The sequence below is a fragment of the Mobula hypostoma genome, chromosome 6 (assembly GCF_963921235.1).
Source record: "Mobula hypostoma chromosome 6, sMobHyp1.1, whole genome shotgun sequence".
Lineage (NCBI taxonomy): Eukaryota > Metazoa > Chordata > Chondrichthyes > Myliobatiformes > Myliobatidae > Mobula > Mobula hypostoma.
In genome coordinates, this window is record NC_086102.1 from 47,705,101 (window position 1) to 48,161,014 (window position 455,914).

Consider the following 455,914-nt stretch of genomic DNA (forward strand, 5'->3'; position numbering starts at 1 on the left):
AATAAACCTTTTATTTCACACCTTGGAACTTATAACATGTGTGACTTTGCCTCAAACTGTGTGAGACTGTATGTATGTCTAGCCTCTGTATCGAGCTGGAAGATTGACTTGTCTCCCAGACCGTGTGTGATACAACTGTGACTGTGCTTGTTCTTCACCAGTATCAGTCTCTTGAGTGACCTCTGTGTCTGTGCGGTCTGCATCACTCTTGGTGTCCTTTGTTTCCATGTCTGTATGTGTGGAAATGTCCTGTGCACCTGTACGTGGAAACTCCCTCTCGCCTGTCTTCAGCAAATGCTTCCTGTTTCTCCTGGTTGCTGATGTCTGTTCACAACCACAGCTGGTTGCCAAGTGTCTCCTCTCTGTATTCTGACATTGTCACCTGTATGCAGATCTGGCAACTGTCCTGTATGTCTGTCATAGTAGGTCTTTTGCTTTATTTGCTTGTACTTTTGCTTGTCATGTACTTGAGCATTACCTTCAGGAGTCAGTAGAGTCATGGATGTTGGCAGTTTGGACTTCAGACAACGTCCCATCAACAGCTGCGCAGGAGAGAACCTCACACCCTCAATCGGTGTGTTGCGGTATTCAAGCAGAGCAATGTAAGGGTCACCGTTGCTGCTTTGTGCCTTCTTGAGCATGTTCTTGACAGTTTGTACCGTTCTCTCTGCTTGTCCATTAGACTGAGCGTGCCCTGGACTGAAAGTAACATGTTGAAATTGCCAGCTTTCTGAGAAACCTCTGAACTCACCACTGGCATATTGTGGACCATTGTCACTGACGACAATATCTGGAATACCATGTCTTGCGAATGTCGACTTCATTGTGGTAATGACACCTCGACTGGATGTGTCACTTAACTTGGTGATCTCCGGATATTTTGAATAGTAGTCCACACAAAGCAGATATTGTGCACCATTGTAGTGAAAGGGATCTGTGCCAATCTTCTCCCATGGTCTTCCTGGTAGTGGGTGGGGAAGCAGAGGCTCTCTTGGATTGCTGTTTTTGTTTTCATTACAGACAGCACACTGAGACACAATGTCCTCCATCTGAGTTGACATACCTGGCCAATAGAGAATGTCCCTTGCTCTTTCTTTACATTTCACTCTCCCCAGGTGTGACTCATGAATCCTGTTGAGCATTTCCTGTCTCATTTGGTTTGGTACGATGAGCTTTGCCATTTTGAACATTAGTCCTGATGCATAGCTGATTTCCTCCTTAAATGTCCAGTGTTTCTGCATTTCCTTTGGAACATCTTTCTGTTGGCCATCCATTCATTGTAATGTCTCTTAGCATTTGCATTTCAGGATCATCTGCAGTCGCTTTCCTGAACATGTTCAACTTCTCCTCAGAGATGGGTAGCTGAGGTGTAACCCAGTTGACCTCCAGCTCTCTTCCTAGCAACTCTTCCTTTTGCTCTTTGAGGAAAGCACGGCTCAAAGCATCAGCGATGTGCAGTTCTTTTCCTGGCTTATAGGTGACTGTGAGAGTGTACCTCTGTAGCCTGAGAAGCATCCTTTGCAGCCTCATAGGAGGTTAGTGGAGTGGCTTTTTGAAGATGCTCTCAAGTGGTTTGTGATCACTCTCAACCTGGATTTCTTTTCCATATACATATTGGTGGAACTTCTCACACCCATAAACTATGATGAATAATTCCTTCTCGATTTCAGCATATCGGCGTTGACAGTCCGTAAGTGCTCGTGATCCATATGCCACAGGCTTCCCATCCTGCAGTATAACAGCTCCTATTCCCTCCGAACTGGCATCCACAGACATCGTCACTGGTTTATTGACATCATAGAACTTGAGTGCTGGTGCATTGGTAACCAACTGCTTCAATGTGTCAAAACTTTTCTTTTGTTCATCTTTCCAATGCCATTCATTGTTGTTCTCTAGTAGCTTTTGGAGTGGAGCGCTGACCTCTGATAAGTTGGGAATGAATTTGGCAAGATACTGCATCATGCCCATGAACCTCAATAGTTCTTGTTTGTCTTTGGGTGGTGATAGCTGTACCACAGCTCTGACCTTCTCATCATCTGGTTTTAGCCCATCAGCACTGAGTACATGACCTATGTATTTGATTTCTGTAGTTCTGATCTTACATTTACTTTTGTTCAGTTTTAGGTTATACTCGCGTGCCCTCTCCAGGAGCTTCCTCAGTCTCTGATCATGTTCCTCAATTGTGTCACCCCATATCAGCAAATCATCAGTGATGTTGATCACCCCGTCCAGGCCTTCAATCATTTGTGCCACGGATCTCTGGAATACCTCTGATGCAGAAGAAATCCCAAAGGGTAGACGCAGGAAATGATATCTCCCTATGGGCGTGTTGAAAGTGTATAATTTGGAACGTTCTTCATCCAGCTTGATCTGCCAGAAGCCTTGATTTGTGTCTAATACTGAAAAGTATTTTGCATTAGGCATGCGGGAGACAACCTCTTCAACCGTGAGCAGTGGATAGTGCTCTCTTTTGATGGCTTGGTTGAGATCTTGTGGATCCATGCAAGTCCTCGTCTTTTGTTCTGTGACCACTGTCACCATCCTATTCACCCAGTCAGTCGGTTCTATTTGTCTTGTTATGACTTCCATCTGTTCCATTCTGTGCAGCTCCTCCACTACTTGATCCCTGAGAGCTACTGGAATCTTTCTCGGGGCATGCACGACTGGTGCAATAGTTGAATCAATCTGGATATGGTGTTTCCCTGGTAAACATCCTAATCCAGAAAACAAGTCATCAAAGTCTTTGAGAATGTCATTTTCTTTTTCAACACCATAGATTAGCTTCACCAGGCCTAGCTTTGTGCATGTTGCTTTGCCCAATATTGCTGGAACATGTTGCTGTACTATTTCAAACTCGATCTTGTATTGTTGACCTTTGTACACATGGGTGGGTGCTTTTTTTGCCCAGTGGTGCTATCTTGTGGCCAAAATATGAACAAGCTTGCAGGTGGGTTTTCTCACTTTGCCCCAGTGTCAAGCTTAAATGTCACATTCCTCCTGTTTATTATCAGATCTTGAGTCCAATCATCTTCATCCATCTCTGCATTGTCAACATTCTTGATGCATACCTCCTGTTCCACTTCAACTGTGCCAATGAACATGTCACTGTTGCCTTCACTCTGTTCCACAGCATGCATTTTCCTTGCCTGCTCATTCGATTTGCACATCTTTGCAAAGCGATTTATTTTCTGGCATAACTTGCATGTCTGACCAAAGGCTGGACATTTTCTGTATCCATGTTTATAACCACATCTGTTGCAGTTAACTTCCTTTTGATCATCCTGGAGCTGGCTTTGTCCTACTCTTGTCAGTTTTCAGTTTTTATTTTGTGCACTTCAGTCTCTTCATTGAGCACTTTAACCTGACTTGACGTGATCTCATTGGCAAGGCAAACATCAATTGCCTTTTCTAATGTAAGATCTGCCTCTCTCAATAGCCTGCCTCTCACTTGATCATCCCGTACGCCGCATACAATCCCTTCACATATTAAAGAGTTATGCAGTTGTCCAAACTCAGTCTTTTGCCTTGTTCTTCAAATCTGTTACATAGGCGTCTATGGTTTCTATTGTGTTACGTAACCAGTAACAATGAATATCAATCGAGACAGGTTATATAAAAGAAACAAAACATTTATTAAACACCGATAAACAATAAAATCAAACAAAAACCTTAACCGGAAGTTAACCGCTATGCAGCCGTTCAACAAATCGTCACTCGCTACTGGTTCTTAAAGCGATAAATGCGAAAACAGTTCTTAAAGCGGTAAAGTCAACTACAGTTCTTAAAGTGGTGATTAGAAAGTCCAACAGATTTATACCTTCAATTGGGAGATACTTCTCTGGAGAAGGATTTCTTCATAGACGCGACTTTCCTGCTGGTTCTGTCCAAAGGATTCACGATGAAGGAAATAAACTGCTTAAAACAACTGACCTTTCTTCTGGCGAGCAAATCCTGCATGTACTACCTTGTGTTTTTGGCAGGAGTTATCCTCGATGCAGGTCGCTACTTCTTCAATGAAGACTCAATAAGGTCGATCCTTTATTAAACTGCTGAACGATACCAATTTCTCTCAATCCTTCATATCCTGTACTTTGATAAAGTCTTCACTCTCCAATACTACTGAAAAGGTACATCGACAAATCTAGCAGAAATTGCCAGTCCAGCACTATTGTACCTTGCAACAGAATGTAACACTCCATTTTAAAAATGAAACTGCATCATAAAACAAATACGCAATGGAATGGAGACACTGACGAACGTTCTAGCTGGGAAAAACTAACTGCGTCACCAGAGATCTTCCCTTTTATACCCTTGGTGAACATGTCATCACGTGACCTCACATCGGCGGGAAAATTACATCAGGTGACCTCAAAAAGACCATTACATCATTCTCACAAGAAAGTCACAAGATCTCCTTGAGGTATGTAACAACTGGTCCTTGAGCCCTCGTGAAAAACCGGTGTCAGATGTATGGTAGGTTTTTTCTCGGTTCGCAGTAATCTTGAAAGTTTTTCTTCAACACTTCAATTTTATCTTGCTCATCATCTTGGAAGACAAGTGTGTCGCAAACCTTTATTGCCTCTTCTCCTGCCACATGCAGAGATGTAGCACATTGCACTTTCCGCGTCTTTTCAGCTACGCCGCTAGCGGTGCAAAACAGCTTAAACTTCTGGATTCATATTTTCCAGTTCTCAGCAAGATTACCTTGTAGGCTTAAACTTGACAGTGGCTGTAACTGTGACATCTTTTACCTGTCTTCTCTTCCTTTTTATTCATGATTTCTTCTGACACCATGTAATATTGATGTGACTCGGACACCGCTGTAGGTTGAACAAAAATGTTTATTCACCAGACTTCCATTTTTTACTTCTCCAAGTCCTGACGTCATACACACTCTGACGCTATGAATACTCACACAATACATTACACTACCTATGCCGTTGGTACCCACATGGACCACGACAACTGGATCTTTCCCCTCCCACTGCAAATTCCTCTGCAGGTCAGATCAGATGTCCCGAACCTGGGCGCCAGGCAAGCAACACAGTCTTCGGATCGCTCTATTTTTGCAACAGAGAACTCTGTCTATTCCCCTAACTATACTATCCTCAATCACCACTACATTTCTCTTCTTTCACCCCTCTTGAATGGCTCCCTAAACTACGAAGATTTGTTTTCCAGAAAGACAATGCCCATGGGCATAAAGCCAAAGCTACAAGGGAATGGCTTTAAAACAACAAAGTTAATGTTCTGGAATGGCCAAGTCAGAATCCAGACCTCAATTCAATTGAGAATTTGTGGCTGGATTTGAAAAGAGCTGTTCATGCACAATCATCCCATGCAATCTGGCAGAGCTTGAGCAGTTTTGTAAAGAAGAATGGGGAAAAACTGCAGTGTCCAGATGTGCAAAGCTGATAGAGACCTATCCACACAGACTCAAGGTTGTAATTGCTGACAAAGGTGCATCTACTAAACACTGACTTAAAGTGGGTGAGTAACTATACAATCAATTTTTGTTTAATAATTATAATAAATTTAAGACCACTTTGTAGAAATTGATTTCAGTTTGACACGAAGACATATTTTCTGTTGTCAGTGTCAAAAAAGCCAAACTAAATCCACTGTGATTCCATGTTGTAAAACAATAAAACATGAAAATTTCTAAAGGGGGATGAATACTTTTTATGGGCATATAATCAGTAACACTAATATACCTAGCAACACACACAAACTGCTGGAGGAACTCAGCAGGACAGGCATATCAATGGAAATGAATGGAGTAGTTGACGTTTCAGGCTGAGACTCTTCTTCAGAACTGAATAAATAAGCAGCAATAAATTTTCATTCAAATTAATTCTCATTCAAATCCACAGCAACAGAAAGCACAAATTATATCTCCTATAACAATTTTACCTATAAAACACTAAAGCTCTAACCAGATTAAATGAGAAAACAAATTGGTCCTTGATATAGTTATGCCATTGCCTCTTTGACTCAGGTCTAGCACTATTGATCGAGTCTGATGGATTCATAATAAAGGATTGTGATTAAAGATGTGCTACTTGGTACTGAAACACTCAGCGAGACTGCCACAGTAAACTCAAGCAGCTCATCACATCATACAGCATAAGGCAAAAGGAACAAGCATCACTGACTCCCTTCAGAGTGTGTGGAAAGATCACACTAATTTCCTTTCCAAACTGATTAATCCCTCACTGAAAATATCAAGCACATAAGCCCTTATTCAAAGCATTCATTGATCGTACCTCAAAAAAATTGTTAGTCAGATAAAGAGCCAAGATATTTTCAGAAACTTGTTTAAAGATGCAACCATCAGAAAAAAGCCAGACCTCATATTCAATGCAGGTACTTGTAATCAAGAACACCATTCTTACTACTAAAGCTACCAAATCTCCAGAGTTGTAAGGCTTGTAATGTTTAGGCTGAGACTGTTTTCCCTGGAGTGAAGGAAGCTGAGGTGTGATCTAATACAAGTTTATAAAATTATGATAGGCATAGATACGGTATAGTTGAATATTTGCTCCCTAGGGTAGGGGGCACAGATATCAGTTGAGGGGGAAGAGATTTAAAGAGGATCACAGGAACAAATATTTCCACACAAAGTGTGGTTGGTGCATTAAGTGAGCTGCCAGAGGTACATATAAAATACTCAAAGACATTCGGGCAAATACACTGATAGGAAAAGTTCCGTGGAATTAGAGTAGCTCAGACAGCGTGGGTGTTAAGCTGAAGGGCCCACGTCCATGAGGTATAATCCGTTGAGGCTCATTCTTTACCACACCTCACAACTTTACCTGTAGACTTGGTGTAAGCAGACTTTGGTTAGAACCCAAACGATAAGGTGCATGGAACATCCACTGCTGGTTGTTGTTACTGGTGCCGGATGTTGGAGGCCCTGGAGTCTCCAAGCCTCCCGGACGTCCACATCTGCGCCAGGTGCGCCAAGATGCAGCTCCTAAGGGACCGCGTTAGGGAACTGGAGCTGCAGCTCGATGACCTCCGTCTGGTCAGGGAGAGTGAGGTGTTGATAGAGAGGAGCTACAGGCAGGTGGTCACACGGGGGCCACAGGAGGCAGACAAGTGGGTCACGGTTTGGAGGGGGAAGGAGAAGAGTCAGGTAATAGAGAGTACCCCAGTGGCTGTGCCCCTTGACAATAGGTACTCCTGTTTGAGTACTGTTAGTGGGGACAGCTTACCTGGGGGAAGCAGCAGTGGTCGTGCCTCTGGCACAGAGTCCAGCCCTGTAGCTCAGAAGGGTAGGGAAAGGAAGAGGAGGGCAGTAGTAATAGGGGACTCGATAGTAAGGGGGTCAGATAGGCGATTCTGTGGACACAGTCCAGAGACCCGGATGGTAGTTTGCCTCCCTGGTGCCAGGGTCCGGGATATTTCTGATCCCGTCCAAGATATCCTGAAGTGGGAGGGTGAGGAGCCAGAGGTCGTGGTACATATAGGTACCAATGACATAGGTAGGAAAAGGGAAGAGGTCCTGAAAGTAGAATATAGGGAGTTAAGAAGGGAGTTGAGAAAAAGGACCACAAAGGTAGTAATCTCAGGATTACTGCCTGTGCCACGTGACAGTGAGAGTAGGAATGCGATGAGGTGGAGGATAAATGCGTGGCTGAGGGATTGGAGCAGGGGGCAGGATTCAAGTTTTTGGATCATTGGGATCTCTTTTGGCGCAGGTGTGACCTGTACAAACAGGACGGGTTGCACTTGAATGTTAGGGGGACCAATATCCTGGCGGGGAGATTTGCGAGGACTACTGAGGTGACTTTAAACTAGAATGGTTGGGGGGTGGGAATCAAATTAAAGAGACTAGGAGAGAGGAGGTTAGTTCACAACAGGGGGATGGGAACCAGTGCAGAGAGACAGAGGGGTGTAAAATGAGGGTAGAAGCAAAAAGTAGTAAGGTGAAAAGTAAAAGTGGCAGGCCGGCAAATCCAGGGCAAAAATCAAAAAGGGCCACTTTTCAACATAATTGTATAAGGGCTATGAGTGTTGTAAAAGCGAGCCTGAAGGCTTTGTGTGTCAATGCAGGGAGCATTCGTAACAAGGTGGATGAATTAAAAGTGCAGATTGTTATTAATGAATATGATATAGTTGGGATCACAGAGACATGGCTCCAGGGTGACCAGCGATGGGAGCTCAACATTCAGGGATATTCAATATTCAGGAGGGATAGACATGAAAGAAAAGGAGGTGGGGTAGCATTGTTAGTTAGAGAGGAGATTAATAGAAAGGAAGGACATTAGCTGGGAGGATGTGGAGTCGATATGGGTAGAGCTGCATAACACTAAGGGGCAGAAAACGCTGGTGGGAGTTGTGTACAGGCCACCTAACAGTAGTAGTGAGGTTGGGGATGATATTAAACAGGAAATTAGAAATGTGTGCAACAAAGGAACAGCAGTTATAATGGGTGACTTCAATCTACATATAGATTGGGTGAACCAAATTGGTAAGGGTGCTGAGGAAGAGGATTTCTTGGAATGTATGCAGGACGGTTTTTTGAACCAACATGTCGAGGAACAAACTAGTGAGCAGGCTATTCTAGACTGGGTATTGAGCAATGAGGAAGACTTAATTAGCAATCTTGTCGTGAGAGGCCCCTTGGGTAAGAGTGACCATAATATGGTGGAATTCTTTATTAAGATGGAGAGTGACATAGTTAATTCAGAAACAAAGGTTCTGAACTTAAAGAAGGGTAACTTTGAAGGTATGAGACGTGAATTAGCTGAGATAGACTGGCAAATGACACTTAAAGGGTTAACAGTGGATATGCAATGGCAAGCATTTAAAGATTGCATGGATGAACTACAACAATTGTTCATCCCAGTTTGGCAAAAGAATAAATCAAGGAAGGTAGTGCACCCGTGGCTGACAAGGGAAATTACGGATAGTATCAATTCCAAAGAAGAAGCATACAAATTAGCCAGAAAAAGTGGCTCACCTGAGGACTGGGAGAAATTCAGAGTCCAGCAGAGGAGGACAAAGGGCTTAATTAGGAAGGGGAAAAATGATTATGAGAGAAAACTGGCAGGGAACATAAAAACTGACTATAAAAGCGTTCATAGATATGTGAAAAGAAAAAGATTGGTTAAGACAAAGGTAGGTCCCCTACAGACAGAAACAGGTGAATTGATTATGGGGAGCAAGGATATGGCAGACCAATTGAATAACTACTTTGGTTCTGTCTTCACTAAGGAGGACATAAATAATCTTCCAGAAATAGTAAGGGACAGAGGGTCCAGTGAGATGGAGGAACTGAGCGAAATACATGTTAGAAGGGAAGTGGTGTTAGGTAAATTGAAGGGATTAAAGGCAGATAAATCCCCAGGGCCAGATGGTCTGCATCCCAGAGTGCTTAAGGAAGTAGCCCAAGAAACAGTGGATGCATTAGTGATAATTTTTCAAAACTCTTTAGATTCTGGATTAGTTCCTGAGGATTGGAGGGTGGCTACTGTAACCTCACTTTTTAAAAAAGGAGGGAGAGAGAAACTGGGGAATTATAGACTGGTTAGCCTGACATCAGTGGTGGAGAAAATGCTGGAGTCAGTTATCAGAGATGTGATAACAGCACATTTAGAAAGCGGTGAAATCATCGGACAAAGTCAGCATGGATTTGTGAAAGGAAAATCATGTCTGACGAATCTCATAGAATTTTTTGAGGATGTAACTAGTAGAGTGGATAGGGGAGAGCCAGTGGATGTGGTATATTTGGATTTTCAAAAGGCTTTTGACAAGGTCCCACACAGGAGATTAGTGTGCAAACTTAAAGCACACGGTATTGGGGGTAAGGTATTGATGTGGATAGAGAATTGGTTAGCAGACAGGAAGCAAAGAGTGGGAATAAACGCGACCTTTTCAGAATGGCAGGTGGTGACTAGTGGGGTACCGCAAGGCTCAGTGCTGGGACCCCAGTTGTTTACAATACATATTAATGACTTGGATGAGGGAATTAAATGCAGCATCTCCAAGTTTGCAGATGACACGAAGCTGGGTGGCAGTGTTAGCTGTGAGGAGGATGCTAAGAGGATGCAGGGTGACTTGGATAGGGTGAGTGGGCAAATTCATGGCAGATGCAATTTAATGTGGATAAATGTGAGGTTATCCATTTTGGTTGCAAGAACAGGAAAACAGATTATTATCTGAATGGTGGCCGATTAGGAAAAGGGGAGGTGCAACGAGACCTGGGTGTCATTATACACCAGTCATTGAAAGTGGGCATGCAGGTACAGCAGGCGGTGAAAAAGGCGAATGGTATGCTGGCATTCAAAGCAAGAGGATTCGAGTACAGGAGCAGGGAGGTTCTACTGCAGTTGTACAAGGCCTTGATGAGACCACACCTGGAGTATTGTGTGCAGTTTTGGTCCCCTAATCTGAGGAAAGACATCCTTGCCATAGAGGGAGTACAAAGAAGGTTCACCAGATTGATTCCTGGGATGGCAGGACTTTCATATGATGAAAGACTGGATTGACTAGGCTTACGCTCGTTGGAATTTAGAAGATTGAGGGGGGATCTTATTAAAACATATAAAATCCTGAAGGGATTGGACAGGCTAGATGCAGGAAGATTGTTCCAGATGTTGGGGAAGTCCAGAACGAGGGGTCACAGTTTGAGGATAAAGGGGAAGCCTTTTAGGACCGAGATTAGGAAAAACTTCTTCACACAGAGAGTGGTGAATCTGTGGAATTCTCTGCCACAGGAAACAGTTGAGGCCAGTTCATTGGCTATATTTAAGAGGGAGTTAGATATGGCCCTTGTGGCTAAAGGGATCGGGGGTATGAGGGGAAGGCTGGTACAGGGATCTGAGTTGGATGGTCAGCCATGTTCATACTGAATGGTGGCGCAGGCTCGAAGGGCCGAATGGCCTGCTCCTGCACCTATTTTCTATGTTTCTATGTTAAAATTTCAATGATCAGGCCCAAGGACGAATTTATTACAATGTCCAAGCATCTCCATTCTGTTGCATCACTGTGAGGCATAAACAGAACTGTGACAGACTTGAGGCATTCTCCAATCTTTTTCAAATGTCATAAGAGAACAGGGAGTAATAAGAGCCCCCAATGACCTATGAAATCCCTTCACATGGACTCGCTGAGCATTCACATATGAGCCTGCGCTGCAATTATTTCTTTTGTGGTTCTTGAATACCCAAACACCCAAAACAAGGAAGGGTTGTACTCGTAGAAAACTGTCCAATTTTCCACAACATATTGTCTGTGAATGCATCAAGACAAGCTAGTTGAAAAATATTTTTAAAAATCCTTTCCCCCCTCCCCCACCCCATGTAAATTCTATGACAGCGTATTTTATTTGGGATCTCATATTTTCAAGCAGAGAAGCAAATCCTGTAAGTGTAAATTTCCATTACCTGAATGGCGGTACCATAGAAACCATAGAACATTACAGCACAGAAACAGGCCTTTTGGCCCTTCTTGGCTGTGCCGAACCATTTTTCTGCCTAGTCCCACTGACCTGCACACGGACCATATCCCTCCATACACCTCTCATCCATGTACCTGTCCAAGTTTTTTTTTTAAATGTTAAAAGTGAGCCTGCATTTACCACTTCATCTGGCAGCTCATTCCACACTCCCACCACTCTCTGTGTGAAGAAGCACCCCCCCAATGTTCCCTTTAAACTTTTCCCCCTTCACCATTAACCCATGTCCTCTGGTTTATTTCTCCCCTAGCCTCAGTGGAAAAAGCCTGCTTGCATTCACTCTATCGATACCCGTCCTAATTTTATATACCTCTATCAAATCTCCCCTCATTCTTCTACGCTCCAGGGAATAAAGTCCTAAACTATTCAACCTTTCTCTGTAACTCAGTTTCTCAAGTCCCGGCAACATCCTTGTAAACCTTCTCTGCACTCTTTCAATCTTATTAATATCCTTCCTGTAATTTGGTGACCTAAACTGAACACAATACTCCAGATTCGGCCTCACCAATGCCTTATACAACCTCACCATAACATTCCAACTCTTATACTCAATACTTTGATTTATAAAGGCCAATGTACCAAAAGCTCTCTTTACGACCCTATCTACCTGTGACGCCAATTTTAGGGAATTTTGTCTCTGTTTTCCCAAATGCCTCTGTTCCACTGCACTCCTCAGTGCCTTACCATTAACCCTGTATGTTCTACCTTGGTTTGTCCTTCCAACATGCAATACCTCACACCAGTCTGTATTAAACTCCATCTGCCATCTTTCAGCCCATTTTTCCAGTTGGTCCAAATCCCTCGGCAAGCTTTGAAAACCTTCCTCACTGTCTACTACACCTCCAATCTTTGTATCATCAGCAAATTTGCTGATCCAATTTACCACATTATCACCCAGATCATTGATATAGATGACAAATAATAATGGACCCAGCACTGATCCCTGTGGCACACCAATAGTCACAGGTCTCCACTCAGACAAACAATTCTCTACTACCACTCTTTGGCTTCTTCCATTGAGCCAATATCTAATCCAATTTACCACCTCTCCATGTATACCTAGCGACTGAATCTTCCTAACTAACCTCCCATGTGGGACCTTGTCAAAGGCCTTACTAAAGTCCATGTAGACAACATCCACTGCCTTCCCTTCATCCACTTTCCTGGTAACCTCCTCGAAAAACTCCAATAGATTGGTTAAACATGACCTACCACACACAAAGCTGTGTTGACTCTCCCTAATAAGTCCCTGTCTATCCAAATACTTGTAGATCCTATCTCTTAGTACTCCTTCCAATAATTTACCTACTACCGAAGTCAAACTTACTGGCCTATAATTTCCCGGATTACTTTTAGAGACTTTTTTAAAATAACGGAACAACATGAGCTATCCTCCAATCCTCCAGCACTTCACCCGTAGATATCGACATTTTAAATGTAGCTGCCAGGGCCCCTGCAATTTCAATACTAGTCTCCTTCAAGGTCTGAGGGAATACCCTGTCAGGTCCTGGGGATTTATCTATTCTGATTTGCCTCAAGATAGCAAGCACCTCAATCTGTATTGGTTCCATGACCTCACGACTTGTTTGCCTTATTTCCATGCCAGTTTCCTTAGTAAATACAGACGCAAAAAACCCATTTAAGATCTCCCCCATTTCTTTTGGTTCCATACATTGTCGACCACTCTGATCTTCAAAAGGGCCAATTTTATCCCTTACTATCCTTTTGCTCTTAATATACCTGTAGAAGCTCTTTGGATTATTCTTCACCTTGACTGCCAAAGCAACCTCATGTCTTCTTTTAGCCCCCTGCTTTCTTTCTTAAGTATTTTTTTGCACTTTTTATACTCCTCAAGCACCTTATTTGCTCCCTGTTTCCTATACATGTCATACATCTCTCTCTTCTTCTTTATCAGAGTTCCAATATCCCTTGAGAACCAAGGTTCCTTATTCTTATTCACGTTGCCTTTAATCCTGACAGAAACGTACAAACTCTGCACTCTCAACATTTCTCCTTTGAAGGCCTCCCACTTACCAATCACATCCTTGCCAGAGAACAACCTGTCCCAATCCACACTTTTTAGATCCTTACTCATTGGAGGTCAATGCAGGTACTGTATTTTTTCTAAATTGTAAAAGAGAATATGGACAAAACGAGTATCTAACGAGGACGTCATGAACAGAGCAAACACAAAAAGAGAAATAATGTATGAGATCATGAAAAGGCAACGTAACTTCATTGGACATGTGATTAGGAAAGAGGAGTTAGAATGCACAGTAATTATGGGAAAGACTGAAGGGAAGAAAGCAAGAGGAAGACAAAGACAAATGATGATGGATACAGCAGCCAGAGAACTGGAAATGAATACCAATGAATTGATCCACTTGACCCGAACAGGAGTGTGTGGGCCATGGCAGTCAAAGCTCAAACTGGGCATGGCACCTGATGATGATGATGATGATGAAAAGAGAAAAAACGTACTTCCAGGGTGCCATTAAGGAGGCAACTCGTGTGAGCAGCTCTGATGGAAATCATCAAATAGTCCCGTTTTAGACTACTATTGCTGAAAACCACAGCTACAGCCACAGACAAAGTAACACAGAAAGGAGATTAAAAAATCTATCACTACCCAAAGTCGACAAATCTTGAACAGACTCTGGCCACTGGTGCGGTTCTCCTTTAAGACAGTAGAAGAGAAGATGCCGCGTTGATTTAAAAGTTCACTTATGGAGACAAGGCTTCTGACTCCCAACATTGACTATCCTGCTGGTAGTCTTTGGTAAATAAAATTGAAGATCTCAGAGCAAGATTTTTGTACAGAAGGACATGAAGAGCTATTGCATTTTTTGTTTTACAGAATCTCGGCTGTCCCCTGCCATTCCAGATTCAGGATGCAGCTCAATGGCTTCGCATTTCACTGCAAGATAGGACTGCCGAGTCTTTCAAAGGCAGATGAGGTGGAGTATGCTTTATGATCAACTCTTGTGGTGTACAAACGTGGCGGTGCTGTCCCAGTTCTGCTCATCCGACCCGGAACATCTCGCGATCAAGTGCCGTTCACTTTATCTGCTGCAGGAGATTTCAGCGATCATCTTGGTAGCCATGTATATCCACCTCAGGCCAGTGTAAAACAGACTCTTGGTGAGCAGAGTGATGTCATCAACAAGCATGAAACAGCACATCCTGATGCCTTCCCCATCATTCTGGGGGATTTTAACCAGGCCAGATGGAAAAAGTGTCTAAATAATTGTTACCAACAAATCACCTGTGGAAACAGAGGAACCAACACACTGGCCAACTGTTATACCACCATCAAGAACACTTACTGTACCATCCCACGCCCACACTCTGGAAAGTCCGATCTCCTGGCTGTACTTCCACTCCCTGAGTATAGGCAGGGACTGAAGACCACAGCACCAGTAGTGAGGATGAAGAAGGTGTGGACAAAGGAGATCAGGAGCACTTACAGGACAGCTTTGAGTCAGTGGACTGGACTGTATTCAGGGATTCATCCTCAAGTCTGAATGAATATGCCACAGTTGTCACTGACTTTGTTAAAACCTGTGTGGGTGAGTGTGTGCCACGAGATCATGTAGTACATACCCAAATCAAAAGCCACAGATAAACCAGGAAGTTTGAAGTCTGCTGAAAGTTAGATCTGTGGCATTCAGGTGTGGTAAACCAGGACTATTTAAGGAGGCTAGATACAACTTACAGAGGGCTATCTCAAGAGCAAAGGAACAAGTCCGAACAAGGTTGGAGATGGAATTGGATACACGTCAACTCTGTCAAGGCTTGCAGGCCATTATTTCCTCCAAAGCGAAACCTGACATCATGAATGGCAGTGATGCTTCACGCACAACACCTTTTGTGCTCACTTTGAAAGGGAGAATAAAACTACAGCTATGAGGATCCCTGCAGCACCGGTGACCCTGTGACCTCTGTCTCAGAGGCCAACTCTTGTCTTTCAAGAGGGTGAACCTTCACAAGGTGACAGGCTGTGAAGGAGAACCTAGTAGGGCTCTGAAAACCTGTACCAGCCAGCTGGTGGGTGTGTTTAAAGACACTTCTGTTCTCTCATTGCTACAGTGTGAACTTCCCACCTGTTTCAAAAGGGCAACAATCAAATCAGTGCCCAAAAAGAGCAGGTTGAGCTGCCTTAACGACCATCATCCAGTAGAACTGACATCTAAGGCAATGAAATGCTTTGAGAAGTTGGTTATGACTAAAATAAAGTCCTGTCTCAGCAAGGACATGGACCCACTGCAATTTGCCTATCACCACAGAGGGTCTACAGTGGATGCCAATCTCATTGGCTTTTCATGTGGCCTTGGCTCACCTCTGCAATACTAATACTTATGCCGAACTGCTGTTTATTGACTGCAGCTCAGCATTTAACACAATTATTCCCGCAGGTCTGATCAAATAGCTCTAAATCCTGGGCCTCTATACCCCCTCTGCAACTGGATCCATAACTTCCTCACCGGAAGACCACAGTCTGTGCAGATCAAAAATAATATCTCCACCTCACTGACAATCAACATTGAAGCACCAAGGATGTGTGCTTAGTCCACTGCTCTACTTTCTCCACACCCATGACTTTGTGGCTAAGCACAGCTCGAATGCCATCTATAAATTTGCTGACAACATAGCTGTTGTTGGCAGAATTTTAGATGGTGACGAGAAGGCACACAGGAGCGAAATATATGAGCTAGTTGAGTGGTTTGCAGAAACAACCTTACACTCCCATCAGTAAGACCAAAGAATGGATTGTGGCTCAGAAAGGGTAAGATGAGGGAACACACACCAGTACTCAGAGGGATGAGAAAAGGAAAGAGCGAGCAATTTCAAGTTACTGGGTGTCAACATTTGAGGATCTATCCTGGGCCCAATATATAGATACAGTTACCAAGAGGCACAACAGTGGCTATACTTCATTTGTACGTTTGAGGAGATTTTGTATGTCACCGAAAACACTCACAAATTTCTACAGATGTACTGTGGAGAGCATTCTAACTGGCTGTATCACTGTCTGGCACGGAGGGGCTACCACGCAGGATCGAAAGAGGCTACAGTAAGTTGTGAACTCCATCAGCTCCAATATGGACACTAGCCTCCGTAGCCTCTAGGATATCTTCAAGAGCAATGCCTCAAAAAGGCGACATCAATCATTAAGGACGCTCATCACCCAGGGCATGCCCTTTTCTCACTGCTACCATCAGAGGGGAGCTACCGGGGCCTGAGGCAGACACTCAACAATTCAGGAGAAGCTTCTTCCCCTCTGCCATCCCATTTCCGAGGACATTGAACCAAGAAGAATACCTCACTATTTTTTTGCACTTAATTAATTTAATGTATATATTTACTGTAATTTAAAGCTTTTATGTATTGCAACACACTGCTGCTGTACAACAACAAATTTCACAACATATGTCAGTGATATCAAACCTGATTCTGATAAAGCTTCAAATAGCTTGTGGATTTAAAAAGTCCAGGATATCCGACTATTATCTATTACACAGCATGTGAGCACAATGATGTTGTTATGCGACACAGATAGGAAGCAAACAGATATTGTATCCTATCAGATTCCTGGACTGGAGAGCACGGAGGAAGTATGACCATAGCAACCAGATTATCAGCATGCTCCATATTTCCTCTCAGAACAATCTACACAGAAATGGAGGTAGTTGGATTCACACCATAGTCCAATTCAGTTTTCATAACTACATGCAAAAAATATTCTATTAACAATTTACATTTGACTTTCTGGAGATATGTTGCTTCACAGTTAATATGTATAAATCAATTACAGTTAAAAGTTAGAAGATCTGTGTGGAGGACTTGGTAAATATGTGGACTTGTACCATTTGGTCCTTAATATTTCTGGCACCCTGGGAAATAAGTTTAAACACAAGAGCTGAAGACATCACTAACGTAACAAAGCTGAAACCAGTCTACAACTTCGGCAGGAACTTTCTGGGTTTGGATAAGTGTGATGCTTGTGTCGGAACATCGTTGTGCAAAAAATTCTTCAGAGAAAAAATCAGGTGAGATTTGTGTTCCAGAAGGTCCGTTTATGGATAGTCTGTAAACTCTATCAGGTGTAAGGAGCCGAATATATTCAAGAGCAATTTTTAAATCAAGTAATCCAAATTTTGATTTTTCTGATTTGTTTCCATACTGAAAATGAAAAGTTTTGCAATGTCGTTTTAGTTTGGAGTGTGGGTTAAGTAGTAGCTACTCTGGGCATAGCAATACACTGAAACGGTTACCTACAAGTTGTCCTCTTTTTCCACAGCAATGCAGCCTGTTTGGCATTTTTAAATTCATTGTCTTAATCTGAATATTCCATTTGAATTGTACAATTCAAAAAAAAACTTTGGAAGCAATGTGGAATCCCCTTGAAATACAGGAGTGACAGATTGAAGTGCCTCATTATCAGACCCTATTTGCTTAATAGTTACTACTAGATTCTACCCATACTTTGATACCAATTTTAAAGGGTAATATTAGCTGATGTACAAGGAAAATACTAGAAAAAGTTATCAGATGATATCTATTCCCCTTTTCTCTCTTTATGATGCCTTATTCCAGAATAGGTCACTACTGCATTGGAGTTCCTGGTCTGATCTGAAAAAATCTTAACCTGACATTGTGTACGTCTGTATCAGATCTTTCCTCAATAGATCAATATTTGAAGGTGATAAACAGAGAAATTTAATGTTAAAAATTTAATAGCAATTTGTCAAAACTGAAATCTCGGGAGTAAAATTGATCATTGTTTGGGTTACAGTGAATCAATTATTTTCTACTGGAAAAGAATGCTTGTGGTGTAAAATGACTGCTGATTAATACTGAACCTATTTCTCGCAATTCACTTAGACCAACTGCATCTCATTTTAGAAAGTTGTGTTCCTTACCTACTTGCTCTCAAACTGATATATGGTGCAGAACATACAAAGAGCAGACATTTTAAAAGAAACAACAAGAAGGTAGACAAGAAAGAAACTTTGTCGTAATGGAAGTGCAGTTATCACAAAAGCAAGAAATAAAGAGTGGTGTATGTGGCACCTTTACTTGGTTTTGTACAACTATCACCTGAATCTTTCTCCAAGCTAAGGATATCAAGAAGTTTTATTCTTATGAGGATATAATATAGGATATATAAAGAAAATGAAATCTAATCCTATTCCTTCCAAAATGGTAACAAATCTTCCACACCCAACATTTCCTGTTGAAGGAAACAAACCCATGCTCATTTTAGGACAAAAGAAGAAAATGCTGAAAGCATTCAGCAGGGTTCTAGAGAGATAAATATAAACATGAGGAATTCTGCAGATGCTGTAAATTCAAGCTACACACATCAAAGTTGCCGGTGAACGCAGCAGGCCAGGCAGCATCTCTAGGAAGAGGTACAGTCGACGTTTCAGGCCAAGACCCTTCGTCAGGACTAACTGAAGGAAGAGCTAGTAAGAGATTTGAAAGTGGGAGGGGGAGGGGGAGATCCAAAATGATAGGAGAAGACAGGAGGGGGAGGGATGGAGCCAAGAGCTGGACAGGTGATTGGCAAAAGGGATATGAGAGGATCATGGGACAGGAGGCCTAGGGAGAAAGAAAAGTGGGGGGAACCCAGAGGATGGGCAAGGGGTATAGTCAGAGGGACAGAGGGAGTAAGAATGTGTGTATATAAATAAATAACGGATGGGGTACGAGGGGGAGGTGGGGCAGTAGCAGAAGTTTGAGAAGTCAATGTTCATGCCATCAGGTTGGAGGCTACCCAGACAGAACATAAGGTGTTGTTCCTCCAACCTAAGTGTGGCTTCATCTTTACAGTAGAGGAGGCCATGGATAGACATATCAGAATGGGAATGGGATGTGGAATTAAAATGTGTGGCCACTGGGAGATCCTGCTTTCTCTGGCGGACAGAGCGTAGGTGTTCAGCAAAACGATCTCCCAGTCTGTATCGGGTCTTGCCAATATATAGAAGGCCACATCAGGAACACTGGACGCAGTATATCACCCCAGCCGACTCACAAGTGAAGTGTCGCCTCACCTGGAAGGACTGTCTGGGGCCCTGAATGGTGGTAAGGGAGGAAGTGTAAGGGCATGTGTAGCACTTGTTTGGCTTACAAGGATAAGTGCCAGGAGGGAGATCAGTGGGGAGGGATGGGGGGTACAAAAAGACAAGGGAGTCGCATAGGGAGCGATCCCTGTGGAAAGCGGGGGGAGGGAGATGTGCTTAGTGGTGGGATCCCGTTGGAGGTGGCGGAAGTTACGGAGAATAATATGTTGGACCCAGAGGCCGGTGGGGTGGTAGGTGAGGACCAGGGGAACCCTATTCCTAGTGGGGTGGCGGGAGGATGGAGTGAGAGCAGATGTGCGTGAAATGGGGGAGATGCATTTGAGAGCAGAGTTGATGGTGGAGGAAGGGAAGTCCCTTTCTTTAAATCTGCTCAGGGGCACCAGGCCATTGTCTCCCACACCATCACCGACTTTATCTGCTCAGGGGATCTCCCATCCACTGCTACCAACCTTATAGTTCCCACACCTCACACTTCCTGTTTCTACCTCCTACCCAAGATCCACAAACCTGCCTGTCCTGGCAGACCTATTGTCTCAGCTTGCTCCTGCCCCACCGAACTCCTTTCTGCATATCTCGACACGGTTTTATCCCCCCTTGTTCAATCCCTTCCTACCTACATTCGTGACACTTCTCACGCTCTTAAACTTTTCGATGATTTTAAGTTCCCTGGCCCCCACCACTTTATTTTCACCATGGATGTCCAGTCCCTATATACTTCCATCCCCCATCAGGAAGGTCTCAAAGCTCTCCGCTTCTTTTTGGATTCCAGACCTATTTAGTTCCCCTCTACCACCACTCTGCTCCGTCTAGCAGAATTAGTCCTTACTCTTAATAATTTCTCCTTTGGCTCCTCCCACTTCCTCCAAGCTAAAGGTGTAGCTATGGGCACCCATATGGGTCCTACCTATGCCTGCCTTTTTGTTGGCTTTGTGGAACAATCTATGTTCCAAACCTATTCTGGTATCTGTCCCCCACTTTTCTTTCGCTACATCGACAACTGCATTGGCGCTGCTTCCTGCACGCATGCTGAGCTCGTTGACTTCATTAACTTTGCCTCCAACTTTCACCCTGCCTTCAAGTTTTCCTGGTCCATGTCCGACACCTTCCTCCCCTTTCTAGATCTTTCTGTCTCTATCTCTGGAGACAGCTTATCTACTGATGTCTACTATAAGCCTACTGACTCTCACAGCTATCTGGACTATTCCTCTTCTCACCCTGTCTCTTGCAAAAATGCCATCCCCTTCTCGCAATTCCTCCGTCTCCACCGTATCTGCTCTCAGGATGAGGCTTTTCACCCCAGGATGAGGGAAATGTCCTCCTTTTTTTAAAGAAAGGGGCTTCCCTTCCTCCACCATCAACTCTGCTCTCAAACACATCTCCCCCATTTCATGCACATCTGCTCTCACTCCATCCTCCCGCCACCTCACTAGGAATAGGGTTCCTCTGGTCCTCACCTACCACCCCACCAGCCTCCGGGTCCAACATATTATTCTCCGTAACTTCCGCCACCTCCAACGGGATCCCACCACTAAGCACATCTCTCCCCCCCCCCCCGCTTTCCACAGGGATCGCTCCCTATGCGACTTCCTTGTCTTTTCGTACCCCCCATCCCTCCCCACTGATCTCCCTCCTGGCACTTATCCTTGTAAGCCAAACAAGTGTGACACATGCCCTTACACTTCCTCCCTTACCACCATTCAGGGCCCCAGACAGTCCTTCCAGGTGAGGCAACACTTCACCTGTGAGTCGACTGGGGTGATATACTGTGTCCGGTGCTCCCGATGTGGCCTTCTATATATTGGCAAGACCCGACACAGACTGGGAGATCGTTTTGCTGAACACCTACGCTCTGTCCGCCAGAGAAAGCAGGATCTCCCAGTGGCCACACATTTTAATTCCACATCCCATTCTGATATGTCTATCCATGGCCTCCACTACTGTAAAGATGAAGCCACACTCAGGCTGGAGGAACAACACCTTATATTCCATCTGGGTAGCCTCCAATCTGATGGCATGAACATTGACTTCTCTAACTTCCACTAATGCCCCACCTCTCCTTCGTACCCCATCCATTATTTATTTATATACACACATTCTATCTCTCACTCCTTCTGTCCCTCTGACTATACCCCTTGCCCATACTCTGGGATTTTCCCCCCTCCCCCTTTTCCTTCTCCCTGGGCCTCCTGTCCCATGATCCTCTCATATCCCCTTTGCCAATCACCTGTCCAACTTTTGGCTCCATCCCTCCCCCTCCTGTCTTCTCCTATCATTTTGGACTCCCCCTCCCCCTCCCACTTTCAAATCTCTTACTAGCTCTTCCTTCAGTTAGTCCTGACGAAGGGTCTCGGCCCGAAACGTCGACTGTACCTCTTCCTAGAGATGCTGCCTGGCCTGCTGCGTTCACCAGCAACTTTGATGTGTGTAGATAAATGTAATCAGTGTTTCAGGTCAAGGACTCTCTATAAAACTGGAAAAGTCAGAAAATAAACATGTTTTGTTTGTTGAGGCATGGTTTGTGGTGGAGAAGAAATGTTTAGTTGGGAGTGCTTCAAGACCAAATCTGCCAAGGTAACAATTGCTTTAACTAATGAAGTTAGGGATACAAAAAACATCTGGAAATAAAAATATACAGACTCAATCTGTGAAGAAAAAAAGTTGGTACAGTATCTTAAATTGCTAAATTAAATATCTAGCCTAGCGGCTGCCACATGTCCATACAGAACATGTTACTTTGGAACAAAATAGGAGCTAAACACAGTGGGCTCAAAGTGGCAGTGGGATGGAGAATTAAAAACACAGGTAACCAAAGCTCAGCATTGTAATTGTCGAGAAGTGTTCAACAAAACAGTTACCCATCTGTATATGGTTTATCCAATATAGTAACAAGCACATTATGAACACTGAATGCAGTACAATTGATTAGAAAAACAAATGAAATGTTGCTTCAGCTGGAAGGTGTGTTTGAGTGTTTGGATGATAAAAATTGAAGAGGGTGTTGTAACGTCTATGGTTTCAGGGAAGGGAGACTGCTGGAAATGGAAAGCCAATCTAGAGAGTCCCTGGAGTACTGACTGGGAGTGGAGGGAAAAGCGTGTCTGCTGTGGAATTCCTGTTGAAAGTGATGAAAATTACAGGTCAATTGAAGGTGAAGGCTGGTGAGGTGGACAGTGACCACTCCCTTAATCCTTCTTCTGGCAGAGGGGAGCGGACATGCAATCAAAGTTCAGAAAGTAGAAGAGATGTGACTGAGAGCCCTGTAAACTAAGGTAGAGGTGAAGCCATAGCTCAAGGAAAAGGAAGATATTCAAGCACCGGGGTGGCAATCCTAATATCAAATTAGATACATCTGAGACAGACAAAAATCTGAGAATTGTAGAGAGTCCTTACAGAAAGGAACTGAGAGGTGTGGGTGACGGCTATAGTCAAGAGGTGTGAGAGCCGATATATCTAACATGGATGCTGATCACTGATCTAAGTGCCAACAACTTCCTCAACCATTTCCGGAACTAATCAAGATTATTAAATTAAATTATTTACTTTGAGATAGAAGCTTTGCTGTCAAATATTACTGTCTTTGGTGTAAACATGGAGGGAAAGGAAAAAAAAACGCGTTTCTGTAGGATGCACAGGAACTATTTACCAATGTCCATGTCTCCACATTTGTCTTATAAATTACATTGTTTGCAGATTTGAGAACTGGCTATCTGCAGACTTAAGACTCCCTCCGAGCCACAGGAATATTTACTTTGCCAATTATAGCGTCGATGCCGAGACCTGGAAGCCCGTCGTAATTTCCCGATTACAAAGCACGTATCAGAATGAACTTTCTGATCAGAAAATCTGCATCTCAGCCGCAAAAAAAGTTGCATGCAGCATTGAAAGTGTCCTCAGAGCCACAGAACGTTTCCAGAAATGGCTTACAGCTGACCGGCTGACTGCCGAGCTGGTTCAGGTATGTATTTTTTTTTGAATTGCTTAGTATATAAAGTATTACTGATCAAGATCAGGATTCTGAGGTAAACATCGATCCTGGTTCATACCTGTAGGAAAACAAGCACCCAGTCACTGGGAAAGCTGTAGGAACATCAAGAAATAATTAACAAAAATATACAGTTGAAAATATATATATATATATATATAACATACATGATCCTAATAGCAAGAACAATTTAAGGTGTATTATAAGCAGGTTCTTGAAAATTGAGGGAAATTAACAAACTGAGGGGAAAAGCAGCAAACAAACTGTAAATATTGGAAAAGCCAAAGCAGCAAAAAATGCAAGAAACACAAAGCACGTAAAGCAGCAACGGGGGAAAGAGAGAACTAAAACCAACATTTCAGCTGTAGTAAAATCCTTCATTAGAACTGGCAAAGCAATGAACGTGTGTTTTAAGTTTTAAAGAGAGGGAGTGGTAAGAATATCTGCAGTAGGTAAAAGGCTGAAATTGTCCATGTAATTACTTTGTAAAACTGCAATTAAATGCAGAAGAGATTTTAAAAAAGCCAATTGTTAAAGGTACTACACCTAACCAGATCAGCCAAATATCTGGCCCATTAGGTACATGGAGCTATGTGGTAGTGAAATTCTAGACAGCTTCTAGAGTAGGTTACATGGTTGGCACAACACTGTGGGCTGAAGGGCCTGTAATGTGCTGTATATTTTCTGTGTTCTATATTCTAAACCTAAGAGCATTCTCAGATAAGAAGCTGTTTATTATGCAGAAGGAACTGCCTGTGATCTGGTCATCTGGGCCCAATTGTTTAGCTGAGCTGGTTAGATTGGTTTGAACCAATCTGAGTTGTAAATAACAAAGTGAATCTGTGGGGGAAAAGAGCCATAAAGCAATTCTGCTCATAGCTTTGGGCCTGTTTCAATGAGAAGCTGACCCAGGTCAGTCAGATGATCTTGAACCAATGAAGTTGAAAGATACTACGTAGATTGATCCGATAAGGAAGAGAATAAGAATGGAGAATTGAGAGCACAGACAACAGCAACTCTGTGGAGACCAACCACTACAGAAGTAAATTGCCTCACGTAGGAAACATGAGGATTACATTCAGGATCAAGAGAAAACCTGGCTGGTGTAGGCTCCCTTTCCCGGGTATAGCTTTTTTCTCTTCGACCTTCATAGAAGGTCAGGGAAACTGAGTGAGTGTGCACACAGATAGTTGTGTAAATTCACATGAATGTGAACTGAGCCAATAAAGGTACTTGTCTGTAAATACAGATCTTCTCTGTGCCTAACTGATCATGATTGTTGAAGGTTAATACCTTGTAACATGAAATTGAAAGGCTTATGGGGATTTTTCATCAAAATAAACCATCTCAGAAAGGTATTACTTTCTTGTTATACATTTCGCTTGCCTTAACTTTGCAATGGAATGTAGCACACTTCATATGAGTTTTCTGTGCATTGTATATGCATATTAAACATTTCCTTATGAGTTAAGATAAGACCACTTGGCCCATTGAGCTCATGCCGACTCTCAAATTAAACGCATTAATGTTGCCACCCCCACCACCATTATATTTCTGAACTAGCCTATTCTCTCACATATCCCTTTAATGCCTTCCAATTCTCCAACTAGCCACGTTGATTATGGATAATTTATGGAGGCCAGATAACTTAATGAGCAACATATCTTTGGAATGTGGGAGGAAAGCACAGTAAAGGGAAACCCACGTGTTCACGGGGAGGATGTATAAATCAAAAGGAAGTCGGATCAAACCTGGGCTGCTGGAACTCTGTGGCAGCAGCACCACCTCTAGCACCACTCTGGCCTAATAGATTATGTAACATGTAAACTCTGGCCACTAAGGTTTGAAAACCATATACCAGAGTGATATAGATAAATCTTGATTTATCTCCTATTGGGTAATTCCTATTTGAAGTTAGCAGTGAGCTTAGATTTAATTTATTCATGAAATAATTTTAGAAGTTTTCTGCCTTCTTTTCACCTAAGCATTTTAACTTGGGTGCAGTCACCCTAAACAGCTCCACATGCCAGTTATTTAAATATTTAGATTAATTTTGTGATAGAAATAGCAAAGCCTCATCACTTTATTTAAGTCCAAATCAGAGTTAGTTAAGGGCAACATGGGAGCAGTTGGATCCCAAGTTGCAGTGAAACAAAGCTGGTAATAGATCTGTATGTCTAGGAAATTTTAAAAAACCTTTCTATTGGAACATAAAGCATTCTGTTGTTGTTCTAAACTATTACCATTTCATCATACTTCACCGCTGCCCTTTATGTTAGTCCTTCAGACCCATCAGAATTATGAACACCATCAGATGTCCTTCCTTCCCATTCAGCAAGTCCTACAGAAGGAGCACGATCAGCACTACAGGATTGCCAGTTTACTGTTTAATGAAACCTTATTATGAACATTGTGTATTACTTTCCTAATCTTTATTGAGCAAATATAGCCAAAGGCCTTGCTCATCATCTTCCTATCCTTCAGCCAAATTGAACATGCGCTTCTATAAATATGTAAAGTTCAAAGGGAAGACATAATTGTGCAATGCCAGAATTGGGCAGGGTTTAACCAGAACAATTATAAAATATTAAGAGGTGACACCTAAATGTAAGTCATTTAGCAGCTGAGAGTTAATATATTTGATCTACAGTATATGTATATTGTCACCATCCTGTATGCTGCTCTTGTAAGTTCTTCACTACTTCCACATAGATTTTAAAATAAAACTTTTTTTTTAAACTGCAGAGACTCCCTAGCCTCTTGCTGAGGTGTCCATCCCAGCGTCTGTTGGACCGGATCATCCGACGTTATGCTGAAGTGAGGGACTCAGGTAGCGTCTTGATGCGACATTTCACTGATCGAGACAAACTGCGCCTGCTCTATACATTGTCTGTCAACACCCACCCTATTGTCTTACAGGTATAGTTCTGTACAGCCACAATTCATTTTCACAGTTTCTATTCTCTCAGAGTGAGGTGCATGGTTAACACATAAGAAAATCTTCATTTTTAAAATATTGTAATTTATTTTGAACTATTTCCATTTTATCAAATTAGATCAATGATTTCAGATGTAGAAATTGCAAGAATTTATAATGCTTTTTATTTGCCAGTTCAATGCATGAATTGCATTATTCTCTTGCTCTCTGTGGTACAATTATTTTTCTATAGGCATTCCAAGAATTCAGTTATGGTATAAGGAATGGTGGGGAATAAGTATCCAATGAGGGTAAACCATCTCGGCAGACGGGTCAAACCGGGTGAGGGTAGCCAAGGGGTCTTTGACCTTCAGTGGGGTAGGGGATCTGTCTATCCCAGCGTGTGACATCTGGCCCTGGCAGATTGAGCGGAGGAGACCGATTAATGGTCCAATGGTCAAGAAGGCAGGCCCAGCAGGCGTTGTGGAGCACTAAGAGCACGACAAGACACTTATACATCATGGTCATCCACTGCAGCAGGAGAGGTCTCCAGCCGTAACGGTTGTCCGTGCCACTGGATCAAGGTCTCTTTTGCCGAGAGAGTGGGATTGCCTCTGTGCAATGGCTGTTCCACTTAAAACTCCATCAAGCACAGGTTTCAAAGTGCGTTCTTCGAATCCAAAGGACTACCACTATTGAGGGTGAAGATTTACTTTTTAAAAAGGTACTTGATGAGAGGGGAAACGTTTACCAGGAGGAGAAATCGATATTCATGCCATCAGGTTGGAGGCTACTTAGACAGAATACAAGGTGTTGCTCCTCCACCCTGAGGGCTGCCTCATCATAGCATAAGAACCAATGGTGGAGGAAGGAAAATACCTTTTTTTTGAAGGAGGACAACGTCTCTGATGTCCTGGAAAGGAAAGTCACATCCTGGGAACAGACACAGCAGAGAATGGAACTGAGAAAAGGGAATGGCATTTTTATAGGAGCCAGGGTGGGAAGAGATATAGTCAAGGTAATTGTGGGAATCGGTAGGTTTATAAAAGATGTTGGTTGACAGTTTGTCTCTAAAGATGGAGACAGAGAAATCGAGAAAGAGGAGGGAGGTAGAAATGGACCAAGTGATTTTAAGGGCAGGGTGGAAGTTAGAGGCAAAGTTGTTGAAATTGATGATCTCAGCACGAATGCACGAAGAAGCACCAATGCTGTGGAGGAAGATTTGGGCAACATTACCGGGGAAGACTTGGAACATGGACTGGTCTATGTAGTCAACAAAGAGGCAGGCATAGCTGGTGCCCATGGCTGCTCATTGAGTTTGGAGAAAGTGGGAGAAGCGAAAGGAAAAACTGTTGAGGGTGCGGACCAGTTCTGCCAGATAGAGGAGGGTGGTGGTGGAGGGGAACTGGTTGGTTCTTTCATTGAGAAAGAAGTGGAAAGCTTTAAGACCCTTCTTGATGAGGGATAGGACTGGACATCTATGGTGAAAATGAGGCAGTCAGGTTCAGAGAATTGAAAGTTACTGAGGAATTTAAGAGCATGAGAAGTATTGCGGATATAGGTGGGAAGGGATTGAATCGAGTGATACAGTGGGGTCAAGGTATGAGGTATTGAGTTCAGCGGGGCAGGAGCAGGCAGAGACAATAGGCCTATGCAGATCATCAGACTCTTAACGTAGGAGGTAGAAGCAAGCAGTGCAGCATAAGGGAACTATGGAGTTAGTGGTGGATGGGAGTTCACCAGAGTTGATAGGTCAGTGATGGTGTCAGAGGCAGTTTTCTGATGGTCTGGAGTGAGGTCCTCTTCAAGAGGTAGGTATGAGGAAGTGCCTGAGAGTTGCAGCCTTACATAACTTTGCAAAATAAATGTGAAAAAGATATCAGGAACATAAATGTTAGGAAATGAAACTGGCCAGGTGGTGGATGCATCAGTGGGAAGAGCGACCATAATTCTGTAAATGTTTCAAAATAGCAATGGAGAAGGATAGAGCTGGTTCTCAAGGTCTTGAACTGGTAGGAGGCCAATTTCAAGAGTGTAAGAATTCTTTTAAACGTGAGTCTGTCATGGCATGGGAAAATGTGAGGTATTTCTCATTGTAACAAATAGAGGGGCTGGTGTATTTTTAAACCATTTATCACATTGATTCTTAGCTGCCAGATTTACCTTATTAGAGAGACACAGCAATGAAATACAGTACAGTTCTGAGGAATGACAGCTGAAAATAAAAATTGTTCTGGGAGTAGAAAGGATAGATGGATGACCAAAACCAGTAGTCCCCTGGTTCAGAATCAGGGGTTAGCCATTCACAATATAGGGGAAAATGAAAATTCATCACCAGAGGGCAGTGAATCTCAGAATTTTTTACCTGAGCAGTTTGTGGCTGTTCAGATTCTAAGTATACACCAACATGGATAGGTAGGTGAATTCTAGATATTAAGGGAATTAAAAGTCAGTTTAGAAAGGTCACAGCTAGCTGAAAGATTTCTTCCTTTATCTTCTGCACATTCTCTCCAATCCTCATCTCCTTCACTGCAATAGTATGCAAGAGGGGTGACAAAGCATAACCTGTCAGTGATCAGCAGAAAATATTTTACAAATTGAGAATTTCTTCTAAAGTTTTCATTTCACCCTCCTCCCCCACCCATCTTTCCCTACATCTGGTTTCACCTATCACTTGCCAGCTTGTATTCCTTCTTGTCTGCCACCTCCCTTTTATAGCTTCCTCCCATTTCCTCTCCAGCCTTGCTGAAGTGTCTGGACCCAAAACTTCAACTGCTTATTTCTCTCCTTAGCTCCTTAGATGTTGCCTGATCTGTTGAGTTGCTTCAGTATTTTGTATATGTTGATCTGAATTCTGAGCATTTGCAGAGATCTTATGTTACCAATTCTTCGAGGTTTCTTAGAAAAATATAAGGGAAGTGAAAGTCATGAAAATTGGAGGGTGTAATAGTTTGATCTAAAACCAATGTATTATGCCACAACATTGAAGACTACAATGGGATGAGGGATCATTTGGCTAGAGTAGACTGGGACCCTAGGCTGGACGGGTGAGGAACAGTGGAAGACTTTCAAAGAGATTTTTCACAGTGCTGAACAGCAGTATATTCCAGTTAAAAGAAAAGACAGTAAGGGTAGGGAGAGCCAGCCTTGGATAACTAAGGAAATAAAACAAGGCATCAAACTAAAAGCTCATGCATACAAAGTTGCCAAGAGTAGTGGGAAACTGGAAGATTGGGAAAAACTTTAAAAAGTAACAAAGAACCATTCAGCGAGCAAAAAAGAAAGGGAAGCTAGATTATGAAAATAAACTAGCACAAAATATAAAAATGGATAGTAAAAGTTTTTATAATTATATAAAGAGGAAAGTGTGGCTAAAGTGAACATTGGTCCCTTGGAGGACGAGAAGGAGGAATTGATATTGGAAAATTAGGAAAAGGCAGAGGATTTGAATAACTATCTTGTATCAGTCTTCATGATTGATTTGTTAAAGTGAGAGGTTATGGATGCGATGGGAGGTGAGGACCTCAATACAGTAGCTGGTAGCTATCACTAAAAAGATAGTGCTGAGCAAACTTGTGGACCTGAAAATAGACAAGTCCCCTGGTCCTGATGGAATGCATCCCAGGGTACTGAAAGAAATGGAGTAAAGTTATAGTAGAGGCTTTGGTGATAATTTAGCAAAATTCTCTGGACTCTGGGCAGGTCCCGGCGGATTGGAAGATGGCAAATGTCATGCTACTGTTCAAAAAAGCATGTAGGCAAAAGGCAGGTAACTATAGGCCAGTTAGTTTAACATCTGTAGTTGGGAAAATGCTTGAAGCTATCATTAAAGAAGAAATAGCGAGGCATCTGAAAAGAAATAGATTCATCAGGCAGATGTAGCATGGATTCAGCAAAAGAAGGTCCTGTTTGACAAACTTACTGGAGTTCTTTGAGTATATAATAAGCGCAGTGGATAGAGGGGAACAATAAGCAAATTGTGCAGAAGATACTGAGTCTGCAGAGAGATATAGATAGGTTAAGTGAGTGGGCAAGAGTCTGGCAGATGGAGTACAATGTTGGTAAATGTGAGGTCATTCACTTTGGAAGAAAAATTAAAGAACAGATTATTATTTAAATGGTAAAAAAAATTGTAGCATGCTGCTGTGCAGAGGGACTTGGGAGTGCTTGTGCATGAATCACAAAAGGTTGGTTTGCAGGTGCAGCAGGCTATCAAGGCAGCAAATGGAATGTTTGCCTTCATTGCTAGGGGTCTGAATTTAAGAGCAGGGAGGTTATGTTGCAACTATACAGGGTACTGGTGAGACTGCATCTAGAGTACTGCATGTAGTTCTGGTCTCCTTAACTTGAGGAAGGATATACTGGCTTTGGAGGTGGTGCAGAGGAGGTTCACCAGGTTGATTCCAGAGATGAGGGGGTTAGACTATAAGGAGAGATTGAGTTGCCCTAGACTGTAGTCACTGGAATTCAGAAGAATGTGAGGAGATCTCATAGAAGCATATAATATTATGAAAGGGATAGATGGGATAGAGGCAAGAAAGTTCTTTCCACTGGTAGGTGAGACTAGAACTAGGGAACATAGCCTCGAGATTTGGGGAGTAGATTTAGAACAGAGATGAGGAGGAACTGCTTTTCCCAGAGAGTGGTGAATCTATGGAATTCTCTGCCCAATGAAACAGTGGGGGATATCTCAGTAAATATATTTAAGACAAGGTTGGATAGATGTTTGCATAGTAGGGGAATTAAGGGTTACGGGAAAAGGCAGGTAGGTGGAGATGAATCCATGTCCAGATCAGCCGTGATATTGAATGGTGGAGCAGGCTCGACAGGCTAGGTGTCCTACTCCTGCTCCTACTTCTTACGTTCTTATGAAAAGACTACATAGTCTTCTTCTTTGCCCCTCACTGAAGACGAGAGGTTCTTAACTGACTGGACATTTCCTACCGTAGCCACGTGGTCAAGCTCATCTTTCCCAATAACCTCAACTACCATCCATGGGAAGCACAGGGAGGAGCAAAAGAAAAGCTGGAAGTATCATTGAACCAACACAAGGGAAAATCCCTCGAATGTAATCAAGCTAAAATAAATGTGTCTGGGATACCTTACGGTCCTGAAAATGAAATTGCTTGACTTTTGACACTTTCAGGAATAAGTTCAGCACCATCTGGAAAAAAAGTTCGCACCCACAGCTCTAGCTGTCAGAATCAGAATTATTATCATCGACATGTGTTGTGAAATTTGTTAACTTAGCAGCAGCAGTTAAATGTAATACATGATAATATAGAAAGAAAGAAATCAAATACAGTAAGTTATATATGTACTGTATATTGAATAGATTAAAATAATGCAAAACAGAAATAATATATATTAAAAATAGTGAGGTAGTGTTCATGGGCTTAATGTCCATTTAGGAATCATATGGCAGAGGGGAAGAAGCTGTTTCTGAATTGCTGAGTGTGTGCCTTCAGGCTTCTGTATCTCCTTCCTGATGGTAACAATAAGAAAAGGGTATGTCCTGGGTGATTGAGATCCTTAATAACTAACGTCGCCTTTCTGAGGCACCATTCCTTGAAGATGTCTTGGGTATTATGGATGCTAGTACCCAAGATGGAGCTGACTAATCTTATGACTTTCTGTAGCTTCTTTCAGTATTGTGCAGCAGCAACTACACTCCCCCCCCCCCCAGTGATGCAGCCTGTTAGAACGCTCTCCATGGTACATCTACAGAAGTTTGAGTGTTTTAGGTGACAAGCCAAATCTCTTCAAACTCCTAATGAAATACAGTCACTGTCTTGCCTTCTTTATAGTTGCATTGATATGTTGAGACCAGGTTAGATCAACAGGAATCTTGACACCCAGGAACTTGAAATTCTTCCCACTCTCCACTTCTGATCCCTCTATAAGGGATCAAGTTCCCTTATCTTACCCTTCCTGAAGTTCACAGTCAGCTCTTTCATCTTACTGACATTGAATGCATGGTTGTATTATCAGTAAATTTATGGCTGGCATTTGAGTTACACCTAGCCACACAGTCATGGGTATAGAGAAAGTAGAGGAGCGGACTAAACACACATCCCTGTGGTGCGCCAATGTTGATCGTCAACGAGGAGGAGATATCATCACCAATCTGCACAGATTGTGGTCTTCTGGTTAGGAAGTCAAGGTCCCAATTGCAAAGGGAGGTACAGATGCCCAAATTCTATAACTTGTTGATCAGGATTGTGGAAATGATAGTGTTAAACGCTGAGCTATAGTCAATGAACAGCAACCTGACATAGGTGTCTGTATTGTCCAGGTGAGCCAAGGCCGTGTAAAGAACCATTCAGGTTGCATCTGCCATTGACCTATTGTGGCATGGGCAAATTGCAGTGGGTCCAGGTCCTTGCAGAGGCAGGAGTTCATTCCAGCCATGACCACCCTCTCAAAGCATTTCATCACCATATTAAAAGCCCTGTATTAAAAACATTAGTGAATGAGTCGGTCCTGTTCATAAAGCACAAATTAAGTTCTTCAGTTTTAAAAAAAGCCGGTACTGTCCTGTAATAATGACCAATATATCTATTCAGCTTTTTCCAGGGATAGAAGGGTGGCCATTTTTACGATACTTTGGCTCTTGTGGTCGAGTAATTGTGACTCCATGGACAAAATCAATCAAAGCATTTTATAATGAATCCTCCAAAGTCACCGCAGATATCGCTTACCAGCTTCTTCATATTACTCATTTGCTGGGAAACAATGACTTGAATTATTTCATGTACTATGCCAGTGTCCATAGTAACATGTTTGGCACCTTTGAGGATGGACGACTTTACATCATAGACACCAGCACAATAGGAATCATTGACAAGCTGGAAGGTAAGGATTCTTAGTGGACTTGTTTTAATTATCAGAATGTGTTATGCCTGCAAATACTGTGTAAAAATGTAGTGATCTTTTTATACAATGCATATGCTATTCATCTCTAGAGTACCACCTCTAATCTGGATAACCTCACTCTTCATGTATTTTCTATTTGTCAACTAATTTATCTATATCACCTTTACCGTGTCCTCACAATTTACTTCAGGCTCATCCGGCAAGCACTCTGTTTGCATATCAGCTAATTTAGTTACATAACTAGTCCCTGTATCTAAGTCACTTAACACAACTGCAAAAAGCTGAAGCCCCAAGGCCGGTCCAGGATAACCTAGCAATTAGCTTATTGTCCTGAAATTAACTATTTTCACTTCCTTTTCTTTACCATCAGCTAACTAATCTCCTTCCCATACTAACATATTATCTTTTATATCATATTTGCTATAATCTTTAATGTTGCTCTTTAATAATAGTATATTATTGTCATCACATGAACCAAGACAGTTTAGCTCATTTTGCCTATTTTCATTCAAATCAAATCAATACAGTGTATTAAGGTAGAACACAGTAAAGCAGTAACAATGCAGAATAAAGTGAAAAGGCTCCAGACAAAGTGCAGTGCAGGTAAATAATAAAGTGCAAGATCATATCAAGGTAGATTGTGAGGTCAAGAGATCTGTTCAACAGTCTGATAACAGAGGGATAAAAGCTGTCCTTATGTTTAGTAGTAGACACTTTAAAGGGTTTTGTGTCTTTTGCCCAATGGAGGAGTGGAGAAGTCAGAATATCCAGGGTGGATAGGGTCTTTGATTATGCTGGACGCTTTGTGGAATTCCAAAAACAGTGCATCATCATTATCTAATGCTCTCATGGTCAAACTTCCAACTTCTATGTTCAGTACATTTAACTTAATGTTTTTGAAAATGAATTTGCTCCAAATTTATACCACACCACATTCAACCAACACCAAGCCATACTCTTGTCAACACCATCTAATGACCAGATTCCAAAGAAACTCAACCGAAAAAAAGCAAGCAAAAATCCTTGTCAATCATGTTCTGACCATTCTTATTACTTTCAGCTCTTCCAATGCCATGTGCCACCTGCACTTTCAAATTCTTATGTTCCCCTGGGTTTTAGGTATCCACCACTACCAAACATAAACTACTAAAAATCTTGTACTCCGGAAACACGCAATCCTCTGAAACATAAATACCTGAATAAAAAGCCCTCAAAAACATAACTTTTAAACAATATAAAATATTAAAAATACAAATTTAGATTTAATATATCTTGTAAATATTGAGGTTCTTTTTAAAACTACAAGCCATTCCCTTCTCTTCCCTACCCTTGCTCTCACACCCCGAAGGCAAAGAATTTGCCTGCGAATACAAGTCATAACCATGTGCCATTTATTTCAAGTTCTCTCTTCAGCAAGTCACTCTTCAGGGATTCTAGCAATCGAACATAGCCTGATGCCAAGAGATGTATTATATACTTATCAAGTCTTCTGCACTTAATACTGTTGTAATATATTTGAAGCAAAGAACAAAGCTCTATTTGCCCGGTTGATATGCCCTGTCTTTATTTGATGGCCATTGCAATGAGCCCTCTGAATTCTTGATCAGTATTTCCAAGTGTGTTGCTGCTGCCACTTGTGTTTTTGTTATATCCCCTCCCAGAGTGATCCTATATCCAGTACTTATCCTGATCCCACTTAACCATGACTACCATTCTTTAAACACCAAGTTCACTCCACCAACATTACTTTTCCAGAAAACAGACAATCTGGATTTTTCAAACATATTTGTCCACAAAATATGGGCATTGCTGGAAATTCAGATCTATAATTCATTCCCAAAATGTTTGATTGTTAACTGTCTCCATTCAATTACATCAATGGGTCTTGAATCACACAAAGGATAGCATAAGCAGTTTTTTTTCTTCCCTGATGTACATAGACAAATCAGACTTTTTCCCCTCACAATAAAGCATTTCATGGTTACCATCCCTATTTGTTCTAATTTTTAAAAAATACTTCATTACCCAAATTTAAGTGTCCTGAGAAACATTGGTGGATCTAAATTGATAACCCAGGATCAACAGTGCCATTTTATGGATACCAGTCTAGTAACTCGAACACACTATTATTACACCATCTTCGAGGTATGCCTACCCTGAAGAAGTTTTGCTTTGACCCCAGCATCTGCAGATTATTTTGTGTTTATTATTACACCCATATCATTGATGCCACGCTCTTAGTTCATCATTGTTAGCACTTGTTTTCCTTTGATAAGACATTATATACTACAACAACAAATTCCTCTGTCCCTTTCAGAGATACCCTGCTTATCACCTGCAATTCTGCTCTCCTCTGTATTCTATCTTACGCATCAAATTGCCTAATTCCCCTCAACAGAACCTTTAATCTAGCCATCCTTTTAACTTGCATTCTTAAGTATGAAGGGAGTACTGCACAGTCGGTGAAAACACACCCTTTCAGGTCAGGTATTAAATAGTAGTCTGCATTCCTTTGGTAAAGCGCTGAACCATTCACTTAGCGACTAGAGGCTAAGAATCTAGATTGGAGTTCAAATCTCACTCTGGCAGTGTCAACATTTATATTCAGTTAATCATCAGGAATTATATTTAAATGCATAAAACATGGTCTTGGTAATGAATTATTCCTCAGTGAAAGCACATTGGTTATGATCACACTACTATTTGTGGGAAGGTGCTGTCTAAAATTGTGCAATGCATTAGGTTCTCTGACTATACAATGAATGAAGTTATTTTGGGAATCCTGCAGTTGTGAAACCTTTTATCTCAGCTGATGACAAAATACAATTACTTTTATATATTTTCTATCGCAGTTTTTAAAACTATTATAAAGTTGCCTTATACATAATGTAAGAATTAAACAGGAAAGATGTGAGATCACTGTCTTCAATGAAGAATTTGAAACTTTTAAAACAGTATGAGATTATTTTAAACACAAGAGATTCTGCAATGCTGGAAATCCAGAGCAACAAGCAGAAAACATTGGAGGAACTCAGCAGGGCAGGCAGCATTTCCACAGGTACTGCCTGACCTGCAGAGTTCCTCCATCATTTTGTGAGAGATTATTTTGGGTGTCTGGAATGCCCTGACAGGGGAAATACTGTATGGGGATATGATAGTATTGTTTAAGAACTTGGGCAGACACAAGAATAGGCAGGTAATGGAGCAATGTAGACCATGTGCAAGCAGATGGGATTAGTTTCATTTGGTCAACAGGCATCATGGGCTGAATATCCTGTTCCTGTGCCCTGGTGTTGTGTTCTGGACTCCGTAATAGTTTTCCTTGGAATTCCCACCATCAAAATTGTAATTCACAAATGGGGAAATTTTTGTGTCAATTCACCTTTGATCATTGGTTACGTATTAATAGATTGATTAGTGGTATGTTCAAAACACCCCTTGCTCATGTTGTAAATGTATATTTGCCTAGTTTGAACAAAGCTATTCATATTTCACTGTCCATTCACCTTTGTACCATGAATGAACATCTTTAAAAAACATGATTTGTTTACATGTCTTCTCTTTGCAGATGAGGAATTTGTCCATGGAAAAAATGATGTCTTCTCTTGTTTGACTTCAGACTGCAAAATCAATTTTTCACCTTGTGGGAACATCAGTGAAGCACAAAGCTTCATTCTAGTGTGCAGAGACCTCCTGCCTCACTTAGTGGTAGGCAAATTTAGTTCTTCTCCAACTGTGCAAAACCAAATAGACAGATATCTAAGTCTTTGCAGTGATGAGACACTCTCCACTAAGGCTATCCTTGAGGCAGTCAGAGAGCTTATGGAATTGTTAAAATCTTTACGCCCTTGTGATCCTTATTTTGAATACAGATATCCAGAATGCAAGTACAATAAAAACTATTGATACCACGAACCTTCTGCAGGTTTAAAGGAATTTGTATTTCAGTATCCACCTCCCTTGCATTTGCGCACATTCATAAACAATGAATTTCATAGCACGATCACACTTTTGTTAAAGGAATGCATAGTTACCACAGTATCAGGTCACTGAATGGGGCTATGGAGCAATATTTTGATATCTTTTAAGACACACATTTAGGGAAGTTAAACCAGGGCAGGGCATAAAAAGTAAGTGGCAGGGCCTGACAATGATATGAGAGATATCTTGAGATACAAGTAGGTAGCTTAAAGCGTCGACAGTGAGGATATGAAGTATGGCATTCTTGTTTTAAATGGCCAAGACATTAAGTATAAGAGTGGGGGGCATTGTGTTACAGATGAAGATTAAGTTACTTAGACTGCACCTGCAGTATTTTTATAGTTCTGATCACCACACTACAGGAAAAATATGACGAAAAGATTGACAAGAACATTGTCTGAATCTGTGGGACTGAGTTATGCAAGGAGAGATTGGATGGGCTAGGGCTGCTTTCCCCTGATAAATGTTGTGATAGAGGTACAGAACTGTGCAAAAGTCTTAGACACCCCACTTTTTTAAAAAAAGGTTTCAGATGGTGTGGCTTCCACAGAGCCCTAACTTTAACATCATTGAGGCCACCTGAGGTTACCTGGAGATATAGAAGCAAGTGACACAGCCCAAGTCTGCAGAAGAACTATGGCAAGTTCTCCAAGATGCTTGGAACAACCTACCAGCTGATTTTCTTATAAAACTGCACCGCAGTGTACCTAAGGGAATTGATGCAGTTTTAAATGCAACAGGTGGTCACACCAAATATTGATCTACTGTTTACTACTCTTTATAGTTCTTTTTTGATAATTAGAACCTTTTCATTCCATTATTTTGAAAGCATCTTTGCTATACAGAATATTTTTTTTACATGTGCCTAAGATTTTTACACAGTACTGTATATAAAATTATGAGGCATAAATAGGGTAGATAACCAATTTGCCATGGCTAAAGCTAGAGGGTATAGGTTTAAGGTAAGGGGATTTGAAGGCAATCCCAAGGGCAGAAGAGTATCTTTCACTCAGTGGTTGGTATCTGGAATGGGGTGCCGAGAACGTGGTGGAAGAATGCTACATTTCTGAGGCTTTTGGATAGGCACTTGAATGAGCAAGGCATAAAATCATATGGAATTAATCCAGGCATATAGGATTTGTAGAGCTAGGCATGATGGTCAGCTTGACACAAGGTACCAAAGTTTGTTTCTATGTTGTACAACTCAATGACACTTAAAAACCTAGTGGTGAAATTACATAAATAGTTGTAAAACAAGCAATTAACAATTTTAGTTTCAATGGGATGGGTTGAAATTCCAGTGCATCTAATGTGTGTGAAGGACTGTGAACATTCAGAGAAACAGATAAGGGAATCAGGCTCACTATCAAAATGCACACCATCCAAGAAGGAACCTGCTTGGAGTCCCTGCCAAAGGGAATAATTAGGTTTCTACCCGTAACTCTTAATTGAAATCTGTTACTCAACAGGGTAAACTTTGTATTTTGAATTTACTTAGGACTTGAATGCACACTGATTAAATGTTTCAGTTCAGATCAGGTCAGGTGGTACCCATTGCTTTATCGAGGTATCCACTTTCACCACACGAACAACATATTCTTGCGCCACTCTTACTGTTGGTTCAGTCTAATACTGTACTGCTCTAATACTCAATATTGCATAGCTCATTTGCTGGAACATGAATCTTAAAAAACCAAGACCTCAGAGCCCATAAGCAGATGTCAAAACTGCTAATTATTCTCTTTGCTATCCAATAATGCTAGGATCTTGGATATTGAGAAGATACTTAGATATATCTTCAATGTTAAAGTTTTTGTGTTTTTAATATAGACCTGCATCTATAACACAAGGCAAATATAACCACAAAGATGCTTTTGAAGCAGAAGGTAAAAGTAGGCAGCTCATTCATGCACAAAGTGAATTACACAGATACAGTACTATTAAACCAGCTGCTGCAATGTACAAGGTGACACGAGATATGAAAAACAAATAGGAGGAGGCATACCTACCTTTATTTAATTAATGAGTTGTATTACAGCATATTTGTCAAGGATAAATATGTCTTTTGAAGAAAATGTCACAAATGACGGATGAAAAAAATTAAACATCAATTTGTTTAAAGCTTTATTCCAGAATTAGATGTAGAAGCACACAAGGATTCCTTTAAATTTTAATTTTCTTTGTAAATTAACAACAGTTTTACCCTTTTCAGGTTTAAAGTATTTGTTTACCTTACTGCTCCAGGCTTCCTATTTGAAACCCCACACAAGATCTGCAATTGCGACACTCTGCTAGGAGGCAGAAAAGAAAGTAAATTACAACCAAATTTTTTGCTGAAACTTTTTTTATAATAGAATTTTTTTAATGCTAGGAAGTGATTAATCTAATTGTAAAAATACTATTTTAAGATAAAGAACCTATTTGAAGCAAATTGCATTCAATCAGATGGAGGTGAGGCATACTTCATGGACCTGCATACTTGATGTTGCAATTCACTCATGGTCTTAGTATAAAAATCATACAGCATAATTTAGGAACTAGGTCATTCAGCCCACCACAAGGGCACCTATCCATCGTGATCCCATCCTCCAGCACTTGGTCCAAAGCCTTCTATATAGAGGCATTTCAAGTGTTCACCTGGTTTCCTGCAATCAACCCATCTATATCTCTCAACCTCCACCATTAAACTAATGGTTGGTAATATATTTACAAAATGAATCAAGTCAACGCAGATTTATTTTTCGTAATAGTCCAGACCATTGAGAACATGAATTTATGAGAGGTTTAGTGAGGACCTTTAGTCAAAATAATTTGAAACAATAAAATACAAATATTATTACAAATTGGGTCACTAACATTTCAATGGAACTGCACTGTTACGATGAGGATACAAAATTGAATGCACTTAACTGATACCAAGTGTTGCCAAAATTGTTGTAGTACCTGTTGGTGAACAAAATCAGGCACTGCCAACCACAACTGAACAGCCTGCCAACTCCAGCTATTCAGTCAAATGTAGTCACTATATGTATTAAGCTAAGACTTCTGTAGGAACCTACAAAATATAAAAAATGACAGATGGACATTTCTAAGGGGGAAAAACTGCTGAAAGATTTCAACAGTCAAACAGCATCTGTGGAAGCAAATGATTAATTTATATTTCAAATTGAGATCCTGCATCAGGGATGAATGTGCAAAGGGAAGATGGTCAGTGTACAGAAGTGAGGAAGAGGTAAGACAGAGGGTGGAAGGTTATCTGGGCGCATCCAGATAAGGGAGAGATGATGAGAATATACTTCTATTTTCTTTTTTTGGGGGAGCTTTGCTTATTTTTCAAGAACAAATTATATTTTGCTTTTTTATTCATGATGAAAGATGTTTTCAACAAGCACACACACCTTGTAATTAACGCAAAATTCCAACAGATGGACATAAAGTACAGGCTTTATAGTGCAGCATGTTATGTGGGACGTTTGTAATTGGCAAGTTTATTTAACCAGAATCTACAGCTATATTGCACTTTTCTTGAATATTAAAGCATCAGACTGGGTTATTCAAACCAAATGGTCTAAATTAAAACTTATTCTCATGAGCACTCATCTCACCCTATTAAAATAACCACATTTTTTTTTAGTATACTTTTGATGTTTCAATAATTTCAGGTGCACAAAGCTGTATTCTCACAGTTGGATTAGATATCTTCTTGGAAATGGATACTGAATTTATCTTGCGTCTCCTAATTTTGAACTCCCTTCTCCTCTAGCAAAATGAATCCCTTTGCACCACTTCAGTAACAAAGATTGTGTATTTTGGGGTGTGGCATTATGCCAATTTATCAGGAAATGTCAAAGAGTGTTCTGCAATTTACGATATGCCTCCCCCCCCCCACCCCCAGAAAAAAAACTGATCCTGGACCAAACACTCAGACTCTCAGAAGAGAGCATACAAAATACAATGGGAATAGCTAAGCCAATGGCTTTGCAAAATAACTCAAAACACCAACCTACATTATATCCTGCATTCATTTCAATAGTGTAACATCAAAATATTTCAGCGAGAATTAACAGCAACTGAAGGATTATTTCCAACTTGTTTTAAGCAAAGTCACACAGGCCTATTAATCCAAAGATGCAAATTTTAAAAATAAATGTGTAATCATTATTTTCTGGATTTTGTAAGTAGCCCTTGGGACTTGAGGAAGACTTTCTCAAATTCTAGTTTTGAGAATTCTTTGGTGCAATGAGACAAATGGTGATTCCTTCACAGATGGGGCAGAGGGCAGGGTTTCTGTGTTTGCCAGATGCATGGCCTAATGATTCTTGGTACCAAACACATCCTGCTTCTCCACTTTGAAGGTTTAGGGACCCGAGGTGCCCACTAGCCATGGGACCAATGTACTTTAAAGAAGCTTTCAGCATATTCCTCTATCTAGCTGGTTATCTCCACCACATCAGAGTTTAAAATAAGATATCAGTTTCATACATCTCAAGTGACCTGCCCAGCACAGCAAACCGAATGCAAGTAATGCTGGGAATATTGGGGTGAGATGTAATTTACATTGGCTTGCTTATACTTCTAGTAAATTTGGTGGATTTTATTGGTGATATTTTTCCAATACTTGCTTCAGTTAGGTTAGGTCTCAGGCCTAATTTTCTTCTAACTTTGAATCAAGTATGAAGTCTTAATTTGCAAATACTCTTTTTTTCAATTGACCAAGTTGTGCTAAGTTACTGCATGCATTTCATCATTGATGTCTGCATTGGGCAAAAGCTGAACCCAAAGGTTTGGGATATGGTTCATAGCTTCCAAAATATCATCATAAAATCCCTATTAGTAAACAGAATTCACATAGAGGGAGTGGACCTCAGTCTTGCTGATGTTAAATCTAAAGCCCAACCTCACATAGGTTTTGTTGAAAGAATCAACAAAATCTTGGATCTTGATCCCAAGAGTACACAAATGTTGGAAGTGAAATATAACAATGTAGTAAGAAAGATTAGGAAAGTGGTGGGGCAATGATATAGACTTGTTTGACCTCTTCACCAAGTTTAGTTCCATTGTAAACACATTAGTACATGCTACGTCATTGGAGCAAATGTAATCATATTGAGCTTTTGTGGGCAGATGAATGCGAGGAGTGTCTCACAGTTGATCACCACTGGTGAAATCAAAAATCCTAGTAAAGTTGCAGCTCCAGCAACCAAGTTCAATCCTGAACTTGAGTACTCTCTCTGTGACTGCATGTTTCCTCTCACCATACAAATGTCTACCGTTGTTTGCTTCAATGTTTTCTGCAAGGAGGCAGAGATGGGAACTTGGGGACAGTAAAATCAAATTTGTGCAGGCAAATGTAAAAGGTGTGCAAGTATTCAGTGCCGTCTGCCAGCCTCTCGCTTGCTGCTGTAAGAGGAGGGTGTCTATCTGTGACGTTCCTGCTGCTCCTAGGGGAAGGCCCCTGTGTTCAGGTGGTGTCCCCGCCCCCCCCCCCCGCCTCTCTCGTGCTCACGATGCTGTTGGAGGATAATACCCAAGTTCTGGGGGACTACAATTTATGAATTGGACTGTAGCTCATTAGGATTCTTTCAATATGTGCTTCATATTCTGTGTCTCCGCCCCATTCTTTCCTCTTGCCATTTGCGCAGTTTGTTTTTATTTTACACAGTGGGGGGCTGTTGGGGTTCAGGGTTTGATGTTCCAGTTTCTGGTTTCTCCAACTTCTTTTGTATGGGGGGGGTTGGGTTGGGTTTGATTTGTGTTTTGTGCATGGGGGGGTGATATTTTTCTTTTAACAGCTCCATGGTTTTCTTTGTTTTGTCACTGTCCAGTGACCATTAATCTCGAGTTGAAAACTGCACATATACTTTGATAATAAATGTCCCTTGAAATGAGAACTTGATTATCAGCAAAGATTCAGTAAGCCAATAGGCACATCCCAGTGCTAGAGTCTGCTTGCTGCAACTTCTTCAGGGTTGTTGCAGTGCCTATTGTTCTTCAGGGTTGTTGCACAGTGTGTATTGTTCTTCAGGGTTGTTGCACAGTGTCCATTGTACTTCAGGGTTGTTGCACAGTGTGTATTGTTCTTCAGGGTTGTTGCACATGTCTATTGTTCTTCAGGGTTGTTGCACAGTGTGTATTGTACTTCAGGGTTGTTGCACAGTGCCTATTGTACTTCAGGGTTGTTGCACAGTGTGTATTGTTCAGGGTTGTTGCACATGTCTATTGTTCTTCAGGGTTGTTGCACAGTGTGTATTGTTCTTCAGGGTTGTTGCACAGTGTGTATTGTACTTCAGGGTTGTTGCACATGTCTATTGTTCTTCAGGGTTGTTGCACAGTGTGTATTGTTCTTCAGGGTTGTTGCACAGTGTCCATTGTACTTCAGGGTTGTTGCACAGTGTGTATTGTACTTCAGGGTTGTTGCACATGTCTATTGTTCTTCAGGGTTGTTGCACAGTGTGTATTGTTCTTCAGGGTTGTTGCACATGTCTATTGTTCTTCAGGGTTGTTGCACAATGTGTATTGTTCTTCAGGGTTGTTGCACATGTCTATTGTTCTTCAGGGTTGTTGCACAGTGTGTATTGTTCTTCAGGGTTGTTGCAGTGCCTATTGTCCTTCAGGGTTGTTGCACAGTGTGTATTGTTCTTCAGAGTTGTTGCACAGTGTGTATTGTACTTCAGGGTTGTTGCACATGTCTATTGTACTTCAGGGTGGGTATCATCCACACTGACCTGGAGAGTTATCTTCTCTGGAAGGTGATCTAGGAGGACCCTAGCAAAGACTTTCCCTATGGCATACAGCAGGGACCCTTCTGCCATTACCAGTTGGGCACGTCTCCTTTCTTGGCGGTAGTCAAAATTATGGCATTCCTGTTATACCCTTGTATATCCATTTCTTCTACATTACATGATGAGGTTGTGGGTTTGTGACTGAAGCTTTTCATTACTGAGTTTCAGGTTTTCATTGGAGTTATCTGCTCCATGGCCTTACATTTTATCAGTTGGAATGTATCATTCACAATTTGCTTGTGATGTAGAGAGCCTACTTTGCTTGCTGTAAGGTGAAATCATAAGTACCCACACCAATAACAATTATGGTGGTTGTGGTCTTTGAACTACACCTTAAGGCAGGCATGAACTGCTTCTTTCACTCTGGTGGGTTCACTTCTGTTTTTAGCCCCCAGTGAGGTAGACCCTTGGGTATTTGGAACAGGTATGGTTTTCACAACATTGCGGACAAATGTTATTTGCTGTCATTGAATTGGTGGTTCTCTTGACCTCTCTGTCCCCTTATTGATCTTCCACACACAAAAAAAGGAACCAAAATCAACTATAAAAATTGGCCCAGAAGCTACAAAAGTTTGTAGATCTATATTTACTCACCAGAAACACATTAGTGATACTGAAAAATCAAATAGACTTCGGAGTCATTTATAATTCCTGTTCAGCATTTTCACCACTGCATTCAAGAGCATGGGTTCTTGGAGAAAACACAAAAGTCACCAGTCCGCAGAAACAATGTGAAGATGTTTGAGGTTGTTGGAGGATAATCATCTCATCTTCAAGTCATCAATGCAACAGTTCCTCAGGGCCATGTATTCAGCTGCTTCATCACTGACCTGCCTCCACAGGAGTCAGAAGTGGATATGCTCGCATGGGACTTCAATTCTATTCACAGATATGAAGCAGTTCATACATATGACAAGCACGGCCTAGACAATGGCATCAATTTGAAAATTGCCAAGTAAAAATTCGTGGCTAAGCAATTACCATTTTCAACAAGTATATGCCACTTCATCATGCTAAACAGAAATGCCTATGGTAAACTCCTCACAGAGGCAGAGATCAACACTGATAATATATTGAATAGTGGCAATTACAGTATGCCAGAGATCAAGTCTTCTGCAGAAATTTCTTCACTTCATCAATCCCATAAACTTTGTACCGTCTGGAAGATAACAATAAGTTGTAATATAATACACTTCACTTACTTGGCTGAGTATAATTTGAGAAACGTGTCACCATCTATACAAAGAAATTTAATGAAATAGCACCATGTACCATGACAGCACTGTCACAAATTCCCAGGGCTCATTCAACACCATCTCCATCACATATGTCACATGGAAGAAATAGTGACAACTTGAAAATACCAGCATCCACTAGCTCTACTTCAAGATGCACACAAATACATTTGCAATTCTCAATAATCATTGGGTCCATAGCCTTAATCTACTTAATAGAACCAAATGAGTATATTCACAAGGTACAACATAAAATAAGCAGCAGACTACTAAAATCAGATACAGAAAAATCCTATGACAAATCTTCACTATAATTAGTAATTGTGCAAGTCAAAAACTGTACCAGCTCCCAGGGTAAACTACTTAAGCAAGAATTTGAAGCCTTTTGAACAAGACTTATATTCCTCATTGCAAAGACCAACGTATAAGAATATTAGATTATGAGGACACTCAGTCCTCGTCTATTGTCATTTAGTAATGCATGCATTGAGAAATGATACAATGTTCCTCCAGTATGATATCACAGAAGCACAAGACAGACCAAGACTAAAACTGACAAAAACCACATAATTACAACATATAGTTACAACAGTGCAAGCAATACCATAATTTGATATAGAACAGACCATGGGCATGGTTAAAAAAAAGTCTCAAAGTCTTTCCAAAATCCCATTATCTCACACAGACGGTAGAAAGAAGAAAAACTCTCCCTGCCATGAACCTCCAGCGCCGCAAACTTGCCGATGCAGCACCCTGGAAGCACCCGACCACAGCCGACTCTTGAGTCCATCCGAAAACTTCTAGCCTCTGACACCAAGCACCATCTCCGCCAAGTGCTTCGACCCTGGCCCCAGCCACCAAGCAACAGGCAAAGCCAAGGATTCGGGGCCTTCCCCTCCAGAGATTTTTGATCGCACAGTAGCAACGAAACAGGCATTTCAGAAGTTTCACCAGATGTTCCTCCGTGCTTCTCACGTCCGTTCTCCATCAAATCAGGATTGTGCATGGCATCCTACTTGATAAATAACAGATATTCATTCTGGAGTGGCCGCTGCGCACTGCATCGCGCCGCCATCTTCTCTCTCTTATATTAAGATTAAGTATATATTAAGCTATATACTTAGCACTTTAACCTATAGATGGGTCAAATACTCAAACAGCACAGAATGAAAATTTATTTTTTCCAGTCTTAAGAAATTTCATTGGTGCATCTTAGGACTGCTGTGTACAAAGAGTCAAATCTTTGAGAATTTTGGCCAATGAAGTATTTTATAAAGTCAAGCAAATGCAAAGCAAAATTCTGGCCTCACCTAACTACAACCTACAGAGTTCAATAGCTTTTTAATAACTGGAATAAACATAGCTATGTGTCTGAATTGGAGAAGTTTATAAACTCATTGCTGAGAAAAAATAATGCAGGGTGAACTAGGCAGACAAGTCAGGAAGGATTTCTTCTGGGGAATGAGTGTTTATTCACTATGAGAAGCCTCAGTGTATTTAGATTAACCTTTTGCATAAAGGAGCTTGTAATTCTTAATAGCTTTTATCACCTAACCCTGATTTTCAAGATGTTAGACAGCCTTCAGAATGTTGCTCCAGAGAAACAGTTGCCAACTTTAATCAGACAAGAATTCAGTGACGTAGAGGAATGATGTCAATTTGTTGGTTCAATTTTGTTAGCTTTCACTATTTCCAGGCAATGAAAATGGTTGATCTAGAACAAACTCTGCCAAGCTGGAGTTAAATAAATTCTTCAAAATTTACATAATAGATGGAAAACCAAATGATGTGAAATTCCATACTCACAAGATATGAGGGAAATATGTATTGCAAGTGCATTCTGGTTAATGCAGCCAGGCAACAAAGAAATGGAAAGGGTTGGGATATTTGACATTTAACAGGTCACCACTGTGGACCAACAACAAAAAAGTATCAAATTTGCTGACTGAAGATACGATGTTAACGTGAACAAGTTTAGTATTTGTGCAGGAAAACACAAAGGAAATACTGGAACCATAAAAACAGTGCAGATAAGATCCAAAAGGCAACCCTAACAATGGTAACATCCACATTGATGCACTATAAGGATAAAGTAATTGAAGTAATGCATCCTCAACAACATGAAATAGAGACCTGGAATAAAAATTCAAATATTAGACAACTAAAACTATGCTTGGATATTGGAACAAGGAGAATTACCTGAAACCATGAAAAGATAATAAACTTGGGAAATCATCTCATTAGAACTTTATACAAACAAATATAATCAATATTTGAGAACAACAAGCAAAAATGGAGGTTTCAAATTCATCCATGAAAGAGATTAAGAAGATGAGAACACATTTCATAAATTCGCTGGATAAACCAAGTAAACCATCTCTCATCTCCAATTTATCAATATACGATAAAACTGAATAATGAAAAACTTTTTTATGCAGCATTGTCTTCAGGCAGTTCGCAAAAGTGTAATCAAAAAAATTTCACACGAAGAGAAATGAAAATTTCTCAGAAGAATTTACGATGGCACAGTACATTCATTAATACCTCCAAAGTTGCCTATTTGTACCCTCAGTAAGATTAATTTTCAAATGATTCAACATAAGCAAGACCAAAAAATAATTGAGTCACAAGGCATTCAGACTGCAGAAATTGAGATAACCAGATTCAACAAACTGGTACTTGACATTGCACGCCCACAAAGGAAAAAAACTATGATGTCAAAATTAGGTTCAAAGCTTGGTTCTTCACCTAAAATTTGACCACGTATTTTTCCAGGATAAAGCCTTCAATGGTGATCCAGATAGCAGCAGGCATTCATTTAAATTGCATCATTCCAGATAACAAAAATGCCTGTGTCACAGAAGATAATTCAGTCTGCATGGTTTAAAACGATTCTAAGAAATATATATACAGTGGCATGCAAAGTTTAGGCACCCCAGTCAAAATTTCTGTAGCTGTGAATAGTTAAGTGAGTAGAAGATGAACAGATCTCCAAAAGTCAAAGTTAAAGATTAAACATTCTTTTCAACATTTTAAGCAAGATTCGTATATTATTTTTGTTTTGTACAATTTTAGAGTGAAAAAAGGAAAGGAGCACCGTGCAAAAGCATGGGCACCCCAAGATATTTGAGCTCTCAAATAACTTTTACCTGGGTCTCAGACCTTAATTAGCTTGTTAGGGCTATGGCTCGTTCAGAATCATCGTTAGGAAAGGCCAGGTGATGCAAATTTCAAAGCTTTATAAATACCCCGACTCCTCAAACCTTGTCCCAACAATCAGCAGCCATGGGCTCCGCAGCTGCCTAGCACTCTGAAAATTTTTTTTAAAATGATGCCCACAAAGCTGGAGAAGGCTATAAGAAGATAGCAAAGTGTTTCAGGTAGCCGTTCCCTCAGTTCGTAATGTAATTAAGAAATGGCAGTCAACAGGAACGGTGGAGGACAAGTTGAGGTCCGGAAGACAAAGAAAACTTTCCAAGAGAACTGCTCATAGGATTGCTAGAAAGGCAAATCAAAACCTCCATTTGACTGCAAAAGATCTTCAGGAAGATTTAGCAGACTCTAGAGTGGTGGTGCACTGTTCCACTGTGCAGTGACACCTGCACAAATATGACCTCATGGAAGAGTCATCAGAAGACAACCTTTCCTGCGTCCTCACCACAAAATTCAGCGTCAGAAGTTTGCAAAGGAACATCTAAACAAGTCTGATACATTTTGGAAACAAGTCTTGTGGACTGATGAAGTTAAAATAGAACATTTTTGGCTGCAATGAGCAAAGGTATGTTTGGAGAAAAAAGGGTGCAGAATTTTATGAAAAGAACACCTCTCCAACTGTTGAGCACGGGGATGGATCGATCATGCTTTGGGCTTGTGTTGCAGCCAGTGGCACAGGGAACATTTCACTGGTAGAGGGAAGAATGAATTCAATTAAATACCAACAAATTCTGGGAGCAAACATCACACTGTCCGTAAAAAAAAGCTGAAGATGAAAAGAGGATGGCTTCTACAACAGGATGATGATCCTAAACACACCTCAAAATCCACAATGGACTACCTCAAGAGGCGCAAGCTGTAGGTTTTGCCATGGCCCTCACAGTCCCCCGACCTCAACATCATCGAAGATCTGTGGATAGACCTTAGAAGAGCAGTGCATGCAAGACGGCCCAAAAAGACTCTTAGCTGGCTACATAAAGTGTTTACAAGCTGTGATACTTGCCAAAGTGGCTGCTACTAGGTACTGACCATGGTGCCCAAACTTTTGCATGCCACTGTGTGTATATATATATATATACATACACACACACACACACACACGTTTTACCTATAATTTAACTGAGTAACAAACTCAGTAACATGTATTTAAATTAAATACAGAACAAATTAAAACACTAACAATATTACTACAGTATTATAAAACTGCAGTTCTTAATAGTTAGAGAAATTCATCCAGTGTGCCAGCGGTATTCTTTTGATTAACTGTAAATTAACAAAATCAGCGCAGACACCTAGAACAGATAATGGACTGCCTTCATACAACTGCATCTCCCAATTCTTAACTTTCATTGCTGCATTCAAAATGATTGGTACCTTCAAATTCTTTGTAGTTCCCAACTTGAAGAAGTGGTGAAATTGTTTTATTTTCATGCCCAGCCATTTCTGGCAACTCCAAGCTTGAACGCTTGAAACTGAAGCGAGTTCCCAGTTGTCTTACTACTTATTTCTCGCCAAAAATCACAAACACATGCAACTGACTTAGAGCACTCTAAGTATGCTTCCAAGCATGGTGTGTTGTTTATGCGACTGACCCTCAGTTAGAAACTTCGGCAACAGTCTTCTGTCCCAATTAAGCAGCATATTGTCCCAAATAAATGAAGGGAATCCCAGCAGTTTCTTGTTTTTCGTTCTTTAAGAGTGATCCCAAATAACTGACTGCCCCGATTAAGCAATGGACCAATTAGCTGGAATCCACTGTACTCCTAGTTTCAATTCTGCAAGTTTATGGTGGTAGTCTATCACAGTATTTTCCAGACATCAGGCTAAAAACAGTAAATATGCTACAGGTATCCAACATATGAATAACTATTTCAAATAAAACATTCATCTTAAATGATAAATACTGAAAATATTGTTATCAATACCTAGTTAAATCTCAAATTCAACTTAATAATCTAAGATCTAGTAATTCTGTATTGTATACCATGACCCAAAGTATTTGTAAATTTAATCATCTCCTATAAAAAGGAATTTATCATCTCAAGATTCATTAGCATCAGAGACGACAGGCTTTTGGTTGTGAAGAGACCAGCGGAATAAATGGGCTTTTTCTTCAGTAATGGAGGTTGAAGGATCTAACAGAAGTGTTTACAAACTTTGAATTCTTTTAATAGGGAAGCATTAATAACTAAAATAAAAATGGCTTAGGAAATTTAAAAATAGGAGAAAGGAACATAGACTTACTATTGATTTACATAAATTACTATCGCTCTTTCCTCACTACAAATAAATGGGCCAAATATCTATTTTTCATATTATAATATTCTTGACTTCCAGTTTCAGTATAAAGAAAGAATTTTGAATACTGCATTGTAAGTGCTTATTGGATTTGGAATTTATTTGATTGGTAATACTATTCTTTTAATGTAATCACTCCATGCTATACGATGATGTTTAATAAATTGAATGCGAGTACAACTGTTATATAACAAATGCAGAAATGCCAAAATAGGCTTGCAGCCACAAAACTTGATTACACAATAATTTAACACAGGTGCTATAACAGTTGAACCACTCGGTGAAAATGGGAAAATGAATCTCTGATGTTAATGAAAGAATACAAGTTTTTACTTTTCCAAGCAATTAGACAACCAAACTAGGAACTGCTAAATAAGACAGGTAGTTTTGTTACAGTGCTGTATAAACGTATTACCCTATAACATATGGGGCCTGGATTTGAATATAGAAGCACAACCACATTTTTGTATTATTGCACTTGTTTAGGAAGTCTCAAACTGGTACTTAATGTGGTAATGGTACTTAATAAGAGTGCAGTAAAAATCAGCACAGAACGACACATACCATCAACCCAACTTGGTGATAAAAATGAAGCTGATATGGAATGTGTAAGCAAAAATCCCACTGGCAAAACAGAGAGGAAGCTCAAGAAGCTAGCATCATACAGAAGTCAGAATAAATCCAAACCCGCTGCTAGCACTACATTACACCAGACTGCCAAAAGTTTAAATCTTTCCTACTGATGCAGCAACAGCAATTTGAATTTCATCCTGGATTCAAAGCCAAAAGATACAAGTCCCACCAAAGTCAGTAATTACTTGTATTTTTTCTTTCTTCTATCTTTCGCTTCTCCAGATAAACACTGGTATCTTTAACTTAAACCCAAATTATTTGTCTTGTGTCCCCCTTTTTCTATGTGTAGCACTAAAGCATAATCTCTGATGGAATTTTGTTGTTTAACTTGGACATGGCTACAAAAATCAGAGCCTGGACCATCAGAAGACAATGGCCTAACAAAGTATAATATAGAGACTTTATTCTATGCAAATAACAATCTGGACCCTATGCTCCACATTCAATTATCCTACAATCTGTTTCTCACCAAGTATAATTTATTAGGCTTAAATCATAAATTAAAGTGTTAAGCAAATTTGTGCTATGTTAAAGTCAAAGCCAAATCTTTTCTGTGAAATCTTAATCTGGGAAATAAATATTTTCACAAAGTGATCACAACTTTAAAAAATGACTTTTCAAAATTGTAACATCTACTTTTTTAAAACTCCTCCCACTATAACGGGGAAACAAATCATAAATCAACCTCAAATACAGCTCAAATATAGAAATATAACAAAGGTAATTAACTTTTATAGCATTACTGTGTGACACCACAGGCTCTGTTGTAACAGCATTCCATGATGTTCATAGAGCTAAAATAATTCTGAAGATAAATAAACTAATTACTATGTCTCTAATTAAATAAAAACTTGCCTTTTAGTTGCAAAATACCTTGAATTCAATTGCAAGCATAGGATTCTTTTTAAACTGGAACGTAGCAGCTCCCTTCATGAAGCACAGTTTCAACTGGCAGTGGGCAATATCTGAGAAGCACATATTACTTTTTTTTAACGCTAACGCATAACAGGTATGTTAACAATGGAAACCTTGCCCTGAGTATTGTCATGCAACATTGATTTTTGACATATGTAATTTACTTATGAAAAAAATTTCCCTGAATATAAATTGTTAAATGTTTCAAAGATTACAATGCTCAACGGTTTTTATTTCATACATAGAAAACGTATTAGGAGTAGTGTTTGAAATGACAGAACTCCATAAAATTTTAATGGCAGGTATTCTGGGGGAAAAAATAACAGCATTCCATCCACAAATATTTTCAAGGAATAAATATGCATTTATAAATAGTGTAAATTTACATCAAGATTAGAAACAAAACAAAAAAAATCATAAGTTTGAAGTTTATTCCTTAGTCTATGTGCAACCCATTTATCTGTGACTTGGCTGATAAGTTTATCTAAGAAACTGGAACAAATTTAAACATCATGGCTTAAAAATAACAAGACAGATAAACATAAAAGCTGTAAAAAAAATTCTCTCTCATTTAACTTTTCACATTACAAAATTTTCATAATAGGTGTTGCCCTCAAGAGAGACTTATATTCCTAACTACCATACAAAAATGACCAGCTAAGCTAGTACTTTTAAAGGGAAAAATCTGAATGAAAAAAGATGATGAAACCAATTCATCAGCCCAAGACAGAATAATACAAAAAGAATGTCTTCAAGTCAGTAGTCTTTGTGTAATGTTGCCAGTTTTTCTCTGATATATACAAAATATGAAAAGTTATTTATAGGTATAGCTAAACCAGCTTTACTTGAAATTATTTATCCTGGAAGAGGAGCAGCTCCACTCCTATCCAGTATTGTTGACACTCCGCACTTGGAAGGTTGCATAGACACAGTTTTCAGTCAGCAGCCACATGGGATAGCCAAAAATCAGTGGTGTAACATAGTGGAAGATGATGTCACATCCTGAATACCAATGATGTTTTTGCTAGTTGTCCATAAAACAATACTTGTCAAGATGAGGCTGAAGGCAGTGGAGGGGCCTGAAACAGAAACAACAGATTTTAAGTTAGAATAAACACTTTGACACAATAATTTTTAAAACTATTTTCTCTAATAGCAAATTTCAAAACCATCAAAAGTATTAATGGCTTGCCAGTGAGAGGAATGCAGAGTTCTTATGGGTTAACTGAAGAAAACACGAGTGAGCTAACTTTGGCTGAAGAATCACAAGGGATAACAGAGTGAGGTCTAGGCAGCTGCAGGAGGGGTAGGATGGCAGTGTACAGTGTTAAAAGTAGGGAAAGGAAATCCATATGGTTTTCCAGAGCTGACCACTATTCACCATGTTATGCAGTACTGTGCAGAGAAGAGCTATACTTCTACATAAAGAACCATAATTTGGGTCGAGTATCTTTTCTGGTTGGTAATTATGATCTATTTATTTTTGTTCATTCAAAACAAAAAAATTAAGCTATTAAGTACCAACATTATTTCACCATTTCAAAGTTGCGTAATTTCCTCCTTCATGTTTTGCATTTTACATCCAACACGTTCATATAATTTTGTATTCAAATTCTAAGACACCAACCAAAATCTAACACCTGTCCTTAATCTAAAATGCCTCAACGGTAAGTATTAACATGCCATTCAACCTGGAAGATTTATAATAAAGCCCAATGTTACTGCAGATAATGACTACTGATATTCAAATTGGGGCCAGAGGGAAGAGGTCACTGTACAATAATTAAATACGAGAATCCTGAATAGGCCTCTTGCCTATTCTTAGGGTAGGTACTGAGATTAATAAACTCATCCCAGAAATGACCCAGGTTCTCTTCAGCTCTGCATAGCTAAAACAATAATCAACGCATTGGACATAATTATATTTACTGAGCTTCAATGTTGGAATAAGAACACTTTCTTAATATATTTACCATTATATTGGATTAACTTACTAATGTGAACTGGTCATAGATTTGCATGAGGTCCTCCATTCTGTATTGTTCCAGCACAACAAAATTATCAAGGTTTCCACTGGCCTTGCGAGCACAGTCCTGGCAATGCACTACATAGGTCTTCCGTGAGTTACTCTCATTGGTAACAAAAAGTAGGTCAAAAACTTCCACCTATTGCACAGACATAAATGTTAACATACTCATAGCATTGTCCACCTAAATGATGTCAATTCAAAACTAACCCATGGAAAACATTTCAATAAAAAAGTGATCAGTCGAAGCAGTATAGCCTGGATATGCTGGTTCAAGAAAATTTTCAGTTTAAAAAACACATTTTGTGGTAAGTTATAACAATTTGTGACAACATAATAATAAGCATGCAAGAATAATGTCATGGCCTCCTCTCCAAATCCACTGTAATCAAACCAACTGTTATTACTAAGCAATAACTGATTATTCCTGAAGCACAAAATCATATTGGCTCCACAAGGATGGAAAGAGCAGATTTTTTTCTTTCAAGTATCTCATCTTATCAATCTACTGATGTCCAAATTAATATTTGTCTCTCAACCAACAAGTACCTAACAGATTAAGTGATAATTTGCTGTTTGTGGCCATGAACTACTTTAGGATATACTTATGAAAAGTACATCATACAGTTCTGTGCAAAAGTCTAAGACAGATAGCCTAGATTTTTTATATAAATTTTATTTTAGATATTTTTTTGTATTCTACATTAGTGTTCTGCAATGGAAAAGAGCAAATTTTAGATTTCCAAAGATACATTTTCCAAAAAATTAAACGTTAGTTTTTTTGCATTTTGTTAAAGCAAGTAACACTAAGTAATAGACTATTTTTCAAATAAAAACTTGAATACCTTGTAGGTATGTAGACCAGTGCATGATTAAACAAAGATAACAAACAGGTGCTAATGATCAATGACAAAATCAGTTGAATGAACTAAACTGATTAACTGAAACAAACAAGTGTAGAAGGAATCAAACTGGGCGAAGATGAGGGTGTGTCAGATGTGACAATTTAGCTTTCAAATCATCAACTCTTACACCCTGGCAAGAGTGAGCAAGCAGCAAGACACAGGGTGGCCATCCTGTGTCAGCAAGGTCTCTCTCAAGCACAAATTTCACAGCAGGTAAGAATCTCACAATAGGCTGTCAAAGCTCTGCCGAAGAAGCACAAAGAACTGAGTTTCTTGGCGAACAGAAACACAGCGATTACCCATGGAAACTAAGCACAGCAGACAAGAGATACATCAAACTGGCCTCCCTCCTAAACTGGAAGAAGTCCAGCACTGCTATCAACGTTGATCTCACAAAAACCATTGGAGCCCAAGCCCATCCTTCTACAGGCCAGAGAAGTCTTATCAGAAGTGGACTTTATGGAAGAGTTGCTGCCAAAATCCATTTCTCCAAAGTGAAAACAAGCCAAGTGTCTCACTTACGCACAAAAAACACAAGGACTGAGGTGTTGAACAATGGCAGCAAGTGCTCTGTACTGCCAAATCAAATTTGGTTCAAACAGGAGGCAGTTTGTCTACAGAAGAGCTCGAGAGTGCTACATGTATGAGTGTTTGCATCCAACAGTGAAGCACAGAGAAGATTCCCTGCAGGTTTAAGCTGCATTTCTGCAAATGGAGTTGGTGATCTGGTCAGAATTAATGGAATCCTCAGTGCCGAGAAGTACAAGCAGATTCTCATCCATCACGCTATACCGTTAGAGATATCTGATTGTTCCCAACAACATTCTACAGCAAAACAATGACCCCAAGCAAACGGCCAAGGTCATAAACAACCATCTTCAGCAAAAAGAACAAGGAGATCTGCAACAGGCATTATGGCTTCCAAAAAATCCTGACCTCAACATGAGAAGCTGTTTGGGATAACCTGGAGAGACAGAAGCAAGCGAGAAGCCCGAAGAACTGTGGTAAGTTCTTCCAAGATGCTTGGAATATCCTATCAGCCAATTTTATTACCAAACTACAGGATAATGTACCCAAGAGAACTGATGCAGTTTTAAGAGCATCCATTCTCTTAGGTATACTGTCGGTGGTCACACCCGATATTGATTTGGTTTAGTTTATTTTACTGACTGCTCGATATAGTAATTTTTTTGATATTTAGAAACTATTCATTATTTTTGAAAGCATCTTTGCTTTACAGAATTTTTTTTTTACAATGTGCCAAAGATTTTTTCACAGTATTGTAAACGCATGTTCTGTACTTCAGAAGTTAATTTCTCCAGATTAGGAAGTTATAAAATTTGTATCAATTCAAGTGGAAGGTGCCTGAACCAAATTGTTGTCAAGAAAGCAGGTGGAGTGGTAAGCTACATCTATTCAATGTGATTACTATTATATAACGAAAGTAGAAAAAATACTCCACTATCTGGATCCAGAAATTATTTTAGTCATTCTGTTCTTAAGCACATCACATAAAAAATGGTGAAAAATATTTGTATGACTAAGAAAAGAATTAAATTTGATGCCTCAAGACTAGGCTACAAGAAGAAGCAGTTTTTTTTGCACAAGGGAGAATCTTTGCTGCACTTAGGCAAGACTGAGTTCAGGGTATATGGCAGGATAGACAACACGCAGTTTTGGAAAACCGGCGAGTATATTGTCTGTGTGTTGCTCTCATGCACGTTTGAGAAGCAAGTTGGAGGAGCAGTTGTGACATCCTGGATATAGCAGCTGCTCTGTTAAACTGCAAGATACCTAACAGTCTCCCTGATAACTACATCTGCAGCAAATGCACTCAACTTCAGCTCCTGACCAAGAGGTCAAGAAACTAGAACTGGAGTTGGATGTACCAGGGACCACCTGGGAAGCTGAAAACCACACAGATGAGACTTTCACACTGAGAGTGCAGGCTTCAGATAACAGATGGGTGACCACCAGAAGGGGAATAAGCAGTCAGTGCAGGGTTCCCCTATGGCTATTCCCCTCAGCAACAAGTACACCCCTTTGGATACTGTTGGGAGGGCACAGCAGCAGCAGCCAGGCCAGTGGCACTATGGCCAACTTTGAAGCTCAGTGGAGAAGAGTAAAGTCAGGCAGATCATTAGTGATGGAAGACTCAATAGCTGGGAGAAATAGACAGCAGATTCTGTGGCCGAAAAAGAGACACCAGGATGGTGTGTTGCCTACAAGGAGCTGGGGTGGTGGATGTCTCAGAGCAGCTGCAGAAGATTCTCAAGAGAGGGTGAGCAGCCAAAGGTCATGGTGCACACTGGCACCATTGATATAAGTAGAAAATGGGAAGAAGTCTCTGGATTATTCCCAGTACCACGTTCTAGTTATTAGGATGAAAGTAAAGATGAATAAGTGGCTGAGGATCTGGTGTAGGGGGCAAGGTTTTGGATTTCTGGATCACTGGAACCTCTGCTGAGAAAGGTATAATCTGCACAACAAGGATGGGTTATGGAGGGCAAATATCCTTGCAGGCAGATTTGCTAGAGCTGTCGGGGAGGGTTTAAATTAATTTGGCAAGGTGATGGGAACTGAAGTGATAGGGGTGAGGATGGGGCAGTTGGTATACAAGTTGATGCATTGTGTAGTGAGACTGTCAGGAAGGACAGGCAGAATATAGGGCAAAATTGTAGTCAGTGGCATGAGTTGAAGTGTAACATGGGGGCAAAATTGAAAAGGGAGATGAATACAAGACTAGGTGTTATACTTCAATAAACACTGTATACAAAATAAGGTAGGTGATCTTATGGCGCAGTTAGAGATTGACAGGTATGACATTGTGTGCATCACTGAGTTGTGGCTGAAAGAAGATCATAGTTGTGAGCTTAACATCAAGGATACATGTTCCAACGAACACACAAAAGGGGTAGGCAGATGGGGTGGGGTGGCAACTGTTAAGAAAAAAATGGAATTAAATCCTTAGAAAGAGATGACTCAGCATCGGAAGATGCAGGATCCTTGTGCATAAAGTTAGGAAACTGCAAGGGTAAAAAGACCCTGATAGGAGTTATATACAGGCCCCAAAACAGTAGCCAGGAAGCAGAATATAAATTACATGATATAGAAAAGACATGTAAAATGGGCAATATTATGATAGTCATGGGAGACTTCAGCATGCAGGCAGATTGGGAAAATCAGGTTTGTGCTAGATCTCAAGGGATGGACTTTGCAGAATGCCTACAAGATGACTTTTTAGAGCAGCTTGTGGTTGAGCCCACTAGGGAAAAAGCAATTTTGGGTTGTGTAATGAACCAGATTTGATTAGGAAGCTTAAAGAAACCCGTAGTAGGAAGTGATCGTGATAGAATTCACCCTGTAGCTTGAAAGGGAGAAGATGAAGTCAGATGTATCAGAATTACAGTGGACTAAATGGAATTACAAAAGGCATAAGAGAGAAGGTGGCCAAAGTTTATTGGAAGGGGACACTTAACAGAGACGACAGCAGAACTACAATAGTTGGAAGTTTCTGGGGCAATTCGGAATGTGCAGGATAGATACATAGATCCCAGAGATCAAGTAGTATTTTAAACGGACAATGAGGCATCCATGGCTGACAAGAGAAATCAATTCAGCATATAAACAAGAAATGGCATATAATATAGCAAAAATTAGTGGGAAATTAGAAGATTGAGAAGCTTTCAAAAATTAACAGAAGAATCAAAAAAACCATTAGGAGAGAAAAGATTACACATGGAAGTAAGCTAGCCAATGATATAAAAGAGTATACCAAAAGTTTTTTTAAGAATAAAAGAGAGGCAAGAATGAATATCGGACAACTGGAAAATGATGCTGGAGAAGAGGTAATGGGGATAAAGGAGTAGCAGGTGAACCTAATAAGTACGTGAGTCAGTCTTCACTGTGGAACGCACTAGTAGTATGTATGAAATTCCAGTGTCGAGAGTAGAAGTGAGTGTAGTTGCTATTACTAAGGAAAAGGTGCTTGGGAAGCTGAAAGATCTGAAGGTAGATAAGTCACCTGGACTGGATGGACTATAGCCCAGTGTTCTGAAAGAGGTAGCTGAAGAGATTGTGGAGGCACTAGTAATGATCTTTCAATTTTTCAATGATTTGAATGACGTAATTGGCCAAGTCTGCAGGAGATCTTAGTGAAATTAGGAGAATGGGCAAAGAAGTGGCAGGTGGAATATAATGTAGGGAAGTGCATACTCATGCACTTTTGTAGAAGGAATAAAGGTGTAGATTACTTTCTAAACAAGGAGAAAATTCAAAAATCAGACGTGCAAAGGGAGTTGGGAGACTATGCAGGATTCCCTAAATGTTAACGTGCAGGTTGAATCGTTGGTAAGGAAGGCAAATGCAATGCTAGCACTCATTTCAAATGTACTAGGATACAAGAGCTGAGGTTTTATAAGGCATTGATCAGACCACACTTGGAGTATCATTTTGGGCCCCTCATTTTAAAAAAAAAGACGTGCTGACATTGGAGAAGGTCCAAAGGTTCACGAGAATGATTCCAGGAATGAAAGGGTTAATGTACGAGGAGCATTTGATGGCTCTAGGCCAGTACTCACTGGAGTTTAGAAGAATGACAAGGGATCTTATTGAACCCTATTGAATATTGAAAAGCCAGCTAAAGTGGATGTGGAGAGGATGGTTCTTATAGTGGGTGAGTCTGAGACCAGAGAGCACAGCCTCAGAATAGAGGGACATCTTATTTGGAACACAGATTAGGAGTTCATTGAGCTGGAGGGTGGTGATTCTGTGGAGTTCATCACCACAGATGGCTGTGGAGGCAAGGTCATTGAGTATATATACAGAAGTTGCTAAGTTCTTGATTAGTTAGGGTGTCAAATGTTATGGAGGGAAGGCAGGAGATTGGGGTTGAGAGGGATAATAAATCAGCAAGATGGAATGGCAGAACAGACTTGATGGGCTGAAAGGCCTAATTCTGCTCCTATGTCTTAGGACCTCTTATCATAATGCCTCCCTCTCCTTGTACATGGGCCTGGTTACAATTGGATAATGTGTTTCATTTCACAGACAAGTCTTGAGAGACTGGGCTGCCAAAACTGGCAGTCACTGGGTGTATGGAGCACATGCCCTATTACATGCCCAGGCACCAAAGCTAAATAGAAGGCTGACTGAACTCCTGAAACACAGATTAATCTGCTACCACCGACTAACACCTTACAAAGGTTTTGTGTGCTCAAAGGATTACTGATGACCATGATAATCAAATGTATTTTGGAAGCAGAAGAAGCAGGCACTGTACAAGGGCTCCCACAGGGGAAGATGGGTATGGGTGCACATTCCAAATTTTCCGAGTTGCAAAGAGAAGATTGTGGCAAACAGAGATATCAGGATATCAGTAAAAGGGAAAGACCATTTGTGTTTAAACAGGGAGAAACTGATAAAATTAAAATTACTTTTAAACTTTGGAAATTTGATCATAACAGGTGCTTTGTTGTGTTTCAGATGGAATGAGAGTGCTGAAACTATTAACCACTCTGATTCATTCAAGCAGAGTGCTGTTGGTTCATGTGGGAAGGACATACAAGGACAATTATGCTCCTGCGATCCTTTAATTCTGCCACTTTCTTTTAATGTTATTCACTTAAAGCCAGTTCTACCTTGGATTTGAAATACAGTTTTTGTTTAAGGGCAATGGAGTGAAAATCAAAGAAAAACAAAGTAAACTTAAAAGGCAACCAATTCATCACTGTCAGCAATTAATAATCAATGAAAACTTGTGGCTGGTACTCTTATCTTTCCATATACTGACCTCACAAATGCTGCAGTAGTGCGCAGGCTCCTCTTTTCTATGCCCATGCCATGCAATCTCTTTGCCTGCACTAATAAGACCCTCCCTTGACAACTGGCATTGCTTGAGGGTCCTCAGCAGGCAGTATCTGAAGAAATAGAAAAAAACAGATTGGATACTTTTAACATAAGCAAAATGCCATTCCCAGCAGTCCTTTTCTTATTGATATTTTTATACCTCAGCCAGAGGCTCCAGAGAGAACTAAGGCAGTGAAATAACTTTATGGTCTCTACAATTTCATTGCAGGTCGACAGGGAAGGCTTGCAAATGTCCCACATATAAACAAAATTAACATGTGCAATTTAAGAAATTAGTTAAATTTTTGTGGTCGATGTGTTGGATATAAGTTCAATTCTGTCAGCATTCAGCACCAAGCTCAGAGCTATGTCCTCTCTACTTATGCATGTCTCCACACTAATTTCAAACATACATACTTCCTCTCCACCAGTGAGGCATACTTCCTTTGCTCTTTAACTTAGGACTGCAAAGTGCTTGCTACATTACGGATCATACCTGGAAAATGCCACGTAGAATTAATTTTCTAATTCAAGAAAGGATGTTACTGTACTGGTAGCCCTTCAGAGAAAGTTCATTGGATGGTTTATTACAATACCATTACAGCACCCGCTGTAAGATTATGGAAACCGCTACACTACTATGCTGCCCGAGATATATACTTAACAAGCAAAAGGGTGAAGACTTATTGCAATAGATAAAAATGCCAATTTGAAGTTACAATCAGATTAACTGTATTATATGGCAAAGCATGAGCTTGAGGTGCTTATTTATTCAATGGAAACTGGTGAGATTTTTAAACTATATGATAACATCATTTAACATAGACATTATGTAATTCTTAACAGGAATGCAAAGTTTTCAATTAGTTAATAATCTTAATCACTTTATTTAAACAAAAAAAAAGCACACTGAATGTTGCATGATACAAACACAAGAGATCCTGCAGATGCTGGAAATCCACAGCAACACACACAAAATGCTGGAGGAACTCAGCAGGTCAGACAACATCTAAGGAAATGAATAAGCAGTCGATATTTTGGGCCAAGACCCTTCATCAGGACTGGAAAGGGAGTAGATGCAAGAATGGGGGGGGGGGGGATGAAAACAAGCTAGAAGGTGGGAGATGATAAGTGGAAAAGGCAAAGGGCTAGAGAAGGAATCTGACAGGAAAGAAGCGTGAATCATGGAGAAAAAGAGGAGGGGGGCACCAGGGGAGGTGATAAGCAGGTGAGGAGGCAAGAGGCCAGAATGGGGACAAAAATACCAGAAGCAGGAGATATCAACATTCACGCCAACAGGTTGGAGGCCATCTAAATGGAATATGAGGTATTGCTCCTCCAATCTGAGAGTGGCCACATTGTGGCAAAAGAGGAGGCCATGGACCAACATGTCAGAATGGGAACGGGAATAGGAATTAAAATGATTGGCCACTGGGAAATTCTGTTTTCTGTGGATGGAGCTGAGGTGCTTGACAAAGTGCTCTTCCAATCTACGTCAGGTCTCACCAATGTACAGGAGGCTGCAGTGGGGGCATCGCATACAGTAGACAATCTAACAGATTCGCAGATGGAAAAGCCACTTGGGGCCCTGAATGAAGGTGAGGGAAGAGATGCATGGGCAGGTATAGTACTTCTGCTTGCAGGGATATGTGCTAGGAGAGAGATTAATGGATTAATGGGGAGGAATGAAAGGACAAGGGAATCATGGGGGGAGTCCCTGCGGAAAGCCAAGAGTACGGGGGAGGTAAAGATGAGTTTGATGGTGGGGTCCCATTGAAGATGGTAGAAGTTGTGGAGAATGATGCGTTGGATGCAGAGGCTCAAGAGGTGGTAGATGAGGACAAAAGGAACTCAATCGCTGTTAAAGTGGTGGGAAAATGGCTAAGTGCAGGTGTCCAGGAAATGGATGAGATGCGGTTGAAGGCAGTATCAATGGTGGAGGAAGGAAAGCCCCGTTCTTTTTTAGAAGGACACCTCTGATGTTCTGGAAAGGAAAGCTCATCTTGGGAACAGATGCAGTGGAAATGAAGGAACTGAGAAAAGGGAATGGCATTTTTACAGGAGATGGGGGTGGGAAGAGGTATGGTCGAGATAGCCATAGGAACCAGTGGGTTTATAAAACATCAGTAGATAGCTTGTCTCCAGTAATGGAGACAGAGAGATCAAGAAAGGGAGGGAGGTGTAAGAAGTAGAATAAGCAAAAGGGCAAAGTGGAAACTGGAGGCAAAGTTGATGAATTTGATGAGCTCTGCATGGGTGCATGAAGCAGCACCAATGCAGTCAGCAATGTAGCATAGAAAGAATTGGGGAACATTACAAGGGAAGGCTTAGAATATGGTCTGCTCCACACAACCAACGAAAAGGCAGGCACAGCTGGGGCCCATGGAGAATGCAGGAGGAGCTGCAAGAGAAATTTTTGAGGGTGAGGACCAGTTCTACCAGATGGAGAATGGTGGTGGTGGAGGGGAACTGGTCGGTTCTGGTGTCATGAAAGAAGTGGAGAGCTTTAAGGGTTTCTTGATGGGGGATAGAAGTGTATAGAGACTGGACGTCCATGCGGAAAATAAGACAATCAGGGCCAGGGAATTGAAAGCTATTGAGGAGCTTGAGACCACATGAAGTGTCACGGATGTGGGTGGGAAAGTACTGAACTGATATAAGTGAACAGACATAAGAAAGAACAAACCAAAATTAAGGTGGCTTTTTCCATCATTTCAGCACCTCACAAAAGGCTTTAATTTTTAGGTCCATCTCCTGAATTACATGATAAATTCAAGAATATTTAAATAAAAAATCCATTGTAGGTTCCAGACTAATCAAACCATATGAAGACCACTTTTAAAATCTCAAATGCTATTAAGGCAAGGATAGATGGCCAATTCACACTGTTACTAAAACATTTTTAACAGACTAGATAAGGGAAAATGTCTTAAACTTCTGAAGTCAAACTAAAATCATCCATTACCCTTACTGCAGAAACACTCACTTGATCATTTCAAAAAGCTTTGGATCAGAAACCTTGATGTTACGTGCCACATTCCAGGACAGATGAATCATAGGAACAATAGATTTCACACTCTGTAACTTGTTCCATTCATATCTTTCTACTGCCAGTTTATATTGATTTGCTGTAGAGTATACAATTAATCTTTAGTTCAAAAGTCAAAACACAGAAAGAACCAATTTCTGAAACAGCTGGACATTAAGTCTGTTTACTATATAAATGCTTTTAGTTCCCACGGCAATAACTCAGTATATACAATATTAGACAAGAAGTATATGGATGTTTCATATTTTGTTCTAGAAGCACTATCCTTGAATCAGTTAAAAAAACAAGTACTTATAAAATGATTCCCCCCTCCCTTAGGAATGATTATTATTTTTCTCCCTGCAAATAACCTGCTGTTATAAAAGGCATGGATAGCATGCATTGGTTTGGCAGATACAATTTTAGTACCTGTCAGAGGTCCGACATTCCAAGCAATGTTGTTGCACCATCCAATGGCCTGAACCCAGTGTACTGTACCAGCATTTATCCACACTAGGTCTCCTGGGCGCTGAATAAAGCGATATACTGGTACATTAGCCTCATAAAGATCCTCTAAATTTGGCCACCATGAGCCCATCAAAAAATTAATGTTATTCCTGGCAAGGAAAATAAACAATTATGAATGTTTGTTCAATATTCTTTCTATTCCCCACTACTTATATTAATTCCTCCTTCTATACACATCTTCTCCAGTCAGAATAGACAAATTATTTACTATTCTTACTAAAATGAGATTTGCATGACTTAAGAATTAATCTTTCTTGATCTCCATGCTATCACATGAATTGTTTTTGTCTCTCCCAGCCATTCCATTGACTGCAATTTAAAAGTTTGATTTCCATGTTTTCTTGGTTCACATAGATCATCAACTTGAAATGCTAGCTTTGTTTCTTTCTTCATATATGCTGATTACCCAGGGAGTACTTCCAAGAAAGATTCCAATTTTATATTGTTATACAGCAACTGTAAAAATGAGTGTGTAACTGCATTAACAATGGGAGGCAGTTACATTCTCCCTTTATACAGTCGCTGGCAAGCACCCGAACATGTTACTTGTCACCTACCAGCACAGGCCCGCAAGTTACAAGCAAGCCCCAGCATCTGAGGATTTAGGAAAGCGACAATCACCAATGAATATACTCAAACACAGACTTATGACATTGGGAGAGTGACTCATTGAAGCTTGAGGATGGCTGGGCTCAACACTGTCATGACAAACTCAGTTATAATACTCTTATAGAGGTAATTTCTTCCAGCAATTACAACCAGCTGTGTTATACCAGATAGGACTCCAGCTCATGAAGAATTATGCATTTGATTTTTAGTCTCAATTTTACTGGAATCAAGCAGTGTTATGATATGAAATGCAATCACTCTTTCTGGAAATCAGTTTTGTTACCTGAATTGGAAAAATGAGTAGCTGACCCCAAAATCGCCATCAATGTTATTTTTAAATTGAATGTGATAGCATTACCAATGACTCCTTGTCAGTTTTCTAATGATTAGGAATAAACAAATGGAACAACAGCTATATTTAATGATACTGAATTTTGTCATTTTTCTACTCTTTGGCATGGGTGCATTTTGCACTGGACAACATATCTTCAACATTAGAGATGCAATCATGTTGAGACGCACAGCCAGTTCTGGAATGCTCAGACTTAAGGTGGAGTTATTAGAAAGGAAATCAGTCAGGAGTCAAGTATGGACAAAAGCAAAATCCTGAATGACAATTTCAACAGCAGATGAAGAATACAGGGACTATGTAATATTTTTGCAACAGAGACCATATAATATTGCACTATAGCAGGATGGAATTGTTGGGATCGAATATTTCCATTTCCAAGGATGACCCAGTCTTGCAATTCAGAAACTCAGGAAGTGAGGCAACATAAATGGAGGGAAATTAACAGTCAACAGTTCAGTCCTTTATCAGGACAGGAACAGACACTTGGAGCAATAACACCTCTGCCAACCATGATGCCAAATTAAATTAACCCCAACTGTGATCCAAACCCCTCCAATCCTTCATGTGTCTAAATAACTCAAATCTAGTCACGAAATACACTTGAGGGGATAAAATATTATGGTACTTTTGCCAGGGGCCTCCTATGTAATCACTCAATTATGTTTTAACTATGTTTCAGAATTAAAAATACCCTTTATATTGTATGTCTTCATACAACAAAGAAATATTCTTACTTTTCACAGAAGTCATTCATAACTGCCCAGTATGATTCAGGTACAGCAAACCATTCACAATCTCCAGGACCTATATTAATGTTAACAGAGCAGAAATTGTTGTTTTCTTGATGACCTATAAGCAAAAATAAAACACTTCCATTACAAAACAAATTCATTTCAAATTTATACTATATTTTGTATTTTACAAGCTATTGTATGCGGTATACGTTCTCTGATACTAAATGGAACCATTGAATAGTATTTTCCTAATATGATCTATAGAATTATTCAACTAATTTAGATACAAAACCTTTAACATATCAAGGCTGAACATGAAACAATTATTTTCTACTTATTTCTATTTTGCTTGTTAGAAGAACTATTCATTTTATAGTATGACTTACTTGGAATAGGGTTTCTTTAAAAAATGTTATTCTACCAAAAGGTATGCATAAAGCAATGTTCAAAGGAACTACAGAATATGCAGCTGTATTTATATCTCATTAGATTGAGCTCCTGATAAAGGGCTGCAGCCCAAAAAGTTGATTGCTTATTCCTCTCAATAAATGTTCCCTGACCTGCTGAGTTTCTCCAATATTTTATACTTGTTAATCTGATGTAACATCCTGGTGACTCTCCTCTGCACATTCTCCAAAAGAAACACATCTTTTCTGTAATGTGGTGACCAGAACTCAGGCAGTATTCCAACTAAGGTCGGACCAATGCTTTATGAAGGAGGAGGATAACCTCCCTGCTCTTGCATTCAATCTCCAGACTAAAAAAGACCAGTATCCCATATGCCCTGCTAACCAATTTATCAACATGTATTGCCCATCTTCAAGGATTTCTGGACGCCAAGATCCCTCTGTTCCTCAATATCCCCTAGGACCAACTAGTCATCACTATTCCCATACAAACTATTTACGTGCAGAGAACCAAAGTGAATCCAGCAGCCCACCCTTAAAAAGTTTTCTAAAAGCCAACAAAATTTCTAACCCGACATCTACTATCTAGACTGTTGGTCTTTCTTGTTTACATTATGCCTAAATATGCCATGAAGTGTATGAAATTCTTCTGAGGATCTAGGTACACTGCAACTACTCAGTTATCTATTCAAACAGCATTTTTAAGGACCTCATTAAATTTGGTAAGTGGGCTTTTATTTTCAAAAGAAAGTCTATAATGCTATCCTCAATAAACCTCAGCTATTTTTAAACACAAATGTTTCTGCAGATATTGGAAATGCAGAGCAACGCACACAAAATGCTGGAGGAACTTAGCAGGTCAAGGCAGCATCTAAGGAAGGGAAAGAGGGTAATGAAGTTTTGAGTCCTGATGAAGGGTCGTGGGCCAAAATGTGAACTGTTTATTCCCTTCCATAGATGCTGCTTGACCTGCTGAGTTCCTCCAGCATTTTGCATGTGTTGCTCAGCTATTTTTAGATGATTATGGATACATTCTAGGAGCTTTCCATATAGTTGGTATTATATTAGGCAATCTTTCTCAAACAAATGAACTACTTTAAAAAGCATTGAAAACCTCCAAGTTTGAAATTACAACTAAAAATGATGGACAGACTCAAGTGGCATGTGAAGGGAGAAATGTAACTCTTCAGGTAAATGACCCTTCATCTAAAACTTGTGGCTGATCACTCAGGTCAAATGTTAACTCTCATTTCTTTTCAAATTAATAGAAGCCATACTGATTTAACAACCGTGGATGAAAGCCACAGGAACAGAATGAGGTCATTCAGTCCATTCAATCATTCCCATTCAATGGAGTTTTTCCAGCTCCATTCCCTGTGACCCTTAAGCAACTTAACAATCAGGAACCTATCAAATGCCAACATTGCACTTGCCTTCATGACTACCTACTCAACTTGAAAGTTACCCTTAAGGGACTCCCAAACCTCCCAAGTCCCTTTGTCCCTTCCTACCAGTGCATAACAATGCACTTCCCTAGGCTGCCTCTCCCAGCCTGTCCATGTCCTCTTCCAGGACCCCTGCCTCTGAAACACTACCTATTCCTGCACCTACCTTGGTATCATCTGCAAACCTGGCTACAATACCGTCAAGTTTTTTTCATCCAGACCATTAATGTATAAAGTGAAAATTACAGATCACGAGGAACTCAACTAGTCACCAGCTGCCATTCTGATAAAGACCCATTTATCCTCATTCTCTGACTTCTGGCAGTCAACAATCTCCTATCAATGTTAGTGCCCCGCCTTGCCTGAAACACCATGGGCTCTTATCTTGTTCAGCAGCCTCATATGTGTCACGTTGTCAAAGGCTTTCTGAAAATCCAAGTAAATAAGATCCATCAACTCCCCCATGTCTAACTGGTCTGTTACCTCCTCAAGGAATTCTAACTGTTCATCTTTTGCCTCTTTCCGTTCTTAAACTTGGATGTTACATTTGCAATTTGCCAATCCTCTGAGACTCTCCCGACTGGGGTTTCATGTAAGATCATTAATAGTGCCTGCACAATCTCTTTAGCTCCCTCTTTCAGAACTCTGCACAGCAATCCATCTGGTCCAGGTGATTTATTCGCTTTCTCCCTGCTAACGGTCACTGCACTCACCTCTTCCCTCACTGTCTTGAACGTCCGGCATGTTACTGTGCAGACTATTGCATAGTACCTATTCAGTTCCTCTACCACTTCTCTGCTCCCCATTGCTACTTTATTAGCATCATTTTCCAGTGGTCCAAAGTTTAAAATAAATTTGCTATAAAAGTACATGTATGTCACTATATACAACCTTGAGATTCACTTTCTGCGGGCATTCACAGCAAACACAACAAAATCAATAAAAGACCACTCCAACAGGACAGACAAACAAACAAATGTGCAAAAGACAACAAACTCTCCAGATACAAAAAGAAAAGTAATAATAAAAAACAAATAAATAGGCAAATCTATTGAGAACATGAGATGAAGGGTCCTTGAAAGTGAGTCCATAGGTTGTGGGATCAGTTCAGTGATGAGATGAGTTGAATTAAATAATCCCTGCTGTTTTAAGAACCTGATGGTTAAGGGGTAATAACTTCTACTGAACCTGGTGCTGAGGGTTCTGAGGATCCTGCACCATCTTCCTGATGGCAGCGACGAGAAGAGAGCATGGCCTGGATTGTGGGAGCCCCGAAGATGGACGCTGCTTTCCTGCAACAGCGCTCTCTGTTTGTGTACCCAACGGTGCGGAGGCCTTTTCCTGTGATGGACTTTTGCCAGTCTTGCCTCCCTTACCATTAAAGTCCCTGGGATTTATTACTGTCTTCTAACCACCTGCAGTACATCTTTACTCTTAATTCTGCTATGTTGTTACTCCTTTATAATCATTCTTCCATAGTCAATAATCTATCAGAAATTGCTCTTGTAACACTTGAGCATTATTATAAAAGACAATGATTATAAACTTCAATGCTGTTTGGTTGTTCAAATAAAAAGTTATCTGCTACAGATTTCATTCTCCACTCGGTAGTGAGGATGAAAAAATAATGAAATACGGATAGTCATGAAGAAATACAAGTTATTTTTATTTGGTGACAATCTCAAACAATAATGATTTACTTAATACATTCTGATTTATGTTATTGCATATGAATCAATATATTCAAAAATACAATACACATGAAAATTACTACTTCCAGAACAAAACAAGGAGGCTTATTTCACTTATTATTTAGCTACTTCAAACAATCATTAATCTTGCCAAACACAAAATTCCACTAACCTGGAGTCCTGCTTCCTGGAACTTTCATATAGAGCTGGACCGTATTCATTCCAAGAATAGTATGGCCCACATGACTCAGCAGGTTTCCTGCTGAGACCACACGTACAAAGGCAGGCAATTTTGTTAATTCATGTAGTTGCGATTTCCACCTGAAGCAATGAGCAACAAATGTCTAATAGTGCAACAAAATACATACGTCAAAAGCATTAAAGTCATCTGTGCAGTTAGAAACATACAGGTTGACTCAGCCATATGTCAAATTATTTATACGTAAGTTCACTGCCATTGTAATTCTCAACTGTGTCTGTTAAATTGATTTTCTTGGACAATGGAATCAGCCATTTTCCAAGGACCTCTCTGGTCATTTTTCAAGTTAAAGCAAAGAAAGTAAATATGAGGAGGCTTCCTGATGAAACAAGGTCATAGAGACCCAAGTGAACCTTTGTCTTCACTGTTGCTACCTGGTTAAAACTATTTGCATGTGTCAGTGGATCCGATTCCATTGGTACAGAAAATGGAAACATTATCACGTCCTCTTAGAGCACAGGGATTGGCAAGGCCACGCGTTAGGGTTAGAGTTATTAGTGTCCTGAATGAGATTCAACAACTCAGAAAAACCACATATCAACATGGTACCTTCCAGATTTGTATCATTTATTAATGATTTCACTACAATATATTTCCCTGATGAGCAATAAGAAGTCACAGACTCAAGCCATTCCAAGCCAACTTGCAGCCTACTAAGCATTGAAAATGCCACATGGAGAAATATAATGACTTGCAATCTTTATTAAATAATATAATGTTAGCTGGATGATAAATATTGGGTATTGAGCATTGTCCAATGTCCTAGCTTAAAGACAGCACAGGAAAAAAAAATTGGTGTTTTTGCAATAAACAAAAACTAGTTTTGATCTGGTCTCCTCAGTGTGAACCTTTCCAAAATTATTCCCCTAAATTTTTGTTGCCTTCAACTCCCAGTATTTATCAAATTCAGAGTCATGGGAATTGTTTTTTTTTTATCCCTGATCAGTCCTACCCTCAGTCTAGACATCCTCCTGCTCTTCGCATACAGCGCCTATAAAACGTATTCACCCCCACCCTCCGGAAGTTTTTGTGTTTTATTGTTTTACAACATTAAATCACAGTGGATTTAATTTGGCTTTTTTGACTGATCAGCAGAAAAAGACTCCTTTCTGTCAAAGTGAAAACAGATCTCTACAAGGTGATCTAAATTAATTACAAATATAAAACACAAGATAATTGACTGAATAAGTATCTACCTCCTCTAATATCACACACCAAATCATCACCGATGCAGCCAAATGATTTTAGAAGTCAAATAATTAGTTAATTTAAGATCATCTGTGTGCATTGAAGGTGTTTCAATTGATTGTAGTAAAAATACACTTGTATCTGGAAGGTCCAACTGCTGGTGAGTCAGTATCCTGGCAAAAACTACATCATGAAGATAAAAGAATGCTCCAGGCAACTCTGTGAAAAGGTTATTGTAAAGCACAAGTCAGGAGATGGATACAAGAAAATTTCCAAGTCACTGAATATCCCTTGGAGTACAGTTAAGTCAATCATCAAGAAATGGAAAGAATATGGCACAGCTGTAAATCTGCCTAGAGCAGGTTGTCCTCAAAAACTGAGTGACCGTGCAAGAAGAGGACTAGGGAGGCAGGGCACCAAGAGACCTATGACAACTCTGGTGGAGTTACAAGCTTCAGTGGCTGAGATGGGAAGAGACTGCACATACAACAACTGTTGCCCAGCAGCTTTATGGGAGAGCAGCAAAGAAAAAGCCACTGTTGAAAAAAACTCACATGAAATTTCAGCCAGTTTGTCGAGGGCATGTGGAGGACTGAAGTCAGCTGAAAGAAAGTACTATGTTCTCATGAAACCAAAATTGAGTGTTTTGGCCATCAGACTAAATGCTATGTTTGGTGTAAGCAAAAATACACCATCCCTACCTCCTGGTGGTGGCTGCATCATACAGTGAGGATGCTTCACTGCAGCAGGCCCTGGAAGGCTTGTGAAGGTAGATGGCAAAACAAATACTGAGTCTGACCTGGTGGTGCAGAAGGGTGGGATGGAGAAGAGGAGAGCTGTCGTCATTGGAGACTCTATAGTCAGGGGAGCAGACAGGAGATTTTGTGGACGTGAGAAGGACACCTGCATGGTTTGTTGCCTCCCGGGTGCCAGGGTCCGGGATGTCTCTGACCGAGTACACAACACCCTGGTACGAAAGGGAAAGCAACTGGAAGTTGTGATACATGTTGGGACCAATGACATAGGCAGGAAGAGGGATGAGGTCCTGAAGTGTGAGTTTCGGGAACTAGGCAGAAGGCTGAAGAACAGGACCTCAAGGGTGGCGTTCTCAGGATTGCTGCCAATGCTACGTGACAGTGATGGTAAGAATTGGAGGAGATGGCAGTTGAATGCGTGGCTGAGGAGTTGGTGCAGGGAGCAGGGTTTTAACTTTTTGGATCATTGGGATCTCTTCTGGGGAAGATGGGACCTGTACAGATTGGATGGGTTGCACCTGAACTCGAGGGGGAGCAATATCCTTGCAGGTAGGTTTGCTAGCATGGTTCGGGAGGGTTTAAACTAATTTGCAAGGGGGATGGGACCCAGAGCGAGAGAGCAGTGAAAGAAGTGCATGGAGTAAAGCCAGATCAAACATACAGAGAGGCTTTGAGGAAAGAGCAGCAGAATAAATGGTGTAAAGACAGTAAGGCAGAAGGACTGAAATGTGTGTACCTCAATGCAAGAAGCATCAGGAACAAAGGTGATGAACTGAGAGCTTGGATACACACATGGAAGTATGATGTAGTGGCCATTACAAAGACTTGGCTGGTACCAGGGCAGGAATGGATTCTCAATATTCCTGGATTTCAGTGCTTTATAAGGGATAGACGGGGGGAAAAGGGGAGGAGGGGTGGCATTACTGGTCAGGGATACTATTACAGCTACAGAAAGGATGAGTAATGTCGCAGGATCCTCTTTTGAGTCAGCATGGATGGAAGTCAGGAACAGAAAGGGAGCAGTTACTCTGCTGGGGGTATTCTATAGGCTCCCTGGTAGCAGCAGAGATACAGAGGTGCACATTGGGAGGCCGATCTTGGAAGGTGCAAAAATAACGGGGTTGTTATCATGGGTGATTTTAACTTCCCTAATATTGATTGGCACCTGATTAGTTCCAAGGGTTTAGATGGGGCAGAGTTTGTTAAATGTATCCAGGATGGATTCCTGTCACAGTATGTGGACAGGCCGACCAGGGGGAATGCCATACTAGATCTAGTACTAGGTAATGAACCGGGTCAGGTCACAGATCTCTCAGTGGGTGAGCATCTGGGGGACAGTGACCACCACTCCCTGGCCTTCAGCATTATCATGGAAAAGGACAGAATCAGAGAGGGCGGGAAAATTTTTAATTGGGGAAGGGCAAATTATGAGGCTATAAGGCTAGAACTTGTGGGTGTGAATTGGGATGATATTTTGGCAGGGAATGTACTATGGACATGTGGTCGATGTTTAGAGATCTCTTGCAGGATGGTAGGAATAAATTTGTCCCGGTGAGGAAGATAAAGAATGGTAGGGTGAAGCAGCCATGGGTGACAAGTGAGGTGGAAAATCTAGTCAGGTGAAAGAAGGCAGCATACATGAGGTTTAGGAAGCAAGGATCAGATCGGCCTATTGAGGAATATAGGGAAGCAAGAAAGGAGCTTAAGAAGGGGCTGAGAAGAGCAAGAAGGGGGCATGAGAAGGCCTTGGCGAGTAGGGTAAAGGAAAACCCCAAGGCATTCTTCAATTATGTGAAGAAAAAAAGGATGACAGGAGTGAAGGTAGGACCGATTAGAGATAAAGGTGAGAAGATGTGCCTGGAGGCTGTGGAAGTGAGTGAGGTCCTCAATGAATACTTCTCTTCGGTATTCGCCAATGAGAGGGAACTTGATGATGGTGAGGACAATATGAACGAGGTTGACGCTCTGGAGCATGTTGATATTAAGGGAGAGGAGGTGTTGGAGTTGTTAAAATACATTAGGACGGATAAATCCCTGGGGCCTGACGGAATATTCCCCATGCTGCTCCACGAGGCGAGAGAAGAGATTGCTGAGCCTCTGGCTAGGATCTTTATGTCCTCGTTGTCCACGGGAATGGTACCGGAGGATTGGAGGGAGGCGAATGTTGTCCCCTTATTCAAAAAAGGTAGTAGGGATAGTCCGGGAAATTATAGACCAGTGAGCCTTACGTCTGTGGTGGGAAAGCTGTTGGAAAAGATTCTTAGGGATAGGATTTATTGGCATTTAGAGAATCATGGTCTGATCAGGGACAGTCAGCGTGGCTTTGTGAAGGGCAGATCGTGTCTAGCAAGCCTGATAGAGTTCTTTGAGGAGGTGACCAGGCATATAGATGAGGGTAGTGCAGTGGATGTGATCTATATGGATTTTAGTAAGGCATTTGACAAGGTTCCACATGGCAGGCTTATTCAGAAAGTCAGAAGCCATGGGATCCAGGGAAGTTTGGCCAGGTGGATTCAGAATTGGCTTGCCTGCAGAAGGCAGAGGGTCGTGGTGGAGGGAGTACATGCAGATTGGAGGATTGTGACTAGTGCTGTCCCACAAGGATCCGTTCTGGGACCTCTACTTTTCGTGATTTTTATTAACGACCTGGATGTGGGGGTAGTAGGGTGGGTTGTAAAGTTTGCAGACAACACAAAGGTTGGTGGTGTTGTAGATAGTGTAGAGGATTGTCGAAGATTGCAGAGAGACGTTGATAGGATGCAGAAGTGGGCTGAGAAGTGGCAGATGGAGTTCAACCCGGAGAAGTGTGAGGTGGTACACTTTGGAAGGACAAACTCCAAGGCAAAGTACAAAGTAAATGGCAAGATACTTGGCAGTGTGGAGGAGCAGAGGGATCTTGGGGTACATGTCCACAGATCCCTGAAAGTTGCCTCACAGGTGGATAGGGTAGTTAAGAAAGCTTATGGGGTGTTAGCTTTCATAAGTCGAGGGATAGAGTTTAAGAGTGGCGATGTAATGATGCAGCTCTATAAAACTCTGGTTAGGCCACACTTGGAGTACTGTGTCCAGTTCTGGTCGCCTCACTATAGGAAGGATTTGGAAGCATTGGAAAGGGTACAGACAAGATTTACCAGGATGCTGCCTGGTTTAGAGAGTATGCCTTATGATCAGAGATTAAGGGAGCTAGGGCTTTACTCTTTGGAGAGAAGGAGAATGAGAGGAGACATGATGGAGGTGTACAAGATAATAAGAGGAATAGGTAGAGTGGATAGCCAGCACCTCTTCCCCAGGGCACCACTGCTCAATACAAGAGGACATAGCTTTAAGGTAAGGGGTGGGAAGTTCAAGGGGGATATTAGAGAAAGGTTTTTTACTCAGAGTGGTTGGTGTGTGGAATGCACTGCCTGAGTCAGTGGTGGAGGCAGATACACGAGTGAAGTTTAAGAGACTACTAGACAGGTATATGGTGGAATTTAAGGTGGGGGCTTATACAGGATGCAGGGTTTGAGGGTCGGCACAACATTGTGGGCTGAAGGGCCTGTACTGTGCTATACTATTCTATGAAAATACAGCAAAATACAGTGAAAGCAACACACATAAAAGTTGCTGGTGAACGCAGCAGGCCAGGCAGCATCTCTAGGAAGAGGTGCAGTCGACGTTTCAGACTGAGACCCTTCATCAGGACTAACTGAAGGAAGAGTGAGTAAGGGATTTGAAAGTTGGAGGGGGAGGGGGAGATCCAAAATGATAGGAGAAGACAGGAGGGGGAGGGATGAAGCCAAGAGCTGGACAGGTGATAGGCAAAAGGGATACAAGAGGATCATGGGACAGGAGGTCCGGGAAGAAAGACGGCGGGGGGGGGGGGGTACCCAGAGGATGGGCAAGGGGTATATTCAGAGGGACAGAGGGAGAAAAAGGAGAGTGAGAGAAAGAATGTGTGTATAAAAATAAATAACGGATGGGGTACGAAGGGGAGGTGGGGCATTAGCAGAAGTTAGAGAAGTCGATGCTCATGCCATCAGGTTGGAGGCTACCCAGACGGAATATAAGGTGTTGTTCCTCCAACCTGAGTGTGGCTTCATCTTTACAGTAGAGGAGGCCGTGGATAGACATGTCAGAATGGGAATGGGATGTGGAATTAAAATGTGTGGTCACTGGGAGATCCTGCTTTCTCTGGCGGACAGAGCGTAGATGTTCCGGTGCGTCCGGTGCTCCCGATGTGGCCTTTTATATGTTGGCGAGACCCGACGCAGACTGGGAGACCACTTTGCTGAACATCTACGCTCTGTCCGCCAGAGAAAGCAGGATCTCCCAGTGACCACACATTTTAATTCCACATCCCATTCCCATTCTGACATGTCTATCCACGGCCTCCTCTACTGTAAAGATGAAGCCACACTCAGGTTAGAGGAACAACACCTTATATTCCATCTGGGTAGCCTCCAACCTGATGGCATGAACATCGACTTCTCTAACTTCCGCTAATGCCCCACCTCCCCCTCGTACCCCATCTGTTACTTATTTTTATACACACATTCTTTCTCTCTCTCTCCTTTTTCTCCCTCTGTCCCTCTGACTATACCCCTTGCCCATCCTCTGGGATTTTCCCCCCTCCCCCTTTTCCTTCTCCCTGGGCCTCCTGTCCCATGATCCTCTCATATCCCCTTTGCCAATCACCTGTCCAACTTTTGGCTCCATCCCTCCCCCTCCCCCTTCCAAATCTCTTACTAACTCTTCCTTCAGTTAGTCCTGACGAAGGGTCTCGGCCTGAAACGTTGACTGTACCTCTTCCTAGAGATGCTGCCTGGCCTGCTGCGTTCACCAGCAACTTTTATGTGTGTTGCTTGAATTTCCAGCATCTGCAGAATTCCTGTTGTTTGCGTTTAAAAATACAGTGAAATCCTGGAGGAAAACCTAATGCAGTCTGCAAGAGAACTGTGACTTGTAAGAAGATTCATTTTCCAGCAAGACAATTACCCCAAGCATAAAGCAAAGAACACAGGAATCCTCATGTTCACTCATGATCCCCATGCATTCTGACACAGCTTGAGCATTTTTGTAAAGAAGAGTGGGGAAAAACTGCAGTGTCCAGGCGTGCAAAGCTGATGAGAGACCTAACCACACATAGTCAAGGCAGTAATTGCTGCCAAAAGCATATCTACTAAATACTGACTTGAAAGGGGTGAGTAATTATGCATTCAATTATTTAGTGTTTAATAACTGTAATTAATTTAGATCAATTTGTAGAAAATTGCTTTCACGATGACACAAAAGACTTTTCTGATCAGTGTCAAAAAAAGCCAAATTAAATCCACTGTGACTCAGCGTTGTAAAACAATAAAACATGAAAACTTTCAAGCGGAGGTGTATGTGTACAATGTCTTGGAATGTTCTTTAATCCTACTCACCAAGGCTCTCTCTTGTCCACATCTAGCTTTCCTAAGATCCTTAAGCTCATTCCCAGCTACCTTATAACTTGCAAGAGCCCTGTCTGATCTTCACTTCTTAAGCTTTAAGCTGTTTCTTTCTTCCTCTTGACTACATGTACCATCTCATGTCACCCCACCATCCTTTCCCAATCTCACTGGGACAAACCTAACTAGAACATCAATGCAAGTGCTCCCTAAACAACCTCCACATTGCCGGTGTGCCTTTCCTTTTAATTTGGTTTCCAATATCTGCAGTAAAATTTTCATTTACAGTAACATTCTGACATTTACTGTAACATCTGTTTCCAGCTTACACTCCCTAAGTTCCTGCCTAATAGCATCATAATTAGCCACCCCCAATTACCCATCCCATACTATCTGTTCCTATCCTTGTCTAAGGCTATGTTAAAAGGTCAGGGAGATGTAGTCTAGATTTTTCAATGCAGAGATCTTAATGGGTTTAAAGATAAGGCATTCCTCATTTAAGATATTTCTCGCAGAAAATATTGTATCGTTGGACCTGTTCCTGAAGTTGCAGTGGAAGAAGAGGGAGGTTCTTGAGAAGGGGGAGTGGAAGATTGCTGGGTATAGGTAAGATTGCTAAACTGAGTTTACAATCAGATCAGCAAGTGGCCTACTCCTGTTCCAAATTTATACATTTCTACATGTTTCTAGTATCCAGAATCAATAATAGAAAAATTAAAAATCATGAACCTATAATATTTCAAAATATGTACAAGTATTCAAGCAAAAGCAAACAATTAAATTAAAATAACGTGTTCTTTTCTACCATGCATTCTATAATTCCTAGTCAAATGAACAGAGCTGCAATTCCTGTACCACATTCAATTGCAATTTTTTCCAGAACAAGAGCTAGGGAATTTCAGTTTCTGCGGGAAACTGGTTGCTTTACTCCAAATCAAATTTTGGACATTAGTATTGACAAAGATGTTCGGAAACTCACTGCAGCTACAGTGAAAAATGGCCACAGTTCCATATGGAACAGAGAGCTAAATCAACAGAAAGCTAAATCAAGACTACAGTTATTTCCAACTGCTTACAGTTTTTGTTATCTGGTCCAAGATAATTCTAACAACATCACTGGAAATTAGTTGCTGCCTATGCCATTTGTTTATTCAGGGATGTTATTTGCACTCCCCTAAGTATCCAGAATATCACTTTCATAAGTAGTGTATTCCAGGTACTTGCCACTCTGAGTGAAAAAAGCATTCCCTGCTTAATCGCTCCCCTCTTAGCCTAAATCTACATCCTGTAACTTTATCTACCTCTGATATAATTAGCAAGGATTCACCAACTGACCTCAGATGGTAGCAAAGGCATTTATGATATCTGGATTTTCTTGATTTACACACTATCATATACATTTCCCTTGTTCTCCCCTACAACTGTCATTTCTTTACAACCTAAAATAATCCTTTTTTAAAACTTGTCATTTCTGATAAAAGTCCACCAACCTAACATTTTAGCTCATTTCTTTTTTAATACATCCTGTCTGCTGAGTATTGCCAATCTCTCTGTAGCTACCGTAAACATTACACAAACACTTCAAAGTGCTATCTCTTGAAACTTTTGCTCCTGATGTACGATTTGAGTATTCACAACCACAGCTGAATAAATACAGGTGGTCCTTTTCCAGTAATACTCTTCTGGTATCATGTATTACAATTATAAACATCATTAACATAGTTAGACATCAAATGTCATTTTTTTTTATTATTCAACATTTTTTAGAGTCACACAAAAAAGGCAAAGACTTACTTTTTCTCATCTGACAAATCAATGTTGGTCCCAAATTTAATGGTTTTAAATGGACCTCTCCTCTTTTTGCTACCACTGTTTTTAAAAAAAAAATGAAAAGTAACCAATGTCAGTGTTATTAAAATGCTTATTTCTTAAACTTTTGATATTTCAATTGAAAAACTTACTTATCAGAAGATGTGGATTCACTATCCGATTGGTCTTTGTGATGGCTATTTCTTTTTTCATTTTCTTCCTGCAAGTAAAGGACTGTGAATTACAAACTGATATACCAGTACCTTCTGAAAACATCTCAGCTTCCAATTTTATCAATTAGGAAATTCACATTGAACAACTACAGAGGGTTTGTGAAAATACTCTTCAGCAAAAAAACCTCATTTAAAGATTTTGGATTTTTACTGCATTTCAGCAATCTTTAATTGGATATTGTTATTTCACTACACCTAGAATGAGATAGAAGCTTCTGAAATCACATATAGATGTTATACTTCCAGAAAAGAATCAGAATAGGATTTTTGGTCATTAAAACACAAATGAAGGATAGAATCTAATAGAAACTGAGAAAAGAGCAAAATGATTTTGTAGTTCTGATCATTAGTTTTTTAAACCAATTTTAAAGGAATAAAATCTGACCAACATAAAATACATTTCATTTTGCTATGAGTTAAACTCAAGTCTCTGCCAGTGGAAGACTAACCCGCAATGATTCCTGGAATGATGAGGCCTGGTATTGTGCATATTTGGCAATGGTGGTGTGTGATCTACTACTCTCACAGCGCCAAATCTTCTTCGTTCCAGTGGAGTCCCAGTTTTCATCTGCTGGCTGTAACAGTTGTGTTCGCACTTCCACTAAATGGTCATTATTTGCTTCTACCAAAGTTTTGGTGGAAAATAGACCTAGGTCTAAAAAGGAAGGTTAAAAATTGAGTTTTACATAGTAATTATTGCTAGAATGATGAAAGATGAATTTTCACAAAACTGAAAATTCACTATAAAAAAAAGAACGACGATTATTGCAGGACAGCAGGTGACAGAGTAGCAATAGAGAAGTGAGAATTGGGCCAAGTTCTTTTTAGAAGGTGAGAGCGCAGGAAGGGTCTAAGAGCTTACTTTCCTTTAATCAATTTATATAAATTGGGAGGTCAACTCCAACTTTCCTTATTTAAGTTTATCAGACTCTTAAGCAAAACTGTTGACATCATTCACAAGTGCTTTACATCAGAACTCCGAATATTAATAACATTACCCTGATATATCATCATAGCAACTTCAAAAAACAAATATCCTGTAATACCACATTGAAAATTTCTCCAAAGACTGATCCCTACAAGCATCAAGAGAGAAAAGTTACTTTGGACTCTTCAGATTTTTGATCCAAATAAAAAAAGGAACGGAGATATAATATCGCTTATTTTGATAGATATATAAAAACAATACTCAAGGCAACATTTTCACTACTTCTGTATACGTGACAAAAATAAACCAATTCCAATTACAAGGCTTATTGTTTGGTGAATTATCAAATAGTTGATACAGATTGAGAACTTACTGCCATATTTAAACTTTTCAATCTCTACAATTTATACATTGCTTGAACATGCCCTTTGAGTTATTTGAATTGATCTACTATACATAAGGCCATTCGTTAACCTTGCTGCTGATGAAGTGCTTTAAGAAATGTGTGTGCTGGAATAGTTCATGTTTTTTCTTTAGTTGAAAGGCACTTGGTTTTACATATTCCAGGTTTCTTTTGCCTCTCACCTGGTAATGACTTCATAAGGTAAAAACTTTTAAAAGTCAAAAGCAAGACAAATTTCTTCCCTAGCCGATTTGTCATGGATAAATCTTGACTGTTGCTGTGTATGCATGCACCAGGAGATGTGAGTCAAGCTCAAATTTATGTCAAAATCAAGATTATGCAATGGCAGTTTCACATAGCTAAAATAATTCTTGCTCCAAACTACCAATAAATCTACTAACACTTTGGAGCGGTATTTTTCTTCCCTCTTCCCTCTTCCCTCCAAAGAAGGCTCAGGAGCTTGAAGACTCGTATGGCCAGATTTGGGAACAGCTTCTTTCCAACTGTGATAAGACTGCTGAACGGATCCTGACCCGGATCTGGGCCATACTCTCCAAATATCTGGACCTGCCTCTCGTTCTTTTTGCAGTACCTTACTTTACCTTTTCTATTTTCTACTAATGATTTATAATGTAAATTTTTAATATTTACTACCGATTTGTACTACAGGCAGTGCGAAGCGCAGAATCAAATATCGCTGTGATGATTGTATGCTCTAGTATCAATTGTTTGGTGACAATAAAGTATAAAAGTATAAAGTATTTATTTTAAAGCTCATTGCTGCTACTTTTGGTGGCCATGTAAGATTAAAATTACATTTCCCTGGTGCATAGGACATGTTGTAAGACAGATGGGATATCATCAACAAAAGTGAACTTATACTGAAAAACAAGAGTTAATTTTTACTAATGGTATTCTACTTACATGAACATGAATGAGGTGAAACTCAAATTACATTGCAAGAGAGCACTTACAGCACCAATTGCACTAAAGGAATCTCTGAGACAGTCATATAGTCAAATTATTTAGTTTCAATAATACATCCTCAGGATCAATTTTACAAGAAAAAGTTTGTAAACCCTTTACAATTACCTGGTTTTCTGCATTAATTACTCAAAATGTGGTCTGATGTTACAATAATAGACAAATACAATCTGCATAAACCAATAACAAATTATTCCATTTTTCATGCCTTTATTAAACACATTGTTTAATCCCTCATAGTCTAGACTGGAAAAATTATGTGACCCCTTGTATTTAATAACTGGTAGAACCTCCTTTAAGTAGCAATAACCCCCACCAAATGTTTCCTGTAGCTGTCGATCAGATTTGTACAACAGCAAGAATGCATTTTAGACCATTTCTCCATACAAAACTATTTTAATTAATTAATATTTCTGGGATATCTTGCATGAGCAGCCCTCTTCAGGTCAAGCCACAACATCTCAATTGGGTTAAAGTCTGGACTCTGATTTGGCCAGTCCAAAACACAAATGTTCTCTTTTTTAAAAAAAACATTGTCATTGATTTATTCGTGTTTTGGTTCACTGTCTTGTTGCATCATGCAACATCTATTAAGTTTTACGTGACAGAGTGCTACCCTGACATTCTCCTGTAAAATGTCTTGATACAATTTGGAATTCATTGTTCCCTCAATGGTTGCAAGCTGTCAAGACCCTCAGGCATCAAAGTAGCCCTAAACCATTATGCTCCTTCCACCATGCTTCACAGTTGGGACAAAGTTTTGGTGTTGATGTGCAGTGTCCATTTTCCTCCACAGCGGTGTGGCATTTCTGCCAAAAGGTTAAACTTTTGTCTCACCTCGCCACAGAACATTGTCCCAGAAGTGTGATGGAACATTTTGGTGTTCTTGCAAATCTGAGATGTGCAGCAATGTTGTTTGTTTCTTTGGAGAGCAGTGGTTTCTTCCATGGGGTCCTTCCATGAACACCATTCTAGTTCAATGTTTTTCTTGAACATGAACAGAAATCTCAGCAAGTTCTAGAGATTTCTGCAGCTCTTTTACTGTTACCCTTGGGTTCTATTTCACCACCCTCAGCATTGCACATTGTGCTCTTGAAGGATGCCCACTCCTAGGGACAGTAGCAACAGTACTGAATTTCATCCATTTGTAGACAATTTCTCTTACTGTGGACTGATGAACACTCAGATCTTTAGAAACACTTTTGTAGCCTTTTCCAGCTTCATGCATCTCTACAATTCTTCTTCTAAGGTCCTCTGAAAGTTGTTTTGATCGAGGCATGGTGCACATAAACAGATCTTTCTTGAGAAGTGCAGGCTCTGTCAGTAACCTGACTTTGTGTGTCTTTTTTTTTAAATAGAACAGGGCACCTCTACAACCCACACCTCCAATCCCATCTCATTGATTGGAACACCTGACTCCAAATAGCTTTTGTAGAAGGCATGTTACCCCAGAGATTCACATTTTTTTTTTGAACCTGGACTGTGATTGTTTAATTGGTGTACACAGTAGTGGCAAGAAATACAATTGTTCATATACTATTAGTTTAGGAAGATTATGTTTGTCTATTATTGAGACTTAGACTGAAGATCAGACCACACTTTACAAGTAATTAATGCAGAAAACCAGGTACTGCAAAGAGTTCACAAACTTTTTCTGTAACTGCATAGAGTTTATGTTAATGTGAAACAATTGCAAAAAAAGATAATGACCTGACAGCCTAGTAGGAAATACAACGATGAGAATTTAAATAGCAACTTTAACCACGATCATCACACTAACTGCAAAAAGGTTTAGCTCAGAAAAAATAATATAAGGAGTTAATATTTTGAGGTTAAAAACAACCTGAAGGAATTCAGCAGGTCAAGCAGCATCTGTGGAGGAAAAGGGAAAGCTGATACTTCAAGCTGAATCCTTGCACCAGGAGCTGACATCCTGATACACTGTCACGGCCGTAAAAATCAAGTACTGCTCTTCCTCTACAGATGCTGCCTGATCCAGAGTTCATCCAGCAGCTTGTTTTTTAGCTCTAGAATCCAATACCTGCACACTTGTCTCTCGCATTCTGATACCCGAGATCCATAATTAAAGGAGAAATTCTAAAATACTTTTCAATAGAAGTTCACTTTTGCTCAGACTTGAGGTAGTTGATAAAATTGTAAGCTACAAATATGCAGAGAGCAACTAATGCTGAAAAGAGGAAAGGGGTTAAAATGAGGATTATTACTCTATTATACTTAGATTGTAATACCTACCTAGCTTGAGAGCCCCAGCAAGGCCACGGATTACAGTAACAGGGTTGTTTGGATTCGTACAGAACTGATGAAGTGGAGGAAAGAAAGCATCGCGCTTGTTCTCTAACTGCATAAAGAAAAACTTTATATTAGGTGTTAATAATAAAAATTGGGCTTCACACTAAGTGTTATATGTAATAATATATAAATAAATATTTTACTGGTCTGTTTATGTTCTACTTACATAAATACTAGGTGTAGGAGGGTTTAGCTTGTCCTTTGGCAGTGGTGGATAGGGTGGTGGTAGTGGTCGAGGTGGTGGACACTTGTCGAGTAAAATGCTACTATTAGATAAACCATTTCTCCCCAGATTTCTGAAAAATAGGCATTATTTGTCACATTCTATTTGTTAACCCCTTTACACTTCGTACACGTAGCTGGAAGCTGAATTGAGTACATACAGACATCGAGAAGACTTTTGATTGTGTGATATGGCGTTGACCAAACAGAACAAAATTACAAGATATAAATGGAAACATTGATCAAACTCACTTATCCAAAATTTGCAGAGACAACATATTTAACACATTTGTTCATATACTTCGTTGATACCTAATTAACATACAAAACTTGTGCACAATAGCATAACAGTCTCAGTAAATTAAAGAACTCATTAATCAGAAATAAAAATAACATTCCAAAGCTGTTAACACATGCAACTTAAAAGATCATTTAATCAATAATTACTTGTTAAAGTGCTTAAGATTGTTCCAATATTGAGAAATATGAAAGTAACTAAACACTGCACAAAATCATCTCATCCCAAGTTGATTAAAAGACATCCAGTCTGAAGTTATACAAACTTCAAGTAGCATCACTTCCAAACAGACAAGAATGTGAAGATATGGGTTTTTCTTGTACTACCGATATTTACATTTGGAAGAAACACAGGTCTGTTGCTAAGATGAAGGGTGAATGTCATATTGACCTATCCTTTTGAGGTGAGAAATGTAAAATTTTTGGAACAATTCTGAGCACAAATGTATAGCAAGTATCCATGTCACACCAACACTATGAATATTGATAACAATCACATAGGCATGACATGTCACAGTTCACATTCCTCCAACAAAAACATATTCTAACTTAATGATAGCAAACATTCAGATTTATGAACTAAGCCTGAGATAAATTCAAATAATCAAATCAATAACCAATCTTAACCACATTGATCTAGGAAGGAATGTCTCAACATGAAAACTGAACTTCCCTATATAAACTTTACATGATTAAAAATCGTACTGAAATTCCTAAGTGCATCCATGTGCTATTACCAGCCAAGCCAATGTCATTTGAATTTTCTCCCCCCAACAAAGTAAAGATATTTGTCAAACACAAGTAACTTACTGCAGGCTTCCACAACTTTCATATATGCACAAAGTGAAGGGTGGAATGCATTCTAACAAATGGCCCACTATCCTGCCAGAGGTGTATATTCCACCCCCAGCCAACATCAGGCAGTCACTGGAGGAGCTGAGCACTGCGATCATCAGTCACAAAACAGCACACCCTGAAGACTTCCAGGTCATTGCAGGAGATCTCAACCAGGCTAGCTTGAAGAAGTCTCTGACGAACTACCACCAACATAATACTTGTGGAACCAGAGAAACCAGCACATTTGACCACTGTTATATCACCACCAAGAACACTTACAATGCCCTTTCATGCCCACACTTTGGAAAGCCCAGTCCCTGGTTGTACTTCTACTTCCATTGTAAAGGCAGAGACTGAGGACCATAGCGCCATTGCTGAGGACCAAAAGCATATGGTCAAGGGAGGTGGAGGAGCGCTTGCAGGACTGCTTTGAATCAGTGGACTGGATAATATTCAGGGATCTATCTTTGAATCTAAATGAATATGCCACAGTTGTCACCGACTTCATCAAGACTTATACAGATGAGCGGGTGCCTCCAAGAACATAGACAAATCAAAAGCTACGGATGAACCAGGAGGTTCACATTCTGCTGAGGACTAGGTCTATGGCATTCAAGACCAGTGATCCAGAACTATAATGGTCCAGATATGACCTAGAGAAGGCGACTTTAAGAGCAAAAAAACAATTCCGATTGAAGTTAGAGACAGAAGTGGATGCACATCAGCTCAGACTACTGTTCATTGATTAAAGTACAGTGTGCAAAACTTTCATACCCGCAATACTAATGAACAAGCCAAAAGACATGGGCCTCTGTAACTGGATCCTTGACTTCATCATCGGGAGGCCACAGTCAGTGCGGATCAGAAAAGACATCACCTTTTTGCCGGCAGACAACACTGGCACACCTCAAGGATACATGCTTAGCCCTCTGCTCTACACTCTCTGCACCCATGACTGTGTGGCGCAGCTCAAATGCCATTTATGTGACCACTGATGCCAGGCAGACAATCTCTGAAGAGTACTGATAATGGCTGTGGTCACTCGTCTTGTAAAGACACTGCCGAGAAGGCAAACAACTTCTGTAGAAAAGTCTGACGATGGCACAACTATTACTGGCAGAATTTCAGATGGTGAGGCCTACAGAAGTAAGATAGATCAGCTGGATGAGTGGTGTCGCAACAACAACCTCGCACTCAACATCAGTAAGACCAAGGAAATGATTGCGGACTTCAGGAAGGAGAAGTCAAGGGAACACACACCAGTCCTTATCGAGGGATCAACAATGGAATGAAAGTGTGAGCAATTTCAATTCTCTGGGTGTCAACATCTCTGAAAATCCATCCTGGACCCAACAGACTGATTCAATTACAAATGCAACCCTCTCACCGGGCCTCGTAAGCTAACTCTGCTAAAAGCCACGTGACTCAGAGGTGAGAAGGACGTCTTTCATAAGCAATATACATCTAGAGTTGGTATGATTTGGGGTTCGGTCAAACAGGAATGTCAGGATGCTCTGATTAAAGGAACCTCAATTTGAGTGAATGCTGTGTAAATACTGCCCATACATAATTAGCCCAGAAATGACAGATTGTACACCAGCATAAAGTTATAAGGAAAGTGTATTTACCAAATTTACAGTTACAGAAAAAAGAAAAATTAAAATGGGCCCATTACAGTTAAATCAGTCCAATGCGCACATAAACGTTAGAACTTATTCCTGTTGGGGGTATATCACTTCGTTGTTCGTCCATCGTCGACGTTGATGAGAACCTCGACACCATTATGATGGTGTCGAGTCCAGCACATGATTTGGATTTAAGTGAGGGAGAGTTGCGCAGCATCTGCGTCACTCTCTCTTCCCAATTCCCATCTTCCCACTGGATCCAGTGGCAAGGCAGAGTCGAGACAGCTGGAGATAGGACTAGGTGAAGTGGATGACCAGGACGTCTTCTGTGTCTTGTCCTGCTCTACACGTTCCACGACACTTGCAGAGACCGCCTTCTTGACCGCTGGACCATTGGGGTGTCAGGGATGGGTAGCACCTCTGGTGGGGGAACATATCGTGTCCTTTTCAAGGCGGTTAGCCCACCTTTGGTCCCCGCCTGGCACTTAGCTCTCACCTGTGGCTCCCCGTAGCTGTTTACATGTAACAGTGGCCACACCCCAGGCAATGGCTTCGACAAGCTGGCTAAACCAGGTGAGGGTAGCCGACGGGTCTCAAACTCTCGGTGAGATAGGGAGGTGTCTATCCCAGCATGTGAAGACAGACTCCAGCGCATTGAGCGGACGAGACCAATGGATATCGCTTTACTCACGCACTGGACCCATGGTCTGTGTGAAAGCAACCTCCACAGCCCGAACTTCCCACGAAGACAATTCTGAACAAGCTGGCTCTCTCAGGAGTATTGACCCTTCCTCCTTGCAGTCATTCATCTGCACAAAGCACTTCTTGCAACGGGGACTATCCTTCGATCGGCATCATGCTCGTCTTACCTCGTGCCGTTTTGCAGCTCCCGCCAAAAGGAGGCCAAACCAAACTCCTGTCCTTCAGAAATCTCTTCCCGCCCAGCTTTCTAAAACCTTCTCTACATCCTACAATCCTTATTGGCTGCCACAACATTCCTAAGTTGGATAGCATGACTCCTTATCTTTAGCAAAAGCCAAAACACACTTACCAGCAGAACACACAGTTTTCACTAAAAACTGCTAAAATAAAATACCTTACAGCATAACAGTAGAAATTTTAACCAGAGCATTACACAAAGGCGGCATGATAGGAACTACATTTCATTGCAAGTTTGAGATCTGATGTCACCAATCGACACAAATTTCTACAGATGTATTATCCAGAGCGTACTATCTAGTTTCACAATCGCCTGTTATGGAGGAGCCACTTCACATGACAGGAAAAAGCTGCAGACAGTTGTAAACGCAGCCAGCTCCATCATGAGCACCAGCATCAAGACATCTTCAAAAGGCAACGTCTTGCAAAGATGGCATCTATCATTAAGGTCCCCCATCACCCAGGACATGCCCCCTTTGTATTGCTAACTAACTGAAGACACGGACTCGCTGTTTTAAGAACAGCTTCTTCCCCTCTTCATCAGATTTCTGAACGGACAATGAATCCATGTTACACTACTTCACTTTTTTTGCTTTGCATATACACACACAAACACATATACAGGTATTTATATACATTAATTTTTTGCTATAATTTATAGATACTTTTATTATGTATTGTATTGTACTGCTGCTGCAAAACAACAAGCTTCATGACATATGCTAATGATATTAAAGCTGACTCTGTTTATAAAGCATATCATTTATGGTTTGATAGAAACACGAGTCATAGTTGTACAGTTTAGAAACAGGCCTTCAGCCACAGTATATATGAAAACCACTATGCTTATCTATGCTAATTCCACATCTGTCTACATCTTGCTCATTCAATTATCTGTCCAGATGCTTATTAAATGTTTTTTTTAAATTGGTCCTGCCTCCATTATCTCTTTTAGCTCAATCTAGATACCAACTATCCCTCAGATCTCTTCCAAACTGCTTCCCTTTGACCTTAAATTTATGCTCTCTTGTTTAGAAACTGAATAAGGATCTGCATGATTTTAAAGGTAAACCTACCATTAACTGTGAAGCTGGAGATTAGATTTTAGATCAAAAAACTTTTTACATATTTATTTCAAAATACTTATCCTTCAACACTGATCAAGGTAATTTTTTCCCATCTATAGGTTTTAGTTTAATAAGTACTCTACATATATTTTGATTGTGTTAGATGGCATTTATATTTAGACTAACTAGGAGGCCATTTTTTTCTAATGTACAAAACTCTTGACACTTAAAATTCCAAGTAAAACAAACCTGAAAATATAAAAACTTTTCCCAAAAGTGCTTTAGGACAGATATACAGTCTTTTCACCAAATATAACAACCTGAGCTCTACATCAAATTTTAACTTTGGAGACTTGGTAGCTTGCATCAGATTTTCAGTGCATACAGAAATCATTACATTGCGCACTTAGGTTCCCCAAGTTGTACCCAATTCCATATTTTTAATCTGAATTCTAGTCCTTATAAACTTCCTCTGCACTACTGAAGATAATTTTTGGTAAGAATGATGTAAATCAATTGTAACTTGCAAACTGCTGAAAAAGTATTAATTTTTTAAAAAGGGGTGACCTATTTTCCTAATTAACCTGGACTACTGTCACAATGTATTCAGCTCTTCTTTACAGCTGTTATCCTTCTCATTATCCTCTCACAAAAATTTCTTTAAAAGTCTGAATATGCAGTTATAGTGACGTTATTTTTGTAATTAAATTCAGGGAAAAGCAGTTGATTTCATTTAAGCGTCTCCAGTACGTGTTTCTATTATAAAATAAAGCACCTTTCTGACCAACTGGATTATTTTACCTATCTATAGATTAATGAGTAGAACACTAGTATCCTGTATTTCCTTTCAGAATTTTAGAATAAATCAAAACTTCTTAATAAAGCAAAATTACCTGCATGCCTTTAACACTTCTGACGAACTGGGGTATATAGACACAGAGGTTGAAGACGCAAGTTGAGGACTAGGTTTAAAAGAAGTTTTTGGTGGGTCCATTTTACAGGGGCTTTGAGAGTCCTCCCCCACACCTTTTCCATTAACAGTATGACCCAGTCCACGTTGAGGGCTGTTAAGGCTGGTAACACTATGAGCAGTAGTTTGTTCAGTGGATTTAGGAGATGGTGTTGCAGTAGAAACAGCTGAAGATGGTGAAGAGGCTATTGAATTTTCAGTCTTTGTGTGAACAGCTGGATGGATGTTATTAATTTTATCACAAGACACGGATCCCCCATTATTATTGGGTTTCCCCATCAACAAGGCCGAGAGCTGAGGATTGTCTGAACTAAGTACACCTGGTGACTTGGACTCTCCATGACTTGAAACAGCATTTGCTATCGCTTGATGGACATGATTAGGAAGTCCTTCTACGCTGGCAGTGCTGTTAAGTGTCCCTCCAGAGTGCCTGTTTGTTTCAGGCACTATTGATGCATTTCCTGAAGGCTTGCTCTCTTTGGTGAAGGTAATGCCTTGTTGTTCACCTGAGGTAGCAGTATAAGAGGAGAGGTGATTGAGAGCAGCCCCCTGTGACGTTAGTGAATTGCTAGGCATGGCAGGGTGTCCAACCTGATTCTGAATACCAGTGCCAGCTGCCTGGAAATGCTGGGAATGCCCAGTGGAAGAGAGAGGTCGTTCACCATTAGGACCTGCCGAATGTGAACTCTGACCTTTGTTCAGCCCCTGAAAAAGAAAGAGCAGACATTGGAAAGTTAATACAAATGTTCTTTTTTGGTGCTCTTATTGGATGTACTGTAATTCAATCAGGTATCTTTCATGTGCTTCATTGGGACTCATTTGGTACTATGGGAAAGGAACAATATAAACAGAGGGATTAAAAATAAATAAATAAACAAACAAACAAATAAATAGCTGAGAGATGGCAACAAATTCATTACATTTAAAAGAGGTGGGAAGTGTGGCTGGGGTTCTCAGAAGTGCATCTATTCTTTCAATGAGGGTGATATTTGTAGAGCTGATTCACAGTTGGTACAAAACCAATAAGAATGTTAAGAAGCATTTAGGCCAATTAAAGAGGTTTTAACAAAAAATCAGAAGTGACAAAACAAGGAAAAATGCATTTTTACAGACACTATATGTTTCATGCATACATGCCTGGAGAGAAAAAGCATTCCTTTCATTCACTGTTCATTGAATGAATTGAACTATTTCATGGGAAATTTAAGAGCCACATTATTAACTCTGGTGTTACATAGAGGCAAATTTTCTCCCCAGTGCAGCAGATGGGATTTAGAATAATTTGATAGTTTTATGGCTGTTGTTATTACTGAATAGTATTTCTTTTTAAAGTTCTAGATTCATAACTGGATTCTAATTCCATAATAGCTCGAGGGTGAATTGGAAGGGGCAGGTTCCTTTTCCAGACTGATCAGTAACTATGGCATACAGACTTAAGTGATTAAAAGATTAGAAGGGAGAAGGGAATTTTTTTTTTTAAACATTAGAGTGAATATGTTGTTATGCCTTCAGCCTGAACTGATGCACACAGAAATAAAAATTCCAAGACCCTGAAGAAGGGTTTTGGCCTGAAACATCAACCTTTTATTCATTTCCATGGGTGCCGCCTGACCTGACCTGCTGGGTTCCTCCAGCCTTGTGTGTATGTTGCTTTGGATTTCCAACGTCAACAGAATTTCTTGTGTTTATGGTTAGCTATTTACATTTCGATAACACACTTAAATCAGTAAAGCACTACAAAGTGCTCATATCTCCAGAAAATCTGCCAGAGTGACGCAAGATATTATTAGAAGAAATAACTAAATGTCTGATTAAAGTATTTTCTTTTGAGGAATGACCAAATAGGCAGAGAGCTTCAGGAGAGGCTCCACATAGGCACTGAACAAGAGTAGAGTACTGAACCCAGCTCTACAATGTTATCTATGTAGGATTAGCAATTTTAAAAGGGCAAATCTCGCATAGCACAGCCTCTAACATACTCATCAGGCTTTTCAAAGGAACCCCCCTACTATTAATTACAGTGGAAAAGGGCAGAGTCTTTCCCCACTTCCTACCTGATTTTACAATAAGTTAACAGGCAAGTCATACGAGGAGAAACTTGTAGATGTCATTACTATATATTTTTTTCTGGTGTGTTATCCAATTCTAGTCACCTGATGCAGGTGCAGAAACTTTAAAGCAAATTACTACAATGGTTTAAGGGATTTCACTTATATGGTAAAACTAGGTCAAGAAGAAATTTAATAAAGGTATAGAAAATCATGATTGCTTCAGATAGGTGAATAGAAAGAAACTGTTCTCATTGACATCTGGTTCCAGGACCAAGGGACATGCCTGTAAAATTTTTCAGAAAATATACCAGGTAAAGAATATTGTTTTACTCCACATGCTGAATGTAGTCTTAATCTCAAATTTACTACCGGTAGGGATAATGCATATGCAGCCAAACTGTGCCTTCGAAATAAAACCAGAAAGGCACTTCTAGGAGAATAATTTGGGAGGTTATAGCAAAAGAGCAGGAGGATGTGAAATTCAGAAAGTTAAACCAGTGTAGGATTTATACAATGAATGGTAAGTCACTAGGAAATGAAATGGAACAGAGACACCTAGGAATACAAGTGCATAGTTTGTTGAAAGTGGAATCCAAGGTAGACAGGGTGGTGAAAAAAGCATTTGGCACACTGGCCTTAACCATTCAGGGCTTTGAGTATAACAGCTGAGACACTGTTGCAGTTGTATGTTGAGTGGCACTCTGTACTGTATACAGTTTGGTTACCCCATTATAGGAAAGATTTGGTTGAACTAGAAAGAGTACAAAGAATATTGACAACAATGATGTCAGGATGAGAGGCTTTGAATTATAGAGTGGTTGACTAGGCCTTTATTCCTTTGAATGTAGGATAATGAGGAATGACCTTATAGAGATTTATAAAATTATGAGTGTTATGTACCCCTAGGGTTCAGATTTTCTGTGGACTGTCACTTTAAAACGCCAGGAGAATGAGACTGACTTTTGACTGTTGGGGGGGGGAGGAGAGAGGGGGTTATTTAATGGACAATCGATGTTATGGTTTCTCTGCAGCTTGTTTTGAATATACAAGGACACACACACACACACACACACACACACACACACACACACACAGTTAGAGCCAAGATGGATTCGGTCAATGGAAGACACCAGTGAGTCGGTCGCTGGTTTAATCTTTCAGTAGCCCAAAAGGGGTGAGTTGAGATCGATCCTGAGTACTGATAAATGACTCTCACAAGTTTCCTGCAACTGGAACAAGTTTGCAGGAGAGAAAAGAGGAGAGATAGGTTTGAAACAGAAGAAACCTAGTGACAAAGAGATCACTGTTTAAACTCTCTAAGTAGCCTGTGAGGGTGAGTTTGTTTCCATTCGACTACGAAAGTGTGGCTGTCACTTAGTTAATCCACAGGAGTGATTCTCTGGTGAGGGGATAACCTTTGTGAATACCACATGTGTGTTTACCCTTTGCCTGGGTGTGGTAGTTCACTGAAGAAAGACACCCCTGTGGCAAATCATTGTTGGAGTTATTTCGTATTTTGTGGAACTGGATAAGTGGCTATCACGTTGTGTGTTTGGGGTAACCTTGTGGAACCTACCGGTGTGTTGACCCTTGCCTGGGTGGTGGTTCCCTTGAAGAGGGTCCCCTTTGTGATAAGCTACCGTTGGTGATAATCCATACATGGATTCTGTTGCAGTATCCTGTGGCCACCACTTTGAGATGTCCCGTAGCTGAATTCGGATGTGGTACCACTTGTGTTGAAAGGATATTCGTTGAAGATCACTGTCGGTGATATTTCGTGTGTGGAGTGAAACGACTTCGGAGATAAAACCTACTACTATCGTTATCTTGTATTGCTGTCGTGGAATCTGTGGAATAGCGACGTAATTGCCTTCTCATAACATTCGCCTTTGGATTACAAACATCTCGCATTAATTAACCCGTGCATCTGAACTGAACTTTTCTTACCTACCATCGTAAGACTGTATCACTTACCACCTAAGCTTGAAGAAGTTACCAAGTTTTATATTTCCACACCTATATATGCATAAACTCTGCTAACCTGTTTGATTTATCTAGTTTTATGTTACTTTATTACGGTAGTTACTAATAAAATAGAATTAGTTAACAGCAAAACCAGACTCCAGGTGTGTTCCATTTCTGCTGGTTCTTTTAACGCGTTACGGGGTACGTAACAATGAGGCACAGGTAAGATGGGATGTAGCAGTGTTTTCTGGTAAGGGAGGAAGTGTTAAAGGGGACTTGGTGGGCAAATGTTTCCAAGCAGAGGACGGTGAGTACACGAAATGAGTTGCCAGAGGAAGAAATTGAAGCAGGTACAATGCCATTGGTTAAGAAGTACTTGGATAGATTCAGTACATACAGGGGCAGGGCAAGGAGGGATATGCAAAGAATGCCGGAAATTAGGAGCAGATTGTGGGTATCACAGTCAGCATGAACTTGTTGGGCCAAAGGGCCTGTAACCATGTTGTAATACTCCTTGATCACTGTTCCCTCTAAGCTATACGGGTGCACACCGCGCAGTAACTGAAATATTTCTGCACAGTCTCTGTTGCTGCGCAGCTGGAGTTTTGTCTTATATAACGTGCCCTGCAGTTTGAGTAAAATGTCCTGCTCGGAGTAACGATTGGACCATGCAGCAGTAAAGAACAAAAATACAGGGAACTTTGTCTTTGACTCTTGACTCTAACTACTTCTCTTTTCACAGATGCTGTCAGACTTTCAAGTTTCAGATCCGCCACTCTTCATCAAAGCTGATCAAGGGTCTTGGTTCTGAAATGTTAACTTTATGTTTATAAATGAGATTACAGAATTTGTCTACATCCAGCCAAAGAGCACAGAAAAAGGCTGCATGTCCTCTTTCTGTGCTGTAACAATTCCAAAAAATAATAACCTTAGGAAGGGTAGATAGCACTTCAATATTGTCACTGCAGACAACATAACAAACCAATTATATCAGTTTAAACCACAACCAATGGGCTCAATGGAATACGCCAAAACATAAAGAAAGTCAAAAGTCATTTAAGAACAAGATACCTTAAGCAATTATTTACCTGAGTGGAGTTAACAAGTTGGTTTTTCCACGGCTCCTCTGTGCTGCTGGTCAGGTTTGTGCGGTTTTGAGGTAGAGTTAGTGCGTTTTGCTGTAGGTAAGGCACATTTCCATTGCTTCCACTTCCTGTTATATGATTATTGCCTATAGAAATAGTGTCTGTATTACCCAGCATTCTCGTAGTGCTGCATGTTACTGGGCCCCTGGATGGTTCAGCAGGAAATGGTCCATTCGCCATTGGTTGTCCAGGAAGGGCAGGACGGATTCCAGACTGAACAATGCGATCAGGCACTCTGGTTAGAGTGACATGAGGCTGCTGACCAGAAACAGAGTTTGTAGGCAGTGATGATCCAAGCGTTGGCCCATTAGGGATTCCCGCAGGCCGTACCTGTGCAACTGTCGCCTGTCTCATCTGAACAAAACAATTTTTCAAAGTAAATCATTTCAAAATTAGACCAGAAATTCACAACAAAAAGTGAATTGCATTGTTCATTAAATTATTTTACCAAGCTATCAAATTAATATATTTAGGATTTTGAAAGCCACTCCTACTGTTAAATCTCAAGATGTAATCAAGTTGCTTAAGTCTATAAATTCATTTGAATGGCTGAGTTCTGCAGCTATCAAAGAAAATCGAAAGGAAGCAACAATTGTTTTTAATGTCACAATAATAATTAAGATCTAACTTCTTGCTGCTGAATAACTTAAAACAGTGAACAGTTAGCAAAAGGTAGGTGGCCTGGAACTATTCCTGTCTAAGGAAAATGCAGTTTTTGTTTGGCTAACTCATTGTAAAATCAAGAACCAAACAAATTTGGTCACACTATAAACATAAGAGCAAAAGTTATGCCATTTTGTGCAAGATCTTACTTTATTTTATGACCCACTTTCATTAATACTCCTTGCCAGTTGTGAAAAGACTTTTGTTCCACGATTCAAAATCACGCAAATTTGGTGCCAGAGATCTAATCTTGTTTAATGGCACAATCAAGTGAAGAAAGTAAGTAAACAACAGGAATTCTGCAGATGCTGGAAATTCAAGCAACACACATCAAAGTTACTGGTGAACGCAGCAGGCCAGGCAACATCTCCAGGAAGAGTCCTGACGAAGGGTCTGGGCCTGAAACGTCGACTGTACCTCTTCCTAGAGATGCTGCCTGGCCTGCTGCGTTCACCAGCAACTTTGAAGAAAGTAAGTGTTAAGTTTTGAAAGGCAAATCTCTGTTTAAAAATAGTTACTAAATATAACTACAAGTAGAAGAAAGAAAGAAAAATTCAGTGATTTAAAATTCATTTTCATTTAAATCAGCAATTCAGTTTGTAACAGAAGGTTAATATTCATGTCATAATCCTAATTTTGAAAATAGCTTTTTGACTACCTTCAGCTTTACTTCATAGCTTGAGCATTAAAGTGTCAGTCCCATGCTTATTACATAAAAGCAACATGTACTCTTACCTGATGCTGGTGCTGTCGCATTGAGGCAAACTGTCCCTCAAGCTGCTCCAGCATTTGAAGTTGAAGTTGATTCAGGTTCTTCCTGTTTGCACGCAACTGCTCCAAAAACTGGAAAAGTTCAATTAAATTTATTAAATATGCCAAAAAGCAGCAATATTTAAAACTTTACTCAGTTATTACTGAAGGCCTGGTAAATCATTGGCGGTATACCAGTTCACTGAATATAACAATATAAATAACAGTACATTTCTAACAAATCACAGCAAATTCAAAGCAAAGGAAATCAAATTCAAGATAAAAGAGTACTTAATTTTTGTCTGATTCACCACAAGTATTCCAATTATTTGAAATAAATGTAATTGAACTATTATTCTTGTATTTCTATACTTTGATCTGATGAATCAGCAGTACAATTTCTCCCACTTAAGTGCTTCTATAAATGTTTCAGAGCTCCACAAAACTTATATATCAAAGGAAATTTTTTCTTCTAATGTTTGGACACTGAACATGTACAGAAAGCACAAACAAATCTAAACAACAACTGAAGGACAGCAGCATTTTTCAGTATTTTCCATCCGAAAAATATAGTTATAACGTTAACAATTTTCAAATTCATTGGCCAGTACATTCCACCCCCAACCCACCCTGAGGAACAGTCTGTTAAATATTTATTCCTAATGCATCTGGATATTGTGGCGTGTGGCCAAGTGGTTAGGGCATTGGACTAACGCTCTGACAGTCGTGGGTTCGAGCCTCGGCCAAGGCAGCGTGTTGTGTCTTTGAGCAAGGCACTTAACCACACATTGCTCCAGTCTACCCAGCTGAGAATGGGTACCAGCAAAATGCTGGGGGTTAGCCTCACGATAGAGTGGCGTTCTGTCCGGAAGGGGGTTCGTTCTCTCAGTCGCTTCACGCCACACAAACCGGCATAAACACCAGCCTGATGGGCCACAAGGCTCGTGACAGACTTTAATCATCTAGTTTATAGAAGCCAGAAGAGTGCATCAATCAGGATCCCAATCCTCTATAAGTGGCCTCCAATCAGACACCATTCATCATTAACATCCCTTCCCACCGTGTTCATAAAATTGCAATCCACTCTACTTCCAAATCACTATGCTGCATTCTTCATATTTGAAAGGACATAAAGGATCAAAGAGAGAGCAGAGACTATTTTGGCAGAAGGAAAAAGGAAGAGCCATACTGTGCAGGAAAAACATGGAAATAGTCACCTTTATGTAGAAAGGAGAGGATTGAAGTGAGGATAAAGCTGAGGGGAATGCAAGAGGTAAGAAAAAGTAATAGCTGTGCTTTCAGTTTTCAATCATGCTCATGTTTTGTGATTACTTGACAAGAATAATTACTATTTATGTTAATGACCTGGAGGAAGAGGAAGAATGCTACGCATCCAAGTTTACCAATGACATCAAAATAGACTGAAAAGCATGTTACGATGAGAATGTTAATTCTGCCAAGAGATATTAATAGGTGAAAAGTAATAGTAATAAGGTGAAAACTTGGCAAGTACAGCTTAATATGGAAGAATGTGACGTTATACACTTCAGTAAGAGAAAGCAGTAAACAGATTATCTAAATGGACAGAGACTAAATGAGTGCAGCACAGACAGTTCTAGGTATTTGTGTGTGAACCACAGAAGGTTAGCAAGCAGATAAAGCAAGTAGTTAAGAAGGTAAATGGCAATAAGCCCTTTATTGTCAATGGTCTGAGGTGAGAAAAAGGGAAATTCAGTTTTACAGGGCATTTTTAAGATACACTTGGAATACTGCATAGTTTTGGTCACTTTACAAAAGGCGACAGAATGGGGCTTATTAACTGAGCCTATATGAATAGAACTCAAAAATAAGAAAGATGCAATCAGTCCGATGAGATTATATTTTGGCACCCAATAGCCACCATGAAATTGAGGAACAGAAACGCATACAGGTTAGGGAGAAGTACAAAACAACAGCATTGTCAAAGTGGGCAACTTCTATTTCTCCAATATATATTATGTCCTCCTTAGTGCCGGCGGGTTAGACGACGTAGAAAATATTTATGTACATCCAGGAAAGTTTCTTCAGTTTACTCAGATAGTTCAACCACAGCAAGGGACTAAGGGAGAGAGTAGGACCACTCAAGGATAAAAGAGGGAACATGTGCTTAGATGACTTAGCAAGGACCTACACAAGTACTTTGTGTTAGTATTCACTAAGGAGTAGCGCGTAGAAGACAGTGAGATCAGTATGGAGCATGAAAATATGCTGGAGCCCTTTGATAGAAATGGTGTTGGGTTACTTAAAGAATATTAAGTCTTCGGGGCCTGAAGTAATATACGCCAGGTTATTGAGATAAGCCTCAACCAAGATCTTCATGTCCTCTCTAGCCACTGACAAGGTCCTGAATGACTAGCCTGTAGCTAATCTCATTTGCTTGACAAAAGAGGGAAATAGGGGTAATATTGAAAATAAATTATTGACCTGTAAAATCTAATATCAGTGGCAGTGAACCTTCTGATAGAATTCTTAGGGATATGATTTGAACATTTGGAAAACGTCCCTCATTAGGGACAATCAGCAAGTGGGGCAGGTCATGCTGGTTTACCATCCCAAAATGCATCACCTCACACTTCTCTGCATCGAAATCTATTTTGCCATTCCAGGCCCATTTCCCTAACTGATCAAGATCCCCTTGTAGATATGCCACAGCAACAACCTAGCACTCAACGCAAGACGAAAGAGTTGACTGTGGACGTCCGGAAGGGTAAAAGGAAGGAACACATACCATCCTCATAGAGGGATCAGAAATGGAGAGAATGAGCAGTTTCAAGTTCCTGAGTGTCAAGATCTCTGAGGATATAACCTGATCACAACATATTGATGCAGTTATAAAGAAGGCAAGACAGTGGCTATACTTTATTGATAGTTTGAAGAGATTTGGTATGTCAACAAATACACTCCAAAACTTCTATAGATGTACTGTGGAGAGCCTTCTGATAGGCTGCATCACTGTCCGGTATGGCGGCGGGGGAGGGGGGCTACTGCACAGGACTGAAAGAAGCTACAGAGTGTTGTAAATGTAGTCAGTTCCATCTTAGGTACTAGCCTACAAAGTACCCAGGACATCTTCTAAGGAGTGGTGTCTCAGAAAGGCAGCATCCGTTATTAAGGACCTCCAGCGCTCAAAAGCATGCCCTTTTCTCACTGTTAACATCAGGTTGGAGGTACAGAAGCTTGAAGGCACACACTCAGTGATTCAGGAACAGCTTCTTCCCCTCTGCCATCTGATTCCTTCATATTTCTGAAGGAACAACACCTTCATATTTCTTGCCATCTGCAAACTTACTGATCCAGTCTTGCGCATTTACATACAAATCATTTATATAAATAACGAATAACAAGTGTCCCAACATCGATCCCAGTGGCACACCGCTAGTTAGAAGCCTCCATTCAGAGAAATTAATCCTGGTAAGTGCAAGTTGTTGTATGTTGGGAGATCAAATATAAATGGAAAAAAGTTAAGGACAGGACACTTAACAACCTTGACGCGTGGAGTGATTTTGTAGTCGAAGTACTTAACTCTCTGAAAGTGGCCATACAAATCAATAGGGTGGCAAAGGAGGCATGTAGCGCTTGTCTTTAATAATTGAGCATTACGTTCAAAAGTGAGGAAGGTATGTCGCAGTTTTATAAAACTCTGGTTAGGATGCATCTGGAGTATTGATTGCCTTCATTCCTGGTCACTCCATTATCGAAAGTATGTGGAGGCCATGAAAAGTGCAGAAGAGGTACCCTTTTCCCAGAAATGTCTAATATGCGTTAAAGGAGAGAAGGGACAAGCTCAAAGAACATGAATGGGGCAAGAGTTTGTTTGCCCAGAGAAATGGCGGGTGCTTAGAATGCCCTGCCAGTGGTGATTGTAGAGGCAAGTATGATAGAGGTTTTTAAGAGGCTTTTAAATAGGCACACAAAAATGCAGAGATTGACAGATGAAGACCTTGTGTGGGCTTAAGAGATACATCCTAACCATCCTAATGGTAAGGCATTTGATAAGGTGCCCCATGCAAGGCTTGTTGAGAAAGTAAGGAGGTATGGGATCCAAGGGGACATTGCTTTGTGGATCCAGAACTGGCGTGCCCGCAGAAGGCAAAGAGTGGTTGTAGATGGATCAGATTCTGCATAGAGGACGGTGACCAGTGGTGTGCCTCAGGGATCTTTGTGATTCTTATAAATGACCTGGATGAGGAATTGGAGGGATGGGTTAGTAAATTTGCTGCTGACAAGAAGGTTGGGGGTGTTGTGGATAGTATGGAGGGCTGTCAGAGGTTACAGCAGGACATTGATAGGTTGCAAAACTGGGCTGAGGAGTGGCAGATGGAGTTCAACCCAGATAAGTATGAGGTGGTTCATTTTGGTAGGTCAAATATGATGACAGAATATAGTATTAATGGTAAGACTCTTGGCAGTGTGGAGGATCAGAGAGATCTTGGGGCCCGAGTCCATAAGACACTCAAAGCTACTGCGCAGATGGACTCTGTGGTTAAGAAGGCATACGGTGCATTGACCTTCATCAACCTTGGGATTGAGTTTAAGAGCTGAGAGGTAATTTTACAGCTATATAGAATCCTGGTCAGACCTCACTTAGAGTACTGTGCTCAGTTCTGGTCACCTCACTATATGAAGGATGTAGAAACCATAGAAAGGGTGCAGAGGAGACTTACAAGGATGTTGCCTGGATTGAAGAGTGTGCCTTATGAGAATAGGTTGAGTAAACTTGGCCTTTTCTCCTTGCAGCGACAAAGGATGAGAGGTGACCTGATAGAGGTGCATAAGATAACGAGAGGTATTGATCATGCGGATAGTCAGAGGCTTTTTCCCAGGGCTGAAATGGCTAGCACGAGAGGGCACAGTTTTAAGGTGCTTGGAAGTAGGTACAGAGGAGATGTCAGGTACTTTTTTATTTTACGCAGAGAGTGGTGAGTGCGTGGAATGGGCTGCCAGCGACAGTGGTGGAGGCGGATACAATAGAGCCTTTTAAGAGACTCCTGGATAGGTACATGGAGCTTAGACATGTTCGGCACAGCACTGTGGGCCGAAGGGCCTGTATTGTGCGATAGGTTTTCTATGTTTCTAATTGAAGATTTATTGGTTAAACTGACAAAAGGATTAAGAAAACTACTTTCCTGATATATTACCTAACTACTCACCATGCCCAAAAAAAGGTTAACTGACAAACAGAACTAAAATGGCAGACACGAGGAAATCTGCAGATGCTGGAAATTCAAGCAACACACATAAAAAATGCTGGTGGAACACAGCAGGGCAGGCAGCATTATAGGAAGAGGTACAGTCAACGTTTCGGGCCGGGACCCTTCATCAGGACGAAGGGTCCCGGTCCAAAACATCGACTATACCTCTTCCTATAGATGCTGCCAGAACTAAAATGGCATTAACTTGTTTGAATTTTTCATGTCATATTGCTGGGCTTGGAGTTTACAACTTAACATTCTGAATGATACTGTTATTATTTTAATTCTGAATGATTTAATATCAGATACACTTTTACGTACAGAGTACAAGTCAGGCTACATGCCAGAGGCTCAAAGACAGCTCATTTGGTCATATTTTCCTTTTGAAAAAGAATTCTTAAAAGCATTAATAGAAATTAGAGAATAATAGTTGAATCACATCACCAAATGCAACACAATTAGCAACACTCATGCTTTGTAAAGATCACTCAGTCCTTTCAAAATGTGCAGAACTTGCTGTTCTAAGGAAGCATTAAGTATAACAAATACAAGACAATCTACAGATGCTGGAAATCTGAGAAACACACGCAAAATGTTGGAGGACTCAGCAGTCCAGGCAGCATCTGTGGAACAGAGTAAACAGTCGACATTTCAAGCCGAGACCCTCCCTTCATCCAGACTGTTTACTCTTTTCCATAGATGCTGCCTGGGCTGCTCAGTTCCTCTGGCATTTTGTGCATGTTTTTCTCAAGTATAACAAAAGAAGTTTTATAAAAATAGAATAAAAGCATTTACCTGCAGTTTTTGAGGGGTCAGATACCATGATGGAACTTGTTGTTGTACTGGATGATGTGGTGCTGTGTGACCACCTGACCAGGCATCTGGAGCATTTAACTGCAAATAGAAAAAATAATGAACAGAAATATTAGTGAACTGAACCATTTTCAATTTAACTGCTGTTGCATTTGTTTTAAAATATCAAAAAAAATTCTATAAAGAGCAGTAATCAGTAAAAAAACTAAATCAAATCAATATTTGATATGTCCTTTAAAACTGCATCAATTCTCTTGGGTACACTCTCAGCAGATTTATAAGGGGGAAAAAAACCGGCTAGTTGGTTAATCCAAGCATCGTGGAGAACTTGCCACAATTCTTCTGCAGACTTTAGCTGTCTCGCTTGCTTCCGTCTCTCCAGGTAATCCCAGACAGCCTCGATGATGTTGAGGTTAAAGTTTTGCGGAGGCCATAACACCTGTTGCCAGATCTCCTTGTTCTTTTTGCTGAAGGTAGCTGTTTATGACCTTGGCCATGTGTTTGGGGTCATTGTCCTGCTGCAGGATGTTGTTGGGATCGATCAGTCGCCTCTCTGATGTTATAGCGTGATGGATGAGAATCTGCTTGTACTTCTCAGCATTGAGGTTTCCATTAATTCTGACCAGATCACCAACTCCATTTGCAGAAATGCAGCCCCAAACTTGCAAGGAATCTTCTCTGTGCGTCACTGTTGGCTGCAAACACTCATCCATGGAATGCTCTCCAGCTCTTCTGGACAGCTTCGTGAGCCAAAATTTCAAAATTTGACTTGACAGTCCACAGTACTTGCTGCCATTGTTCAGCACCCCTTTGTGTTTTGTGCGTAGACTAGTCTCTTAGCTTTGTTTCCATTTTGGAAGAATGGGTTTTTGACAGCAACTCTTCCACGAAGACCACTTTTGACAAGACTTCTCCACACTGTAGAAGGATATACTTGGGTTCCTCAGTGGTTTCTGTGAGGTCAACACCGACAGCAGTGCTAGACTTCTTCCGGTTTAGAAGGGAAATCAGTTTGACATACCTCTCATCTGCTGCACTCAGTTTCCATGGCTGATCACTATGTTTCTAGTCAATCTTGCTAGTTTCTTTGTCCTTCTTCAGAAGGCTTGGACAGCACATCTTGAAACTCCTGTCTGCCGCAAAATTTCTGCTTGAGAGAGACCTTGCTGACGAAGGATGACCACCTTGTGTCTTGCTACTACGCTCACTCTTGCCATGGTGTAAGAATTGATGATTTGAAGGCTAAACTGTCACATCTGCCACACCGTCACCTTCGTTCAGTTTGATTCCTTCTACACTTGTTTCTGTTTAGTTAATCAGTTTAGTTCCTTCAACTTATTTTGTCATTGATCATTAGCATCAGTTTGTTATCTTTGTTTAATCATGCATTATTCAAGTTTTTGTTTGAAAAATGGTCTATCACTTAATATTATTTTCCTTAATGGAATACAAAAAATTATCTGTAACTTTTTTTTTTGAAAATGAATGCATGGAAATCTGAAATTTGCTCTTTTCTACTGCACACTAATGCAGAAGACAAAACATCATGTGGTTACCCTAGCAGACAAGGTGAAGGAGAATCCGAGGAGCAAAAGGATTGTAAGGGACAAAATTGGTCCTCTGGTATATCAGAAAGGTAATGTATGCGTGGAGCCAGAAGAGATCGGGGAGATCTTAAATTAATATTTTTCAACTGCATTTACTCAGGTGACACAGAGTCTATAGAAGTGAGGCAAAGTGTCATCAACTTCATGGACCCTACACAGATTACAGAGGAGGAGGTATTTGCTGTCCTGCAGCAAATTAGGGTAGATAAATCCCCAGAGCCTGACGAGCTGTTCCCTTGGACTCTACGGGAGGCAAATACTGCCTAGCAGAGATATTTAAATCATCCTTAGGGACAGGTGAGGTATCAAAGGATTGAAGATGTTGCTCTGCTGTTTAAAAAGGCATTGAGAATAAACCTGGAAATGACAGGCCGGTGAGCATGTCATCAGTAGTGGGAAAGTTATTGGAAGGTATTCTAAGGGACTGGATATATGTAGTTGAATAGACATGGACTGATTAAGGACAGTCATCGCAGCTTTGTGGACAGTTGGTCGTATACTAAAAATGGATGAAGGCAAGGCAGTGAATGTTGTCTACCAGCATTTTAGCAAGGCATCTGACAAGGTCCCGCATGGAGGCATTCAAGATGAGGTAGTAAATTAGATTAGACATTGGCTTTATGGGAGAAGCCAGAGAACGGTTGTAAATCATTGCCTCCCTGACTGGAGGCCTGTAACTAGTGGAGTGCTTCAGGGATCAAAGCTGGGTTTGTCTGTACAAATGATCTGGATGACAACCTGGTTAGCTGGTTCAGAAAATTTGTGGATGACATTAAGATTGGGGTGTAGTGAACAGCGAGGAAGACTATCATGGTTTGCAGCTAGATCTGGGCCAGCTGGAAAAATGGGCCAAAAAAAATGCCAGGTGGAATTTAATGCAGACAAATGCAAGGTTCTGCACTTCGGTAGGACCAATTAAGGTAGGTGTCAATCAGTGAATGGCAGGGCACTGAGGAGTGCTAAAGAACAAAGCGATCTGGGAATACAGGTCCATAATTCATTAAAAGTGGCTTCACAGGTAGATAGGGTCATGCAGAAAGCTTTTGGCACACTGGCCTTCATAAATTAAAGTACTGAGTACAGGAGATGGGATATTATGTTCAGGTTGCAAGAGACATTGATGAGGCCCAATTTGGAGTATTGTATGCACTTTTGGTCACCTATCTACAGGAAAGATGCAAATTGGTTGCAAGAGTACAGAGAAAATTTACGAGGATGCTGCCGAGTCTGGAGGACCTGAGTTACAAGGAAAGACTGAATAGGTTAGGATTTTATTCCTTGGAATGTAGAAGATTGAGAGGAGATTTGATAGAGGTATACAAAACTATGAGGGGTTAAATGCAAGCAGGCTTTTTCCACTAAGGTTGGGTAGGACTACAATCAGGTCTTGGGTTAAAGTTGAAAGGTGAAAAGTTTCCATGAGAGGAAACTTTTTCACTCAGATGGTCAAGAGAATATGGAGTGAGCTACCAGCACAAATGATGCGTGCAAGCTCAATTTCAATGTTTAAGAGAAGTCAGGATAGGTACATGAATGGTAGTGGTATGGAGGGCTATGGTACAGGTCAATGGGAGTAGGCTGTTTAAATGGTTTGACACAGAGTAGATGGGCCTGCTTCTGTGCTGTATGACTCTCGGACTAAAACAAAATTCATATAAAAAGTCTAGGGTGGAAAAGTGCAGCAAGTGAAAAGGGAAATAAAAGGATGCACTAAAAGTAGACATTTATAATTATACACTGCAACTGGAATGTTTCTCTGCATCCTTGAGTCCATGTTGCATTCATTATTATATACAATTCTGTAGAGACCTGCAAAGAAACATGCAGTTTATAACATGCATGGAAAAACTACTTCCAATCATTTACAAGTCAAATTCAAATTCTTCAATATTCCTCCATCCTACTTTATACAATATTCCTGCAACTCCTGACACTCAAATCACATTTCACTTTTGATGCCATTGTACACAGCTAAACTCTTATATTACTAAAAATGTCTTAACCTCTAGATTCCCTAGCGTCTAGTTTCATTCACCTAATTACGTACTTTCATAAATTCAGTATGCTAGTTAGTCATTCATTACTGGATCTGGCTTGAGCACAGCAAGTTTAAGGACTACGTCCTCTGCTGCTCTTAATCCTAAATGCAAAGATAAGCCTAATTTCTTCATTTAATATAAATATTTGTAAAATCTCTTCCACTACATCAGTGAATCTGTCCCATCCATTCTCATTCTGGCCTTCAACGCCCAATTTTCAAGGATTCACTAGCCAGCCTTCAACCCACATATTTTGTGAATCTTACTTCTATTTTCCCTTATGCTTCCCCTGAACTCATATCAGATCCACCTTCTATCCTATTTCCATTAAACTGCTGACCATCCAGGTCTCATTAGCAGATGTTTCTCTGGCAGTATCCTGATGCCTTTCCAATTGTATGTTCCTTGCAAACATCCATACCTCAGGTAACCTACTTCATTTTCCTCCAACAAGCAAGTTCCCAAATGCATTCTTATCTTCAATTCCATTCTTGCCACGTTCAGTATGACTGTTGTACACTGTTGCTCTTTCAAACTCATCTTCCCACATCATCCTCTTCCAATTCATCTTCTCTCAGTGGGTTCAAGATCTTGTTACATCTCGTTTCTAACCTTCGGGCAGCAATAAAGTCTCTTGGAATAGCATCTCGTACCATCCTTTCACCATCATCTTGAGTTACTATTTATGTGCTGCCTCTCAGCAGCATCATCCATGGGGACAAGTACAGGTTCTATACATCCACCTGTTAACTGACAAAACTGATGGCCAAAACCTTTAGGCTCGATGTTGGTACATTTTCCTACAATCCAATCCTTGACGATAGTGGCTTGAACTAACCAACTCCCAACTTCAGAGTCCTGTTGCACTCTGAGCAAAGCTGTTGACCTAATATACTCTGCATGACAAGCTGACTTACTTCAATATTACTATTGTTGAGTCCATTTTCAACTTTTGGAATACTCACCTGTGTAGGCTTCTACATTTTTACCTACAGAAATTAAAGCACATCCAAAATCTGCAGTCTAATAAACTAACTTGAACTCTTGAAAATGCAGCACTTAAGTTCATTTACCTTCTTTAGGAAACACCTTGATTAGAAAAATTCCCATTTTTGCATTCCATGACTTCATCCACATCTATCTTTAAATTTTCCTGACATCCAGAGCCTTGTGCTCTTCCGGCTCAATCCACTCACGCTACTCATTTGATCAAGCATTGTTAACTGCCAACTCCTCCACTGGCTCATGATAAATTTATAGCAGTTTATGCTCCTCTGAAATGCCTTGGGGGGCTTTACTATGTCAAGAAATGCAATACCAAAGCAGATTTATTTACTCAAACATCCATATACAATATACCCAAAGACCATAAAGCCCATGAATTCCCATTTACTTGACTTAATTGGAACGTGCAAATGTTTTACAAGATTAAACAAAAACAACAGAAGAGTTTCATTTAAACTACAGAAATTTATGTGCTACAGTGTTTACCACATCATACTGAACAGTTATAGGCATTGATTACAAAAGAAAATTCTCATTAAACAGAAAGCATCACAAAAGGAATGTATATCATGGGAGTATTTAAAATCCTAAGCAGTGTTCAATTAGCAGCTTCATCTTCTCTTCAGCTCCTTTTCCATTTCAATGTTGAAACTATTAAATAGTTCTTCAAGGATTAAGGAAGAACCAAACCACCTGAATGGTTACCTTGGTAGGACTGGACATCCTTTTTCTTTTAGCAGGACTGTTAAGGTCATCCACTTGGTTAGAAGGAACCATGTGTAGTGGTAAGGTCTGCTGTGGCTGCTGACTGAGGCCTACTAATGGTTCATTGCTGTGGTGATGAGGTTTACAAGCCTATACACAAAAGAAAAGCATTGAAAATAAAATAAGTAGAAATAACTGTCTCCTTTCAATCCCCATTTTTATTTTGCCTTTAATACCCCATTGATTTCTGCAAATGCAGTTGCAATTTCAGAGTAAATGTTGTTTAGATAATTTCTGATTTTCGAATTTTATTTTGACAGAGTTGAGTACCAAGGAAAAACGATTCAGCATTTCAGGGTAACAGATGTTACAACTTTCTCTAAAGACAGCTTTATGTTCAAATAGTGCAAAGTATTACATGCGATAGGATGGTTCAACAGTTACTTCCCAATTGCTTGAGAAATCACCAATGTTGTACTTTTAAAAGTAATTTGGTTGATAATATTATAGCCCCATATAGTTGTAAACCCATGAACATATTTCTTCAAATCCTACCAATGATGAGGTCTTGTGAAGTTACTGTTTTGTTTGTGTGTGTGTATATGTGTTAGCCACTTAAAAGTACCTTTAAAACTATAGAGCTAAAATGCTTAAGTACAATTGAGGTACAAATAATTTTCACCTGCTGAGCTGAATTCATGGCACCCTGTCTGGAGGTAAGTTCTGCTGGGATTGGTAGGCTCCATGCCTCCTCAATACTGGGAAGCATTTTGGTTTTACTTTGAAGGCTACCTTGTGGAAGGTTGCACAACTGGGCCTGTAAAAAGTATGTGATGCGATTATGTAAATGAAAGCTAACTGATCAATCACACAATCCACCTAATTGCTCTACAATCATGTAACACTTGTGGCTTTATGATCATACTAAAATTTCAGTTAAACTTGTGACAGAACACAATGGTGTGAAAATTTAGCATCCTGCCCCTGTTTTATTTTGTTAATTTTACACTGTGTGCAGTGGGAAAAAAAATCAGTTAAACTCAAACTGAGAGCCAGTTCACATTCAAACATATGGCACTGAATGGTATAAAAAGCATTATTTTTCTACCTGTGATATGATACATCAGAGTGATTATAAAGTTCTGGGGTTCAGCAGTGTAAGTATTGATCCTCTTTCCTGTTACACTAAATTCAACATTAACCTAAATTTTAATTTCAAATCCTTAAAAGCTGCAGTTTCCTTAAAGTTGACTCATAAATGGTTTAATATTTTTAAAGATGCAACTTACTTAAATATATCTAAGAGAATTTGAAACACCTTAAGATAGTAGCCGGAATAAAAAAGCTGAAAATAACTAAAACATAAAAGTAAATGCCACAATATTATTTTCCTGCTATCTTATTCATATTTGCACAGGGAAAACATTGCAATAGCAAGTGGCAGGTGACAGCACTGGCTCAGCTGTAATGGTGGTCTGTGTGAACAACTAGGTCATAAGGTTACGAAGCAGATGTATGTACAGATCTGCTCAAAACTTATTCCACCTAGAGTGATAATGGTGCCTTATCAAACAGTGGAAGGTATCACTGTGACAACAGACTGTTTCCACAGTGATAATGCACGCATCATTCCTACCAAGATGCACTAGCAACAGGTAGATTTGCAAGAATGAAGTCAACCAAATATTTCCTTCATTTAGCTTTCTCACTACCTCCTGCAGACCATGTCTAAGTAGCTGTGCCCTTCACAATTAGGCCGGCTTGATGTTTTCGAAACCCCATTCTATGTACTTTTTCTTTTCAGTGCTTTTCCATGAGTTGTTCAAAATGGAGGGCCACTGATCCTTTGTTTGAATACCATAGTATCTCCACAGGATAACAGAACAGGACAAATTAATGCCTTGTGATGGAGGAGTTGGCACTTTACTTTCACAAGGTATCGTTCTGTGAATATAGCTATGTCAAATTGACAAATGCTAATAAACGACAAAAAAATAGGCTTGAGATTAGAGGAACTAGCTAAATGAGGAAGAGCAATGAATACTATGCAACTGCTGGGTATTGATGAATAGTAAAAGGAAATAAAAGATTTCAATTAGGTTTACAGAAAAGATTTACTTGTGCCTAAAGGGTAGAATTCCATTGTGTTTTCTCCTCCATTTAAGTTTCTTCCAATCAAATTCATCAATGTAATAATCTGTAACAACTATTTTAAAATCAGTCAGATTTTAGCTTAGTGGTCACAAATTATAGCAGGGAATCAACGTTATAGAAAATGCAGGATTAAAGAACACTTATTAGATGGAGACTTGACATACTACCACAAGCTAAGAGAAAGGCGAGGAGAAATGTGATAAGTTTAAAAAATTTTTTCAGTATACTTAAACCAAAGTTCAAAGTAAATTTCTTATCAAAGTACATATGTGTCACCATATACAACCCTGGGATTCATTTTCTTTCAGGCATACTCAATAACTCCTATAACAACAACAGAACCAATGAAAGACCACACCAGCAGGGCAGGCCACCTGTGTGCAATAGACAATAAACTGTGTAAATACAAAAAGACAGGAAAAAAACAAATAAATTGAGAACTTGAAGTGAAGAGTCTTTGAAAGTGAGTCCTTTGGTTGCGCAAACATTTCAGTGATGGGGCAAGTGGAGTTGAGTGACGTTATCCTCTCTGGTTCAAGAACTTGCTAGTCGAGAGATAAATGTTCTGGTGGTGTGAGTCCTGATCAGTTATGAGTGTTTTTAAATTTAACAAATAAATTGATATAGGCAAGGTGGTTAGATGTGGTATATACCTCAGGGATTGGTGCCATGACACTTGTTTTGTTATTTAAATATATATGACTTAGATGAGAATGACTGTTGTCTGATAAGTTTGATTACACAAAGATCGGTGATGTTGTAGATACAAAGATGAATGCTTAAGGATCCATTGTAAAGTTGGGTGGAGTGGTTGCAGTTGGAATTTAATTTAATCCTCTGCTGCAGCTGTGCAAAGCCCTGGTTGGGTGAGACTCAGAGCACTTCAGCACACCTTGGGAAGAGCGAGGCGGCCTGAAGTTAAGAACCAAGCCGGGCAGATGTGTTTATTTATTGAGATGAATGGGCCCTTCCAGCCCTTTGAGTCACGCCACCCAACAAGTGTCCAATTTCATCCTAGCCTAATCACAAGTCAATTTAGAATGACCAATTAATCTATCAACCAGTACATCTCTGGACTGTGGGAAGAAACTGGAGCAACTGGAGGAAACTCACAGAGTCATGGGGAGAATGCACAAACTCCTTACAGGTAGAGATAGGAATGACAGATGATAGTGTGTTAAAAATTTTGAATCCTCTACCACAATGACAAGTGATGCTTAGTCAATCATTAACTTTATTAAAAAACTATGAATCTTATTTTTAAATCAAAAATGAGGAATCTGGGGGAAAGGCAAGCACAATAATAGCTTAGTTATCCAGTATATCACAAGCTTGCACTTCCCTGTAATAGGAACTCCAGAAGGTAACATTCGGGCAGCACCTCTGTACATGGCTTTATCTTTTTTCTTCCTAGCTGGCTGATACTTTTTACCATTTCATTGGTAAGTACTATAGAATACTGTTACTTTATTCCTCTTTAAAATTTATATGCATTAACATAGAACGTAGAATTAAAGGCCCTTTGGCCCACAATGTTGTGCCGACCATGTAACCTACTTTAGAGACTGCCTAGAATTTCCCTACTGCATAGCCCTCTAGTTTTCCAAGCTCCATGTACCTATCTAAGAGGCTCTTAAAGACCTCTGCTGGCAGTGCATTTCACAAACCCACCACTCTCTGTGTGGAAAAACTTACTCCTGACACAAAGCCCCCCCCCGCATACCTACTTCCAAATACCTTAAAACTATGGCCCCTCGTGTTAGCCATTTCAACCCCAAGAAAAAGTCTCAGGCTATCCACACAATCATCAATACGTCTTGTCATCTTATGTACCTTTATCAGGTCACCTCCCAAGTTCACTCAACCTATTCCCACAAGATACACTCTCCAATCCAGGCAACATCCTTGTAAATCTCCTCTGCACTCTTTCTATAGTATCCACATACTTCCTGTAGTGAGGTAACCAGAACTGAACACAGTACTCCAAGTGGGGTCTAACTAAGGTCTTATATCGCTATAACATTAACTCACAGCTCTTGAACTCAATCCCATGGTTGATGAAGGCCAACACTCCATACGCCAAGATGCCCCTGATACTCCATACTACCAACAGTCTTACCGTTATTATATTCTGTCTGCAAATCTGACCCACCAAAATGAACCACTTCACACTTAACTGGGTTGAACTCAATCTGCCACTTCTCAGCCCAGTTCTGCATCTTATCGATGTCCTGCTGTAACCTCTGACAATCCTCCAGAGTATCCACAACACCCCCAACCTTTGTGTCATCAGCAAATTTACTAACCCACCCTTCTACTTCCTCATCCAGGTCATTTATACAAATCACAAAGAGGAAGGGCCCCAGAACAGATCCCTGAGGCACACCACTGGTCACTGTCCTCCATGCAAAATATGAACCATCTACAAATACCCTTTGCCTTCCGTGGGCAAACCAATTCTGGATCCACAAAGCAAGGTCTCCTTAGATTCCATACCTCCTTACTTTCTGAATGAGCCTTGCATAGGGCACCTTTTCAAATGCCTTACTGAAATCCATATACACTACATCCGCTGCTCTATCTTCTATGTGTTTTGTTACACCCTCAAAGAATTCAATCAGGCTCGTAAGGCACGACCTGCCCTTGACAAAGCCAATGCTGACTATCCCTAATCTGATTATATCTCTCCAAATACTCATAAATCCTGCCTCTCAGGATTAGTGAAAATATACTTAACTGTTTATCAGCCAGCATATTTGACTAGCTAGCATCATCACTTCACCCCGAAATTCCCATGTATACCAGATAATAAAGTTTGTATTATACAGTCAAGATCAACAACTATCTCAATCAATGCCAATAAAGGATAGAAAGGCTAGGAAGTCTATTCCTGTTCCCATTTCATAAAATAGCATCAAAATAGAGAGTGAAATGGTATAAACCATTTCTACTCTGGGCTTTGTTCCATATGAGCCAGCAGCAATCTCTAGTATTTAGACTAGCTTCATTCAATGTCCAAGTAGCTTCATTAGGTGCTTAGCTGAAATAATTAGCAAGCAACAGGAGTGGTTCAAACTGAAAAGTTAAATATTATAGATGCTGAAAATCTGAAACAAAAACAAAAAATACTACAAATGCTTAGCAAGTTAGACAACTTCTATGAAGGGGGAATACAGGAGGGGGGTTAACAATGAAGGTCAATTACCTTCATGAAGGTTCCAAGTAATGTTATTGCCCTGTTCCCCATACAACTCCTCTCTACACCAGTTGACGTAAAACAAAAGTGGTTCAACTGAAATTCAGAATGAAACCAGATAATTCTGCAGTGTAAAAAAATATGGCTTTGAACCTTTTTGTAGCTTAATGCTACATCTGTTGCATCTTAAACCTACTATGCCAAAATATATTTTACCAAATGGATCTGTAAAATGTCCTCAGACTATGAAGTCAAGCAAAGAAAGATACTGCAGCTTTAACAGAGAGGAAAAAAACAACATTGCATTAATTAATGGCTGATGGAGAAGTATTGTTGTAGTCAGGTAGGACTTAAAGAAAAAGCAGAATAGCTTTGCACTTAAGATACCATATAGCAGGCAAAAATTTGGCATATTAAATGGTCATTCAGTGGTTTTCCCCTCCAGTGAGACCTCATGCAGTGGAAAGCAACTGACTGCTTTTCTTCAGTTCAACCCCAAGTTGAACAGGATTTTTAGGTGCCATTTATACAACCTGCTATACAGTACTGCATAAAGCTAAATTGATTTTATATCTGATATTGTTCATTTCATTTTCAAAAATGCAATTAAAGCAAAAGAATCCACCATAATAAACCTTATAAAATGCTTTATTTTCTCATTCAAATTATATTCCTTGGAATTCTATCTAAACGGTGACTAATAATATAACCAATTTAAATTAATCTGATGCTTTGGAAACTTTCTGATATCATACAATAAACTTAGCCATTAACACTCCAACATAAATGTTTAAATTTTATAAAAACACATTAGAAATATTCACTTTCTCTGAGGCAAATACAATGCATTTCGACACCACACCCCAAACCAGTTTACCTGTAAATACTTTATCCTTGCTGTGAGTACTGAAGTATTACTACAATTTTTGCTCCTAGTTGCATTAATATAACATTTAATTGCATCCTGAGGTTGATTGCAGGATTCATAGAGTGTTCCCAGGTCCATCCAGGCTGCAGCATGTCCATGGTCTAATTGAACAGCACAAATATAAGCTTGTAATGCATCCATTGGTTGGTTCTGTTGTTGATACAATACCCTAAGACAATACACAAAAAAAGCAAATAGAATTGAACAGATGAAGACAAAGCATCAAACTGAAATTATAGAGCTCCAGTGTTCTCTTTCCTTCCAGTACAAGCAGCTGTTATTGCTTACCCTATGGAACACCACGTATCAGCACTTGCTTCTGACTTATCAATGGAATGCCTATATGATAAAAAGGCATCCTGAACTTTGCCAATGCTTGAATAGCACCTGTAAGAAAGGTATTAATTAGAAAAAGGAATATTCATACAACTGAGTTATCTGAACAATTTAAGACCTTAAATACTTTGTATTTTAAATGGACATGGAAACAAATTAAGCAAAATTACATTCCATATTGAAACACTGCAGCAAACAACAAAACTTGTTAATCAGATTACAATAAAACTAATAAATGCTACGTAATTTTGTGGGTAGTGAAACATAAATTCAGGTACAACACACAAGATGAGCACAAACTTTGATTTTAGATATGACAATCTTCATTCATTGAATGCCATTCTATTATCATTCGGGAAAAAACAGCTTGGAATTCAAGATGATCCACAACGGTCAACAAGTCTGAGGGTTCATAACTATACACTTCAATCCCCCATCCTTGATTATTCACTTCACATCTTTGTCCTTTCTTCCTCAATTTACTTGTCTTTTATCAGTTAACTTGCCCAAGTCTTATTGTGGATGCATTTTACTCTAAAGGTAAGTTAACTGGTGCTTAAAGTGGTCATTTAAAACACTGCTTTCCTTAGTGACCATAGGATATTTTCTCAAACTATGTTTCCAATTTAATAAATTTGCCTGGACATCCTGAGAACTCACATTACACATTTACTATGTCATACAACAGTTTGTTTTTCTTTTGCTCCAGATTATAGCATCTGAAGTCTCTTCTGTCTCTATCTATTGTGACTTGTTCAACCATCCAGTTCCAGCAATTTTCAGATTCACTATCATCCACTTTGAGTTTGACTCTCCTAAGCCAAGGTTAACTTCTCTGATATTTCTTGATCTCGTAGTGATCTCTTAACTTTTAATCGTCATTGGATCTTTTAATTATTTTTATTATGATCTCCACTCAATTCCTTCTTAAAAACCAGCAGAGATGATCTGATCATTGCTAGGGAGAGCATTGTCCCTTTTCTCTCTTTTTTTAAATGTTTGTTTCATTTCTGGAGCAGTGCTGCAGGGGAGGAATTGTTTTTTTTTGTCTTTACCAATCAACAAGATTTGTTACTCTTGGTTATTTAACATTCTCAGTCAAAAGAGGCATCAACTTTTGGTGCCGATTAAGTTAGCTAAACTGTCCAATAATAAGAACAGAATACAGGTGTCCCCCGCTTTTCGAACGTTCGGTTTACAAAACCTCACTGTTACAAAAGACCTACATTAGTACCCTGTTTTCGCTTTCAGGTGTTTTCACTGTTACGAAAAAAAAGCAGCGCGCGATAAAAGACAGCGTGTGCCCCAAGCAGCCGCTCTGCCCCGGATTCAGAACGGCATTGCTTAAACACGTTGCACTGAGCAGCCGTTAGCAAGATGAGTTCTAAGGTGTCGGAAAAGCCTAAAAGAGTAAGGGTGTTACACAGCGTAAAACTAGACATAATTAAGCATTTCAATCGAGGTGAACGAAGCAAGGACAAAGTGAGTTTGGCTTGTGGAAGTTGATGAAGATGATGTTGAAGAGGTTTTGGCATCCCATGACCAAGAACTGATAGATGAACAGCTGATGCAATTGGAAGAGGAAAGGATAACAATCGAAACCGAATGCAGAAAGTGAAGCAACTGCGTGAGATTTTCACTGCAATGATAAAGTACCACTTTAATTTTGAAAGGGTATGTAGGTTTAGGGGATATTTGCAGGATGGTTTGAGTACTTATAAACAACTGTATGATAGAAAAATGTGTGAGGCTCAGCAGTCAAGCAAGCCTTCCATATCAGCCACGGCAGACGATGAACCTCAATCTCCGACATCGAGGTGGGCAGTCATAGGAGAAGATAAGCTGCCTGCCCTGATCAACGATGAGATGACACCCCCGTGTCCCACCACCCCAACCCCCGGGCCCCGGACACATAATGTACCGATTCGCAAAGAACGCAGTGGTAGCCGGGAGGCACACAGCACATCTTTAAGAAAAAAGCCAAAATAAATGTTAATTAATTACGTGCCGGGTAGCACCTAATTAATTAGCATGTTAATTTCGGCTTTTTTCTTAAAGATCTGCTGGGTGCCTCCCGGCTACCGCTGCATTCTTCACGGCAATGTATTGGGTCGGCGGCCCGGAGGGTGGGGGCCACTGCACCACCCAGCCTGCGACGACTCAGTCTAACACACCATCATCAGTGTGCTCGGCGCTGTCTTCCTAATTCTGGTAAGTGATACTACACTGTACATACATTATTTCTACTTTATATAGGCTGTGTATTTTTACGTGTTATTTGGTAGATTTGGCAGCTTCATAGTTTAAAGGTTACTGGAGAGCGCGTTTATGCCAACAGCACTTGCGTAAGATTTTCTGCCAAGAGCGCTTGCGTGAGATTTTCGCTACGGAGATCTGTGCAGGCAATCGTTGTAGAGAAGTATTTCTACTTCATATAGGCTGTGTATTTTTCATACCATTCCTGCTTTTACTATATGTTACTGTTATTTTAGGTTTTATGTGTTATTTGGCAGGATTTGGTAGGTTATTTTTGGGTCTGCGAACGCTCACAAAATTTTCCCATACAAATAAATGGTAATTGCTTCTTCGCTTTATGACATTTCGGCTTATGAACCGTTTCATAGGAACGCTCTACCTTCGGATGGCGGGGGAAACCTGTATGTAGATTTAAAGTAAGTCATATTATCAGCATCTACTGAATCATCATCATCCTACAAAGAAATGTAGTCTCTTTGCACATTTAGGACATTAGCCAGGGCATTCTCCACCCAAAATTAACCGAAGTATATTTCCAGCAAGCTGACTGTTTTTGCTGCTACCCAATTTCATTGGTGAAATAATAAAAAATGTTAAGGGCACTTAGACCTCAAGATGATTTCTTGTGCACGGGGTCTTTTTTTCGTATGTTAAATTTAAAATGGCTTCTTTGTTATGTTAATCTTTTAAATTGTTGCGTATGTGGATTAAAATGGCTTCTATGTTATGTTAAATGCTGAGAAAGTCTCTAGCTAGACATCTGCCTGGGTTAGTACAGATAGCAGGGTGCTATTAGCCAATGGGTATTCATGTTATTGTTTCTTCGGGTGATAATGCTGTCTCATATGACTGTGGACGGGGTTTTGTCGGGGAGTCGGAGGAGAGACGGCGGGGAGGACGGTGGACGGGGTTTTGGCAGGGAGTCGGAGGAGAGACGGGGAGGACGGTGGACGTGTGAAAAGGCTCCGGTCAATCACTCCGGCTGGTCCTGAGCCGTGAGCCGACAGGATCCAGGTGGTCGTCAGGAATTTCTGAGCTCCAACTGGTGCACGAAGAACTTGGACTTCGTTAAATCTGGCCCCTTTTTTTTCCCATTACTTCCTTTTCTGTATCAAACTGATATTAATTTAGACTTAGTAATTTCTATAAAATGTACTTGGTAAAACGTACTGTGTGTGCTGGCTGATGATTGACGTTTGGGGTTGATTCAGGTGGCATTGTTACAGCAACCAACCCAGCGGGAAGCGTTCCGGCCGGGGCTGGGCCAGATTTCCCCTAGACATATACGAGCCAATACAGCTGAGCGCTACACTTGTTTGAAACTGAAAGATACAGATCCTATGTATAACTACATCGCACAATTGGAAAATACTCCATTTCATTTGCATCAGGACTTTTTAGCAAGTCCGGACCATGATCATTCTATTTCTTCCCCATTCACATCACATGCAACTTTTTAAAATACGTACATACGTTTGTGCCTCTTAATCTTATACATCTCCATCAATTTGCCTCTCATCCTCTTTCACTCTAGAGAAAAACCCTAACTCGCTCATCTTTTTCAAGTAAGATATATTCTCTAATCCAGGCAACATCCTAGTAAATCTTCTCTGCACCCTCTCTAAAGTTTCCACATCCTTCCTATAATGAGGCTACCAGAAATGGACACAATACTCCAACTGTGGTCTAACTGGAGTTTTATAGAGCTGCACTTGAACTCAATCCCCCTGACTAATAAAGGCCACACACCATCTGCCCTCTTAGGTACCCAATCAAATTCCACTGCAACTTTGAGCAATTGTAACAAGATGAAACAGAATTAATCATTTCCCTATTACAGCAGCTATAAAATGGCTGAATATGTTGACATGATGGCTGACTCAAGTTTAGTTTTAGGCTTTGGTTTACTGGAAATTGTGATAGCTTCCAGTAACAGTGGTCTTGCCTTTGTTATCATTTGTTCTGGAGATAAGGGAGACCCTGAACAGTATAATAGTAAGGATGTTTTAAGGGATTTTTGGAGCTTCTCCATGGGATGAATCACAATCAGTGCCTGGTGACCTTGACATCCCTTCATTTCTTGTAGAAGTGTTGTGGTCCCCTTCAACTAAAGGCTGAGTAGTTAAGAATATATGAGCAACACTGCTAATAGTTATTTGCTGGTAAGTATTACTATGAATTGCATGCAACCTTGAACTTGATTTATTAGTGAAGAATCAAACAAAAAAGTCTGAGCTTTGTTTTTTTTAGTTGAATTAAACCGGATTTATAGCTGTAGTGAGAAGTCAAATCAGTGCTGCAGTTGAGAGTTAAATAAAATTGTTCGTTTCTTCTTTTTTTTAACCTAAGTTACTTAACCAAACTATTTTGAATGTGCCTTTCACTCAAGAGGAATTAAAATAAACATGAGCTCTTTTTTTGAGACAGGGTTTTATGGACTTTACCCTAAGATACCATCGTTCCTCCTTAATGCTAAAAATTGTGTTATTACCTTGTATTCCACCTTCAAGTTCAATCTTTCAAAGTGCATCACTGCACTAGATTGAACTCCATCTGACAATTCTCTGCCCAACTATTGGATCCTACATCCCACTGTAACCTCTGACAACCTTCCACATAGTAATAATATGATCACTCAAGTATATTCTCCAAAGGGAAGGGCTATCGAGGCCAGTCCGGGATTTACATAATGGGAATGTTACGGTGGATACCCTTAATAGTGAACACTTGCATGTGGCTATGTTTAACGTGGGGAGACTAAAGCATGGGTAGCCACCATATGATCTTTGACAAATTAGGGTCAGGGTCCAGTGATATGGAGCACAAAACGATTGGGGACCTTTCCTCCCGCTTCACAGCTGTTGTGATGTCACCTTTCACCAGCTCCACCACTGAGATCCCATCAGATCACTCTTTGTCTAGAACCTCCCCCTGATCTCATCGCTATAGGTGACCCTACCGGGAGCCAAGTGCCAGATGGCCAAACTCCAGAAGGCATCGCTCTTGAGATCTAAGGAATCCACAAGCCATTCCACCAAGACAAGGTGACAATCCTTGGTAGTATCCACAACACCACCAACCTTAGTGTCATACGAAAATTTACTAACCCAGCCTACCAGTTCCTTATCCAAGTCATTTATAAAACTCTCAACGAGAAGGGGCCCAGAACAAAGCACTGCGGAACATCATTAATCATTGTCCTCCAGGTAGGATATGCTCCATTTACTACCACCCTCTGCCTCTGAATTCCAAATCCATGCAACCAAGTTTCCATGGATACCATGTCTCATGACCTTCTGGGACCAGCAAATTAAGAAGAATCTGGTGAAGTATCTCATTAAAATCCATAAACACCATATCCACCGCACTACCTTCTTCAGTTTGTTTCATCACCTCCTCGAAAAACTCAGTCAGGCTCTTGAGGCGTGACCTGCCCATAACAAAGCCATACTAGCTTTCCCTAATAAGCTCATGCTTCTCCAAATGCTCATACATCTGGTCTTTAAGAAAATTTTCCATTCGTTTGCCACCACTGACAAATAACTAATTTGCCTATGATTCCCAGGTTCATCCCTGTTACCTTTCTTGTATAGCACAACAACATTTGCCTTCCTTCAGTCCTCTAGTACTACTTCTTTGGTCAGGAAGACAAAGATCATTGTCAACATCAAACCAACCACTTCCCTCGCTTCCTGTAGTAACCTGAAGTATATCCCAGCCTAGCCCTGGGACTGACTTACTCTGATGTTTCTTTCCCAAAAGCGCTTATACGGCCTCTTTAACCTTGACATGCACCAGCACATTAACCTGCTCTACACTGATCTCACATTCACCAAAGTCCCTCTCCCTGGTGAGCAATGAAGCAAAGTATTCTTCATCTCCTTTCCTCCTCTCCTCAGCCTCCAGGCAAGCACAAGTTTTAAATGTTATGAAATTTCAGAGCAACAGTGGGATTGCTTTTGTACCTGCTGAATGGAATATGGAATTGCAACAATAAGGAATCTGAAAATTCAGTGAAAGTACTAACATTTATAGGTTAACAAGCATTTTACTGAGAAAGAAAGGCTAAAGTTTCAGATACTTACCAGAACTAGGTTTCTGATTTTCAGCAACTATCCGTTTTTATGTTGCATAGGGTAAAATAATTTGAGGGTGCCAGTTTTTGTTTAAATTATATAATTAAAAGTTAACATGAATCAACTAACTTCATTTTTACCTGCCAAGAAAGTACCAGGATTGGCCAGAGTTAGGATCTGCCTCTAAAGATTTTTGGAGACACTGAATAGCAAGGTTTTCCTTTGTTGTTTTGTCTCCTAATGGCTCTACTGTGTGATGCATCCAGCCTGTAAAACAGGAACACTGGTTAGTAATATAACCATGGTTGCTGCAGAGCAAAAAAAAATGCATCCCATAATGTCATGCTATTTTAAATACAGGTCTCCTTTTTATGAAAAAAATCAGTACGTAGAAAATTAACCATGTGAATAACTTACAATTCTTGGCATCTTGTCAACCCAAAGCATAGTTTCAGTATGACTGACCATCATGTTCCTACTGTTTCATTTAAGTAAAAAAAATATTGTACTCGCATATGCTCTGCAGCAGAATGACAATCAGGAATTATATAACTCAATTAAAATTATGTTTCAGAATACTGTTGCCCCACAAATGATATAGAAACTAATGTACAATGCAGCTTCAGAACTGAGGCAACAGGCCTCAAAATATAATTTCACTCAAGTACTTTATCAATTTCCCTTGCACACTTTTCAAAGAACTCAACTGAAATAATTTGAGCTGTTAAGACATTTTTGTGTGACAAAGAGGAGTTTAAATATTTCCTCCCAGAATGGAAACTATCTACTTCCAAATAGTTTCTGTCACTAGAGGAGCAGTAAAGGAATAACTGATGAATAGCATCATTTAGATTTTTTAAAAATTTAAATAACTGAAATTTCAAAACTTGCTTAGCCTTGATTTAGAGACTGACAATTACTCACTTCAATTATTAGGGTACAAGCAGACTGAAGATTTAAAGTATACAGAAGTATACAAAGTTACAGTAAGTCTCTGAAGGTAGTGTACCTTGTTTGAAAGACATTAGGTTGATTCTACATGATATTAAGCCTACAAACTGTTTTATGCAAATATAAGATGCTACTCTTGGTTTTGAAGAGTATTCACCCTCAAAGTATCCAGCATTGTCAAAGATTTGGGAAAAATAGAATCATCCATCTTCACTTGTGTTTTCGACTCAATAAGTAGGAAAAGGGATGTGATAGTACATTTCTGTGAATAAATTAATTAGTGCCAAAGTAGTATTTTTTCATTGTTTAATAAAAAATCTTAACTTTCACATGTCCATTTTAAATTCAATATACACTTTTACAGCAGATGCCAAGTGAGTGTTGTCAATGCAGAAAATATTATAGGTCAGATCTGAAGTGCCATTTCAAGAAAATCACAACATTAAAACCAACATCATTAATCATTGACATAACTTGTCTTCAAGGAACTGTTTTGGTCTGCATCTTAAATGGGCCTCCAATTCATCCAAAACCAAATTTTAAGATTCTCATCCTGGTGTTTAAATCCCTTCATCTCAGTCCATCCCATCTCTGTAACTTTTCGTGACTTCACAGATATTTAAGACATTGCTTATTTAACTCTGGCAGTTGAAAACACCCCAACAATGAAAACTTACTCTTCATCTTTCTTTGAAAGCTACCCCTAAGCTTCTATTTTCTCCCCTTCTCCAGATGTTAAGATCCTACTTCTTTGAACATTATAGCTTCTTGTAAAATGCATTGTGTTAAGTTTAGAGGTTGAAGAGAACAACTACATCTTTTACTGCAGCCCTTCACTGAGGTATTCAAGTTAGTCAGGTCCCTACTGCTCACAACACACCAATCCAATTCATCTTCTCATTTCCCTGCCATGATGCAACTCATTTTCTCTCATCTACCATTTGAATTCCCTTTCATTCTTTTTTGCCACTTATCTACCTGAAGGGATAATGTACAACAACTAGTTAGCCTACCCACACATCTGGGGTGTGAGAGGAAACCAATGTGGCCATATGCCAAGTTCGCACAGACATGATCTGAGGTCAGAATCACTGGAGCTGTGAAGAAGAGGCATCAAATGCTGCACCATATCCAAATACAATATATTAACTTTTCCAACTGATAAGAGTGGGTATGGAGTGAGAAACGGTTCAATTAAGTATGAAAGGCAGTCATTACCACCAACAAACATTCCACTGGCTGAAATTCAACTTCTTTAACTGTTAAGTTACTGGGAACAAAGGCTTTCTAATACCTGTTTCCTCATTTGCTGATTTTTTCACATCATAAAAGACTATAAGAAAGCCTTACGAGTCTTTTATAAATATATAAAATAACATGCCTTTTCCTGATTAACAAACAAAATTCAATAATAAGCCATTAGAGGTACTAAAATTAGATATCCAAAAGCTTAGTCAAAGAGAATTTTTCAGGAAAAGATTAAATATGGCTACCAAAGATACAGCAATTAAAGAAGAGGGTGGACAAGTGGAACATTAAGACCTGAGGATTAAATTGAAGGAAACTGCAAAGAGAGAAAAAGTAGAGGGAGAAGGAAGGGCAAGCAAAGAGTCATGCGGGGAGTGGGGAGGGCAGCACAGCTGTGAGGGGGAATTAGAAGGGAATGTGATGTGAGTTAACATGGAAGAGAATAGAGGTGAAGAGAAGGGAGCAAAAAAAATAAGCCAGTGTCATTTCATGAACTGAAAGCAAGGAAGAGAATTGAGTCATGAGAGATTCGGCCGATGGCCTAATGCTGGAAGTCTTCAGCTACACACAGCATCTGAGGAGGGAAATGAACAGTTACATTTCAGACCAAGACCCTTTGGTGCAATAGTAACAAATTCAGCTTCCCTAAGCATTGCAAGCTGCTCATCTTTGAGGACTGCAGAAGGTAAAAGCTGGAGGTGTTCAAATTCCAGTCTTTTTACATCCCACAGCATTTTGATATTACACTCTGGAACACTACAAAACGATTGGATTATTTTCCCACTGTTTCCATTATGATTACTGTCAAACAATGTAAACACTCAAGTTCTGTTGCCATGATAGGACATGGAAAGACAACCATACAAATTTGTGTATAATTTCACAGACTGATTCAGTGAGGCTTCAATACACTACGGAAATGAGGAACCAAACGTGCTCCTGATCCTATCCAATAATGCATAATAATGGAGAATAGGAGATGACATTTGGTAGGAAACTTTGTCACATGGTGTGAGCACAATTATCTGCAGCTTAATGTGAAAAAGACTAAGGAGCTAGTGGTAGACCTGAGGAGAGCTAAGGTACCAGTAACCCCTGTTTCCATCCAGGGGGTCAGTGTGGACACGGTGGAGGATTACAAATACCTGGGGATATGAATTTACAATAAACTGGACTGGTCAAAGAACAATGAGGCTGTCTACAAGAAGGGTCAGAGCCGTCTCTATTTCCTGAGGAGACTGAGGTCCTTTAACATCTGCCGGACGATGCTGAGGATGTTTTACGAGTCTGTGGTGGCCAGTGCGATCATGTTTGCTGTTGTGTGCTGGGGCAGCAGGCTGAGGGTAGCAGACACCAACAGAATCAACAAACTCATTCGTAAGGCCAGTGATGTTGTGGGGACGGAACTGGACTCTCTGACGGTGGTGTCTGAAAAGAGGATGCTGTCCAAGTTGCATGCCATCTTGGACAATGTCTCCCATCCACTACATAATGTACTGGGTGGGCACAGGAGTACATTCAGCCAGAGACTCATTCCACCAAGATGCAACACAGAGCATCATAGGAAGTCATTCCTGCCTGTGGCCATCAAACTTTACAACTCCTCCCTTGGAGGGTCAGACACCCTGAGCCAATAGGCTGGCCCTGGACTTATTTCCTGGCATAATTTACATATTACTATTTAATTATTTATGGTCTTATTACTATTTATTATTTATGGTGCAACTGTAACAAAAACCAATTTCCCCTGGGATCAATAAAGTATGACTACTACTATTTACCTGATGTTTCTCCAGGAAGGACAGATGATGAAATCTTGATGTTTCTTTCTGTAGCTGCTGACAGGATTTCATCAAGACTTTTGTCAATTTATCTTTTTCAAATAATTAGGAAACTAATTTTTAAACAGTGGGTTTCTGAAAGGCAGCTTGCATTCACATGAATTTTAAAAACATATGAAGAGTTGATTAGTATGAAAAAACTTAAAAGATTGTTATAACAATATATTTCTAAGACTTTCTGCTGCAAGTGCCCTCAATCTCATTTCTTGGTACAAGAGGACAGGAAATCTGTAATGGCTAACTGAGTAGTTCATGAGAAAGCACAGGCTTTAACAGTGAATACATTTTGAAGAATGGACAGGTAGAATATATTATCCCTTTTAGTTTTTAAACATTATGTTCAACTAAGCTGGTCTATCTGATCACATCTACTGCTCGGGAGATCAGAAGCTTATGAGGAGGGAATTTCACTCAGGTCCACTGCCCAAGTATAAAAAGCAGCAACTCGCAGTAATTTGTTTGGAGTTCTGACCAGCAACCAATCGGCATTTGCGATTGATTAGCAAGAACAAATTAAAGGAATGAAGGTGCAAGCAGAGTGGACAAGAGTTAGAGTGATGATTTTGAAACTTCAACTCTTCAAAGATTCACCAAAAAGAGGCTTCAGTCAGAAAAAGCAAAGCAGAAAAGCTCTAACTAAAGCTGAATACTCCTCTTGCAGGATGTGAGACAAGGAGATCTCAGTGGCCCTGATGACAACCGTGAGAAGTTTATCCAGCTGCAGCTTCTAACAATCCACATTAAGGAGTCAGAACAGGAACTGGATGAACTCTGAATCATTTGGGGGGCTGAGGGAGTAATAGATAGGACATAAAGAGAGATAGTTACACCCAAGGCGCAGGACCCAGGAAGCTGGGTGACAGGAAGGGGAAAAGGAGTTAAGGAGCCAGTGCAGAGTGCCTCAGTGGCCATCCCCCTCAACAACAGTATATCACTTTGGATAACGTTGGCGAGGCACCTAGCAGAGGAAAATTACAGCGGTTAAGTCTCTGGCACAGAGTCTGTCTCTATGGCTCAGAAGAGAAGTGGGGAGAAGAGTTGTGTTGTGGTGATAGGGGATCCTTTAGAGGAACAGAAAGGAGGTTCTGGGGGCAAGGACAAGATTCCCAGATGGTACGTTGTCTCCTGGGTGTCAGGGTCCGGGAAATCTCAGATCGAGTCTTCAGCATTCTCAAGTGGGAGGGAGAACAGCCAGAGGTCATGGTCCATTAAGGTACCAATGAAATAGGTAGGACAAGTGACAAGGTTCTGCATAGGGAGTTCAGGGAGGTAGATACCAAGTTAAAGGGGAGAACCTCCATGGTTGTGATCTCAAGATTGCTACCTGTGCCACTGGGAAGATTTTGCAGGTTAACATGTGGCTAATGAGTTAATGTAGGAGGGAGGGGATAAGATTTTTGGACCATTGGGCTCTCTTCCAGGGAAGGTGGGACCTGTATAGAAGGAACAGTTTGCACTGAACTAGAGGGGGCTAATATCCTAGGGGGAAGGTTTGCTACTGCTGTACAGTAGAGTTTAAGACAGAGTTGCAGAGGGATGGGAACCACAGAGCCAGAACAGTTAGTGGAGAGGTTGTGGAGACAGATGTTTGTAAGACTTCAGACAAAGTCAGGAATCAAAAGGTTGAGCATGGTGCAACTAGTGTCTTGAGCTACATATATTTCAATGCAAGAAGTATCATGGGAAAGGCGGATGAGCTCAGGGCATGGATCAGCACCTAGAATTATGATATTGTAGCCATCAGTGAGACTTGGCTGCAGGAGGGAAAACCTGGAAGCTCAATATTCCAGGTTCCATTGTTTTAGACGTGACAGAGTGAGAAGGATTAAAGGAGGAGGGGTGGTGTTATTAGTTAGGGAAAATGTCACGGCAGTGCTCCTATCAGGATAGACCAAGGAACTCATCTGTGAGGCATTATGGGTGAAACTGAGAAATAAGGAAGGTATGACCACGTTAATAGGGATATATTACAGACCACCCAACAGTCTGAGGAACAAATTTGCAGGATCTATAGATCACAGACAGTTGCAAGAACCACAAAGTTATTATAGTAGGTAACTTCAGCTTTCCACATACTGACTGGGAATCCCGTACTATAAAAGGACTAGAGTTTGTCAATTGTGTTCAGAAAAGTTTCCTTTATCAGTACACAGAAGTCCCAATGAGAGAGCATGCAATACTTGATCTACAATGAGGGAATGAGACAGGGCAGGTGACAGAAGCTTGTGTAGGGGAACACTTTGCATATCATCACTACAATGCCATTGGTTTCAAAGTAAATAAGCAAAAAGATAGGTGTGATCCATGGCCTGAGATTTGAAATTGGAGAAATGCCAATTTTGATTGTATCAGAAATGATCTGGCAAGTGCGGATTGGGACAGGCTGTTTCCTGGCAAAAGTCTACTTGGTAAGTTGGAGGAGTGCAAAAGTAAAATTTTGAGAATGCAAAGCTCACAGAGACCTGTCAGAATAAAAGGAAAATATAATAGGCGTAGGGAACGCAGACATGAGGAAATCTGCAGATGCTGGAAATTCAAGCAACACACACAAAAAATGCTGGTGGAATGCAGCAGGCCAGGCAGCATCTATAGGAAGAGGTACCATCGGCATTTTGGGCCCAGACCCTTCGTCAGAACTAAATGAAAGAAGAGATAGTAAGAGATTTGAAAGTAGGAGGAGGAGGGGGAGATCCGAAATGTTAGGAGAAAACAAGAGAGGGGTGGATCTAAGAGCTGGAAAGTTGATTGGCAAAAGGGATACCAGACTGGAGAAGGGAGAGGATTATGGGACAGGAAGCCTGGGGAGACAGAGAAGGGGGGAGGGGAGCCTGGAGAGTGGCGAGCAGGCAAGGAGTTATAGTGAGAAGGACAGAGGGAGAAAAAGAGAGGGGAAAAAAGGGGGGGAAAATAAAAAGTATTAAATAAATAAGGGATGGGGTGTGAAGGGGAGGAGGGGCATTAACGGAAGTTAGAGAAGTCAATATTCATGCCGTCAGGTTGGAGGCTACCCAGTCAGAATATAAGGTGTTGTTCCTCCAACCTGAGTGTGGCTTCATCGTAACAGTAGAGGAGGCCGTGGACAGACATATCAGAATGGGAATGGGATGTGGAATTAAAATGTGTGGCCACTGGGAGATCTTGCTTTCTCTGGCGGACAGAGCGTAGTAGTTCAGCGAAACGGTCTCCCAGCCTGTGTCGGGTCTCGCCAATATATAGAAGGCCACACCGGGAGCACTGGACGCAGTACATCACCTCAGCCGACTCACGGGTGAAGTGTCGCCTCATCTGGAAGGACTGTCTGGGGCCCTGAATGGTGGTGAGGGAGGAAGTGTAAGGGTATGTGTAGCACTTGTTCCACTTACAAGGATAAGTGCCGGGAGGGAGATTGGTGGGAAGGGATGGGGGGTCGAATGGACAAGGGAGTCACGTAGGGAGCAATCCCTACGGAAAGCAGAAGGGGGGGGAGGGAAAGATGTGCTTGGTGGTGGGATCCCGTTGGAGGTGGCGGAAGCTACAGAGAATTAAATGTTGGATCCGGAGGCTGGTGGGGTGGTAGGTGAGGACAAGGGCAACCCTAGTCCTAGTGGAGTGAGAGCAGATGTGCGTGAAATGGGGGAGATGCGTTTGAGAGCAGAGTTGATGGTGGAGGAAGGGAAGCCTCTTTCTTTAAAAAAGAAAGACATCTCCTTCATCCTGGAATGAAAAGCCTCATCCTGAGAGCAGATGCGGCGGAGACGGAGGAATTGCGAGAAGGGGATGGCATTTTTGCAAAAGACAGGATGGGAAGAGGAATAGTCCAGGTAGCTGTGAGAGTCAGTAGGCTTATAGTAGACATCAGCAGATAAGCTGACTCCAGAGATAGAGACAGAAAGATCAAGAAAGGGGAGGAAGGTGTCGGAAACGGACCAGGTAGACTTGAGGGCAGAGTGAAAGTTGGAGGCAAAGTTAATGAAGTCAACGAGCTCAGCATGTGTGCAGGAAGCAGCGCCAATGCAGTCGTCGACGTAGCGAAGGAAAAGAGGGGGACAGATACCAGTATAGGCTTGGAACATGGATTGTTCCACAAAGCCATCGAAAAAGCAGGCATAGCTGGGACCCATACAGGTGTCCATGGCTACACCTTTAGTTTGGAGGAAGTGGGAGGAGCCAAAGGAGAAATTATTAAGAGTAAGGACTAATTCCGCTAGACGGAGCAGAGTGGCGGTAGAGGGGAACTGGTTAGGTCTGGAATCCCAAAAGAAGTGGAGAGCTTTGAGACCTTCCTGGTGGGGGATGGAGGTATATAGGGACTGAACATCCATGGTGAAAATAAAGCGGTGGGGGCCAGAGAACTTAAAATCATTGAAAAGATTCAGAGCATGAGAAGTGTCACGAACATAGTGGCAAGGGATTGAACAAGGGGGGGGATAAAACAGTGTTGAGGTATGCAGAAATAAGTTTGGTGGGGCATGAGCAAGCTGAGACAATGGGTCTACCTGGGCAGGCAGGAGCTTGGTTTTCAAGAGATATCGAGGACCTGGTTCAGGAAAAAAGGTGCATAAGCAGTTAGGAACAAATGAGGTGTTTATGGAGTATAAGAAATGCAAGAGAACACAAGGCATCAAGGCATCAAAAAAAGGCAAGAAATTGCTCTAGCAGAAAGGGATTCTACAGATATGTTAAAAGCAAAAGGAATTCAAGGAACAAAATTGGTCCTCTGGAAGACCAGAATGGTAGTTCATGTGAGGAGCCAAAGCAGATCTTAAATAATTTTTTGCATCTGTATCTACTCAGGAGGCAGACACAAGAGTCTATAGAAGCGAGGCAAAGTGGCATCAACTTCATGGATCCTGTAGAAATTACAGAGGAAGCGATGCTTGCCATCCTGGGGCAATCAGGGTACATAAATTCCCAGAGCCTGACAGGGTGTTCCCTCGGACCACATGGGAGGCAAGTGCAGAAACTGCCAATAACCTAGCAGAGATATTTCAAACATCCTTAGCGACAAGAGGGATGGTGTCGGTGTTGAAAGATGACAGGCAGATCAAATACAGAACTGGTAGCATGTTCCATACTTGATTGCAGTGCACTATCTCAGTGCCATCTTCTTTTGCACTGTCCCTTGATTATTCCTTCATTCAGAAATCTCTATTTTGAACAAAATCAATGATTTTCACCCTGAATCAAGCAACTTCTCAGAATGGCCTAGCCCACATTCAGAGATTGTGGTACTAGCCTCCTCAGACTGAGTCCACACCCTCCCCACCATTAGCCTGCCAGTTCTAAGATTTTTATCAGCTTCATTATTTGCAGCATCTAACATAATCAAAGACCCAACCAACCTCAGCCATTCTCTCCTTTCCCACTTTCATCGAGCAGAGGATACAAAAAATTACCACATGGCTCAAGGACAGTTTCCATCCCATTGTTATAAGACTACTGTATAATGACCTTCCAACTCTCGATCTCACAATGTACCTTGTTACGGCTTTACACCTTATTGTCTACCTGCATTGCACTTTCTCTTCAACTGTAAAACTGCTTTGCATTCTGCTATTGTTTTACCTTGTACTATTTCACTACACTGTTATACAGAAATGATCTGTGCAGATGGCAAGTAAAACTCTTTTTACTGTACCTCAATAGATACAACAGTTTTTCCTCTTACTCTTCTAAACTCCAGAGAGCATAATGTAGAACTACTCAATCTTTCCTCAATCCCTTGAACAAGCTGCATATATTTTACTGCAAGAAAACTGCTTTTGGTTAAGGAGACCAAAGATGAACATAATACTCCAGGTGCAATCTCACAGACACCTCTTTTAAAATTCAGAGATGTTCATCATCAAGGTGCTTATGATTTTAGAATAGGGTTTTAGAATCGCTAACTTCTGTAGTTTTTGCTTTGGTACTTATTTCCTCCAGACCCTTTTTATGATTCTATGGTATTTCTAGCACGGGTTTTATATTTTTGCCAGTGAAGACAAAAGTCGTATTCTTCCTCCTTCTTTTCCAGTCCTGAAGAAGGGTCTCAGCCTGAAACATTGGCCGTTTACTCTTTTCCATAGATGCTACCTGCCCTGCTGAGTTCTTCTAGCATTTTGTGTGTGTTGCTTTGGATTTCCAGCATCTACAAACTTTCTCATGTTGGTAATTTGATTCCTTTCCTATTTCCTTATTCTGCAGTGTAAGTTCCATATTTTCCCTTGATTTTCCATTCATACAGAAGCATTTGCAGTCCACATTTATGCTTTTCATCAGTTTATTTCTATATTCTTTAGTCACACACTCAGCATCAGCAAGACCAAGAAATAGATTGTGGACTTTACATTGATACAATCACAAAGAAGGCAGGTTAGCAGCTCTGCTTCATTAGGACATAGAAGAAGTTTGGTATGTCACTAAAGACTCCTGCAACAGTGGTTGTATCACAGTCTGATATCGGGCTGTAATGCACAGGATCATAACAGACTGCAAAGGGTTGTAGACTCGGCCAGCTCTATCATGGGCATAACCCTCATCCACCTTTGAGGACATCTTCAACAGGTGGTGCCTCAAGAAGGCAGCATCCATCCTTAAGGAGCCTCATCCTCCAGGACTTGCCTTCTTGTTCCTACCAATGGGCAGGAGGTACAGGAGCCTGAAGAGCCACACTCAGTGACTTAGGAACAGCCCCTTCCTCTCCACCATGATTCCTGAACAGTCCATGAATATCACCTCATTATTCCTTTATTGTTGCACTATTTTATATCTTCGCACTGTACTCCTGCTGTAGAACAACTAATTTCACAACTTAAATCGGTGATAATAAACCTGATTCTCTCTTTCTATATGAAGATCTTGGTCTTCCTTTTCATAGTTCTAAAATGCTTCCAATTTTTGGGCCAACTGCTTTGTACGACAGCTTTACAGGTCTTTATACGTAAATCTAATACTACCTCAAATATCTCCCGCCAATGATGGATGGACCACTTTTTTTCTGATGGTTTCTGTGCCTTGAAGGATTATGTAGTCATTGTGAGTCCATCATTAGTCCTTGTGATTCATTTTCCTAATTAATCAAAGCTGACTCTCCCCTCCTTCCCTCAGTTTCCTTTGTTTAAATTTAAGACACTAATTTCAGTTTGAACAACATCACTCAAATTCAACAGAATATTCTAGAAAATTATGGTGACACTTTGCAAAGGACTCCTCCCTACAATTATCTGGCATTCTCAGAACTTAACAGTACTAGACTGGCAGATTTTCCGGATTATTGTGTATTTCTCCTATCAATATCCCAACACATGTTTAATTCATGTTTTTGATCCTAAATATGCTTGACATTAAAATAATAAATTCTCCAGTAAACCAAGTCAGTTTAATAGGAATGCTGCAAAGGGGAGCTTGAGTGCATTAAAAGGGAACATGGGAAACAAAACACCCCAGTGCATTGAAAAGGAGTGGGAGAAACGCAGCACTCCTGCCAACATGTTGGAACTCAAAGCATTCATATTTTGAAAAGGGATACTAGGAAATCACAGTATTGGTAAATGCAACACCAATGGCTACTGCTGCTCAGTTTCTGTGCCGAAAACAACTTGGCTATCACTTACACCCTATTTAGACCAACTGACAAATACAAAACATGGATTCAAGCAATGGCACTTGACTGACTACATCATTTGTCGCAGACAGGGCACGATGATTTCAAGATCACTAGAGCCATGTATAAAGCGAAGTGCTGGAGTGATCATCACCTCGTTAGATCAATCCTTCTCACTGCACACTGTCCAACTGCACCAAAAGAAACTAAAAGTAATCCATCAACCTCTTGATACTGACAATTTGCAGCACCATAAACATCAGGGACAACGTGCAAACAGTCTGATGCACTGTTTAGGCATCCCACAGGCCCCTAAATGGAAGTGTGGCACGGAAGCAGGGTGAACACAAGACGTTAGTGATGAAATCAGCAAAGTCAGCCCTTGGACCAATAAGGAACTTATTGGGATTGGTTTGAAGAAAATATCACCAAGATACTGGAGGAGAAGCAGAAAGCATTTGTCGCTTGGCAGAACGACATTTCTTCCAACCCGAAAAGTAATCGGTTCAAACATCTTCCGATGCGAGCACATACTGCAAAGTGCATACTGAATGGTGGGAGAGAAAGGCAGAGGAAATCCAGTGCTACACTGACACCAAAAACTTAAAAGATACTCTTCACTGTCATCAAAGCACACAAGCCACACACCACACCCCTTCTATCAGCAGATGGGACAGTCCTGCTCAGAGAGAAAAAGAGCATTAATGACAGGTGGAGAGAGCACTTCAGCAACTTGTTCAACAGGCCCCCTACTACAGACCAGGCTGCACTCGATCAGATCCCTCAGAAACCTGCTGCCAATAGCCTCTACCCTCCCTCCTACAATAGTTGAGGCAAACAAAGCCTTTACTCACTTTCTGGAAAAGCCTCTGGGAAGGATGGAATACCTGCAGAGATCCTGAAGTCAGTAGGTTTAGTTGACCTAAAGAGACTTGCATGACATTTTGGGAAGACTAAGTCATGCCCAATGAATTCAGAGAAGCTTTGATTGTACCCCATTTTCACAAAGGGAGCAAAGCTTACAATGGTAACTACGGTAATATCTTGTTGCTGTTGATTGACATAAAGACTCTAGCCCACATCATTTCAACAGCATTATCACTACCACATCAGAGAAAATCCTGCCTGAGACACAGTGCAGGTTCCACCCAAGTACCATCAATATGACGTTCGCTATCAGTCAGGTGCAAGAAAAATGTATCAAGCAGAACCTGGATCTGTAAGTTGTCTTCAAAGACATTTGGCATGGTTAACAGAGAAGTGCTCTGGACAAACTTGTCAGAGTTGGGATGCCTACACAAGTTCATCAATCCTACTCATCTCTTCCATTATGACAAGACTGGCCTTGTCTTTTCAATGGGGAAGCCTCAGAGCCATTCAATATCCCAAATCACGTAAATCAAGGCTATGTGCTGGCCTCGTGCTGTTCAACCTCCTTTTCACATGTGTATTCAACCTTGTCCACAGGCTGTACCTACAGTACAGAGTTGATAGATCATTGCTTGATCTGCATCACCTAAAATCCAAAATCCCGGACAGTTAAAGGAGTCATCTTCAAAGCACTGTACGTGGATGACTGCACTCAAAATAGATAGATACTTTACTAATCCCAAAGGAAATTACAGTGTCACAGTAGCATTACAAGTGCACAGATATACAAATATTAGAAGGAAGAATAAAATATAAATAAAATAAAATAAAACCTCAAACAGTCTAACAGGAGGGGGGGGTCATCATAAAACCTCAAACAGTCTAACAGGAGGGGGGGGGGTCATCACTTCCCAGCTATAGGTTGACTCATTATAGAACCTAATGGCCGAGGGTATGAACGACATCACATAGCACTCTTTGGAGCAGGAAAGTTGTCTAATCTGCAAACTGGTTATTGACAGGTTTGCAGAAGCTACATGTCTGTTTGACCTCACCATTAGTCTGGACAAAACAGAGGCCATATTTCAGCCTGATCCTGGATCCACTGTTGTGTCACCTTCCATCACCATTGAAGGCACAACACTGAGGGTAGCAAAGGAATTTAAATATCTCGGCAGTGTCATCTCCAGTGATGGTTCCTTGGATAAAGAAATCAACGCCAGGATTTGCAAGGCTAGTCAGAGCCTGGACTGCCTGTGATCACGTGCTAAGCCAGCACAATATCTAGATGTCCTTTATGATCAAATTGTCCTCACTAACCTCTGGTATGGCGGTGAAACGTGGACTGTATACAAAAGGCAACCAACCTACTACAGCGCTTCCACTTGCACAACCTAAGATCCATTATGGGTATCTGCAGGCATAATGTATTACAAACGTGGAAATCCTCAGTAGAGGAAAGACGAGTATTGACGCCATGATCTTTAAAGATCCAGCTTCACTGGACCGGACGTGTTATACGCATAGCAGACTCCTGTTGTAATAAAAAGCAGAACTACTGGGAATTGGGAACTCTGTATATTAAGGGATATTGTAACTGGTCAAGAAAAAGGTGGCTTGGGTAAGATACAGGCAGCCTGGATCAAATTAATCACTGAAGAAAAATGGAGGATGCTGAAGTATAGGAGAAAATTACGGGGACAAAAGGGGCATGAGATACCTTTGGCAGAGAAAATTAAGCACATTCCTATGATTTTTATTTAAGTATATTAAGGAAAAAGAATGACCAGGAAGAAAATAGAGCCCCTCAAAAAGCAACACAGAAATCTTGCATGGAGCTGCTGAATACGGGAAAAGCTCTCAATAATAATTTCTCCTGTCTTAACCATGAAGAAAAATGTGAAGACTTGGGAAAATGGCAAAGTTAATACAGATTTGCTGAAGTCCATATTACAGTTGAAGAGGTGTGGCATGTATTAGGAAATATGAAGGAAGATAAACCTCCAGTTCTGAATGAGGTATATCCAAAAGCAGCGAGAAGCTAGAGAAGACATTGTGGAAACCTTCTCTAAGATATCTGCCACAGTACTTTTCTGGCAAGATGCTAGAAGACTGGAACATAGCAAATATTGTTTTTTTATTCAAGAAGGACTGCAAGGATTGACTTGGAAATCCTGTTAGTCTAACATCCATGGTAGCCAAAATGCTGGAAAGCATTGAGGGTTAAAATATACTTACAATTGGAACAGCAGGTTTGATTCGGATTTGCCAGCATGGTTTTGGATGTGGGAGATCGTCTCACAAGTTTGACTAAGTCATTTCATAAGAAAGGCTCACAAGGAGAGAGCAGTAGATATAGCATATATGGATTTCAACAAGGTTTTTGATAAGATTCCACATGGCAGGCTGTTCTGAAAGGTTAGATCACATGACATCGAAAGAGAGCTATCAAACTACTTACACAATTGGCTGCATGACAGAAAACAGAGTATAATGATGGAAGGTTATTTCTTACACTGAAGGTCTGTGACAAGTGGTGTGCCCCAGATTTTAGTGGTGGCCTTTGTTATTTGTCATCTATATTAATAACTTGGATGAGAGTACACAAGGAACAGTCAGTAACTTTAAAGATGACACCAAAATAGGTTTTGTCATCGACAGAAGGATATCAAGAATTTCAGTGGGTAATGTATTGTTGTAGAACAGAGGGACCTTGGAGTATAGGTGCATAGTTCCCTTAAAACAGAGTTACAGGTAGAAAGGCCAGTAAGGACTTCTAACATGCAGGTCTTAATCGGTGAGGACACTATATTAGAAGTTAGGAGGTTATGTTGTGATTGTACAAGACATTGGTGAGGCCATACTTTCATACATGCGTTCAGTTTGCTCATCTTTTGCATGCTTTCCTGGAAAGCAAGCAAAAAAGATTAACAAGATTGTCACCTGAACTTGACAGGCTGGTTCTTGGAACATTGAAGATTGATGAATAATCTCATATAAATATATAAAATCATGAGGGGCATAGATATGATGAGCAATCTATTTTCCCAGTGTTGGATTATAATAAAATAGGGAACATAATTTTAAGGTTAGAGGTGAAAGATTTAATAAGAACCTGAGGGGCAGCATTTTTATGTGTGGGTATGTATATATAAAAATGTATTTTTTAAGTAGTTTGTAGTTACATATATAAGTGACAAAACTTTCGAGCAGGGGTCCCCAACCATTTTACACTATGGCCCCCTACCATTAACCAATGGGTCCATGGACCCTAGGTTGGGAACCCTTGCTTTATAGGGACGTGGGAAATGGGATTAGATTGAATATACATCTTCATCAGCGTGAACCTTTTTTCTAATGTTGTACTATTCTGTGACTCGATGGTACCCAATTCCAGGAACAGGATTCATGTAAATAGCTGTAACCCAAGAACTGTGTGAAAAGAAACCATCTGAACGGGAGGTGGCACAGTAGTGTAGTGGTTAGAACAAAGCTTTACAGCAACCATTCTCAACGGGGGCCATGGCACATTTGAAAGGGGGCCACTGACTGAAAACGGTGAGAAGGGGAGCCCCAAGGGTTTATGGGGGCCCTGGTAACTGAACCGATGAAATACCCAAGCAGCAGCCTTCACTGGAGTCAATAGCTTCCCTCCTAATTATAATATCTTTCCAACACCCTATTTGAATTCAGCACACCTGGTAAATTCACTGCTAAAGCTCCTCCCACACAGCCTCACTTCAGAGTCAGTCGCGAATCAGACTGCACTGGGCTGGGTCAACGTATTCAATCAAGGGTTTTCGCATCCATTATCACCATACTTCATTCTCCAAAGATCAGCGTGTCTTGCTAGGTCTTTTTTAGCCTAGTAACTTTAAAGTATATGTGTTTGGATATATTACACATTAAGGTAGGTTGTGAAAAGTGCCTATTACTACATATGAAGTCACCGAAGAAAAATCCCTAGCACCGGGTGACAGCAGTTTTTGGTCAGTAATGTATCTGTATTTCCTGCACTTATTATTTTCAGAAATAATTCTATCCATGAGTTCCTTAGCGAAAAAAACATGTTGGCAGTATTCAGTGGAATACTTATCCTATGGTTTCATTGCATCTCTGCAAAACCCATCTTTGCCCATGTGTTTGAACTGCATGACTACATTGTCAAATAAAAGCATGAGGCCAAGCAAACTAGAAAAAAAAATTAGGATACCTCGCATCCAGAGAAGAAGGATAAACACTTAGATTTCTTCAAAAACCTTCAAGATAATTTCCAGAGAAGGCCAATGCTGAAAGGGGGGCCCTGGAACCTGAGAAGAGCTCCTAAGGGGGCCGTGGCCAAAAAACGGTTGAGAATCACTGCTTTACAGTACCAGTGTAAGAAGTTTCTACATTCTTCCCATGACTATGTAGCTTTTCTCTGGGTGCTCCAGTTTCCTCCCACATTCCAAAGACATACTGGTTGGTCATTGTAAATTGTCCCATGATTAGGTTAAGACTAAATTGGGGGAATGCTGGGTGGTGTGGCTCGAAGGGCCAGGTGGCCTATTCTACACTGTATGTCAATAAATAAATAAGCAAAATAACAAAAGAGAATGGATGAACGAAAGAAGCAAATCAGCTCAAATATATTTTAACCTCCAGTATACTACTTTCTTTGGAATCAAATCAGAAGATTACTTGGAGGGAATGGGGGTCTACAGAATTATACACCCTACTTAATATTTTTAGAATCAAAGTTTAGAAGTGTCATATCAGTATAAATTGTGATGCAAATTTCACAAAAAAAAAGCAATAGCGGAATTCTTTTTCATGAATTGCATAATTCTTTAAATATTATTGTTAATCATTATGAGCATATGGTGCACCTAAATTCTGTGTAAACAACGATGAAATCCATCCACCTAAACTTTCAAATCTCTGTAACTCTTGGTGTACATAGTAGGCAATACGAGAAAGGGTGAACTTTACTGCAAAATTCAGAACAATATTTTAAAGAAATAAAATATTACGAGAGCACCTAGAAGGGAAAAAGACTATAAAAGACAAAACTATTTAGCACATAATCTTTGCTGAATTACATTCATGAAAGCATATCAGTATGGAAGTTTTTTTGCTATACTGTGTAATTAGATTGGTTTAACAATCCATCTTGTGATGCAGACATTAAAACACAGGGGGTAGAGAACAGAGGCAGCAACTGGACATAAAATGCTTCCCAAGTTCCTTTGGAAGATACAACTTCAATGAGAAGCTAGGATTTTTAGCACCTGTAGTAAGAGGTCAACAAAGGAATTGCCATAGCAACATGGCAGGGATGGTCAGCAAACTAGCTGCAAAAGCGATGTGAATAGATTTATGACAGGACACCACACTGGTGTGATTAGTTCCCAGTTAATGGAAACTGTAATCAATCCACAACTTGTGGTCAAAGATACAAGTATGTGATACATTCAAAATACTGATGCATTATAATCAAGTTCCAGTGTGAAGAAATTTAAAGCATGCAGCAAGACAGTAAGCACATTATATATGGGAAATAATTTGTCTGACATTGAAAGTAAACAAAGCTTAACAAAACTTAACAAAATTTATGACAAACATCAGTGAAGCTAAATCCATTATTTTCCACAAAACACTTCTTGTGTTTCCTACATTATAACAAGGGCACAAAAAAACAATTATCAGCCACAGCTGAACATCATATTTCAATATTAAAATCAAATATTTCAAGAAAACGGCTTGAAACAAACATTGGTGTTAGCCAATCATGAAAAACACCATCCTCCTAATACTCATAACATGCAAAAACTTGTGTAGAATATTCACTTTACTTCATGTATGCTGTGTACCTTCCTTTTCATAACTGAAGCACCCATTTTAAAATTAAGACCTATGCTACCATTAGAAAGTTAGCTACATAAAATTTTCAGCACGATGGCAATATTAAATGCACAAGTGAAGCAAAAAACGTGGGTACTCTTGATATGAATTATGAATTTCAAATTTTTGTTATAATTTTACAAAATGAAATTCTCCAACATATAAATCAACAATATGTATTTGAAGAGAACATTTTTACAAAAATCAAAAATATTTGCAGATTTATTTCAAAGGAAGGGTCTCCCAGTGCATGTACACACATTTTTTCCAAAGATAGAGTCTAACATTTATTCAAATTTATACTTTTACCTAAAATAATATTCAAATTATTCAGTAAACTCGTGCACTGGAGAATGACAATAAACAATCTCGAATCTTGAGTCTTGAAAATGAAAGAAAGTTTAACTGTTGAAAAAGAAAACGTTTTTATTCCTCTTAACCAAACTTAACTGGTAGTTGTAACTAAGCTGGATATAGCTGTAAATCACTTAAATTGTAATTTAAGGTAGCAGAACAGGATAAATATGGTCATATAGAGGCCCAAGGAAAGGGTTACAAAATAACTTTGCTGTCCTGGATCTTCCAAAAATACTCATAGGGATCACTCAACATTATAGTATATTCAGTTTAACAATTTCACAGTTCACAAAAAGTCTTTAAATAGATTTTTTTTTAATCCACGAAAAACAAGGCTATGAATATAATGGATTCTACAACTGGCATAACATACAAAACCTTCAAAATTTAGTAACATACTGTAGCTATAGCTCAAGTTCTACTGAAAATTCTATGCATAACTAGAATTAATCTAAAAAGATCTTGTGCGCAACTGGATTAAAACAAATGAGTTCCTCCTGTGCTATTGCACTTCTGAATATTTTTGTCAACATGCATCAGTTTGTGTTACTTTAAATGTATACTTCATATTTTGAATATATCAGAAATTTATCAATTCCTAATTAGGAGGGATTTGAAATCAAAAGAACACTTACCCAGCTGCTGTAAAATATTTGCCTTCACTTGTGCAGAAAGATTCTCTGTTTGCAAAAGTTGTTCATAGGCTTCCTTTGCAGCACGATACTTTCTCTGCAGTTGTGAGGAATGGGAAGAAAGGAAAACGGTCTAAAGCAAGTTGAAACAACCCTATAACACTTGGCAACAAACTTTTACAACTTTTGTTCTTACGGCTAGAACTATACACATACAAGAATTAAAGATGCTTTTTGAACACTTACTTGGGTTCTTTGTGACAGCAATGACAACATCAATTGTACAGACCGGAAAACTGGGTTCCACAGAAAACATGGAAGAGGAGGGGGGAGGGGACACTTGCCAACAAAAAGGGATTTCGCAACTACTTAGAGCTCATCACTGTGTTACTCATAGCTTTAAATAGAAAATAAGGCAACAGCTAACAGGTTGGCTCAAGGAAAAGAAAATTAACTCCAGCAAAATGAGATTTTGAAAATAACTGAATATTTACAAATGTTTTCAAATGGAGCCAAACAAGAAAAAAAAATTCAGAAACTGGTGAAAATTAGCAAAACCCCTGTGATAACATCGATGACAGCCAGTGAACTTTATGAGAGAACTGGAATATAAGCTACAAGTTTTCCTACAATGGGATACAATTTAGGGTCCTGCCTGTCCTTCGTGAGACAGTGCCACAGACAGTAATCACTTTTCTATAAAGGAAGAATGAATGAGGATAGAATTTTAATTTTAAAAAATTTTTATAAACATAATTACTTAGAAAAAAGACGACTGCATGGTCACACACAAAATTACATGGAAATTAGACTGGTTTAAACAGTGACTCATGAATAATTTATATCTATTACATTGATGTATTATCTCAATGTACTCAAATACAGTTAGGTAAAAAAAATTAGGATAGAGAGAGTTATACGCTGACAAAAATCTAATTATAGTGTCACATTCTCATTCTATCTTAGTGTTTTCAAAATTAATTGTGATTTTTCCTCCAATGTGCAGGAGTAACTATTTCACAAAACCAGTCAAAACTTCATCTGCAAGTTATGAACAAAGTAGACAAAGCAGTTTAGCCTTATACACTGTTCACAAAGCCTCAATATGCATCTGGTTTGCAAGAATAGAACAAGTGTTTTTAAAACTCTAATTGCCTTGTCTAACTTTTCATACCTCTCCTGTTACTTCTTTCTTCTAGAGCATTCCTTTGCCTAACTGTATGCAGTACTCTACAACTGAGAGGGCTGGAAGATAACATTCTTTCTATGTTCCATGGAAAGAATGAATGAGTGGCAGTGGTGACCCAACCCACAGTACAAATTCAGTAACCTCCAGACAGGTGTGGGCAGTGGAAGATGGGGATCATCACAATATCTGGCACAGGAAACTACCCATGCTGGTTATATATCACTAATTTTACATCCTATTCCTGAAGAAGATTTTTTTTTATTTGTCTAACTCCAAGCAACTTCAATTGAAGTTGGTTATCTAACGTGATCATGTAATTATGTTAAGGGCTTTTACCGTGCATTGTGTTCAGTTTGTTGGAGTTTCATAAATGAGCTGTACATTTTTTTTCTTAGACATAAAACGTCTCATTTGTTTTATTTGCAAAAACCTACGCTTCAATTCCCAGGTATGATTCAACAAAGCAGTAAATATTTGATATCCCCACCAAATGTTGCTCTGTTGTTCAATTAGACTAGAATTATATATATTACGTATACTTTTTTTCTACATGATCTCAGCAGATTTTGTCCTCTTTGGTCAAGACACACATAATCTCATACTTGCTTCTGTGCAATGAACGGTGAGGAACAATCATTTGATGCAATAACTGCTACACAACAGAGTACTCAGGTTGATGGAAAAAATATCAAGTAAATGAACTTTGTCCTAGACAGGAGAATGATATTTGAACACAATAAATAAAATACTTGAATAATGCACGATCTGGTCAGGATTTTACCCAAAATCAGTGATACTGGTCTATCAATGCTATGGATCTGAGTTTTTGCAAATACAATTGCTTACATTGTCTCACTTCTCTCATGAATGAAACAGTAATAGTTTGAATGGCTTAATTCTGCTTCTACTTCTTATGTTCAGAGCTATACATTTAGCCTTCTAAAATTATATAGATATCCACTCTTATTGCTACTCTCAATTTAAGATCCCCAAAAATTGCAAAATATAAACTGTTAAAATACATTTCTGAAACAATATTTGCACTGCAACCTACTGTATGTTATATTATTTAACAAGTAAAAGATAATGGGTATTCCAAAAAGTTGCACTATATTTTGTATTTAAATAGACAAAAGACAATACGTGCAGGAGTAGGCCATTTGGCCCTTCGAGCCAGCACCGCCATTCACTGTGATCATGGCTGATCATCCACAATCAGTACCCAGTTCCTGCCTTCTCCCCATACCCCTTGACTCTGCTATCAAGAGCTCTAACTCTTTTCTGAAAGCATCCAGAGAATTGGCCTCCACTACCTTCTGAGGCAGAGCATTCCATGGATCCACAACTCTCTGGGTGAAAAAGCTTTTCCTCAACTCCGTTCTAAATGGCCTACTCCTTATTCTCAAATTGTAGCCTCTGGTTCTGGACTCCCCCAACATCGGGAACATGTTTCCTGCCTCTAGCGTGTCTAATCCCTTAAAAATCTTATATGTTTCAATAAGATCCCCTCTTATCCTTCTATATTCCAGTGTATACAAGCCCAGTCGCTCCAATCTTTCAACATACAACAGTCCCGCCATCCTGGGAATTAACCTCGTGAACCTCCACTGCACTTCCTCCATAGCAAGAATGTCCTTCCTCAAATTTGGAGACCAAAACTGCACACAATACTCCAGGTGTTGGCTCAGCAGGGCCCTGTACAACTGCAGAAGGACCTCTGCTCCTATACTCAACTCCCCTTGTTATGAAGGCCAACATGCCATTAGCTTTCTTCACTGCCTGCTGTACTTGCATGCTTACTTTCAGTGACTGATGAACAAGGACACCTAGATCTCACGGTACTTCCCCTTCTCCTAACTTAACACCATTCAAATAGTAATCTGCCTTCCTGTTCTTGCCACCAAAGTGGATAACCTCATATTTATCTACATTAAACTGCATCTGCCCACTCACCCAACCTGTCCAAGTCATCCTGCATTATCTCAACATCCTCTGCACATTTCACACTGCCAACCAGCTTTGTGTCATCTGCAAATTTGCTAATGTTACTTTTAATCCCTTCATCTAAATCATTAATGTATATTGTAAACAGCTGCGGTCCCAGCACCGAGCCTTGCGGTACCCCACTAGTCACTGCCTGCCAGTCTGAAAAGGACGCGTTAATCCCTACTCTTTGTTTCCTGTCTGCCAACCAATTTTCTATCAATGTCAGTACCCTAACCCCAATACCATGTGCTCCAATTTTGCCCACTAATCTCCTATGTGGGACCTTATCAAAGGCTTACTAAAAGTCCAGGTACACCACATCCACTGGCTGTCCCTTGTCCATTTCAATCGTTACATCCTCAAAAAATTCCAGAAGATTAGTCAAGCATGATTTCCCCTTCATAAATCCATCCTGACTCGGATTGATCCTGTTACTGCTATCCAAATGTGCTGCTATTTCATCCTTTATAATTGACCTCCAGCATCTTTCCCAGCACTGACGTCAGGCTAACTGGTCTATAATTCCCCGTTTTCTCTCTCCCTCCTTTCTTAAAAAGTGCGATAACATTCGCTACCCTCCAGTCCTCAGCAACTGATCCTGAATCTATAGAACATTGGAAAATAATTACTAATGCGTCCACGATTTCTAGAGCCACCTCCTTAAGTACCCTGGGGTGCAGACCATCAGGCCCTGGGGATTTATTAGCCCTCAGTCCTATCAGTCTCTCCAACACCATTTTCTGCCTAATGTGAATCTCCTTCAGTTCCTCCATTACCCAAGGTCCTCCGGCCACTATTACATCTGGGAGATTGTTTGTATCTTCCCTAGTGAAGACAAATCCAAAGTACCTGTTCAACTCGTCTGCCATTTCCTTGTTCCCCATAATAAATTCACCCGTTTCTGTCTTCAAGGGCCCAACTTTGGTCTTAACTAATTTTTTCCTCTTCACATACCTAAAGAAGCTTTTACTATTCTCCTTTATATTCATGGCTAGCTTGCCTTCGTATCTCATTTTTTCTCCCCGTATTGCCTTTTTAGTTATCTTCTGTTGCTCTTTAAAAGTTTCCCAATCCTCTGGCTTCCCGCTCATCTTTTCTATGTTATACTTCTTCTCTTTTATTTTTAATACTATCCTTGACTTCCCTTGTCAGCCACAGTCACCCCTTACTCCCCTTAGAATCTTTCTTCCTCTTTGGAATGAACTGATCCTGCACCTTCTGTATTATTCCCAGAAATACCTGCAGTTGTTGTTCCACTGTCATCCCTGCTAGGGTATCTTTCCAGTCAACTTTGGCCAGCTCCTCCCTCATGGCTCCACAGTCCCCTTTGTTCAACTGCAACACTGCCACTTCCGATTTTCCCATCTCCCCCTCAAACTGTAGATTAAAACTTATCATATTATGGTCACTACCTCCTAATAGCTCCTTTACCTCAGTTCCCTTATCAAATCCGGTTCATTACACAACACTAGATCCAGAATTGCCTTCTCCCTCGTAGGTTCCAATACAAGCTGCTAAAAAGCACTTACATGGTTACGATTTTCTAATGTGCGTTGGTTTCAAGTAAATAGGCATGTATTTATTATATAAGAAAGTAATTCTCCTGCAACATTGTTCACTGCATATTATGAAAGTATGGTTTCATTGCACTTTGAGATGCTTGCCAATTTAGAGATAATCTGAGTTGCTTTTTGATATGACTTTCCACAACTGCCCATTATTCTATGAAATATATACAGTTGCAAGAAAAAGTTTGTGAACCCTTTGCAATTACCTGGTTTTCTGCATTAATTACTCAAAACGTTGTCTGATCTTCTTCTAAGTAACAATAATAAAAAAACATAATCTGCCCAAATTAATAACACACAAACAATTGTACTTTTTATGTCTTTATTAAACAGATTGATTAATCATTCACAGTCCAGGCTAGAAAAAGTATGTGAACCCTTGTATTTAATAACTGGTAGAACCCCCTTTATAACCATATAACCTCCACCAAATATTTCCTGTAGCTGCTGATCAGACTTGCACAACAACAAGGAGGAATTTTAAACCATTCCTCCATACAAAATTGTTTCAGTTCATAAATATTTCTGGGATACAGCCCTCTTGAGATGCTGTGGCATGATCTGAATTGGGTTAAGGTCTGGACTCAGACTTGGCCATTTCAAAACAAATTTTCTTTTTTTATAAAAAACCATTCTGTTGTTGATTTACTCTTGTATTGGATCATTGTCTTGTTGCATCATCCAACTAATATCAATTTCTGGTGACAGAACGCTACCCTGACATTCTCCTGTAAAATGCCTTGATACAATTTGGAATTCATTGTTCCCTCAATGATTGCAAGCTGTCCAGCCTCAGGCAGCAAAGCAGTCCCAAACCATGAAGCTCCTTCCACCATGCTTCACAATTGGGATGAGGTTTTGGTGTTGGTGTGCAGTGCCCATTTTCCTCCAAACACAGCGGTGTGCATTTCTGCCAAAAGGTTAAACTTTTGTCTCACCTCTCCATAGAACATTGACCAAGAGGTGTGATGGAACACTCTGGTGAATCTTTTGCAAAATTGAGATATGCAGCAATGTTCTTTATTTTTTTGGAGAGCAGTGGTCTCCTCCGCGGTGTCCTTCCATGACCACCATTCTTGTTCAATGTTTTTCTTATAGTAGACATGTGAACAGACACTTTAGCAAGTTCTAGATTTTTACAGGTCTTTTGCTGTTACTCTTGGGTTCTTTTTCATCTCCTTCAGCATTTCACATTGTGCTCTTGATGCGATCTTTGCAGGACACCCCCTCCTAGGGAGAGTAGCAACAGTACTGAATTTCCACCATTTGTAGACAATTTCTCTTACTGTGCACTGATGAATACTCGGGTCTTTCAAAATGCTTTTGTAGCTTTTTCCAGCTTCACACATCTCAACAATTCTTCTTCTCGGGTCCTCTGAAAGTTGTTTTGATTGAGGCATGGAACACATAGACAGATCTTTCTTGAGAAGAGCAAGTTCTGCCAGTAGCTTTACATTGTGTGTCTATTTTATAGGACAGGGCAGCTCTACAACCCACACCTCCAATCTCGTCTCATTGATGGAATACCTGACTCCAAACAGCTTTTGTAGAAGGCATTGCCCCAGAGGTTCACATTCTGTTTTGAACCTAGATTGGGATTGTTTAAATAATGTACAGGTTTCCCCCACTATCTGAAGGTAGAGCGTTCCTATGAAACCATTCATAAGCTGAAATGATGTAAAGTGAAGAAGCAATTACCATTAATTTATATGGGGAAAATTTGAGCGTTCCCAGACCCAAAAAATAACCTACCAAATAGCACATAAAGCCTAAAGTAACACCAGCATTTCGTAAAAGCAGGAATGATACGATAAAAACACAGCCTATATAAAGTAGAAAAAAACGTACAGTGTAGTTTCACCTAACAGGATCGGGAAGATTCAGCCAAAGCCGATTTGTAGAAAAAAATCGGCACATAAACGCCTGCGCATGCACCTGCCCGCGTAAGGCTCCACGGTCATGGTAGTCTTCCTCGGGGTAAACATAAGTTTAAAGAGGGCGTCTTTTTTCATAAAAGTGAAAATCCTCTTTCGGCTAGCGAAAACAGGTACTAATGTAGGTCTTTCATAAAAGCGAAGTGGCGTAAAGCGAACTTTCATAAAGTGGGGGACACCTGTACTCAGTATTGATTAGTAGTACAACTGTTTGCATGTTATTAGTTTAGGCAGATTATGTTTGTCTATTATTGTGACAAATGAAGATCAGACCACATTTTATGAGTAACTAATGCAGAAAATCAGGTAAGTGCAAAGTTTTCACAAACTTATCTTTGCAACTGTATGTCATTTGTTAACTACTTTTTCACTGTTAAACTATGATTTGCAAAACAGGACCAGACACTGCATCTCAATTTCCTTATTTTTAATTCTTCACTTTTCAAAATGCTGGCATCACAGGCATGGGCAACATTTATTGCCCTTCTCATCTACACTAGTAACAGACTTATACCCCCAGACTGAAGTGATATGTGATACAAAAGGCAATTTCCAGATGATGGGGTACTTTTCTGATTGATACCTTTGTCCTACTTGGTGGTAGAAGTTACAGAATCAGTTCTTTTGGAGTAGTCTAAATGAGTAACTCCTGTGCATTCTGTAGATGACATCCAGTGTAGCCAGGTAGCGAAAGGAATGAATGTTTAACATGGTGGATGGAGTGCTAAAAGCTGGCTCTTCTGTCCCAAATGATGTCAAATTTTGCGATGCACTCAACCAGTCAAGTGAAATGTATTTCATCAGACTCCTGAATATGCGTTATGGAAGATTTATGACTTAATGCGCTCAATTTATTGCATAAGACTAGGGTTCAATTGTTAATACTCTTACCTAACCCTAGACTCTCCAACAGTAGGAAGTTTACATTGATGTTACTGGGTGGTGTGGGCTCATTGGGCTGGACAGGCCTATTACTGTGCAGTATCTTTAAGTCATAATAAAATAATTCCATTATCCCCTTTTTAACTTTAATGTTGTTCCACTACCAATCCTGCTCCATTTGACTTCATTACTCCTCAGCCAGCTTTTGACCTAATAATATGATTGGTCTCTTTGATGGCTTGCCATTCTCCTTTCACAATATTCCAGTCACGTAAAATACTGTATCAAGTCATGATTACTAATCATCACTATTCTTAGTATTATATAATTGTCAGTCCTATCCAAATTTTAAATTCTCGTCCTTATCTTTCAATTAATTTTTAGCCTCAATCCTCCCTATTTCTGTTGCCACCTCCAGCCATACAACTCCCATAAACTCTTTGTTGTTTGGGATGGAAATAAGCTTTTTAATCACATACTTTATATTTTCAGGCAAAATGATTTAACAAATAGTTTAAATTCAAACATTTTCCTGTAAAAATCTGATCCTCAATAAACCAATTACATAATGGGCCACAAAATGGTACAAAGTACAGCCAGCAAAAAAACTACTTTATGAACAGCCCCTGGCTGACTGACGGATTAATAAAGTGAAACAGGCTCCAAATATTGAAAATGAATACAACTGTCCAAATCACTGAGCGATTCTAAAACAATACATCAATCAAGATTTTAATTTCAAAATATCAAAACTGCAGATTGACAGCGAGCAAGAACATTGTCCTATTCAATAATTGCACGAAGACTTGTTCATACATTGAACTACATTACAGCAACTCTGAATGCAACAAAATATTTTGCTTCCACAATCCTCAGGGCACTTTAATTGGCCCAGAATCTGCACTGGCATTTAGTGTCAATATTACTCAGCAGTACTCTGAAATTGACAGCAAATTACTGCAGCAATACAATTCAAAATCACCAATGGTACCTAGTTTTAAACACAGACCATCCCGCTGGTGTTTTTCCGAAGCTGACCAACATAAATCAATGAAATGAAAAAATTGCATCTTGTTGCATAACTAACAGGGTATGAAATTACAAATAATTAAATAAAGTGGGGGTGCAGAATCAGGTGAAGTGTGGGAGCTGGTGGACCCAATAGTGGTTCCTGGTGACTATATCTGCAGCAAATGTAGGTTGCTCGAGGAATTCTCACTCAAAGTTGAGAAGCTGGAATCTGACTTTCAAACACTGCAATGCATCAGCAAGGGTGCAAGTTCGTTGGACACTGTTTCAGGAGGAAGTCACACCCATTAGATTAACAACTTCAAATTCAGTCTGGAGCCAAAGCCAAGAAGGTGAGACTGCAAGTGAGACAGGTAGTGGGATCCAAGAGCTAGTGCTCGAACAGTTCACCCCTTCAGCTTGCCCAACAATGTAAGCTTGTTGTTCTCTTTGAGGATAAGAGTAGGTGCTGTAGAAAAGATGAGCAAACGAACCATGGCACCATGGTTAGGGAGTCATTTGGGGGGTGGGAAAGGGGAATGTAATTGTGATTGCGGATAGTACAGTCAGGGAAATAAACACAATTCTCTCTTGCAAGGATCAAGAGTCTATGAGGTTGCATTTTCTGCCTGCTGCCTGGGTTCGGGGTATCTCATCTACCAGAGGAATTTAGATTGGTAGGGCAAAGATCCAATCATTGTGGTCCATATGGGTACCAATGACGTAGGAAGAAGAAGGAAAGAAGTTCTGCTGAAGGAATTTAAGCAGCTAGGGACTAAATTAAAACAGTGCCAAAAAGGTAATGAACAAACCTGAACCTGAACAAACTGGCTCAGGGTTAATAATATCAGAGAATTAAATGCATAGCTCAAAGATTGATATGGGAAAAGTGGGTTTGAATTTGTGGGACATTGGCTCGAATATTGGGAAAGCAGGGCGCTGTTCCAAAGGAGGGGCTCCGCCTGAAAAACGCATGGACCAAGGTCCTGACGAATCAAATAACTGGAGCTGTGGGTAGGGATTAAAACAGAACAGTAGATTGGGAGCGGGGAGGGACTCAATAGCTTGAAACACTATGGATAAAATAAAAGGGAGGCAAGGTTATTGATAATTCCAATAAGGAAAAAAAGTTTACAAAAAGATATCTGCTTGCAACATGGCTACAAAATTTGAAAGAATAAGATGGTGATTACTGGACTAAAGGTGTTATACACACCTTTGAGCAGTGGCCAGGACATGGGATACAAATTACAATAAGAGATATAAAAAGCATGTAAAAGGGGCACAGTTATGATGGTCACTGGGGATTTCAATATACAGGTAGTTAGGGAAAATCAAATTGGTGCTGGATCCCAATAAATGGAATATGCTGAATGATTTAGGCATTCAACATATTCCATCTATTGGGATCCAGCACTAGGGGGAAAGGCAGTGCTGGACTGGACAATTTAAATATATCACTGATCTACTTAAAGAAGCAGCACATAACAGGCCCTTCTGGCCTTACAAACCCATGCTATCCAATTACACCTATATGACCAATTAACTTTCTAATCAGTACATATGGGAGGAAACTCGAATGCTCGGAGGAAACCCACGTGAACCAGATTTGATCAGGGAGCTTAAGGTAAAGGAAATCTTAGGAGCAATGGTGAACGTAATATGACAGAATTCACCCTGTAAGTTTGAGAGGGAGAAGCTAAAACCAGATGTATCGGCATTACAGTTACGACAGGAGCATGATAGAAGAGCAACAGCAACGACAGCAGCACAATAGAAGAGCTGGTTGATTGGTAGGGGATACTTGCAGGGATGATGGTAAAGTAGCAATGGTTGGAGTTTCTCAGAATAATTCAAAAGACACAGGATCATTTCATCCCAAAGAAGCATTTTAAACTGAGGATAAGGCAACCGAAGCTGACAAAGCAAGTCAAAGACAGCATAAAAACAAAGGAGAGGTCACACAATATAGCCAAAAATTATTGGAAAGCTAGAAGATTGGGAAACTTTAACACAAGGCAACTAAAAAAATGATGAAATATGAAGGAGAGCTAGCCAATAATATAAAAAAGAGCACCAAAAGTTGTTTTTTTTCCCAGGTTTACAGTATAAGGAGAAAAGAGGCAAGAGCAGACATTGGACTACTGGAAAATTATGCTGAAGAGGTAGTCATAGGAAACCAAGAAATACTGGACGAACAAGCATTTTGCATCGCTGTGGAAGACAAAAATTTGCAGCATGCCAAAAATTTGAGTGTCATGGGGCAGAAGGAAGTGTGGTTGCAATTACCAAGAAGAAGCCGAAAGGTCTGAAGGTAGACAAGTCTGCTGGACCAGATGATCATACCTCAGTGTTATGAAAGTGGTAGCAGAAGAAACAGTGGAAGCATTAGTAGTGATCTTTCCAGAGTCGCTAGATTCTGAGTTGGTTCACAAGGACTGAAAAATCATAAATATCATTCTATTCTTTAAGGAAAGGAGGCAAAACTTAGGTAATTACAGGCCAGTTAGACTGACTTAATGATTGGGAAGACATCGTAGTCCATTATTAAGGATGAGGTTTCATGGCACTTGGAAGCATGCAATAAAATAAGCCAAAGTCAGCATGATTTCCTTAAGGCGGCTAGACAGCAAATTGGTTAGCACAATGCTTCACAGTACCAGCGACCTGGATTCAATTTCCACCGCTGTCTGTAATGGGTTTGTACATTTTCCCCATGGCCAAGTGGGTTTCCTCTGGGTGCTCTGGTTTCTTCCCCTAACCAAAGGAATAACAGTTAATACTGCAAGTTAATTGGTCAATGTAAATTGTCCTGTGATTAGGCTAGGGTTAAAATAGAAGTTGCTGGTTAGTGCAGCTCGAAGGGTCGGAAGGGCCTGTGGTGGGTGGGTGGATGGATGGATGGATGGATGGAGAGGTGGTTGATAAACAAATCTGCTCCAATTCTTTGAGGAAATTACAGGCAGGATAGACAAAGGAGCATCAATGGATTTTCGGAAGGCCTTGGTATTACAGGAGAAAGGTACTAGCATGGACAAAAGATTAGCTAACTGGCAGGAAGTAAAGAGTGAGAATAAAGGAGGCCTTTTACTTGTCATGTTACACAGGGGTCAGTGTTGTGGCCTGCTACTTTTCACATTATACATTAATGATCTAGATCACAGGACTGCTGGCTTTGTGGCCAAGTTTGCACACAATACAAAGGTAGGTTGTGGGGCAAATAGTACTGAGGAAACAAAGAGATTGCTGTAGGATTTTCACTGATTAGGAGAACTGGCAAAGAAGTGGCAGCTAGAATATAGAAATCAGAAGTGCAAGGGTTTTCAAAGTTCTCGTGCAGGATTCTGTGCAGGTTAACTTGCAGGTTAAATCGGTAGCAAGGAAGGAAAAATGCAATGTCAGCATTAATTTCGAGGGGACCAGAATATAAATGCCAGGATATAACGCTGCGGTTTTATAAGGCACTGGTCAGAGTACATTTGGAGTATTGTGAGAAGTTTTGGTCTCTATATCTAAGAAAATCATTGGAGAGGGCCCAGAGGACCCTCAAGATTGATCTTGAGGATGAAAGGGTTCACACAAGAGGAGCATTTGACGGCTCTGGGCCTATACTTGTTGGAGTTTAGAGTAATGAGGGGGATCTCATTCAAACCTGTTGAATATTGAAAGATCTTGATAGAGTAAACATGGAGATGTTTCCAAAGTGGGAGAGACTATGACCAGAGAAAACAGCCTCAGAAAAGAAGAGTGTCCTCTTTAAAACAGATGAAGAAGAATTTCTTTATCCAAAGGGTGCTGAATCTGTGGAATTCATTGCTCTGGACAGCTGTGAAGGCCAAGTCATGGAGTATATTTAAAGATAAAGTTGATAAGTTCTTGATTACTAAGGCCAGCAAAGGTTACAGAGAGAAAACAGAAGAATGGGGTTGAGAGAAAACAAATGAATCAGACATAATGGAGTGGTGAAGCTGACTTAATAGACTGAGTGGCCCAATTCTGCTAAGGTTTGATAAGATATCTATCACTTTCATTGTTATACAATCCTAAATGAAATTGGGTAATTGTTCCAACCACTGGAATGTCATGGAATATTCCTCTCAAAATACAATTTTGTTATTCTACAAACAATGCAAAGCCAAGCATCTGCAGTTAGACAAGACAGATTCTACACTTATCATCTTGTCTGCCTTCATTTCCTATTAGGCAGTGGGTAATTACTGCATTGTGGAAAAGGATAGTATATGTTTATACAAGTCTCTGAAAATATCTATGACTTTGAAATCTTAAGTCACTACCACTCTATACAGAATACAAATTGTTTCCCAACACAAGTAGAGCAGAATGGTTCAATAGGTTATACATAGCTATTCTATTTATTACACTAATTTATTTTCTGAACCATATACAGTATAGTCAAGAAGAGTCTATTGAATTTAGAAACACATTGAATGAAATCAGTGAGATAAACTTTGCCTCATGACTTAGACAGCTGATCAGCAAAACTGGTTTCAAGGAAGCTAGCATTAAGATGCTCTATTTTATCCTGGGATATATAAAACAAAATTACTTGTTTCTGACTGCCAATCAGCAGTCTTTCCTTCATGAAGGACCACATATTAAATCAGACCAAACAAAATTGTATCACCTTTTAACTTTCATATTCCACTTTCACACATAAAAAGATTACTTTAGTTTTAGTTAACTTTTCCAAGAGCAAATAATACTTGTGGAACTGCACACCATCAGTAAGTCAAAATCTGATGTCAAGCACGCATCAAGTTTAAGAGCATAATTACAAAGGTTGAGTCTTCAAATTTTGATTTTAATCACCAAGTATTTTATACTTTGATTTCAATGATAGTTCAATGCTGATAACTAACAACATAAAACTCATATGTATCCCATACATACATTAAAGATTATTTTTATCCTGCTCTTCTCAAAAAAATTATTTTTGCATTGGGAATATGAGAAACATTTTTACAGTACCTGTAATAGTTTTTCTGAAACTATTTTTATGACACTTGCTAAACACATTAAGCAATGATAATCCCAAAATTTTAGGTTTATTTGAATTTTAATTAAGAATGCATCATTAAAACTGGCCATTCTGAGAGGAAAAGAGTGAACAAAATGCAAAAAATAATCAGGCATTTTCATCAATCATTGCTTTGTTTTGTTTCTAAATATGGACTTTCATACTGATATTATCAAGGGAAGAGTGCACGTCTGCAACATTTTCCAGATTTTGTTGCCTAGTACAGCACTTATAGCCACATAGACAGTGCAATGATTAAGATTTTCAACTGCCATAAAGTTATTCCATTGTTCTGTAACAATGATGGCTCATCTATCTTTTCTCAAGTGCTGGTAAACAAACCTCCTTGATTAAATAGACCTTCGACAAACATAGCTCCAACGTGCAAATACTAACAGAATAAAATAAGGCATCCATTTGAAAGGAGAATGAAAAAAATATGCATTAATCAACCATTTTTTTAAATAATATTTTTGTAATGAATATAAATTCTTTGAATGTTTTAAACACCATGAGGTGTGTTTTAAATTATCTTAAAAAAGCAAATCAGTATCAAAGAGATGTTTTGGAGACGTATTTTTTTATCCTAAATTAATACAAACTCCAAATGTCAGCCTTGATAATGTTACTCCAAAACAGTCAAGCGGTAAACAAATAAACTACCATTTTTTTTAAATACCATGTCAAGTACTTAAAACTAAACACATTTCAAGCCAATGCAAACATTTGCAGACAGAATTCACCCTTTGCTTCATGGCAGTTGCTTGGAAATTGATTTCAGAAAAATGACCAAAATGTGTACCAAATGTACAAATGTATCATTCAATTAGCAAACAAATGACACTGATTATATTTAAGTATAACAATCTGGGGGAAAAGGAAGCGTTTGCATATGTGTTAAGTAAAATATCACCAAATGTAAAAATGAGGCAATTAATGTTAAATCTGGTCTACTACAGATTTTTCAAAACCTAATCCACATACAATACTCTTAAATAAAAAACCACAGAGGTAAACTTATGATCTTACATATGCAACGGTGCTAAATTTCTGTGATAAAAGAGTTCAAAGAATTAACTGGAGCAGCTATTTTCCATGGAAATACAGCAAGAACAACTAAACAATTTCCGAATATAAACTGGGATCTTCTAAGTTCAAGAGGTTCAGATGGGGCAGTATTTGTTAGGCACATCCAGTAGGATTTCTTAAATCAATAGGTAGATTGTCCAACAAGAGGAGCAGCTGTACTGAACCTCATGTTGGGTACGAGCGTGGTCAGGTGACTGGTCCTTCAGTGGGTGAACAGTAAGGGAACATGACTACTACAGCTCCTTAAGTTTTAAGATAGATATAGATAAGGATAAGTCTGCATCCTGCGGGAGAGTATAAAATTGAAGCAAGGCATTAAGCAGGAACTAGGGAGAGTTAAATGGGACTAATTTTGGGCAAGTTCACATCTGACATGTGGAAGATATTTACAAGCCAACTGCACAGAGTACAGAGGTATGTTCCAGTAAGAAGTAAGTACAAGGATGGCAAGGGAAGAGAACCTTGGATGTCAAGAGAGGTGATGAATTTAGTCAAAAGAAAAAAGGAAAAAGTATTCAAATCAAAGAGCTCTTAGTGTTATAAAGAAGCCAGAAAAGTACTCAAAGGGTATTAGGAAAGCCAGGAGGGTCCATGCAAAATTCTCGGCAAGTAGCATTAAAGAGAATCCCAAGGCATTCTATACATACATCGAGCAGGATAGGACCGCTCAAGGATAATGGGGGAACATCTGCTTGAATGCAGAGTACTTTTCATCAGTATTTACCAAGAAGGATGTAGAGGATAGGGAGAACAGTGTTGAGCATTCTGATTTGCAAGGACTTTTCAAGGTAAAGGAGATGGTAGTGTTGAGACTCTTAAAGAGCATTAAGGTCGTTAAGATCCCAGGACTTGATGGGTATCCCAGGTTATTAAGACAAGAGAAGAGATTGCTGGGGCTTTGACCAAAATGTTTGTGTCCTCTCCAGCCGCATGCGAGGACTCGGTGGACTAGCAAGCAGCTACTGTTGTTCCATTGTTCAAATAGGGAACGGGATAATTCTGGGAAATACAGACCGGTGAGGGTCAAGTTAGTGGCAGTGAAGCTACTGGAGAGAATTCTTAAGGATAGGATTTATGAACATTTGGAAAACAATGGCCTAATTAAGGAGAGCCAGTATGGCTTTGTGCAGGGCAAGCTGTGTCTCACTAACTTGAGATCTTTTGATGAGGTGGTGAGGGTGACTGATGAAGGTAGAGCTGTGGATGTTGTCTTCGTGGATTTAAAAAGGCGTTTGATAAGGTGCCTCATGGGAGGCTCATCCAGAAGATTAAGATGCATGGCATCCATAATGAATTAGCTGTTTGCGTTCAGAAATAGCTTGCCCATGGAAGACTGAGGGTAGTGTCGAAGGAACTAGTGCTAGTGGTGTTCCACAAGGATCTATACGGGTATCTCTGCTGTTTGTGATGTATATAAATGACCTGGATGAAAATATAGATGTGTGGGTAGTGAAGTTTGCAGATGATACAAAGATTGGTGGAGTATATTGTGTGGAAGACTGGCAAAGAATATAATGGGATATAGATCAGCTGCAGATATGGGCAGAGAAATAGCACATGGAGTTTTACCTAGCCAAATGTGAAGTATTGCACCTTAGTATGTAAAATGCAAAAAGACAGTACACTGTTAAGAGCAAGATCCAAGGGATCTCAGGGTCTGAATTCATGGGTCCGAATTCATAGCTCCCTGAAAGTGGCTACACAGATTGTTAGGATGGTTCAGCAGCAAATGATATGCTTGCCTTTATTAGTCAAGGCCCTGAATTCAGAAGTCAGGAAGTTATGTTGCCCCTCTTGTATTTAAGGTGAGAAGGGATAACTTCAAAGGAGATGATCTTATGGAGAAGTAAGTGGCAAGTTCTCTTCTACAAAGAGTGGTGGGTGCCTGGAATGTGCATCTTGGGGTGGTGGTACAGGCAGAAAACATCAGATTTCTAAGAGACGTTTAGAAAAAAAACACATGAATGTGAGGAAAACAGAACAATACGGACATTGTATAGGCAGAAGAGATTAGTCTGGTTAGCTATTTGTTTACTGATTAAATTGGTTTGGCACTACATCGTGGGCTGAAGGTCTTGTTCCTGTGTTGTACTGTTTTCTATGTTCTATTTTTAAAATAGAGAGCTAACTGAATTTACCAGTGGTCCTGTACAGTGGCAATTATAACCCAGTTTACCCTCCTTCCAAACCTGCTCTCCTCAATCAAATTGGCTTTCTCTAACCGAGCCTGTTCTTTATTCATGCTATGCAATCATAGCCATGCTTTTCCAACCATACATGTTTCACTCACTCACCATGCCAATGATGCCTGCTTTCATTTAACATCACTGTTTTTGATACCTACTTGCCCATTGCATGGTCAGACTCACTCCAATCACCTTCATACATCTTCTCTCCCACTAATCATCCTCAAAGCATCGTCAAGTCCTTGCTTTTCCCTGTATGTCTCATTCCCCAAGGACTATCATTCATACCCCATTTCTCAGACACTTTCTTTTCTCCCTCCCCACACATCCTTACTCATTTGTTCGAATCAGACATCCTCACAGATGATGCTCCAATGCACCCCTTTGCAGCCTTTCATACTCTCTCGTTAAGTTCACTAAGATAAACATAAATACCCTCATTGCAGTGATTATTCACACAAATTCTTCCAGAAAACTGAAATAACCATGAAAGAGGTAGGTTATAAGAGGATGACTTACCTGAATTTCATACAAGTGAGCGACATGAAACTGAACTGCAAACAAAAATTAATAATTTTAGTAGTTGACACTTGAAAAAATTGGTTTTGAACTTAAAACAATGTACATATATTTATTTGAAAAGACGTGACAAATATCAAACTGGAAATCTAGAAAAGTGCTCAAAGTCACAGAAATTCACCTATGTAAAGAATTTGCAAATACATTTCCTGAAAAATACAAATGTTCGTACACTCAAATGCTAAATGCCAGCATAGATATATTCATGCAAATGACACATCAAAACTTTCACATGGATTTTTTTCAGGATAATAATCATTGAGTCAGGGACAATATCACTCTTCAAACTGCATTATGTAAAATTACCATAAGTCAGTGCCGTTCAAGAAAGGTTTTCATTTCAAATTATTATGCAATGGCAAGCAGTATTTTACACCCAATTATTTCTACAATTTTTCACTTGTTTAGCTACATGTCAAATATTTGTTTTACATACTTACCAGTTTTTATTTCTATGCATACATTAAAAAGTTCACAAATTACACAGAGGCTTAGCCTTTTTAAAATCACATGTCACATCATACCAAAGTACCTCAGAATTTGGAACATATTACTAATAAATGTGGCAGGCGTGTGCAGATGCTTGGTGGCGATTACACTTTTCTTCTTTGTTTCAAGATTTTAATAGGAGTACGAGGAGATGGTAAATGTAATGAGATGGAAACTAGGTGGTAGGTTTTAAGTGTGAAAGTAACATGCAATTAGTGGCAGGACTTTGTTGCATATTCACAAATGGCTTTCTCAAAGCAGTGGGAAAGGTGTTGAACTTTAGAAAAAAAGCAAAGCAGTACAGTCAGCTGGCAGCCATGTCTTTACTCTGTAAGAAAAGCAAACTACCAAGAACAAAAATCTTGAATATAATCAGTGGCTTATTTGGGCAAGGTTCATGTGGCAGAGATAGAATATGATGGGCAGTGTTCTTGTAGGGCAGGGGTCACCAACCTTTTTTGCACCGGGGGGTGGGGGGGGGAGGGGGTGTTAATCACAACCGGAATATAGGTGATAAGTCTACTATAAGTCATTTACAAGTGGCTAATACTCTCAATTTCGTTTCTAAAAGGGATTATCTAACGAATTTAATATTAAACACACAGCGCATATTTTCCTTGCATGAATATAGTGATAAGTCAATTATAAGTCACTTATATAAGTCAACAGTATCATAACATTTTAAGTAACGTTTGGCTATTAAACACACAGTGCATATTTTCCCCGTATGAACATACAAAATCATTGCAACACACCAATATGGCTGAATCAGTGGGAGCCCTGGGCTTGTTTCCCTGCAACAAGACAGTCGCATCAAGGGGTGATGGGAGACAGCGATACTCGAAGGGAGTTCCTTATGCAATGACCTCAATTGTGTTCAAGTTCCAACAGTGGGCGTGACAGGGAATGAGGAAAGGTGCAGCTGACTCATATCATTTCATATCGCCAAATTATATTGTTTCCTCGCGGCCCAGTAGCACATGCTTTGCGGCCCGGTAGTTGGGGACCAATGTTATAGGGGTACGTGTGAAGCAAAATTACTAAGTAACTAAAGACTGCCAACAACACTCAGAAAACATTAACCAAAAACGTCAGAGATAATTAAGAATGGAAAAGGCATGTGCTGTTTTCAGAATGTGAAGCACATGAATGATACATAGTATGGATGGAGAACAAAGCTGGTACAAAATTCTATTGCAGTAGAACCCTGGTAATCCAGCACCCTGAGAGATGCCAAACTCCAGAATTTTAGGACTAGTGGATACCTGAACACGTTTCACATTTTGCTATGTAAACAATAAAGTATAATTTTTCTAGTGCACTAGTGAATTTAAAAGAAAATAGGAAACATTAAAAACTCTAAACAAGTGATCCAGGTGAAAGCAAACACATCCATATCGCTGAAGTTCTGAACTCCAACCAGAGTTCTGGCCAAACATATGGCTCACTGTCTGGACCCTGGCAACACTCTGAACTCTCTGCTTTGGCCATACATCCCAATTGTAGACTGGACCATAATCTCTCACTGTAAACTAACAAGTGAGCCAGATGCCAAATTATCAGCATTACTGAAAAAAATGGAGGGCAGATTAATCACTTTATTGTATAATAGAAATTATTTTATTTGGAAAGGTTTTTTTTCACCGAAATACTCAGCAGGAGTACAGAGTCTGCTGTGCGTGTTTTCACGGAAACGTGGCTCACCGATGGAATCCCGGACGCCGCCATTCAGCTGGAAGGGCTCGTCTTGTTTCGAGCAGACAGGGATGCAGCTCTTTCCAGTAAGACTCATGGTGGTGGCTTGTGTGTTTACATCAATACGACATGGTGCTGGTTTCCAGACACTGCTAATCGCTAGTGGAGTTTGTGACTGTTTGATGCAGGCCATTTTATTTACCACGGGAATTCACCACTGTCCTAATAGTCGGTGTCCACATTCTCCCCACCGCTAATGCTAAGGAGGCGCTCTGTGAACTGTATGGGGCTATTAGCGAACTGCAAAACGCACACCCTGATGGACTGTTTATTGTCGCCGGAGATTTTAACCACGTGAACCTTAATTCAGTGCTCCCCAGATTCCATCAGAACGTGGACTTTGCAACGAGAGAGGAGAACGTGTTGGACCTTATTTACACAAACATTCCCGATGCGTACCGGGCGGAGCCCCACCCCCACCTTGGTTACTCAGATCACATCTCTGTTATGCTAATCCCAGCATACAGACTGCTCGTCAGGTGCTCCAGACCAGTTCAGAAGCAGGTGAAAACCTGGCCAGCAGGAGCCATCTCTGCTCTTCAAGACTGCTTTGAGCACACTGACTGCCTGCTCGAAACACAGCTGGTCAACGCACAGAAGGCTGCTGGACCAGACAATATTCCTGACAGAGTGCTTAGAGGATGTGCAGACCAGCTAGCAGATATTCTCACTGACATCTTCAACATCTCCCCGAGCAGTGCCGTCGTTCCTATGTGCTTCAAGTCTGCTACCATCGTCACCGTGCCAAAGAAATCTTCAGTGTCCTGCCTCAACGACTCACATCCATCAACATGAAGTGTTTCAAGAGGCGCGTCATGAGGCACATCAAGATCCTGCTGCCCCCCTCACTGGACCCCCTGCAGTTCGCATACTGTCCCAACCGTTCAACAGACGACGCCATTACCATCACCCTCCACCTGGACAAAAAAGACACGTACGTTCACGTTCAAATGCTGTTCATAGACTTCAGTTCAGCATTCAACACAATCAGTTCTCAGAAACTGATTGGAAAGCTGAGCCTACTGGGCCTGAACACCTCCCTCTGCAACTGGATCCGAGACTTCCTGACTGGGAGACCTCAGTCAGTCCAGATTGGAAGCAGCATCTTCAACACCATCACACTGAGCACGGGGGCCCCCAGGGCTGTGTGCTCCGTCCACTGCTGTTCACTCTGCTGACCCAAGACTGTGCTGCAACACACAGCTTGAACCACATCATCAAGTTCGCCAATGACACAATCGTGGTGGGTCTCATCAGCAAGAACCATGAGTCAGCATACAGAGAGGAGGTGCAGTGGCTAACAGACTGGTGCAAAACCAACAACTTGTCTCTGAATATGAACAAAACAAAGGAGATGGTTGTTGACTTCAAGAGGACACGGAACAACCACTCTCTGCTGAACATCAACGACTGCTCAGTAGAGATCGTTAAGAGCACCAAATTTCTTGGTGTTCACCTGGCAGAGAATCTCACCTGGTCCCTCAACACCAGCTCCATAGCAAAGAAAGCCCAGCAGCATTTCTACTTTCTGTGAAGGCTAAGAAAAGTCCATCTCCCACTCCCCATCCTCACCACATTCTACAGAGGTTGTATTGAGAGCATCCTGAGCAGCTGCATCACTGCCTGGTTCGGAAATTGCACCATCTCGGATCGCAAGACCCTGCAGCGGATAGTGAGGTCAGCTGAGTTCTCTCTTCCCGCCATTACATTTACACCACACGCTGCATCCGCAAAGCAAACAGCATTATGAAGGACCCCACGCACCCCTCATACAAACTCCTCTCACTCCTGCCATCTGGCAAAAGGCACCGAAGCATTCGGGCTCTCACGACCAGACTATGCAACAGTTTCTTCCCCCAAGCCATCAGACACCTCAATACCCAGAGCCTGGACTGACACCAACCTACTGCCCTCTACTGTGCCTATTGTCTTGTTTATTATTTATTGTAATGCCTGCACTGTTTTGTGCACTTTATGCAGTCCTGGGTAGGTCTATAGTCTAGTGTAGTTTTTGTGTTGTTTTACGTAGTTCAGAGTAGTTTTTGTATTGTTTCATGTAGCACCATCGTCCTGAAAAACAGTCTATTTTTACTGTGTACTGCACCAGCAGTTATGATCAAAATGACAATAAAAAGTGACTTGACTTGACTTGATTTGACTTCAGCAAATCTGTATGACAGAAAACATATTCACAGCCAGATTCAGGAATTGATTTGGGTCTTTTTGCTTCAGTATTAATTCTACTGAGGGTACAGAAGTATACTCTTGCAGAGAGAAAGATCATCACAAAATTAGAAAGAGAAGCAAAGGGCAGAAGTGCAAATGAGTGGAATTGTTATTAGGCTCAATTGCAACTGGCTGAACTATCATACAGAGAGAAACAAACTCCAAGTTCACCAAGTCTTATTAGCATAAATGGAGGGATGCATGAGAAGCAGAAGTGGCAAGGTAGGTACACAAGTCTGCGCCTCTTACCAAAGTGACCATAGTCAAACCTAACAAAAACACTGGCTGAAACTTACTGTACACAAAATGGATTATTTACAAACAAAGTCTATTTTATGTGATGTGATACTATTGTTTTTACCTAGCAGCTCTGGAATTCATATTTATTCTCACATCCACCCAAAAATAGGCAATGTAGTATAAGCATTTAAACTGGAAATTAAAACAGTGAGACGATCGGCAATACTCAAATGGTACTTCACTGCTATCTATATCATTGTATTCAAAAAGCACTTAATAAAAGACTTATATTAGATATCACAAAATTTTAAGGTGTCATTTAATTGTGTAAAAATAATATGCTTAACAGTGGTTACTTTTTATTGTAATTTACTCTACTGTTAAGACAAAATTCAAAACTCATGTAAATGTTAAATGTCGTCGTTATTCAGAGTATGCAAACAATAAGTAAATGATTACAGTTATTAAGTATGGACTAAGGGAAACTGCTTTTACTATTCTACCAAAGTTACATCCACACAAACTTCAAATTGTCATTTAAGTCCATCTTACAAAATCATCTAATGAAACTCAATTATTCATAAACAGCAGTTGTTTTAATCATCTTCAACCTATGTAGTAAGAATTCAGTTAAACAGTGTTATAGTGTGTTTTTATCCACTAACATTATACACAGGGTATCAAAACTACTTCTCGTCAATGGCATACGTCCGAAGTTGCTGCTGCACCATAGCAACTACAACAGCTTACACGGAAGCTCCCACAAAGAGTATTCAGCTTAACAATGCTGGCAGTGGTTAAGACATAGCCTAAGAAGTCCAGAACAAATCACCTGCTCATCTTCAGAGTCAGAGAATATTTGCCAAGCATATGGACAGAGCCTCAGTTCACCTTCTCATCTGAGAGATTACATATTCACTCTGCATGGCAGAAAAAAACTTAGCTTATAATCCTTGAGACACTGAAACTAGGGTTGAGTATCTGAGTATTCCACCCAGTTTCTGTTTTTGCTTCAAACTTCTAGCATCTATGTTAGTTTGCATATGAAGCAAGAGCAAATGTTGAAGTCAGGTCATAACACAGAGTGCGATTTCTAGCAAAAAATTAAGCTCTTTTCCCTTATGCTACAAAAATGAAAGGCAAGAGAAACATTTTAAGTGCATTATCTACAATGATTGAGTCAAATAGTCCTGCTCCAATGATTGGATGATAGATCTATTTTAAGCCTTAAGTCAGGGATGGCCAAAAGTGGCGTATTGGACGATTAGAAGTGGCACATTGCTCCCCAGTGATAACAATAAAAAAGTAAGCCTACTCATGCAAAAACCGATTTGTAGAAAAAAAATCTATGACAGGAATTCAAGTAGCTTAGAGTTAGAAATGGGTTTTACTGAGAATAAATCTAAAACTTAGCAACTATTTTTGGCGACTTTATTATTTTGTGCACATCTTTTGGCGAATGTTATCTTCTATCACATTAATCTTTTACGATTTTTTTATATGTACAATGAGTCAAACTAGGAAAGAAGGACTTGTGTTCTGCAACGTTCCATAACTGTTCAATACACGTTTGATACTTGTTTGATCCTGAGGTGCCAGGTGTCTGCACTACTGGTGTGTCACAGGTTTTTGCCAGTCAGTTTACAATTGACACGCGTGCGCTACGGAGTTGTGCTTTGTTCGTCCTTTGTGAACATTTGCAGTTTTGAATTTTTTCAAAAATCAAGCTTTGTTTTTACATTCAGTTCCCATCACAGTGCAAAAGAAAATGAGCAAAAGAAAAACATTAAGTGATAATAAGCGCGAACATTTTCCAGAACTAAGAAAATTTGCCGATATAGATAGATAGATATATAATTTCAGAACGACATACAGACATGAACAAGCATTTTTAGCCATGAAATTGATTAAAAACAAAACAAGGTCGCGATTGACTGATTTAAATTTGAAGAATTCCCCGCTGCTCTCAGTAACTAATTTAACTCCAAACATTAAAAGCTTGGTGAAATCAAAACAGACTCAAAAGTTTCATTAAGGTAAGTAAAGTTTATCTTGTTTTTATATTAAATCAATATATCATGTAAAAATGCTAAATATGCTATATTAACATGTTTTTACAAGAATTGAATGGGGATACAAGAGTTGCATGGTGCATCTGAACTCGTGCGTGAAAAAATTGACACATGGAATGTAAAAGGTTGGCCACCCCTGCTTTAAGTGATTCACATGACAACACATTAGATGTTATTGGACTAATTTGTACCTTTGCAATTGCAATTCCATGTACTTAATATGGGACAAGACACTGTTCAGGTGACCAACCAAAATGTATCAATCATAGATACAGTTTAGGAAGCCATTTAACCAGCTTAGTGGAACAATCTTGTTAATCCCACCCTTGCTGTCAGCACTCACTACCTGCCACCAACTTCTCTAAAAACAAAATGCATGCAGCTTTCTTGAACCTCTGCATGAAGTTAAGTGGACAAAGGGTGTGGCCAGAAGTTTAAGACTGTATACATTTTGGAACACACCTCAGAAAGGTATCGAATAATTGTGGAGTTATTTGACACCCATTATCAAAAATCTACTATTTACCAAAGTAGTAGCAAAATTTCATTAGATCTGTTTTATAAATTTACACCATCTTAACTCACAATATTTAGCAATGGAAATGTGAACCCTTTCACTGCTGATGTCACCAAAAACTAATTCAGCACATTTAGTCTCATTCATGCTAAATAAACAATGCTTTTCAGTCATAAAGCAAGTTTCCATCTTTATACTAGACAAAGGACGCTTATTTTATGACCTTAAAATGCAAATAATGTAGATTCTAGATTTTTTTTTAAATACACAAGAACCAAGTGTCATCAACACTAGTAGTGGTACAACTGTGAATCCCAGTAAGATTATTTTGATAACCAATAGTTTAAGAACGTGAATAAAAATACCCACATTAAATATTGCAGTGGAATTTTACTATCAGATTTTGATCTGCCTTTTTCTCAAAAAATTGCATCCTATCCAATTAGCTCTTCATCTCTAGCATTGCCAGCTGATTTCCAAGTGCATGTAGGATCTCCAGAAATTCACCTAAATGTGGCAATTACAACTGCTGTAGTTGAAACACCAGTAGAATACTGCATACAAAAATAACTTCTGATCTTCTGGAGCAATAAAGAAATAAACGTAATCATCTAAACAACAGAAAATCTGTGGATGCTAGAAATCCAAGCAACACACACAAAATGCTGGAGGACCTCAGCAGGCCAGGCAGCATCTGTAGAAAAAAGTACAGTCGACATTTCGGGCCAAAACCCGTAACCCGTTGTATGTTTCAGCAGATATCCTTTATCGAATTTAAAGCCAATGATTTTAAAGGAAGCATGGGAACAGGGCCCTACAGACTTTATTAGGAAGTATGGGAAAACCAATCAGGAAAGCCAGTCGCTGAACCTTTGGGATTTCTAATAAATTGGGTACAGGATTATTAGAATCCTACTCTAAGCTGCTGTTTGCACCAACATCAGACTAGTCATTAAACTTGAAATTAATTTATTGTACATGAAGTCACTTAAATCCAAGATTTTCCAAGATACAGCAAATATTAACTGATTAGGAATCAAGCAATCCTGGTAAAATTGGTTAATTAAAGGGAAACTTGTCCACTGGCTTGAATATTATTTAGAACACAAACTTTCAGATTTTTGGAGGTCATTCGTTAGTCCCATAAGCGGACAAACTCCTTAAGGAAAGTCTTCAACCCAACCATCTTCCGCTGATCATCAATGACTTTTCTTCAAATCACCAAAAGGTCTTAAGTAGAAACATTTGTTAATGATTACACCGATGTTCCATTCAATTTGCATGTCGCAGAGAACAGGATAGATTTTGTTGGCTGTGGCTCTTGCCTCCAAAGGAAAGCTGTGGTATTTAACCACTTAAATAGAACATAGTGCAACACTTTCATGCACCAAGTGGCCGATGGCTCCATATCAGAACTCGTAAAGGATCTGTAACTCTATTTCAAGGGGATTGTAGGTCTCTGGATAAAGTGAAGGAGGTAATTTTTTTTTTCAAATCCATTATTATTTTATTAAGTCCTTAATTCCTTGAAATATCTTAAGTGTTTCAATTAATTTTTCTATTTTCAAATATACTGTAGTTCTACTTTTATAGTTTTTAAACGACTAAGAGATATTTTAAAACCGTTAAAGTCACCTCCTCCTTTGACACAAGGCCAAATTCCAATCCCAGCTCTCCCTTCAATTAAAGACTGAAGGAGCCGAGACTACAACAAATGACACAGAAGGCAAGTTGTTATTTGCATCTGACCACATGATTCAAGAGTGCAGGCAACCAATGGGATCAATATGAAAGATGGTCCTATCGGCACAAGTTTTGGGGCACATGGCAGTCAAATTATGACTAGTGAGATGTGTCAGTGCACTTGGAACATTACTGGACAATACACAGGCATGCAAATTACAATTAACATTCATATTATATCATTGATAATCGTTGAGAAAGTCAAACCATTGACAGAATAATATATAACAGAATGGCAAATACCAAGACCCTTGCCTTCAATGTGTTGAGTGTTCAAAACCAGTGTTCAAAAACGAACCAAACTAGATATGCAGTGACAGTATCAGCAAGCCAGAAGCTGTATACTGAGAACTGGCTCATCTTCTGCCAACCTCAAGTCTCCTGAATATCTACAGTGGTCAGGAGAACTATAGAATATACTCCATATACCTGGATGAGTGCAGTACCAAAAGCAATGAATGAATTACACAACATCCAAGACAAAACTGTCCATTTGACTGCCATCCCATAAGCTTTCATTCCTTCCATCATCAGGACAAACTGGCTGTAAAGCCATGCATGGAAAACATGACATTATCTTTTCTAGGAACAGAGTCACCTGTGCTCTCCATAATGAGGGAGTCACCCGCACTGTGCATGTTGGCTGTATTATTCGCCAAATACAAAATGCATTGCAGTAACTTGTCATAAGTTCTTGGGCAGCACTTAGACCTGCAAGGACAAGGGAGAACGAGGGCACATATGCACATGACCAGCAATACCCACAGTTTATACACTTTCCCCAAAGTTGCCATTTCTTCACCACTGATGGATCCCAGCTTTGTACCCCTTATCCAACAACATTATTCGACTATTTTCACAAGCCTGAGTGCAGCAGCTCAATTTGACAGTTCATACTAGTTGGTAACACATTGTCATTCCCTCTCCTCTGCAGATTCCAGCTTTCAAATTCCCTATTCAATACCACTACCGAACTCTCTTCACTAGACTAAATGCAGCAGCTCAATTAGACAGCTCACACTAAAGTATCATGGAAAAATTAGCTATGGGGCTTTGCCAAATACATTCAAGCTGGCAATGGAAAACAAGTTGGAAAAAAAGAATAAGCACAGTTGAGTTATAAGGGCACTTCTCCAACAAGCTAGCTGTACAATGGCTTTGCGCTGATACGCGGTAAGGATGCAATTTGTAACTTAAAAGTATCAGTCAAAACTCAAAATATTCCTGCTCCTGAATATTGCACAATTAAATGCTACAATTTAGTTTGGAGTCCTTGTTTGAGAGAAAAATAAAATCTGTAAATGAATATGAATGCGTAAGTGTCGAAAGGTCTCCTGGTTATGTTGAGAGACAATCATGTGCAACTAAATATCAGCCTTTGGCAACTTCACCCAGACAGCAAGGGCTTCCAGTGTTTATACTGTATTATTTGTTACCATCTACCCCACCCTGGTGGGGCATGATAGCCTAACAATCAAACTAAGCCTACACTACAAGGAACAACATTTTTTTTCTTATTGAGAAAAACTATACAATTGCAATCATTATAGCTAATAAAATAGAAATGAAGGATAGCTAACATTTCTGGCCTGGTAATACTTAAGGATTTCCAATTTTAGTTTGGCATCATCCTTGACAAGGTAAATGCTGAGCTGTGGAAGTTCATTGCCTCACCTTGTTCACATTTTGCCCTTTCGCATTACCTGGCAAGTATTTCTTCTGAAAAATAGTCTTGCTAAACCTTTTATAAACAATAAGATTAGACTGCTACATCTAACTCTTAAGTCATCAAACTGGTTGCCAAAAAGCTTGACCAAAATGATTCCAAGGATGAGGAATTTCAACTACCACGTGAGATTCGTGCAGCTGGATCTGTTTTGCTTCGAACACAGCAAGTTAAGAAATGCTACAGAAATGTACAAGATTATGTATAGATCAGGTAAACAGAACATTGCAAATAATAAACCATGCAACATCCATTCAGAAATTAACAGAGTAAACACCTCCAATTAATGAACTCTCAGCAGAAATAGAGAAAAATAGAAATCAAACATGCATTTAAGTTGCAGAGGAGATAGCAGTGGAAGGAATACAACAGCTTCTGTAATTTAATCCGGCCACTTCTTCTGAATGAGAAGCTGCAAAGGATGGACATAGACAAATCCGCTATCTCCTGAATTACTGACTACCTGACAGATAGACCCCAGTTTGTATGGCTGGACAGTTCTCTGTCTGAGATGGTGCTGAGCAGCACCAGACTCTGCGGTGGTTGGGTACATCAGAGATGGGCAGAACTGGTGGACAAGTTTGTGGAGTGAAGCGGGAGGAATCACCTGCTCCTGAATGTAGCCAAACCCAGTGAGATGATGATTGATCTTAGGAGGAAGAGGACTGTGACATGTCCTGCATATATTCTGGGAGAAGTAGTTGCAGTGGTGGAGTACAAATACTTGGGTGATCACCTCAACAACAGACTTTACTTGAAAACCCACATCAAGGCTGTTTACAAGAAAGGGATAAGCAGATTATTTCTAAGGAAGCTGAGATCCATCATTGTGAGCAGCAGGATATTGGAGATCTTTTACCAGCCTGCTGCAGCGAGTGCAGTCTTCTTTGCAGCTTTATGCGGGGAGCAGCATCAATGCTGGTGATGCAAAAAGACTAAATAAACTCATCAAAAAGGCTGGATCTGTCCTTGGCTACAACCCGGACTCAAAATTTTGAGTAAGTGGTGAAGAGGAGGTCGCTGAACAAAAACTGTTATCCATTATGGACAATCTGGCACATCCTCTCCATAACCTACTGAATAAGCAGTTGAGCTGTCACAAGGATCATTACAGAAAATCTTTCCCACCAAATGCAATAAGCATATACAACAGTTCATCTCTGTGTGACACGAGAACACACATCATAGTACAATGGTTTCTGTTTTATTATTTTGTACATTACTGTCGCACAGTATTGCAGATTGATAAATTGTGTATATTATGATATACTTTATTAGTTAATATTATTATATTTATTATTATTGCTCAGTGTTGCTGCTGTAACAAAATAATTTCCCACTCAGGATCAATAAAGTAATTATTATTAATAATACAGGGCAGACTAATTTAAAAGCGAGTGAATTGAGGCCTGTCACTTTCATCACCAGATTGCTCAAGGGCCAGGGGTACAGGGGTTATGGGTCACAAGGGGATGGAATCAATTATGCCATTCAAAACTGAACTGGATAGGGGTTTGAGGGGAAATAATTAGCAGACCTATGTAAAAGGAGTGAAAAAATAGTGGGATAGCTTAAAGAGCTGGTAAGACCCACTGGGCCAAATGGCCTCCTTTGCTCTAACAATTCTATAATTAGACTAACAAATACTATTAAACATGTTAAGAAAGAAACCAGCAAGTTAAATAGATATTAATGTGCACAAAAATCTGACACTGTCATATAAAAAATAAACAATTAAACAATTGCACAATGTGATATTTTTAAGAAGTTTAACAAAAAAATTACTTACTTTCTGCTTTAGACAGAGTGCATGGGTTGGAATCAATCAATGCCAACTGAAAATGCTGCCAGAAAAAGGGAAAAAAATATTAAATTAATACCACCACAACACTTGGACACATTAATTAAAACAAGATAAAAAGTGAAGTTCTATCTTCTTCACAACTGACAGGAATTAAGATGAACACGCTACAAATATAAGTGCAACTTTTAGTAATCACATTCAAAATGCTTCACAAGGTATACCATTTAAAAGTATTCCTTGAACTGGTTTGAGCAAATAATTCCAGTAAAATATCTACAGCGTATACTGGAAACATTCCAAATGAAACTGCCTTACTAAGTTACCTGAAATTATGCAAACACATTACAAATATTTTTAAAAATCAGCGAAAAGTATTCGCATACAAAAATGCTTTAAACACCGATTAAAATTCCAGAATTTTTTTAAAAACATACATATACCCAGGCATTTTCATTTCATTTAAATTGGGATTCCCAAAAGCCTTCTTTGACATAAGAAAAAAAGAAATAGGATCAGGAATAGACCATCAGGCCCACTGAGCCTGCTCCATCATCAATACAATCATAGCTGATCCGGCCGTGGATTAAGCTCCGCCAACTTGCCTTTTCCACATAACCCTCAATTCCCCATTATGCAAAAATCTATGTGCAATTATATTTTGAGGTAGCCTCTTCTACTTCCCTTAGCAGAGAATTCCAGAATCACTGCTCTCTGGGAACGTGGAAACAGTACCATTTAAAAGTATTCCATGAAATATTTTATAGTTTGAGCAAAAAAATCCAGCTCGTTGGCCCACATTGTTGTGCCCACCTTTTAATCTACTATAAGATCAATAAACCTTCCCTCTTACATAGCCCTTCACTTTCTATTATCCATGTGCCTATAAGGTTCTTAAATGCCCCTAATGTATCTGCTTCTGTCACCACCCCGGCAGGGTATTCCACACTGCCACCACTCTGTGTGAGAAAAACCTGACACCACCTCCCCGCCCCCAACTATCCTCCAATTACTTTAAAAATCCTCCCTCCCCCCTGCCCTCATATTAGCTATTTCCACCCTGGACAGGTGTCTCTGGCTACTCTGGCTATCCACTTATCTACATCTCTTATCACATATACCTCTATCCTCCTTCACTCCGAAGTGAAAAGCCCCAACTCACTTAACCTATCTTCCTAAGACATACTGTTTAATCCAGGCAGCATCCTAGTAAATCTCCTCTGCACCCCAAGGATACTACATCCTTCCTATAATGAGGCAACCAGAAACAAACAATATTCCAAGTGTGGTCTAACTGGGGATTTATAGGGCAGCAAAATTACCTCTCAGCTCTTGAACTCAATTTCTCCTCCATCCCAAATCTATTTCCCTAAACCTTGAGGCTATGTTCCTAGTTCTAGTCTCTCTTTCCAGTGGGAACAACTTTCCTGCCTCCATCTTATTTAACACCTTCATAAGTGTATACATTTCTATAAGGTCCCCTCTCATTCTACTGAATTGCAGAGAGTATAGTCTCAGGCAACTCAATCGCTCCCAAGGGGCTAAACAGGTCATCTCCAAAATCAACCTGGTGAACCTTCTCTGCACCACCTCCAAGGCCAATTCATATTTCCTCAAGTAAGGAAATCAGAAATGCACTGGTGCGGCCCCAGTAATACCCTGTAAGGTTGCATCATAACGTACCTGCTCTTAAATTCAACCCTCTAGCAATCAAATCCAACATTCTATTTTCATTTGTGATAACATGTTGCACTTGCAAATCAGCTTTTTGCTAATCATTCACAAGCACTGAAGTTTCATGGCACAATAGCATGCTGCAATCTAAAACCATTTAAACAATGACCTGATCTTCCACTCTTCCTTCCCAATGTTGAAAACCTCGGATTTACAAATGTTGCACTCAATATGCCAGACACTTGCCCTTTCATTTAACCTATCTAAACTTCTCTTCAGACTCTGCACATCCTCTCCACAATTTGCTTTTTCACTCAATTTAGCATATCAGCAAATTTAGATCCACTACCATTCAGTCGGGGTGTATGGGGTGTCTAGGGAGGGGTAGCACCTCTGGTGGGGGGCCTACCATGCCCTTTTTCAGGGCAGCTCTTCCACCTTTGGTCCCCACCTGGCGCTCAGCTCTCACCTCTCGCCTGTGGCTCCAAGTAGCTGTAACACGCACAGCAGCCACGCCCCAGTAAACCGTCTCGGCAGACGGGCCAAACCAGGTGAGGGTCTTCGACCCTCGGTGAGGTAGGGGATTTGCCTATCCCAGCGTGTGAAGTCTGGCCCTGGCAGATTGAGCAGAGGAGACTGATTAATGGTCCAACGGTCAAGAGGGCAGGCCAGCAGGCGTTAGTGGAGCGCTAAGAGCACGACAAGGCACTTAGACGTCCTGGTCATCCACTGCAAGAGGTGGTGATCTCTTTAAACTCACACGGCAGTAGGTAAAGGCAAACCGCTGTAAACCTGCCGAGTACATGATTTCCCAATATGTTAGAGCGGCGTGGAGGGAAATTGTCCGCCAACTGGAATTTCCAGATGCGTCCTAAAGCAAACAACCATTCAGTCCCTTCTATCAAGTCGTCTATATACTACTAAAACTCTCATGCTCTGTCTGTGACCTCCAATTAGTGCAAACAGTGCATTAGAGCGGCACTTTTTTTTGGCTAAATCAAATTAAAATGCACTAACTTATAGAATGCAGGCAAAGTTCAGGGTTATATATTCGTATAAAATTGCTCATTCGCCAAAAACCAACAGGCTGCCTTTCACCTGAGACCCGATCAGCCATTATGGAAATTAGGACACCACAGCCCAACGCATGCGCACGGCCAGCCTTAGCAGTGTCTCACGATGCTCACAGAGCCGCTTCCACCTTCCATGGAGACCGTGACACCACAGCCCAACGCATGCGCATGACCAGCCTCAGCAGCTTGGAGGCTTTGGTGTTACTGCTTCCTAGCTTCTATCACGCATTAGGGTAAAAATATATGGATAGCTTAATTATGTTGCGTAGAAAGAGAAGGAGGACATTACGGTCAAGAGATGATGCCAAACGTCGTCGGGAAGTGGCAAGGAGAGGGAGGGAACAACAATCGGATGAGGCCAGGGCCGCACGATCAAAGAATCAGGACAAAAAAAGATGAGAGAAGACGAGACAAGAGGAGGACAAGCATGCACATCTCCAAAATGACAACAACAGGCACAGACGGAAGAGGGAACAAGAACCCGATCAGGCCAGGGCCGCACGACTCCGGGATCAGAGAGAAAGAACAAATGGTAGAAGAGATGAAGAGACGAAGGATGAAAGGGCTGCGCGTCTCTAGAATGACCAAAACAGGCAGAGGAGGAGGAGACAGGAAGAGACAGAGGAGTAAAGGAAAGATCAACTCGAGAATATGCGGCATAGAGTAATTATTGCGGGAGTTGCTGAAGATGACAATGGCCGCTTTCAACAACAATACCTCGACAGAGAAACAGCAAAGCCAAATGCACTGCTCGCATGCCGTCACATTTCTGCTGATGTTGGTTGGATGACCAGAGTATGCCCTCACTGTCGTGCCTTCCTATTCACTGGAGAAACCGCACATTTCTGCTGTATGAAGGGACAGGTCAGGATAGGCAATTTGCAGCCTCTACCTAATGAACTCCTCAATTTGTACAGCAATGATGAACCTATTGCAAACGAGTTCAGGAAGAACACCAGACAATACAATTGCCTCTTCCAAATGACATCCTTTGGCGCCAAAAGAAGTCAATCCAACTAGGAATCGATGGAATCCTTCTGTGATTATTCAAGGCCAAATCCATCATTACATCGCACATTTAATTCCAGACCCGACCCAGCAAGCCCGATTACTTCATGGATACTTAATGTTCATTCTGGTCACGTATTTGTCTTGCTATGCGTCTTTCTTCTTTATTAGCTGAGTTTTTCTTCTTTAATTTCCAAATCAAAGAGATAGCAATAGCATTCAGGAAAATTTAATGCTCATTCTGGTCACATCAAACTGCACTACCCTTCTCTCAAAGGGTGCCCCAACAGGTCACCCCGTTGTCTAGTTAATGTATAAAGTGAACAGCCTGACGCCGAATCAGCAGAACTCTGCACAATGCTGAATGCTAGCCACAGAAACACCAATTTATCCTAACTCTCTGCCTTCTATTGCTTAGCCAATTCTCTATCCATGCTAATATATTACCTCCAACTCCATGCATCGGTAATTTATTGACAAGTCTTTTTATGCCACACCTTACCTAATACTTCTGGAAATCCTCTTGTTCCCCTCTATCCACTACACTCATTATGTCCTTAAAGAACTCAATAAGTTTGTCAGACAAGACCTGCCCTTTATGAATCCATGCTACGTCTGCCTGATGGCCAGAATGCTGGCTATTTCTTCCTTAATGACAGCTTCAGGCATTCTACTGTCTACAGATATCAAGTTAACTGGCCTATACAGTGGAATGTAAAAGTCTGGGCACCCCGGTCAAAATTTCTGTTACTGTGAATAGTTAAGTGAGTAGAAGATGAACTGATCTCCAAAAGTCATAAAGTTAAAGATGAAACATTCTTTTCAACATTTTAAGCAAGATTAGTGTATTATTTTTGTTTTGTACAATTTTAGAATGAAAAAAAAAGGAAAGGAGCACCATGCAAAAGTTTGGGCACCCCAAGAGATTTGACCTCTCAGATAACTTTTACCAAAGTCTCAGACCTGAATTAACTTGTTCGGGCTATGGTTTGTTCACAATCATCGTTAGGAAAGGCCAGGAGATGCAAATTTCAAAGCTTTATAAATACTGTACCCTGACTCCTCAAACCTTGTCCCAACAATCAGCAGCCATGGCTCCTCTAAGCAGCTGCCAAGCACTCTGAAAATTAAAGTAAATGATGCCCACAAAGCAGGAGAAGGCTATATGAAGATAGCAAAGCGTTTTCAGGTAGCCGTTTCCTCAGTTCGTAATGTAATTAAGAAATGGCAGTTAACAGGAACGGTGAAGCTCAAGTTGAGGTCTGGAAGACCAAGAAAACTTTGCAAGAGAACTGTTCGTAGGATTGCTAGAAAGGCAAATCAAAACCTCAGCTTGACTGCAAAAGACCTTCAGGAGGATTTAGCAGACTCTGGAGTGGTGGTGCACTGTTCCACTGTGCAGCGACACCTGCACAAATATGACCTTCATAGAAGAGTCATCAGAAGAAAACCTTTCCTGCATCCTCACCACAAAATTCAGCGTCAGAAGTCTGCAAAGGAACATCTACACAAGCCTGGTGCATTTTGGAAACAAGTCCTGGGGACTGATGAAGTTAAAATAGAACTTTTTTGGCCGCAATGAGCAAAGGTATGTTTGGAAAGAAAAAGGTGCAGAATTTCATGAAAAGAACACCTCTCCAACTGTTAAGTACAGGGGTGGATCGATCATGCTTTGGGCTTGTATTGCAGCCAGCGACACGGGGAACATTTCATTGGTAGCGGGAAGAATGAATTCAATTAAATACCCGCAAATTCTGGAAGCAAACATTACATCGTCTGTAAAAAAGCTGAAGATGAAAAGAGGATGGCTGCTACAACAGGATAATGAACCTAAACATACCTCAAAATCCACAATGGACTACCTCAAGAGGCACAAGCTGAAGGTTTTGCCATGACCCTCACAGTCCCCTGACCTAAACATCATCGAGAATCTGCGGATAGACCTCAAAAGAGCAGTGCATGCAATACAGCCCAAGAATCTCACAGAACTAGAAGCCTGTTGCAAGGAAGAATGGGCGAAAATCCCCCAAACAAGAATTGAGAGACTCTTCGCTGTCTACAGAAAGCGTTTACAAACTGTGATACTTGCCAAAGGGGGGTGTTACTAAGTACTGACCATGCAGGGTGCCCAAACTTTTGCTTCGGGCCCTTTTACTTTTTTATTCTGAAACTGCAAAAGATGGAAATAAAAAAGTAATCTTGCTTAAAATATTAAAGAAATATGTCATCTTTAACTTCATGTTTTTCGGAAATCAGGTCATCTTTTACTCTCTTAGCTATTCACAGTAACAGAAATTTTGACCAGTGGTGCCCAAACTTTTGCATGTCACTGTAGATACTCATCTTTTTTTTAATAAATATTGTTATAACTTTCACTGTCTTCCAATCCACCCATTCTGCCCACAGTCCAGCGAATTTTGGTATTTTTGTTCTTAATATGTCATTAATGCAGGTTACTGCTTCAGCCTTTATTTAATATACCCAATGAACAGCTTTCACTGGTAGGTGACCTGGATTTAGTTAATTTGGGTTTGATGACCACTTAGGCTAAGCACTTCCTTTAACCTCTGCAGTTTTATTTCTCAGGCAATTTCCTTCCAAACTATACAAATAAACGGAGTGAACAGGCAAGCAAGAAGCTATTTGTCAAGACAAGTGCTGATAGGAACAGCAGCAATATTGAAACAGAGCTTTAAGTATTTCCTAATAAGAAAAAAAGCCTCTACTAAGGATCACCAAAAAATACTCAGTAGCAGAGCAATCATATCTGGCCAATTTCTTAACCCTCCAACTGAAACATCACAATTGTTACCTAAACCTGTTTCTCATGGAAAGGAGGTGGGAAGATGCCAGAATAAAAAGGTGGGAAGGAGGTTCTTGAAGTGCACCCTGAGCTCGACATTATACAATATATTTGCAAAGTTAAAATGTGCAAGATCCACTTAAATAATAAGATTCCTTGATAATCAATCTATGGACATTATTTCAATGAAGAGTTGGCAAAGTCACAAATTCACTTGGAGTTCAATGTGCCGAACTTATAAGCTTGGTGTAGTCAGACAGTGAGAAAATAGAATTTGTCTGTATAACACTTATATTTAAATCAATGTAGCAAATCCATATTCAAGAATACAATAGCATCCACAGCTCAAAAGTTCAACAAATTTATAATTCATGGTGAACAATTGCTGATCTAATTATTTTTATGTAATTAGTTTCATTTCATGGAAAGGCAGATGAAGACAATTGAACACTTTCTCCTCTGACAGCAACAGAAGAAAAACCTGTAATAAAAACTGTAAACAGTTACCAAACAGCAGAATATAGCAAAAAGTGAACTTAAAATAAATGCTATCATGTTGGTATGAAAACATTAAACTAGTAATTTTAGTCTTAACACTGAAAACCAGCTGCAAATAGGACAGACATCATATTCTTCATATTCCTGAATATGTAGAAACACATTAATCGCTCTTTTAAAGGAACACTGCAATTGAGCCTCCACAGATTGCCAGGACAGAGAATTCTACAGGTTCACCAAGCCCAAGTAAAGTAATTCCCCATCTTGGTTCTGAACAGTCTAATCCTTATTGCAAACAGTAACTTGTGTCTTGGGCACGCAAACACAAGGAAATCTGCAGATGCTGGAAATTCATTCAAGTAACTTGTGTCTTGGGCTCTTCTTTCAGAAGAAAGATGGTCCATTCATCTAGCTTGCAAGCTTTTTAAGATTTTTTGGATTATCAACATCTCCAAATAGATCTCATCTACTCAACTTCCCTCATATGGCAAATACATTGTCCCTGGAACAAGATGAGTTAGCCTTCCTCGCAATCTCTCTATGATGTTTTCTGTACACTATACTGCAAATTTAGTCCTACCAAAACCCTATACAAATGCAAAATGATTTACTTTTTCCTGTATCCAAATCTCACAACACACCATTTGTTGTAATTATTTTCTGCACTTGAATGGTTGGCCTTCAGTGACATAAACAAGTACACCCAAGTCACTTTAAACATCAGAACACCAATCATCATTAGAGAAATGCTCTTTTCTGTTCACCAAAGCAAGTAAATTTACATTTTTGCCTCATTGTCATTTTTTTTATGTATAACAATATTGCACCCATATCCCTTTGAAACCCCTTTGCATTCTCCTGCATATTCACAAATCTGGGAAATACATCATTTAGTCCAGGGGTCCCCAACCTTTTTTGCACTGCAGTGTTCAAGTAGGTTTAAACTCATCTCAACATGTCTTTTACAGTTAGGGTTGCCAACTTTCTCACTCCCAAATAAGGAACAAAAGTAGCAGTCAAATACGGGACGCTTGTGAAAGACTACCATGACCATGAAGCCTTGCGCGAGCACCTGTGTGCGCATGTGTGACGTGCGCATGCTCATACATGCCAATTTTTTTCCACAAATCGGTTTTGGCTTAATCTTCCCGACTACACTGTACATACATTATTTCTACTTTATATAGGCTGTGTACTTATCATATCATTCCTGCTTTTACTATATGTTAGTGTTATTTTAGGTTTTATGTGTTATTTGGTAGGTTATTTTTTTTGAGTCTGAGAACGTTCAAAAATTTTTCCCATATAATTTAATGGTAATTGCTTCTTTGCTTTACGCCATTTCAGTTTACGAACGGTTTCATAGGAACGCTCTACCTTAGCGGGGGGAAATCGGGACAAGGGCATTTCCGTATGGAACAAACCAATTTAGCCCAATATACGGGATGTCCCGGCAAATACGGGACAGTTGGCAACCCTATGTTCAAGTTCAACAGTGCGTGACAGGGAATGAGGAAAGGTGCGGCTGACTCATATTATTTCCTCACGGCCCAGTAGCACATGCTTTGCAGCCCAGTGGTTGGGGACCGCTGATTTAGTCCCTTCATCCAAATTGTAGATACATATTCTGAATAACAAGACCACTATGACAGACACTAAGTAAAGCATGGCAGTCCATTTCCTTCCTTTTTTGCTATGTATCCAATTGTTATATACGTGCAGAACAAGAACAATATAGTATGATTAAATATTTTTAATTAATCGTGTCAGTAATGGTACCTGCAGGCGACTTGCAGCGCGGAAGCCACAAACTGATCCTGCCACGGTGAAAAGATCTGCGCATTCGAAAACTCATGCCAAAAGAAAGCCTACACACATAGGAAGCCTTATCAATTAACCACATAGTCAACTGGCACACTTGCGCTTTCTCTCAATCGATCTGATGAAGTTATTCAATAATCAACTTTCTCCAATAATTCAACATGCTCCATGCAAATGCACTGTTTTCTGGAGGAACACTGTTTCATTTAGTTGTATATACGTACAGTCAGAAGACAATAAACTTGAACTTGCTTTAATCATATCGACAAACTTTCCAAAATTTGGTGATTGGTGTTAATATCACCTTCTCGCTGACAATTAACACAGGTGCTCTACTCTCTCTATACCAAGGACTGTGTGGCTTGGCATAGCTCAAATACAATCTATAGATTTTCTGATGATACAGCCATTGTTGGTAGAATCACAGATGATGAGAGGGCATAACAGGAGTGAGATATACTAAGTAGTTGAGTGGCGATGCAGCAACAACCTTGCACTCAATATCAGTTGAAGAGTTGATTGTAGACTTCAAGAAGGGTAAAACGAGCGAACACAAACCAATCCTCAGAGGGATCAGAAAGGGAGACAGTAAGCAATTTCAAATTCCTAGATGTCAAAATCTCTGAGGATCTAGCCTGGTCCCAACATATCAATGCAGCTAAAGAGAAGGCAAGACACCTAAAACACTCGAAAACTTCTATAGATGTACCAGAATAAGAAAATGGTAGATCTATACATCAGTCAGGCCATTCTCCTCTGACCCCTCTCATTAATATGGACTTTCTGCCCACAGAACTACCATGCACTGAATGTTTTTTTTTGTTTTTCACACCATTCACTATAAACTCTAGAGACGGTTGTGCATGAAAATCCCAGGAGATCAGCAGTTTCTGTGATACTGAAAACACCCCATCTGGCACCAATAAACATTCCACGATCAAAGTCACTAAGATCACGTCCAAGACCACAAGAGACAGGAGCAGAATTAGGCCATTTGGCCCATTGACTCAAACTGGTTCAAGCTGACAGGAAGTTGAGACTCATGCGCCTCCAACTCAGATAAAGGCATCTCTGAATACACGTCATATCTTGAAGTGGATAGGCTACAGTCGCCGAAAACCACACTTGGTGCCACTCCTCTACCCAAAAAAGTGGTCACTGAGAGTATATCTAATACATGTGAAGACAGATGTAAAATAACTGCTTAATTCCTACCATTTTCTTATTTTCCATTATGAGTTATCCTTTCCTTCTTCGTTAGGAGCTCACATTTGCTAATCCTTATCTTGTCATGTCCTCATAAAAGCTCTTACAGTGTGCTTATGCAATTTTCCCACTCTACTCTCATATTCTATCCTACCTTTGGTTATCATGTCCTTGATCCTCATTTTCTGAGTTCTAAATTACTCCCAATCTTCAGGGCCACTGCTATTTTAAGCAACATTATAAGCCACTTTGTTAAATTTAACATTACCTGTTTTCTCATCATTCACCAATGAATTGCTGTTCCTTGTTTTTGAATATTAAAAGGAACACTTCATTTGCAAATGATGTATTACTTCTTCAAATTCAAACTACTGAAGAATAAGAAACTCAGATGTACCATCACGTTCTCTCAATCAGATCCAGCTCTCCATTGTTCCCATTTGAGAGACAAATTTCAGATTGAACTACCTTACTTTCAAACTCAAGTAAATTCTATCATATAATGGTCACTCTTCCACAAAGGCTGCTTCATAAAATTATCAACCTTTTCTCAATGCACAAAATAAAATCCAAAGCAGCTGTTTTCCTCATCAGCTAAACACCCAGACACAAGACAACCTGAAGAGTATATTAATCCAATGCATCCCTTGTGTTTTGATTGCTTCATTCCATTTACAGTAGGCTATGCAATTGTTAATGCCCAAGTGTCAATGGGTTTTCTAATTAAACATGCCTATTACCATGGTAGCCTCTGCGACAGGTGCATAATGGAAACTTCTCCAGAGAATTACATAGCACACAAACATGAACAAAGAAGAATCACTGGAAGAAGTAACTCCAATCAGCAAAAGAGAAAGCATTCAATTTGTAAAACCTCCATTTTTAGTGGATTTTGCTAACCATGATGGCTTACTTGGCATCACCCGAAGAATGGTTCCATAATTCAAGCAGCTGCGACTTGTGCTCTAGTAGTGGAACTCTAGCATTCTACCTGTGCATGCTGCTTCATGACCAAGATACTATCAACTTCTACTAAGCCAAGTCACAATGATTGATCTCAAGGTTCAAAAGATTTGCAAGCCCACTCCCATTTCTATTAGCTTAGACACTGCTGATCAGCAAACCTACTATATGTAATTAAAGGCTGGATGATATATGGTAAAGAGAGGGCTGCGCAGGGCATTGAATCAAACCTAAAACTAATTTTCATTTCACTTGGGGGAAAAAAGAACAATTTAATCTTAAATCAGCACAAATCTGGCTCAAATGTTCTCCTCCTCGGCAAGCACCCACTTCAGCATCCAGTATTTCCCAGCTGGAATTGGAACTGTGTGAAGTAATAAACTATAGTTCGGACAAGTATTAGGGCTAAAATATTTCATGTATCTTTAGGATTGTTGCTGCTGTTAAATACATGAAACAACAGATGCAATTTTAGGAATAATTAGTGAATTTGCACATAACATGAAGATTGTATCCAAGCTATCTTCAAGAAGCAGTGCCACAGAAAGTCAGTGCCCATCATTAAGGACCCCATCACCCAGGACATGCCATCAGGAAAGAGTTGCAGAAGTCTGCAGGTACACACTCAGTGAGTCAGGAACAGCTTCTTCCCTTTGCCACATGATTCATAAATGGACACTGAACCCATTTTTAAAAAATTATTTCTATTTTATAGGTGGGATATTTCTGCTTTATAGGTGGGATATTTTCCAGTTGAAACTTGGAACCCAGCATCTAAAGTTCTGGTGAAGGCAGATACTTCCACGTTGAAAAATGGGATGAGCAAAGAGCTCAATTCTATTCTGTATGGTTCAATGACTCTCACACTGAAAACAAATAACACTAATTAACAGAATACAAATCTGTTTAACATGGACTAACATCTTTCTTCTGATAAATCAGAACAGTTTCCCAATATACCAATGATGATATCATAAGGAATTTAATGGAAATCCATCAGTCCAGAGAAATAATAGCATGAATTTGCATTGTCACTTTTCACATTTTCTTCTTACATTGGCTTATGCAAATATATTCTGTTGCCATTCATGGTTGATATGCAGATATTTTTGCACCATATTTCCATTATTAATTCCACAAAAGTCTCCGTTAATTATTTCCAGCATTTATTGCTTTAACTTAAAACTAAACTGCATTTTTTTAATTAACATCTGTTTTCCTTGTTTTTAGTGTTAAAAAAATTTACTCATTTATGTTAGCAATTGTTAGCCAGATGTGCTTTTCTCCCCTCAAAAGAGCCAACACTATTTTTAAAGTTTGAGGGTAGGGCTTCTACCATGTCAAACTTTCTACTCTTTTGCAATTTCCCTCTGGAGTCCTTACTCTTCTCTATTAATCTTTCATTATGGGCTTGATTTCTTTAAAATGCTTCATTTTTACCAGTGAAACATAAATGGACACGTAAACTTGTTGAATGCAAGCCATATGACATACCCGAGACATAGAACAAATAATTAGATAACTTCCTATTTTGTTTGTTTTATCCATAAATTTTACAATAATTACAACAATGTTCATTTAATGTTGATAACTACTTGTAGTGTTACAAGATAAGAAACCATTAACAGAAAGTGACACATTGCACAACAGGAAATACCAGAAATGTGTAACTAAAATGTCAGTTCAACTTTGATTTTGATAAAATTTGATAAAAAATGATTAAATAATGATCAGAAACAAGGTATTATGCAGTGTTGGAAATCCAGAGTAACACGCAAAATGGTAGCGGAAATCAGCAGGTCAGGCCGCATCTACAGAAAATAAACAGTCAATGTTTCAGGCCGAGACCCTTCATCAAGATCGGCTGATCATAACTTTGCAGTAGTACAGTGAAACTCCAGTAATCAATCACTTTTGGGACTTCAGTGCTGGCTTTGCAGACAGGCTCTCTGGACCTTGCCTTCTGCTGCAAACCTTCCCTCTTTCCTGAATCCCTAGTTTTGAAACCCTAACCCTGGCTCTGGACACAGAGCTGGCTCACTTTCCAGACAAACCAGGGAACCAGAGGACAAAACCATCCAGATCTCCAAACATTCAAATAGTAAATTGTTAAGATTTTAGAATGCTATCTCAGAGCAAAGGACTTTGTTCACTAAAGCACTTTCACATCTTACAGCAAAAATATATAAAATAGCAAGATTTCAAATTGGAACTAATTCAGACATCCCATCTCTCCCGGAAGTCTCCCGCATATTGATAGTGGCTCCCTGACACCCGGAAATTATATACAATATCCCGGAAATAGATTTTTTTTTGAGAGGGAGAGGGAGAGCGAGCATCCTGACTGGTCTCTCTTCGTGCTAAGAGTGGTCCCCAACCACTGGGCCGCGAGGAAACAATATGATTTAGCGATATGAGTCAGCTGCAGCTTTCCTCATTCCCTGTCACACACTGAGGTCATTGCACGCGAGGTCATTACACACGCAAGGTCATTACCCACGCGTCATCCATGTCAGCGTGGGAAGATCAACTCCTCGAGCTTGCAAATGACAGTGGGTTGAAAAGTATGTTTGACATAACATCTTTGCCAGCATTCTGGATCAAAGACAAGGCTGAATATCCTGAGATAGCCACGGAAGCACTGAAAACGTTGCTTCCATTTCCAACATTATATCTCTGCGAAGTGAGGTTTTCCGCAATGAATACAACGAAAACTAAATTGCGGAACAGACTGGACATAAGGAACCCCCTTCGAGTATCACTGTCTCCCATCACCCCTCGATGGGACCGTCTTGTTGCAGGGAAACAAGCCCAGGGCTCCCACTGATTCAGCCATATTGGTGTGTTGCAATGATTTTATATGTTCATACGAGGAAAATATGCACTGTGTGTTTAATGTCCAAACGTTACTTAAAATGTTATGATGCTATTGACTTATAAGTGACTTATAATTGAGTTATCACTATATTCATGCGAGGAAAATATGCGCTGCATGTTTAATATTAAATTCGTTAGATAAACCCTTCTAGAAATGAAATTGAGTGCATTAGCCACTTATAAGTGACTTATAGTTGACTTATCGCCTATATTCCGGTCGTGATTAACCACCCCTCCCCCCCCACCCGGTCAGCCGGTCCACAAGAATATTGTCAATATTAAACTGGTCCGCGGTGCAAAAAATGTTGGGGACCCCTGCTAAGTAGACCTATCAGTTTTCTCTGTGGGCGGTCTTTACAGTCGACCTCAAAAATAACGACAGTGTTGCTCGCTGCACTGTCTACAACAGTGACTTTTCTGTTGTCCATGGTGCGTTAAAATGTAGAAGACATGTTGAGTTGAGTTTAACAGGTGTCATTTGTTCATTAGCATAGCTAACTTTATTTAACCTGGCTGGCTGGCTGGCTGCTAAGGAGCTGCGCTATTGATGTCCTACATGATGAGGCTAAACTCCCTGTAGACTTGCTTAAAGTTGTAATAGAATAAACATGATAATATAAGTACGCATTTTAATGTCACATTTTCTGCATATACCCAACTTGGTTTACAGATTAGACAAAAATCACTAAACAAAGTATTACATACACCCTTGGAGGTCCACCAGGGGGAGGATGCTACCTCCCTGAAATGAGTTTTTGCAGGGTGGGATGGCTGCTAATTGGAAATCTGAGATGTGCATGACTGGTAGGGCAAAGGTCGATTTAAAATGGAAATTGTGGCTGTGTGTCAAGACTTATTCAGTCAACACATTATCCATTCAATAATGCTAAACCTATTGTTGTCAGGGTCTAACACGACACAACAACAAGACTTATCACACTATGCAAGCTACATCTGTAATCATATTACCTAGCCAATGGGACTTTCATTTTGATAATACCATTTACCTAAGAAATCAAGAGAAAAGGTGATTCAGACATTTTTAATCAATTAAAATTTAATTTCTAATTGCTCTTAAAAAGGAATTCTCTTTTCCCTAAAATCACAATCCCATTGGAAGTGCAAAGGTAGTTAATGCTGTTTTAGCTGGGATATGCTATTTTCTTTATATGCAAGAATCAAATTATATTAATCTGAATTCCCCATTCCCAGAGGTGAAAATAGACACAAAGAATTCCGTAATAATCCCATGGTTTACCTGCAATTATCGATTGCAAGGCAACAATTATTACCCAATGAAATAATAACATGCAGTTCTTGCTTATAATAGCGTTAAACAAAGTTCTTAACTTGATTTTCAAATCATTCAAAATACAATGAAAATCAGGGTTCTTACTTTTTTTTAAAGTTGTGCATCTCATTTTTAGAACTTCTTCACTGTACAAAAGAACAGCATTTATGCATAACCAGCAGAATGCTTTTTAGATGTTGTGTTTGCTACTCTATTTTTAAAAATAGGCATCAATCAACAGGAAATGCAAAAGCATAGCACATGGCCCACCTACAAGTGACAAGTGGGCAATCGATCTTAGTGTCTCAAACCACACCTCTAATTTTCAGCCAATCTGATACATTCAAATATATAGCAAAGACCATGGAGACAATACTGCATCATGGCTGTAGTACTTAACACTTGTGCTCCAAAACAAACCCCATCTGAAGCCAAGCTATTCCAGTACTGCTCTCAACACCAGCATTTATCTGATTTAATAGAAAAGCGCAGGATATTTTTATTATATTGAGATACAGCATGGAGCAAGCCCTTCCAGCCATGCCATCCAGCAACCCCTGATTTAACCCTGGCCTAATCACAGGACAATTTACAATGACCAGCTGACCTACAGAACCAATCAGCACGTCATTGGACTGTGGGAGGAAACCAGAGCACCTGGAGGAAACCCACATGTCACCATATAGAACCCTGGCATTCATTTTCATGAGGGCATATTCAATAAAATATTACTTGCAGTACCCACTACTTTTTGTGGGATTTTCAAGGGCATTGGTACTTCCATTCCAGACCATAATGCAACCAGACAATATACTCTCCACCACACATCAATAGAAGTTTGACAAAGATTTAGATGTCATGCCGAATCCACATAAGATTCTATGGAAGAGGCACTGCTGTGCTTTATTCATAACTGCACTTACATGCTGGACCCAGGAGAGACCCTCTGAAAGTTGCTGACCCTCTCCACCTCTGATTCCCCCCATGAAACCACTGGCTTCCTCTTCCTGAAGTCAATTATCAATTTGCTGACATTGAGTGAGGTTTGTGTTATAGCACCAGCCACAATTTTTTTTTTAATCTCCCACTTATATGCTGATTCATCAACACCTTTCATTCAGCCAACGGTAGTGTCTTCAGCAAACTTAAGTATGGCACTGGAGCTGCGTTTAACCTCACGGTCCTAAGTATAAAGTGGATAGAGCTGGGGGTTGGGGGCTAAGCACACAGCCCTGTGGTGCACAAGTGCTGATGGAGATCGTGGAGCAATGTTGTTGCTAGTTCGAACTGACCAGAGTCTGCAAGTGAGGAAATCGAAGATCCAACTGCACAAGGAGGTATTGATGCCAATATCTTGAAATTTATTGTTTAGGTTTGAAGGAGCGATAGTATTGAATGCCAAGTCGTGGTTGATAAAGAGGATCCTGATGTATGCATCTTTGCTGTCCAAATGTTCCAGGGTCAAGTGAAGAGCCAGTGAAATAGCACCTGCTGTGGACCTGTTGCTCCAGAAGGCAAACTGGAGCAGATCCAAGTCACTTTTCAGGCATAAGTTGGTATGTTTCACTAACCTCTCGAAGCTCTTCATCGCTGTGGGAAGTGTTACTGAACAATAGTCATTGAGGCTGGTTACCACATTCTTGAGCACCAGTATAACTGAAGCCTGCTTAAAGCAGGTGGGTTTCTCAAACTGAAGGAGCAAGAGGATAAAGATATCGGTGAACTCTTCAGCCAGTTCATCAGCACAGGTCTTTAGTACTTGGCCAGGTACCCATCTGGGCCAGACGTTTTCTGTGGGTTAGCTCTCCTGAAGGATGCTCTCACCCCAGCCCCAGCATCACAGGCTGAAATCACAGGTTATGTGGGAGTTTGTGAAAGTTCCTCCATGTTTTGATGGTCAATGCAAGCATAGAAGGCACTGAGCTTGATCTATATTCATCATAGTCCCTTCAAAGAGATAGGTATTTCTTTCTTACATTCAGGCAGAAGGCGCTAACAGAATGACCCAACGCCATAATTCAAGCAAGACTATATTTGAAATAGACTGAAATTTTGCCAGATATGGTTACAATTTTCTTTCCAATGTTGCCTGATGTTGCTAGTAGTCACATACAGCAAGCCTGTTCATTCTCAGATACATACAGCACCAATATAGGTGTTTCAGCTCAACAAGTCCATGCCAACTTCAGTGCCTACCCTTAGTCCAATTTCTTGAATTTCCTGCATTCCACACACATCCTTCTAAGCTCCAACTCTCTGCAGACTCATCTAATTGCTTTAAAAATGATGCTATAACTACTTCCAGTCGCTCATACCATGTACTCACCACGCTCTGAAGTAACTGCCCTCGAGTCCTATTAAATTTCCCCCCCAACCCCTACCCTAAATCTCCATCCCTGGTTTTGGACTCCTCTATCCTAAGAAAAAAGCGTATTGTCTACCTTATCTATGCTTCAATATTTTAAACATTCTTCTGTGTTCCAAGGAATCAAGACCTAGCAGGGCCAACCTCTCCTTTCAATTCTAATCCTGGGTACGTTCTTTCCAGACTGACCACATAGTCACTATACAAGATGAACAATGACTTGCACAACTGCAACATAATGTCCCGACTCCTATTCCTAATGCCCTCTCAGCTGAAGACCAGCGTGCTGAAGACCAGCGTGCTAAACACCGTTTTCACACCTTGTTTACCAGTGATGCCTCTTTGAATGAATTCTACAAGTCCTCTGCTGGCTTTACTTTCCATCCTGCAGCATGGTAGCAAAGTGGTTAATGTAACGCTTTACAACTCCAGCTGTAAAATTGGGGTTCAATTTCCATCACTGTCTGTAAGGAGTTTGTACATTCTCCCTGTGACCATGTGGATTTCCTCTGGATGCTCCAGTTTCCTCACAACGTCCAAGTTAGCATTAGTAAGTGTGGGTGTACTATGGTGGCACTGGAAGCGTGGAAACACACGCGGGTTGCCCCCAGTACATCCCCGACTGTGTTGATTGTTGACGCAAACAATGCATTTTAACGCATGTTTTGATGTACTTGTGACAAATCTCTTTAATCTCACATTCCAAAATGCATCATTTCACACTTACTGGTACTGAAATCTATTTGCCACATCTGGGCCCATTGCCCTAACTAATCAAGAACCCCTTGTACTCTATGATGACATAAACAGTTCCTAACTTCACGCCAGCTGCAAACTTGCCGAACAAATGTTTTGCATTTCAATCTTTACAAAAATAGTGAATAAAAAAGGTCCGAGCACTGACGCTAGTTCCAAGAAACAACCTTCAACCTCCACCTCGGCTTCCTACCCCTGAACCACTTCTGAATCCACATAATTAGTTCTCCCTGGGTTCCATTAAAACTGAATTTTGATCTTTAGTCTAATGCTAGAAGATCATTTTCTGGTCAAATAAGACTTCACCAAGGTAAAAGGTGGGGGGGGGGAGGGGGAAGAGAGATCAAACTCACTGAACAAATGTAACAAATGAAATTTACTGATTTTTAACTACCATAAATATCCACAAAAACATTATCAAAAAGAGGTTAAAATTATCTCGTATAATTAAAAGAAGATGATTAATATACAACTGTTCAGCGGATGCAATTATCCCCAGGATAAATTAGCACAATTTTTCACAAAGAACTTTAAGAAGTTACAAATTACCAGATCAACAGTTCACTTTTCCACATAAACAGGGAACTCTTTTCACACGATGGAAACCATCTGCAATATTTCGTGAGGAAGGTAAAAAATGTTACATAGAGTTGCAAGCATTCTTTAAAATTTAATTCTGGTGCGAAGCTGTTGAATGAAGCCTAATCATTATAATTTTATCTCTTAGTTTCATGTGCACTTTCTATCTTCTTTAACACCTTGCCCTGTGAGCAAACTGTTCAGCAAATATAATCCTCATGCATCTTTTACATGCTTATCTTCAGAATATGCAAATCCTACCTTTCAAACAAGGTTTTTTGTTGGAACTAAATACTGAGAAAAATGCATAAACAGATCACTGAACTGTAATTATACCTACTAACGTACCTCATTTCCAGGAAATCAACTCCATATATTAATCGAGAAAATATTTTCTACAGATAATTTTACCACAGTTATATCAGGTTTGATACTGCAACTCCAATGTGGCTATTTAGCAAACAAAAGAATACAAATAAAAGTCAAGATGCAAACGAACTTTATTCAAACTTACCACTGGGTTGGATGAGGCTGAATATGATACAAGAGAAGGCTACCGCTGCATATTTAGTACAGAGTGATAGTCCTTTTCTTTTGTAGATTGTTCTTTGTTCAAATAACTAGTCCACTGAAAGCTATTCATTAATCAAACCACTGGAAGCCAGCCAAATTCTATTAGTAAGCTCGTTAGTGGGAGGAGGAGGATGTGGAGCACGTGCAGCAGTATCATCTCATTGAGCTCTCCTATTTCCTCACAGATCAAGATTTGTTTGTCTTGCAAGGAACAGGTGGAGGTAGTATAGCCATGTGAACATTGAAAAACAGATCAAGGTCTCACAGCATTGAGGCAAAGCCATTTTCAAAGCAGCTTTTTCATTCAATTCCAGCAGTTAAACTTGCAGGTTGATACTGCAAGTAGGTTATCCACAACGGATTTAGCAAAAAGTTACAATCCCGCACACCAAAAAAAAATCAGTTATCCCCTTTCCCTATTCAATTACAATACACCAAGAAAACAGTTTGGGAAGTTCACTCAAGATTCCAACACCATACTTGACAAATGGTATTTAACATTGACTTCTCTAACTTCCGTTAATGCCCCACCTCCCCTTCGTACCCCAGCCCTTATTTATTTATTTATTTTCTCCCTTTTTTTCTCTCCCTCTGTCCCTCTCACTATACTCCTTGCCCATCCGCTGGGCTCCCCTCCCCCTTTCTTTCTCCCTAGGCCTCCTGTCCCATGATTCTCTCCCTTCTCCAGCCTCAAATCCCTTTTGCCAATCACCTGTCCAGCTCTTGGCTCCATCCCTCCATCTCCTGTCTTCTCCTATCATTTTGGATCTCCCTCTCCCCCTTTCAAATCTCTTACTAGCTCTTCTTTCAGTTAGTCCTGACGAAGGGTCTCGGCCGAAACGTCGACTGTACCTCTTCCTATAGATGCTGCCTGGCCTGCTGCGTTCACCAGCATTTTTTATGTGTGTTGCTTGAATTTCCAGCATCTGCAGATTTCTTCGTGTCTGAGATTTTAGGTTTTGTAACTTTAACACTAGGCTGTGCCTCTTTGCATGATTGTGTTATTGACAATATCACTACTTGTTATATTGAGAGTGCCAAGTGTAGGAATTAGCTGTTTTATCTGTTTTTAATGTGAGATTAAGAAGGTGGTGAAAGCCATTAGAAATAATATACAAAATAAGAAAGAAGGGATACAATATCTTGTGGCAGCACTGCTGCATAGCAGGGAGGTCCTACTTGTCAATTTACAACTAGATTAAGTACCTCCTTGTCTGCAGAATGCAGTTTGTAGTTTCTCCAAAGTTTGCTTGTAATTCTTAACAGCTATTAAGAGGAATTAATATTTTGTAAATAATGTTAAAACGATTCAAAAAAATATGAGAGGTAGGAAGGAGGCAAGTTGAAACGTTTCAGAGTGGTGCATGTGAGATCAATCAACAAAACTACTCAAAACACTGAAGCACAGGTTTTTAAAAACACCATGACTGCCTGAATATCCAAACTGACAAAAAGCATCACACCATAATCCCAACAGCTAAAAGTTACTCAGGTTATTAAAGAAATTTAAATTATAAACTTTCATTCTGATCTGTTTGTGAAGGAGCAACTATAATTTCTTGAAGTTTGTATTACAAATCTGGGCACCCATTAAAAATTAAAGATCATAAAGAGCATTCCCTTGTGCATTACTTTATTCAAATCTTCAAAAGATTTATTAGATTTGTCAGGTTTATATTCTTATGAAATGAGGAAAATGACTGCATTCCATTCTAGTCAAAATACAGTAAGGATGCAATTTATAGTAACACACACACAAACTGCTGGAGGAACTCTGCAGGTCAGGCAGCATTTATGGAAAGGAATAAAGAGCCAACATTTTGGGCTGAAATCCTTCATCAGGTCCTAAAACATTGACTGATTATTCAAATAGATGATCATTTGAAGAGCTACAGGTTTGTGGCTAAAGAGCTAATGAAACTAACTTCAAGGAAATGTTTGGCTGGCTTGATATAGTGGTCTACTATGCTGGTAAGAGCAGCATCAATTATGAAGAAAAACCACCTTCGCTGAAGGGTGAGGACATCTTTGATGTACTGGAAAGGTTTCCATTTCACCACCATTGATGCTACCCTCACCTGCATCTCCTCCATTTCTGGGACATACGCCCTCAGCCCATCTTCCTGTCATCTTAACAGGGATACAGTTCCTCTTATTCTCACATACCACCCCATTAGCACATCACTCTCCACAACTTCCTACCACCAAATACATCTTTACCTCCCCACTGCTCGCAGCTTTCTACAGGAAAACACGGCAATGCCTCCATTTCCTTAGGAAGTAGACACGCTGCCTCTAATTACAGGAGTATGCGAAGATTCTACATGACATCCAAAACTCTGAGATACTTCTAGATGTATGGAGAAGAGTACATTAACTGGGTGCATCACGGCCTAGTATGGAAACACAAATGCCCTTATATGGAAAAGCCTACAAATAGTAGTAGATATGGCCCAGTCCAGTACATCACAGGTAAAGCCATCCCCATCATTGAGCACATTTACATAGAGCACTGTCGCAGGAAAGCAACATTAATCATCAAGGACCGCCACCACCCAGGCCATGCTCTCTTCTTACCACTGCTATCTGTGGAGGTGGTACAGGAACATTACGCCCCACACCATCAGGTTCAGTTACCCTTCAACCATCACAGGCTCCAGAACCAGAGTGGATCACCCCCAACATTGAACTGATTCTGCAACCAACTGTCTGACTTTTAAGGACTCAAAATCTCATGTTCTCAATATTCATTACTTATTTATGATTGCTACTTTTTTTTTGTATTTGCACAATTTGTTGTCTTTTGCACATGGTTGTTTGTCTGTCTTTGTGCGCCATTTTTCATTGATTCTATTGTGTTTCTTTGTATTTACTGTGAATACCTGCAAAAAAAAACTCATGGTTTAATATGGTGACATATATGCATTTTTGATTACTAATTTTCTTTTGAACGTTGAAGTAATAATATAATTAATTGCAATTTCATCATGTCATCCCCATAGAAAAATGTAGTCAATTCATTAGCTTCACCTCAGTCTGCAAATCCACACAGAAATAAAATAAATGTTGGGGTGGCTTCTGCATTTTGTACCTGAGAGTACAATATCAAAAAGAAACATGTGAATGTGTAATATAATTATGTAATTTTGTAAGATTTAATTTTTTATTTTAAAAAAAACAAAGTCATTGTAAGTGCCTTCCAAAGAAGTGTTCGCTGTCAGGAGGAGAGAAAATGCACAGCCAGTATAGGATACACCTGTGGCCATTTCCCTCAATAATAATTATACAACTTTAGATACTACTGAGGGGACTGACCTACCAGGGGGAACCTTAGTGACCTGGTCCTCAGCACCAAGTCTGGTGACATGGTTGAGAAGAGTGAAAAGGACTGCAGTGTTGACAGGAGGTTCCTTAGTCAGAGGAACAGAGACTAGGTTCTGTGGGTACGAAACAGACACCCTGATGGTATGTTGCTTCACTGGTGCCAAGATCGGGAATGTCTTGGATCTGGTCCGTGACATTCGCAAGGGCAAGGGTGAGCAGCCAGAAGTCTTCATACATATTGGCACCACTGACAGACGGAGACAAAGTGAGGAGGTCCTGAGAAGAGATTTTAGGGAGCTAGGTTGAAAGTTGATGAGCAGGACCTTCAGGGTGGTAATCTCTAAATTGGTAGCTGTGCCACATGCCACTGAGAGTAAAAGGAGGATGATTTGGCAGGTGAACATGTGGCAGAGGAACTGGCACAGAGGTTCAGATTTATGGATGATTGGGATCTCTTCTGGGGAAGGTACAACCTGTACAAAAGGGGTGAGTTACACCTGAACCCGAGGGGGTCCAACATCCTTGCAGGCAGGTTGTTCAGGTGGGTTTAAACTAATTTGGCAGGGGAACAGGAACCAGATGTGATTGTGCTGAAGATGAGCTAGTTGGTTTACAAACAGAGGCAATGTGCAGTGAGATTCCTAGCAAGGAGAGGATGATGACTGGGAAAAATTGAGTCAACAGGATGAGTTCCAACATAAAAGGTGGACAAATTCGAAAAAGATGAATACAGGACTGAAAATGTTGTATTTGAATGCACACAGTATACAGAATAAGGTAGATGAACTTGAAGCACAGTTACAGATCAGCATGTATGATGTTGTAGGTATCACTGAATCATGGCTGAAAGAAGATTATAACTGGGAGCTTAATGTCCAAGGATACACATTGTATTGAAAGGACAGGCAAGAAGGCAGAGGGGTGGGGTTGTTCTGGTGGTAAAAAGTGAAATCAAAACATTAGAAAGAAGTGAGAAAGGGTCAGAAGGTGTTAAATAATTATAGATAGAGCTATAGAACTGCAAGGGTACCCTGATGGGAGTTGTATACGGAACCCCAAACGGTAAAGATGTGCTCTACAAATTACAAAGGGAGATAGAAAATGCATGCCCAAAGGGCAATGTTACAATAATCAGAGATTTCAAAATGCAAGTAGATTGGTGTTGGAGTTGGATTCCAAGAGGGGGAATTTCTAGAATGCCTAAAAAATGGCTTTTTACAGCAGCTTGTGGATAGGCTGACTAAGGGATCAGTTATTCTGGATTGGGTGCTGTGCCATGAACTGGAATTGATTGGCGAGCTCAAGGTGAAAGAACCCTTTGGGGCAAGTGATCATAATATGATCGAATTCACCCTGAAACTTGAAAAGGAGAAGCTAAAGTCAGATGTATCAGTATTACAATTGAGCAAAGGGAATTACAGAGGCATGAGGGAGGAGGTGGCCAGAATTGATTGGAAAAAAACACTGCCACCGATGATGGCAGAGCAGCAATGACTGGAATTTCTAGAAGCAATTCCTAAGGCACAGGATATATACATCCAAATGAGGAAGAAATATTCTAAAGGAAATATAGCACAAATGTGGCTAAAAAGAGAAATCAAAGTCAACATAAAAGCAGGGCATATTATAGAGCAAAAAATAGTGGGAAATTAGAGGATTGGGAAGCTTTTAAAAACCAATAGAAATCAAATAATAAAGTCATTGAGAATGTAAAGATGGGATACAAAAGCTAGCCAGCCAATAATATTAAAGAGGATACCAAAAGTTTCTGCAGATACACAAAGTGTAAAAGTGAGGCAAGAGTGGATTATCGGACTGCTGGAAAAACAAATGCTGGAAAGGTAGTAATGGGGGACAATGAGATGATGGACGAACTGAATAAGTATTTCGCATCAGTCTTCACTGTGAAAGACACTAGTAGTATGGTAGATTTCCAGGTGTCGGGGGTCATGAGGTGTGAGAAGCTACTATTACTAGTGAGAAAGTATTTGGGAAAACTAAAAGGTCTGAAGGTAGATAAGTCACCTGGACCAGATGGTGTACATCACAGGGTACCAAAAGAAATGGCTAAAGAGACCATGGAGGCATTAATAACGATTTTTCAAGAATCACAAGATTCCGGAATGGTTCCATGGGAATGGAAAATTGCATATGTCACTCTACTCTTCAAGAGGAGAGAGAGGCAGAAGAAAGGGAACTATAAGCCAGTTAGTCTGATCTCACAGTGGCTGGGAAGATGGAGGAGTTTATTGTTAAGGATGTGGTTTTGGGCACTTAGAGGCACATGATAACATAGGCCTATAGTCAGCATAGTTTTCTCATGGAAAAATTTTGCCTGACAAAACGGTTGCAATTCATTGACGAAATAACAAGCAGGACAGACAAAGGAGAATCAGTTGATGTTGTGTACTTGGATTTTCAGAAGGTCTTTGACAAGGTACCACACGAGGCTGCTTAACAAGCCACAAGCTCATGGTATTACATGGATAAAGCAGTGGCTGATTGCTGGGGGCAAAGAATGGGAATCAAGAGAGACTTTGCTGGTTGGCTGCCGGTGACTAGTAGTGTTCTACCGGGGTCTGTATTGGGACACATTCTTTTTATACAGGTGTCCCCTGCTTTACGAACGTTCGCTTTACACCACTTTGTTTTTACAAAAGACCTACATTAGTACCTGTTTTAGCTTTTACGAAAAAAGACAGCCGCTTTAAACTTGGGTTTACCCCGAGAAAGACTACCATGACCGTGAAGCCTTGCACAGGCAGGTGTGTGCGCATGTGTGTACGTACCTATTTTTTTCCACAAATCGGTTTTGGCTAAATCTTCCCAATTCTGTTAAGTGAAACTACACTGTACATACATTATTTCTACCTTATATAGGCTGTGTATTTATCATATCATTCCTGCTTTTACTATATGTTAGTGTTATTTTAGGTTTTATGTGCTAATTGGTATGATTTGATAGGTTACTTTTTGGGTCTGGGAACGCTCAAAAATTTTTCCCACATAAATTAATAGTAATTGCTTCTTCACTTTACGTGATTTTGGCTTATGGACAGTTTCACAGGAATGCTCTACCTTCGGATAGCAGGGGAAACCTGTATGTCAATGATTTGGATGATGGAATTGATGGTTTTGTTGTAAAGTTTACAGACAATATGAAGGTCAGTGCAGGTAACTTTGAGGAAGTAGAGAGGCTACAGAAGGACTTAGATTAGAAGAATGGACAAAGAAATGCCAGATGGAATACAGTGTCTGAAAGTGTATGTTCATGCACTTTGGTAGAAGAAATGAAAGGGTTGATTATTTTCCAAATGGAGAGAAAGTACGAAAAACTGAGGCAAAAAGGACTTGGGAGTCTTTGCCAGGATTCCCTATAGGTTAATTACAGGTTGAGTCTGTGATGAGGAAGGCAAATGCAATGTTAGCATTTATTTCCAGAGGATTAGAATATGAAAGCAAGGATGTAATGTTGAGACTTTTATAAAGCATTGGTGAGGTCTCACTTGAAAGTATCGTGAGCAGTTTAAAAAGGATGTGCTTGAGGGGGTTCAATGGGGGTTCACAAAAATGATTCCAGGATTGATTGGCTTGTCATATGAAGAGGGTTTGATGGCTCTGGGTCTGTATTTACTGGAATTCAGAAGAAAGAGGGGGTGACCTCATTGAAACCTATCGAATGGCGAAATGCCTTGATAAAACGGATGTGGAGGATGTTTCCTGTGTGGGAGAGTCTAAGACCAAAGGACACAGTCTTACAACAAATGAGGAGAAATTTGCTTAGCCAGAAAGCAGTGAATCTGTGGAATTCATTCCCACAGGCAGCTGCAGAGGCTTTGTGTATTTTTAAGGCATTCTTGATTGCTCAGGGCATGAAGGAATATGGGTGGTGGGGGGGCAGGAGATTGGGGTCAAGAGAAAAAATGGATCAGCCATAATGAAATGCCAGAGCAGACTCGATGGGCCAAATGGCCTAATTCTGCTCCTATACCTTATGGTCTTATATACAGGCAATCATCATTATGTGCCATGTCACATGACATGGGCGATCATAGTCTCCACCATGATTGTTGGTGAATTTTTCTATTGAAATAGTGTTCCATTGCCCTCTTCTGGGCAGTGTCTTTACAAGATGGGTGACCCCAGCCATTACCAATGCTCTTCAGAGACAGTCTGCCTGGCACCAGTGGTCGCATAACCACGACTTGTGATATGCACCAGCTGCTTATACGACCATCCACCACCTGCTCCGTGGCGTACCTTGACCCTGATCAGGAGGCTAAGCAGGTACTACACCCTGCCCAAGACTAGCAGAAGGAAAGAGCACCTTACACGTTCTTTGGTAGAGACACATCTCCACCTCACCACACTACTGCAGGCACAGTAGGATTCTGATATCAGCAAACAGAAAATTATATCGCTCATATTTACAAAACAGATAATCAATTTAGATAAAGGTGAACAAATTTCAGAAATACATACTATAAATAAGAAAAAAAAATTAGTTACAAAGAGTATGACAATCAAATTTTAAGTTATACAGCATAGCAGCAGGCCCTTGGTCACACAAAGTCCACATCCACTTCCCTGCATTCTCATTAACGGCCTTCAGACTCTCCCACTCACCTGCACACTGGGGACAATTAACCTATCAAACTACATCTTTGGCAATGGGTGTGTAGAGAAACTGAAGGACCTGGGGAGAAATCCACACAATCACAAAGGCAAGTGAAGCTGGACCTGAGACAGGCCCACTAGCTGCATTACTTTAAAATGTGACACAAATAAAACATTTGGGTATCCTTTAAGTAGTACAGGTATCCCCCGCTTTTCAAAAGTTCGCTTTACACCACTTCACTTTTACGAAAGACCTACATTAGTACCTGTTTTCACTAACCGAAAGAAATCCGAAGAGGATTTTCGCTTTTACGAAAAAAGGCGAAAAGCAAAAATAGCATTCAGCATTTGTTTTGCAGTGAGCCGTTATAGAGGTAGCGCGCACCCCGAGCAGCGAGAGTGGCGCCAAGCTCCTTCCCTGGGAACTACACTCAGCATCTCAGCATCAAGCCGCCATAGCCTTGAACTGTGTCTGTGAGCATCTGTGCTTTAACTCGATTTATTTCGTGCATCCGTTAGCAAGATGTGTCTTAAGGTATCAGAAAAGCCCAAGAGAGCTCATAAGGGAGAGAAAGAATCTTGAAAGCTGCCGATGTTACTATTGGTTACTATTCATCTGACCAAGAACTGACAGATGAAGAGCTGATGCAATTGCAAGAGGAAAGAATACCAATCGAAACCGAATGCAATAGCGAACGGCCCGAAAGTGAAGTCGTCCAGGATCTGAACGTGAAGCACTTGCGTGAGATTTTCACTACGATTGATAGTGCTGCAATGATTGCAGAAAAGTATGACTTTAATTTTGAAAGGGCACATAGGTTTAGGGCAGGTTTGCAGGATGCTTTGAGTGCCTAACACACCATCATCACCACCAGTACCACCTCTCAACCTTCCAGTGAGCTTGCTGTCTTCCCAATTCTGGTAAGTGAAACTACACTGTACATACATTATTTTTACTTTATTTTGGCTATGTATTTATCTTTCTTTTTAAATCTTTTTATTGAGTAAGTATACAAAAAAGGTAAGCCATATAAACATTAATACAATGTTAAAGTATAATAAAATTCCAAAAGATAACAATACCAAAAAGAAAATACTACAATGTAATTTAAGCATAAGAAACCAAGATAACATAATAGTTTACTAAATTTTATATATATCAATGGAAAAAAAAGAAAAAAAAACCCCCAAAAAAAAAACCCACCGTGCAACTAACTAAAAGCAAGGCAAAACAATGGGCTAACTTAAAACCAAACAGAGTTAAACTTAAAATCACGTCCTCAATCCCGACCTCCATTAAAACAGTGAAAAAAAAACAAGAAGGGTAAATATTACATTAAATGAAAATATCGAATAAAAGGTCCCCAAATCTGTTCAAATTTAAATGAAGAATCATAAAGGTTACTTCTAATTTTCTCCAAATTCAAACATAAAATCGTCTGAGAAAACCAAAAAAAGGTAGTTGGGGCATTAAGCTCTTTCCAATGTTGTAAAATACATCTTTTTGCCATTAAAGTAAGAAATGCAATCATTCTACGGGCTGAAGGGGAAAGATTACTAGAAATTTTAGGTAGTCCAAAGATAGCAGTAATAGGGTGAGGAGAGATATCTATATTTAATACCTTAGAAATAATATTGAAAATATCTCTCCAAAAAGTTTCCAAAGTAGGGCAAGACCAAAACATATGAGTTAAAGAGGCTATCTGCCCCGAACATCTATCACAGAAAGGATTAATATGCGAGTAAAAACGCGCTAACTTATCTTTGGACATATGTGCTCTATGAACCACTTTAAATTGAATTAGGGAATGTTTAGCACAAATAGAGGAAGTATTAACTAATTGTAAAATCTGCCCCCAATCATCCACAGAAATGGTAAGCCCCAATTCCTGTTCCCAATCTACCCTAATCTTATCAAATGGAGCTTTCCTAAGTTTCATAATAATATTATAAATCATAGCCGATGCACCTTTCTGACATGGATTAAGGTTAATTATCGAATCTAAAATATATATAGGAGGGAGCATTGGAAAGGAAGAAAGTATAGTACTTAGGAAATTTCTAACTTGTAAATATCTAAAAAAATGTATTCTTGATAAGTTATATTTATTAGATAATTGTTCAAAAGACATAAGGGAACCATCTAAAAATAAATCCAAAAACCGTAAAATACCCTTAGTCTTCCAAGTTTGAAAAGCGCGATCCGTAAAAGAGGGAGGAAAAAATATGTTACCTAAAATAGGAATCGCTAACCCGAATTGATTAAGATCAAAAAATTTTCTGAATTGAAACCAAATGCGCAAAGCATATTTAACTATCGGGTTAGAGACCTGCTTAAGGCGTTTCGAATCAAAAGGAAGAGAGGAACCTAAAATAGAACCAAGTGTATAACCCTGAACAGATTGTAATTCCAATGCTACCCATTTAGGAATAGATAGTATGTCCCGGTCAAGTAACCAAAATTTCATATGTCGAATATTAATAGCCCAATAATAAAATCTAAAATTAGGTAATGCTAAACCTCCATCTCTCTTAGCTTTCTGTAAATGTATTTTACCCAGTCTCGGATTCTTATTCTGCCAAATAAATGAAGAAATTTTAGAGTCAACTTTATCAAGGCTATGTATTTATCATATCATTCCTGCTTTTACTATATCTTAGTGTTATTTGGTATGATTTGGTAGGTTATTTTTTGGGTCTGGGAACACTCAAAAAATTTTCCCATATAATTTAATAGTAATTGCTTCTTCGCTTTATGCCATTTCGGCTTACAAAAGGTTTCACAAGTACGCTCTACTTTCGGATAGCGGGGAAACCTGTACTCGTTAATATGAAACTATTACATGCACTGAGAAATATAGTGAAGAGACCACCACAGCCAAAGAAGCATGAGACACAGGGGCAATTCATTTCTACCTCGATACAATGCAAATTCACTATCCCCATCATATGCATGTCCCCATCAGGTCACTAAAAGCCAACATAATCATGAAAAACTAATACCAGCCCTCTGACAACATAGAAAGTGCCTTAGCTTTCAGATTTTGGAATATTTTGATCAATGTAATAAGATACTTTGAGGATGAAACCCTGTTTACATTACATTTTCAACTTATACATATACCCCAAATGGTAACTTTATGCAATATTTTAATAATGTTCTGCATTGAACAATAATGTGTACATTGAACCATCAGAAAGGGAAAGCTACCACCACCTCGGCCGCCCAGGTGAACAGTCAGTCTGTTTGGCATTGCCATCATTCCAGACTCTGAAGTTATGTGATAACAGTAAGCAGTCTTTGTCTTACATTTGTTCATCACACATGTGTACTCATGCAGTCGCTCAGCATGTTAGATTTTCGTCAGCAACGATCTTGGCAAACTTAATGAATATCTCTACTGCTTTGTGATCAACAGAAATTTTATCACCACAAATCTTTAAAATTTTAATGCCATGACTTTCTTAAATTTCTGCAACCTGCTGAATATTTACAATTACCTTAATTTTCAGTTTTTCGTGATAGATCTTTGTTTGATAGATCAACATAACGTTAAGCGGCACATGTGTCACTCCAAATGCTGACAAGTTTGCTCTTTCAATATAGGATCAAGATATTTATTTTTATATTTTTCATTTACTTCTGTTCATTACATATGTGACGTCACTTCTCAGAACTGTCTGGGGTACGCAGACACCTGCGCATCTCCTGGGAACGTTCCCAGCGCCTTGCGGAATTTTCCATTTGTGGTGTCATATCAGTGCTCAAAATAAATGGGTGTGTGTGTGCACGTGCATGTGTGTATATATCCACGAATAGCGAACGAAGAAAGTATGTTGGACCCTTTACTAAGAAACCAGCAAAGACAATCTTGTAATGATAAAAAAACAATGGAAACTAAAACTAGTGATAAAACAAAATAAGTAGTCTACGCATATTCAAACATACTTAAGCATTAGCGATCTTAACACACTTAAACTTTAATGTTAAACATTCAAAATATCCCATTCCCCAATCTACTCCCTGCTCTAACCAGACGAAAAACTGATCTAAGACGAAGCGTGAATATGTAAGTATGCCCTTTCCTTCTACCACACCCCAACCCATGTGACAAATTACTCATAATAAACACACAACACAAGACACAATACAAAGTAGATACATGTCTCCTACAGTGAGCTCAACCTGTATTAAACACTCCTAGTGCTTGATGAATGGAGAAACAAAAATGGCTGTTTCTGTTAAACTAAGTATTTGATATAACAAATTTAATGGAGTCTATTGCATAAAGGAACATAGATTGTGAAAAAAAATGTTAATGCTCTGCAGCTGCATCATTCTTAAAGCCTACCTTAAGACTTGAATCATAGTCCGTGTTCACTTTGAACATCAACCCTAGACGCAAGTGAATCTCGTTGGCTCGAGAGAAGCTAGGATCAATATAAAGCACCTCCTGAAATGCTTTAATTGCCCTGAAAACAGAGAGAAAATTAATTCAGTTTTCTTGTCCCATATTAATTCAAAGATGACACTTAACTGTTTTCCATAAGCTAGGTAACAGATCAGTTCTTTTTTTGCTGGCATATTTAGCAAATCTATAGAACAGAAACTCAAAACAGGATCAATGGACAGAAAAATTCTGCAAATGCACATACAAATAAATAGCAATAAATAACAAACATGAACTAACAAGATAAAAGTGTTTAAATGAGTGTAGTTATCCCCTTTTGTTCAAAAGCTCGCTGATTGAGGGGTAGTAACCGGTGGTGGTGAGTCTTGAGGCACTTGTATCTTCTTTCTGATGGCAGTAGCAAGAAAAGCAAGTGGGGAAAGCAACATCTCTAAAGGCTAATGTTTCAGGATGAGACCACACATTAAGATCAGATCAACAGGATTTCAAACATAATTACAACAGTTAAAAGCTGATGGAAACATTTATATTTCCCCAAACCCACAAGAATTAATACAGAAATAAACATTTAAAAATTGAAAGTGAGACTTGCACATTGGATGTCGCACATGAAATTTTACAGGTATTATCTGGAAGTATAGTTGCACCATTAGCTTTTCTGAAGTCCACAATCAATTCAGTGATCTTACTTACACTGAGTGCAAGGCTGTTGCTGTGACACCACTCAACTAACTGATATATCTCACTCCTGTACACCTTCTCATCACTATCTGAGCATACGTTATACTCAGTCTTCTTTATATACTAGCACACCAAGTATATTTTATATCCTGGCTACTACCTGAATTAACAAGATGTTATAATTTATTGCAAGGCCAATTGAATGAAAAAGTATGACAATTACATTCATTTATATTGCAAAGAAAGTTTACTGGACCAATACCTGGAGATGGGCACATTGCCTTGAAGATAGATTAAGCAGACTAATCGTGTATGTGCTGGAGTTCAGAAGAAAGAGGTGCTGACTAAAACATACAACTTCTTAGGCATCTTTACAGAATGGATGTAAAGAGCGTGCTACCTCATGGTAAAATCTAGCATCAGTTTAAGACAGTGAGGCAGTGATTCCCAACAGTGGCGGTTATGTGTCCTAAGGGGGTGTTAGGGGAAAACACAAGTCATTGGGGGGGGGGTGTATTCAAGATTCTTTGGGGGGGGCGCGAAGAGGGAAGGTAAGCAGGACCCTAACTTGAGGCACAAGACATGATCAACCTTGGTAGAGCAGGCATTTCCAAAAAAACATGGATGAGGCACTGGAACACAAGAAAAACCGTAGGTCTGCAGGTGGTGAGCACTCACAACATGTCTGAAATTCAGAAATCTCATCCAACCTTACCAACCAGCCAGACATTATTGGGAGGATGCATAAATTAGCAACCAGGGTGCCCAGCAGTTCCCCTTGACTCGCAGTACAGCACAAGTCCATGCAATTTAACAGCTGGTAAGTCAAGTATACCCTCTCAACTTTTTCTACAAATCTACGAAAAACAGGTTGTGCAGCGATACAGCAGTGGCTGGAACTAAGCGGTGAAATAGAACTAATCAGTGAACTTGCTGACCCTGAGGGTTCCATTTGAGGTGTTCAAAGCAACCTCCGTTATATATATATGCGGTCAAGAACCATCTTTGGGGATTATGAGACCATACGTGATTGGACAATTGCGTTAACGGGAATAGTATAAAGCTAGCTTGCCAAACACCAGCTCTATTCAGACTAACATTCAGATTCCAATCTGAATCCCTGTCAACTTAATTTTCGCTGTTGTGATCTCCTTCCCATTGCTTTACGTGCCACTACCATCATTGCATCTGTGTCAACTCACTGCTATTGTCAACATCTGTTAGGCATTCCCAGTTTGTGTTAATTTTTAACTTTAATTAATGATGGATAAATATATACAACACAATCTGAGTCCGAAGGCAGTGAAGCCTTGAATTCTAATCCTGCTAAGAAACAGAAACTACAGAACTTGTGTCAATACAATGTTACATATGGTTTTTATTCCATTCCCGTCAGATCAGCAACACCCCATGTGTCCTATTTATAATAATGCACTGTCTAATGAAGCCATGAAACCATCAAAATTGCAGGAACATTTTCATAAAGGACATCCTGAAAAGGCTACTTATGGTTTTACTCAATCTCATAATTTCTCATGTGGAAAATCGCATAATTGGTGAAAGAGTATTAATGCCTGATCTATCAGAAGTGCTCACAACCGTTCTCAAAATGAATGTCAATATTTTAAAATCAATTCATCTTGAGTAATAATTCTGTAGCTCATTGTATTGACGAAATGAGTGAAGACATTGAGTATCAACTCCATGCAGAGCTACAGACAACAGAATTTGGGGACAACTGCGGGACAACAAGGCATTGCTAATGACATGTGTATGGTTTATCAAAAATGGAAAAGTTTATGAAGAGATTTTCATTCATAAAAAGTTGAAAACAAATCAATCTACAACAAACTCAAAATGTACATTGAGAATAAAAAGTATTCTGATTAGGAACATGATCTCTTATGCAATAGATCGCCATGCTGGTTTAGTGGCATTTCTGAAAAAAAGATTCCAAGTCTGTTTGCAATCCATTGTCTAATTCATTGTCAACATCTCACGGCCAAAAACCTCAGCCAGTGACTTTTTTCAAGCATGACTCCTGTAATATCTGCTATCAATACATTTAAAGCTCATCCATTAAGCAGCAGAATATTTCGCCAATTATGCCAAGATAACAATGAAGAGTTTGAACGCTCGCTTTTTCACACTGAAGTGTGATGGCTGTCAAACTGCTTAAAACGTCTTTGAAATTCTACACAGAGACCTAGCTGATCTGTATGACAAAACAAATATTCTAAACGTGAAACTGCAGAGTTCAATTAAATCTAGGCAAAAAGTGAGTGTCCAATTTTATCAGAAAATTGTAAATATTTAAGCAAATCATTGGGAGAAGAATGTTCTCAGTTTCCCTGCATGGAAAGTATGGCACTCTCTTTCACAGACTGATTTGCAAGAGCACTGCTTACACCTGCAGTCACTGAAGAAGGATTTTCATAATCAATTCAAGGATTTGAACAATCTAGTAGTTCCAAACTGGGTAGTTAGCCCATTCCTTTGCAAGATAGAAGAACTGGAAGAGAGCTTGCAAGAAGAAATTAATGAAATTAAGAATGAAGAAACAAAAATGTTTTTCAAAATTGTCGGCTTTTGGTGTAATAGACAATAGACAATAGGTGCAGGAGTAACACACATCAAAGTTGCTGGTGAACGCAGCAAGCCAGGCAGCATCTCTAGGGAGAGGTACAGTCGACGTTTCGGGCCGAGACCTTTTGTCAAGACGAACTGAAGGAAGAGCTAGTAAGAGATTTCCATGTGCAGGAGCAGGCCATTCAGCCCTTCGAGCCAGCACCACCATTCACTGTGATCATGGCTGATCATCCACAATCAGTATCCACTTCCTGCCTTATCCCCATAACCTTTGATTCCGCTATCTTTAAGAGCTCTATCCATCTCTTTCTTGAAAGCATCCAGAGACTTGGCCTCCACAGCCTTCTGGGGCAGAGCATTCCATATATCCACCACTCTCTGGGTGAAAAAGTTTTTCCTTAACTCCGTTCTAAATGGCCTACCCCTTATTCTTAAACTGCGGCCTCTGGTTCTGGACTCACCCATCAGCGGAAATATGCTTCCTGCCTCCAGCGTGTCCAATCCCTTAATAATCATATGTTTCAATAAGATCTCCTCTCAGCCTTCTAAATTCCAGAGTATACAAGCCCAGTCGTTCCAATCCTTCGACATATGACAGTCCCAGCATCCCGGGAATTAACCTTGTGAACCTACGCTGTACTCTCTCAATAGCAAGAATGTCCTTCCTCAAATTTGGAGACCAAAACTGCACACAGTATTCCAGGTGTGGTCTCACCAGGGCCCTGTACAACTGCAGAAGGACCTCTTTGCTCTTATACTCAACTCCCCTTGTTATGAAGGCCAGCATGCCATTAGCTTTCTTCACTGCCTGCTGTACTTGCATGCTTGCTTTCAGTGACTGATGTACAAGAACACCTAGACAGCTACACTGTCATACAAAGTTTTCTGGTCTTCAGAAAAGAGCCAAACTGCTCTTCATTGCATTTCCATCTCCTACCTTGTTGAAAGAGGCTTCAGTGCAGTGAACCACATGCTCACAAAAAAAGCAGAAACCGCTTGGACACTGTTACATGTGGGGACTTAAGGCTTTTGCTGTCTCAATTTGAACCAGATATTTCAACTCTTGCTGAAAACCAAACTCAAGGATCACACTGAGGTCAAAGCTGTTGCACAGCACTCAGGTACTGCGTAAGCTAGGTTTAAAGACAAATAGAAATTTAAAGAATCATTTTTCTCAAGTTAGCAAATGGTAGACATGTTTTTACACTACAGGAGTGCCATAAAGTCTTCTGTGCCTAAGAGAGGGGCTTTGACAAGTATGAAGCTGCTGGGGAGGGGGCGGAGTGTTGGGCTAAAAAAGGTTGGAAAACTGGTTTAAGGGAAAGGATCACCCTTTTTGAGATAGAAATGGGCATCTTTTCCTCACAATTACAGAAGTAGCTGGATATCTCTCCCTTAAAGCACAATGGAAACAAAATGGTTGAATATTTTTAACGCAGAAGTTGACAAATTTTTGATAGGGCTGAAAAGCCACAGATAAGTGGTAATGCAGTTACAATCAGATCAATCATAATTTTGCTGAAAGCAAAGCAATACTCAAAGGGATTACTCAAGTATTATGATTATATGAAGTTAAGTGAATATCATATATAAAGTTATCTAGATACGAGTAAACTTGATACCTGATATAAAGAGAAAAAAAGTTTAAAATATGGGATATCTTTTAGAGATACAAAAGAAACAAGCCTCGATAAACTGAGTAGAGATAGGGTATAACTTCTGTTCTGGTCTCTAGAGGTGCAGTTTGTTTTGTATGAACATCACTTCCTGCACAGTTTAACTTGAATTTCATTTTGAAACACACATGATGGAAAGACATCCATCTCCATCCCCTTTATTTGCCCTTGAAACAGCAATATCTGTGAGCTTTAGGTTTTGTTAATATCAGAAAACATTTAGTAATCTATTTTGAAGGAAGTATTATATCTATCAGTTTTAAGATATTGTTGTGCCATGAGTTTACTCTTATTTATACAGCATGGTTATGGAATGTTATGTCTGTGTATTACCTTGGTAAACATCGATTGCAAGAATAATTAACGGTATTAGTATATTCAGGCACACAGCAATTCTGTATTGAGTTTAGTACATGTTTTACTTGACTTTCCACAGCTTCACAAGTAAGATATCATTAAAAACCCTAAAGGAACCTTCCATCTCAGGTGATTTTTAAGATGTTTAACTCACTGCATAGCTTAATATATCCCCAGTGCAAGGGCAGTAGAACTTGCATAACAATGTGCCCGTTACACGTTCTTTGGAATTCTGGTTGTATTTGTTTTATAACAAACAGTAAGCTGGCTTTGGTTGAGACAACTGTATTTTGTTCTACTTCATCCTCGGTTCTATCAGCTGCCAAGTGCTGCTTTGCTCCCATTGTAACTTAAAATTATCATTCATCATCAGTGATTGTCTCACATCTCTAATCAGTCACTACTTTAAGGTTAAACTGCTTAGAGTAATGCCAAAGTATTTACTCCACTATGACAGATAACTTCACAATCTTAGTTCCCATTCACGTTGTGCCTTTTGGATATTCCTAAAGTGGACCCATGCAAATTAGATTGCAGAAAGATGAGAATACACAATAAGAAAACAAAATTGATACAAGTAACTTAAATGATGACTTTCAATTTTCTGAGAGTAACAACTTAAGAATTCAGATTTTTTTTTACCCCTCTCCTCTCAGCTGGAATCTATCACTTACAATAAAACCATTTTTATGGTCCCTTCAACAATTGGAGTGATGGCATTTGTGGAATTATCAATAGTTCCTTGATCACCATGCACAATTAAATCAGCAATATACATTAGTTGTGACCCTCAAGTTTAATTCAAATTTTCTTTCCAATATAATCTCTTATCAATCTCATATGTACTTCAAATCAGAATTTTGCATACATTTCTATTATCAAATTATATAACTTTATCTGCACATACAGAAGCATTGCAATTTTGCAAATTAACTGGACTTGAATAAATCACTTCCACTTCTCTCATCATTGCCTTGTCTTCTTCCTATGCTCCAATATTCTGTTCCTTTATACTGTGTAATTCTAGCTTTCATCACCTTTCCTGCTTCTTGTCAAAGGCTTGGATTACCCTTCAATTTGCCTTTTTTGTCACTTTGGCCTCTGAAAAAACAAACAGACTTTAGATACTGTGCCTTATTAAAGTATTCAGCCCCAACCCTTTGTTCAAATAAATAAACCCAGGTATTTTGATCAATTTAACTGAGAATTTTTATTTGTGAATCACATGCTCCTTTTTTCACAGTAATGCCCAAAACACAGAACATTGTAGAGCGTGAAAAATTAATAATTCAAAAACTGAAATGTCAGCAGTTCAGAAGTATTCATCTCCTTTGATCAGTACTTAGTTGTGCCATCTCTCACAGCTATTACAGCCAATTATCTTTTTGGACAAGTCTCTATTAGCTTTGCACAACATGATGGAGCAAGATTTGCCCATGCCTTCTCGCTAAATTGCTCAATCTGTGCCAGATTAGTTGGGGAGTGCCGATGGACAACAATCTTGAGGTTTTGGGATATTCAATAGGGTCGAGGTCAGGTCTCTGACCAGGCCACTTAAGGACATCAATTTTCTTCATATAACACCATTCCATGGTTGCTTTGGCAGTGTGCCATGGGTCATTGTCCAGCTGAAAAGTGAACTTCCTCTCCAGTTTAAGCTTCCTGGCAGAGGCTAGCTGGCTTTTATCCAGGATCTCTTTGCATTTGGCAGTATAGTATTTAAGATTTCTAGTCCCTGCTTCTGAGAAGTATCCTCACAGCATGATGTCACCTCCACCATACTTTACAGTAGGGATGTTGCTACCTGGCTGATACAGATTTAAGCCACACATACCGCTTAGTGTTGAGGCCAAAAAGTTCCACTTCAGATTATTCTGACCACAAGATCTTTCTCATCCTTACAGTATCTTCTAAACGATCCATTTCAAGGCCTTTATGGGCAAGGACATGCTTTTTATTAGCCTATGCTTTTTCCTTGCCACTCTTCCATAAATACCCTTTCTGTGCCAGACTTTAGAGATTGTGGCGCCATGAATTTCATCTCCAAATACAGCCACTGACTTCTGCAGCTCACTCAGTGACTGTTGGCAACACAGTAGCTGCTCTTAAAAGTCTCTTCTTCTCCAGTGACTAGGTTTAGAGGGGCAGCCTGACCTAGGCAGTGGGGCTATGGCTTCATATTTTTCCACGATGGACTGCACTGAACTCTTGAGGCATGTTTAGTGCCTTTGAGGTGGTCTTGTACCCTTGGCAGATCTGTGCTTCTCTACATTAATTTCCCTGGTTTGTCTTGAATGCTCTTTTGTCTTTATCTATCATACCATTGGACCTTACAGGGGGTGGTAGGGGCAGTATTATTTATGAATTCATTGAAAACTGGTGATCCTCCAATTTTTTTAATCAAAAAATTGGTAACGTAATGTACAGTACTGCACCTGATGAATGTTAGCATAGTAATTACAAAGAGGATGAATAATGCCTCACAATTTTGGTTTTTAATTTTAGTAAACAGTTGACAGGTTTTGGAAATTTTTGTTTGACTTGACATGATACACAATATTTTGTAGATTAGCTCAAAAAGCCTATTTGAATATATTTTACATTTAGAAAATGAGAGAGTAAAATGTGAAAATAGTTATGAAGACCTAATACTATTCTAAGGTAATGTATTATCCTGATTTCAAGGCTCCAGGCTGAATGGACTACTTCTGTTTTGACTGTCATTTTAATCCTTCAAGTGTCATACCTTGTTCTTAATTCAATTCCTTTTACCCTTTTTCAGTGGCATTATCCCATTCAATATACTATTCTTACAGTATAAATGATGTAGGATTAACACTTTAGTACAAAGAACGAAAGATACCATTTCCGCACAAAACATTAATTTCAAAAATGCCTTTGAGGAAAAAGTCGTAACAGAAGAATATAAATCAAATTTCATATTTTATGGTTGGTACAACTTTGCTGAGGATACCCTCAGCTGGGTGCATGGTTTTAGAATTTCCCACTGACCTACATTATCTTTACCTTAAATACAACAGTACTTACAGATTAAAATCCTAAAATACAATAAATATACATGTAAATCCATCCTTGCCAGTCAGGAATTAGTGCAACTTAGTGACACCATGTGGTAAAAGCATGCAGGACGGAAAAATGCAAGTGAATTTCCATTGAGAATAAAAAAAACTTTCACACTGAAATGAAAGCAATGCTCCTGCCCTCTAAGTTACCAAAGTAAATGTATGTCGCCATATACAACCCTAACATTCATTCTATTGTGGGCTTACTCAATAAATCCATTAAATAAAAACAATGACAGAGTCAATGAAAGGCCACACCAAGTTGAGAGTTCAACCAGTCTGCAAAAGACAACTTGTGCAAAATACAAAAAATAATAATAAATAAATAAGCAATAAATATCGGGAGCATGAGATGAAGAGTCCTTGAAAGTGAGCCAATTGGTTATGGAAACATTTCAATGATGGGGCAAGTAAAGTTATCCCTCTGGTTCACGAACCCGACGGTTCACAGGTAATAACTGTTCCTGAACCTGGTGGCGTGAGTCCTGAGGCTCCTGTACTTTCTTCCTAATGGCGGCAGCACAGACACGTTATGTCCTGGATGGTGGGGATCCCTGATGATAGATGCTGTTTTCCTACAAAAGCATTTCGTGTAGATGTGCTCAACTGTGGAGAGGGCTTAAGCAGTCATGGACTGGAACATATCAACTACAATTTGTAGGATTGTCTATTCAAGGATATTGGTGTTCCCATACCAGACTGTGATGTAGCTAGTCAATATATTCCACTACACATCCATAGAAATTGATCAAGGTTTTGGATGTCACGCTGAATCTTGGCAAACCGCTAAGGAAGTAGAGGCGCTGCCATGCATTCTTTGTAACTGCAGTTACGTGCAGGGCCCAGGCCAGGTCCTCTGCAATAATAACAAGAAATTTAAAGTTGCTGACTGTCTCCACTTCTGATCCTCTGATGAGGATTGACTCATGGACCTCTGGTTTCCTTCTCCCGAAGTCAATAATCAGCCTCTCTGTTTTAATGATATTGACTAAGAAGTTGCTGTTACAGCACCACTCAGCCAGATTTTCAATCTCCCTCCTATATGCTGATACATCACCACCTTTGATTCAGCCTACTGGTGTCATCAGCAAATTTGAATATGGCATTGAAGCTGTGCTTAACCACCAAGTCATAAGTGTAAAGTGAGTAGAGCGGGGGGGGGGGTGGGCTGAGCATACAGTCTTGTGATGCATCCGTGTTGACGGAGATCATGGAGGAGATGTTGCTGCCAATCTGAACTGATTGGGGTCTGCAAGTGAGGAAATCAAGAATCCAATTACAGAAGGAAGTATTGAGGCCAAGATCCAGGAATCTTGAGGGGATGATGGTATTGAATGCTGAACTGTAGTTGATAAACAGCATCCTGGTGTATGCACCTTTGTGTTGTCCAGCTGCTCCAGGGCTGAATGCCCCATCAGCATCTGCAGTGGACCCGCAAATTGGCGAGTCCAAGTCACTTTTCAGGCCGGAGTTGATGTTTCATCACCAACCTCTCAAAACACTTCTTCACTGTGGATGCAAGTGCCACTGCCCAATAAGGCAGATTACCACATTCTTCTGGTATACTGATATACCTGAAGCCTGCTTGAAGCAGGTGGGTACCTCACATATTTAACTATTTGCTTCAACAGTCTCAGTGAAAACTCCAGCCAGTTGATCAGCACAGGTCTTCAGTATTTGCTCAGGTACCACGTCTGGGCCGGTAGTTTTTTGCAGGTTCACCCTCCCGTGGGAGTTTGTGATGGTTCCTCAATGTGTTGACCATCAAAGCAAGCATAGGAGACAATGAACTCTTCTGGAAGTGAAGGGTGGAGAGGAGGAAAATGAGCTGGTAGTGATAGGTGAATCCAGCTAAGAGGAGGAAGGTAGGTGGTGGTGGTGGTGGTGGTGGGGGCACGGCTGTATAGTTGATTGGTGATAAATGGAAAAGGCAAAGGGCTGAACAAGGTGGAATCTCTTGAGTTCAGTAGACCATGGAATGAAAGGAAGGAGGTGGGGAATCAGAAGGAAAAAAGTGAGGGTGGAGAGGGGAAAGAGAAGGGTAATGGGGCCAAAGAAAACAAAGTGGGGAAAGAGGAGTGTTTATAGAAAGTTAGAAAGATTCATGCTGACACCATTAGAATTGGAATTGTTGATGCCATCAAGTTGGCAACAATCAATATAGAATATGAATTGTTCCTCCAATCTGCATGTAGCCTCAACTTGGCAGTAGAGGAGGCAGTGGATAGATATGTCAATGTGAGAATGGGAAATGGAATTAAAATGGCTGGCCACCAGGAGATCCTAACTGGCTACAATGTACAGAGTGAAGGTTCTCTACGAAGTATCCCCCAATTTGCTTCAAGTCTTACTGATATAGACAGGTCATATCAAGAGCAACAGATAAAATAAATAACACCAACGGATTCATAATAGAAATGCTGCTTCGCCTGCTAGAACTGTTTAGGGCCCTGAATATTGGAGAGCAAGCAAGTGCAGGGATAAATGAAACACTTAGTATGAGTGCAGGGAAAAGTGCCTGGAGCCCAAAACTGTAAGGAGAAACCGGCAAACAAGAGAGTCATGGTGACAGCAAACTTCTGTGGGGTGGGGGGTAGAAGAGTGTCGGATACAGGCCAATAGGGTAATCAGTGAACACAAGGGAAACCCTATTCCTGATTATCGGGGGGGGGGGGTGTGAAGGTAGAATGGAGTGAGTACAGCTGTGCAGGAAAAAGATGCAGGTGAGGGGTGCATTGACAGCAGTGGAGGAGAACACCTGTTTTTTGAAAAATTATTACATCTTGGTTATCCTAGAATGGAAATGCTCCTCATGAGAAAGGCGTCGTGGAGAAAGTGGAACTGGGAGAACGGAATAGAACCCTTGCAAGTGAAAGTACGGGAAGAGGTATAATCATTGAACTTGATGAGATCTCACCCCTCCACCCCCACCGCCCCCCCCCCCGGATCAGTGTAGGAGCCATGTATCTATTTTCTGTCTGTATTGTATTTTACACCACATTTATTATAACCATCTGTCACATGGGTTGGAGCGTGGTAGGAACAAATGAGTGTAGTAACATCTTCATGCTTTGCTTTAGTTAGTTCTTTAGCCTAGTAGAGAGGGGGTAAGCCACAGGGAATATTTATTTTAATGACCGCTAACTTTGTTACTTTGCTAATTAGAATGCTATAGCCTAATTAGTTATGCTAATTAAACTATTATACTGCTTGATATCACTAAATCTCGGGTAATGATGAGTACAGAGAGGAAATTAAGAACCTGGTGGCATGGTGCGAAGACAATAACCTATCCCTCAATGTCAGGAAGACGAAGGAATTGGTTGTTGACTTCAGAAGGAGTAGTGGACCACACGACCCAGTTTACATCAGTGGTGCGCAAGTGGAACAGGTCAAAAGCTTCAAGTTTCTCGGGGTCAATATCACAAATGACCTGACTTGGTCCAAACAAGCAGAGTCCACTGCCAAGAAGGCCCACCAGCGCCTTTACTTCCTGAGGAAGCTAAGGAAATTTGGCCTGTCCCCTAAAACCCTCACTAATTTTTATAGTTGCACCGTAGAAAGCAATCTTCTAGGGTGCATCACAACCTGGTATGGAAGCTGTCCTGTCCAAGACCAGAAGAAGTTGTAGAAGATCGTGAACACAGCCCAGCACATGACACAAACCAATCTTCCATCCTTGGACTCACTTTACACCGCACGCTGTCGGAGCAGTGCTGCCAGGATAATCAAGGATACGACCCACCCAGCCAACACATTTTTCGTCCCTCTTCCCTCTGGGAGAAGGCTCAGGAGCTTGAAGACTCGTATGGCCAGATGTGGGAACGGCTTCTTTCCAACTGTGATAAGACTGCTGAACGGATCCTGACCCGGATCTGGGCCGTACCTTCCAAGTATCCAGACCTGCCTCTCAGTTTTTTTGCACTACCTTACTTTCCCTTTTCTATTTATGATTTATTATTTAAATTTTTAATATTTAGTATCAATTTGTACTCCAGAGGGCTCTAAGAGCAGAATCAAATATCGCTGTGATGATTGTATGCTCTAGTACCAATTGTTTGGCGACAATAAAGTATAAAGTGTAATATTGCAATTGGACCGCTAATTAGACAGATATATTGCTAATTTAGTTTTGTTAGTTTTTTTTAAATTACTACAAGACCATTAGGCTTTGTTCATTTCATAGTAAAGGATTGACTATACCTTTTTTGACTCAGAAATTCATTACTTGGAGTGCATCATAAAGTGTTGATTACTCTGGCTTAGTCTCCCAACAGTTTTGGTTGGTTTTCAAGTAACCGCTACAGTCGGCTAGGCTAGAAAGTAATATCACATGGGATCCAGGCTCAGCTGGCCAACTGGATATAAAATTGGCTTGATGGAAGGAAGGATGGAAGAGGAGGGTTGCAATTCAGTTTAAGGCCTGTAACCAGTGTCATTGGTGCTGGGTCCACTGTCGCTTATCATCTGAATTAATAATTAGGATCACAACATCGTAAGCAATTTGGGTGGTACCGTGGACAATGAAGGCCATCTGACATTAGAAGAGATCCAGACAAACTGGATAAGTGTCACAAGGAATAGAAGATACACTTTGACAAGAGCGAGACATTAAATCACAGCAGGACTTACACAATAAATGGTACATCCCAAGAATTTTGTAGAACGAAGAGGGTACCCTAGAGGTAAAGGTACATAGTTCCCTGAAAGTGACAACTCGGATGGTATGTTTGGCAATGCTTGCCTTCATTGGGAAGGGCAGTGAGTATAAAAATTGGGACAACATGTTGCAATTGTATGAATCAGGCAATTGTGTGCAGTTCTGATCACCCAGTTAGAGGAAGAATGGCACTAAGCTGGAAAGGATGCAGCAAAGATTCAAGAGAATGTCACTGGGACAGGAGAGCCCGAGTTATAAGAAGAAGCTGGACGGACTGGGACCTTCTTCCCTGGGACGCAGGTGGTTGAGGGGTGAGGGATGAGAGATACAATGAAGTTATTAGGGATGTCGATAAGGTGGATGGTCAAGTTTTCTTCTGCCAAGAGAAGGGAGCCTAAAACTAGAGGACATAGATTTAAAGTTTTATGGAGAAAGATTAAAAGGAACTCGAGGACAGACTTTTCTCCCCACACACATGGTCCAAATATGGAATGATCAATTGAGATAGGTATAATTACAACCTTGAAAGCAGTAGACGTATACAAGAGGTTTACTCAACATGGACAAGTTGGGCCAAAAGCCTCCTTCTGTGCTGTATAATTCCATGAATCTATTACCAAAGCAACTTGCGTCAATACCATTAATGTAGTCAGCGAGCCGCATGCATCAGCTTAGATGAAAGAAAGGTAGCTGTTGAGGGAAGATATTCCAGAACCTAGAGAATGGGCAAACATGCAATGATTACATTCGAAGATGGTCAAGAGGCCAGAATTAGAGCAGCACAGCTTTTCCCATAGGGTTAAAAATATCGTGGAGATTAACAAAATAGGGAGCAACAGTCATTGAGATTGCACTACTTTACTTAAAAAGGCATTGCCTAACTAGAAGCTAACCTATCACAGCAATAGTGGGTACAGTAAACATAACAATAATTATTAAATAGCTAGCAGATTCTGGACAAGCTTGAGAAATAAAACAAAGCACTTTTTCAGGGGTGCGGGGAGTGCATAGTGGAGAAAGTATGAAATGTACAGGCACAGGATGAGTGCAGGTATGAATATACAGTACTGGTGGTCAAAGATCTGGTTTGTGCTAGTATACATCACTAGATCTTTAAATGGCTATGTTAACGTTCACCAAGAAATGGAAATTATTTTTACATTGTTTACTTGAAGTTTAAAGTCACTTAGACAACAAAAGCAATAGCATGTCTTCTGGTGTCTTCAGTTCTATCTACTAATCAATCAGATCAACATTTCTTAATCAACTCTCATTTTCCTTAATTTCTCCTTGTAAGCCAAAATAAATCATTAATGACTGAGCACACAGCGGCCCAAAAATTGTTCCTACATTCACAATTGTTTGATGAAAAACCTTCTCATCTCAATCATAAGATTTCATTCCAAAACTATGACTCTCCACAATTTTGTAAACTTGTAGGCCACAATCCTATATTCAATTTCACAAAGTGGGGCTTAACTGCAACATTGTATCCATTCTTAGCCAAAGTAAACAATAAACCCTGAACTCCATGTATTTTCTTGCTAAAACTCCATATAATTGCAGATTAACATCCATTCCCTGCAACATTTGCTAGAGGCCAACTTGCAACCTGCCTTCTTCACTTGCTGTATCTTTTCCTCTTGCATAATTAATTTCCTGTCTACAATTTGTGACAGAACCACAAACTGACACTTGCTAGATCCTTATCCTAAATTTCTGGGTACACTGGGATTGAGCTCGACAGCAGTCTACAATCATAAGTGGAGCAACGTAAAAAAAAAAAGGCTGGGGGAACTCAGGAGGTCAGGCAGCATCTACTGAAATGAATAAACAGTTCACGTTTTGGGCTAAATCTCTTCATCTGGACTGGAAAGGGGAAGATGCCAGAACAAAAAAGTGGAGGGGAAGGAGGATAAGCTAGGTGATATGATAGAATTTACCCTGAAATTTGAGAAGAAGCTAAATTCCAATATACCAGTATTAGAGTGGAGTAAAGGGAGTTATAGAGGCACAAGAAAGGAGTTGGCCAGAAATGAATGGAAAAAAACACTGTCAGGGATGGTGACAGAGCACCAATGGCCAGAATTTCAGGGGGTACATACATCCCAATGAGGAAGAAGTATTCCTAAGGAAAGATGACAAAACCGTGTCAACAAGAGAACCCAAAGCCAACATAAAAGCTTAAGAGAGGGCATATAATAGAGCAAAAATTTGTGGGAAGAGGGTTGGGAAGCTTTTAAAAACCAACGGAAGGCAACTAAAAAAGTCATTAATATTATTGGCATATTCCATCTGTACCTTCTTAAAGAAGATACCGAAAGTGTAAAACAGGCAAGAGTGGATATTGGACTGCTGGAAAACAATGCTGGAGAGATAGTAATGGGAAACAAGGAAATGGTGTACGAACTGAATAAGCATTTTGCATCCGTCTTTACTAGCAGTATGGTGGATCATGAAGTATGTGAAGTTACTTTAACTGGAGAGAAGATTCTTGGGAAACTGAAAGGTCTGAAGGCAGATAAGTCACCTGGGCCAGATGGTGTACATCTCAGGGTTCTGAAAGTGGTGGCTGAAGAGATCGTGGAGGCATTAGCAATGATCTTTCAAGAATCACTAGATTCTGGAATGCTTCTGGAAGTCTGATCTCAATGGTTAGGAAGATGCTGGAATCTATTGTTAAGGATGTGGTTTTGGGGTACTTAGAGGAATATTAAAGAATATGCCACAGTCAGCATGGTTTCCTCAAGAGAAAATCTTGCCAGACAAAACTATTGGAATTCTCTGAAGAAATAACAACCCAGGATAAACAAAATGAGGATCAGTTGATGTTGTACACTTGGATTTTCAGAAGGCCTTTGAAAAGGTGCCACGCATGAGGCTGCTAACAAGCTACAAGCCCAGTGGCTCATTGGCAGAAGGCAAAGAGTGGGAACAAATGGAGGCTTTTCTGGTTGGCTGCCAGTGACTTCTGGTATTCTACAGGGGTCTGTGTTGGGGCAGATTCCTTTTACATTATATGTCAATGACTTCGATGATGGAATTGATGGCTTTGTTACAAAGTTTGCCAACAAATGAAGATCGGTGGAGGGGCAGGTAGTTTTGAGGAAGTAGAGAGGCTACAGACGGACATTGACAGATTAGGCAAATGGGCAAAGAAATGGCAGATGAAGTACTCCGAAATGGAACATGTAATAGCTTTCTTGAACAGCATGTCACTGACTACAAGGGAACGTGCTGTCTTAGATCTGGTCCTGTGCAATGAAACAGGTAAAATTAGTGATCTTGTACTTAGGGATCCTCTTGGAAAGAGTGATCACAGTATGACTGAATTTCTCATACAAATGGAGGGTACAATAGTTCAATTTGAAACCAGTGGGATGAAGAAGGATTTGACTAGTGTAGACTGGGAACACAAACTATATGGTGGGACAGTGGAACACTTTCAAAGAAATTTTTCCACTGTGCTCAACAAAAGTATATTCCAATTAAAAGCAAGGATAGTAAAGATAGGGAGAGTCAGCCTTTGATAACTCTTTTCAATATTTTTATTGATTTTGATTTCTATATATAGAATACAGAGTTCGAGAGAATACATATTATAAAACAAAAAACAAAATATAATGCCAGATACAGTATATTGAACCACATTAACGAACTCCTTACTCTATATTCATATAGATTAGATTAGTTTGCATATTAGAATATAAGCAGTTTTATTAAGGAGAATAAAAGATCTACACTCACTACCAAAGCCGAAGCTGTTTTGGGAAAAAAAGAAAAAAGAAACTTAGCAGATAATAAAATATACTATTAACCAACTTCCGTACTTTAACAAGAGGTCAAAGGTTATGAAAATAATCTAAAAACGGCCCCCACAAATTTTGAAAATCTTGGTTAGATTCAGAAATTGAACAACAAATCTTTTCTAAATTTAAGCATGCCATAACATCCCGTAACCACTGAGCATGATTAGGTGGAACAGCATCCTTCCATTTAAATAAAAGCGCCCTTCTCGCCATGAGAGAGAGAAAAGCCAGAATGTGCAGATCAGATGTCTTCAAAATGATATCTTTACTTCCAACAATACCAAATAGGGCAATCAAAGGATTAGACTTAAAATTTACTTTAAAAGAGTATAGAAAAAGTTTGAAATATTTTCCAAGACTTGGACAAGTCCAAAACATATGAATAAGTGAAGCTTCTCCATTGTTACACCTATCACAATAGGGAGATATATCTCTATAAAAAGGAGATAATTTATCCTTGGTCATATAAGCCCTATAAACCACTTTAAATTGTAGGAGGGAATGATGAGCACATAGCGATGAAGTACTAACCAATTTAAAAATCTCATTCCAAGTTTCTTCTGAAAGTCAGGTCTGTAAATCTTGTTCCCAAAGACTTTTAATCTTATCTAAAGAATCATTTCTCATTCCCAACAAAATATCATAACTATTGGATATTGAACCATTATAGAATGGTTTCATATTAAGGATTTCATCTAATATGTTCTTATCAGGTCTATTAGGAAATGCATATAATTGAGATCGCAGAAAATCTCTAATTTGTAAGTACTGAAAAAAATGGGTTTTTGGTAAACTATATCTGGTTGACAATTGTTCAAATGAAGAAAGACTTCCTCCCACGAACAGATCCCAGAAACATGTAATGCCCAATCCTTCCCAATGCTTAAAGACTGTATCAGTCATAGAAAGCTTAAATTATTTTTTTTTAAAATATAAAATGGGACTAGAAAGGGAGAATCTAAATAAACCAAAGTGTTTTCTAAATTGTATCCAAACCCTTAAAGTATGTTTGACTACCACATTTTCAGTTATCTTACTTAAGGATGAAGGAAGTGAAGATCCCAATAGGGAGATAATAGAAAATTTATTAACCAAGTTAGCTTCTAAAGAAACCCACCCGGGACAGTCCTCGTGGTTAATATAGTACAACTAAAATGTGAGATTCCATATATTAGCTGCCCAGTAATAAAACCTAAAAATTGGTAAAGCTAAACCTCCATTCTTTTTAACTTTCTGGAGATGGACTTTATTTTATCCTCCTACATATGGAAAAACAAACGTCCTCGACTGAATAGAGACCAGACAGTCAAAAAAGGATTTAGGAATAAAAGCGGGTAATTCCTGAAAGAGGTATATAAATTTAGGTAAAACATTCATTTTAGTAGAGCTAATTCGGCCAATCAATGATAACGAAAGGGGCGACCAATTTGATAATGGTATTTTTATATAATTTAATAAAGTAAGAAAATTTTCTTTAAATAACCATTTATAATTCTTAGTAATTGTTACACCCAAATAAGTGAATTGGTTTCTTACAATTTTAAAAGGGTGGTTAATATCAGTTAATGGCAAATTATTCAAAGGAAAAAGTTCACTCTTCTGTAGGTTCAGCTCATATACAGAAAATTGACTAAAGCAAGATAGTAAACAAAGCACAGAAGGTAATGAAGTTTCAACATTAGAAATATAAAGCAATAAATCATCTGCATAAAGTAAAACTTTATGGATAGTACCCTTCCGTAAAATACCAGTGATGTCATTAGATTCTCAAAAAGCAATAACTAAAGGTTCTAAAGCCAGGTCAAAGAGCAAAGGACTCAAAGGGCAACCTTGTCTGGTTCCACGTTGGAGTTTAAATGGTTTAGAATTCTGAGAATTAGTAAGAACCCGAGCAAAAGGGGATAAATACAGTAGTTTAATCCATTGAATAAAGTTGGACCCAAAATTAAATTTTTCTAAAATTTTAAATAAATAATGCCATTCAACCCGATCAAAAGCCTTCTCAGCTTCTAAGGATATCACACACTCTGGTATCTCTTTAGAAAAAGAATAAGTAACATTTAATAATCAACGAATATTAAAATGAGAATATCGATTTTTAATAAAGCCAGTCTGATAGTTAGAAATGACAGATGGCAAGATATTTTCCATCCTACGAGCCAGAACTTTAGATAAAATTTTTGTATCAACATTAAGTAAAGAAATTGGTCAATATGAAGAACATTCAGTTGGATTCTTATTCATTTTAAGGATAAGCAAAATAGAAGCTTCGTAAAAGGATTGCGGTAACCTACCTAACTTAAAAGAATCTGAAAAAACGGAACATAAATGGGGTATGAGCAAAGAAGAAAAAGCCTTAAGTTCTCCAGAAAATCTGTCAGGACCTGCAGCTTTCCCTGAATACAACGAACGTATAGCTTTGCCTATTTCTTCATGAGAAATACATTGATCCAACTGTTTTTGGCCATCAACAGAAAGCGTAGGGATATTTATTTGATCTAAAAAGTTATCCATTACAGTATTATCTTTAAGAAGATCAGAACTATAAAGTTTAGAATAATATTCTCTAAAAGTATCATTTATTTCTGAATGATCAGTTGTCCTAGTACCGTTAGCTTTATAAATTTCTCTCATCTGTCATTTAGCTTTAATTTGGTTAGCCAATAATTTACCTGTCTTATCCCCATGGATATAAAATTGACTTTTATCCTTTAAAAGTTGAGTTTCAACAGGGTATGTTAATAAAAAAGCATATTTAGCTTTAATTTCAACCCGTCTTTTATATACAGTAGGATCTGAGGTCAAAGCATATTCATCTAAATGTTTCAGCTGATTGGCTAAATTAATTCTCTTTTAGATTTTTTCTTAACACTTGCAGTATAAGAAATGACTTGTCCTCTAATATACGCTTTAAAGGCATCCCATATGACAAGGCTAGGAGTCTACTCCACCATATTCTCTTCAAAATGCGGTGGCTGTCTACAAGAAGGGTCAGAGCCGTCTCTACTTCCTGAGGAGACTGAGGTCCTTTAACATCTGCTGGACAATGCTGAGGATGTTCTACGAGTCTGTGGTGGCCAGTGCTATCATGTTTGCTGTTGTGTGCTGGGGCAGCAGGCTGAGCGTAGCAGACACCAACAGGATCAACAAACTCATTCGTAAGGTCAGTGATGTTGTGGGGATGGAACTGGACTCTCTGACGGTGGTGTCTGAAAAGAGGATGCTGTCCAAGTTGCATGCCATCTTGGACAATGTCTCCCATCCACTACATAATGGACTGGTTGGGCACAGGAGTACATTCAGCCAGAGACTCACTCCACTGAGATGCAACACAGAGCGTCATAGGAAGTCATTCCTGCCTGTGGCCATCAAACTTTACAACTCCTCCCTTGGAGGGTCAGACACCCTGAGCCAATAGGCTGGTCCTGGTCTTATCTCCTGGCATAATTTACATATTACTATTTAACTATATATGGTTTTATTACTATTTATTACTTATGGTGCAACTGCAACGAAAACCAATTTCCCCCGGGATCAAAAAACTATGACTAAAAAGAGTGATTTGCCTCTCCAAAAACTTTTAAAAAATCCTTGTCAGATAACAAAGTTAAATTAAAATGCCAGAATCTGTTTGTCTGAGGAAAACCAGGAAGATTTATAGATAAAAGCACAGGAGCATGGTCAGAGATAGCAATCTCTTTATATTCACAAGATCGAACTAATGGAATCATTTGGTTATCAAAAAAAAGTCAATTCTGGAATACGCATGATGAACATGGGAGAAAAACGAGTACTCTCTATCTGTTGGATGTAAGAAACACCATATATCAATAATACCACATTTCGTTAAAAATGAATGAATAAATGAAGCTGATTTATTAAGTGTCGCTGGTTTAGAAGAGGACCGATCTAAAACTGGGTCTAACCAGCAATTAAAGTCTCCTGCCAACACCAATGAATACACACCTCAGATCAGGCAAAAATGAAAAAAAAAAATCGCTCCAAGAATCCTGGATCATCAAAATTTGGGGCATAAACATTGGCAAGTACCAACAATTTATCCTCTAGTTTCCCTGATATTATATTAGTATCAGAAACAACCTTGTGTTGAACAAAAGGAACTGTATTTTCTATAAAAATCGAGACACCTCTAGCTTTGGCCTGAAAACTTGAGTGAAAGTGCAAGCCTCACCATCAGCTAAAAAGGCATGAATTATCAGATTTACATACGTGTGTTTCTTGTAAGAAAATAATTGGGACCTTAAGTTTTTTAATATAGGCAAAAATTTTATTTCATTTCAAAGGATGATTTGATCCTTTCACGTTAAGACTAAGTAATTTAGTATTATAATCCATTTTATTGTTTTAAAAAGAAATTAAAAGGATAATCCTTAAGAAGATTAATAAAATTAAGCAATGACCTATGAGATTAGAAAACCAAACAACAGGTTTGGCTAAAAATCCCAAGCAGCTTCCAAGAAAAAAAAACCAACACCCTCCCCCCTCCCAAAGAGAGAAAGTCAACCATAGAAGGTTGACGCATACAACTAATGACGACAACCCCCCAAAAATCCTGTTGGCTTAGCTTCAGATACATTACAAGGTTAGAATATTCCAACCTAGTCAAAACAAAAGATAGTAAAGAGACAATTAATTCTGGTATCAAAAAAAAACTCTCTAAAAGTATAATATATAATAATATAGAGAAACAGAATATTGACTCATTAAAATCTTAATTTCAAAGTAAGACCTTAAGACGTTCTAAAAGAAAACTGACTACAAGATTCACCAGAGGCAAAATACACAATTATTCATTTAAGTTTTGTTAAACAGCTCTAACATGACACTTTTAAACTTAACAAAGTAATAGCACATTAAAGTTTCATTCTCAGAATAAATCCTTGAAAAGTCCAAAAGGAAAGAGTTAAGTACAAAGTTTAGCAAAGGTGTAATAAACAGTTATTCATGTAGCAAATAAGCAGTCATTTTACTGACTCTTAAATATTCCTGAGTCTGGAAACTGGAACGGAACCATTTTTGCGATCCATCTTGCAGTGTAATTCTGAACTTCGCCGGGGACCATAAAGAAGGTTTAAAATCTTTTTTGCAGAATTCTGACATGACGTTTTTGAACTTAGCATGTTCCCTCATAATAGCTGCTGAGAAATCTTCAACGATTCTAATCTTTTTTCCATTAAAGTCAATCATACCTTTCTGACTAGATTCACGAATTATATGGTCCTTTGTTTGAAACTCATGAAAAGAGATTAGCACTGAACGAGGTTTGCTTGTGAACATTCTGTTCGCAGGTATTCTATGCACTTGGTCAATCATTGGTGTCGATTTTAAAATATCAGGAAATAGCTGAACCAAGTTTGCGAAAAATTCCGTAGAACTGTCACCTTCAGTTAACTCTTCAAGACCAAGAATTCGTACGTTATTCCTTCTACTTCTGTTTTCTAAATCAATAATATTCTGTCTTAGTTCGTCATTAACCTTGGATTGTTTTCCAAAACACTTTTGCGGGTCGTCCATTTTCTCATCCAGAATCGACAGGATTTCTTCATTCTCTTTTATTCGTTTATCGTGCTCAGTTATGGTTTCTTGAACAGAATCCAGTTTTGTGCTTAATTGCTTAATTTCAAAGCCAAGTTGTTGAAACTCTTCAGAGGATTCCTTTCTGAATCGCTGAAGTTCCTCAGAGGATTCTTTTCCGAATCGCTGAAATTCCTCGGACATTTCTTTTCTGTGGTTTTACATCAATTCAATCATAGAATCCAAAGATGTAGAAAAATCAACTTCTTTTTTACCTTTAGCAGTTCTCGTAGTCATAGTGTCAGATCAGGTTGGAAAGTAGGAAAAGTAAAGTAAACTAGGAGCAGCTGTAAAATGCTGTTATTCCATCCACCGCCAACAGGAAGTCTCGCCTTTGATAACTAAGAAAATAAAAGAAGGCATCAAACTAAAAGCTAGTGCACAGAAAGTCACCAAGAGCAGTAGGGAAACTGGAAGATTGGGAAAACTTTAATAAGTAACAAAGTACCACTAAGCGAGCAATAGAGGGAAGCTAGATTATGAAAATAAATTAGCACAAAATATAAAAGACAGTAAAAGTTCCTCTAATTTTATAAAGCAGAAAAGGGTGGCTATAATGAATGTAGGTCCCTTGGAGGACGAGAAGGGAGAATTATTATTGGGTAAAGAAGAAATGGCTGAGGCTTTGAATGACTATTTTCTGTCAGTCCTTTATGGTGGAGGACGCCAAAGAACAATGTTATGGATGCAATGGGAAATGAGGACCCCGATACAATAGCTATCACAAAAGAGGGAGTGCTAAGCAAATTTTGCGGGCCTGAAGATAGACAAGTCCCCTGATTCTGATGGAATGCATCCCAGGGCACTGAAAGAAATGGCGGAAGTTATACTAGAGGCTTTGGTGATAATTTACCAAAATTATCTGGACTCTGGGCAAGTCCCTGTGGATTGGAAGTCCAAAAATGCATGTAGGTAGAAGGTACTATAGGCCAGTTAGTTTACCATCTGTAGTCGGGAAAATGCTTGAAGCTATCATTAAAGAAGAAATAGCGAGGCATCTAGAAAGAAATGGATCCATCAGGCAAACGCAGCATGGACTCAGCAAAGACAGGCCCTGTTTGACAACTGGAGTTCTTTGAGGATATAACGAGCATAGTGGATAGAGGGGAACAGATGGATGTTATTTACTTGGATTTCCAGAAGGCATTCGATAGGTGCCACATGAAAGATTATCCATAAGATAAGGATGTATAGAGTTGGGGGTGATTATTAGCATGGATAGAGGATTAGTTAACTAATAGAAAGCAGAGAATTGGGATACATGGGTGTTACTCTGATTGGCAATAAGTGGTGAGTAGTGTACCGCAGGGGTCGGTGCTGGGCCTGCAACAGTTTACGATATACATTAACGATCTGGAAGAGGAGACCGAGTGTAATGTATCTAAGTTTGCTGATACTAAATTGAGTAGAAAAATAAATTGTGTAGAAGATAGAGAGTCTGCAGAGAGATATATGGGCAAGGGTCTGGTAGATGGAGAACAATGTTGGTAAATCAGAGGTCATCCACTTTGGAAGGAAAATGGAAGAGTGGATTATTATATAAATGAGGAAAAAATTGCAGCATGCTGCTGTGCAGAGGGACTTGGGTATGAATCACAAAAGGTTGGTTTGCGGGTGCAGCAGGCTATCAAGAAGGCAAATGGAAGGTTTGCCTTCATTACTAGAGGGAGGTTATGCTGCAACTGTACCACGTACTGATGAGGCCGCACCTGGCCACATGCAGTTCTGGATTCCTTACTTGAGGAAGGATATACCTGCTTTGGAAGTGCTGCAGAGGAAGTTCACCAGGTTGATTCCAGAGATGAGGGGGTTAGATATGAGAAGAGATTGAGTCGCTTGGGACTGTACTTGCTGGAATTCTGAAGAACTAGAGGAGATTTTATAGAAGGACATAAAATTATTAAAGGAATAGGTAAGATGGAGGCAGTAAAGTTGTTTCAACTGGTAGATGAGACTAGAACTAGGGAACATAACCTCAAGATTCAGGGGAGTAAGGACAGAGATGAGGAGAAACTGCTTTTCCCAGAGAGTGGTGAATCTGTGGAATTCTCTGCCCAGTGAAGCATTGGAGGCTATCTTGGTAAATACATTTAAGACAAGGTTGGATAGATTTTTGCATAGTGGGGGAATTAAGGGTTAAGGGGAAAAGGCAGGTAGATGGAGACAAGTCTATGGCCAGATGGCCTACTCCTGCTCCTACTTCTTATGCTCTTATGTTCTTTGGTAATATGGTGTTGGGGAGTGTATGATCATGCCCTTTGGTAGAAGGAATAAAAGGGTTGGCTATTTTCTAAATGGAAAGAAAATATAAACAAATGAGATGCAAAGGGACTTGGGAGTCCTAGTGCAGAATTTCCTAAAGGTTAATTTGCAGGTTGAGTCTGTGGAGTGAAGGCAAAAGCAATGTTAACATTCATTTTAAGAGGACTAGGATATAAAAGCAAGGATGTTATGTTGAGACTTTATACAGCAGAGGCCTCAGTTGGAGTATTGTGAGCAGTTTTGGGCCCCTTACCTTGGGAAGGATGTGCTGAAGGGTTCAAAGGGGTTCATGAAAATTATTCCAGGATTGAATGGCTTCTCATATGAAGAACATTTGATAGCTCTGGGCCTAAATTCATTGAAATTCAAAAGAATCAGGGGTGACCTAATTGAAACCTATTGAATGGTGAAAAGCCATCCAGTGGATGTGGAGTGGACGATGCTGCGGTGCGAGAGTCCTAGACCAGAGGACAACCTCAGAATAGAGAGGCATCCTTTTAGAACAGAGATGAGGAGGAATTTCTTCAGTCACAGAGTGATGAATCTGAAATTCTTTGCTAAAGGCAGCTGTGGAGGCTGAGTTTTTATGTACATTTAAGAGAGAGGTTGATAGATTTTTGATTGCTCAGGGCATGAAGGGATACAGGGAGAAGGCAGGAGATTGGAGCTGAGAGGAAAACTGGACGAGCCATAATGAAATGGTGGAGCAGACACAATGGGCCAAATTTTTTTCTTTTTCCAATATTTTTATTATTAATTTTACATATAATAGAGTACAAGAAAAAATATCAATACATTATATTAAATCGCATATAGACTCCTTACCCTGTATTCATACAGATTAATTCGTAACATTGAAATATAGTAATTTTATTATATAAAAAAATTCTAACCCACTACCAAGACCGAAGCTGATTAGTAAAGGAAAAAAGGAAAAAAAAATATTAGCCATCATCTGTGCTTTAACAGCAAATCAAAGATTTTGAAAATAATTCGAAAAAGGTCCCCACAATGTTTGAAAGTCTTGGCTAGATTCAGAGATTGAACATCAAATCTTCTCCAAATTTAAACATCACATCACATCATATGACCATTGAGCGTGAATAGGAGGGGCCGCATCCTTCCATTTAAGTAAGAGCGTCCTTCTGGCCATAAGAGAAATAAAAGCCAAAATGTGCAAGTCAGATGACTCCAAAATAATATCCTTTCCTCCAACAATACCAAATAAAGCGGTCAAAGGATCAGGTTTAAAGTTTACCTTGAAAAATATCGAGAAAGTTTGAAATACTTCTTTCCAATATTTTCCAAGACTCGGACATGTCCAAAACATATGAATGAGTGAAGCTTCTCCATTATTACATTTATCACAATACGGAGATATATCTAAATAAAAACGAAACAACTTATCCTTGGTCATATGAGCCCTATGGACCACTTTAAGTTATAGGAGAGAGTGGCAGGCACATAATGATGAAGTGTTAACCAATTAAAAAATTTGATTCCAAGTTTCCTCAGAAATTGAAGTCTGCAAATCTTGTTTCCAAAGATTTTTAATTTTATCTAAAGGAACACTTCTCATTCCCAACATCATATTATAAATATTAGATATAGATCCATTATAAAAAGATGTCAGATTAAAAGTTATATCTAATAGATTCTATCAGGACTTTCAGAAAATGTACTTATTTGAGACTGTAAAAAAAATCTCCTATTTGTAGGTATTTTAAAAAAAATTAGTTTTGGGTAAACTATATTTAATTGACAGTTGCTCAAACGAAAAGAGACTTCCCTCTACAAACAAGTCCTGAAAGCATTTAATACCTAATCTATCCCATTCTTTAAAAGCCACATCAATCATAGAGGGTTTTTTAAAAAAATTAGAAAAAATGAGACTCAAAGGAGAAAATCTCAATAAGCCAAAATATTTTCGGAATCGTATCCAAATTCTCATAGTGTGTTAAACTACCAGATTTACTCAAAGGAAGTGAGGATCCAAGAAGAGAAATAATAGACAATTTATTGACAGAGTTAGCTTCTAAAAAAAAACCCACGAGGCAATCGTCACGATTAATGTAATGTAACCAAAATGCAAGATTTCTTATATTAACTGCCCAATAATAAAATCTAAAGTTTGGTAAGGCTAATCCTCCATTCTTTTTATCTTTCTGAAGATGAATTTTATTTAATCTAGAACACTTATTCTTCGATATATAAGATATAATACTCAAGAGAATCAAAGAAAGTGAGGAATAAAAACAGGCAATGCCTAAAAAGATGCATAAATTTAGGTAATATATTCATTTTACTAGTTAATTCGGCCAATCAGCAATAACGAAAGAGGTGACCAATTAGTATCCTTTTTACGTGATTCAATAGGGTAAGAAAATTTTCTTCAAATAGACGCTTATAGTTTTTAGTAATTGTTACACCTAATTAGGTAAATTGGTTTCCTACAATTTTAAAAGGCAGGTTAGTATTTGTTGGTATCAAATTATTCAAAGGGAAAAGTTCACTTTTATGTAAATTTAATTTATAACCTGAGAACTGGCTATAACAGGAAAGTAAAGAAAGTGCATTGGGGTAATGAAGTCTCAACATTAGAAATAAATAGCAGCAGATCATCAGCGTACAGCGAGACTTTGTGAATAGTCTCTCTCCTTAAAATACCAGTGATATCATTGGATTCCCGAAAGCCAATGGCTAAAGGTTCTAAGGCCAGATCAAAAAGCGAAGGGCTCAACAGACAGCCTTGTCTAGTACCACGTTGAAGCTTAAATAGTTTGTAATTATGAGAATTAGTGATAACCCTAGCAGAAGGAGCTAAAGGAAGTAATTTAATCCATTGAATGAAAATGGGTCCAAAATTGAATTTTTCTAAACTTTTCAATAAATAATTCCATTCCACTCGATCAAAAGATTTCTCAGCATCTAGGGATACCACACATTCTGATATCATGTTAGAATCAGAATAAAAAATTTAATAACCCACAAATATTAAAGTAAGAATATCGATTTTTGATAAATCCAGTTTGGTTATCGGAAATGACTAGATGGTAAAATATTTTCAATCCTATGGGCCAAAACTTTAGATAGGATCTTAGTATCAACATTTAAGTAAAGAAATTGGTCAATAAGAAGAGCATTCAGTTGGATCCTTATTTTTTTTAAGGATAAGTAAAAAGAAGTCTCATAAAAAGATTGAGGGAGTCTGCCCGACTTGAATGAATCCGAAAAAAACTGAACGCAAATGAGGTATAAGCAGTGAGGAAAAGATCTTGTAAAACTCTCCAGAAAATCCATCTAGACTGGGAGCTTTCCTCAAATGTAATGAGCGCACAGCCTCAACAATTTCCTCAGAAGAAATAAGTTGTTCCAACAACTTTCTGTTGTCAGCAGAAATTGTAGAAATGTTTAGTTGATCTAAAAAATTGTTCATTACAGTGTTACCCTTAGAAGATTCAGAACTATAGAGTTTGGAATAAAATTCTCTAAAAGTATCATGTATTTCTAAATAATCAGTTGCCCTATCACCATTAGCTTTGCATATTTCTTTAAGCTGCTGTTTAGCTATAAAGGTTTTAATTTGATCAACCAATAATTTACCTGTTTTATCTGCATGAATATAAAATTGACTCATCTTTTAGGAGTTGGATTTCAATTGGATAAGTTAAAAGGCGATCATATTTAGTTTTAGTTTCAAGACGTCTTTTATATAAGGCAGGTTTTGGAGCCAAGGAATACTCTTGGTCTAATTGTTTCAGCTGATTAGCTAAATCACTTCTCTCTTTATTAGCTTTTTTCTTAATACTTGCAGTATAAGAAATAATTTGTCCTCTAATATACGCCTTAAAGGCATCCCATCTGATAAGACTAGAAGTCTCCTCTAATGTGTTCCCTTCAAAAAAAAGTTATTTGTCTCTCCATAAACTTCAAAAAATCTTTATCAGATAACAAAGTTAAATTAAATCACCAAAACCCCTTTGTTTGAAGAAGACCAAGGAGATTTAAAGATAAGAGCACAGGAGCGTGATCTGAGACAGCAATCTCTTTATATTCACAGGATCGAACTGATGGAATCATTTGGCTATCAATAAAAAAAATCAATCCTGGAATGTGTATGATGGACATAAGAGAAAAACGAATATTCCTTGTCTATAGGATGAAAAAAAAACACCAAGCATCAATACCACATTTCATTAAAAAAAGATTTAATAAACATAGCTACACATATCAAAGTTGCTGGTGAACGCAGCAGGCCAGGCAGCATCTCTTGGAAGAGGTAAACACAGCTGATTTTTTTGGTATCATTAGTTCAGAAGATGAACGATCTAAAGCTGGATCTAAGCAACAATTAAAGTGTCCACCCATCACCAATAAGTACAGACTTAGATCTGGCAAAAATGAAAAAGAAACGCTCAAAGAAACCTGGGTCATCTATATTCGGAGCATACACATTGGCAAATACCATAAGTTTGTTATTTAGTTTCCCTGATACTATAACAAAGCATCCATTAGGATCAGAAATTACTCTGTTGAAAAAAGGGAACTTTATTATCTATAGGGATTGAACCCCTCTGGCTTTGGCCTGAAACGAGGAATGGAAATGAGACCTTCTCCATCAATTAAAAAAGCGTGAATTGTCACACTTACATACATGGGTTTCTTGAAGAAAAACAATTGGTACCTTAAGTTTTTTAATATAGGCAAAATCTTATATCTTTTCACAGGGTGATTTAGCCCTTTCACATTAAAACTAAGTAAATTAATACTTTGATCCATTTTTAAAACTATTTATAAGCAAGGTTAAAGTAGCAATTAGAGAAATGTATATTAAACCCAAATAATATACCTCGAGATATATTAACTAAGCAACAGAGTTGACTAGATTCCCAAATCAGCTTCGAGAAAAAACTCCCCATCCCCCTCCCTCCTCCCAAAGAGAGAAAATCGGTCAAAGAACAACCACTATCTACACCCACTGAAAACATCCCCTTAGAAAGCCTGTTGGAACTACTCCAAAGAATTCAAGGTTATTTACTGTTCCAACCAAGACTAAATAATATACAGTAAAAATAAAACAAGCTTAGACAGGTTTATCAAACAGAAAGAGCAATTATTCACACTGAAAAATATTAAACAGTCTTTAATATATAGTATTTGTTTTTGCAAGATTTTTAATCTAATACACACACACACACACAGTCATTTCTTTGAGACTAAAACTTCTTGCGCCTGCTCCTTCGTACAAAACCATTTAAATGATCCATCTTCCATTGTGATTCTCAGACGAGTCGGAAAACAAAAAGAAGGCTTAAAATTTTGGCTGTATAGCTCCGCCATAACTTTTTTTTAAAAACTTAACACATTCTGCCATAACCTCTGATGAAAACTCTTCAACAATACGAATCTTCTGACCTTTGTAGTCAATCATACCTTTTCCATGGGCATCACGAATCAGACGGTCCTTTATTTGAAATTCACATAATGACTGATCTTGGTTTTGATTTTGAAGTTGATCTGTAGATAGGCTATCTGTGAGCACGATCAATCAAAGGCAGAGACTTTATAATATCAGGGAATAATTCCATCAAAAGGTTTGCAAAGAATTCTTCAGGATTATCTCCTTCCGTTTGCTCTTTCTCCCAAGATTCCTAAGTTGTTTCTTCTACTCCTGTTTTTCAAATCAATAATTTTCTCAGTATTTCGTTGGACTTGGATTGTTTTTCATACAGCTTTTGCAAATCATCCATTCTCTTATCCATATAGTAATAACCTCTTCATGCTCCTTTATCTTCTTATCACGCTCGGTTAGAATTACTTGAATATAGTCTAATTTCGTACCTATTTGTTTAATTTCAGCGCTGATTTGTTGCGAATCAGCCGACGCTTCCTTTCTAAACTGCTGAAACTCCTCAGTGAGCTTTTGAATAGGTTCCAAAGCTGCTTTGGTAGTCATAGTAATATAATAACTCGTCTAACAGTACTGTTTCAAAAGGTTAGAGACAAAAGTAAGTAAGTTAGGAGCACCAGCAGAGAGCTGCTACTCCATCAGTGGCCACCAGGCAAATGCCTCTTTCTGCTCATACATCTTATATGAGGTAAAGCCAGGTGGGCGAGAAAGGAGGAGGAGGAATCCAGTAGGAGATGAGGGTATATCATGGGAGAAAGGGAAGAAGGAGGGGCACCAGGGAGAGCGATAGGCAGGTGAAAGGAAGAGGTAAGAGGCTAGAGTGTGGAATAGATGAGAAGAGATAAGAAAAATATCACAGGAAGGAGAAATCGAAGTTCATATCATCAGGTTGGAGGTTATCTAGATGGAATACGAGGGTGGCTTCATTGCAGCAAAAGAGGAGGCAATGGACCAACATGTCAGAATGAGATTGGTGATAGGAATTAAAATAGTTGGCCACCAGGAAATTCTGCTTTTGGTGGATGAGGCGGAGGTACTCAAAAAAGCAGTCCCCCAATAGACATCCCCAACAAATTAACAGGTGAAGTGTTGCCTCACCTTGGAGGACGATTTAGGTCCCTGAATGGAGGTGAGAGAGGGGGTGAATGGGCAGGTGTAGCATATCTGTCACTTGCAGGGATATGTGCCAAGAGGGGGATATCTACTGGGAGAGATGAGTGGACAGGTAACCATAGAGGGAGTGATCAGGCGTCGAAGGTAGGTAAGGATGTGTTTGGTGGTAGGATCCTATTGAAGATGACGGAAGATGCAGAGAATAATGTTGGGTGCAGAGGGTCATATGGTGATACACGAGGACAAGAGGAACACTATCCCTGTTAAAGCGGCAGGAAAATGGGTAAGCACGGACGTCCAGGAAATAGAGGAGATGTGGGTGTGGCAGCATTAATGGTGGAGGAAGATAAACACCATTCTTTGAAGGAGGACAACAATATCTCTGACGTCCTGAAAAGGAAAGTCTCATCCTGGGAACGAATGCAGTGGAGACAAAGGAACTGAGAAAAGGGAATGACATTTTACAGGAGACAAAGTTGGAAGAGGTATAGCCAAAATAGCCGTGGGAATCCATAGGTTTATAAAAGATGTGGAAAGGCAATTTGACTCCAAAGATGGAGTTAGAGAGATTGAAAAAAAAAGGGGGGGGGAGGAGAGAAGAGAGAGACAGAGACAGAGAGAGAGACAGAGACAGAGACAGAGACAGAGAGAGAGACAGAGAGAGAGACAGAGAGAGAGAGAGAGACAGAGACAGATGTCAGAAATTGACCAAGTGAACTTCAGGGTAGGATGGAAGTTAGAAGCAAAATTGATAAAGATTTATGAGCTCAGTATGCATGAATGAAGCAGCACCAATACAGTACAGGAAGAATTGTGAAGTATTTCCAGGGAAGGCTTGGAACGTGGATTGTTCCACGGCGCCAACAAAAAGGTAAGCATAGCCGGAGCCACATGTGGGTGGCCTTGGCTATACCTTGAGTTTAGCAAAAGTGGGATGAACCAAAGGAGAAAATTGTTGAGGGCAAGGACCAGTCCTGCCAAGCATCCACTAACAAGAATAGTGGGTATGACTGTGAGGCCAGTTTTCTGTTCGGGGTGTCAGATGTGGGATGTTTGGGAGATGTCCAGCCTCCTTGATGGCCACATTTGCGCCAGGTGCATCGAGTTGAAGCTCCTTAGAGACCAAGTTAGGGAACTGAAGCTGCAGCTCAATGACCTTTGGCTTGTTAGGAAGAGTGAGGAGGTGACAGACAGGAGCTACAGGCTGGAATTCACCCCAGGGGCACAGGAGACAGATAAATGGGTGACCATCAGGAGAGAGAAGGCAGGGCATCAGGTCGTGGAGAGTACCCCTGTGGCTGTCCCTCTTAACAATAAGTACTCCATTTTGAGTGCTGTTGGGGCGGGGGGAGAGAGAACCCCCCTGGGGGAAGCGACAGTGGCCGTGCCTCTGGCACTGAGTCTGGCTCTGTGGTTCAGAAGGGTAGGGAATGGACGAGGAGGGCAGCAGTAATAGGGGACTCTATAGTTAGGGGGACAGATAGGCGATTCTGTCGGCGGAAAAAGAAACAAGATGGTAGTTTGCTTCCCAGATGCCAGGGTTAGTGACGTTTCTGAACATGCCTACAATATCCTGAAATAAGAGGGTGAACAGCCAGAGGTCGTGATACATATTGGTACCAATGACATAGGTAGAAAAAGGGTGGAGGTCCTGAAAAGCAGAATACAGGGAGCTAGGAAGGAAGCTGAGAAGCAGGACCTCAAAGGTAGTCATCTCGGGATTGCTGTCTGTGCCCCGCGACAGTGAGTACAGGAATAGAATGAAGCAGAGGATAAATGTGTGGCTGAAGGATTGGAGCAGGGGGCAGGGCTTCAGATTTCTGGATCATTGGGACCTCTTCTGGGGCAGGTGTGACCTGTACAAAAAGGACAGGTTACACTTGAATCCCAGGGGGACCAATATCCTGGCGAGGAGGTTTGCTAATGCTATTGGGGAGGGTTTAAACTAGAGTTGGAGGGGGGTGGGAACACAAGTAGAGACAGCTTGTAGGGAGTCTGTGAGGAAGGATAGGCAAATCAGCTTGATGGTTTAAGATGTGTCTATTTTAATGCAAGGAGCATCAAAAACAAGGCAGCTGAACTTAGAGCATGGATCAATACGTTGAAATATGACGATATGGCCATGACAGAGGCTTGGATGACTCAGAAGCAAGAATGGCTGCTGAGTGTACCAGGCTCTACATGTTTCTTTTTTTTTAATTTTATTTTTATTTGGATAAGGAATTCACAATTATCATGTACTTTTTTCACACATATAACCTTTTCCATTTTTTTATATGTATAAAACTACAATTATTTATACATTCTTAAGTACACATTGAGATGATATAAAAGGAAAATAAACATTTAAATAGATAATGATGTACTTTGGTAAATCTAACCTATTAGGCTAAGTAATGAAATTAGTTCAGGCTTTACATGTTTCATAAAGAAGAGAGAGAGAGAGGCAAAAGAGGTGGGGGTGTGGCACTGCTAATCAGGGATAGTGTCACGGCTGTAGAAAAGGAGGAAGTCATGCAGGTCTACAGAGTTAGTGTGGGTGGAAGTCAGAAACAGGAAAGGGGCAATAACTCTACTGGGTATGTTCTTTTTAAGACCCCCCAATAGTAAAAGGGATATCAAGGAGCAGATAGGGAGGCAGATTCTGGAACAGTGCAATAATAATAGGGTTGTTGTGATGGGAGATTTTAACTTTCCTAATATTGATTGGCATCTCCTTAGCGCAAGGGTTTTAGATTGGGTGGAGTATGTTAGGTGTGTTCAAGAAGGTTTCCTGATGCAATATGTAGATAAGCCAATGAGAGTAGAAGCTGTACTTGATCTGGTATTGGGAAATTAAACTGGTCAGGTGTCAGGTCTCTCACTGGGAGAGTATTTTGGAGATAGTAACCACGACTCTATCTCCTTCACCATAGCGCTGGAGAGGGATACGAGCATACAATCTGGGAAAACATTTAATTGGGGTAGGAGGAAATATGATGCTATTTGGCAGGAATTTGATAGCATAAATTGGAAGCAGATGTTCTCAGGGAAATACACAGCAGAAATGTGACAAATGTTCAGGGAACATTTGCATGGGGTGCTACATAGGTGCGTTCCATTGAGGCAGGGAAAGGATGGTAGGGTTAAAGAACCATGATGTACAAAGAAAATCTAGTTAAGAAAAGAAAAGCTTCCAAAAGGTTCAAGAAACTAGGTACTGTTAGAGCTCTAGAAAATTACAAAGTTGCTAGGAAGGAGCTTAACAATGGAATTAGGAGAACGTGAGAAAGCCTTGGTGAGCAGGATTAAGGAAAACCTCCCAAGGCATTCTACAAGTATGTGAAGAGCAAGAGGATGAGCCGTGGGAGAATAGGCCCAACCAGGTGCGATAGTGGAAACGTGTGCATGAAGTCATAGGACATAGCAGGGTACTTAATGAATACTTTGCTTCTGTATTCACCAGGAAAAAAGACCTTAGCAATTGTAGGGATGATGTACGGCAGACTGAAATGCTTGAGCATACAGACATTAAGAAAGAGGATGTGCTGGAGCTTCTGAAAAGCATTATTAGATAAGTCACCGGGACTGGATGAGATATACCCCAGGCTACTGTGGGAAGCAAGGGAGGAAATTGCTGAGCCTCTTGCGATGATCTTTGCATCATCAATAGGGACGGGACAAGTATAGGATTGGAAGGTTGCAAATGTCACTCCCTTGTTCAAGAGAATAGAGATAACCCAGGAAATTACAGACCATTGAGTCTGACTTCAGTGGTGGGCACGCTGTCCGAGAAGATGCTGAAAAGCAGGATTTATGAGCATTTGGAGACATATAATCTGATTAGGGAGAGTCAACATGACTTTGTCAAGGGTAGGCTGTGCCTTATGAGCCTGATTGAATTATTTGAGGATGTAACAAAACACACTGATGAAGGTAGAGCAGTGAATGCGGTGTATATGGATTTCAGTACAGCATTTGATACGGTTCCCCATGCAAGGCTCCTTCAGAAAGTAAGGAGGCATGAGATCCAAGGAGACCTTACTTTGTGGATGCAGAATTGGTTTGACCGCAGAAGGCAAAGGGTGGTAGTAGATGGTTCGTATTCTACATGGAGGTTGGTGACCAGTGGTGTTCTGCAGTGATCTGTTCTGGGACCCCTCCCCTTTGTGATTTTTATGAATGACCTGAATGATGAAGTACAAGGATGGGTTAGAAAGTTTGCTTAAGACACAAAAGTTAGGGGTGTTGTGGATAGTCTAGAGGGTTGTCAGAGGGTACAGCGAGACATCGATATAATGCAGAACTGGGCTAAGAAGTGGCAGGTGGACTTCAACCCAGATAAGTGTGAAGTGGTTCACTTTGGCTGGTCCAATTTGTAGACAGAATATTATATACACAGTAAGAGTCCTGGCAGTGTGGACGATCTGAGAGATTTTGGGGTCCTTTTCGATAGGACACTCAAAGCTGCTGCGCAGGTTGACAGTGTTATTAAGGCAGTTTAGCATTCATCAGCCGTGGGACTGAGAACCATGGGGTAATGTTACAGCTATATAGGGCCTTAGTCAGGGCCCACTTGGAGTACTGTGTTCAGTTCTGGTCACCTCAGTACAGGAAGGATGTGGATACTATAGAAAGAATGCAGAGGAGATATACAAGGATGTTGCCTGGACTGGATGGCGTACCTTATGAGAATAGGTCGAGTGTACTTGGCCTTTTCTCCTTGGAGCGACGGAGGATGAGAGGTGACCTGATAGAAGGGCATAAGGTGATTAGGGACATCGATCATGTGGATAGCCAGAGGCTTTTTCCCAGGGCTGAAATGGCTAACAAGACGGGGCATAGTTTTAAGGTGCTTGGAAATAGGTACCGAGGGGATGTCAGGGCTAAGTTTTTCCAGACAGAGAGTAGTGGGTGCGTGGAATGCACTGCCGCCGGCAGTGGTGGAAGCAGGTACAATAGGGTCTTTTAAGAGCCTCTTAGATAGATACATGGAGCTTAGAAAAATAGAGGGCTACGCAGTAGGGAAATTCTGGGCAGTTTCTGAAGTAGGTTACATGGTCAACACAACTTTGTGGGCCAAAAAGCTTGTAATGAGCTGTAAATTTCTATGTTCTATGGAGGAAGGTGCTGCTGGAGGAGAAATGTTTGGGTCTTTTGAAGACCCAAAAATTGGCAGCTTTAAGGCTTTCTTGATAGGGGATAGAAGTATATAGCGACTGGACACCTATGGTGAAAATGAGGCAGTCCAGGCCAAGAACTGAAAGTTGTTGAGATTAAGACCATGTGAAGTGCCGCAGATATGGGTGGGAAAGGACTGAATGTCAGTAAGACCAAAGAACTGATTGTGGACTTCAGAAAGGGTAAGACAAGGGAATACAAACCAGTCCTCTTAGAGAGATCAGAAGTGGAAAGAGTGATCAATTTCAAGTTTTTGGGTGTCAACATCTGAGGATCTATCCTGGACCCAACATATTGGTGCAGTTACAATGAAGGCACGATATTTCATTAAGAATTTGAGGAGATTTCAGGATCTCAATACCTGAAGGTGATGTGCGGGGTGCCTTCAGGAAGGTGAATCCTAGGAAAGCATCTGGTCTGGACAGATGAAAGACTGGATCGACTAGGCTTATACTCTCTGGAATTTAGAAGATTGAGGGGGGATCTTATTGAAACGTATAAAATTCTAAAGGGATTGGACAGGCTGGATGAAGGAAATTGTTCCTGATGTTGGGGAAGTCCAGAACAAGGGGTCACAGTTTGAGGATAAAGGGGAAGCCTTTTAGGACCAAGATGAGGAAAAACTTCTTCACACAGAGAGTGGTGAATCTGTGGAATTCTCTGCCACAGGAAACAGTTGAGGCCAGTTCATTGGCTATATTTAAGAGGGAGTTAGATATGGCCCTTGTGGCTAAAGGGATCAGGGGGTATGGAGAGAAGGCAGGTACAGGGTTCTGGGTTGGATGATCAGCCATGATCATGCTGAATGGCGGTGCAGGCTCAAAGGGCCGAATAGCCTACTCCTGCACCTATTTTCTATGTTTCTATGAAACAAGGGGAACAGAATGGGGTCATGGTATGCAGACAGTGGGCAGGAGCAGGCAGAGACAACAGGTTTACCTCAACATTCAGGTTTGTGGTTGTTGGATAGGAGGTAGAAACAGGCAGTGCAGGGTAAGGGTGGATGGCAGTGGATCGGAGTTCTACATTGTTGAAGAGGTTAATGATGGTGCAGGAGACAGTGACCTGAGTCCGTAGTGGGGTCCTTTTCAAGGGGCAAGTAAGAGGAAGTGTCAGTGTTGTCACTTAGCCTCAGCAAGGTAGAGGTCAGTACGCCACACAACAGCAGCACCCTTTTTTCTGCAGGTTTGATGGTAAGGTTGGGATTAGTGTGGAGAGTGGAGGCAGTGCATTCAGAGGGGTTACAATTTGAGGAGGAGAGAGAGGAGTGCTAAAGTTGAGCCTGTTAACTGACGTCAGCAATTGGAGATGAAAAGATCCAGAGCAGGAAGAACATAAGAACACAAGAAATAGAAGCAGGAGTGGGCCATCTGGCCTGTCGAGCCTGCTCCGCCATTCAATAAGATCAAGGCTGATTTGCCGTGGACTCATCTCCACCTACCTGCATTTTCCCCACAACCTTTAATTCCCATACTATGCAAATATCTATCCAACCTTGTCTTAAATATATATACTGAGGTAGCCTCCACTGCTTCATCGGGCAGAGAATTCCACAGATTCACCACCCTCTGGGAAAAGCAGTTCCTCCTCATCTCCATCCTAAATCTACTCTCCCAAATCTTGAGGCTATGTCCCCTAGCTCTAGTCTCACCTATCAGTGGAAGCAACTTTCCTGCCTCAACTTTTTCTACCCCTTTCATAATTTTAAGTTTATATAAGATCTCCTCTCAGAGAACCTGAGCAGGGTGTCCAAGAATAGGAGGAGGGTTGGAGACAGGAGAAGGGGTCATCAGTGTGGGGTGGGGAATTTTTGTCAAAGAAGTGGGCTTGGAGACAGAGGCAATGGAAGAGTTTGGTGCCGTGGTGGGCAGAGAACTCATGAGGCGCAGGCGAAGGGGAACAAAGGCAAGACCCCTGCTGAGGACAGAATGTTCCACCTCAGAGAGGGGAAGGTCAGAGGGAATGGTGAAGACATGGCAGGTGTTACAGCAGGGATCAGGCGGGAGGGGGGAAGAAGAGACGAACTTGTAGCATCAGCAGAGGGAGGGAGGGAGGAGGGAGGAGGCAATGGTTAAGGTGTTCAGAGAAGGCAAGGTGGGAGGAAGATGGATGCTCTGAGCACCCAAGAGGCGACAGGAGAACCTGAGAGACCCAGGGTTGGAAAGTGGTGGAGGACAGGGAGTCTGAGGGCAGGAAGATCTCGTTCTGGAGGTGGTGCTGGCTAAGGTCCAAGCTGGAGCCACAGTAGTGGCCGCTTAACTTGAGGTCTAAAGCCATGCAGGATTGTTGAAACTGGAGCTGATGATGATGGGTTCCACAGTCTGGAGTCATCTGGGGTTTTTGGAGCCGCAGTTGGCAGTGATAATATCTATGGTCGAGAGGTGTCCAGGGCTGTCAGAACTGCAGCTGGAGCCACCTTTCAACAAATTTAACCTACCTTAATTTTTTGCAATGCCTGCCCAGGCATACCCAAATTTCTCTTAATAGCAGCATTTATCAATGTTAGTTTTTTAAAAATTTGGGAAATCACTTCCCCACTTTCCTCCTTGACAAATAATGTAATCACTATCTATACCTCTGCAGCCCCTTTACATCTCGCTCCCACCCAATTATATATATCATCCATTGAATTGTACCTACAACTTCCTTATCTAAGATGTTACCTTAAAAATTCAATTTTTGTCCACATTTTTGGTCACTTGTCCTAATGTTTCATTCGTCAGCCTATGCCAAGGCCAAGTCATTGGGTGTATTTAAGGCAGAGGTTGATAGGTTTTGATTGTAAAAGGGGTCAGTAGTTTCTGGCAGAAAGTAAGAGAATAACAGGGTTTAAAAAAATCTGCCATGATTGAATGGGCTGACTGGCCCAATTCTGTTCCTTTTTCTTATGATCTATGCCTTTCCATTTTCTGTCTCAATCACTTACTATACCTCTACTTTGGCTTTCAATTCGATGGAACATGGTATATACTGAACCTCTAAGCAAAGGATCTTTGTTCAATCCTCCAGCGTGATCTTGAGCTTCTGACAATTTAATTCTCTACACTACAGATTTAAACTATAATCCATCATTAACTTGTTTCCATCAAAAGGCAAGACATAGGGATGATTACACAACGTTTAATTCCACTTGCAAGTTCTCAGCAAATGAAGTTGATTGTGCTTGCAAGCATAGGTAAGTCAGGTAAGAGTTGACCTCCAACAAAACAGTCTAACCACCTAACCATATCATCCAACATTGCCACCACTAAGTCACAAGAATATAAAAAAATAAGAGGAAAAGGCATTCAAGCCTGTCCACAGTTTTTTTTTTAAGATTATGACTAATCCCCTACTTCAAAGCCTTTTCCCAGCACCATCTTTCAAGTTCCTTAATGTCCATAATTCTATCAATCACCATTTTGAATGAATGCAACACATTCAGTGATAGTTCCAAAGTGTCGTCACCATCAGAAAAGTTCTCATCCTAGTCCAAAACAGCCTCTCTCTTATTAACAACGTCCCTTGGCCATAGACTTCCTTAGGCAAGAAAAACACCTTTCCTACATCCAGCCTGTCAACCCAGAAAAAAATAACATATTTCAATTAGATGCTTCATTCTTCTGTACTATGGCTTTGTGCCAAAGTCCCAATTAGCACAACCGCTCCTTATATGGTAAACCTGCCTTCCCGTTCAAGTAAATCTTTGCCATGCTCTTTCAATGACAAGTACACTTTTTAAATTACAGGACTAAAACCATACGCAATACATACCTGAAGTCTCAGAAAGGTCCTATACAATTGCAATAAGACTTTTTCAATCCTGCTTCTAAAACCTCTTATATTTATTATATCTTTCTGACTAGCTTTCCATTTTCTGTCTCAATCACTCACTACACCTCTACTTTGGCTTTCAATTTGATGGAACATGGTATATATTGAACCTTTTAGCAAAGGATCTTTGTTCAATCCTCAAGTGCGAACTTGAGCTTCTGACAATTTAATTCTCTACTCTACCCCTCCACTAAACTCCCGATCCTTGGCTTACTGTAATTCAAACAAGCCCAGCTTGAATTCCTGGGCCTGTAACCACATCTATCAGATGGAGCCAGGTAGGAGTGGAGTTGGGAGACAGAATGTACTAAGTGTAAGGATGCAGACAGGGATGCAAAACAAAACATATGCTACTGCAGGAACAAGGAACTCAGCCGGTCAGGCAGTATTGGTGTGGGGGGGGGGGAGGCGGGGGAGGCTGAAGAGAGGGAGAGAGGGAGGGAGGGAGGGTGTAGACCATCTCCATCACTCAGATGAAATTTTCAATTCAAATCATTGACTGATCACTTGTCACGGAGTTCATCCAGTAGCGGATACCATTAGGGAAGAGGTAATGGGCAGATGGAAACAAATCCACAGGCCCATGAATCATTATGTGCACATTTGGAATTATAACCAAAGTTTCATCACCTGACCCGGCTCATTTCTCAAACGTTCAATTAAAACGCTCCACATACTGCTTCAAGGATGCCTCTTGGATATTATGAAATACCATCCCATCTCACTCGCTTATATGAAGGAAGACCCATCAATAATGAGGAAGTTAAGGTTCACCAATATGACAATCCTGTTGTTTCTACACTTTTCCATAATCGACATATCTGCTCCTCTACCTTTTTTTGGCTATGGGGGGCGGTGGGGGGAGAGCATTAATCCCAGTGTAATTACACTTCTATTACTCAGTCTCAGCTCCATCCAAATTGCTTCTCAATCATATTATGTCACTATTCTTATAAGTGCCTTTTTTTCAGCTCAGAAGTAGTTTCACCCAGGGACTGAGACATTTTAAAATAAATATACCAGCACACAGTTAATGCTTCCTTTGTTTGATGAACTGTACTTAGAAAAAAGAAATACAATTATGACTAAAACATAAATTAATCGCACAGAAATACATTCCTGATCTGTATCCCTTGGAAATCACACCAGCATTTTTCTTTCAAAAGGCGTGACCTAATGCCACTTGCACTAAATTATTACTTTTAATGAGCACATTATCAAAAAGGCAAATGGTCTTGAAAACTTTAGATACACAATGTCAGCAATCGTATTTTCTAGATATTACACTTGCATCAACAATCAAAGCTTACTTCACACAAACCATTACAGCCAAGTCTTTACACCTTCAAATTCATATGTATTTGCAATGTATGTAATACAGAAACCGCTCTCATTCCCACTGTTCTAATACTCAAGTTCCACATTCTCTTCTCAACAGTTTCACCCAGGGACTGAGACATTTTAAAATAAATAGCAACTTATAGCATAGAAGAATGCAAATTACCATACTGTGTTCATAACACCCAAATTGTTCAGATTAACCCCATTTCCAAATCTCAATCTGCAGCCTTGTGGATTACAAAGCATTTAAGTTTTATTTAAATAAATGAAAGATGGGTTTCTGTCTCATTTCTTTTCATATCAGTCCCTCATAGGCCAGCACAGTGCAAGGAGACAAACCGTTGCCTACTAAGGCATGAGCATTCCAGCAACGTCTTCCTTATCCACCACAGCATTGTTTCAATGTGTTCACAATGTTTTTCAATATAGTAGAACAGATTAATTTAAACAATGTATTACAGATCAAGTCATCTTCCAGTGAACTCAGCGAAGCTCATAGGTAAAGTCAATGGAGAACCACAAAGTTTCGCACACTTTTGAAGCTACTGCTTTTACAATACAATATTGGAACTCACTTTGCCCAAATATCACAATTATCTATCACCATAAATGCAAAATACTTTTACAAAGGACTCTCCTGTTCAAGGCAACAGCTTGAAAATAGGAAATGCATAAAATACACCCTATAAAATGATTCACCCTGAAGCAGATGACATACTTTGGTGCAAAAAGTAGTACATTTATTTGGTTTCTTTGGAATTAATTTTAAGTATCAGTAGTTAATGCTATGGTAACAAATCAAACTGATTCAAATTAATAAATATCTTAACAAAGCATTCAACAACACAAATTAAATAGGGCTGTAATACCAACCTGTAAAGTCATTTATTGTTCTGCATACAACACATAGAAAAACAATTTTTGAAAAAACATGCTGGTGATTAATGCATGAATCTACACTGCTTTTCTGTTAAAATGAAAGCCAATGTTTTATACACTCTGTTGTTAGGTCTGTGCCCCTGTCACCCCTCTTGTGGTCAAAACGACTCTACAAAGTTTTCAACCACTAAAAAGAAATACGGCACTCCACTGGGTGGGTGTCAGAATTTTCTATTCTGAAGAACATTATCTGTCAAAAACAGCAAGCCACAACCCTGGCAGTTCTCGAAAACGCAACACTATGCAAAGTTATCGCTGTTACCACAAACTTCAATAGAATGGCTGTCAGAAAGAACAAACAGTTCTTAGATTATAAATTGTATCCCGAACTGTAAATGCCTAACTGCAGAATACCCAAAACTAAAGCACCTACCCAATTTACGAGAGCTACATTTTACTCACATGAAATCAACACAAAATTGAGATAGCAGTAAAATAGTTTACCAACCACCTATCTCAGAAACAATACTAGTGAAATAACTACAGTTTAGCATATCTTTATTACTTCTCTCTCCAATATATTAAAATGGAGATTCTGTACAGATTCATAGTTATTTGAGCATTCTTACACACTGAACAAGTACAGCACAATTATATCAAACTTAACCTTTCAAATGAACTAGGCTCATTCTTGTTTGGCTCACAAGAAATTAAATAAAGATTTTGTAGTTTTATAATATAAACATTGAAACACCATGGTCCCAAAAATAACTAAGCAAAGAGTACCCAATGATGCACAGTTCACCAACAGATATTTTGGTTTTAAATCAGATTAGTAGTAGCCCAAATCATCAGGCAATATTCAAAGCCCTTGACACACACTGCATTCTCCACAATGGCACAGCATCCAAATTGCAAAGAAAATCTTGAAGGCATATCTGGTTGCAGTCAACGGCTGAATGTCCAACAGACTTGGTGGTGAGGAGAATGGAAGTCAAGAGATTGCTGGGCGAAGGGAAATCCACCGAGGCTTATCACCTTGACAGGTGCCTGCGCCACTCCCATACTGCTGTAGTAAACCATCAAGTAATACTGAAGAGCTCTCCCAGAGTTAAACTGACAGAACTGTGCTGGGAGCTGGTTGAAGAGACCACTTAAATTGAGTAAGTGTTGTTAAAATCTGGTTGTTGCAGGAATGTAATCTTATTTATCAAGCAATGCAATGAAGGAGCATTACACGGGAAATGACTCTATCCATCACTGACAAGGAAATAACATTATTAGCACGAGTTCAATTTGCAACTGGAGACATTGCAACGGCATTCCATTCTGGAAGAAACAAACTTTCATTTACACTGCACTGAAGCAATGTGTCATACAACAGAATTTCTTGGCCTAGATCTAACCATTTACAAATTTCTTTAATCACCAATATTGCTTAGATAGATAGATAAAATTTGGGTGCAAATGTTCTCTGCAGCCAAGAAAGGTAAAATTTTTTAGAAGTAAAGAACAAACTATTTTACTAATTCTATTTTAAAAATTTAGCCATTGGAAAAATGTTAATAACTATATCAAATCTTTCATGACATTAGAGAACAAGTTCTGCTATTTTGAGATTCTGTCAGTTAAGAGGAAAAGTTACTATTAACAGTTATAGGTTAACTCAAACCCTATTTTTAAGTATTTTTCCTTCTGCATTGAAAATGAATTCCCCGACGTGCATTATTCTTTTGCATCTACATATATGATTTTTAGTTTTAGCTATTCCCTGCTATTTTAAACTAGACACCATGCAAAGTGCAGCATTTACTTCAGAATTAAAAGGAAATGGAGTATCGGAGTGACTGGATGACAAGGGACAAGAGTAGGGCTCTTAGCATGTTCGAAATTCAGAGATTGAAAGGGAAACTTGTAAGAAAAAGAGGAGGGAAAGATTGCAGTAAGCACCTCTTCCTATTTTAACAGGCTGATGGATATAATCCCTTATCCAGTAAGCCAACATTGGCCAAGAAAACCTGGTACTATGTTAAAAAAAAACCAACATTTATCAACTCAGTAAATAGACTGAAAAATCTATCAACCCTTTTCTATATTTTGCAATAAGTCCACCAGGCAAATTATTCTGCCATCCTTAAGTAAACAGGAGCCTAATTTAGTTCAAAACATTGCCACAAATACAGTAAATTCATTTCATACATACCACAATACACATTAATTTCCAACTAAGGAACAGCATAATCATTTTACTCACCACTGAAATGCATTATAACGGAAGTAGACAATACCAAGGCCGTATAAAAAGGCAGCATTCTAGGGGGAAGCAAATTTTTAAACATTAATACTGTATTGAACTCAAATAACTATCTTTATATTTATTACAACAGACCAATGAGTGAGAACATGTTAACTTGGTTATTGCATTCATCCATATGGCAGTACTTTCTGTGCAAAAGTCCAAAACAGATTTCCCCCGCCATCCAAAGATAGAGCGTTCCTATGAAACGGTTCGTAAGCCGGAATGTCGTAAAGTGAAGGAAAAATTACCATTTATTTACATGGGAAACATCTGTTAGCGTTTGCAGACCCAAAAAATAACCTACCAAATAACACATAAAACCTAAAATAACAGTAACATATAGTAAAAGCAGGAATGATAAGATAAATACACAGCCTATATAAAGTAGAAATACTTTTCTACAATCATTGCCGCACTGTTCTCCATAGCGAAAATCTCACACAACAGCTCTCGGCAGAAACACGGCGCAAGCTCTCTCGGCAGAAACACTCTCTCCAGTAACCTTTAAGCTATGAAGCTGCCAAATCATACCAAATAACGCATAAAAATATACAGTCTACATAAAGTAGAAATAATGTATGTACAGTGTAGTATCACTTACCGGAATTGGAAAGACAGCGCCGAGCACACTGATGATGGTGTGTTAGGCTGAGTCGTCAGAGGTTAGGGTGGTGCAGTGGACCCCAACCTCCAAGCCGCCAACCGATACTGATCCGCGAAGAATGCAGTGGTCCAGTGGTGGCCGGGAAGCACCCAGCACATCTTTAAGAAAAAAGCCAAAATAAACAAGCTAATTAATTAGGTGCCGCCCAGCACGTAAATGTTGGCCCAGATCAGAGGCGACGCAATCGGCAATCGCCTCTGATCTGGGCTGGCATTTACATGCCAGGTGGCACCTAATTAATTAGCTTGTTTATTTCGGTATTTTTCTTAAAGATGTGTTGGGTGCGTCCTGGCTACCGCTGCATTCTCTGCGGCAGTGTATCAGTCCATAGCCCAGGGGTTGGGGTGGTGGGACACTGGGGTGTCATCTCATCGTCGTCTGTTTCCATCGGGGCAGGCAGGTCATCATCTTCTACATCTGCCTGCCTCGATGTCAAAGGTCAAGGTTCGCCGTCTGCTGTGGAAGGCTTGAAAAACAACAGTATGCTTGACTGCTTAGCCTCGCGCATTTTTCTATCTCATGCAGTTGCTTCATGTTCGGTTCCTGAACGACTTCGCTTTCGGTCCGTTGGCTACTGCATTCAGTTTCGATTGTTATCCTTTCCTCTTCCAATTGCATCAGCTCTTCATTTATCAGTTCTTGGTCATGGGATGCCAAAATCTCTTCAACATCATCTTCGTCAACTTCCCCAAGCCAAACTCACTCTGTCCTTACTCCTTTCACCACGATCGAAAAGCTTAATTATGTCTAGTTTTACGCTAAGTGTAACACCCTTACGAGCTCTTTTAGGCTTTTCCGATACCTTAGAACTCATCTTGCTAACGGCTGCTCACAGGCACGTGTTTAAGCAATGCTGGCTAGAATGCAATTCCGGGGGAGGAGCTTGGCTGCTTAGGGCACACACTGCCTTTTTTCGTAACAGCAAAAACACCTTCTGTTAGCGAAAACAGGTAACTAATGTAGGTCTTTCGTAACAGCTAGGTTTCGTAAAGCGAACGTTCGAAAAGCGGGGGACACCTGTATTTTATTTGAACAATAGCTTGAACTACATTGCCAATGGCTAATTATATGCAATTTTTTGAAAGGTTATAAAGATTACAGACATCACAATTTGCAATTATAAATAAACATTGCTTTGAAAAATTACTCCACCGTTGCACACAACTACAAATTATCAACAAAAAATAAGCTGAGAGGTATAAAATATTTGTCAGAAACACAAGTTTTAAAGAAACCTTACAAAAAAAAAATGGGAAACAAGCTAATAGGGTTTGGGAGAGAATTCCAAACTGAAGCTGAAACACACAAGATGCAACTGGCTTAATGGGATGACAAGTAGGAAAGCAGAAGTTAAAAAAAAATTAAGAATAGAAACTAGAAGAGTAGAGACAATGCAGGCAAAGAGGGTTCACAGAGATAAGTGTCACAGTCAGCAGACAGGATGCTTTAAAGGGTTGCTTCTGTGCTGTACAAATTTACAACTCTAAAATATTGCAAGGATATTGCATCTGTTGGACAGAACTTGTGCAGTATCACAGAATAACAAATTGTTGAAACATAGAGTAAAATTCTCCGCTGAATTAATGTTGATGATCAGATATAATAACCACTGCCATAATCCATCCCCCTGACAGTTAAGTATTCTAAAGGGAGGATGATGCAACTGCAGCAGACGAGAGTTCAAAGCCAGCAGAAAAGCAAAAGAGAGTGCATATAATACAGCAAAAATTAGTGGGAAGCTTTTCAAAACCAACAGAAGGCAACAAAAAAAAGAGATAAATATGAAGTAAGAAGGCAAGCTAGCCAATAATATAAAAGATGATACCAAAGGTCTTTGTAGATTATATATAAAGAGTAAAATAGAGGCACTAGTGGATATTAAACCATTGGAAAACAACACTGGACAGGTAGCAATAGGGGACAAGAAATGGAGGATGAACTTAAGCATTTTGCATCAGTCTTCACTGTGCAAGACAACAGTATGCCAAAAATTTGAGAGTGCCAGGGGAAGAAGTGAGATATTAATAAAGAGATAAGGTGGTGCTTGGGAAACAGATAGGTTATCTGGACCTAATGAACTACACTACATGGTTCTGAAAGAGGAAGCTAAAGAGACTGTAGGAGTATTGATAGTGATCTTTCAAGAACCACTAGATTCTGGAATGATTCCAGAGGACTGGAAAATTGCAAATGTCACTCTACCCTTCAAGTTGGGAGGGAGGCAAAAAATAAGAAATTATAGGCCAAACAACAGGAATTCTGCAGATGCTGGAAATTCAAGCAACATACATCAAAGTTGCTGGTGAACGCAGCAGGCCAAGCAGCATCTATAGGAAGAGGCGCAGTCGACGTTTCAGGCCGAGACCCTTCGTCAGGACTAACTGAAGGAAGAGTGAGTAAGGGATTTGAAAGCTGGAGGGGGAGGGGGAGATGCAAAATGATAGGAGAAGACAGGAGGGGGAGGGATAGAGCCGAGAGCTGGACAGGTGATAGGCAAAAGGGGATACGAGAGGATCATGGGACAGGAGGCCTAGGGAGAAAGACGGGGGGGGGTGACCCAGAGGATGGGCAAGAGGTATATTCAGAGGGACAGAGGGAGAAAAAGGAGAGTGAGAGAAAGAATGTGTGCATAAAAATGAGTAACAGCTGGGGTACGAGGGGGAGGTGGGGCCTAGCGGAAGTTAGAGAAGTCGATGTTCATGCCATCAGGTTGGAGGCTACCCAGACGGAATATAAGGTGTTGTTCCTCCAACCTGAGTGTGGCTTCATCTTTACAGTAGAGGAGGCCGTGGATAGACATGTCAGAATGGGAATGGGATGTGGAATTAAAATGTGTGGCCACTGGGAGATCCTGCTTTCTCTGGCGGACAGAGCGCAGATGTTCAGCAAAGCAGTCTCCCAGTCTGCGTCGGGTCAAATTATAGGCCAGTTAGCCTAACCTCAGTGGCTAGGAAGATATTGGAATCTATTTTTAAGGATGAGGTTTCAGGGTACTTGGAGGCACATGATAAAACAGGCCAAAGTCATCATGGTTTCCTTCAGGGGAAATCTTGCCTGACAAACCTATTGGAATTTTTTAAAGAAATAACAGGCAGGATAGACAAAGGAGAGTCAAAGGATGTTGTTTAATATTCGAAAGGACTTTGACAAGGTACATCAAATAAAGCTACTAAATAAGAATAGATCTCATGGTATTACAGGAAAAATACTAGCATAGGTAAAAGCTTTGCTGATTGGCAGGAATAAAGGGAGCCTTTTCTAGTTTGCTGCTGGTGACTAGTGGTGTTCCAGAGTGGTCTTCTTTTTGTGTCACACAGATATGTCAATGATTTTGATGACAGAATTGATTTTTGTAGTCAAGTTTGCGAACGATACGAAAACCAGTGGCAGGGAAGGCGGTGTTTAGGAAGCAGAGAAGTTGCAGAAAGACTTAAGACAGCTTAGGAGAATGGGCAATGAAGTGACAGATAAAATATGGTGCAGGGAAGTATACGTCATGCACCCTGGTAGAAGACATAGACCATTTTCTAAATGGGTGAAAATTCAAAGGTCGAAGGTACAAAGAGACTTGGGAATCCTTGTGCAGTATTCCCTGAAGGTTAACTTGCAGCTTCAGTCGGTGGTAATGAAGGCAAGTGCAATGTTAGCATTCATTTCGAGAGGACGAGAATATAAAAGCCTGTATGTAATGCTGAGGATTTATAAAGCATTGGTCAAGCTGCACTTGGGAGTATTGTGAGCAGTTTTGGGCACCTTATCTAAGATATGTTGGCACTGGAGAGGGTGCAGAAGAGGTTCACGAGAATGATTGCAGAAATGGCTGGGTTTATTTATTTATTGAGATACACCACAGAGTAGGCCCTTCTGGCTCTTCAAGCCATGCCATCTAGCAATCCCCGATTTAATCTGAGTGTAATCGTGGGAAAATTTACAATGACCAATTAACCTACCAACCGGTACGTCTTTGGACTGTGGGAGGAAACCAGAGCACCCGGAGGAAACTCACGCAGTCACGGGGAGAACATACAAACTCCTTACAGGCAGTGGCAGGAATTGAACTCGGGTCGACTGTATTCGCTGGAGTTTAGAAGAACGACACGGGAAATATCATTGAAACCTAACGAATACTGAATGGGCTAGATAGAGCAGAATATTTCCTATAGTGGGGAAGTCCAGGACCAGAGGGCACCACCTCAGAATAGAGGGAAGTCCATTTCGAACAGAGATGAGGAAGAACTTCTTTAGACAGGGTGGTGAATTTGTGGAATTATTTGACACAGGTGGCCGTGGAGGCCAACTCATTGGGTATATTCAAGCAGAGATTGATAGGTTCTAGATTAGTCAGGGCAACAAAGGTTCTAGGGAGAAGACAGGAGAATAAGGTTGAAAGGGATAACAAATCAGCCTTGATGAAATGGCAGAGCATACTCAATGGGCCAAAGAGGCTACTTCTGCTCCTATGTCTTTTGGTAATTTGGAAATTACAGTTAATAGTAGTGACAAGTAATCATTAAAGCTTGTGAGTAAATAAGTTCATCATACTCAAAAATATTGAATGACAGGTGGCTGTCAAACATAAAACAGACAACTGTTGAACTGTTTTGGGTGTAACACAGAAAAAGGGAAGCAGCAGAGTTTGGGTGAACTGATAAGAGTACAACAGCAAGCAGCTAGCTAGCAATTCAGAATACAAGATTCATACTAGACAATTATTTTCAATTGTTTACAATACAAATGCAGTCACTGTACACACGAGACAAATCCATGCAAACAAAATAAAACTGCTAGCATTTTAGCATGATGACAATGTCTCTTCCCATTTTATAGTGTCCATATTTTTAGCAGAGGGATTGATATGTTAAAATAAAAACAGTAAATATAATCAATTAAGTTCAATCTAATTAATATTCCATTAAATATCCATCAAATGATACAAACCTTCCAGTAGTCAGGCTGTAAACTGTAGTACCTCTGGTATGCAGATAATGCTGAAAGGGGGGAAAAATGAAAATTCATTAAATAAAATACCAATAAAAATACAATGCAGAAACCAGTTTCAGCAGGTTGGGCAAAAACTGTAGGAAACAGACAAGATATTCCAGATAAGGACCCATCCAAAGAGCTAATGATAAAAGAAGAACAGCATGATCAACAATAAATAAAATCTGCCTGCAGTGACAAATAACAAAGGGAAGACAATTTCCAAGGCAGAGGAAATGTGAGAAAGCTCACATTCCTGTATAACCTAAAAGCAGCGAACACATGGTAGTGCAGCGATTATATTAGCAAATGGACGTCTACCATTCTAAAGACCAGCCAGCTGAATTAATTTAGAATAATCTGTGATTTTAAAAAAAGTCACAAGTAATGATGGCCTCTGTTTTATTATATTAACCCATCTGATTGATCAAAATCCTGAAGGAATGTCATATTTAGTACAACTCCAGATTATAAGTGGTTGACTTTTAAATGCCTCTGGAAATGGTTTAGCAAGTTACTCAGTTCATGGGAAATTGAGAAGAAGCATTAAGTGTCAGCTATGTCAGAGATACCCATATCCCAAAACAAAGTATTTGCTGGAAAGAAGTGGCTGCAAGGGAATCAGATACAGGGCTGCAGAATTGAGAGCATCAAGACCAAGACAGTTAAAACATTATATAATATTGATTTACTCAATATTTCAAATTAAGTTCATGGTAGTCTAACACATTAGTGGGAAGTTATAGATCAACTAGCCAAGTAGGGTAATCTGGCACCATGCAGTCTGAAGATAAGGGACCAAAACAAAAATGGAAAGATCCATGGGAGGCTTGAGATGACGTAAAAGGTCAGGAACAGAACAAACTGTAATACCTTACAAATGGTAAGGATCTCCCACAGAACTGAATTTTGAACTGAAGAATTATGAACTGAAGTTGGATTGTAGTAACACATTAACTGACTGACGACTGGGAAAATCAAAAGATCGTAGTCTCAGGGTCACATTCACAACTTTTCCTTGAGCAATTGCTGATGCAATACAAAAGGCTTGGAGATTTCAAATGGAATCCTTTAAGGGCAAAGAATAGGGAAGTTATAACACAAATTAGAATGCACAAGTAGGAGAGTACAGACAGAATCACACAAAGGTGGGTAAGTCATGGTGCAGATATAAATTGAAGCAGAATGGTGGCTTTAGAAAGAGAACCTGATTGCATCAACTAAACACATGTTCAAAAATGACAAATGGATAGATAACTCGTCAGTTGCACATCACCTCAAAATATTAATAACAGTGCAGAGCAATTAAATTAAAAATATCCATAAAATTGTCCATTAATTTACATTTTGTTTCAATCTATCTGCTAAGCGTTTAACTCACTACACTGAATATTTAGTAAACTGAATTTAGACTGCTTCATGCTACTTCTTACAATTGGACAGTTGCTCAAAATGAAATACTCGCAAGTTATTAAAATGTATTTCAATTTTTCTTATGGTTTAGATAAAACAAATATCGGTTATGAATTTAAAATGCCATAAGAAACATTATGTGAATTGATATTATCCATCTCATCACCAGGATCCTTTCCACGAATAACTACCACCTCTTATAGTTTAAAACCAAGAATCACACAACTTAAAAAGGTGAGTGGCAGTGTAAAACCCCTAAAGGCATCATAAAACTGCACCTTACAATTTCTATTATTTGATTTGACAAGCCTTCTTAATGCAACTGTTTTTGATTGTATACTACTCATATCTTGTCAGTCCAATGTCTTCTCAAATATATTTTTTACTAATTTAATCCCCAACTTTCATTAACTGTCTTTATCCATTTTCATCCCTTTCCCTCAGTCACATAAGAAAACAGGGGTAAGGGCTTGAGCAGAATCAGAAAGGATCCTTAAAAAATAAAAATCCACTGAAATGCAAAAGTACTTTATTGCTGAGCCAAATTGAATATTGACATATCTAGAAGTTTTGTCAAGATGCAGAGATGAACAATCAAACTGAAGGTCTAAAGTGTGGCTGAGGCCAATAAGGGAAGTAACAAGGGCCAAAGTTTGGAACTCTCAGGAAGAAATGAAATAGCTGGATGAAGTCTGAACTCTACAACTGAGTCAATAAGGCTTCAGGAAATAGTCCGGACAAGGCGGCAAAAAGTCTCCAGTGAAATAAAGCATGGTAACCTAAAGAACAGATCTTGATGTAGGAGACAATTTTAATAAGGTATAAAGTCATTGAGATATACAGTCAGCTGGCAATTGATAAACTTTATAGGACAGCTTGTCTGTGAACAAAAAACGAAACTGAAATTTAAAGGTATGTTAGTAAATCAGCCCTTTTAGGATATAAGTGCAGGAATGTTATTTTCCACTTTCTCCAAGAATAACTGAAACAAAAACTTTTTACATAAACTAATAATTTTGGCAAACACTCCAAATAACTCTATTTTCTGTCAACTATATGTCATTAAATCAGGAAAATTCAGTCGGCACAGAAAGATGATCCAAAACAAATATCTGAAAAACCATGCTGAACTCACATCATGTTCTGTCCCAGTACTGGATTAAAATAGTTAATCATTTTTGTATGCCTGAAGAAATGTATGCCTGAAGGCATAAAAAAATCTTTAATAATTGCTAAAGCAAAATCCTAGATAGATGATTTTTATGTTTTCCAAGCAGAACCACTGCATAAATGTAAGAGAGTTACTCCATACTACTTGCAGGGTGTAAGGGCATTAGAAAGGATCCAATAAAGATATTTGAGAATGAATTCTGGAATAGGGGACTAAATTACAAACAGAAGGACTGGTACTGTTTTCATTAGATGGTTGAGAGGAGATTTAAGTCTGGACAGAGTGGATACTAGGAGGCTGTTCTCACTGCAAGAGGAATTGATGACTAAACTATCAAAAGGAACGGCCAAATTTGAAATGGTAAAGTCTTTAGTAAAAACACCCTAAATCAAAATCAAATCAAAACAGGTATATCAATTATTGAAAAATTAATGTAAAATTTACTGCAGTTGTTTTGGGACATTTCTCATAAAAATGGAATGTCTAACTTCTTGGTATAAGAACCTGAACCATACCATTCCAGCCATTCCCCATCGCACAAATTCTACATTTCTTTATAGGATCTGATGAAGGGTCTCAGCCCAAAACATCAACCATTCATTTTCCTCTACAGATGCTCTCTGCTCTGCTGAGTTTCTCCAGAATTTTGTGTTTCAACCAATTTAAATCATTTTACTTTGACCAAAGCTCCAAAATAAAAAGAAACATAAAATTATCCAATTATACCCTCTAACATTTGACATTTTAGACAATAGCATCTTACAGCATCTATCACTTGTTGTCCATTATTCTTTGTAAGCTTGCAGTTTATGATATTTTAAAAAAGCACACCAGAAATGTAAATACACAAAAAAACCTTACCTTTTGGATAGTCCTCTAATAAAAGGTTGAAATGACCAAGCTGGCAAAACAATTCAGGGTCAACTTTTCCTTCACACTTCTTTATCACTGACTCAAAGCAGTGAACAGCCTAAAAAAAACAAACGAATTGTAAGATAGAAAGCCCATAGTTGAACAGATGCACTTTTGGGCTACATCACTGCAGCACATCCCATCTCTGGAAATACAAGCAATATGATATAAACAGATCTGCAGTTATGTTTTCATGAGGCACAATCTTGCTCTGCAATAGTTATGAACCCATAACACAACAATATATTTAATGTACACATACAAGCTTATTACTCTCCACCATCACAGCATAAGCCCACGTATAAAATCGTCAAAATGTTGTCACGGAAAACAGAAATGATTTCTGGTTTCAGTCAGTTAAAATATTTTTTGGGTTTTGTTCTTGAACAGAAACAAAACAGGGTCTGGAACTTAATACTTTATCAATGTCTTGGCTTTTCAAACACAGGACAGTACAGCACACACTTCGGTCTTCTTTTGAATTTGCACAATTTGTTACCCTTTGCATACTGGCTGTCTTCCCTAATGGGTGGTATTCTTCATTAATTAGATTATGATTATTGGATTAACTGAAAACAGATCTCAGGGTGCTATATGGTGACAGACGTTTACTTTGACAATAAACTTATTTTGAACTTTAATGTTCTGCACAACTAATTAAGCTAATGACACAAGGATTCCTGCAAATGATCCTTATACCTCCAATCTCTTGCATATTTATGTACTTAAGTGTCTGTGGTTGCTCCTATTACTGCCCTTAAATCACCTAAAACTTTTGTTCTTTTTAAGAGTTCTAGTCAACTACAATTAACTTATGTTGACTCCAAATAAGCAATGACTAATTTTAACTTTCCCATTCTTGATTTCAGATATTTCCTTAATGACTACAGAATGTCCAAAACACATGGTCTCCCCCAGGACTGTTCTACTAGCAGGAGATGGGGGAACTAGTAAACTGTGAATGAAAGGCATCACAGCAAACAAAGATAAAAGAATTATGGATATCCGCAAGTCGAGGTCCAACAAAAAAAATTAAAGCAGATGATTGATGGGAAATGTGGAAGGGATCCCAGCAACCATAAATACTCAAATTCTTTACAGCAGCTCAAACATCCAAGTACCCACATGACTAGAAGTCAAATACAAGGGTATCAAGGCAGCAAGACAGTCAGTGCCACTAGAAGCAGCCTTCTAAAGAGTTCCTTATCCTCTGAAGACTACTTGATGCAAGTGTTCACAACTCCTTTCCACAATCTACTTTCTGTCCCTTAGTTAGAGATAGGGAAAAAAAAATTCTTTAATATAAAGTCAAGGTGTATGGTGCAACAGAATGCCAGCTTAGGTATTAAACAGCATGACTTCATCTCTCTTAACTGAAGAGAGGAAAGCATGCACATGATCTCAGTCATTAGCGGCATCTTCCCAATCCACACCACTAAAGGTTCCTTTATTACCTTCTAGAGATCCGAGAACTCATCCTAACCAATTTTCGATTGTAGATTGTGGAATTTGCTCAAAAGGTTCATGAAGTAAAATGACAATAAATGCAGTCGATCATCCTACACATTGGACTACCACTATACATGGTCTTCCCTGACCTCACAAAAGCCTTCAACTCCATCAATAGAGAATTATGTAGGATACTATTCAAACTTATCCACAAGAATCTGTCACCATGCTCCATCTACTCCACAATGTGAAGATGTGATCCTGGCCAAATTATTCACAATAATCAAAACAATCTTCATTATTAAATTGGAGTTCTATGTTCAAAACTGCCCTAAATAGAGGAGAAGCAACTCGGCAAGATCTGAGCAGTTTGAGTGATCACATGCAGGTCAAGTGCACATTGTGGAAGAATACATTTGAGATCTCAAGATGGCAGACATCCCACGCTGCAAAAACTCATTTCAGGGAGGTAGCACCATCAATTTGCGGGAGACTCCTGGAACTTCTGGGAGAGGTGGGATGTCTGCAATAGAGTAGCTCCTTAGCAGCTGGCTAGCTAGTTTAAATAACGTTACCTATGCTAATGAACGAATGACACCTGTTAAACTCACCTGAACATGTCTTTTACATTTTAACCCACCATGGGCAATAGAAAAGTCACTGTTGCAAACAGTGCAGTGAGCAACAATGTCATTATTTTTGATCCCTATTAGGCAGGGGTACACTTTAGTGTAGTCTGGAGTGACGTACGTTTTATTTTTTTTTGGAACACTCTGCAATAGCGCACTGTCACTGGCGCACTCTCTCTCTCTCTCTCTCTCGTGGTCGCTCGCGCGCTCTCATTCGCTCTCTCTTGCTTTTCTCTCACTCGCTCTCAAAAAAAATTGATTTCCGTGATATTGTATATAATTTGCGGACATCAGGGAGTCACTATCAATATGCGGGAGACTCCCGGAACTTCCGGGAGAGGTGGGATGTCTGAGATGGCGCCAAACTATGAACTCTGTTGAGGTCATGGCTCAGTTTTAGTTGTCTTTTTTCTTTAAAAGTATTTCTCTTTGGCTCGTGGGGATGGTTTTGGGGACAAAGAGGTGAGTGAGCAGTCCAGTTAGGGTGTTAAAGAACCGGGATATGGGAGAATTAGAGGGCAAGCCAGAGTCATAAGTCTCCACTCCTCATTCAAAGGACAGCGAGGTGGACATGGACATCCACGGACTGGGTTAGGATGTCCAGCCAACAGATCAGCATGGACAAAGGCTGGTAGCTCCCTAGGGTCAGTGAGTTGTTGGCAGGCGGGAGAAATAAGGTCTGATGACCACTTACTTGGGTTTGCAAATCAGTGAGACCAGAGTTCACAGCCTAATGTTCGGGACCCTGTCTAGAGTTTGAGGCCTGGTGTTCAGTGATCAGCAGGTCTTTTGAACAATACCAAAGGTCAAGGCACAAGGATTGAATCAAAAGTCAGGAAGTTGAGTCCCGTGGGCCAGAGTCCCACATCTGCAAATCCGCTGGAGTAGCCGACAGCCCGATGTCTGCATGTCATCATCCAAATACAAGTCTGAATCTGGGACCGTTGGAGGCCTAAGAATATGGACTGTCTTTGGGTTCAAGGAATACACGCGGGTGGGAGGGAGAAGCGGGAGGTTGTTTTGCTTTTGTTTTGTTACTTGTTGTGTTGTGCTGTTTTTGCTGAGCATTGTAGGCATGCTATTTTGGTGTTGGAATGTGTGGTGACGTTAGCAGGCTGTCCCTTGGAGCTGTTGATTTAATACAAACGATGCAAAACCATACAAATCAAAAGTAATCCAGGAAATTATAGGCCGGTAAGTTTGACGTCGGTGGTAGGTAAATTATTGGAAGGAATACTAAGAGATAGGATCTACAAGTATTTGGATAGACAGGGTCTTATTAGGGTGAGTCAACATGGCTTTGTGTGTGGTAGGTCATGTGAAAGTGGATGAAGGGAAGGCAGTGGATGTTGTCTACATGGACTTTGGTAAGGCCTTTGACAAGGTCCCGTGTGGGAGATTAGTTAGAAAGATTCAGTCGCTAGGTATACATGGAGAGGTAGTAAACTGCATTAGACATTGGCTCAATGGAAGAAGCCAGAGAGTGGTAGTGGAGGATTGCTTCTCTGAGTGGAGACCTGTGACTAGTGGTGTGCCACAGGGATCAGCGCTGGGTTCATTGTTATTTGTCATCTATATCAATGATCTGGATGATAATGTAGTAAATTGGATCAGCAAATTTGCTGATGAGACAAAGATTGTAGGTGTAGTGGACAGTGAGGAAAGTTTTCAAAGCTTGCAGAGGGATTTGGACCAGCTGGGAAAATGGGCTGAAAAATGGCAGATGGAGTTTAATACAGACAAGTGTGAGGTACTGCACTTTGGAAGGGCAAACCAAGGTAGAACAAACAAGGTAAATGGTAAGGCACTGAGGAGTGCAGTATTCCCAGATCCCTCTGTTCTACAGATACAAACTTCCTAAAAGTGGCATCACAGATAGATAGGGTCCTAAAGAGAGCTTTTGGTACATTGGAATGTTATGGTGAGGTTGCATAAGGCATTGGTGAGGCCCAATTTGGAGTACTGTGTACAGTTTTGGTCACCAAATTACAGGAAGGATATTAATATGGCTGAAAGAGTGCAGAGAAGAGTCTCTATTTTCTGAGGAGACTGAGGTCCTTTAACATCTGTCGGACGAAGCTGAGGATGTTCTACGAGTCTGTGGTGGCCAGTGCTATCACATTTGCTGTTGTGAGCTGGGGCAGCAGGCTGAGGGTAGCAGACACCAACAGAATCAACAAACTCATTTGTAAGGACAGTGATGTTGTGGGGATGGAACTGGACTCTCTGACGGTGGTGTCTGAAAAGAGGACGCTGTCCACGTTGCATGCCATCTTGGACAACGTCTCACATCCACTACATAATATACTGGTTGGGCACAGGAGTACATTCAGCCAGAGACTCATTCCACAGAGATGCAACACTGAGCATCATAGGAAGTCATTCCTGCCTGTGGCCATCAAACTTTACAACTCCTCCCTCAGAGGGTCAGACACCTTGAGGCAATAGGATGGTCCTGGACTTATTTCCTGGCATAATTTACATATTACTATTTAATTACTTATGGTTTTATTACTATTTAATTATTTATGGTGCAACCATAACGAAAACCAATTTCCCTCGGGATCAATAAAGCATGACTATGACTATGAGAAGGTTTACAAGGATGTTGCCAGGACTTAAGAAACTGAGTTACAGAGAAAGGTTGAATAGGTTAGGAATTTATTCCCTGGAGCGTAGAAGAATGAGGGGAGATTTGATAGAGGTATATAAAATTATGATGGGTATAGATAAAGTGAATGCAAGCAGGCTTTTTCCACTGAGACAAGGGGAGAAAAAAACCAGAGGACATGGGTTAAGGATTAAGGGGGAAAAGTTTAAAGGGAACATGGGGGGGGGGGCTTCTTCACACAGAGTGGTGGGAGTGAGGAATGAACTTCCAGATGAAATGGTAAATGTGGGCTCACTTTTAACATTTAAGAAAAACTTGGACAGGAACATGGATGAGAGGTGTATGGGGGGATATGGTCCAGGTGCAGGTCAGTGGGGCTCGGCAGAAAAATGGTTCGGCACAGCCAAGAAGAGCCAAAAGGCCTGTTTCTGTGCTGTAATGTTCTATGGTTCGATGCATTTCACTGCCTATCCCAAACTCTAATGTTCATCCTGTGGTAGAATCTACAGATTCCATATAGACCTCTTTAACCAAAGACACACAGAACCATGGTAGAAGGAAGTCAGCCTTAACCACAAGAAACTGTCTTCCAATTATGTCCTACAGCTGTACTCCTTCATTCTCATTTTTTTTTAAACTTCTTTAATTTCTTTTTTTATTTTTTGTTCCTTTAGATGCTAGAGTTCTAAATTACAAAATTTCTTCCCCCAACCTCTGCCATACCTTCTTTGGGTCACTAATATACAGCTTATTAAGGGCAATGACAATTTTGTTTGTTAATACTCAAATTAGCAGTGAAAAGAGCAGCACAGTGGTTAGGCCACTCCCTTGCAACACCATCACTGTGGATCAATCCTGATATTTGGTGTGCCTTCATGGAGTTTGCTTGCTTCCCATGGATTTCCTCCAGGTGTTCCTATTTCTTCCTACATTCCAAAGAGTAAAAAGCTAGTAGGTTAACTGGCACTGTAAATTGCACCTCATATGTGGTGCTGATCTGGTAGTAATGAAGGTGTGCAGGGAGAGGTAGTAAAGAGGGGGCAGTTACTGACAATATGGAATGCGTGTGGGATTAATGTAAAATGGGAGAGTCTTCACTTGCATGCACTCAGTGAGATTAGGAGCTTGTTTCCATGTTTCATCTCTCCATGACTCTGAATCATCCATTCCCAGTGTTCATTTGCAAACTTGCATGTCATCTGTTGGACTTGTTCTCAGTTACCACATACATGCTGACAGTTTACCTTCCTTTCCTGATGCCAGACTGGCTGGCAAAATTAACAGTCCCTCTTTCTCACTTACTTTCAAAATTCCTCTTGGAGCAAAAATTGTTGACTGCTTTGTCCTTGTAAATTGTCAATCCCACTGCCAATACCCTGCCTTCACAAAGGTCAACAATCAATGCAGCAGCATTGAAATACTATTAATCACTTTCACAACTAAATTAGATGCTGGGAAATTCATCAGCCAATGTTTATTTATTAAGGGATACAGCACAGTAACAGGCTATTCCAGCATAACGAACCTGAGCTGCACAATTACATCATGCATCCAATTAACCTACTAACCCATACATCTTTGGAATGTGGGAGAAAACCAAAGCACCTAGAGGCAACCCACACGGCCATGGGGAGAACATACAATTTATGAATAGCTTTTCAAATCTGAATGAAAGAAGAATTGGATCAACTATTTTTAATTCTACTGTCAGATCTTCATTTAGCATTTTGATATGCTTTAAACAGAGAAATGAACCATTACACAGAAGGCAAGCAAAGATAACCGACCAGATATCCTGAGCCACCTTTTAACCAGCAGCTTACCAGTTTAATCTCTTTGCCTGAAAGAAAAAGGTAACATAAAAAATAGTGAACACAGCCCAGTACATCACTGGGTGGAGGGGCAGGTAGTGTTGAGGAAACAGGTGGGATATAGAAGGACTTAGATTAGGAGAATGGGCAAGAAAGTGGCAAATGAAATACCATGTTGGAAAATGCATGGTTATGCACTTTGGTAGCAGAAATAAATGTGCGGACTATTTTCTAAACAGGGAGAAAATTCAGGAACCTGAGATGCAGAGGCACTTGGGAGTCCTTGTGCAGAACATCCTAAACCAGGGGTCCCCAACCTTTTGCACACCACAGACCGGTTTAATATTGACAATATTCTTGCGGACCTCGTGTGCATTCAAGTTCAACAGTAGGCGTGACAGGGAATGAGGAAAGGTGCAGCTGACTCATATCGGTTCATATCGCGAAATCATATTGTTTCCTCGCAGCCTGGTAGTACATGCTCACGGCCCGGTGGTTGGGGACCACTGCCCTAAAGGTCAACTTGCAGGTTGAGTCAGTGATGAGAAGGGCAAATGCCATGTTAGCATTCATTTCAAGAGGTCCAGAATACAAAAGCAAGGATGTGGTGCTGAGGCTTTATAAGGCACTGGTGAGGCCTCACCTTGAGTATTGTCCAGGATTACTCAGTGGTGCAAGGTCTCAGAATGCCTGCAAGAAAGCGAATCGCAGGGTAGCATATGGTGGTATACACGTACTTTTGAAAGGTAGCCTTTCCTTTTACTGATCCAGACTCCACCAAGATTTTTCAATTCTCCAGGATTACTAAGTGGTACAAGGTCTCAGAATGAGTAAGATCTTGTAAGGAAAAGGGTTCAAGTGGGGGAGAGGAGAGCACGTGGATTCCATGATCAGGGGGTGCTCAAGAGGAATGGTAGCACTTGGAAGGAATATAATGCTCTGTTTTAGTCTTGGTGGACAAAATGTCAATGCATTTTAAAGGAAGGCAAAGCAGACTGCCAAGTTGCTTTTTTGAAAAGGTACATGCTGCTTCTGTGGAAACCATGATAACTTTTCTCAGCTATGCTCTTATTCAGTGTAAGTTCCATTAAAAGGCCTGCCTAAGGAGCTCCATGTCAATCAAGCACTAGCAAGCTTGTTTGAAGAGTGAGCAGTTCATGTTGTAGCTGCACAACACTGGTAAATGTTATGGCGAGCCAGAAATAACAAACACCCATTGGTCAGTTGACAAATAATCCCAGGCTGACTTTCACTAATTGGTCATATTCCTATTGATGTTTCTAGCATTAAGTAAACCATTTAAAATAGCCGTGCTTAAGAATGTCATTTTGAGTTCTGAAATATTGTGGTTGCACTGAAATAAAGGTTTATTTCAAGTTCCAACTTTGTTCTCTCTCTTGGTTTCAGGTCTCACCAGGAGTTATAGGTGAAAAAACACAAATTGGTGACATGGTGCTGTGTTATATCCACATGGCAATTTCAGCAGAATACTTAGCATAATTCTACAACATAGAATAGAGTGTCATTCTACAACAGCAGCAAGCTCAATTTAAGGCAGCCCAGCAGAAGTTAGATATCTTGACTTCTGCCAACTCTTACCACTAAACACATCTTTACCACCACCATCCCTCACTCTCCGCTTTCCACAGGGATCATTCCTTCCATTATTTTCTTGTCTAATCCTACTATTCTCCCTCCCAGCATTTATCCCAGCAAGCAACCTAAGTGCTACACCTGCCCATTCACCTCCTCCCTCACCTCTGTTCAGCGTCTCAAAAAGTCCTTCCAGGTGAGGCAACACTTCATCTGCAAATCTGGTGGGATTGTCTATTGCATCCAGTGCTCCTGATGCAGCTTCCTCTACACTGGTGAGACCAGTCACATATTGGGGGGGGCGGCTTCATCAAGCACCTCCGCTCCAACCACCATAATCAGAACTTCCCAGTGGCCCAACATTTTAATTCTCATTTCCATTCCAGTCCATGGCCTCCTCTTGTGCCAAAATGAGACCACTCTCAGGGTGGAGGAGGAACACCTTGTATTCATTCTGCGTAGTCTCCAACCCAGTGGCATGAATATAAATTTCTCCTTCCGGTTAAAAAAAACTTTCTCCCTCCCCATCCCCTCTTCTATTCCCCAATCTGACCCATTTCCTCTCACTTGCCTATCACCTCCCTTGGTGCCCCTCCTCTTTCCCCTTCCCCATGTTTCACTCTACTTTCTTATCAGATCCTTCTTCTCCAGCCCTTTACTTTTCCCACCTACCTGGCTTCAGCTACTACTTTCCAGCTATCCTCCTTCCCCTTCTCCCACCTTTCTATTCTGGAAGCTTTCTTTTCGTTTCCAGTCCTTTCCGGCTCAAAATGTCAACTGTTAGTTCATTTCCATGGATGCTGCCTGACCTTCAGAATTTGTGTGTGTTGCTTTAGATTACTAGTGAATACAATGATGTCAGTATCAACCACTGAACATCAAATGAATCAGTTGTTGCTTCCATTACCAACTTCCAATCTGATGCCACTTCGGGAGTTAAGTTTACAGCACGGAGAGCAGTCTCCCTTCACTGTTCACTACCATTGCCTAAAGCTCATTAAACATGACGCCAATGACTTCATCACATACAATGGTGTCATCAGCTGTCAATGTGAAAAGTTCGATATGGGTAACATGGCTGAATCACAGTTCAATATCTGATTTTTATTTGTGGACTTGAATCACCTGCCGGTGCAGACTGCAAATGGTGAGTGCATCGGGTGGAACCCTCCAGCTGACCAGTGAACTGCACTGCATGGTGAAGCTTAACAGTTATCAAGTCAACAGTGTGCGTTGCCTAACGGACCAGTAAGATCTGAATGTCCTTGGCATTGACTGGATGGACAAGCATGATCTCTGGATGAGGTCTGTACAAAGACAATGGTTGTTCAAATCGATGCCATGCCATCAGTAAATGAGACCATACAACAACTGCAACAATGCTACACAGCATTGTTTCAAGGAGGTTCAGGTTGCTGCACCAAACTGCAAGTAGTACTCCATCTCCATCCAGTCGCGAAGCCAGTCTTCTGTCCCAAAAGGTTGACACCATATGCAGCCTTACCAATTGTGGAGCAAGAGCTCGATCACCTGCAACAAGCTGTTGTGATCAAAGCTACTCATATGTTGAGCAGCTCTAACAGACATCATCAAGAAAGCCAAAAAGTACAGTGAGGTTATGAACAGACTTCTCAACTGGTCTCAATGCAACTCTGGAGACGCACCGGTACCCATTACCAGCACCGGCAGATCTCTTCACAAAGTTGAACCATGGTTGCTAGTTAGCAAAGTTGGACCTGGCTGAAGCCTACCTCCAGGTAGAAGTGGTGGAAAATTCACAGGAGCTTCTCACCATTACAGCACATAGAGGGTTGTTACCCTTCCTCCTTCTGCCGTTTGGGGTAAGGGCAGCTCCTTTAATTTTCCAACAGCTTATGGACATCATGCTGAGTAGTATTGATGGTGCTGCCACTTACCTCGACAGCATCATTGTAATGGGCTTGGAACAGACAGAACTATGCCACAATTTGAACACAAGACTTTGGGCATCAAAATACAGCTCTCTAGTATCTTTAATCAAATATCTGGGATTCATCAGATGAGCATAGTCATCACCCAGATCCCAAAAATATCATTGCTATCCTAAAGATGCCTCCACTATCATAAGTCAGCACTTTATGATCCTTTTTGGGTATGATCACTGGCTGAGGGAGTCACTCAAAGCCCTGTTCCAACAAGGGTGCCATCGTCCAAACAATCCCAAGAGACTTTTGATCAGCTGAAGAATGTGCTGTCATCTGACCTTCTCTTGATGCACTTCAACCCAGAGTTACCATTCAAAGCTGGCATATCACACATCTTCACTGATGGTTCCGAAAAAGCTGACATGCATGCAGCCAGATCACTAACCAGAACAAAAAGGAACTATGGACAAATCACAAAGGAAGCCTTGGGAATCATCCTTGCTGTGAAGAAATTCCACAAGATGCTTTATGGCAAATGCCTTACTTTCCTTACTGATTACAAGCCACTGTTGTCTATCATCGGTTCTAAGAACTGCATCCTGGCATATACAGCTAACCGCCTACAAAGGTGGGCTATGATTTCTGAAATCAAGTATACATCAACACAGGAACTTAGTCAGGCAGATGTCAATTTCAGACTTCAGAATCAACAGATGATGAAAATGAAGATGCAGTCATGGCTGTAATTTTAGTTGATTGCGAAGTCTACCAGGCTGCATCGGATGCTGCTGAAGGTCTTCCAGTCAGTCAACAAGATCACAGGAGAAATGGCTGCAGATCCTCTTGTTCACCCTATCTCCAGATAACTCTTTGACAGATTACTAGTCAAGGTTGAGGAAGATGTCATCCCCTTTAAGCAACGTCATACATCGCTCACAACTGTGAAATGCTGCCTAATGTTTGGAGACAGAATAGTGATTCCACAAACACGTCGACCAAAAATACAGAAACAACTAAAAACATGGTCACCCAGGCACCAATCAAATGAAAGCCCTGGCAAGAAGTTTTGAGTACTGGCCAGACACAGACAAAGGTATCACATCCGTATGCAATCAGTGTACTCGGTGCTCTAAGGCAGCAAAGAATCCAAGTACAGCTGATCCACACCCATAGCATCAGGCTAGTAAACCTTAGAGTCAAGTATATATTGACTTCACCAGCCAAATGATTTGGACCTAATCCAAATGATTAGGTATTATCTATGAAGTCAACAATGACAACAGCTACCATTCAACAACTCCTACACCCAATTCACTTCACAGCATTCTGCCAGAACAGCAGAATTATCCACATCCGCTCACCCTTATCCCCAGCGCTACCCGCCCCCCCCCATATCATCGAGTCCAACAGCCAAGCAGAGGTTTATGTACACCTTCAGACAGTCACTTCATGAGGAGAAATAGCATTGGTCAAGGCTCTCAACACATTACTACATTATTGAATTACACCACATCCACACCTTGAGGGGAAGCCTCCAGCTTTTGCAGTGTTGGATGCAATGCTGCACCGAACATCCATGACAGCAGGTGGACAGGTGCACAAACGGACCCACACAGACTTCGGTTGATGGACGAAGTCATTCAAGCCCAGAACTGCGGTGTGGGACAGCTAGTACCACAATGGTCAAGACCTCACAGTACCAGATCAGGTTGTCAAATGAATGGGAAAAGTGCTACATTATTGTGGACAGATATCCTTGGTGTCGTCACATCAACCAGTTGCAGCCTGGCACTCCCGGAGGAACCAGTTCGTTTAGCAGATCATCAAACAGCTGGACCTTTATCTCCTCCTGGAAGAGTTCAATTTACTGCAAGTGACAGCCTGCAACCACCAAGGACTGATCACTAGCATAAGCCAATTGTTCCAATCCAAGTCAACACTTAGTTCAATTCCTACAGGAAGACATTTTCAAGAGGGAGAAGTTACAGCCTATTAGTCTGCTGACAACCACTCCCAGGCTGGCTTTCACAAACAAGAGAAAATCTGCAGATGCTGGAAATCCAAGCAACTCACACAAATTGCTGGAGGAACTCAGCAGGCCAGGCAGCATCTATGGAAAAGAGTACAGTTGATGTTTCAGGCCAAGACCCGCTGAAGGGTTGCAAGGCTGACTTTCAATGACTGTCATTGTTCCTATCAAAGTCTTGATTGTTCCTGGGTAAACTATTTAAATAGTTGTGCTTTGCGACATACTGTTAAGTTCTGTCGCTGTGTGGTTTTACTGACTGAAGGTCTATTTGGAGTTCCAGCTTTGTTCCATCTCCAGTCTTCAGACCTCATCAGTAGTTAAAGGCAAGTGAATACAACAGTAAATAAACATATTTTAAAAACCACAGGTGCTAAAGATGGTGTTTAATCCACTAAAAAATTTCTAGCATTTTCCATTTCTTTCCCCTTCCACCTTATTATCAACGAGGTAGCACCTATGACTTCTATCACTCAATGCAACAGACTGAGCCAAGTTTGCAGAGACAGGGTGATGAACACTGTCAGACAGTTCCATTCTTCAAAAACAATGGACCTACAGAGTTTTATTACTACTACCCTGATAAGCCAATTGATTGCTACTAACAATAATCATCGCCTGGATAAAATGGCATCGTAGTCATATACTACAGTCATGCCAATCTTTTTGCCGATCTACTCTATCCTCGTTTCCTGCATTAGAACCAAATCCCACCATGCTTTGCCTATTTAAGTGTCTAAGTAGCTCAAACATGATGGTGGAATGTGACTCATCATACGAAAAGCACATTCCACATATTAACCACACTAAATAGAAAACTTATTCCTCAAATCCCCTAAAAGCTTAAACACTCTCACCTGAAATACATACTCTTTTGATTTTGATACCTCTGCCCTAACTGTACTTACCAGGTCACCCCAAGGAACACAAACCCAAAAGGCACCTCATCCCATTTAAATGATAATAAAAGACAACACTTAAATCATGAACAACAGGGATTCTGCAGATGCTGGAAATTCAAGCAACACACATAAAAGTTGCTGGTGAACGCAGCAGGCCAGGCAGCATCTCTAGGAAGAGGTGCAGTCGACGTTTCAGGCCGAGACCCTTCGTCAGGACTAACTGAAGGAAGAGTGAGTAAGGGATTTGAAAGTTGGAGGGGGAGGGGGAGATCCAAAATGATAGGAGAAGACAGGAGGGGGAGGGATGGAGCCAAGAGCTGGGCAGGTGATAGGCAAAAGGGATACGAGAGGATCATGGGACAGGAGGTCCGGGAAGAAAGACAAGGGGGGGGGGAGAACCCAGAGGATGGGCAAGGGGTATATTCAGAGGGACAGAGGGAGAAAAAGGAGAGTGAGAGAAAGAATGTGTGTATAAAAATAAGTAACAGATGGGGTACGAGGGGGAGGTGGGGCATTAGCGGAAGTTAGAGAAGTCGATGTTCATGCCATCAGGTTGGAGGCTACCCAGACGGAATATAAGGTGTTGTTCCTTCAACCTGAGTGTGGCTTCATCTTTACAGTAGAGGAGGCCGTGGATAGACATCTTACTCTTAATAATTTCTCCTTTGCTCCTCCCACTTCTTCCAAACTAAAGGTGTAGCTATGGGCACCCGTATGGGTCCTAGCTATGCCTGCCTTTTTGTTGGGTTTGTGAAACAATCTATGTTCCGTGCCTATTCTGGTATCTGTCCCCCACTTTTCCTTCGCTACATCGATGACTACATTGGCGCTGCTTCCTGCACGCATGCAGAACTCATTGACTTTATTAACTTTGCCTCCAACTTTCACCCTGCCCTCAAGTTTACCTGGTCCATTTCTGACACCTCCCTCCCCTTTCTAGATCTTTCTGTCTCTGTCTCTGGAGACAGCTTATCCACTAATGTCTACTATAAGCCTACTGACTCTCACAGCTATCTGGACTATTCCTCTTCTCACCCTGTCTCTTGCAAAAACGCCATTCCCTTCTCGAATCTGCTCTCAGGATGAGGCTTTTCATTCTAGGACGAGGGAGATGTCTTCCTTTTTTAAAGAAAGGGGCTTCCCTTCCTCCACTATCAACTCTGCTCTTAAACGCATCTCCCCCATTTCACGTACATCTGCTCTCACTCCATCCTCCCGCCACCCCACTAGGAATAGGGTTCCCCTGGTCCTCACCTACCACCCCACCAGCCTCCGGGTCCAACATATTACTCTCCGAAACTTCCGCCACCTCCAACGGGATCCCACCACTAAGCACATCTTTCCCTCCCCCACCTCTCTGCATTCCGCAGGGATCACTCCCTACGCGACTCCCTTGTCCATTCGTCCCCCCCCCATCCCTCCCCACTGATCTCCCTCCTGGCACTTATCCGTGTAAGCGGAACAAGTGCTACACATGCCCTTACACTTCCTCCATTACCACCATTCAGGGCCCCAAACAGTCCTTCTGGGTGAGGCAGCACTTCACCTGTGAGTCGGCTGGGGTGATATACTGCGTCCAGTGCTCCCGATGTGGCCTTTTATACATTGGCGAGACCCAACGCAGACTGGGAGACCGCTTTGCTGAACACCTACGCTCTGTCCGCCAGAGAAAGCAGGATCTCCCAGTGGCCACACATTTTAATTCCACATCCCATTCCCATTCTGACATGTCTATCCACGGCCTCCTCTACTGTAAAGATGAAGCCACACTCAGGTTGGAGGAACAACACCTTATATTCCATCTGGGTAGCCTCCAACCTGATGGCATGAACATCGACTTCTCTAACTTCCGCTAATGCCCCACCTCCCCCTCGTACCCCATCTGTTACTTAATTTTATACACACATTCTTTCTCTCACTCTCCTTTTTCTCCCTCTGTCCCTCTGAATATAACCCTTGCCCATCCTCTGGGTGCCCCCCCCCGTCTTTCTTCCCAGACCTCCTGTCCCATGATCCTCTCCTATCCCTTTTGCCCATCACCTGTCCAGCTCTTGGCTCCATGCCTCCCCCTCCTGTCTTCTCCTATCATTTTGGATCTCCCCCTCCCCCTCCAACTTTCAAATCCCTTACTCACTCTTCCTTCAGTTAGTCCTGACAAAGGGTCTCGGCCTGAAACGTCGACTGCACCTCTTCCTAGAGATGCTGCCTGGCCTGCTGCGTTCACCAGCAACTTTTATACTTAAATCATGAGTGGTTTCAAGTCAATTGTATTGTTTAATTACATTTCTATTCTCTCTCATCATAATTTGAAGAAGCTTCTCAATATGGAAATTATCCTGTCAAGTGTGTTTTAATTTGGTGATTTCTGCACAATGCTAAGCTCTTCATTTGTATTATGAATAGATATTTTAGTTCCTGAATTGTCAAATCAAGAACGGTACAGCTAGCAACTAATCAACTAGTACATTCCATGAAACAAGAATCAGGTCTCTTATCCTCAAACCGATTCCTTATACTACATGTTCTCTGACTTAGCTGAAACTTGGCCACTAGCTGGCTATATGGCCCTTTCAAATTCTTGAGAAGGTTTTGTGGACAGACAGCATCTTTGATGACATTTGGCAAGTTACAGATGAAGATTTTAATTCACAGACCAGCAACTTTATTGCACCCAGCTGGGAAGAGGAGACGCAGGGGATCTCCGATACAGCAATCATGACCATCTTCAAAATAAAGGGAAAAATCCATCTGTAGCAACCACAGAGATCGCTTGGAGCAGGCTTCAATTATACTGGTGCCCAAGAAGAGTGTGGTGATGTGCCTCAAAGACCATCAGCCAGGTGCACACATCCACAGTGAAGTGTTTTGAGAGACTGGTGATGAAACAGATCAGCTCCTGCCAGAGAGGCGACTTGGATGCACTCCAATTTACCTACTACAGCAACAGTTCCGCAGCAGATGCCACCTCATTGGCTCTTCACACAACTCTGGAACATCTGGACAGCAAAGGGTACATATATCAGGGTGTTCTTAATCGATTAAAGCTCAGTATTATATATCATTATCCCCTCAAAACTAATCAATAAGCTCTAAGACCTTGGCCTCAATACCTGCTTGTGCAATTGAATTTAGGATTTCCTTACTTGTAGACCCCAGTCAGTTCAGATCGGCAAAACATCTCCTCCACGATCTCCATCAGCACAGGTACACCACAGTGCTTATCCCTTGCTCTATTCGCTCCACACCTATGACTGAGTGGCTAAGCACAGCTCCAACACCATATCCAAGTTTGTTGACCACATCACTGTTATGGATCATATCAAAAGGTGGAGATGAATCAGTACAACAAGAGAAATCGAAAATTCACCTGAATGGTATCAAAACAACAACCTCTCATGGAATGTCAGAAAGACCAAGGAGCTGATTACAGACTTTGGGAGAAGGAAACAGAAGTCTGCAGAGATGTGGCATGCCATCAAAAACTCTTGAGAGATTTCTATAGATGTGTGGTGGAGAGCGCATTGTCTGGCTGCATCACAGCTGGTATGGAAACACCAATGCCTTTGAACAGAAAATCCTACAAAAGTTAGTAGATTCGACCAATACATCACAGGTAAAGCCCTCCCAACCACTGAGCACATCTACATGAAACGCAGCATCCATCATCAGAGATCCTCACCACCCAAGCCATGCTCTTTTCTCACTGCTGCCATCCGCTGGAAGGTACAAGAGCCTCAGGACTCGCACCATCATGTTCAAGCAGTTACTATGCCTCAACCATCTGGCTCCTGAACAAAAGGGGATAACTACACTCACTTATCCATCTATTGATATGTTCCCACAGCAAATGATATAATTTTAAGAACTCTTTATCTTGTTACTTCATGCTCTCATTATTTATTGCTATTTATTTATTTTTGCATTTGCACAGTTTGCTGTCTTCTGGTTGATCTTTCTTCTATCCTACTATAGTTATTATCTATAAATTTGCTGAGTATGCCCGAAAAAAAATGAATCTCAGGATTGTATATGGTGACACACGTACTCTGATAATAAAATTTACTTTGAACTTTGATCAATTACCTGGCTCTTCCCCAACCACCAACTCCAAAGAAATACTCCTAAGAATCCATCTAAAAAAACAATTGAATTGCTCTTCCAACAGATTGTTTCTGCCTCCAGCTGATGCCAAGCCCACAGCAGATACAAAGATCCTTACCCTCACTGGATACAACCAAACCATCCAAATCCACAGATGCTTAAAGGAAGCAACGATCTCTGCCGACCATTGCCCACTGGGCACATCACTCACACGCAACAACTGACTCCCCCCGCCCCCCAAAAAAAGAACAGCCTATTCCAAACCCTGTCAGAAGCAATCAAAGGGGCTAGATCCACAAAGCTTTTTCTGCATGTCTATATGAAAACTTGATAGCCCCACCCAACTCTGGAGAATCTCTGGCCCATAACCAAAGTAAGAGAAAGCACCCCTGCATTAGGAGCACAATGAAACCCTGAATAAAATATCACATCACTAGTCATCCACTTATGCAAAACCTGCAAGTACCTTAGAATTCATAAATACTAGAATGGAAGCAAATTATCCTTGATCCCAAGGAACCACCTAGGATGATAACTAATCTTAATAGCAAAAAAACTTCATACAGAACAGATGTCTTTATTCAATTAGCAATGAGATCGGAGTTAAATTATTTTGTTGCCTAATATCACAACGTTCTCTAAGTTTGTACTGAAGAATTCTGGAGAATATATGAAGCAGTAAGAAAATTGAAGCAAAATAAAAACCATTCAGCCTACTCAAAAACAGTTTGTAATGCTCTGGTCCAACACTGTGGTATCTGATGCCAGACAACAGAAAATCCTGATCATCTTCACCTTTCTCTCAGCCAATAGAACTGTTCTTTTTAAGAACAGACACTCCAGTGGGTGGGGGGGTAAGAGCTTCCCATAATCCAACATTTTTCAAAATGGAAATGCTGTTGGTTGAGATCATAGTATTTGCATCTGTATGTTAATTAGCTACAGATTAACATATTTTGGTTAATTTTGGATCTTAGTTGGAATGAGTTAATTAGTATAGATCTCTAGATTCAAAACATGCCAAGACTAAGGTGCTTAAACTTCTATTTCTCAACTGTGCCTTAGTGCACAATTTTTAATAGTAAAATCTGTCACTTATTTTAAAAATTATCAGTATTTCAAATTTCCCACACTTTCTCAATGTCACAAGTCCAGTCTGTGAAATCCACATTCCGGTTCATGGTCCAGTCCATGTTCCTTATTCCAGGTTTTCCGGTTTTCCCCAGTTTCTGTTGAGGCAGCTGATTCTCGTTTGGGCTGGCTTCATAAATATCTTCAGGATTCAGCCTCTGCTGCTGGATTGTTCTTGTCCTTACCCCCTACCTGTATCCCTTCCCTTCCCCTGCCTTCTGTTTCCTCACCTGAAGCCTAGCCTGCACCACTGCCAAGTTCCATCGCCGGAGCAAGATAGGAACTGTCTATTGTTGCTTTGAACTGTGTCTGTGTCCACACCTTCACTAGGTAGGTCTGGCCATTTGCCACTACCTAGTATTGGGATCTGGCTTTGTGTCCTCGCCTTCGCTAGGTAGGTCCGGCCATTTGCCGTTACCTAGTGTTGAGAACCATCTGTATCCACGCCTTTGCTAGGAAGGTCCTGCCGTCTGCCGCTATCTTGCGTTGGGAACCGTCTCGTCGATTTCTGCATTCTGTGTAATGAGTCCCGGCCCTACGTCCTGTTTCCAAGGAGGGGTCCCAGCTCTGTGTTCCATGTTCCTGTCTCTCCCAAGACCGAGGCTCTGTGTTCCATGTTCCTGCTCTCCCAAGACCGAGGTTCTGTGTTCTATGTTCCTGCTCTCGCAAGACCATGTCATGTCCTTGCCTAGTTCTGGGGTCCGAGCCCAAGGCAAGACCCAGGTTCTGGGTCCTTGCCCAGTCTCTGGCTCAGAGTCCTTACCCAAGCCTCGTCATGTCTTCAGCTAGATCCAGGATCCAAGCCCGAATCAAGACCCAGGTTTTGGGTCCTTGTCCAGTCTCTGGTTTGGAGTCCAAGCCCTGGCTTCTAGTTCCAAATTCCATGTCCTGGTTCCGCTATCCTAGTCAAGTCCTAGCCCAGGCCCTGTATCCATGTCTCATCCAGGGCCTGTGTCATGTCCAGCGTCCTTTCTTCCCCACTTCCCTTGATTTCATCCCTAACTCTAGTCCAGTTCCTACTACTTCAGTGTCTGTGTCTTGCAGTTGGGTCCGCTCCCAGCGCATCCCCCTACTATGACACTTAAATCATCCTATAATAGCCCTGCACTACACTTGCAGCTTAAGCACAGATTGCAAATAAACAATGCACCTGCTCACTTTTGTTTCCAACTTTAAAGCTAAGACCTTTACTCTCTGCATTCCCTCTCCCATTCCCTTGCTAGTTTGTTAAATGCTCTAGCAACTCCTCCCAGAAACTTCCGTTGAAGACCCTGGTCCAGTGTGCACAAATTATGCGATCAATTAGAAAACTGTTGACCAAGTCATAAAAACATCCTTGTACAACTAAATCTACTTGGAATGGTAAAATTGTTTAATGAGTTATTCTTGGAGATGTACTGAATTCTCTAATAAGGTTAATAAAGCCACCTACCTCACAAACATTTTGTGGAAAGGAAAAAGAAAATCTGCTTTGGTTTGCAGCAGCAGAACTGTGAAAGTTTCTAACTCCAACTGAATCTAAAACATTTGAAAATAATTTAGCTTGCACAATACACAAGATCATGGTTCACCAAGGAGTATTAAATCCAATGGTAAAAATAAAGGTACTCCTGTAATTAATATAGGCAATTACAGTAGTTATTTTCAAATATCCCATTTGCCACAGAGCATAGTGACACATAGCAAGTTGTTGTGTTTACAATTTTTTTTAAAAATGCTCATCAATAATGAAACCTGATCTAAATAACGTATGTACAAACAAATTAAACCACATAACTGATCTTCCTATAAAGGCCAATCATAATGCTCACACTTCAGTTCCCTGATTTAGGATACCAGAAAAACCCCACACTGGTTCAGATACCAGATGCAAATACAAAAATAATAGCCATTTGTCAACATCTTGTTTAATCAGACTGCAGGCAGCAATGAAATAAATGTGCAGTTCCACATCATTCATTCAGCATTCAACTGCTCACTGAAAAGAATAAACCAAAACCAATTGACAAACCAGATGAAAAAGTGGAAAAAGCATGTCAGGCAGACTACTTAATCTACCAACTAGGCTATTTAATATAAGTCATTGCAACAAATAAAAATGTTTATCAAAGCATGATAAAAGATAGCACACTAGAAATGCTGTCATTTTTAAGTAGACTGTGTATAACAGTGGTCCCCAACCATCGGGCTGCGGACCGGTACCGGGCTGCAAAGCATGTGCTACCGGGCCGCAAGGAAACGATACGAGTCAGCTGAACCTTTCCTCATTCCCTGTCGCGCACTGTTGAACTTGAACATAGGGTTGCCAACTGTCCCGTATTTGCCAGGATATCCGTATATTGGGCTAAATTGGTTTGCCCCGTATTTCCCCCGCTAAGGTACAGCGTTCCTATGAAACCTTTCGTGCCAAAATGGCGTGAAGCGAAGAAGCAATTACCATTAACTTATATGGGAAAACTTTTTTTGAGCGTTCCCAGGCACAAAAAATAACCTACCAAATCATACCAAATAACATACAAAACCGAAAATAACACTAACATATAGTAAAAGCAGGAATGATATGATAAATACACAGCCTATATAAAGTAGAAGTAATGTATGTACAGTATAGTTGGGAAGATTAAGCCAAAACCGATTTGTGGGGAAAAAATTGGCATGTACGCACATGCGCACTTCACATATACGCACGTCACGCATGCGCATGCAGGTGCCCGCGCAAGGCTTCATAGCCATGGTAGTCTTTCCTGGGGTAAACACAAGTGCCCCGGGATTTGACTGCTAACTTTGTCCCTTATTTGGGAGTGAGAAAGTTGACAACCCTAAAACTGTAAAAGACATATTGAGGTGAGTTTAACCCTACTTGAACAATCCCACCACCCGCCCCCAGGGTTGGCCGATCCGCAAGAATATTGTCAATATTAAACTGGTTCCACGGTACAAAAAAGGTTGGGGACCCCTGGTGTATAACGTACTAATTACATATTTTTACAAGTACAGTCAACAAAAACAGAATTCATCTTCAAAAAGTATTCATATTAGCATAAAAGAATTAAGAACTCCATACCCAAAGTTTTACATCTGAAGTAAAAGGAGAATTCGAGACTATATCTCAGGGGTGTGTGCTTAGCCCATGCTCTACTCTCTATATACCCATGACTGTGTGGCAAGGCATAGCTCAAATATCATCTATAAATTTGCTGATGATACAACCATTATTGGTAGAATCACAGATTCACTAATATCTTCATATGATCCAAAAACTTTGCCACAAAGCCATCAATTCCATTATTGTGCCAAACTAATTATTAGGAGTTAAACACTGACCTAACTAATCCCATATGCCTACTACACAAGGTCCACATCCCTCCATTCTTTGCATATACATGTGCCTATTTAAGGGCCTCTTAAACACATCTATTGTATTTTCTTCCACTACCTCCCAACGGTGCATTCCAGGCACCCGCCATTGTGTCAACTCACTCTCCCCAGAAATCTGTGAACACCTCTCTCACTTTAAATGCACACCCTCTTGTATGAGATATTTAAATACAGAGGAAAAAGATACCAGTTAACTAATCTGTCCATGCCTCTCATATTCTTATAAATTATCAGCGGCCATTGCTCCGGAGAAAATAACCTGTGTGTCCAACTCCTCTAATCCAGTCAGCACTCTGATAAACTTCTTCTGTGCCCTATCCAAATCCTTTCGATAATACGGCAGACAGAATTAAAAGCAATACTCCAGATGTAGTCTAACCAGAGTTTTATAAAGCTACAAAACTGTGACTCTTGAACTCAATGCTTTGACTATATTCCTCTGGATGCTCTGATTTCCTCCCACAGTCCAAAGATGCAGCAGTTGGCAAGTTAATTGGTCATTGTAAGTTGTCCCATGACTAGGCTAGGATTAAATTGAGGTTTCTGGGCAGTACAGCTCAAAGAAGCTATTCCGTGCTATATCTCAATCAATCAATCAATCAATCATGCCATACACTTTCTTTGCTACCCATTCATCTTGTGCAGCCACTCTCATGGAGCTATGGATCTGAGTCCTTCTTGCAACAAAGTGCTTAAGGGTCATGCCATTTCCTGTGGGCTCTCTCTTTACATCTGATCTCCCACACCTCACTTGCTCAGAATAAACTTTATCTGCAATTTACTAGCCCACCCATCTATATTTTTACCCAACTCAAGGCAACGATATTCACCGGCTGGTGGCATAGTGGCATCAGTGCTGGACTTCAGAGTGAAGGCTCCCGAGTTCAAATCCAGCCGGCCTCCTTGCACGCTTTCCATCCGTGCTGGGTTGAGTGTCGAGCTAGCAACTCGGCCTCGTAAAAATAAGAAAGCCTGCTAAAAAAAAACGCCATCATGACGGTGTCTCGATGACTCCACTCTGAGTTAAGGGCTTTCTTCTTCTTCAAGGAACGGATATAACAACAGATGTTTGTTTGGTCTTTACCCAAATATTTTCTTCCACTTTATCAACCCATGCCAAATTTGCTGCATTCATGCACCACTTTTTTTTAACCATTTTGCCAAGACTTTAAATGGAACAGAACACAGCAGCATCATCGCCAAACATTCACCTTCAGGCAAAACGTTAGAGAAAAACAATTGACAAAGCACTCGAAAGCCTTCGGAACTACACTGAACTCAAGTTTAAGGTAATGGTTTACCTCCAACAATAAAAGCAGGGCTATCTAGTATTGAATTTTCCCCATTCTCATGGTTGCCGCATTTATTCACACACTGCCATGCTGTCCAAAGGAAGCCACTCCCACATTATCTCTCAATATCATCTCTTTTACCAATGTTTGGACCAAAATATGCCAGGAGTCAAATGTTCTTGACAGAATTCACACAAAAAAATCAATTAACCAGGTCACGGATGAATAAGTGCCTCTTAAGAGCAGTATCTATGGGAATTTACGGCACCAAGATATGCAGGAATGTGGCACTGAGAACAAAATTATCAGCCATGATCAGTCCTGATGGAGGGTCTCAACCTAAAGCATCAACATTGTTTGATCCACAGTTCTTCCAGATGTTGTTTGTTCCAGGTTACAGCACCTCCATTCTCTTGTGCCTCCATCAACCAGAATTGTACTAAATGCCTAAGTACAAGGCATTGAAAGGCAAAGGCCAGACAGGACTGAGTGAGAATAGGAAGGGAAGTTAAAAAGGCACTGAATCCTGCAAAGCAGAGAGGCAGACAATTTTAAAACAAAAGGGAAAAAGGCAATTTTCTACTCCAAGCACTTTTGGGCTGCATTCCAGCAGCGTATTAGTCATGTAAAGATTGCAGGAAGTTCAGAACTTCAGTTTATACTGAAGCTTAATCACCTATAGCGCAGAATAGGAACCAACATTATGGAGAAAATGCCTAGGTTAAAATGTCAAAGTTAAATTCAGAGGTAATGAAGGGGACAAATACAAATGTGAATTTGAAAATGCATAGGATCGAGACAGGAGTGCAGTCTTAAGCATTTCCAGAGTATCCAAATGTTACTCATACTACACCAGTACCCTTCAATGACTGCCGTCTTAAATAACACCCCAATAGTAAAAGATAGATGGATAGGTAGTGTTACGAGAATACACATAAAATTAAGATGTTTGCTGGCCTGGGCTAGCATCAGTGGCATCAGCAGTTGGTCTGCCACCTGCCCTCAGGGGAAGGAGAGATAAGGAACAATGGAGCAGCGTCTGGAGATGTGTAATGAAGGGATGTGGGAGGAAGAGCTGTCTGGAGCGGCTCCCCCCTTTGAACCCTGAACTGTTTGAAGTGATGGACAGGCGATACCCCAGCAGGGGGATAAAAAGGGACAGGTTCGCTAAGACAGACACACACGCCACCCGAGGTAACGAGACCCTGGAAGCGGTGCGCCTCTCACGAGTGGTGAGAAGTACCGGACAACGCACAGGGTGGAAAGGTACGATCAGCGGGAACCCGGTGTGTGTCCGCCCTTGCCTGGGTGCCGGGTTCACTGCAGAGGATCGACCGCATCTGGAGGAGGGGTCACAGTCGGTGACCTCAGGTGACATCACCAAGGACCCGCCCAAAAGCTGTTTGTGAGCCATCTCGCTGGTCTGTGAGCCATCCCGCTGGTCTGTGAGTGAAGCCGTTCTGAATGATGAGTTGTTCCTATTCTATCTCTCTCTTCCCCCACGTTGTCCACCGCCATGGCAACGATTACTGCGAACTGAACTACTAAACTGGACTGAACTTTGAGTCATTTTGAAATTGGTCATTTACCCCTAGACAACGATAGAGCTTGATTGATGCTGTTATCTTAATTCTGTGCACGTGTGGTTATCATTGTTGAATTGTTGCATTTATTATCCTTTCGATTACTGTGTTGCTTGTTTCTTTAATAAAACTTTCTTAGTTCTAGTACTCCAGACTCCAACTGAGTGATCCATTTCTGCTGGTTTGGCAACCCAGTTACGGGGTACGTAACAGTAGATAACTACTTTATTGATCCCAAAGGAAATTACAGAGTCACGGTAGCATTTCAAGTGCACATATATACAAATATTGGAAGAGAAGTAGAAAGAATAAAAAATAAGTTACCTCAAACAGTGTAACAGAAGGGAGTCATCACTTCCCCAGCCATAGATTGTCTCATTGTAGAGTCTAACAGTGAGAGGAAGAATGACCTCATATAGTGCTCTTTGGAGCAGTACAGTTGTCTTCCTCTATTTACTAAAGGTCCTCCTCTGTTCAGCCAAGGTGGCACGTAGAGGCTGAGAAACACTGTCCAGAATTGCCAGGATTTTCTGTAGGGTCCTTTATTCTACCACAGCCTCCAGTGTGTCCAGTTTGACTCCTATAACAGAGCCAGCCTTTCTAAACAGTTTAATGAGCCTGTTGACATCAGTTGTATTGATACCATTACCCCAGCACACCACCACATAGAAGATTGTACTGGAAACAACAGATTGTTAGAACATGTGAAGGAGAGCCTTGAATACTGATTCAATGTTATAGCTGAAGCCCAAGGCATATAGGGTCAATCGGAAGGGAGCCAATACAGTCCCCTGTGGGGCCCCAGTGCTGCTTATAGCTACGTCTGACACACAGCTCTGAAGCCGCACAAAGAGAACACTGACACGCACATCTTTCTAGCTGCTCTCTCAGAACTTGACAAAGGAACAAAAATATTTTGAAAATTAAAAATAGAATAGAAACATTGATATTTATTATATGCTTCATTTAAAACTTGTACTTCTATCCCACATTAACTGGAATTCATAATGAAAATGATAGTAACATAAATAAGCACAGATGTTCTAGCTCAAGTTGACATTAATGCAGAAGTTGTCAAATTTTTATGCCAATATCAAAATCCTAATGGGTCAACATGCTGTCCAGTTATTATATAAAATCCTTGTTATCCACAAACTCCAGACATCACACTCCCAAGGTCAACTTTGTATAAATGGCTTTGCAGCCATAGCTGATGTTTGGAATGCTTATGTTTTCAGAATTCCCATTAAACTCACTGGTTTATGGGAATTCAGAATTAGGCCTAGCACAATGAAGCTCAGTGTTTTGCCCACTAGAGACACCGCATAATCAATGACAGGTTGACATTATTATGCATTTTTTATACTCCACCCATTCTTCACGATACTCTTTAAACAACTTTTCTGTGTCAATCGTTCAACAGACAACACCATTGCTATCACCCTCCACCTGGCCCTAACCCACCTGGACAAAAAGAGACACATACATTCAAATGCTGTTCAGTTCAGCATTCAACACAATCAGTCCTTAGAAGCTGATTGGAAAGCTGAGCCTACTGGGCCTGAACACCTTCCTCTGCAACTGGATCCAAGACTTCCTGACTGGGAGACCTCAGTCATTCTGGATCGGAAGCAGCATCTCCAACACCATCACACTGAGGACGCAGAACAACCACTCTCCGCTGAACATCGACGACTGCTCCATAGAGATCCTTAAGAGCACCAAATTTCTTGGTGTTCATCTGGCGGAGAATCTCACCTGGTCCCTCAACACCAACTCCATAGCAAAGAAAGCCTAGCAGTGTCTCTACTTTCTGCGAAGGTTGAGAAAAGTGCATCTCCCACGGCCCATCCTCACCACATTCTACAGAGGTTGTATTGAGAGCATCCTGAGCAGCTGTATCACTGCCTGGTTTGGAAATTGCACCATCTCGGATTGCAAGACCCTGCAGCAGATAGTGAGGTCAGCTGAGAAGATCATCGGGTTCTTTCTTCCCGTCATTACAGACATTTACACCACACGCTGCACCCATAAAGCAAACAGCATTATGAAGGACCCCACGCACCCCTCATACAAACTCTTCTCCCTCCTGCCATCTGGCAAAAGGCACCGAAGTATTCAGGCTCTCACGACCAGACTATGTAACAGTTTCTTCCCCCAAGCCATCAGACTCCTTAATACCCAGAGCCTGGACTGACACCAACCTACTGCCCTCTACTGTGCCTATTGTCTTGTTTATTATTTATTGTAATGCCTGCACTGTTTTGTGCACTTTATGCAGTCCTGAGTAGGTCTGTAGTCTAGTGTAGTTTTGTGTTGCTTTACATAGTTCAGTGTAGTTTTTGTATTGATCATGTAGCACCATGGTCCTGAAAAACGTTGTTGCGTTTTTACTGTGTACTGTACCAACAGTTATGGCCAAAATGACAATAAAAAGTGACTTGACTTGAAACGTCCCCTTATATGGCCGAGGTCATTTAGTCTATTGTTATATTCTCCTATATGTTTATTTTAAATTGTTTTTCTGTTTTCCAAATCATTTATAAATTTAGGTGATAAGCTGCATATGAAGTTTGCTCACATTACAAAGATATGTTACACTTAAAGAGATGGAAGCATTAAATTACAAATTAATTATCTGATAAAGTAAATGCAAAAATATGACAAATGGATCTGTGGGTTAACTACTATACAGTTATCCACTTGAGGAACTGAAAAGGACAAAACAGAGCAACCAGAAATGGATAAAAGCTAAAAGTTGTGAAAATTCACAGAGACATGTCCACCTGCATCAATCATTTAATGTTAGGGACTGGCACAGAAAATAAAAATGCGAATAGAATACAGACCTTTATATCCAACAGATTAGGCTGAAGGGTAGAAGATACAAATCCAAATTTGTACCACACCTACAGCCTAAAGATTTTGGTGTACCAAATCTTGGCAGAAATAATCCAAACAAAAGAAAAACTATCCAGATGCTAGAAATCTTCAAATCTATTTTCTACTCTATCATTTTAATTCCAGCGACTGCAGCCATAATTAGAGTTTCATCTCAGCTGCTACAACTCCTCAAGACTCAAACTACATCCCCAAAACAATTACAGTCATTAGAATGTAATTGTCTGGTTAACTGTTTAGCTTGTACCAAAATTTTCCCACACTACAGCTGCAAGTTTGAATATTAAAAGTATTAAATAAATACAACCTACACATATTCCTTTTGGTTATTTATGTGGCATATTTGTATTATCCCTTTGCACAGAATTATATAGATTAAAAAACACACACACACATATATATACATACATACACATATATACATACACACATATATATAAATAAATAAAATCCTGGAGCAACTCAGCAGATCAGGAAGCATCATGATGACTCATATCTGTATATACGTACATATATACACACACACAAACTATAATCACATTATTACCTGGTTTTGACAATCACTTTCCAGCTTGTATTCCTTCCTTTCTGCCCACCTTATTCTGGCTTCTTCCCCCTTTCTTTTTAAGTCCTGATAAAGGCTTTCAGCCCAAAACTTCGATTCTTTATCCCTTTCCATAAATGCTGCCTAACCTGCTGAGTTCCTCCAGCATTTTGTGTGTGTTGTTATATTCCCAGCATCTACAGAATCTCTTGCGCTTGATTTTTTTTATATAAAAAGCAATGTTGTAAACATACTTAAATACATTTCAACATTCTGCTCTCTAAGGTTACTCAAAATGTATAAACTGTATTTGCATAACAAGGCTTAGAATTGTTTGCCCCTTGATTTTATTGGAAGTGTGTGAAATTATTCATAGATGTTAGCATGACCCTTAAACAGCTTCCAATTTTCTTGCCATTTCTCATCAATTTGCTCTATGGCGGCAAAGAACAACAATAGAAAAGGACAAACTGGATAAAAAGCAAAAACCAAATGCTGTACTTGCAATAATTTAGTCATTCAATTGTTCCAATTTATGCTACTGGAGACATACGTAAAACAATAGGAATTAGCCAATCCTCACTTCTACATCTTTATCCAGGCTCAATATTCAACACTAACATCCAAACTATATTCAATACCAGATTAAGCAATTTATATTCAACACCATATTTTATAAATATAATCATCTGGATGAATTTAAAGTTAACTCCCTATGAATCTATTGAGTAGGTTACACTTCTGCACATTAGACAGAAGGCCAAAAATCTAACTCAAGCACAGAGAGTTTATAAAATTCATATTTTATACATCCAGAACTTGGGAAAAACTGGAAATTCACTCAACAACTCCTCCTAGAGGGTATATATGAACAACGAGCAGCCATAATTTAAATGTGGTTGCTCCCATTTATCTTTCAAAATGCAGTTTCTGGAACATGTTGCAACTAACACATTTCACTGTATGTTTCAATGTACACATGACAAATAAACTTAAATCTTGAAGAGAAAATAATACATGATAACACATTTTTTTGAGATGCAACTTCCATTGTCCATACTAATCAATAGATATGACACATTGGATTTTCTATGACACTTCAAAATGTACCACCTTGAGGGTTCATGGGGTTGCAATGACCACCAGCCTATATGGAGAATTGGTTATACATCAATTAACAGAGATAAACAGGTCACCTAGGGTGGTGTATCTGAACAGTACTGATCCCATACTTACTCAATTTATTTTAACGACAGAAGCACAGCACTTCTAGCTTCAAAGCTCACATAAAGCTTGAGGGGAAATTAATGAAGTACAGAGTATGCAAAGGGATAAAGGCAATTTAAATGTGTGAATAAGGTGAGCAGATGTACTAAGTGTGGAAAAATGCGAAATTATACATGTTTTTGGAACAATGAAGTAGAATATTTTCATGGTTATTAGAAAGAACTAAGTCTTAGTGGAGACGAGAACTTTGGTATGCCATTTCACAAAACACAAATAAACTTAAGAAAATAAGAGATTGAAACATAATTAGCCTATTCTGCTCTACTATTCGATCATAGTCATTTTCTCTCTCAACCTCATTCTCCTGACTTCTCCCCATAACCCCACACCCTTACTAATCAAGAAACTATCAACCTCTGATTTAAATATACCCAATGACTTGGCCTCCATAATTGAATAAGGCAATGAATTTCACAGAATCACCACCCCAGGATATAGGAATTCCTCATTTCAATACTAAAACAATATCCTTCCATTCTGAGGCTGTGTTCTGTGGTCCTAGGTTTTCCCACTATTGAAAGTATCTTTTCCATGTCCACTCTTTCAATATTCATTGGGTTTTAATTATATCCCCCTTCCCATTCTTCTAAATTTCAGTGAGCACAAGCACAGAGCCTTCAAATATTCTTCATACATTAACCAATTCATTCCCAGGACCATTGTCGTAAAACTCTCCTGGATAGATATGGAGAAAGCAGCTCACAGAACTCCAAATGCATTCGACTAATACCTTGTAAAGTCTCAGCATTACATTCTTGCTTTTATATTCTCATCCTCTCGAAATGAATGCACTTGCTTTCCTTTCTATCAAAAATCATGCAGACTTCGACTTATTTTATCACGTGCCTCCAAGTAACCTGAAACCTCATCTTTAACATCTTGCCAACCACTGAAGTCATTCTAACTGGCCAATAATTTCCTGTCTTTTGCCTTCCTCCCTTCTTAAAGAATAGAGTGACATTTGCAAATTTGCAGACCTTCGGAACCATTCCTGAATCTAGCAATTCTTGCAAGATTGCCACTATGTCTCCATCCCTTCAGCTACATTTTTCAGAACGCTGGGGTGCATGTCTATCTGGTCCAGGTGAATTACTACCTCTGACCTTCCAGCTTCCCAAGCACTTACTCCTTAATAATAGTGACTACACTCACTTATTCCCGCTGAGAATCTGAAATATCTGATGCCTTCCACAGTGAAGATTGACACAAAATTCTAAATTAGTTCCTGCATTTCTTCCTACCTGCCCCCCCATTACCACCATTCTAGTATCATTTTCCAGTAATCTAATATCCACTCTTGCCTCTCTTTTACTCTTTAAGTCTGCAAAAACCTTTGGTATTTTCCTTCTATCCCAGTGGCTAGCTTACCTTCACATTTCACCTTTATTACATTTTCAGTTGCTTTCGGTTAATATTTTAAAAGCTTTCCAATCCTCTCATTTCTCAGTAATTTTTGGTGTAATGTATGCCCTCTCTTTTGCTTTTATGCTGTCATTGACCGGTTTCATCAGCCATGGTGCCTCAACCACCCTTCAAAATGCTTCTTCTTAGGATCCATCACTAACCTGATTTTCTCAGTCTACCTGCATATTGAAATAGTTCATGACTATTCTAATATTGCCCTTTTTGCATGTCTTTGTCATCTCCCATTGTAATTTGCATCCCACCTAACGTTCAGAGGCCCTTATACAAATGCTGTGTGATGTGTTGCCCAGTTACAAACCCGAACCACAAAATATCGGACAGTACACTGTATGCAATTAAACGATTGAACTTTATAAATCTTAATCTGACTATAGGATTAGTGAAGAAAATAAAAAGTAAAAGGGCTCATTTTAATGAAACAGATTAATGTGCACATTGGAGCTCATGGATTCACCTATTCGTTCCCCATAGACCTTCAAGCCTCGCTGACCGTCAGACACCCGCTCCAAGTCCACTCCATCCGCTGGTCTAACAACTCTTTCCATTCGCGTCTTCTCTCTTCATCTCTCGCCAAAAAAAGACAGCAAAATCCCTGCTCCCAGCCCCACAAGAAAGAACATGCCTCTCATTGGATAGTGCACATTCCATAGCCCCCGGTATCTCTAGTAATAACCCAAGCATTACTGCTACAGAGAAACCATTACCTGAGCAGTGAACATTACAGAGAGGCCATTACGTTAGCAGTGAAACCTTACAGTGCATAACACACCTTTCTACAATGCCCACAACGTAATGCCTGCTAATCTCTATACGCGCTACAAGATCATCTACCTTATTTCATGTGCTGCATGCACTGAAATATAACAGCCTGAGTCCAGCATTCCCAACCCTTCTTTTGTAGTGTTTTAAGGCTCAGATTCAAGGTCATCATCTTCGATCCTGAATTCCTCGAGCAACCAACACTTACTGCAGATGTGGTCATCAGGAACCACAAAGGTATCCATCAGCTCCACACCACGCAGCTTCTTCTTCTTCTTCGGCTGTCCATCAATTTTCGACTTTGACTGAGGCCTGGGTAAGGTTGTATGGAAGACCGGCAGTTACCCATGCTGCAAGTCTCCACTCTCCACGCCAACAATGTTATCCAAGGGAAGGCACTAGGACCCATACAGCTTGGCACTGGTGTTGTTGCACAGCAATGTGTGGTTAAGTGCCTTGGTCAAGGACACAACACCCTGCCTCAGCTGAGGCTCGAACTAGCGACCTTCAGATCACCAGACCGACGCCTTAACCACTTGACCACGCGCTACAGCACATGTTTAATAACTACCATAAAAAGAACCTTACCTGTTCTTCACCTGTACTTCCCTACAAAAGCTCTCAAGCCAAAGCTTAAACTGGCCCACTTATGCAAGGCAGATAGAAAATTGCCTCTGGCACTGTGGCCTCTGCCCTTCTCACTGAAGCCTCTTGAGCCTTAACTCCCCACTAACTCTCTATGTTCCCACAATGGTTGCTCCACTTAAACCTACCTTCTTTTTACTGGCCCATGTGAAACTTGCATGCCACAGGTCCTGCTATATTCAATGGTTCCCACTCTCACACAGATCTAGATTCAGCATCCAATTGGTGTAAGCAAACAGTAATGAGATCTTTTAGCAAGTTTGTGGATATAACAGTGAAGGATGGCTTTTTGAAATTCTACAGAGCTTTGGTGTCAAGTACAACATAGATTCAGTAGATTAAATCATGGAATGAGGTATTTATTCAGTGGAGATCACCTAAATTCTCTGCTTTCACCAAATTTAGAAAAAAAAATCTCATTCAGGGATACAATTTTCCCAGAAAATCTAACAGGATTAATGCTGACTATTCCTTCTAGCCAGAGAACTTAGAATGAGGTAGGCACAGCTTCATGACAAAGTTCGAGTTTAATTGTCAAACATACATGAATACCCATGACTACAGCCAAATGAAACAGAGTTTCTCCAGGGTCAAAGTACAAAACACAGAACTAACTGTCATACACAGCACAAGGCACACATAGCGCATAAAGTACAATTCAAAAAAAAAATCCAAGTCCCTAAGTCCATGAATGTTGCAGAAGTCTGCAGTTGAACACAATACATCTTGTCTTCTGCTACGCAAACACTGGAGGGCAGCACTGACTCCAGCATGTACATCACACCACACCATCTCCCACGTACCAGTGGAGCACACCAACTCCACTGCTCCCCTGGGCAGCTGCAGACAGGCAACACCACAGCTTGAGGCCTACTCTTCCCTATGACCAAAGATAATTAAAAAGAGAAGAAATGTCTTTACGGAAAAGCATTTCACATCTTTAGAATCCCTATAAGAGATATATTCAAGGCCAAGATCAATTGATTCTAGACACCAGAAAAATGCCCAGACAGTCCAGCCTCATAACTACTCTTATCAGTGATCATAACTCTAGTTTTAAGATAGCTTTTGAAGAAGCATGTTTCTTGCATGAGTATTAAAATGGAGTAGAACAAATTACAAGACTATCAGGCAGGAACTAGAGAGAGATAATTGGGAACAGCTGTTTTTAGGCAAGTCCACATCTGACATGTGGAGTATGCTTAAAGACCAACTGCACAGAGTAGAGGACAGGTACGTTCCAGTAAGGACAAGGATTACAAGGTTGAATGTCGAGAGAGGTGGTGAATTTTTTGAAGAGAAAGGAAACGTTTATAAGGTTCAGAAAGTTGAACTCAAATAGAGCCCTTGAGGATTCTAAAGAACCCAGAAAAGAACCTGAAAAGTCAGAAGGGACCATTAAGGCATTCTATCCATACATCACCAGCAAGATGATAACTAGGGAGCAGGTACGATCACACTAGGAGAAATGAGGGAACATGTGCTTGGAAGTAGAAGATGTAGGTGAGGTCCCAAATGATTACTTTGCATTAGCATTCACCAAGAGGAGGGATGTGGAGGATAGAGAGTATGTTGCTAGGGCATTTCCAGATAAAGAAGGAGATAGTATTGTACCTTAAAGAATATTAAGATAGACAAATCCCCAGGGATTAATTTGTTATTCCCCAGGTATATAACAAGCTTGTTGGGGCCTTGACCAACATCTTCTTGTCTTAATGTTATTCCATTATTCAAGGAGGCAAGTAGGAGTAATACAGGAAACTACAGACCAGTAAGTCTCACACTAGTGGTAGGGAAGTTACTGGAGAGGATTCTTTGGGTTAAGATTTATGCGCAATTGGAAAACTCTGGCATAAATAAGGACATCCAACATGGCTTTATACATGGCAAGTTGTGTCTTACTAACTTGACTGAGTTTCTGAGGAAGTACCAGGGTGATTGACAAAGGTAGAGCTGTGGATTTGGTCTACATGTATTTTAGTACCACATTTGACAAGGACCCATATGGGAGGCTCAAAGTATTTAAGATACATGGGATCCACAGTGAATTTAAAGTTTGGATTAAGAATCGACTTGCCCACAGAAGACAGTGGATAGTGATCGCCGGGACATTCTGGCTCATGGTCTGTGACTAATGCTGTTCTGCAGGGATTTGTACAATGATAGGGACATCTGCTGTAAGTGATACATGTAAATGACCTGGATGAAAACATAAGTAAGTGGGTTACTGAGTATTCAGATGAAATGAATACTCATTGTATTGTGGATAGTGTAGAAGACTGGCAAAGGATACAACAGGATATAGAACAGTTGCAGATATGGGAAGAAAATGGCAGATGAGAGTTTAGCCCAGCCAAATGTGAAGTGTTACACTTTGGGAGATCAAACAGAAGGAGAGAGTTCACTGTTAATGGCAAAACCCTCAAAAGCGTTGATAAGCATAAGGATCTTGGGGGTCCAAGTTCAAAGCCTCTGAAAGTGTTACACAGGTTGATAGGGTGATTAAGGCATACAGCATGCTTGCTGAGGCTTTGAGTTCAAAAGTCAGGAAACTATGTTGCAACTTTATAGAATTGTAGTTGGGCCACATCTGGTATATTACATTCAGTTCTGACTGTCCCATTATAGAAAGAATGTTGAAGCTTTGGAGAGGGTGCAGGCTGCCTAAATTAAAGGGCATTTGCTACAAGGAGAGATAGGACAAACTAAGGTTATCATCTCTGGAATGGCAGAGGCTGAGAGGAGATTTGACAGAGGTTTATTAAATATTGAGATGCATACAGTTGCAAAAAAAGTTTGCGAACCCTTTGCAATTACCTGGTTTATGGCATTGATTACGTATAAAAACGTGGTTTGATCTTCATTCAAGTCACAATAATAGACAAACATAATCTGCCTAAGCTAATAGCACACATACAATTGTACTTCTCATCAATACTGAGTACACCATCTAAACTATCACAGCCGATGTTCAAAAAATGTGAACCCCTGGTAATGCTTTCCACAAAAGCTAATTGGAGTCAGATGCTCCGGTCAATGAGATGAGATTGGAGGTGTGGGTTGTCCTATAAAAAGAAAGTCAGGTTACTAACAGAGCCTGCTCTTCTCAAGAAAGATCTGGTTATGTGTTCCATGCCTCAATCAAAACAACTTTCAGAGGACCTTAGAAGAAGAATTGTAGAGATACATGAAGCTGGAATAGGCTACAAATCATTTCTAAAGACCTGAATGGTCATCAGTCCGCAGTAAGAGAAACAGTACAGAAGTTCAGTCCTGTTGCTACTCTCCCTGCTGAGATCTCTAGAACTTGCTAAAAAGTCTCTATTCATGTGTCCACTATAAGGAAAACACTGAACAAGAATAGTGCTCATAGAAGAACACTACAGAAGAAACACTGTTCTCCAAAAACACTGCTGCACATCTCAAGTTTATAAAATACCACCTGGGTGTTCCACAACACTTCTGGAACAATGTTCTGTGAACAGATGAGACAAAAGTTGAAACAATTGGCAGAAATGCAGAGCGCTATGTATGGAGGGAAAAGGGCACGGCACTGCACTGCACTGCACACCAACACCAAAACCTCATCCCAACTGTGGAGCACGGTGGAAGGATCATTACGGTTTGGGGCTGCTTTGTTGCCTCAGGGCCCGGACAGCTTGCAATCATTGAGGGGAACAATGAATTTTAAACTGTATCAAGACATTTTTACAGGAAAATGTCGAGGTAGCAGTCTGTCACCTGAAAGTTAATAGAAGTTGGATGATGCAACAAGTCAATAATCCGAAACACAAGAGTAAATCAACAACAGAATGGTTTAAAAAGAACAAAATTTGAGTTTAGGAATGGCCAAGTAAGAGTCCAGATCTTAACCCAATTGAGATGCTGTGGCATGACTGGAAGCGGGCTGTTCATGCAAGGTATCCCAGAAATATTGATGAACTGAAACAGTTTTGTATGGAAGAATGATCTAAAATTCCTCCTCGCCATTGTGCAAGTCTGGTCAACAGCTACAAGAAACAACTGGTGGAAATTATTTTTGCTGAAAGAGATTCTACCAGTTATTAAATACAAAGAATCATGTACTTTTTCCAGCCTGGACTGTAAATAATTAAACATGTTCAATAGAGACATGAAAAGTACAACTGTTAGCGGTCCTCAACTAACTCTTTGGTTTGGAGAGAACATTGCTGGAAAAATATTAAAGATACTTCAAGATGCCATACCAGGAAAACTATAAAGACACAAACGTGGCGTGTTGGAGAAGGTGTGGCTCCAAGAAGGCAAATCACTTTCATATTTTTTGGGATTACCTGAAATTAAGTTTATATTGGAAAGATATACACAGAACATTAGTTAAGGTATTTAAGACTCAGATACCTCTGAACTTGTAGACTCTCTATTTGGGGCATGTATTGTTTTTGGAGCAGAAGAAAGATATAAAGCTGCTGCAGGCCCTTTCAGCGGCAATAAGAAATCAATCACCAGAAAGTGGCCAAGTCCAATATTACCTACATTACAAGATTGGCATGAAATTATTTTGAAATATTTAAAATGGAAAAGATGATTTACTCTGAGAATTCAAAAAGAAAAATTTTATCAAATTTGTAATAAATGGATTGAACTTATAACCCCAATGCGAGCAGAGTTTAGATGACTCTCCTCAAGGTTCATACTGATTTCCTCATCAATATAGTTATGGTGTTAATGTAAGCTCCCTTGGTTAGAATGTTCACTGTTTTATTTATGGAAAACATGGAATTAATACAAGTAAAGGAAAAGATTTGGGAAAAAAATGATAAAAGTAAATAAGTACACAGGGATTGGATAAGTATGTCTGTGGGTAGGAGCAAATATGAACATGTACTTGTGAATGTATAAATACATACAGATTTATACATACATAAAAAAACAGAAAAGGTTTTTAATATGTAAAAAAGTTGGTGTAATACTTGTGAATACCTTTCCCAAATAAAAAAAAATAAGATATAAAGAAAAGTACAACTGTTTGTGTGTTATTAGTTTAGGTAGATTGTGTTTGTCTATTACTGTGACTTCGATGAAGATCAGACCACATTTTGAATAATTAATGTAGAAAACCAGGTTATTCCAAAGGGCTCAAACTTTTTCTTAACCGTAGATAGTGTAGACAGCAGGAATCTATTTCCCCCAGAGTTGAATTGTCTAATACCAGATGGCAACACCTAATTCCCTAACTTCTGGTAAGTACTCTCCTGTTTTTCTCCCGCCACCCCACCCACCTTTGTTTTCCCATTTTGCTGCAGACGCCCATCTTCTCTTCCCCATCCCATCCTCACAACCTGCCCATCACTCCCTCTGTGGTTCCTCACCTCCTTCCCTCCATTACATTATTACTGTCCTCTATCAAAAGCCTTCTTCAGCCCTATGCCTCTTCACCTCCCAGCCACTCACATCCCCTCTCTTCCTTTCCAGTGTTGATGAAGGGTCTCAGCCCAAAATATCAACTGTTCATTTCCCTCCCGAGATGCCGTCTGGCTTGCTGAGTTCCTCCAGCAATGTGGGCGTGGCATGCATTGCAGGTGAGAGGGGACAAGTTCAAAGGAGGTGTGCAGGACAAGTTGTTTTCTTTTTTAATTTTACACATAGCACTGAGTGCCTAGAATGCATTGCCTGGTGTGGTAGTGGCACATAAATGTATAAGATACAGACACTGTGTAGGCCAAAGGGATTAGTTTAGTTGGGCATCCGATTGCTAACTTAACTAGTTCAGCACTTTGTGAGCCAAAGGACCGGTACCTATGCTATACTGTTATATGTTCTAAACAATAACAAGGGGGAAAAAACTTTGAAGGACCAATCTTCAATTGAGGCACTTATTCAATTTCAATCTTGAAATTTCCTCCAAACACACACCAGGAAAATATGTGCAGATTGCAAGGACTGGCTAGTATCTTGACAGTCAAGCTCAAAGAATCATACATTTCACTCAAAGTTCCAGACTATACCAACATAACCATCAAGTACATCCTTTCACACCAGCAAGGCACAAGAGGTGGCACCACAGTGATATAGAGACAGAATGAGCCTGGGATTTTTCATTACAAACTCCAATGGCACAGCATCAAATACTGACAAAGACAGCTTTAATTAGCATCTATCATTTTTCCTCTTCTAAGGAATGAGTACAAATACACAGTGAATACTTCAGATGGGGATGAGTAGCTTCCAGGTTCATCATTACATTCAAGATCCAAGTTGTTTAACATCATTTCCAGTACACAAGTGTAAAGGAAAACAATAATTGTTACTCCAGTTCCGTTGCAGAACAAAAAACAGATAAAGAACAGAATAATAATAAATATAAATATGTAAGATAGCTTATATACATAGATTGATTGCATAAAGTGCCGCTAGACACAGGAGCATCTGTACATAAGGCGACTCTGACGGGAAATAATAAAGTAGTGGTGGATGGAAGTGTGGAGGGGTGGGTTAGTGAGTGGCAGTGTTGATCAGCCTTACTGCTTGGGGAAAGTAACTTTTTTTGACTCTGGTGGTCCTGCATTGGATCCTATGCAGCCTCCTCCCAGATTGGAATGGGACAAACAGTCCATCAGCAGGGTGGGTGGGTGGGATCATTCATGATGGCACTTTTCCCATCACCTTTCAGCATAGATATCCTGGATGGCATGTGGGCTGGTGTGGGTGATGCATTGGGCAGATCTGACTACCCATTGTAGATCCTCCAGGACACTATCCTTTGACCTAACAGAATAAGGCCTGGCACATATGGATGCTAGAAATTGTCTCAAATCGATGGCTAAATTTTTTTTTAAATGGAGAAATGAATGCCGTGGCCCTTATTTTCAATTATCTAGTTCATGCAAAAGCAACATTAAAATACTGACAGAAGTGCCTTACAAGGACTGTGCTGTGGTCAAAGTCCTTTTTTCCATACCAAGGGCATCCTGCATCTTGTGGTACTACCATGCTGTACGAGCTGGATCCATAGCAATCTAGCAGCTCAAGGCTAAGCCTCTTGGAGGGGATACGTACCTAGTTTTGAGCTGCTAGATTTGCTATGGATCCAGCTCATATAGCATGATAGTACACAATATAATGCAATTCTCATAGTACATAGCCCCTGCTAAATGCTATCAATAGAACTGCATTACATCAAAATCTATAATATTTGAGGCGAAGCATGTCCCTCATTCTACCGTTAAAGCCAGATGATCAATCCTGCTTCAGTGGAAGTCCAAGAGCAAAGCAGAACCAAGCATGTCTGAAAATGAGGATCACACCAAGATAGAGGGTGTAGTGAACAGCGAGGGAGACTATCAGCGCTTGTAGCGGGATCTGAACCAGCTGGAAAAATGGCAGCTGGAATTTAATGCAGACAAGTGTGAGGTGTCACACTTTGGTAGGTCCAACCAGGGTAGGTCTTACATAGTGAAACGTAGGGTACTGAGGAGTGCTGAAGAACAAAGGGATCTGGGAATCTCGGTCCATAATTCATTGAAAGTGGTATCACAGGTAGATAGAGCCGTAAAGAAAGATTCTGGCACATTGGCCTTCATAAACCAATGTACTAATTTATGTTATGTTGAATTTGTATAAGACACTGGTGAGGCCTAATTTGGAGTAGTGCATGCAGTTTTGGCAACCTACATATAGCAAAGATGTAAATAAAGTTGAAAGAGTACAGAGAAAATTTACAAGGATGTTTCCAGGTCTGAAGAACTTGAGTTATAAGGAAAGATTGAATAGGTTAGGATTTTAGGTGACCCTTTGAACGCAGATGATTGAGAGGATTTGATAGAGGTATAAAAAATTGAGTGGTATATATAGGGTAAATATAAGCGGGCTTTTTTCAGAGGTTGGGTGGGACTACAACTAGAGGTCATGGGTTAGGTGTGGAGGGGGTGAAAAATTTAAGGGGAACATGAGGGGAACCATCTTCACTCAGAAGCTTGTTAAGTTGTGGAATGAACTGCCAGCACAAGTGTTGCATGTGAACTCAATTTCAAAGTTTAAGATATGTGGATGGTAGGGATATGGAGGGCTATGGTCCTGGTGCAGGTCAATAGGAGTAGGCAGGTTAAGTAGTTTGGCACGGACTAGATTTGCGAAAGAGCCTGCTTCTGTGCTGTGCTTTTCTATTACTCTAAAATACCGACTAATGTGCCAAAGCTGTAATATATGGAAACTGTACAAGTTACCCTCAGCCTACAAAAGTTTACACCAATCGAAATCAGATTAATTATCAATCTATTCTCAATCAGCAGCACAATGACCAAGGATGACATCAATGGTACTGTAAATTATCAACCAATTAACAGCTCACTGATGCACCTAAACAAATGTTGCAGGGACACAGCAGGTCAGGCAGCTTCTGTGGATGGAAAATGACAGATGACACTGAGTCAAGATCCTTCATCAAAACTGAAGAGAGGGTCGATGCCCAATTTGAAAATATGAATGGAAGGCATGTAACAAGAGCTAGCAAGTGATTGGTGGATCCAGGTGAAGAGAAATGAAAGGCAGGTGAAGGAGGTGAGAGCAGGCAAAGCGAAAGAAGCTGGGAGGTTATCGTGGAGGTAACAAAGATCAGTAGATGACGGACTCTGAGGAGAAGGAAGGTGAAGCTTGGAACTAGATAAGAGGTGGGTGGACAGATGAGAACAGCAAGGGAAGAGGACCAGTGGAAGGAGTGTGGGCGTATGATAGGTGTTCAAAGTAAAATTATCAAAATACATAAATGTCACCATATACAACTCAACATGCCCTCCACCACACATCTATAGCAGTTTGTCAGAGTTTTAAATGACAAGTCAGTTCTTCACAAACTTCTAAGTAGAGGTGCTGCCATGCTTTCTTCGTAATGGCACTTGCGTGCTGGACACAGGACAGATCCTCTTATATGACAGCACTGAAGAATTTTAAAGTTGCTAACCCTCTCCACCTCTGATCCTCAGATGAGAACTGTATCATGGACCTCTGGTTTCCTGCTCCTGACGTCAATAATCAGGAGAGGATGAAACAAAAAAAAACAAGCAGCATTCAGTGAGCAGCAGTTCTGTGGGTGAAAGTGCCTTGTTAATGAGAGGTCAGAGGTGAATGGCCAGACTGGTTCAACCCAACTGAAAAGCAACAGTAACTCAACTAAACACACATTACAACTGCGGCATGCAGAACAGCATCTCTAAATGCATAATACGTCGAACCTTTAAGTAAATGGGCTGCAGCAGCAGTACTAGAACATACATTCAGTGGCCACTTTATAAAGGTACAGAATGTACTTGATAGAGTGGTCACTGAGTGTACTCACGCAATGAATCAAAACCATGGAACTTCCTTTTCAATATACAACAGCATCTTCACTGGATGGACTTCAGTCATAAAATCAGGTCCACATTACCATCTTTGGGAAACTGGCAATGAATAAAAAGATCCCAATAGAAGCATATTTAAAGCAAAACAAGAACATGTCTACATCAGTATGTTCAAAAGAAACAGCAAATGAAAATTTGGAAAGCCATAGGAACATTTAAAATATCATAATCTCATGATGTCATAAAAAGGTTACTAATGCTTCCTTTGAAAGTGTAATCACTGTGGCAATGTAGGGTAAACATAGAATATCTAATCATTTTAAGAAAAGCCAAACAATAATTCAGATGTTAGTGAGAAATAGCAGTAAAAACATATTTTAACTTCAGGGAAAATATTCAATGTAAACAATTACTGGGGGGGGAGGGGGATTGATAAATAAGGGAATCAAATCATTCCTGATTCAAAGTATGTTTTTTTTTTAAACTGCCAACAATCAGTCCATAGTTCATTATTCCTGAATATCCTATTACTTGCAGATCCCTAGGCTTCACAAATCTTAACATTTCCCCTCCATCTCTAAAAGACATGCAACCTTAGTTCGGAAAACAAACCAACTGCAAGTATCAGATTTCAAAATTAAACGATTTCTGCAAACTGTATTGGGGTGTTGCAGTCCTGCATTTGTACTGGAATCTACACAGGCCACAGTAATGCTACAGCATTATAACTTAAAAGACCTATCACAGTATTATGAAAGGAAACTTTTAAAGATTCAATAATTTCACAATGCTGATCACTTAGATAATTTTTTACTACAGGAAAGTAAATAAGATTAATAAAAATAATCTTTTGACCTGTAATTAAACTACACACTATGCAAACTTAGCATTTGGAAATCAAGAAATGCATATGCATCCAAAATGAAAATCAATACAAATGTTTTAAATTATAAACTGAATTGGAATAAATTAACTATTTTTCAAATACTGAGTAGTATCATGTCATGAATAATGTTACACATTCAATCACCGTGTTCTTTTCAAATTTTTAAGAATACATGCAGCAACCAACGGTTAATACACTGAAAAGAAAACAAGCTAATCACAAGCTCTGTGCAGCAATTATCTGGAAATCATTTAATTTTGCTCAAAACAGTTTGGTACTGAGGGGCAAATCATGAAATTCCACCACAATGAAAAAAGTAATGTACCATTTTGTCCCACTGTCAGAGTAGAATTGAGCATGTTCATCATTTCACAGAGGAGTATGTGACTATGAAAAGACTAAAAATTAGGCAATTAATCATTATCCTTCATTTTATATAAATAACTTCATTTAATTCTACAAATGTTTAAAAAAACTCAATGAGTCATCACAACAAAGTCTTGCATATTTAATCAGCATTTTGTCTGCTCTACCTTTAACTAGAAAGATCTAAACTCAATAAGCACCAAACTGAGTAACTTACAGAAAACAAATCACCTATTGCTCTCATTTGTAATATAAAACAGAGGACTACTTCAATAGTTAGGTGATTTTAATCATACAAATTTTAGTGTATGCACAATAGAGGTTTTAAATTATAAAAGGAAATGAGGCCATAAATGATTAGCACCATTAAGGTCATGTTTGTTACTGTGTTATGAGCAAGTTAGCCTACATATTTTAAAATAATGACCAACTTTTGAATGTGTTTTCTTTCCCCCGCAGCTATCCAATACTTTTTCCATACATAAAAGTTGACTTTTTGGATCTCTTTGGCGTTGCAAATATTCCATCAACTGAACCAACTGTACAAAAAAAACTTTACTCAAGTTAACTGCACTTCTCAAAGATAAAATCTTTAGTAGGAAACCATCGAGTTATTTACAATAGTTAACTTTATAAATATACAACTACAGTCTTCCTATAATATTGCAAATGCAAGGGCAGTTCGCGTGCCCCAATCAGCCCCGACCCATTTTGCACAAATTCATGATCAAACTTGGGATCTTTCTGCCTTACAAGACTGACATTATAAATAGAGTGAATAGATTTGACTACACCAAATATAATTCATAGTCATGAAGATATAGCATTATTCAACATCAGACCATAAGAAGCATCCAATCTGGATGTAACATGGCTCCACTCTGCCCATGACCACGTGAATCTGCAGAGTTGTGGACAAAACTCAGTGTATCACAGAAACCAGCCCTCCTTCAATGAGCTGTCTACAATTCCCACTACCTCAGTAAAGCAGCCAACAGACTCAAAGACCCCATCTACCCCTGGATATTTACTCTTCACCCTCTCCCATCAGGCAAAAGATACATAGGCCTGAAAGCACACAACACTGGAATAAAGGATAGCTTCTATCCTACTATCAATAATAATGCTGTTGAATAGTTCACTCATAAAATAAAATGTATCATACTAAGGAACCCTCCTCCATCTAGATCTTGACCTCAAATCTACCATGTTATGATCTTGCACCTTACTGTCTACCTACACTGAACTTTCTCTGTAATGTTCAACTTTATCCTGCATTCTGTTATTGTTTTACCTTGTACTACCTCAATGCAGTCAATTGACCTTATGAACTGCATGCAAGACAAGCTTTTCACTGCACTTGGGTAATGCGACAATATTAAACCAATTCCAATAAGTCTGGATATTACATATAGATTTCATATAACTGCAGAGTTACCTATTTAAGCTTTTGACATAGATGAGTATTTAACAGTTATCCCAAAAAGCATTTTAATACAGAAATATGTGCCTTCCCCCACCACCCAGTATTCTACAAATGCTCAGATTATTCCTTGCAAACCAGGTAGTGTGAGACAGCTACTTAGCTATTAAAACAATACAGTGTAATTCTCACCATTCACAGGTAAATGTTAGAAGCATGACCAACCTTGTCAACCCTCACCAAGAACAGTCAAAGCACCATTAGCAATGTGTTTCGTACAAATTCAAATTTGCGAGTTAATGGTTTATAAGAATTGGGCGGTTTACTAAGCTGTATTGTGACATTACTGATTTCTACCAGCTTTTCTGTTAACAGAAAAGCATTTTGGAATTTTGTACTGAGAGGTTCTGTATGCTGGAGAACAAACTCACTACAAATCAGGAAACTGCGACGATCCAATTACTTTTAGAGTTCCAGCTTGAATTTAGATTAAATACAAAATCAACATCCTCAAATAGACCTTAATATTTGTTGCCTATAAAAGTTTATTTCTTATTCATAATCATATAATTGGCAATTAAACGTTTCATCTTATAGACTACCTATCTGACATGTGAAAGAGAATTAGAACCTAAAACTAATGAATTATGACTTCATACTATGCTGCGGTTAAATGAAATAACACTTTAAGGGCTTTAATACGAATGCCCAATTAGTAAATAAAATCTTAACATTCATTTTCAAACGACAACCATACTTCCTCAGAAATACTCACGTTACAAAAATGTACTAGAGCAAACCATGAAACAAGCAAATAAAAAATGCAATTTGAGTCAATTTAAATCAGTAAATATCAGTAGAAACATGTCGGACCGAATATTACAACACTTACATAAGCTCAGATTTTAACCCACCTAAATAAAAACACAAACTGCCGCATTTTCCTCGCTGAAAACAACGAATCAAGTAGGAAATCAAAATCTAGTGAGATCGGACGCTCCAGAATTGTTCAATGTACATAAACTTTACGATACGTACAAATATGTTCTATTACAGTACAATTTTAAGAAAGACCTATACTGCAATGTTAATATCGATTCTATATGAAAGTTTATCTTGAAGACGTGGTTCTGTCTCATTTCAGCAAATTTACACCCTCCTCAAAATCTATTTAATGAAATATCACACAGCCTCTATGGGATTGCAGCCATTTAATTATGTTTCCCAATTACTGTTTCGTGCTACAGGTTGAGTGAAAGAATCATTGTGCATTTGTCTTAAAAGCGCACAAACAATCCCATCAACGTTTCCGTTTCCAACACCTCAGTAGGTATAATTCATGTATACAACACAATGCACGTTGCAAGTGAAGAAAGAATGAAATTAGCCCGAGTTTCTTTTTGTTTGTTGTTGTCCTTCCTTTCCAATCTCACTATTTTCCTCTCTCCTCCCTGTCCCGCCATCTTGGAGATCAGCAGCCATTTTTAACGCGGAGCGAAACTTCAACCGATGCACAACACAAAACCCACAAGCAGAGCCCAGAGACTTGGAAGGCAAAACAGAACGAGGGGGGAGGGCGAGAGAGTAGCCAATTTTAATATAACCACCTAAAACAAAAGACTTGTCACTCACACCACACGTTCAACATCTGCAAACATCTCTTTTCATATGCACCATTGCTTCTCAGGTTATTTTACAGATATAAAAATATGACAACATTAAATGATACTGCCCAGTGGAAAGTAGGGGTGTTTTCTTTTAAGACTGCTTTTATTGTTCAAAAGAAGGGGGTGAAGAAGTTTACGATTGCAACACATATATTGAAACATACATTAAAAAGACAGTGTTTCTCAGCTCTTACCTTTATTAACAAGGCCTTCGTTCTGGCGCCATCTTCATGAACCTTCAGAAATCCAAACAGTCGGCTGTGCGAACGCGACAGACAAGATGACATACGTTAACATCGGATTTAATTTATGCACAAACACTAAAACTCAATCAAAAACACAACACAAAACTTGCAGAATTTTCTAACCTATCGAGAGTTGCAATAGAGTCTCTCTCCTGGGGCGTCAGAGTTGGAAAGTCATCCTCAATTTCACTCGGTTTTCCCGCCGCCATTTTCTTTTCCTCATCACCGAATGATACTCCACAGGATTTCATGGGTTTACAGAGATGAAAAAAAACTGTTTGCAATTTATTTTGTATTATTCTTTATTATTTCCGTGCACTTTTTTGTTTTTCACATCCTTCAAGCTCTTGCTCCTTTCTACCACACGCTGTTGAAGTCCTTATTTATTCAGAAAAACTAAAATAGCATTTAAATGATATTAGCAAAAAAAACAGAGAAAACTTCAAAGCAGAAAGTTGTAATTGTGTCACACCGATTCTACGCCGTAAGCGCACAAGCAGCAAACCCACTCCCCACCAATGACCGACAGCTACCGACACCACGTGTCTTTGTGTTGATTTACGTCAGTTCGTGCTGCGGGAGCAACTGAAGCGAGGGCCCGCCTCTTCCGATCCATACCGACAATCATTGGCTATTATATCGACCCGTCCTTCTCATATTGCAACTGGCGCCGGTCTAAGGTGGTTCCCCATTGGACAGAGGAACTGCCAATCTTTGAAATCGCCATACACGTCAACAATGTTAGGGTTCGTCGGGCTACGTATAACTTTAGTTTTGCTTTATTTTTGTTGGCTTTTTTTTGTTGGGTGGGGGGGGAAGTGCGAAAGAAATGGTGATAGTGGAGTTAACTGTGTTTATTGCTTCCTCTGGGAACAATCCCTTTCGCGATTAACTGAGAAACGGAAAGGATTCGGCCAGATTGGGTCGGATGCCAGTAAAAAGCTTCGTGGCCACATCCCCAGTTTCCAGCTCCACTTTCGGCGACTTACTCTATTCGTAGCTTCTGTTGCATAGTTTAAAGCAATCTGAAGAGGCAACGTCTGAGAGAAAGGGGTGCTGAGTTTTCGTGTGAAATGTGACAATTTTTGATGGCTTTAAGATCTGGAGAGCGTCTCGCTGCTAAGAATATTCTGGCAAACTACACGATTCTTTCTTTTCCTTTCTATTCAAATTAATCACTTTTCTCAATGAGGCCTGTTTCAACTCACAACTGTAGGTGGATTAATTTTAATTGCGAACCAAGGGTCAACTATTCCCTTCCATTTGTACTGTAGATCGTTTTATTTCTCAGGGCTGGGCACAGGGAAGCCATAATTGGATTGCAACTTCCCATAATCTGCCTTCAAGGTTGAATTGGCACTGACAAATTATTTCATCATCATATACCTTACAAAATGGTGGTTTGATTTTCAGCTTTATTTATGTGGACATGACAAATGTTTTTTTTTGCAGTATTAAATGTTGATTATTACAGTTTAAATCCAGTTATTAATGCATTTATCTATTCTAGATAAATTTAGGGGGCATTGAAGAGTGGGAATAATATAAATAAAGCTATTTGGAAAATATGTGGTTTTCTGGTAGTTAAAGAGCTCAAATCAACAGATTATTGCTTCTGTTAACTGTAGTAAGGAAAAACATTCTATCTGATGTTTTTTTGATTCACCCTTCTGTTCAGTTAAGGTTTCACGTGTGGTCTTGGACAGAGTTTTGGTGAACCATTTGGTTATGCCGATTGTCAATGTTTCTTGCTAATGCAGTTAACTAGGAATTATTTTTAAAATGCCCACCTCAGTGAAGTTGAAGGCTAATCATACTGAAACTGGATATTTTGTTTTATCTTTGGTTTTAACCTCTGAACTTTTCTGTTTCATCATCATTAGTTCATTATTTTTATGCAAACTTGCCAAATCTAGATGCTCAGCCTTGTTTCCTCCTCTGTACTTGCTGAGGAGGCGCAAGCTGCAGTCTCTATCAAGGTTGTAGCTCAGACTTGGTTGGTTTTTAGGTCTGTATGGAATGTTTGGGGGCAGACAGGAATTAGGGGTCAGGTTAGGGTTTAGGGTCAGAGATGTGGGGGAGCTGGAGATCAGGCTAGATTCAGGAACTCTGCTCCGCATTCAAAGGCTGGTGACAAAGGACATAAGTGATCAGATGTCTAGCTGGCAGACCGGCGAAGATGAGAGCTGGTGGACCCCCAGATCAGCAAGTCGTCGGTGGGTTCATGGATCAGAGTTCCGTATGAGTATTGGGCATTTGGGCTGCTTAAACCCCTACGAGTCAGCAAGACGGTAGTTCGAGGTCTAGTGTTCATGGTCCTATCGTTGGCAACTTCAGAGTTTAATGCTTGAAGTCCGCAGTCTGCATCTGCTGTTGTCCCGCAAGTCCAGGAATCCGTATCGAAGACCAAAGCCCAAATGTCAATCTGAAGTCGAGGTCCAATGGCTAGAGCACAGGATCAGCAAGTCTACTGGAGAAGTCAAAGGCCTCAATGTCTGAGTCTGCTGGAGGCGGAGGATGGCCTATCTTGGGGTGGAGGACTGTCTGTGTGGGCGGGTGCAAAAGAGGAACTGGACTTGTTCTGCTGTCTTTGTGTGTTCTGAACACATGGTGGGCATCACTGGAATGTGTGGCAACACTTGTGGGCTGTCCCCAGAGTATCCTTGGGTCGTGTTGGTTGGTAAAACAAATAGCACATTTCACTATGTTTTAATGCACATATGATAAGTAAATGAGTTTGAATTAGACCTGATGTTTTAGTTTTCAAGGTCCACATGTAGCCTTATTCCATCCTTGCCCTTTCTGTACTCGTCCTCCGAATTTTTATGCATTCTTTAGTTCCTTCTAGTAATTTTGTTCTTGAGCATTTGTTTACTTATTTTACCAGAGTTAGTGGTACTTCTAACTTTATTTTGTGTTTACTTCTAGTGCTTTGAAGTGCCTGCTTTCAGTAGCCCATGATTGCAGTGTATGGAAGGGTGGGATCGTTGCTACTTTGTACTGAGTTTGAGATCTTGATTGTGACGTTTTCTCAGATGGTCAAAATATTCTAATTTCCTCATTTATGTTGGCCTTTAATGGGAAGCAGCTCATAAGAAATGGGAAAGATCAATTTTTTGTGCTCCATGTGTTAAGTTAGACACAGATTCTCTCAACCCTCACTCCTTGGCTGGAACTTAAACATGTAGTGTGTTGATGCTTTGGTTCATGCTCCCTGGAACACTTAATAAAGTGGTGTTAAGTACCGTCAGTGGATTCATTTTGCTGCAGGAAATAAATTATTGTACAAGTTATTCAGGTGTAGGATTGTAGTCATAGACCAGTACAGGACAGAAGCTGGCCCTTTGACGTATCGGCCAACCTGCTCTTCTGACTACTTCCATCTACCTGCACGTGGACCATAGCCCTCCTCCAAGCAATGTGACAACTGAACCAACATCTACCACACTCACACCACCTTCTGAACTCAAATCCCCCTTAAGTATTTCACATTTTAACCTAAACCTATGATCACTAGTTCTAGTCTCACCCAACCTGAAGGGAAGGACTGCACACATTCAAACTTAAACCACAACCTCACTGCCCTCTAAAACCTTTTCTTATCTCCTTTTTTTAAAACAATCATTTATTTTGATTAGACAGAATGCTAACCCAACCCCCAACACCAAGTGTAAATTAATCTTGTCCAGAATTTATTCTAACAGTTTCCCTACCTCCGATGTGAGATCCAGAATCCTGTACTAGCTGGTTGCCTCTGCTGCCAATCTTGAATAAAAGTATATTTGCTGTCAATTGGCACCTCCCTTACAGCCAGCAAAGATTTTTAAAAAATCAGCTCCAGATGTCTCTTCCTCACCTCATAGCCAGTTGCAGATTTGTCTACCTTTAAATCCACTCGTGCATCCTTTTTAATGATACTATGTTCTAGAAATTTACCTTTCTCCTATAAATTTGGATGTTATTCCTAGCTCCACCATTCTTACTTATGTATTCTTTAAAATTAGTACCTAATCTCTTACAGAAACTGATACGCAGCTGTATTCCACCATCAAGTACATCTTTCCCTCCCCCTGCTTTCAACAGGGATCAATGCCCTACGTGACTCTCTTGTCCATTCATCCCTCCTCACTGATCTCCCTCCTGGCACTTATCCTTGCAAGTGGAACAAGCACCACATTTGCCCCTACACTTCCTCCCTCCCCACCATTCAGGGCCCCAAATAGTCCTTCCAGTGAGGCAACACTTCACCTGTGAGTCTGTAGGGTCATCTACAGTATCCGGTGATTACAGCGTGTATATCAGTGAGACATGATGTAGACTGGGAGACTGCTTTACGGAGCATCTACACTCCTTCCGCAAGAAAAGCTGGGATCACCGGTAGCCACCCATTTCAACTCTACTTCCCATTCCCATTCAGACATGTCAGTCCACAGCCTCCTCTACTGCCGCAATGATGCCACGCTCAGGTTGGAGAAGCAACACCTTGTATTCTGTCTGGGTAGCCTCCACCCTGATGGCATGAACATTGTTTTCAGAACTTCCAGTATTTGCCCCCTTTTCCTTCACCCTTCCCATTCCTGTTTCCTGCTCTCACCTTATCTCCTTACCTGTCCATCGCCTCCTTCTGGTGCTCCTCCCCCTTCCCTTTCTTCCATGAGCATCTACCCTCTCTGATCAGATTTCCTCTCCTGCAACCCTTTATCTCTTTCACCAATCAACTTCCCAGCTCTTTACTTCACCTTTTTCCCCCTCTCCCGGTTTCACCCAACACCTACCACCTTGTACTTCTTCCTCCTCTCCCCATCCCCCCCAACCTTCTTTGCCTGTCTTCTCATCTTTTTCCAGTCCTGATAAGAGACTATGCCCAAAATTTTGACAGTTTACTCTTTTCCATAGATGCTGCCTGGCCTGCTGAGTTCCTCCAACATTCTGTGTGTGTTGCTTTGGATTTCCAACATCTGCAGATTTTCTCGTGTTTGTATTTAGTTCCCACATTGTCAGATATACACCATCAAAGGGGAAATTCAGTTGCATTGTCTCTAACAATTATCTTCCTTCACTGCTGAACATTTATCTGAAAATATCCAGACATTGTAGTTCCTGTGCCTGTTAGATAGTAAGATATCTTTGTACCACGGACTTTTTTGCCAGTGAATGCAGGAGTGGGGGAGCATCTTGATAAATTTGTGGTTTGAGCGGTTACTGAGACATTGGTCCCACCTCCCTCACAACAGTTCCTAATGTCCTTGTGGAAAAGTTTAAGCTAATTTGGCAGTGAAATGGACACAGGAAAGTAGAACTAAAAAAGAAAAATAGGAACAAATTGATAGAAATAAATGGTAGTAGCACAAGAGACAATGTTTTTTAGACAAGATGGAGTATTAGGGTAGGTTATAGTCCATATAAGATCATAAAATGGTGGTGACGGTTGGGGCCTGGAGAATGAAAGTGCTGCTACCCTAGAGGTGGGTTAGAAACATCAAAGTAAGGGCACTAAGAGCTCAGTTCTGCCAGGCTTCTGCAGGGATCAAGGCCCATGGAGCGGGAGAGGTTGGAGCAATGGCCCCAAGAGTTGGAATCTGCAACCTGGGACCAGGGTCCAAGTCCCTCAGGCTCAGGAGTGGCTTGTGGGTGGTGAGGGGAGTGGTTGTGGAGGATGTTAACCAGGCCGTCTCTGGTTACTGGCACCTGCCCCTACACCATTGCACCCAACCCTTTGTCTGTAATCCATGCTGGATCCCAAGGCCCTTCCGGAAGCTCAGAGCTTGAACCAGAGGATTCCACATGATACCCATCATTTCCCAGCCTCTGCATTGAACTGATTAATGGCCCTTTAGATTGTACATGTTGCTATCCCAGCTGGGGGTACATATCATCTGCAAACTTACTAAGACACCTATCTACATATTCAACAGGTCAATTACATATATCAGAAACAGCATAGATCCCAGTTCAATCCCTGTAGGATACCACTAGTCACAGACCTCCAGCCAGATCAAGTCCCATTCTATGTACGAGCCAATTCTGAATACAGATGTCAAATTGATTGTGGATCCCATATTTCTTAACCTTTTGGATGGGTAGTGGGTAGTGGCTCCATATGTCAGTACTGCAGGGTGTGATGACCCTGCATTACACGAGTCCTGGGCTCAGCTGGCTCCGGCTGACAGTACCCGGTATGGGCCCCTATCCAGGGTTACGGATCCCACTGCCTTGTGGGTATCTTCGGGAGAAGAGAAGGCTAAGGAGTAAACCCTACACAAATCCGGAGTGGAGTCCCTAAGGTAGTTGGATGACGTATCACGACACCTCCCGGCAGCTCCTGCAGCCAAGCTGATGCCAAATGTACGGCTTCGCATTCTTTTGGACTATATCCGTGAGGTTGAGAGGGGGATCCTGATGTCTGGGCAGCCCAGGATCTCCATATTCATCGCCCAGGTCTGCGCCCTGAACGGGCGCATCCATTATCTACTTAGACAGACGGAGCCATGTAGGAATGGATGAGGCCTCCCATGAGGGACTTTGTTAAATGCATTTCTAAAATCCATGTAAACAACATCCACAACTCTACCTTTATCAGTCACCTTTATCAACTCTTCAATATCTCAATCAAGCTACAAAGTCATGCTGATTGTCCCTAATTAAGCCATACTTTTCCAATTGCTCATAAATTTTATCCCTAAGCATCCTCTCCAGTAACTTTCCTATCACTAACTCGCTGATCTATAGTTTCCCAGAATTATCCCTACATCTCTTCCAGAGTATGTAATAAAATGAGCTACTCACCAGTCCTCCAGTACCTTCCCTGTGACTAGGGAGGGCACAGACGTTGGTTAAATCTCCAGCAAGTTCATCTCTTGTCTCTCACCAACCTCAGAACATATCCATCTGTTCCCAAACTGTTCTACCAGTCATCTGGCCACACTCATTACCCAACAGTATGGCCCCTCCTCTTGTTAGGTTATCTACATATTGATTTAAGAAACACTTCTGAACGCACCTAACAAATACTGCTCCATCTAAACTCCTTACATTAAGGAGGTTGTTATTAGGGAAGTTGAAGTCACCTACAACAACAACCCTGTTATTTTTAAACCTTTCTCTCATCTGCCTGCATTACTGCTCTTCAATGTCCTGGTGGCTATGTGGGAGGCTGCTGGAAGGAGGTAGTAACATCCTATCAGAGTAATTGCACTTTTTTTTATTTCTACCCATTTAGACTCAGGTGGATGACTCCTCCATTATATCCCCTCTAAGTGCAGCTGTGATATTGTCCCTGATTGATAGTGCCCCATGTCCCCTCTTTGGCCTCCTTCTCTATTTATTCTAAAATATCAAAACACTGGAACATTAAGCATCTATTCCTGTCCTTTTCTCAAGCAAGTTCATGCGGCCACAACGTGATTATTCCATGTACTGATCCATGCTCTAAGTTCATCACCCTTACATATAAAACCACTAGCATTAAAATACACAAACTTCAACCCGTTTATCCCCATTGCATCTATTACCTTGCTCCTGCCTGGTCTTACTGATCATGACGTCTACTTTCCTCTCAGTCCCTCTGCTTATTAACCTGGTGCTCTGGTTTCCATTCCGCTGCCAAACATACCAGAAAGCCTGACTATTTCCACGTGGCCCAACTGTGGAGAACACTTAAGATCAAGTGGCAAGGCAAGATGGAGAGCTAACCAAGGGCAAACAATCATACGACATTAAAATTGTAAAATGAGTTGGCTCCATCACGGGCACTAGTCTCTGTGGTACCCAAGGAGCGGTGCCTCAAGAAGGTGGCATCCATCATAAGACCATGAGACATAGGAGCAGAATTAGGCTGTATGGCCCATCGAGTCTGCTCCACCATTCAATCACGGCAGATCCTTTTTTAAAATCTCCTCCTCAACCGCAGTTCCTGGCCTTCTTCCCGTAACCTTTGATGCCACGTCCAATCCAGAACCTATCAATCTCTGCTTTAAATACACCCAACAACCTGGGCTCCAGAGCTGCATGTGGCAACAAATTCCACAAATTCACCGCCCATTGGCTAAAAAAATTTCTCTGCATCTCCGTTTTGAAAGGGCGCCCCTCTATCCTGAGGCTGTGCCCTCTTGTTCTCAACTCTCCCACCCTGGGAAACATCCTATCCACATCTACTCTGTCTAGGTCTTTCAACAATAGAAAGGTTTCAATGAGATGCCCCCCTCATCCTTCTGAATTCCAGTGAGCACAGACCCAGAGCCATCAAACGTCCCTCGTATGATAACCCTTTCATTCCTGGAATCATCCTTGTGAACCTCCTCTGAAGCCTTTCCAATGCCAGCACATCTTTTCTAAGATGACGGGCCCAAAACTGTTCACGATACTCAAGGTGAGGCCTCACCAGTGCCTTATAAAGCCTCAGCATCACATCCTTGCTCTTGTATTCTAGACCTCTCGAAATGAATACTAACATGGCATTTCCCTTCCTCACCACTGATTCAGCCTGCAAGATAACCTTCAGGGTGTTCTGCACAAGGACTCCCAAGTCCCCTTGCATCTCAGATTTTTGGATTTTCTCCCCATTTAGAAAAGAGTCCACACATTTATTTCTATTACCAAAGTACATGACCATGCATTTTCCAACATTATATTTCATTTGCCACGTTCTTGCCCATTCTCTTAATCTGTCTAAGTCCTTCTGCATCCTACCTGTTTCTTCAACACTACCTACCCCTCCACCAATCTTTATATCATCTGCAAACAAGGCAACAAAGCTATCTTTCCATCATCGAAATCAATTATATTCAGCATAAAATGAAGTGGTCCCAACAGCAACCGTGTGGAATACCTTTGTCACTGGCAGCCAACCAGAAAAGGATCCTTTTATTTCCACTCGCTGCCTCCTACTAATCAACCAATGCTCTAACCATGTTTGTAACTTTCCTGTAATACCATGGGCTCTTAACTTGGTAAGCAGCCTCATGTGTGACACCTTGTCAAAGGCTTTCTGAAAGTCCAAATCTACAACATCCACTACTTTGCCTTTATCTATCCTACTTGTAATTTCCTCAAAGAATTCCAACAGGTTTGTGAAGGAAACCATGCTGACTTTGTGCTGTGTCATCAAGTACTCCATTACTTCATCCTTAACAATTGACTCTAACATCTTCCCAACCTCTGAGGTCAGGCTAACTGGAATAAAAATTTCCTTTCTGCTGCCTTCCTCCTTTCAGAGAGAGTAGAGTAACGTTTGCAATTTTCTAGTCCTCTGACATCATACCAGGGAGTCCAATGATTTTTGAAAGATCATTTCTAATGCCATCACAATATCTAACACTACCTCTTTTAGAACCCTAGGGTGCAGTTCCTCTGGTCTGGGTGACATATTTACCTTTAGGTCTTCCAGCTTTTTGTGCACCTTCTCTTTTGTAACAGTGACTGCACCCACTTCTCTTCCTTCACACACTACAACATCAGACATACTGCTCGTGTCTTCCACAGTGAAGACTGACGCAAAATACTCATTCAGTTCATCAGCCATCTCCTTGTCCCTCATTATTATCTCTCCTGCCTCATTTTCTAGCAATCCTATATCCACACCCACTGCTCTTTTATTTTTAACATACTTGAAAAAACTTTTACTGTCCACTATGATATTATTTGCTAGCTTGCTTTCATATTTCATCTTCTCCCTTCTAATGATTTTTTTAGTTGCTCTGTAGGTTTTTAAAAACTTCCCAATTCTCCATTTTCCCATTAATTTTTGCTTTGTTGTATGTCCTTCCTTTTGCTTTCACAATAGTTTTGACTTCCCTTGTCAGTCACAGTTGTACTATTTTACCATTTGAATATTTCTTCATTTTTGGAATACACATGTCCTTCCTCATTTTTCCCAGAAAGTCATGCCATAGCGGCTCTGCTGCCATCAGTGTCAGCAGCTCCTCCTATTGTCTTTGGCCAACTCCTCTCTCATACCACTGTAATTTCCCTTACTCCACTTAAGTACTGCTACATCAGACTTTACTTTCTCCCTATCACATTTAAAGTTGAACACAATCATATTGTGATCACTGGTTCCTGAGGGTTCTTTTACCTGAAGCTCCCTAATCGCTTCCGGTTCATTACATAACACCCAAGCCAGTATAGCTGATTCCCTAGTAGGTTCAACTGCTCCAAAAAACTATCTCCTAGGCATTCAACAAACTCACTTTTTTAAGATTCATTACCAACCTGATTTTCCCAATTGACTTGCATGTTAAAATCTCCCATGACTATCATAACACTGCCCTTTTGACTCACCTTTTCTATTTCCTGTTGTAACCTGTGGTCCACCTCCCAGCCACTGTTGGGAGGCCTGTATATAACTGCCATCAACGTCCTTTTACTCTTGCAGTTTCTAGACATCCCACCCTGCAAAAACTCATTTCAGGGAGGTAGCACCATCAATTTGCAGGAGACTCCTGGAACTTCCAGGAGAGGTGGGATGTCTGCAATAGAGTAGCTCCTTAGCAGTTAGCCAGCTAGTTTAAATAACATTAGCTATGCTAATGAACAAATGACACCTGTTAAACTCACCTCAACATGTCATTTACCGTCTTAACCCACCATGGGCAGTAGAAAAGTCACTGTTGCAAACAGTGCAGCCAGCAACACTGTCATTATTTTTGACCCCTATTAGGCAGGGGTACACTTTGGGGTAGTCTGGGGAGACATACGTTTTATATTTTCTTTTTTTCTTGGAACACTCTGCCATGGCGCTCTCTCTCTTTCTCTCTCGTGGTCGCTCTTGCTTGCTTTCTCTCACTTGCTCTCAAAAAATTGATTTCCGTGATATTGTATATAATTTGCAGGCATCAGGGAGCCACTATTAATATGCGGGAGACTCCCGGAACTTCTGGGAGGGGTGGGATGTCTGAGTTTCTTAACTCACCTCACAAGGATCCAACATCTTCTGATCCAATGCCACATCTTTCTACTGATTTGATGCCATTTTTCACCAGTACAGCTACACCACCCCCTCTGCCTACCTTCCTATCCCTCCTCTATAATGTGTAACCTTGGACATTCAGCTCCCAACTACAACCATCCTTCAGCCACAATTCAGTGATGGCCACAACATCATACCTGGCAATCTGTAATATTGCAACAAGATCATCCACCTTATTTCTTTTACTACACGCATTAAGTCAGGACATGCCCTATTCTCCTTTTTACCATTGGAAAGGAGGGACAGAAGCCTGAAGGCACACACTCAGTGATTCAGGATCAGCTTCTTCCCCTCTGTCATCCAATTTCTAAGTAGACATTGAACCCATGAAATCTACCTCACTAATTTTTTATTTCTGTTTTTTTGCACTACTTATTTTAACTCAACTGTTTAATAGAGATATATATACTCATTGTAATTTATTTTTTCTCTATATTTACTTATCATGTATTTCATTGTACTGCTACCGTAAAGTTAACAAATTTCGCAATATATCCCAGTAGTATTAAATCTTAATCTGATTCTGATGATGGGCAGAAAAAGAGATTCAAAAACTTTACAAGAAAAGCTCTGAGGAGTTCTAACATTAACATATACCACGAGGGAACAATAGGCATTGAATTATCCTGTTTAGCATACCCACATAAAAAGCAGCATTTGGTCATGAGGAAGCCAGGTCACGCAAGCCAAGTTTATTGTCGTATCTACGAGTATGGTGAGTACCATGGAAAAACTTCCAGCAGCATCGCAAGCACATAGATTCACCCAGAACAGAAATCACACAGGGCAATGAAAGAAGAAAAGGCTGTGCAAAACGAGACAATAGTTCAAAAAAAAAAGCAGACAAGTCCATGGTAGTGCAAGAGGTGGTCCATAATGTTCCATTGCTGAGGTAGCATTAGGACTGTGTAGGTCAGTTCAGCAACCTGATGGTTGTAGGAAATTCATCCTTCCTGAAACTGCTGGTGTAGGTCTTTATGCTTATGTGAAAAAGCAAAGAGAAAAAGTGAGAGAATCAGGAACTGCTGATGCTTTGGCATCACCACACCTGTGTTATCTGTGTGAAAGGAACTTTCAAATCCAGTTTGGTCTATTCAGCCATCTTTGTGCACATTGCAACAAGAAAAGGTGATGAACAACTACAGAGTATACAAATAAGTACAAGAAACACACAAAACTAAGTTGGTAAACTGCAAGTGGAATTAACTAAGGGATTATTATAGATGCAGATTAGAATCTAGAATAGGTCAATTGGTTTCTCAGACTTGCACTGCTCTTTAACAATGTCTATGTTAAAAAAACGGTATTCAAACTAAACTTTCACAGCCCATTGAAGAAGAATTCCAAAGGTTCATGGAGACAGAAGTCTGAAGGTGCTGGAATCTAGAGCAGATAACAACCCGCTGTTGTCTGCCTTTTGCCTTTTCCACTATCACAGAAAGCCAAACAAGCAAAAACAGCACTCTATGTTCCACTTGGCTGGCCTACAACTCACTAACATGAACCCTGAATGTTCTAATTTCAGGTAACCCACACTGCCTATGTCATTTTCACATCCCTACTGGGCCACCTCGGTTCTCTTTCCCATTTACATCCATCCATTATTCATACTGGGCTTCTTCTCCCCTGGCCACCTGTCCCTAACCCCTCTCCCATCTGGGTCCATCTGCCCATCATCTGGTTCCACTTTATCACTTTCCAGTCTCTGACTCTATGTTCCCCTTCCCTCCCCCCACCTGGCTCCACCTGCCTTTTTTTTTACTTTTCTCCTATCACCTAGCAGCCTCTCTCACAACTCCTCTTTACCTCCACAGTGCTGCTTAACTCACTGAGTTCCTTCAGCATTTATTTCAAATATCCCCAAAAGAAAAAAAAATCATGGGTCTTATGGCTGATACCATATTTTTATACAGTGACCCCTCATGCTAGATTCTCCAATTAGAGGAAACTCATTATATCCATCATGGCGAGACCTTCCAATCAACTCACGACTCATTCACTTAAACTGCAGCAGAGTCACGCTTAGCCTATTCAACCATTCTTCTATACGGCAACCAGTAATCTTCCAATCTCCACTCTATACACAGTATGCACATTCTTAAGTAAGAAGAGCAGTATGGTACACAGTTATTCCAGATGTAGTCTCACAAATACTCAATGTAACTGAAGCACAACCTCCCTACTTTTATATTTAATATCCCACAGAATAACCGTTAACATTCTGTTAGTTTTTCCAGTTACTTGTGGTACCTTCACTATACATTATAACACCAAATTCCATTGTTTCTCATAACTCTAGAGTCTCTTACTATAAGAAGATGATTCTTTCTTGCCAAAATGAACAGTTTTATATTTATCACCTTGTATTCCATTTGCTAGATCATTGCCCATTTATTTAAGCTACCTATCGTCTCCTTGTAGAATCATTATGTCCTCTCACAACTTACTTTCAGACCTGTCTTTGTTATCAGCACAATTCACAATAAATGATTATCCCTTCATCCAAGTAATTACATATAGAATGTAAAATGTGAGATCCCCTGATCCAGTCTCTGGGATACACCACTGTTACATCTTGCAAAGCAGAAAAATACCCACTGATGCCTACTCTTCTTCCTGTTCATGTCGTTGAGTTATACAGCACAGAAGCAGGTCTTTTGGCCTATCTTATCCACGCCAAACAGGTTGCCACCTGATTAGTTCTACTGACCTGCATTTGGCCCATATCAAGTAAATGGGACTAGGTCTTTCAAACTTCTTGTATGTATGTATCAGGCTAAGTGTCTTTTAAATGATGTAATTGTACTTATCTGAACCACTTGCCCTGGCAGCTCATTCCACATACCCACCAACTTCTGAGGAAAAGATTGTGCCTCAGGCCGCAGTTAAATTTTGGTCCCCTCATTTTATATCTGTGCCCTCTAGTTTTAGACTCCCCTACCTTGAGAGAAAGTCTATGACTTTTTCTCTTATTACGTCCCTCATTTTATATACTTCTATAAGGTCATCCTGTGTTCCACAGAAAAAAAATCCCCAGTCTCTCCTTATAACACAATTCTTGAGAATATTTTCTCCACCCTTTCCAGCTTAATAGCATCTTTCCTATAGTCATAGTCATAGTCATACTTTATTAATCCCGGGGGAAATTGGTTTTCATTACAGTTGCTCCATAAATAATAAATAGTAATAGAACCATAAATAGTTAAATAGTAATATGTAAATTATGCCAGTAAATTATGAAATAAGTCCAGGACCAGCCTATTGGCTCAGGATGTCTGACCCTCTAAGGGAGGAGTTGTAAAGTTTGATGGCCACAGGCAGGAATGACTTCCTATGACGCTCAGTGCTGCATCTCGGTGGAATGAGTCTCTGGCTGAATGTACTCCTGTGCCCACCCAGTACATTATGTAGTGGATAGGAGACATTGACCAAGATGGCATGCAACTTAGACAGCATCCTCTTTTCAGACACCACCGTGAGAGAGTCCAGTTCCATCCCCACAACATCACTGGCCTTTCGAATGAGTTTGTTGATTCTGTTGGTGTCTGCCACCCTCAGCCTGCTGCCCCAGCACACAACAGCAAACATGATAGCACTGGCCACTACAGACTCGTAGAACATCCTCAGCATCGTCTAGCAGATGTTAAAGGACCTCAGTATCCTCAGGAAATAGAGGCGGCTCTGACCCTTCTTGTAGACAGCCTCAGTGTTCTTTGACCAGTCCAGTTTATTGTCAATTTGTATCCCCAGGTATTTGTAATCCTCCACCACGTCCACACTGACCCCGGTACCTTAGCTCTCCTCAGGTCTACCACCAGCTTCTTAGTCTTTTTCACATTAAGCCGCAGATAATTCTGCTCACACCATGTGACAAAGTTTCCTACCGTAGCCCTGTACTCAGCCTCATCTCCCTTGCTGATGCATCCAACTATGGCAGAGTCATCCGAAAACTTCTGAAGATGACAAGACTCTGTGCAGTAGTTGAAGTCCGAGGTGTAAATGGTGAAGAGGAAGGGAGACAAGACAGTCCCCTGTGGAGCCCCAGTGCTGCTGATCACTCTGTCAGACACACAGTGTTGCAAGCACACGTACTGTGGTCTGCCAGTCAGGTAATCAAGAATCCATGACACCAGGGAAGCATCCACCTGCATCGCTGTCAGCTTCTCCCCCAGCAGAGCAGGGAGGACGCTGTTGAATGCACTGGAGAAGTCAAAAAACATGATCCTCACAGTGCTCGCTGGCTTGTCCAGATGGGCGTAGACACGGCTCAGCAGGAAGACAATGGCATCCTCAACTCCTAGTCGGGGCTGGTAGGCGAACTAGAGGGGATCTAAGTGTGGCCTGACCATAGGCCGGGTGACTTGAATTGCACACAGTTTTCCAGTGTGGTCTCACCAATGTCTTGTACAGATGCAATTTGACCTTCCAGCTCTTGGATTCAGCCACTTTTTTGTCCTCACCAATGTGTTAATTTTTACATTTTCTGCAATATCCTTTGATGCAACCACCTTATCAAAAGCCTTGTGGAAATCTAAGTACTGTATAGCACAAGTTTTCTCTTTCATCCACAGCATCCCCATACACACAGCAGATCTGACTAAACAGAAGGCTGTAATAGGTTCATAATATTTTTGAGTGCAAGGAGTTCAGAAAAGATTGAGGAAAAAGGAATGGTATGCCAGTGCCGTAAAAGGACATCCTAGAATAATCATGGACAGAGTCTTATGTGTTTACAATTACTCTACTGAGACTATTTTTCGGGTTGAAGAGCAAACTTGCAGGGAAATTGAAGATGTATAAAAAACCATAGAAAAATGACAATGGGAGATTTCGACCATCCAGGTGTGAGATGTATCAATAGAGGAAGAGGAGATGGCAGCATGCATTGAGGACAATTTTGCTGGTCAGTACATTGCTAGCAAAAGATAACTGGACTTTAGAAATCAACTTGATCAACTTGAGCAAGTATCAGTGGGGAAACATCTAGGATCCCTACCACCCATTCCACAATCATCGGGAAGCATCAGGACTAGGACTGCCAGACTGGGTAACAGCTTCTTCACCCAGGCTGTGAGACAGACTAATTTCTCAAATAGAAATTGACCATTTTCAGTCCAATGAATAGAACTGGCGCAACTAAAATGCAGATACATGGTTTTAGTGCAAAGGGTTGATAATTCCTCTCTCTCTACAGATGCTGCTTGACCTGCTGAGTTCCTGTAGCAGTTTATTTTAGTTTTTTTGTTTTCTATATTAAAATCAAAGCTTAGCAGGAAATACTGCAATTGGAGAAAATAGAAGGCTTTAAAGGTAAGTTGGTTTATTATTGTCACATATACTGAGGCACAGAGAAAAACACTTTGCATACTAGTCACACAGATCATTTCATTACAACCGTACATTGAGGTAGTACAAGGTAAAGGAAGAACAGAATGCAGAATTGCAGAGCAAGTGCACTACAGGAAGACAATAAGGTGCAAGGTCATAAAAGATTGTGCAGTCAGGAGTCCATCTTTTGTAGTAGAAAACAGTCAACTCCATCTTCTACCTAATTGGAGGGGAGAGAAGAGGTAACTCTGGGACGGGTCGAGTCTTTGATTATCATGAGTGCTTTACAGAAGCAGCGCAAAGTGCGGGCAGAATCCACGGAGGAGTGACTGGTACCTGTGATGTGCTGAGCTGCATCCACAACTTTCTGCAGTTTCTTGTGGTCACGGGTAGAGTGGTTGCTATACCGAGCCGTGATGCATCCAGATAGGATGCTTTCTATCTGCATTATTGGGAAAATTGATGAGGGTCTGTGGTGACATGAGAAATTTCTTCAGCCTCTTGAGGAAATAGAGATGCTGCTGAACTTTCTTGTCTGTAGCATCTATGTGATTGGGCCAGGACAGGTTATTGGTGATGTTCACGCCTAGGAACTTAAAGCTCTTAATCCCTGCAACCTCAGCACTGTTGATGTAGACAGGAATATGTGCATCATCCCTCTTCCTGAAGGCAATGGCCAGCTCTTTTGTTTCCCTGATTTGACAAAAAGGTCGTTGTCATGCCATCACATTACTGGGCATTTTATCACCTTCCTGTACTCCAACTCATTGTTATTATGAGATATGACCCACTATAGTGGTATCATCTATAAACTTGTAGATGGAGTTAGAGAAAAATCTGGCCACACAATCATGAAGGTATAGGAAGTAGAGCACAGGCAGAGGGTGAAGCCTTGTGGGGAACTAGTGTTGAGAGTAATCACAGGGAAGGTGTTGCTGCCTGTACTTACTGATTGCAGTCTGTTGGTCAGGATGTCAAGAATCCCAGGACTAGGTGTCTGGCGATGAGTTTGCTTGGAATTATAATATTGAAGGCAGAGTTGTAGGCGGCAATGTTTTAGCTACAATTTGGTTACAATCCCACTCACTAGGGAAAAAATGTAATGGAAATAAAACCCCAAATGTCAAGATGACAAAAAAGTCAGGTTAAAAAAGATCATCTAAACGATTGTGATACACGTGCAAACCATAGTAATTATAGGAAGTTCAGAGGGGAAGTGAAAAAGGAAATAAGAGAGAGCTTGTGTGATACCCAATAGGCTTTTCATCAAGACTGAAGCCCATTGGCTAAAAGGTACTAGGGCAGCATAGATAGAATATTGAACAAGCTATAGGAAACAGAGTGATAGCAAGAGATTATTTCTCAGACTAAACAATATTGCACAATGGAGATCACCTGGCAGCAAACATAAAAAAGAATCTAATAATATTTTAACAATTTGAATAGGAAAAGGGTTGTCAGAGGAGACTTGGAGTGAATTAGAGATCAGAAACCTACTCAGAGGATATAGCAGAAGTACTAAATGAGTACTTTGCATCAGTCTTTACCAGGGAAGGTATACGTGAGATTCTGGATTAGGTAAAGAGGATAGAAGAAAAGTTCAAAGTAAATTTATTATCAAAGTACATATATGTCACCATATTCAACACTGAGATTCATTTTTTGTGGTCATTATCAATAAATCTTTAATAGAATAATAGCCGTAATAAAATCAATGAAAGACAGCACCAACTTGTGTGTTCAACCAATGTGCAAAAGGCAACCACATGTATAAATACAAAAATAAATAAATAAATATTATTATTAATTTAAAATAAGCAATAAAAGTTGAGAACATGAGGTGAAGAGTCCTTGAAAGTGAGTTCATAGGTTGTGTGAACAGTTCAATGATGGGGCGAGTGAAGTTGAGTGAAGTTATCCCCTCTGGTTCAAAAGCCTGATGGTTGAGGGGTAATTACTGTTCCTGAACCTGGTGGAGTGAGTCCTGAGGATCGTGTACCTTCTTCCTGATGGCAACAGCGAGAGGAGAGCACGTCCTGGGTGGTGGGGTTCCCTTGTGATGGATGCTGCTTTCCTGCGAGAACACTTTGTGTAGGTGTGCTTAATGGTGGAGAAGATAGCTATACTTAAAGTAGAAAAATCAGCTGGTTCAAATAGGATACATCTTGGTTGCTGAGGAAATAATAGGAGCAAATTGCAGTCGTCGGGAGTTAAAACAAAGTGCAGCAATAAACTCAATGCCACAGTTTAATACTAATTTCTTACAGCCACCTTGATCACCTATATCTAATAGATATCTTTGCATTCTGCAGATGAGCTCCTAGTCTCTCAAATCTTCTACCTTGCTTTAAAATGTTCCTTAAGATTTGCACTTCATCATCGTTTTTGGTGGTTTCCCAATTTCATTTGCCTCCATGTCATTTTTTTGCTTGCATGCCCCTGTGAAGCACCTCAGGATATTTGGGGAAATAATAACTAATAAAATGTACTTTGTGATTTTTTTATTAAAATGTACTTTGTGTACTTTGTGATGTACTTTGTGTTTCCAATTTGTGATGCATTTCCTACGTTCGGAATATTTATTTTCTGTTGTATAGAAAATGGTCTAAATTGGCCTTATGCTATACCTCCCATCAATGTAAAAGATGTTACAAATTGCATGTTAATACAATGAAATGCTTCATGTAACCTCATTGGACTGTTCTCAAATATTCTGCAATCTGGTCAGCAATCTAGGATCAAAGTTTGCCAGAAACTAAGTCTTCTGTCCCAAAACCGTAATTCCGGAGTACTGTGGACAGCAATTCTGAGCTCAATGCAGTTTATTAGTTTGCACACGACTATTTAGGCCAACTATGATAGTGGCACTCAGAAAGGCGAATATGGGATTTTTGGTCAACTTTTGAAACGGATGGCTTGGAGATCATTATTGTTTTCAGAAATGAATAGGAATAATAAGGGGAATATCCGTGCCACTGCTCCTGTACAGAAATTGGTAGAACAGAGTTCAACTTTGCATTGCTATAAGAAAACAACATCTTTATTTTCCTTTATTCTGTGTTGCTTGTATATGGTGGCTCTTGTTTTCAGTTGGATTTTTAGGGAAGTGATACAGTTGTATAGAGATCAAATTACTGGACTAGCAATCAGAAGTTTGGATGATTTATTTGAGAACATGAGTTTCAATTCCATGAGGTACCTGACATTATTCATTCTCTCTTGTCCATCTCACTTTGTCTAGCCATTCCTTATAAATCTCCCGTCTTATGCCTAATCCTTGGATGTTATGGGATGTCTAATCTTAGACTGTGTGAATCCCCCAGCATCTGTGATCTATGTCTTGGAGACTAATGTCAGAACATCCTTCAAGAGGGTGAAGGAGTCAGGCCCCAATGGTGTACTGGCAGGGTACTGAAAATCAATGTTGATCAACTCTTTGGAGTGTCCAAGGACATCTTCAACCTCTCACTGCTGCAGTTAGAGGTTCCCACCAGCTTTGAAAGGGCAGCAATCGTATCGGTGGCCGGGATGAGCAGCCTCAATGGCTGTTACCCAGTAGCACTCTCGTACACTGTGATGAAGTACTTTAAGATGTCGGTCATGACTAGAATTAACTGCTACCTGAGAAAGGATACAGAGCTACTGCAATTTGTCTACTGGCACTACAGATCTACAGCAGACCCAATCTTGTTGGCTCTCCATATGGCTTTGGAGCACTTGGACAACAGCAAATTAAACGTCAGGCTGTCATTCATCACATTCATCAATCACAGTTAAACACCGTCATTCCCTCACTACTAATCAACAAGTTTCAAAGCTGGGCCTTTGTATCTCCCTCTGCAACTGGATACTCAACTTCCTCATTTGTGAACCACAGTCAGCATGGATCAGTAATAACATCTCTTCCTCACTTACGATCAACACAGACACACTTCAAGGATGAGTGATAAGCCCACTACTCTACTCTCTGCACTAGACACAGCTCAAACACCGTCCGTAAATTCTCCATTGATACTGCTGTTGTTGCCAGCTGGCCATACAATTGATACTAGAGCGTACAGTCATCACAGTGATATTTGATTCTGCGCTTCGCGCTCCCTGGAGTACAAACAATAGTAAATATTAAAAATTTAAATTATAAATCATAAATAGAAAATAGAAAATGGAAAGTAAGGTAGTGCAAAAAAACCAAGAGGCGGGTCCAGATATTTGGAGGGTACGGCCCAGATCCGGATCAGGATCCATTCAGCAGTCTTATCACAGTTGGAAAGAAGCTGTTCCCAAATCCAGCCGTACGAGTCTTCAAGCTCCTGAACCTTCTCCCAGAGGGAAGAGGGACGAAAAGTGTGTTGGTTGGGTGGGTCGTGTCCTTGATTATCCTGGCAGCACTGCTCCGACAGCGTGCGGTGTAAAGTGAGTCCAAGGCCGGAAGATTAGCTGGTTGAATGGTGCCACAACAAAACCACATACTCCATGTCAGCAAAAAAAACTTGTCTGGGAAGTTGGGAGAGCACACACCAGTCCTCGTAGAGAGGTCAGCAATGGAAAGAGTGAGCAGCTTCAAATTCCTGGCTGTCAACATTAGAGTGGATCTATCTTGGACCCAGCACACCGATGCAATCATGAAGAAGGCATTCCAGCAGCTCTACTTCATTAGGAGTTTGAGGAGATTTGGTGTCACCAAAGACTCTTACAAATTTCTACAGATGTACAATGGAGAACATTCTGACAAGCTATATCACAGTTGGGTCTGGGGCTCTAATGTTCAGGTTCGCAAAAGGCTGCAGAGGATTGTAAAACTCTGCCAGCTCCATCATGGTCCCAAACCTCCATCTGTCAAGGACGTCTTCAAATGATGGTGCTTCAAGAGGCAGTATTCATTGTTAAGGACCTTCACCATCTGGGACATGTCCTCTTCTTATTACTACCATCCGGGAAGAGGTACAGGAGCCTGAAAGCTACATTCAATGAAGAGTAGCTTCCCCTCTGCCATCAGTCCATGAACACTACCTCATTATTCCTCTTTTTCACTCTTCATTTATTTCTGTAGATTATTTCAGTTTTTATATCTTGCAGTGCACTGCTGGCTAAAACAACAGATTTCATGACAACAGGAATTCTGCAGATGCTGGAAATTCAAGCAACATACATCAAAGTTGCTGGTGAACGCAGCAGGCCAGGCAGCATCTCTAGGAAGAGGTGCAGTCGACGTTTCAGGCCGAGACCCTTCGTCAGGACTAACTGAAGGAAGAGTGAGTAAGGGATTTGAAAGTTGGAGGGGGAGGGGGAGATCCAAAATGATAGGAGAAGACAGGAGGGGGAGGGATGGAGCCAAGAGCTGGACAGGTGATAGGCAAAAGGGGATACGAGAGGATCATGGGACAGGAGGTCCGGGAAGAAAGACAAGGAGGGCGGGGGTGACCCAGAGGATGGGCAAGGGGTATATTCAGAGGGACAGAGGGAGAAAAAGGAGAGTGAGAGAAAGAATGTGTGCATAAAAATGAGTAACAGATGGGGTACGAGGGGAAGGTGGGGCCTTCGCTGAAGTTAGAGAAGTCGATGTTCATGCCATCAGGTTGGAGGCTACCCAGACGGAATATAAGGTGTTGTTCCTCCAACCTGAGTGTGGCTTCATCTTTACAGTAGAGGAGGCCATGGATAGACATGTCATTTCATGTCATGACATGCTGTATGTCAGTGAAAATAAACTAGATTCTGATTCTAAATAAGCTGCAATAGCTAATTACCCTAGCAATCAGCATATGTTTTATTTCCTCAAATAACAGTTGATTTTTATCAGGGTCAGCTCTTGCATAATGGACCAATGGTACTTCAAATTGACTTAGCGTTTCCTGCCAATATTCTTTACGCTAAAAATGTAATGTTACGAAAAGGCAGAGAGAAGTCAAGAGTAAATTAATATGTTTGTCTCAGTTCTGTCAGGGAAGAAGCTATGCAGCATCTATGCCAGGACAACTAGACTCAAAAAACAGTTACTGCCCCAAGCCAACCGACTGATCGCCATCTCACCGACCAGCTAGAGTGTTCAATGATATCACCAACCTCTCAACTGCTTCAAAAGGACATTCCAAGAAGAGCAGCAGGGTGAGCTGCCTCAACAATAGTCATATCTATTGTGATGAAGTGCTGTGAGAGGTAGGTCATGGCTAGAATTAAGTCTTGCCTGATCAAGGACAGGACCCACTGCAATTTGCCTACCACCACAACAGGTCTACAGTGGCCACAATCTCATTAGCTCTCCACTCGGTTTTGGAGCACCTAAGCAACAGCAAAACACACATCGCGTTGCACTTTATTGATTACAGCTTGATGTTCAACACCATCATCACCTCAGTTCTAACCAAAAAGCTTCCAAACCTGGGCCAATATACCTGCCTCTGCAACTGGATCCTCCACTTCCTTATTGGGAAACCACAGTCAGTCAATTAACATTCCGGCCCTGGCGTGGTACAATGGGGACCCTGAGTCTACCTGCAAGCTCTTAAAGCGATGCTCTCTAGTCTTTGAATTGCCACCCGCAAGGTTCTCCTAGGACGGAAGTAAGATGGCCTATATGATTTCCCTCCCTTTGGGTAGGGCCCTTTCGTGGGCAACTGCTTTATGGGAGAAGGACGCTCCCGTGTGTTCTAATATAAGTTTATTTCTAAGACTGATGAAGGGAGTATTTTTTCATTCTGCCAGGGGCTCAGACGCAGCCAGCAGACTCCTCCAGCTGCGTCAGAGAGTGAAATCCCTGGTTGCCTATTCCATTGATTTCTGTACCCTGGTGGCAGAGAGTGGGTGGAACAATGAGGCTTTGGTTGCTCTGTTTAGTCAGGATTAAATGACTAGCTTAAAGACATTCTTGTGACCAGGGACCAGGTGGAAAACATGGCCATAGGAATCAACAACTGCATTTCTGAAAGAAGGAAGGAGTCATGTGGTGAGTTCACCCGGAGGGCCGGTTCTCAGAACTATCCAATGTGTACCCCAGTTCCTCAATCCAATAACCAACGCAGATCCCTACAGTCATCTCAGGAGGAAGCCATGCAACTTGAAAGAACCCTTGTCTCCCCAGAAGAGTGAGAGACGTATGACGCAGAGGTGTTGCTTATACTGTGCTAAGGCCAGCCGCTAATGAGTCACCCTTCCCGTGTTGTCAGGAAACTCCAACGACTATCCAGTGAGGGGGAGAACTGTTACGGTCTGAAGTATCACTCCCATTTTGTCAAGTCCCAGAGTAATTTCACCATCTCTATTATTTTGAGGGATACATCAACATTCTGTGAGAACCTTGGTAGACTCTAATTCAGTGGACTGACAGAGAGAATTCAGATTCCTAAGGTACATCTCGACCAGTCTATCTCTGCTATGGCCCTGGATGCTAGATCATAGGAACCAAGGCAAATCTTTTACCTTTCTGTCACTCTCAAGCTGACTATTGGAAGGCATGAGGAAACGAATTGTTTCCATTTTATTCATTCTCCGGACCTTCCCCTAATCCTTGGTTATCCATGGTTACATCTCAATAATTCTTGGATTAACTCATCTTCTGGTACCGTTCAGGGTTGGCTGACCCGAATAAGTGCCTTCTTAGATGTTCTGAGACACCTTCCCAAGTTTCTGAGAGATTGGCTGTGAGCCATGTCAAGTTGTCAGTTGAATTGCTTCCTGACTCCTCAAGACCGGACTTGAAATCAGCGGAGTTATTTAGAGTGCCTTCAGAGTATTTGGATTTGTTGGAGATGTTCAGTAAGAGGAGAGCCATTATGCTTCCTCCATATAGGAACTATGATTGTGCCAATTGGTACATGTCCTCCCAACCTGGCACATGTCCTTCCCAGGGGAGGCTCTATGCCCTCTCTGCTCCTGAGAGGCAAACTATGGAGGATTATTTTAAGGAGGCTTTGACATCTGGGATTATCTGACCATCCGTTTTTTCAGCCGGAGCGGGATTCTTTTTCATATATAAGAATGGCAAACTGAGACCATGTATTGATTACAGAGGTCTAAATAGAATTACTATTAAGAACTGTTACCCACTTCCTCTAATGAACACAGCATTTGCGTTATTACAAGGAGTCATGATCTAACTTTTTGTTAAAAAAAGAGTGAATTTCACTTCTTTGAAGTTTCTTTTCTGGGTTTTGTCATTTCAAACAGGAATTTACAGATGGACCCTGAGAAGACCCAAGTGGTACAAAATTGACCACAAACTACATCAGTCAAACAGCTCCAATGGTTTTTAGGGTTCACCAATTTCTATCAGTGCTTCATTTGTAATTTCAATGCAATCACAAATCCACTTACAAACCTCACTGAAAGGCCCGTTGTGTTGGACTCCAAAGACAGATGCTGCTTTCTGCATTCTCAAGAACAGATTTACCACTGCATCTGTACCTGTTTCCCTGATCTGGGCCTACCTTTTGTCGTGGAGGTAGACACCTTGAACATCAGAATTGGAGCTGTGCTATCCCAATGAACCATCTCAGACCAGAAGCTACACTCATGTGCCTTCTTCTCCAGATGTTTCTACCCGCTGAGATAAACTATGATATCGGCTTGCTGTTAAGATGACACTTAAAGAATGGAGACATTGACTGGAGGGAGCGAAGCACCCATTTTTGATTTGCACCAATCATAAGAACCTAGCTTATATCCAGGATGCCAAAAGACTGTAGGCACGCTGTTCATTGTTCTTCAATAGGTACAATTTTTTCATTACATGCAGACCTGGTTCCAAGAATCAGAAACCAGAGGCTCTTTCTAAGCAGTCTGAAATGCCAGATAAGGAGGAAGTCCCGGAGACCATTCTCCCCGATTCAAGGCTGGCGGCTCCCATTAGATGGGGGATTGATTCCATGGTGTGAAGGGCCCAGGATAAACAGGAGGTTAATTCCAGCAATGGACTACTTGGTGATATCTTTGTACCTGTTCCACACTAAGGTATTGAATTGGGGATGTGCCTCCAACATGGTCAGTCACCCGGGAGTTTCATGTACTTTGGAGTTTACAAGCAGGCGGTTCTGGAGGCCAGGTATGACCAACGATGCCAAAGACTATGTGCGATGTGTGTGCCTGGAATAAAGAAATCAGAGCACTGTTCCAAGGGCTTTTACAGATTCTACCAATCTCCACTCGTCCCTGGTCTCATATTTCAATGGATTATATTACTGTCCCGAGGGAATACTGTCATTACAGTTGTGGTGGACTGGTTCTCGGCTTATCAGTTTGTTCCTCTCCCCAAACCACCTATGGCGTTGGAGACAGGTGAGCTGATGATGCAAGATATATTCTCGATTCATAGCTTCCCCTGCGAAGATGATGCCAGCTCTGTGCTGTGGTTTGCTCTAAATCCTGACTAAAACTTTTCTGGAATATTGTTTTAATTCCTAAAGTTATTGAATTGGTTGAAAATGACTTTCTCAAAAATCTTGCCCAGGAAGGGAAGATTTGATATCAGCCTGTAGTTAGCTAATACCTCACTATCAAGGTTTGGCTTTTTAAGTGGGGTTTGACTGCTGCAATTTTGAAGGTATCTGGAAAAACTCCAGTTTCAAGGGATGTGTTAGTAATTTTCCTAAAAGATTTAAAAACACTATTAAAAAGTGTGGTAGGGACCGGGCCGTGACAGCAAGTAGACAGGTTACTTTTTGTTACAATCTTATAGAGTTCTGAATAAAAAAACTTGTAAATTTTGACATGGGTGCAGTCTTTTTACAAGGTTTACTATAGAGGTCACCAGTATCTATAGCTATACCCCCCCAGTAATTTTGTTGATTAAAAAATACTGTGAATTCCTCATATTTTATGGCAGATGTTTGAGTGAGGACATTATAGGTTGAGGCAGGGTTCAACAGATGGATTACAGTCGAGAGCAATGTCCTTGAATGGCCGCTATTCTCTGTAATAATCTTGGAAAAACAGACTCTTCTTGCAGAGTGTATAGCGGTGTTAAAGGAGGCTACCTTTTCCTTGAAAATATTATGATGGACTTCTAGCCCAGTTTTCTCACAGCTCCTCTGCATGATGTCTTGACTTCGCAAACAGAATTGTTTAACCATGGCGTTGTTTTACTTAGTGATATTTAACACAATGAGTGTTAAGCAGTTTAAAAATCCCAAAAAAGGCCTTGGATATACTCAGCATTACGTGATCTTTTTGGGATCAATTTGCATTGCTGAATATTCAAATTTTTTCTTGTTCCACAACACAAACTTATTACAGGTTCCAAAAAAGAGGAGGAGAGGAAATGTTCATACTTTTCAATTGAAATAGATAAGATAAAACTACCTGAGAAATACTGGCAGTGCCAAGGTAGAACTTTCACATTGCTCAATCTAAGTGCTAGGAAATTCATGATTTTCTTGCAAATACAGCAATCCTGAAATTGCTGTCCAAACTCCCACCCTGTGTCCACGTAAACTTGCTGTAACTCACTATCATTTATGCTGATGCATCAACTAGCATGTCCTGTAACAGGTTAGACCTGAGTAAGAATCTGCAAGTCCATTCATTTTGAGGCAACTTTGCAGCAGCCAGGAAGAAAAATAAGAAAAAAGCTGTTTCAAAAAATGATTATTGTAATGTTATTTGTTTTAAACTATGTTTTTCAGTTATTTAATTTTTAATTGAATTATGCCAATATTAACATGACAAAGCCTGTATTATGAACCTGCCATCTCTGTTGAGGATTTTCTTAGCTGTTTCAGTTGAAATTACACTTGCCCACCTATTTGACCAGATTACACTGTACAAAATGTTGGTGCCATGAAAGTTCTTCAAGAATGTGGATGCTCTAAATGTGGGGTAATTGTGTTCTCAGCAGCAAGTCCAAGCAATGAGTTATCCTTTGTAAACCTGATTGAATAAGGCTTGGTGCAAGTTGCTGCATTCTGGTGTTAGGAGAGAATAATGGACATCTCAATGGCACCATGCTGTTCAGAATAGAACTCATTAGTGACCACAGGCAATCAGCACATTAGCATGAATTTCCATGCAGTACATAGACAAGACACAATGTATGACCATTTTAAATGCTGGCGAAGGTACAAACCCAGTTTAAGTTGCAAATACAGACCCCAAACCAGTTACTTTTTCCGAGTAGTAAGACTGATCAACACCTCCACCCACTAACTCTACCACTACTGTATTATTTCCTGTCAGTCACCTTATTGACAGCTTAGCTTCACTTTATAGGCACACAATCAGTCTATGTACGTAAGCTATTTCATGTATTTGTATTTACTGCGTTTTGTGCTGTATTATTTTGTTCTCCTTACACGTGTGTACAGAATATTACATTAAACAATCTTGAAATGTTAAATGACTGAACGTAACATAAAAGACTGCCTCCAGGGCAAGAGGCACACTTCTACACGATCATGAGACGCGATAATTTGGGTTTCCACATATAACAATAACAAGAGAGCTAGATCCATCGAAAATATGGTGTTCAATTATGAACGCTTTTGTGGCAATTCCGAGATTACGGCTGATGGCTCCGCGGTGTGGACAACACGCCCTCACTGTGACGCCCAGGCTGGCGGGCATTTTGACCCCATGCAGTGTGTGTTTCCGGGTTAGGAGCGCAATCAATTGACAGGCGTTGAGAGTGGCGACAGTATGGCGGAGCGGGGAGGTAGGTAGGAATGGCGGCGGTTTATTTGTTTATATTTATCGGGAACATCGCATACAGAAAAGTTGTGGCATTACGACAGCATACTATAGGATTGTATGGTTGAAAGACCAAGCTTATTTTTAGTTTGATCTTTGCCAATTAAGTACGTATGCATTATTATTACAGATATGCCACTGTTGTGACCAGATTTCCCACGAGCTTGATCAAGGACATTACAGACCTTTTAGCCGTAAAATTGTTAACGATGGAAAAAAAATACAGTTGCAATGGTGTATTTAATATCAAAACTGTGTCATATTGCTTCTGACGTAAATCAGAAAACAACGCAGGAATAGTAGATAAAATATACATCATTTATTAATGTATACTGTTTTTAGAACAGTCCAGTGCAAAAAACTAATGACTGATTCAAAATCTGGAGGTTATTGCACAAAAAGGTTATCGACTGTATGATATTTTCTTAATTAATACTTTAGGTTATGTGGCCAGTTTGTGTTTCCATCATATTTTATTTACATTTTTTCATAACGAAATGAAGTCACCTGAAATGAAATTCCCTAAACTGATATTTTCTCAAGACCTCAAAACTATGGAACTTCTTAATCATTTTCTTGCTGCTGCCATCTTAAAGCTTTTGAACCCAGAACATCATTTCTCTCTGTATTGTGTTACAGTTGTTCATCTTGATTTCTCAAATCTTAAAACGTTTTACAAGTTTATTTATGTTGAACAGAAGACATATTCACCAACTAAAATATGGTCAACTAAAACATGGCAAGTTTGAAAAACACCTTAACATGAAGGAATGTATATTTAAGACATCTATGGGTCACATTCTAAGCCAAATTTGTGATTGTTGTTTTACATATGATAGGAACAGCATGCAGTAAAATATCACAAAACATTTCACACAAGGAATAATCAAATAAAAGTTGAATTTACGCTTTTAGAATCAGAAGGATTGTATGTTGTTCAGTTGTCTCGAAAATGCAGAAAATGTTATGCTTTTTAACTATCCAGTTCAAGCACAGACAAAAAATAATAGAAGGAAATATTATTTGAAACTACGTAAGTTTTTAGAAGAATACAAAATGTTCACCTGAGTCTAAAAATTAGTTTCATTACTAATTTGGAAAATTAGTGCTTTTAATTGTACAGCACACTCACCCAGTCAAAACTAAATACATGATCTTCAGACTTGACAAACATTACCATTCTACTAAGGTGAAATTGGAAATAACAATTTGCTCCAAACATTTGGAAAACTACCTTGATCTTTTCAATTTGCAGTATAATTGAAACCTTTGGATTTATTTAAAAACTGATTGCAGTTCTTGTAGAATATCTCATTTTGTGTTGTTGAAAAATACCATTTATTACTTTATATTTCTCTTTGTATACTCGCATTTTGTAAACTAAGACATCACAGTGATTTCCATACTGGAGGAAATGTTTTATTCTTGAGAACAATGAAATATACAAGTAATATACATTACTTTTGGGGCGTAAACTAACATTTTTCTCAACTAAATATATCCTGATGAAGCATACTGGCTCAAAACACCGACTGTTTACTCTCTTCCGTAGATGTTGCTTGACCTGCTGAGTTTCTCCAGCATTTTGTGTGTTGCTTTGGATTTCCAGCATCTGCAGACTTTATCATTTTTGTAACATTTTTGAATGTTCTTTTTAAGTTTTGCTGCAAGTATTCTAATTGGTTTTGTGGTATATTAACACATTTACTGTGTGCTGATCTCCAACAGCTGTTATTCATATGTAGACCCTTGGTGACTCTCAGCAGGGCTTTTTGAGTAACAAAATTTTGCAGTTGAGCTCAGTCCTCTACTTACTATTTTTCTCTTAGTAATATATTTCAAAACATCTGCTGGCATGCTGTCAGAATGGTCACAATTCTGACAGCATGAACCAGTCTGCAACTTCCAGGAACACACCAACCAATGGTCCTTCACATTATTAGAAGCAGTTTACTTCCCCCTTTTTAATAATGGATACTGAAACAACTGTATTCTTTTCACTGTCTTAGCTCAATTGAGACAGATTTGCAGTTATGACTTTTTATGACCACGCTAACAGGAGGCAATCTATCCAGCTTAATCCCGTTTTTAGTACTTGGTCTAAACCTTAAAGACGATAATATTTCAAGCATTCGCCAGAAAATGTTACAATGTGGTGAAGATTTCTGCATTCAGCACCCTTTTTACTCATTGAGTGTTGGATTCCTGGCACTATCTGGGTGGATACGTTTGTTCCTTAGCTTGTTCATTCACTTTAAATTTATTAAATTTATTGACCTGCTAAAATAATGAAAATAAGGGTCCAAAGTGAATAGAATAACACTGGAAGACCAGAACCTGATTTAGGAGATTTTTTTTAACCTAATAGTTATGTGGAAACGAGCAGGGTCACTGATCTACTCATACTTTTCTGACATTATCCAGAATAATGTTTTTTCTTGTTTCATGTGAATGCAGCTCCAGCATTGGAACCAAGTCATCAATTGCTCATGACTTTGAGCAAACCTTTATCTTTCTCATACTAGCTGCTTTTTATAAGAGCTTCTCAGCTGCGTGGCAGAAAAATAAATAATTTTATGTTCTCTCATTAGGCCAAAATAGTGATGATGAATCCTATGAGGTTGTAGATCTGAGGGAGTATTCAGGACAACACGCATGGTGGGGCCGTGTTTTCGGACGTAATTCTGGTCCAGTTGCAGAGAAATATTCTGTAGCTACTCAGTTAATGATGGGTGGTGTAACTGGCTGGTGAGTGTGTAACTGTATTGCATATTGTCAAACTTAACAATCTATTGTTACAAATCTCTTCCTCTTTCCCTTCATGTGTGTATATGTGGAAGCAAAATGAGTACATAAAGTACTTGAGTGAAAATGCTCTTGGGAATTGCTTTATATGTATATCCAGAAGCCATGATGATTTTAAAACAACATAGTATCTGCTCAAAGTCTGATACCTGAAAAATTAACTGTTTCCCTTTCTACAGATGCTAGGTGACTGTAAGTTTTTCCAGCGTTTTATATTTTTGTTTCAGATGCAGCTTTGTTTTGATTTTCATATGTTTTAGATGCAAGTGCTATATAAAAGATTTCTATTTAAATAAAATTATCACATACAGCTCAGTAAATCACGTGCTTAGTTTCATTTTGCACAATTCAGTTTGGTGTTACGTGATTGAATGACAATCCTTATTCTGCTAATTGTAATGGTCCTATATTGAAATAGTTTGGTAATCTGGATTTGTAGCTTGTAACTAATTAAGAGGATATAGAAATGTGCTGAAGTTCACACAAATGAGATTGCACAGAGCATTCATGTGGGATATGAGATTGGGTTGGGAATATCTGATCATGTTGCCATAAGGGATTTCTTCAATTCTCAGTTGACTTTTGCAATTTTTTCTTTTTCATTTCAATTACAATAGGTTTTAGTTATGTTCCTTTGTATAAAGAACATGTTTCTGTCATTTATAAAACTGTTAACCAGAGTAGTTACTTACTAAGAACAAAGTTCCTCTGTAGAACTTACTGGTTCTTAATGGAATACTGTTCCAAGAGTGGTCTGCACTCTTTTCTGCAGGAATAGATGTTGTCTGTTGTAAGCCGTAATTTTTTGGAGTTGCTGGCTGCTAGCTAGTTTAATTTTGCTCCCCAGCCCCACACCACTCTGTGTGTACTCGGCCCCCTCCATTGTCAGAGTGAAGCCAAATGCAAACTAAAGGAACGACTCTTTTTTTCCCTCCCCCCACCAGGGGTTAGTCTACAACCCAACAGTATGAACATTGAATTGTCCATATTTAGGTAAACTGCTCCCTCTCTGTCCCTTTTTTTTCTCTTTCTGATCTACCCAATTCCTCTCACATCCACTCTAGCCCCCCATCTCCTTGTTTCTTTCCTCACCTTCATTCACCCTGTGTGGCCATCACTCACATTTCTAACACTGGCTTCCCTCTCTCCCTACTCTTCACGTTTGCCCACCTCACCTCTCTTATTTGTTTACATGCTGTGCCTTCCTGTTCTATCAGATTCCATTATCTGTAGCCTTTTGTTACCTCCCAACCTCTCTTGCTGTGTCTTCCATCTGCCTATCTGCTTCACCTGGATCCACCTTTTATTTGACATTTCTTGTTACACACTTCCTCCTTGACTTTCCCCTATCTTTCAATCCAGATGAAGGATGTCAATCTAAATCCCCAACTGTCCATTTTCCTCTGCAGTGCTGCCTGACACACTGTTTTTCCTGCTTTTTGTTTGACGTCACATAAATTATCAACTTTTAAACCCAATACTATGCTTAGAATGTGTCTCAATAAAATGAAAATGAAACTGAAAGCTGTTAATGCAAGGGAATTCATGTAGAGTATTACATTTGCATTAGTAATATACTTCTCTTTCATGTTTGATGTATGAGATGGAACTCCCTGAACACAGCATCAGAAATATATCCAAAACAACATTTGTACAGAGATATCTCGGATCTGAAAAGTAAGACCACTAAATACTTGATAAAAGCAGAAAACCTGCGCAGTTTCCGAACAGTTAAGAGGCATTCATTTAATCACTTATCCTGATAGCTTTGAAGTTCCAAAAGGGAGATGGACTAGTTCTTTATTTATACTTGCATATTTCTAGTAATTTGAAGTAAAACTTTAAGTGATACAGATTTACTCTAATATTTATAATTGATGTTTTAAACAGAAAAGTGGCAACGCAAAGTTCTGAATACCAGCGTGTAATTCTAATTTTGGCTAAAAATTTGGTCTGATGGCTATCATGTTTCCTCTTGGAAAAAGAAAATTAGAATAAAATTAACATTTCGCAGAGCTGAGGTTTAGGCTATTAACAAATAATCTGAATTGATTACTCATTTGTAAATTGAAAAAAGAAGGTCCAGGAAAATTTAGTATAGGAAGAAATTAAACTTTGAAAGTTTAGTGTGTACTGTTACTTCATCATGTCTGAAAACAAAATATGGCAGATGCTGAACATTGGAAATAAAAATAGAAAACTCAGACAATACTCAGCAGGTCAACTGCATTTATGGATAGAGAAACAGAATTGATGTGCAGTTACTGACCTTCCCTTTCTACTGAATCAAATAATATTTTTTGTTTAATGTGAGGCTAAAGTTAAATTTACATCCTGCTTTACTTAACATTTAGGTGTGCAGGCTTTGTATTTCAGAAGATTGGCAAGCTAGCAGCTACAGCAATTGGAGGTGGATTCCTTTTGATGCAGGTAAATACAGTATATATATTCATCTTATTTTTATAAGTATTTGTGGAGAGGTTTGATAGCCTTATTATTAATTAAGTGGGACTATGGGACTGCTTTAAAGTCAGTAAAAAAGGGATCTGCACACAGCCAAACCAGAGTAGCTTAAAAGAGAAATAAACACTCCAGATTTTGTTTCAGATTTAAGTCTAAACCAGAGCAACAGTGGTAGATACAGTTAGCTATTTTCATTCAACGACTTGCTCCACAGGTTCATTTTATGTCCTAAGTAAAAGGAAAGTGGTATCTGGAAAGTGTCAACCAATACCAGAATTGGAATCAGAATCAGGTTTATTACCGCTGATGTACATGCAGTGGTCACTTTATTAGGTATGTCTGTGCACCAGCTTGTTAATGTTAATATGAAATCAGCAGTAACTCAATGCATAAAAGCATGCAGATGTTGTCAAGAGGTTCTTTTGTTGTTCAGACCAAACATCAGAATGGGGAAGAAATATGATCTAAGTGAATTTGACCATAACATAATTGTTGGTGTCAGATGGGGTGGTTTGAGTGTCTCAGGAACTGCTGATCTCCTAGCATTTTCATGCACGACAGTCTCTAGAGTTTAAAGAGGATAGTGCAAAAATCAAAACAAAACAAAACACATCTAATGGGTAGCAGTTCTGCGCCTTGTTAGTGAGAGGAGTCAGAGAAAAATGGCCAGGCCAGTTCAAGCTGACAGGAAGGTGACAGTAACACAACTAACCACAGGTTACAACAGTGGTGTGCAGAAGAGCATCCCTGAATGCATAATACATTCAACCTTGAAGTGGATGGGCTACAACAGCGAATGACCACGAGCATATACCCAGTAGCCACTGAGTGTATGTCATGAACATTGAGTGTGTGTTTTCAGGCTTCTGTACCTCCTCCCTGATGTTAGTAATGAGAAGAAGGTATGTCCCAGATGGTGAGGGTACCTAATAATGGATGCTGTCTTCTTGAGGGACTGCTCTTTTAAGATGTCCTCAATGGTGGGCAACATTATGCCCATGATAGTACTGGCTGAGTCTACAACTCTATGCAGCTTCAGTGAGATTAAGTAAGAATTACCCTCACTGGTAGACTAAAGTTAAAGATCTTATGCTAGTTTGCTTTTGCAGAGATCATTGCAGCAAAGAATCATTATCCTGTTATACTTTTAATACATGTGGTGATTCAAACTTTGAAGTTAACCATTCTCCTGATTGCAACAAAGTAGTATGGAAGTGTACAGGATTGAAGTGTGATATATAGTACCAAAAAAAATGCTGTATGCTCTCTTACCTATTAGACTAAGAAAGATGATGAGCTGATGCCAAAATTCCACCATTAATGTTTTGATTTTTGTACAAAGTAAATGCTAATTAGTTTGTCTGTCCAGTGCTACCGAGCCCAAGACCAAGCCCATTGTTTGAAATCAGTGGCTATTTTAAATTTCCATTTGAAAAGATATAAATTTTATATCTGAAATTCAAAATGAAACTGAATGGATACTTGTCCTTTCCAGGAAATATTATGCAATGGATTCCAGTTAATTGAGGCAAATTGGGATCAGTACATTTTGGCCCAATTAAGTGGCTGCCCAAATTAGCAAAAGTTGCATGGAGGTAGTTTAAAAAAGTATAAAAAAGACAAACTACTGTTTAACTTGGTAACAAATTATGTATTTAAGTGAAATACAGAACAAATTAGAACACTACCAATACTACTGGTCGTTGTCTGTTGTACCTGGCGATGACAGGAAACCTGTGCAGGAGAGTTTTTAAAGTGGAAAAGCCATTGCACTGGGGCAGTTCCACTCTCTTGACCTCGGAGGTCCAGGTCCCGTGGAACGAATAGCCATTACATCTGGGGTCTTCCCTGGTTGCAGTGGATACCATAATTTCTGTGCTTCATCTTGCCCTTTGCTGTCCATGCAGCTTTGCAGAACTGCCTTCCGGGCTGTTGGATCTCACTGTAAATCTCATCTGCCCAGTCCACCAGAGCTAACTTCACATGCTATGACAGGCATGTCCTGATCTCACCAGGGTATGAGACTCACCAGCTTCTCTCATCTGGTTTAGCCTGCCTGCCGAAGCAGTGTATTGGCATGTGGCCACTTTGCATGCAAACGGCTACTTGGAGCCATAGATGAGAGTTGTCTGTGCAGTGAGAGCCAAAGGTAGCATTCATGATGATTGTCATTACCTTCAAATTCTTCCTGGTTCCTAGCTTGCTGAAGTAGTGAAATCATTTCATTTCCACTGCCGGCTATTTCAGGCATCTCCAAGCTTGAATGCTTGAAACTGCGGTGAGCAAAACAATTCTGAATTGTCTTACTGCTTGCTTCTTACCAACTATGTGACAAAAATCACTGCTTTTAAACATATACACAAACAGCTGACACAATTTAAAAACTGTTTGTTCTAAGCATGGTGTAGTTAGAAAATGTTTGGCAACAGTTTCCTGCCCCAATAAAGCAGTATATTGTCTCAAATAAATGAAGGGAGTTCCAGCTATTTTTTTCAATTTGTTTTGGTTCTCTTAAGAGTTGTCCCAAATCAGTGGCTGCCCTGATTACCCAATGCCCCAGTTAACCAGAATCCACTGTATTATCAAAGTCTTGATTGAAGTTAGAGTAAAAGTTGTAGAAGAAGTTAAAATTGATAAGGGGCTACGTGAAAGATTGGCCATAAAGTTAATCATTTTCCTGTCTGGATGGCTGGTATCCAATGTTTCTTGGGGAATTTGGGATTAAGAATGCATAAAAGCTTCCCATAATTTCCTAATGGTAAATATGACATCTGTGTACAAAGAGTAAGAACATGCCTTTAATCCTTATATTGATCTTCATGATGGTGAAGATTTTCAGTACACTGACCAAGATTCAAGATTCAGATTTATTTATCACATGTACATTGAAGCATACAAATGTGTCATTTGTGTTAACAACCAACACACCCAAGGATGTGCTGGGGCAGCCCACAAGAGTTGCCACACTTTTTGGTGCTAACATAGCATGCCCACAATGCTCGGCAGAACAACACAGAACACAACAAACCAAAACACCAGTGACAAAACAACAGCAGCAAAACAAGTCCAGTTCCTCCTTCCCTATGTCCACTCACCCATGCTCAGAAACCACCATGACAGGCTGTCTTTGGTCTCCAGTCTCCACTGGATTTGGACTCGCAGACACAGGGCCTTTGGCTTCTCCAGCGGACTCGCAGGGATTTGCAGACTTGAGACTCCGGTCTTACAGACTGGGGCCTCAACTTCTAGCCTTCCAATTGACCCTTGGGCCTCAATTCCTGGCATTGACCCCAGGCCATGCCAATCATGAACTGTCAGTCAGGGATCTGTGTGAATCTGGAGTTTAAGGCCTGGTGTTCAAAATCTGTAATTGGCAAGTCCTGGTCTCAATCCCGAATGTCGAAGATTGAAGTTGGAGAGTCCAAATGCTAAGGCCTGAGATTTGAAGCTCCTGGGGCAGCATGTCTATAAGACCAGCCAGGAATACCTCTGGCAGTTTAGCAGGTCCCGGGGTTGGAGGTTTATGTGAGTCTGAAGTTCGAGGCCCAGAGTTCCAAGTCCCATGATGGGTGAGTTCTGGAGTCAATACAGACGGTCAAAAACTGAATTCGGCGAGTCCGGATATTGAGGCCCAATGGTCAAAGCCACTGGGTTGGTGTGTCTGGAATTCAGAGGCTCGATGTCTGTGGGTCCAGGCTAGGGACTGCAGTTTGAGGGCCTGGAGGTACCCTATCTTGTCTGGAGGCCTGTCTGTATGTGTGAATGGGTAGGTGGGAAGGAGGGAGGGAGGATAAGAACTGGTTTTGTTGCTGTTGTTGTTGCTTGTGTTGTTCTGTTGAACATTATGAGCATGCTATGTTGGCGCCAGAATGTGTAATGACACTTGCAGACTGCCCGCAGCACATCTTTGGGTTGTGTTGGATGTTAACAGAAACGATGCATTTCACTGTATGTTTCAGAGTAGATGTGATAAATAAATGAATCTGAGATAAATTGTGATGTAATAACCTTGACTGAATTTATTGTTGAGATAACAAAAGTTTAATGAAGGGAATGCAGTCGATGCCTTTAGTATGGATTTTCAGAATGTTTGACAACGTTCAAAACAAAGGCAGATTAACAAAATGGAAGTCAATGGAATGAAGTAGCCAGCAGCCACATAGATTAAAAAATGTCTTAAGCACAGAAAACAGTTGTGCTAAATAATTTTCTATACTGAAAGATGGTGGTATGCCACAGGAATCAGTGCCATCGTTATTTCAAAGTTTGCAGAAGATGCCAAACAGATGTGGTAAGCAGTGACAAACTGCAAAAAGCTACATGCTTGCATAATGGATAGAGAAATACTGCATGAAATTTAATACAAAAGGAGTGCAAAATGTTGTATTTGGGTATAAAGACTAAATGGCTCACTTCTGAAAGTAATGCAGGATCAGAGCCATTTATGTGTATAAATATTTGCATATATGATTTATATATAAATTATGTACATTAAGAATTGTGTGCATAAATCTTTGAAAATGGTTAGACAATTTGCTGGGGGTGGAGGGCTGTTGCGCTAGAACGTCAAGGGAAGACTTGATAGAGATGTGCAAGATTATGACAGGTTTAGAAAAGTAGTAGCTGTTCTTAGTGGTGAATGGTTCAGGGATCAAATTATGTATGATGTAGGGGGTTTGTAAGGTTTTTGTTTATAAAGATTAAGTACTGATCTAAAAGTCACAAAGTGTTGAAACAGAATCGGAGGGAATTTGAGAAGCAAAGGAAAATAACTTGAAGGGCAACAGGAAGGAGCAGTGGAATATGACTTAGTGGAATGCTATTCAAGGTGCCAGCCTGAGTTCCTTAAGCTGAATGGACTCCTGTGCCAAAATAATTTTATGACTCTAATCTGTAATTTAGTTATTAGAAATATAACTGATACTGGAAATTTTGGATTGAGGGTATTGATTTGAACAGCACACTATGTTGAAAATCCAGTAGTAGGAGCAGAACTTTTGATAGATGAAGTGAGATGTTTTCTGATCAGTTGATTGCTTGGTGGAACAATAATCAAACTACATCATTACAGTACATAAAAGCCACAAGACCTTTTGACATAGCCATAGGTACATTTTTCATATTTATTTAGAACCGTTAAATTTCCAGAGAAACTTCTATGAAAAAAAATGATATAATAGGCACTAATAAATCTTGAGTTTCCTGTTAAATCAATATTGCTTAGTACAAATTATCAATTGAAACTGTGTAAAACATACTTCATTTTCTACAGACAGCCTGATTATCCACAATAGTGTGACACTGTTGGAAATAGGTGTTTGAATTTGTAAGTCTGGTGTAAGATCTATGGAACATATTTAAAATATTCAAAGAACTGTCATGAAACTTCATTTATTTTTTAAGGTTGCAAATCACAGTGGCTACATTAAAGTAGATTGGAAGAGAGTTGAGAAAGATGTAAATAAAGCCAAACGACAATTGAGAAAAAAAGCAAATAAAGCTGCTCCTGAAATCAACACCTTTATTGAAGAGGTGAGAGAAATGAATATTTTCTGAACTCTTAGTACTCTAGCTGAATTTATTGATCTCACTATCAGTGTCACTAATGTGATCAGCCAATTTACAAAGAAGGGGCAGCAATGGTTTAAAGAATACATATTAATCTACTATTTTTTTGGTCAGTAGGCTTTGTTCCAGAAAGTTTCGTCGCTCATAGTTTGTACAGTAAGGATCACAAATTTCTTGCCCACGGATTGTAAATCCAGTTTGAATGCACATTTGCCCTTTCTCCCTTCATTTTTTTTCTCCCTCAAACCAAAGGACTTTTCATTAGAGCCTAGTTGACCTCCCTTTGGCTGAGGAAGCAATATCAATGTTGATTTGTTGTCCACTGTCATACTTAACTGATGTGACAGGATGGTATTCCCTTTTCTTGATAGAGGGACTTTTTTATTCTTTAGCCTGACCCTTTTAATGTTTGACATGAAACACCTTGATCGGATCTCATTCAGAGATTTGTCTAACTTGATAAATAACTATTAGAGAACTTAGGCAGAAGGGATCATGAATTTGCAGATCATGGTGACATGTAATTCTACTACTGCTAAAAATCCAAGGCAGAGCCTCTTGTTTTGGGCTCTTTCCCATCTGGCATGCAGGTCATATCAACTGGACAAAGAAAATTCTTCTCACTTTGAAAACTGGATAATGTAATAATGTTGTTAGAAATCAAAAGGATGAGATTAAAGGACATGGCTTTAAATTTTTGGTTATAGAAAAAAAATCCTACAATAAGATGAAATGAGAAACCATAAGTATTTACTCTTTAGGAGTCACTTATTACAGCATTGGCCATGTTATTACTTAAGAAGTTATTGATGATTGAAGTGGTTTGTGTTAAGGTAAATGGATACAAATTGAATGGCATTAGAATTTCTGTTCATGGAAAATAAGCAACTGGTGTATCAAAATAAACATGTTGTAATTGGTACGCAATATGTACTTCTATCAATCTAAACCAACATTAACTATCATACCTTCCTAAGCCTATGGAAACTGATGAAGGAACTATTCTTTTTTTTTTAATTTTATTTTTATTTGGATAAGGAATTCACAATTATCATGTACTTTTTTCACACATATAACCTTTTCCATTTTTTTATATGTATAAAACTACAATTATTTATACATTCTTAAGTACACATTGAGATGATATAAAAGGAAAATAAACATTTAAATAGATAATTATGTACTGTGGTAAATCTAACCTATTAGGCTAAGTAATGAAATTAGTTGTTAAGAAAAATGGTAATAATAGTTTCCATACAACCCTTCTGGACCATTTCCACTGGTCCAAAATGTTGCGTACAACCCTATATACCAACCATTGTAGGTGTTTATATCCCAATTTGTTCGTGCTTGTTCCTGCCCGCAGACATAATTATCCAATCCCTATGTACTTATTTAATTTTTTCTTTTTTTTTTATCCCTTTCCCAAATCTTTCCCTTTACTTGTGTTAATTCTCTATTTTCCAAAAAAAAACAAACAAACATTTAGACTAGGGGTGCTTACGTTAGCAATATTACTGTGTTGATGAGAAGAGCAATATAAATCATTAGGAGAGTCATCTAAAGTCTGCTCGCATTGGGGTTATATATTCAATCCATTTATTCCAGACTTGATAAAATGTTTCTTTTTGAGTTCTCAGGGAGTAAGTCAACTTTTCCATTTTAAATATTTCCAAGATAATTTTGTACCAATCTTCTAATGTAGGTGGTATGGGATTTAGCCATTTTCTAGTGATTGATTTCTTACTTGCCGCTAAGAGGGCCTGCAGCAACTTTATATCTTCCTTCTGTTCAAGGAACAATACATGCCCCAAATAGAGCGTCTCAAAGTTCAGAGGTATCTGGGACCTAAGTACCTTAACTAATGTTCTATGAATACCTTCCCAAAATAGACTTAATTTAGGGCAATCCCAGAAAATATGAAAATGATTTGCCTCCTTGGAGCCGCACCTTCTCCAACACATCACATTTGTATCTTTATATTTTTCCTGATATGGGGTCTTGAAGTATCTTATAATGTTTTTCCAACAATGTTCTCTCCAAGTCAAAGAATTAGAAGGAACTATTCCATAGTCTACTGTGAGTGTTCCATCTTCCACCATCCTAAGAAAGTCAATATGGGTCCAAAGTAGCAAGGTGCTTGACTTTAACGTGTCTGTATTTTCATACTTCTTGGTGTAGAAACTGCAAAAAAAAAGGATGCTGTGCTATCATCTCTCTCCTACCACCCTCCTCCCTGAAACCAGGTGTAGCTACCTGGATGCTTGCTTCTTTAATGTATTGAGTTAGAGACAGTGCAACCAAGCTATTTGATAATGGATCACCTACCTGATTTAACAATAGTGATGTTAAGGAAATTCGGCATATGCAAGAGATCATATTTGAGGAATGTAGAGTATGTTAAAGAGGAGAGCATTTGAAAACTGATAAATTTAAAATTACATCTTTGAAGTTTTTTAGGATTTCTCATTGGACTATCCAAAAATATTGATATTCTGTGATATTTAAATGCATGAACAGATAAAATGATCTCAAACACGAGGAAATCTGCAGATGCTGGAATTTCAAGCAACACACAAAAGTTGCTGCCTGGCCTGCTGCGTTCACCAGCAACTTTTATGTGTGTTGTTAGAGAAAATTATCTTTTTAGATTGCATAATTGTTTGTGTTGAAAGAGAATAACGTTTATAATTTTAGTAATAAGTGCAAAAGATTCTTTAAAAACCTTGCATATATAGATTTTAATTTGGAACAGCAAATTGAACATGGTTTTAAGAGTGCAGTCTTTGATCATAATATCTCTTTACATACAAAGCACTGGATACCTAATAAAGCATAATCTAGCATACATCGAGTTTTAATGACCTTTTTCTGAGTGATGCAACATTATCATGTTCTTAAATGTGATAAAATAGTATTAATATTACAATATTATTTAAAAGAAAATCTCTCTTTGAATTAAAGTTCTTGAATGTGTATTGTTTACCTCCCACAGTCAGCTGAATTTGTAAAGAAGAATATCGTGCTCACAAGTGGTTTTGTTGGGGGCTTTTTATTGGGTCTGGCCTCTTAAAGAATTTCCAACTATGCAGACACAGTAACAACTATGAAGACAAAACTACAGTTTGGTCCTGAAAGTATACTGCACCAAACCAACAATGCTAGCACGTCAGTATTGCAGCTTCCCAAGGAACACTGGAAAGTTCAAGCCGCACAATGAAATATTAAAAGGACAAAAATAATCATCCTGCACTTTTGATTTTAGTTAGTTGAACTAATCTGGTATAATTTGTATAGTAAGAAAAGCTTTAAATTCATTTTTGAGTTTTTTATTTGTATATTATTTTCTTGTCAGTTCATGCTGTAAACATCTTTACAAGCCATATATACTGTATTTTCTGTTGTTTAGACTTTTTACACAGTATTTAAAACTTTAAAAAAGAAATCTAATTTATATATAAAGAGCTTATTATGTCTATCCGTAATTTAGTCTGAGGCTCTGTCATATCTTTTCAAAATGCAAGTCAATTTTCTTATTAAATACTGCTTTTGATTTTGATATTGAATTTAAGCTCTGTCAAACAAGGATAATTTTGCAAATATTGTTTATGTTTATAGTCATCCTATCTAACCAGCTCTATGTTTTAAAATGGTTCCGGAAAAACACAGTTAAGGTCTCTTGCTACTGAAACTTTTGCAATTAGTTTTGATTGGCCAGAGAACTTAAATTTTAATTCTCAATCTAGCTTGCTACAAACAGTGCTATTTCAAAAAATCTTGAGTTCTGCTGATCTCCCTGGCTTTTAAAATTATTTGCTTGGAAAGTTTGCAACACATCTTCAGGGCCTGACAAGATGTCCCTTTAGACCTTGTGGGAGGCTAGTGCAGAAATTGCAGGCTTCTTGGCAGTGAGGTTCCAGAGGATTGGAGGATAACTAATATTGTTCTGTTGTTCAAGAAGGGCTCAAAAAATAAACCAGGAAATTATAGGCCAGTGAGCCTGACTTTAGTAGTGGGTAAATTATTGGAAGGTATTCTGAAGGAAACGATATATAAGTACAGTAGAATCTCTTTAATTGGGACATATCGGTACCAGTAAATTATGGCCTAATTAGCCGAAGTTTCTTGGAAATAGTTAAAAAGGTTAAAAAAAATACAAACTACCGTTTAACTGAGTAACAAATTATGTATTTAAATGGAATACAGAACAAATCAGAACACCAACCATGCTACTACAGTACTACTAAATTGTGTATTCCTCCTAATAGTTATTGACGGAGGAATTCATCCAGTGTACGCTGTCTTGTTCTTTTGATTAACTGCAAATGAACAAAATCAGTGCAGACACCTAGTGTAGATAATGTACTGCCTGCATCCATTACTTTCAATGATTGTATCTTTTAAATCTTAGTTTTCATTGCCGATACCTTCAAATTCTTTGTAGTTCCTAACTTCTTGCAGTAGTAAAATCATTTCATTTTCACTCCTGGCCATTTCTGGCATCTCCAAGCATGAATGCTTGAAACCACAGTGAGCAAATCAGTTCTGAATTGTCATATTGCTTCCTTCTCGCCAACTATTGGTGACAAAGATCACTGTTTTTTGAACACAAACACATACAACTAACAGTATTTTAAAACTGTTTGCTCTAAGTGTGCAATTGAACCTAGTTAGAAACTGCTCAACAACAGTCTCCTGTCCCAACTAAGCAGCTTAGTGTCCCAAATAAATGAAGGGAATCCCGGCTATTTTCTCAATTAGTTTTTGTTTTTAAGAGTTGTCCCAAATTTGGTTAACCACAATCCACTACTTGGATAGACAGTCCTGATTAGGGAGAGTCAAAAATGGCTTTGTGTGTGGTGGCATGCACAAAATGCTGGAGGAGCTCATCAGGCCAGCCAGCATCTGTGGAAAAGTTATCAGACGTTTCTGGCCGAGAACCCTCATCAGTCCTGATAAGGGGTCTTGGCCCAAAACGTCGACTGATTACTCCTTTCTGTAGATGCTGCCTGGCCTGCTGAGTTCCTCCAGCATTTTGTGTGTGTTGCTTGGATTTCCAGAATCTGCAGATTTTCTTGACTTGTTTGTGGTGAGTTATGTCTATCCAATCTCAAGAGATTTTTTCAGGAGGTTACTAGGAATATTAATGATGGAAAGACTACATGGACCTTAGCAAGGCCTTTGACAAAGTCTCACATGGGAGCCTGGTCCAAAAGGTTCATTTGCTTGGCGCTTAGGATAAAATAGTAAATTGGATTCAACAATGGCTTAGTGGGAAGCTACAGCGTGGTAGTAGATGGTTGCCTCACTAACTGGAGGTCTGTATCTAGTGTTGTACTGCATCAACTTGCCTTTAGAGTACTGTACTTATTGGAGAAGACTCGTACAGATTGGATTTACTTACATTTGGAAAAGAATGGGCTAAGGGATTATCGGCATGGTTTTGTGCAGGGAAATCATGCCTTACATAGGACTGAGTTTTATGAGAATGTGCTGGGCATAATTGATGAGGGTAGGGCAATGGATGTTGTCTACATGGACTTCAGTAAAGTATTCAGCATGGTCTCTAATGAAAGGCTAATACAGAAGATAAGGCACATGGGATTCAGAGAGACTTGCATTTGACTTCTAAAGTGTATTGAAAACTTAAGGAAATTTAACACTACCTGCCATTTCTCTTTCCATATTTCCAACTGATCTGTCTTGTTCTGTATCCTTTAACAAGCTTATTCCAAATGAGAGTAAATCCAATCTGTAAGAGTCTTCTCCAACTTTATTGATTTTTGTTTCATATTTCAAAGAGAGTTGATAAATATGTTTGTTAATTTGCATTAAATAGAACATAAAATGGTACAGCACATTACAGACCCTTTGGCCCAAAATATTGTGCCAAGCCTTTTATAAATTCCAAGATCAATCTAACCTTTCCTTCCCACCACCTTCCATTTTCATCCTTTGCCTATCTCAGAGCTTCTTAAATGTCCCTTAATGTATCTGCCTCTACCACCACCCCTGGCAGTGCATTCCACACACCCACTACTCTCTGTGTAAAACTCTTAGCTCTGATGTCTCTGCCATACTTCCCTCCCGAACACCTTGAGTTGTCCTCCCCCTGTGTTAGCCATCTCCGCCCTAGGAAAATGTCTCAGGCTGCTACTAAGTCTATGCCTGTAATCATCTTTGTCAAGTATCCTCCTTCACTCCAAAGTGTAAAGCCCCAGTTCACCCAGCCTGTCCTCATAAGGCATGCTCTCCAGTCCAGGCGGCATCCTGCTACATCTCCTCTGCACCGTTTCTAAAGCTTCCACATCCTTCCTATAACGAGAGGATGAGAACTTAATACTCCATATGTGGTCTAACCAGTGCTTTATAGAACTGCGACATTACCTCATGCTCTTGAACCCAGTCCCTTGACTAATGAAGGCCGACACACCATACACCTTCTTAACCTCCCTATCGACTTGTGCAGCAATTTTGAGAGATCTATCGATGTAAACCCCAAGATGTTTCTGTTCCTCCACACAATAAGAATCCTATCATTAACCCTATATTCTGCCTTCAATTTCAACCTTCCACTTCACACTTTTCTGGATTGAACATTTGCCACTTCTCAGCCCAGTTTGACATCTTATCAATGTCCTGTTGTAACCTACAGCACCCTCCTATGCTATCCACAACATCACCAACTCTTGTGTCATCTGAAAACTTACTAATGCACCTTCCCACTTCCTCATCAAAGTCATTTATAAAAATCACAAAGAGCAAGGGTTCCAGAACAGACCTCTGTGGAACACCACTGGTCACTGACCTCCAGACAGAATATGCTCCATCTGCTACCACACTTCTGTGTGCAAGTCAATTCTGAATCGATACCGCCAAGTTTCTGATCCCATGCCTCCTGATGTTCTGAATGAGCCTACCACGGGGAATGTGTTGTCAAATGCCTTATTAAAATCCATATATACCACATCTACTGTTCTGACTTCATCGATATGTTTTCTTACTTGCTTAAAAAAAATTGTCTTACAAATGACCTGTCCCTCACAAAGCCATGCTGACTGTCCCTAATCAGACTGTGCTTCTCCAGATACTTGTAAATCCTGTCTCTAAGAATTCTCTCCAATAATTTGCACACTACTGCGTAGGGCTCGCTGGTCTATAATTTACAGGGTTATCCTGTTACCTTTCTTGAACAAAGGAATAACATCTGCCACCCTACAATCCTCTGGCACTACTGTGGTCGGTGAGGACATAAAGATTCCCATCAAAGACGCAGCAATCTCTTATCTCGCCCTCTGTAGTAAACTGGGTTATATCTTGTCCAGAACTGGGGACTTACCTATCATAATGTTTTTCAAAGTTCCAGCGCATCCACTTTCTTAACACCAACATCTTCCAGCATATCAGCCTATTCTACACTGACCTCACATTAGTCAAGGTTCCTCTTACTGGTGATTACCGAAGCAAAACATTTATTAAGGACCTACTTTATTATTTCCTGTCAATCACCTTATGTACAGCCTAGTGTCACTTTATTGATACACTATCAATCTACGTTTATAAGCTATCTTAAATATTTATATTTATTGTGTTTTTTATTATTATTATTATGTTCTTTACCTTTTTTTTGCACTGCATCAGAGCCAGAGTAACAATTATTTTGTCTCCTTTACACTTGTATACAGGAAATGACATTAAACAATCTTGAATCTTGAATCCTTGCCTCCTCCAATACTGGGGATATTTTCTTATTTTATCTCTGATTGTCCTATGCTCACTCTGGTCATCCTCCTGTTAGAATTGTAGAATATTACAGCACAGAAACAGGCCTTTTGGCCCTTCTTGGCTGTGCCGAACCATTTTTCTGCCTAGTCCCACTGACCTGCAGCTGGACCATATCCCTCCATACACCTCTCATCCATGTACCTGTCCAAGTTTTTTTTAAATGTTAAAAGCGAGCCCGCATTTACCACTTCATCTGGCAGCTCATTTCACACTCCCACCACTCTCTGTGTGAAGAAGCAGCCCCCCCATGTTCCCTTTAAATTTTTCCCCCTTCACCATTAACCCATGTCCTCTGGTTTATTTCTCCCCTAGCCTCAGTGGAAAAAGCCTGCTTGCATTCACTATCTATACCCATCATAATTTTATATACCTCTATCAAATCTCCCCTCATTCTTCTATGCTCCAGGGAATAAAGTCCTAACCTATTCAACCTTTCTCTGTAACTCAGTTTCTCAAGTCCCGGCAACATCCTTGTAAACATTTTCTGCACTCTTTCAACCTTATTAGTATCCTTCCTGTAATTTGGTGACCAAAACTGCACACAATACTCCAAATTCGGCCTCACCAATGCCTTATACAACCTCACCATAACATTACAGCTCTTATACTCAATACTTTGATTTATAAAGACCAATGTACCAAAAGCTCTATTTACAACCCTATCTACCTGTGATGCCACTTTTAGGGAATTTTGTATCTGTATTCCCAGATTCCTCTCTTCTACTGCACTCCTCACTGCCCTACCATTTACTTTGTATAGGCTACCTTGGTTTGTCCTTTCGAAGTGCAATACCTCACACAATTCTGTATTAAACTCCATCTGCCATTTTTCAGCCCATTTTTCCAGCTGGTCCAAATCCCTCTGCAAGCTTTGATAACCTTCCTCACTGTCCACTACACCTACAATCTTTGTATCATCAGCAAATTTGCTGATCCAATTTACCACATTATTATCCAGATCATTGATATAGATGACAAATAACAATGGACCCAGCACTGATCCCTGTGGCACACTACTAGTCACAGGCCTCCACTCAGAGAAGGCTAATCCTTCACTACCACTCTCTGGCTTCTTCCATTGAGCCAATGTCTAATCCAATTTACTACCTCTCCATATATACCTAGCGACTGAATCTTCCTAACTAACCTCCCATGTGGGACCTTTTAAAAGGCCTTACTGAAGTCCATGTAGACAACATCCACTGCCTTCCCTTCATCCACTTTCCTGGTAACATCCTTGAAGGACTCTAATAGATTGGTTAAACATGACCTACCGTGCACAAAGCCATGTCGACTCCCCCTAATAAGTCTCTGTCTATCCAAATACTTGTAGATCCTATCTCTTAGTACTCTTTCCAATAATTTACCTACTACCGACGTCAAACTTAACGGCCTGTAATTTCCCAGATTACTTTTAGAGCCTTTTTTAGACAACAGAACAACATGAGCTATCCTCCAATCCTCCGGCACCTCACCTGTAGATACCGACATTTTAAATACATCTGCCAGGGTCCCTGCACTTTCAACACTAGTCTCTTTCAAGGTCTGAGGGAATACCCTGTCAGGTCCTGGGGATTTATCTACTCTGATTTGCCTCAAGACAGCAAGCACCTCCTCCTCTTCAATCTGTATAGGTTCCATGACCTCACTACTTGTTTGCCTTATTTCCATAGACTCCATGCCAGTTTCCTTAGTAAATACAGACGTAAAAAACCCATTTAAGATCTCCCCCATTCTTTTGCTTCCATACATAGCTGACCACTCTGATCTTCAAGAGGGCCAATTTTATCCCTTACTATCCTTTTGCTCTTAGTATACCTGTAGAAGCTCTTTGGATTCTCCTTCACCTTGACTGCCAAAGCAACCTCATGTCTTCTTTTAGCCCTCCTGATTTCTTTCTTAAGTTTTTTTTTGCACTTTTTATACCCCTCAAGCATCTTATTTGCTCACTGTTTCCTATACATGTCATACATCTCTCTCTTCTTCTTTATCAGAGTTCCAATATTCCTTGAGAACCAAGGTTCCTTATTCACTTTGCCTTTAATCATGACAGGAACATACAAATTCTGCACTCTCAAAATTTCTCCTTTGAAGACCTCCCACTTACCAATCACACCCTTGCCAGAGAACAACCTGTACCAATCCATGCTTTTTAGATCTTTTCTCATTTCTTCAAATTTGGCCTTTTTCCAGTTTAGAAACTCAACCCAAGGACCAGATCTATCTTTATCCATGATCAAGTTGAAACTAATGGTGTTATGATCACTGGAACCAAAGTGTTCCCCTACACACACTTCTGTCACCTGCCCTAACTCATTTCCTAATATGAGATCTAATAGTGCATCCTCTCTAGTTGGTACTTCTATATATTGGTTTAGAAAACTTTCCTGAACACATTTTACAAACATTTTACCCGTCTAGACCTTTAACAGTATGGGAGTCCCAATCAATATGTGGAAAATTAAAATCCCCTACTATCACAACTTTGTTTCCTGCAGTTGTCTGCTATCTCTCTGCAGATTTGCTCCTCGAATTCTCGCTGTCTATTGGGTGGTCTATCATACAACCCCATTAATGTGGTCATACCTTTCCTGTTTCTCAGCTCCACCCATATGGCCTCGGTAGACAAGCCCTCTAATCTGTCCTGCCTGAGCACTGCTGTAACATTTCCCCTGACTAGCAATGCCACCCCCCCTCCACCCTTCATTCCTCTGCCTCTATCATGTCTGAAACATGTTCTTCATGTACTGGTAGAATGCCTTGGGGTTTTCCTTATTCCTACTCACTAAGGCCTTCTCATGTCTTCTTGTAGCTCTCTTAAGCTCATTCTTAAACTCCTTCCTGGCTACATTGTTACTCTCAAGAGATTTGTCTGATCCTTATTTCTGAAGACTTAAGTAAGCTTCTTTCTTCCTTTTGATTAGATGTTCATATCTCTTGTCAACCATGTTTTCTTCACCCTACCATCTTTTTGCTGCCTCGATGGAACAAACCCATCCAGGGCCCTGTGCATATGCTCTCTAAACAACTTCTACATTTCTGTTGTGCATTTTCATGATTACATCTGTTCCCATTTTATGCTCCCAAGTTCCAGCTTAATGGCATCAAAATTCACCCTCCCCCAATTAAATAATTTCCCATACCATCAGCTCCTATCTCTGTCCAAAGCTGTGATAAAGGTCAGGAAGTTGTGGTCACTGTCTTCAAAATGCTCACTCACCAAGAGATCTTTCACCCGACCAGGTTCATTGCCTAGTACCAGATTCAGTATGATCTCTCCTCTAGTCGGCCAGTCTACGTACTTTGTCAGGAATCCTTCCTGGACACATCTGACAAATTCTGCACTTTTTGCACTGTGGAGGTTCCAATCAATATTAGTAAAGTTGAAGTCATTCGTGAAAACAGCCCTGTTGTTTTTTTCATCCTTCCAAAATCCACCTCCTGGTCAGCACCTCAGTGTCTCTGTTGCTATTGCAGAGTTTATAGAATACTCTCAATATAGTGACTGTTCCCTTTCCGTTTCTTACTTCCACCCACATTGACTCAGCAGATGATCCCTCCAGGACATACTTCTTTTCTGCAGCAGTAATCCTATCACTGATTATTAATGTCTCCCTCCCTGTCCCTTTTGAAACACTTAAACCCCGGAACATCCAGCAGCCATTCCTGCCCTTGTGACAGCCAAGTCTATCTGAAGGTTCAATGGTTAAGTGATTCCATTTAATATCCGAGAATGTATACCATATACAACCTGAAATTCTTACTCTTCGCAAACATCCACAAAACAGAATAAAAAGCCAAGAAATGATTGACAGAAAACATTAGAGCCCCAAAGTTTTCCCTTCTCCACCCACACACAAGCAGCAGCAAAGCATCAGCCCTCCCTCACTTGATCCAGCAGAAAACGTCAGCTCCCCCACCACAACCAAGCAATAACAAAATTTCCAAAGAGACCATGATCTAGAGTCCATCAAAAACCACTGTTCATCCCACAGGCTCTCTGTCACTAATGAGGGAGAGAGCGATATCACTCCTGCCACAGCGAGAGGGAAGGCCAACAGCCTGCTGTTTCGATGTTACAGTCTGCAGCATCACTTTATTTTGAGTTTCTCCAACTGGAGAATCAGCAGCAAACTCTCTCTCACCAAGAGAGAAAGAGAGAGAGTGATCGCCTGAATGCAGAGGCCTCTGACAGCCGCACCCACTGTCTCAATGTTCTGATCTCCCACGATGCTTCAGCTGGTGACACCGGCGAGGAATCGGGTCATCCATAGGGCCACACAAGGCCGCACCCCGAAGGTGATTGTCTTGCTGGCTGCTCCTGGAGAGATCGAAAACACTGGGCCTCTCGGGGAGCTCTGAGAGTGAGAACCCAACACTGTAAAGAACTGCAGTTTGAGTGCAGCTGTAGATCATGGACTCTGAAAGGACACCAGCCACCCTGAAAAGGAAAGAAGAGACACTAAAGAGAATAACTTAAACTCTTTCGCAAATGAACTCGAAGAAGTCGCCCTTTAGCTCCTCCCATCTTCATTGTAGCTCCATGCACTGACCAAACTGGCCAATGCTCTAAGTTCATCAACCTTGTTCCTAATACTTAGGGCATTAAAATAGACACATTTCTACCCATCCAACTGACTGACTCTCCTTCCTCACAGTCTCTCTACAGCCTGATTTACCTTTGCAGCAACTGCTCCATCCTCTGACCTAGGAGGGCATAAACCTTCCCCAACAGCTCTTGCAAACCCGTCCACAAGGATATTGGTCCCCTCTGAATTCAGGTGTAACCTGTCCCTTTTGTAAAGGTCATACCTCCCCTAGAAGAGATCCCAAAGACCATAAATCTGAAACTGTCCCCTACGCCAATTCTTTAACTGCACATTCAACACCAAATCATCCTACTCTTATTCTCACTGGCGAGTGGCACAGGTAGCAATCCAGAGATTACTACCCTTGAGGTCCTGTTTTTCAGCTTCATTCCTTGCTCCCTCTATTCAATCTTCAGAACCTTATTCCTTTTCCGAGCTATATTGGTACCAATACATACCACAACTTCAGTCTGCTCATCAACCCCCCCCCCTTTAAAAGTGCTGTGGATCTGACCTGAGGCATCCCTGACTCTGGCACCTGGGAGGCAACATACTATTCAGGAGTCTCCATAACATGCACAAAACCTTTTGCCTATGCCCTATCTGTTGAATCCACTATCACTACTGCTTTCCCTCTTCCCCCCTTCCCTTCTGAGCTACAGGGCTAGACTCAGTGCCAGAGACCTGACTGTTGTGGCCTTCCTCTGCTAGGTTCCCCACCCCACCCCTTCGCAACAATATCCAAAGTGATATACTAGTGTAACATCCTGGGAAAGGTTTCACTGCTAATGTAATGGTTTCTCTGTAGCAGCAGTGTTTGGGTTATGGCTAGGGGTAATGGGGGCTTTGAAATGTGTGCCATCCCATGAAGGGAGTGTTTTTTTCTTGTTGTGTGCCTGAGACCGAGGTGATCTGGGTCTTTTGTTTGGCGGAAGATGGAGAGAGAAGATTCCAGAATTCAGAGGTCGTAGACACCAGAAAGGATTGGCCTTGGAGTGGGGCTGGGAGTCGACGAAGCCCAGGAAATCGATGGAGGACTAGCGGAAGGGAAGCCGTGAGCTCCAACTTGTGCACATTAGACTGTTTCATTAAAATGGGCCCTTTTCTTTTTGTTTTACTTTACTAACCCTTTAAGAATTATAAAGTTAAATCATTTAATTGCACATGGGGTACTGTCTGTTATTTCGTGGTACTGATTTGTGACAGGGGAACACACAGACGTTTGGTGGGGCCAGAGATTCACACGGTGACAGAACTAGAGGGTTACACCAGTTATTGAGGGGAATGGGCACAGGTGTGTCCTGCACTGGCTGCCTATCCTCTTTCCCTCTCCAGATGGTCACCCAATTACCTGGGTCCTGCATCTTAGTTGTAACTACCTCCCTGTATCTCCTGTCAATCAACCCCTCAACCTTCCTTTAACTTTTGCCCGCTCCGCTTAAACCTACTTCTTTTTATTGGCCTAAGTGCCTAGTTACCCAATGATCTCAAGCCTGCTTGAGACTGGGCTTCAGATGTTGGGCAAGTATAGAAAGATATAAAAACAAAAGAACTGGCTCCTATCATTCAGTCTCCAGTGCACTGACCCAGAACAAAATATTTTTCGTTCTTTCCCTGCTTTTCCTAATACTGAATTTATCCCAATTCTGACAACGGTCTTCAACCTGAAGTGTTAAATCTATTTCTTTCTCCACAGATATTGCTTGATCGGCTGAATAAATCCTGTTTTTTTTTTGTATATTTCTTCACATAGGATGGCGAATCTCACAAATTCTCTTTCCTCAAAGTCGGTTAGGGCTGTTATTGGTTACATTCGAAGCAGACATCAAGAACTAGCAAAGGAATCAAAGGATATAAAGATGAGGCAGGAAAATGATATTTGAAGTAGATCATTATCTTGTTGTAATATTTGAAATGGATCATCTTGTTGACTGGTGGTGCAGACTTGAAGGTCTGAATAGACTACTCCCACTTGTATAATTATCTGAGCTCCTGATCTTGTTGGCAAAGGAAAGGATGAATTAAGGGATGTAATAGACGAGTTCACTCAGGTTGATAATGTACACTTAAGAGACTGTTATGGAGAAGCACAAGTTGAGTTTATGAGCTGGGAAATTCCCGATGGTTTAAGCCACATTCCATTGTCATTCGTAAAATTACCAGTTTTCATGCTAGAATGATCGAATGTTCTGCAGCTAATTTATGTTGCAATGATTTTTTTTTCCCTAAGGAAACACACAAAGTGCTGGAGCAACTCATCAAGTCAGGCAACATCTATGGAGAATACACAATCAATGTTTCAGGCTGAGACACTTCATCAAAACTTATATTTTCTTCTAAACACAGAACGCATTGTTTCACTTGTAGGGGATTAGAACAAGGAATGCAGCACTTTTTAAAATGCCATTATACACTTCAATGCTGGGTTAGGAGGTAACAGATTTTCTTGAGACAATGAACAATTAGTGGAACTCTTAGAATTTCTTATTTGGTTAAGTTTTATTAAAGGAGGTCCCTCTGAGGAAAGGATCATTTTTCAACATAGGTGGCATTTTTCCAAAAAGGACTGTGTACAGCAAGAATGCTAGAAGATGGCCAATTATGCTAATCCTGTATTTTCAGTGCATCGTTCACAGGAGCAACAGACAAAACAAATATCACTATAACAAGGAACACACAGATGTCCACTCAAAATAAGGGAAATCTTTATTATATAATATCATGGTGCCCAGAAAACTTCAATGCATCTGCAAAGTATCTTGAAAACAAGAACTCAACAATTCCTTTCTTCTACTTCGCCACCCCTCCCCCAACCACCATCCGAACCTGTACTACCAGCTCTTTTGTTTTTAATCTAGCATTTCTACTCACCAGTTCAAAATATAAAATATAATGTTAAACTTCTACATATTTAATAGAATTCTGTCAGGCAAGGGAATGAGTCACATTGAATTTTTCTTCTTGTTAGTTCTTAAGAATCGATCAGCTACATCTGCATCACCCACAATAGCACCATTATAGCTTTTATAGTGTGCACATAGTAATATATTACAAATGCTCTGGTAAAGTATTTTACTTTTTAACTTATGCAGGCATCATCTATGATAGAACTGACACAAGGAAGCAGAAAGCAGTACAATCACAGCACCTTATGTATTTATTAAACATGTACTGTATACATCATACCCAGAAAATTATATCTAAGGATAACTTAGGTATCAGATTTATCTAACACAAGGGATTCTGTAGATGCTGGAAATCCAGAGCAACACACACAAAATGCTGGAGGAACTCAGCAGGTCAGACAGCATCAATGGAAATGAATACTCAGTCGACATTTCAGGCTGACACCCTTCTTCAGGACTGGAAAGGAAGGGGGAAGAAACTAGAAGACCATTAGACCATAAGACATAGGAGCAGAATTAGACCATTCAGGCCATTGAGCCCTCAACGCCATTCCATCAAGGCTGATCCCGGATCCCACTCAACACCATATGCCTACCTTCTCGCTATATTCTTTGATGCACTGACCAATCAGGAAATGATCAACTTTTGCCTTAAATATACCCACGGACTTGGCCTCCACCACCGTCTATGGCAGAGCATTCCACAGATCCACCACACTTTGGATAAAAAAATTCCTCCTTACTTCTGTTCTAAAAGGTCACCCCTCAATTTTGAGGCTGTGGCCTTTAGTTCTAGGCAGCCCCACCAGAGGAAACACCCTTTCCACATCCACCCTATCTAGTCCTTTCAACATTCGGTAGGTTTCAATGAGATCCCCTCGCATTCTTCTAAATTCCAGTGAGTACAGGCCCAAAGCTGCCGAACACTCCTCATAAGTTTACCCCTTCATTCCTGGAATCATCCTCGTGAACCTCCTGTGGACTCTCTCCAATGACAATACATCCTTCCTGAGATATGGGGCCCAAAACTGTTGACAATACTGTGGACTGACTAGTGTCTTATAAAGCCTCTACATTTTTTGCTTGCTTTTATATTCTATTCTCCTTGAAATAAATGCCAACATTGCATTTGCCTTCTTTACCATAGAGTCAACCTGTAAATTGGCCTTCTGGGAATATGTATGAGGACTCCTAAGCCTCTTTGCACCTCTGATGTTTGAACCTTCTCCCCATTAAGAAAATAGTCCACACTATTGTTCCTTTTACCAAAATGCATCACCATACATTTCCCAACACTGTATTCCATCAGCCACTTTTTTGTCCATTTTTCCAATTTGTCAAAGTCCAGCTGCAATCACATTGCTTCCTTAGCATTACCCTCCCTTCCACCTATCTTTGTAGCATCTGCAGACTTTGTCATAAAGCCATCAATTCCATTATCCAAATCATTGACAAACAATGTGAAAAGTAGTGGTCCCAATACTGATCCCTGAGGAACACCATTAGTCACTGGCAGCCAACCAGAAAAGGTAACCGGAATAAAAAGGTCGGGGGAGAGGGAGTGCGGGGAGGAGAAAGAGGACTAGCTAGAAGATGATAGGTGAAGCCAGGTTGGTGGGTAAGGTAAATGGCTGGAGAAGAAGGAATCTGATAGGAGAGGAGAGTAAACAGTCAATATTTTGGGCTGAGACCCTTCTTCAAGACTTAAGAATTTATCTAAACACCAGCAAACCTACAGGGAAAACATGTAAACACCATACAAACATCACCGCAGGTCAGAATCAAACCTGGGTGGTTGAATTTACAAGACAGCTGCATCATCTACAGTATTATTGTGCAAACCACAAGTACTTTAAGTACCAGTTCAGATGCATCCCTAGGAGCCAAGTAAACAGAAGGGGACTGAAAACTGCTTCCCTCAAGCAAGGACAGATTAACTCTCAATTGCAAGAAAACTCATTTGATGCTGAACAAATGAGAAAAAATGGAGAAAATGGGGATATTACCAGGCATTGTAAATCTGGAGGATGATGAAACTAATGAAATTGCACCAAAATCCTGAACACTACAAGGGTCTTGGATGTGAAACTTTAAATGTGTTCCTCGTTCCACGGGTGCTGTCTGACTGAATGTGTATTTTCAACACTTCTGTATTAATTGGTAATTTTCAGTAACTGCAGTTTTTTGGTGTGCCAAATAAGTAGAATTTTTGGAAAAAAAATTTAAGATCCCCTTGATCCCTTTGCATAGTGTTTCGGCAAGCATACAGAAATAGTTTTTTTAATGTCTGTCCTGATGTTTCTAAAACAAGCTGAAGCTGCCAAGGACAGAGGCTTGAGGAATGAAGCAGTTTTGAAATTCAAAATGTTTCACATATATCTTCTGTGCTAAATTATGCTGTCTTCATATGTTAAGTGCCGGTCCCAGGAAAAGTGGATAAGAATTTCACCAGTGGAGGAATCATATGCACAAAAAGTCCAACTTCATAAGTCTGTACAAATTTTCATAAAGCCTTTTATAAATTACCACAAATCAGAAGAGCATTTTAAGAATAACACATTAGAATTAGAGCAACTGTGGCAAAATGGATTAAATACTCATTTGAAGAAAGAGAGAGAGAGAGGGATTTACAGATCTTTTCCCAGAGAGGGAGAAGTGGAGAGTCCGTCATCATGCCCGACGCTGGCCCCCTAGGCCTGAGTCGACGTAGTAGTAGTAGTAGTTCCCAGAAAGGTTACATGAAAGAAGCACCCAGAGCTGGTAAGACTTAAGTAAACTTGCATGTGCTGATTTGCATGAGAACAAAAGTTCTCTGATTTCTTTGTGATTGAAGTGACCCATAATTTCCAATGTGACATAGCATTATAACACAAACAAAAAGGTATATAAAGTATTACAGGATATTAGTTCCTGGGGTCACTGCATCAGTCATATATGTGTGACCAATATCAATATGATCTGCTTTAGATAATATTCAAGTATTTATGTCATAACAGGAACTTTAACATAAGTATTAAGTTAATAGCTATTAGAAGGCAGCTAAAAACGTAATGAATGGGCTGCAATATTAAAGGATAAAGAATATCCTGAAACCTGTGGTCGGTACTTCATATATCCAATTAAACAGACTATTTTTGATTTTGTTTGCAATTTTCATCTCAGTTTCATGGCATTTTGCTCGCATTGAAACTTTGTCTTTTGTAAGTTTTGCTTTAACTATGTCAAATATCTATTTTCCCACATCATTTTTAATATGATTATGCATGATGAACTATTAGTCAGGTCAGGTCACTCGTCTGAGTGCTACTGGTACTATGTAACCCAGCACTACCTGTCGCATGGTCGGGTGGTTGGCGACTAAACTGGCTCCCCCACCAGGCTTGCCTGGTGAGGAGGGTGGCTAGACACCCTGCAGGATGAATAACAAGACCTGTCAAAGGGCGGATGAACCCTCTCGTAGGGTTAACGGCCATCTAGCAAACCCATGTCGTGAAGCACGGAAAGGGCATCCCTTGCATCGAAGCTTGGTCTGGCCATTCACTGCAACAGAACTTCCCCCAGCCATCTTGGACCCCACCATGCCACTGGATCTGGGAGGGGATGTCGAGAGGGTGGGTCTGGACCTGTGCAACCCCCTACTCACTTAAAATCCATTCACACACACGCTGTTCCTATCTGAGGACTGGGGTACCACCCCACTAACTGACTGAAAGGAACCATCATCATCCTATGGGATGGATAGCCAGACAGAGAGATTAGTTATACATACTTTGCTATGTATATGACGGTACCATAATTATAATATGGATAAAGAAGCCTAACAATTTATAGCAGATAAGGAAAAGTGGAAGTCTTACACACAAAAAACAGAACTCTTAGTAGTGCAAAATCTATATTAAAAAATAACTTTGGGAGAGGAGCTATTTTGCTTGTTTTGTTTGATAAATCTACTAATACATTGACAAGCCTAATTAAATAAGAGAAAGTTTGCTTTAGTGCATGCTGCAGGATGTATTTTAAAATTCCTGAACAAGATTTAAAATTGTCAAAACTAAAAAATTAGTAATTATGAGTTGAGTTAGTTTTCCTATCAGAGTTAGTCCATGAACTACTGAAATTACCTTACTGTTGAATCCTGTATCTCACTACATGGAAACATTTTCTTTATTTCAGTTATTAGTTTATGAATAGAGTTTATAAAATAAATTATGCAATTGTACAGCTGACTGTATCTTGTTAATAAATAATTGTTGACTTACCAGTTTGCTTTACCACAGAACAGATCACATTTTCTGATTGCATAGTAAACAACAAGAAACTGCAAATGTGCCAGAAAACAAAATTTCCCATGGAGAGAAGACTTGCTTTGAAAACTATTTAGGAAATGAATGTATATCACTGGATCTCATGCCTGATTTCACATATTTCTAAATTAACCTCTGTGTCAATTAGACTTAATTTTTTTTAAACATGCATGTAATATATTGTTTGCAAATAACTTCCATTTGGATATCTTCCCCTGGTCATTTCTAAATAGAAACTTCCAGTTCTATGTTCCGAGGTATAATTTTAAAAGAGAAGATTACCACAAAACAAAACCTCGCCACATATTTATTCTCCTCGTGTCATATGCTGATTCAAGTAGACTTATACATCTTCCTTTCCCAACAGATGCTGCTCAGCCTTCTAACTTCTTGCAGATTCCAGCATCTGCAATCACTTGCGCCTCTTTTTAAGTTCAAGTCATGTCCAGTTTGTTGTCATTTAACTATATACATACATGTATACTGCCAAAAGAGGCAATGTTTCTCCGGACCAGGGTGTGAAGCACAGTAGTACACATAACACACAATAACTTAACAAAGTAAGAATTAAATCTACAAATGAATTACACATAGTTAAACAAAGTAACTATGCATAAATCGAATATTGTAGGGTATAGTACAAATTAAAAGGTGACACCGAATGCAATGCGGCGAGGGTTCAGAAGCACAATGGCCTGAGGGAAGAAGCTGTTTCCCATCCTGACTGTTCTTGCCTTTATGCATCAGAGTCTCCTGCCTGATGGTAGAATGTCAAGGAGGATGCTTGGATGGATGGGTGGGATCCCAGCGTATACAGCAATCCAGATAAATGTACCCGATGGATGGCAGGGTGACCTCTATGATCCTGTTGGCCTTTCTCACAGTCTGGTCCAGTGCTCGGCTGCTCCCATACCAGTTGGAGATGCCGCTTGTCAGGATGCTCTCAATGGTACGACTGCAAAATTCAGTTTAGGCCAGGGGAGGAGGAATCTCGCTTTCCTCAATCTCCTCAGTAAGTGGAGGCGCTGCTGTGACTTCTTGTCCAGGGAAGTGATATTGAGGGAGCAGCTGAGGTCGTCGGCGATGTGTACACCCAGGAACTTGGTGCACTTTTCCCCCTCTACCCAGGAGCCTATCTCATACACCTATGTTCTCTCTCTTGCCATCTTCCCTGTTCTCTATTGTCTAATTACGTCCGAGGGATGATTTTTCTTCAATAATGCTCTCACTCCGCGAGAGTGACAAGAAGCCTCAGTTCCTAAAACGGAAGAGATTCTGCAGATGCTGCTTGAATTGGAATCAAGTATTTGGTGTGTGTAGCCTCAGTTTATGGCCTCCTCTGCAAGGAATCTAAATCTATTCGTCTTCTTCCAGGGAAAAAACTTGTGAATTGAGATTTAAACATAAGCAGGTGAACATGAGGTAAAACAGTTGCAGAAATAGAGTTTCCAAAAACGAGTTTTAAAACTCATTTTCTTTGATGGCGGCGTGTTTGTATCCTAGCAACACCAATACCCGCTTTCTGGACACGACAGCGTCACCGAGGCAACGGCGGATCCCGATAACACTGTTCTCACCCTTCACTGCAGCTTCTCCACTACATAACAACTCAGTTCCTGAATAACAGTATGACTTTACCACTTTTACCGGGGAACACCTTCAACAGGAATGTGAGTAATGAATACTGAACGCTTTACAAATTAATTTGTTCTTTAAAACTTGTATTAAAACTGGGTTCCCCTACTGTTCGGGGAACCCAAATGCAGAAAACGGAACCACCTTTCGGGAAGCGAAGTTTTACGGGATTTCTTGCTGCCATTAGATTTTTTTTTGTTTCCCTGGACTCTAATGCTAATAGCTATTTCCCCCCTTATTATAGTTAGGAAAAGAAAAGTTTCATAAATCCCATCACTTCGATTTTCCAAATGACGTCCCGGTGATGGTGGGAGAGGAAAAGCCCGGAATTGGTGGGGAGCCATTGCTTGGTCAGAAGTTGAAGCCCAAGTTCAGTGTATTCCCAAAGGGACAAGGTAGCGATGCGCCATCGTGGGTTGTCTTTGATAAGCAGGTACGTTTCAAATCCATACTAGTTTCATTTGCGACTAACAAAATAAAACAACCCTTGTTAAAAATTTTACTCCGTGATATTTTAATCGTGGCTGCTTCCAGTGCCCACTTCTTCCGTTATATTAGTAGTAAAAACTTTAGTTAATACGCTGCCACCATTATGTTTTACTTACTGAGCCTAAACACCTTGCCATTCAATTCCTCACATTCAAGGTCTTCAAACCTTTTAATTTAAACCTTGAATTAACTGGGTATATAGGTCAAATTACTTCCTTTCGTTATTGAAAGCAACTCCTCAATTCCTCAGACTCTGCCAAGTTTTGCTCTGATCCTTGACATATTTCATGGTAAGAGCCATTACTTGTCCCTACTTATAATGAAGAATGATCATTCGCTGAGATATTGGAGGATTTGTAGTACGTACTAACAGAAGCATCACACATATTTATTTCCCTCCAATCAAGTTTGATACTGTATGCAGATTAGATTAAAACAGCCTAGCAAAAATCCTGAGCTGCTTTCCTTTCATGTTATCTTTGACTTCACTGTAGCCTTCATTGTAGAAAATTATGTGTTATGTTCTTCCTACATTTGCCATTGCTTTACTTCACTCTGAGTATTCGTTGTAGCAGAGCGTGTCTATCTGCAAATCTCTGCACTGCCCCCCAACAAAATCCTACTTTTAAAATTTCTTTTATTTGTTGATTTGTTATAAAAAGCAGGCTATGATGGTATAACCAGTCTTTATTGTGTCCCTTGAAAAGATGATAGAAGGCCACATTCCTGAATTACTGCAATCTTTCTAGAAAATGGTGCATGTTTATTGTTTACAAGGGAATTCCAGGGTTTTGATCCAGCATCAATGAGGGTATGACAACATATTTCTGTGTGAACATGGTATATGATTTGAGAAGAAAGGGAAGTGGCTGTTCCCCTGTGTGCCTGATGTCCTCATCCTCTGGTGGTAGAGGCATTTGGACTAGCCTAGATGAGTAACTACAGTGTATCACATGTCTGCCATTACCTGGGTACCATCACATAAAGCTTTAAACATTCATTCCTTTCACATTCTTTGATATGACCTTGGATTGATTATGCTATATCATTCTTTTAGAATAGTGATAACTTCTATATTTTCATTGGCATGTTATTCATTCTATATTATTCAGTTCCCACCAGAAATAAAGACTTTTCAGCACCCATTTCATGCCTCTCCCCATTGGCTTCCTCTTCCTATCTTCTCCCCACAGCACTAAGTCAGACCCAATGGGTAAGAGGCCTTTGCATGAGATGCTGACTTTAATTCTCTCATTTCACTGAACTTGCTCTTCTATCTTCGTACCTTGGCTTTTACTTTGGCTAATGTACTGCTGAAATGTTTATTCATGCTTCAGCCACTCGACAATTTAGTAAACTGCATCTTTGTTACCTTTTCCTATCTTATACCATTTTACACTCAACCATCAGATAAATCCTTGCTGACATGCTTTTCTTCTAGCTTCTAGTGTGTTACGTTATCACTTTTGAGTTTTTAACTTCCTTCGTGGGCTCTTGTCCATCCTTTCTGACAATCTTTACTGGTCCTAGTCCTCATGCACTTTGGGCATCCTTTTAGCCATCCATGTCTCACTTTCCGGAATTTCCTCCTTCATGAGTTTCCACCTTTTAAATTATCTTTGAACCAACTTTTTCACCAATGTAGGAGCAACAGTAGGGCCTTCAAGCCTGTTTTACCAATTAATTGTATCATGCCCAATCTTACCTCAACTTCATTTCTCACTCTCACTCTTTAAACTCTTCGTTAAGTTCAAAATAAATGAAAATTTTCACAATCTCCATGGGGAGAATTTAGATTTCTACTATCTTATAAAACAGAATTTGAAGACATTGGATTCAGAACTGATTAACTATATGCTTGTCTAATAGGTTCTTTGCTTTAAAGCCTATTTTCAAGAGAGTGTACAGGAAAGAAGAGAAGAACAGTATCGAATAAGAAAGTGCAAGATTTACTTTTATTTGGAAGATGACACAATACAAGTTATTGAACCAGAAGTAATAAACAGTGGCATCAGTCAAGGTACTGAAGTTTAGTCATGTCTGTCACAGATGCTATTTTATCTGTGAAATAAAAATGGTAGCCAAAGATACTGCAGCAACAAGTATTCTGTAATGATTTAATCCAGCTACTCAAACTAGGCAAGCAGAATTAAGATAACTTATAAATTTTATTTTAGTTTTCCTGTGTAAGTTCAGCCAGGCTATTGAAGTTACCAGGAGCAAGTAATTGCTTAGACTGTAATTTAAGTGATCCAAAATAATATTAATTGAAGAGAGCTTAAGCATTACAAGTCTAAAATAGAGAAATAGAACAGAACAAGGCAAACTTCAGTTACGCTTTTTATTGCCTTTTTAGGAACGATAATCCATCGTCATCGTATTCCTCTTCCACCTCCATATGATGACCAGTTTTACACAGTGGATCATTTCAACCTCTGCCAAGAAATTGTTTTCTATTCAAAGACATTCATGATCGTAGACTGTGATCAATTTACTAAAAACTTCCTCTGGAAAATGGGTGTCAAACTAAACCCACCAGGCTGCATTCCTGAAGATCCATATATATCAAAACGTGAACAAGTAAGACCAACTTTTTAAACAATGATTGCAAGAGTATGTTTGAAAGGAAAACCAACCAGCTATGTCAATAATTCTATTGAACAATATAAGTTGGAAGAAAATTTTCCAATGACTGTTAAAATGTTACTTTTGATGTTATTGTATTTGATCTGACTTGATAGAGCACAAACAAAGCCAAGGATTATGAATAAGTTTTGTTCTATTTTGGCACTTACATTTTTTTCTTTTGCTTTAATAAGTTAAAATATATTTTAACAACTGTGACAAAATAGATTTTCTCACAATTTGCTACCAATGGGTGATGCAGCTTTTATCTATTACAATTACATTTCTCTTTTCCCTTTAAATACAGCCAATCACTGCAGTACAGATATTTGGGTAATGGAAATTTGCCATTAAAGAAATTACAAGTCATTATCCCAAAATTTTGAGGACAGAATAAAATCCACTCTTAGAAAAGTTATATGAAAAAGTTAATGAGCACAGAATTATTTATTTTTCATCTCATCTTTCTTGACGATGCAGTTTAACTTAATGGAAAAACTAAAGTATGGACCAACTTTTTAGGAATGCAACTCCAGCGCTCCCCACTCCCCACTGCCACCACAATGCTGCACAGGAATTACCTGTAGTTCAAATGCCTTATGCTTCCTACATACTTGAATCTGAAAAATTACTCCTGTGGAAACCTTGTATCAATTGGATTTTCTGTCTTCCAGATAGCTGGGTTTAACAGCACTTCATTCCACTTCCACTCCAGGCATTAATATATCAGCTGTGTTCAGTTAAGACACTAGATGAAACAACCAGTTATAGAGTGTGGAACAGTGCAGTACGGGAACAGACTTTTGACTTGTGCAGATCATGACTAAAATGCTGGTATTTTATAAATCAATAAGAAACAAACTTAAGAAAATAGAAATAAATGGCCTGGCATTTCTAGATTACAGTTTACTTCTGATAGCTGAACATTTATTATATCTCCAGCCTTCCTCTTGAATCCCATTTCACCTAATGCTCATACAAGCAAGGTTCAGTCTTTCCCTTAATTTTGTTTGCAATCCATGAGTCTCTTACAGAGTCAAAAAGTCATAGAACACTGTAGCACATAAGCAGTCCCTTTGGCCTATTTAGTCCATGCTAAACCATGAACCTCCCTAGTCTCATCAATCTGTATCTGGACCAAAGCCCTCCGTACCCCTCCCATCCATGTATCTGTTCAAATTTCACTTAAATTTTGAAGTTGACTCTGCATCCACCACTTGCACTGGCAGCTCGTTCCACACCCTCACTACCCTCTGAGTGAAGAAGTTCCCCCTCATGTTCCCTTTAAACATTTCACCTTTCACCCTTAACCAGTGACCTCTACTTCTAGTCACACCTAACCTCAGTGGAAAAAGCCTGCTTGCATTTACTCTATCTATATCCCTCATAATTTTGTATTGTTCTATCAAATCTCCCCTCAATTTTTTACATCCTGGGGAATAAAATCCTAACCTATTCAACCTTTCCCTATATCTCAGGTCCTCAAGTCCCAGCAACATCCTTGTAAATTTTCTCTGTACTCTTTCAATCTTAATTACATCTTTCCTGCAGGTAGGTGAATGAAACTGGTCACAATACTCCAAATTAGGCCTCACCAACGTCTTATACATCCTAACACTTGTCCTTAACACATTGATTTATGAAAGCCAATGTGCCAAAAGCTTTCTTCTCATGGTGGAGGATTACAAATACCTGGGGATATGAATTGACAATAAACTGGACTGGTCAAAGAACACTGAGGCTGTCTACAAGAAGGGTCAGAGCCATCTCTATTTCCTGAGGAGACTGAGGTCCTTTAACATCTGCCGGACGATGCTGAGGATGTTCTACGAGTCTGTAGCGGCCAGTGCGATCAGGTTTGCTGTTGTGTGCTGGGGCAGTAGGCTGAGGGTAGCAGACACCAACAGAATCAACAAATTCATTCATAAGGCCAGTGATGTTGTGGGGATGGAACTGGACTCTCTCACGGTGGTGTCTGAAAAGAGGATGCTGTCTAAGTTGCATACCATCTTGGTCAATGTCTCCCATCCACTACATAATGTACTGGGTGGGCACAGGAGTACATTCAGCCAGAGACTCATTCCACCGAGATGCAGCACTGAGCGTCATAGGAAGTCATTCCTGCCTGTGGCCATCAAACTTTACAACTCCTCCCTTGGAGGGTCAGACACCCTGAGCCGATAGGCTGGTCCTGGACTTATTTCATAATTTACTGGCATAATTTACATATTACTATTTAACTATTTATTACTATTTTCTATTACTATTCTATTACTATTTATTATTTCTATGACTGTTACTATTTACTAATAGTAATATTACTATTTATGGTGCAACTGTAACGAAAACCAATTTCCCCCGGGATCAATAAAGTATGACTATGACTATGACTAACCCTATCTACCTGTAACGCCACTTCCAAAGAATTATGGATCTGTATTCCCAGATCCCTCTGTTCTATCACACGCCTCAGTGCCCTACTGCTCACCATATGAGACTTACTCTGGTTGTTTCCAAAGTGCAACACCTCACACTTGTCTGCACTAAATTCCATCTGCCAATTTTCAGTCCATTTCTCTAGCTGGTCCAGATCCCGCTGCAAGCTTTGATAGTATTCCTCCCTGTCCACTACACCCCCAATCTTGGTGTCATCTGAAAATTTGCTTTTCCAGTTTACCACATTATCATCCAGGCTATTGATATAAATGACAAACAACAATGGACCCAGCACCAATTCCTACAGGTACCCCTCCAGTCAGGGGTATATAATCACGCTCTGGCTTCTTCCATGAAGTAAATCTCTAATCTAGTTTATTACCTCATCTTGAATGCCAAGTGACTGAACCTTCTTGACCAATCTCCCACGCAGAACTATGTCAAATGGTTTGCTGAAGTCCAACATCCACATAAAAACAACATCCATTGTCTTGCCTTCGTCTATTGAATCAGCATGTCACACAGATAAGGCAAAAATATGGTTTCACATGGATTTTGTTTGAAGTAAGTGAACTCAGTTGGAATGCAAAGGCAGCGTGACAGATGAGCAGTTTTGAGATGGTCAAAATATCATGTTTGTAATTCCTCTCCTGCACGTAGAAGGGGTGTGCACAGCTACAATAGATCTTGACTTTAATAGCCTATTATTACTTCGTGTCAAGGATCACACAAAATAATTCTATTGTATTAAAATGCCTGAGTATTGACATCTTGCAAAAACATCCTGGTAATGCTTATAATATCAAAGCTTTTAGGAGAGGAAGAGGACTAGTATCTGTCAAGGGAACACATATTATGTCTAAAGCTCTTGAGTAAATGAACAGCAAGTGAGGTCTTTAGCAAATTAATATCTCTATAGCGAACCTCGTAAAAAGATGGCAACCATGTCAAAATGTATGACTATTTCTGGTTCAGAACTCTGTAAAATTGTAACAAAGAGCAAGCAGTCTACTTGCTGTCTTGACTCTTTTCCTACTACACTTTCTAAGGACTCTATTAACAGTGTATTCAATTCTTTTAGGAAAATTATTAACACATTCCTTGAAACTGGAGTTTTTTCAGATACCTTCAAAATTGCAGCAGCCAAACCCCTACTTAAAAAGCCAATCCTTGATTTTGAGGTACTAGCTAACTACAGTCCTATCACAAATCTTCCCTTCCTGGGCAAGATTCTTGAGAAAGTCATTTTCATACTCAATAACATTTTGAATGTGAACAATATTTGAGAAAAGTTTTAGTCAGATTTTAGAGCAAATCACAGCACGTAGACAGCCCTTACCAAAATTGCCAGCAACTTTAGGCTGAGGACCGATGGTATCAGAGTATCAGTTTTAATTCTTCTAGATCTAAGAGCTGTCTTTGATACAATTGACCACAATATTCTCCTAGATTGCCTTGAGAACTAGGTTGGTCTCTCTGATAGTGTCCTTAATTGGTTTTGCTCATATATCTAAGAGAGAATTTTTTGACTCTCTTAGAGATCATATTTCTAAGAGATACAAGTTACCTTTTGGTGTTGTTCAGGGAAGTTGTCTTGGGCCCCTACTCTTTTCCTTGTACATGCTCCCCTTAGGAGATGCCATTAGAGAGCATAAACTTGCTTTCTACACTTATACAGATGACACACAATTGAATATTTCGGTTGAAACTGATAATGATAACTCCCTATCTGCTATGATTTCTGGTATGGCTGCAATAAACAAATGGATGAGCAATAATTTCCTAAAACTAAATGAAGATAAATCTGAAATGCTCTTTGCTGATCCCATAGCCAAAAGAGATAAACTTCTTGATAAACTTGGGAACTCACCTTAGCTTGTAAAACAAAAATAACAAGCCTTGGTATTATTTTGATTCAGATAAGAAAGTGACCAGAGCAGCATTTTTACAAAATTTATTTAAGAAATATTGCAAAGGGATGCTCGTTTCTATCACATAATGATGCTAAAAAACTACTTCACACCTTTCAATCAAATGGACTAGATACTGCAGTGCACTTTTTACTTGCCTTCCAATGCAATCTATTGACAAACTCCAACTCATTCAGAATGCTACTGCTAGACTTTTAACTAAGACCAGGATGAGTGAGCATATCACTCCCATCCTATCTACTCTGCATTGGATCCTGTATCTTTCAGAATTGATTTTAAAGTTCTCTTATTTGCTTTTAAAGTTCTTAATGGTATGGGATCAGAGTATAACACAGAATCATTTTTATTCTACAATCCTGCTCCAACTCTCAGGTCTTCTTCTACTCGTCTCTTAAATATTAACAGTCTCCCTTAAAGGATAATTTGTAGTTCAGCTTTTCTGAATTACGCTCTTTAACTGTGGAATTCAATACCTAAAGCTATAAGGGATGCAGACTCAGTTGACAATTATAAGTGCCAGCTTAAAACTTATTTATTTAATCTTGCTCTTAACTAACATCTTTTTGTCCTTTATTGTCATGTTTATTTTTATTTCGAATTTTATTTTCATGTTTGCAGCTTATCCCATTGCAAAGTACCTTGAACTACATTGTCTGTATGAAAAGTGCTCTATAAATGTTACTGGTTTTATTTATATGTGCTGGACAACTTATAGCAAAATTTTTTGTTTTAACGTCAGTGCACAATTAAAGAAATGAAATGTGTAAAATGGCATAAATTGAATGTATCCTTAAACACCAATGTAAAGAAAGTTAATTTTGAAGAATCTTTATTATAGTCTCCAGGAAGGCTTTCTCACTGGTTTTTATTCATTCTGCACCTTCTGTATTTCTTGCAGATGGAGAAAAATATGCAACCTCTCCGGCCATATGAGAAAACTGATACACTTAAGCAGTTCCTGGACCATGATAAGCATGTTTTACGATTTTATTGCTACTGGGATGACAGAGAAACTCAGTTTGGAGACTTCAGAGAGCTTGTTCTACATTATTACCTAGCAGACGACACTGTTGAAATTCGAGAGGTTTTTCCCCCAAATTCTGGCAGAGATGCTGTTGATGTTTTTCTCAACCGAAACAAGCTACCAAAGGTATAAACACAAAAAGTAGGCGATAGTGCTGGAAAATGGGCGCAAGTTTGTAAAAGTGCACTAAGTTCAGACTGTTTACAAACTTTATTATGACTGTTCAGAGCTAATCACATTCATTAGTTCCTCAGCAGTGTGTCCAGTTTCTATAGCAGCCAATAGCTGAAGCTAAACTGGAGTATCAGTAGCCAGCTTGCAACTCTGAAAAGGCACACATTTTAAGGGCTTACAAACTATTGGAGATAAAAGTATTGGTGATGCAACTTTCTTTAGCAGCCATGGCACATCACAGGAGGGAGCAAGTGTTATGCTTTGCCAATTCTACAAAGGAACACTGAAAAGTAGAAAGGAAAAAAAAATGTCTGCTATCCATTGAAATATCTCCAGGCACCTTCTGCAAAGGCAGTTTGAGGGAATTGTTGTCAAGATGAAAGTGAAGAGCCCAAGCAGTATGATCCTGGAATGGCTGTCTAAATGCTAAATGACCTTATAAATGTGGTCAGAATCAAACATTATATCCCTATTGTATCAATAGTTTTCAAAGTTGCTCACTCACTTACAAATCAACAATTTCTCTCAAAAGAACTTTAGAAGGCAGAAAGGTAGTGCAGTGATTAAGTTACTGCACTCATCCAATTCTGCAGAGTAACCTAAAATGATATAATGAGTTCAAATCCCAGCAGGTAGCGACAGCATAGGAAGTGGAAGAAGGAAGTTAGGCATATAGACAACCCAGTTCTTGTTTTACTGACTGTAGTTCCATTAGTTCCATGATGAATTTCTGTCTGCTATTTAAGTCTATGTTACCTTCAGTGTACTGCTAACCAGACAATCTGGTCAAAAAATAATAGCCACCACAATATCAATATTTCACATAAAGTCAACAATCTATGTACCGTACATGTGTCAAATAAAATCAGCAACTACTGCGGAAACACAGCATGTCAGACAGCATCTGTGGAAAGAGAAAAGAAAATGTCCTTTTTTCAAACACATGCAAATTTGTCCATTCCCTAAGGGCTGGACTCTGAGTCTCCTTGACTGTTCTGGTACTTCTATGCATTTTGTTGTATCAGAAAGATTAATTTAAAAATCTGCAATTTCAAAAAACAAACATTTTCTTACAATGAATGAAGCAGAATTAGCTTCACATGCTTGATTTCCTTCCCTACTGCCCTTACTTGGCCTTACCTGGATATATTTCCAGACCCATAACAAGATGGTTCATTTTTAGCTACCTTTGAAATGGCAAACCTTTCAGCTGTGTGAAAAGTACTATAGCTGGATAAGAATTCCTATATCCTTCTTGGGGTATTTACGGGTGTATAATATACTTTTTTAAATGTACATGCAGTGAATCATCAACATGAGGGATCCCCAGCCAAAAGGTGAGTACATGTTCAAGTTTTGCTCTGCAGGACTCTGATGAGGATTTAAATGAAGACATCTAATGGTGAAGTCTGAAAATAGGCCCATAAAAGGGTTGGTGGTCCATCAGGTTCGCCACACAGCCTGCATTCAATTACAAGGAATATGGCCAAATTCATCAGCAACTTTTCATAAAGGTTAGCATAAAATTAGTTGACCATTCCATTAGTACATAAGTGGAGACATCATGCTAGTTCTCAGTCCAGACATCATAGTCATAGTCATACTTTATTGATCCCGGGGGAAATTGGTTTTTGTTACAGTTGCACCATAAATAACTAAATAGTAATAAAACCATAAATAGTTATTTAGTAATATGTAAATTATGCCAGGAAATAAGTCCAGGACCAGCCTATTGCCTCAGGGTGTCTGACCCTCCAAGAGAAGAGTTGTAAAGTTTGATGGCCACAGGCAGGAATGACTTCCTATGACACTCTGTGTTGCATCTCGGTGGAATGAGTCTCTGGCTGAATGTACTCCAGTACATTATGTAGTGGATGGGAGACATTGTCCAAGATGGCATGCAGCTTGGACAGCATCCTCTTTTCAGACACCACCGTCAGAGAGTCCAGTTCCATCCCCACAACATCACCGGCCTTACGAATGAGTTTGTTGATTCTGTTGGTGTCTGCTACCCTCAGCCTGCTGCCCCAGCACACAACAGCAAACGTGATGGCACTGGCCACCACAGACTCATAGAACATCCTCAGCGTTGTCCAACATCCTCAGCATTGTCCAACAGATGTTAAAGGACCTCAGTCTCCTCAGGAAATAGAGACGGCTCTGACCCTTCTTGTAGACAGCCTCAGTGTTCTTTGACCAGTCCAGTTTATTGTCAATTCGTATCCTGCTATCGGATAGCCAATATCTCAACTTCTTTTGCAATACAAGGAGTAACGGTGTGAAGTCAGTTGTTGAGTCAGTTGTCGAGTCAGTTGTCTTCATGATTCTGGATATAAATATTCAAAACGGGTTGTGATGGTAATCCAGAAATATATGCTTAACTGCCACACTTAGCTATTTGCAGTGCTAGTTTGGTATACTTTCTTGGGATCAAATCAGTCATTGCTGTCAGTCCAGACAAGAGCCACTAAAAATCAACCTCCATAGCTTTCAGTGGCCTGTTCTACTCCATGTAGACAATCTTCCATGTGCAGCTAATGAACAAGTATGGCAAAGGAGCTTTAGAGTGGATTTAGTGTCCTGTTTTTCAAATACACTTAGATGACCAAAGGTTGTGCTGGTGCACAGATGTCAGAATTCATTAGTGAATTTTATCATCATTGTCTGCCTTTGCTACAGCGTCTATGGTAAATGATCCACTGAATTGTCAGAGTGTGGCATTGTACAGTTGCTACAAGAGCTATACTCTCGTCTGCTCCAGTGAATGAGTGGACCATGACTTGGAATCCAGTCACTGAACATGTGTACTGCAGCTCAGGTTAGAGTATTGCAGGTTCTGGAATGGAGGTGGCAGCTCCAGCAGAAAATTTTGTTGAAGGTAAAGTACAGTATCATGGTGAGAAGAATTTAAAAAAAGGTGTTGGAGCAGTTATACTGTCTTACTTCCTTTTTAAAACAAAGATACAATATTAGTACTCTACTATTGTTTGGCATCACTCATGAAGCCAGGAACAGTGGAAGAACTACAGTCAGAGCCTAACAGCTCAGTATGTATTTTATTAAATGATTTTAAAATCCCAAAACCTGATAAAGTTGACTGAAAACATAGAACATAAAACAGTATAGCATAGTATAAGCTCTTCAGCCCATGATGTTGTACCAGTTAGCCTACACAAAGATCAATCTACCCTTTGCCTCCCAAATAGCCCTCCATTTTTCTGTCGTTCATGTGCACATCTAAGAGTCTCTTAAATTTCTCTGATGTATCTGTCTTTACCACTACTCCTAGCTGCACAATTCACACACTTACCACTCACCACGTTTTAAAAAAAAGCTTACCTCTGACATCCACCCATAGTTTCCTCCAATCACCTTAAAATTATATGTCTCTGGCTTTCCACGTGACCTATGCCTCTTATCATCTTGTACACCCCCATCTCTCATCCTCCTCTCCAAAGAGAGAAGCCTTAGCTTGCTCAACCTATCCCCATAAGATGTACTCTTGAATCCAGGAAGCATCCTGGTAATTCTCCTCTGCATCCTCTCTAAAGCTTCTACATCCTTCCTATAATGAGGTGATCAGAACTGAACACAATACTCAGTGTGGTCTAACCAGAGTTTTATAGAGCAGGAACATTTCCTTATACCTCTTGAACTCAATCACCTGACTAATGAAGGCCAACACGCCAGATACCTTCTTAACCATCCTATCAACTTGCATAGCATCTTTGATGAATCTATGGACATAGACCCCAAGATCCCTCTGTTCCTCAACACTGCTAAGAATCATTCCATTACCCCTGTATTCTGCCTTCAAATTAATCTTCTAAAGTGCATCATTTCACTTTTACTTTCCAGATTGAACTCCACCTGCCACTTCTCAGCCCAGCTCTGCATCCTAACAATGTCCCGTGGTAACCTACAACAACCTTCTACACTATCCACAACACCACCAAACTTTGTGTCATTTGCTCTTCTTGTTATTGTTGTGCAGCTGATATTTATTCCCTTCCGTGAAAGTGCTTGCAAAGTTTGTTATTTCCGAATTAATGATTAGGCTATTGCTTTTGCCCATCTTTAATTAACCACTATTTCTCTTTTTGTTAGATTAGTAATATTATTGGCTCACCAGTAAATTTAGATTGAACTGTTCTCATGTTAAAACTGTACTTATAAGGCAAGAAAAAGTAAATTTTACTTGATATTGTTTTGAGCATTCTATCTTTATTGAAAGAATATTCCAGATCGATTATATCATCCTGGTGAGATTACAGACCGAACACTACTGAACACTTTTGGACCTGTGGGGCTTGGAGGCCGCTATATTCTGGATAGTCTTAAGGTACCAAAATCAATATTTCAAGGTTTACCAACTACAATGCCTTTAGAAAGATTCTAAATTATTGACATATTTATTCACAATTATAATTATATTTTCTAGACCGGACATGTGCGGCAAGAGTTCTACAAGGATTGTGACTTGATGATTGGGACAATGATAAATGTCTGGGGACGGAAGGTGGTTCTCTGTGATTGTGATGAATTTACAAAGGAGTATTACCGGAAAAAGTATGGCATTGGTGAGCAAACTTTTATTTTCACATTCATTTTCATTTATCTTCTCTAGTATCCCTTTTGCACTACTTCCATTGGGAAGGCAGGCAGGATATATTAACATTGTTTTGTCTTTCAGCCATGACAGCTGCATAATTGTAGTAAAAATTTGAACAAAACTCTGATGCCTGTAAGGAGTTTTTAAAGTTCCTCTTGTGACTGTGTGGGTACTCCACGTTCACTCCTACAGTCCAAAGATGTAATGGTTGGTAGGTTACTTGGTCATTGTAAATTGTCCTGTGATTAGGCTAGAATTAAATTGGAGGCCCAGAAGACCCTTTTCCATTCTGTATCTCAATAAATAAATAAAATGTTTTATGGCTAGTAAAGAATATGTTTAGAGAGGAGATACAGTTCCTTTCAGTTCCTTTATTCTGTCATCAATCCTGACTAGATTTTACAGTAGGGATGGTGTGACCTGGTTGATGCATAGTATTAGATTTGTACCATGAGTTGAGGCCAAAAATTTCCACTTTAGTCTCAGCTGATGACAGGATAGCTTTCCACATCTTTACAGTGACACTATTCAAAGTATTTAAGGGAAAGGATATGCTTTTTTTTAGCGGTACGTATAGCGTAAATCTAATACTGCACATCAGCCAGGTAACATCATCCCTACTGTAAAGCATGGTGGAGGTAGCATTGTGCTATGGGGATGCCCTTTAGCAGCAGGGACTGGAAATCTGGTCAGGATTGATGGGAAGATGAAAACTGCTGAATACAGAGAGATTCCAGATTAAAAAACCTGTTAGCCTCTGCAAGAAAGCTTAAACTGGGGCGGAAGTTTGTCTTTCAGCAGGACAATGACCCAAAGCACAATGCCAGAGCAACCGTGAAGTGGCTTCAACTGAAGAAAATCGATGTCCTTGTGTGGCCCAGTGGGAATCCTGACCTTAACCCAATGGAATATCTCTGACAAGACCTCAATATTGTCATCCACTGCCCTTTCCCAACTACCTGACACACCTTGAGCGATTCTGCAAGGAGGAATGGGCAAATTTTACTCCATTACATTGTGCAAAACTAATAGAAACTTAGCCAGAAAGACTACTGACTGTAATAGCTGTGAGAAGTGGTTCAACTAAGTACCTAGCAAAGGTGAGGCGGGTTGAATACTTTTGAACTGCTGGCATTGCAGTTTTTGAATTTTTAGTTTGTTGTGCTTTACAATTTTTCCTGTTTTTTGGGCTGTGCTGTGGAAAAAAAAGGAGCATGCGATTCACAAATAAAAATTCGCAGTTAAATGATCAAAATCCCTGTTTGTAATAGTCATTTATGTGAACAAAGGGTTGGGGCTGAAGGTTTTCAGGGCACCAAGTCTTATCATGAATTTCATGCACAATGATTACCAGAATTTTACTGCATGAAGTAGCTTATGCTGACACTTTTCAATTGTAATGCCCTGGTTTCACAATCAAGCTGAGAATATAGGTCTGAATCTTATCAGTTTTGTAATCTTTGTACATACTTTATGACAATTATATCACATCTATTTTGGATGCTTATTTACATACTACCAGCTTTATGCTGTGTTGACTTTAATGAATGTGAAATAGGGCAGATGTAAAATGGACTTCCAGGTTGTACTTGCCAAGTTCCTAGTGGGAGGATTAAGTAAGATCATGGTCCTAATTTACAATGCAATTCAAGGGAGAAATTAGAGACAAGTTCTGTTACTCCAAGCAAAAGTAGAAAATCATTGAGACAGTGCCTTGTTCCTCTTAGAAACTAGATGGTATTGATAACTAGGGTACAATAAGTCTACTCTTCACTAAGGAATGGTGCTGACTAGGAAGAAAGTAGATGGTAGTGAAACAAACTGTACCTATACTTCTGCTGTCAATACAGTAAAGCTGTTGACTTTATATATTTATTTCTCTGACTCCTGTACAGATACGGCAAGATTGAGAATTCATTGAAATGTCCCAAGGAAATTAACTTAAATGCTTGTACATGTCAAGGTAGCACAGCCTGACAATTCTTTGCTTCCTTCTTGTTTCCACTCTGATTTTGTAGATTCTAGGTGATCGATGAAACCTATTTGTGAACTGCAGACTGGGTGGAGGGAGTGGAGAGGTGTGGATAGCTTGCGAGGTGGAATGGTCTTTCCACCATTTCCACCAGGTTTTTGTGTGTTCCCATTGTATGACTCTCAATGTCATCCTGAATGTTCCTTTTGCATTTTAACCAGCTAGGGTTCCTGACAACAAAGATGTTGCATTTTTCAAGGAAGCTTGAAGCTTGGAGAATATCCTTAGATCCTTTCCCCTAACACCCTTCCCATGACAACACGCCAATTTATACACAAGAATGCTGACATAGTAGTCAATGAAATGGAATTACATTTCCCCACTCCATTGCCTGCCTTGCTTCTGTTTGAATTCAAAACACAGAAACATATAACAATCAGAGTAGCACTGTGGCAAAATGGAGAGAGCCATTTAAAAGTTGGAGCCCTATTACCAGTTGATGTAGGAATATGTAGTGGATTCCAGTTAACTGGGACACAGCAGGACAAGTACATTTTGGCCCAATTAAGCAGCTGCTCCGATGAGCTGAAGTTTCATGGAAATAGCTAAAAAGATAAGAAAACTGTGAATGAACAAAATCAGCATAGACACCCAGTGCAGATAATAGACTACCTTCATACATTGCTTTCAATATTTGCTTCTTCCTAATTTTAAATTTCATTGTAACACTCGAGATGATTGTTGATACCTTCAAGTTCTTCATAGTTTTAACTTGCTGAGTAGTGAAATAGTTTCATTTTCATTTCTGGCTATTTCTGGCATCTCCAAGCCTAAATGCTTGAAACCACAGTGAGCGGTATACAGAATATAGTAGATGAACTTGTAGCACAGCTACAGATTGGCATGTTATGACATTGTGGGCATCACTGAATCATGGCAGAGGGGGCAGCATGACTCTGTTGGTAAAAATGACGAGTGTTCGATGGCTCTGGGCCTCTACTCACCGGAATTCAGAAGAATGAGAGATGACCTCATTGAAACCTATTGAATGTTGAAAGGCCTCGATAGAGTGGATGTGAAAAGGATGTTTCTTATGATGGGAGAGTCTAAGACCAGGAGACACAGCCTCAGAGTAAAAGAGTGTCCTCTTAGAACAGGGATGAGGAGGAAAGTCTTTAGCCAGAGAGTGGTGAACCTGTGAAATTGATTGCCACAGGTGGCTGTGGAGACTAAGTTTTGGGTATATATAAGGCAGAAGTTGAAAGCTGCTTGATTAGTCAGGGCATGCAAGGATATGTGGAGAAGGCAAGAGATTAGGGTTGAGTGGGAAATTGGATCAACCAGACTCAATCGGCCAAATGGCCTAATTCTGCTCCTATATCTTATAGTCTTAATTGATGCAATTATATACTAGATCAATGCAGACAGACAATTAATGAAATATTGGGTGCTTAGAATTTGCCTGCATATTTGAAACAGACTCAAGGTCAAATACCCTGTTGAGTTGTATTAACATGATTGGTACATTAGCTGTGCAGTGCTCGATTTGTCTTTCTATTTAGTTCTCCAGTTTCTCTCATTTCTATTTCTCTCATGCTTTCCACCGGCTCCATCAAATGCAGCACTGGAAAAAATTAACACCTTCCTGAAATAAGTTCCAACAATTTCTATCAGAACATGCTACTACCAGTTTACCTCTATTATGCTAGATTCAGCTGATATATTGATGTACACATTAATTTTTAAAGGTGTTAGCCACTTAACAGATAGATGCTCATCTGAGTCACTACGTTACATTACAGTGTAATGTTTGGGCTATGTAAATAAGCTGGTAGCATGAAGCAGCAGAGACACCATCAAAGAGAATGGGCACACTTATTCATATATTGTAGATCCTTTGCCATTTTCAGTGTTTCCTTGCTTTTCTAATACAAAAGCTGGAAAGCTGAGTTTAAAGGAATTTTTGCTAACAAAAAACAAAATCATACTCATACTTGATATTATGGAAAACAGCACCAACAGGCATGTGCTGGTGACATAATCCAAGAAGAGGTATTCAGTGTAGGGAATATCATTGACCCCCCCCCCCGCCCCGGTTTTGAATTCCCCTGAAATCAGTGAGCAACCCTCAAAGAATCCTCACCACCATTGGCAATTTGACCACAAGTTGAAGATGCAAGGTAATCAAAGTACAATTTGGACACGAGTCTATCTTTAGAACCTTTTACATCAACCTGCCTCCTCAATTCCTCACTTCTCTGACTGACTGACTGGACTTGAGTACAAGGCAGTTCCTGGCTATCAAAAAGAAAGAGCTCTCTTTTCTTTCATGGGTTACCTACTTTAGACGTCTTTGCCTTTTTACTTTCATCTGGTGGTCAGATGATGGCGCTGTTGGTCTTAGAAGGAATATATAGACATAAATACGGTGTAATCTCAATGTAACACTGGTGTTTGAGGAATAATTTAAACCCAAGTTCCATCTTGGGGCATAATAATACCAGTGGTAATTCCAAAAACACATATTTCAAGGTTGCATTGCACAAGAAAAAGAGCATTGAATGGCCTTTTCAATTTTTAGATTGGATTTCATGTAGAATTTTTATTTACCTGTATCATGCTGAAACCTTGAGTAGCGAAGCATCCTGTTGATGCCCTCCATTGACTGGGGTCGACCATGGATGTTGTGTCCCAGCTGTCTATGTGATATGCAAACCAGGGTGGTATGGTATGAAGAGCAAACTGTTGCCCTTGTAGCAGGCCCACCCAAAGGTGCCAGTAACTCACCTCCGCCCCTTCTTCTGTCAGTAGAAATGGATCCGCTGGGCTTAGTAGCAAAGTCACATGTGAAGACCAAGATCTGGACTTGGTTGTCAGAGGCTGTTTGAGGTGCACGCAATTGGAACATTTAATGGGTAGCTGGAGCCTACCCCCACCACCACCCCTGGCTAGAACAACCTTAAGGAACCATCATCCTATTAAAATATTGTTTTCATAATAACAAGTTAACAAACTGCTTATAGGAAATTGTGAGCACAAATACCTGCTCCTCTTTGGTGACTACAGGTGGCAACACCATGCAATTAATGTTCTTTCACTCAAAATATTCTTTGTATAAAAATACATTGAATTTTGCCTCTAATGAACAAATGAGATGGAAATAAATAAAGCTTACACAAAGTCACTTAAAATATCTAAAGAAAAATTCTGAGATTTTAAATGATTATACTGTTAATATCAAAACCTGTTAGATTTAATCAAAATCAGGTTTATTATTACCAGTGTGTGTTGTGAAGCTTGTTAACTTAGCAGCAGCAGTCGAATGCAATTCATAATGTAGAAGAAAAAACCTAAAAATAAATAAGTAAATCAATTACAGTAGATGTACTGTATATTGAATAGATTAAAAATCGTGCAATAATAGAAATAATATATATCAAAAAAAATGAGCTAGTGTTCATGGGTTCAATGTCCATTTAGGAAATCAGATGGTAGAGGGGAAGAAGCTGTTTTCTGAGTGTCTGCCTTCAGGCTTCTGTACCTCCTACTTGATGGTAACAATGGGAAAAGGGCATGCCTTGGGTGTTGGAGGTCCTTAATATAGGACACTGCCTTTCTGAGACACAGCTCCTTGAAGATGTCCCGGGTACTTTGTAGGCTAGTACCCAAGTTGGAGCCAACTAAATTTATAACCCTCTGCAGCTTCTGAACCTGAGCAGTAGCCGCCCCCTAACCTCCTCCCCCCCCATACCAGACAGTGATGCAGCCTGTCAGAATTGTCTCCACAGTACGTCTATAGAAGTTTTTGAGTGTTTTTGTTGACATACAAAATCTCTTCAAACTCCTAATGAAGTATAGTTGCTGTCTTGCATTCTTTATAGCTGCATCTGCATCGAGATGTTGGGACCAAGTTAGGTCCTCAGAGATCTTGACACCCAGGAACTTGAAACTGCTCACTCTCTCCACTTCTGATCCCTCTATGAGGATTGGTATGTGTTCCTTTGCCTTACCCTTCCTGAAGTCCACAATCAGCTCTTTTGTCTTGAGTGCCACCATTCCACTAGTTGGTATATCTCACTCCTGTACACTCTCTCATCTCCATCTGAGGTTCTACCAGCAGTGATTATATCATCATTTAAAGAGACTTTTTATTATGTACTTAATAGAATAAGAGAAAATGCTACATATATTTAGCAGATAAGTCAACAACTATGGCAGGGGTTCCCAATCTGGGATTCACGGACCCCTCGGTTAATGGTAAGGCTCCATTGGGTAAAAAAGGTTGGGAACCCGAGATCTATGGAGGCAGAAACGGTTTCAAACTGATGACATTTCATCAAAAGTGGGAATAGTTAAGATGTAAGATTATTATCTGAAATCATAAAGTGAAATATTGTTTATCCTGACAACCTGAGATCAAACGAAAACACCCTAGAACTGTCCTTTATTCAAATTACTTCTTTAGATTAATAAGCAGAGTATAAAACAGTAGGCTGTACACTGGCCTCACATGTGTCCAAACTTTTGGCCGGAGTAAAGATATAATGAAAGCACCACATGCCATATTGTGTAGAAAATTCATTGGCAATTTTACATTATATTTACTATTGCAAATCTTTTGCTGCAGATTATGTCCAATATACAAACAATGTATTTTGAATACTTCATTACTAATTTTCAAGTTCTTCAATTTTTTTTGAGCTGAATATTGGAAAACAGCTGTTATTTGTGTTCCACAACCCATTATAACTTGTTACAGCAGTCTGCAGAAACATACCTTTGGTCCATTAGTACAGCATGCAGCACTGGTATCTTGATGAGCTTAATGCAAGTTGTTCTTTGGCATGATGGCTGAAACAAATTGTTTATTTGATAATATATTCTCGGTGGTATCAGAATCTAATAGAAATTATTGATTATGGTTAACTAAATTGAGGAAATCATTATTTAGTGCAGGACCAGATTATTCAATTGCTAGGTTTCTCTGTAATGTATGTCAATATTAGCTAATGAACCAACTTTTTTTTCTATTTCTGTTGAGTCCAATATTTACTTTGGAGGTGATCTTTTAGTTTTTTCAAAAGAGAACTCAAAAGGAAGGACTAGGTACCATGCAAAATAACTATAGTTAGAACTACTGCAATCACCTACAAACTAGCTTAAGGAGGGACATTTTGTTGCCTTGTATAGTGGCTTCATTCAAAAAATAATTATGTTCACTTATGATTGCCTCTGGAACAAATCTGGAATGAAATTGCTTCCTTCCATGATGAGATCTGTAGTGGGATGATTGCTGATGATTGTGTAATATTTAATTCCATTCATGACTCTTCAGCAAATGAAGCAGTATATACCTGCATTGCATCAATGTCCAGAGGCACGGGCTGTGAAATAGCATGTATCTAGAATATACATTTTACAAAAGTACCATGCAATGATTATTTCCAACAATAGAAGCTCTAACTATATACCCTTGATATTCATTGGCACTACCATTTGCTAGGCCCCACCATCAAATTTTCTTGGGGTGGGGAATTGCATGTGTGTGCAGCCATTGACCAGAAATTTACACTACAGCTTAACACAATCCAAGACAAGACTGTTCATTTTGTTGGTAACCTATCCACAACAATCCCAGCCTTAGTAACATACTGTTATAGCAGTATATACTATTTCCAATAGTTATTCATCAAGATTGCACTAACAATACTTCCCAAATCCTGAACTTCTAACATAAAGAAGAATAAATGCAGCAATATCATGGGAAAGGCTCAAGCTACTGGTTCCTTCCAAGTTGAATAATATGACTCAGAAATATGGCATAATGCATCATTGTCGGCCCTGCATCCTGAAATACTACTAAGAAGAAGGTCGTTACCAGAAAGTTTGCAGTTGCTGTTGTCATGATCTTTAAGTGATAGTTCTCAATTCTGATTATCAATTGCCACAATATCCTTTTGAACAACATTTATTGTTTTATTCAGCTTTTCTCTTTGCACTTCTGTCCACAATATGTGATTATTATATTTACTACCCCCAACAACACCCAACTCATCTGAGACTTGTGTCAATCATTCTCAGTCCTTACTCCTAATTGGTTTTCTCCACCTCTCTCTAGCTCTCAAACTTAAAACCTGCTTAATTCCTAAATTTCTTACTTTTAATGAAAGATATTGATGATACCACCTGATGCAATTGAGCTCCATGATGATGAACTAAAACAATAACCATTTCAATTGGTACTGGATGGTTGTTGAAATTATGTAAATAGGGTCTCAGAATTTTGAACGTGTTACCCACTGATCACTGGCACCAGTTAATCACAGTATCATGTTCTCAGAGTGAGTTTACCAATTTATCCCCCTATGGGAAGCATAACAATGTGTAGAGGTGTGCAATTTTGTGTGGTTGTGTATGTGCATAAGCATATGTATGTGTTGGGAGGTCAGTGTATAAGAACAAACAAGTTAACATTTTTACATAGCAGCACACACAAAACGCTGGAGGAACTCCGAGGCCAGGTAGCATATATTGAAGCAAATAAACTGTCGAAGTTTCAGGCCAAGATCCTTCTTCAGAACTGAAGAGGAAGGGGGAGGTTCCTCCTGCATTTTGTGTGTGTTGCTCTGGATTTTCAGCACCTGTAGAATCTTCTGTGTTTAACATTTTTACTTTTTTTTTTACATATTATTTGAAGTTAATTTTATTGTTAATCATCAAACTAATCAACATCAATTTATGCTGCAGTAAATTAGTTAAATGATGGACGTCATCTTAGGACACAATGTCTGAGAACTTGTGGTTCTGTTTTCACCTGTACTAAGACAAAATCAAACTTTCAAATGCAATATGAAGATTAATTTGAGTATTTTGGAAACTGAAAAGTACTAGAATGTGAGTAATCCACAAATCAAATCATTAACTTAATTATGAATGGAAATAATGTTGCACTGTCATCTCTAATATTGAAGGAATGTGCAGTATTTTAGTGATGATTAATAAGTTGAGTGTTAATAAGTGAAATCCACTAATTTTTCAAATTGTAATAACCTATCAAAAATTATCTTGTGTTACATTAATTAACAGAGGATTTCACACCAGTCAAATACAAATCAGAGCCAACCACAAAGGTGAAAAGGGAAATTCCTCCATACAATGGTTTTGGATCTGAGGAGGATTCCTACAATTCTACTTTAAGCTTGGAGCCCAAACCTCCACGACGTGATATAATAAAATTTATGGAGAAAGACAGGTAAAACAAAATGCTTGCAAGTTGATGGACCTGAGACAATTGTTCTTTGAGTTTAGATGATAGCATGAGCACTAAGTGGGTTCTCTGTCAAGGGAAACTGTTTAAAAGGAAACATACCCCATTTGTAACTGCTGAGGGTCTAGTGACTCTTTTAGGTGAATTAACTCTAAAGAGGCCTTTACAGAAAAGCTACAAAAACAAACCACCAGAGGAACTTGGAGGGGTCAGGCATCTTCTATGAAGCAAAGGGATAGTGGATGTTTTGTGTCAAGAATTCACTTTTGCTAAAATGGCAAATGTCAGCTTCCACTGCAGAATGCAACATGCATGTTGTCTACTATACTACCTCAAAAGAGTCAATGTTATGGTTATGAGGAACATATCTATGCCTATCTTTGTATACATTAGTCCAAAATGCATTAATGAACCATGGTTCATTCTTGATCAATTTTGAGATTTTTATCACCAGTTCTCCATAATTTTGTAAAAATGGTGGTCTTTCTGCATCTTATCAAATTATGTTCTGATTTTCTTAATCACTATATTCTACTATTTGTTCAAAGAACTTTATTGCAGATATCTGACGAGACTTGCCTTTTATAAGCCTGTTATTAAATCTATTTGTAGGATTAGTGTTCACTTTATCCTTTATAATGGTCCTTAGAAAATTATATATTAATATTATGCTGAGTGGTTTGCGGATTTCTAGTGTATCAATTCTACCTCTGAACTACATTAACTAAGTTAACAAGATTTCACCATATACGAGCTAAAATTTTTCAAAAGTTTGTACATCTTTGATATCTAATGTTGACTTCTCTCAGTGATCTGCAATACATACCATCAGGGTGCCAAGTGCCTTTGTCCCACAAGTGCTTAAAACTGCTTCTGTATCTATTGTTCTCTAATAGCCTGCCTTCACCTTTTTCATAAATAAATTTGCATTTTCACCACAAATAATTTCTTCGTGTATTTACAATTTTGCTTTACAATTTCTCCTTGTGCTACCTGCCAATCATTTTTCATGCTCCTCTTTTAATTGTTTTGTTTTAGTTTTAACTGTTCTGTGTTTGACACCTGTGACTTAGAATTATAATTTGCCATTTGAGATATAAAATCTGAAATATAATAAATAGTGTCTTGTATTTATGATTTTTTTCAGACAGGGATTGGAAAGCAATGTGCTCCGGTTTAGTGCCAGATTAATAACGAATAATGAAATTAATAATGAACGGAATTTTATCCTTTCCTATTATCTGAGTGATGACACAATTAGTATTTTTGAATCTCCAAAGGTGAACTCAGGTAAAAATATACTGTAGTTATATGCTTTTACTTGCACATAATGGTCTGTGTAATCAACATATGTTAATGTAAATTACATAAATACCATTATAAATATAACTAATGGATCCCTCCAATTGAGCATTCACTACAATACATTCTGTGACAGCATCTTTGTTGAATCAACTCAAATTTGATCATCTTATTTCTAAATGTCAGAGATTTAGATTCTAAATCTGCTCCTCTGAGGACAATCACTTCTCATGATTCAGTGATGGGCTTTGCACCTTTCATTCTCAGCTCCTCTTGAAGCTTGTACTTTGTACGTCTCTGTCATCTTCCCCACCCCATCCCTACCACTTGATCATCCCCACCCCTCTTTATCCACAAGTACTTTAATTGATGTTTTCAGAGCTGCAGAAAGTTAAGCTGCATTGATATGGTTGATGATCCTGGAAGCAAGAGGTATGTTCCTGGAAGCAAGTTTCTTGAAATTCCAAATTTCCATTATTAGGCATGAGTAAACAAACATTTACAGGGCAAGATCATCTTTATTATTAAATTATGCTCTCAGTGGTCACTCTATTAGGTACACCTGTAAACCTGTTCGTTAATGCAAATATCTGATCAGCCAATCATGTGGCAACAACTCAGTGCATAAAAGCATGCGGACATGGTCAAGAGATTCAGTTTGGGGAAGAAATGTAATGAAGTGCCTTTGACCACAAAATGCTTGTTGGTGCCAGATAGGGTGGTGTGAGTATTTCAGAAACTGCAGATTTCCTGGGATTTTCAGGCACAACAGAAGAGTTTACAGGGAATGATGTGAAAAATAAAAGAAGCATCCAGTGAGCGGCTGTTCTGTGGGTGAAAACACTTCATTAATGAGAAAGGTCAGAGGAAAATGGCCATACAGGTTCAAGCTGACAGGAAGGCAATAGTAACTCAAATAATCACACATTATATCAGAGGTGTGCAGAAGAGCATCTCAGAATGCACAATATGTTGAATTTTAAAGTAGATGGATGGCAGCAGCAAAAGATCCTGTACCTAATAAAGTGGCCACTGAGTGTATTTGAGTAGCTCAATACAATTTCACTGGAGAGAGTTGCTCTTGAATCAACATTGTAGCAAGAGATGCAAAGCTAGTAGTGCTCACAAAATCTATGTTTCTGTTAATTATCCCACATGCACACTTTCCCGATTATGTAATATGGGGATGGAGAATCCTAAATTATAACTGTGGCAACTCTTAGTTTTGCTGTCTGGTAGTGTTGGATGATCAGAAATTCTTATAATTCCATTGCTGTACACTGAATTTTGTCCCCAAGTTTCAACGTACATTGTCTAGTTTTCCTGAATTTTAATTAAAGCTTATTGGCATTCATTAAATCTGCTTTCTGTTGTTTTGTAAGAAAAAGCATTTTAAACTACAAACGTTTGTAGGTTTTGAAGATTGTACTTGTAGACCTTTTTTTTAAAAAAAAGATACATAAAAATAATGTATTTTTCTTACAGGCATTACTGGTGGTAAATTTTTGGAAAGGGGACGAATAAAAAAACCTGGCCAGGAACTATATAAGAGTGAGCTATCTGATTATTTCACTCAGCAAGATCTGTTCATTGGAGCCAAACTCTGCTTCTATGGGAATTACTTCTGCCTGGTTGATGCTGATGAGTATACTTTCTGTTACATGGAAAAGAATGCAGATGAAGTAGGTTAAGAACACTTTCACTTTTCTTTATTTACTTTCTACTTCCTTTAAAAGTAAAATTAACTGTAAACAAATGTGCAGAGATAATTTAAAGCAAATGAAGCTCTACAGATATTATAACTTAGGAACATTTATTTTAAAGAATATATTCACCTTGCATATTTTTATCCAAATCATTAATCTTAAAGGGATGAATATTTCAAGCTAATATACTGGAGCTGTCCTTGAAAGGACCATGATAATGTTGTCATGATCAAGATCATTGAAAAGATTATGATCATTGGCGGCTTTCATTACCCAAAGAGAGCCACACTGTAAGGCAAGCGTGCTCTGAGATCTTCATGCTTTAAGTTATGTAAATATTCAAATGCAGCTATTGAAAAGCAAATTCTGATATAGAACTCTTTGATGCAGTCAAAGGGCCTGTGCTGCTCAGTGGTGTTTACAATGCTACTCTCCGGTGTGTGCTCCCATTTGCCATGACATCTAACTTTCTTACCTTTTACCTTGTGCAATTCTTCCTACATGATAATCATGAGGTAGAACAGAAAAAAGGCTGTAAAAAAATCAAGCATTAACTTTTATACAAAATAAAAAGAATCAGAAGACAGATTTAATAGTGAGTTCTAAAAGGCAGAACTGTGCAACTAGTTTCTAGCTCCTTCAAAGCTGAAAAAGAGCAGTAACTCAAACCCCAAGAGACGAGTTGATGTGGGCACATCTACAAATAAATCCAACAGCAATTCAACAAGCTTATCACTGAAAGATTGAGGAAACCTGGGTGAAACTATGTAAATGGTGAACATTGTTTGAATACATTTCCTCATGAAGAATTGTTTCCTTTAAACATGTGCCATTAGCAGCAATAATTTTGTACACAGCAAGACATTGAGGGTCACTGTGGTAGGATTCATGTTTGTGAGGGTGAGGATAAGTTACTAATGCTGGGAAACTGGAAGAAAAAGCAAATATTGCTATTTGTTTTGAGTTCCTATACCTCATGTTCACTAGTAGTAATGTTAATTGGACAGTACATAAAATATAACTTTTATTTGTTGTACTGTAGAGGGATTAACCAATAAAATGTATAGAATTTAATTAACATTTGCTTTAATTAATGTTTATTTTAGCTTATTTTCTTTCATTCTACAATTTATTTTCAACTTTATTGAACTTCTCTTTTACTAGTACCAGAAGGCCAATATTTGCACAATCTTGACAAAGCTCAAAACAAGTGGTAATGTACATTCTCTTGAAATTAAAAGGATGCTTGCAGCTCATGATCATAATAGGACTGGAATAATCAATTATGATGAATTCAGGTGAGCTTCATAGTATCAATTTGGGATCAAATTGGCAATATTTTTTTTGCATTAACATTTACATACTTAGTTGTTTCATAAGACCATAAGTCATAGGAGCAGAATTAGGCCATTCAGCCCATCAAGACTGTGCACCATTCTACCTTGGCTGATTTATTATCCCTTTCAACTCCATTCTCCTGCCTTCTCACCATAACCTTTGATAGCCTGACTAATCAAGAACCTATTAAACTCTGCTTTAAATATACTCAATGACTTGGCCTCCATAGCTGCCTGTGGAAATGAATTCCACAGATTCACCACCCTCTGGCTAAAGAACTTCCTCCTCATCTTTGTTCTAAATGAACGTCTCTCTATTCGGAATTTGTACCCGCTGGTCCTAGACCCACCCAGTAAAGGAAACATCCTCTACACATCCACTTTCAATGTTTGATAGGTTTCAATGAGATCTCACCTCATTTTACTAGACTCCAGCGAGTACAGGCCCAGAACCGTCAAATGCTCCTCATACATTAACCCTTTCATTCCTAGAATCATTCCTGTGAACCTCCTCTGAAGCCTCTCCAATGGCAGCATACCTTTTCTTAGATAAGGGGCACAAAGCTACTTCCAGTATCAAGTGTGGTCTGACCATTGCCTTAAAGCCTCAGCATTACATTCTTGCTCTTATATTTCTAGTCTTCTTAAAATGAATGCTAACATTGCATTTGCCTTCCTTACCACCAACTCAGCCCTCAAATTAACCTTTAGAGAATCCTGCACAAGGACTCCCAAGTCCCTTTGCACCTCTGATTTTTGAATTTTTTTCCCCATCTAGAAAATAGTCTACATCTTAGGAACTACCAAAGTGCATGACCATTCACTTCCCTACACTATATTCCATCTGCTACTTCTTTGCCCATTCTGGCACTCTATCTAAGTGCTTCTGCAAACTCCCTGAATCCTTAACACTACCTGTTGCTCCACCGTATCATCTGAAAACCTGGCCACTAAACCATCAATTCCGTCATCAAATCATTGATATATAACATGAAAAGAAGCAGTCCCAATACTGACCACTGTGAAACACCACTAATCACTGGCAGCTGATCAGAATAGGCCCCCCTTATTCCCATTCTTTGCCTCTTGCCAGTCAGCCAATTTTCTATCCATGCTAATATCTTTCCTGTAGTACCATGGGCTCTTAACTTGTTAAATAGCCTCCTTGTCAAGGCCAAGAAAACAACATCCACTGACTTTCCTTTGTCTATCCTGCCTGTTATTTCCTCAAAGAATTTCAACAGATTTGTCAAACAAGATTTCCCTTAGGAAACCATGCTGACTTTGGTCTGTTTTATCATGTGCCTCTAAGTACCCGAAATCTTATCCTTAATATTGGACTCCAACATTGTCCCGACCACAGAAGTTAGGCTAACTAACCTATAATTTTCTTTTTCCTGGCTCCCTCCCTTCTTAAAGAGAGGAGAGACATTTGCAATTTTCCACTCTCCCAGAACTATTCCAGAATATAGTGATTCTTGAAAGATCATTACTAATGCCTCCACAATCTCTTCAACTACCTCTTTCAGAACCCTGGGGTGTAGTCTATCTGGTCCAGGTGACTTAACTATCTTCAGAAACTTTCAGCTTCCCAAGGAGCTTCTCCTTAGTAATAGCAATTGCATTCATTTCTGCCCCGGATACACTCGAATTCCTGGCATACTGCTACTGTCTTCCACAGCGAAGACTAATGCAAAATACTTATTATTTCATTCCTGCATTACTACCTCTCCAGCATCATTTTCCAGTGATTCAATATCCACTCTCACCTCTCTTTTACTCTTCACCTATCTAAAAAAACTTTTGGTATTCTCTTTATATTGTTTAGCTTAGATGAAATAAAATATTTCATCTTTTCTTTACGGCTTTTTTCGTTGCTTGCTGTTGGTTTTTAAAATCTTCCCAATTTTTGTGATATTATATGTCCTCTTTTTTTCCCTCTTAATGGTCTCCTTGACTTCTCTTGTCAGCCACGGTTGCATCATAATCCGCCCCCCCCCCCACCCCAGCCCCCAACCCCTTAGAGTACTTCTTCATTTTTGGGATGTATCTATCCTGCGCGTTCCGCACTTCCCCAGAAACTCCAACCACTGCTATTATGCCATCATCGTGAATAGTCCCCTTCCAATTAAATTTGTCCAGCTCCTCTCTCATGCCTTTGTACTTCACTGTAATACTGATAGATCTGACTTTAGCTTCTCCCTTCCAAACTGCGGAGTAAATTCTATCATATTATGATCACTGCCAACTATGGGTTCCTTTAGCTTAAGCTCCCTAATCAAATCTGGTTCACTATATAACAACCAATCCAGGATCGCCTTTCCGCTAGGGGGCTCAACTGCAAGCTGCTTTGAAAAGGCATCTTACAAAGGCATTCTACAAATTTACTCTCTTGGGATCCAGCACCAACCTGATTTTTCTAATCTCCCTGCATATTGAAATGCTCCATGACTATTGTAACGTTTCTCTTTTTATATAATTTTTACCACTGTGAAGCCACTCTCAGAGTGGAGGAGCAACACCTCATATTCCATCTAGGTAGCTGCCAATCTGATGACATGAACATCGATTTCTCCTGTTGGTAATTTTTCCCCTCTCCCCTTCTCTCTTCTTCTATTTCCCGCTCTGGTCACTTGCGTTTTCTCCTCATCTGCCTATTACCTCTCCTCCTTCCCTTTCTTCCATGGTCCACTCTCTTCTCCTATAAGGATTCCTTCTTCTCCAGCCCTTTCCTTTCCCACCCACTTGGCTTCACCTATCATCTTCTAGCTATGCTCCCTCCCCCCTCCCCCCACCTTTTTATTCTGGTGTCTTCCCCTTTCCTTTCCAGTCCTGAAGAAGGGTCTTGGCTCAAAGCATCGACTGTGTGTTCATTTCCATGGATGCTGCTTGGCCTGCTGAGTTCCTCCAGCATTTTGTGTGTGTATCCCTTTTTATATGCCTTTTCTAGCTCCCGTTGTAATTTATATCCTATATCCTGGCTACAGTTTGAAGGCCTGTATATAATTCCCATCAAGATCTTTACCCTTGCAGTTTCTCTACACACAAGGATTCTACATCTTCTGATCCAAAGTCACCTCCTAAGACTTTGATTTAAATTTTTATCAACAGAGCCACCCCCACCTCTGCCTACCTGCCTGTCTTTTTGACACAATGTGTATCACTTCTGATCTTCATTCAGCCAAGACTCAGTGATGGCCACAACATCATGTCTGCCAATCTCTAACTTATCCTCTACCTTATTCTGTATACTGTGTGTATTCAAATATAACACCTTCAGTCCTGGATTCATCACCCTTTTCAATTTTGCCTTCATGTTGCACTTAGCTAATCCCAATGGCTGCAACTTTGCCCTATCTGCCTGTCTTTCCGCACAGTCTCACTACATACTGTTTCTACTTGTATACCAACTGGCCCGTCCTCAGCACTATCACTCTGGTTCGCATCCCCTTGCCAAATTAGTTTAAAACCTCCCCAACATCTCTAGGAAACCTGCCCAGAAGGATATTGGTCCCCCCTGGGTTCATGTGTAGCCCATCCTTTTCGTACATGCCTTCCTCAGAAGGCAATGATTCAGAAATCTGAAACCCTGCCTCCTCTGAGAGGTCTTCAACCACTCATTCATGTGTACTATCGTTCTAGTCCGACCCTGACTAGCAGATGGCATGGGGTGTAATCCAGAGGTTACTTCCATTGAGGTCCTGCTCTGCAGCCTCTTCCCTAACTTCTTACGCTCACTGCGCAGGACCTCTTCCCTTTCTCTACCTATGTCATGGGTGCCAATGTGCACCACGACCTCTGGTTGCTTACCCTCCCTCTTGAAAATATTCTGCAGCCATTCTTGACCCTAGCACCTGGGAGGCAACACACTATCCTGTCGTCTTTTTGCGACCACCGAATGCCCCAAACCACTGAGTCTCCTATCACCATTACACTGCCTGACTTTACCTTTCCCTGCTGAGCCTCAGAGCCAGCCACAGTGCCACTGACCTGGTTGCTACTGTATCCTCCCATCAGTATCCATAGGGGTATATGTTCATGTTTTATTCTAGAACGTAGAATAGTACAGCACAGAACAGGCCCACCAGCCCATGATGTTGTGTCAACCTTTTAACCTACTCCATGATAATCTAAAGTTTCCCTCCTACATAGTTCATAACCCTCCATTTTCTTCCATCTGTGTGCCCATCTGAGAGTCTCATAAATGTCCCTTATGCATCAGCCCCTGACACTACCTGTGGCAGTGCATCACTTGCCATTTTATATGTGTAAAGAAAAAAACCTTCCTCTGACATCTCCCTTAAATTTTCCTCCACTCACCTTAAAAGGATATCCTCCGATATAACAGCATACATCAAAGTTGCTGGTGAACGCAGCAGGCCAAGCAGCATCTATAGGAAGAGGCGCAGTCGACGTTTCAGGCCGAGACCCTTCGTCAGGACTAACTGAAGGAAGAGTGAGTAAGGGATTTGAAAGCTGGAGGGGGAGGGGGAGATGCAAAATGACGAAGGGTCTCGGCCTGAAACGTCGACTGCGCCTCTTCCTATAGATGCTGCTTGGCCTGCTGCGTTCACCAGCAACTTTGATGTATGTTGCTTGAATTTCCAGCATCTGCAGAATTCCTGTTGTCCTCCGATATAAGCCATTTCTGCCCGAGGAGAAAGATACTGGCTGTCAACACTCTTTACTTCTTTGTAGTGCTTAACTTGTTGAAGTAGGGAAATCATTTCATTTTCACTCCCAGCCATTTCTGGCATCTCCAAGCCTGAATGCTTGAAACTGCAGTGAGCAAAACACTTCTGAATTGTCTTACTGTTTATTACTCAGCAACCATTAGTGACAACAATCACTGATTTTGAACAAACATGCAGGTGACACTAATTACAAACTGTTTGCTCTAAGCACAATGAAGTGTTGAACAGTCACATGACATGCGTGCAACAGATGCTGGTCAGAAAATGTTTGGAAACAGTCTTCTGTCTCAATTAAACAGCATAATGTCCCAAATAAATGAAGGGAGTCCCGGCTATTTCCTCTATTTGTTTTTGTTCTTTTAAGAGTTGTCCTAAATAAGCAGCTGCCCCAATTAACTGATGGTCCAGTTAACCAGAATCCACTGTATTTATTACCTTTATTTTATTCGGTTGTACTTTTATTAGTGATCAGATTATGATATTGTTTTCTGGCTAATACTGAGTTAGAGAGCTGTTTACTAATGTTACTTGAAACCTCATTAATATCACCCAAGCTATGTAATAATACTTTTAAAGTGCAACTCACTATTCCAGTATTTTGAAAGTTTGAATTTCCCTAAGTTCTTACATATCATAGATTTAATAACTATGTAATAACCTCTGGATTGGTTCCTTGTTGCAATAACTCATTTTATATATTGTTCATGAAAAGGAATATTATAATTCAGATTGGAGAGGGACACCTTACTGAGCATGAAGTGATTACAATGGGCCGGTATTATAGCATTCGGGAAGAGCAAGAAACAGAAGTTTGTCTTATACTACATTTGGTTCAAGAGGTGTTGAGAAAAAATGGCTTTGAAGATTTTCTCAAAATATCTGAGGCTTTCATTTATGAGGATCGACAAAGGTAACAAGCATAGAAATAAGCATTGCCATATTTAGATTTATTACTAATTTATACAGTGAATCCCCAAAATGTTCCAGAAGTTTATAACATAATATGTAAATGCATTATCCACATTCCTCTCATTATGTCTTCCCATTCTTATTTTATGATACTGTACTGTAAATATTTGCAATATTGAACATTTGCAACATGGAAACACATAACTTTTGTAACTAATAATAATTGAGCAATATTTGGAAATTTTAATACTTCCTGACACTTGTCTATAAAATAGCTTAGTATTCATGCATATTAGATTATTTATAGCAAAGAAACTGTTAAATTGAATTTCATCTATATATTATGCAAGCTCTTTTTTCTTATAAGCAATTTACTTTCAAATTTGTTATACTATGAATTCACATTACTTAAAAAAAGAGAAAAATTGCAAGTTACTATATTAAGTCAGCAAGGTCACTTAGAAATGCATTGGATTACATAACATACATTTTAATTTCTTGTGCCATGACATAACCTGTTTATCTTGTATTCTGCTTTGCTTTGTGTTGCAATCTTGAATTTTCACCCAGGGCCATTTCTAATATATTTGTTAGTGAATATGTTAACTTACTCGATCATAGAGCTATCATAGCCAAGACTAAAAAGAGTAATTTAGCATACTTATTTAATTTTTGAACTGTGGACAAAACAAGAAGTGGACATTCTAATGGATTTACATGTTTCTGGGATATAGTAATTATGGTTTGCTAATATTGTTACGGGAAGTGAACTGATCTTCCTTACCTGGACAGATTTTTCTGTTATTCTATCCCCACAATATGTGTTAAATATTAAAAATACCCCCTAAAACAGTGGCACCCATCATCATAACAGGTACCGAGGCCAACAATTAATGTTAATTGTTAAATATACTAAACACGTAAGAAAAAAGACAGTCTGTTGAGGTCATCTACTGTATCCAGTGCTCCTGGTGTGGCTCCCTGTATATCGGTCAGACCTGACATAGATTGGGAGACTGCTTCACCGAGCAACTCTGCTCTGCCTGCCACATAAAGTGGGATTTCCTTCCTATTCTACTTCCCATTCCCATTCCGACATGTCAGTCCATGTCCTCCTCTAACTGCCATGATGAGGCCACAATCAGGTTGCAGGAGCAACACCTTCTATTCTGTCTGGGTAGCTTCAAACCAGATGGCATGAATGTTGATTTCTTGAATTCCAGTAATTGTCCCCTCCCCCTTCACCAGTCCCCATTCCTTTCTCACCTTCTCTCCTTATCTGTGTATCACCTCCCTCTGGTGATCCTCCCCCTTCCCTTTTTTCCGTGGTTATCTGTCTTCTCCTATGAGATTCTTCCTTCTCCAGCCCTTTATTTCTTTCACCAATCAACTTCCCAACTCTTTACTTCTCCCTGTCCCCATCCCCCAGTTTCACCTACCACCTACCACCTTGTACTTCTTCCTCCCCTCCCTCCACCTTCTTACTGTGACTTCTCCTCTTCCTCCCCATAGATGCTGCCTGGTCCACTGAATTCTGCCAGCATTTTGCGTGTGTTGCTTTGGAATTCCAGCATCTGCAGATTTTCTTGTGCTTAAGAAAAAGATGTTGTTTTTCTAGATTTAAAAATAGAATACATTATATTGTTCAGAAAAATTGGAAGTTATAATGCTATACACTAAGAAACTGAATAAGTTTTGAGAATTATTTCAGACATCTACAATTAAATACGAATCAGTAGCTGTTCTTGCTCTGTTACAAACACCAAGGAACTCCAGTGCTTGATCAGGTCATAGTCATACATCACATAATGCAAGGCAAATGTATTGACAATATATTTAGCTGAAATAAGAAAGAATTGTCAGAAGATAAGTGAAAAAATATTGTTGAGTTTCAGAATAAAGGTAATACATTCGGAGCAGAAGTAAAGAAATGTGTTAAAATAATGTGGACCAGCTAAGTTATGGCTTGAGAATTAACTTTTAATTGAATAGTTGATCTAATTGTTTCTGAAAATCAGTGAGGTTCTTAAACTATTAACCAAAAACTGTTGGATTCATTAAGTGCAGTTCAAGTTTACACCTTTTCATCCTTGCTTTTATCCTTCTTCAACTGCACTAAATCTCTCTGCAAGGATGCTGGGAAACTCAATTTTTTGAGATGAAACACATCCAGTTTTATTAGTCTCCTTCCCCATCTTTGGTCCTAATGCTCAAAGAATCTTAAAAAATCTAAAGAAATATTTTACATAAATATCTCTTTGTCTCATGTATAGCCTCTATTGGATGATACACGTGAACATATGAACATAGCTGGTTCCTCGAGGGCCAGCTTAAGTAGTTCAGTGGAATTGTAAACCCTGTATCACATCAATTATTTACTTTCAGACATTTCAATTTTAGAATCATTTTATCCCAATCACAATGCAAAAATTTTAAAATAGCATAACTATGAAATTGAATGACTTCATGTCAACCAGAGTATTCTGCTCCTACTCTTCCTTTTCATCCACCATCACAAGAGCATAGGGAGATCAGGCTGTATGGCTATGAATGGCAATCCACAAAATGCTCCATTTCCAACATATGGTCTGGTCACTGAGTGGAAGGATGTGGAATCAGAAAGTCACGTTAATTGTCATTAACAGAATATTTTTATCTGTGGATGAAGGTGAACAATCCTTGAAAGATGAGTGTGGGCTTTACATCCACTCCCTTCGCTATTTCAGAAGCAACATTTCTAGTATGACAGCCTGAAGTATAATGGTCATCATTTTTCAATTGATAAAAGTACAGATTAGAGAATCAAATGGAATGAGGCAAAAACTTCCAGTAATAAAGTGCAAGCGATTAAACATGGAAAGAACTATGTTAAAAAAAATACTGTCTTTCATTTCAGCAACTAACTTAGATTTGTCTGAAGTGAGCGAGGGAGCAATAAAACATTTTTTAATTATAAACCAAAGACATTTATATGCCTCTTCATTAAAGGAGAAGGAGATTTACACTATTTAAAATATCAAGGAAAACTTGATTTTTAAATTTGGCCATCAAAAAGGCCTTAAAGATCTCTGCTTCATTCTCAATAGAAGGACCAACCAGTTCCCCTCCACCAACACCTTCCTCTGTCTGGCAGAACTGGTCCTCACCCTCAACAATTCTTCCTTCAGTTCCTCCCACTCTCCCCAGGCTTGAGGAGTAGCCGTGGGTGATAATGGGCACCCGTACAGGCCTCAGCTATGCCTGCTGTTTCATTCTAAGTGGATTCTAATGAAGTAAAATGTTCAAGATTTTTTAAAAAAAATTACCAAACAAAAATTTGCAGCATATGTGTAGTAAACTAATATAAGATTAAATTGAAATTGTTCGGGGATTACTGATGACACTGGGTTCCATCGTGCTTCTACAATTTCAGGTGAGTAATTCTCTTTATCTATTGTCCAGTATTGATAACCTTGAAGGAAGACTGAAGCCAGTGTTCCAGGCAACTGTCCCTTGGAAATTATATAAGCTGATTTAGATAGTTAGCTGCCTTGGTATTGTGTGTGATACAGAACTAAGTTTCTATCCATTTAGTCACTAATATCTCAACATAATAATAGCATGAGTATTAAAACTGTTAAGGAAATTCAGCACATAGGTTTCTTTGGATGTGCGATTTCATCTTTAAGCATAGATTCAATAATCAAATCTCACCATTTTAACTCTTACTTATTGAGCTTTTGAGTATAATATCTATTTTTTCCCCTTAAATTTATAACAGAACTGGATTCTTGCCAGCTCAGGAAACTAGAAATATCTTGAAGGGTTTCCGGCTGCCTATACCGAATGACATTCTTGAAGGAATGATTTCAAAGTAGGTTGAGTAAAACATTAAAGATTTTGTACGTACAACACTTTGGATAAAATTAATTATCTGCTTACTTTAGTAGGATGATAACATTGCTTCTGAATGAAGAATAATTAGGATGGTAATTGCTTGTATTAGGACTTTGCCATTATAATAGGATTAGATATGCATATAAATTGATTTTTATGCTCATGTTTGGATTGGAATAGGATTTAGAGGCTCCAAAATTTGAGGAAAATATGAACTGTCATACACTTGGGAAAGATCTGTTCTGATTTTTAAATAGCCATCAATGTGAAATTGTTGGGAACTGTTTGTTGAGTTTGACCAGGACTGCTCTCCTCCTCACCTCTTCAAAGTCTTGGTCCAAACATGAGCCAAAAAATCTGAATTCTGAGGTGAGAATAATAACCCTTGAGAAAAAGGCTGCATTTCACTCAGCATGACACCAAGTGCCCTGAAATCAACATACATCAAAACAAAATTACTTAAATCATTGGAGTCTTATATTATAGGAAGAGGGTTTGTCGTGGTTATTGTAGGTCAGTCATTTCTGCTCCAGGGCTCATCCACAGCACAACATCCTTGGCTCAACTACATTTAACTGTTTCATCAGTGATCTTTCTTTATTATTTGATCATTGCTTACATTATTGCAATGTTCAGTTCCATTGGCAACTCCAAAAATGCAGCCAAGTGTAGATAAGTACTGTAAGTCTGGTATTAGCACAAACTCGTAAGGCCAGTCATAGACATCAGAGCATAAGCTGTCACTGGACTCCTTGTGGAATTAAACAATTCAGTCTGATCACACTAGGATTCCCCAGCATTACATGTCAGTGTTCAATCCTAACAGCAGGTTGGAGCAACTGGTAGAATTGTAGCCTCTCAGTTCCAGCAGCCAGGGTTCAATCCTGACTTCAAGTGCTGTCTGTGTGAAGTTTGCATATTTCCCCATGACGGCATAGGTTTATCCTGAATGCTCCAGTTTCCTGCCACATCCTAAAGATGCACAAGCTGGTAAGTTAATTGGCAATGGTGAATTGCCCCTAGCATGTACCATGGGTAACAGTAGAGTTTGGGGGCAGTTGAGTGGGAAAGTGGGGAGAGCAAAATGAGCTTAGTAGAAAAATACTAATGCCAGCGGCTGAAGAGCCTGTTTCCGTGCTGTATCTCTCCATGATCCTGTTAATAGTACAATCCCCATTAATGTGAATAACGATACCTGATTGGAAATTAGGAAACTGTTGAGCCCTTTGCATTTATTTTATATTATTGTTTGTAGTTACTTATTAGTGTTGCCATGCATTTTTAATAATTTTCAAAAATGTTTTAATGATTTCTTAAAACTATTTCAAGGTATAATGATTTTTAAGTATTTCTATAAATCAGAAGTGTTCTAAAATCTCTTCCAAAGCCTTGACAATTGACAGCAGTCATTCTCTGCCAGATCTCCCCCAGGGCTATCAGTGCATTTTGGGAAATGCGTTTCAGTGGTTTGTGGCCGGTCTGTTCACCAATAAGGACTCGCATTGCCACCAAACTGCGGGACCAGAATATCCAGGAATCCCCCATTCCCCTACTTTATTTTTCATTCACCTATTCCCTCTCACATGTTTATCATCTCATCCTCGATATTCCTGCAGACTTTCTATACTAGAGGCAGCTTGAAGCAGGCAACTACTACCCACCGGCATGTCTAGGTTGTGGGAGGAAATCAGAGCACCTGGGAGGAAGCCTATGCTGTTAGTGGGAAAACATGCAAAGTTTACACAAGATAGCACCAGAGGACTGAATCAAACGAGTTAGAAGCACCATTTGATGGTGTGCAACAAGCAGGTATACTGTAGGAATTCACACAGAACAATTATACTTTTGTCTTATCACATTTATTTCAAAACACTTTTAAGGTTTCAAAGTGCTGATGGACAAGTGGCATACAGGAATCTTGTGTTGGGTTTGAACTGGAGAGAAAACCCTGTTCCACCTGTCGATGCAAAGGTTCCCATCAAGGTATGAGATAGAGCGTCTTATGTGTTGCATCTGGCTGCCTTTCAGAACTTCAGTATCTAAACACTAATTTACAAAAAAAGAGTATTACTATTAATTACCAGATTGTTGGCCTTCAGTGGTTTGTTTGATAATGTTTTATCATTATCTGACAAGTTTGAATGGACTTGGATATTTCTATTTCACCAAAGCAAGATTTATATTTCCAGAGTCACTTCAGACAAATTTCTAGTCACCATTTTTTATATTGAACTGATCTTGGGAATTAAAAACTATTTATACAATTGTTACTTATTAGTTACTATTTATTTTCTTTTGTATGTTACTTCTCTACACAAATCAACTAAATATACCTGATGTGGAATTCATAATGTGTCTTATTGCCAGCTCCTCAAAGCTGCGGAATAACAAACCAAGAAGAGTAATGTTTTAAATAGTCTTATTTTGATTATACGGTATTTGCCATTTATAGAGATTCCAGTTGAGGAAATAGAATACTTTAAATGCTTGCTCATTGGCTGTATTTTCCATGGATGCTGGTAAATTTTTCTTACATTGCTAATATTGTCTTTGACTTGTAGTTATCTGTAACATCTTACATTTCCAAAATGGATTTAATGGCAAAGATTAGAACCTCCAAAGTACAGGTCTAAGCTTCAGGTAGTAAACTGAAAGGGTAGCACAACTAGAGAATTTTTGTAAGAGTTTTATAGTGTGGCACTTGGAAAATGAAATATTGTGGCAGTTCACCATTATTGAAGAACTCACCATGCCTTAGATTCATTTTGCGATATTGGCCTGTGTTTTGTGGTGGGCAGCAAAAGGACGATTTTGAAGAATGTTGTCCACAATCCAGGAACTGACATGGCATATTTAGTTTTCCACTTCAATATCAGTTACAATGTCAATGTCAGTATTAGCTCTAAGGAATTTTTTAGGGGGCTAGAAGTTCTCTCAAATAATGTAATGCTCTTTAATGACTTTAGTAATGTTTAATTAAATCTTGATTGTGTACATATAGTGTGCTTCCACAAATCTGATGCAGGTTTCCCCACATAAGACACAAAATAACATAGAGGTTGCTGAGCATGTGCATTGCATGATTTGTGAGTCTGAATTACAATTTACCCTTTGAGACTCACTTCCCCTTTAGCTACGTGTTCACAAACAGGAATTCCAAGGCATCTAATACACTCCTAAGTCATTTTATTGATGCTCATTTTCTGATCTCCACCCTAACTTGCAACCTTTGTCCTTAGGACAAACAATTGCATATCCAACGGATCCTATCACCCATACACCCCAACCAAGTCAACCACTTCTCCATATATGCTCTCTCCCTATAATATTCCTTTCCCTCCTGCTTCCAATCCATTCTACAAAACTTTCTCCGTGAACTCACCCTGACGCATGATCAAGCTGGATGCTGACACTAAATGCAGTACACACCAAAAAGGGTGAAATCCTTTTTCCAAAGTTCAAAGTAAATTTATCTTCAAAGTATGTATATGTCACCATATACTATCCTGGATTCATTTACTTGCAGGCATTCATAGTAGAACAAAGAAATGCAATAGAGTCAATGAAAACTACACACGAACCAAGACGGACAAACAACCAATGTGCAAAAGAAGATAAACTGGCCAAATACAAAATGGTAACAATAATGTCTATGGCTATACCTCAGATTTCACCAGCTTGAACTGAGAAAAAAATAAATACATGAATAAATAATACTGAGGAAATGAGTTGTAGAGTCCTTGAAAGTGAATCAGAGGAAAACTGGGTATCAAATCAGTGACAATGAAATGAGCTATACTTTAACACACCTTCTACACATGGATGATTTGAAGCTATATGGTTCTTCATCAGTAAAGCTAAAGCAATTAATTCAAATAGAACTATTTTCAAAAGATATAAGCATGAACTTTGGACTGGATAAATGCGGAACATAAAACATAAAGAAAGGTGCAATAGAGCTAATAGATCACAAAACAACAGCAGGATACAACTAATTCATGAATATGAAACATATAAGTATCTGGGATATCAACAAGCAAAGAAAATAGATCATAGTGCGATAAAGAAAAAACGTTTCATAGAATTTACTTCAAGGCTTAAGAAAATCTGCCAAACAGAGCTCAACAGTAAAAATATAACTTATTATATAAATATATACTGTATAAAATATAACTTACACTATACCTATTTTAATGTATTCTCTTGGCGCAATATCTTGGTCCGAAACGGATCTTGGAAATTTATAAAGAAAAATAAGAACTGAAATTAGAAATTTCAGAAAACATTATGTACATTCAAATGCACTTGGGTAAATGCTACCTTGGACAGAAGGGGAAAGAGGAATAACAGACATTAAAAATCTACACAAGAGTCAGATAAACTTCTGAGGATATATTTTCATCTGTGCGAGTATATGTAAATCTAATAAGAAGTATACACCACTAAATTTATAACAGAGCACAGCCCTGAAAAAAGAAGAAATTATCACTATTGAAGAAAATGTTACCCAATGGAAGAACATGACCTCCATGGAAGACATCCCTATGATCTGAGCAGACTACGTGTTGACAAAGAAACATCAAATTCCTGGCTCAGAGTTGGAGACCTCTTCCCAGAAACAGAATGGTTCCCTGTGGCAATACAGGATCAGGTGGTTAACACAAACAAATGATCAAAAATGCATAATAAAAAAACAAAAAATTCAAGATGAAAAATGTAGAAAATGCCAAGGAAAACCAGAAGTAATCCAACACATTACAGGATCCTGTAGCAGTTTAACACAATCTGATTACTTACACAGGCACAATCAAGTGGCAAACATCATTCACCAAAATCTTGCTTTAAAATACAAGCTCGTCAAAAGAAAAACCGGATCCAGTTTTAGAGTCAGAATGCCAGTAGTTATATTACGACCCATCCATTATTACAGACAGGACAATCCATAATAACCATCTGGATATAATAATACAGGACAAACAAGCAAGAACAACTTACTTAATAGATATAGCTATTTCAAACACACATACCTTACAGAAATCAATAAGTGAAAACCAGAAGTATACTGAATTAAACAAGGAAATTGAAAGACTTTGGAACATGAACAGGGTAAATATTGTCCCAGTAGTAATATCTACAACTGATATCATCCCAAAGTCACTACACAATAGCATTGAACAATTAGGGCTACACAGCAATATCTATGTAAATCTTCAGAAATCCACAATACTAATCACCACTAGAATAGTCCAAAAGTTCCTGACAATTGAGAAATGAGTGTGCTTGGCTATGCCCGTACCTCAGGTTTCATCAGCTTGAGCTGAGAAAAAATAAATACTAATAAATACATAAATAACTAATATCAAGAACATGACTGTGGAGTCCTTGAAAGTGAATCCATAGGTTGTAGGTTCAATAGTTTCAATGTTGAGGTGAGTGAAGTTATTCACACTGGTTCAGGAGAGCGAAGTCTGAAGGGCAATAACTGTTCCTAAACCTGGTTGTGTGAGAGAGACCCAAGACTCCTGTACTTCCTTTTTGATGGTAGCAGCATGGCCTGAGTGATGGAGGACCTTGATGATGGATGCTGCTTTCCTGTGGCAGTGCTCCTTGTAGATGTGTTCAATGGTGGGGAGATCTATTTCTGTGATACATTGGGCTGTGTCCATCACTTTTGAAGGCTTTTCTGTTCTTGGGATTAGTGTTTCCACACCAGGCCGTGATGCAACCAGTCAGGATACTCTCCACTGTTCATCTCTTTCCAATTCTTTTGCATCAGTGAATTGTATTTTTGAATGAAAACCACTGACTTATTACTATGGCTCTTGTATCCTGTACAGCCTGTGCCATTCATCTGGGAGACACACTTGCAGATGATGAGTAAGAACATTACCTTGGCAGCTTTCCTCTCATGCTTATTGTTCTCCCAACTTCACCTCATAGCCCGCAAGCTTCCTTTAATTAGCAATGTTAAAGTCTTTAATTCCTCCTGCTTCATTCTGCAAGACTCTTCCAGAGACCGATCTAAAATAGACCTACAATATGTTTCACAATAAATCATGTACTTGCTTGGACTCTGATGTATCTACGTTAAAGAGCACATTTGTGTGCAGCTAAGGAAGGAAAGTGTGGCCCTCGTCTACTTTCTGGTCAGTGTTAGCTGCTGAAATGAAGGACTTGTGTACGATTCCCAGAAGAATTGTATTGAAAATAAGGAGGTTCTACTGGTATACAAAGGAGGGAGTAGAAATTCTTCCCGTTCGTAAAGAAGAGCGTGCATCCATAACTGGAGTGTACAGATGTCTGCACTGGTGGGAAGGCCACAATGCCGGTAAATTGCAGTTCCCAAGATGCTACCTGTTTGTAACCAAAATGAAAGTATATGTAATTATGTTTCTCATGATTACAGTGCATTAGTGAATTATAGTTTTCTGATGTGGTGAGCAGCATTCTGGCAGCTACAGTAGATATATGCTCTGGTGCCTTAGAAAGGTCTGGTGGGAGGTCCTTAGAGTAAGCACAACATAGTTTCCATGGAATGTGTAATTCAGCCATCAGAGCCTGGCTATAGCCCTTTCCACTGAATTTCAAATATATCAGTGAGAGCATGAGAAAAACTCAGTCTATGAATACTTTGTTAATCAGAGAAGGATTATATTATTCTCGGGGATCTCTAGTGAATGTATTCCAGATAAATTCAAAATTGCATTGTGTAGAACCATAATTATCTCTCTCTTCTTTCACAGATATTCCTCCAGCTCTCCACCTTTTTTTCCAGGTTGTAATGTATTTTTCATTGTTATGATGAAAAATCAATTACCTGACACATTTGACTGTCTCTCTCCACAGATGCTGTGTGAACTGCTGGTTATTTTCAGCTTTCTCTGTTATTATTCTTCTGTTGGAAGTGCATGCTGTCAAGCGGAGCATCACCACAGAGGACTGATTGTCTTGAGATAAAAGGGTATTAGTAATGGTATACTTGCCCTTAAGGCATAGGTCAGCAGCAAACCTGGGCAACATGCCACAAGCACCATGTTCCGATCTGTTATGTGAGAGATACTGTTTGCATTGGAAATCGATTGCAAAATAGCATTGCACAAAATTGGCATAGTGTTGTATTTTCAAGCCATATGTAGAATTTCTAGCTTTCCATACCCAACAGCAGTGATGTTGATAAGCACTGTGAGCAATAAGTCATGATAAATGAGGATATAAACATTTTAAAACATCTAGAAAGCATTTTTCTAAGATAGAAGATGCATCATGAATAAACCTTAAAAACATTACAAAAATCTTTTGAATGTGTAAATATATATCTGAGTAGATGATGTATAAATTTAAACTTTGTATCAAGGACAAAGAAAATGCTAAATGCTAGGATTTAATATACCAGTAAGAACTTATTTGAGATAAAATATTCTGATATTTTTAATGTACTGGGTATAGTTCATACATACCTGAAGTTGTCATCAAATTGCTGGCTTCTGCAAAGTATGTTGAAAATCTCAGCAAAGTTATTAATCCAACGGAGAGGTAAAAGATAATAGAAAGCAACTTCTAGATTTTTCCATGAATGTGCTCATGTATACTTGCACTCAGTCACTTGATTCGATGACAACAAATAGGGGACAAGCTCTCTTCTACAATCACTCTGAGCACCGGTGCCCCACAAGGCTGTGTACTCAGCCCCTGCTGTACTCACTGTGCACCCATGATTGTGTAGCCAAGTTTCCATCGAACTCAATACGTAAGTTTGCTGATGACACAACAATTGTAGGCCGTATCTCGGGCAATGATGAGTTTGAGTACAGAGAGGAAATTAAGAACCTGGTGGCATGATGCGAAGACAATAACCTATCCTTCAACGTCAGCAAGATGAAGGAATTGGTTGTTGACTTCAGAAGGAGTAGCGGACCGCACGACCCAATTTACATCGGTGGTGCGCAAGTGGAACAGGTCGAAAGCTTTAAGTTCCTCGGTCAATATCACAGATGACCTTATTTGGTCCAACCAAGCAGAGTCCACTGCCAAGAAGGCCCACCAGCGCCTTTACTTCCTGAGAAAGCTAAAGAAATTTGGCCTGTCCCCTAAAACCCTCACTAATTTTTATAGATGCACCGTAGAAAGCATTCTTCTAGGGTGCATCACAACCTGGTATGTAAGTTGTCCTGTCCAAGACTGGAAGAAGCTGCAGAAGATCGTGAACACAGCACAGCACATCACACAAACCAATCTTCCGTCCTTGGACTTACTTTACACCACACGCTGTTGGAGCAATGCTGCCAGGATAATCGAGGACACGACTCACCCAGCCAACACACTTTTCATCCCTCTTCCCTCAGGGAGAAGGTTCAGGAGCTTGAAGACTTGTAGGGCCAGATTTGGGAATAACTTCTTTCCAACTGTGATAAGACTGCTGAACGGATCCTGACCCGGATCTGGGCCGTACCCTCCAAATATCCGGACCTGCCTCTTGGTTTTTTTTGCACTACCTTACTTTCCCTTTTCTATTTTCTATTTATGATTTATAATTTAAATTTTTAATATTTACTATCGATTTGTAATCCAGGGAGTGCGAAGTGCAAAATCAAATATCGCTGTTATGATTGTGCGCTCTAGTATCAATTGTTTGGCGACAATAAAGTAAAGTAAATAATGACAGTTTCACTATCTTCATAACATATTACTCAGCTATTTAAAGGAACCCATCTTCCGGATCTGGAACGGGAGCTTTTGCACAGAGGGTGTTCTATACCACTGTATTCATTGTAATTAAAGTTTGAGAGAGCCATGGTTTTCAAGGGATATTGGAAACCTGGTTTGGGAAAAGAGAGATATCTACAATAAATATAGGCAGCATGGAGTAAATGAGGTGCTCAAGGAATATAAAGAATGTAAAAAGAATCTTAAGAAAGAAATTAGAAAAGTTCAAAGAAGATACGAGTTTGCTTTGGCAAGTAAGGTGAAAATAAATCCCAAAGGTTTCTACAGTTATATTAATAGCAAAAGGATAGTGAGGGATAAAATTGGTCCCTTAGAGAATCAGATTGGACAGCTATATGTGGAGCCAAAGGAGATGGGGGAAATTCTGAACAATTTCTTTTCTTTGGTATTCACTAAGGAGAAGGATATTGAATTGTGTAAGATAAGGGAAACAGGTAGAGAAGTTATGGACACTATGATGATTAAAGAAGAGGAAGTACTGGAGCTCTTAAGGAATATAAAAGTGGATAAGTCTCCGGGTCCTGACAGGATATTCCCTAGGACCTTGAGGGAAGTTAGTGTGGAAATAGCAGGGGCTCTGACAGAAATATTTCAAATGTCATTAGAAACGGGGATGGTGCCAGAGGATTGGCATATTGCTCATGTGGTCCATTGTTTAAAAAGGGTTCTGAAAGTAAACCTAGCAATTATCAGCCTGTGAGTTTGATGTCAGTGGTGGGTAAATTGATGGAAAGCATTCTTAGGGATGGTATATATAATTATCTGGATAGATAGGGTCTGATTAGGAACAGTCAACATGGATTTGTGCGTGGAAGGTCATGTCTGACAAATCTTATTGAATTTTTTGAAGAGGTTACTAGGAAAGTTGACGAGGGTAAAACGGTGGATGTTGTCTATATGGCCTTCAGTAAGGCCTTTGACAAGGTTCCACATGGAAGGTTAGTTAGGAAGGTTCAATCATTAGGTATTAATATTGAAGTAGTAAAATGGATTCAGCAGTGGCTGGATGGGAGACGCCAGAGAGTAGTGGTGGATAACTGTTTGTCAGATTGGAGGCCGGTGACTAGTGGTGTGCCTCAGGGATCTGTACTGGGTCCAATGTTGTTTGTCATATACATTAATGATCTGGATGATGGGGTGGTAAATTGGATGAGTAAGTATGCAGATGATACTAAGATAAGTGGAGTTGTGGATAATGAAGTAGGTTTTCAAAGCTTGCAGAGAGAATTAGGCCAGTTAGAAGAGTGGGCTGAAAAATGGCAAATGGAGTTTAATGCTGATAAATGTGAGGTGCTACATTTTGGTAGGACTAATCAAAATAGGACATACATGGTAAATGGTAGGGCATTGAAGAATGCAGTACAACAGAGAGTTCTAGGAATTGACGAAGGATCTCAGCCTGAAACGTCGACAGTACCTCTTCCTACAGTTGCTGCCTGGCTTGCTGCATTCACCAGCAACTTTTATGTGTGTTGCCTGGGATCTAGGAATAATGGTGCATAGTTCCCTGAAGGTGGAATCTCATGTGGTTAGGGTGGTGAAGAAAGCTTCTGGTATGCTGGCCTTCATAAATCACAGCATTGAGTATAGGAGTTGGGATGTAATGTTGAAATTGTACAAGGCATTGGTGAAGCCAAATTTGGAGTATTGTGTACAGTTCTGGTCACCGAATTATAGGAAAGATGTCAACAAATTGGAGAGAGTACAGAAAAGATTTACGAGAATGTTACTTGGGTTTCATCACCTAAGTTACAGAGAAAGGTTGAACAAGTTGGGTCTTTATTCTTTGGAGTGTAGAAGGTTGAGGGGGGACTTGATAGAGGTATTTAAAGTTATAAGGGGGATAGATAGAATTGACGTGGATAGGCTTTTTCTATTGAGAGTGGAGGAGATTCAAACAAGAGGCCATGAGTTGAGAGTTAAAGGGCAAAAGTTTAGGGGTAACATGAGGGGGAACTTCTTTAATCAGAGAGTGGTAGCTGTGTGGAACGAGCTTCCAGCCGAAGTGGTTGAGGCAGGTTCGATGTTGTTGTTAAAAGTTAAATTGGATAGCTATATGGACAGGAAAGGAATGGAGAATTATGGGCTGAGTGCAGGTCGGTGGGACTAGGTGAGAGTAAGTGTTCGGCACGGTCTAGAAGGGCCGAGATGGCCTGTTTCCGAACTGTAATTGTTATATGGTTATATGGTAATAGGACTGACTCACCCATATATCTGTCTCCCAGAATATTAAGTAACTCATTAACAGTTAGCATGGATAACATAACTTTCTACTGAGAACAAATGTCAACTTTCTTTCTTTCTGTTTGTCATTTCAGCTTTACACCAGGAATTCAGAGTTTCTGATTAAGCAAGTGAAGAGTATCAACTACATAGCTTTAATCGAGGATCTTTTTGGCAAACAGGAATGAAATTTCTTAAAGTGGGTTTTCTTTGCCTTATTCATTGAAAAGTGCATGTTTTAGTACTGTTTCTTTATGGACATGTGAAAAGACAAATGACTTTCAAGTTATTTACATTATCATAGTTTGAAATCAATCTTAACCAATATCAAACAAGAATTTCACTTTGTACCTCATCTGTTAAAGTAATTTGTGTCTAATGCAATAAGCAACTAAGAATAAATGAGAGGATTTAGAAATCTCACACATCTTTGTGGGTGGTGTTTTTTCTCACAAGAATAATTTTTTGGAACAATGACTATGTTCTCAAGATGGATTTTCATTTCTCCATTTTTTTTTGACTGAAGTAGATGTTCTCTTTGCAGATTTTGAATTAAACAGCCAGTGAAATTAACAGAAATGGTCAAAAACCTGATAAAATATTTATGTTATTAACCTATATCCATGTTTGGGAGAAGGATCTCATCACCTTTAGTTTTTTTTATTCTTTTTTTCTTTCTTTTTGCACTGTTAGAGCGTGAGAATACCAGGCAGGATGTGAGAAGGCATGGAGACCTCTAGTGTCCTTGACAATGAGACCTGTAAGAAGCGCGCCCAATTGCGGCTTCTTACAGACTATTTTAAAGAATTGGAGCTGGAACGGGATGAACTGAGTGGTTGATTGACAGGACATACAGGGAGGTAGTTACACCCAAGGTGCAGGTCACAGGTAACTGGGTGACTCCGAAGCAGTACAGAGTATCTCTGTGGCCATTCCCCTCAATAAAAGGCATACTGCTTTGCATACTGTTGGAAGGATGACCCAACAGAGTAAAGTCACAGCAGTCAGGTCTCTACCATGGAGCCTGACTCTATGGCTCAGAAAGGAAAGGGGAGGGGATGGGAGCTAGTAATAATAGTGGATTCAATGGTTGGGGTTCTGTGGATGAAGATGAGATTCCTGGACAGTATGTTGCCTCCTGGATGTCAGAGTCAGGGATTGAGTCCACTGTATCCCTGTGAGAGGCTGAGTAGCCAGATTTTGTGGTCTACATCATATGGGTAGGCAGGGTGATGAGGTTTTGGAAAGTGAGTTCAGGGAGTTAGGTGCTAAGTTAAAGGACAGGACCACCGGAATTGTGATCTCATGATTGCTACCCATGCCACGTGCTAGTGAGGCCAGAAATAGGGAGATAATAGACCTTAACTTGTGGCTAAGGAGCTGGTGGAGGAAGAAGGGCTTCAGATTTTTGGATCATTCGGCTCTCTTCAGGGAAGGTATATAGACAGGATGGTTTGCACCTGAACTGGAGAGGGACTAATATCCTGTTGGGAAGCTTTGCTAGTGTTGCAAGGGAGTGGATTGAAACTGGAGTTGCAGGGGGACGGGAGCCAGAGCACCAGAGTAGATAGTGGAGTGGTTGTGAGGAAAGATGCTGTTAAGCCTACATACACAGTCAGGATCAAAATGTTGAGCATAGTGGGACTAATGTCCTGAGTTGTGTATATTTCAATGCAATGAGTATTGTAGGAAAGACAGACGAGCTTAGAGCATGGATTAGCACATGGAATTATGACATTGGTTAGTGAGACTTGGTTACAGAAGGGGCATACTGTTAGCTCAGTGTTTTGGAGTTCCGATGTTTCAGATGTGATAAAGTGGGAGAGATTTAAGGGGGAGTGGTGCAATTACTAGTCAGGGAAAATGCCATAGCAGTGCTCAGATAGGACAAGCTGGAGAGTTCGTCTACTGAGGCTATACGGGCGGAACTGAAGAATAACAGGTTTAGGGAACCTTGGTTTTTGTGAGATATGAAGCCATGGATGAGAAGATGAAGGAGGTATGTAGCAGGTATAGATAGGAAGGAACAAATCAAGTACTTGAGGAGTACAAGAAATGCGAGAGAACACTTAAAAGGAAATCAGGAGGGTTAAGATAGGGCACGAGGTTGCTTTAGCAGACAAGGTGAAGGGGAATCCCAAGGGCTTCTATATATTGCAAAGGACAATATTGGTCGTCTTGAAGATCAGAGTCATCATTAATGCCTAGAGTCAAAAGAGTTGGTGGAGAACTCAAGTGGATTTTTTGCATCTGTATTTATTTGGGAGATAGACACAGATCCTACAGAAGTGAGGCAAAACACAGAAAGGTCATGGACCATATGCACATTACAGAGGAGGAGGTGTTGCTTGTTTCATTCAAATTAGGATGGATACATCCCTGAGGCCTGACAAGGTGTTGCTCAGACCTTGTGGGAGGCTAGTGCAGAAATTGCAGGGGCCCTAGCAGAGATATTTATAATGCCCTTAGCAACTGGTGAGGTACTGGATGATTGGAAGATACCTTGTCATAAACCAGAAAATCTGCAGATGCTGGAAATCCACGTGTAATGCTCTGGTTAAGATCTTGCTGCTAATTCAGCAGGCCAGGCAGAATCTATGGAAAAGAGTACAGTTGACGTTTCAGGCCGAGACCCTTCATTGGGACTGGAGAAAAAATGATGGAGGATAGCTAATGTTGGTCTGCTGTTTAAAAAAGGCTCTAAAAATAAGCCAGGAAATTATAGGCTGGTGAGCCTGACATCAGAAGTGGGTAAGTTATTGGAAGGTGTTCTAAGGGACTGGATATGTAAGTATTAGGATAGACAGAGACTGATTAGGAATCAACAATATAGCTTTGTGCATGGTAGGTCATGCCTAGCCAAACTTAAGAGTTTTTTGAGGAAGTTACCAGGAAAGTTGATGAAATCAATGCAGTGGATATTGTCTATATCAACATTAGCAAGGCCTTTGACAAGGTCCTGTATGGGAGGTTGGTTAAGAAGTTTCAGTTGCTTGGCATTCAGGATCAGGTTGTAAATTGGATTAGATATTGGCTTCATGGGAGAAGTCAGAGAGTGGTAGTAGATGGTTGCCTCTCTGACCGGAAGCCTGTGACTAATGATGTGCCACAGGGATCAGTGCTGTGTCTGTTGTTGTTTGTCATCCATATCAAAAATCAAGATTTATTTATTTGTTATCCAGTGATACAGCCCAGACCAGGCCTTTCTGGCACACTGAGCTGCACTTCCCAGCAACCCGCCGATTTAACCCTAGCCTAATCACAGGACAATTTACAATGACCAATTATCCTACTAACTGGGTCATCTTTGGACTGTGGGAAGAAGCTGGAGCACCCAGAGGAAACCCATGCACACACGGGAAGAACCTACAAATTTTCTTATTGAAGATGCCAGAGTTGAACTCCAAACTCCAACGGCCCGAGCTGCAATAGCATCAGGCTAACCACTATGCGACCCAAATTCGCAGATGATACCAAGCTTGGAAGCATGGTAGACAGCAAGGAAGGTTACTAATGCTTGCAGTGGAATCTGGACTGGCTGGAAAAATGAGCCGAAAAAGTGGTAGATGGAATTTAATGCAGGTGTGTGAGGTGTTGCACTTTGGAAGGATCAACCAAGGTGGGATTTGCACAGTGAACAGCAGGGCACTGAGAAGTGCGGAAGAACAAAAGGGTCCCTGCTGGGTTGAGTGTCAAGCTAGCAACTTGGCCTCATAAAAGAACAAACAAATGCTAAAGAAACAGCAAGGTTGCCACCTGATGTGTCACAAGGTGTGGAGAGGAATTACATACATTAATATAGCCAAACGAAACAGCATTCCCCTGGGGCCAAGGTGCAAAGCATATTACCAGTGCCACACAACACACTGCACATAGCAGATATGTTTAGAGAGGAAAGAGTGCTTTGAAAAAGTATTCAGCCTCTGCCCATTTGTTCACATAAATTAATATCACAACCAAGGATTTTGGTCAATTTAACTGAGAATTTTCATTTGTGAGTCACGAGCTCCTTTTTCACCGTAGAGCCGAAAAATCAGGGAAAATTGTTAAACATGGAAGAACTGAAATGTCAGCAGTTCAAAAGTGCTCAATACTTAGTTGAACCACCTCTCACAGCTATTACAGCCAGTAGTCTTTTTGGTTAAGTCTCTATTACAAACTTTCACCATCATGAGTTCCCAGATCTCCCAATGATCCTGTGATTCCAGTCTCTGAAGTTGATGGGTAATCAGCCTTCAGGAGAGTGAATCCACAAGAAGCACCCAATCCAGAGGGGGTAATTGGCCAAGTACTGCTGCATTCACTGAGATCTTTAACCTCTCACTTCAGCAGTGTGTGGTACCCACCTGCTTCATGCAGGCTTGAATTACACCGGTGCCCAAGAAGAGCCTGTTGACCTGCCCCAGTGATAATCGCCCAGTAGCACTTACTGTGGTAATATAGAGTACTGCATTCAGGAAGGAGGTACAAGAACATCAGGACTCACACCACCTGGCTCAGGAAGAGTTATTACCCTTCAAACATCAAGCTCTGAAAGTTCTCCCATGATTGAAATGTTCCCACAACAAATGGACTCACTTTCAAGGACTCTTTATCTCATGTTCTCGATACTTATTGCTTATTTATTATTATTATTTCTTCTTTTTGTACTTGCACAGTTTGTTGTCTTCTGCATTACAATCGAACATTCTAGTTGGGCAGTTTTTCATTGATTCTGTTATGATTATTCTATAGATTTATTGAGTATGCCCACAAGAAAATGAATCTTAGGTTTATATTATGGTGACATATATGTATTTTGATAATAAAATTTACTTTGAACTTTTATTAGCTTTGCACAATGTGGTAGAGCAAGATGTGCCTATTCCTCTTTACAAAATTGCTTAAGTTGGGGAGCAGCGGTAGACAGCAATCTTGAGGTCTTGCCAGAGAACTTTGATTGGGTTAAGGTCAGAACTCTGACCTGGCCACCCAGAGACATCAATTTTCTTCATTTGAAGACACTCTGTTGTTGCTGTGGCAGTGTTCTTTGGAGCATTGTCCTAGGAAAATGAACTTCCTCCCCAGTTTAAGCTTTCTGGCAGAGGTAGCGGGTATTTTTTTTATCCAGGATCTCTCTGTATTTAGCAGCATTCATTTTCCCATCAATCCTGACCAGATTTTCAGTCTCTGCTGCTGAAAAGCATCTCCACAGCACGATGCTACCTCCACCATTTTGTACCGTAGGGATGGTGTTACCTAGCGGATGTGCAGAATCACATTTATGCTGCATGCATCACTAAAAAAACGTCTGTAAAGACTTTTCAAAGCATCATTGTATGATACTGTAAAGATGTGGAAGAAGGTCTTGTGGTTGGCTGAGACTAAAGTAGAACTTTTTGGCCTCAATGTTGACTGCTATTTGCAAGGACTGTACTGAACTTTGAAATGGTCACTGCCTTTGAAATGGTCTTGTACCCTTCCCCAGATTTGTGCTTCTCTACTAACATTTCCCTGATTTGCTTTTAATGCTCTTTTATCTTCATTTTGGTTTGGTCTGTTGAAAATCTACTATACTGTTGGTTCTTACAAAGAGAAGGGGTATTTATTCTTATGAATCAATTGAAAACAGCTGTTCCTCCAGTTTTCTACATCAACAAATTGGGTGAGTTGGTACGGTAATATACAGTAATGCACCAGAGAAAAGTTAGTGTAGTAATTACAAAGAGAATAATTACTTTTTCAGGCATACAATTTTGTTTTAACTTTTTTCGTAAATTGTTGACAGGTTTTGGAATTTTTCTTTTGTTTTGACATGATGCACAATGCTTTGTAGATTAGCTCAAAAATCCTACTTCAATACATTTTAAATTTAGAAAATGAGACAGTGAAATGTGAAAATAGTTGTGCAGGCTGAATACTTTTTCAAGCCACTGCATGGTTACAATTGCAGAAAAACAGCCAGTCACAAAGAAAAAAAAGTAATATACTCCAAGTCCATAAATGGCATGACTGCAGGTTGATTGTACGTTGTCCTGGTCCAGCTTGTTCTTCCACTAAGTGAACATCGGAGGGCAGCACCAAAGAGAAAGGCAACCCCCGACTTATTACAGATTCCAGCACACCCACAGAGGGCTCTGCTCTCTCCCACATTGCCTTCGGTTTCTCCTTCCTTGGGTTGCTGCACCAGGCGACCCTGCAGTGAGAGCCTAGTCCTTGCCACAACCGAGGTAAATGCCATCAGTCCCACCAACGAACCAGTGAACTGGCCTGGCAGTAATCTAGGTTACCAACATCCGACAAGGTCTTGTGATCGCAGTAAACACATCCAAGAATCACTTGTACCACACACTGCCTCGACTCAACAACAGTATGCAAGACCAGGCAACAAATCAACAATGGTACACAGTAAGTCCAGCTCCATTGCTACTTTTGTTATGTTTGTTCTCAATAAAAGACAAACTTAGCATGAGTAAAACTAACACATTTTTTTTATTTACAGTGAAATGGTTCTAGCTCCACATGAGCACATGTAACCAGCTCATGGCTTCAGCTCGACCTGAGCGCGTGCTTCCGGTTCTGGGTGAACTACCAGCACCGCACACTGGGAACTGAAGCTCTTTATAATGTACACACATAGTTACAATTTTATTATAAGATGGCACACTCAGACGCAGCAGCCACTCTGCGTTCAATCAAAGGTATAATTTTTCAGTCCTTTGCCTTTTGTATGATTGCAAGCCACTGCTGGATCCTAAGAACATCAAGTATTGCATTGCAAAAATACCTTGTAAAACACATCCTCTTGTTCAAAGGTTTTATTAGCTGAAAGAGAGATGAATATCAAAAAGTGAGAGTTATAGAATAACACTGCACGTGTTCAGTCCCTTCAGCACAAGCACAGTGCGGGCCCAGGTAGTCCCAACTTCCTACATTCAGCCCATAGCCCTCTAAGTCCCACCCCTCTATGTACCTGTTCAGGTGCTGCTTAAATGATACTGTTATACCTATCTCAACCAGTTCTTCTAGCAGCTCACTACATGTACTCACCACCTTTTGTGTGGAAAACAACACAAGTTACTTGTTGTATTTTTTTCATGGTAATATGTTGAAGCTGCACCCTCTCTAACATGCTGGTGGAAAGAGTTTTATATGAGTTTTTAGCGCTGGAAATAGTTACATTCGGACAGGTCTCATTAGCGGGGCAGCAGTATGGTCGCATTGTTTATTCCAGGGACCAGATGATTGCGCTTATGCCGGCCGGTTTAGCGAGCAGAGTGGCAGACACCCCTGCTGAAATCTGGAGGAAAACACACAGAGGATGCAGAGGGGGATCACAAAGGCAAGGAAAGAGGACCGGGTCGAGACAACAGAGACTTATGGAGAAGAGGAGTTCAGTGGGTAATAAAATGGACGAGTTGACAGCGCTAGCCAGCAGTCAGAGAACAGTTTGGGGGTGCAGTGTTATGTGTTTTGCTGAAACAGGGCTGCACGAGGGCATACCCGATCAAAACTTTTCCATGGATGGCTTCCAGACCGTTTGGGCTGACTGGAAGTGCACTGAGAGTGGTAAGCGTAAAGGAGTTGGGGGCTTACTGTTCTGGTTAACAACAGATGGTGCAATCCTGGTCATATTACGATCGAGGAACGTGTTTGTAGACCGGGTGTCGAACTTTTTGCTGTTGGACTCCAGCCATATTCCACCGAGACACAACACTGGGCGTCACGGGTGGTTGTTCCTGCCTGTGGCCATTGAACTCTTCCCATGGAGGGTCAGACACCCTGATCCAATAGGCTGGTCCTGGACTTATTTCCATCTGGCATAGTTTTCATATTGTTTGATTGTTTGTGGTTTTTGTATTGCTATATTTATGCTCTATTCTTGGTTGGTGCGGCTGTAACGAAACCCAATTTCCCTCGGGATCAATAAAGTATATCTATCTATCTATCTATCTATTTAGAAAAGTTCACCCTCAAGTCACTTTTAAATCTTTCCTCTCTCACCATAAACCTATGCCCCTCATCCTGGGGAAAAAGACTGTTACTATCCACCTCATCCATGCCTCCCATAATCTTAAACATTTCTGTCAGATCTCCCCTCATTCCTGTACATTACAAGGAATAAAGACCTAACCGGGCCAATCGGGCCCTCTAATCTTGGGAGCATCCTCATGAATCTCTTTCTACTATTTCCAGTTTAACCATCTCTTTCCTGTAACAAGGTGACCAAACTGTACTCCAAGAACTGCATCAAAATGTTCCAACTTCTCTACTCAGTGCTCCAACTGAAGAAGGCCAACATACTAAATGCCTTTTTCACCACCCTGTCTTCCTGTGACTGCAGTTATACACCTTGATTCCTCTGTTCTATTACACTCCCTAGTCCCATAGAATAAGTCCTATGCTGGTTTAACTTTCCAAATCGCATCACTTCAGAGTTATCTGTATCAGAAATCTATTTGCCACTCCTTAGCCCAATCCTCTAGCTGATCAAGATACCCCTGTAATCAATGATAAACTTCTTCACTATCAAAACTGAGGCACTCCGCTAGTTACCGGCCTCAATCCTGAGAAATGCCACCTCCTTCTACTTCCTACCTCCAAGCTAATTTAGAATCCATTTAAATATCTCTGCCTGGATTCCATGGGACCCCTCTAGACCAATATACCATGTGTCAGATAGGTAATATCCGCTGCTCTTTCCTCATCTGCCTATTTAGTTACATCTTTGAAAAACTATAAAAGGTTTGTTAAAAGCAACCCTCCGTTCACCAGTCCATGTTGATTCCTCCTAATCATACTCTGTCTAGCAAATGCTGGTAGATCCCATCCCTTAGAATTGACTCTGGTAACTTCCCTACCACAGATACCAGGCTGACTGGCCTGTAGTTCCCTGGTTTGTCCTTGCTACCATTCTTAAACAATGGAACAGATTTAAACACCTTCCAGTCTTCAGGAACTTCACCAGTGGCTAACATTGAAGCAAACAGCTTGAAGAGCCTCTGCAAATTTCTAGTCTCCCACAAAGTCTGAGTATGCATTCGGTCAGGCTGTGGGGAATTTATCCACCTTAATATACTGTACAGCTGCAACTACTTCCCCACTGGAGAACATCTTCACTTGTTTCCTTTAACTCTTGAGCAGTTATGATTTTCTCCCTTGGTAAACACAGAGAAGAAATATTTATTAAAATTACCCATCACTTGCAGCTTGAGACAGAGGAGGCCCTGCTGATTTCTAAGGGAACCTACTCTTTCCTAGTCACCCTGTTACTTTTAATATACGTAGCTGTAGGATCTTTCCAACAAGTTCTATCTCAAAGCTTCTCTTTGTCCTCATGATTTCCCTTAAGTATATTTTATCTTTTTGTAGGCATCGTTTGTCTCTGGCCTCCTAAACTCAATGTATGCTTCATTCTTTATGTTGACCACAGCCTCAATATCCGTCATCAGCCAAGGTTCCCTACACATTCCACCGAGATGCAACACTGAGCATCATAGGAAGTCATTCCTGGCTGTGGCTGTCAAACTTTACAACTCCTCCCTTGGAGGGTCAGACACTCTGAGCCAATAGGCTGGTCCTGGACTTATTTCCATCTGGCATAATTTACATATTATTATTTAATTATTTATGGTTTTATTTTGTTATATTTATATTCTATTCTTGGTTGGTGCAACTGTAACCAAACCCAATTTTCCTCAGGATGAATAAAGTATGTCTATCTATCTATCTATCTACCGTTCAAGGACATACTGTTCCTGGGTTCTTGATATCACCCCTTTAAAAGCTTACACTTGCCATTCATTCCTTTCACTTCAAACAGGCTCAACCAGGTGATCTCCACTAGATCCTGTCTAATTCCCCCAAAATTAACCATGGTCTAGTTTAGGGCGCTAACTTGTAGACCTGGCTGATCCTTTTCCTTTACTGTCTTAAATCCAATAGAATTATGGTCATTAGAACTAATGAGCTCACCAACTTCAATTTCTACCTCAGTTACTTGCCAAAAGACCATACAAGACATGAGAGCAGAATTAGGCCATTCAGCCCATCGAGTCTGCCCCACTATTCCATCATGGCTAATTTAGTATCCCTCTCAATCCTATTATTTTGTCTTCTCCCTGTAATCCTTGACACCCTGAGTAATCAAGAACCTATCAAGTTCTCCCTTAAGAATACCCAATCACTTGACCTGCACGGCAATCTGTAACCATAAATCAGCCACCAATCTCTGGCTAAAGAAATTTTTCTTCACCTCTTTCTAAGTGGATGCCCCTCGATTCTGATGCTGTGCCCTCTAGTCTTAGACTCCCCCACTATAAGAAACATCCTGTCCATATCCACTCTTTCTAGGTCTTTCACTATTCTATAGGTTTCATGAGATCCCAGCTCATTCTTCTAAGTTTCAGCAAAGTATAGGCACAGAAACATCAAACACTCCTCATATGTTAACCCTTTCATTCCTGGGATCATTCTTGAGACCCCTCCCCAGACCAACTCCAATGTCAGCACATCTTTTCTCAGATAAGGGTGACAAAAGTGCTCACATTACTCCAAGTGTGGTCTGACCAATGCCTTATGAAGCCTCAGCATTACATCCTTGCTTTTGTATTTCAGTCCCTTGTAATGAATGCTAACATTGCATTTGCCTTCCTTACCACCACCTCAACCTGCAAGTTCATCTTCAGGGAAATCTACACCAGGAGTTCCAAGTCCCTTTCCACCTCTGGTTTTTGAATTTTCTCTCCATTTAGAAAATAGTCTACGTATTCATTCCTTCTATGAAAGTGCATGACCATGCACTTCCCTACACTATGCAGTATTCCATAAGCCACTTCTTTACCCATTCTCCAATCTGTCTAAGTCCTTCTGCAGGCACTCTGCTTTTTCAATACTAGCCGCTCCTCCACCAGTCTTTGTATCTGCCCACAAAGCTATTGTGAAGGAAAACATTGTGAGTTAAAGATTTTGATAGACAAAGGGTTAATATTGGCTTTTGAGTATGGAAACCGGTTTGCCGCTTAGTTTGTTATTCTTGTAAGAATTAGACTCAAGGATAGGAGACAAGTTGTTTGTTAATACAAGGTTGTACACAGGACAGAAATTTTTAAAGTTTTGGCTGTTGTTATCACAAGACAACTGCATGTGAACCTAACTTATCTTTTCTAATTCATAAGGTTGATCAAAGAGCCTTTGCTTTGGCAATCCATTTGCACATGCATAGAAGGAGCTGTGCTCTCTGTAATATTGAGAGTTAGAGGTTCCACTCTCCATATCATGAATAAAGCTCTCTTTACTTCGAAGTCTGTTTCTAATTTACTGGCAATCAAATTTAGTCTAATTTCCTAAACAAATTAATTCCCTTAACAACTGTCAAATCTTTCATCCAAATCATTGACATATAACATGAAAATAAATAGTCCCAACATCAACCCCTGTGTCATACCACTAGTCACCAGCAGCTAACCAGAAAAAGCCCCCTTTATTCCCACTCTTTGCCTTCTGCCAGTCAGCCAATCTTCTATCCGTGCTGGTGTCTTTCCTATAATACTACGGCCTCTTATCTTGTTACACAACCTCATATGTATCAAAGGCCTTCTGAAAATCCAAATAAACAGCATCTACTGACCCTCTTTTGTCTATCCTGCCTATTATTTCCTCCGGCAAGATTTTCCCTTAAGGAACCCATGCTGACTTTGGCCTATTTTGTCATGTGCTTCCATGTGCCCTGAAACTTCATCCTTCATAATAGACCCCAACATCTTTCCAACCACTGAAGCCAGGTTAACTGGGCCTAACTTGTTCCCTAAGAACAGGTCCAGTATTGTACTCTCCTAAGTAGACCCTCTTTATATTGACTCAGGAAAATTTCCTGGGGGAAAAAAATCACAAATTCCATCCCATCTAGGCCTTTAACACGCTGAGTGGCCCAATCAATACAGGGGAAATTAACTCTGCCTCTAATACAGCCCTATTGTTCTTACAGCTATGAGCAATTTCTCTGGTTCTCAAGTTTCCCCTGACTATTTGGGGGTCTATAATACTGACTCACTAGAGTTGTTGTTTCTCAATTCTACCCATATGGACTCACTGGACGATCCCCCAAGAATGTCACCTCTAAGTACTGCTGTGGCGTTCTCCCTGATCAAAAAGCTGCAGCTTTCCTTGCTTACCTGTACCTCTGTCACATCTGTAGCTTCTGTATCCTGCGATATTGCCAGTCTTGCCCTGCTAACAGCCATGCTCCTTTTGTGGCCAGAGCATCCCAGACCTCAGAGTCAATTCATGCTCTGAGTTCATCTATCTTACCTGCTAAACCTCATGCATTGAAATAACTGCAGCTTAAAGTACATCTTTTCCCATCTTCACGGTGTCCCAGGCTAATCTGATTATTAAACTTGCTCTCATTTGCTATTGGTTTTTCCCATGACTTGCTCCTGTTCAGAGTCCTACCCTCCTTCCACCCTTGTTTCAACCCTCCCATATAACATTCCCAACTTCTTCATTCTTTTCAGATGCTTTTAACTTTTCATTGCTCAGAAATTCTACAGTTTTATATTATTTTAATTCAATCTTTCCAATCAATTAATCTATGAATTTTTTGTGATTTGTTTTTGTAATTGGATGTTTTCACCTCCATTGCTTATAGTTAATGGGCTGGAAGAGACAAAGCTTAGAGATTTAAAAAACAGTATGCTCAGGACTTCTGTGGATACATGGATACACAAGAAAAGTTTAAGACCCTGTCCGTAAGCTCACTGTCACCACAGAGTCCAGGCTTGATGAGATTCACCAGTATTTATGTTAGGGAGTCATGGTTGGATCTCGGCCAGGTTAGCCTTAACACTGATTCTGAAACCATGTTGATTTCACTAGTAACAGTAATAACAGTGAATTTGAAGGCAAAGGGAAAAGTAAATTTCCTCTTGAGAAAAATATTTTTTTTTACTTTTGTTTGTTTTTAATTACTTGTGTTTTTAGTTAGCCTCTTATATTTTTACATTTTAATTATTTCCTTCAGCTTTAATAGTTCTTCAATATTTCTGAATGTTTGAACATTGGAGGTTGTCCATTGTGCCTGACAATGACAGGAAACCTGTGCGGGAGCATGTTTAAAGTAGAAAAGATGTTGCACTGGGACAGTTTAACTTTCTTGACCTCAGAGGTCTGAGTCCAGTACTCCAAACAAGTGTCATAAACTGGGGTCTTCCTTGGTTGTAGTGGATGACCATGATGTCTTCTGTGCCTTGTCATGCCCTTCGCTCTCCACGGAGCGTTACAGAAACAACTTCCCGGCTGTTAGATCTCCATCTGCCCAGTCCACTGGAGCTGACGTCACATGCTAGGACAGGCAAGTCCCTATCTCAGCGGGGTATGGGGCCTCCTCCCATCCTTACCTGGTTTAGTGGTGTACTGGGGTGTGGCCACTATCACCTGCAAACAACTACTTGGAACCACAGGTGAGAGCTAAGGGTCAGGTGGGGCCCCAAAGGTGAGTGAGCTGCCCCAGATTGGACACGACAAGCCCCTTCACCAGTGGTGCCACCCCTCCCTGGACACCCCATACACCCCAATGTTTGAACAGTAGGAGACAGAAAAATAGACCATAATAGCAAATTGTTAGAGTGTGACTAGTGATAGCCCACAAGGATTTAATTTGCATCTATTTACCATATCTAATGGAATAAGAAAATACATATCTAAATTTTTAGATGGTACCGTGGTCCAGACCTTGCTGCTCAGAAGCACAACCTGCAGTCTCCATGCACCTGTACACACTTGGTGCGGCAGTAGAGGGCCTACCTGCTGGCTCAAAACATCTCAGAATTCAGCCCGGAAAGCTTCAACAGCTGGCAACCCCTGACTATGGCCTTTTGGCTGGAAAAACCATGAACAATTTTCAGTAATTTGCACATTGTTTGTGAGGCAAAAGTTGCACTGATTAAGATAGTCACCATCTAGATGATATCATAGGTGTCTGAGATACTTTAGGCCAGCAGGGTAATTCAGGGCAGTGGGTCTGGGTCTGTAAGATTGGACATATTGTCTTAAACCATATGCCTACACATGTGGTTCACTGTTTTAAAGTTCATAGCCCTAGTGTAAAGGTGCAATCCCAAAATTAATTCCCACGAGTCACCACTCTTTCCATTCAGCCATTTGAGATACTTGCTGTTATCTTCTAATCTCTGCCTCCTATTGGTCAGTCAAATTTCTGAACTGATCAATAAATTGTCTTAATTGTTATGATCTATAATTTTAGCTAATAGTCTCCTATTGAAGTATTTTGTAAATCTATTGTCAAGCAATATTGCTAACCAATGAGGCCACACTCAGGTTGGAGGAGCAACATCTTGTAGTCCGTCTGGGTAGCCTCCAACCTAATGGTATGAACATGGATTTCTCGAACTTTCAACCCCCCACTCCACCTTCACCATTCCCGTTCCTATTTCCCTCTCTTACCTTATCTCTTTTCCTGCCCATCACATCCTCCCCTTTCCCTTTCTTCCATAGTTTTCTATCCTCTCCTATCAGATTCCCCCTTTTCCAGCCTGTTATCTCTTTCACCTATCAACTTCCCAGCTCTTTACTTCACCAGTCTCCCTCTCCCATTACTGCCTATCACCTACCACCTTGTACTTCTTCCTCCTCTCCCCCCTCCTGCCTGCTCTGACTTCATCTTTCTTTTTCCTGTCCCGATGAAGGGTCTCGGCCTGAAGCATTGGTTGTTTACCGTTTTCCATAGGTGCTGCCTGGCCTGCTGAGTTTCTCCAGCATTTTGTATGTGTTGCATGGCACCTTCTTTGCTTGGACCTTGGCTAATGTTCGAGTTGATTCTCTTTGACTTTCTAGCAAGTACAGTACTGTACTTAACTTGGATAACTTTAGTCACCTATATTACTCATCTCCACAATCAGAACAAAGATATTTAAAAATGACTTGTTTCGAAGTTTCACTGTTGATTTTGCTTTAATGTTCAGTGCTGAAAGGCAACTTCCGACCTTGATGTGACATTAATTTGCAAAATTCCACCTTCACAATTTTGACCTAAAATATTGCTAAAGGTTTATATAGCTGCTACTGGGAACCCAGGAAATTATTTCTTCAATTAGATCACTGAGAATTAGATTGCTTCTTCTTTTCAATAGACAACACATTGCCAATTTGGCAAGAATTATTTTAAGCAGCTAAGAAAAAGGAAATATACAATTGTATTCTGCGTCATGTATATAAAGGTCATTCCCTTTAGTCTTTGTAGACAAGCATTATTAAATTTTCATTTGGAACCACTCCAGAAAGCTATATCCAAATGCACACACTGAGGTATATTGATAATACTTCTGAAAAATTTGATGAGTTAAAAGCAAAAGTATTTCAGTTTTTTATTTGAAATGAAGGAAATTCACCAGTCTGTTTCCATATCTTGTGAAGCTGTTGCAAAAAGAGTAGTCCAGAAGCTTCTTAATGAGAGCATTAATGATTAACGACTTGTGCAGCCAAATTTGTAGAACTTCCAATGGGCTTGGCTTCCAGTGAGACGATGAGCAGCTCCCTGCGGAGGACAAGAAGTGGACCATGCCTGTACATACGCCAGCTGGTCAGTGGGGGACGTGATGAAATGAGAAATAAATGCTGAAAATTTAAAAGACGCTTGGCAGATCTGTACAGAGTTAATGTTTCAAATTGTAGACCTTCAGAACCAGGAAAACTGAGAAAACAGTGAAGTTTAAACTCACTAAGGAAGAGAGAAGTGAGAGAATGTCCATGATCATAGAGATCATTAAGAGTACCAAATTTCTTGGTGTTTACCTGGTGGAGAATCTCACCTGGTCCCTCAACACCAGCTCCACAGCAAAGAAAACCCAGCAGCGTCTCTACTTTCTGCGAAGGCTGAGAAAAGTCCATCTCCCACCCCCATCCTCACCACATTCTACAGAGGTTGTATTGAGAGCATCCTGAGCAGCTGCATCACGGCCTGGTTCGGAAATTGCACCATCTCGGATCACAAGACCCTGCAGCGGATAGTGAGGTCAGCTGAGAAGATCATCGGGGTCTCTCTTCCCGCCGTTACAGACATTTACACCACATGCTGCATCCACAAAGCAAACAGCATTATGAAGGACCCCATGCACCCCTCATACAAACTCTTCTCCCTCCTGCCATCCGGCAAAAGGTACCAAAGCATCTGGGCTCTCACGAACAGACTGCAACAGTTTCTTCCCCCAAGCCATCAGACTCCTCGATACCCAGAGCCTGGACTAACACCAACCAACTGCCGTATACCCTCTACTGTGCCTACTGCCTTGTTTATTATTTATTATTATTTATTGTAGTGCCTGCACTGTTTTGTGCACTTTATGCAGTCCTGGATAGGACTGTAGGCTAGTGTAGTTTTTGTGTTTTTTCTTACGTAGTTCAGTGTAGTTTTTGTATTGTTTCATGTGGCACCATGGTCCTGGAAAACATTGTCTCATTTTTACTACGTTCCGTACCAGCAGTTATGCTTGAAACGACAATAAAAAGTGACTTAACTCGACTTGACTTGACTTGATGATAGGGTGGAGACAGGAGAGAAGAGCTAACACTAATTATTATTGGCTAGGAGAGAACATTGACAGTTACTATTTCAATAGCAGGGCTGATAACGGAGATCAAAAACCAACATATTTTATCTATTTGTTTGATTGCTTGTTTGGTTATTTAGAGATATAGTGTGGAATAAGCTCTTCCGTCCCAATGTGCCATATCAGTCAGCAACCACCTTTTAACCCTAGCCCAATCACAAGATAGTTTCCCATGACTAATTAACCTACTTACTGGTATGTATTTGAACTGTGGGAGAAATCCGGAGCACCCAGAGGAAACTCACCTGCGTGTAAACACCAACGCCCTGAGCTGTAATAGCATCAGGCTAGTGGCTGTGCTACTGTGTTGCCCCACACAGTGACTTGATGAAAGCTCGTTGACATGAAATGTTAACACTGTTGGTTGCCTTCCCAGATGCAAGCTAACTGGGTAATTCTCATGTTTTGGAACAATGAACAGGCCCACTACAGCATAGTACAGGCCTATAATGTGTGCAACCTGTTAACATGATGCTCCAAGATCAATCCAATCTTCCCTCCCAAGTACCCTCCATTTTTAGACTCATAGAGTTGTAGAACACTACGGCATAAAAACAAGCTCTTCAGACTCCATAGCCCACGCTGAACTATTAATCCTCCTAGTCCCATCGACCTGCACCCAAACCATGTCCTCCATATCCCTGCCATCCATGTATGCATCCGAATTTCTATTAAATCTTGAAATCAAACCCGCATCCACCTCTTCTCCTGGCAGCTCGTTCCACACTTTCACCGCCCCCTGAGTGAAGAAGTTCCCGCTCATGTTCCCCTGAAATACTTCACTTTTCAACTGTAAACCATGACTACCCAACCTCAGTGGAAAAAGCCTGTTTGCATTAACCCTATCTATACACCTCATGCCTCTGTCATGTCTCCCCTCATTTCCTATGCCCTAGGAAATACAGCTCTAACCTATTCAACTTTTTCCTATAACTCAGGTCCTCACGTCCCGGCAACGTCCCTGTAAATTTTCTCTGCATTCTTTCAATTTTATTGATATCTTCCCTGTAGGTCACCCAAAACTGCACACAATACTTCAAATTAGGCCTCACCAATGTCTTATACAACTTCAACAGCGCCAAAAGCTCTGTTTATGACCCTATCTACCTGTGATGCTACTTTCAATGAATTATGTATCTTACAGTATCGATTTTCTTTCATCTGTTTTGTTCTGTTTTTGTTTCTGATAATGAGATTATATTTAAGAATTTTTTTATCTGGATTTTACTGAGTTAATTGAACCTCCCTCCCCTTTGACATACACTAGCATGCTGCAATAAAAGCAGAAAAGAAACTGAGAACAAATCAAGCTGTGCCTGTGGAGAGAGAAAACTGAATTAATATTTTAGGTGACACACACAAAATGCTGGAGGAACTCAGCAGGCCAGGCAGCATCTATGGAAAAGAGTAAACAGTCGATGTTTCAGGCCAAGACTCTTTATTAGGACTGGAGAAAAAAGAGTCGAGAAGTCTGATTAAGAAGGTGGGGGAGGGGAGGAAGAAGTACAAGGTGGTAGGTGATAGGTGAAACTGGGAGAGGGGAAGGTGAAGAAAAGAGCTGGGAAGCTGATTAGTGAAAGAGATAAAGGGCTGGAGAAGGGGGAATCTGATAGGAGAGGACAGAAGGTGATGGAAGAAAGTGAAGGAGGGGAGCACTGGAGGGAGGAGATGGGCAGATAAGGTAAGAGAAGGAAATGGTAATGGGGAATGGTGAAGGAGTGGGGGACAATTATCGGAAGTTTGAGAAATGGATTTGAACCTCTCGCATTTTGTGTGTGTTGTTTCGATTTTCAGCATCTGCAGAATTTCCCTTCTTGTATTATTTCAGATGGATAACATAACTGAAGAACCATACAGCTTTGATACAAACAGAAAAAATTAGTTTCTAAGATGTTGAATCTGACACCAGATCCCAAGAGCTGTAAAGTGGGTGCTGTTCCTCAAGCTTACATTGTGCATTATTGGTACAATGCAGGAGGCCACAGATAGGTCGGCCGGAACAAGAGAGTAGCAGCGAATTAAAGTGACAGGAAGATGGAAAGTGAGGATTGAATGGACTTGCTGACCCCCCCCCCCCCACACACACACACACAACACACAGTTTCCTTCTGGCTTATTCTCCTTCTGGCTTCAGCAATAACTCTGACCTACATTTGACAATTTGCAATCCTCCTTGGTTTTCCCCTTCCTTAACCTCCCTCACTAAACTATTAATTAGAAGATAAGAATGTAAGAAATTGGAGCAGGAGTAGGTCATCTGGCCCATCGAGCCTGCTCTGCCATTTAATAAGACCGTGGCTGATTTGGCTGTGAACTCGTTCCATCTACCTGCCTTTTCCTCTTAATCCTTAATTCCCGTGCTATTCCAAAATCTAGCTAACTGTCTCAAACACAGGAGGTTCTGCAGGTGCTGGAAATCCTGAGCAACGCATACACACAAAATTCAGGTAGGCAACATCTATGGAAATGAACAAACAGCTAATGTTTCAGACTGAGACCCTTCGTCAGGATGAGAATGGAAGGGGGAAGGAGCCAGAATAAGAAGGTGGTGGGAGTGGGAGTACAAGCTAGGAAATGATGGGTGAATGTGGAAGAATAAATGATTATTTATCTGATAGCATCAGAGTTGCTTTACAGTTATGAAAGTATGAAATTTCCCAGGTCTTCCGGTGTTGCTAAAATTTGCATGTAGTCACCATAAATTTAATCCAGACTGGCTGGTTGAAGGGTCACCAAAAGGTTAAAGAAGTAAGTAGTTAACTTGCATTTTTCTATTTTGAACTTTGTAACCCAATGAATTTTTGTAACCCGATGTCCTAAGCTTAGACCTACAGCAGACGGTCTTTTGTAATCAGGATGCAGCGCTGTGTGCAGAAAAGAGGAACATACATTCATATGACTCAGTTACTGTCTGTCCTATAATTGAAAACACATAGTGCTATGGATGTACCTATTTGTGTGTTTGTTTTGTCTTGTTAAGACTAAAATTACAAACATTTTGGTTCTGTATTGTATACAAGAAGGAACTCTCCACTGCTTATTTTGCGTCCTGGATGGCCTGATTGTGAGGTGGACTCCCCGTGATATATTTTGTAAATAAAGTGAGTGTGATCCTAGTCTTCCCAGAGTCCACATTTATTCATCTGATCAACGTAGTTTCGCTAACAGGGAAGCCAGGTGGGTGAGGGGGGGGGTGAAGTAAGAATCGGGGAGGAGCTGGGTGGAAAGGTAAAAGGCTGGAGAAGAAGGAATCTGATAGGAGAGGGGAGTGGACCATGGGAGAAAGGGAAGGAGCAGGGGCACCAGGGGGAAGTGACAGGCAGGTGAACAGAAAAGAAGAGGTACGAGGGAGGCCAGAGTGGGGAGATGGAGAAGAGGCAAGATGGGGGGGGGGGGCTACCAAAATTTGGAGAAATCAATGTTCTTAAATATATTAACTGTGTCTTAAATATATTCAATGAGTTAGCCTCTGCAGTTTTCCTGGGCAGAGAATTCCACAGATTTACTACTCCCTGGGAAAAGCAGCTTCTTCATATTCCCAACCTAAATCTATTTCCCAGAAATAGAGGCCAAGTTCCCTAGTTCTGATTTCAGTTACCAGTGGAAATAACTTTCCTTCCTCTATCTTATCTGTCCCTTTCATATGCTTCTATAAGATCCCCTCTCATTCTTCTTAATTTCAGTAAGTATAGTCTCAGGAAACTCAATCTGTATACATAGGCCTACCCTCTCACCTCTGAAATCAACCTGGTGACCCCCTCTGCACTGCCTCCAAAGCCAGTATATTCCTCCTTAAGGAGATCAGAACAGTATGCAGTTCCCCAGGTGTGGCCTCACCAGTACCTCATACAGTGGCAGCATTTCTGCCATGCTCTGAAATTCAATCTCTCTGGCAATGAAGACCTTTTTCTCTGTAAACATTAAGTCTACTTCAACGATCATAACATGTTACCAGAGATCTTCCTTTTGTCCTATCCATCTGTCTGAAATGCTCTCTGCAACAGTCTGAATTGTTTTGTTACTTTGCCAGTTCAGGTGAATGATCTTCAACCTAAAACATTAAACCTGTTTCTCTTTCCACATATGCTGTCTGACCCGATGACTGTTTCTGCAATTTTCTGTTTTCATTTCGGATTTAACCATCAGCAGTTTTTAAAAATTATTTTCAGTTACTAAAAATGTAGCATTAGTCCTTGAAGTCTTAAAACGTTAGTAGGAAAGTTCACCAGAAGTCTTGCTCTTGAGGAGAAAATTCCCTTTTGCAATTGGTGCAATGAAATCACACATTCAGTGGATTCCAGTTAATTGGGACACATCAAGATGAGCATACCTTTACCCAATTAAGTGGCTGCCCCAATTATCTGAAGTTTCATGAAAATAGTTACAATGGTATAAAAATGATAAACTACCATGTAACTTGTGTATTTAATATTTCAATAACATTTGAATAATATTGTACATACTATATATAGTTTGATTAAGCATTTTTGTTTATTTAATTAATGCATTGTGGGTTATATGTAAAAGTACATGAATGGCATACGTCATCATGTCACCACATCATACTGCATGCCTCGCTTTAAGTGAAAAGAGACTAAGACATTCTCCTGGGTTTAATTTTTCTTGCAATTAGTTTTAGGTTCTTGGAGTTACTAAATATAATAGTGGTGACGAGGAACATTTAAATACACCCAAGTTACCTGTTGAGGTGCAGTGAGATGGTAGAATGAAAAAAAAAGTGCAGTGAGAAATGGTTGAGTAAAAAAGTGAAGCCTGTGCTTGTTTGGGAATGGACATAGACATGTGAGTTAGGAAAAAGACAGAAAACAGACATATCCACAAGTTCATAAACAGCGAGTACTGGGTGATAATCATAAATAACAAAAAAACAGGAATGGCTGTCTACATCGAAAAGATGGACAGATTTGAGTGCACAAGATAAGTGGATATTAGGAAATTGAGCAGTATTTAAAAGAAAATGGAATAGCCAATGAGAAACAAGTATCAGTTTTGCTGAGTGCATTGGCTTTAACATTTGCTCAGAAGTTTCACTGCTCCAACTAAACCAGCCAAAATTAGCTTTGTTGATATTGTGAAGGTACTGCAGGAACATTTAGAACCAAAATCTTTGTTGATTGTAGACACTTTAGGTTTCATAAACGGAATTAAAAGCTAGGGGAGTCCACTTTAACTTACATGGCTGAATTGAAGAAGTTGTCTGATCACTGTCAGTTCAGTGATGGGCTTAACAATGCATTGAGAGATCATTTAGTTTGGTGAATCTTACAAGAATGCATTAAAAAACAGCTCCTAACTGAAGCACAACTTATATTTAAAAGGCCGGTTGAAATTGCTGTATCAATGGAAACAGCAGCTAGAGACACAATTGAGTTGCAGTTGGGAATGAAAGTGAGAGTGAACAAAATTGCGATGCCTAAACAGAAACAGGCCCGGCCAAACAAATTGTGTTACCATTGTGTCAGGGGCTCACATACACCAGACCAATGTAGATTTAAAGGTGAAACTTGCAGAAAATGCAACTAAGTAGGACATATACAAAGAGCATGTCAGGCAAACAGAAATAAATGGACTGCACAGGGAAAAGAAAAAGATAAGAAGTCAAGTTACTGTTTCAAAAGAGCACTGACCAGTATGATGTTCATGAAAAATCTGATAATGACAAGAGTGACATCGGACTGAGTAGCATTGAGATTTATAATATAAAAACTAACAATAGACAAGCAATATGACTTGCATCAGAAGTGAACGGGAAATTAATTAAAATGGAATTGGACACTGGCTCAGCTGTTTCAATCATTCCACAAAATGAGTTTGAACGGCATTTCAAAGATGCTGAACTGAAGCCTGCAGCTATCCAACTAAAAATTTAAACTAGAGGAATGATATCTCCTGTGGGAATTACATTTGTAACATTGAAATACAGCAACCAACAAGCCATATTGGGCTTATACGTGGTAAAAGCAGGAAAAACAAGTATAACTTGATTGGAGTTCCATCTGCCATTGCATGCCACATCCCCTGCAGTAGAGTCATCTGATAGCAAATTATGAAAAGTACTAAATGATGCCACAGCCATGTTCAAGGATGGCATTAGAAAACTGAAACCTATCAAGGGTAAAGTAGTGTCGAATGAAAATGCCACACTCAAGTTTTACAATGTCTGGCCAGTTCCTTATTCCATCTGTGATAAAGTAGCCAGCGAGCTAGATCGCAAGGAGGCTGAAGGAATTCTTTCCCAGGTTGAGTGGAGCCCATGGGTAATGCCAGTGGTCCCAGTAGCCAAGAAGAATGGGTCTGTCAGGATCTGTGGTACCATCAATGCAGTACTGAATGTAGATCAATACCCTCTGCCCAGGATAGAGGATATCTTTGCAAACCTATATAGAGGGAAACATTTCAGAAAAGTGGACTTAGCTGATGCCGACCTACAGATGGAGATGAAAAGAGAGTCCAAAGTGTTTCTCACCATAAACACTTACAATGAGCTTTATTGCTACATAGGCTTATTTTTGGAGTAACATCTGCACCTGCACTCTGGCAGAGAGCCATGGATCAGATACTGCAACTCTGCCCAGGCTCTCAGTGTTCCTGGACGACATCAGCGTTACCAGTGAGGATAATAAGGAACACACTCAAAATCTGAAGAGGATGTTAAAAAGATTAGAAGATTATAGGTTCAGAGCACAATGCAACAAGTATGAATTAATTACACCAAGCATCAGTTACTCTGGACACACCATTCATGCATAAGATTTACATAGAACAAAGATTTACATAGAACAAAGATTTACATATGTTAATATTTACATTATTTAAACAAAGGAAAATGCTTAAACAAATAATACGTTTACAATATTACTCAAATATTACAGTAATATTAAATACACAACACTCCTCCCTGCTTAGCTATAAACTCTAATTCAATATAGAATGCAGTGTGAATTGTATACTATATGTGTGCAGGTATGTATATGTGTGTGTGTATATATACATACACACATATACGTACATGCACACATATACAGACATTCCATCCCGCAAAAACTCATTTCAGGGAGGTAGCACCACCATTTCAGGGAATCACAACCGGAATATAGGTGATAAGTCAATCACATCATAACATTTTAAGTAACGTTTGGATATTAAACACTCAGTGCATATTTTCCTCATATGAACATATAAAATCATTGCAACACACCAATATCGCTGAATCAGTGGGAGCCCTGGGCTTGTTTTCCTGCAACAAGACGGTCTGTCCCATCGAGGGGTGATGGGAGACAGCGATACTCGAAGGGGGTTCCTTATGTCCAGTCTATTCTGCAATTTAGTTTTCGTTGCATTCATTGCAGAAACCTCCGCTTCACAGAGATATGTTGGAAATGGAAGCAACGTTTTCAGTGCTTCCATGGCTATCTCAGGATATTCAGCCTTGTCTTTGATCCAGAATACCGGCAGAGATGTTATGTCAAACATACTTTTCAGCCCACAGTCATTTGCAAGCTCGAGGAGTTGATCTTCTTCCCGCACTGACATGGATGATTCACCGGGGACATTCACAAATGGGTCACGGACCCATTCCTTTGCACGTCTCAGGTCACTGATGACCTCGCGTGCATTAAAGTTCAACAGTGCGTGACAGGGAATGAGGAAAGGTGCAGCTGACTCATATCATTTCATATTGCCAAATCATATCATTTCCTTGTGCCCGGTGGTTGGGAACCACTCTTAGCACGAAGAGAGACCAATCAGGATGCTCCCTCTCCCTCTCAAAAAAATCGATTTCCGGGATATTGTATATAATTTCCAGGCATCAGGGAGCCACTATTGATATGCGGGAGACTCCTGGAACTTCCGGGAGAGGTGGGATGTCTGCATATAGTATACAATCTAATACAACAACTATATAGATGTCCACACCATAGTAAATTGTAAATGATCCCATTCAGGCAGGCTTAAAGATTTAATTGCTTTGGAGATTTCTTACACTTGCGGGATGACGTCTTCCCTGATAAGGTATGGGTGGAGTGGGGTCACTCTGCTCGGCAGGTGAGACTTGTGGCTGAGAAACAAACTCAGGTTCTGGGGCCTCCTCTGTGTTGGTTGCAGGAGTTGACTCTGGGACTTCAGGAAGTGGTTCTAACTTCTCCCTTCTTTTTTCTTCTCCAAGGTGCGCTTGGCATCTTCTGGACGTGTTGGCACCCAGAAGAGTGCATGGCAAGCTGCTCGATCTGCAGATCTATCCCAGGCCACCAGAAAAAGCTTCTTGCCAATGTTTTCATTTTGACCGCGCCAAGATAACCAGCATATAGCCACCTCCAACACTTTAACTCTCAGTTTGGGTGGTACAACAACTCTCAATCCCCACATGAGGCAAGTTCCATCAACGGCAAGTCCATCCCGGCCCTGGTAAAAATGGGGGAAGACCTGAGACGTGGTGTATTTTCTGGTTTTCCTTTGGATCATCTCTGCTGTAATAGACAGACTTCGATACACGTTAGGGAGACTGCATCAAGAGGAGTATTATCTTTTGTAAATTTTTCTGGTATCACTTTTTCCAAGGGTGAGCGAGACATCCATATAGTCTTGTGAAGGACTATAGGGAGCTTGCTAAAATGGCTGATGGACTATACTCAGCTAGGCAGTGGTTCACCATTCCTCCTCCTTCCTCTACCTCATAAGCCCGGTCAGCAAGGACCCCAACATAAGGACACCCACGCCTGTGAAACAGACAACACCAGGCCTGTGCTTTTACCCTGCTCGCTTTGGTAGGAACACCAGGAACCATCGACGGCCTTGTAGCTTCAACAGTGCCAGTGCATCGGGACATCAGAGGTCTGTGAACACAGTGGGTTCCAGCTGCCAGGGATGTCTACTGTTCATTATGGACACCCTTTCAGAGCGACACTTCCTGTGTGACGTGGGTGCTCAAGTGAGGGTGCAACCAGCATTGCCTATTGATGAGAAGGCAAAGAGCGACGAAACCTCGGTGGAGACCGTCAATGGCAACAGGATCCAGACGTATGGGACGTGACGGGTGACGCCCTGCTTCAGTGGGCAATGTTACACAGGGGACTTCGTCCTGGCTAAAGTGGCTAGACCACAGCTCAGTGCAGATTTCCTGTGTGCCCAAGGACTGTTGGTCGACCTTAAGAACTGCCAATTTATGGATGTCAAGGACCCCCAGTAAGGACCCCACCTCACCTTCTGGCTACACTTCAGCCCCACCTTATTTATATACAGTCATCCAGTAAGGAGAGGGGCATGGAGGGATGAGGGTGTCCTTGTCAACTTGCTCCTGGGGCTGGTGAAAACAGCTATCAGTGGGTCCTGGAAGTGGGTGGAAGAGGGATCTGCCCGGGCAGATTGCCTGGCAATGTTCAGGGCATATGCCCATGCCCGGGTAACGATTGGGAGGGAACTCATGCTGTCCACAATGACCATAGAGGCCTTCCGGGACAGTTGGGCTCCGCAGGGGATTAGCACCATCATTGACAGAGATGGAAACATTTTAGTGTTATGTTGTTTCTCTAGTAGTTGTGTAGTAATTGTGTTTGTCACTAGTTTGTATACGTTGTAGCACAGAATTTGTAATAAAGATATTTTGTAAAAAAACAGATAAGTTCCCCATGACAACTCTGCCAAGTGCATGCATCACTGCATGTGAGTTTACTCGACTGTTGGGCAAATTCCCAAACCTCACAAAGCCCACATTCTCCACTAGTCACAAAACATGGGGGTCGAGCACTATATTTCAACAACTGGCCCATCAGTCCATGCCTGCATGCGTAGACTGGACCCAGAAAAGCGAAGGGTGAGTTTGCCAATGTAGAAAGACTTGTCAGTGAACACTGGTGGAGTAGCCCCTGGGCTTCACCCTTCCATGTGATCCTGAAGTCCAATGGTGGTTGCTGCCTACGTGGTGATTACCAATGCCTTTATAAGGCCACGCCCCCCCCCCAATTGTTACCTAGCCCCACACATCCACGTCTTTTTGGCGCAGTTAGCCAGAAAGTTCATTTTTTCCAAAGTCAACTTAGTTAGGGGCCTGTGAGCTCGGAAAACATTGCTAAAACAGCTGTGATAACCCTGTTGAGTTTCTGCATGTACCATTTAGACTGAAAAATGCAGCACAGACTTTCCATTGGCTGATGGACTCCATATTAAAAGACTTGGTTTTTCTTTTTGTTTACCTGGATGACATACTTGATGCCAGTACGTCCAGATCTGAACACGTATCTCATCTCCACGCACTTTTCAGGTGCTTAAACCAATGCGGGTTGATTATTAACCCTGCTAAATTCCAGCTTGCGTTGTCAACCATTGACTTTCTCGGTCATCAAATCTCCGCAGAAGGTGCAAAACCTCTCCCATCAAAAGTAGCTATTATTATAGATTTCCCACTGCCCCACACTACAAAAAACTACAGGAGTTTTTAGGAATTTCTCTCACCACTTCATTCCATGAGCTGCTGAACTTATGCTCCCCCTGTGTAGTGCACTTGAAGGCCATACTCCTAATCAATGTGCTTGACTGGTCAGCGGACATGACCAGGGCGTTTGATGATACCAAACGAGCTCTTTCTAACAAGTCCCTCCTGGCACACCCACTCCCCGGTGTGATGCACCCATTGTCATTGCGGCTGAGCAGGGGTTTGTGGGTTGACGTGCCTGATCCGTTTTGTGCGGGAGGAGGGGCTTGGGGGCTGATGTGTCTGATCTGTTTTGCTTGGTTTTTATGTGGGAGGAAGTTCTTGAGGTCTGATATGCCTGTCTGTTTTTATTTGTTTTTTTGCGGGGACGTGGGATTTGTGGTTGATGATCGTGCTGCCTTTCTTTTCTTTCTTGGTTTCATGGCTACCCAGAGAAGAAGAATTTCAGAGTCGTATACTTTGATAATCAATGAACCTTTGAACCTTTTACACTCCAAACCAGACTCAAAGCCTCTCTGCCAATCTGTGCAAAATTTCTCTCTGCAGCAGTAAGGGAATTTGCAGCAAAGGTGACGGTACATTCACTTCCATCTCTCCATGTGACATGACAACACCTATACTATGTGGCAAGCTTCACTGGATGAGGTGGATCATGTCTGAGTGCAGTGTCTGACATCACCATTTCCTTTACCTTTTGCAAAGTCACCTCACACTGCTTTGTCCATTGCCATTTCTTCCCAATCTGTAATAATGAGTATTTTACTCTATGTTCATCACTGTCTTTTACTTCGAATGCTTCACTGTGTTTAACAGGTTGGTAGCCATCTCAGCTTCATTTAAAAATACCTCTTTGCCATTGTCATGTTTTGTAACTTCGAAACATCGAAACTAATTCAACGGAAGACACGGGAGTCTGGAATGTAAGTCTAACTTTGGGTTTATTTGAAGCACGTATCACTTGGTAACTTGATGACATATGCAATTTTAGTGTTTTTACATTTCATACATAATTAATGAAACAAACAAGAATGCTTAATCAAACAATATACATACAAGATTATTCAAATCTTATTGAAATATTACATATAGAAAACTCTCCATTTCTGATCCCCTGATGAGGACTGGCTCATAGACCGCTGGTTTTCTCCTCCTGTGGTCAATCAGCACTTTGGTTTTGCTGAATAGACAAATATTCAGGGAATGGAGGAATACAGATGACATGTATTTTAATTGGGCATTGTGTTTGGGACACACACTGTGCTGTACTGTTTGATGTTCTATGTTCAATGCTGTCTACCATGACGATTCATCTCTCAAATCCTCCCTGGTTCTTTGGAAATTACTTGAAATTTGTTGTCACTTGTCATGAGTGTTGAGTCAGTTTTGCCATATTTCATCAATATCTACAAATATAATTTAGATGTTGCTCTGCATGGACTTTTCTCTGTAAAGGAAAGGTAGCAACAAGACTTTTTATTGATTCTTACAAGAAAATGTAGACAATTCGATGTTGATACTTAGCTGTGCACTTAACCATCAATTTCTACCTTTGTAGACAACACTGGATCTATTTCTGATTTATGCTGAAATATTTTAGTTCATGGGTGAAAGGTTGTATTTTTATAACAAAAGCCAATTTTCATATATAAAATTTGAATATTTTAATTAAAGAGAAACTTGTTTCTTACATCAGACAGAACTTGTACCATAACATGTCCTCTCCAGAGATCACGTGGGTCCTTCGCTGCTACCTTTATTTGCCAGTGAACAGAACTTCAACTATTGTCATTCCATCTCAAAAAGGGCCTTAGTAAGTTGTGAATTAAATTAACTAAATTACAACAGACTCCAAAGTAGAGGACCATTTTTCAGGGCAATGCAGTATTATTCACACACTAAAGATAGAATAAAAAAAAATAGGAAGTAAGACTCTTTGCATTTTAATCAAAGTTTACATCTGTACTCTGCTGAAGGCTTCGGCATTGTAAGGAATCCACATGAACAGAGTTCCTGACTCAAAAGGATAAATGTGGAAGAAAACTATTGGGTTTTAACACTAAATAATAATGAAATTTGGTAGCTATTCTCATTATCCTGAAAATTGCTCATGCTTACCTAATACCCAAGTACAAGTAGACAACTTTAGAAGTAATTTGTTTAGATTAAGTTTAAGGAAGTCTAACTCTAAAGTCCAAAAGCAATTAACCTCTGCAGGAATGCAAGAACAATTCAAGTTGAAGGTTTTTTTTTTGGGCTTTGTTACGTACCCTGTAACTGGGTTGCCAAACCAGCAGAAATGGACCACTCAGTTGGAGTTGGGATTACTGGAACTAAGAAAGTTTTATTAAAGAAATAAGCAACACAGTACTCTAATAGTAAGGATATAAATGCAACAGGTTAGCAATGAATAAACACACATGTACACAGAACTAGGATAATAGGATCAATCAAGCTCTATCGCAGTCTAGGGGTAAATGACCAGTTTCAAGTGACGCAAAGTTCAGTTCAATTGAGTTCAGTTCAGTTCACAGTAATCGCTGTTGTGCCGTTGGGCGGGGAAAAGGAGAGAGAGCGAAAGCGAATGAATATTCAAAACGGATTCCACACAGACCTTCGATATTCCTCACAGTTAGCTTTCGGGCGAGTCCTTGGTAATGTCTTCTGAGATCACCGACTGTGACCCCTCCGTTCCAGACACGATCGTTCTTCAGCGGTGAACCCGGCACCCAGGCAAGGGCGGACACACACCAGGTTCCCGCTGACCGTATCTTTCCACCCTGTGCGTCTATGGCTGGTCCCGCAATCAGACCTCCAACAACTCCCACCAACTAGTGGGGGGGGGGGGACACCGCTTTCAGGGTCTCGTTACCTCGTGGAGTCGTGTGTGGTGTCTCAGCGAACCTGCCCCTTTTTATCCCCCTGCTGGGGTATCGCCTGTCCATCACACTTCAAACAGTTCAGGGTTCAAAAGGAGCCGGTCTTGACAATACTCAGACCGGTGTCTCCTTTCGGTAATCTCTCTCGTCTCTTCATTAACATTTCCAAATGCTGCTCCATTGTCTTACTTATCTCTCTCTGCTGAAGACAGGTGGCAGATCAACTGTTGATCCCACTGGTGCCAGCACAGGACAGTTAACATCTTAGTCTATGTGTACTTTTGTAACCCTCTTTCGTCACAGCTTACATACCTAGAGTATATATGCCATGAAAATTCTTCTGCTGCACAGAACGTTGCACACATGACAAACCAATTACATGAACTTAAATTAACATAAAATACACATTACTAACACAATAAAAAAATCCAAAAAACAATATTATTGCAAACTTAGAAAGATGTAGTCCAAGGTAGAATTCGGGTTTCTCAGGTTAGTTCAAGATGGCAGTGGAGAAGAGCTGTGGTTGAACCAGGAGGTTGTGCTTCTTTGTCTCCTGGACCTCCTGCCAGGTGCCAGCAATAAGAAGAGGCTCCGGCCCTAATAGTGGGGTACTTGATTTAGTATGTTACTTTCCTGAGGCATCACCTCTTGTAGATGTCCTTAATGGTGGGGAAGCTTTGCTTGTGATGGGATTGGCTGAGTCAATCTCTCTCGCATCTTGCATTCCCGTGTTTTGGAGTTTCCATACCAGGGTGTCATGCAACCAGTCATAATGCTGTCCGCTGTAGAGGTTTGCCTAATATGCTGAATCTCTTTAAGCTTCTCTGTAAGTAGAGATGCTGGCATACATACCTCAGGTTTGCATCTGGATGCAGGATAGATCCTATGAGATATTGTCACCCAGGAACTTGAAATTGCTCACCCTTTCACCACAGACCCTTCAATGAAGACTGGTGCTGGTTTGCCTGACTTCCACTTCCTAAAGCCCACAATTAGTTCTTTGACTTGGCTGATGTGTAACCTCAAAAGTGGATAATAAAATCATATATAGCACATAAGAATCTATTGGTCATTCTGGAACGTTTATCTTAGTGGCTTCCACGCATAAACTTGGAATAAAGTAAGAAAGAAAGGAATTTGCATTTTGACCAATTATCAAGATACAGAGCCTAAATGAATCACATCAGTAAGGACAATTTGTTATGACCGGTGTGCAGATCTGAGCCAAATTCCATCACTAAACCAGAGATGCTGCTACCAGTCACTCATTCCATGTTCATATTAGCTACTCCTACTCACTGCAACATTCAAGCTAAACTTGTCTTTGTCTTTGTGTTTCAGAGACCTAACTCTCTGCTATGTACTCAACAATTAGTGACACAACAGGAACATCAGTGTCTCTGAGCAGTTTGCCTGGTCCAGCCCAAAGTCCAGTCTGAAGCATTAGTCTAGTCTCAAGGACGGGTCTGTGTGGCAGGGTGGTGAGGGCAGGGTTGCCTAAGTTAGACAACACAGCCAAAGAATTGATTCAAAAGAATATCCACCTCTGCAAACTAAGTGTAAACTGACATCTTTTATAAACCTACTGATTCTCATGGTTATCTTGACTACACATCTTCCCACCCTGTCTCCTTTGTGTGGGCACATGGCCAAGTCGTTAAGGCATTTGTCTAGTGATCTGAAGGTCGCTAGTTCGAGCCTCAGCTGTGGCAGCATGTTTGTGTCCTTGAGTAAGGCACTTAACCACACATATGGCTAACCAGTAAGAGTTTTGAAAGTGGGAGGGGGAGAGCCTCTTACTATCTCTTCTTTCAGTTAGTCCTGACGAAGGGTCTCAGCCCGAAATGTCGACTGTACCTCTTCTTATAGATGCTGCCTAGCCTGCTGCGTTCACCAACACTTTTTGTGTGTGTTGCTTGAATTTCCAGCATCTGCAGATTTCCTCGTGTTTGCGTCATTCATCATTCTTCTGAGTTCTGGTGAATACAGGCCTAGAGCCATCAACTATTCTTCATATGACAAGCCATTCAGTCCTGGAATCATTTGTGTGAACCTCCTTTGAGCCTTCTCCAGTTTTAGTACATCCTTTCTAAGATAAGGGGCCCAAAACTGCTCACAATACTCTGAGGGCTTACCAGTGCTTTAAAAAGTATCAACATTCTATCCTAGTTTTTATATTCTAGTCCTCTTGAAAAGAATACTAACATCACATTTACCTTGTTCACCACAGACTCAACCTGCAAATTAACCTTTAGGGAATCCTGCACAAGGACTCCCATGTCTCCCAATATTGAAAAAGAAAAGATTTTTGAATTTTTGCTCCATTTAGAAAATAGTCTATGCTTTGATTTCTTCTGCCAAAATGCATGACCATACGCTTCCCAACATTTTACTCCATCTGCCACTTCTTTGCCCATTCTCCTAATCTGTCTAAGTCCTTCTGTAGCCTCTCCACTTCTTCAAAACTACCTGCCCCTACACCGATCTTCATATTGTCTGCCAATTTTGCAACAAAGCCATCAATTCCATCATCAAATCATTGACATATAATGTAAAAAGAATCGGCCCCAACACACACCTTTGTGGAACACCACTAGTCATTGATAGCCAGCTAGAAAAAGTTCCCTTTATTCCCACTCTTTTCCTCCTGCCAATCAACCTCTACTTTATCCATGCTAGAATCGTCCCTGTAATACCATGGGCTTGTAACTTGTTAAGCAGCCTCATGTATGGCACCTTGTCAAAGGTCTTCTGTAAATCCAAGTACACAACATCAACTGATATTCCTCGGTCTATTCTGCTTGTTATTTCTTCAAAGAATTCCAACAGACTTGTCAGGCAAGATTTTCCCTTGAGGAAGCCATGCTGACTCCAGCCTATTTTATCATGTGCATCCAAGTATCCTGAGACCTTGCAAATGTCACTCCACTCTTCAAGAAGGGAGAGAGGCAGAAGAAAGGAAATATAGGCCAGTTAGTCTGACCTCAGTGGTAGGGTTGATGTTGGAGTCAATTATCAAGAATGAGGCAACATACCATCTGGCAATCTTGTTCTCGCCCGTAGGACCTCCTGTCCATTCCCCTAACGAACGACTCCCTTATCACCACAACTTTGCTTTTCTACCCCCTACCCTTCTGAGCCACAGAGCCAGACTCAGTGCCAGAGACCCAACCACTGTGGCTTTCCTCTGTCAGGTCAATCATTCCCCCCCCCACCCCACGCACCCGACAGTATCCAAAGTGATACACCTGTTGTTGAGGGGTATGGTCACAGGGGTTCTCTGCACTGGCTCCTTAACCCCTTTCCCCTTCCTGACTGTCACCCAATTTCCTGTGTCCTGCACCTTGGGTGTAACTACCTCTCTATATGTCCTTTCTATCACTCCTTCAGTCTCCCAACTTCATCTAGTTCCAGCTGCAACTCCTTAGCACGGAATGTTAGAAGCTGCAGCTGGGTACACTTCTTGCAGCTGTAGTTGTCGGGGACACTGGAGGTCACCCTGCCATTCTGTATCCTGCAAGAGGAGCATTCCACTATCCTGCCTGGTATCTCTACCGTCCTTAGTGAGCAGATATAAAGAAGGGAAGGAGAAAAAAATCTTAACCGTGAGCTTTTCTTTTTTCTTTGCTTTCTCCGACTGAAGCCTCTCTTCGTTGAAGCCTTGAAGAGCGAAAGCCTCAAGGTCACCACTCTGACTCTGTTCACCCTGATGACAGCCGCTGTGCTCGTCCCTGCCTTCCCTTAATTTGTTCTTGCCAATCAATCTCAAATGAGGACTGATCACTGGTCAAAGCTCTATAACGCTGTTGTGACCTGCTGCTGCAATGGATCTCAGTGAAATGCCTCTTTTCAATCTTCTGATGTCTGGATTGGTTGCTAGTCAAAGCTCTATTCCCCTCCCCTCACTTTTTTATTCTGACATCTTCTCCCTTCCTTCTCAGTCCTGAGGAAGGGTCTCAGCCTGAAACGTCGACAATCTATTCATTTCCATAGATGCTGCCTGACCTGCTGAGTTCTTCCAGCATTTTGTGTGTGTTGCTTTGGGTTTCAAGCATCCGCAGAATTTCCCGTGTTTAAAATAAATGAAATCATTAAGAAATTGTTTAACTATGACATATTTCTAATGGGGTCCTTCCAATTTATTGCTTTAAATTTGGTGGAAACTATGGAGGAATGTCATTTTTCAGCCACTTGAAAGAAATTAGTTGGGTGGAAATTCTAGGTAAGTGCATTATTGGATCGAGACCAGAGTAGCTGTAAACCCCTGAGGAAACGAATGCCAAAGAAAATTGGTATTGGAAATCCAACACCAAGTTTGGAAATGGAGCTATTTATCAATGCAATTGACATCTTCAATGGAACTGTGTTTTCAGTGCATTTTAAAAGTCATTTCTAATTGATTACATAGAACCTGAACTTACTCATAAGGAGGAGGAAGAGACTGCCACCGACCGCTATCAATGGCTCATAGACGCACACACAGATGCAACAAAGAGTTTGCCTACTGTGAAGCGAATCAAGAAGAGCTGGACCTCAAAACATCCTTACGTCGTCGCAGCAAGAATTGTGGTCAATGCTTGTTTTGCTGAACTTAGAAGGAGCGAAACAGAAGAGCTAAGAGACAAGTTCAAGACAGCAAAGAAGAATCTATTTGCCACCTACGACTGACTGAAGGAAGAGGAACTAGCTGAGTGGATTAGAGAGGTAGAGGCTGCTAATGAAGACATGCTGCATGGAGAAGAATGGCACCTGGTCAATGAGATCATTAGACGGAAGAAGTCCCCATCAGGTCAAATAAGTGGTAAAACAGCAGAGGACCATGTCCAGACATGGTTTACCCACTTTAAGAACCTGCTGGGAAGCCCTCCAACGATCACAGAAGAAGAAGAGGACATACCCATGATACTAACGCAAGTTGACATCGATGACAGCCCATTCACCGTTGAGGAACTGAAGAAGGCCAAATATGCACTCAAACAGGGCAGGAGCGCTGGACCAGATGGGATACCACCAGATGTCCTGAAGAACTGCGACCTGGACAACATCTTGCTGGACATATGTAATATGGCACTGATGAAAGGGGACAAACCAGAACAGTGGTCATTCTCAAACATTATTCCAGTCCCCAAGTCTGGATCCCTCACAAAGACCCCAGTATCAGCTTGACCTGCATCTTAGCAAAGCTATACAATTGGATGATCTTGAACAGGATTTGCACTACCATTGACCCTAAGCTAAGATTCAATCAGAATAGTTTTCGGCAGAAGCGCACAACAGTAATGCAAGTACTTGCTCTCCGTAGAATCATCGAGGAAGTGAAGAAGAACAACCTACCAGCCGTGCTTACTTACATCGATTTTAGCAAAGCTTTTGACTCCATTCATCGAAGTAAAATGCTAAAGATCCTGAAAGCTTACGGAGTGCCAGACCATCTACTGAGATCAATAGAGTCCAGCTATATCAAAACCCATGGCGAAAGTTGTATCACCAGACGGAGAAACAGCAGTGTTCGAGCTCCTAGCTGATGTGCTGCAAGGAGACACTCTGGCACCCTACATCTTTATAATCGTCCTTGATTACGCTTTGCGTCAAGCTACCAAAGATCATGACAAGCTTGGTTTTACCATAAAACCAGGACGAACCAAAAGGGTCAGACCAGTTATGTTCACAGATCTTGATTTTGCAGATGACGTAGTCCTGCTCTCTGACCAGATGGAGGAAGCACAGCAGCGACCGACAAAAGTGGAAATTGAGTGCAATAAAGTTGGACTTCACCTAAACGCTAAAAAGACAGCGTACATGGCATTTAACTGTGACGAAGGTACTCTCAAGACCGTGAAGAATGATACCATTAAGAAAGTCTTTGACTACAAGTACCTTGGGTCAAGAATGATGAGTTCGGAGAAGGACATAAAGATACGGAAGACGCTGGCGTGGAGGGCTATGAATGACATGAAAGAAATCTGAAGTCTAACCTGACCAGAGGGCTTAAAAAGAGGATTTTCATAGCAGTCATAGAGTCCATTCTCACGTACGGATGCAAGATGTGGACACTCACCAAGACTATACGAAAGTCTCTAGATGGTTGCTATACACGAATGCTCCGGATGGCTCTTAATGTGAGTTGGCAACAGCACGAGACGAATGTCGAGCTCTATAACGACCTACCGATGCTCACCACTAAAATCGAGGCGAGAAGACTGCAATTAGCAGGGCACTATCTACGCCACCCCGAGCTACCTGCCAGCCTAGTCATCATATGGGAGCCCAAGCATGGGAGGATGAACCCTGGGCGCCCTCCCAAGACTATGGTCAACACGCTCCTAGAAGACAGCGGCGCGGATAATGTAGATGAACTGATGAGGGAGAGGGAGAAGTGGAGAGTCCGTCATCGTGACCGATGCCAGCCCCCTAGGCCTGAATTGACGTAGCCAATCAAGCAGGTTGGTTCACTTTGGATAGAATCAAGCTCCTTGAATGTTGTTAGACCTCAAATATTCCATCACTTTAATGACATGCTCTGATAACATCAGATACTGAGTCACTTGTCAAAGAATCCTCAGCCCGGGACTTGGTAAATTAATTTATTATTGTCACATGTATGAGGTACATTGAGCAACTTTGTTTTACATACTGTCCATACAGATTACTCCATCACATTGGCCATTGTATGAGTGGGCCAGGGTTAGAGGGGAGGACTGAGGCTTTGGCTCAAGTGCTTTGGTGAGAAAAGGTGGAGGATAAGGTAGGTTTCTTTCTTATTACACAGTTAGAGACTGGGTAGGACAGGTAGGACAGTGGAGTGCTCTCCTTGTGAGAAGTGGGGAAACAGGGAGAACTCCAGTAACCCTGATGACTACATCTGCAGCTATAGCTTCTTATAGACCACGTTATGGACCTGGCCCTTCAGATCATTCAGGAGATGGAGGGGTTGATTGACAGGAGATACAGGGAGGTAGTTAGACCTACGATGTAGGACACAGGTAACTGGGTGACCATCAGCAGAGGGAATGGGACTTGGCAGCCAGTGCAGAATGCCCCTGTGGCTGTTTCCATCAATTTGGGGGGGAGGGGGTGGATTACCTAGTAGAGGAAAGACACAGCGTTCAGGTCTTTGGCACTGCATCTGACTCTGTGAATTAGGAGGGAAGTTTGGGTGGGGGAGGGGGAAGAGGCAAACAGTAATGATAGGGGATTCATTGGTGAGGGGAACAAACAGGAAATTCTGTGGCCAAGAACAAGATTACTGGATGGTATATTGACTCCAGGTGCCAGGGTCAGGGACATCTCAAATAGAGTCCATGGCATTCTTAAGGAGATAGGGTGAGCAGCTAGAGGTTGTGGTCCATGTTGATACCAATGACATGGGTGGGATGGGTGACAAGGTCCTTCAAAGTGAGTTTAGGGTGTTAGGTCTAAGTTAAAGTATAGGACCTCTAGGGTTGTGATTTCAGGATTGCTACCCTAGTGAGGCTGGAAAAAGGAGGACAATACAGTTCAGCTCATGGCTAATGAAACAATGTAGGAGGGAGGGCCGATATTTGGATCATTGGACTCTTCCAGGGAAGGTGGGACCTGTACAAATGGGAAGGTTTACACCAGAACTGGAGGGGGACCAATATCCTTCCATGAAGTTTTACACTGGAACTGGGGGGTACTGATATCTTACCATGAATGTTTTGCTAATGCTGTTCTGGGGTGGTTTAAACTGAAGTTCTAGAGGGATGAGAACCAGAGCGCCAGTGCAGATAGTGGAATGGTTGTGGGGAAAGTTGATGTTGAGCTTACGTACAAAGGCATGAACAGAAAGCCTGAGCAAAGTGGGACTGATTTCTGAGTTGTGTCTATTTCAATGCAATGAGTATTGTAGGCAAGGCAGATGAGCATACAGCATGGACCAGCATGTAGAAGTATGACACTGAAGCCATTAGTGAGACTTGGATGCAGGAGGGGCAGGACTGGCAGCTCAGTTTTCAGGGGTTCTATTGTTTTAGAGGTGATAGAGAGGGCAGTATTAAAGGGGTCGGGTGGCATTACTAGTCAAGGAAAATGTCACAGTAGTGCTTAGGCAGGACAGACTGGAGAGCTCATCTACTGATGTTATACAGGTGGAAATGAGGGAATGATCATGTTAATTGGATCATAGGTCAGCCAACAGTCAACAGGATTTAGAGCAGCAAATTTGTAGAGCGATAGCAGAAATTTCCAAGGCTTTAATACCTCCTTGTGCAACAGGATCCTCGATTTCCTCACTTGCTGACCCCAGTTAGTTTGAATTGGCAACAACATGATCTCTGTCAGCACAGGTACACCATAAAGCTGAATGGTTAGACCATCGCTCTACTCACTTTATACTGATGACTGTGAGGCTAAGCACAGCTCCGTTGCCATATTTAAGTTGACTGACGACACCATGGTTATTGCCTGAGCGAAAGATGGTGACGAAACAGCATAGAAGAGGGAGATTGAAAATCTCACTAAGCGGTGCCACAACAGCAACCTCTCACTCAGTGTCAGCAAGATCTCATCAGGGGATTAGAGGTGGAGAGGGCCAAGCAACTTTAAATTTGGCCCAGTCCATTGCAGGTGAAGAACCCCCCCCCCCCGCCACCCCCATCATCATTGAGCACATTTCCATGGAACGCTGTTGCAGAAAAGCAGCATCCATCATCAAGGACCCCACATTCCCGGCCAGGTTCTCTTCTTGCTGCTGCAATTAGGAAGAAGGTACAGAGGCCTCAAGGCCAGCACCACCAGGATCAGGAACAGATATTCTTTCTTTTGCTCTTAATGTATCTGTAGAAGACCTTGGGATTTTGCTTTACCTTGTTTGCCAAAGCAGCTTCATCCATCAGACTCTTGAACCAGAGGGGATAACATCACTCAACTTCACTCGCCCCATCACCGACATGTTCCCACAACCTATGGATCGCTTTCAATGACTCTTCATCTCATGCTTTTGACATTTATTGTTTATTTATTTATTAATTATTATTTTATTTGTTTTTCTTGTTTCTATTTACTGTGAAAGTCCACAATAAAATGAGTCTCAAGGTAGTATATGGTGACATATATGTACTTTGACATAAATTTACTTTGAACTTAACTTTGAACGCTCCTTGGATTGAGATTTTAAATTGGAGAAAGACCAATTTTGATGGTATCAGAGTGGATCCATCTGGTGTAGTTTGGAATAAGTTGTTTTCAGGCAAAGGTCTGCTTGAACAAATGGGATTAGATTCAATTTTATTGTCATTCTGCCGAGTACAGATACAAAGCCAATGAAATGCATTTAGAATCTGACCAGAAATGCAAAGAATAGTTATTTGCAAAATAACTGCGAATAAAAAAGTGCTACAGCACACAAATATAAAAGCACAAAGACAGTACAATACGGATGCAATACTGCTTAGCGCTGTGATGAGAGGTTCAGCTGTGCCTTCTGGTGCGGGAGCAGAGGCTCCTGTAGTGCCTACTGGATGGGAGGAGAGTAAAAGGTCCATGGTTAGGGTGAGATGCATCCCTGATAATGCTTTTCACCCTGCCCAGGTAGCGTTTATGGTAGATGTTCTCAATGGTGGGCAATTGGGTGCTGATAATCCGCTGGGCAGTTTTCACCACACGTTGGAGTGCTTTGCAGTCCGATACGGGACAATTGCCATATTTTGAGGAGGCCTCAAAAGTAAAATTTTGAGAGTATAGAATTTGTATGTTTCTGTTAGGCAAAGCTAACAGGTTCAGGGACCTTAGTTGTTAAGAGATAGTGAGTCTCTGGTTAAGAAGGAAAAGGAGGTGCGTAGCAGGTATTGACAAAAAGGAACCTGCTGAGTATGAGACATTAAAGAGAACATTTTAAGAATGGGAGGGCTAAAAGAAGGCATGAGGTTGCTTTGGCAAACAAGATGAAGGGAGAATCCCAGGGGTTTCTAGAGATATATTAAGAGCAAAAGGATAACAAGGAGCAAAGCTGGTCTACTTAAGGATCAGCAGGGAGCATTATTATCTATGCGTGGAGCTTGGCCTTCAGGATAAGGTAGGAAATTGGATTCAATCTTTGCTCTGCAGGAGAAGCCAGAGAATGGTAGTAGATGGTTGTCTCTCTGATCGGAGGCCTGTAACTAGTGGTGTGCCATGGGGATCAGTGCTGGCTCGATTGTTGTTTGTCATCTATATTAAAGGTCTGGATGATAATGTGGTAAACTGGATCAATAAATCTGCAGATGACTTCAGATTGGGGGTGTAGTGAGGAAAACTATCAAGGTTTGCAACAGGCTCTGGGCCATTTGGCGAAATAGGCTGAAAAATGGCAGATAGATTTTAAGTATGAGGTGTTGCAATCTGGGTAGGATTTACACAGTGAACGGCAGGTCATTGAGGAATGCAGTAGAACATAGGGACATAGAATACAGATCCATTATTTCTTGAATGTGGTGTCACAGGTAGATATGATCATAAATAAAGCTTTTGGCACATTGGGCTTCATAAGTTGGAGCACTGAGTACAGGATTTGGGATGTTTAGAACATAGAACATAGAATAGTACAGCACAGAATAGGCCCTTCGGCCCACAATGTTGTGCCAACCCTCAAACCCTGCCTCCCATATAAGCCCCCAGCTTAAATTCCTCCATATACCTGTCTAGTAGTCTCTTAAACTTCACTAGTTTATCTGCCTCCACCAATGACTCAGGTAGTGCATTCCACGCACCAACCACTCTCTGAGTAAAAAACCTTCCTCTAATATCCCCCTTGAACTTCCCACCCCTTATCTTAAAGCCATGCCCTCTTGTATTGAGCAGTGGTGCCCTGGGGAAGAGGTGCTGGCTATCCACTCTGTCTATTCCTCTTATTAGCTTGTACACCTCTATCATGTCTCCTCTCATCCCCCTTCTCTCCAGAGAGTAAAGCCCTAGCTCCCTTAATCTCTGATCATAATGCATACTCTCTAAACCAGGCAGCATTCTGGTAAATCTCCTCTGTACCCTTTCCAATGCCTCCACATCCTTCCTATAGTGAGGCGACCAGAACTGGACACAGTACTCCAAGTGTGGCCTAACCAGAGTTTTATAGAGCTGCATCATTACATCGCGACTCTTAAGCTCTGTCCCTCGACTTATGAAGGCTAACATCCCATAAGCTTTCTTATCTACCCTATCCACCTGTGAGGCAACTTTCAGGACATGTACCCCCAGGTCCCTCTGCTCCTCCACACTACCAAGTATCCTGCCATTTACTTTGTACTCTGCCTTGGAGTTTGTCCTTCCAAAGTGTACCACCTCACACTTCTCCGGGTTGAACTCCATCTGCCACTTCTGCATCCTATCAATGTCTCTCTGCAACCTTTGACAATCCTCTGCACTAACTACAACACCACCAACCTTTGCGTCGTCTGCAAACTTGCCAACCCACCCTTCTACCCCCACATCCAGGTCGTTAATAAAAATCACGAAAAGTAGAGGTCCCAGAACAGATCCTTGTGGGACATCAATAGTCACAATCCTCCAATCTGAATGTACTCCCTCCACCACGACCCTCTGCCTTCTGCAGGCAAGCCAGTTCTGAATCCACCTGGAGCCCATGCCTTCTGACTTTCTGAATAAGCCTACCATGTGGAACCTTGTCAAATGCCTTACTAAAATCCATATAGATTACATCCACTGCACTACCCTCATCTATATGCCTGGTCACCTCCTCAAAGAACTCTATCAGGCTTGTTAGACATGATCTGCCCTTCACAAAGCCATGCTGACTGTCCCTGATCAGACCATGATTCTCGAAATGCCCAGAGATCCTATCTCTAAGAATCTTTTCCAACAGCTTTCCCACCACAGACGTAAGGCTCACTGGTCTATAATTACCCGGACTATCCCTACTACCTTTTTTGAACAAGGGGACAACATTTGCCTCCCTCCAATCCTCTGGTACCATTCCCGTGGACGACGAGGGCATAAAGATCCTAACCAGAGGCTCAGCAATCTCTTCCATCACCTCGTGGAGCAGCATGGGGAATATTCTGTCAGGCCCCGGGGACTTACCCGTCCTAATATATTTTAATAACTCCAACACCTCCTCTCCCTTAATATCAATATGCTCCAGAACATCAACCTCACTCATATTGTCCTCATCATCATCAAGTTCCCTCTCATTGATGAATACCGAAGAGAAGTATTCATTGAGGACCTCGCTCACTTCCACAGCCTCCAGGCACATCTTCCCACCTTTATCTCTAAACGATCCTACCTTCACTCCTGTCATCCTTTTTTTCTTCACATAATTGAAGAATGCCTTGGGGTTTTCCTTTACCCTACTCGTCAAGGCCTTCTCATGCCCCCTTTTTGCTCTTCTCAACCCCTTCTTAAGCTCCTTTCTTGCTTCCCTACATTCCTCAATAGACCCACCTGATCCTTGCTTCCTAAACCTCATGTATGCTGCCTTCTTCCACCTGACTAGATTTTCCACCTCACTTGTCACCCATGGTTCCTTCACCCTACCATTCTTTATCTTCCTCACCGGGACAAATTTATCCCTAACATCCTGCAAGAGACCTCTAAACTTTGACCACATGTCCATAGTACATTTCCCTGCAAAAACGTCATTCCAATTCACACCCGCAAGTTCTAGCCTTATAGCCTCATAATTTGCCCTTCCCCAATTAAAAATTTTCCCGTCCTCTCTGATTCTATCCTTTTCCATGATAATGCTAAAGGCCAGGGAGTGGTGGTCATTGTCCCCCAGATGCTCACCCACTGAGAGATCTGTGACCTGACCCGGTTCATTACCAAGTACTAGATCTAGTATGGCATTCCCCCGGTCGGCCTGTCCACGTACTGTGACAGGAATCCGTTTGCATTAGACACTGTTGAGGCAAAAGTTATTTATTTAGCGATACAATGCAGAACAAGCCCTTCCAACCCAAAGAGCTGCACTGCTCTAGTTAACACCAGCCTAATCACAGGACAATTTACAGTGACTGATTAACTGTACATCTTAGGATTGTGGGAGGAAACCAGAGCACCTGGAGGAAACCCACATGATCACATGGGGAGAATTTAGAAACTCCGTACAGACTGTGCTAGAAATGAACTTCGGACTCTGTAACCGTGTCACACTCACCACTATACTACTGTGGCGCCCTTAGTATGGCATTTGGAGTATGGTGTGCAGTTCTGCTCTCCTACCTACAGGAAAGGTATCATTAAGTCTGAAAAGTTCAGAGAAAATGTACAGAAATGTTGCTGTGATTTGAGAACCTAAGTTATAGGGAAAGTTTGAAAGGTTGATTTTTTCCCCTGGAGCATAGGAGAATGAGGCAAGTTATGATAGAGGTATACAAATTTGGCAGGGTCCGCAAGATATTATTTCCTACAAAGCGAAACCCAATATAATGAATGGCAGCCATGCTTCACTACCAGATGAACTCAGTGCCTTATATGCATGCTTTGAAAGGGAAAACACAACTACAGCTGTGGAGATCCCTGCTGCACCTGATGACCCTGTGATCTCTGTCTCAGAGGCTGATGTTAGACTGTCTTTAAAAAGAGTGAACCCTCGCAAGGCAGAAGGTCCTGATGGAGTACCTGGTAAGGGTCTGAAAAGCTGTGCCAACCAACCAGTGGGAGTATTCAAGGACATTTTTAACCTCTCACTGCTACGGGCAGAAGTTCCCACTTGCTTCAAAAAGGCAACAATTATACCAGTGCCAAAGAAGAATAATGTGGGCTGCCTTAATGACTGGTAGCCCGGTAGCACTCACATCTACAGTGATGAAATGCTTTGAGAGGTTGGTCATGACTGGACTGAACTCCTGCCTCAGCAACGACCTGGACCCATTGCAATTTGCCACAATAGGTCAATGGCAGATGCAATCTCAATGGCTCTTCACACAGCTTTCGACCACCTGGACAACACAAACACCTACGTCAGGATGCTGTTCATCGACTATAGCTCAGCATTTAATACCATCGTTCCCACAATCTTGATTGAGAAGTTGTCGAACTTGGGCCTCTGTACCTCCCTCTGCAATTGGATCCTCGACTTCCTAACTAGAAGACCACAATCTGTGTGGATTGGTGATAATATTTCCTCCTCACTGACGATTAACACTGGTGCACCTCAGGGTGTGTGCTTAGCCCACTGTTCTACTCTCTATATATGCATGACTGTGTGGCTAGGTATAGCTCAAATACCATCTATAAATTTGTTGATGATACAACCATTGTTGGTAGAATCTCAGATGGTGACGAGAGGGTGTACAGGAGTAAGATATGCCAACTAGTGGAGTGGTGCTGCAGCAACAACCTGGCACTCAACGTCAGTAGGACGAAAGAGCTGATTGTGGACTTCAGGAAGGGTAAGATGAAGGAATACAGTATTTCTGTTTTTACACTTCTTTAATCTATTCAATATACATAATTAGTTTACTTGTTTTTTTTTCTCTCTGCTAGATTATGTATGGCATTGAGCTAAGTTAACAAATGTCACGTCACATGCCAGTGATAATAAACCTGAGTCTGATTCTGATTTATGAGGGGTATAGATAGGGTAAATTCAAGCAGATTTTCCACTGAGGATGGGTGAGTAGAACTAGAGGTCATATGTCAGGGTGAAATGTGATTATTTAAGGCAAAGGAGAGAGGAAACTTCTTCACTCAGAGGGTGGTGTGAGTGTGGAATGAGTTGCCATGGTAGTGGTAGATGTGGGGTTGATTGTAACACCTAAGAGAGATTTGGATAAGTACAAGGGTGGGAACGGTATGGAGGGCTATGGTCCACATGTGGGATGAAGAACAATAACAGTTTGGCACAGTCTAAGGCCTGTTTCTGTGTTGTGTGCTCCATGGCTCTCTCTGACTATGATATCACATGACTTTTTCTTGCACCCAATTTAATAATGTAACTGGTATAATTGAGTGTCTTGGCAGTGATGACCTTCAAGATATTGATGTTGGGGGATTTGTTGACTATGTACAGTTAATTAGAATCTCTTGTTGGAGATGGCATTGCCTGGCTTATATATATAATTTGCCTTGTGTAAACTTTATCTAGGTCAGGCCGCATGTAGGTGTGAACTGCTTCATTTGCTGTAACTTTCTAAGTAGATTTGAACATCATGTAAACATTCCCACTTTTAAGGTTCTGATGGAAGGTTATGAAGGAACTGAAGATGTGTGGGCCTTCGGTATTGTTTCAGAGAACACCTACAGTGATGTCCTGCAGTTGTGATGATTGCCCAACATCTTCAACCATCTTCCTTTATGCAAGGTATGACCAAACCTTGGAGCGCTTTTCCCTTGAGGACACACTTTACCCATTGTTGCCTCAATATTGAGGGCAGGCAGTCTTGCATCACCTCTGATATTCAGCTCTATCAACCCACCTACCCACCTGGGCTGGTTTTATGGAAAAGGAGCGATGAAGCAGACAAGATCTATACTCTTCTGAGTTAAGGCAGACCCGCATCCAGGAATACATCGGGTGCAGCCTGGCAACTCTTCCTCAATTGCAAGTAAACCCAGGGATCTATGTAATTGGAGCAGATCACTGCTGTTCTTGTATTCAAATCCTCCTGCGAAGTGTTTAATGTGCTGGCCTTCATCAGTCAGAGCATTAAGTATAGGAGCTGGGATATTACGTTGTGGTTGAATAAATTGTTGGTAAGGCTGTACTGGGACACTCTGTACAGTTTTGGCCACCTTGTTATAGAAAAGACATGGTTGAACTGGAAGGAATGCAGAAAAATTTTGCAGGGTGCTGCCACTGGAGTTATTGGAAGAGGTTGGCCAGGGTAGGTCTTTATTCCTTGGACAGTAAGAGGATGAGGCAGCAAACTTTAAAAATATTCAACATTACAGGAGGCTCACATAAGGCGGATGGTAGCAGTCTTTTCCCCAGGGTAGGGGAGTCCAGAACTAGGGAGTGAAAGGGGAAATATTTAAAAGGAACTGAGGGGCACCTTTTTCACACAGAACATGATGAATATATGGAATGAGCTGCCAGATGAAGAGGTTGAGGAATGTATGGTAGTGTCATTTAAGAAGCCCTTGGATAGGTACATGGAGGGATATGGGCTGAATGCTGGAAATTGGGACTAGCTGCTGGGCACTGTGGTTGGGCCAAAAGACCCGTATTCATGCTCTATTGCTCTATGATTCTGATGACGTTCATCATACCACTTCCCTTCCTAATTTCCTGCTGTATTTGCACATTAGCTTTATATGATTACATACAAGGACCCAGGTCTCTCTAAACACTTGCAACTTTTAATCTCTCACTATTTTATATAAAAATGCTCTTTTCTTTTGCTTTCCACCAGACCCCACATTGTTCTACATTATATTCCATTGGCTTTGTCTATGCCCTTTACCTTATATAAGTAGCTTCTTAGCATTTACCTTAAAACTGCCATTCACATTTGTATCATCAGAAAACTCAGGAAAATTCTCTTGGATTGTATCCTATTAATTTTTTCAAAGCACAAATACCACACATTATGGTCAATGTGTGATATAGATAATGGTTCACCCTTATCCATTCTGTTAATACCCATTGAAAAACTTGTTACACTTTTTTCAACCATATTTCCTTTT

General features: G+C 40.2%; 4 protein-coding genes across 6 annotated transcripts; 3 read left to right on the forward strand and 1 right to left on the reverse strand.

The window, feature by feature from the left end:
- Window positions 1–17,145: 17,145 nt before the first annotated feature.
- Window positions 17,146–37,234, forward strand: dipk2b (divergent protein kinase domain 2B). The gene is made up of 5 exons (XM_063049871.1): window positions 17,146–17,514; window positions 23,242–23,506; window positions 26,279–26,452; window positions 33,017–33,305; window positions 36,895–37,234. The coding sequence occupies exons 1-5, from the start codon at window positions 17,318–17,320 to the stop codon at window positions 37,230–37,232; spliced, it is 1,263 nt and encodes a 420-aa protein (XP_062905941.1). The 5' UTR covers window positions 17,146–17,317; the 3' UTR covers window positions 37,233–37,234.
- Window positions 37,235–50,815: 13,581 nt separating this feature from the next.
- On the reverse strand, window positions 50,816–302,601 carry kdm6a (lysine (K)-specific demethylase 6A). 3 transcript variants are annotated; one of them, XM_063050774.1, is made up of 30 exons: window positions 302,195–302,601; window positions 302,021–302,084; window positions 256,146–256,254; window positions 252,659–252,708; window positions 247,012–247,070; window positions 202,270–202,390; window positions 170,478–170,532; window positions 157,861–157,895; window positions 140,465–140,558; window positions 121,256–121,382; window positions 114,736–114,834; window positions 114,397–114,616; window positions 108,852–108,986; window positions 108,170–108,319; window positions 102,796–102,894; window positions 96,755–96,862; window positions 95,300–95,710; window positions 90,119–90,900; window positions 84,405–84,534; window positions 84,182–84,287; window positions 80,063–80,268; window positions 79,533–79,600; window positions 79,366–79,440; window positions 70,128–70,276; window positions 66,413–66,527; window positions 64,619–64,806; window positions 64,148–64,289; window positions 61,106–61,232; window positions 54,378–54,548; window positions 50,816–53,462 (listed from the first exon to the last, which is right to left on the reverse strand). In XM_063050774.1, the coding sequence occupies exons 1-30, from the start codon at window positions 302,320–302,322 to the stop codon at window positions 53,433–53,435; spliced, it is 4,353 nt and encodes a 1,450-aa protein (XP_062906844.1). In that variant the 5' UTR covers window positions 302,323–302,601; the 3' UTR covers window positions 50,816–53,432. The 3 variants fall into 3 exon arrangements, with proteins under 3 accessions (XP_062906844.1, XP_062906846.1, XP_062906845.1); XM_063050775.1 differs by lacking the exon at window positions 108,852–108,986 and having other exon boundaries at window positions 50,817–53,462; XM_063050776.1 differs by lacking the exons at window positions 247,012–247,070; window positions 252,659–252,708; window positions 256,146–256,254; window positions 302,021–302,084; window positions 302,195–302,601 and adding an exon at window positions 244,752–246,198.
- Window positions 302,602–329,938: 27,337 nt separating this feature from the next.
- Window positions 329,939–348,609, forward strand: fundc1 (FUN14 domain containing 1). Its single transcript, XM_063050777.1, has 5 exons — window positions 329,939–330,006; window positions 332,633–332,789; window positions 335,201–335,276; window positions 340,713–340,841; window positions 343,873–348,609. The coding sequence occupies exons 1-5, from the start codon at window positions 329,991–329,993 to the stop codon at window positions 343,948–343,950; spliced, it is 456 nt and encodes a 151-aa protein (XP_062906847.1). The 5' UTR covers window positions 329,939–329,990; the 3' UTR covers window positions 343,951–348,609.
- Window positions 348,610–362,011: 13,402 nt separating this feature from the next.
- Window positions 362,012–409,780, forward strand: efhc2 (EF-hand domain (C-terminal) containing 2). Its single transcript, XM_063049872.1, has 15 exons — window positions 362,012–362,131; window positions 362,341–362,529; window positions 364,455–364,605; window positions 364,942–365,165; window positions 370,476–370,727; window positions 375,010–375,117; window positions 375,217–375,355; window positions 384,446–384,611; window positions 385,774–385,916; window positions 387,414–387,610; window positions 388,799–388,932; window positions 394,378–394,575; window positions 398,335–398,427; window positions 400,331–400,433; window positions 409,493–409,780. Exons 1-15 carry the CDS (start codon window positions 362,090–362,092, stop codon window positions 409,583–409,585), a joined length of 2,232 nt encoding a protein of 743 aa, XP_062905942.1. The 5' UTR covers window positions 362,012–362,089; the 3' UTR covers window positions 409,586–409,780.
- The last annotated feature ends 46,134 nt before the right edge of the window (window positions 409,781–455,914 follow it).

Excerpts from the sequence above, each read along its gene's own strand:
- dipk2b (XM_063049871.1), top strand. The coding sequence starts at position 17,318 with ATGTGGACTTGTACCATTTGGTCCTTAATATTTCTGGCACCCTGGGAA. Across the intron at positions 17,515-23,241 it reads TTCTTCAGAGAAAAAATCAG|ATTTGAGAACTGGCTATCTG; the intron begins GTGAGATTTGTG and ends CATTGTTTGCAG. Across the intron at positions 33,306-36,894 it reads AATCATTGACAAGCTGGAAG|ATGAGGAATTTGTCCATGGA; the intron begins GTAAGGATTCTT and ends TTCTCTTTGCAG.
- kdm6a (XM_063050774.1), bottom strand. The coding sequence starts at position 302,322 with ATGAAATCCTGTGGAGTATCATTCGGTGATGAGGAAAAGAAAATGGCG. Across the intron at positions 108,987-114,396 it reads CAAGGATAAAGTATTTACAG|GCCCAGTTGTGCAACCTTCC; the intron begins GTAAACTGGTTT and ends TACTTTTTACAG. Across the intron at positions 96,863-102,795 it reads TGACCCCTCAAAAACTGCAG|TTTTTGGAGCAGTTGCGTGC; the intron begins GTAAATGCTTTT and ends GAACTTTTCCAG.
- fundc1 (XM_063050777.1), top strand. Across the intron at positions 332,790-335,200 it reads ATGGGTGGTGTAACTGGCTG|GTGTGCAGGCTTTGTATTTC; the intron begins GTGAGTGTGTAA and ends CTTAACATTTAG. Across the intron at positions 340,842-343,872 it reads TCAACACCTTTATTGAAGAG|TCAGCTGAATTTGTAAAGAA; the intron begins GTGAGAGAAATG and ends TACCTCCCACAG.
- efhc2 (XM_063049872.1), top strand. The coding sequence starts at position 362,090 with ATGACTTTACCACTTTTACCGGGGAACACCTTCAACAGGAAT. Across the intron at positions 364,606-364,941 it reads AAACAGTGGCATCAGTCAAG|GAACGATAATCCATCGTCAT; the intron begins GTACTGAAGTTT and ends TTGCCTTTTTAG. Across the intron at positions 384,612-385,773 it reads AAATTTATGGAGAAAGACAG|ACAGGGATTGGAAAGCAATG; the intron begins GTAAAACAAAAT and ends GATTTTTTTCAG.